Below are 576,716 nucleotides of genomic sequence, written 5' to 3' on the forward strand. Positions count from 1 at the left end.
TTTCCTGCAATATTCTTCAAACAGGTCGTCTGTGGTGTTAGATATAGTGTACTATATGGCACATATTTTCATAAATGATTCCCTAACTGGGGATGGAGGTTCCAGTCTTCAATATCCTTCTAGTTAGAATTCCAGCTAGAATTGGTGACCAAGGCTTTGCTCCAGTGAATTGAAATTTAGAGGAGGGAGCTTAAGAACAATTCTTGTATTCCTTTAACAGGAAAGAAACAAATCAACTTAGCATCTCAGCAAGAATACTTAGTTAAAATAGGAAGTGACTGGATGGCAGCTTCATCACTGATTTCTCACGCAAGCAGTAAACATACCAGATAAGTTACTCTCTAGGTTGGCTTCATGGCATCTTGAGATTTCTTCTATCCCATTGCCAAAGCAAATTTAAGGGAAGTTTTGCTTTTGGCACAAAATTACTAGTTATATCTTGCTACAAGGGAATCCTTAAATTGTTTAATAATATTCTATTACTTTGCTATTTAATAGACAGTATAATATCCATTGTTATCTGACCTTTAGGCAACAATAGAAGATTGGTCTCCTATGCAGGACTTGGAGATTCAACATTAGCACTGTCTGAGGATCAAAGTGACCGAATGAAATTAATTGAAGACTACATTTTTGGTATTATTTGTGAAATGCTTAACACAGTGCCTCACACATAATAGGTGCTATACGAATGCTAACTATGATGATGACATCTATAATATTGTCATTTTAAACAGCAGAAGAACAGTCAGCACTAAATGGGAAATGATTCCATTACCCCTTCCACTTCCCACTCAATATAACTTGTTTTGTGTCATTCTGGCTCCAGAATGGATGGATAATGTCAGAACCTAGAGGCAGAGAGAACTACCAGAAGTCTAGAGTTTTGACCTAATGAAGTCACCCTTTGGATAGAAAAGGGATTTGAATCCATGTTCTCTAACTCCAAACCCAGTCATTCTGCCATTGCATCATTGTTCCTAAATACATGAAGGATCAAGTGGTGTCTGTTCTAGAGAAACTGTATTTACAAAAGCCTGGAGATAAAACAGAACAAGATCATGTCAGGAGACAGCTAACAGGAATGATTGGCAGGAGCAAAGAGTGTATAAACAAGGGTACTATGAAAGAAATCTGGAAAAAGTGGATTACAGTCAAATTATAGAAGGCCTTGAATGTCAGATTAAGGATGATTTGTTTACTTCTTTCTAGCAGTCCCTTCATGCTAGATATTCATTCCAAATTCCATGGAGACTGGGAGAAAGTTTGGGAATGTTATAGTCCTGATTCACTATGTATAATGATAACTCTCCAGCTATGACCTCAGTCTCTGATATATTTAGTCATGGACATTAGTTTAATGAAAATTGACTATAAGGCTTGATATCTCAGTGGTAAAACCTACCTCCTTCTCTTAGGTATGACCTCATTTTTCCTACCAAGTCCCTCTAGGATATCCAACTTCTTGCAAGGAAGCCATTATTCTAGGTTGTCCGTATTCATGTCATGAGGATTGCTTAGATTGCTTTTAAGTCATTTTACACACACAGGAAGGGTGATACTACCAATGTTGTCATCAGTATAAGCAAGTTTCTATATCTAAATGAATATTATGAAAGAATCCCACAACCTCAGATTTAACTGTGACACCAGACACCTTCTAGAATAACTCAAAATGCAACAGAAATCTTTTTTTTTATTTTGCTAAAGGTCCTCCCATGATAAGGAGATCATTAACTCTCAAAGCAACACATTCTAAATCCATAGGGCTCCAATTTTTAGGATTTTTTTTGCCTATTGACTAAATTTTCCTCTTTGTAATTTATGTCCATTATTCCGAATTCAGAGTTCTGGAGACAATTATAATAAGTTTAATCCTTCCTCTATATGGTAGTTTTGTAAATACTCTCATTGTCCCCTAAGTCTTCTCTTCTTCAAGTTAAATATCTCCAGTTTCTTCAACAACTCTTGTGGAGAACTGAAGTCCAGGTCCTTCATATCCTTGTTGCTCTCTTCTGAGCACTCTCCATTTTATCAAATTCCCTTCTAAAACATGGCACCTGGAACTAAACAGAATTTCCCAGATATGGGCTAAGGACTAGTAAATACAGCTAGACTTTCACCTCTCCCATTTGGGACTCAAGGGAATAAAAGTCACATAAGGGAGGCAAAAAAGGAAGAGCTTTCACAGTGGAAGGAAAAATGGTAAGGGAGTAGGTAACACTTGAATTTCACGCACATCTAAATTGGTTGAATGTGAGAAAAAGTGTCTACATCTTCAAATGGTCATAGAAAACTATCTTACCTAATAGGAAAGTAGGAGAGGAAGGGAATAACAGAAAGGAGGGGTGATAAAAGGGAGGGCAGACAAAAGAAGGAAATGGTCAGAAGCAAGAGAGAGGGAGAGAATGAAAGAGAGAGAGAGACAGAGAGAGAGGAGGGGGGAGGGAGGAAGGGAGGGAAGGAGAGAGGAGGAGGAGAAGAAGGAAATAGGATGAAGGAAAATTTACAGTTAATCATAACTGTGAACATAAATGGAATGAATTCACCCATAATGGAAGTGGATAATAGAGTGGATTGGAAATAAGAATCCAACAATATGTTGTTTACAAGAAATACATTTTAAACAAAAGACACAGAGTTAAAATAAGGGGCTAGAGCAGAAAATATTATGCTTCAGCTGAAATAAAAAAGGCAGGGATAGCAATCATGATCTCAGACAAAGTAAAAATAGACCTAATTGAAATGGACAACCAGGGAAACTACATCTTGCAAAAAGGCACAATTGATAAGTAATATCAATATGAAACATAGATGCACCAAATGGCATTGCATTCAAACTCTTAAAAGAAAAGTTAAATGAATTAAAGGAGAAAATAAACAATAAAACTATACTAGTGGAGGACCTCAATTTTCCCCTCTCAGAACTAGGTAAATATAACCATAAAATAAATATGAAAGAAGTTAAGGAGATGAATAGATTCTTAGAAAAATTAAATATGTTACAACTCTGGAGAAAATGGAATGGCAATAGAAAAGAGTGTATCTCTTACCCAGCTGTACATGGAACCTACACAAAAATTGATGATATATTAGGGCATAAAAACCTCACAACCAAAAGCAGAAAAGAATAAATAATAAATGCACCTTTCCCACACCATAATGAAATAATAATTATGTTCAATAAAGGATTATGGAATTATAGATTAAAAATTAATTGGAACTAAATAACCTAATCCCAAAAATGAGTGAAAGAACAAATAATAGAAATAATCAATAACTTCATTAAAGAGAATGACAACAGTGAATATCAAGGAAATCAAAGAAAACAATGTGAAGGAAGGTGATCCAGCAATACCAGATATCCAATTACATTACAGAGCAGTAATTACCACAGTAATCTGATACTAGATAAGAAATAATTGTGGAGGAAGGGCGAAGATAGCTGAGTAGAAGCATGGACCTCTTCGAGCTCTAACCCAAAAACCCTTAAAATACATGTAAAAAATAACTCTAAACAAATTCTAGAGCAGTAAAAGCCACAAAATGACACAGTGAAACAGATTTCCAGCCCAAGACAGCCTAGAAGGCTGACAGAAAAGGTCTATGGCACTGGCTTAGAGCACAGCCCAGCACTGACCACGTTGGCACAGAGGGGACTGGAGCAGGCTTCAAGGAACTGAATCACTGTTAGCTGCCATGGTTTCAAGATTTCTCAACCCACAAATACCAAAGACACCTTCAAAGTTCAGTGAGAAAGCTCTTCCACCTTGGTGAAAGGGAAGCAAGGTTGGACTGGGAAACACACACACACACACATATGTAGGTGTGTATGAGTATGTATGTGTATATTATATATGTGTAGGTATGTATGTGTACATTAGTATATGTGCGTGTGTGTATAGACATAGACATAGGGCACAGGGTGATCTAAATATGACAGGAGAATATCTAAAAAATAAAATTTACTGATGAGTGGAATGTACTAGGAGTAAGCGGAAGGGAGAGGTAGAATTAGAAAATCATGTCACAACAAAGAGGTAAGAAAGAACTTTTGCAATGGAGGGGAAGAGGAGGGCAATGAAAGGGAATAAGTGAGCCTTAATCTCATGGGATCCGGTTTAAGGAGGGATAACACACACTCAAGTGGATATGGAAATCTATTTTATCCTGCAAGAAGACAGAGGGGAAGGGGATAGGAGAGGAAAAATAATAGAAGGGACAGCAAATTGGTGAAAGGCATAATCAGAAGCAAATATTATTGTGGAAGGACAGGTCCATGGAGAGAATGGAATAAATGGAAGGCAGGATGGGACAGAGAGAAATGTGGTTAGTCTTTCACAACATGACTGCTATGGAAGTCATGTTGTGACTACGCATGTATGACCTATACTGAATTGCTTGCTCTCTCAACGAGGGTGGGTGGGGAGGGAGGAAGAAAGAGAATATAGAACTCAAAGCTTTAATAATGAATGTTAAAAATTGCTTTTGCATGCCACTGGGAAATAGAATGTACAGGCAATGAGGTATAGACCCTATAGGAAAATAGAGGAGAGGGCAATGGAAGGGGGGGGGTAATGGAAGAGAGGACAAACTAGAGGAAGGGGTTGATAGGGTATATACTGTCCTGAGGCAGGGATGGGGAGAGATAGGGGAAAAATTTGAATTCAAATTCTTATGGAAGTGAATGTTGAAAACTGAAAAATAAATAAATTATATGTATATATATATATTTTTTTAAAAAGAAAGAAATAATTGTGGTGGATCAGTGGAAGAGATTAGGTACACAGTATGCAGTAGGAAATGACCATGGTAATCTAGTGTTTGATCAATTCCAAGATTAAACTTTTTGAGTAAAAACTCACAGTGTGGTAAATATTTCTGGGCAAACTGGAAAGCAGTTTGGCAGAAATTACACATAAACCAACATCTCATGCCATATAAGGTCAAAATGGACAGATGATTTAGATGTAAAGAGTGATATCATAAGTAAATTAAGGGAGCGTGGGAAAAATACCTGTCAGATCTATGGAGATAGAATGGGTTTCTGATCAAGGAATAGGCAAAGAAGACCACGGAAAGTAAAATTAATAATTTTGATTATGTGAAATCAAAAATATTTTGCACACACAATAAACCTAATGCAGCCAAAATTAAAAGGAAAACAGGAAACTGGAAACATTTTGCAGCTCTGATAAAGATGTCATTTCTCAAACATATAAGTGAACTGAGCCAAATTTATAAAAATAAGAGCCATTCCTCATTTAATAAATAGTCAAAGAGTATGAACAGTCAGTTTTCAGAAGAAGAAATCATAGCTATCAATAGTCACATAAAAATGTCCTAAATCGTTACCATTTAGAGAAATGTGAATTAACTCTGAGATGCCACCTATCAGATTGGCTAACGTGACAGAAAGGAAAAATGACAAATGTTGGGGAGGATGTGGATAAACTGGAACACTAATGCACTGTTGGTGTAGTTGCTCATGCATTCTGGAGAACAATTTGGAACTATGCCTAAAGGGTTATAAAACTGCATACTCTTTAATCCAGCAATACCACTACTAGGTCTGCATCCCAAAGAGATTAAAGGAAATGAAAAAAAAAAACACCTTTTTGTACAAATATTTTTATATTTAAGTATTTATAGTGTCTCTTTTGTGGTGATAAAGAATTAGAAATTGAAGGATATCCATCAATAGTACAATGACTGAACAAGCTGCAGTATATGATTGTGGTGCAATGCTATTGTGTTATAAGAACTGATGAGCAGGATGGTTTCAGGAAAACCTGGAATGGCATATAAATTCATGCAAAGTGAAATGAACAGAAGCAAGAGAACATTATAATAATGTAAGGAGGGTCAATTGTGAAAGATTTAGCTACTCTGATCAAGAAAATGGTCCAAATAATTCCAAAATGTCCACGATGAAAAATCCTATCCACATGCTGGAGGCATGTGTGGTGATGAAGATAATGAAGCATATCCCTTTTACTTTATTTTTCTTGAGGTTTCTTTTTTGGTCTGTTTTCTTTTGCAACATGTCTAATATGGAAAAGACATAATTTTTTCCATAAGCCCTCATGACTAGAAGTGTTAAAGACCTTGGTCAGATCTACAAACATTGTGTACTGAACTCTGTTCTGCTCCTGGCATTTTCCTGGAGTTGTCAGGGAGCATAACACCATATAGACTGTTCCTCAGCCCTTTGTGAAGTCACACTGGCTCTCAGGTAGATGACCATCTTCCAGGTGAAGATTAACTTATTTAGGAGGACTTTAGCAAGAATTTTGCCAGCAATGGCTAAGAGAGAGTCCTCCTTATGATTGTGATAGGACACTCTATTCACTTTACCTTAATAGAGACTGACAATGGAGGCATCCTTGAACTCCTGGGGGATAACCTCCTCTTGCCATATAACCTGGAAAATTTCAGTGACCTTTTGTTTGAACAATGGTCCCCCTACCTTGTAAATCTCAGTTGCAATAGAATCAGTACCAAGTGCTTTGCCACATGAAAGGAGCCTAATGGCCCTCAAAACCTCTTCTTCAGTTGGAAGTTCAGCTGAGGGATTGACTTCAACCTGAGGTAAATGGTCAATGGCCTCAGTATTGATTGATGATGGTCTGTTGTGTGTGTTCATCCTTCGTTGCCCAAAGAAGACCATGCCGTCAGAGAAATAATGACATGACTGCACTTGACTTTGTTTTGAGTGAAGGAGGGCTGTGCTGGTCACCAACCTCACTTCTCCTCCAGAGATATCTGAATCCAGTGACCAGATATTCATCAGGATGATGAGATGACCCAGGATGAGGCAATTGGGGTTAAGTGACTTGCCCAAGGTCACACAGCTAGTGCGTGTCAAATGTCTGAGGTGAGATTTGAACTCAGGTCCTCCTGACTCCTGCATTGGTGCTCTGTCCACTGCACCACCTAGCTGCCCCTGATAGTCTCTTGAGAACACTATTAAAGTGTTCAGCCCATCTCTCTATGATCATTCCTTATCACTAATCAATGTGACTCCATCAGCACTGAGTAGTTGTGATGCACCATAGGTTTTTGGTCCATTAACAGCTTTCAGGGAATCATAAAAGTGCTTTGGATGGTTACTATCAGCATAAAACTGAATTTCATCTGCCTTTTTACTGAGCCAGTAATCCTGCATCTCTCTAAGCTTTGCTTGTATTTGCTTTTGATGGAATTAAATGCTGCCTTCTTAGAGGTGGATGAACTATCCTGCTGGCATATCCTGCATTGTCTGGTATATCCTGCGATTGTCAAATTGCCCGTATGCAAAATTTGGCTGCCCGGAGAAGTTCATCAGTATTGTACCTCAATTTCGTGATAGCATGTTTGCCCAGGTTTTGGATAATGAACAATGCTCTCATGCTTTCCCAATCACTAAGGGAGTGAAACCGGGCTGTATGCTTGCTCCCATGTTTCTTAGCATGATGTTTTCATCCATATTGTCAAATGTTTTCAATGAGGATGAACATGGCATCAAGGTCAACTACCATATTGATGGTAAGTTCTTCAATTTGAAAAAGCTACAAGCCATGACCAAAGTGGAGGGAGTGCTGGTGCATGATTTTCTGTTAGCAGATGATTGTGCACTCAATGAAGCCTCTGAAGCTGAGATGCAACAAAGTATGGATCAATTTTCTGCTGCCTGTGATAATTTTGGCCTAATAATTAATACCAAGAAAACATAGGTGCTCCATCAGCCACCACCACACCATCCATATGTAGAACCATCAATTACAACAAATGGAGAAGTTTTGAATGCTGTGAATAAGTTCACTTACATTGGTAGTGTATTTTCCAGGGATGTACACCTTGACAATGAGGTTGATTCATGCATTGCCAGAGCTAGCTCAGTGTTTCCGAGGCTCCAAAGAAAAGTTTGGGAGAAAAGAGGTATTAGACTGACTACCAAACTGAAGGTCTACAGAGCTGTTGTGTTGATCTCATTGTTTTATGCCTGTGAAACATTGACAGTCTACTAGTGCCATGGCAGGAATCTGAATCGTTTCCATTTGAACTGTCTTAGGAAGATTCTGAGGATCACCTGGCAGGATAAAGTACCAGACACTGATAGTCCTTGCTGAAGCTGAACTGCTAAGCATTCAAACTATGGAGCACACAGTTTGCACAACTCTGATGGGCTGACTATGTTGTTCAAATGCAAAATATACACTTGCCAAAAAGATTATTTTATGGAGAACTGACATGAGGCATTCTTCTGATCACATGGTGGTCAGAAGAATGGATACAAGGACACTCTCAAGATCTCTCAAGAACTTTGGATTTGACTGTACATCATGGGAGGCACTGGCACAAGACCGCTCAGCATGGCACCCACATCAGAAAAAGTGCTGTGCTCTTTGAGCAAAGCCAAATGGAGACAGCACAAAGTAAATAATGTAGGATATGCAAATTTGGAGTATCCACCCTAAAAACTCATTTAGACTATCTGTGCCCAACCTATGGTAGAGCATTCTGAGCTCGTATTGGTCAGATCAGCCACAGTCGGACACACTGAAACTTCACTTTATCATAGTGATGTCATTTTGCTCCTCTTCAAAAACAAAGGACAACAACCAGCCAATACGGGAATATGTTTTGCATGACTTCACATGTATAATTAGCATCAAATTGCATGCCTTTTCATGGAGGAGTGAGGGGAAAGAGGGAAGGAGAGAATTTGAAACTCAAAATGTTTTAGAAGAAATGTTAAAATTTTATATATAATTAAGAAATATTTAACAAAATAAAAATATATTCAGAAAGAAAATAATCAGAAGCTACAATTCTATTCCTTCTCTCCCTCTCTCCTTTCTTCTTTTTTTCTATCCTTTATTGTCCTTCCCTCTTTCCTTCTTTCACCTGTTTCCTTCTTTTTTTCCATTTTCTTCTTTCTCTCTCTTTTTCTTCTTTTCTCTCTGTGTCTCTGTGTGTATCTCTGTCTGCCTCTGTCTCTGTCTCTTGTCTCTGTCTCTCTCTGTCTCTCTGTCTCTCTCTCTTTCTTTCTCTCTCTCTCTCTTTCAGTCTCTCTCTCATCTCCCCCTATCTCACTTGAGCTGGAATGCAGCAAATGCTCACAGACCTAAACCTAACATTGGCATGGAAATGTTAAGCTGCTATGCTTTCCTAACATGGTGGCCCTCCACTCCTGAAGGCTCACTATATTAGTGACAGAATTAGCATGAAAACCCAATCCATTGGTTTTCACCCTACTCAAGTTGGAAGTTCAGAATTCCCATAGTCAAGCTCTTGGGTCCAAGTACAGAACTCCCACAATGAAGTCTAGACTCAGGCTTTCTTAGCAAAATGGGAACTGCAGGCATGCACCATGATGCCCAGCCAAAGCTACAATTTTAATTGCAGATTGGGTAGTATCCCCTGAGGAATGCTATTTCTTCATCTCATTACATGGCCACTTGCCAGACTCTCAGGTTAGGTGGACAGATAATGCCATTGAATCCTGGCATTTCTGCAGAGCTTTGGCTTTTTCAAGACCATTGCTGGCCCATTTATACTGGTAGTGAACATGTCACAGGGAAGACATAATTGAAGGGATGCAAGAGGCCCTCCTGCCCTGAATGCCCGTTAAAGCACAGACAAAATCCTCCATAAATTTTCTACAAAGGAAAGCTAAGAGAACTTCCACAGAGGCCAGGCAGGAATTTTCTCTTTCATTTCTATAGAACAAGCTATGTTTTGAGTACAAATATTTTCAGAATAATCAGCCCCAATCTCTCAATGGAACTAGATTTTTTTCATCTGTAGTCAGTTTTCCCCTGTGAACAGGGGAATATATGGAGAATGAAAAGGAAATCAGGGCAGGCTTGATGAAAGTCAGGAGGCTGGCCTGGAAGATGAATATGCCCCATCTTTCCACTGTGGCAGGAGTCTGAGTTGAGGGGAGCCATCTGAGGCAGGGTCATGGGCTAGTCAGCATAAAGTCTCAGAGGTTTAATTATGGATCTCAGAGCTAGAAGGGCCATCAGAGGCTAGCTAGTCCCACCCCCTGACTTTACAACTGAGGAAAATGAGGCCAAACATGATTAAGCAACTTGTTTCTGGTCACACAGTTCCTAAACATCAGAGGCAGAATTTGAACACAGGTCATCTGTCTACTGATTTTTGTACCATATACAACATTGCCTCCTAAATACCAAAACATCATAGATTAGTAGTAGGAGGGACCTCAAGGGACATCTAAACTGACTCTTTTGCTTTATAGATGAGAAAAGTGAGGAATGAGAAAGTACACAGTTTGCCCTTTAAAATGTTCGTTTACTTTTATGCCACTCTTTATGCACACTCTCTTTGCTTATAAGGGGTAGAACCAAGAAGATGGAAGCTGAGTCACAGTGTTGAGGGAGCAGGACTTAGAGTACGAGACCTGGGTTCATATCCCACCTTACTATCTGTGTGACCCTAGACAAGTCACTTCATTTCTTGAAGGCTCTGAAAAATGAGGACAGTAATATTGTACTGCCACATAGTATTGTCATGAGGAAAGCACTTTCAAATCTTTAAAGTATTCTTTTAAAAATGTTTATTATTATTATTAATGGTGTTTGAGAAGACTCATTTCTCAAGGTTTATGGATATAAGAATCACACATTCCATCCCCTGCCTTTATCTTTTCACAGATGGTCCTCAGCTCCTAGAATGCACTTTCTTTTCATCTTGGCCCCTTAGAATCTCTTGGTCCCTTCAGGGCTCAGCTCATCTCTTACATGAGGTTCTTCCTGATTCCCCAAATAATCAGTCAGTCAGTCAACTGCCCTCAAGGAACCCCCACTCTAATGGGGAATACAACATGTAAAAACTATGCACAAACAAGTAACATAGGCTAAGTTGAAGATAGCTAATGGAAGGCATTAGCATTAAGGGAAGATTGGAAAATTCAGTGTTCTAATCATTTCCCCAATTTCACTGGATTTATTTTTATAATTTTATGTTTGCTCCCTTAGATATCTATTGTTTCCCACTAGTAATAACAATAATCTGAATTTATATAGCACCTTAAAATTTGCAAAGAATGTCATATATAGATGCTCATTTGTTCCCCCAAAACCCTGTGAGGTAGATATTATCATTTCTATTTTACAGATGAAGAAACTAAGGTTCAGAGAGATAATGATTCATCCAGGATCACAAAGCTCATGAAGGTCAAAGACAGAATTTGAGAACAAAATGCTTTTCCGACACTAAGCCCAGAGCTCTACCACCATGCTTCCTAAGGTAAACTAGTTGATCTTCATTTTTCACCTTGGTATCCATAGCCTAACATACTGAATGGAACAAGGCAGGTAATTAATAAGTGCCTTTTTAATTGAACTGTACTCAATTGAATTATTTACCCAAGTTCAACTGAGTCAATTTTTGGACAAAAAAATCATTCAAACCAAGTATTTTACTGAAATGATCAGTGAATTCTCTCAAATGCTATGTCTAGTATCAACAATGAGAAAGTCATGGACTAGGCTGAAGCTTCCCAATGACACTATGATAGAGTAGAGGGCTATTCGTGATGAACTGGAGGGTGCTTAGAATGGGTAAAAGAGCAGTGAAAGGACATTGTCACTCTCTCCAGGTATTTGAACGGTTATTATGTGCAACTGGAATTGGCCTTCTTTGCTTAGCCCTAAAGGGTAGAACCAGGCACCAATGGTGGAGGTTGCAAAGAGGCAAATTTTGACTTGATCTAAGGAAAAACAATTAGAGTTATTCCAAAGAGGAATGGGCATTCCTCAGATGGTAGGTTCCCTCCAGTAGAGATCCTCAAGCAAACATTGGACAAGGACACATCAGGTATAATACAGTGGGAATTCCTGCTCAGTATGGCTAGGACTACATCATTCCCTTTCACCTTGAGATTGAATAAGTCTATGAATCCCATCTACAGATGTTTAGTTTTTTTCTGCCTTAAATTCCTCCTTGAATGTAATTGTAATTTAAATGGAAGATTTTTCCCATTCATTAATAGCCCTATGTGACCTGCTTGGGTCACATGGAAGCCTGAGTCACATGAGTCTGAATCACATGGAGCCTGTTGTGGGAGGAGCTTGCTGAACAGGTAGAACAGGAAGGGTGGAACAGGAAGAGGTGGAGCTAGAGCAGAGCTAGGAGGAAATTGGTCAAAGTCTAGTCAGAGCTAGGAAGGATGCAGGCAGCTGGCTAGCATGAGTGAAAGAGCTTGTTTGTGATTTGTTTAATGGAGCTGGTTTGTGGAAAGCCTGGCATGGGGAAGGCTTGGAGATGATGGTGACCTCTGTGTTGTTACTGTATATAGATTTTTGTTACTATGATGGATTTGGTTTTCTGATATCTGGATAAATGTTTTAGTTCTGTCTTCCGTGTGGAGAATCTGTTGTATTTCAAGATTCAGAATTGTGCTGGAATATTCATGCCTGCCATAGGCACTGTGAATATCGCGTTGGTGCTACATTGGGCCAATTCATCTATTAGGTGAATCCATGGCGAAAATTCTACGAGCAGGAAAATGAAATCCTAATGGATTTCTCACAAACTGTAAAGGACTTGGGGGAAGGCTATCACGACCTTGTTGTGGGCTGTTCTTCTCCCACCTCTCCAGTCCAAATGGTCCATAACATAGCAGTGCTATCACTAGATAGAGAAAAAATCTCTGTGTGTCTGCTTCCTCTTCTCTGATCAAACCTCATTGCTCAGGATGCCCTCAACTTCATAATCTCTACTCCTTAATAACTTGTTTTGTTTTGGTTTTCTGTCACTGAGACTCTGGCTATCCTATTCCCCTTATACGAAGCCTTTCTCCTACATCAGACTCAGCTTTGTGATTCAGTAGATAGAGCACTGGGCCTGGAATCAGAAAGACCTGAGTTCAAATCCAGCCTCACACACTTAGTAACTGTGTGATCCTGGGTAAATCACTTAACCTTGGTTTGCCTCAGTTTCCTCAGCTGTAAAATGGGGATAATAATAGCACCTACCTCCCAGAATTTTTGTGAATTTCCAAGAATATTGGAACTTTTGCCAGAAAAATGGATAATTGAAAGGTGACCTTAAAATTGGCATCTCACAAGGATTATTCATTTCTTAGATGTAGGAGATTGAATATTCTGCCTGTATAAAGTAGTTTCCAGTCAACAGCAAAAGACAATCTATTGAGATCAAAAGCAAAATTTCCCTGGTTGAAGATTAAAGTAAAATATGGAAGGTTTATCATTATATTAAAAAAAACCATAAAAGATAACAAAAAAATAAAGCCCTCTCAATTAATTTACCTAATATTTTATAATATAGTTGATGGTTATTGCTTAAAATAATTTAATTTTGAACTTCAATACAACTAATTGAACTTACTTTATATTTCTTTAATTTAAATTAATTTCAACACTTGTATTTTTGTAATAAGAAGCAGGCAGTATGGTAAAATTGACACAGGGTTAGCCTTCACGTTAGCAAGACCTTGGCTCAAATCCTGGGGATGACAAACTCCTAGTAATGTGACAGTAGGACAGTCATTTAATTTTTCCATGATGTTCAGAAGTGTAAAGCTATCAGCCTGTCAAGGAGAAAAGCAAATTAAAAATGAAATTAGGAAGTGCTTAACAAATTATGTAGAATTACAGTACAATATAGACAATGTTAATTTGTGGTTTTCTAAGTCAATATGTTGCATGTAGGGATCCATTTTTGTTTGAGTTTGACACAAGTACTAGACAATTTTCTAAAAATCTAAGACACAGATAATATGGTGGTAAGCATTGGTGGAAGGAATTTTCATCTTTAGAGTTCCCTACATTGTTGAAATCATAGGTATGGAGCAAAAGAAAAAAATTAAGAAACAGTATGGCTCAGTGGAAAGTGTTTTGAGTCAGAAATCCTTGGTCCAAATCCTAGATCTCCTACTACTATTTGATTAAGGGCAAACCTTTTAATATTTCTAGACCTCAGTTTCCTGATCTTTCAACTCTATGTTGAACTCTAACAATCTTCCTAGCTCTAAATCTATGACCTTATGGACCTACAAACATATTGGGGTAGATGATGTTTTAGGTAAAGTTCCCTTCCAAAGAATGAAGTAGTCAATGATTCAACTCTGTATTCAGGGATTTTTGTACCAATAAGGTTTTTATAAATATTTGTGAGTCACATAAAAATATAGAGGGGTAAAATAACTTTCTCTTTGCCTTTCTATCCATGTCTGGGTAGTTGAGCTATCAATAAACATTACACCACCCAGAAATGAGTTTGAATATATTTTTCTCTCATCACTGACTAGCCTGAAATTGACTGACATCTCTGTCAACCAATGACAGAGAACTTGGACCTTCTGCACCCCACTTGCATTGATTCAATATAAGCAGGTCTGGGAAGCTGATTAAGGAGGCAAAAATATCGCGTTTGCATCTCTCTCTGCTCCAGAAAAGTCAGGGCAATAACAGACAACACTGCATCCTCAGACTGCTCTTTTGCTCCAATATCTCCAAGTAGTGTGGGGGGAGGAGGGAAGGACTTCAGGCTGGGCATCCCCACATGCCCTGTATGACAGTGGCCCTCTATTTAATACATTCATTAGATTTAATAATATAATTAGATGATTTATTTTCATGCCTCACTGAGCTAGGGAAAAGGTATGGATTTAAATGCCTTTCATCATGGCCCTCTTCTTATTTGAAAGGCCCCAAATGCTACTCTGACCAGAAAGTGTTTTCTGAAGCCCCTTGGCCAAGGTGCCACCCCATGGGGAGTGGACCAAGAGGTGGTTGCCTCATAACAGGCTGACATTGCTGACTCCTGGAGTTTCATGTCTAACCCAGATTCGTAGCCCTTGACGTGGCCTGTCAGTTTCTACTGCCTTCGGTTCTAAATTTGTAAGATCTTAGCATAATTAGCCTGGTTGGTGTCATTCCACAGCTGCTAAGTATGCAGTGGCTGTACTGCATTATGGCTCCTCCTGGAAGCCAATGACATATCATGAAATATTTATAAAAAAACAAGTGCCGGGTTTCTTAATTATTAGCACTGAATGCTTCTCCTCGCGTAGCCCTGGAGAGTTGGGGTCTGTGCCTCACAGAGCTCTTTGTGACTGGCATAAAATTATGTCTTGTTGATCTTTCATTTTCCCAACCCCACGTTTCGTAAGTTTTATGGCCCGATTGAAAAATCCACCCTCCCCCCATTATGGCTCCCTGCGCCTGTTTATTTTCCCAAATCTACCATGCCCATTGTTTCATCATTTATATTTCTCAGACTGTTTCAGATGAATAAACATTGCCCAACTGCTCCAGCCTAGTAAAAACTCTTATTGCTCATTAAATCTTGGGATTAGAATTAGCAGGGAAATAGGCAATAAGGTAGGTTCCTGATTTTGTATTTGAGGATTGAAAAATCATTTCCTTTCCCAAAAATAAAATTATATCCTAGGGAAATAGGTTCCAAGTCTTCAGATATACAACTCAGTAAAACTAGTTCACTGTGTGGCCATTTGTTCCATAAGGGATTTATTGACTGAGCACTTCTTAAGTGATTTGGTAGGCATGTAGAAGTCAGATAGTCAATGAACAGATAATGATGAGGATGACTGAATACATACATACATATATGTGACTATATATGACATATATGACTACATAAGGATATATATAACATATATATACAACATATATATATATATATAAAAAGAGAGAGATAAAGAGAGAGAGAACATTCATAAGCTTTTATCATGAGCCAGGCACTGGGAATAAAAACATGAGAAAGAAAAACAGTCCTTGATTTCAAAGGTGCTGAAAATTAGAGAGGAGATAGGTATGGTCTTTACTCAATAGCATATTGTGCAAATGGTCAGAAAGTGACACTGAGACCTGATTCTGGACTTAAAACTCATCCATCAGATCCTAGAGTAACAAGGGCAAGGTCCAAGCTTCCTGTGAGGAGAGAAGGGGAAAGATGCATCTAATGGCCAGAATGCTGGTGGCTTCTTGTGGAGATGAACAACGGCTGGGAAATTCAGAGGAATTAAGAAAGGAAATGAGATTGAAGACCTGATACATCCCTGAAGATCTCCTGAAGAGGATACAGTTCTCAAGTTCATCAGATCATGAATTTAAAACTCTAATGGACCTTTTGTTGCACAGATATGAAATAACAGAGCTGGGACTGTGAATGAAGTTACTGTGTTGTTCAATCCAACACTCTTTCTGCCTCTCACATCAGTCACATTCTTACTCCTACCCTAATGTCACCTCTACACCCATCTCTTAAAAATTGCCATTTCCTCATTTCTCTCTGTTCTTACTCTTTCCTCTTCCATCTGAGTACATGGAATTTCCATTGACTATTTGTTACATGCAACGGCGATAGCTACCATGCTTCTCGACCCTGAAGGTTTGCAATCTCTCACCCTTAAGATAGATAGATAGATAGATAGATAGATAGATAGATAGATAGATAGATAGATAGATAGTAGAAAGATTAGAGATAGGGTTAGATTATACATGTTATATAGAGAAAATTGTATTTTCTCATATGGATAGAGACTTAGTCTTGAAGCTCAGAAAACCTGGGTTCAAATCATGTCTCTTGCACATCCTGACTGTGTGACCCTGAACAAGTCACAATCTCTTTATGCTCTAGACAGAGAAGGTATCAACCTACTTTGGCTGGGGGAGGTTACTCACTCAGAATTTTCCTATATAAGTGAAATGACAAATGCAATTCACATCACTATTTCTATAATCCTCATTATTAATCTCATATTACATATAAAGAAATTGAAGTTGAGAGGGTAAATGATTTATTCAGGGACACACAGCCAGTAAATGACTAAGACAGGATGTGAAAGTTGGTTTTCCTAATGAATAACACTTTTTCCAGTCTTTCATGTTCCTTCTCAAAGGTCTGTATCCCTCATCCCAACTATGAAATTACCATCCACTTGGCCCACATTGCATGATCCAAGAGGCTACACTACTATTTGCAGTGGTCCCGCTGACATGAGCTATTCAGCTGCCATTTCATTTAACACTTTCAGCCTCAAAATTAGCCCATCATAATATTTGTAATGGAGAGGAACAAAGGCATGAAGCAGTCCCTCTGTTAATGAGAACTAGTTGCCTCTAAAACCAGAGGACCTACCTTATCAGCATTATCAGTGCTAAGGACCTCTCTACATGAAGGTCATATTTCATCAGTGATTAGTGACTCAAAGATTCTGGTTTTCTGGGAGGAAGACTATGAACACTATGTTGAAGAAGGGAATGTATAAGTGGTACAGTATTCAAGGCTTCAAAGGAGAGACTAAGTGAAGTTGCACCAATAAAAGCTAGTGAGATATAGGATGTTTTTAAAGGATAACCAGAGCAAATAGGCGGAAGAAAATACACAGTAATCGTAACTGTATAGGTGAATGGGGTGAGCTCACTGGTAAGACAGAAGCAGATAACAGAGTAGATTAAAAACCACAAATCTACAATACATTCTTTACAAGAAACACACTTGAAATAAAGAAACACATACAGAGTAAAGGTTAGGGGATGGAGTAGTATCTATTATACTTCAGCTGAAAAAATAGCAGGGGTAGCAATAGTGTTCTCAAAGGAAAAGCAAAAAAAAGAAAAAAAGATCTAATTAAAAGTGATGAGCAAAGAAACTCCATCTTGCTAAAGAGTATCAGAGGCAATGAAGTAATATAAGTATCAAATATATATGCATCAAATGAGTTACAGGAGGAAATAAGCACTATACCAGGGAGGCACCTCAACTTTCCTCTCTCAGAATTAGATAAATATTGCCAAAAATAAATAAGGAAGAAATTAAGGAGAAGAATAGAGTTTTAAAAAGTTAGATAAATAGATCTCTAGAGAAAACTGAATGGGAATAGAAAGGAATATGCCTTTTTTCTCAGTGGTATATGGCACCACACAAAAATTGAGCGTGTAGTGGGGCATAAAAGCCCTGCATTAAATGCATCCTTTTCAGATCATAATGAAATAAAAAATTGCATTCAAAAAGGGCCATGGAAACATAGTTTAAAAATTAATTGGAAACTAAATGATCTAATTTTAAGGAATGAGTGGATAGAAGAACAAACCAAATAAACATTCAATAATTTCATTAAAGAGAATGACAACAATGAGACAATATACAAAAAATTAATGGAATGCAGCCAAAGCTGTACTTAGGGAAATTTTTATATATTAAACCACTTACATCAAAACAGAGAAAGAACAGATCAATAAAGTGGGCATGCAACTAAAAAATCCTAGAAAGAGAATAAATTAAAAGTCCTTAGTTAAGCATCAAATTAGAAATCATGAAAATCAATGGAGAGATTAATAAAATTGAAAGTAAGAAAACCACTGAACTTTTCTTTCTTTACTGTTTTAATTTTTTATGCTTCTCTCAAGTCTTGTAATGTTCATTTCTGGTTTTTTGTTTGTTTTTTATCAGGAAAGATTGAAAATCCCCCATATCATTGAATGTCTATTTTTCTCCTGAAGGATTATACTCAGTTTTGCTAGAGTTGATTCTTGGTTGTAATCCAAGCTCCTTTTACTTCTAGAATATTATATTCCAACCCCTGCAGTCCTTGAACGTAGGCAGCTAAATCATGTGCAATCCTGACAGTGGTTCCACGATATTTAAATTGTTTCTCTCTGGTGTTTGCAGTATTTTCTCTATGAGCTGATAATTCTGGAATTTAGCTATGATATTTCTTGGGGTTTTCATTTTGAGTTTCTTTCAGGAGATGATTGATGGATTCTTTTGATGACTAATTTACCCTCTGGTTCTAGGACCAAAGGGCAGTTTTTCTTGATAATTTCTTGAAAGATACTGTCCAGGTTCTTTTTTTTATCATGGCTTTCAAGTAGACCAATAATTTTAAAGTTATATCTCTGGGAAACTATTTTCCAGGTTATTTGTTTTTCCAAAAAGGAAAACATGGTGGTTCTCTGAGCTGGAGTCTGCCAGTTCCCCTACTTGTGCTAAGATATGGAGGGAGAGAGTCCTGGTGTTGGTGCTTACCTGTTCAACTGCTCTGAGGCTTAGGATTTCCCACTGGTTTGTTGAGGTGGAGCCTGCCATGGACTTGCTGAGAAGTTTCCTGTGCTGGACTGTGCTCCTCTTTTACCTGAGTGATATGGACCTTATTTGATGATTTTCTAAGTCTCCTGGATCAAAAGATTGCTGCACCCCATCTTTCCACTGGCTCCAGTGTTCCAGGAACTCTTCTGGAGTACTGTTTTATGGGTATTCAGGGCTGAGAATGGGAGAGGGACAATGATCTACCTCTTCCTCTGACATCTTGGCTCACCCCTATAGACCATTTTCCTAATGAATATTGTTGCAAAAATTTTTAAATAAATACTAGCAAGGAAATTATACCAATACATCACAAGGATCATACATTATGAACAGGTGAGATTTATACCAGGAATGAAGAGCTGGTTCAATATTAGGAAGACTTTCAACATAATGGATCATATCAATAACAAAAACCAACAAAAATCATATTATTATCTTAACAGATTCAGAAAAAACTTTTGACAAAATACAATGCTCACTCGTATTTTAAAAAACTCTAGAAAGTATAGAAATAAATGGAGCTTTCCTTAAAATGATAAGTAGTATTTATCTAAAACCAACATCAAGTATTACTGTGATGGGGAAAAGCTAGAAGCCTTACCAATAAGATCAAAGGTAAAGCAAAGATGTCCATTATCATCACTATTATTCAATATTGTACTAGAAATGCTACCTATAACAATAAGAGAAGAAAAAGAAACTGAAAAAATTAAAATTGGCAATGAGGAAACAGAACTATCACTCTTTACAGATTATATGAGAGCATACTTGTAGAATCTGAGAGAATTACTTAAAACTAGTGGATATAACAATTTTAGCAGAGTCACAGGATATAAAAAATAAACCCATATAAATCATCAGCATTCCTATATATTACCAACCCAGCCCAGCAGCAAGAGATAGAAAGAGAAATTCCATTTAAAATAATTGCAGACAATATAAAATGCTTATGAGTACATCAGCCAAGACAAACTTATGAATTCTACGAACATAACTACAAAACACTTTTCACACAAATAAAGTCATATCTAAACAACTGGAAAAAAGTATTAATTGCTCATGAATAGGCTGAACCAACATGATAAAAATGACAGTTCTACCTAAATTAACTTACTTACTCAGTGCCATATTAATCAAATGATAAAAATATTATCTTATAGAGCTATAAAAAGTAATAATAAAATTCATCTGAAAGAACAAAAGGTCAAAGATATTAAGGGGATTAATTTGAAGAAATGTGAAGGAAGGGGGCCTAGCTGTACCAGATCTCAAATTGTATTGTAAATCAGTAACAATCAAAACAATCTGATTCTTGATAATAAATGGGCTGGTGGATCAATGACATAAGTATACAATACACATTAAGAAGCCACCATAATAATCTTGAGTTTGATAAATGCAAAGATCCAGACTTTTGGGACAAGAATTCCTTATCTGACAAAAACTGATGGGAAAATCGGAAAGAAGTTTGGCAGAAACTATGTGTAGACCAATACCTCACAACATATACCAAGATAAATTCAAAATGAGTGTATGATTTATACATAAAGGTGATACCAAAAGCAAATTAGGGAACATGGGAGAGTTTTCCTAGAAGATCTATGGATAAGGAAAGAATTTATTACCAAACTAGAGAAAGAGAAATAGCATATAAAATGTAAAAGGATAGTTTTGATTATATTAAAAAGGTTTCACACAAACAAAACAATGCAAGCAAAATGAGAAGGAAGGCAGAAGGCAGCGGTTAGAGCAAGTTTCTCTGATACAGAGGTCTCATCTCTGAAATAAAGAACCAAGTCAAATTTATAATATAACTCATTGCCAAATTGTTAAATAATCAGCAGATAGGCAGTTTTCAGATGAAGAAATTAAAGCTATCTATAATCATATAAAAATGCTCTAAGGAACTATCTCATACCTATCAGATTGGCTAATATAACAAAAAAGGAAAATGCCAAATATTGGAGGGAGTGTCAGAAAATTGGGATACTAATGCACTGGGTAGAGTCGTGAGCTAATCCAACCATCCTGGACAGCAATTTGGAAATATACCCAAAGGGCACAAATATGCCCAAACTACCCATACCAGCAATACCAGTACTTGCTCTGTATCCAAAAGAGATTAAAAAAAAGAAAGAAAAGGACCCATTTGTACAAAAATATAGCAACATTTTTGTGGTAGCAAATTTTTGGAAATTGAAGGGATGCTCATCAACTGGGAAATGACTGAACAGGTTGTGGTATGCGATTGTGATGGAATACTATTTTGATATACCAAATAATAATTAGAATTCTTTAAGAAAGACCTGAAAAGATGCAAAGTGCAGTGAGCAGAATCTGGAGAACCCCTAACATCCTAATAGCAATATTATACAATGATCAACTGAATAACTTAGTTGTTCCCAGCAATACAAAGATCCAAAACAATTCTGAAGGACCTATGATGAAAAAAATGCTACCTACCTCCAGAGAAAGAAGCGACAAAATCTGAATGCATTATCAGTTCATACTTTTTTAAAAATTTTCTTTTTTCTATTTTCTATCTTTCACAATATGTCAGATATGAAAACATGGTTTATGTGAATGCACATGTATAACCTTTATCAAATTGCCTGTCTTCTCAATAATGGGGATGGGAAGGAGGGTGGAAGAGAATTTGGAACTAAAAAAAAAACAAGAGTTAAGAATTGTTTTTACAAGGGGTAAAAGCAAAATATTTAAAAATAAATTTAAAGAGGGATAGTCAGAGCACTGGGACTGGAGAGAGAGGAAGGACCAAAGGAGATGAGAGTTTTATATCACCTTGCTAAAGGGAGTGGATGACAAGATGAAAAGTAACCAGAGGATTGGAATGATACAGAAACAAGAAAGTAGAGAATGAGATGCCATGTAAAGACCTCAGGTTTCTTTTTTCCTCAAAAATACTAGTGTCCAAAGTCTGTAGTCTTTAAATTACTTCTTGCTGCCTCTGCAATATGCCCCTCCTCCTCCTCTTTTCTTACCTTCCTCCCAAAGTAAAAGGAAGACCATCCCTCTACTTTCTTCACTCATACCGACAAGTGACTAAACATGGCCAGGGTAACTATACGTTTAAGTTCCAAACTTAATTGGGCTGTTTATTTGTTTATTTCCACATTCCCATTACACATGGGAATTTGTTTATTTTTTCTATATATTAGTAGGAGGATGGTTTTGAATGCATAGCCATGCTGGGCAGAAGGGACCTGTCCCCCAGACTACCTCATACTTCACATCTGCGAAAATCTTGTAGAAGTTGGACCCCAGGAAATAATAACCACAAAAGGACAATGGGAGAAGCTTCTGGGGTAATTGTGCCCTGAAACTTGGAGGCAAAGCATGGGATTTTATGGGTAGAAAGTTCCACAGAGGAAGTATTCCCACTAAGAGATAGAATAGTACACGCTCCAGAGTTAGTCATGCCGGCAGGTAAACCTCTATGTAACATACATTAACATGCTCTATATCTGCATCCTGGTGGAGAAGGATTTGGCCTTCAGGAATGGAGAACCAACTAAGGTGAAATGAATCCTTATGAAAAATATAAAAGGTGTTCTTTTTAAAAGTTCCAAGTCATTTTCTCATCCAGGGGGCATTTGTGTTAGAAGTTAGGGCACCTTGACTATCAGAAGCCAAGAGTGCGACATCTAGCCCTCCAGGCTCTCCCTGCACCATGTTAATCACATCACCAACGCACTGGGAAGCAACTTTCAGGAAGACATAAATTTGAATCCAGACTCAGACATTTACTAGCTACATGAACCAGGAAAGGTTACTTAGCTGCTCTCTGACTCAATTTACCAACTCAAAAAAATGGGAAAATAGCATTTACTTCTGAGTTATTTGACAATAGAATGGAATAGTTGTATAACACTCTACAAGCCTTAAAGAGCTATGTAAATCCTAGTTTTTATTATTAGGAGATCTTTCATAGGCATGCTGATCTAGAATACCATGACACCTTTGACATGGCATTCTACTTTTGAGAAATGCCTGAATTATTTTGAAACACATAAAAGAAATGAGCCCCCTAAAAGGATTCATGATATGTTCTCTAGTTACTACTGGTTCCATCATAGTGTTGCAAAACACCCAATCACACTTTGGAGTTGATGTCTCATAAAATAAAACACAAGGTTTAATTATTTTCCTTTTTTCTCAGATGGATTCTAACAACTCATCTTTTCCACAGTACTGTGAATTATTTTGGATAGCATGAGGTGAGGACCTTTGGACAAAAGAAAGAGAGGGCACTGGGGGAGAGGGAGGGAAAATTGAAATGAAATATATTTCAGAAATATATTGCTCCTTTCTCTCCAGCTTCCTCCCTGAGCAGATGGCTTACAATGAAAGCTAAGCATTCTAACCCCATCTCTCTGTTCCTTGTGGACCATCAGGACATTTTTCCTGCTAATTTGGCTCCAAGATGGCATCCCTTGCCAATCACCAACCAGGCCCAGTTCACAGAGACAAACATTCGTGCTTCAGTGACTTCTAAGTTATCTGCAGGTTATTGAATTAATTAGGAAAGGTTTCCAGGTCCTGACTTCCCTCTCTCCACTGATGACTTTATTTTTCAGATGGCTCATAGGGTGGGTTTGGCATCTCCCCTTCCAGCCACAAGGAAAGTGGAGAGAGGTAAAGGAGTCTGGCAGGAATTCAAGCATGAAACCCATCCAGTGCATCAAGCAGAGATATTTTAATTATTACCTGGCAGAAATAATAGCAGAAGCCAGACTTGACCATGCTTTCTTATCTGAACTAAATCATACAAAAGGTGAAGTTAACCTTTAGCTCAATTTCCCTTTTCCCTCTTTTCTTGCTTTGCTACTCCAATCCTGGCGCAATGCTGTAGCCCCAAACTATCTGGGACTCCCCACTGCAGATCATTTCCCATGGGTTCATGCTTTCAACTTTTCTTTCTTCTCTTTAAACTAAACAAAGTGTACCCCAATGGCACAAAGTACCAGCTCCTAGCACCTAAGTGGATTCTTTTAAGAGGTTTCTGGCAGGGTCCCTCTTATCTTTAAATGAAATCCATATCAAAGCCCAAGCTGTGTATTGTCTTCTTTAGAGAGTTGACTAGAGCTCTGAGAGGATAAGGTAATTGCCCAGGGTCACACTCAGTATGTCTCAGGGGCAGGACTTGACCCCATTTTCTCTGGTTCTGAAGCCAATTCTTTATCCACTCCACATGGATGCACTTGTTATAACTTTGGATAAATCACATTATTTCTCTAAGCCTTGATCTACCTATTGATAAAATGGGAATAATAGTGATAACCAGACAGTAACAACTTAGCTGAAATTAATTTCTTAGTTCCCTAGTAGGAATGTTTTGTGGCTCTTCCCTCAAGGAGATGATGGCAAATCTAACATCTAACTGAAAACTTCAGGCTGTGACCAGCAGTGCTTTCCTGTACCCAGGGGGTGCCAACCACTTGGTTTAGAAGGAGCTAGATTAGTGGATGCCAGGCCCAATCTATCTGTGGATCTATACTTGAAGCCATTTCTGTCTATTACTACAAATTTATTTCAACAATTATGAATTTTGGAGTCTGCATCAAGGATCATAATCTAGCACTAGGCAATCACCATGAAGAGCACCCTCTTTTGATTGGGGAAAGTAGTTCCCATGACAGACAGATAAAGAGTATAGAACACCAGTGCAAGGTCACTACTTGGGTGGTTGTCTTGTGGGGATATATAGGGGTATCATGCTATCTTTTGAGAAAGCATAGGAGGATCTCACTCTAAGTTATCATCTGAAAGTTCAGTATTTACTTGATCATTCTTGCTAATTCAATGCTAAGCCCTGCTGTTGTATAGTACTGAAGTACTGTAGGTTTACCAGGACCCCACAAATCTGTTGTCCACAGACAAAGTCCCAATTACCCCATTCTAGTTACTTCACTGGTGTTTATCAGAGTTTCACTTCCCTGTTTCTCTCTCCACCCCTACCCTTTCCCTTCAGTCTCAGTTTTCTCTATCATCTTTCTCCTTCTCCTGTGTCCCAATGACTATTCTTTAGACACCCACTTATCCTCACTGATTATCTTGTTTCAGATTCCTGTTGCAATGTACTTTTTGAGTACCAAGCCTGACTCCACCCTCTCTGAGTTCCATGTCATTTCCTCGTGCTTGGCATCTTGGTAAAACTAAGGCTGCTGAAAATGTTGCTTGCAAAGTGGCAGTGCTCCAAATAGAGGCACCAAGGTACATCCAGGGCAATGGACTCTTCATTTGAGGCAATTAAAGGTTTTTAGCACTAGGTGTAGAAACTGGGACATCTTTTCTGGCTGTTCTCCTATTTTGGGGTGTCAGGCACAGCAGGAAGGGGGAAAATGTGGAAAAGAATTAAGGCACATTGAGTTAAAACCATAGCACTTAAAAAAAAAAAAAACAAGTGCTGGGACCTGGATCAGTTCCAGTTGAAAATTTCACTTTTCTCCAGAACATTTTTCAATTAAATGTGAAGGCAAAACCATAGTTAAATTTCAACTTTTCCCCCAAACTTTTAGTTTTCTTCTGGAAGAAACCCAAAGGTCTTTTAACTCCCACTTCAGACCTAGCGGGAAGGATCTTCCCTTCCTGTTATGAGAAAGTAGGTCTTTAGTTACTATTTATGCATAAATTGGAGTTTTAAAAGTCATTTTTTTTGCTTCAGATTTCCTAGTTTGTATAAATACTCTTGAAAACCGATTCTCTGTCAATTTTGAGTAACGACAATATGATATGATTAAAGATGGTCAAATCTAAGAAGATTTAAAAGGCAAAAACCAAATAACTTCATCACGGCAAAGGGTAGCTACAGTCACATTTCTTGGGAAATACAGCATTCCATAGATGGTGGAGTTCTGTTCTCACCTCTGCCACCTCTCCTACCTCCATTACTAGATTCTCTAAATCCCATTAGTTTAGTATGTAAAGTCGGGAATTGTAGGGCCTAGTAAAAACATACAGGCTTTAAAAGAGTTTCTCCATTTTATCCTTGCCAAGCAGAGAAAGTCAGCTCAGTGGTTCTGCTTTTCCCCCAAAATTTATTAATTTGTTTTCTGTTCTTAACATTCACTTCCATAAGTTTTAAATTTTTTCCCTCTCCCTCATCCCTCCCTACCCAAGATGGTATACACTCTTATAGAGGCTCTATACCTACATTCCTATTACGCATATTTTCTCATTAGTCATGTTGCATAGAAGAATTAAAATGAATGGGAGAAACCATAAGAAAACAAAACAAAACCTAGCAAAACAGAAAATAGTCTGGATCATTCTGTGTTCCACCTCCATAGTTCTCTCTCTGGATGTGGACAGAATTTTGCATCATGAGTCCTTTTCCATATACTTTTGATTCCAAATCTGAGTCCCTTGCTTTTGTTTTGTTTTTTTAGTTTTTCTTCAAGAACCTATATTTGAAACTGATTCATGTTGTATACCCCATATATATTCAGACAAAAATTTAATTCCTAACAAAGTGAGCTTGCCTCATTTTAATCTTGATTACCTGTGGAAAGCTTTTTAGTCATTTCCTTATTAAGGACAATAGGATTTGTGCTACCCTCTAGGAAAATAGCACTTTTACATCTAGACACTTCACTAACAGCAGCCATTGGCAGTTCACTGAGCATCCTGCCAATAGGCATTGAAGGCCAGAGTTAACTCAAGTTACAGAAGCAAAACTTTTACGGTTTGAAGGATTTTGTTTTTCCTACACCTTTCATTTTCATTTTATAAATTTCTCTAAGTATTTTAAGAGCTTGGTGTTAATGAAGAGTCTGTTGTTCCAACAGAAGCCATCGGGCATACTCTAGATAACAAGCAACTTAGCTGAGGGGAGATAAACTCATTTTTCAGTCCTACAAAATGCATCAAAAGCTGTCTTTTAAAGGAGACCATTTACACACTGTTTTAGTTTGTTCTCAATAATTTATTATCCATTATGTCTGATTTTTTTAAGGTTGATTCTCAGTGGAAGCAGCCAAATCTTATTTTAGGGTCTGTTTAGTATGAGGATGCAGCAAGTAAGGATGCTAATGGAGTGTCCATTATAGTCTTGAATTTTACTGACAGATCTTTACAGGATGGGGGACAGGGTGTGAGAGGAAGACAAAGGCATCTTGATTGGATATCACAGCAGCCTACTCTGAACTAAGATGCTGTTTCACATAGTTTATCATTTGATTCAATATTGTCCCAAATTGTTCTCCAAATAAAGCACCATTATCTAGCACTTGGAGGTTTGCAAAAGGCTTTGCATCTATAATGTACCCAATAATGCTTCAGATATTATTGTCCCCATTTTAAAAATGGAGAAACTGAGGCTCAAGGTGTTCATTGAAACGCATATGGTCACACAGCTGGTAAAATCTAGCAGTCTGATCCAACCTTGATTCTGTCCTCATTCCAAAGTCCAACTTTCTTTTATTGTTGACTGACAGGGTCACCAAGAGACATAGTTTAAGCAACAACAGATATTTGCACCCACAGTCTGCCTCATTATTGCCCAGAAATGTCTTCCTTTTTGGGTCCACAAATGGTTAACAAATGTCAATTAGAAGAGATCTTAGGTCTTTTTATGAAATTCTTTTATTTATCAAAAAAATCTAAAAGTATGGAAGTGATGATTAGTCAGCTCATTGATGGTTGTTGCCATCATGTAATAATGCCATTTGAATTTTGGTGATGACTTACAAGATTAATTATAAAACCTATAATAACTTATCACCTCACAACTTTGGGTAAATCTAGATTTTTATTTATTGGGTTTATTTAAAGTCACTCTATAATGGTGACTCCAAAATCTAATCACTAGCCCCAATAATGCCCTGGATATTAGTCTTACAAGTAAATGTCTTTTAAAGCCTCTCTCCAATCAAGCAAGCAAATATCAGGCATTTATGAACCACCTATTAGATGTCAGGCTTAGTGGATAAAAAGGTTAAAGTGAAACAGTCTTTGCCCTTGAAGAGCTTAGAATCTTGTTGTATAGTCATCAGTCGTGTCCAGGAAAAAGACATGCTCACTTTTTGTTAACCTTACAAAAATAGAGAATGGCAAGTTCAGTTGAAATTCCTCTTTTACATAGTTGTGCTTATCTTTTTGGTGCATGGTACATATTGGTACAGCATGAGGGAAGCTGTATCTGTTCAGAAGTGTCTTCCTCTCCACATCAACTTCTGCCTTTATACTTAGATAATTTCATAAACACAGTGATGTCCTTTCAGTTTTTTGTCTCTCCTCTCATTTCATCAACTTCTTCTGTGCCTGTAACCTGCATCATCATTCCTACATAATGGATTAGCTATTTCTGGCCCTAAGATTTAACCTGGAATTGACTCTGAAACTAATGTCTGAACCAAGACATGGGAAAATAAACACCTACAGTTCTCTATTGTCCAATTTTCTGTCTAATTGATGAGGTGGAATTGGAGCAAGATGCTGAACCTCATTACTCTCCATTAGCTGAGTCTGAGCCCTGAACAGAGGTAGAGGGTATACTCTTCAGATCAAAAAGAGACTTCATTATAGGGGACTTGGTATAGAGCTACCTACTCACTTACCTCCATCTGAGAAATCAATAAATGAGAAAAGCAGGCATTTGAGGAGGAGGTTGGCAGTAGAGTCATATAAGCATAGACTTCAAATTGAGACACAATTTAGAGCAACTTACCTAAAGTACCAAGTTACTAAGTGGTGGGGAATGAACCCTTCTTTCTGACTCCAGCTGCAGTCCTCTCTCATTCTATTCTGCATTGCCTTTTATGACTAATACTTTTAATACTCAGGGCCAAGAGCTTGAAATTTTTCTTAAAATAACTTTTTATTCCAAATTCAGTAAGGGGGAAGGATATTGAAATCCTAGGATGACTGCGGAAGCAAGACACAGTTAATCTTAGCCTGGGGGAGGAAATTCACCATCTAGTAGCATCTTATTTTAATGAATTTATCTTGCAAAGTCAGTGTTGTGCTTGGTTGTTCCTACTCTGTTGGAATGAAAGTGCTATTAGGTGGATTAAATAGTGGTGGTTTTGTGGGAAAAAAACCACAACATGATTATTCAACTAAGTTCTAGCTCTGTTTTCAGTCATTGTTGACTTGAATCTCATTGCTGAAATGAAAGAAAAATTCATCCTCTCCTATTTGCAGAGAAAAGAGTATTTGAAATAGTTTATGTTAGAACAAAAAAGAAATGTTCACGTGGGCAGGAGGATGGGGAGATAGGAACGAGTTTGTTCTTAGCTCAGAAACTGGTATCAGCAATTATAGTGACCTGGCATTGTAAATGGGACTTGTGAACTGGTGTGGAAAGTAAAAATTGCAGAGATGTTGTGAGGAAGAAATAAGGCATGCAAAGTGCTTTGTAAGTAGAAAACGCTACAGTAATGCTAAAAAACTGAATAAAACAGAGAAGCATTGGAAGACATAAACTGATGTAGAATGTCAAAAGCAGAAACTGTAAAGCAAACTCCATTAGAACTATGATAATGCAAACGGAAACAAGAAAAAAACCTGAAGCTATGTCGGTCACATTTGGCCTTGCAGGAGAGATATGACACTGCACCTCCCTACCTTTTTTTTGCAGAAAATCGTAGGATTGTAGATCTACATCTGGAAAGGACCTCAGAAGTCATCTAATCCAATATCCTTATTTTACAAATGAAGTACTAAGGACCAGAATGGCTAAGGGACTTGCCCAAGGTCACACAGGAGGGACTTCTGATATACAGTTCTATAGATACTGTCAGACTTGATCGATGTGTTGGTAAGTTTTGCTGAAATGCCTTTTTTTCCTCATTGTATTTTTTTGTTGTAAATGATGACTGTCCAAGTAGATGAGGGGAAGAATATCAGGAAATGCAGGTAATAGAAACATAATCTGTGTATTTTGCTGTATATATTTCATCAACAAAACCTTTTGAAATAAGAAATACGAATGATATTTTATTCTATTGCAAAGTCATCATAAGTTGAAGGATCTTTTAGGCACAAGAGAAGACAGTGTGTTGTGATAGATCGCTTCAAGCATTGGAAGGATTATCATACATCTAGATCTAGAATTGGAAGATGTCTTTTAAAATACGTTCAACAACCACAATCATTGTATAGATAAGAAAACTACAGCCAAAGAAAGAAATTATTTGTCCAAGGATATATTATTGATTGGTTGTTATCCTTCATCTTCGAAGAGGATTAAAATGACATCACCATGATAAAGTGAAGTTTCAGTGTGTCTGACTGTGGCTGATCAAACCAATATGAGCTCAGAATGCTCTACCACAGGTTGGGCACAGATAGTCTGTGTGAATATTTGGGGTTGATATCCCAAATGTGCGCATCCTATGATTACTTTGTGCTGTCTCAAATGTGTTTTGCTCAAAGAGCAAAGTGCTTTGTAAGTATAAAGTATAAAGCACTTTTCTGATGTGGGCACACCATGCTGAACAGTCCTGTGCCAGTGTTGCACAGTCAAATACAAAGTTCTTGAGAGAGATCGTGAGAGTGTCCTTATATCACTTCTTCTGACCACCATGTGATCATCTGTCCCCTGCGAGTTCTCCATAAAATAGTCTTTTTGGAAAGCATACATTTTGCATTCAAACAACATGGCCAGCGCTCTCTGAAGTATAGTTTGAATACCTAGCAGTTCAGTTCAGACATGGACTTCAGTGTCTCGTACCTTATCCTGCCAGGTGATCCTCAGAATCTTCCTATGACAGTTCAAATGGAAGAGATTCAGTTTCCTTCCTTGGTACTGGTAGGCTGCCCATGTTTTACAAACGTATAACAACCTCATTGTCAATGAGTACATCCATGGAAAGTATTCTACCAAGGTAAGTGAACTTATTCACAGCATTCAAAACTTCTCCATTTAATGTAATTGATGGTTCTACATATGGATGGTGTGGTGGTGGCTAATGGAGAATCTGTGTTTTTTTGGTGTTAATTATTAGGCCAAAATTAGCACAGGCAGCAGAGCACTGATCCACACTTTGTTGCATCTCAGCTTCAGAGGCTTCATTGAGTGCACAATCATCTACAACAGAAAATCATGCACCAACATTCCTTCCACTTTGGTCTTGGCTTGTAGCCTTTTCAGATTGAAGAATTTACCATGAGTATAGTAGTTGACCTGGATGCCATGTCAGCATGGCTGAAAACATCATGCTAAAAAGCATGAGAGCAAGCACACATCTCTGTTTCACTCCTCTGGTGACTGGGAGGGCACGAGAGCTTTGTCCATTATCCAGAACCCAGGCAAACATGCCATCATGAAATTGACGTACAATACTGATGAACTTCTCTGGGCAAACAAATTTTGACATAATTTTGCATAAGCCCCCACCACTAACAGTGTCAAAGGCCTTGGTCAGATCTACAAACATTGTATCAGACCTCTGTTCTGCTCCTGACATTTCTCCTGGAGTTGTCAAGCAGCAAACACCATATTGACTGTTCCTCAGCCCTTTCTGAAGCCACCTAGCTCTCAAGTATATGACTATCTTCCAGGTGAAAGATCAGCCTATTAAGGAGGACTCTAGCAAGAATTTTGCCAGCAATGACTAAGAAAGAGACGCCCCGTGATTGTCACAGGACAAAATATTCCTTTTACATTTATAGAGACAGACAATGGAGGTATCCTTGACCTCCTGGGGGATAACCTCCTCTTGCCATATAACATGGAAAATTTCAGTAAATTTTTGTATGAGCAATGATCCCCCTACCTTGTAAATCTCAGCTGGAATAGAATCAGCACCAGGTGCTTTGCCATATGAAAGGAGCCTACTGGCCTTCAAAACCTCTTCTTCAGTTGGAAGTTCAGTTAAGGAGGAATTGACTTCAGCCTGGGATAAAAGGTCAATGGGCTCAGCATTGATTGATGATAGTCTGTGGAGAACGTTATGGAAGTGTTCAGTCCATCTCTCTAGGATCATGTCCTTATCACTAATCAATCTGGTTCCATCAGCACTGAGTAGTTGTGATGCACCATAGGCTTTTGGTCCATAAATAGCTTTAGGAAAATCATAAAAATGCTTTGGATTGTTACTATCAGCATAAAACTGAATTTCATCTGCCTTCTTACTGAGCCAGGAATCCTGCATCTCTCTAAGTTTTGCTTGTACTTTGCTTTTGATGGAATTAAATGCTGCCCTCTTAGAGGTGGATGAACTATCCTCCTGGTAAATCCTGTGGAATTCTCATTTTTCATTTAGCAGCTTCTGAATTTCCCTATAATTTTCATCAAACCAGTGTTGTTGTTTGTGAGTGTTCTGACCCAGATGAGCAAATACAGTGCTTTACACCAAATCTCTGAAAGCTGCCCACTCCTTTTCTGCTCCACTGTTGCCAACTGTGTATTGGCTCAACTTTCCCTCCAAGTTACCAACAAACTATTCATGCTGAGAGAAAAGCTTTCATTTGTTGACATTAATTCTTCTGGTAGTCATTTTGCCTTGAAGGTGGCGCTTTTGATGAATGCAAATATTTAGCTTGAAAAGCATAAGTCTATGATCAGTCCAGCACTCTGCACCACACTTTGCCTTTGTCACTCTCACATCTTCTCTCTCTCTTCTCCTTAAAATCACATACATAGTCTATTAGATGCCAATGTTTGCTGTGAGGGTGCATCCATGTAGTTTTATTGCATTTAGATAAATGGAATACAGTATTGGTGATGAGAATGTTGGGGCAGGGCCAGGATTAGAATCAGATCCTCTCTTGACAAGTACAGTGGTCAGGTGGAGGAAAAATTTCTTTAGTTTTGTCCCAGAGGAAGGAACTCCAATAATGATTAGATTGTGTGCATGTGTGAGTGTGCAGATTTCAACTCAGTATCAGGCAAGACTTCATAACAATTAAAGCCTTCCCAAAGTAGAGTGGACTTCCTAAGGAAGTAACACAGTCCTCATTATTGGAGGACTTTTAACAATCACTAACTGACTTAGACACTCAGGGATGTTGTCATTATGATTCACCCTTTTGTGAGTGGCTGGATTAGGTGGCATTTTCCAAATCTAGAATCCTATCATTGTGATTTCCAACTAAAAATAAGATAGATTAGATAACATACTTCTGGTAAATAAAAAATGAAATAGAAACTAAACGAAGTTGTTTTCCATAGTGATCTCCTAGTTGAAGGGTTATCAATGCAATGAAAGATACTAGAATTGGTATTCAAGAGAACAAGGCTCAACTTCTGCTTATGTGCCATCAGGCAAGTTATTTCACATCACTGGAGTCATTTTCTTCATCTGTGAGTTGGGGATAAAGTTCATATTTATATGCCTCTTTAGGGCTAAATATACATTTTCCTCACAATAATCCTATGATATAGGTAGGTAAATATTATTATCCCTACTTTGCTGAGAAGTAAAACTGAGGATCTCAATAGAGTTCAAGCTCTTGTCTTTGTGTCCCTAGCACCAAGCATAGTGCCTGTCACATAATAGACACTTAGCAAATGCTTGTTGGTTAAATGAATAAACATTAAAAAGGCTCAGAGAGGTAATGCAACTGTTCAGGATCACACAGCCCTCAGTATCAGTTAAACCTCATTCTTAGCCTGTAAATTCATCAGTGCCAAGAAGAAAATTCCCTCAAACAATGTGGATTGATAATTTTTCTGCAGCTTCTTGAAATGCTGGATTTAAATAGAAAAAAATGACCTTAAAACCCATCTAGTCCAAATTCTCATTTTGGACATGAGGAAACCTGGAGATCAAAGAGCCCCAACTCACTCACACAAGTAATAAATATCAGTACCAGAATTCAAACCCAGGTCCTCTGACTGCAGATCCTACCATCTTTCCACACTGTACCACACTGTATCTTACAATCCTAAAGAGTTGCCTGGGATATTCAGAGGCTAAGTGTTTTTTCCAGGGTTTTTACCACATCATGAGGCAGAAGAGACACCAATTGGACTCAGCTTATTTGAACTCCAAGGTCAGCCTACTATCTCTCTATTAGGCAATACTGCTTCTCTATGAAGTCCTATGGGAATGCAAAGTATCATTACTTTCGTAACAGAGAGGAACTTAATCACAAACATACAAATGAAAGAATACAACAAGAATACAAAGATGATGGGAAACCACTGCCAGCTAGGTCTCATCACTTCTAAAGATGCAGGCAGCCAAGAAAAGGAATCTGCCCTCACCCGTGTGGTAGTGGATGCAGCAATTTCCATGCTAGCCAAACTGAGCATGCTCACAAGGTCAGCCCAGGTTACATGACTACCTGTATCATCATTATTATCAACTCTGATTCCCAATATCATTGACTCCTCAGTTGGCAACAGACTGGAGATGTTATTATATGCTAATTTCCTTCTGGTGTGGAGGTGGAAACTTTCTGTCCAGGCCATGACTCTTTCTGAACCTACGTATTAGCTCTTTTTGGTAACCAAATGAATACAGTAGGAGGGGGAAGATGTACTCTCCCACCTTGTTTCCTTTGGAGCAGCATAATCTTATTTTTATCAGGAATTAATCATTTCCAAAGGGAAAAACCTTAATAAAAGTTCTCATCTGAACCTAGGAAGCAAGTGTAAGAAACATACCTGGAAAATGGAAACGATAGCCTGAAGGTTAACAGGAATTAGTTAGCGGCTGCCTATGGCTCAAATTGACACGATGTTTTTCTTGCCTCTGGTACCATGCACTGTTCTAGACTTGTTAATTATACATTGGGAGTTGGAGAAGAGCTGCGGTTCCCAAACAGCCACCAGCTGGCTTAGCTTTAATAAAGCATCAAGCTGTGAATTATGCCAGGCTTGTTTCGTGCCAGTGGTTAATAGTCCACTGATTGCTAGCTGGATTGGGAAGGGAGGCAGAGGAAGGAAAAGGGGATATGTAAAATATTTATGAGAGCAAAATGGAAGAAGAGATAATACCTGCTCTATCTACCCGGTGGATGATTGTGAGAACTGAATGTGATGAGGGCGTTGGAAATTGTAAAGCACTAGGCTGGTAGAAGCTACAACTTCACAAGTAGTATAGTGGAAAGAGTACTTGACTTGGAGTCTTAGAGGCCCCTGGCTCTGCCGTTGATGACTTGTGTGATCTTGGATAAGTCACCTCACCTCTCCTGGCATCAGTTTTCTCATCTGGAAAATGAGTGTGTTCATCCTTCATTGCCAAAAAAGACCATGCCTTCAGAGAAATGATGACATGACTTGCACTTGACTTTGTTTTGAGTGAGTGAGGGCTGTGCAGGTCACCAGCCTCACTTCTCCTCCAGAGCCACCTGAATCCAGTGACCAGATATTCAACAGGATGACTGGGGATGACTCAGGATGAGGCAATTTGGGTTAAGTGACTTGCCCAATGTCACACAGCTAGTGAGTGTCAAGTGTCTGAGGTGAAATTTGAAGTCAGGTCCTCCTGACTCCTGCACTGGAGCTCTATCCACTGTACCACCTAGCTGCCTGGAAAATGAGTAATGGCCTTGAGGTCTGTTCTAGTTCTAAATCATTTATATTCATATTGTAATTAATATTTCTCAATATCAAGTATAATCATCTATGCTAAAATTTTTCAATAAAAAATGCAATTCTAATTTGAAGTTTTTGCAACTAGGACTAACGTTTAGGAGCATCCGTTAGAAGCCACAATCTTTCAGAGAGGTGATGAATTCAGTGTGCAGAATAAAACATATATTTTTGACATGGCTAATTTTGGAATTTGTTTTGTTTGACTGCCTATTTGTTATGAAGAGTTCATTTTGTTTTCTTTCTCGAGGGAGAAGTGGTAGGATAGAAAATAAATGCTTCTAAATTTTCAAAATCATTTAAAACGAAAAACTGGTAGTTTCGCTTTGGAAACTTTTAGTTGTCACTGGATTTCATTCAGATTTTTCCCTGCCTTCCCATTTTCTCCATTTTAAAGTAAATTTTGGTCATTCTTACTACCACAAAGGTTTACAATAGTACTGTTTAGGAAAGCCACCCTGTTTTCCTGGGTGAAGAAAACATGAGTTCCAATAGAAATGTTACTGGGAAGGGTGAACAAAAGGAAGAAGAGAAGGCAAGACAAGATAGAGGAGCAGACTGGTGGGAGGGGGCAGGATAATGTTAAGGAAGCAGTTATGGCGCATGAGAGACAGGAGAAGCCAGTTGGATAAATTAGCTTAGAGCAAATACTAGGAATTTGGGTGGCAGAGTTAAGTTCAATCAGGAAATGTGGAACAGTGATAGTACAGAGCACTGCCAATTATGGGTGCAGTGAAGATGGAGGGAGAAGCAGCACATTCCCTATAGAGTTTGGTAAGTGGCCTTAAGGAAGTTGGGAGGAGAAAGCAGGCCCTAAACATGGGTTCCAAGGCTGACATGGGCTATCAAGGCAAATTATGAACATTGTGGTTGCATTGGGGAAGAGAGTGTTCCCCCGTGATATTTCCCCTGTGGTCCAAAGTCCAGGTTGTCCCATGCTAATTGCAGCTCTGGACCAAAGAAAAGTAGGTAGGTGGAATCGAAGGTGACTGAAGGGAAAATAAACATGGAAGTCAGAAAAGTTATCATCAGTTTTTTGAGTAAGAATTTAATATAAGCTTTGCCTTTGTAATGAACTTGAAAAAAAATTAATCATCCATTTCATGATGACTAGCTTTCTACTTACTACGAGAGCTAGTAACTATGTATTTCTATATAGATAATTACAATCCTGGAGTTGTAACTATGACAAATAGGACATAATATTTAACAACCAAAATCATAGTTGATCCCTTTCATCTTCCTTTGCAAAAGCCTTGATAAACAGTTGTGACTATCTCCAATCCACCCTTCTGACACTACAAAAATACAACACATCATATTTCTCTCCCACTCTAAACCCTTCTGTGACTTCCTATTAAACAATAAATAGGAGAAAATACAAATTCCTTTTGCAAAGACCCCAAAGTCTGATTCCAGTGCAATTTTTTTCAACCTTATTGCATTCATGCTACATTTCAGAGTAAACTTAGACCACTCACTGTTTCATGATCCCAGTCTAAATTCTCCTGCCTTCAATGTGCTTACAGATAGCCTTCCATGACTGAAATGACTTCTCCCCAAACTTCTCCCAGGTGAAATAGCTCTCTTTTTTTTAAAGGATCACTTTCTCTAAGAATCTTTTCCAAATTCCATGGATAGAATTTTTTCCTATCTTTTTGAATCTTTCATATCTCCCTTATAAACATCTCTTATGCATTTGTTACTTTCTCACTTAATATTTGGTAATGTATCATAATACCATGTTGACTATGAGACCTTTGAGGTCAATGCATATACCATTTTTTTAAAAAGGTCATTCCCTGACACACCTAGGGTTTCACCAGTATGTGGAAGCCCAGAATGAGGAAGCTCCCTCCACCACTGAAGGTCATTAACTTTTCCACAATTTATAGTTTGAGCTGTTTGGAGCCACAAGAGGTTAAGTAACATGCCCAGCATCACATAGCCAGTATCTGTTGGACATGGGATTAGAACGTAGGTCTTCCTGATGCCAAGGCTGGCTGTCTAACCAATAAACCACGCTGCCTCTCTACATTGCAGGTACTCAATACATATTTATCATTGAGTTAAACTCATTCCATTACCACAGAACTCCTATCATTTCTAAACCTTTCCCCCTTTTCTGACAGAAGTTAAAAGTCAAGATTCAGACTGGGAAGAAATGTTGGGATCATTTAGCCTAAACACCTGATTTTTTTGGATAAGGAAACATGAGCTTGAGTCACAGTCCCAGAGGTCTGTTTCAGCTCTAAAATTTTGGTACTCAAGTAACTGTATGAAGCAATTTACTCTAATTCACCAAGGCAGGATTTGAACACAAGCTGAATAAAAACCCCATCACTCTTTCCTCCGTACCACAGCACCTCTGACTTATATGTTCTCTACCTTCTCTGAGTGGCTATTCTTCTAACTTTATGCTTGATCATTTTGACTTACCCCCATTCTTTGATCCTAATTTTGTAGCCCCTATGAATCACAAACCTTTTCTTTGGGTGACCTCAAACCAACAATCCCATTACCAGAGCATAGAATTTAAACAACCACATTGACTACTAGGGGAAAACTTTTTTTAGCAGCAAAAGAACTATATGCAAGGGACCCATTTAGAAACATTCATTCCAAAGTCATTTTCTTTTTATAGGTTGTAAATAAATTTGCAAAATCATGCAGTTGTATGGCAATAACATGACCTGGAAATTACAAGGTAATTAAACACGAAGCATCCAACTATAGTACTCCAAGAATAATTTATCTCTTGATGCCAAGAGTCAGGGTTTTTTCCGGTGATGCACTAATATAAAATGAATTAGTACAGAGAGTTCTGAAATGCCAGGATCACAGGATTACAGAAATTTGCCTCTGCAATTGGCACTCTTTAAAACAACACAGTGGAAAATTACTATCCCCAGGATCTTGTGGGTTTTTTGGTCATTTTTTTTTTCAGATTTCATCTTTCTTTTAGTGATTTTTCCTTTTATGCTGTTATGTCACTGTGTGTATTATTTTGAATCTGCTTACTTTGCTCTACATAAGGTCATAAATATATTGCAATGTATCTGAGAGTTCCATATATTTGTCATTTCTTACTGCATTGATAATATTCAGTTACATGCATATTTTCTCAACCATTCTCCAATCAAAAAGCCATCCATTTGTTTCTATTTTTTGCTGGAAGAATTGTTATTATGAATTACTTGGTACTTATTTGTTCTTCATTTCTGTCTTTTACTTCTTTGGGATATGTCTAATAATAAAATACTAAGCTAATGGGATGTTTCCTGAAGTAACTTTTCTTACATAATTCCTAGTTGAAATTCAGAATAATTATACTGACTCATAGCTCTATATGGTACATTGGTGAACCTGTCTTGCCGCATCCCTTTCAAGATCGAAAATTCTCATCTTTTTTGATATTTGCCATTTTGCCTGAAGTGAAATAAAACTTCAGGGCTATTTTAATTTTTCTTGTAATTAGTGATGTGGAGCATGCTTGCATGCAATCATTTATAGTTTGCATATCATTTTTCTGAAAGCTCTTCTTATTCTTAAATTATTTACCTATTAAGGAATGGTTCTCAGTGCTATAGGTTTGCCTCAATTCTTTGCTTATTTTGGGTGATGAGGTTTTAAAGTCATATTTGATGCAGATATTTTCCCAATCTATCATTTCTCTTCTATTTCTGACTTCATTTATTTCATGTGTGCAAAAGCCTTTTAGTTTTATGAAGTCAAAGTTGTCTATTTTATCTTTTATAATCTCTCTTTCTTGTTTGGTTAAGAACTCACTCCCCAGTTACAACTGGAAAGCGTACCTGATCTTGTTGTCTCCTAATTTTTTTTTAATGGTGCGGCCTCTTATGCATTGACTCTTTAGAGAATCCAATGATTATGGCCAAGATGAGGTGCTGAAGTTTGGTCCTTATGGTACCGTTCTGAAGTCTTAATGAGATTTTGCTCAGTATTTGGAGCTTTTGTCTTAATGAGCAAACTGACATTGACGTCACAGTGGGGTAATCCAGATGCCACTCCTCTATTGTTAGGAGACATTTCATTGATCTTCTTTAGGGAAGCAAATCAATGCCAACTTGAGTCAGAGCCAGTAGATGAGTACCTCTTTTCTAAAGTGTTTTCATGGACACATGGAAAGACTTTTATTTAGAGAGTCTGGCAAATTCTTGACTATATTCCACAGAATGTACTTAGCTGACATACTATGACAGCTATAGAAGCATCCATTCATTTTTTCATTCATCTTGATATGGTAGAGCACCACCAAACAAAAAACCCTGTTTACTGGAGTCTTTAATAAATTCATCCTATGCTATGAACGGGCCAGTGGGCCAATCTGACTTGTCCTTTACTTTATATCTCCATGAGTACATTTCAGATGATCTGATAGAAAAATTCCTGGAAAGGGACATTGTGTTCCCTTCCTTTCATTATTCATTTTTAGGTGTCTATTTCCTCATACAGTTTCAGCCCTGCTCTAACATTGAACTAACATATAGTATCTCACAGTTATGCAGTTGTGAAATCTGATTGCTTTCCTACAAGTCTTTCCTCTATAAATGTCAACCTCAGAAAACCATCCCAAGGAGACAAAGTAAAGTCTGTCTTTCAAGCCCTTTATGATATGGATAACATCATCCCCCCATGTATATTTGGGGTTTTTTAACTCTCTTGTAGGTAAAACTGAGTAAAAATGGTGTCCCATACCACCCCCAGAATAATAATATGAAACTTCTCCATATTTGTGCCGTTGAGGATTTCCTTCTTCTATGTTGAGAAAAGCCTATACAATAGGTATAGGGGTCAAAAGCCAAATTAGGGTAACCTGATTGAAGAAGTTTAAATACTTGAGAGACTGCTGGGGATGGAAGCTCAATTCCATGTGGACAGTCTTGGGCGGGTAAAGGTGGGAACTTCTAAATCTTAGAGTTCTCACGAGACCCCCCAGGAAACGACTGGGAATCGAGGTGAACCAAGCTATCTCGTGTATTTCCGCCTCTTCCAGTGAGAGACGTGATGGGAGAGAGCTCTCCCCGCTCTCGAGATTGTCCTGGATCTGGGCACACTATTGTTATCTAACAGCACGGTATTCAGATGCAAACTATACGGCTGGAGAGCTTAAGTAGGATCAGGAAAGCCTGAAAGTTCTCTTGGGCGGAGGGGCCACGTGTGAGGACACTAGGCTCCACTTTTCCTCTCTCTTCTCTCCCCTCCCCCTCTCTCCCCACTTATACTTCTACTTCCAATCTCTTATTGTAAGATCTTTCCCTCCTTGGGAGATTCTTCGCTCCCTCCTAAGGAAGAATTCCCCTGCACTTGTAACTAGACCCTGAAATAAAGCTCAACCCTTGTTCGACTCTGGAACGTCCTTTCTCTCATACGAGCATCCGGTTTAGCCAACAGAAGACCTCCGATAGAGGTAAGGGAAGACTCGGGTAGCCCACAGGCCTCTAGGCCTGGCAAGAGACTATGGGGTTCAGTGATTAGAAAGTTACTCTTGGCATCAGGAAAACTTCAGGTCAAGGCTTTGCTTTCAACTACGTGGTTCTACGATCTTTGCCCAATCACAACCTCTCAGTGCTCCAGGTGACACCTCTCTAAGTTATGGGTATTGGTGGACAAAGTGTCCTCAATAGTAAGTTGATTTCTTGAGGGCAGAAATTGCTTAAGTTTTTTTTTTTCAATCACCAGCATCTAGCACAGAGCCTGGCATGTAGTAGGGGCTTAATCAATGTTTATAGTATATTTGGACAGACCCAATACAGGATTTTGTTATGCTTAGTTATATTTATTTCCTATAATGGTATTTTTTCTCTTCTTTTTTTCCCTTAGAGAAGGGAATGGTGGAGATTGGAGGGAGAAAAAATAATTGATAGTTAAAAAAAATTAATTTCAGTTGAAAGCTAATTAATTGAGAGAGTGAGTGAATGAGAAATCCTTTTGCTGAGGAAATCATGAGGGAGTTGTTGGAAAGTGACTTCAATGTGGAAGTTCTCAACAGAGTATTTCAGCTAGGAAAATTAATCAGCAGTCGTGAGTCAGGAACCTTTGGTTTGATCAAATTTCAAGTTTAGTGTTCTAGTTAGAAGGAAGAATGTTGAGGTGGTGGACAAAATGTAAAGGAAGGAAGGTCAAAAGAATGATAAGGAAAAGTAGCTACCAGAAGCTAGTTGGTCTGTCCTCTGAAATCATACAAAGTATTTCAGAGATGGAAATAAATTAGGAGGACCCTATGTAAAATCATATTTTTGCTATACAAGGCTTAAAATTGACAACACAAACACCAACATTAGTCCTGGAGTTGATTAGGTTATTGAGAGTTTAATCATATGTGAGAATGGTCAGCCAACATTTTATGGACTAGGACCTTCAAAATGTGCTTTAAGACAGGTGTTTGAAGCTAGCCTTGGTCATATAACACTTAAGTATTCATGTAGGAAAGAGAGCAGGCAAGCTAGATGGTGCAGTGGAAAGAGTGCCAGGCTTGACTCAGGAAGACCTGAGTTCAAATCCAGCTTCAGATGCTTACTAGCTGTGTGACTACAGACAAATCACTTACCCTGTTTGCCTCAGTTTCCTCATCTGTAAAATGAGCTAGAGAAAGAAATGGCAGGTCACTCTAGTATCTTTGCCAAGAAAACGCCAAATAAGATCACAGAGTTGGATACAACTCAACAATGACAAAGGAAGGAGAACAAACATGTGGCACTTATGTTCCAGGAACTGGGCTGATTTTTATAAACATTATCTCATTTGATCCTTACAACAACCCTGCAAGGTAGGTGCAGTTGAGGTGACTGAGGCAATCAGAGTTTAAGTGACTTGCCCAGAGTCACACAGCTAGAAAGTTTCTGAAACTGGATTTGAATTCAGGTCTTCCTGATTCCAGACCCAACAATCTATCCACTGCACCCCCAGCTGCCTCAATAAATATACTTCAGTATATTTATTGGATCAGGGGTCTCAAAGATACTGGCACTCTCTCAAATAATCCAGATCACAACTTAGAGTAGTTCAACAGAAAAAAAGTATTGAATTAATAGTGAGGACTCAGTTTAAGTCCTATCTCTGTCACTCATTAGCTATATACCCTTCAGACAGTCACTTAATCTCTCTGGGCCTCAGTCTCTCTGTCACTAAAATGAGATGACTAAACTAGAATGACTCTAAAATCTGCCCGGATCTTAAATTATTCTCCATTCATATCTGTCCTCCTTTTATGATTCTTCTCTGGTCCTCCAAGAAATCTATCTGAGAATCACATCTTATATGATGGAGGTCTCCCTGTAAATCTTTTTGTATTATAATAGTGACAATGGAGCACATGAGCTGTCTCTTACTTTTGCTATGAGGCAGGCTTCTCATTATTTCCATTTGTACCTGTCTCTGGTGCCATCGTTAACATCACTTTTGCATGTGTATCCCTAGCTCTGTGCCTAGCAGGGTGCTTGACACTTATTAAACACTTTATTTGTTTTTACTAATACATCCATTTATCCTACACAGTTCTCCACACATAATGTATTTTATTAATCATTTACCATGAGTTAGGCAGCCTAGGTGGTGCAGTGGATAGAGTTCTAGACCCGGAATCAGGAAGACTCATCTTCTTGAGTTCAAATCTAGTCACACACTTACTAGCTGTGTGACCCTTGGTAAGTCACTTAAACCTGTTGGCCTCCATTTTCTCATCTGTAAAATGAGCTGGACGATAAAATGGCAAATAACTCTAGACTCTCTAGAAAACCCCAAATGGGGCACAAAATATCAGACATGACTAAACAACCACAGTTATACCAAACATTGTGCTAAGAGCTAGAACACAAAGAAAAAATGATTCCCAGTGATTCATAATGTTTTATTTAATTAAAAGGGTTTTTTTAATTAACAGAAATCCATTTTCTTCCTTCCCACTATCCATCTATTGGGAAAAACAGTTTTGTAAACAATATGCACAAACAAAACAAATTCCCTTATTGGTCTTGTTAAAAAAAAAAAATCTTATTCTACCCCCCGAATCCATAACGTCTGCCAGGAGGTGGGTTTCCTCATTGCTTCTCTGGCTAATGCACCAATCAAAGTTCTTACATCTTGTTTGTCTTTAAAATTTTGTTACTATTGTATAAATTATTCTCCTGGTTCAACTCATTTTATTCTTCACCCATTTATGAGAGTCCTTAAAATTGTTCATTTTCATAATAATGATATCATAGTATAAATTATCCTTCTGGTTCTATTTGCTTCATTTTGCATCAGTTCATAAAAAAAATCTCTCCGTCTTTCTTTGGAATAATCTAGTTCTTCATTTTATAACACAATAGTCTTTTTCTATCACATTCAAATGCCACAATTTTTCAGTCATTCCTTAAAGGACATTTAGTTTCTAGTCTTTTGTTACCACAAAAAGAGCTACTGCAAATATTTTTCTGTCTAGGAATTTTCTTCTTTCCTTGATTGATTCTGTATATAGGCATAGTAGAGGTATATCAAGGTTCTAAGGAATGTTTTATTTAATTTTTTATTAATTTTAATTTAATTTTAATTTTTAAAAAATTTAATTTTTTAAAATTTATTGAACTTTTTCTTTAATTACAAATTGCTTTCCAGAATGGTTGTAACCTATTCACAGGTCCACCTAGAGGATACACCTAGCGCATCATTAAGCCTGTTTTCCCATAGTCCCTCCAACATTTCTTGATTTTCTTCTTTGTCATCTTTGCCAAAACTGATGAGTGTGAGGTGAAATGTTAGTGTTGCTTTAATTTTCATTTCTCTAATTATTAGTGATTTGGACTTCCAGTCAATGCTGAAACAATTCACTACATATTATTACCTAAAGAGGAATGATAAAATTCTCAAAAATTAAAAAAAATAAGCCGCACGTGGCACTTTGGGGGAAAGAAAATGGAAACGTCAAAAAAACTAACCATTATTTCTTAATTTTTTATTGAGTACTCTTGTAATTAATAATTTCATGGATCTGGGGCTCTCTCCTCTAATACAAAGATCAATTCTTCCCTAACTTCATAGACTATTTTTATAAGCTGCTGTGACCAAAAATATTCTTTACCTAGTAGCAACCTTTCTAGGGCTGAGGCTCTGTGAATTTTTTTGGGCGAGTCCTAGTACAATGGCTACATGTTCCATTAGTAAATCTTTACTTAAAGCTTTCTACCAGCATAGGATCATATAACCTTTTAGAGCTTAAGCCTCATTGGTATGGCCTTTGAGAGTCCAGGGTCATCACCACGTCTTCATGATGTAATGAGAAAGAACTTCAGTGGAGTGATCTCTCCCAAGGGGTTGTAAATCATTGATTTAAATGACCTCATCACTTCACTCATCTTCATTTTTCCTCCTATAATTATTGCAAAAATGTAATTAGCTGAGACACAAATAACTAGAGCCTTCTATTAAGTTGAATTTAAGATCCTTGCAGAGGGAGACGTGTTATGTTTTTTTTTTCATCTTTGCCTCCCTTTTAAAGTGTCCTAAACAAATCAGGTGCTTAGGAAATATTTGTTTAGTTAAGAGTCTACCATGTGCAAAAAACTGCTAGGTGCCATGGAGGCGGGAGAGAGAAGCATATTCCTGTCTTGACATGAATAGTGCCATTTTCAGATGTTTGCATTTTAGTACTGAATGGGTGGTACATAACTCCTATGTTTTACCTTCTTCTAGTCTTGTCTAAGAATAATCAAAAGGTAAACAGAATTCACTCTCAGACACCTGTGACCAATCACAAAATAACAGATTATAAAGGTTCCATTTCCCCCACCTCAAAATACAACAGATGATCCTAAGGCCAATGACTAAGCAACTGGGTACCAGAATGACTATGTGTTTTCTATATAATTAAAAAGTATGTGAAAATGGCTTATATTTGGAAGCTCACTTACCCCCATTGAAACACATGTCTCTATGTGCGGATACCTCCCCTGCATTGGCTTGTTATTGATGTATGAAATAACGACTTGCTAAATTGTACACTACATTTGAAGAAACGGGCTTTCTTATAATAGTACTGTAAGAGAAGCAAATTTTGGATAATACCATGACCCTATCCTTGTAGAACTTACAATGTAAGAAAGGGCTAAGACAAATGGCATTCTGGGAAGATGGTGGAGTAGTTCAGAAATTTCCAAGCTCTCCAGATTTCCTCCACAAACAGTCAGAAAATCACCATGAAATGAACATAGAGGAGCAAAAAGGATTGACAGTGCAGATACTTATCATTTCCAATGCTAATAACAAGTCATGATCAATGAAAAACATCACAAAACAAGATCCAGTGGGGAAGGTTTGAGGAACCAATGGGAACACAGAAGGAGGTGGTCATGGTGGAAATATCTATTTTAAGGCATCAAGAGGAAATTCAATAGTCAGTGATGAGGAAGGAAAGTGTTCTAGGCATGTCCAGTTCTCACAGAGGAATGAGAGCACAGTATGTGTTTGACAGGAATCATGAAGAGTCTAGTTTGACAAGAGTGTATTGAAAATGGGAATAACTTGAAGAAAGGCTGGAGATGTAAGGTATGATAGTGTGGGCCCATGAATGCTGGTTATTCAGGTTGAACTTAGTAGGCAGCAAGGAGGAAATCATAGATGACTTTTTAAACAGAGGAGTAACATCTATGCATAAGAAAAATAATTCTGGTAGTATATTGAAGGATGCGTTTATTGAGTACAAAGTGAATATGAAAGGCTTGTTAGGCTATTATGGCAGTCTATGTGGGTAGTTATACAACTCAGAGAGGAGGAAAAGGATATGAGAAGCATTTCTGAGGAGGAATAGACAGGACCTGAGAACAGACAGGACTCTGAGACATGAGAACTTATATTAATAGTGATTTCAATATTAGAAATAGTGAAGTCTGGAGGAAAAGCAGAGTTAGAGAGAAAAATGCTGAGTTTGAGATACCAGGAAAACTAAACAACCGTAGCCTTCAACTAATCCCTACAAGAAAGAGTCTTTTTTTTTAATCATCATGGTCACACTTAGAGAACTGAAAGGGAAAAAGACCATCCAATCCAACCACCCCTCTTTACACATGAGTAAACAGAGGCTGAGGAGACAAATAACATGCCCAAGTCTACACAGGTCAGAGACAAGAGTTGAACTGAGTTTCTTTACCTCTAGAGTCAATGCTCATTCCATTGTACCACCTTGCTTCCAAACTCCACGAAATGCTCTGGAACTCACCAGAAGGATTACCCTCACAGAGAGTAAGATCCCCAGCCATCAAAGGAACACTTTATTATATTCAATATGCTATATTTATGAGATAAGGAAGCAGGCTTGAACCTTTTATAAATGGTTTCAGCATCAGATTAAGACTCAAAAATATTTTCTGAAAAATACTTCCTTGCTTATTTCTCTCATATCCATGTGTAATTCCAGCCGCTGCATTTACCATGTTTTGATGGATACTACAGTCATTTGCTACCTTGCCTTGGCTTTCTTTCTACATTACAGACATAGACATATACATTATAGACACCTCAAAGGCAAAGATTGTGCCATATGAGTTTATCCTTTTCACTCTGTAAACATGCAGGGCAGTGCTTTATCGGCAATATCTCCTAAATAAATGTTTGTTGAATTTAATTAAAGTTTTCTTCAGTCCTTTCTTAACTCAACTCTTCCTTCAACTCTTAGTGCCCCATGAATAAAGGTTGCAGAATCACAGAGATGGAAGAGATTTCAGAGATCCTTCTGAATCGAATCTCCTCTGCAACACACCCAATAAGTGGTCATCCTTTTACCTGGGAACTCCCATTGCCTCCCAAGAAAGCTCATTCCACTTTGGAATATCTGCAAATCTTAGCAGGCTTTTCCTTCTATCCAGACTAAATTTGCCAAAGTTTAATATGAACCCTGCTTCCCTCTTCCTGTTCTGGGATCTTTTAATGGGCATTATATTCTTTCCTCTGATGTTTAGCAGAAGGGGATGGTTGCTGTATATCCAAAAAGAGCAAATCTAATCCCTTCTATACCTGATAGACTTTGAAGTACTCGAAGACAGCTATCATGTGATACTTAATAATTCTGTGGCCTTGAGCAAATCACTTAACATCTTGTAGCCTCAGTTTCCTTACCTGTAAAAAGAGATTTGGAGTAGACGGCTTCTAAGGTCTTTTCCCCCTTCTAAGTATAGGATCATAGAATCATAAATTTAAAGCTTCAAGGGACCCTAAGGGCTATAGGGTGCAACTCCTTCATTTGACAGTTAATTTATGGTTCAGTGACCCCATCCCCAGATTATTCTCTGTTTTCAGGTAGATAGCCCCTGTTTATTCAAATAAAGTTTATCTAAGAATATGGATTTTGCTGTCTTTAATATTTCTGAAGGCAAGCAAAATGAGAGGTCATGAAGTAGACTTAGGCTATTCGATAGGGTCTAAGGAGTACACAGGCTTAGGGCAAAACCTTACACTTGTGTGCTGTGGTTTATTTTATTCAATGAACCCATGACAGAAATAAAGGAATTGACTATCAAAGACCCCTTCAAGCTCTAAACCTAAGACTCCTGTGGTCTTGATGAAAGAAGGAAAGTAAGAATAGGTAAAAAGAAACAAGAATGACTGTTCAAAAGTGAATTGGGAGAGATTTGTAGCTGATGTTCAAAGAAGGGAGACTATCATTTGTGTCATTTTTCTGGGTTGTTCCCCTTGACTTTCCCTATTAAACATTACGGTATTTTCTACAACAAAAGAAGCAAAACTTCAAAAGACTTCCTCTGCCTTGGAGGAAGGAGGATGTTGGGAAACCATGAAGCGGCCCAGCTTTTTACATGATTTCTCCTGCGGTTTGTGGTGGAAATGATAGCTTGATGTATCTGAGTTGCAGGCCTTCAACAATTCTTCCTCCCAGACATACTCACCGCTTGCTCCTGACCTCTGAAGGTGACCTTGACAGAAGCCCAAAGAGAGTAGGAGCAAGGAAAGGTTCCTGGACCCCTAAGATATTTTCTACCCCTAGGACCTTCATAACTTTTTCCTAATGATCCTGCTCTAATTTTTTGGTTTATTTGTTTTATTTATTTTTAACCCAGAATATTAGATTGTAAACTTGCATAGAAACTATTTATAAACCTCAAATAGCTATTAGGCATGTGAACACAGAGGCGAGAAGAACAGCTGCCAAAGGCATAAAGTAAATTGATTTGCACCTACAATTTCCATCTATTCACACAGTGTCTTTGACACTAATGTTGCCACTGAGTTTCCATGATGCAGATTAATTGCATAAATGTTTTTGCTGAGTTCACCGGCTTGCCAGTTGATTGTTTTACTGAATTTTTCCAAACTTAATACTTAATGGGGCAACGTGAAGCATTCTTGGTAATGTTAGACCCCTTCCTAAATTAATTCCCTCTGCCCTACCCAGTCACTGCCAATCAACATCCAAGGAATGGTTCTGCTAGCTATGGAGTTTTGATTCAAGTATTTTGGCAGGGAAGCATAAGAGAGAGAAAACAGCAACAGTGGCTCTTCATTTTGTAGTAATTTACAGTTTTTAAAATATTTGTGTGTAACAGCTCTCTATCCTCAGTAGAGAGCTGGCTTTGGATTTAGACAGTCCTGGGTTCAAGTTTTGCCTCTGACATATATTGACCATGTAACTCTAGGCAACTCCAATCAACTAAAGCTGGAGAATGGTTGCTGATCCATTCTAGCAGGAGTATCTCAAATTAGTGAAACCATGGGTACAAAAACAAAAACAAACCAAAAAAACCTAACCTAAAAATACCAACAAAAATTCTATGAAGTGTAGAGTATGTTGTGATCTCCTTTTTACATACAGGACTAATATGAGGATACACAACAAATGTCAGAGTTGAGATTATCCTAGCATCTGGGAATGGGGAGCTATGGAATCTCCACAAGAGATTCAAGGGTTGTGTCTGTTATGAGAAGGAATGCTCATGAGGGCAGGAAAGCTTACTATTGAAATAAAGGGGCATTGGGAGCAGAAAATAAAGGATTCTTTATATAGTGATGGAAAGATGGCTTTCACCAGTGGAAATAGAAAGGGTAAGTGAACACACAACAGCAATCCCCTTTTGCTGAATGTCAGAGGAAAGAAGATAATGCTCATTAAAAGATGCCAGAACAGGAAGAGGGAAGCAGGTTTGGCATTCAGGCAAATGGACACAGGCATACTGAGACATAAGTCACCAAGGCACTGTATTTCTCATTTAAGTATAGAGCTAATTAAGGCATCACCAGTGACAGCTGATACTGGAGATCATCATACTAGCCAAGGGATGGGGAACCTGTGGCCTCAAAGCCACATGTGGCCCCCTAGGTTCTTAAGTGTGGCCCTTTGACTGCATTCAAACTTCAAAGAAGAAATCCCCTTAATAAAAGGATTTGTTCCATAAAACTTGGACTCAGTCAAAAGGCCACACCCAAGGACCTTGAAGGCCTCATGTGGCATCAGCGCCACAGGTTCCCCTCCCCTGTACTAACCCATTGTACTAGTGGGTTTAGCTCTAGGGAAGGCAGAACCATTATACTGTAACATGGCAGAAGCTAGTCAACCCATCAGATCAGAATAGAGGCATGGATCCAGGGTTGTTCCTCAGCTGTTGTTAACCTTATGCTTTTATATTTCCCCATCCTTCTGTGTGTTATAACTCCTCTATAATTTCTTCCAAAGGGTTTGGAACCCAGGAGTTTTGTCCCATGTATATATGTAGAAAGAAACAAGAACCCTTGGGTAGGGGTCTGTTCTATCTCATCTCTCTAGACTATGGGGGGAAAAACATAAAATGAATAGGCCTTTTTAGGTTTCCCATGATGCAAAATGGCCCAGACTGCTTGATAATCATGAGGTGGATGCCTTCTGTCATAGCATAATAAGGGATACTAATAACACAGGAAGGTACAATAGTTAGAGTATTGTTTGAATTCTTTGTGCCATACTGTGGGCAAAATAACATAGAGATCCATACATAACCATATTCCTAGAGTTCTCCACATGTGGATCTTGGTGAAATGTTCTCATATAATGTATAAGCAGTGTATTTTAAGTGATGCTTTTTATACAATGCACTTTATTCTTACAGGTAGGGATAGATATATGGACTATTCTGTGGTATAGAAAACTCCCATATGAGAAAATTCTACCTTGTCTCTAACTTACACTCTTAAAGAGTAGACCAGAGCACTAAGAAGATAAGTAACTTGACCAAGGACATACGGTATGTTTCTGAGGTCTCAAGTCCAAGTCTTCCTAGTTTTAAGGCTTATTCTTTATGTGCTCTACTCAGGGCTGGCAAATTATGAATGGAGGGCCAGAATTACCTGCTGCCTGTGCTAACATTGTATAAAATCAGGTAATGGGTAGTAGTTTGCTACCCTTGACCTATAGTGCCCAGCCTCTATATTATAGAGGAACATCCCTTTAGCTTCTTTACATGGCATAATGTTGAACACTTGCCGGGAGTGCGTATATGAATGCTTGGGTATACTGATGTGGAAAGGCAATATTAACTTATTTTAGTAAACACTTGCCACATACCTACTGTGTGCTCTGGAGGATAAAGAAGACTAAAACACAGGCTTTATCCTCAGGTTGGCTCCATACCTGGAACACTCTCTCTCATCCATTCTTATTACTGACCTTCCTGGTTTCCTCCTCCTCCTCCTCCACTTTATTCTCCTTCTTTTCCTCCTCCTCCTTGTCATCCTTCTCCTTCTACACTTCTTCTTCTCCTCTTCCTTCTTATTCTTCTTCTCTTTCTCCTTCTCTTTCTTCTTCTCCTTTTTCTTCTCTTCCTCCTCCTCCTCCACCTCTTCCTCCTCCTCCTCCTTCTCCTTCTTCTTCTTCTTCTTCTTCTTCTTCTTCTTCTTATTCTTCTCCTTGTCTCTCATTTTAAATAAAGAAGCAGTTAAGTACCAGTAGAGTTAGAACATATTTTGGAGGACCCATTCAGTAGTTTCTAAGCCCATGCTTTATTTAAAATTATAAAATGAAGATTGACAGTAAATGATGTGATCAGATACATGAATGTAATAAATCTAATAAAATACTACTATACCAAAAGAAATGCAAAAAATGATGAATCCAGAGAAGCATGGAAAGACTTCATGGACTGATACAGAGAGAAGCAAGCAGAGCCAAATAAACAACATACCCAGTGACCACAATTGTGTAAATGGAAAGAGCAACAGCTATAAAACAATTAAGTCAACAAACATTTATTAAGCACCTACTATATGCCTTTCACCGTATGAAGTGCTAGATAAACAAAGAAAAAAACTGCTTTCAAAAAGTTCACAATATAAAGTGAATGTTGTAAAATTACAAAGAACAAGCATTGCCCCAAAGAAGAGATATGAGAAGATGCCTACCAACTCACAGTATTAAAGAGGATGAAGGTTGGTGCATATAGAACATTACATATATTTTCAGATTTTCTAATATATTAATTAGCTTTGGTGATTTTCTTCCTTTACTTTTTTTCCCTTTAAATTCTCATACTATGTGATAGCTCTCTGGGAAGGTGGAAGGAAAGGGATACTGGGATAAATTTTGGCAATGTAAAAACAATTAATATCTATAAAATTATTTTTAAAAATAAAAAAATAAAAAAGCATGAAGAATACATGTCTTTCTTTTTAATGTGTGTTAAGAAGTGTTCTAAGAACTAGGAGAGACACAAAGTTTAGACATGATATTCATTGACCTTTGAGTTATATAAATAGGTATGACAAACAGATGTGTACAAAAATATGGCATATGTAGTGAACATACTCCTTGATAAGAAAAAATTTATCTGCCCACAAAACTATGCCCACATGCTCTTAGAAAAGAGGCAAGAACCTTAGGAGGCGAGTGGGGCATTCTGGGGAAGAAAAGAATTGTGTGTGTGTGTGTGTGTGTGTGTGTGTGTGTGTGTGTGTCTTTGGTGAAGAAGTATCTGCATATGAAATAACTTCCAAGGTACTGCTGAGTCAAAAATAATTGAGGCAAGCCAGTAGCTATTAAATATATGATGATAATAACAAGTGACAAACATAAAGTCAAATACCAAGATAAAGGCAGTTCACATTGAACTAGCCTCAAGACCTGTAATAACCATGTACCTGGGATATTGAGATTTATTCAGTTGGTATTGGGAGTCTTTTGTGGGGATTGTGAACCAAACTGTAAGAGATAAAGTTAGGGGTTCAGTGTCTTGGGCACCACTTATAACTATTCCCTTTACTATCTCCTATATGCCTTACAATAAAGTTGTCTGGAGAAAAAATTGCTTGACCTTAAAATCAGCAGAAGCCTAAGTTGTTGTAGGAAGTAAATAAATTACCTCCAATGGGGATATAAAAATGAGGTGAATTATAATGTTCCCAGAGAATACCTTGCGTGATGACAAATGAGAGTTGAGAAGACTCCCAGGTTGAACTTGAATGCATGAGTTCAGACTCTATAAGAACAGAATCATTGTTCTGCCATTGGGTTACATATGATAAGAACATTAGACAGCTGCAGATCAAAGCTAGGAACAAGGTGGGAAATCATCCCCAAACAGGAGACTCAAAGGTGACCCTACTGGGGAGGTAGCACTTGGGCTCTAAATGATGAAGAATTCAAGAAGTCAGGGAGTGGAAGGAAGACATTCCAGTGGAGGATGGGGACATTAACTTTTCTGATAATCTAAAAAAAATTCTCTCCAAGATGACATGATTAGGAAACCTTTTTAGACACTTCCCCAGCAACCTCTTCTATAGGGCAATTAGAATTCATGCTCTTCCATTAAAACCTAAGCCAGCATTGATATGAACCTAATAAACATTCGGTGCATAGTCAGGAGTTAATGTTCATAGTAAGGGATGTGTCTAAACTAGATCATAGCTAAAGGACTGTAGAGAAATGTTAGGGATATTGACAAAGTAACAGTGTTTTTAAGTAACCCAATCCTTTCCACTTCAATCTCAACAAGAGGCGGCATTTCTGCATTCAGTACTCTTCACCCTCTCTCACTGGTAGCCTGTGACTATGTACCAGCCAGACAGGACTTTGGTGAAAGATTGTTGAAGATATTGCTACTAGGTGACACTTGGAGTCAGAAGGACCTGAGTTCAGATCCTGACTTAGACACTAGCTGAATGACCTTGGGTAAATTATTTAACCTCAGGTTCATCATCAACATCACCGTCATCATCATCATCATCATCATCTGTCAAATGGAAATAATAATAGCCACTACTTCCCAGGGCTGTTGTAAGGACCAAATGAGATAATAAATGTAAAGGGCTTCACAAATCTTAAAGGGCTACATGAATTGAAATGCTAGGGTATGGAGAGAAGCTTTGGGCTGTGACAGCAAACAGAAGCATGACCGAGGGATATTTGGATTCCTTTGAATTTTCTGGGAAAATATCCTGTTCCATTTTGACCTCTGAGGAGTTAACATGCAGGGAACCTTTGCCCTTCATGTGTGAAGTAAATGATGTTGATTGTCTTTTGACTCATCCTGCAAAAGCACCAAGAAACCAAGACGCATGCATGGGGCGCTGGAGGCATGGGCCAGAGGAGACACCTTGTCAGAAAACATTCTGCCTTCAGGGCTGCCAGAGGCCATTGCAGTCTTTGGGTCTTGGTGTGAGCATTTAAACATTTTATTGAAGTGAGACAGGTCCCATGTGAACACTATGCTTCGAGGACATTGGCCTCCTTGCGCTTTGAAACCCTGAAAGGGACATTTTTGCAGGTGATTATTGGAGCAGACAACTTCAAAGTTTCCCTCCTCTCAAGTTAGCAGCCCTTAGAGCTTTGTGTGTTTTCCCCTTATCTGTAAATTCCGAACAGACCCTTCCCAGATTGAGCTGTCTGAGGAAAAGGAGATGCTTGAATGTGACAGACAATAGTGGTAAGAGGTGGCCAAGTGTCTCTTCCTGAACAAAGGGTACCAGGAAGATTGGATGCCGTGTACTGGGAGAAACAAAGGAGATTGCAAATGAGCCGAAGGGATTTATAACTGATCCTCTTTTAAAATAAGGGAAGTGTCCAGGATTTGGGCCTAATTTAAATGATAATTTGCCATAGAGATAGCATTATGTGACAAAAAGTAAAGTTGAACATGTGAGTAGGGACCTCCTGGACTGTTAAGGGTGTAATTCTTCAGTGTATCGGTGACCAGTCTGGTGCATTTTTCCCTCTTCCTCTTACCTTCTCCTTACCACCCCATCCCTACCCTTCACACGTTATTTGTGTTACCATCTCTGCCTATCAAAAGTTGGGGAAAGAGACAGGAAGAGATGGATAGAACCATTTAGGCTACTTGTTTATAGCTCTTGTGAAAAAATGTGATGGGGAGAACACTGAAATTATGGGTTAAGATTGACGTTTGTTTGTGGTTTTCCCAAAGAGTTTGTTGAAAGTGACAAACAGTATGGCATAACAAATAGGGCACTGGATTTGGAGCCCAATTCAAACCCCACTTGACACATTGATTAATTATATGGCCATGGACATATCACATGGCCTTATTAAGCCCTCAGCATGTTTCTAAGACTTCATGTTATTGTTGTTGAGCCATTTCAGTCATTTTCAACTCTTTGTGACCCCATTTGGGGTTTTCTTGGCAAAGATATTGGAGTGATTTGCCATTTCCTTCTTCAGCTTATTTTACAGATGAGGAATTAAGGCAAAAAGGGTTATATGACAAGTATCCGAGGCTGCATTTGAATTCATGAAGTTGGGCCTTCCTGGCTCCACTCCCAGTTCCCTATCCACTGTCCTACCTTGCTGCCCTAGAATGAATGTTGTATGCATGCTATGAGCTGCTATATCAGTGGACAAAGTTCCCACCCCAATGACATGACAACTCTTTGACAGATTTGAATCTGTTGCTCATGCATTGTGCCATGGGCACATTCCATAGCCCACTCATACAATGAGGACAGGCAATTCTTCATGCTGACTTTCTTTACCAAAAGGTCCTTCCACTCACCAGTCACTCATGGTTCACCAAGGTCCAATTCCTTTAAATCCACTCTTGAGGTAGGTGGTTGAATGCTTCTTTCGTGCCTTCCACCCGTGTCCCCCACCCTCATCTAAGCTTCCATGTATTGTTATGATATCCTGATACTGAGCCTTAGCATGATGCTCATCATAATTCTCTGCCAGTATTTTAAGCATGTTGGAACTGATCCTCATCATTTCTGATAGTTTATTCACTAGGTCTAGGAACAGGTCTAGGACAGCAAGGTTCTCCTTGTTACTGAGGGCTAAAACTTCCCTAGAAAACTCCAATATAACCCTACCATAAGAGGTTCTCACTTATCCCTAGAGGTATACAGGATGATATCTATAGTACTGGAAGGTCATCTATTCCATGCCCCTCTCTATTCTACATATAAAGACACTGAGGCCCAGAAACAAGCCTCTGTGACTTGCCAAAGGCCAATCAACAGTGTCAGAGGAAGATTTGAATCCAGATCCCCTGATGCCACAGTCATTGTTCTTTCCAATGTGCCATACTGTCTCCCTATCTGTAGCATCTCTTCTTCATAAAATGACCAGGATACAATTGGCACTTGGGAGTTACCATTTGGCATAGCAGAACTCTCTATATCTTTTATCTTCATGGTCACTATTGAATGCCATCTATTGAGTCTCTGTGTAAAGGGCCCAGATAGGGAAGAAATTTACTTCCTTGGGATCTGGTTTCATTTTGCTTGTACTGGTCTTCTGAAGTCCAGATTCTGGTAAATGAATCGCATGTTTTTTTCTCTCTACTGCACTATGCATGTGTGTGTCCCTTTTGCACACAATTGTAGCAGAATATAGAATGTATGTTCTGTTGAGTCACTCTCTGTTACTTTTTTTGTAGAGTGATTTGTTTATCTTTGTCTTATATTCATCTGACCCTTTAGGATCAATGTATCTACCTACTGTGTCATCAGCCAGCAGACTTGATTCAAGTATTTTCAGTGGAATTGGCGTGATCTTGGGCAGCCACTTTGCTTGGCCTACATGACCCATTCTAGAGGAGATATTCTAGAAGTAGTAGAGATGGGTTTTACTCATTGCTGGCCTCTTTCTCAATCTGCTTCCGTCAACTGGAATGTCTTCTTTAGATTTAGCAACTCCAAGTCCTTGGAAGATGTCCCTTTTTATTTGATCAACTGAATGAAATTCCAAATGGTCTTGTCATATATCAACTCTCTAACCACTTGGACTAGTTCGATCTGCCCATGGGTTCCACAACCACTGCCATTCACTTGGATTACCAGTGTCTGAATTAGCTTTTCCAGATATGATACAAAGTCAGACTCCATCTTCCTGACAGCCATAGAATGATGAGGTTGGACTAGACAACTTCAAAGGAACTGAACTCAATTTTCCAGTCTCTGTACCACCAAACTGTTCAAAGAGCTTCAACATGCAATGCAACACCCTGGTCTTGGGATGAGTGTATGAGGTCAAGATTGGGTTCCCTGAGGTTTTATACATCCCTATTTTTTTACATTAGTTAACCACCACTGACTTTATGATATCAGTATCATATCCTAGCCAGAACTCAAAATATTCCTCACTTGATAGACAGAGATGTCCCCATGAAAAGGACCCATAGTATTCCACAGTGATTTCCTTGTGTTTATACTCACAAACTAATAGTCTGCATCTATCCCAACAAGCACTATATGCTGAACTACTGAGGCAGCTAGATGGTCCAAAGGACAGAGTGCTAGGTGTGGAATCAGAAAGTTGTTCAATCCTATTTTATGAACTTCATATTCTATGAACTTATTTGGAGTTTTCTTGGCAAGGATACTGGAATGATTTGCCATTTTTTTCTCTAGCGCATTTTAGAGATAAGGAAACTGAGGTAAACAGGGTTAAGTGACTTTCCCAGGGTCACATAGCTAGTGTCTGAAGCCACTTTAACTGAGGAAGATGTCTATCAGGTCTAACAATTCATTACTACACCACATAGCCATCCTGGAGTCAGGAAGACCTGAATTCAAATCCAGCCTCAGACGCCCACTAGCTGTGTGACCTTGGGCTGGTCATTCAACCTGTTTGTATTGATTTTTTCCCCAACTGAAAGATGGGGATAATAATGTCACTTCCCTCCCAAGGTTTTTATGAAGATCAAGTGAGATAATATCTGTAAAGCACCAGACCCTTAGTGTGTAGCACAGTGCCTGGGACTTCGAAGGGGCTTACTAAAGGGACTTGTTTCTTTCCTTCTTCCCTCCTTTTTTCTTTCTTTTGTCCTTCCTTTTTTCTTTCCTTCCTCCCGTCCTTCTTGAAGGTGACAGAGTATCTTAAACTAATAAGCACGATGTTGTCCTTGAATCAGGAGCTTGAGCTATGCCGTGTCGATTCTCCGTGTCCCTGGTGACTTACTGATACTTGAGCATTGTGGTGTAGTGGCAAGAGAGTCTCCAGGAGACCTGGCCTCTGACAGTCCTTCCTCTGACATATACTCGTTGTATTATCCCGGACAAGTCACTTAACCTCTCAGTGCTCTTGGCAGCTCTCTGTGGTTATAGAGGGCAGAGAAGGTGCCAACCTACACTGGTACAGAGATTCGCCCCTCCACACACACACATACTTTCACACACACACACACACACACACACACACACACTCTCTCTCTCACACACACACACACACACACACACACACACACACACACACACACACACACACACACACACCCTCACTCCTATAATAAGGAAATCCCAGGTCCAGTTCATGTTACTGTTTCCTTCTGAAAAAGAAAAGTACTATTGTAGTATGATACATTTCCATTTCAAACAGCCATTAAGCAGAAAGACTGACACACATAGGGAAAGTTATTTTCCTTTTACTATTGAAAATTCAGTTCAGATGGGTCAGAGGCACAACACTCATTGGAGAATATGTGTTTAATTGCTACAGCTAGTTATTCTTGGCAGGTCGAGGTCCTTGTTTTCAGTTTGGTCCTCTTCAGATCAGCTCTAATTATAAAAATGAATGCCTAGCAAATACAGGATAAATAACGTAATTGCTGCCTAATCATTGTGCACATTTCTATACACTCGCCTAAATACAGATAGGTTTGAGTTTTGCTCCTTCAAATAATCCCCTCCATCAAGAAAAGCAGAAAAGTGGCATGTCTACCTGCTCCATAGAAACCATTTTAAATTAAGCAGATTTGGAAATCATTATATCGAGAGAGATTTCCTGATCACCCGGTCTGCATGACCCTATCGGGTGTCAATTCTGCTCAAGGAAAATTGTTGACATTTTATGCCTTCCTGCCAGGTTATGCATTTGACAGATGTTTTGGGGGGATGTTTTCCCAGACTCTATCCCAGCTGCCATCATAAAGCCAATTATAGTCACAGGCAATTAATGTTCTTCTCCACAAGCACTCCTGGAAATGATGGCACAGCGTAACCCTTCAGCATGAAATCAGTGACCTTTGGAAATGGAAACATGTGAGAGGAAACAAGCTTGGGTGTGCATGTGTTGTGTGCCATTGAACCATTAAGGAATTGAAGGGAGATGGAATTTTCATTAAACATTTGTGCTTGGGGTTCCCAGGGATGGAAGAGAAGAAATATAAACCAAATAGACAATCCCATAAATATGCAACATAATTTATCTTGATAAGTAACAGCCACAATGGAAATATTGACACTTTATGAAGCATTTTTAGATTTTCAAAGCAATTTCCATTAGCTATCTTATTTGAGTCTCAAAACAACCCTAGTCTGTACTATCATTATTATTAACCCCATTTTACAGATTAAAAAAAAAAAGACAAACCTTAAGGTTTAAAACTGAAATATACCTGAAAGGTCATCTAATCCAACCCTGTAATTTTTACAGGTAATAAAATAGAAACCCAAAGAAATCAGGACCCCAGCTCAGATATGTCATAGGGACTCCTCCAAGTCTAGAACTCCAGCTCTTTGGTACATAGATTAGCAAAAATCATCAAAGACAAAACATTTCTAAAGGCATTTCTTTCAATAACTTCATTGCAAAACTAACAATATTATAACGAAAGGTAGCTTGGCATAGTGCATAGAGTACTGAGTCTGGAGTGGGGGAGAGCTGGGTTTAAGTCTCCTCTGATAGGACCTCAGGCAGCTGCCTAAGACAGCTCCCAAGTCATAAACTGGTAGGACCTGCTTGGTGGAAGAAATCTCCACACCATGTGATTGTGAAATCACAAGTCCTTAATGCATTCGCCTCATAATATTCTAATGGTGAATAGCATGTTTTAGTATCAAAGCAAATTTATATGTGAAATGAGGTGATGTACATAAAGTATTTTATTTCTAGAATAGACCTGGAAATCCATTACTGTGGGAACTCCTGTTACTAATGGGAGTTTTCACCTACTCTACAACTTTTTTTTATCTTAGGGTTACTGAAAAATGGATTGTTTGGCTAGATGAATATGAAATGACCTGAACAGGGCCAAGTATATGTCCAAGGAGGGGCTTTACCTTAAGTCTTCCAGACTCCAAGGCTACCTTCTATCCATTACACTATGCTTTTTGTCACTTTGTACACTTTCATACCTTTTGGCATCACAAAAATAACATCAATGTAATTAGTATTTTTATTAAATTAATTATTCCTTTTTCTCATCTGCCTCACCAGCATGTTTTCTCAAGGCCTACACCTACTAAAGAGAGAATTAACCCAAACACAACATTCTAATATAGAAAGGATACATACTAGAAGGCTTTTCTGGTACCACAAACCCTGAAGTAGGTGACAGTACTAAAGCTAGGGCTCCTCCATAAAGAACCCTAATAGTAAAGAGGAAGGGGAAGTGATGTACTATGAGGAGAGTGCTATCTTTGAGTTCATATTATCTGGGTTCACATCATGACTCCATCACTTATTATTCACATGATCATGGACAAATCACTTCCCTCTGTTTGAGTCAGTTTCCTTATCTGCAAAATGGGGAATTTGGACTAGATGATTCTATGGTCACACTACGAATTAACTTTATAAATGTCAGAAAGCTTTTTTCACTGCTTTCTGCATGTCCTTTCCCACAATATTCAGTTAAATTTGCATCCCATTGTCTTACCAATTGTTGAGTTTGATCCAATGAGGCAGAGGAAATCCAGAACAATAGGTTTCTCACCTATTAGTGACATGAACAGTTATGATGGAAGAATGAAAGCTGTTGTGGAACCTGGTTAAATAAAATTATTCCATATCTGGGCTAAGTGCTTATCACCTCTCAATATCAATTGGTGTTGGTGGAATGTCTAGAGTAATGAATTTTCAGCAATCACAGAGCTATGAGGTTATTTCTCCAGCTCTACCACCTTCCCCTGCTCCTTTTTAAGAAAATAAATTTCTGTTAGATTCATCTCCCTAAAATTTAGACAATGAATCATAGGAAACCTCTGAAGACAGAGAAGGAGAAAACAAAACAGCTGCAGAGAGTTCAGAGTCCACAGTCCACCATTATTACTTTGGATAAATTTGGTACCAAAATATGGATGACATCAACTCATGTACAAATGTATCAGATTATAAAGTGTTACTGCTAGAAGATCAGAGAGCTCACCAGGTCACAGAATCAGAATTTCAGAGTTGGAGAAAATTCTCTTTATCATCTCAGTAACCCACATGAGAAAAATAAACCCTCCTACAATATCACAGTACAAGTCATGCAGTAGAAAGTCCATCCAATGAGGGGAAACACATCACTTTACAAGGCACCATTCTACTTTAAATCATGAAAAGCCTTTCCTTACAATTTTACCTCTTCACAATGTTTATCTGTGAAATTTCCATCCTTCATTCCTAATTTTGCCTTCTGATGCCAAATATAACAGGGCTAACCCCTTTTCCACACAACAGTTAAGTTTAAAAAAAACTATAATGCCTTTCTCCCAAAGTTTTCTTTTCTCCATGCTAAATTAATACAAATATCTCAATTTACCCCTTTAAAAACTCATGTCCAAATTATTTAGATGACGTATCCAAAGTCATACCAACAGCAGGTCGTAGCTTTAGAATGAAGACCTAGACCTCCTGGGTGGCAGCCCAATATTTTTGCCTTTCCACCATACATTAGACCTATTTTGTAGACCCTGTGTAGCCATTTAAAATATCACACAGAGAAATTACTCAGCAGAGTATGGAGAGAATAAAATCTTTAAGATGAACTCAAACTGTCTTGACACAGACAATATTAGATAAATGTACAATAGGCAGATAAATCATTTATGTGTAGTCAGCATGTTGGGTTAAGCTAGGTTGAGGGATTTGTGTCTGACATCCCTTGGCTTCTATTGCTGGTGGTAGGTTGGTGTCCTTGGGCCACAGATGTTTGGTCTTAGTGTCAGTGTCCAATATGTCCAGTCATTGAGGCAGATGGTTAGCAGGAAAATATTTCTGAACTTTTGGAAAATGTACCACCCAAGAGCCCAAAGGGGGAGATGCCTGAAATTGGAATGTAATGTAATAGAATATTTGATTCGCCACCAAAGACCCTAACACTGGGAAGAGAGCCATATCTGAGAGGAAACGGCTTGGCTGACTTGCCTTGTTTTGTACTGCTTAATAACAGTTCATCATTGTCCCTGTGGTCCCCCATTGGCCACCTCTGTTCCAGATATCTGACACCCCCCCATTTTACTATCTCTGTCTCTCCCTTTTCTTTCCTCCCTCCCTCCCTCTTTCTCTCTCTCTGTCTTTTTCTCTATTTGTCTCTCTCGTGTGCATACACACACACACACACACACACACACACACATACTGTATACCTGCAAGACAAATTAGCCATGGAGTAAAGATGCAAGACTTAGGTAAAACGCAGAAGCATTGTATGTTCAACTACTTAACAAACTAACATGCCTTCAGTTCATTCTGCATAATATTAGCCTTCTAAATGCAAAACAAAACAAATGAAATTTTGTTTTCATTTAATTCAATTTGCTATTTGTGTATATGTATGTCCTGCCAGCTGTTTGTTCCTCTGGGGAAAAGTTGGATTCTCAGCTTTCATATTCCCTTCTTTTTTTCAGAGATATAGATCTTCTGTGCTTTCATTATTGTTTGACGCTCATTTTAAAGCTGAGTTGTCCCTTTCTATTACACATCCCAGTTTTCAGATGAAAACAACTGGGCTTTGTTTTATCACCCACCAAACCTGCATTTCTTTTTTTTTAATGTGGAAACAAGTGATGATTGCTTACCAGTACTAGAGGATCTATCCATGGTCCTGAGTCTCACACATGCAGGGACACAATTGACTTCACCAGTAAATTTAAACAAACAAACAAAAAAAACACAAAATGAGACCTGAATTGCATATATTGGATAATATCTGTGAAGATCTCTCACCCTTTTTTAAAAAAGATGAAAGCCATACATCTTTCAAGACAGAAGCTGTCTACCTTGACAAGGGGTTTGACTAAACTGACAATACAAATAAACAAGCAAAAACACCCTTGTGGAGTTGGCCTTCTCATAGTCATGGAAATGTTCCATAAGTAGGGGATGTGTCAAACAGAAGGCATATACATAGTGGACACAATACTGGAGTCAACCTCAGGAATATCTATTCAGATCATATCTCAGATCCTCACTAGCTGTGTGATCCTGGGCAAGTCACTTACCTTCCTTAAGACTCCATTTTCTCATGTGTAAAATGGAGATCTTACCAGCATCCTCCTCAAAAGGTTGTTGTAAGGATCAAATGACACTTTTCTATGTAAAGCATTTTGCGAATCTTCCAGTACTATACAAAAGTGAGTGGCTAATATTTTCCTCATTATTAGGGAATTGAAGATAGCTCTAAGAGTTCTTGAGGTAACAGTTCCATACTATTACTACCTGCTTTGTCCTCAGCCTCCTGATTCCATCCATGCCTCGCACTGAACCTTCTCACAATCTGAGACTTCCCACACTCTGACCCTTCTCACACACTGCCCCTTCCCACACATTGACCTTTTCCATACATAGACATTTTTCACATACAACCTGGATTTGTAGCTTATCTCAAATGCTCACTAGCTGTGTGACCCTGGACAAATCACTTAACTTCTCTGAACCTCCATTTGCTCATCTGTAAAATGGGAATAATAGCTTTTCCTATCTTTTTGTCTACTTCATTGCCTCTTCCTCCTCTTCTTGGACAGCTAAGTGGTGCAGCGGATAGAGCAGTGGGCCTGGAGTCAAGAATACTTGAGTTCCAATCAAACCTCAGACACTTATTAGCTGTATGAGCCTGGGCAAGTTACTTAACTTCTGACTGCCTCAATTTCCTCATGTGTAAAATGGAGATAATAATAGTATATATCTCACAGGGTTGTTGTGTGGAAAAATACAATAATATTCATAAAATGCCTCATACAATGCCTGGCACATTGTAAATATGACATAAACGGTAGCTATTATTGGTGGTGGTCATATTATCATCATTGCCATCATCATCATTTTGGGGTTATTCTCAATCTCTTAAGACAAGTATTTCCATTTGTCATTGGCATTCTTTTTGAAGCTCTTACATTTTATTTCATGACTATTGAATGCTATGGCTTTAGTTATCAGCTCTGCATAGATGGCCTTTAGTGCCTCAAACTCCAAAGGTCCAAAAACAAGAATAATATCTCTATCTAAAAATGTTCTTATATTCTTGACATCATTATTTATTTTTACCACCCAGTCTTCCATGTTGGAAACTCTTTGGAGTATATGGATGTTCAGGGAATACTCTGGTGTGAGGGCTGTAGAGTCCTTCTCAGGGCTGCTTTCTACCTTTGGTGTCTACCTGCCAGCTACCTCTCATCTGTAGCTCCAAGAAAGTGTAACATACACAGTGACCACACTCTGATGCAATGTTTTGACAGATGGGCTAAACCAGGTTGGGGGTAACCAACAGATCTCAAATCCAATGGTGAGTTAGGAGGGTGTTTATTCCAAGCATATGAAGACTTCCTCTGGTGGAATGAGCATAGATGAACAGTTTATTCCAACAGTGGATGAAAGTGGCAGAAGCAGGCACTGTGGCATGGCTAGAGTTGGGTTAGCCCTTGTAGATGCCAAGGTCATCCACTGCATTTTGTGCCATTGCCAGTCATCTGACATTTGTCTTGCCACTTGACTCTGAAGACAATGGAAGAAAAAGTGAGGCCAAATGCATCTCACAACTCTGCCTCACTGTCCAATTCATGTGGGAGTCAAAAAGACAAAAAGTGTTATCTTACATAAATCTTTTTCCATGGCTCCTTCCTCAGCTCTCATTTTTACCTCATCCTCATTCCTTATATTAATTCAGACAACAAGCTATATACATTGTATCTTTGCATAATTTCTGAAGCTTCCTGTTTTCTCTCCATTCCCTTTGCTATATCCCACCTCCAATAGAGGCCCTCATTGCTACTTTTCAGAAAACACTGCAATTACTCCATAGTGCATCTCCACTCTCTTTCCTTTCTAAGTTGTCCCGCACATTGATATCAGATTTACTGATCTTAGGCACAGACGTTATCTTGACACATCTGTGCTCAAAACTCTGCAAAAGATTCCTATTGCCAAAGGGGGAAACTGATAAAGATTTTTATAACAAACTTTGGGTCAAGGGCACCATGTTTGGAATCCAATGAAAGAGATCCATATATATTATATGAGGAAGTAGAGAGTATGTAGAGTAAAAATGACAACAATTAAACAGCTGGACTACACTAAGGTTATGATGAGGAGTTCCATGTTGGAGATGAAAACAGTTTTAAAGCTATTGGGGGACAGATTATTAAGGTAGTGAAAAGAGGAAGGAAAACAAAGTCACAAAAATCCTGGAGGTGACTAATACTTTTTAAACCAGTCAAAAATGTATCAGTCCCATATGTCTATTTCATGTTTCTGTAAATTTTTATGAGACTATCTTTGATCTTTGAAAGTTGTATAGAATGGGAGAGATGCCTCAAGATTAAAATAGGCAAATATCCTAGTTTAAAAAAAAAGACAAATGAGTAGAGTATGAAAAAGCATAAAAGTTATAGATAAATGAGTTTGCCTTTGATGCCTAACAAAATTCTATATTCTATGTGAAATTCTATAAAACACAACATATTCCATATTATTAATTGTACAACTTACATATTTGTATATGAATGTATATGTTTGTATGTATGTAAAAGATAGTGGTGAAAACAAAGCACCATCATTTCATCAAGAGGGCTTGACAATTATTTCCTTTTTTTTTTTTGACACAGCTATTAAACTCAAGGAATCAAGAGAAAGCTAAAGACATAATTTACATAGATTATAGGAAAGCCACGTTCAAGTCTCTCATTCTATTCCTTTAGAAAGCATGGAGAAATTTGGCCAGATGACCAAAAAATGGATGGATTTGGTATTAGTGAAATGACCTTACTCAAAGAGTAGTCATTAATGATTCAGTATCAACTTGGAAAAGGGATCTTTGGAAGAGTGGCCCGGGGAAATGTTCTCAGCTCTGAACTGCCTAACTTTTATACCCGTGGCTTTAATACAGGTATAGCCCTCACACATTCTCAATTTGTAAGATGGAACAAAGCTGGAAAGGATTCCTAACACAATGGCTAATGCCTAACCATCTTTTCTATCATACTTCAAGGTTAGCAAAGCACTTTGCATAGCTTTACAAAAATCTATAAAGTATATGTCATTATTATTCCCCTTTTATGGATAATGATTCTAAGGGTTAAATGATTTGCCTGCCATCTCTTAATTGGTAAATGTCTAAGGCAGAATTTGAACTCATATCTTCCATATTCAAGACCAACACCAGATCCTCTAAGTCACTTAGCTACCTGCTCTAAGTCTAACTCTCCAGAATTTATACCGCCTATGGATTCCAGGTGAGAAATCAGTGTCCAAATGGTGGGAAATATGCAAAAATGTACTTATCTCCACCATATTTACCCATTCCTTGGGTCAAAAATAATCTTGATTTCTCAGTGAACATTGGTCTCAAGAAAATAGGGCTTTGTTCTGAGAAGCTTGGGGTCACTAGAAGTTCAGCACAGTTTCTGTAATGCAACATATCTCCCTTTCTTCCTCCTATTCTGGGTTCAGTTCATTATTAATTTACTGGGTCCATCCAAGATATATATACTAATGGATCAGCTTCAACAAGCCATCCATCCATCTATATGTTCTTGTCTAGATAAGAGTAGAAAAAGCAGTATAAAATAGATCATTAAAGAAATATATGACCACAAAAGGAGGCAGGCTGATTGTATAGCAAGAACTTACAGATGGTACACACATTCAACACATCTAAATCAGTGCTTCTTAAACTATGAGCCATGACTCCATATGGGGTTGTGAAAAATTTGGTAACAGTAATAGGTTTGCAAATACATAACAACCAAAAATTAATTAGAAATCAAACATAATGAATCTGAGGTGTTTCTGGAAGCACTCACCCATGTTGCATTGTGCAACTTCACCATAGCCTTGGTTCTGAACACAAAGGATGAGAACTTTGCACTGCACATGCCCTCAGGCTACACAATGGCAACAAATGTCACTGAAACTCAAAAAGGGGTCACAAGTAGAAAAAGTTTAAGAAGTCCTAATCTAATGGAAGGACCTACTACAGATCTCCTGTGGAAAGTAGGGATACAACCAGAGACATACCCAGGTCAAGAAGGTGCATGTGGATGGTTCATAATGAGATTGGTTAAGTTTCAATGGAACACACATTCAGCCTCTTGAGGGCAGGATGACATGATCAGATCCACACTTTAGAAAACTCAACAAAATGGCTCTCCAGAATATCAAGGCTGTGGCAACCAACAATATGAAGAGGGAGGAAGATGGCAGAGAAGTTGTAATTTTGAATCTACACCTCCATCTTCAACTTCAGACCCTCTCTGATCTCTTTCTCCAAACATCTTCACTAATACCCATCGCTGACTCTTCGTCTCCAAATTTGGAAAAGAAATTTGAAAATGAGACTTCTGAGACCTAGAGAGAAATCTAACCTATAGTATCTTTCACTGTTGTAGAGGACATTATGTCACTTCCCAAGTAGCTCAGAGGATTCCAAGGGCTAACTGATCACACCTCTCTGCTTGTAGGTGGCCAGGCTTCTTTTGTACTGGGACATGATCATCATTCTAAGAACAGAGGAAAGAAAATAAAAATCTGTGAGCAACCCTGTAAGGGCAGCTCTTCATGGAAGATCTACCATTCTCTCTCAATTTCCCCTTCAGCTGTACTGGCTAATGCTGCTATTCTCAGCCCATCCAACCTTTTGCCAATCCATCAGTTTCTACATTTCCCAACCAGTCTGTTAATCAATCCGAATCATTCTCTGTCCTTCATGCCACCAAATATCAAGTTCCATTTTCAAACTCCTCCTGCTTAGATGACCAACTCATTCTAGGATCTTTGAATCCAAGATATGGACATAGAGAGGGTATTGAAGATCATGCAGTCAGATCATGTCACATTTTTTAAATGTGAAAATAAGGTCTAGAAAAGGAAAATAACTTACTTTCAGTCAAATAGATAGTGAGTGGAAGAATCTGGATATGATCCAGGGCTCCTTTCATTGTACCGTGCTGAATCTTCTAATGATAACTCAGCCCCCACCCAAGTTCCTGACCTTTTCTCATCCTGGGTAAAGCTCATACAGCTAAATGTCTGAAGCATAATTTGAACTCAGGTCTTCCTGACTCCAAGTTCAGTTCTCTATCTACTTTGTCATCTAACTGTTCCAGGAAGATTTGTAGAAGAGGGAGCTTAAGCTGTGTTTTAGTTAAGGAATGGAGAAATGGCATTAATCTGTAAGCCAATCTACAAGGGTAGGAATCATTCGATGAATAAATACACACATATTTATTAATCACCTACTATGTGCCAGGTACTGTCCTAGGCACTGGGAATATAGTGGAAAAAAGGGAATCAGAGCCTGCCCTCAAGGGGCTTATATTCTAAAGGGATAGACAATTGCAGCTTGAATATGTATACATGCCAGTATATGCAAAATCTACACCCAAGAGAAATATGAGGCAATTTGGGGAGAAGGCAGTAGCGTCTCAGGAAATCAGAAAGGCTTCCTATTATAGGAGGTGATATCTGCTAGGAGCAGCTAAGGAATCTGGTCTGGCAATGGTATTAGGGAGGAGGGAGAAATAAGGCTGCAGATAACTTGATTGCTAGGCAGGTTCTGGGCTTCTCAGAAGGTGGACATGTGGAATGGGGGATTATTAGTTTGCTAAAGGCATAAGAATAAAAAGTCTTGGCCCTGACTCTGAGCACCCCAGGGCCTCTGCTGTAGCCATTGCACAAAAGCAAGGGGAGGACTTGAGTAAGTTCATTATGGGCAGATTTTCTGTGGTGATCCCCACGTCTCAGATCCTGTGCTAACTGCTTCTGTATCCCTAGGTAGACATGAATGGCACCAATTCCCCACTGCCACTTCCTATGGGGATATACAGGTGCCAACACCTGCTGTGAATGAAGCCCCAGGGAGGCATGGAAAGTCCTCACACAAGAAAGGGGGCACCCATATAGTCCTCATTATACTATAACAATTACCCCACATTGTAAGGGATCCTACTTCTCCATCTCTCCCAGGCTCAAGTAGCTGGTCCTTATGTTGTTTCTAGAGATTAATGCAGAATAAGTTTCTGTCGCTAGCAGCTTTCTGCTGCTAAGTCTTCTATTGTAAAATTGGGGTGAGTTTTGACTTCTCTCTCTCATCTTTCCTGTCAAACCAGCTACAAAATCCCAAAGAGTCCCCACCTTTGCCACATCCCTTGTATCCATCCTTCTTTTTACTTACTTTATTTGTTTTTATTAACGCCCTAGTATAGATTGTCATTTCCATGTGACATGAATATTGTGATTTTTCCCTCTTCTAATGTACCATTCTTTCCAAAAAAGATTTTCTCCATTTCAACAAACATTTGTTAAGCATCTAGTATATGGCTATCTCTATTTTGCTTCAATCTGAACATGTTTGCTCCTTTGCTTACCAGTCTTCATTGGCTCCCTATTACCTATCACATGAAGGTCAAAGTCCTTTATAGCAACATGACATCACCCTTCTAGTCTTATCTTTTACTCCTCTTTCCTAGGCATTTGACACAGCGGCCACCCTCCTGTGCCCTGACCATGTTATATGCCTTCCGGATGTATTTTATTTTAATTTTTTCCCTTTTCTGTTTCCTATATGTCAAATACATTGACTCACTATCTTTACATCCCATCTCAAATGGCATCTCTTCTAGGAAGCCTTCCCTGACTCCCAATCTTCTTCAGTTTGCAACCTTGGACTGCTCAAGCCATGTTATTTTATATCTCTCTAATAAACTTATGTTGCATTAAATAGTCAAAGTTGTTCTGATAAATATTTAACAGCTGGCTTTCCAGGGGGAACAAATGTATATGAAACAGATTTTTAAGTTTAATCTGAATTATTAACATTTTCTCTTTTATAGTCTTCAATCTAGACAATCCATAAAACAATAAATCAAACCTTGATTCACCCTGTTTGCTAATTTCTGAGATGTAAGTACTCTCACCGGAAATTTAACAATTGATTCTCCCAAGTTGGTACAAAGTGACTTTGGTACACCCCTGTATTTTTGTCTTATCATTTTTCTAGACTGCAGGCTCCAAAAGAGAACTACTTGTGTGAATTTTAGCCAGTTATCTATTATTTGTGGGCCTCAGTTTCCCCATCTGTAAAAATAAGAGATTAAAATAAGTGACTTCTGAGGTCCCTTCCAGCTTGAAATCTATGATCCTATGGTATAATCTTTGTACATTCACCAACGTCTAGCACAGTTAACTCCTAATAAATGTTTCTTGAATGAACGATATACCTACAAGTAACTCCTATTTATAGAGTGGAATTCCTAGCATGCCAACACATTAGAGCCTCCCTAGGAGATTGGTAAAATGGACTTTGGCTTCTAGAAACCTCTTGTCCTCCGAAGGGTTAAATAGAATGCTTGGTTAATACTGTTATCTATGGTCTGCCACCTTCATTTACTTACAGAATTATGAAAACGGCCCTACCTCATTGTGGTTCAGATGGCAATATACACTTAATGGCTCCTACGAAATGGAAAAAGCGAAAGATTTGTTCACTTTCTACAACCTCCTGGACTAATCTCACTGCCCTGTGTCCAACAAGGAGCGGGAAGCCAAGCAACATCGTTACAATGCTTTTCGATGCTAATCCATAGTGACATGCGGTTAAAAATGGATACACTCGTCAGCAAGAGCTCATTTCATTTTCCTTCCAGTCCTGGTTTTTATCGAGGGTGGTGAAATTGGTGGGAGAAGAGTCAGTGGATCACCAGTTTGTCCTCATAAGAGGGAGTTTGAGCAGAGGTTAGGACACCCATGCTTTCAGTCCTTGTCATGTTTTGCGAAGGTGGGGTGTTCTTAAAAGGACATCAGCTGAGACAGAAATGGCTTTTCATATTGTATCTTCATCTCTCATGTGAGGACAAGGATCTAGCGTCCTGATGGAATTTAATGAAAGACTCTACATCTAGCTAGGAGTTGTTATGATAGAGAACTCAACCCACAGTCCAGATAACAGTAGATCAGATCCCACCTCAGATATTAACTCTATGACTCTGGGCAAGTCACTTAACCTCTACTTCTCTCAGTTTCCTTATGTGTAAAATGGGTATAATAATAGCACTTATCTCCTAGGGCTGTTGTGAGAATCAAACATAATCATATGTCAATCACTTTGCAAACTTTCAAGTGCTACATAAATGTTGTCTATTATTATGTATCCTTCTCATCACAAAACCTGTTATCCTCCAGGAAATTCCCATCATGCAGCACTCATGGTGTCTCTAGAAAGAACACATCAAGTGCTACGCTTTTTCGTTGGCTATCCCCAGTGCCTGGAATGCACTCACTCCTCATCTCTGCCTCTTAACCTCCCTTCTTTTCTTCAAAACTCTACTCAAGTGACATGTGCCATATAAAGACTTTCCTGATCCCTCCAGCTGCTGTGGTCATGCTCCTGGCCTAGCACTTACTTTCTACATATTTTGTCTGTATTTATCTATTCATTTGTTGTCCCTGCCAATGGAATGTTGCTTCTCAGGGAGCTAATTGAGGCCAGAACTAGAATCCCAGAGAAATAGCAAATCGTCCATTTTAACTAGAATGTAGAATATGCAAGAAGAGTAATAGAAAATAAGTCTACAAAGACAGGGTGGAGATGCTCTTACCTCCCCCCTCCCCCTGACAAAAAAAAACCCATCATGCAAACATTTTGATATACCCATCTATTTATGAGGTAGCTAGGTGGGGTAGTGAGCTTGTAGTCAGAAAGATCTGAGTTCAAATCCAGCTTCAAAAACTTCCCAGCTGTGTAACTTTATGCAAGTCACTTACTCTCTTTTTGGAACTGGAGAAGGAAATTACAAGACACCTCAGTGTCTTTGCCAAAATAACCCCAATGGACGGAAGTCCATGGCATTGGGGAGAGTTGGTTGTGACAAAAATGCTTGCCCAGCAACTATGTACATGTTGTCTCTCCCAGATAGGTTTATAAGCACCTTCAGGTCGGGGACTGTTTCACCTTTGCCTTTGTCGCTCCAGGGCCTAGCACAGAGCCTGACACATTTATCATTGTTCAGTCATGTCCAATGCTTTCTGGCACCATTTCAGGTTTAAGGCAAACCAAGGTTAAGTGACTTGCCCAAAGTCACTTAATTAGGAAGGTTTTGAAGCTAAATTTGAACTCAGGTCTTCCTGACTCCAGGCCCAATGCGCTATCTACTGAGTAACCCATCTGCCTCCTTTTGCTTAGGAACAGAGAATATTATAAGGCAACCACAGGTTACTCAGTGGCTAGAGGGTCAGAATCAGCATCAGGAAGACCTGCTTCAAGCCTTGCTTGTGATACGTGCTGGTGATGTGGCTATGGATAAGTAACATAAACTCTCACACATACCCCCAAAAATGCTCTTGAAGAGTATAAATTGCAGAAGTGCTTATATGTATGAGTAAGGAATTGCTTAAACTCATGAAATCACAGGTCTATTCAACAACAACAGAGAAAAAGAGAAGGGAGGAAGACAGAGAAGGAGAGAGAGGGAGAGAGGGAAGGAGAGAGAGAGGGAGGGAGGGAGAGAGAAAGGGAGAGAGGAGGTGAACATTCTTATTGTGGCTGTGGTTGTTGTTAGTCAAGTAGCTCCATTTAAAACACAATTGGATTTTTTAAAGCCTGTTTTTTCAGAGCTATATTTCAAGAAATCAAAATTGAAAACTGTTCAGGGGAAAAAGTATATTGTTTTTTGAAAAAAAAGTAGGATGAAGAGGAGAAGGAAAAGAAGAAATAACAATAATAACAAGTGTTTTCCAATTTCTGTTCAAATAGGAAAATTATTCATAACCATGCACATCTGGCATATTGACTGGGCAGATACATCCAGACTGAGGCCACAGGATGATGACCTTTGTTAATCCCTGTGCTTCATAGTTTGCCCTAGGTTCATTGTTCTGATGCTGTCTGTCTCTTCAGTAGGGTACCCTGAGATGCTCAAATTGCAACCCCCCGCAAATTATTGAGGAGCATCTCTATTTGACTCAAGTCTTTTATAGAAAGGGGGAAAAAGCAAATGGACCAAAGGTAAAAATGTGAATCATCATTAGAGAAAATACTTTTATTCCCACATAGAAAGAAAATACTAAGAAATAAAGAATTAGAAAATTGATTTCATTGAATTGAAAGGTGAATATTCAAGTCTTATTGGAATTTGCAACAGAGCTACTTATTAGCTATACTCAATTAAGGCCTGATAGAATACTCTTCTTTCTGTTTATAGTTCTGTCTCTCTCTCTGTCTCCCTGTCTCTCTCTCTGTCTCTCTTTCTTTCTCTCTCTGTCTCTCTTTCTTTCTCTCTCTGTCTCTCTTTCTTTCTCTCTCTGTCTCTCTGTCTCTCTCTGTGTCTCTGTCTCTGTCTCTCTCTGTGTCTCTGTCTCTCTCTCTCTGTCTCTCTGTCTCTCTCTCTCTCTGTCTCTCTCTCTCTCTGTCTCTCTCTCTCTCTCTCTCTCTCTGTCTTTCTCTCTTTCATATAGACTCTCTACCATTGCTGGTACTACCAAAGATGCTCCAATAGCCATTATCCTTCTTCTTGAATGTTCAGGAAGACATGAACCACCTTTGGAGATCTCACAAAGGCTTGTACCTAAGGCAAGATGTCACAATCAGGAAGCACCCCTATCTCAAAAACAGGCTTGCCTAGGAGTCCATATATGTAGTATGGGCCAAGTTGGTGGGTAAAGGGCTTCCATTAACTGTCATCTAGAGCTGGGAGTCTCATCTTTGTACATTGAGGCCAGCAGTAAATAAAGCCTAAGGGCTAGGGATTGCATTCACAGAGTATATAGACAGAGATAGATAGATAGATAGATAGATAGATAGATAGATAGATAGATAGATAGATAGATAGATAGATAGATGATAGATAGATAGACATATTATGAATAATATATACTATATATTATATATGCTATTATACATAATCTATACTGTTATATTGTATGGCTATATATTATACTATAGTGTTATATTCATAGAGTTCAGTTTAACAGTCAGTTAAAATAATCCTAATAGCCAATAGGATACAGCAGTAGGATATCTGTGCCTGCTCTGAATGCTGAATCCCCAAGGGGTTGCAAGAAGTACATTTGAGGATCATAGACTGGGTTGGCAGGGACCATAGAGTTTGTCCAGCCCAACCCCCTCATTTTACAGAGAATGAAACTATAGCCCAGCAGCTGAGGTGACTTGCCAAAGTTCATGTAGTTAGGAAGTGTCCAGTCTGGCAGAGGTACCTGGGTGTTGTGACCTTCAATCCAGAAACCATCCCATCTAAGTTGGGATCACAGTGCAGGCAAGTCAACTCTTTTGTCCTGCTCCATTGGTTCCTCTTGGACATTTGAAAGCACAGCAGATGAAACAAGAGGCTCCATGTCTAGCAGACATCTCATACGCCTTTCAGCTCCTCCAAAAATAACCCCAACCTGATTTAGCACCTGCCATAACAAGGTGAGGTACAGCTACAGAGGCAGCAAGAATCATTCCCAGTGTTTTCTTAAGGGGGTAGTTAGGGAAAGAAAAATTACCATTCCTAAGGCTCTCAGCCACTGGATCATGCCCTGAGACTCTTAACCCCTTTACTGATCAGCAGGATTTATGAGACCCATCAAGGTTTGCAGCACCTGCTATGGGGAGTGTCTTGCCATATCTACTGATACTTTGAATAAATATCCAATTGTTCTGGGGAAGAGGCACATCATTTCCAGGACTCACCAAGAGGCTACCTTTTCCTCCAGGTGGGAGGGGATAAGGAGGAGAGTGGCTTTCCTCTAAATGACAGAATGCACTGGACTAGAAGGACAACCCATCTGCACTAAGGGATTTCCTGGCTGACATGCCAGCCTCAGACAAATGAACAACCAAATCTGACAGAAGAGAAACCCCTTGGGTTTCTTCTAATCTGTGTGGAAATCTCTCCTTACCAGTAGCTTAGCACCTTTCCAATATGTCACCCTTTTAGTCCAGGATGAGTCTAGACTGCCAGGATTGTTTTTATGGCCTCACTGAGCATGAGGAATATGGCAAACATGGAGGAAGGCCAAAAGGAGAAGAGTTCTGGCACAGAGCCCTCCACTGAGCCAAGTTACCTCTCCCTAAATTCAAAGACTCATTCAATGCTGGTCAAGAACACTGGAAGAATCTAGTCATTTTGAAAGGTATTATTCCCCATACAGATACCAATTTACCTCTGACCATGGTAAGGAAAATAAAGCAAACAGCAATAATCAGGCTTTGAGAACAAGATGTTGAGAACTTGTAAATAGTATCAAATCATCCAGTAGATTGTACACTTCTTGAAGGCAGAAATTGCTTCATTTTTCTTTAAATCATCTGCCACCATTCTGTACGACCTTAAATAGGTTTTCTAACCTCTCAGGCCTCAGACAAACCTTTCGTTGAGGGAGTTTCTCCAGTGGAAATGCCAATGAAATCACATCTGCCCTCCCCGCAAAAAAATCTCCTAACCCTTGAGTCAGGAAGATCTGAGTTTCAATCCAGCCTCAGACATTTACTAGCTGTTTGACCCTAGGCATCACTTCACTCTGCCTCAGTTTTCCCATCTGTAAAATGAGTTGGAGAAGGAAATGGCAAACTACTCCAGTATCTTTGCCAAGAAAACCCCAAATGGGGTCACAGAGAGAAGGACATGACTGTAAAACAACTGAACAACAACTTGACTTGGCTTGAATTGAACTGAATCAAAAAACATCAGAACTCATTCCTGATTGGACTCCCTTCTCTACGGTTTATCTCAATGCAGACAGTCCTAATAGCTCCAAAAGTAATTGATGTTCTCTGTACTTTCTTGGGGTCAATTGCACAAATAGAGATCTGGTGATGTTATATAAAAGTTAGATAACCATTTGTCTGACTGTTGTGTTTAGGTATAATCGAGATGAAAAGGCAGCAAGACCCAGAGGAAAGAGTTGAACTTGGAGGCAAAGAAACAGTTCAAATCCCAGCTCTGACATTTATTTCATGTGTGGCCCTGGACAAGTCAATTAACTTCTCTGGATATCTCATCTATAAACCAGCATGATGGGCTTTCTAGTTTCTAAGGTCCCTCCCAGCTTTAGATCTGTGAACCTCTAAAGTTCCTTCCACCCCTGAGATTCTCTGATTTATTGTTTCTATAAATCATGGGGCATCGTAATCTCAGAAGAACAATGTGAAACACAATAGAAAGATGGTTCATGATGACACTTGGGCCATAGCACATCATCAAAAAAGGATTCTCTTGTTTTTAGAAGATCTGTGTTTAAATCATGCCCCTGGTGCTTACAACTGAGTAACCTTAAGTGAGTAACTGAACTTGTCTGGTCATTAGACTCTAGGCTACTGTGATCGCAAGTGACACACTTGATATTATAAAGGAAGTGAATAACCAAAATAAAGGCAAACCAGGCTTATAGTAAGATTGAAGGCCAAGCTACAGATAGCCCATGGTGCCTATCCACACCTATTTTTAGATACTAAAATATAAAAAAAGACATTTAGGGGGTTTAGTAGCCGCTCCCTGGGAGATTTATGGGAACATGTGAATTAGAATTGTACATTTGAGAAGGCAAAAGAAATTGCTGTTATCCGTGTCTACGAAAAGAATACTGACTCCTAGATCATCACTGATGTACTAAAATGCCAAGCCCACCTCCTTGCAAATGGGAACACTTGTGAATATTGTAACACATAATAATAACTAATAATTACATGGTACTTTGACTATGTTATCTTATTTGATCTGAACAACATCCCAGTGAAGTATTACAAGTATCACTATCCCCATTTTACAGATGAGAAAACTGAGGCTCAGAGAGGTCAGGTGACTTGCTGAGGGTCCCACATCTAGTAAGTTCCAAAAGCAGGATCTGAAGCCAGATCTTGAATTCTATCCATAGAAGAGGTCTGGGATAAGAAAAGCCCTGAGAATAGGAGTATGGAATAGGTCACAGACTGCCTTTCTGGGAGAAGCTCTCTACCCCTTAATGCCAAGGGTCTAATCAGTCTACCACTCATAACCAATCAATATTTATTAAATTCTTAGTATGTGACAGGCATTGTGCTAAGCACTGGGGATACAAAAAGAGGTAAAAGATATGCCCTTCCTTCAGGAGCTAATAAAGTAAATACAGACAGGTGACTGATGAGTTCTGTTCAGTGACTCAAGGAAATCTTCTACTTTTCTCTACATAGGAGAGGAAAGAACAATTATACACACACACATTTTATGAGCTTCTAAATTCTGAGTGCTTCCCCCTCTGGTGCCCCTGGAGCATTGTTGTTCTACATGGAACACCTTGAAGGCTATTCCCTGTACTACAGATGAGTTTTTAAGCTCCACTGGAATTCACTGAGTTGCACGTAACTCCATTTGAGACAAGAAATCAGTCATTCTGTGTGTGTGTGTGTGTGTGTGTGTGTGTGTGTATGAGGCAGACAGATGAGAGAGAAAGACAGACAGAGGAGAAAAAGAGAAAGAGACAGAGACAGACAGAGATAACAGAGATAGAGAAAGAGAGAAGAGACAGAGAGAAGGGAAGGGAAGGGAATGGAAGGGAAGGGAAGGCTCCAATAGGAATTTAAAATTTCTCATGATTCCCTTCTGTATTCACCTAATAGTGACAAATGTCCAAAGGTGTGTTTCTTCTTTAAATCAGAAGTAAAAAACTGCATTGAATATGACACCGTTGGGGGATGAGCTACAATTGTTCATTCTGGAGGAAAGATAACCAATGGTGTGACTGACCATGGATGTATATGTAGATGTATGTGTGCATGAGTGTTTGAGAGCTAAAGTTTTAAATCCTCATTTAGACCTTTCCTATTGCATTAAGCAAACCACAGATTTAAATGCCAAGTTAGCACGTGTGTGTGCACATGCACATTTCTGGTAAATTCTTATTTGCAATCACAAATTCCTAATCATCATCAATTATTTATTGCATGTCTCCTGGGAAGGTAGTGCTGGGCCATCTGTTAATCATCAGGGTACAGTTCCTAGGCTGCCATCTGCCCTTTGTCTCTCTTGCCTCCCTTTCAGTTTCCATCATAGAAAAAACTCCTTACAGTGAACACTTAATGAATGAGAGAAGTAAGCATTTATAGTGTCCTTTCTAAGAAGGTACAGAAGGCAGTTCATATCGATCTGCCTCTTTATAAACTTTTTTACCAGAAAGTTGAATAAATATTTGAACAATTACAGACATTATTCAGACTGGGTTCCAGTCCTTTGTCAAGACGGGGTCATCTCAATAAGAGATCAAGGAGCCAGGGGCCTTGTACCCTAGTCCCTAGCAGTGAAGTAGAAAGAGAAAGGTGGTAGCCATTGGCATCAAGAAAAGGATCATGCAAACAGCACAGTGCCTGGCACAAAGTAAACTCCTGATAAATGACAGTCTGATGATTCAAAACTGGCTTCCAAGGATCAAGGAGTCCATATCTATTTCTTTATACCTCAGATGGAGGTTGAGTCTAGCAGCAAGCAATGACATTGTAAGTGAATCATTCTTTCTAGATTTCTGACCTTCTATCCAGGCAAAATAAGAAGGAAACCAGCAAAGAGGAATCAATCAACACTATTTTATGAAATGCCTACTATGTGCCAGGCTCTGTGGTAGGTGCTGGAATAAAAAGACAAAATTTAAAAATCATGGGCCTCAAGAAGCTTACATTCTACCAAGAGTAACAATATGTGACCATATCAGTATTTTAAAAAAACAAACAGAAAAATGAAGAGATGACATACTACCAGGTGGTATTGGGGGACAATGGTTATCATAAGAATATTTACCTAGAGGTAGAGAGGATCTCTCATTCAACCTTCTTATTTTATAGATCCACAAACTGAGGCACAGACAGATGAAGTGCTTTGCCCAAGGTCACACAGGTAGAATTAAAGGTCTGATTTGAACCCAGATTTTCTGACTCCAAAGTTAGTAGGTTTTTTTGTTTTATTCTTTACAGTATATTACATGGAATGAACTATGAATATTTAAGGTCAAGTGTCTCTGCAAAGGAGTTGGAATGAGTCACATTTTAAAATAAGAACAAGGCCATTGGATGAACTGAGTTTAAAAGTTCTGATCTTGAAAATTTGGTTTGGTTTGGTTTGCTGGAGAGGGCAGGGGTCTCCTACTATGACTTCATCCATGTAGAGATTGACCTATGACTTCATCTGTGCAGGGAGCTCTCTGGACAGTGGATTGAGAGCCAGTCTCAGAGCCAGGAGACCTGGGTTTAAGCTGTGTCTCTGATATATACTGTCTAGGCCCACTAGGGGATCCTGGCAATGTTACTTGCCAAGTTCCTCTTTATTCAGTTACTTCATTATTCCTTTAGAAAGGGTTTTTAATACCAATTCAATCTCAGTTCAGAAAGACACATAGGAAGAAACTGAGAGGCAGAGAGCTAGACTTGCCATCAAGAAGAATCAAGATCAAATCTAGCCTCAGATACTTAGTGGGTGTGTGACCTTGGACAGCTCACATAACATCCCTAAACCTCAGGGTTTTTTTATCTACAAAATGGTATTAATAATAATGCTATTTGAATGAACTTGTTCTGCAACTTAAGTGAATTAAGGGATGTGAAGCATTTTGAAATCTTAAGAATTATTTAAATTAGTATCATACATCCTTCTTCTCCATTGAAAGACTGGGGAATGGGGCAGAATTGCTGTTCATACCATCAGCTAAGCAATATTGTATCATTTTAAATTGTTTGTTACAAGGGAGGGTTCAATGGTCAGGGATGATGTCTATGGTGGCATTATATCCTGAAATGGCTAGGACATAAAAGCTAAAGTCATCAATAAAGTGTTTTTGGACAAAGAAAAGAAAAAAGTATAGAATATGCATTAAATGACAAATCCTCAAATGAATCTGTGATCTCATAGCTTTGGGAGTCCACTCTAATTAGTCAGCCCACAACTGATGCCTCTCCATTCCATCCTACCCTACTCTTGTCCATTTCCTCATGTAAGTTCATCACAAGGTGTCCTATCAATGCGTTCAAGGTCTCCCTCTCTCCTGAAATCATATAGCTACCGTGGAACCCTCTGGCAGTCCACTTGGCATCCCTTGCTCTTGACATATGATTGGTCTTTCTTTTCTTCCTGGCATCCATTTCTTTGATGACATCTTTCACTACTCTTCTTCCTTAAAGTTCCTCATTGGATGCAGCCTGCTTCCCCCTACCCCACCCTTGCCCATGGCCATCCCATTGCCTTCTCTGTGATTCACTTTTGTCTCTTAAAATACCATTGATGCCAGGTCTTGATGCCATAGAACACCACTGATAGACACTCCGAAAACTGGATTATTGGGTAACATGTGTAGGAGAGATAAAATGGAGGTCTTTCTGAGATCAAAAAGAGATGCTGATGACTGACATTCAGCTTATGAAGGACCATTGAAATAGCTATTTAAAAATTGTCCAGAGAAAGATGCAGTTCCCTATTACTTTCTAAACAGTGAGATAAGAAGGGAAGAAGTTAGTGAGTAGAAATCATTAAGAGAACCAGAGTTAGAGAAAACCATCAGGTGGTATACCTAACTCTCCAGGAGCTAGGGAGAGTCCCAGGTCCCAATTTATGGTCAAATTGAATGCATCCTGAACATTGTGAAGTTTACTGCAGTCTTGAAAGGGTAAAACACATCTGACTGATGATGACAGAATGAGAGAATCAAAGGCTTTTAGCCATCTATTCCAACTCATATGTGAAAGATTGCCCACTGTAACTTACTCCACCTTTCACCTGTGGGCAAAATTTGCCTATGCATAGTGAAAAGAGACCATTTTGAATGGGAAAAGAGAATGGATTCTCTAAACAAAAAAAAAAAAATCATAGTACTAAAGATTTAGCATTGATCAGAACCTCAGAGCAAGTCCAACTTCCCATGATTATAGATTAGGAAGCCAAGGTCCCCAAAGTGTAATTGACTCAGCATTATCGTAGACCTTTCACTCTCCCTCACCCCACATTTCCAGTCAGTTGCCAGCTCTTGGCATTTCTACTTTCATAACATCTCTCCCATTGGATCCTTTCTCTCCACTCACAAAGCTACCACCTGAGTTCAGTTCCTCATCGCCTCTCACCTACATTATTACAATAGCTTTCTAATTGGCTTCCTTGCCTCAAGTCTCTCCCCACTCTCGTTTAGCTGAAACACAGCTGCCAAAATCATTTTCCTCAAGTGCAGAGCTGCATGTGCAACTTCCCTACTCAATCAGCTCCAGTGGCCTCCTATTGCCTCTAGAATAAAATATAAACTCTGGTAAGCTTTTAAAACCTGGCTCTGATCTGTCCTTCCAGCCATATCAGACATCGCTCCCACTACTGAACTCTCCAGTTCAGCCAAAGCCACTTTATCTTTATTCCTCAAACATGACTCTTCATCTTCCGTCTCTTTGCCTTTACCTTGGTCACCCCACACACCTGGGATGCATTTGCTCCCCCTCACTTTCGCAGACACTCGCTCCCTCTAAGACATAACTCCAGTATCAGTCATCTTCTGCGTTTCCTGGCGCCCTAAACTCTAGAACGCTTTCTCCCAGACTGCCTTATATCTGCTTTGTATTTGATTTTATTCAATTTACATTATTTCTGGATTCATTTCTATATTTGTTATACATATATATACATATGTGTGTAAATATAGACAGATAATAGATAGATGATAGATGATAGATAGATGATAGATGATAGATAGATAGATAGATAGATAGATAGATAGATAGATAGATAGATAGGATAGGGAGTCCCCCCATTAGCAATAATAGCTAGCATTTATATAGTGTTTTAAGATTTGCAAAGTTCTTTACAAATATCTCATTTGATCTTCACAACAATCTTGAAAAGCAAGTATTATCATTATCTCCACTTTACAGATGAGAAAACTGAGGAAAACAGAGGTTAAGTGACTCACACAAGGTCACAGTTATAGTGAGTATCTGAAATGGGATTTGAACAAAAGGCATCACTGCTGCTATTAAAGTGGAAGCTCAATGTCAGTAAAGACTGTTATTTTTTTCTTTTATCCCCAGCACCTAACACAGTACCTAGCACAGGCAGGTGCTTAATACGTGCTTCTTGATCGAAGTAGAAGAACTTGAATTCAAACCTAGGCCCTCTGATGAAGAAGGCTTTGAACATTAGGCTAAGAAATCAGGACATTTTTTATTGGATCCATTGATCTCTCCACTCCCAGAAATCCTAATGACAATGTTAATAACTAGTATTTGTAGATATAAGCTTTGCAAAATGCATATCTCACTTCATTGCCATAACCACTTTGGGAAATAGTTTCCATCATTCGTTTTTGTGCAAATGAGGAAAGTGAGGAAGATACAGATTAAGTGAGTTGCCTGAGGGCATTCAGCTGTTATGTATTGGAGACTTCATTTGAATTCAGGTCTTCCTGAGGCCAGTGCCCATCTTCTAAGACCAGTGCCCATCAACTGTACCATTTTACTGTCTCTGAAGGAAGCCCTTTTTGCAGAAGAGAAGATCTAGAGCAAATGAACTGACCATAGCAAGAGCATCTTTTAAGAATCTGATCCTTGACCTGACAAAAGCTAATCCTAAAATTCAAGAGGTTTGGTCTCCTCAGAGACTGGGAGCAATTGTGTCCATCATCGCCTTGACAGATTGATATAACGGTACTGTTCTGGCCACACAACAACCGAAAAAAGGAAAAAAAAAGTGTAAAAACTCCAACAAAATAATAATCAAAGTTTCCTAAGAGAAATCTATTTTAAGTACATTACAGCTCTAACAATGATATCCTCAAAATAAACTTTATTGTGTGGCCTCTCAGCAACTCCTACCCATCACAGTCTTACCGCCAACACCATAAATCATTCCTAAATTGACTATTATTCTGGGGTTGAACACTGGAATGACAAATAAAGTAGGTCAACCATATGGATTCCAGGGAGAGAGTTGTTAACTTCCCTGGGTGTCAACTCAAAAACAAGGAGGCAGGAGCAGGACTGAATTTATGCCCTAGGTTTTTAATTTTCCTCTTAGTCATCAAAGTGGAGCGTGTGCGTGCAGAGAAGTGAGTTCCTGCTTCCTACTTTATTTATGGTAGATAAAGATGTGGTTAATTCAGTGATGTTCTTAGCATCTTTTCTTCTGGGTTTTGAAGGACATTTGAGCAGCAGACAAGTTTTCCTTCCTAGGAATAAAAACCATTAAGATCCTTAATAAAAAATATATATGAGGCCCTAGCTTTGTTGTGTTCGACATCAGGAAGGTGATGTCTAAACTTGCAAATGAATTGGATTTAAGTGAGGCAGGGCTGTGCAAAGTCCCCAGCCTCACTCTCTCCTCCAGAGTCATCTGGGTCCAGTGGCAAGACTTAGATAAGGATGACTGGAGAGGACCCTAGATGCAATAGAATACTTTGGCCTTTGAGGCAACACCCATTCAGTGATTAAGACCTGGTTAGAAATTCCTAGCATTGTAGATCTACAATGGAAACAGTATCTAAAGGTCTTCTCAGTCAATCCCAACCATTTATAGATGAAGAAACTGGGCCCCAAGATTTTAGGGTCATTAGGTAACAAACAAGAGGGTCAGTTCTTGAAGCCATGTCTTCTAATTTCCAGTCCAGTACTCTCTCTACTAAACTACACTACAGACCCAGGTGAGAGTAGAGGGGAGGGATGGCATCAGGACGACCTGGGTTCTAGACCTGTCTCTGTGACCCTGAATAAGATTCTTCTCCTCTCAGGGCTTCCAAGTAACTCTCAGTGCCCAGAATACAAATAAAATAATAGCTATAGCAGCTAGTATTTATAAAGTGCATACCTTAAAACTCTGCAAAGCACTTTACACATTTTAGCTTATTTGATTCTCATAAGCACCCTGGGAGGGAGGTGCTACTATTATCCCCATTTCACAGATGAGGAAATGGAGGCTGAATGAAGTTAAGTGACTTGCCCAGAGGCACATAAGTAGAAAGCAACTGAGGCAAGATTTGAATTCAGGTCCATCTCCAAGTCCAGCACTCATCCAGTACCACCTAGCTGCCTCCAAAGGAAGGATCTTTCTAGGGTAGAAGACATGGAATTAATACAATCGAAAACATCATGGGGTTCAAAACTTACCTCAGACATTGTTTGCAATGGGACTTTGGGCAAGTGTGAGGGGGCTGGAATACAGATCCTCTTAAGTCCCCTCCAACTCTGGGACTATTTTCCTCTTGTTACAGAGAATTGTGATAACCACTGGTTGAGGAAATTTGCACCCCACTAGGAATTGTCTGTATAGCTGAAAAACTCAAATCTGAACCAAAAAAATGTTTCTTGTCCAGAAGAACCAGGAGTAAGGGGGCAGGAGATAGACAATGATGAGATCAGTATTACCTTTCCCCTCCCATGCCACAGAGTGGTAATGTCTGTTTTTAGGAGTCATGCTCTTCAGTCAGTCTGAGTCCTATCAACCCATGGTGAGTGAAAAGTTATTCAAGGATGGTGTTATGTACCCTTCATGAATTATGCATCTTAAGCAAACTTACATGATCCAAAGCACTCAAGTGGAAGCTTTTTAGCTAGAAGGCTGCCACTGGAGAGTTTGGCTACAGATCTCCAGTGATGCTCTGGAAATAGTTCAGCATCCAATGTCTGTTATGAGGTTTTCTTAGTCATTGGCACATGATATGCCTTTTTTTCCTTTGTGTCCTACAACAATGATGGTGCCTGTTTCTTTTAGCACACAAATCTTATGTATGATTGAGAATTGGAAGGTTCCTTCAAGATCTTCTGGTCCAACCTCTTTTAACAAATGAGGAAACTGAGACCCAGAGAGGGAAGTAATTTCCCCAAGGTCACAACAGTAGTCAGTAACAAAATAGGGATTTATATGTTTTCTGATTCCAAATCTATTTCTCTTTTTGCTATGCTACCTTATTTAATTTCAATGGATTAAAAATAAATATATTTCTTGATACTACAGGCAATACGGTGATGCAGAAGAGATTTAACATCAGAGGGCAAAGGTTTCAGTAAAAGGAAAGCTACTTCAGGTCAAGAACTACCTTGTGTTTCTACCTGTATCACCAACATCTAGCTTCATAGGAGAGTGCCTTGCTCTAAGATACATGGTCAGTTTGTGTTTGAAGTGGGGTTTGAACCCAGATCCTCTGACTCTAGAGCCACTTCTATTTTCCTATGTACTAGCATTTAAGAGGCACAGAGGAGACAGTGCTTGACTTAGACTTAAGAAGGCCTAAATTCAAACCTTTCCCTTGACATTTACTCACTGTATGACCCTGGCCAAATCATTTGTGATTTCAGTTCTCATCGACTCTAAGGCCAGTTCTCTAGGTACTATACCACATCGTCTCTTCTCAACAGATCTTTATTGATTAATCGATTGACCTGAGTTTGAATTCCAGATCTGCAGTCATTCTTATGTGATCTAGAATAAGTTTTTTCAAACTGTCTGGCCTTCAGTTTTCTCTTCTTGTTGATGCAGACATCTAAGGTCCCCTGTAGCTCTGATTCTACGATCCAAAAGCAAAGTGACCACTAACTCCTTCAAGGTTGGGTGAAATCAGTAGGACTAACAGATGTCTGTGGGTACTCTTCAGCATTAGTGGCAGATCTACGGGCAAAGATTCAAGCATAAAAGTAAAAAAGAGGAAATTTAAGGACTTTTGATTTAAGCATATTATTGAAATATAAAAATTATAAGTTTATTATATAATATTCAACTTATAAATTATAAAAAGACATAGAGAATGTTAGAAATCACCAAACTACAAATCAGTAAAATGTCAGATCAATTAGATTTGAGGTGCAAAGTAGGATGATTAGATATAGGTGGAAATAGATTGAGCTACTGCACTGGAGAGTTAATGTCCTTATCATAAGTCAAACCAAATAACTCTTTTCTTGTTTGTAAGATTGAGTTACTTCTTCTCAAGCAAATTAATTAACTGGAATGTTGTAGGTCACTATATTATGTTAGATAAAATTATACCTTTTTTCAGGCTTTAAATTTTTTGTATCTTTTCTTGTAAAATATTTTATTAAAGCAATTTTGATATATTTGTTTTAATATCATTTCCATAATCTTATAAGCCTCCCAGCCATCTTTAAAAAGAGGAAAGGAAGATTCAACAAAACTAACCAACATGTCAATTATCTGACATCATATGCCCTTTTCTATACCCAAAGGCTCGTATTCGTGTACCACAATTTATTTTGTCACTCCATAGTTGATGGGCATCTACTTTGCTGACACTTCTTTGCTACTATAAAGTGCTGCTATAAATATTTGGCATTTATCTTTCTGGGTCAAAGGGCATGAACATTTTCATCAATCTCAAAATAGTTCCAAATTGCTTTCTAAAATGGTTGAACCAATTTATACCTCCAGTTAATGTGCCTAACTTTCCTCAGCCTCTTCAACACTGTGTACTACCAATTTTGATCAACTGTGCCAATGTCCTTGACTTAATGAGAAATGAGGACTTCATTTGCAATGTGACTTTGGCTAACAATGGTTTAATAGTCTCATCAGTACTTTTCAGGTTTTGATACTCTTGATCTGTATGTATTCAATTTCATTTCAATGAATTCAGTTCCAGAGGAGTGATGGATAAATCACTGGACTTAGAATCAGAAGGTCCTGGGTTTAAATTGTACCTTAAGTTACTGACTCTTTGCAAGTCGCCTTCTCTGTGCCTCAGTTTCCACATCTTTACATTGTTATTAAGCTTAGTGACCTCTAAGTTTCCAACCAGCTTTAAATCTATGATCTTATGTTCCTATGAAATTACTTACAAAGGGATTCCCAAAGTCCCTTACTCCTAGGTCTCAGCAAAATATCATGCCTAGTTTTATCCTCCTGTCTTTGTGGGACACACAAAGGTACTTCCTAGAGCCATATGTTAATTCTCTAGAATGCACATAAACTGCACTAATACTCTCCTCCATGACTTGGATCAGTATGCTTCATGGTGTGAAGAATTAGAAAGATGAAAATATTTGACTGAGATGTACCAACTATATTTAATTCAAAGAGAAAGCATTCCATTCAACAGACAATAAATAAATGCTAAGTATGTATAGAGGACAATGCTGGGCATTCAGGAAGATGCAAAAATCAATGAGACATAATCCCTCTCTCCCATGGAAGTGGATAATCTAAGGAAGCAACTTGATACAGCAGAAAGAATCACAAAATCTTAGAATCAAAAGAAACTTCAAACACTATCTCACTCAACCTGAAACATTACATGCCCTTCTCTATGATATCCCCAACAAAACACTCATAACAGTGTCCTAACCAGGGCTGGGTGATCAAAGCTTTGCCCCAGGGAACTGAAATTTATGCCTCCTGCCCATGAGATGAGTAGATTTAATATAAAAATGTTCAGTTACATAAAGTCAAATGACATTTTTGAGCTCTTAACACTCTTCAAATATTTTTCAAGTAAACAAAAACAAGATTTGGCCGAGGGAAAAACACCAAAGTCTTAAAGCTGCAGTTCAGGTGGGCAGGTCTCCATTTAATAATCGATGTCTACTCAAGAGCAAAACTGTCTGTAACAGGAAGAATTTTTTAAACGAAAATAACAAAGGAGTTCAGGCTGACCCCAGGAAACTCCCCCTTAATCATTTCTTTGATCACAGTTTCCCCAGAGGAAAGCCTCTGGTTTCCTGAAACATCTTCCTTGGCATACAAAGCTGTCTCCTGGCAGGCTAAGCAGCAATGCTCCATCAGACACCCAGCACTGGATAGCATATTCTCTTAAAATATCATGGTGCCAGCTTTGTCCTTTCCCAACCCTTGACATTGTCCTTTCCAGGGCTATAACTTCTCTCCCTTTGGGGTATCTGGGAAAAGACATTGAGACAGAAACATGCAGAAAAGCAGAGCTCCCCAGCCTCTCACAAAATTAAACAACCTCTGCTTTGCTCCAGACTCACCCTGCCTCAGTGCCATCACAGCCTGTGGGGGAAGGAAATGCCAAGGAAAACCTGTCCTTGACTCCTTAATGGAGAATGATGGTGGAATCAAGTATTTGTCATGATCCTTATGTACAGATTGACCTCTGCTTCTACATACATACACACTCATCTCCTGGATGATAAAACTGGGGTTCTGAAGTAAGAAGAGGCACGTCTGGGGTGAGGGATGGAAATACAAAGTACATTCATTGGGAAACCTCTCCAACTTGCCCTCAATAGTAACTTCATTCCCTTCTGAGAACCATAACAAAGTGACTTGAGTTTCAATAGGATTGAGAAGCTGATCTGAGCGTAAATATTGCTAGCATCCCAAGGAAACTGCTCACTAAGGGCAAAAGCCTAGAGTGTGCCTGATAGCAACACACTGGAAGCTCTTCGCAACTGAAGCTGGAAAGGGGACAGTCAGGTTACTGACCAGTGAATGGTGCTTGCTGAGGTTTCAGTTCCAACCAAAATGATTAACTGAACAGCATTTGAGTCAGGGGAGGGGATAGTCATTTTAATTTTTGAGGGTCATTTTTATAGGATAAGATGTGGGGGACAGAGACAGAAATAATCCAACCAGTTGGAAATTCAAACAAGAATCTGGGAACTGAGCAGGCTGCCAAATGGTCAAAAACATCTCTCTTCAAAAAAGATGACATTGCTAGCATTTACAGACTAGTACATGTGTTAAATCTTGTTTTAAATATTTAGACTCTAACAGCATTGTTGGAGCCCTGGCGCAATTAATATTGAGCTATCCTCTGAGACAGAAAGACTGGGTTTCAAGACCCACATCTGACACATACTTTCTGGGTATCACTGAATAAACAACTTAGAGAATTAAAGATGTATAGAATTTGGGCAGCTTGGTGGTTCAGTGGATAGCACACTGAGCCTAGAGTCAAGAAGCTCTCAATTCACATCTGGATTCAGGCACTTAACTAGCTATGTGACCCTGGGCAAGTCACTTAATCCTGTTTGCCTTAGTTTCTTTATTTATAAAATGAACTGAAGAAGAAAATGGCAAAACAAATAAAATGGCAAACCATTCCAGTATCTTTGGCAAGAAAATGGAGTCCTGAAGAGTTGGACATAACTGGAAAACAATGAGTTAGAACTGGAAGGGACTTTAGAGGCCACTAAATCCAGCTTCCTAATTTTACAAAAGAGGATACACACATGCACAGAGAGGGTATGGGACTTGCCCAAGGTAACATTTAACCAGTATTCTCATGACTCTCTCTTAATATTATAAATTGCGGAGAATGTGTTGACCTACATTTCTAGAGTTTACCCATCTAGGATTTCTCTTTATTAGTGAGGTTACAGGCACTCTTCTTTCCCCTGGAAGATTGAGTAAACTTTTAGAATACTTGGGTGTGTCTACAGTAGAAAGTAAAGTGGGGAACCAGCAGCTAACTGGTAAATTTGGTCTGTACAGAGAGCCAAACTGTGTGGTCCAATTTGTGAGGTAGCACCCTGGAGTGGGAAAGAAATCTGATGTAGAGAATTAAACACAAATGTTTGGTCTCAGTTTTGATAATAGCTACATTCTCTCTGAGCCTCATTTTCCTTAAACGGATCTTAACAACAACAGTAATAATACTTACACTTATCTAGGGCTTTGAGAGACAGCATGATGAAGGGATAAAAGGTCTCCCCTTGGAGTCAGTAAGACTTGGGATAACATCTTTCCTCTGACACATTCTAGCCATGTGACCCTGGGCAAGTCAGTGTCTACTGACTACTAGCTCAGCACCCTGGACAGCTCTCTAAAACCTTAAATTACAAAATAGTTGCAAGTCTTCAACTCTAGAGGGAAATTCCTAAGCTGGAGTGGCAGGCACATAGACAATGCTTAATAAATTCATGTTGATTCTGATTAATCACAAGTCAGGAGCAAAAAAAAAAAAAAAAGGCCTTAATGTTTACAAATCAAGTTATGGAAATTATATTAACTCTTCCTCTACTTACTTCACAGTGACTTTTGTGAAGATTTAATGAGATAATAAATATGAAAGTACTTTATAAACCATAAATCACTGGAAAAATAAACACTAATGTGTTCTTAAAGTGCCTTATTGTAATGAAGACTGTGAGATTTACAGTCAGAAGTGGGTTCAAATTCTGACTATGCCACTTGCCACCTATAAGACCTGGGAGAACTTGTTTCATTCACCTCTAGCCCCTTATTTACCTCACCTGTTAAGTCATTTCAATCATGTTTGACTCCTCATGATCCCATTTTGGGTTGTTTTGACAAAGATAGTGGAATGGTTTGCATTTCCCTCTGCAGCTCATTTTAGAGATGAGAAAACTGAGATACACAGAGTGAAATGACTTATCCAGGCCATAAGGGTCTGAAGGCAGATTTTAACTTAGGAAGATGAGTCTTCCTAACTCCAGGTCCAGCACTCTGACTTCTAAATTCCCTTTCAGATAAAAAAAATCCTATGATCCTATGAAGTCTTCCTTCTCCCTGCTTACTGTCAATGAAATCTTGGCTTATTTCCATGCCACAATCACTCAATAGGCCTTTGTGGAGGGTCATCACATAGTGAGAGCAAGAAATGATTGGTATGTAGCCCACGTGCTACACTGGCACCCACCTACTATGAAAAGACATTATTCCATGTGAAGAGTCAAGGGAGAAGTGTAGAAAACAATGACTAGAGGAGAGCAGAAACAGAAAAGCCCACTATGGGGGTGGTGAGGAAGAACCTCCTAAAGGAAGTGGGATTTGAGCTGAGCCTAAAAGGGTGGTGAGGATTTACATAGGCAAGAGAAAAGAAAATATTGGGGGCATGAAGAGGGATGACAGAAAAATGGAAAGGCAGAAAAATGTATTGAGTGGGAAGTCAATAGACTAGGTTGGCTGGAGAAGAGGTTCCTACAAGGGGAAAGGAGACAAGGATCTGAATTCCAGGCTTCCTACAATGATCTAATGAGGACAAATGTTATCCTGTTGGCCATAGGAAACCATTGAAGGCAAGTGAATGTTAAACTATTTCAAACTAAGTTGTGAAAGCTCTTTAGCCCATGACTGAAGTACTGAAAGGAGTATGTCAATTTTGCTGTCATAGGGGTTTAAAATATACACAATTAATGATGTGAAATAGTTACATTGTCTGCTTCATTGAAGACCCAGGCTGCAATGAAGACCATCAACTGGATTTATCCATACTCTATGGCCTGGCCCTGCACAGATGGAATGAATATGATATTGAATCTGGACTTAGGAAGATCTGAGTTTGAATTTTACCACAAAGACAATTTTTTGTGCCATCCTGGGAAAATTACATCACTTCAGGTGAGACTTTATAAATAGAAGGAAGGAAATAAAAGGAGAAAGGAGAACAGAGAAGAGAGGAAAGAGGAGTGGATGGGGGCAGGAGAGGGGAGAGGGGAGTGGATGGGGGAAGGGAGGGAAAGAGAGGGGAGGGAAGTGGAGGGGAGGAGAAGAGAAGAGAGGAGAGGAGAGGAGAGGAGAGGGGAAACACAAGGTGGGAGAGGGAAGGAGGGAAGAAGAAAGGGAGCGAGAAGAGAGGAAAGAAGGTAGGCAAGGAGAGAAGAAAATTAAGATACATTTTATTTTTAATTTTAAAAGATTTATTAATGGTTTTTTTGTTTTTTCACTACAGTCCTTACACACATACACACACACACACACACACACACACACATACACACACATTAAACTCTCCTTTGTAAAAGGGGAAAATGGTTAAGCAAAACCAAGCTGAAGAAGTAACCGAACCTGAAAATCTGTGCAGCATCTGGCTGTCCACCTCTCGAACCACAGGAGGGAAGTGTGCTTTATCATCTGTTCTCTGGGACTAGGGATGGCTCAAGTCATGTTTCTAGAGTGCATCTATGCATATTCTTATGACAGGGTCTCTAATTACATATGATTCACCTATTCTGACCCAATTGAGCAACTGGAGAGCTCTGCCTCAGTGTTGGCCATGCTTATTGGCCCTGCTCTGACTATGCAGGTCAATGGTAGATAAAGCCTAAGACTCTCTAAAATGACCTACTTTTCTTTTTGTTGTTGTTCCAAGAATCCTTCTTTTTTATTTTTATTAATGAGGCAGCAATTTTTATATATCCCTCCCTTCACAAATGATAAATAATGGTGTTAAAAATAAAAGCACTCAGAGAAGAGACCTCCTACTTCTCCAAACTGCCAGCTCCTGTTTTAAAAAATGTTTCCAATTTTAATCAGAAAAAAAACAATCTTAATTTAGCTTCACCACGATCAGCTGGTAGGGTACATGTCACCCATTTTCCTTTATTGCTAGTCAGGGTTTTGTCTCCATCATGTGTACCTGAGGGGCTGAATTTGCTTTGGACTCACTGAAAGAGACCAGAGGTGATGGGTCAATCCCATCTAGTTGTTGATATGATCTCAGGTCATGAAGTAGATCTTACTGTCAATGGCACTATCACTTGCTCACTTGTCCATATTTGAAACTTTGGGATTCTCTGACATTTCTTCTGCCTCCTTTCTTAAATCCAATAAGTAAATATATCTTACCTGGAGTCATAATTATCAATGTTTGCACCAAGGGCTTGTCATGAAATGAGAGGTGGAGGGGAGAAGGACAAAGGGAGAACCAGAATACAGTAAGGCTACTGTTGGGGACATCTGGATGGGGTGGTTTGTCACCAAGTCATAAGGAAGGTGATTAAGAGCAGAACTTCGTATTTGACTCATGATTTTGGTTAATAAGAAACCAAGCTCAAAACTAGAGCCAAATATTGGCAAATATAATCAATGCCCTCTAAATGTTGGTGCTCTAGGACAAAGCCCTTAGCATCCTACCCTAGGAAGGGCTCTGGCTCTTTTGATTACTCTTATATAAAAGCATTCCATTCTGTCCCTACTATCTCTTTCTACTGCTACTAATTTAGTACAACCTTCATTACCATTTGCTTGGATGAATTAAGTATCCTAATATATGGGTGTGGTCTAATAGAAAGATTGATAGATTTTGAATTAGAGGATCCAAGTTCAAATCTTGCCCCCATGACCTTAGCTAAATTACTTAAACTCTCAGGGTCTCTGTTTTCTCCTCAGTTAAAAAAACATTCTTGAACTCTCTGACCATTGAGCCCTCTTCCAGCTCTGAATCTAAGATCCCATATCTTTTGGTCTCTGGTCTCATCTTTCTAATTCACCATTCATATTGCTGATGTTCACATGGCACTCAAAATATTCATTGACTCTGAGCGAAGTTTAAATTCTCAAGCTTCACATTTAACGTCTTCCAAATTCTTTCAGAATTGCCCATAATCCCTAGGTCATAGATTTTGAGATGGTTAGAGCCTTTGGGATAATCTACTCCAACTTCTTCATTTTATGGATGGATAAACTGAGTCCCAAAGATCCAAAGTCACAAAGACAGGAAATAGAAAAGCCAGGGCCTTGACTCCAAATCAAATGTTATTTGCACTGCATTTGCACCACCACCCTGTTGTTTACCAATTTCCTGTGCATTCCAGGCAAAGAGGACAATTCCCTGAGCTTCCACTCCACTGCTCCCCAAACATACTGATTTTTTTGTAAGATATGAACACATCTGTGACAGCTGTCCTTACAGCAGAGAGAACTATACTGGTTCTTTTTCCTATATTCAGTGAGCTATGATAGACTATTAGAGTTGGCTTGAAAGCTGGGTCATCTCTTTCCACTTTGAACATAAGAAGATCAAAGGCTCTGAACACGCCTGATAGAATTCTGTCCCTCCATAAAGGGCTTACAGGACAAATCACTGAATCAGCCAGTCAACAAGCACTCACCGAGTGCCTGCCATGTGTTCAAACTGTGCCGAGCTCTGAAGATAGGAGGAGTGAATGGGACTTGGTTTTTATTTATGTAGTAAGCTCCCAATGAGGAGCTTTCTCTACCTTTTTTTCTGCAACTTGGTCTTAAGACAAACAAAGCACTTAAAAACTGAATGACTCGCCTAGGGACATGAAGTCAGTACGAGTCAGAGGCAGAACTTGAATCCAGATCTTTCTGGTTCCTAGACCAGCCCACTCTAACATTAGAGATACAAAGATCAAATGAGATAGTCCCTGTCCTTCAGGTCACATGTTATTGGGGGTAGCTAATATCTACATACATAAGTATATTCAAGATGTGTGTGTGTGTGTGTGTATGTGTATGTGTGTGTCAGGTTTGGGTTGGGTTTTGGTGGCAAGACAGAAGCACCTGGATGGATAGGAAAGGCTTCATGTAGAAAGTGATACTTGAGCAGAGTTTTGAGGGAAGCTATAGGCAAAAGTGAAGGAGTGGATTCCATGAATGAAACTGCATGAATCAGGCAGAGGTGGGACACCCTACATGAGCAAGAGCAAGGCTATTTGGGATGGATCCTAGAAAGTGGGAAGTAGAGTATAATAATCTATTTTTAATGGAAACTTAGGTTGAAATTGGATTGTGAGGGACTTTAAATATCAAATGGTAGGAGTCTATGACAATGAAGATTCTACCAAATTAATTCAGCAGCACGCTCATCATTGCACCTTTTCTAAACCTGTTCTTTCCTCAAACCCACCATGGCTCTGCTTCTCCTCACCTCTCAACTGAGAACCTTGCCTCATATTTCACTGAAAAAAAGGCACTTCACCAAGAGCTTCCTCTCATCCTATCCTCACCTCATATCATTCAAGTACCTTCTGTCGCTATCTCCTCCTTCACCCCCTTAACACATGAAGAAATTGTCCTCCTAACCAAGGCAAACCTCTCTCCATGCACAAGAAATCCCATTCCAATTTTGTATTCTTCAGAAGAATGGTCCCTCTCTGATCCTCTCTATCTGTGTCTCTATTTCTGTCTCTCTGTCTCTGTCTGTCTTTCTTTTTCTGTTTCTCTCTCTCCCTCCCTCCCTCCTCCCTTCTCCTCTCTCTCTCTCTCTCTCTCTCTCTCTCTCTCTCTCTCTCTCTCTCTCTCTCTCTCTCTCTCTCTCTCTCTCTCTCTCTCTCTCTCTCTCCTCTGTTTCAATCTCTGTTTACTGCCTGCTTCCCTGGTGCCTACAAAAATGTTCATGTCTCCCCATCCTCAAAAACCTTCATTGTTCCGTGTAACCCTGCTAAGTCCCTTCAGTTTCATGACTGAAATCCTTGAAAAAGACTGCTTCCTTTCCTCTCACTCTTCTTAACTCTCAGCAGTCTGACTTCTGACCTCATTATTCAGCTGCAATTGCTTTCTCCCAAGTTACCAGTGGTCTCTTTATTGCCACATCTAACATCCTTTAGTCAGTCTTCTTCCTTACCATCCTCTGTGTAGATTCTGACACTATTGAGTGACCTCTTTTCCTGTTACTCTCTCCGCTCTAGGTTTTCATGGCATTTCTCTCTCCTACGACTCATGCCCATGGTACCACTACTCCTCAGCTTCCGTTGATAGATCTTCACCCAGATCACACCCTGTAACTGTGGCCTAGATAAGCTCTGCCCGGAGCCCTTTGCTGCTGTAGGATTTTCCTTGACCCCATAATCTTCTGTGAATTCAATGATCGTCTCCATGCTGAGGATACTTGGGGTCTATTTATCCAGCTCTGACTCATATCTAATTTCCTATTGTACATCTCAATCTAGATGTCCTGTAGACATGTCAAACTCAACAGGTGAAAACTGAACTCATTATTTCTCCCCACAAACCCTCCCCTCTTCATAAATTCCACATTGCTATTAAGGACACTACCATCTTCCCAGTCACTCAGGCTTGCAAGTTTGATTCCTTACTGTCTCTTGCCACACACACACACCCACAGTCAATCAGTTGCCAAGTCTTGTCATTTCTCTTTTCATAACATTAACTCTGTGTGTGTGTGTGTGTGTGTGTGTGTGTACATATATATATAAACTCCCACTTGGTGTAGGTTTTCATCACCTCATGAGTGCACTATGGTGATAGCCTGCTGGTTGGTCTTCCTGCCTCATGTATGGCTCCCCCATCCTAAATTCAGATCCTAAACTGATCTTCCCGAAGCCTAAGTCTGGTTACATCACTACCCACCCCCTTTCAATACATTCAAGTAGCTCCTAATAACATCCAGGATCAAATAGAAAATTTTCTTGTCTTTAAAGTCCTTCATAACTTGATACCTTCCTACCTTTTGATCTACTTACACCTCAATTATTCCGCATGCTCTCTGATCCACTGACAATGTCCTCCTTTCTCTTCTTTGCACAAGATACTCCATCTCCAGACTCCAGACATTTTCACTGGTTGTACCTCATGCCTGGAATTCTCCCTCTTCCTTATGCTGCCTCTAATTTCCCTGGCTTTATTAAGGTCCCTGCTAAAATTCCACCATCTAATCCTCCTTATCCTAGTGTCTTTGTTCAGAGGTTATCTCAATTTTTCTTGAATGTGCCTATTTGTTTGCATTTCTCCCACTACACTGTGAGATCTTGAGGGTAGAAAGTGAACTTTTGCCTTTCTTCGTTTCTCTGCACTTAGCACAGAGCCTGTCACCTAGTAAGCACTAATGTCTGATGAATTGACTTTATTTGATGCTGTAATTCAAGAGTTACTGAAGTTTATTGAGTAGTAGAATAACTTAATCAGCCTATGCTTTAGAAAACTTATTTTAGGAGACATATGTAAATATATATATGTATATATATATATATATATATATATATATCTCAAATAGAGGAAAGCAATAATTTCTGAGCAAATTGCTGATATTTGACTGCATGTAAGTTCAGATATTATTGCCCTTTTATTAAGAAGATCTGTTATGTGAAGTTTGAATTCAGTCAAAAGACCACACTTGAGCACCTAGAGGACCACATGTGTCCTCGAGGCTGCAGGTTCCCTGTCCCTGGATAATAATAACAACATACTGTAATATTTCCAAGTAAGACTAGGCCTAGAATGCATGGTGGTCTTAGCTCTATCAATAACTAATAGTATGATCTTGGATAAGCAGCTTTCTATCCCTAGTTCTCAGCTTCCTCATCCATAAAATAGTTGCATTTGATGATCTTCACAGTTCCTTCTGGCTTGTAACATTTTTATGGTTCTGTGAAATAGATGGCAACTTTTTGTGATCCCACTTTTTCCACAGCTAAAATTTTGCAAAAGCAGGGCCACCCTAGTTAGACAGCTCTTTTACCCTGATGTATTTGGGTGAACACCAACTTGAAAGGTATTTTTTCATCACCAATATCATTTCAACAGAAGATAATTAAGAACACCAAGTCTTAAATCAAAGGAATAAATCTCTAGTGGTGAAATCTCAAGTGCTCCAATAGCCTGATGGGAAAGTGACATTAGGATAAAGGTGCCTTCCTTGTACCACTGAAAACCTAGCATGTTGTTGGATGCCTATTGTCAACTCTGTCATCTGAGCTATTTTTCCTTTGTCTCCAAAGATCTGGTCACATATATTAAAGCCCCATGCTTGCCTGAGAACAAGTGACCTCTTTTTTTTCCCATGGTTTACAGGTCTGTGGTGAAGTCAATACTTTTTAAAGTCAACATTTTTGCAAAAAGAACATTCATTCTACCCTGAGGACCACCATACGATTCTTAGTTTTTATGGTCTGTCCTCTTTAGTTCTTATGTAATATTTGGCCTTTTGCTATCTGTTTGGATCTTATGATTGCATTATTTACAAGTAACACATGTAATTTTAAGATTGGAAAAAGATGAACTGAGTGAGTTAATGAGAAGCATTTCAATTTTTAGTATCTTTCCTTTTCATGAAAAACTAGCATGTCGATCTTTTCCCCAAAATATGGTATAATAGGGGACAGAATGAGATAAGAGTTCTGTACTAGGAATTAGGACACCTGTGTTTTTGGCCTAACACAAGCTTGTTACATGCATTTGGCCAAGTCACCTGATTTCTCTCAGCCTCAATTTAGAAGGAAATAACCTCCAAAGCCCCTTCCAACCCTAATATTCAATGATCCTCTTTCCTACTGTTAATTCAATCAATAAGCATTTATTAAATGCTTATGTGCTAGACACCATACTAGGTATTGAGGATAAAAAAGACTTAAAAACAACACAATCCCTGAATTCAAGGAGAACAGGGGAGAAAACATTTTCATATATAGGTATAAACAGAAGTCATCCAAAGCCCATTCAAGGTTAACTGTAGTGGGGAAGACAGCAGCAGCTAGGGAGACCAGAAAAGGACTAATGCAGAAAATATGTCTAAGCTGAGTTTTATAGGAAACCAGGGATTCTGAGAGGCACAGCTGAGGAAATTAATTCAAAGCTTGGAGGGGGATGGTCAAGGCAAGAACATAGAGGGGAGAGATGGAGTGAAACATGAGCAACAGCAAGGAGGCCTAGTTGGCTTGTAGGGTGGGGTCAACTTGGAAAGAACTTTGAGAATGCCAAGTAGAACAGTTCAGTCCTAGAGACAGTAGGAAGTTATGGAAGTTTATTTATTGGTTGGGGGTTTTAACTCAATGAGATCTGTATGTTAGGAAAATCACTTGGAGGATAAATTGGTGTGTGGAAAGACTTAAGACAGGAAGACTAATTAGGAGGCTAAGGCAACAGTCCAAGTAAGAGGTAATAGCCTGAAATATGGGAATGGTTGCATGAGCAGATATAAGAGGATGGATGAAAGATATTATGAAGGTAGAAACTGATTGGCCACATGGCAAAACAAAGAGTTGACAGTGAAATAGCAAACCTGGGTGACTAGAAACACGGTTATGCCCTGAGCAGTCATAGGCAAGCTTGGAAGAAGGGTGGACTTTGGGGAAAAAATAAAGAATTCCATTTTGGAATTTTCTATTTGAATTGGGGTACACATATTAGAGGTATAGTTGATGATGCAGGTCCAGAGCACGGGAGGACCAGATTAGGACCAGATCTACAGATATGGGAGTCATCTATTATATAGAGTTAACTGAACTCATAAATAGCTGAGTTGAATCCAACTAAATTATTCAAATTGAATTGAATTATTCAAATTAAATTTAATTATTTGAATTGAAGGGAATTGAAATAAACTATTCAACTGCTATAAATTTTGATTTACTAGATATTGCCATTTCTACTTCATGGTCTTTCACATTTTGATTATTTAATGCTTTCCAGAAGAAAAGCTAGAGCACATATACATTTATGAGCCTCCTACTAGGTGAACTTTTTGCTTACTCTACTAAGGAGAGAAGCTGGCTTAAAATGTATCAAATCATATTCTGTATTAATTAACACTTTTAGGTTCTATAAGGAAACTTAAAAGTAAATAACATTAATATTAAATATATCTTTCCCAAATCACCTACCTCTCACCATAGATTAATTATAGAGAAGGGAAGCTAATCAGGAGAAATAGGGCCATATCTTTTCAGATTGATCCTTGTCAACATTTCTGACCTTGTAAAATTTTATAGTCAAGAAGAAGTTTTTGATGTTTATTTACATTTTTAATGGATAACCTGGCAGAGTGTGTAGGGAGTCAGTGTGGGTGCGTGATCAAGTCACTTAACCACTCAGTGCTCTAGCAAATTCTCTAAATCTCAACTGAAGTTGCAGATCATTATTGATAAATGGTGAATTGTTCACCCAGGAGTTCCCTATATCAATGGTACATAGATCCAGTCCCTATTCCTCTCCTTTCTTTTATTATATCTACCTCCTTTAATTTCAATATCTTCATTTTTTTCATTATAATTATCAACATTTGAAAATTCAGAATTTCATTCTTTAGTCTCCCATCAATTTTGAGCTACATTCTCTTTTAGAATTCCTAGCCATAGGGTAATACTATGTGCATGTGTGTGTGTGTGTGTGTGTGTGTGTGTGTGTGTATTTCTGAATGTTTCACAAAGTCTAGAGACCTAAAACCTAGAGACTATGTCTAACCATTATCAGACTTCTTGTCTCTTGCTATTATGAATTCAAGATGGCGGGCTTCCTTTCTCCCAAGGTTCCCATTGCTTCCATATAACCAATCAGTATTTCCTCGTTAGTAATAATTGCAGCTCCTTTATTCATGTCTCCTCCCTTCTGACATTTTTAATAAATTAGGCAAGAAATGCTTCAGTAGTTAGTTTAGTTACACTGATATTTGTGAAATACTTAAATAACCAGAGAAAGACTTTCAATTGCCTGGAAGGCAACAGACAAACGAACAAGCTAGGCATTTGGGGTTGTAATACATTTCATCAAATAATCTTATTAAAAGAAATATGAAATGTCCCCTCAAATCAACATTTTTAAGGCAAACAGAACCAAACTTGGTAGTATACACCTTTAATCATTGATACCAGAAAGGTTGGGGATAGGAGAAATCTTGAACTCAGGAGTTCTGACTGCAATAGGCTAAATTTATTGGGCACTGTGTAGTGGCAATATGGTGAGCCCCCAAGAATAAGGAGCTACCAGGCTGCCTATAGAGGGGTGAACTGGCTCAGGTAAGAAATAAAGAAGACCAAAGCTCTCATGCCAGCCAAGAGTGGGCCAGTGCTCAAGAACAGCCACTTTATTACTGCCTGAGAGAGACAGGGAGATCCAGTCTAAGAGAGATCATGAGCCTCATGGTGGAGACTACTAGAGACTGAAGTGGGAGGAATGCTGCTAGGAAGATTAGTAGGTAGGAGGTGGCAGAGAAGGCCAGCTGAGCCAGAAAGTTTACCTGTTGTATACATTAGCCAGATGTAGACAAAGTGCCATCTGCTACCTTTTCTATTTTGACTAGTCATTTTTGCCAGCTATATACTAGTAGAAGTTTCTTTGCTGCCAAAAGACTTTGGTTATTATTAGCACCGTCTCAATTTCGGTGTCTAGTGACAAAGCTCAGGTCACCTAGCCCTAGTTGACACTGATAGGGACAGGCAGAAGCAGTGAGAGGGTTAGGTGACAGATTTCAAAGATACGGAGAATAAATAACCATGTCTGGTATCTTGTGGGATATGAGAGCTAATGGAGAAGAAGAATTGAAAAACCATGTTATCAAAGATATTGCACATGGGAGACCAATGAAAAGGATACCAGGCCACAGGAATTAATGGTGAAGCTGGAGAAAGGAAAGCAAGTTGCATGAAGGCAGAGACTGTTTGTCTGTGTATCCCCAGAACACTATCTTGCACATAGTAGGCCTTCAAGAAATGTTTATGGAACTCAAATTAGGCATCAGGTTTAGTTTGTTAGTGATTTTTTTTTTTAGGAATGAAATATGATCTTTTCATTTCAAGTGGATTTTTTGTTTCTTTCTGTTGACTCTTTCTTTATAAAATTCCATAATGCTAGTTACAGAAAATGATTCAAGCCAGACATAGTGATGTGTACCTGCAGAAGTCAGTCCCTGCTTCTGGGAAGACTGAGGCTAGTGGACCACTTGAGTTGAGGCCACTGAGTTGCAGTAGGACTAGAGGCAAGTGTCTGCACTAAGTCCTGCAGCACCAGTGAGGCAAGCCCCCTGTGAACTGAGGGCCACAAGGCTGCCTACAGAGGGTCAGCTGGCCCAGGTCTGAAAACAGAAGTTAAAGCTACTTTGCCAATAGGTATTGGGATCAGATTGGTGAATGGACACTACTGTTTGCAGTCTTGGTAACATAGGGATGCCCAGACTTGAAAAGAAGAAAAAAAAGGAGGGGAAGGGAAGAGAGTCTCAGTCATTGGAGTCTGAGGAGACATGGTGGTTAGTATGGTGGTGATGGTAGTCTGGCTTGCCTAACACATGCTGCCTCCAATCTCTCCCCAGGATGCCTTGCTGCTTCAGCTAGATTGACTTCCCTGCCCCCTGAGTTGCAGATGGTTGTGGCTGACCCCTTCTCCATAGTAGTCACCCACTCAGATGATAGCTGTGACACTGGATTGAAAGCAGGAGGGTGGTCAGGAGGATGGGAGAGTGCTGTCATTCCCAAAGGCTTGTGCTTATCTGCCTATTGGTAGCAGTGGATCATCAGTTCCTGCTTGTGGTGATTAGCAAGGTGGACCCCTTCTCCATAATGATTTCTCCCTCAATGATGGCTCTAAGGGCTAGACTGCAAGCAGGTCTAGTGGCTTGAGGAATGCTGCCATTCCTAAAACTCTTGACTTCAAGGTCCTGGGCTGTCTCCATCAGGGTCTTAGGGGAAGATAGTGGATGAGGTAATCATGGTGATTTGATTTACCTGGAGCATACTGCCTCCTCTCTTTCCCTCAAGTCCCTTGCTGCTTCAGCTAGACTGGCTTAACAGCTCTGTGTTGCTGGGCATGGCTGGTCCCTCATCACAGGATCCATTGTTCTAGATGACAGTTTAGGTCTCATTGGCTCTGAGTCTGATACTCTATCTACCCTGCCAACCAGTTGCCTATCTGCTATCAGCCCATCAGCTATGGGTTGAGCTAGGTGATCAAAGAGCTCTCTTCCAACTCTAAAATCCTATGATTCAGTCACTGTGCTTATTAGCAGCTCTAAGTCCTAGATCAATTATGAAAAATAAGTTGAATGTGTTAACAACTGAAAGCAATTAATCCTCTACTCAATTGCATTCCATTTTACAAATAATTTGCCAAAGTCTGACTATTCTTTCATTATTGGCCCTATTTAAAAACTTTTACCTTCACACACATTAGGCAAATACTTATATTTTTGGTGTCATAGCCACATACCATACATAATGATATTTGAAAGGAAAAATATTAGATCGTTGTTTATTTTAAGGCGCTCCATTAAGTTCATGTTCAACTGGGCAAGAGCACCACATTTGAAAAACACTTAAGGTCTAAAATTCTGACTAATTGAAGTGAAATGTTTCTTTCATATGCAAAAATAGTGAACTTGTTGGTTTAAAAAAAAATCAATGAGAAAGATTTAAGGGAGCGATTAATGAGATAATGTCTCGAAAGCATTTTGAGGCCCCGGGAAGAAATTTATTTCATGTCCACAAGGCATTATTACCATTATATTTGTTCACAAGCCATAAAATACAATTGAATCTTTCTTTGAATCCAACGCCTGGAGGTAAAAGAGAGAGAGCCAATATTTTGGTTTTATGTATCTTAGATGAAGCTGTTTGATGTTCAGATGTTTGAATATTTGCTTACAAATAAACTAATGGAGCTCAAATCCTTTTAAAAACCCATTGGAATTTTCTCTGAGGCCAAAGAAAAGTTTCTGCTAGCAACCTACATTCATTTTCCTCTCTCTTCCTGCCTCCTAACACTGACTCTCTTGATTCTTTCGAAATCAGACCATCATATTTCGGTTGGGAATTGTTAGACAGGAGCTTTTTCAACACGATTGTTTTAGGACGATTTGGTGACAATAATCCATTATCTCCATTTGAAACTGTTTCTTCATTGGCATCTTGATTTATTTTAGGGATGCTGAATGTCTTTATTTTACATCATCTATCCCAGTATCTGGGACACTCTCTAGAAAATGAACTAAAGTGCTATATAGGCATGGAAAAGTCAAACTAGATACATCCCCTGAACTCTGTATCCAATTCAATTCAATTCAGCAAGCAGATATTAAGCAACAACTATGAAGGAAGTACCATGCTGGGTGCTAGGAATAAAGACAAAAAGCAAAATCAGTCCCTGCTCTGATTGAAACCACATTCTTGGAGGTAAGAGGGGACAACTTTTACATAGCAAAATCAATGTAAATAAAGGAATTTCAGGAGGGATGGTAAAGTGTCTCCTGAGGGAAGTGGTACCTGTGCTGATCTTTAGAAGAAGTTCAGATTTCTCAGAGGCCAAAGTGAAGAGAGAGAGCATTCCAGCATACAGCTGCAGGATGATGGGAAAAAAGTTGCCAACTTGTTCAAAGTCAAAGTCCTTGAAGAGTCTGAAAGATGGTGACCTTAACTATAGAGGAAATCTAATTTTGAACTATTTCACACAAAAATCTAGAAGACCAGAGCAGACGTGAGCCATGTTTTTCCTCAGGTAACTAGTGCTTTGTAGGATTTTAAATACTAACCCCCAGAATTCAGACTGAGCTGCACATATATAAAAAATGAAACTGTGCTTCATATAGAGGTAAATTAAGTATACATCCCATTGGTAGGATCATTTTTGGCATGATTTCTTAATTAGTGAGAGGCAGTGAGGTACAGAGAATGTCCCTTTGTGCCAAAAAGACCTGAGTTCAAAGTTTGCTTCTGATTCTTACTAGCTATGTTACCCTGGACAAGTCACTTAACTTTTCAGTTCTTTAGGAAGCTGTCTAATAGTGTAAGTTGCAGAGAAGATGCCAAACTGCATTGATAAAGGGAATTTCCTCTGCTGAGAGTTCCCTACATCAATCAAAGTTCCTTGACTAACTGGTAGATAAAAGGAATACTGCAGATAGAGTTCCTCCTAGTCCTTAGCAAAACTTTTGATAAAGTATCTTATAAAATCCTTGGGGAGATGATTTACAGATATAGATTGGACAAAAATAAATCAGATGGATTCATGTAGGTATTTATACAGCCTTTTTCAAAAAGTAGTTGTTAATGGTTCATTGTCAGCATGGCCAGAGGTTTCCAATACAGTAGTGCTCCAGAGAACTGAGCTTGGTCCCTGACTGTTGGATATTTTTATCAATGACTTGAATAAAGTCATAGATGAGCTATTCAAATTTGTAGGAAAAAAACACAATGTTGGGGGGAGAGAGCCAAGATGGCAGAGTAGAAGCAGGGACCTGCTTCTCCCTCCAAACCCCTCAAAATACCTGTTGAAATGACTCTAAAGAAATTCTAGAGTAGCAGAAGCTGCAAAATGACAGAGTGAAATAGATTTCCAGCCCAAGACAATCTGGAAGGCTAACAGGAAGGGTCTATTGTACCTGGCTCAGAGCAGAGCATGGCCCACACTTCTCTGACACCAACAGAACTGGAACATGTCTCATGGCACTGAATTACTTGCAGCTGCTGTGGTTACCTCACTTCTCAATCCACAAATGCCAAAGACAGGCTTCAAATGACAGTGAGAAAACTCTCTCACCCGGGTGAGAGAGAAGTGTGATCTGGCCCTAGCCCTAGCCCCAACCCCAAGACAGCAGCAGTCACTGCCACAGTTAACAGCTGCTTTTTCAGCTCACAGTCTACAAATGGTGGGGGAGTCAAGTGACTGATCTGTATCACAGTCCTGAGTGGTGGTCCTGAGGTGAGGAAGAGCACTGGCTTGGTGGAGCTGGTGGTGCTATGGAGAGGGAATCCTATTAGCAGTTCCAGGGCAGAAAAGAGTGCTTGTGGTTGCTCAAAGACAAGAGTTCAGGACAGGAGAGGAATAAACACCTGACTCTTGATTATACCACTTTAGAGGAACTGAGAACTTTTAGGTCCTTAGAAATATCTCTGAAAACAGTTGCACAAAAACTCTGAAACTTGAGGTAATATACCTTCCAAGTAACAAAGAACTTAAAAGTCAAGTAATTAGCTAGGAAAATGCCCAAAAAGGGGAAAAATAAGACCATAGAAAGCTAATTTCTTGATGAAAAGTATTTTCTTCTATATTTTCAGATGAGGAAGATCAAAGCATACAGCTGGAGGAAAATAGCAAGATCAAGGCTTCTACATCCAAAGCCTCCAAAAAAATACATGAAATGGTCTCAGGTCAGGGAAGAGCTCAAAAGGGATTTTGAAAATTAAGGAAGAGAAGTAGAGGAAAAAATGTGAAGAGAAATGAGAACACTAAAAGAAAATGATTAAAAATAAGTCAACAGCTTGCTAAAGGAGATCCAAAAAATGCTGAAGAAAATAACACCTTTAAAATAGACTAACCCAATTGGCACAAGAGGTCCAAAAAACCAATGAGGAGAAGAATGCCTTAAAAAGCGGAAATGGCCACATAGAAATTGAAGTCTAAAACCTCACTGAAGAAAATAATACTTTAAAAATTAGAAAGAAGCAAATGGAAGCTAATGATTTTGTGAGTAATCAAGAAATTTTAAAATCAAAAGAATGAAAAAAATAGATGAAAATGTGAAATATCTCACTGAAAAAAACAACTGACCTGGAAAATAGATCCAGGAGAGATAAATTAAAAATTATTGGTCTACTTGAGAACCATGATGCCTAGACATCATCTTATAAGAAATTATGAAGGAAAACTGCCCTGATATTCTAGAACCAGAGGGTAAAATAGAAATGGAAAAAATCCACTGATTACCCCCTGAAAGTGGGGTGATCCAAAAAGGAAAACTCCTAGGAATATTATAGCCAAATTCCAGAGTTCCCAGTTCAAGAAGACAATATTGCAAGCAGTAAGAAAGAAACAATTCAAATATTGTAGAAATACAATCAAGGTAACATAGGATTTAACAGCTTCTGCACTAGGTGATTAGAGGACTTGGAATATGATACTCAGAGGTCAAAGAGGTAGTATTAAAACCAAGAATAACCTATCCAGCAATACTGGGTACAATACTTCAGTGAAAAAATGGAATTTCAATGAAATAGAGGACTTCCAAGCATTCTTGTTGAAAAGACCAGAGCTGAATAGAAAATTTGACTTTCACATACAAATATCAAGAGAAATATGAAAAGGCAAACAGGAAAGAGAAGACATAAGGGACTCATTAAAATTGAACTGTTTATATTCCTACATGGAAAGATGATATGTGGAACCATTGAGATTTTTCTCAATATTAGGATAGTTAGAGGGAATATATGAGTGTGGACATGTATGTATGTTTATATTGTATATATGTAGGTATGTATATGTATGTGTGTATCTGTATATGTGTGTGTATGTGCATGTGTTTGTATAGACAGAGAGCATAGGGTGAGATGAATATAAAGGGAGAATACCTAAAAATAAAATTAACTGTTGAGAGAATTTACTGGAAGAGAAAGAAAGGGGAGAGGTAGAATGTAGCAAATCATTTCACATAAAAGAGGCAAGAACTTTCACAATGGAGGGGAAGAGGGGGGAGGTGAAAGGGAATAAGTGAGCCTTACTCTCATGGGGTTTGGCTTAAGGAGGGAATAACACTCTCAAGTGGATACGGAAATCCATTTTATTCTGCAGGAAGGCAAGGGAGAAGGGGATAGGAGAAGAAGGGCCAGTAAATTAGGGAAAGGGATAATCAGAAGCAAACACTATTGTGGGGGGACAGGTCAAGGAAGAGAATGGAATAAATGGAGGAAGGGACAGAATAGAGGGAAATGTGGTTAGTCTTTTTCAATATGACTGTTATGGAAGTGTTTTGCATGGCTATACATGGATGTTAAAAAATGTTTAGTATGCAATGGGGAAATAAAATGTTCAGGCAATGGGGTATAGAAATCTACCTCACCTTACAGAAAAATAGAGGGGAGGGGGATAGAAAAATGGGGGGTAATAGGAGGTAGGAAAGACTGCAGGAAGGGGTGGATGGGGTTCATGCTCTCCTAGGGTGAGGGGATGAGGAGAGATGGGGAGAAAATTTTGAATTCATATTCTTGTGGAAGTGAATGTTAGAACTGAAAATTAATAAATTACATATTTTAAAAAAACAATGTTGGGAAGGATAGATAACACAGTTCATGACCACCAGGATCCACAAGCATCTTGACAGGCTTCAGCATAGCCAGGAGCAAGAGCAAAGGATGTAAAGGAATACACACTTAAGCTCCACGTCAACAAAAACTTCCTAAAACCTAGGGCAACAAAAAAGTGCAATGGGCTTCTGAAGGGAGGAGGGGTTCCCTCCCTCCTTGGGCATCTTTAATGAGAAGCTGGTTTTTGACTGTGTATGTTTAGAGTACAGTTCTTTCAGATTTCTATTTGTCTGGAGCTTATTTCTGAGGATCTTTCCAATTCTCAAAGAATGCTTCATGAAGGAAATAGCTAACCCCTTTCATGGGTCTTGAAGGACACGAAGGATTGCAACAGGTGAAAAGTTAATAGGGAGCATTTTCCAGGCATTGGAGATGGTGTGCATGAAACCATGGAGGCAGAAAAGTTCAAAACAAGATGATGGAAGGAAGGAAGGAAGGAAGGAAGGAAGGAAGGAAGGAAGGAAGGAAGGAAGGAAGGAAGGAAGGAAGGAGAAAGAGAAAAGGAGAGAGAGAAAATTGTTTAAGATTTATTAAGTGCTTGACCCTGTGCTAAGTATGGTGATACAACTAGAAATAAACAAGCCATTCCTTGCTTTCAAGCTCATATCCTAACAAAGGAATAGGGAAAGAAAACAGGTAAAGGGGAGCTAGAAAAAGTTAGTGGAGGAGTGGATCAGGTAAGGAAGTAAAGAAGGAAGTAGAAAAGAAGTCCAAAGAGTAGGATGAAGAGTAAAATGGAGAATTCTGGGGCCCCTCCAGAAACCAATGTGACTGGGTAAAGGTGACAGCCACCTAAAGAAGTTGGGTCAAATGCCAAAGCTAGAAAACCCCTTGGGCGCTATCCGCTCAAAGTCTCATTCTCCAGTTGAGAATGCTGATGGGCAGAGAGGAGGAGTGGCAACATTGCCAAAAGTTGGACTATTGCGCAGAGATAGTCTCAATCATCTGGTTATTTAATCTACAAGACACCAAACATCTGGACTGCCTTTTTCCCATCAAATTACCTGCACTTTTTTTGATGACGTCTCTGTTTTTCTGGATAAATGAGGGGATGAAGGTACAAAGAAGAGAATGGAAAGTTCTTCTGGGTCAGCAGTATAACCACAAAGCCCAATTAACTTGGCTTCAAAATAACTGGATTCCTTGCACCTGTCTACCCTGTCTAAACTCCAAACATGAAAGTTTTAAAAGCAGGTGGAAGGATAAGAAGATATGAGACTTGCTGGAGTTTCCCAAAAGTCTAGGAGTCAAGTCAACATGGGGCAAAGATTAGGCATCCTCCTTTGCACGACCCCATGCACTAAACTCTCTTGTATATAATTTTTAAAAAGGTGGTACTTATGTAGTGGTTTAAGGTAGTTATAATTAACTTAATGTAATGTAACATCATGTCACATAATACAGCATAACATATAAGGTAATATATACTAACAATAATAATAGCTAACATTCATACAGTTCTTTAAAGTTTGCAAAGCACTTTTCATAACCTCACAATAATTCTGTGAGGCTGATAGTTTTACTACATCTCCATTTTACAGATGAGGAATCTAAGGCTAAGAGATGCTATGTAACTGACCCAAAGTCACAGACCTAGTAGGAATCTGAGATCGGATTCTAATTCATCTTCCTGCCTCTAATTCCAACACTGTCCACTATACCACCTAACTATATGTGATAAACTGACTTCCTGCATATTATTACAAAATTACTTTCGAGTAAGGCTCCCTGAATAGCTGTCTATTTTTACCGCATTGGGCATAATTTTCTGGCTTCATCAAAGTATTTCAGCTAGCTCCCCATTCCTACAGGAAGGGGCAGACTGACTGCCTTCCTGAGACCATGAACCTGAGATGGGGAAAAGAGAGGGAGAGAAAGACTCAATTTCAGCATCTTCTCCCAGCCTCCAGCTTGGTTGGCATCTGATGGGGGCGCATCATAGACACGCTGGTAAATGCTCCTCGTGGTTTATCGATCCTATTAACATTATCTCACAGTGAAATCAATGCTTCAGTCTTGCAGGAGACATGTAAATGAGGCAATGAAAAATAAACCAAGGCAAATTGTTTCCTGATGGAAAATGAGATGGGAATGAGACAATTTGAGACCGGGCAATGTAGAGGTAATTCGGAGCTGGATATTAAAGTAAAAGGGAAGCCAGGCTCTTCAGTGAGTTACTTGGCCTTGCTCTATGTTGCAGTTGTGGGGGATCTTAGATCGCTCCTTATCTCAGGTAGATTGACTGTGGGTTGTAAATTCTGTTAACCAGGCCATTTGCTTTAATCTGCTAGAAACCAATATTGTTTCCTCACTTTTCGTACCATCTGTCTCTGGTACATGAGGCTTGGATCCTACTATATAAGGCAAGAGTGAGGGACCTGAGTTCTCCAGGCCCCATGTGGCCTTCTAGGTCCTTAAGTGCAACCTTTTGAACGATTTGTGCTGTAAAATTTGAATTCAGTCAAAAGACCGCACTTAAGGACCTAGAAGGCCACACGTGGCCTTAAGGCCACAGATTCTCTCCCCTCCCCTCCCCGACCCCAGGGGAGTTCTTAAGGTTTCTGTGTTTCATGAACCCCTTTGCAGATCTGATGAAGACTACTGAGCCCTTTCCCGAATCATATTTTTAAATGCATACATAGATACATAGGATTGCAAATACAGAAATAAGAAACATAGGATTACAAAGGAAATCAAGTTAATTCAATTAAAGATGTATTTTTTTTCCTTTCTGAATTCATGGGCTACGGAAATACAGAATCCCAGGGATTTATGGGTCTGCAGACCAGAGGTCAAGAACTTCTGTATTAGACATAAGCTTTGGGATAGAGCATGGTGTGTCAGAAAGAACACTAACTTTGAAGGAATAAGCCCTAGGTTGAAACTTTGGTTTTGCCACCTATGACTTATGGGATCTTGGGCAAGTCTCCTAACCTATCTCAGCCACAGTTTCCACATCTGGACTCAATGACCCTGTGGTCTTTTTTGGCTCTAAATATACAATGTTAAGTCACTTCCTTTCTGTAAGCCTCAGTTTCCTTATTATGAAAATGAAGAGGTTAGACTTGCTGCACTCTAAGGTCTTTCCAGCTTCATGTCTCATGATCCTATCATGAAGATGAAAGAGGAACAAGGTTTACACTGTTTTAGAAAGGTATTTCTGTACTTATAAGCTGGCCCATATTGTTGTTTAGTGTAACAAGAGTTGTAAGCATAGGTACCTCTTTCACAAGAGAAAGCACCATAGAGCTTGGGACCCCAGGAAAGGAGGATGCACCCTTCATCCTACTACTCACAGGGCAGGACAATGTTGGAAAAGTAGGAAAGAAGAAAAAAAGTCTCTTTTGCAAGCTTCATGTCAGAGTTCTAGAATTTATCAGTAATTATAACTTATTATGGGCAGCTAGACCCAGCATACTGGGTCTGAAGTCAGAAAGACTTCTTTCCTGAGTTCAAATCCACCCTCAGACACTTACTAGCTGTGTCAACTCTGAGTAAGTCACTTAACCCTGTTTGTCTCAGTTTCCTCATCTGTCAAATGAACTGGAGAAGGAAATGGCAAAGCACTGCAATATTTTTGCCAAGAAAACCCCAAATGGAGCCATGAGGAGTCAGACATGACTGAAACAATAACAACCATTTATTTCTTTCATCATGAAAAGCGGTGAAGTGAATATAGAGTTGTCAGAGTTCAAGAATGTCTAGTTTCAAACTAGGGACATACTCATCAACTGGGGAATGGCAGAACAAATTATGTTCTATGAACGTAATAGGTATTACAAATAAGAAATAACAAAAGAGGCAATTTCAAAGAAAGCAGGAAGAATTAAATGAACTGATTCAGAGTGAAACAAGCAGAACCAGGGGAACAATTAATACAATATTATGAAGAAGACGAACTATTCTGAAAATCTTGAGAATTTTCATCATTACAATGAATAACCATGGCTTGAGAGGACCAATGATGCAATAAACCTGCTGACAGAGAGGAGACGGACTCAAGATGCAGAAGGAGACACACATTTTGGATATGGTCAATGTACTGTTTTACTATTTTTACAAGATTTTTAGGTTATTTTTTCCTTCACTGGGACTGTATGGAGTTAGGAAGAATAGAGGGGTATCGGTGCACTGGGGACAGTGTAGCCAAAAGAAAGAGAGGTCAGTGATATATTTTTAAATACATAGAAATGAAGAGAAAGAAGACCAGAAGGAACTATGGACAAGAAGGGCAGTTCGGAAAATTACACGGTGAATTTATTTTATAGTTCAAAGAAAAGCAAACTATATATGGTAGAGATTTGCTATTTCACATACAATCCTTTTTTTTTATTGGTCCTGCTAATTAAGTAGAAATGCTCATTTCATTCTAAGTTTGTAAAGGAAAAAAACAATTTTTAAAACTCAACAGACAACACAAGTCAAGGTCGGCTTTTGGTACATACTAGCTGTATCACCTTGAGCAAGTCATTTGACTTCTCAGAGCCTCAGGTAAATCTCTAAGAATATAAATTACAGAACAAGTATCGATCTATATTGCTGGGTGGAGTTTCCCCACCAGGAATTCCCTATTCCAGTGAAATAACAGGTTTGGCCTCCTCTACCCCCTAAACGTTATCATTCATTTTCTTTTAAAACACCTTGATTCTATTAGTATAGGGAATATCTAATGATTTATCATGCAGGGCTTTATGATTACAAAGGAAGGTAGAAGTTCTCTCATCTAAATTCATTATGGTTCCCATTATCCAGAATAGTGCTCTGAAAATAGTGGGTGTCTAATAAATATTTGCTGATTTGAACTAAAGTATCTTCTTTGAGCTTCACAGGAACCCTGTGGGATAGGTAATACAATAACCACTCCCATAGCATGGATGAGGGAACCGAGGTCAGACAAGGGGTCCTGGATGCCAGAGTAAATGATCCAACCTTCCTTGTAAGTTCAGAGGAGGTTTTCTCCCACACTTAGCTTATAGCCTAAATAGTAAATCTTGTTGGCCAATCATGTGAGTGAAATATCCCATGATAGTCAAACTGGGACATATCACAGAGACCGTGTTCACAACAGAGGGTTGAGGGGGAGTTAAGAGGTAACCAGTAGGAGGAAGCTCTCTCTCCAGAGTAAAAGCAACTGGTTCTGAATCTTATCTTTGATACTGTGTACCTTGGGTATGTACTTAACCTCTCCAGGCCTCAGGTGCAAACTGAGAATATGACCCTCAAGTCTCTTTCCTAACTCTAGCTCTATGATCTTATGACCTATTTTGCATCAATCGTATAAAGAATGAGCTGACTCTTCATTGGTCTTTAGTGTCCAAGTCCAGCTTCCAGACTTAAAGGTACCAATTCATTGTTTAGCAGAATCTCACTAGAACTCCACTGCTCCAAGAAAACCAGTGAAAACTCAGTTTCAAAATCTGTCAAAGGAGGTCATGCCTCATTTTCTCCATGTTGAACTTCTTTGACTATATCATGTCAACTTGAGCACAAATAGTCATGTTTCAATGAAATGACCCAAAATTTTATTATAATATGAAATATACCATTTAGAGTATTTTGCTGTGTTGCTGCTGGGTGTTTTTTTTAAAAAGGCGAGTGTACAATGTCCTAAAAATGATAAGAGAGGGAGAGAGATGATGCCAAATGTTCCTGACAAGCTTTGCACACATTTTTATGGCTAGACTTTGTTTTGACATCTTGGATAAATTAGGTGCCTGAGATGACCTCCAGGCATTTTTGCTCCTTGCAGTGGCTTCTTAGCCCATTGATCACAGTGGTCCTCAGTGACCTTGGTAGCACTGGAAGGATTACATTTTTGCATGGGTGAATGGTTCAGGAAACATTCCTCCAGTGTATCAGGCAAGGGTGAGTTTTTCTTCTCCCCTTAAATATGCTACCTTTTCTTTCCACGTATTGCCTGTTGTCAACAAAATTAATTATGGCCTTACTGGGGGAAAAAATAAACCAACTCTATTAATGTCTAGGTTCCTCTGTATTCTCTTTGCATTAGCCTGGGAATAGCTCCTCTTTGTACCTTTACACAGCTAGGTTTGTTTGGGGTTTTTTGCCTTTGTAACCTTTGACTTCATTGCTAAATTTCAGCTTTGTCAAAATTTTGACTCGCTGCTTTTGTTTATAACCTTGAACATAGAAAATCTCTAGGACAAGTGAATACAACCACCTGGCCTTCTCCGGGAAGATTTAAAATGAAAACGAGTTTAAGAGATCAACACAGAGAGAGCGCTATTATCCATCCCTTTATGGAACGGGTTTCAGGAAAGGAAGTTCTGGAGAAACTAAGTAATTCATTTGTTCAGCCAAAATGCAATTCCAGATGATCTATAATTTGGTATGAGATGAATTCTTAAAGCATCAAACACAGCCCATTTGAAAGGCAAATGCAAAAAGATATGCTCTAATATCAGTTGTGTTTCTGAAGCCAATGGCATCATCTACCACTAAGTCAAGCTCAGACCTAACCCATTAGTTATGACACAATTTGTAGGCTAAAGAGATTATAGATGTAGACCCACAAAGAATTTTGGAGGTAATTAAGACCAACCCTTCATTTTAAAGAAGAGGAAATGGAGGTTTCATGAAGTTAAGTGACTTACTCAGGGTCACAAAGCTAGTAAGTTTCTAAAATATAAATTCGAGTCCATCATTCTAACTATTTGGCCTTACTGCCTCTGAATTCCAACCAAGATATAATGATCATTTCTGGTTCTCAGGACAAGCACCGCAAAAGGTACTCAGGGCAAGGAAAACGTTCTCTCTAATCAACTTTGAAATTCATTGTATTATTTTTTTTACATTGACTTATAGCCTGGTACAGTGAAATTGTTTACCTCTGATCAAAGAGCCAAAATGTGTCAGAATCAAGCCTTCAATTGAAGACTTCCTGATTCCAAGGCTGGCCTGATATGTACTATATCACACTGCCTTTCCATGAAAACAATGTAAGACAGATTCAGATGAGAACAGGAATTCCTGTTAGCTACAATCAGTGGTGCATGCATACTAAAGAAGTACATGGGGTAAATTTTTGCATCCTTGAAATGTTGGTGTCCTAGAGCAAAGATCACATTGTCCTACCCTAGTTATATCTTTGAATCATCTTCCAAATTATGTAACTAGTTATACTCAGAGAAACTTATCAAAGCTAGCCACAGGGAAACAGTATAGGACAGCACCCACAGAGAAAGGCATTTCAAATCAGAAGACTAGTTTTCAAATCTTGGCCATGTCACATACTGTTACAGGGATTTGGGGCAAAGCATTTAATCTTCTCCAGGGACCCAAGTTTCCTCAACTCAAAAATTAACAGGGTACCACCCCTTCTTAACCAAGCTTCCCACACAAGCTCCATATCCTATGGAACGAGTTTGGAAAATTCTATTCAGATCTATTATAGAAAGCATATATCACAACCACTAGCAAATTTAGAATTGGTTAGTTTGTTTATATATGTTTGAAGTATATAAGAAAAGGAATACATTTTTATAATTAGCTTATAGTGTATTTTGTATCTGTTATGTTATTAATGAGTTACATGACACAAATATCAACACAAAAATTTTTTGAAATACAAAATCAGTTCTTATTTTATAGCCACATCATAAAATCTAGAAGTTTCTTCCATTTGGGGGCTAGTTAAACTTTCACCAAGCACCTCTCCCAAATTTGTTCCAGATTGGTGTTTTCTAGGCAATTACCTGATTTCAGAATTCCCTCTTCTTTTTCTTCCTTAGACAACACAAACCTCTTTTTGAGCAAGCCTTCAATGATTAATCAAGGTGTTACCAAGCAACAGTTTGCAGCACAAGGGACAATTTTGTGGACTTTCCTGTAATATCTATTCTCCCTCTGGTGCATTTAAATATGAATGCTTCTCTTGTTAGCCACTTGATCATCAGGATTGTCAGGCCATGAATAGATGTGGTGCTACCTCTGTGTTATTTTTATAATTATTAAACACTAATGGTCTTCTGATAATCAGTTGATAATTCATTTCACATTCATCATGTAATTAGTGAAAGATATGATGCAGGCAGAAAATTCAGTGATGATAACAGGATGTCCCTCCAGTTGCTAGGGTAGCACAGAACTTCAATGTGACACTGTTATCTGGCTTCGTATGATTGGATTCCTTTACAGATAAGGCATTTTGGTATTTCAGAAATTTAAATTCCCTACCTAATTCTGCCCTGTAGTTTTATAGAGGCCCAGTTAGGAGAGAGACAATAATGTAAAAATTGTTCCCTGTTTTGGGGGAAGGAAGACAATATATTAAACAGAATGTGGAAGCTCCCAGTTCAGAAACTGCCTCCACTGATGTCAATTACAGTCTTAAAGAGTTGTTGAAGATGCTGAAACGTTAAATACTTGATCATGGTCACTAAGCTATTAGGTGTCAAAAGCAAGTCTTTAAGTCATATTGATGTACTTTGTTTTCACATTATAAAATGTTTCCAGACTGCCGCCATTCTGTGAGGGCTCTATTGTAACAAAAGAAAACAATTAAATAAATTGAATAATTCAGTGACCTCATTTGAAAGTATATGTAACATTCGACATTTGTAGGAGCCTCAACCTATTTTTAATTAATTTTAATAGAAATCTTTTTATCTCCCTCCTAACTACCAATCTACTCTGTTAAAGAAAAAAAAGAAAAGAAAAATAAATTTCTCACAAAAAAATGAATAGTTAAGCAAAACATTTCCTCAATGACTATTGTATATAATATATAGATATATATACACATATATGCATTATATAAATTTAATCATCAGTTCTTTGGAATCATAGGTGGTCATTGTATTAGTCACAGATCTTACAGCTTTCAAAGTTCTTCATTTCTGTAGTGTTGTTACTCTTAGAAGTGTCAAAAAGCATCAATTGGTTTTCTGATTCTGCTTAATTTGCCCCACGTTATTTCAAATGCATTGCCATGTCTTTTTTGAAGTCCATTATTTCCTCATTGATTTCAGCACAAAAACAGGAAAAAGGGCAAGGAAAAGGAATGGTCATTTATTAAGCACCTACTATGTGTCAAACAATGTACCAAATACTTTGAAGATATTATCTCCCTTGATCCCCACGAAAATCCTAGAAGGTATCTCCATTTTTCAGCTGGCGAAACTCAGGCAGACGATGGCTAGGTGACTTATCCAACATCACACAGCTAAGATGTGTCTGAGGCCAGATTTGTGCTCAGGTCTTCCCCAGTCCAGACTTTGTGCTCTATCTTTACGCAGTCCAGCAGCCTGTGCTCCACCATTTCACATACCACAATTCTTCAGTTGATGATTTAGTTTCCAGTTTGTCTTTTGACAGCATAGAGCAACAATAAATATTTTTATACCTTTTCTTATTTCTTTAATCTATTTCAGGTGTAGTTCTACCAATGGTCAAAGGCAGAACTTAAACGCAGTTCTTTCTGGCTCCAGAGCCAGCCTTCCTATGAAACATGACATACTGCTTCTCTTCACCTTACATATTTGAACATACATGCATACATACACATACACACACATAATCCCATGCATTTAGGCAGCAGTTTACTGATCTCTGAAAAAGTCATCTTTATTGGTTTGACTCTGGATGAGACACGTAATATATTTAGTCTTCACTTTCCTTCCTTATGTATATGGTAGGAAACTTAAAACTACATAAGTTCTAAACTTCCATCAGTCTCCAACGTTTCATGTTTCTCTGACCACCCTCATCTTCATCAGCACCATTGTCTCATTTCAGCTCTAGAGGGTCTTCAAGAGAGGCAATGTCATGTGATAATTTGGAGAGAATGGACTTTAAAGTCAGGAAGATTTGATTTGAAGCATGGTCTCTGACAGAGGTTTGTTGTGTGACCTGGAGGAAGTCAATTAACCTCTCACTGCCCCAAGAAACTGATTGAGACTATACATTACAAGTGAGTTGCTGATGAGAATTAGGAGTTCCATGCTGGGCAGTCCTTCAGACCAATGAAATCACAGATGTAGATACTCTTTACTTCTAAAAAATTAAAATCTATCCAAACTTATGCAGTAGATAAAAGCCTCCATTTGTCACTCTTATTGAATGAGAGAGTTGCTTTCCCATTCCTATAAAATCTGGGGAATGGTTTCCAGCCTCCAATGTGAGGGCTAGAGAATCGAGATGAATCACCATTATATACTCTGACAGACTAAGTATTATCTACTCAAGTGGAATGTATTCTCCTTGAGGGCAGGGACAATTTTTCATTTTGTCTTTTTGTCTCCAATGCACAGTATCTTGGAATGTAGGAAGAGCATACTGAATTCAACCGAATATTTGTGCTTTTCTGGTTGATCCCAAGTACATGTATACCAGGAAAAGAAGATGGATCAATCATATGATAAGAGAAGAAATAACATGATAGTCTAAATATTGCAGTGGAATCCACAGATTATTAAGAGGAATGCCTCCTCCAACTTGTTGGTGTATTGAGTTGATTCTCCCATGAAGAATTTATAGAAAGACATGGACAACAATTATAGTGGACAAAGTGAGGATCATTTATAATCTATATGTGTAGAGGAGTACCTATAACTCTGAAACTGTTTGCAATGAAAATGAATGAAAGGTAGGACATAAATGATTAATGTGAGAAAGTGCTAAGCTTCCTTCAATGAATTCAAGTGACCAAACTTAAGATTCCAAGTTAACTACATCCCCATTAAATGGAAAGAACTAACAAATGACATTGATAATCCATTGATGGTGGTTTCTGAAAGATTAGAAAGAATAGTAGAGATTTCACAAGACTAGATAAGGGCTAACATCATGATTTTCCAAAAATAGAAATGGGTAGTATTTGTAAATCATAAGTCTGTAAGCTTGATTTGGCTTCCTGGAGAAATTCAAGAATGAGTTCCTAAAGGCTTGGCTTGGGAGATTTTTAAAAGGAGCCATTGGTCACTAAAAGTCAGGATGGTTTCATCAAGAACAGGTCATTCCAGGCAAACCGTATTTTCTTTTTAATAAAGTTATTAGACTAATAAATCAGAAGGCTATTGATCCATGCTCTTCTAGTGGACAACATGGCAAAATACAGGCTAGATGAGGCTACAGTTAGGTAGATTTACAACTGGGGCAATGACTGGATGCAAAGTGTCCAGGCTAATGGGTGGATGTCACCTTGGAGAGCAGTGTCTAGTGAAATGCCTCTGGGATCTGTCCTTGAGATATTTAACATTCTTTACAAACCACTTGAAGATATAGATATAGATGGTGGTATTATCACACTGCCTTTCACATACTCTATATTCCAGGTACATTGAATTTTTTACCATTCTTCATGCACAGGTATGCTGCCCCCAATGCCTAGAACTTTCTCCCACATCCCCTCTACCTCCTGGCTTCCTTGATTGCTTTCAAGTGTAAGTTCAATTCCACATTCCATAGGAGGTCTTTCCTGGCACTCCTAGCTACTCCTCCCATATACCCTGCATATATCTTACATCTACCAAGTTGTTCACATGTCTTCCTCAATAAAATGTGATCTTCTTGATGGTAGGGATTGTTTCCACCTTTCTGTATATCCCTAGTCAGTCAAGACATATTTAAGTTCTTACTATGTGCCAGGCTTTATGCTAAGCATAAGATATAAAGAAAGGCAAAAATAAAAACAAAAAACCTACTCTCAAAGACCTTTATGTGCTGATGAGGGAGACAATGTATAAAAAAGTAATACATATATCCATATATGTATATACATATAATAATAAAAGATAACCTCAGAGAGAAGGTACTAGTTGAAGTGGGGGAGGACCAGGAAAAGTTTTCTGCAGAAGGTGAAAATTTAGCTGAGTCTTCAAGGAAACCATGGAAAACAGAATGTTAAGGTTAGGAGGAAAGAGCATTCCAAGAAGAAGGAACAGTCAGTGAAAAGGCACAGTCAGGAAATAGGATGTGAGTATGTAGAGGGGTGGAAAGGTTGGACAGATAATAAGGGTCCGTATCATAAATGGCATTAAAAGTCACAAAGAGAAATTTATATTTGATCCTGGAGATAATAGGATTTGGAGCGTGTTGGGTGAGAGAAAGAAGGAGCGACATGGTCAGATCTGCACTTTAAGAAAATTACTATGGCTGTTTTTGGGATTGGAGAGGCAAGAGACTGGAGTCAGCGAGGCCAGCCCAGGACTACTGCAATAGTTCAGGCATGAGGCAATGAGGGCTTGCAACAGTGAGATGGCTGTGTGAGTGTGGAGAAGGGGATGTAGATGTAAGATGTTGTAAAAGTAGAAATGACAAGACTTGGCAGCTGATTTAGACATATGTGATTGTGTGGAATTGAGTGCAACTCTGAAGTTGTGAACTTAAGTGACTGAAAGGATGGTGGTGACCATTTAATAACGGGGAAGTTGGGAAGAGGAGAGATTTGAGGGACATAGGTAATGAGGTCTATTTTGGATAGATTGAGTTGGAAAGGTTTATATAAGACATATATTTCCAGATGTTCCGAAGGCAACTGATGATGTGAGACAAGAGCTCAGGGTAGGATCTGGAAATTATCTGCAGAGATATGACAGTTGAATCCATGGAATCCATGAAATTAATGAGATCACCAAGAGAGATGGTAGAGAGGAGGAAGAGAAGGTGGCCTACAATCAACGCTTGGAGGAAAACTATTGCTAGTGAGCACAACCTGGATAAAGGGTCTTCACAAGAGAAGTGGTTGTACAGGTATTTTCATTCTTTGTTGCCAAAGAAGACCATGTCATCAGAGAAATAATGACACGGCTTGCAGTTGACTTTATTTTGAGTGAGGGAAGGCTATGCAGGTCACCAGCCTCACTTCTCCTCCAGAGCCATCTGAATCCAGTGACCAGATATTCATCAGGATGACTGGAGATGACCCAGGATGAGGCAATTGGGGTTAAGTGACTTGCCTAAGGTCACACAGCTAGTGAGTGTCAAGTGTCTGAGGTGAAATTTAAACTCAGGTCCTCCTGACTCCTGCACTGGTGCTGTATCCACTGCATCACCTAGCTACCCTAGTTGGACAAGTAGGAAAACCAGGAAAGAAGGGCATAAATACCTAGAAAGGACATTGTACCCATCCAGGAAATAGCAGCTCACAAAATAGTTTGCAGATGCTTGGATCCTAGTGGAGTCAAATTAGATTTGACTATTTCCAGAGGCCAGAGTATGGTTGTTCTGGTCACAAGGGCACGGTTTGACCCTAGCTCTTAATGGGCAAGTTTGATCATTTGCTCTTTCTTCTCGTCTCATTTTCCTGGTCATTACTTGCCACGCACAAAAACCAGGATGTGTTAATTGAGAGCTTAACAAATGACACAAGCGACTTTTCTGCAATCCCACATTCATATCATTTGTCACCTCTAGTGACTCCAAAAAAACAAGTCTGAGAGGCTAACAAGGACCCAAAGTACCTATTTGTAGCAATTACGCATTTGGGGGCTTTCGATTCATTAGCCATTTCCTCCCCAGAAGAATTTAATTGGACATTTTGTTCCCTTAGGCTTTATCTCACTTGGGGTGTGAGTTTGCTTCAGCAGCCATTTTATCAATTAGAGAAGATGTGAATAAAAGCACTAAGGATTTTCTTTTTCCTTTTTTTTTTAGCAGTTTCTAATAATTAGATCTTTTCTCTGTTAGCAAGAAAAATAATTTTAAGATTGGCTTCATTTATCTTACCCAGTTGTTCTTGTGTCAATATTGAACAAAGTTATAGAAAACAGTGAATTCTGGGGTAGTCCATTATCTTATCCTAAAGTGATTAAAATAAAAGAGTAAGTGGTTACTTGTGATTTTTAAAAGTCTACATTTCAAATGTGTCTCCTGGCAGGGTTTCATTGGCATCCTGTTGCCATCACCCCCTCTCAGTTTCTGCTTTTGCCCAGGCTCTATCCTGGGACACCTACCAAATAATGGAAGCTTTACTTATTCTAAGGCCCATGTAATGTTCCTTCTCCAATTTGACAACTTAGCACTTTGTCCTGTATCTGAGACAAAGGATTATTGGGTCAAGAAAGAAGAGAGTGAGTGTATATAGTGATGGAGTGATGGATGCGAAGTCAAGAAGAACTGGGTTGGAATGCTATGTTAGATAAGTACTAAGTGAACCAGTTTAGGCAGCTAAACTCTCTGGACTTCATTCTCCTCATACGGAGAATGAATTGGGTGCATGCAATGATTCCTAAGGCCCTGTTTAGGTCTAAATTAATGATCCCATAAGTTGTTACACTGACAGTGCTAGAACCCTCTCCGTGGATCCTGTCTTTTAAGTCTGAGGTAATTTGAATCCCATTCCCAGGGAAAAACTTCCCTGAATTAGTCATGTGAAAGGTATACTTTGATGAGTATTCCCCATTAAAGCAATTTAGACTACCTGGAAAAGATTTTAGTTATTATTTTGACCGTAGTGGTAACTAGTCACAACCATACACAGGGAAAAATCTCCAAGCCCAGCTCATGGTCCACATGCAGGGCCCATCCCAGAGGTACGAACTTATAGAGTAACTCAATGGTTTGCTTCTTAATCCACTTTTGTTGTCTTGGATGTTTTTCATCCACTTGGGTTTTTCTGTACACATAATAATTTTTATTTGGGAGACTCGATTCAACACAATATTTTCTTTGATTCAATTAACACAATGCTTTCTTGGAAACAAGAGCATCTGTAGAATCCTACCAGTTCTAAAGGATCTCACTTCTATTAGACCTCTGACCAGAACAGCCTTTACAATGGAGGTAAACAACTTTAGGAAGCATGTACGCCCCCATTGGGTGCCTTCCCTACTATTTTTAAAATAGTATATTTGAATGAAGTGATTTCCATGGCTACATCTGTCCAAGAATTTTGTATAATTTTAACATTTTGCTGAAGGAGAAACTTTAAGGATGAATGCAAATATTAAGTAATGCAAATATTCTTTTTATGTAATTAATAAATATGATTTTAATTTTTTCTGTACTTTTCACTCAATTGTGTGTTATGAAGAAATATACAGCCTATAGCTGAAAATCATTTTCAAAGTCTGTTACCTGGTCATATTTTCTTTCTAATTCCTTCATCGCATATACCTATTGCAAATGCATGTGCATGTGTGTTTAGATCAGAACCATTAAAATTTTTAGAAATGAAAAAGTAATTAAATGGTCCAATAGTTATTAGTAATCTTTTTAGTCACCTTTTTTTTAAAAATGATAATACTACCTGATAATAGCTAATCATTCTGGTCATCTCATTTCCATATCCACAAATCTACAAAGACTATCCATTAGATAATAGGATCTCATATTTAAATCTGGAAAGGCCCTTTGAGGTCAGCTAGTCTAAGCATCTTACTTTACAGATGAGGAAATAGGTCCACAGAGATTGGGAAATGCCCAAGGTCACATAGGTAATAAAAGAAGCTAAACCTCTGTCTTCTAAATCCAAATCATGCCCTCTTTCCACTGCTCCAGGAAGGCCTTCACAATCCAGCTCCTTTCCAACCTATTTTTCCACCACTCTAATCACTTCCACCAATCTGGATTATTTACCATCTCTCAAACACAGATTGAGATTTCTGACCTCCAAACCCCAATGCAACATGTATCCATTCAATGGATTGATTCTTTCAGTTCCAACCAATGTTCTTCTCTAGAAGGACTTCTCTGATTGCTTCAGGCAGAATGGTTTCCTTTCTTCTCTAGCTCTAAGGTTGTATCACTAATATGCTACAACACATCTTACCTCACTTTGTAGATGCTTCTATGTATCTTCTTTGCCCTTAAGGATAAAGACCACATAGAAACTTAGATTATAAGATGTGTAAAGGTCCTCAGAGAACATCTAGTGCATTTTTTTATTTAACAGATGATTAAACTGAGAGCCAGAAAGGGAATGTGACATAACCAAAATTACATAGTAAATTAATGTCAGAGCTGGGACTGCGGGGGCGGGGGCAGCTAGGTGGTGGAGTGGGTAGAGTATCAGGCCTGGACTCAGAAAGATCTGAATTCAGATCTGAACTCAAATATTTACAAGCTGTGTGATCCTGGCAAAGTCACTTAACCCTGTTTGCCTCAATTTCCTCATCTGTAAAATAAACTGGAGAAGGAAGTGGCAAACCACTCCAGGATCTTTGCCAAGAAAATGCTAAATGGGGTCATAAAGAGTCAGAACAACAATAAATGGCTAAACAACAATTGAAACTAGAACCTTGGTCTCCCTCCAAGTCCAGAGTGTCTTTAATCATACCACACTGCCATATTGAATTCAGCTTATTATCCTGTAAAATGGCTAGCACAGATGCTTAGACACGGTAAGTTCTCAGTGATTATTTGCTGAATGATTGGATGATTAATAAATATGGAATACAACCAACTTATCTGTTGTGCTCCAGTCTTTTTTCCAAGTAGTGCAATAAAGATATAGAGAACTCTAGACCTAGCACTCTCCTCTCTCAGTCCAACGACCATTCAAATCAACAAGCATTTATTAAGCACCTACTTTGTGCAAGCCGCTATGCTAAGTGTTCTATAATCGCTCTAAGACACAAAAATAAAACATTATCTGCCACTGAGAGGCTTATATTCTTCTTTGGATCACAACATATATACAAATAAGTAGATATTAAATATGTAAAAAGTAAGGAGAGAAAAAGGCACCCATCAACTTAACAACTAGAGGTGGGAGGTAGAAAATGTCTCATGTAGAATGTGGCACAAGACTTTATTCTTGAAGGGGGCTGGGAGCTCCAAGAGACAGTCTCTTCTTTAATGAGGAATAATGCCCAGGCATCCACTATACAGTCCCTCCAAATTGAGTGAAATCAAGAAGTTAACCTAATTACCTCTTTATTTTAAGAATTTCTCTTTGTTAATGCGGTATTGAACCATTTGTAACATAGCAATGTGACAGGAGCTGTCCATCAGAATCTCATTCCCTTTGTGGATGGTAGGTAACTAATTCCACTAATAACATATTGATAATGTTTGGCCTTCCATCTGGAATGATGCTGCTCCTGGGGCCCAAGCAGAAAATGAGCATTCTCTCAGCTAAGAGGAATGCCTTCCATTGTAAATCACTGATAACTCTCCAAACCCCCTTCGTTTACAAGAAGCATAATTTGATGGCAGCTCCGATTGCTTTGTGGAGCTCAGTTAATGTAGATGAGTAATGTATATTGATTCTGCACCGGGTGGAAATCTTTTTCTTCATCTCATGTAAGAAAGTCTGTTAAAGAATTATTAATGATACAATAATTGCTTTAAGATCTATGCTCTAATTAAAACAGTAAATTCTTTATTACAACTTTATTTTAATTAGATGTACAGAAAGACAATAATTTTTACAAGAAACTCTGTGTACAATAAAATTACCTCATTTAGAAATGCTTCCAAGAGCATAGAGGCTATGCTAAAGTTTCCTGAATTAAAATACGAGCAGCTGTGGGCCTGGTCAAAATTAAGACGGCCTTCTTGAATGTAGTCCAATAAAGGTAAATCTTCTTACTCAAGAGAGACTGTGTGAGCAGGAGAAGAAATGTTGTGTTCAAAGTCATAGCTCAAATCCCAGGTCTTCTTATTATATATGTGACCTTGGGTAAGTCATTTAACTTTTCTACCTTACTCAAGTTTCTCCTCCAAAAAATGAGAGAATTGGAATAGTTGAACCTGCACTACCTGCCTAAATATATGGTGCTTTGAAAAGTAAGCCTTCATCTGCACTTCTGATTCTATACCAACTCCGTCATATACTTTTCCCTCAACTTTTAAAATCTAATGTGTAAATACAGCTTGGAAAGCTTAATTAAAAATCAAATGATGATGATGATGGTTGTGCCATAAATGAAATATCCCTGTAAGCTCCTTCAAGGGAGGGACCATTTCTTTTTTGTTTGTAGATCCTCATTGCCCAGCACAGTACTGTTCCCAGCATATAATGGACACTTCATCAATGCATTTTGCATAATGATAACAATACCAACCATATTGTTGTGGAAATGAGTTGATATAAACGTTTGCCTACAAGATTTTTGGATTTCAAAATCTCCCTACTTTGTCTTTGTATTACCAGATTTTTAACCCAGTGCTTGGCATATAGTGGGAGCATTAATAAATGTTTATTAATTGATTGTCTTTTTAAAATGTTCCCTTTTACTGTCTTCAATTTACATAAAATATTCAAAATCCTGCCTGCCACAATTAAGTCACTGGGCAAATGTAGTCAAGATATACAAACTTTATGAACCTGTTTTTTTCATCTGTAAAATGGGGATAAGACCTGTACTACACCCTTCAAAGGGCTATTATTAGGATCAAAAATTTTATAAATTCTCAAGTAGATTTAGTTCAAGTTGGTCAATGGTTGTTAAGGTACTGCTATGTTTTAAGCACAATGTTAGGCACTGAGGATACAAAGACCAAGATGAATTAGCCCTATGTAATGAACCTTAATCAAGTCAAAGGTTAGCAATAGAGATGAAATAATTCCTGTTGTCTCTTAGAAAGAAGCCAGCCTACAAGAAAATGAGTGAGAAGAGAAAGGGAAGTATGGAACTAAAGAGACAAAGGGAGAAATCATATTTTGGTTCTGTGAGGGGGTACCACTGATTAATGTTCCCGTGAAGGAAAATATGTCCTTTAAAGGGAAATGAAGACCTTTCAATGGGTATAATCTGGAGGGATTTAATGTTTAGAGAGAACATTCATCCTGCCTCAGGAGAGAGGAAATCAGAGCTTCTAAGGCAACTGACACCCAGAAGAGTGGAAAGTCATGGACTCAAAGAGGATATTTCATGGCTCTTTATCACCTTCAGGAAATGCTATTTTGAAGACAAGAGTCTTAACTGTGAAAGTATAGTAGTGGGGCGAAATCTGCAAAGTAATGACATAGGAAAGGTTTGGAAAAGGGAACTCAAAATAAGTTCCTTAGATGCCTTACATTTTCTCACATGAGATATTTAGTAAGTACTTGGAGCACAGTCAGACACATAGTAGGTACTTAATAAATGCTTGTTCCCGCTTTCCCTAAATTCCATAAGGAATACAGACATTAAAATAGAATAAAGAAGTAAAAAGGTTGCAAATCAAAGAAAACAACTTAGAACAGACAAAAAAGTTAGAGAAATAATGAAGAGAATAAGAGAAAGAAATCTTTTCTTTTTAGAAATAAGGTAAAGAAAATAAAGTAATGAAATAAAAATCAATAAAACAAGTTAGAGGGGAGGAAATAAATAGGGATTTTATGCGATTGTTTAACTAGGGAAGAATAAAAATGTAGATAAATAGATAAGAGGCAGGAACAAAAAATGAATTAATAGAATAATCAAACTTTCAAAACTAGGGAAAGGGGTGACAAGCAGAAGGTGGAAGTCAAGAGTGAACGGGAAGACGATTGCCTTGGAGTCTAAATAACTGATTTGACAAAGTTCTGTATTTGCAAAGAAAGAATGGGAAGAAATCTGAATTTAAGGGAAAATGATATTAGGTACAAATAGAGGAAAATATAGACCTAACTAGCATACCTCTAAATGTGAATGGATTTAACAATGCAATAAAATGAAAAAGTGTCAAATTAGACAAGAGAACAAAATCTCACAATCTGTTGCTTAAAGAAACACAACTATAAACATTGTTGTTTTGTTTCAACCATATTGGGGTTTACTCAGCAAAGATACTGGAGTGGTTTGTCATTTCCTTTTCCAAAAACCTTAAAACAAAAACATGCAAAAAATTTAAAATTTCAGGCTGGAACAGAACTTACTATAGATCAGGTACATAGAGAAAAACAAGGGTTGCATCCATACTATCTGACAAAACAAAAACAAACATTCACAACATTAAAAAAAAAGATTAATGAGGAAGCTACATTATGCTAAAAGGAACCATAGACAACAAAACAATATCAATATTAAAAGTATGTACATCAAATACCTTAGAATCTAAATTAATAAAATTAACTGAACTCTAAGAAGACAGACACTAATACAATAATGGCAGGATATTTTAAGGTCCCTCTCTCAGTTTTAAATAACTCTGTGTGTATGTTCATCCTCTATTGATGAAGAAGACCATGTCATCAGAGAAATAATGACATGACTTGCACTTGACTTTGTTTTGAGTGAGGGAGGGCTGTGCAGGTCACCAGCCTCACTTCTCCTCCAGAGCCATCTGAATTCAGTGACTAGATATTCATCAGGATGACTGGAGATGGCCCAGGATGAGGCAATTGGGGTTAAGTGATTTGCCCAAGGTCACACAGCTAGTGAGTGTCAAGTATCTGAGGTGAGATTTGAACTCAGGTCCTCCTGACTCCTGCACTGGTGCTCTATCCACTGTACCACCTAGCTGCCCCTAGATAACTCTAACAGAAAGAAAAAGAATATGGAAAATATAAAATTGAAGAAATTACTGAAGAAACTAGAGCTAAAAAAATTATATCATCTAAATGGGACTGTTAAAGAACATACACATTTCTCAGTACCACGTTCAACTTTTACCAAAATTGACCATATATTCATGGTCAGAGAAATTAGAAACAAAAGTAAAAAGACAGAAACAATAAAGATAGTAATCAATTCATGAGGCATAAATAGGATACAGACCTAAACTGAGACTTGACAATGAAGTTCTACATATAAGGGGGTCAAGGAATAAATCATAGAAATAATTAATAATTATGTGAAAGAATATTATCATGGATGAATGAAATATAAAAATTTCTGGAATGAAGCTAAAGCACTCCTTAAGGGAAATATTATATCCCTATAACTATACATTAACAAAAGAGAAAATGAGAAGATTAATGAATTAATCTTTTAAAAATTTCAAAAATCATTTTAAAAATTATAAAGTCAAGGAATAAACAAACCTAAAATAAAGGAGAAAAAGGAAAAATTACTAGAGAAATAGCTAAACTGGAAGAAAAGCTATAGAAATAATAAATAAAACTACAAAGTCCTTTGAAAAGTCTAATAAAATTGATGAGCTTTAGCCCATATATTTTATTTAGCCCATATATTTTTAAATAGGGCAGAAAACCAATATAGCAAACAAATAAGGTGAACTCACAGCAATCAATGAACTTGCAATGTACTGTGGAGGAACTATATTTACCAAGATAAGAAAATATGAAATATATGAAAAATAAATATCATTTCATGGGGGGAGTATAAAAGTTACACTTGGGGGGATCAGGAAAAGACTTATAACAGGAGGCACTTTAGATGACCCTTTAAGGGCAATTGAATTTCTGAAGCAAGAAGAAAGTATTTTTGGTATGTTAGATAGTTTACATAAAGACATTGAGACAGAATATGGAATGCTATATATAAAGAACATCAAGTAGCAATTTAGAGGTAACGTAGGGGTAGCAGTTGAGTAAGCAGTTTGGAAAGAAAAGTTGCCATCAGATCATGAAGGGTTGTTGATTCCCAAGAGCTTTTCATCTTACAGGCAATAGGGAGACATGGAAGATTTCTGAGCAAGAGAGTGACTTGGTTGGATCTATGCTTTAAGAATATCAACTTGGTAATTATGTGAAATATATATTATTGAGGAAACAGGCTGTATGCAAGGAAATCAATTAAGAGACCATTAGAGTTGTTCAAGTATAGGTAGGATGTTTATGTGAGTGGAAAGAAAAGGACACATACGACAGATGTTATGTAGAATTAACAAGCCTTAGCAACTAATTAAATATGGCGGTAGGGTAAGGGGGGGAAGAATCAAGAATGATTCCTAGGTTTGAATTTTAATGACTATAAAAATGATGGTGCTTTTGATAGAAGTGGGGAAAGGAGGAAGAGAAGGGAGTTTGGAGAAAAAAGATGAGTTCTGTGTGCATATGTTGAATTTGTGATACCTAATATACATCCAGGTGGAGGTGTGTAGCAACAGCTTGAAATTTTGTAGACTTTCTCTTTCCTTTCTCCTCCCTACAATTTTATTTTATTTCATCCTTCTTAGCATTAACTTTCAGTCTGCTTTCATAACTGTTGTACTCTTGGCTTTCCTCAATATGGATCCTGAAAACTACACCCCCATTTAAGGACCTCTTTAGGTCAACACTTATGTAAAACCTCTCATCTCCTGGCCCTGCATTCAGTGTTTTTTTTAACATTTTACCAGGTCAAACCAGGGGATATAAATTCAAATTGAATGTTTTAGTTAAAAATGATAAGGCTAAGGAGGGGGGAGGGAGACATCCCCTCATTCACACAAGCAACCCTCTCCTACAGACTCTCATACCATTGATGGGAGAGAGAACACTTGTAGCATGGAAACTCATCCTCCTAAATTTGCACACCAGCTGGAATATATCTCTCCTGCTGATACTGTTACTTGCTACTTCCCGACAACACTGCTGTCATCTGCTGGGCTACTTTCTCTGCTGAACTATTACTGCCATCTGATGTTTTTCTTCTAAATTGCATCTGCTAGAAAATATCTTACAAGAGAGTAATGAAAAGATTTTTTGAGTTAGTCAATAAGTTTTGACTATTTTAGCTCTTCTGTGAAGCCAGTTTACAGTCACACCCAGTTAGCACAGCATGAGTCCCTGATATCAGATCTCTGTTTTTAATGGACACCACTTTCAGCAATAAATTCACAAACTTTGATCAATATTTATGTTTGAGCGAGTAAATTCTTTTCAACTGCTATCATGTCCCTTTCAGCTTGTGTTAGGATCATGCAGATTACCCTGCAACCAACTAACAAGTGAAGCAGATTCACTTAGCAGGAACAGCTAATATGTGGTGGACCTGGGCAGCTTTGGTATTCCTGGACTTTCATCCTGATATCTCTTCAGCTTCTACTGAGATGAAATACATTTTATCTAATTCAACAAACACTGACTTTCTTTTCTCCTTCCCATGCCTTTGAATCCTCTCTGTTTTGGCTGTCATTCATTACTGTAACTCTGACTGTAATCTTCGTGTTTAAGTCTGGAAAGCATTTTGTAACTCAGCTTGTAAGAAGGCTATTACACTAAAAGGATGGCATAACTTTGCACCTCATTAATTTTAATCTCCACACTCAAAGTTTTTTCTCAAAGCTTTGGGCAGCTGTTTTCTGGGAATCAGGAATGAGAAAGCTTTCATAATTTAAGACCAGCAGCCATCATTCCTTCTTGGCCTAATAAGAATAAACAGAGTTACACTGATGGAATGTGTTGCCAGATTATAGACCATAGTCTTTATCCTTTCTTTCATCTAAGGAAGTGAGAGGTTGTCCCATCACAAGCAAGTTAGTAAATGGATCGATCATTTCCAAGAACACACTCTTTTCTCAAGTAAAGATGCTTATCCTCATGTTTACTTTTAAGAAGCATGAAACATTGTACTAGCTTGTTGGAACACTGAAGGAGGAATTTCAGTCACATTGACTAAGTTGAGAAAAGGAAGGATATTTTAAAACTTTGTAAGTAGAGGTGATTGAAGTCAATCAAAAAGTGGACAGAGGATGTAGCCAGTTGTCTCCACAGGACCATATCACTCCCCTGATAAACTTCAGTAGCTACTTATCCCCTCTAAAATAAAACAGAAACTCAACCATGAGAGGCAGAGATTGATGGAGGTGAAGAGGTAAGGGACAGCTTTGGAAAATTCTCAAAGTGGTTCCAGTTTGCTTTAGTCCAAATAAGCCCACTCAAGTGTCTCCAGATTTCCTTATCTATCATTTTTTATGGAAGAAGAGTATTTCAGAAATTTGTATACCAATCAATTAATAAATATTTAGTAAACCCACTATGTGCCAAGTACTGTTCTAAACAGGGTTATAGAAAGAGGCAGAAAAAGAACCTCTGCCTTCAAGGAGCTTATAATCTAATAGACGAGAAAACGTGAAAACAAATAATCTACAAAGCAAGCTGTGTACAGGATAAATAGGAAATAATTAATAGAGGAAAGGCACTTCCTATAAAAGATAAAATTGTAGTGGAGCCTTGAAAGAAACCAGGGAAATCAGAAGGGGTGGAGGAGGAAGAGCATTCCAGACATGGGGAATAGCCAGAGAAAATGCCCAGAGCTGGGAAATGAAGTGTCTTGTTTGTGGAACAGCCAGGAGACCAGTGTCACTACATCCGAGAGTACACAGCAGGGAGAAAGGTAAAAAGGCAGGAGGGTACTAGATTAGGAAGGGCTTTGAATATCAAGCAGAAAATTTAATATTTCTTCCTGAAGGCAATAAGGAACCACAGGAGATTATTGAATTAGGAAGGGGGAGTATGTATAACATGGTAGGATCTGTGTGTTAGGGAAATCATTTTTGTGACTGGAAAATGTATTGGACTGGTGAGAGACTTGAGACAGGAAGATCTATCACCAAACTATTGCAATAGTCCAGGTTTGAGGTGATAAGGGTCTATACTAGGAACAGTGGCAGTTACCACTTTTAGCCATTTGCCAACAGATGGGCATATAACTTGGGTCACACTTTCCATATGGGATAAGTCAAAGCTGACTTAGCAAAACTGAGAAGTAGATAAAGGCTTTCATTCCCAAATTGGCACCTCCCCCCACTTGAACCTGGTATCCTTCATAATATTCCAATTTCTAGCAACCTAGATACTCCACCAAGGTGGGACCTCTCAGAGAGTTCCCAATATGCTTAAATAGATGTTCCTAACTCTCTATCGAAATATATCTAGCCTAGATTCTAGTCACTCATAGTCATTCTTGGCTCTCAGCTAATTTCATAAATTTAAACTTGACCATAGATCATAAATCATAGAATTTAAAGCTGGAAGAGACCTTAAAGATTATTTAATCTAAATCCCTCACTTTGTTAATGAGAAAACTGAAGCTCAAAAAAAGAGAATTGCTTGCCCATAATTACTTAAGTCCTAAGAAGAAAACTAGGATTTTAGGTGAGGTCTTCCAACTCCAAAATTAATAACACAATGAAACTAATCCCATTCCTCTAAATATAATCTGGAGATCAATAGAGAATTTCTGAAGGAAATATCTTAACCTATAATTTCCTTATAGAGATTTTAGAGAGATTTAAGGGGTAGAGAAATTCTCTATTCACATTACGTGGGCCACTGCCTTCTATGCCTTCCCATAGGAAGATCTTGATTTGGCTTCAAGTATAATAGTATCATGATGATGAGTTTGGGAAAGTGGAGACATGGAAGAAGAACTGACTGAGGCTCAACACTCATCTCTGTGTAGAACATCTCTCACTTTTACATCTTCATTAAGATTAACCCTAAGATTTACCATCTCCCTTCATGACTCAAATCAAGCCCTACTTTGTTCAAGAGACTTCTCCCGATTTCCCTAGTTGTTAGTTCCCCACATCTAAGAAAGGAAGGAAGTGCTGATCTTGATTGGGAAGGAAGAGCAGGAGGAGAAGGAGGAGGAGAAGAAGAAGAGTAAAGGGAAGGAGAAGAAGAAGATGTTATCTTACTTTGGGGTGAAAGATAGATTGAGATATCCAATAGACATCTGAACAGTTGAAATATTCCATTATTACTGTATCATGCCTCTCTGTCATAGTTGTCAGCTCTCATTCTCAAGTCTCTGAAAAGACAAGTGTTTGCAGACTGTCCTAGTCCTTCTCTCTCTGTAGCTTTGACCCTGGGGGGAAAAACTATCAGGACCTTGAGAGTGAGTGAGTTGGAATAGATGCCTGGCCCTGCTCTGACTTCTCTTGGTTTACTTCTGGAAGCCCCCTGGTCTTCTCCCATCCTGATCTTGCTCCTAAGAAGGAATGAGGAACTGGGGCCTTTCCATTGATCATAGACCAGGCACCCTGGTGGTCAGGATTCAGAGCAAAGCAGCTGGGCCTCTCTTGGCTTGGCAAAGAACTCAGATATACCATGACACCCACAGCAGAAAAAGTCTTCCCAGGGAGTTCAATCTTATAGTGCTGGGGTTCTTAACTTTCTTGGTATTATAGATCTCTCTGTGAGGTTGGGGAGGCCTACAAGTCCCTTCTCAGAATATTATTTTTAAATACACAAAATAAAATGTGTTGAAATGAAACTATCAGACTATTTTCAGAAACAAGTTCCAAGGCCCCCACTTAAGAACGGTTGAATCCCCAACCAAAAACAGCAATTAAATTGTAGAACTTTTTTGTGATTTGACAATAAACTTACTTCACCAAAACTATTAGTGGCAGAGGGAGCCAGCCCTACCTCACCCCTTTCAAGACAGATGTCAACAGCTCAAAGGAGCCTTGTAAATATCTCTGGATTTAATAGGTTATAAATGTCACTAGTATGTTGTAAACATGCCCATAGTATGAGTGAAGTACTAATAACTCCCTTACATTGGAAGTCCATCCAGTCACCTCAGAAAGAAAAATAGGTTAATAATAGAACATGGTTAAATTCAATCCACTCATGAGCCTCAGAAATGGCTGGCTCAGCACACTTGGGCTGTAGAAGCAGAAAGCAGCATTTCAGTGACAGCCCCAGCCTCACAAGGACCTGATGTCTGCCAGCCTTTCCCTTACCATAGGGACTGTCCTTGGCTCCAGCTCAGAAGAGTTACAGAAGCGATTGTCATAAATGAATCAGCAAAGTAAGAACCCCAAACAGCATTAGTGGCAAAAATACAAGTAGAAAACACTGTAGACTCTTTGGTAATAATTTCAGTCATCTTTGTGGGCAAGCCAGTCCAATCAAGGGTCCTTCCCTGCTGAGTAATTTAAATGAAGAGCCTTTATATTCTGAATGTGAATGACCTGGGGCCAGGCACTTCTATCTAAGAGGTGTTGAGGGTCTTATATAGCAAGGCAAAATGGTGAAGCAGACCCAGATTTAGCACCCCCTCCCTTCCAGGATCTTTCCTCTCCTACTTTTGATACTGATCTCTGACCCAAGGACTCTCATACTGACTAGGAAGGTGCCCACATTCTTAGACCTGTCCCCAGGCCCATCGTTCTTTCTCAATCTTCTTAAACTTAGTGGTCAAATTGCGAATTCTCTGATAAACTCATCACAAAATCACACAATTTGAGAGCAGGAAGGGGCCTTGGCTTCCAACTAGTCTAACCCAGACTTGGAAAGGAATTGCCAATGTAACATAAGCAACTGACCTTCTAATCTGTTTGAAGACAGGCAAGGAGGCATAATCCCATCACCTTTTGAGGTAGTGCATTCTAGACTAGAAGAGCAGTACATCCAACACTAGAAGAATTCTATTACTTTGTGTCCTACACTGGAAGAGCTCCAATACATAAGAAGATTTTTCTTGATATCAATACTAAATTTTCCTTGTTGTAACTTCAACCCCTTGCTCCTAATCCCATCCACTGGAGCAAAAGTAAACAAGTGTAATACCTCCGCCACATATTAGCCATTGAAATGTTTGAAAAGAGCTATCTCATCTCCCTAGGGCTCCTCTTTTCCAAGCTAAACACCCCCAGTTCTTATAAGTGAATCTCATATAACATGTACTCATGGCCCTTTCACTATCCTCACTGGCACACTATGAATACTGTCTTGATTTATCAATGTCCTTCTTAAATTGTAGTTCTCTGAACTACAATACTTTAGATGAAAGCTGAAGAAGGCATAACACAATGGAATTATCATACCTACCTATCCCTGGAAGCTGTGTCTCTCTAATGCAAACCAATATTTCATTAGTTTTTTTGGTGTACATGTCCCACTATGGACAAGATTGAATTGACTCTGAAATCTATTAGAGAGCCCACCCATGTCTTTTTCAAAATAATTACTGTCTAATGATGTTTCACACAGCTTATACTTGTGAAATTAGTTTTTTATATCCATGTGCAAGACTTTACATGTTTTCCTTAATGATCAGATTCAGCTCAATGTTCTAATTTCTGAAGATCTTTTGGGATGCTAACTCATCACCTGGGATGTTACCTACCCCTCCCATATATACTTACTGTTTAATTTAACACACATTATATTGCTGAAATATCTATACATTCATTTTGATCACAGGCAAATTTCACCCAGGGCATTTGCACATGGCCTGTTTCATTCTTGATAGGCACAGCCTACCACTGAGAGTTAACAATGGACTAGTTGATGTTCCCTAGTTGATAAGGATATTCTGTTAGGGCAATTGGAAGGATGAGTGGGTGCCTCCACCACCTCCAGGAAAAAACTATAAAAATTTTGCTCTACAATTGTCCAGTGAAGTCATTCATCCAGGGATAACAGAACTATAGTACATTCACATAATGTGAATGTCAACTAGTCTGAGGCTGACTCTATCTCCAGTGACAGGTAGTTAGAACATGAAATGACTGACTGTATAGCAAATTTTCAGAAGAGGCCCATGCAAGAGAATCAGTTCATATCTGAAAGCACCAATCTTACAGTGATACAAGAATAGTATCCAACCTGTATCACAAAACCTGTTTAAGGTCTTACTGCAAAGCCTGCTCTTTTCCCCTCCCCTGTAGTACTTAGAACTTCTCAATACCCCATGGGAAGCCTCTGTGCATGTAACCTACTGCCTTACATATACATATATCTTTGAGTATTTCTAACAAATGATTGTGACATTCAAAGGTGAGCACACAACTAACTTTTGATCTAAGAAATAAAAATTTTATAGTTAACAAACTGAAACATCTTTCCAAGGGTGTTTGTATTTTCATAGGCTCATAGTATTGGAAAAAACCTTAGAGGTCATCTGATCCAGACCAATCCAATTACTATTTATTAAGTGCCCTCTTATATACAAAGCACTAAGAATACAAAGACAATTAGCCCTCACCTCAAGAAGGTTCTCCTCTACTGAGAAGGGAATACAATGCAACATGGAAACAGACAAGTGTATATGTGATCATTTGAGAAGGAAGCAACCATTATCAAACACTGGGAAAGGATCTCTCTGTACATATAGTCTGACTTTCTCCCAATATAAGAATCCTTTATGCAACAATTAGCCTTTGTTTGACTGTCTTTAATCTTGGGAAGCTAGCTATGTTCTTAAAGTAGATCATTCCACTGTCAGACAATGCCATTAAAATTTTTTTTTCAGCAGATGGCATAGCAGAGCCAAGCAAGAACCACAGGGCAGACTGAAGCAGAAGCAGCAGTGTAGATTCTCAAATATATCAGCCCAGGATGGGAGTCCAGCAGAAGTGAGTGAGAGAGAAGCACAGAAACCCTGGTAATAGCAGCAGTCACTCTTGAGACTATCATCACACAGATTAAATGTCTGTAAGTCACCTACCTGAACTTCCAGGAGCCAAGATGAAGGAAGGATCTGTAAGTGCTCTCCCTCTTCTCTTGTTGACCCTGAGAAACCCAGAGAATATTTCCCAAGGAAAATTCCTGGAATAGTGGAATCAGCCACTATTAAGTTAAGAGGCCAGGAAAATCATTAAGGAGATACCCTCTTGTTGTGGCTGAAGAGGATCAGCAGGACTAGAGCTGTCCCAGACAGCCCCACCTCAATGAAATAGGAGGAGATCCTGAGCCCCAGGGGTGTGGACCACGTAAGGGCCAATACCAGGGTCCTAGGCATGCCTTATCACAACCAGGGTAATTGAGAAGACACTAGCGCAGATGGGGGTTCACCAACCACTGTGGCCAGACCACCCCTCTCCCACACCTGATGCAACAAGCTCCAGGGTAACTCCAGAGAAACTCAGAAAGACTTCACCTGGCCTCTGCCTTGGCACACCAGTCAGCTCAGCACCAGGTAAGCTGCAGCATTCTAGCTGAAACAACCAGAGACCACAACATACAAAGCCTCAAGTTCTCAGCACAAGAATTGTGAGACAGAGTCTCCCATGCCCCAGAAGCCAGGATTCACTTTTAAAGCCAGGAAAAAGGCAATTATCATAAGCAAGAAGCAAACCAGAAAAGAAAAGACCATACAATCTTACTATGGGGGAAAAGATCAAAACACGAATACAGAAGAGATCAACATTGAAACTCTACTCCTATCTGAAACCTGAGGAGGGAATATGAACTGGTCTCAAGGCCAAAGAGCATTCTTGGAAGAGATCAAGAAGGATTTTAAAAGCCAAATTAGAGAGGTAGAAGAAAAATTGGCAAATGATTTTATAAATATGAAAAAAGAATTCACTGAAGGGAACAGCTTCATAAAAAGGAAAATTGAGCAAATAGAAAAGGAAGCACAAAGCTTAACTGAGAAAATTGGACAAATGGAAAAGGAAGTACAAAAACTAACTAGAGAAAACAACTCCTTGAAAGGAACAATAGGACAAATGGAAAAGGAGATGCATAAGTTAACTGAAGAGAACAATTTATTAAAAATTAGAAATGGATAAATAGAAACTAATGACTCTGTGAGATAGCAAGAATCAGTCAAACAGAATGTAAAGAATGAAAAAAATTGAAGAAAATGCAAAATATCTCATTGGTAAAACAACTGACCTGGAAAATACATCCAGGAGAGAAAAATCTAAGAATTATTGGTCTACCAGAAAGCCATGATGAAAAAAAGAGCCTAGACAATATTTTCCAGGAAATCATCAAGGAAAACTGCCCTGACGTCCTAGATCCAGAGGATAAGATAGTCATCAAAAGAATTCACTGATCATCTCCTGAAAGAGATCCCAAACTTAAAACACCAAGGAATATTGCTGTCAAATTCCAGAACTATCAAGTTAAGGAGAAAATACTGCAGGCAGCCAGAAAGAAACAATTTGAATATTGAGGAACTACAGTCAGGATCACACAGAACCTTGCAGCTTCTACATTAAAAGACTGGAGGGACTAGAATATAATATTCTCTAAGGCAAAGGAGCTTAAACTACAACCAACAATCAATTACTCAACAAAATTGAGTATAATATTTCAGGCAAGGAGATGGACATTCAGTGAAACAAGGGATATGCAGACCTTCCTGATGAAAAGGCCAGAGCTCAATTTAATCTTCAAATTCAAGTCTCAAGAGAGGTATATAAAGTAAACAAAGGGGAAAATGTATTATTCAATTGAGGCAAACTGTTTACATCCTTAGAAGGAGATACTTGTTAATTTTGAGAATTGTATATTTATTATGATTGATATATATATATATATATATATAGAGAGAGAGAGAGAGAGAGAGAGAGAGAGAGATATGGATAGATAGATAGATGGATAGATAGATAAAGGGAGTGGGTATAAATTAACTGATGTGATGATAAAAAATGTGATTTTAAGGGTGCAAGGAGATTCTAATCAGAGATGTGAAAAGGAGGAAACAGAAAAGGGTAAATTACATCACAGGAAGAGGCACAAAAGTATAACTTGTTAGAGGGAAATAGGGAAGGAGGTGAGCATTGTTTGAGATTTACTCTCATCTGATTTAGTTCAAGGAGGGAAAAACAAACAGTTAAGTATAGAAATCTAAATTGCCCTATAGACAGTAGGAGGGCAAAGGGAAAGACAAGGGAAGGGAGGTTAAAAGAAAGGAAAGAAGTAATAAGGGAAAGGGGGAATAAATGGAGGGGGTAAAGAGAAGGGAGGGAAGACTGAGGGAGGCAGTGGTCAAAATTAAAACTCTATTGTGGAGTAGAAGGGAGAAAGAAGAATTAAAATCATAAACGGGGTGGGGGGCAATAGGATGGAGAGAAAGACAGCAGCATGGATTAAAAATCATAATTCAACAATATATTGTTTACAAGAAACACATTTGAAATGGGAGGATACACAGTGTAAAAGTAAAAGGTTGGAGCATAACATATTGTGCTTCAGCTGGAGTAAAAAAAAAAAGTAGGGGTAGCAATCCTAATCTCAGACAAAGCAAAAGCAGAAATAGATCTAATCAAAAGAGATGAGGAAGGAAACTGTATTCTGCTAAAAGGCACCATAGACCATGAAGCAATATCATTACTAAACATAAAATGCACCAAGTGGCATAGCATCCAAATTCTTAAAGGAGAAGTTTAGGGAGTTATAGGAAGAAATAGGCAGCAAAACAATACTGGTGGGGGGCCTCAACCTCCCCCTCTCTGAACTTGATAAATCTAAACTCAAAATAAACAAGACAGAAGTTAGGGAGATGAACAGAACTCTGGATATGGTAGATATGATAGATCTCTGGAGAAAACTGAATGGGAATAGAAAGGAAAATACCTTTATCTCAGTAGTACATGGCACATATACAAAAATTTACCATGTACTAGGACATAAAAACCACACAATCCAATACAGAAAGGCAGAGATAGTCAATGCATCCTTCTCAGTTCATAATGTAATAAAAATTATATGTAATAAAAGGCCATGGGAAGAAAGACCTAAAATTAATTGGAAACTAAATAATCTAATCCTAAAGAATGAGTGGTTTAAACAACAAATCATAGAGACAATTAATAACTTTATTCAAGAGAATGACAATAATTAGACAACCTACCAAAACTTATGGGATGCTGCAAAAGCAGTTTTTAGGGGAATTTTTATATCATTGAATACCTACATGAATAAAATAGAGAAAGAGGAGATCAATAAATTGGGCATGCAGCTGAAAAAGCTAGAAAAAGAACAAATTGAAAATCCCCAAGTAAAAACCAAATTAGAAATACTGAAAACCAAAGGAGAGATTAATAAAATTAAAATTAATAAAACTATTGAACTAATAAATAAAACTAAGAGCTGTTTTTATGGAAAAATCAATAAAACTGATAAACTTTTGATCAATTTGACTTAAAAAAGAAAGAAGAAACCAAAATTACCTATATCAAAAATGAAAAGGGTGAACTCACCTCCAATGAAAAGGAAATTAAAACAATAATCAGAAATTACTTTGCCCAATTGTATGCCTGTAAATATGACAATATAAGTGAGATGGATGAATATTTAAAAAAATATAAATTGCTCAGATAAACAGAAGAGGAAGCTAAATCTTTAAAAACTCATCTCAAAAAAAAGAAATTGAACAAACCATCAATGAACTCCCTAGAAAACATCTCCAGGGCCAGATGGATTTATAAGTGATTTCTATCAAAATTTAAAGAACAGTTAATTCTACTACTATATAGACTATTCCAATTCCAATACTATATAGACTATTTGTGAAAATTGCCACAGAAGGACTCTTACCAAATTTTTTTATGATACAACTATGGTTCTGATATCTAAACCAGGAAGAGCCAAAACAAAGAAAATTATAGACCAATCTCTCTAATGAATATAGATGCAAAAATTTTAGATAAGATACTAGTAAAAAGAATACAGCAACCTATCATGAGAATAATACATTATGATCAGGTAGGATTTACGCCAGGGATGCAGGACTAGTTCAATATTAGGGAAACTATCAGCATTATTGATTATATCAACAACAAAAATAACAAAAACCATATGATTATCTCAATAGATGCAGAAAAAGCTTCTGACAAAATACAACACTCATTCTTATTGAAAACACTGCAGAGCATAGGAATAAATGGAGCCTTCCCTTAAATAATAAGCAGTACCTACCTAAAACCATCAGCAAGCATTATATGCAATGGGGAGAAGCTAGATGCATTTCTAGTGAGATCAGGGGTGAAACAAGTATGTCCATTATCACCACTGTTACTCAATACAGCACTAGAAATGTTGGCTTTAGCAATAAGAGAAGAAAATGAAATTGAAGGAATTAGAATAAGCAAAGAAGAAACTAAGTTACCACTCTTTGCAGATGATATGACACTATACTTAGAGAATTCTAGAGAACCAAATAAAAAACTACTTGAAATAATAAACAACTTTGGTAAAGTTGCAGGTTACAAAATACACCCACATAAATCATTTGCATTTCTCTATATTACTAACAAAGCTCAACAGCAAGAGAGAGAAAGAGAAATTCCATTTAAAGTTATGGTAGACACTATAAAATATCTGTGAGTCTACTTGCCAAAACAAACCCAGGGACTACATGAACACAATTACAAAATAGTGTTTGCCCAAATGAAGTCAGATCCAAGTAATTGGAAAAACATCAGTTGCTTGTGAGTAGACCGAGCTAATATAATAAAAATGACAATTTTACTTAAATTAATTTACTTATTCAGTGCCATACCAATCAAACTATCAGAAAATTATATTCTAGAACTAGAAAAAATAATATCAAAATTCATCTGGAAGAACAAAAGATCTGGTATATCAAGGAAATTAATGAAAAGAAATGCTAGGGAAGGTGGCCTAGACCATCCATATCTCAAGCTGTATTATAAAGTAGCAATCACCAAAACTTGGTACTGGTTAAGAAATAGAGGGTTAGACCAGTGGAATAGGTTACGTACTGAAGACAAAGTAGTCAATGAATATAGCAGTCTACTGTTTGATAAACCCAAGGACCCCAGCTTCTGGGATAAAAACTCGTTGTTTGCTGGGAAAACTGGATAACAGTGTAGTGGAAACTGGGTATAGACCAATGTCTGGCACTGTACTCAAGAATAAAGTCCAAATAGATATATGATCTAGGTATAAAGGCAGATGTTATAAACAAATTAGGGGAACAAGAAATAACATATTTGTCAGGTTTATGGAGAATGGAGAAATTTATGACCAAGAAAGAGACAGAGAACATTATGAAGTGCAAAATGGACAATTTTGATTACATTAAATTGAAAAGTTTTTGCACAAACAAACCCAATGCAACCAAGATTAGGAGGGAAGCAGAAAACGGGGAAAGAATTTCTGCAACTAGTGTCTGTGATAAAGGCTTCATTTCTAAAATATATAGAGAACTGAGTCAAATTTACAAGAACACAAATCATTCCCCAATTGATAAATGGTCAAAGTATATGAACAGGCAGTTTTCAGAGAAAGAAATTAAAGCATCTACAGTCATGCAAATCAAAACAACTCTGAGGTACCACATCATACCTGTTAGATTGGCTAACATGACAAAACAGAAAAATGGTAAATGTTGGAGAAGATGTGGGAGAGTCGGAACACTAATTCATTGTCGATGTAGCTGTGAGCTAACCTAATCATTCCAGAGAGCAATTTGGGACTATGCCCAAAGGGCTACAAAAATGTGCATACCCTTCCCCATACTTGTTATCTTCCTTTGTATGCTCTTTATTTTGTCAATTCCCTCATAAAATCTCATACCTAGAACTGAATTAAATTGCATATATTCTATTTATGCCTCTCTGTCTGTCTCTCTGTCTCTGTCTCTCTCTACATATATATATATATATATACGTTATCAATATATATTTATACACATATATACATGTTATCACCTCAGCCTAGATAGTAAGGTGACTGAGGATAGGGCCACTTAACTTTTGTCTCTATGTCACCAGAACCTATTCCTGTGCCTAGCATATAACAGATACTTAATAAATGCTTACTGATTAATTGGTTGACTGATTGATCCTCGAGCTAATCTGATCAGTACAGAAAGTGCAGATAACATAGAACTGCTACCCTCTTGATTCAGATCCTATAATTAAATTCATTCTGCTTAAGATTTCATTAACTTTTGTGAAAAGCCATGTCAAGTTATTGACTCATGTTGAACTTGTGGTCAACTAAACCCCCAAACTTTTTCACATAAACTTTTGCCAGAACTACCCTCCCCCATGTATTGATTGTTCAGGGTATTTTTTAAAAAGGCAGCCTACAGGATTTTTCTACTCAGATGTCTCAGATTGGCATGAGATTGACTCTATATACTTTATTTTAAATTTATGGAATAAAACAAGCATTTCTATAACATAGTACAATAAAAGGTGATTGCACATGAAACTCCAAATATACTATGCATAACTTATGTTCTTTTCAAATATAAATCATCTTCATGTGAATTTCTTTTTTTCTCCCCTTCCTCCCCACCCTAGAGATGGCTATGATTAGACACAAATAAGTGTGTGTGTGTGTGTGTGTGTGTGTGTGTGTGTGTGCGGTATAAAATTATTCCATACATACTTCTATGTATCAGTTCTTTCTCTTTCTGCATATGTCCTTTATAATGGATTTGGGTATTTATAATACACAAAATAATGTATTTACTCACAGTCATTCTTAAAACAATATTGCTGTTACTGTATACAATGTTTTTCATTTCTGCTCATTTCATGTTTCATTATTTCGTGCAAGTATTCCAATGTTTTTTCTAAAATCATTGAGCTCATCATTTCTTATAGCACACTAGTATTCCGTCACAATCTTACATCCTATGTTCTTCAACAACGTACCTACTGTCCAAGGTCAAATCATCTACAAGGCATCTCATTCTCTACCAGCCTGTGCAAAGCACAACAGGGAAAGATGCAACTCCAATGTGGATTCTAGTTGGATGGAAGCAATTGCAGTGCAGAAATCTTACGAAAGAAGAGCCAGAACTAGAAGAGAAGTAAAATGGGAGTAAGAAGAAAATGGCAAGATCCCATTAAGATCATGAGATAATGAGGAGAAACAGTGCTCTTAAGACATGTCCAGGGCATCAGTGATCATTTGGTTACTGTTGTGTTGAAAAGTCCTGCTCCCTAGGCAGTTGCTGTTCTGAGGAAAAAGAGGATAAAAACTGCTCACAAAATTGATTTTAAATACATTGTCATTGACCTATGTTGTTTTCTCATTACCTAGATTTCTTCTTGTATCCTCCTAAGTCTCTTCCAGAGAATCATCCCTTAAAAGAATTATTTTTAAAGAAAAAGAGGAAAACCCCCCAAAACAGATTAATTAATCCAAAAATCTTGCATTATTTAAATGCTTTTTATCCATGAAATTCCCCAGCTACAAAGGAGAGGAGGCAGTGGGAGATGTCTTCACATGCCTCTTCTTTGTAGTCAACCACTATATTCATATTTTTATAACATTCTCTTTCAAGTATATGGTGATGACTGTAATTTCCATTTCCATTGATATAATCATTGTATAATATGGTTCTCCTACCTCTGTTTACTTAATTTTTTCATCAGTTCATGGAATTTATTTCATGCTTCTCTGAATTCATCATGTTCTTATTTCTTACAGCATAATAATATTCCATTGCATTCATATACAATCCTGTGCATAGCATTTGACCCAGAAATATATTCACTAAGTCAATATGCCACGGAAATCAAAGAAAGATGAAAAAATCTATAGGAACAAATATTTATAGCAGCTCTTTTGTTACATCAGGACACTGAAAACTAAGCATATTCCTATCTATCCAAAAAATAGCTGGTTAAATTATTATAGATGAATATAACAGAATATTACATGCATATAATACATTTTTTAATTTGAAGGGAATGGGGGGGGAGCTGGAGTCTAGAGATAGGGGTAAACAAAAAAAAGAGGGTCACTGAAGCATTTTTAAATGCATAGAAAACAACAGAATGGGAGTCAGGAAAAATCACAGAGAAGCAGATCGGCTTTTTAAGTTACATGTTGAATTTAGCATATGTTTCAACAGAAAACGAAGCTGTACACCATAGATATTTGCAAGTCCATCTACAGCCCTCTCTTTATTTTCTACTACAAATATAGAAATTTTATTTGGTGTTTATTAAGTTCAAGAGAAAAGACATTCTAAAGATGATTGCTGGTTGCCTTTTCATATATACATCATTTATTCTCAGTGCATATGAAGATTATTTTCATCAAGCTTTCATATGCCAAGGAGAGGAGACATATGGGTATGTAGTTCCTGGTGGCATCTTATTTGTCTTTTTTAATAGCACCGCCATGTGCTATTAGTGGTAGTAGTCTGGTATTTTTGTGTCTTTCAGAAACCTTGAAGATCACGTCTTTAGTGCTATCAAAATGGAGAATCCAGAATGGATTTCTTCTTCTATTCCAGTTGGTCTTTATGACCAACTTTTTTTTATTACCATTTCACCCTTTAGAGTATAAAACACATATTTTCACCATCTTAAATGATTAAAATAACTCATAGAAATGTAAGAAGGTCTATTCTATGTTTGCCTTTTTGCCATCTTCTTTTTATTTAAGTTCTGATTTAGAGTTAAGAAGATCTTGGTAGAAAGCCTACCCTATTCTCCCTTTCAGTGTCATCCTGATAAGGTTCAGTGGGCAAGTCACTTAATCTTTCAATCTCAGTTTCTTCATCTAAAACATGTGAATAATCATACCTCTAGCACATATCTCATAGGGATATTCTAAGCCTCAAAGGAATTTAAGCAATGGTGTAATTTAATGCATTTATCAAACCTTTGAACCCTATATAAACACTGGTTATAATAATATAAGAGCGAGAAGAACAAGGAGGGGGAGAGAGGAGAAGGGGAAGGGAAGGGTGAAGAAGAAAAGAAGAGAAGGAGGAGAAAGAGGAGGAGGAGGAGAACCTGTTTAGATATACACCTCTTTCTCCATTGGCATAGAAGGGAACAGAACTAGATGAATCGAGTAAAAGCCAAAGAAACTGAAATCCTGGGTGGTGGGGGTTACACTTTCTAATTAACAGGGGGCAGTCATACTGTCTATCAATTACCTCAAAAGATTAAAGGTTGTTTATTTGCAGTAATAACTAATATCATGCCCCTTTTATCAAACTTCTTAGCTCTCTTGGGATCACAAAGACCCCCCAAGTGTGAGAGTTGCTACCTTTCAAAATTCTGTTTACAGAAGCTAATTAATAGTGCAGCCCAGTTAACACATGCAAATTGGACATTATTAATCTAATTTAAAAGGACTCTGACAGTCTCAGTTCCCCCACCTCCCACCCCCCCAATGATTCCTACATATTTGAGTCAAAGGAAATTAAACTCATTAATCAATGGTGGTAGAAATGATCTAAGGTGCAGGACAGGAGGAACACAGAGGTGACTAACAGCCTTCATTGTGTTTAATTTTGTTCCCCAGCAAAAGATAATAAATACAAATTGCAACATCACAATAAAACATTTAATTATTAAAGAGTAGATGATGACACATGGTAATTAGCTTGCTATTATACGTCTTCATTTGCACAGTAATAGATGCAGTTTAGCAGCTTAGACAGTCACAGGCACAAGACTTAACAATGAGTTTTTAAAGAGCTCTTATTCCTCTTGCTCTGAAAATATCTCCATTATGTGGGGTATCACTTAGTGAGGATAGGACGTAAACTAAGGGCGGGGTTAGTTCTGGTCTTCTTTGGGATAGAGAAGAGACCTTCCCTACAGATTGTAGATGCAGACTAATATGACATCAGAAGAACTGGGTTCAAGTTCCACCCCCGGATGACCCAGGTATTAGCTGTGTGACCTGGGGGAAGCACTCTCACCTTTAGTTTCATCTATGAATTAGGGATAATGATATTCTCATTACTTCACAAGATTGTTGTGAGAACCAAAAGAGACTGTGAATATAAAGGCTATAGAAATATGGCTAGGACTGGGCTGGTATTTCTCTAGGGTAAGAAATTCCAGTAACACCTTCTTTGACATTTACAGTCTTAGAGGATCACCTAGGACAGTGGTGTCAAACTCTTATAGAAACTGGGTCACTAAACTGTACACAAGAATGATTTAGAAAACCACATATTAACACTTTCTGTGTTCTATTGCATTTTTATTTATTTTGTTAAGTGCTTTCCAATGACATTTTAATCTAGTTCTGGCAACATTGCTGCCCTGTCCAACTCTCTAGGAAGCGTAACTAAACAAGTTAGAGGCAGGACATGAATCCAGATCTTTCTGACTTTGAAGCAAGTTTTCAACTACGCTCTACTGCTGTTCATAGAGAAATGACCTATTGTTTTTACTGTACATGAGGAAAATAATACTGTAAAATCCTATGATAAAAATGTTCTTCTTCTCCTTTTAATTTTCACATCCTGTGATAATTCGACAATGGACTTATTAAAGAAATCTTTCATAAAGTTAACTTTACCAAATACCACCCACAGCATCTAGGGTAGGACCCCAGTTACTGTTCTTGGGCATAGCATTCACCCAGCTGAGTTGGGAGACAGCATCATCTCCACAGGGTTGCATTCATCATCACCAGGGGAGGGATTTTTTTCCCAGTCACCACAGTTCCCAAAAGCTCTCTACTAAATGAACATAAAAGGTCAGATGATCTGTATTGGCAGAGTAAGTACAATATCACTTGCACAGGTTCCATTTTGATCCCACAAGTACCTAGAGAATGAGTAGAGCACAGTAGAAAAACTGTTGGAGTCTCAACACATGAGTTCAAAGCCCTGTTCTGATACTTTCCACTTGTATAATCTTGGACAGGTTAATCAGCCTCTCTGGGCCTCAACTGTTTCATTCATTAAAATAAAAGTATAATAAGGGTAATGATCTGAAGCAAAGCGATGGCAAGTGGCTTGTCTAGAATCACATAACTAGGAAATGCCTAAGCCAAGACTTGAACCATCTTCCTGACCTAAAAGTTCACTGCTTCACAATTGTCTTGGTCAAGATGGCATTTGAGGTACCTGCCTGATCTCAACTGATGATCCTAGTTACTAGACATCTGGCTGCTACCACTCCCATTTTTTCCAATTTCTTTAACTTATTTTGAATAAGTTTCATATTTACTAATCTGTGTACATGTTCATGGGGCAGCTAGGTGGCACAATGGATGGAATGCCTGTCCTGGAGCCAGAAAGACTCATTTTCCTGAATTCAAATATGACATCTAACACATACTAACTAGGTGACCCTGGGCAAGTCACTTAGCCTTCTTTGCCTCAGTTTCTTCATCTGTAAAATGAGTTGGAGAAGGAAATGGCAAACCAATGCTGCATCTCTGCCAAAAAACAAAAACAAATGATATCACAGTCACATATGACTGAAATGACTGAGCAACCACAACAACAAGTGCATGTTCATTGAGTCATAAAGCAAGATGTAACAGAAAGGACCCCAGTCTACACCCTGTTTACAGAAGCCCAAAGAGTTTCAATGTATTGCTGAAGGCAACACAGCTTAATGTAGGTTTGGAATCAAAAGTACAATATGAACTTAGGTTGTTTTTTCCTATAAATAGAAGGTAATCTCCTTAAGAACAGGGATTATTTTCTTTTTCTTGGCTTTATATCCTTTGCAGCCAAGCATGGGGTTGGTACAGAGTAACTTTGGTTGAATTGAATTGAACTGAATTCCCAGTGATTAAATTACAAATTATTCTGAAGGTAGGCTGCTCTCTCAGTCCATTAAAGAGCAAATTCCCTTCTGAAGTTGAAACTGTACTTTAGAAGTAGAATTCCTTATTAATCTTTGAGACCTCTTCCCTGCCTTTTACCTGATGTCAGACTTGATAGTGGCCCACAGCCAAAGCTTACCTGTCTTCTCAAGCTAATTAATGTAAGGGAGACTGACAGCTGGGTGGGAGCAAAAGCATGACTTCCCATTCCTGAGCTAGAGCCAGACGCTTTCACTTAAGTGAAAGTTCTTAACAAAAGAAATGGAGGGAGAGGCATTAGAAGTGTCCGGCCTGGAGAAAATGGGATTTGTAGGCAGCTTGCTGGGCTAAAATGGTATCTAAGGTTTATAATACCTCCAATCAGAAGTTATCTTGTACCTTTGAAAACGTCCCTAAAAATTATTATGAGAATGTTTCAGATGGCATATGGCTAACAATATTCAAAATCCTCCTGTCATGTCATTTCTTTCTCTGCTGATATTTTTTTCTATTAAAAATAAATAAATAAGACATTCCTTGACCTGTGGAGTGACATACGTGTCACCCTTTCTCCAAAGGCTCATTAATCATGAATTGAAATCCCAGCAGCTCCAGCCATCCTCATTAATAACAAGGTTAGAACTAGAGTCATTAAGTGACCAAACCAAACCGTGGTAGCCTAAGCCAGACACCATGGGGACATACATGATGTTTTTTAATATTCATAACTTGAAATGAGATGTTCCTAGGAGAAAGAATAACATCTGAAAGGATCATAGGTATGGAGCTGATCTTGTCCAGCCTACTCCCCATTTTATGGATGAAGAAACTGAGGCAAGGAAAGAGGAAACAACTTACTCAGGGTCACACAAGAAGAATATGACAGATCTGAGTTTTGAATGCAGGTCCTGTGATTGCTATACAGCACTCTTTACTACTACACCTGTGGATTAGGATGGTGTCTACATGCACAACCTTGCTTGATGAAGCTGGGAGGTAAGGATGCAGTCTTAAAGTCACTGAATATTATGAAATAAACTATTTGTTCAGATCCAGTTACTTTGGTTAAGACTGCGTGTGTGTGTGTGTGTGTGTGTGTGTGTGTGTGTGTGTGTGTGTGTGTAGATTCAACTGAAAGGTATTTACAAGGTGGTTGATGATTGAATTTCTTGAAGCCTAGAAGGAAGTAGTCTATCACTCCTAACATCACAGCATTATGGAGCTCCCTGGGTCAGAGAGTGTCCACAGCTGAATTCACTTATGATCAGATCACAAAGAAAAGATAAGCATCACTATTACAGAAAGTTCCCTTTGATTGATACAATTTTATGTCCTGACAGAGTATCAAAGGATCACAGATTCAGAGGTGCAAGGGATCCTAGTGGTCTCTGAGTCCAACCCCTTATCCTACACATGAGGAAAATAAGGCCCAGCAAAGTTAAACGACCGGTCAGACCTAAAGTCTTTAGTAGGATCAAAGCAACCTTTGAAGATCAATTGGTCCAAGCCCCTAACTTTATAGAAGAGCAAATCAAGTTCTGGAAAGACAAAGTAATTTGTTTAAGGTCACCAAGATGAAGAAAGGAAAGAGGAAAGAACAAATATGTATTAGGTATCTACTATGTGACAGGAACTGTCTTAAACACTTTATAAATCTTACCTTATTTGATTCCTCAACAGCCCTGTGACATAGATTTCATTATTATACTTATTGTACAGTTGAGGGAAATCCAAGAAATTAGAGGTTAAGTAACTTGCCCAGGATCACTATTATCTGTACCCCGCTTTGAACTCAGGTCTTTCTGGCTCCCAGTGGATAGAGCTTAATCTTCTATCCACTGTGCCACCTAGTTTCCTAAGTGGTAGACGTGAGATTTGAACTCAGGTCCTCTGACTTCAAAACTAGGAGCCTCTCATAGCATCACCACATATTATTATCACCAGGACTTCTCACATTTTTGCCCGTTCATTTTCTGGACATTTTTTATATTATCAAAATGTTGGAAATTTTAGATTCTGGATCAAATGCAGTCTCCACAAAGTGTCTCAATGAAACATGGACATCTCTAGATTTGCCTTTGGAGTTCTGACATTACCATCAGTAGCAATCTGATATCATTTGAGAAGCATGAAATGGGCATCTTTTTAAAAAACAGAAGAACTAAGTAACTTCATTATCCTGGAAGCCAAAAAATTGTGAAGCTACACATCAACGCCAGTGTCAGGTCCAATAAACAGCTTCAAAAAAATAAGAAACTGAAATTCAGAGGTAGAATTATGTGGTTACATTATCTGCTAAGAGTTAATGCAACACAAAGCCTTTCCTGATTCTCAGCCCTCTCTCTTGGTGTCATCTTTCCCCATTTCCCCATAGGCTCTTTGAAAAGATACCTCTCTTAGGTACCCATGAAAATATTAGAGGTGTATGACCTCAGAGGTTATCCATCTAGTCCAATCTTTACCTGGACTGAGGCCTCCTCTACAACAGCCCTGACCAGTGCACAACTAACTTGTGCACAACAGTGAACATCCTGGCATGGGGAACTTATTAGCTATCCTGAATAGTCAAATTTACTTTTTGATAGTTCAAATCATTAGGAATTTTTTTTCAGCACATAGAGTTGAAATCTGATTTTCTACAACTTCTATCCATTGCTTCTCATCCTGGCCAGTGGCATTAATTGCTCTTCCAGAGAATGCTCTTAAAATATTCGAAGGCAGCCATCATGTCTTCAGTAAGTAGATAGATAGATATAGATATGTATATGTGTGTGTTTGCCAGCTAAACATTGGCAATCATTTCCCCCAGTTCTTGTACCAACCAATTTCCAGTACCTTTTGGCCATTTTCCTGTGAGCGTACTCCAGATTGTCAATATCTTCCCTAAAATGCAGCACCCAGAAGTGATCAGAATGGTTTGACCAGAGTGGTTTAAACAGGGCAAAGCAGTAAGGGACTGGTTATCTCCCTTGTTTTACATGTTACTGTGCTGGTAGAAATGGAGACTGAGCTCTCAGCTGTTTTTGACCTCCATCTTACAAATTTAATTCATATAAAGTTTGCAATCTGCTAAGACCCCAGGTCTTTTACATATGAACTGTTAGTCAAATGAGGTAATATACATACAGCATCTGAAGACCTTAAAGGGCTACAGAAATAATTGCTCTTGATGGTGGTAGTGGTGTTTTCTTCTCATAACTGAATTAGTACAGTTGGTTTATTTTTTAAATCAAGTGCACAACTTTACATGCACTCCTATTAAATGTCAATTTGTTAAAATTGGTCCATTATTCTAGCCTCTTGAGATCATTTTGAATCCTGATTCTTTCTGCACCCAGTCAGTGGTTAATAAAAATTCCCAGAATGAATGAATGAGCAGATGATTCATCTTCATACCCTTCATACCCAATCTAGTGCCTTGCATAGCAATAAATGTTGGATGAACCAGCAAGCCAACAATCCACAGGGCCTTAGCTACTGGCTCAGTATGTTGGTTCAAAATCAGGGCCCTCACACAAAATTTGCAGGAAGGATCTTCCTCCTTCACCCTCCTAACCTTTCCTCAGACTCTCTCCCTAGGACTAGAACATTGTAACTCAGAGCTATAAGCCCTCTCTGGATTCGACACCGGACTGAAGCATCTTCAATTACCAGCCCCTCGGATTCCTTGTAATTATTGTAACCTCACTCTAACAAATGAGGCAAGGGTGATTAAGTGACTTGCCCAGGGTCACACAGCTAATAATTGTCTGAGGTTGGATTTGAACTCAGGTCTTCCTCACTCCAGGCCTGGCACTCAATCCACTGAAACATCTAGCTGCCCATCAGGGTGCATGTGTATGTGTGAGTAAATAAATATGTACATACATGCTTATATACATATGCATACAGGTCACATCTATGATCATCTATACTAACACATGTACACACATGTGTATACATGTATATTTATATGCACTTATGGGCGTTGCTCATGTACACATGTGTGCACATGTAATACATGCATATATACATACATATATTCATGTACCCACATGCACAGGGGGTAATGGAGTTAGGTTTCATTGGCTCTCAGGAAGGGATTGTTAAATTTCCAGTATGAGCATTTATACCTCAATAGTTGACAATGCCACAAAGCAGGGCTTGTTTTTTACTATTTTGTTGATTGTTTAGACTTAAGAGAATGAGGGGAAAAATGTCAATAATGCAGATTAACCTTAAAATTATATCACACAAGAATTTTTTCAGAGAACCAATTATTTAAAATGTACCCCCACATCCTTTTCCCCTCCATATATGGGGGTGGGGTGGGGAATGGGACAGATTACAACGGTGGAAAATGAGTAGGGAAAAGATTTACAAAAGAGATGTGGAGTGTACTGGATTTCCTTCAGGAAACCATAAGACCATTTAATGATTACAAGCTTCTCCTAGAAACCAAAGCTCGCTGATTTTAATGTCAGCATTCCACCCAGGCACCACATAACCCAGATCACCACATTTTCCAGAACAAAGAGTGAACACCTCACAAAAGGCAATGTAAAGGATGCTTGAAGATTTGAGTAGGCCACACCATGGAAACAACAAGGAATTCCAAAGAACAAGAGTAAAAGATGTTATCATCATGGACAAAAGTCAGAAAAGACTGATAGTCATGTACTTGTGGAGATCTAGCTGTGCCATTGATGAGAACACTTCAATGAATGAGATCACAGATCCAACTGAACAGCCAAATGTATTCCAAGAGCCTATCATAGTACCAGCATACAGTAAGTGGTTAACAAATGCTTACCAAATGAAGTTTAATTGATTTTCCCAGTCTAGGGAACTAGAAGATCTGGTATATATGGGGAAAGTGTACATTTTCTATCTATGGGCTTCTCTTTACTGATACACATCAGTGCCCTGAGATGGTCCAGCTTTTCAAGTGAGTTATAGCAATATTAAATGTCATATATCACACATATGCAGAAAGAAATTGCCATCAGAATGCCATTTTTGCTCAGCCCTTTTATATCTGGGTATGATGGATATAGCTAGCAGTGCTTCTACATTTAAGAAATATCTTTTGGCCTGTCAATCACTTGTCTGAGGAGGTAACTTCTTCAACAGAAAGGTTTTTTTGTTAAATTAAAATCTTCAGTAACTATGGCTCTCGAATACAGTCAATTTAAAGTTCACACCATTTCCCCAAAGAAGAAAGACACTGAAGGAGCAGCCAAGCCATTCTTTCACGAACATGCCATCCTGCCGAGAAGGAAATTAGATACTGCTTATCCAACAGTGGTGGGCCAGCTCTGATTAACCTAATAAATAGGGCACCTTTTTTCCTTCAGAACAAAATGTTTTAGCAGGCTATGAGTTAATGGGCAAGAAGGATGAAGGCAGTGACAATTATTAATTTTTCTGTGGCTTATTAGGTGCAAATAACTCCTGTGGTCACTGATGGCTTCGGTATTGAAGGAGAGGAGGATTGAGAGGGAAAAATCTGGTTTTTGCATTTATCCTTTAAATTTCTTGAAGAGGACAAAGCACCCAAACTTGGACATTTTACATAATGACTTACTGGAGAGGCATTATAGGATAGAAGATAGAGAGCCAGCCTCAGAGTAAGAAGATCTAGGTTCAAGTCTCACCTCTGACATGTTGGAGGCCATGACTCTGAGCAATTCATTTAACTTCTTCATGATTCAATCAGGTTGAGTCTCCAAGACTTTAATTTAGAGGTCATGTGCCAGCCTGCACTGATAAGTGAAATTTCCTCTCTGAAATGAAATAACATGCTCATTTTAAAAAAAATTAAGAATAACTCCCCCTGCCAATAAAAGCTAATCTACTTGAAAGCAGATACTGTTGTTAATTTGGTCTGAATCCTCAGCACCTGGGACAGCACCTCACAAAAAGCCTACAACAAATTGAGAGGTTTAAGAACAACGATCAACTCGAAATCCAAAAGACTGATGATGATGAAGCTGGATATTCACCTCCTGAGAGAGGTGATGAGTTCAAGGTGCAGAATATAACATACATATTGGGACATAGCCAATAAAGATTTTTGTTTTGCTTGATAATACATATTTGTTAGAAGAGATTTCTTTTTCTTCTTTGGGGGGGAGGCAGGATGGAAAGCTATAAATGCTTATTAGCTATTAAATTATTAATTTTAAAATACAATTGAAAATTGAAATTTCATTGAGATCAATGCAATTAATTTCTCTTCCCTAAGCATTTTCCACACAATGACCTTATAAAATATCAATTAAAAATATTTTTTCCCATTTCACAGGTGTGGAACCTGAGGCTCAAATATATACTGTGTCAGAGTAGGAGCCAGGGTTCTGGCCCAGACCTGTGGCCTGTTGAGTTCAGCACCCCCTGCATTCATTCTGCTGCCCCTTCAGCCAAGGCAGCAGCATCAAGCCAGGTAGGAAACCACTACATTTCATAATAGCATAGCTCATAATCAGTACCTGGTAAACAAGTGAAGTAGGAAATTGGGGGATAATGTTAAGCACTTTGTTACATTGCTGAGTGGAAAAACTAGACTGTTATTGGACTATCGTGAATGACTTGAAAAATATGAATTTTGTCTGTTTTAGAATGTTCCAGCAATAGAATTTAACAAATCCTAGCTAAAGATCCTGGTGATGTCATAGCTACACCTGGATTCTAGGTTACTCTGAGCCAAAAGATCCAATGAATCTGGTAAAACAAATGCAATGTTTGGTTTTTTTAACATAGAAAAAGTGTAGTTTCAAATTTCAAGTGACCAAAATAATAATTTCATAAGTGATTATTTGAATAGACCTTTTTTGTTTGTTCTAACCCTTTGGAAAGAAATAGGGAATGAATGGCCATCAGACCTGATTTCTTCCTTTTTCATTTGAGTTCCTGTTCCTCCATAGGGGCAGTGCCGTACAGTGGGTAGTGAGCTGGCCTCCAAGATAGGATTCAGGTCCTACGTTCAGATTCCACCTCTGAGAGATACTGACTATATGACTGTGACAAGTCACTTAACCTCTCACTACTCTATGGGATTATCTAAGGTTATACATTTCAGGGAAGATACTGACCTAAGTCAGTAGAAATTTTCTGACGTTGGAGTTCCCTACAGCAATGAAATCCCAGGGGCAGTCTCTATCCAACTCTGCAGAGATAAACTACATTTAAATTTCTTAAGAAAATCTTGGTGATGAGAGGGGCAGTCTGGGCAGTTAATGGTTAGAACACTGGGCTTAGAGTACAGCAGACATAGTTTGAATTCTTCTTCTGGCATAACCCTAGGTTAGTGACAATCTCTAATATGGAAGTCTCTAATAAGTTACAGATACACTGCAATCTGTGTTGGGTGAAGAGAGATCCCTACAATAAGGAAAACCATAACTACCAAGAGAAATCCTTGACAGAGGTGAAGTCCTTATTACAGGTCTCCATGGCTAGAAAGACTCAGAGGTGACATTGAAACTCAGATCTTCCTCATCCAAAGTTCAGCACTCTCTTGACTGTATCAGTCTACCTCTTTGTTACCAAGGCATTCTAAATAAATTCAGATCATTTGAACTTTGCAAAGGTTGAGTCATTGGGACACAGATCTAGAGTTGGAAGACACCTCAGCATCCATTTATATCCTTCATCTAGATAGTGAGGTGGCTAAGTATAAAGAATATTAAATTGAAGTCAGGAAAGCATGAATACAATCCCATCTCAGACACTTCCTGGCTATGTGGTCTTAAGCAAGTCACTTGGCCTCTTAAGCAACCTCACTTTCTTCATCTTTAAAATAGGGATAAGAGCAACCATCTCCTAGAAATATTGAGGATCAACTGAAGTAATACATATAAAGTGATTGTCTAAATATTCTATAAGTGCTATTATAATTATTAATATTCTATATTCAATCACTTAATGAAGGAACACTTTGAATGCAATGCCATGGAAATATCAGGGGGTTTTCAGTCAGAGGACCTGATTTTGAATAGCTGTTCTACTATTTTCTACCTTTGGAACGTTTGGCATGGCATAGTCGTTTGAGACCTCCATTTTCTCATAAGTCAAGTGAAGTGGTTAAACTAAATGTCCCTACTAAATCTACATATATTATTGTATAATGAACACAAGTTTCCAGGACACATTTTCCCTTGCTCTTTTTAATTTTAAAAAATAATTTTTTGATTGATGTTTTCTGTTACTTAAATCTTTATAGATTCCAGTACAATAAACCTTGTCCAATCCAATGAAGATTTTTAAGATCCTGTGATGTTCTAGGCACTGGGATAAGCACTGAGGATACAATTAATAATAATAAAAAGGCAGCTCCTGCCCTCAGCAAGTTTACAACCTAAAGGGGGGGAAAGCAACCAAAGGAAGCAGGAAAGGAAGAAATAGGATGCCATGAATTATGCAATGCTAGGGCATTTGATTACATTGATTTATAACCAGACAGAGAAGCAGATGAATGGAGAGGAATCTAAGAGCCCACTACATAGAAAAGCATTGGGAGGAGTGTGGTATTCTGCCTTCCAGCCCTCCAAACAGAGTAGAGAGAAGGCTGAGGGAGATGAAGTCAAGCAAGGTTAGAGTTAATAGTGTGGTGGTAAGTTTAGAAGTGATGGGTTTATCCCAAGAGAAGCATCTTATTTCATGGAGCCGAAACCAGGCAGGGCAGATTTTATATTCTTGGGCTCCAAAATCACTGCAGATAGTGACTGCATCCATGAAATTAAAAATTAAAAGATGCCTCCTCCTTAGAGAGGCAGCTATGATGAAACTGGTCAGCATACTAAAAAAGCAGAGACACCACCTTGCCAACAAAGGTTCATATAGTCAAAGCTATGTTGTTGTATTTTTCCAGGAGCAACGTAAGGTTGTGAGAGCTGGACTATAACAAAAGCTGAGAGCCATATAATCGATACTTTTGAATTGTGGTGCTAAAGAAGACTTTTTAGAGTCCTTTGGATGGCAAGGAGATCAAAACAGTCAATACTTAAACTAATTCAGCCTATCCACTGGAAGGTTAAAGACTGAAGCTGAAGCTCAAATATTGTGGTCACATAATGCAAAGACGGAACTTGTTTGAAAAGACCTTTATGTTAGGAAAGATGGAATGCAAAAGGAAAAGGGAATGGCAGAGGATTAGACGGATAGTGTCATGGAAACAATGAACATGAACTTGCAATGACAGGGGAGGATAGAAGGACCTGGAATGCTATGGTCTATGAACTCACAGAGAGTCTGACATTATTGGATGACTAAACAACAAAAACAACAAAGCAGAAGATGGAAAATGGAATACATATGTTATATATCCCCCTTCCTGAAGCCATCTTATATGACATATAGTGGGAGGAAGGGTAGAAAGGAAAAAAAATCAGCATTGCTGATCGATATTTTGAGAAAGTCCAAAAACATGTTCACATCTCTACCAAGAGGTAAGCTGAGGATATTGTCTCATCTCTACATTTGAGTCCCACTTGATATTTGCAATTTTATTACATTTACTTGTGGTTTTGATGTGTCATTACTCTTTGTATCTACATCATTCTAGTTGCTGTATATGTTGCTCTGCTTACTTCACTCTGCATCAGTTCATATAGATCTTCCCATGTTTCTCTATATTCATCATATGAATTATCTCTTACAACATAGTACTGTTATATTACTTTCACATACCACAATTTGTTTATCCATTCCCCAATTGATGGGCAACTCCTTTGTTTCTAGCTATGACAAAAAATACTGCTATAAATATTTTGAGTGAAATTCCCTCACTCATTTTTATAACGATCAGAAGAGACAAAAGGAAAGGTAATAAAATAGTCAGTGGAATGCTAGAAATCTAGCGTTTTCCATTGACTCTTGCTATCCAAAAAAGTCTGACCACGACAACAATGGTCCAAAGAAGGGAAAGGGAGAAGTGTTTTGTCTCTATTAAACACTGAACCTCAATCTCTCCAAGGCTTTCTTTACCTATATAATCAGCCAGTCACCAAGTGTTTATTGAAAATCTACATTAAGATATAACAGAGAATCCTAAATTAGGGTTCTAGTTTTGGGTTTTCCACATGACTTTGAGGAGGTCCCTTAAACTCTCTGGTTCTCGGTTTCTTTTTATGCAAAATGAAGCAATTGGACCAGAATGATGTCTTTGATTTTTTCCACATCTAAAATTACTTAATTTGAGACAAACTTTGGGGTTACATTGGTTCTACATATGATTTCGCTAGGAGGAGGTCTCCTTGTAACACAAATTTATTTATAATCTTAAAGAGACTAGAAGAGACATTAAGAGGGTAAGTGATTTCCTAGCCACAAAAATGTATCAGAAGTCAGGATATATCAGAGGCAAGACCGGAACTTAGGTTTTGCTGAATAAAGTCAGCTCTCTAATACCGCCTTCTTCCAAGGGTATTATAAGGATCAAGTGAAATAACATTCACTAAGTAGTTGTCACAGTGCCTCACACATAGTAGGTATATTCTTCTTGAATGTGAGTATGCCATTTAGATACTTTCCTATGTCTATTTAGAGATTCTAGTAGAGAATGCTCGTTCACCTTCAACTAGGTAAACTCAACTGGGAGGATGGGGAAAGGTTGTTAAACAGTCTGACAATTCAGACCAAATGATATATTGGAGAGAGAGCTGGACCTGGGCTTAATGGAGACCTGAGTCCAAATCTTTCTTCTGATATTGATTGACTTTGTAATTATGGGTAAATCAACTGACCTCCCTGAGCCTTAATATCTTCATCTATAATATGGGCATAATAATAGCACCTGCATTAAACAGTCAATCAACAAACATTTATTAAGCATTGACTATGCACCAACCACTTTGTTCAGTGCTAGGGATACAAAGGAAAAAAACATAAAACAATCCCTGTTCTCCAGTTGCTTATATTCTACCTCATAAGGTCATAACAAGCAAAGCAAACCATAAAAATGCCACAAAAATACCAGTTCTTTATTGCTAACAGTCAGGTTTTGCATTCTAAACTTATTTATAATTGAAAACTGCTCTACTATTGTTGCTACTTTATTACAGTTGCTTGTTCATACAGTCTTCACTCTACCCAAACTGTTCCTTGTATTTGACACTTAATCATTCAACTTTACCTTTACACAGATTGTCCCTCATTCTCAGAATGTTCTCTCTTCTTGCTTCACCTATTAGAAATCCTAGCTCTCTTTAAGGCTCAGATCAAATGTCATCTCATATTATTCCTCTCCTAATCTTCTCTCTTCAAATTATTAATAATCTCTTCCCTCAAATTACTCTGTATATATTTTTCATTAACATTTTAGAAATAGAAGCAACTTTTGTTCAGTCTTTTTAGCCATGTCCAACTCTTCATGACCCAATGTGAGGTTTTATTGGCAGATACCAAAGGGGTTTGCCATTTCCTTATACAATTCATTTTACAGATGAGAAAACTGAGGCAAAGAGGATTGTGACTTGCCCAGGGTCATACAGCTTATAAGCATCTGAGGTTGGATTTGAATTCAGATCTTCCTGATTCCAGGCCCAGCACTCTATCCATTCTGTCACCTCGTAGTCCCTAATGAAATCAACTCCTTCATTTTAAAGATGAAGAAACTAAATGTCCATACACAATAAGTGACTTACCTAGGGTTGCAGAGGTAGTAAGTGTCAAGGGTGAGATTTTATTTATTCTTCTTGATTCTGTCCTTTTTTTAATATATTAGGAAACACAGTATTGCCCTTCAGGAGGAGATGTCCCCTCCTCAACGGCAGGGGACATCCTTTCTTTTTGTATTCTTAGTCCTTATCACAATGCCTGGTATATACCAGGTGCTTAATAAATGTTTATTGACTGACTATGAAATGCTCATTGAAGTGAGCTGGGTTTGGTTCTTATCTGAAATACAGTTACTTATGCAACAAAATAAGTTCAGGTCCTTCTGAGAGGATACCAAACTACAACATGATACATTTAATATCAATCACTTTAGAATCTTGGGGAAATAAAGAACTCTCAGGAGAAGAGAGTTGTTTTGGTTTTGCATGGGGTATTGCATGTTATTTATCAACCTTCTATATTTATTTCAGGCTTCTATACGGCCTATGCATATTCTTTACTTTGTAAGATATAGCAAAGACTGTCCTATATCTGAGTATGCAATATAATCCTGAATGCTTATATGTTATCAGGGCATCCCTTTTACCAATATTTGTGAAATCCTACATATAAACTAATGTTCTGAAATTTCCTGACATAAAAACTATGAACGTAAGGAGTCAAAGATTTCATGAAATTTTATGCACAACAATCAAGACTGAACTTAGTCTTTGTGAGAATTGGGTACTATGCAACCAGAAATGCTTAGAAATGTAGAGTTAGAAAGACTCTTAAAAATCATCAACACCAACTTCTACCCAAAGTTCTTAAAAGTGTTCTTCTCCTTATCTCCTTGTCTCTCTAGTGTATTTTTTTTAAAAAATTAGTAATTAACAGACTTAATTGCCAACAACCTAATTGCCTCCAAATGCAATCTCTAGTCTCCATCTAATTATATCTATAGCCTTCCCTGAGAAATTCCTGGTTAAGTGCTTGCTTCTCATCTTCCTTTTTCTTTGGTTATGTGTTTGTGTAAGCCCATCATTTTCCTTATTCATGCCATCTTCATCAGTAGGGGGAGCACCAACACCAGAGTGTAGATGAAACAACTGAAACTCAGAGCAATGAGGGAAAATGCCCAAAGTCACAAGGCCAGTAATTGGTATAGTCAAGATTTGAATTCAAGTCCATTGATTCTCAACCTAATGCTCATACTATACACCAGCTGTCTGCATATTTATGCATTCCCCAAAGTAGCTGGAACAGGGTTGACTATATAGCAGATACTTTAAAAATGGGTGGAATTGAATTAAATTGAAATTAGCCATAAATTGCAATTATCTCCCTAGCCCTTTGGCTTGTTATTCTGACTTTTTTAATTGACCAAAAGGCATTCCCTTTGTAGCCTATTATGGTCTAATATTACTAGTAGTAAAGACCTTCTGCTAGGTCCTATTCCCATAACTCATCACGATTTGGAAATAAAAGCTGGCTCACCTAATCACAGAATCCTGAATGGTCTCAATGAACATTGTCCAACTCATCCCTGAACAAAAATCTTCTTATCATCCCAAAAATCTTGATCGATTGGTTGATCCATAAAACCTCTGCTTCGTCTATTTCAGAGGGTAGGTATAAACAAAGGACTTTCTAAACAGTCAAATTCTATATTAATTATAATTACTGCTATTATTAGTGATATTAAGGCATAGAATTGAGGAGACATAGAAAAGCAAAATTTGAGAGTTATGCATAAGAAGAGGTGGAGAAAGATCTAACCTATAGGAAAAGGTGTTGGTGAGCCGGACCCAAAGGAAGTAAATTTTGCATTCCTTTTGTGAATACCCTAGTAATGAAACCATTACTAGGACTATGCCCCTCAAAAGAGGCAAAGAATTAGAAAGTAAGAGGGTATCAATCAATTGGGAAATATAAATAAATAAACAAAGTATAGTATACAAATATACTGGAATATAATTGCAACATAAAAATTATGAAAAATATGTAAATTATGAAAAAAGAGAAACTTGGGAAGACTTATATGAACTGATGCAAAATGAAGAGAACAGGAAAGTGATTAGATAATAACACTTACATTGTAAAGGCAAACAACTTTGAAGGATTTAGATAATTGCTCAGTGTAAAGCTCAATCACAATTCCAAATGATCAATGGTGAAACATTCTATACAACTCCTGACAGGTGATGGATTCAAATTGAAAATTTAGACGCGCATTTCAGAAATGGCCAACATGGGAAATTGTTTTGCTGGACTATATATATATATATATTTGTTATAAGTGCTTAGATTTTCTATTTTCCAATAGAAATGAAGGGAAAGATGAGGAAATAAGGAAGGAAGGAAGGAAGGAAGGAAGGAAGGAAGGAAGGAAGGAAGGAAGGAAGGAAGGAAGGAAGGAAGGAAGGAAGGAAGGAAGGAAAAACAAGGACATAATGGTTATAGAAACATCTTTTTTAAAATGTTCAAAAGAGAACAGAAGGAAGGCCAGAATCAGAGAAAAGGACAACTTTAAAAGTTATATGTTGAATTTATTATATATTTTAAAAGAAAAGCAAGCCAAGGATAATAGAGATTAAGTTCAGAAATTTTTTTAAAGGTGTTGGTAAGGAGACATCCAAGACAAATTTTGCTAATTTTGCTATTTGGGCTTGGACAAGCACCTCCCTTTCCTGTTGCATGGAAGCCATATGCATGGTATGTATGCATGGAGGAGGGAGGATTGGGGGAATGCATTTCTGTGAGCCCCCAGACTTTGTGGTTGTCCAGTTTCCTTGGCCGGCTGGCCAACCGTGGCCTGCTGCCTGTGACTTTGGCAGTAAATGGAATCTGATTGCTCCTAACCCCTGGGGAAGTGAGTTGCTGTCAATATCCACCACCTCCCCTCCATCACCTGAGAATGTAGAAGAAATGAAGGGTAGGAAAGGAACGCTGAGGTTATAAAGTAACATCAGCTCTTCACTGTCAGAAGACTCACTGGGGTACGAACAGTGGGTGGGTATGGGAAAGAAAAAGAGAACTGAATTTATTACTATAAGAAAGAATTTAACCAAAGGTGTGGGAGGGGGCACTATTGAGGAAAATTTTCTGCATGTAAATCTTAATTTTACTGCCTCCATTTGTCAAATGCACTTTTTTAAAAATAATAATAAGAGGAAGTGAGTAGACTTGGTGGAAAAGTTAGACTATCTCCTTGCATCAGGCATAGCTTATATCCCATAGTCATTTCTCTTTTTAAAAGGCAAGGAAAAATATGATGAGATATTATTAACTTGAAAAAATGGTAAATATGGGAAATTCGGTGAAATCTGGTAAGACTTCAATAAATTGATACTGCATGAAAGAAGCAAGACAAAATGTATATTAGACACAATGACAGTATTGATGCAAATGAAACAATATTAAGCAGAAGTCAGACCCTGAGCAACTGTAACGACCAATACTGCACCTAGAGAACAGGGAAGGAAACAGCTTTCTCCTCTAAGTAGCCAGGTTAGGGATGAAGGGTGGGTAATGTCTCATATACTCTTAAATGTAGCCATTGTATCTACTCTTTTCTTTAATTCTTTTTCATTATAACAAGGGAAGATTCAATACTGAAGGGTGAGGATGGGGAAGGAAGATATCCAGAGATGGCTGTGTTGTTTTCTAATTGATAAAATATTTTTAAAGAACAAGAAGATCTGATTCTGTGATTTTCTGGAACTTAGAATAGTGTCTGTATATAGTAAGCACTTAATTAATATTTGTTGACTGACCAATCAATACTGTGTATAAATTTCCAATTGACTAGTGTCACTCTCTTGAAATCCTTCTTTATATTTAAGCTGAATTGTTCATAAGATAGTTTTTAATCCATTTCCTTGAATTCAGGAGAAATTTCAATCAATTGCCCAATCAACGAGTATATTTTAACTATGTATTATTTAGCAGGCATTGTGCTAAATGCTGTGGATACAAAGAGGGGAAAATCATGAATCCTTGCCCACAAGAAGTTTATACTGTACATGTGCATATACAAGTATATATGAAATACATTCAAGATTACCTTGAAAAATAAACACCAGGAGCTAGGGTAGGCATAGGAGGAGAGATAGGCATCAAAAAGAGACTTCCTACAGAAAGTGGCACTTTAGCTGAGTTTAGAAGAAAGCCAAGGATTCAACTAAGATTAGGAGGGAAACAGAAAACTGGGAAAGAATTTTTGCAACTAGTGTCTGTGATAAAGGCCTCATTTCTAAAATATATAGAGAACTGAGTCAAATGTACAAGAATATAAATCATTCCTCAATTGATAAGTAGTCAATGAATATGAACAGGCAGTTTTCAGAGGAAGAAATATCTTTATCTATAATCATATGAAAAAATGCTCTAAATCACTATTGATTAGAGAGATGCAAATGAAAACTACTCTGAGATACCATATCACACTTATCAGATTGGCTAACATGACAGAACAGTTAGATGATAAATGTTGGAGAAGATGTGGGACAGTTGGAACACTAATTCATTGTTGGAGCTGTGAGCTGATCCAACCATTCAGGAGAGCAATTTGGAACTATGCCCAAAGGGCTACAAAAATGTGCTTACCCTTTGACCCAGCAATACCACTTCTAGGACTGTATCCCCAAGAGATCATCAAAATGGGAAAAGGTCTCACACGTACAAAAATATTTATAGCAGCCCATGTTGTGGTGGCCAAAAACTGGAAATCAAGGGGACGTCCATCAATTGGGGAATGGCTGAATAAATTGTGGTATATGAATGTAATGGAATACTATTGTGCTATAAGAAATGATGAACAGGAAGACTTCAGAGAGGCCTGGAAAGACTTATATGATCTGATGCTGAGTGAAAGGAGCAGAACCAGGAAAACTTTGTGCATAGCAATGACTACAGTGTGAGAGAGTTTTTTCTGGTAGACTTGGAACTTTATTGCGATACAAGGACTTAAAAATATTCCCAATGGTCTTTTAAGGTGAAATGCCTTCCATACGCAGAGAAAGAACTTTGGAATTCAATTGCAGAATGTAGCAGATCATTTTCTTTTGTATTACATTTTGGTTTGTTATATGATTTCTCCCATTTATTTTAATTCTTCTACACAACATGCCTATAGTGAAAATGTATTTAATAGGAATATATGTAAGGAATCTATATAAAATTGTGTGCCACCTCAGGGAGGGAGGGGGAAGGTGGGGGGAGGGGAAAAATAATCTAAGTTATATAGTAGTGATTGTAGAACACTGAAAACAATTTAAATTAATATAAAAAAAAGAAAGCCAAGGATTCCAAGAGGCAGAGCTAAGGAGGGAGAGAATTCCAGTGATGGGAATTAGTTAGTACAAAGGCATGAAAGCAGGTAATGAAATATTTATATGTGAGGAACAGCAAAACACAACTTTTATATTAAGGAAAAGGGTGGAAAAGGAGATCAATCTTCTCTTTCAACTTAGTTTTACCACTATTTTTGTCTTTGCACATTAACCCCTCCATTACTTCTCACCCCATCCATCCCCATGAAACCATCCAGTGATCCTGAAGTGGTCAAAAACCTCGGCAGTTTTGTAAATGTTATACAGGCAAGAAGTTGCTGAAATGAATCTGAAATACCCTTCTAGTCCCAACCCCTCACAATTTGACCAAATAGAAAATGAAGTGTTTCCAGCACTTCAGATTTCTCTCTCAAGGAGTTATAAAGAAATGGAATCTCAGGTTGAGCAAAGCTTTCATAGGATTTTAGATCTGAAAGACTTTCAAAAGATTCATCCTTATAACCTAACCTCATTTCACAATGGAGGAAACTGAGGCTCAGAGAGGTTAAATGATTTGCCTTAGGTCACAGAGGTAGTAGGCACTAAAGCTTGATTGGGAACCCACATACCTAGTAGAAGGTGAGGTAATGATGTGAACTAAGGTCCTCTAATTCAAAATTCAATGGGTTTTTTTCCAAGAAGAGTCAGGTAAAGTGTGGAATATGGATCACTCAGCCAACGTGCGGTATGCTTCATGGTGCAATTGTGTGAGAAGTGTGCATCTCCAGCCAAAGCAAATGCAAGTCCTTTCTTTTTCCAGTGTGAAGGATGGTGCTCAAATGTGAAGGAGGGGACAGGCAGAACTGGTATTCCCTTTGTTTTCTGGCCTTGTATATTATGTGGAAATGGCCCTGTTGCCTTTATCATCACTCTGCTGGCAGGATGCTAGAGGCCACGAAAGAGAGATACGCAAGTCAGGGATTGTTCCAAGTTCATGAATCAAGGCTGAAATGAACCACACCTGATAACCACAGGGAGCTTTATTGTGCATGAACCAAAGGGGAAGGAACCCTAACATTTCTTTCTACTGTGGCATTCTGTAAGGGAAAAAAAGCATAACACAGATGCCTAAGATAAATAATTCAGTGAAAAACAAGGGGCAGAAAACTGGTGAGCCCTGATTAGCAGCCAAGATTGCTGTTGGAGCTGGGGCTGTGCACTCCTGTTCAGAGGGAGGAGTGCCACTCATGAACTTAGATCTCCAGATGTGCATCTGTAATGGAAGGAAACAAAGCTATTTGGGCTGGAAATGGGGCTGCAAACTTAGCTGAAATGGGGCAGCAGCAGCTTTGTTGTCTCCATGTTTCAAATTGATGAGCATGGCTTCTCCCTCCCAATCCCATCCCTCAACCCTTACAACCGGATCATTTTAATGTTGATTGGGACTAGAGAGATTATCCTGTTCAGTCTTCTACTTTTATTTTTCTTTCTCAGAAATGAAAATCAGGGTCAGAGAGGCTGATTTAGCAGAGGTCATATAGTCAGTTAGTGTCAGAGTTGGGTAGAACTGACTTGTGGTTCAGTGTCTTTTATGCAATGCCGCACACTTCGTACTCATGAAGTCCCTAAAACACATCACTAAGTGCCCACAGGGCCCACAGGGCTTTTCTGGCAAATGTGTAATACACTTTTCAATTTAATCTGCATTTTTAGCATTTTTCCATCATTTCAACTATAGATAATCAAAACAACAACAAATTAAGTGCTGATTTTTTTTTGTTTTTACTAATTTCTGAGGAATATTCACACAGAATATTTAACAATAAACTCTACCGATCCAATTCAGCATCCCCCAAAATCAATTGTTAAATGACATTCAATGGCTTATCTGTTTCATAGATGTCTTTAGCATGTCTATGATAGCATTTTTTCCAGGACGAATGATTGTGATTGAACATAGCAACCACTGAACCATAACATTGGGCAAAACTGTTTGATGTGGCAACTTTGAAGTAAGAGGACTGGAGTTCAAATCTTTCTTCAGTTCTTATTTTGTTAATATTTGATACTAACTTCTCTGTGTACCTAATCCCCTCACTCCCCCAACAGAATGTAAGTTCCACGAAACCTGGTACAGTTTGGGGTTTCTCTTAGTATTTTCCAGTTGCTACCACAATGCGTAGCGTATAGGAAGCATTCAATAAATATCTGTTGGTTAACTTTCATTACTCATTTCTCACAAAATGGGAAGCAACTAGAGTTCAGCTCTTTATTTTTAACTGCATTTATAGGGGGAAAAGTGGAAGTGCTATGATGTATTGGATTCAGTATTGAGCGTGGGATCGGAAAGATGTAGGTTCAAAATCCTGGGACATTTTTATAAGTTCTATAGCATCTTTGTAACTCAGACAACTCCCTTAGGACTTACCTGCTAAGTCATACAGGGTGTATGATCTTTCTTGTGAATTTAATTCTTTTTAAAAAAAATAGTTTATTTTTCTTTTTGAGTAAGAAGAATATATTATTAGTTCCTCCCCATTACCTCATCATTGAACAAATTAACACAAAACCTGAAAAATAAATCCTTTAATACATATCTATATGGTTCAGCCCAGAAAAACAAAAATCCACATTAACCTCATTTCTCACCTAGCTGGACTACTTTGAGACTGCTCTGACTTCTCCACCATGACTCAGGAAGCTCATTATTGGGCAAAAGTTCATCAGCTTACAATATCTCATCAACTTTAGGACTCTACTACATCACTACTCTTTGCCCTTCTAATTGGAGGGTGGACTCATGAAGTCCAAAACCTCCATATAAGGAGAAAGTTCAACTCAAATGTCTTATTTCTCACCTGGCCATACTCTTCTGTGACTTCTCTGCCTTGTTCACCATGCCCTACCTCCCACCTCTTGCTTTTCAAGTTCCTTTGATGTATTGTCTTCCCCCATTAGATTAGCTTCTTCAGTGCGGAAATGGTCTTTTTTGGGGAGGGTGTATCTGTATCCCCAGGACTTAGCACAGTGCCTAGCACATGGTATGCACTTAATACATGTTTATTGACTTACTGACTGAACCATATCAGAAAATGCTCCAGCACTTTAGCCTCATGGCCTCCCTGGCAGGAGGTGAACAATGTGTTCCATTTTCATTCTTTCAGGCTCATAATTTATCGTTTTGTTAATTGGAATCTAAAGTCTTTCAAAATCATTTTTCTCTCTGATATTGTTACATGCATTCATTGGCTTCCTGGTTCTACTTATTTTGTTCTGCATTACTTCTTAAAGGTATTATCAGTTTCTGCCTAAATTGTCCATTTTATCATTTCTTCCATCACATTACACTCATATATTACAATTTCTTTTGTTTTGTTTGATTTGACTTGTTTTTCATACTAATATGGGACACATGTCTCAATAGAATAACTCTTTGGAATCCAATTTGGGGCTCTCATGGAAAGAGCTGCTACAAATAGTTTTGTACACATGATCCTTCCCCAATTTCTTTAGAGTATAAGCCTAGTAGTGGTATAGCTGGTCAAAGAGTGCATAAGTTTGGGGAACTTTCTGGGCATAGTTTCAAATTGCTTTCCAGAGTCACAGATTCCACCAGAACAGTGCACATTTATGTCTGATTCAATAAACCTTCCTGAACTGCCTGTTTCATGCTTGGCACTGGGGCATAAAAAAGTGAAAACCATCCCTATATTCAAGTCAAGTCAAAAAGCATTTATGAAGTACCTACTATATGCTGAACACTTTGCAAAGCACTAGCTTTCAGGGGGAGGAGGGAACATGTGTACGGATAAGTGAGCATAAAACAGATGCTGCAGAAGGAGAGCCGCAAACCACTGGGAGAATCAGAAGAGGCCTGTTCAGGAAGTATCTGAGAGAAAACTGTTTTATGACCAGCCAAAAAGATACTAAATTGGAGGTAATATAGATAAATTCAAGATAGAATCAATATTGAACAGTAGTCAATAACTGGCATTTTAAAAGCAATAATTTTCCCCTTTATCTAACCCTAACAAAGACCATGAGTCAAAATCTCACAACATCATGGAATTAGGGCCAGCATTGTCCACTCTCGATCCTATTCCCTACCCAGTACCAAACACCCGCTACCTTCACCCCTGAATGTAACTCATGCAAAGATGAGGGAAGATTCAGGCAACTGTCCAGGGAATCCATATCTAGACACATCTGGAATGGGGCATGTGCATTAAAATGTCTATTATGTTTAGAAGCCTGTGGTAATGGATAGCCTTGTGCAGACCTTTTCAATATTCTCCCTCCTGACAGACCAGCCATCTTCACTTGGTCAATGGGGAGAGTGGGATCATGTGATGAAATACATGCTGCACAGGCTAAGCAGCAATTTCAAGCCAAATCACATCCCGTTGTCGCCTTTTTATCATTAAAATTATAAAGGGAACTGGAAAGGTCATAAAATCCATCTAATTTCATGACCAACATCACTGGGAAAAGAAAAAATAATACCTTTCTAACACCTCCTAACAATGGCAAACTCTCCTCTGCTGTGTGCAGACATCGAAGGAAATCCATCCCAGGCTGACAGAGTCCGTGATGGGCAAGCTTTGTTTTTCATACTAACGTCTATTGTCCTCTAACAAATGCTGCTATTACTAAGTTTGAATATATGGGTGCAACGGTAGATATTCTGGGGTGTTTGCTGTCTATACCACCTGTGGTTCTTAATCACAGGCTGCTTCCTGCCACTGTCATTTGATTCTTCCCTGCATGCCAGCTTTGTCTTGCCAATTGGATCATATTTCTTTTGTATGCCTGTTACAGCCTAAAATAGCTACATACATGTGGTAGGTGTTCAGCAAATGCGTATGGTGTGGTTATGTGTATGTATACCCCACTCCCGCAAAAACATGAAAATGTTAGAAAAATATTTTCAGTATGGCTTTCTTATGTGACTTTGGCTAAGACAGTAATACACATATATATATATATACATATATACATAACTATATATGTATATATAGGGGGTACATGCATGCATATGTGTGTATATGTGTTTATATGTATGTGTACATGTGTATGTGTGTGTGTGTGTGTATTTAGACTGGGTCTCCAAATGTAGCAGCCACTTATGGACCCAAGCATGGACGCTTCAATCTGCTTTTTTCCTGATCTAGGTTAATTCACCCTTTTTTAGGTAACCTGGTTCCCCACTCTCCAATCCTGGAGGCTCATGATATTGGTACCAAACATGGTTCAATCACCATGGCATCTTGAGTCATGCAGTTCAGAACTCCCAAGTTCAAGTGATCTGTCAGCCTCAGACTTTCCAGTAGCAAGGACCGTAGATGTGCACCACCATGCCCAACCCTTAGGACAACAATGGGAAGTTAATTAACTATATAACTTTGTCAGTACTATAGGGGAGGTGACACAGCTATTCACAGAGGTGGAAAGAGAGAAGGTGAGCACATTACACTGAAGGCATATGCTGTTGTTTCCCATAAACACTGAGGATGCATTCAGTCATGTTACTTAGAAGAAGGAGAAGCAAATGCTATCACTTACTCGGGTAGGAAGCTAGCCCCACTAAACCTGTTGTTGCAGAGTGATTACCTGCTTGAAGCAAATGGGGACAGAACCTGACAGAACCCTGGTGTGCAGCAGGGTAATGGAGTAACCACAGCCTGGAATAAATATGGAGATATTTCCCTTCTCTAGGTCTATACGCTCTGTTAGTTTTACAACATTTTTGGAAAAGAGCAAGTGGGGTAAAGGTGCATGTGTGTGTACTTTTGAGTGTGTCACTGTCTGTATCGGTGCCTGTCATGCTAACTTGGAGCCTGGGAACAGTTGCACCATAGGGGAGACTCAGTGATAAATCTGAATCTCAGAAACAGCAGTCTCAAAATTTAATTGAACTGTATGAGCGTCTTCCTCTATTTTTTTCAGAGTATACCAAGTCAGGGTCTAACAGGAAAGGAAGGAAGGAAGGAAGGAAGGAAGGAAGGAAGGAAGGAAGGAAGGAAGGAAGGAAGGAAGGAAGGAAGGAAGGAAGGAAGGAAGGAAGGAAGGAAGGAAGGAAGAAAGGAAGGAAAGGGGAAAGGGGAGGAAAGGGAAGAGGAAAGGAAGGGAAGGGAAGGGAAGGGAAGGGAAGGGAAGGGAAGGAAAGGAAAGGAAAGGAAAGGAAAGGAAAGGAAAGGAAAGGAAAGGAAAGGAAAGGAAAGGAAAGGAAAGGAAAGGAAAGGAAAGGAAAGGAAAGGAAAGGAAAGGAAAGGAAAGGAAAGGAAAGGAAAGGAAAGGAAAGGAAAGCATTGGTTTCACCAACATATGGAGCTACTAAGGAGGAAATTATTCTCCCGATGAAGATCAATACTTTCTCAGCAACTTAGAGTCTTTTATAGTCTTCTGGGACACATGACTTTCCCAAGGTGACACAGTCAGTTGTCAGAAGCAGGACCTGAATGCAGATGCTCCCACCTCCCAAACCACCTTTCTGTCCATTACATGATCCTACCTTTGACTTGAACTTGGAAATATATGGAAATGCAGAGGTATTGCTGCATCTTGAATAAAGGAAAATGGAGTTGTTGTTGTTTTTAATTGAAAAAGTCTTAGAAATCATCTTCCTCATTTTACAGATGCAGAAATTACCTGGGATGTTTAGTGATTTGAGTAATAACACACTGCCAGCTCCTGACAGATCCAAGACTGAACCCCCCAGTCTAATGATCTTCCCTAAATTCTTAAAAGCAGATTTGTTCTTTTTTCTTAAATTCAAAATTAACTTTCCATGGGAATGGGGATTGCAATGTCTTTTCCTTGCATTATTCCATTCAAAGAAAATCTGCACTGTGCAATATCCCTAAGTGAATTATGCCAGCTTTTGCCAGCTCTCAGTTCCTGTAAATGAGACCAGGGAGGGCAGTATATCCAAGAGTAGGCTGAAGCCATGGGAGATTCCCATTAACTGGAGCCTCATGGAGTGCCAGTTGCTTGTTCTGCTTTGAAATTCCCCAACATCTTCTAATATGTCTCAGGATACATTTAAAAGTGCAGACCTGTTCTCGCATGTGTTGCTGCTCATGTACTGGTGAACAGATGCCATTGGTTTTGGAGCTGGCATCTGGTGCTGTCAGAATGTATAACTGCCACTGATTGGTAATGTGAGCTGAATTTGCTGAGCTTTTTCATATGCTGATTATAGAGAGACACAAAGAGAGAGACTTAATAGGATGGATTGAACTCCTTCAACCATCACAAAATGGGTTGGTCAGGCAGGTTCACAGGTAAGTATAGATGTAATTACTTGGAAAGGAAAGATGAGTAACAGTGGAGGAAATTAGAAAAGGCTTCCTGAAGGAAGCAGCCCTCACATTGAGTCTTGCTCTGTTCAAACTGGCTTACCTCCTATTCTCTGAATCCAGCATCCCATTTCCCAATTCTCTACATACAGTTTGTCACCCATTCCAGAATCACATTCCTTCTCACCTCTTCCTCTTAGAAGCCCCAGCTTCCTTCATAGCTCTGCTCAAACATTACCTCCTATGGGAGGGCTGTTCTAATTTTCCCCTTAGTTTCTAGTACTACTGTCCCTCCAAATTGTTTTTATTTGCTTTGAATATATTTGGTATCTATTTACAGATATGTATGTTATTTTCCCCAATAGCATGTAAGATTCATGAAGACAGGAATTGTTTTGTTTTGTTTTTCTCTATATCCCCAGGAACTAACAGATGGTCTAGTATGTAGTAAGGAGCTCATAAATACTTGTAGAATTAATGAATTAACTTGGAACTCAAAGCACGAAAGTGAAGGGGATTGCACCCCAGACCTAGGGACATGCAAAGGCAAAGAGGTGTCAGTATCATGGTCAATGAACAATTTGGAGACCAGGTTAGCTGGAATGTAGAATGTAGAAATGTGAAGGGTAATAACGATGTTATAACTTTGACTGAACCTTTCTTTCCAGCCTCATTATGCATTACTCCCCATCTCCTTGCTCACTTCAACCCCCTCAGTGATCCAGTAAATGAGTTTTCTCTTTGCTCCTCACACATGGCACTCTCTCTCCAGGTGACGTGTTTGGACAGGCTGTCTTCCATACCTGGAATACACTCTCTCCTCCCACCCTCTTCACAGAATCTGTCTCTTTCTTTGAGATGAAGCTTAAGCATCCTCTATTACATGAAGTTTTCCTTGATCCCTTCAAATGCTAGTGCCTTCCCTCTCAGAATACCTTGTATTAACTGTTTCATGTGTGTATATGCACATGCATATATATATATATGAATATGTATATATCACATTGTATATAGTCTATATTATATGTGTCATATAATGTATATTATAATACATAATATTATATAATCTTTGTTTGCTTAAAAATGGACTTGTCTCCCTATTTAGAATATAAACTCTTTATAATTAAGAATTTTTTTATTCATTATATTTGCTCTATCCCCACCCCCTCCTGGCACTTAGTAAATGTTTAATGTTTGCTGAGTGACTGATCTCTTTAGAATAAGGCTGTTTCATTTTTGTCTCTGTATCCACAGTGCCCAGCATAGCCCCTGGCAAACAGTAGGTGATCAATAAATACTTGTTGATTGATTAAACAGGGTCCTAAGAATTTTGAAACCTGAATTTACTTTGAGGCGGAAGTGAGAAGAGGATAGAAGGAATTGTGGGATGGGTGACTGGACAGAAGCAGGACAGAAAGTCCTATATCTGTCCAATAAATGCAGCACATCTGATCAAGACTTCCTAACCTTGGGCAGAAGGGCCCCATGCCTTTTTTTCCACTTCACAACATATAAATATATCTTTTCATCAGCATGAGGCAGCTTGGTTTCCTAGGGTGAGCATTATAGCATTAAAGCCCCCAGAGACACATATTTAATCCTCAGTTTTAGAATCCAGATACCAGCATACTAAATGGTCAAAATTAGCTCCATTAAGCAACCAAGAAAAATGAGCCTTCTCCCAGTCATAACCAGACAAGAATTGCATGCTCGGTCAAGTCAGCCAAGCCCTCACCAGGTAGGGGACAGGGAGTCAAGGCTCTTTGAAGAGAAAACTCTTCCAAATTGAATCCCATAAGTTGATCATGGAAACTCTGAGCAAGCAGTATGTTTTTGAGAGGAGAAGCAATGGCCAGAAGTCACTTTATTTTTCCCTTTTTTCAGTGAGCATGCTGTTTAGGGTAAGGTTTCAAATTCCCTCTTTGGAACAAAATGGCAATAAAAAAGAGTATTCTGAAAGAAACACACAACCATAGTCTATCCTCCTAAAAGGTTTTATGGGCTTTCTTTTCTGGATGAAACCATAAGTTTTTTGCATATGTGGTAGAATGGATACAGAAGCTTAGGCTCCACCCCTTGTTCTATGCACTAGCAAACAAGCAGTGAAAATATCTTTCTAAAAATCTAGGATGTTATCCTTTTTTTCCCTATATTCCCTCTTTTTGTGGAAAATTTAAAAGAAAATTCAGAATTAGGATCTTGACTTTTTTTCCTGCTTAATGGGACATTGATATGCTTGTTGAATTTGCCTTTGTCTTGCTAGTCTAAGAACTCTACCCTCTGCTCAGGATTTCTAGTCATCATAGAATTCTATTTGATATGAAATGATGTCAGTGGAGAGATGGAGGGCTATACATGTGGAAAGTTCCATATTCTGTCAGATACCACTCCCTGTATTGGTAGTTTTTGCTTAACTGATTTTGTTATAAAGGAAAGTTTGGGGCAGCTAAAGTGATGCAGTGGATAGAGTGCCAGAACTGGAGTCAAGAAGACTTATCTTCCTAAATTCAAATCTGACCTTAGATACTTTCTGGTCATGTGACTCTGGGCAAGTTACTTAATCCTGTTTCCCTCTGTTTCCTCATTTGTAAAATGAGCTGGAGAAGAAAATGGCAAACCACTGCAGCACCTCTATCAAAAAAACCCAAATGGGGTCACAAAGAGTCAGACATGACGAAACAACACATCAATGAAAGAGGAAGTTCACTGGGGGATGGAGGGACAAGTCTAGAAATTATTTTGATGTTAAAACAAAATGCCTCGTTAAAAAAGAAACACAAGAAAGCATTGTTTTGTATGTATCTTGATATAAAATATGTCTTAGAAAGAAAATAGGAAAGAGAAGTTTTAAAAGGTTGAAGATGCAGACATAAAAACAGTTGGGCTTGATTTAAAGAACACATTTCTAATAATTAAACAAGGAAAAGGACCAGATCTGTGATTTCATTGAAACAGGAAACTCCTGGAAGACGAAAACCCTTCTACAAATGCAGATTGACACCTTAAGTGGAATATAGTCTTAGAGAGTTTCTTAGGGCCCTGAGGATTTAAATGAATCCTACAGCTGAGCTGTGTCAGAAACAGGCCTCAAACCCAGATCTTCCTGGATGCAATGGAATGGGCTGTAGGCCTCATCAGAGGCCTCCTGGTAGAAGCTGGAAACCATTTTGGTTATGATACAGAGAGATTATTATTCATGTATGAGTTGGACTAGACAGTCTATGTGGGTGTTTTCAACTCTGACATATTGTGATTTTACAAAATTCCATTGTCTGAGTGTTTCTGTTTTTAAAATCTTTACTCAGATGAGGGTAGTTGGGCATTGAAGCAGCAAACACATCTCTCCCATAGCTGAAGAGAAGCTCTGAGGATGAGGTTAAGTGAAATCCTCCCCAGGCCTCCCATAATTGTATTTAATATTTTGATCTATTTCAAGAATGGTGCAATTTTTTTTCTCGTTTGTTACCATAACAACTAAAATCAGCTCCCCATTTATAGGTGATTCAGCAGGCTTGGATAAGAGAAGTCAACTAGATTCCTCCAGCAAGGAATTTAACATTTCTACCTTCTCAATAGGGCATGTACTTGGGATGTCCTCATCTGGAAAATGACAGGTTTAAAACTGAGGGTGACTGAGGTCTTTTCCTGCACTAGACCTACCATCCTATCTTGTCTCCTGTTGGTACGATGTACCTTCCCTGAGGACTTCAGCTGTTTCCATTTCTTTTTTTCTGTGTATATCTAGAACCAAGGACATTTATTTCTACAGTAAGGAGGTGAGGGATGGGGGGAGGGATCCTCTTTTGTTCCCATCCACTTCTAGTAGTCTCAGAGAACATTAAGTTTTCCATCCTTTCATAAACCATGAGAAAAGTGGACTGTAAGTCTTTGTATTTTGGTTTTTGAGGCTTATTATGCTGGTTATTTCTAAACATGAAATCTGTTATGACATAGAGGATGATTAGCTAAGCTGTTGACCTTGTCCTTAAGGGCACTAGAAAGAAAGGAAATCCTAATACTTCAGGAAAAAGAAGTGTGGTTCACTAGAATGATTAATCTTTTTAGAGGCTGATTTTCTCCCCAGGGACAGGATCATGGGGTTGGGTTCTAGACTTATGACTTCCAAGGGACCTTAGAAGATAATACAGTAGTTTCAGGTTTGTGAAGAACTTTACAAATATTTCATTTCATTCTCACAATGATTCTGCGAGGTAGGTAGTATCATTATTCCCATTTTACAGATGAGAAAACTGAAGCACACACAGGCTCACACAAGCTAGTAAGTGTTTGAGGTTAGATCTCAGGTCTTCCTAACCCCAAGTCCAGCACTCTATTCACAGTGCCACATAGCCCCTCATTACAGATGAGTGTACTTACCCAGGGTCACACAGGTAGTAACTGGCAGAGCTTGGGTTTCTCCAATTTCAAAGTCAAGAATTATAACATGATAGATATGGAAAGGAACTTCAAAATTATCTTATTTCATAGATGAGAAAAAGGAGACCCAGAGATGAAAAATGAATTGCTTCATATCACATAGCTAGAGTCTAGAGATACCAGCACTAGAACTCTGATCCTGTGACACCTAGTCTAATGTGGAAGATGACCTGAGAAGGAAAGGCTCTAGTATCTGGTGATCAGGAATTCTGGGAAATGTGTCCTGCAGAATGTGACACCTGAACCAAGTCTTATTAGAAGTCAGGAAAACAGAGTGGCAGGGCTGAGGGAGCAGAACACTATAGGCAGGGGGGACAGTCAGGGCAAAGACTTTGAGGCCAGTGAGGCTAGGGACTGCAAGTAGGCAGGTCAGGATCTTGCATAGCAGAGAGAAGGCCAATGTGAGATAGTGCTGGAGGATGAGGGTCGTTGTGTTGGAGATAATTCCCACAAATGGCTCTCACAAGAGAAGTGGGATACTCCATCTTCCCACCCTACAATTGATTAATTCCCCACTTGCCTCCGTGGAGTCAGATTAAGACCCTCACTTTGAAGACCAGTACCTTAATTGTTAGGGAAACAATTAAATATCAACTCGGTGCTTCACAAATATGATCTCATTACCCTTTAGGAGGAGTTTTTTTATTTCTCTGAAGCTATCCCAGGAGCCAATGGGAATCAGGCTGGTCAAGCTGACATCTGTACAGCTAGAACAATGTCTTTCTTTCTTCACCCCACCTAAACAACATGGAAGAATCTCCCCCATGTGTCTCTTTAGGTTTTCATTGTCTCTAACTGCAATTTTAAAACACAAATTTAAAACACTAATTGGAAGACTATCATCTAAGTATCTAACCAAATGTAAAGAAAGACACAACAGATAATTAAGAAATGTCTGCTGCTCTCAGGGAGTTTTTGGTTGATCAGCAATAATAGGGTATGTGCTAGGTAGTAAATATAATGCAGAAGAGAAGAAAATACAAGAAATACAAAGGGCTTCCGGCAAAATAGGAGCTACAGATGTGCTATTACATCAAGTTAAGTCACAGCAGATCAACAAGCATTTATTAAGCACTTGCTTTGTACCAAGCATTTAGCCAATCTCTGGGGATATAAAAAAAGGGGGAAGGGCACCAGTATTAGCTCCAAATTTCCTTCATTTTGGAATTATAGACTTCGTGGGTCCCTTCTAGCTCTAAGTCTGCGATCCATGATCCAAAGAGGGTTTTATTGCTCCTGGTCCTTACACTATTGGGAAAACATAGTTTAGAATAAATTCATCTTCCAAAGAAACAGGAGAAGACTTGTATGAACACATGCAGAGTAAAGAAAGGAGATATCAGGAGAATGCTACACACAGTGACTACAGTACCAAAATGAAAAATACATTAACAGGCAGCCAGTCACATGGCATCACAATGATCCACCTTGGTTTGGGAAAAAATACAATTACCTCCACTCATTCCTGGTCTGGGATATTACATACGCTATCAGAAATAATCATTTGACTGTTTAACTTAGTTGTTTGTTAGGACAGAGTGTTCCCTGGGTGATAGATGATGAATAAATAGATAGGTAGGTAGGTAGGTAGATAGATAGATAGATAGATAGATAGATAGATAGATAGATAGATAGATAGACAGATAGATAGGTAGATAGATTTATTAATGCTTATTATGAACCAAGTACTATTCTAAGTTCTAGGGAAACAAAAACAAGATGGTCCTTACTCTCCAAAAGCTTAAATTCTAATGCAGGAAGACAAATGGGAGAGTGATAAAAATTCAAAAATCATGTAACAATTTTTTAAGTCATTTACATATCCTTTTCAACACAATGGCCAACCATGGTTCCAGAAGATGAATGATGAAGAATGCTTTCCACCTTATGACAGAGGGGTGTTGGACTAATATGACAAATGAGATGCACATTTTTGGACACGTCTAATGGGTGAATTTGTTCTATTTGACTGTATGTATTTATTACAAGGTTTTTGCTTTTGTTTGATTTTCCCCCCAGTTGAGGGGGGGGTGGTATGGTGTGATGTGGAAGAGAAAACAAATGCTTATTCAATGAAAAAACACAAAGGCATTAATAAAACTTTTTCTCTAAAGAATGAATTCATCTCTTCTGTATCAGATCAAATGTCAGGCTGTCAACATGTTGCTTGAACAAATCATTGAGAAGACACAAAGTTCTTGTCTGGAGAAAAATATTAGCTGAAGGCTTTTCCACTGCCCGTTACCATATTTGGGAACTTCTCCAACCCTTCAGATTTGACAACCAATGTCAACTGGTACTTCTCCTCTTCCTTCCCTCCTCCACCCTTCAGGCCTGGTAGCTAAAACAATGGTTTTCACTTTAATTTTTCCAGGCAATCAGGGTTGCCTTGCTCAGGGTCACACAGTTCATCAGTGTCTGAAGCTAGATTTGAACTGAGGTCTTCCTGACTCCAGGGCCAGTCCTCTATCCACAGTACCACCTACCCGCCCCTATGGTTTTCACTTTAGAAATAATAAACAATGAATATCTATACTGCAGGTACAAATAGGAAACTTCAGTTTTGAACAGACTGGTGATTCTCGAAAGAAACAGTTTACCACAGATTATCATTGCCCCTTTTCTTCTGGATTCCACAAGCTTTATCCTTGGATTAAATAACTTTGTTATAAGGCAAAGAACCTAAACTATATGAATTCTGTCATCCCATCCTGCCCTATCATAGACTCACTTTGATGTTACAGAATCAGAGAAGACAGGACCTCCTGGATTCCTTTCCCAGCTTCACAAGTCATATCACCTGATGGAACCTCAGATTCCTCATCTAGGAAATGAGAAACTTGGACTAGGCTATCTCTATTTCAAACATTCAGAATCTATGTTGTGCTTTTGTTGATTCTCTATGCCTTTTGTAAAGCCATGGTTCCTCTATATTACCCCCTGTCCTCTGCACACAGTTATGCGCTGAAGCCAGTTCAAACCAACTCACAAGAGACGATTAGTAAATTTTCAGCGTGAGTATTCACACCTCAGAAATCACAAACACCACAAATCAGGGTATGATTTATGATTGTCAAGACTTAAGAAACTGATGAAGTTAATAAAATGTGAATAATTCAGATTAAACTTAAAAGTATGTTGGGTGTACATTTTTCCCTACAAAGCCAGTTGTTAAACATTTACCAGAACACTCCTACTTCTATAATGACTGCTGTGGGTAAGGAGCTACTCCTTGAGTTGATTTCCAAGAAAGATAAAATCCCTGGAGATGAAATTGAGTGCATCCTATGGTCGGAAAATAAAAACTACGTAACCTAACACATCTCTAGCTTTTCTTCAGCTTCTAGGAAATAGCCAGTTTCAATATCCATTTGTTGTCATCAGATGACATCAGGTTCCTGAATATACCTATTTCCGTTGCTTCCTTGTGATGGTCTCCCTTATGTTTCTCTCCTTAATTATACTCTTTAGAATTATGTGAAATCACGAATAGAAACTCATGCCATTTCCATGAACAATCAACATCACCCAAACATGCGCCCAAACTTATGTTGAGGGGGAGGGGGACCTCACTCATATGAAGCCTTCCCTTGCAAACAAAAAGCCAAATAGTATACTATATATAAGGGACTTAGTACAATGCCAGCACACAGCAGGTGCTTAATAAATGCTTGTTCCCTTCCCCCACCTAAAGTTATCTTACAAAAGCTTTTACATTTCAGAGAATTACAGAACTTCAGAACTGCAAGGAACTCCAGAAGCCATCTAATCCAAGCCCTCCCCAAGTCGTCCAAGATGTAGCAATCCAGGTTTTGCTTCAGGATCTCCAAGAAGAGAGAACCCACTATAAACCTCAACAACTCATTCCACTTTGAAATATTTCTGAATTCAGAAGATGACTGTTGAGTTATAAGCTGTTAGTACTAACAAGAGGGCAGCTGTGTGACTCAGTGGATAGAGTGACAGGCCTGGAGGCAGGAAGACCCGATTTCAACTCTGACCTCAAACACTTACCAGCTGTGTGACCCTGGGCAAGTCACATAAGCCTGTTTGCTTCTGTTTCCTCATCTGTAAAATGAGCTGGAGAAGGAAATGGCAAACCACTCCAACACCTCTGCCAAGAAAACCTCCAATGGGGTCATGAAGAGTCAGACACAATGAAGCAACACCAACACAACAAAAAATAGTGCTAGAATTTCTTCTATTATGATTCGCTACGCATACACACGTCTCCTTTGTCATCAAATCCAGTAAAGTATGAGCTTCTTGAGACCAGAGGTAGTTTCAGACCTGTCTCGGTATTTCCAGTCCCTAGCATGGTACCACGCACATAAGAATTTTTTAATAATTACTTGTTGGATTAGAGGCAATTGGATTACTCCTTCTGATCCTTGAAGGTCACCATTCTCTTGATTCAAATAATTTTGGGTTAGTGAGTGACTGGAGGTCACCTGTCTAATCAGACAGGTCCTCTATTTTAAAGGTGAAAAGTTATCCTGGGTCAAAGTATCAACTCTGTGCCAATCTGGAAAGTAGAGCCTGGTAACAACTCTCAATTATTTGGTCCTTCCTTAGTACAATAAACTGAAAGTGCAAAAGGCCACATTTGCATTCTTTCGCACCTCATGATGGGAGGTTATATGGACGATTTGGTCAGAATAATTAGATTTCAATTAAGCAATTGGTCCAGTCCAAGAGTTTGGGAAAGTCATCCCTGTTTGACATTTCTTAGGTATTGATATTAACACTTCAGGACTGGTTAGAAGAGCCGTAGCTGCAAGTTAGACTAATTCATGCACTTCCTATGATGCTGTGGCCTTATGGCAATTTGTGGTGATTTGTGATGAATGGTGACTTTAAGTGGATTTGGGAGTATTCACCTCAAATTGAAAGTCTATGTATGTATATATAGAAACAAGGTTATAAATAAATACATACCTGCACATAGGAGCTAATATATATGAGGTGCTTTGCAAACTTTAACGAGCTATATAAATATTATATATAAATATATATATGCACACATAAAACAGCCATATTACATTATAAACATATATGCACATTCTCTTAGACATGCAAAGATATGTGTTCGGTATAGATTCTAAATCATTCCTGTAAGCACAGTTGTAATAAAATGTTCATCCAGCACAATCCTACACATTGACGATGTTCCAGCTCTGCAGTCAGCTACCATTGGTAATAAATGCATGGCAAAAATTACAGCTAACATGGAGAGAGTGGGTTCTGCTTTACCAAGTGCCTTCCATACACCATCCCATTTGATCCTCACAGTAACAATGTGGGGAAGGCACAGCAAGTGTTGTACACATGAGAAAGATCTTGGAGAGGAATGAGGAGCATGAGACGTAGTGGGAGACAGTGGAAAGAGGGTTGGGTGTGGCCTCAGTGCACCAGGGTTGGAATCCCAGCTCAGCCACTTTCTCCCTCTGTGACTTTGGGCAGGGAGGGTGCTTGCTGCCTCTGCTCAATGCCTCTGGAACAGATGGAGGTTGAACATGATGCCATCTGAGTTCCCCAGAGCTCTAAATGTGGGATCCTCCAGCTAACTGGTGGCATTGGGGCTCCACCTCAGGTCTTTGGCCCCGAAGTCAAGAGCCCCTTCTAAAAAATCACAACCGTCTCTCAGAACTCTACTGCTCTCACACTTTCTTACCTAAGAAACTACATTTTTTCCCTCTTAGTCAAGTGTTCTACTCGGTTCACATCAAAAGGACTTTGGCCCCCAAGTACTGTAGTCATGCTCTGTGGTGGCACATTGGGAGAAAAACCTGTTAACTGGTGTTGTCATTTCAAACAGGAAGCAAGTAGCAAACCTTGTGTAAGTGCCTTCAGAGCTGTAGCCCAGAGCAACAGCAACTAAACAGAAAATTACCCAGAAGTCTTTCAATACGCAGCATATCCAATGTCAAGCCAATGAGAATCCAAGGTCCTTGAGGGTGAAGATGGTTCCATTTTTGTCTTTTATATTCCAAGTGCACAGAACATTGCCTTGTAATAATAGCAATAATAATAGCTAATATTTCTATAGTACTCACCATGTGGCAGGCACTGTGTAAGTATGTAGCAAGTATTATCTCATTTGGATCCTCACATCTACCCTGGGAGGTGGGTGCTATTATTACCCTATTTTACGTGTAAGGAAATTGAGGCAAACAGAGGTTTGGTGAGTTGCCCAGCATACCAGAGTCAGTGTATGAGGCCGAATTTGAACTCAAGACTTCCTGACTCTGGGCCCAGAAGTCTACCCACTGTAACACCTAGCTGGTCCATACATAGTGGTCTCTAATGAAATAGGCACTTGTTGACAGAATGATTGAATGAATAAAAGTTTTTCTCAGGAGTCACTGAGTGACCCCATACGTAAAATACTAGTGATATATGCATAAGCAAACAACTCAGAACCTGCCCCCAAGGAGCTTACATTCTAATGGGGGCAGACAACCCAAAAAAAAGGAGTTGGAAAGCAGGGTCCATGTGCTGGTATGGAGTAGACTAAACCTTCAGACTGAAGGTTTAGTACGGCAGCTTAGCCCCAGCAAAGTAAGCCGAAAGCTGATCCTTCAGAGTCAGGGAAGCCCAGGTTGAAATCCTGCTAAGAAATCTTGGTTCCCTGGAAAATACATTGGGTTCAATGGAGAGGCAAAGCGTAGAAAGACTTTTAAGGATTTTTAAGGATTCAGTCTTGAAAATAGCCCTGAAGAGTGAGAAGAGCGTAGGTGGTTTCTCTTCCATTCCAGCAGCAGTGATGTCAGATTCCCCAAAGCTTAGCATCCCTGGGTGGAGAAGTAGCAGTGATCCCAATTTCCTAACTATCCCTTTTCCTGTCCCATACCCCTAGATTTCCCACTCTACTGAGTCCAGTTGGGCATTCCAGGGTCATAGTAAAGTAGAACTCACAGATTTCCACCCCAGAGATTGGTGACTGTTAGAGTGTGATGTTTATTGTAATTTCCCTTCTGTTCACTCTGCTTTTCCATAAAGATTTTAATAAAACCAAGATTATAAATACCTAGAATACAACCTTAACTAAGAATTTTTGCACCTGGAACCACCAGGTAGGGTGGCATGCTTATTCTTTGGCATTTCTTTAGATGTGTGAAGCACTGGAAACTATTGCAAACCACTGATGTAAATAAATAGTTAGAGGTCAGTCCTGGAGTTGGTAGTTAAAACTGTCCCTTGTCCCAAGGCCTGAAGTAAGAGAAACTCTAGACCTTTTTCCCCTTAAACCCTCCCTCAAATCCTACCTTCCCCATTTCTATAGAGGTCAACATCATCTTCCCAATCCCTCAGAATCACAACCTAGGAGTCATACTGGGCTTTTCACTCTCTCTAATCCTCCAGATCCAAGCCTTTGCCAAGTATTGATGATTTAACCTTTGCAACATCTTTTAGATACTCCCTCCTCTCCTCTGACACTGGCACAACTCTACTGCAGGCCCTTGTCACATCATTCATGGGTTATTGCAACAGTCTCTTGATGGGTCTGCCTATCTCAAGTCTCTCCCTACTCCAATTCACCCTCCATTCAACCATCAAAGTGATTTTCCTAAAGCACAGATCCAACCTTGTCACTCCTTAGTAAATTCCAGTGGTTCCCTATAACCTCCAAAACCAAATACAAAAATCCTTTGTTTGACTTTCAAAAGCATTTCATAACCTAACCTCAATTTATCTTCCCATTTTGCTCTCCATCATCAACTCTTCTATCCAGTGACACTGGCCACTTGGCTGTTCCATCTTTCAGCTGTAGACATCTTCTCTGACTGCCAGAAGGCTTGCCCTCCTCCTCTCTGACCACTGACCTCCTTGGTTTCATTTAAATCCCAACTAAAATCTCACCTTTTACAAAAAACCTTTCCCAAGCCCTCTTAATTCTAGTGCATTCTCTGCCAATTATTCTTTATTTATCCCACATATAGCTTGTTTGTATATACCTATTTGCATGTCATCTCCCCTGTTAAAATATCTTTTGCCTCTTTTTGTATCCCCAGAGTTTAGCACAGTGCCTGGCATGTAACTGTGGTTGCTTGTCCTTTGTTTTTGAAGAAGACCAATGACATCACAATGTTGGAGTCCATGTTGGTATGTCCAGCTGTGGCTGATCAGACTAGTACAAGTTTGGAAGGCACTACCACAGAACTGGCCCAAGTGGGCTCTTAGAACATTTAGAATGGAAGTAACTCTGAACTGGTGCTGTTCACATTCCCTTTGTGCTTTTATGATTCTGCTTTGCTCATGGAGTATAGCACCTTCCTTGATGTGGGCACACCATGATGGACAGTCCTACACCAGACCCCTTTTAATGGAAATATATATATATATTTGCAGAATACTTCCTCTCCTAATATAGTTGCACTATTTATTCTGTTGATATATGACAAACAGTTACTTAAATTCAGTAACACTTTGAAATCAATTGCATGCCCTTAGGAAATGTCAATGTACCTGTGTGGGCAACATTCATTATTCAGTGTGTGTGGTATGTGTGTATGTATATATGTATTGTGTGCATGTATATATACATATGTGTGCATGTGTATATACATATGTGTACATGTACATATACGCATAAGTATATACATGTATGTGTGCATGTATGTATATGTGTGTATATACATATATGTGTGTACACACAGATATACATGGTTTTGTTTTCTTCTTTATAATATTCAAACATTGAGCTTCCAGAGGCCAGGAGCTATGCTGTTTCTATCTTTGTATCCCCCAGAGCCCAGCATAATGTCTTGTACAAGTAGGTGTTTGATCAATTCTTGTGGAATTGAATCAGAATTTAAATAGGAATTTCTGTCCCTGTGCAAAGAGTAGGGAAGATTCTCTCAATTGGAGGGGATTGAGACAAAGATACTTGGGCCCCAGGAAAAACTGGAAGTGGAGGAGAAGAGCTCTCCACCTGCTGACAATCTGATAGTTTCCAATCTTATCCAGTTCAGTCCATGAACTGCATGCAAAACAAAGAGAATCGAAAACAAAATGGAAAAACAGTCACTGTCCTCAAGGTGTTTGCTGCTACCGGAGTGCATAAGAAGCACGGGCTGAAGAGAAGCATATATGTGATAACTGGAGGAAGGAGAAGGTATTGAAACTGGTGGTAATAGGAAAAACTTCCCATGGGAGTCATGACCAGAGGCTTGAAGGAAGCTAGGGATGCTAACCTGGTGGTGAGGGAGAGATGCAATTCAAGGCTGGGGAACAGCCCAACTATAGTCTGAAGATAAGAGTGGGAATTCTCAGGTGGGGGAGCAGCAGGTAAGGCAACTGAACTGGATGAAGAGTACATGGAGTAAGTGTGAGAAGGTAGGCTGGTACCAGATAGTGAAAGATTCTAAATGCCTAGGAGAGGAGATTCAATTCTATTTTAGAGGCAAAAGGGAGATATTTAAGGTTGTTAAAGAAGTGACATGCTCTTATTTGTGTTCTAAGAAGATTATGTGGGAGACATGGAGAGGAATGAGACTGATGGTATCACGTCCAAAGAGACAGCTGTTTCAATGGTCCAGGCAAGAGGTGCTGATGGTCTGAACTATAGTAGTGGTTGTAGAGTGGAGACAACAAGATGGATGTGACATAAAATTGAAGGCAGAGTTGACAAGATTTAGAAAATGATTAGATACATAAGCTGAGGGTCAGAGAAGAATCAAGACCGATTTCTGAGTTATGAACCGGAATCATTTGGGTTGATGACATTCTCAGTAGAAATAGGGATGTTTGGAGGAAGGGTTACTTTAGTGAAAGAAATAATGAATTTTTATTTGATTATGACTAACCAGTTGGACAACCAGTTGGAATTGGTAATGCAGGTACAATTGGTAATGCAGGAACAGAGTTCAGGAGAGAGACTACGGCTAGCTACATAGATCTGGGAACCATCTGCATAATGATGATAACTGAAGCTACTGCAGCTGATGACACAACCAAGAAAGGGTATAGAAAGAAGGGGAAAGAGGACCCAGGTCAGAGCCTCAGGGGTCACCCAAATTTGAGGACTAGAATGAGGGTAATGATTTAGTAAAGGATATTGAAGAATAGTCACTTTGGAAGGGAGTCGAGAGAACAGTCATAAAAGGTAACTAGGGCTAGAGCAGTTAATGCAGATGGAGAGGGCTGTCAACAGGGTCAAAAAATTGTAGAAGGTCAAGAAGGAATACACTATAAAAGGCTAGTAGATTTAATACTTACGGGATCATTGGTAATGTTAGAAAGAGCAGGTTCAATGAAGTGGAAGCCGGATTGAAAGAGAACAAGAAGTGAGTGGGAATAGTAGCAAAGAGTGCTTTACCTAGTAGACTGTGCTAAGGAAGAGAAAGAACATTTTTTTCAATAAATTATTCTACCCTCCATTTAGATTAGGACAGTGGGAAAAGGAACTTATATCTTACTATTAGTAATATTATTATTAGAGGCCAAGTAGATATCCACCCAAATATTCCCACACACCTACCCCTGTATGGTGAGGGGGAAAGGTAAAAGAGTTCTCACTCTATGGTTGGTTCTTCCCATACATATAAATCATCCCCAAGCATGGCCATAGGGGAAACATACTTGACCAGGGACTCCAACAAGATACATTACAACCATCTTTCCTGTCTATTTGTGATGTCATGGGTGCTGCTGCTCCAGTGTCTTCCAACTCTGGCTTCCCTATCCACCCAATCTGGACCTCCCTTGCCCAGAGGGGAGAAATCCCACACCAAAAGGGGGCAGGTTAGACAAGTAGACTGATAATTCAGTTCCCTTTAGCTTGGGCTTTAGACTTCTCCATCCTTCTCTTCCCTACCAGTCCAATGGACACCCTACACAGGGGTTTAAAGATTAGGGACTACTCTACAAGACTTACTTCATACCCCACCCTCACTTTCCTGGTGTTGGTTTGTGTAGGCAGAAGCTTGAGAAGAGCAGGTTCCCATCTCTAACTTCCCCAGCTTCTGCTATAGGATGGTGGTAGTCCACTGCAGGATGAATCGTTGGATACTGAGCATGACTTTACAACAAGAGCTGACAGTATTGGTGACCCTCCATGTACCCTTCCTGCAATCACCTTCACTGGCATGGATCTGGAATCAGTAAGCATTTAATAAGTCCTTACTACAGTATAGGCACTATGCTAAACTCCAAGAATACAAAGAAACGTCAAAGCAATCCCTTCCCTAAGGGAGCTGACAATCAAATGGCTTCCTTCAAGTCCCCCTAATGCCGGTATCTTTCTTCTGAGATTGCCTCCAATTTATATTGTATACATTTTGCTTATATTCTTACATTATTCTTATATGGTCTCCTGCAGTAGACTATGAGTTCTCTGAGGACAAGAACTGGTTTTACCTTTTTTTCTGGTTGACTTGGCTAATTAAGGTTAATTGGGCCAATGACGTGTAAATGACAAGGTGCATCAAAGATACACAGTATAAACAGGCCATCTCAGAGGAGAAGGAAATACAGCCAGATGCAAGAAGGAATAGAAATGAAGAAAGTGAGATCTGAACTGTCCCAGAGGAAGTCAAAGAAACTAAGAGGCAAAGAAAGAGGAGTAGGAAAGCACAGCCCATGCAAAGCTGGAGATGGAGGATGATGTTGGAGGAACTGCCAGGGTGTGATGATGGATGGATCCCAGGGAATATAGAGGGAGTCCAGCATAAGTTTAGAAAGAGGTATAGGGGGTGAGCTGTCAAGGCTATAAATACCAAACAGAATGTTTTCTGTTTGATTCCATAGCTACCCCTTTCACTGGCCTGCAGGCCTATTTGCAATCCCTCTAAATTTGGAAGCAGGGGCAGCTAGATGGTACAGTGGATAGAGCACCAGTGCAGGAGTCAAAAGGACCTGAATTCAAGTCTCACCTCAGACACTCACTAGCTGTGTGACCTTGAGTAAGTCACTTAATCCCAACTGCCTCATCCCGGGTCATCTCCAGTCATCCTGATGAATATCTGGTCACCAGATTCAGATGGCTCTGGAGGAGAAGTGAGACCTTCACAGCCCTCCCTCACTCAAAACAAAGTCAAGGGCAAGTCACGTCATCATTTCTCTGATGGCATGGTCTTCTGCAACGAAGGACAAACACACACAAATTTGGAAGCACGTTCCCTCACCCTTAGCTGGTTATGGCTTCCGATAGAATGGAGCTGGCTGAGACAGATCCTTTGCACTAACCTCATTCGCACAAGTGGCTGTGGTCCATAGGCCTGGAAGATCTTGGAGGTCCCTTTTAGCCGTTCTATGATTCAAAGAACAAGAATATCATTTGTCTTTGCCTCCTTCTGTCATCCCACCAAGTCCTTCTTTAAAGCAATGAGTTTATCTTAAAACTCAGCTATTTGCAGAGAATATCTAGAATATAGTAAGTGAATCCATTTGTTGACTGGTTGATCCCTATTGAATGCTTTATAGGCCAGGGCTGAGCTGAATATGCATCATGCCTATGTAGACTGTATTATTTAAAGATTCACAAAACTCAATGTTTAATAAATGCTCCAGTGGGTTATAGCCACTCTGGAAACTGTTCAGAGAGGGCCATTACTCCTGCAACTAGTCAGTTCATTAACCTCTCAAGAATTTAGCTGCTCCTGAGAAAAGAGGGTTATTTACCTGGGGCTTTTCAATAATCTGGCCTGAGAAGGACTTCAGAGGTTATCCCATGGGTCAGCCTCCCCCTGGGACCATGCAGTGTCTTCCGATTTTCTGACCTGCAGACTGCACCTGTTCACCACCCAAACCTAATACTCCAGAGGTTATGTCTAAAAGAAGCTAAGCCACTGGGCTACCAACGCCCCAGCAACATGCTTCCTCATCCTCACCCCAGCCATGTTCAGCTCTGTTCTTCCTATTCCATCCTCCAAGCTCACTCTCTTTCTCTCTCTCTCTCTCTCTCTCTCTCTCTCTCTCTCTCTCTCTCTCTCTCTCTCTCTCTCTCTCTCTCTCTCTTCTCTCTCTCTCTCCTTCTTCATCCTCCTCCTCTTTTTTCTTGTCCTTCCTTCTTCTCTTTGTATCCCAACAACTTTCTCCCCTTTCTTACAGAAGGGAATGAAAGACTGAATTCTTAACATTTTATTTCAGAAAAGTTGATCTTCTCCCTACCAACACACACACACACACACACACACACACACACACTATACAGACAGAATGCCTGCACACATAGGAAAAATTGTGTACTGCATTGTCAAATGGACATCTTAAAATATTTTTCAAACTGTGGCCATCTTTAGAAGATAATGCCGTAAAACATGAGCCTAAACCTTGTGGAACAGAACATTTTGAAGCATGGACAGAGAGGTATTTTTGAGGATGCCTCTGAATGTGGGATATGGGATGTTAGCTAAAAACCTTTCCAACTCTTATGTTTAAGTGTTAGGGAGGGGTCTCTATTTCTTTTTGGAGAGATACACAGAGAAGGAGTTGATAGTATAAAATCCAAACCACACATCACAGCAAGCCCCAACATGGCTTAACAGTATCTGTAGACACAGCAGAGAATTCTGGGGCTGGCAGTTTGTCAGCTGAGCGGACAGAATGCACCATATGGAGAGAAAATGGACTTCGTCAATGGCACAACCAATTGTAAGTGGAAACTTAGGGCAATAAGATAACAGCTGCAGGTTTCTCTTGGCCAGGCCTGTACGACTGGGGACGCCCTGCTCCCACGGACCGCATGCTCTCATTCACATAAATCAGGCAAGTAATTACAGCTAAAGATTGTATGTAGAAATAAATAAACTGTATCTAAAAGGAAATTGCATATCAAACATCTACAAATTACTTGTAATGAAGCAAGGACATTCAAGAATTTTATACTTAATAATTGATAAGGATATCAACAGTGAAATCTTAAGCACACTGGAAAGAATAGGTACATCAGTAAAGTCATCTATTAGGAGCCAGAGGTTGGAAAAGGAATTGGAGATTTTTTTTTTTTTTCTTTCCAGATCAGCTAGTACAGAACAAGATTGACCTCTAGTGGTGGATCCCAGGACTACATGGAACAGTAAATAACTCTGTGACCTGATGACATGGCCCAGGATGACCTGTAGAGGAGCAACCCATAGGTCTTGGGCAAGAGCCTATGGTGAATACTTCTGATGGACCCTAGGCTATCTCCTAAGTGCTATGAATAAAATGAGCCTCTATGCATGAATATAGGGAGGACTGGTCATGGAAAACCCTTTACCGAAGCTTAATGCCACTTTCTTTACAACTAAACAGTCTTAAAAAATTGTTTAAAGCACTGGGAGGTTAAGTGACTTCCCCAGAGTCACACAGCCACTGGGATTCTAGGTTTTCCTGGAATCAAAGCTGGTTTTTTAATATGCACACACATACACACACACACACATCACTACGTATCCCAGGCATTGTACTAGGAATGACACACAAAGACAAAAATGAGGGAGTACCTGACCTCCGGGAGCTTACATTTAATCGTGAGCGATAACATGCATGTATTTTAAGCAACTACAAAATAAAATGGAAGGTAATTTCCAGGGAGAGCGAATATGAAATTTATTGAAACGTGCATACACACATGTATGTGTGCCTATTTACACATATATGTGCCTATGTATAACATGTGCAATACATAATATAACATGTTATGTTATGTATGTATTGCATGGATGCATAAAACATATATAAAGATTATATGGAGTCTACACATGAAAAATGTACACTAGGGAAAAGACCAAGTGAAAGTATTTTCTGTTCCCTTACAATCCACAACTGGAGACATTTTATAGACAAATGACAACTTGGGTTTTCTTGCTGCTCTTTAAAATTTAGCATTTTTGTTTTTTCTCCCACCTCTTTGACTTTGCACAGGCTGTCTCCCATTCCTGGAATTCCCTTCTCACCTTCACTTTTTAGCTTTATTCAAAGCACAGTACATGTGCTTTCTCCCTAGCTATTAGTGCTTTCTCTTTTCAAGTTATTTACACAATCCATGTAGCCAGATGAGATAAGGACTTGAGGGAATAATTATCAAAGAAACCTGTGACTGGAGAAGAAGAGGTAAACTGACAAAAAATTTTAAAATATTCTTTTGATTACATATTTCATCTGCTTCCAATACCTTTACTACTTACCAGATCAAGTCCAAATGGATCCTCCTGACATTTCAAGACCTTGACAATTTGGACTCAACAGATCTTTATGTCTTTATCAATTCTTATTATTTGTTATTGTTATTAATATTTTTATCGTTTATCTTCCACAAGTCATCCATGTAAACCATGTGTTCACCTATGCTGTCTTGTCCATGGTTTGCTGAACACTGCATGCACTTTCCCATCCCCTTAGTCTCTCTGACATTTCCCTGCTTCATCACCTTCACATCCATCCTAACTTGGTCCTTCCAGAACCAGTTCAAATCTACATTCTTTGCCTTTTTCAGTCCAGAGAACTCTCCCAGCCTTTGAACATCTAACACATTTATAGTCTATACCAGACGTGCCAAACATGAGCTGGTGCCACAAAACCCCCAGATGTGGCCAGAAGCAGATTAAAATGTCAGTGGGAAATATTTAACATAATAAGTAAAAATACAATTAAACATTGATAATATTACATTTTAAAATTAAGTCAATAGGCAACCTATAGTAATCGTTTTGTATATATTAGTGGCTCCCCTTTCTATTTGAGTTTGAAACCAATGGTCAACTCTACTCCTTGGAACAGCTCACTGGCTGTAATTTATTCACTTATTTCTTTCTGGTTTTGCTTTTTTTTTTTTTTTTTTTTAACTATTCCTGTTTTCTTTGTCTCAGTTAATCAACAAACATTATCAAGCTCCTATTATGTTCCAGACACAAAACAAAAGATGAAGCAATTTCTCTTTGCCAGGAGCTGACATTCTATTGGTCCTTGTCATAATTGACTATAAGGTCCCTGAGGACAAGATTTTGCCTCAAATAGTAAAAATATGGCCAAAATTCATAAAACAATATGGAAAATTAAAAAAACCTACTAAAGAGTTGGGTTAGAGAGGAAAGCAGATAACAGCGACAGTAATATTTAACATGAAAATCTGTAAGATTCAAAGTGGTTCTTAGAGGAAAAGTTGTGTTACTAAATAGCCAAATGAACAAGAAAAAGAGAAAATAAGTGAATTGAGTTTGTACCAAAAGGCTAGAAAATGAACAAAGCAATTGTTCAAATGTAAGTGAGCAGGGGGAAAGGGAATAAGAATTCACAGAGTCCACTATGTTCCAGGCACTAGATACTGCGCTAAGTGATTTACAAATATTACCTCATTCAAGATTCAAAGCAACAATGAGAAGTAGGTGCTATTATCACTTTTTACTGTTGAGAAAACTGAGGCACACCAGGGTTAAATGACTTGCCCAAGGTCATACAGTTAGTGAAAGTGAGGTTGGATTTGAATTCAAGTGCTAGGGAGAAAGCACATGTACTATGCTTTGAATAAAGCTAAAAAGTGAAGGTGAGAAGGGAATTCCAGGAATGGGAGACAGCCTGTGCAAAGTCAAAGAGGTGGGAGAAAAAACAAAAATGCTAAATTTTAAAGAGCAGCAAGAAAACCCAAGTTGTCATTTGTCTATAAAATGTCTCCAGTTGCGGATTGTAAGGGAACAGAAAATCCTTTCACTTGGTCCTTTCCCTAGTGTACATTTTTCATGTGTAGACTCCATATAATCTTTATATATGTTTTATGCATCCATGCAATATATACAGAACATAACATATTATGTCATATATTGCATATGTTATATGTAGGCACATATATACATAAATAGGTATACATACATGTGTGTATGCATGTTTCAATAAATTTCATATTCACTCATTGTCATCTCCAGAAGCAGCACTCTACCCATTGGGCCACCTAGATGTCTGTAAAAAAAGAAAAAAGTCTCTAAAAAAGAACAAGATTATAAAGTGAAAATCAGAAATAAATAGAATAGAAAATGATAGTGGTTTAATGAACAAGTTAATAAATTAAAGTAGGAGCTTTCTTTTCAAATGGACAATTAGCAAATTTAATCTAAAAAAGGGAGAAAATGTAAATTAGCAAAATTTCACTTGAAAAGAAAGCTACAAACATATAGATTAATATTATTGTTTTCTCCAAATATATTCATTTATTTGTTTTCCAATAACTTCCAAAAGTTCCAGATTTTCTTCCCCTCTCTCCACCCTTCCTCCCCAAGAGAGCATGTAACCTTATATGGACTCCACAAATACATTCCTATAAAACACATAAAAAATCATATTATTAAGGAACACTACACACAGGTTGATTCCAAAAATTAGAACTAAAGGAAATAAATGACAAAAAAGTGAATTACTAGCATTAACACAATAGGAAACTAATAACAGAAATAAATCAGTATCAGAGAAAGCTAGATCTTGCAAGAAAGTACCATGGTTCAAGTGGAATTTGTAATTAATTCTCTCAAAATTTTCAAAAACAAATAATTCGTGCATGACCTAGGCTATTCATGAGTATGGAGAATGATGGATATTATCCAATATCTTTTATGAAGTCTACATAAGGTGTCCCCAAAGTCAATGCAATCTTAAACTTTAAAAGATTTTTAAAATATTTTTAAAAACTTTTGGTTTAATCAATTAGCTCATTCACTTAATGACTAACATGTTTATTCCATTTATTTCTTCTTTTAAAAATCTTGTTCTTTTTCGCTCACCTTTGAACAATTGCTTTGTTCAGCTTAAAAAGCTATTGAAGCTATAAAAGCTTTAAACTGCTTTATGTACATCAGCTCTCCCTCCCTACAACTGCCATCTAGCCAAAATGTCCTTCAGTCTGTTCCTCATAAATGGCCTCGCCTCTTCTGTTACTGTGCTCACCATTCCCTATACCCTGAACGAATGCCCTCCTCACCTTTGCTTCATAGAATAGTTACCTTCAAAACTTAGTTCAAGTATCACCAGATGAAACATTTTCTATTGCCCTCATTACCAGCTAACTCTTCCAAATGATCTCTTATTGAATTCCTTTGTATGTTTATTTTCTGGGGCAGGTAGGTGGCACAAAGGATTGAGCTCAAGGTCTGGAATCAGGAAGACCTGAATTCAAATCCAGCTTCAGACACTTAGTAGCTGTGTGACTCTGGGAATATCATTTAACTCTGTTTGCGTCAGTTCCTCACATGTGAAATGAACTGGAGAAGGAAATGGCAAGCCATTCCAGTATCTTTGTAAAGAAAACCTCAAAGGGGAGTCATGGAGAGTCGAATGAAATCAGTGTGACCCCAGGTTAGTCACACTGTGGTTTCTATGCCTCATTTTCCTTATCTGTAAAAATTGGGCTGCCAGACACATCTGCCACCTCACAGAGTGGGAGCTCCTTGAAGGCAAATGATTCTTGCCTTTCTTTGCCTCTCTAGAGCTGAGAACAGCACCTGGCGCATAGCAACACTGAAGAAATGACTCCCAGAGGTTATGAGCAAAGCATGGCTCAGATGCTGTCCACCACCAGAAGTCTTCCTGATACACCTGTTGAGTGAGACTCTGGGGTATACACCTAGTAGGTGGTGTTGACAGTTCAAAGAGACTGAGAATTTTTAATTACAATGAGCTTCCAGAGAAACTGAAGCATCTCAAGTCTATGAGAGAAAAATGTGTAGTCTATCAGTCAAAGGGCTGTACTTGAGGATCTAGAGGGACACATGTGGCCACAAGTTCCCCTCCCCTGCTGTAGTCAATTATGTTACCTAGATCTAGAATTGGAAAGGACTCTAATAGTCCCCTATTCCAACTTCCCTTCTTTTATTGATTGGAAGACCAAGGTTCAAAGAGAAAACATGTCTAAGGTCACATACCAAGCTGTGAACCTAGGTCTTCTGATTGCAAATCCATCCAGTTTTTCCATTATACCTCACTGCCTTCTAAAGGAAACAAGATACTTCCAGAAGTCTTATTTTCTTAAGCTCATCATTTAACTTTCTATTTCTTTTAAATTCCTCATTATGCAAGAAAATCAAATAGATAACTTCTCCTGGAAATAGATGGAAATTCCCCTTATTCAGTGTCATGGTGATTTTTTATTAGCTTCCAAAGTCTATTATTCAAATATTATTCACATATTTTATTTATTCATTTTTCACATTTAAAAAAAGATGTGCTTTCTTGAATAGCCTGAGGGGAAAAGGTCAGTGAAAATAATATCAATTAAATCCTCAATTTAACCAGGCTGTAAGACCAACAACTTGGGGACTGGGTAATGAAATTTTATTAAAAGTAAAATTCTGAGTCATTTCAATGAGTTAGTTTGGGGTATGGTAATCCAGCGCAGCTGAGACCTACAGTTAGTGCTGTGTTTTCCAGCATAGTTAGAGAATGGGGCATTCCTGTTATGAATGAATGAATGAATGAATGAATGAATGAATGAATGAATGAACAGGCATTTATTAAGTAGGTACTGTATTCCATGTTCTATGTTAGGTGCAGGGGATAAAAACAGAAAAATGCCCTTGAGAAGCTTATAACCAAATAAAAGGAACAAGATTGTAAGGGAGTGCAATGCAATCCATAGAAGGGAGTTTCCGCCTGGGAAGCTGCAGGGATGATGAACTGACCCATGCTGATTTGTACCCAAAGCAAGATGTAGAAAAAAGAGTAAGGGAATGGGTAGGGACAGAACCGCATCTCAGCAGCATGGCTGGCAAGGTGTTTCCTCATTGAAACCCAGATGGAATGTGACACATTGGTTAATGCTGACTAGATATGATTAGTGGAGAAGTAGCCCATGCACCACATGTAGATGAACAGTTTACAAAGAATTTCATGACATCTTGGAAACAGATTCTACATTTTTAAAAAAAGAATTGTATTCTTTAAGGTGTTACAGTGTTAAGGAACCTTGGCAATCATCCAACCTAACCCCTTCGTTTTAGAGATTAGAGCTTTCTCAGGATCAGTGACAGAGCAGAGATTAGAACTCGTCTTCTGATTGCCAGGTCAGCGTTTCTTTCCTAGTAAAATACATTGCTTCCTTTGAAGAGTAAGAAAGTAGTCTTAATATTAAATCTGCACGTATAAGGATTCAATCCTTCTCTGAGGATTCAGAAAGCAATTTGTGTGCTTTAATGTGCCTCTGGGTCACTTATGAGGACATCAGATTTCACTGTGCTATAACTATCAAGAAGTTCTAGCTAGGAGATCTTTATGTTTAATTAATCCAAGGTTGAGTTCAGAATCTTTCACTGTATTGGCTTTTCTCACAAAGCTCCAAATAAAGGAGAAAAATCTTAGCAGTAATTTCCTTACATTACCCAATTTGGAGTCATTGGAAGGTGGTAAAGTTGAGTAGAGGGTTTTGGGGAAGGAGAGATCAATCCATCAACAAACATTTATTGCATCTACTGTGTGCCAGGCACTGGGCTAAGTGCTAGAGTATAAACGGGCAAAAAACTGCCCCCTCTCTCAAGGAATTCACAGTCCAGTAGGGGAGACCACATGTAAACAGGTATGTACAAAGATATAAATGGGAGGAAATCAATAGAACTTGGAATTAAGGGGGATTAGGAAAAGCTTCCGGCCAACAGTAAGATGTTACCCCAAAAGTGGTTACTGGAGACACCGGAAGACTTCAGAAGAGTTCCTCCTTCATCCACCCAACAGGCATTCTGAGTCAGATACAGGATCTCACAATGCACAGGAGGACACTATAAATCCTCCAACTGCCCTCTCCTTCCTTCCTTCCTCCTACTCTCCCTCCCAATATCCCTGCATCATAGCAGCAATATTGGGTGGGTTTCTGGCTACCCACCATAATATCTGCTCCATGATAATCTCTTGGGAGACAAAATGCCCCCACTTGACTGGGCAGGGTTCAGGCAGTACTATTGTCTTCTGGTCTTTCCTTTCAGTCCATACCTAAAATATGTTTTCTGTGAAAAAATATCAGCTAAGTGGAAGAGGGTATAAAGTATGGGAATTGGTGCCAGAAAGACTTGAGTTCAAATCCTACCTCAGATACCGACTTTGGACATATTTCTTAACTTCTGCATGTCTCAGTTTCCTCATCTGAAGTGGGGATGATAGCACTTACTTCACAGATTTATTAGAATAAAATCAGCTAACATGTAAAGGACTTTGCAAACCTTAAAGGACTATAAAAATGCTAGCTATTATTCATATTATTACCAGGGCCTTGGGGAAGGAGTAGGATGACACATGGCAGAGGGAAGGAGAAGAGTCAACATGAACTGATGATTCTCTTGCTTATAGCTTACTTTTTTTTCTTTAATATGGAAAATAAAAAGTGGAGCTGAGAGAATAGAAAAGACGAGAGGAGAGGAGAGGAGAGGAGAGGAGAGGAGAGGAGAGGAGAGGAGAGGAGAGGAGAGGAGAGAAGAGGAAAGGAGAGGAGGGGAGGGGAGAATAACAGAAAAAGAGAGACAGGGAAGGGGGAGAGAGAGACAGAGAGAGAGAGAGAGAGAGAGAGAGAGAGAGAGAGAGAGAGAGAGAGAGAGAAAATTGGCCCAGATCCTGACTATACTACCTACTATGTGACCTTGGCAAGTCACATTCACTCCATATGTCTCAGTTTCTTAGTGTCTCTATATTTATTTTGCATTTATTTTTATTTATATATATTTTTATCCCCAGGTAGAATGTTAGCTCCTTGAGAATGGGAACTAAATCATTTTTTTTTGTCTTTGTATCCCCAGCACTTAGTGTGGTCCATGGCACATGGTCGGTGCTTAATAAATGTGTATCACTGATTATTTCAATGGAAACACTGACCTAAGAATACTACATTCTATTTTGTATCCTCAGCATTGTCTGTACATGAACATCATACATCGGCAGCCTCCTGGTGTATTGATGGCTCCCAGGCTGTGCTCATCATCTCTTCAGCACTACAATGGCTGTAGGATCTCATTGATGTTATTTCTTTTTGTTGTCTACCACCAACGGTACAGAACAAAAACCATCCATGTCTTCTCATCTTGTGTGATTGGATAGAGCGCTAGACTTGGAAGTCAGGGGGGACCTGAGTATAGTTCCAACCTCAGACACTTACCAGCTATGTGACCCTGGACAAGTCACTTAACCTCTTTCAGCCTCAGTTTCCTGACTGCAAAATGAGAATAATAGCAGCCCCTATCTCATTGGGTTATTGTGGGGACCAAGGGAGATAATGTTTGCAAAGTTCTTAGCACAGTGCCTTGCATATAGTGGGTACTGTGTGCTTATTCTCTCTCCCTACGTCTTCCTATGAATCTTCTACATTCCGTGATCTGGAGATTTTTCCCACAATTCTCTTCACATGGCAGGTAAACCAGTGGTCTTCATGGGATGTTCACTGTGTGATCTCCTTGTCTTATCATTTGACTAGCCCATCCTTGTTTCCAGCCATGCATGTCTCCAAGCATGCTCTTTGTACTCTTTGTCCTGTGATTTTTCAATGGTGTCATGCTGTGGTCTATTCATGCCCACTACTTCCCTCTTCTCTGGGTGTGTCTCAACTTTCCCCCATGACTCATAGCATCACCAGAAGAATGTAGATGCTAAAAGTTCAAGGAGCAACTTGGGGTCCATAAAAATCACTGCAGAATTACCCAAAAGGAATATAGCAACCTGCTGTGCTACTCAGTTCAGTTCTGGACCCACTTCATTGTCCACTCACAATTCACAGTCTCTGTCCAAGGTATACTGGAAGGTGTACTAGTGACTGAAAGGACCCAATCTGTGGGTTCTTCATAGTCTGAGATATTGTAGCCTTTTTCATCACTTGTCTTTTCCTGTATAGATAGTCATCCTAAACTCTTCTGAGTAGCTGGGGGTCTCCTTTAGGGGATTCTTCAAGTTCCTTGGCTTAAAACAATACAGTGCCATGTGCAAACAGGAGGAATGCCAATAATAATTAATAATGATGATGATAGCTAGTATTTTATATGATGCTTACTATGTGCCAGGTACTATGACAAGCACTTTGTATTTATTATTTCATTTGGTCCTCATAACAACCCTGGGAGACAGACTTTTACTATTGCCATTTTACAGATGAGGAAACTGAGTCAAAGAGAGATTAAGTTATTTATTCAAGGACACACAGCTAGTAAGTGTCTGAAGCTGTATTTGTACTTGGGTCTTCCTGACTCTAGACCCAACATATGATCTTAACTCTGCTCTGGGCATTCTCCACTGAAGCAACAAGCACCATTGGTGAACACATAGATGATGAGCTTCATGGGATAGCCCTGTAGATCGAGAAGACAAAGTCCTAAACTGAAGTCATTTTTGACAGGGTTGAAATCCTGCCTCTGGCAAGTAACAACTGTGGGCCTGGGACAAATCTCTAACATCTCTGAGCCTCAACTTTCTCATCCATAAAAAGGTAATAATTCAGGCATCTACCTCACAAACTTGCTCTGAGCCTCAGGTAACATAATCTATGTAAAGTGCTTTGAGGACTTTAAAGAATTATAGAAATATTAGTTATTATTACGTGATTACACAGATTTTTTTGTACTTTTTTGTAGCTATTTACATGCCACCCCCCACCCCATCAGAAGGTGAACTCCTTGAGAGCAGGGACTATAGTTTGCCTTTTCTTTGTATCCATAGCTCTTGGTACAGTGCCTGGCACATGATAGACACTTAATAAATTTTTACTGACTGATTGATATCTCCCCTTTTATGCCTTACTTCATCTTTATAGTCACAGGGTTCTCAAAGGTATCTATGTTTTTATAATTCTGGGGTTGAGGTGCAGGGTAATCAGGATAAATTTCTGATAGGAGGCACCATTTGAGCTGAGTTTTGAAGGAAGTCAGAGATTCCAAAAGCAGAGGGAAAAAATGGCTGCACTCCAGGTGTGGTGGGAGTCTGTACAAAAGCACAGACGCTAGGGGTGCAAAGGATCAAGAAGACAAAGGAGACCCGTCTGACTGGAATGCAGCCCATGAAAGAGCATATAGTACAATAAGACAAGAAAAGCAGGATGGATGTAGATTCTAAAGGGCTTAAAATGCCAAACAAGAGTCTATATTTTATCCTAATCATAAAAGGGAACTTCCGAAGATGATTCTTTCCTTTTCTTTATAAGCAGCAGGGTGACTGGCAAGGTCAGAATTGTGTCTTAGGAATAGCAGTTGAACGGCTGAGTGAAGGATGTACAGAAGAGAGAGGCTAGATGAAGGACACCAACAAAGAGGCTATCCCAACAGCCCCAGCACGCATCGCTGAGAGAGTGCTGCCCGCATGACTGAAGAGAAAGGAACTGCATATGAGACCCATTATGGAGGCAAAATTGAAACCACTTGGCAACTCATTGGACATATGGGATGGGGGAAAATAATAAATTGAGGAAAACTGCTAGGCTGCAAACTTGGAAGGATGATGGTACCCACAAAAGAAAGAGGGGAGGTGGGAAGAAGGGGAAATTTTGAGGGAAAGGTAATGAATTCTGTTTGGGGCCATCTTGAGTCTGAGATGCCTAAGGCAGTCTTTTGCCATTACATGTTCAATACAAAGGATTATGTGTCATGGAATCCTATTGGGATTCACACCTGCAGCTTGAACAGCTTCCATCATCTGTATAAAATGGTTCTTTCAAGTAGGTGGTTAAGTGGCTTGCTTTCCCTGCCTGAATGAGAATGTGCTGAGGCACAGCACATTCACTTTTTACCACGTTTTACATTTATCTTTAACCAGTCCTCAGGGTGAGGAGAGCGGAGGCGGAGGAGGTGCAGTCCAAGGTGAAGACAGCAGGAGTGGTAAACTTTTAAAGGACAAAAGCTGAGATACATGATGGATGCTATTATATACACATATACATTAGATATATGTATATGTGTGTATTATGCATGTGAGGACATATGTGTGTATATATATACTTCGAATATAATTTGCACAAAGCCCCTTTATATTTTCTATGTTTAGAGTGATCTGGGCTCTGCTCTGATAAGAATAAAGCACAAAAGCCAATACAGTTTTTGTTGTTGCTATAGGTAGACAGATAGATAGATAGATAGATAGATAGATAGATAAATAGATGATAGATAGATAGATAGATAGATAGATAGATAGATAGATGATAGATAGATAGATGGATGGATGGATGGATGGAAGATAGATAGATAGATAGATAGATAGATAGATAGATAGATAGATGATAGATGGATGGATGGATGGATGGATGGATGGATAGGTAGGTAGGTAGGTAGATAGATAGATAGATAGATAGATAGATAGATAGATAGATAGATAGATGATAGGTAGGTAGGTAGGTAGATAGATAGATAGATAGGTCGGTAGATAGATAGATAGATAGATAGATAGATAGATAGATAGATAGATAGATAGACAGATAGATAGATAGATCAGCAGATAGATAGATAGATAGATAGATAGATAGATAGATAGATAGGTCGGTAGATAGATAGATAGATAGATAGATAGATAGATAGATAGATAGATAGATAGATAGATAGGTCGGTAGATAGATAGATAGATAGATAGATAGATAGGTCGGTAGATAGATAGATAGATAGATAGATAGATAGATAGATAGATAGATAGATAGATAGATGATAGATGGATGGATGGATGGATGGATGGATAGGTAGGTAGGTAGATAGATAGATAGATAGATAGATAGATGATAGGTAGGTAGGTAGGTAGATAGATAGATAGATAGGTCGGTAGATAGATAGATAGATAGATAGATAGATAGATAGATAGATAGATAGATAGATAGATAGATAGACAGATAGATAGATAGATCAGCAGATAGATAGATAGATAGATAGGTTGGTAGATAGATAGATAGATAGATAGATAGATAGATAGATAGATAGATAGATAGATAGATAGGTCGGTAGATAGATAGATAGATAGATAGATAGATAGATAGATAGATAGATAGATAGATAGATAGATAGGTCGGTAGATAGATAGATAGATAGATAGATAGATAGATAGATAGATAGATAGATAGATAGATAGATAGATGATAGGTAGGTAGGTAGGTAGGTAGATAGACAGACAGACAGATCTTTGGAGTTTCTTAATTAAGGGTTTCCCATACCAGTGAAATTAGAACCATATAAATAGAAGGAGATGTGGACGCAGACATAAACACAGATATATAGGACAGTTGGTCTACCTACCCTTATCAGAGAGAGGCTTTCAGATCACTGCACCTTAGCAGATATGAGTCAGCATGGTTAGCAGATGTGCCCAAGGAGATGAAGCCCAATAGCTAGCAGCTGAGAAACAGCAATCATGAGATCACTTCAGAGAAGAAACGTAAGCAGCGTAAAGACAACACTAGAAGACATCAGCAGCTCTGAAGTGGCAGAGACGTGAGCTGGCCTGACCGCACCTGTCCTCTACATGCATGTTCTCCATGCAGGTCCTCCAGCCCCATGAGTACCGCATTCCTTCAGGCCTGTTCCCTAGTCATACCTCCAAACTGGACTGCCAGAGATCATGAATGCCTTGAAGAAGCTAAGCCACCTGACTGCACCCTGATACCAGGCTGCCTCTTCTTTACCTGGTAATGGAGTGGTGTCCTGTATTCCAACTCATCAACTTTGTTACTTCCTACACCATAATTCCCTGCCCTGGTCAAAAATCTCCCAGGTGTTATGCCCCCAATTAAGCACCCTGACAGTAAAGACCATTGCACTTTTCACTTTGTATCCCCAGCACCTAGTAGAGTATCTGCTGGTACACACAGGCATTTAATAAATATTCACTGATTAACTGACTTACATGGAAGGGAGCCTCAAGTGCTGTACACCACACACACACACACACATATACATTCTCACACACATACACACACATGCACACATACGCACATGCACACATACACACACACGCATGCTCTCACACACATATACACGTACACACACATACACACACATGGTGTGCATGTGTATTCATTTCTAAGTGATGACAGTAAAACTTTACACCAATTTTATCTGTACTGGCTTATTTTCTTATTGTTCAGTCATCTTTTCAGTTTTATCCAACTCTTTGTGACCCTGTTTGGGGTTTTCTTAGCAAAGATGCTAGAGTATTTTGCCATTTTCTTCTCCAGTTCATTTAATAGGTGAGAAAACTGACATAAACAGGGTTAAGCCACTTGCCCAGGGTCACACAGCTAGGGAGTGTCTGAGGTTGGATTTGAACTGAGATCTTCCTGACTCCAGGACCAGAGTAGTTTGTCATTTCTCCAGTGGATGAAGGCAAACAGGATAAGTGATTTGTCTAGGGCCACATAACTAGTGAGCATATAAGGTCAGATTTGAACTCAGGTCTTCTTGACTACAGGCCCAGTACTCTATCCACTGAGCCATCTAGCTTCCTCTGTACTGGTTTATACAGGCTGATTATTTTACGTTTGTCACACCACAAAAAGAACAAATAGTTAATTTTCTCCAGAAGGTCCTTGCTATAATGCATCACATACTGTGATAATTTTCATTTGAAGGCATAGTACTGATGGAGGTGTATTATAGGGAGGATGAAGGGATTGGGGTATCATGACAGCAGCAATCCCCAGGTGTATTTAGCAGGTAACATGATCTTGTTGACTGGGAGAAAGGGCAACAGCTAGGGAGAGGAGGGGTAGGCAGAGCATCTTAGTCTAGATGAGGGTGGGAGAAAATGCTGTTCTACAAGAGTTAGAAGGTGATATCTATGCCCCTGAGGCTGAGTCATTTGTATGTAAAACATCTGCCCAGTAATGAGATGAGTCAATACACACACACACACACACACACACACACACACACACACACACACACAAAACCTACAAGAAAATGTCTTTAAGAGCAGCAGCAGGCTCACTGCCTGCAGCTAACCCCTGGGAAAAGAGAGATGGGAGGTAGTTGTATAACCACAGGCTAGGCACTTGAATTCCTTGAGCCTCAGTTCCCTCATCTGTAAAATGGGGATAAAAAATTCCTTCAGCCTCTGCCTTACAGGGTGCTTGGGGGGCTTACATGACATGATATATACAGGTGTTTGCCAATTTTAAATTGTTATTTAAATGTAATTTCTTAGAAGAAGCAGCTTGTGTACTGGAAAAGTGCTAGACCTGCAGTCAGGAAAGACTGAAAAGACCCAAATCCCACCTCTGATGTTCTGACCTTAGACAGCTCCCTTAACGTCTCTATGCTTTGGTTCCCTCATTTGCAAACGGGATCCAGGCATACAAAGAAAGTGCCACCCAGCCCATGCTCCATGCTCACACAGGATTGAGGATGACAGACAGCTCCTACCTCCTAGTATACTGTTATAAGGGCAAAATGAAGTAGTGACCATAGATTTAAAGGTGGAAAGAACCAGTGAGGTCATCTGGGCCAATCCTTTCCTTTTGCAGAAGCAGAAACCAAGGCAGAGAAGAATGAAGATTACACCATGCCCAGGATCCCCCAACTAGAAGTTGGCACAGCTGGGATTTGAACCCAGCCTCCCTGACTGAAAATGGAGCACCCTTTGCACTTGACCATGTATAAAAAATTTTTGGCAAACTTTCATTTCCTTTATGTGCCAGCTATTGCTACTCAGTCTGGGTAAATCCCACCTTTCACTCTCTCTTCTTGTTTGCATACTTTTTTCTCCTTTCCACCAAAGGATAGATGGGGATAGGGGAGGAGGAATACTAGAGTTATTCCAATCACTTCCATTTGCATTCCAAGGTCTGTGTGTGGCTACCTGGCAAAAAATTCTAATCAGAGCCAAAGGAATTATTCTGCATAGGATAGGAGTTCATCTCTGTTTTTGATTTTGAGCCACTCTGCCTCAGTTTCCCCACATGAGGAAGGGAATTAAAGGTATTTATTAAGATAATTCATGTCTATATGTGGTTTTTCCCCTTTTTCTTGTTTGTGATGAGCCTGTTTTTTTTTTTTTAGTAGTAATGCATTATAATGGATACAAGGCTGGGCTAGGAGTTAAGAAGCCTGGGTTCACATTCTACTCCTAACTGATAACCCTTGGAAAGTCATTTAACCTCTCTTGCCCTCAGTTTCCTCATTTGTAAAACAGGCATAGGGGGCAGAGCCAAGATGGCAGAGTGGAAGAAACACTCATCTGAGCTCTCCCAACATTCCCCTCCAAATAACTTTAAAATAGTATCTCAAATCAAATTCTAGAGTGGTAGAAGCAACAAAAGGTCAGCATAAGACATTCTTCCAGATTAAGGCAACTTAGGAAGTTGAAAGAAGAGACCTAGGGCATAGGGGTAGAAACTGACCTAGAGCATAAGTAGATGCAACACCAGTGAAGGAACTAGGTGGTGGTAACAGAAGAAGCAGCAAGTTCAGAATCTCTCCAGTCAGAAACAATAAAGAGACCTGTAAACTGGTCAGAAAGAGTTTACAAGAGTCCCCTGTGCTAGCACTGGACACAGGATAAGACACAGTTTGGCAACTCCATTGCCTACACCCACTTCTGGGTCAGAGTTCAAGGACAGGAAGAAGCACTTTCAGTAAAGAGGGAGCAGGAACTATGAGGTGCAGTATTTCTTGTGATCCCAAGAATTAAGCATCCATTCCTGGGTAGGAACCAGAATACAGAACAGGAGAGCAGTGACCACAACTCTCCCCAGATCACAGCCCCTTGGAAGCACTGAAAACTTTTAAATTTCTAAAGCTAGCTCTGAAAACAACAATGCAAAAAATCCTGAAGCTTAGGACAATGTCCTTCCTTACACAGACACAGATGAAAACAGAGATAGAGAGAAAGAGAGAGAGAAAGAGAGAGAGAGAGAGAGAGAGAGAGAGAGAGAGAGAGAGAGAGAGAGAATAGAGCCCAACTTTAACTGATAGTTCAAAGTCAAGAAATAGACTGCAAAAATGAGAAAACAACAACAAAGAAGAACTTGATCACAAAAAAACCACTCTGGTGACAGGAAATACCAAGACACAAACTCAGAAGAAGACAATAATGTCAAAATACCTACAAACAAAGCCTCAAAGAAAAATGTGAATGGAAAATAAGCCCAACAAGAATCCCTAGAACATCTTTCTAAAAATACTTTCAGAATCAAATAAATGTGGCAAAGAAAAAATTAGGTGAAGAAACGAGAGCAAGGGAAAACATCATGAAAAGACAACAGCTTGGAAAATGAGGCTCACAAGAAAAGAAGAAAATAACACCTTAAAAAAACAAAATTGGCCAAATATTTAAAAAGGTACAAAATTTCTCAGATGAAAATAATTCTTTATAAAGCAAAACTGGCCAAATTGAAAACACTCACTGAAGAAAATAATTCTTTAAAAATTACATTTAGATAAATGAGAGCTAATGACTCCATGAGACATCAAGAAACAATAAAACAAAGTTAAAGGATTGAAAAGTAGAAGAAAATGAGAAATACCTCACTGGAAAAAACAGCTGAAGTTTAGAATAGATTGAGTAGAGACGATTTAAGAATTATTCGATTCCCTGAAAGCTTTGATCAAAGAAGGAGCCTAGATATCACATTTCACAAAATTATTTTTTAAAAGTTTCCCAATATCCTAGAACCATAAAGTAAATAGAAATTGAAAGAATCTACCAATCACTATTTGAAAGAGTAGTATAAAGACAAAAATGAAAACTCCCAGGAATATTATAGTAAAATTCTAGAGCTCCCGGTTCAAAGAAAATATATTGCAAGCAGCCAGAAAGAAACAATTTAAATATCATGGAGCAACAATCAAGATCACAGAAGATTCAGCAGCAACCACATTAAAGGAGCAAGAAGCTTGAAATAAGATATTCCAGAAGGCAAAAGAGCTGGTAGTATAATCAAAAATAACATACCCAGTAAAACTGAGTATAGTAGTATAGTCTTTCAAGGGAAAAATGAATATTTAATGAAATAGAAAACTTTCAAGAATTTCCATTAAAAAGACTCAAGCTAAACAGAAAATTTGTTTTTCAAATACAAGACTCAAGAGAAACACAAAAAGGTAAACATGAAAGAGAAACCATATGGGATGCAATGATGTTAAAATGTTTATATTTCTATATGGAAAGATAATAAATGTAACTTCTAAGAACTTTATCATTATTAGGGCACTTGGGAAAACTACACAATCAGAGATAATGGAAGGAATATGTTGGAATGATGTTAAAAAATGAGTAGGGGAGAAAGAGAGATGCACTAAGAAAATGAAGAGGGAAAATGGAGGAAATTATCTCACATAAAGGAGTTGGACAAGAAAGCTTTTTTAGTGGAGGAGAAAATCAGGGGTGAAGAGCAATGTTTGAACTTCATTCTCATCTAAATTGGTTCAAAGATAGAAAAATACACACAAACACAGACACACACACATAATCATTTGAGCATAGAAATCTATATTACATAACAGGGAAATAGCAGGGGAAGGAAATAAGATAAAAGAGAGGGTAACAAAAAGGAGGGTGAATAAAGGAAGACAGTAGCCAGAAATAAAACAAACAGTTATTTTAATTTGCATTTCTCTAATCAATAGTGATTTGGAGTATTTTTTCATATGGCTATAGATAGCTTTAATTTCTTTTTCTGAAGATTGCCTGTTCATATCCTTTGACTTTATCAACCAGGGAATTGCTCTTATTTTTATAAATTTGACTCAGTTCTCTATATAGTTGAGAAAAGAGGTCTTTATCAGGAAAACTTGCTGGAAAATGTTTTCATGTTACTTTATTGTCTGTGGTACATTTTAGCAAGATGTAGTTTTCCTGAGTATCTCTTTTTATTATGTCTATTTTTGCTTTAGCTTTTCTGAGATCATGACTGCTAGTCTTAGATTTTTCACTTCAATTAAAGCATAATATATTTTGCTCCAGTCCCTTACTTTGAGTCTCTTAGTGTTTCACATGTGAATCTTATAAACAACATGTTATTGAATTCTGGTTTCTAATCCATTTAGAACAGCAGTTCACTTCTGTTTCATGGGTTAGTTCATTCAGTTTACATTCACAGTTAGGATATTTCCTATTTCCCTTTTATTTATGTTTCTTTTTGTCTTGTCCCTCCTCAAAAGTCTATTTTGCTTCTGACCACTACCTCCCTAAATCTGGCCTCCCTTTTATCATTTCCTCAATCTTTCATTCCCTTCTCCTCCAATTTCCCTATACCGAAGTGAGTGTGTGCATGTATTATATTTATTTATATATATATATATGCATGTATGTATGTATGTATGTATGTGTGTGTGTATATATGTATATGTGTTTTTCCCTCTTTGAACCAATTCTGAAAAGAGTAAGGTTCAAGCGGTGACCACCTACTCCCACCATTTTTCCCTCCTCTATAAAAGCTCTTCCCTATGCAGTCCTTTTGTGTGAAAAAAAATTTCCCATTCTACCTCTCCTTTCCCTCCTCTCCCAGTGCATACTTTCTCACTCCTTCACTTTTTGATCATCCCAATAATCAATTCCCATTCACACTCTGTCTATGTAAATGCCTTCTATTGCCCTGATAATTATAAAGTTCTTAGGAGTTAACATGTATCATCTTTTCCTATAGGAATCTAAGCAGTTTACCTTAATGAGTCTCTTAATTTTCTTTATATTTACCTTTCTGCGTTCCTATTGAGTCTTGTGTTCTAATGTCAAATTTTCTATTCATCTCTGATCTTTTCATCAGGAATGCTTGAAAGTCCTCTATTTCATTAAATATATTTTTTCCTTAAGGATTATACTAAGTTTTGCTGGTTAGGTTATTTTTTTGATTGTAATCCTAGCTCCTTTGCCTTCTGCAATATCATAATCCGAGCCCTTTGCCCCTTTAATGTGGAAGCTGCTAAATCTTATGCAATCCTGACTATGAGTCCATGGTATGTGAATTGTTTCTTTCTGGCTGTCTGCAATATTTTCTCTTTGACCCAGGAGTTCTGGAATCTTACTATAATATTCCTAGGAGTTTTCATTTTGCAACTTCTTTCAGGAGATGATTGATAAATTCGTCCAATTTCCATTTTAACATCTGGTTCTCAGATGTCAAGGAAAATAATATAACTTCTTGAAATATTATTCCTAGCCTCTGTTTTTCATCATGGTTTTCTAGTAGTACAATAATTTTCCAGCTCAGTTGTTTTTCCAATAAGAAATTTCACATATTTTATTTTTTTTACATTCTTTGAACTTTGTTTTATTGTTTCTTGATATTTTATGGAATCATTAACTTCTTCCTGCTCAATTCTAATTTTTTTCCCCAAAGAGGTTTTTTATTTATTTTTTATTAATTAATTTTATTTATTTTCAGTGTTCTACAATAACAACATAACTTAGATTATTATTTTCCCCTCTTCCCTTCCTCCCCAAAATGGCATACAATTTTGTATAGGTTCCACACATAACATTCCTATTAAATACATTTTCACTATAGTCATGCTGTGTTGAAGAATTAAAATGAGTGGGAGACATCAACTAACAAACCAAAGCACAATACACACACACACACACACACACACACACACACACACACACACAAACATGATCTGCTACAATCTGCGATTGAATTCCATAGTTTTTTTTCTGGATGTGGAAGGCATTCTACCTTAGAAGACCACTGGGAATTTTTTTTAAGTCCCTGCATTGCAATGAAGTTGCAAGTCTTCCAGAAAAAACTCTCACACATTGTGGTCATTGCTGTGCACAAAGTTCTCCTGGTTCTGCTCCTTTTGCTCAGCATCAGATCATATAAGTCTTGCCAGGCCTCTCTGAAGTCTTCCTGTTCATCATTTCTTATAGCACAATAGTATTCTATTACATTCATATACCATAATTTATTCAGCCATTCCCCAATTGATGGGCATCCCCTTGATTTCCAGTTTTGGGCCACTACAAAGAGTGCTGCTATAAATATTTTTGTACATGTGGGACCCTTTCCCATTTTTATGATCTCTTGGGGATACAGTCCTAGAAACGCTATTGCTGGGTCAAAGGGGATGCATATTTTTATAGCCCTTTGGGCATAGTTCCAAATTGCTCTCCAGAATGGTTGGATCAGCTCACAGCTCCACCAACAGTGAATTAGTGTTCCAACTCTCCCACATCCTCTCCAACATTTATCATCTTCCTGTTCTGTTATGTTTGCCAATCTGATAGGTGTGATGTGGTACCTCAGAGTTGTTTTGATTTGCATCTCTATAATCAAAAGTGATTTAGAGCATTTTTTCATATGACTATAGATACCTTTAATTTCTTCCTCTGAAAATTGCCTGTTCATATCCTTTGACCATTTATCAATTGAGGAATGACTTGTATTTTTATACATTTGACTCAGTTCTCTATATATTCTAGAAATGAGGCCTTTATTCCCGAAATTAGCTCTAAAAATTCTTTCCCAGCTTTCTACATCCCTCCAAATTTTAGTTGCATTGGGTTTGGTTATGCAAAAACTTTTCAGTTTAATGTAATCAAAATTATCCATCTTACACTTCATTATGCTTTCTATCTCTTCTTTAGCAAAAAATTCTTCCCTTCTCCATAAATCTGATAAATACAATATTCCTTGCTCCACCAATTTGTCCATAGTATCCATCTTTATACCTAGATCATGTACCTATTTGGAATTTATTCTTGTGTACGGTGTCAAGCATTGGTCTACGCCTAGTTTCCACCATATTTTTATCCAGTTTTCCCAGCAATTTTTGTTGAACAGTGAGTTCTTATCCCAGAAGCTGGGGTCCTTAGGTTTGTCAAACAGTAGATTGCTATATTCATTGTCTACTATGTCTTGAGTACCTAGATTATTCCACTTGTCTACCCTTCTGTTTCTTAGCCAATACCAATGGTTTTGATAAATGCTGCTTTATAATACAATTTGAGATCTGGTAGGGCTAGGCCACCTTCCCTAGCATTTCTTTTCATTAGTCCCCTTGATATTCTTGACCTTTTATTTATCCAGATGAATTCTGATACTATTTTTTCCAGCTCTAGAAAATAATTATCTGGTAGTTTAATTAGTATGGCACTAAATAAGTAAATTGATTTAGGTAGAATTGTCATTTTTATTATATTGGCTCAGCCTAGCCGTGAGCAACTGATGTTTTTCCACTTACTTAGAACTGACTTTATTTGTGTGAAGAGTGTCTTGTAGTTGTGTTCATATAGTCCCTGGGTTTGTTTTGGCAGGTAAACTCCCAAATATTTTATAGTGTCTACCCTAGCTTTAAATGGGATTTCTTTTTCTATCTCTTGCTGTTGGGCTTTGTTACTAACATATAGAAATGCAGAAGATTTGTGTGGGTTTATTTTGTAACTGTAACTTTGCCAAAGGTTTTTACTGTTTCAAGTAGTTTTTTATTTGAATCTCTGGGATTTTCTAAGTATGTCATCATATCATCTTCAAAGAGTGATAACAGTTTCTTCTTTGCCTATTCTAATTTCTTCAGTTTCTTTATCTTCTTTGATTGCTATAGCTAATATTTCTAGTACCATATTGAATAATAGTGGTGATAATGGACATCCTTGTTTCACTCCTGATCTTAATGGAAAAGCATCTAGCTTATCACCATTGCATATAATGCCTACAGAAGGTTTTAGGTAGATACTGCTTATTATTTTGTGGAAAGTTCCATTTATTCCTATTCCTTCCAATATTTTTAATAGGAATCGATGTATTTTGTCAAAAGCTTTTTCTACATCTATTGAGATAATCATGTGATTTCTGTTAGTTTTGTTGTTGATATGGTCAATAATACTAATAGTTTTCCTAATATTGAACCAGCCCTGAATTCCTGGTATGAATCCTACCTGATCATAATGTATTATTCTCATGATAAGTTGCTGTATTCATTTTGCTAAAATCTTATTTAAAATTTTTGCACCTATATTCATTAGAAAAATTGGACTATAATTTTCTTTCTCTGTTTTGTCTCTTCCTGGTTTAGGTATCAAAACCATATTTGTATCATAAAAAGAATTTGGGAGGACTCCTTCTTCCCCAATTTTCAAAAATAGTCTATATAGTATTGGAATTAACTGTTCTTTAAAAGTTTGATAGAATTCACTTGTAAATCCATCCAGCCCTGAAGATTTTTTCCTAGGGAGTTCACTGATGGCTTGTTCAATTTCTTTTTCTGAGATAGGGTTGGTTAAGTATTCAGCTTCCTCTTCTGTTAATCTGGGCAATTTGTATTTTTTAAAATACTTGTTCATCTCATTTAGTTTGTCAGATTTATGGGCACAGAGTTGGGCAAAGTTGTTTCTAATTATTGTTTTAAATTCCTCCTCATTAGAGGTGAGTTCACCCCTTTCAGTTTTGATTTTAGTAATTTGGTTTTCTTCTTTCTTTTTTCAATCAGATTAACCAAAGGTTTGTCAATTTTATTAGTTTTTTTCACAAAACCAACCATTAGTTTTATTTATTAATTCAATAGTTTTCTTAATTTCAATTTTATTAATCTCTCCTTTGGTTTTCAGTATTTCTAATTTGGTATTTACTTGGGGATTTTCAATTTGTTCTTTTTCTAGCTTTTTCAGCTGCATGCCCAATTCATTAATCTCCTCTTTCTCTATTTTATTCATGTAGGCATTCAAAGATACAAAGCTTCCCCTAAGAACTGTTTTTGCAGTATCCCATAAGATTTGGTAGGTTGTCTCGTTGTCATTCTTTTGAATGAAATTGTTGATTGTTTCTAGGATTTCTTCTTTAACCCACTCCTTCCTTAGGATTAGATTATTTAGTTTCCAATTAATTTTTGGTTTATCTTTCCATGGTCTTTTATTACATATAATTTTTATTGCATTATGATCTGAGAAGGATGCATTGACTATCTCTGCCTTTCCGCACTGGACTGTGAGGATTTTATGCCCTAGAACATGGTCAGTTTTTGTATATGTGCCATGTACCACTGAGAAAAAGGTATATTCCTTTCTATTCCCATTCAGTTTTCTCCAGAGATCTATCATATCTACCTTATCCAGAGTTTTATTTACCTCCTTAACCTCTTTCTTATTTATTTTGAGGTTAGATTTATCAAGTTCAGACAGGGGGAGGTTGAGTTTTCCCTACTAGTATAGTTTTGCTGTCTATTTCTTCCTTCAACTCCCTCAAGCTCTCCTCTAAGAATGTGGATGATATTCCACTTGGAGCATACATGTTTAGTAATGACATTGCTTCATTTTTTGTTGTGCCTTTTAGCAGGATATAGTTTCCTTCCTTATTTCTTTTGATTAGATCTATTTCTGCTTTTGCTTTGTCTGAGATTAAGATTGCTACCTCTGCTTTTCTTAAATCTACTGAGGCACAATATACTCTGCTCCAACCTTTTACCTTTACCCTGTGTGTATCCCCCCATTTCAAATGTGTTTCTTGTAAACAACATATTGTTGGATTATGGCTTTTAATGCATTCTGCTATCCATCTCTGTTTTATGGGAGAGTTCATTCCATTCACATTCACAGTTATGATTACAATCTGTGTCTTCCCCTCCATCCTCTTTCCCACCATTTGTGCTTTTAGTTCTCCCGTCTCCCTTCCCCTCCTCAACAGAGTTTCTACTTTTCACCACCACCTTCCACAGTCCTCCCTTCCTTCTTTCAGCCCCCCTCCCTTTTACTTCCCTTTACCCTTACTACTTTTTCCCTCCCTTTTAGCTTCCCCTCCCCTTTCTTCCTCCTTCTCCTCCTACTGCCTATAAAGCTAGTTAGATTTATATACTTAATTAAGTTTATTGTTCCCTCCCTGAACCAAATCATATGAGAGTACCTCTCAAACAATGCTCATCTCTCTCCCTTTTTCCCTCTACTACAATTTTGGACTTCTTCCTGTGATGTAATTTACCATTTTCTGCTGCCTCCTTTTCATATCTCCTTTTACAATCCCTTTGCACACTTAAATCATATTTTTATCACCACATCATTTACTTTATACCCATTCCCTCTATGTATATCCCTTTTATATTTCATAACAGGTGTATAATTCTCAGGATTAACAAATATCTTCCCTTATAGGGAGGCAAACAGTTTGCCCAACTTGAGTAACAAGTTTTTCTTTTCCCCTGTTTACCTTGTTATGACTCTCTTGAAACCTATGTTTGAAGACTGAATTTTCTGTTGAGTTCTAGATTTTTTGTCAGGAAAGTCTGGAAATCCCTAATTTCATCAAATGTCCATCTCTTTGCCTGAAATGTTATGCTGAACTTTGCTGGGTAATTGATCCTTGGTTGCAGTCCCAGCTCCTTTGCCTCACAGAATATCATATTCCAATTCCTTTGATCTTTTAATGTAGAAGCTGCAAGGTCCTGTGTGATCCTGACTGTTTCCCCTCGATATTTGAATGGTTTCTTTCTGGCTGCCTGTATTATTTTCTCCTTCGCTTGATAGTTCTAGAATTTGGCAGCAGTATTTCTTGGGGTTTTTAGCTTAGGGTCCCTTTTGGGAAGTGACCAGTGGATTCTTTCGATGATGATTTTACCTTCTGGATCTAGCACTTCTGGGCAGTTTTCCTTGATGATTTCTTGGAAGATATTATCCAGACTTTTTTTTATCATGGCTTTCTGTTAGGCCAGTAATTCTTAAATTTTCTTTCTTGGATCTATTTTCCAGGTCAGTTGTTTTCCCAGTTAGATATTTTACATTTTCTTCTATCTTTTCATTCTTTAGATTTTGTTTGACTGATTCTTGATGTCTCATAGAGTCATTAGTTTCTACTTCTCCAAATCTAATTTTTATCAAATTGTTTTCTTCAGTTAACTTTTGCATCTCCTTTTCCATCTGTCCAATTGTTCCTTTCAAGGAGTTATTTTCTCTAGTTGGTTTTTTTACTTCCTTTTCCATTTGTTTAATTTTCCTTTTTAAAGAGATGTTCTCATCAGTGAATTCTTTTTTCATACTTTTAGAGTCATTGGCCAGTTTTTCTTCTATTTCCTTCTTCAGCTGTTTCAGGACAGCTGTTTGTGCATGCAAGCAGTTCATAGTGCCTTCTGAAGTTTCAGATGGGAGTACAGTCTCACTACTGACTCTTTGGTATTCTTCTTTTGTTCTTTGTCCCCGTAGAAAGATTCTATGGTTTTTTCACCCTTGTTTTGCTTTTTCTTGCTCATGATGATGATTTGTGTGGTGGCTTCTGGTTCTTTCAGTTAGAAGCTGCAGAAGTTGATGTTGAGCTGACTGGTGTAAAAAAGCTAAGGGCAAATGCCTTTTTATCTTTTTGTTTTGTGTTTCCCAATCAGCCCTGGGGCTAGCTTGTTAAGTGTGGGGGAGGGGTGGTCTGGTCACGGGATATCTCCTCAGCTGAGCTGAGGCAAAGGAAAGTTCAGGGGTTGGTGATCTTGACTGCCCTATTATCTTTCCATTTCCCCTGGAGTGCTGAGGCACACCTGGACCCTAGTGCAAGTTTCCAGCTCTCCTGGAGCTCCTCTCCTAGCACTGAGGCTCTCCTGGGTCCTAGTGAGTATTTCCACAGCCCTGGGGTCCCTCTCCTTCTGATTTGCCTCTGACACAGTAGGAGGAATCCCCCTTAGCTATTTTCCTAGCTTCAGGTGTTATGATACTGTTTGCTCCTTCACTGTGCCCACTGATCTGGGATTTTTCTGGGGAAATATTTTATGGTTCTTTTGAGGTCAACAAGAGGGGAGGAGAAAGCATTTACCTGTCACTCTGCCATTTTAGCTCCTGGAAGTTCTAGTAGGTGACTTACAGACATTTGATCTGTGTGCTGAAAGTCTCAGGAGCTGCTGCAGCTGATATCTGAGGCTCAGCAGCTGTCATTCCCTCAGCTCTGCTGGTCTCTCTCTCTGGGCTGCTGCTCTGCCCATTCTGCCTGCTGCTGCCTCAGGCCTCCCTGGGGCCCTCCCACTCCACTGTACTGGATGAGCTGCACTGTGCACTGTGGGCTCACCCCCATGGAACAGACCCTTCCTATTGATCTTCCAGTCTGTCCTGGGCTGTGAATCTGCCATAGTCTGTCTCCAATTGGATTTTGCACCTCCAAATTTTGGTCAGATTCTCTTTTTAGAGGCATCTGAAGAAATTTGTCTAAGAGCTTAGGTGAGTAGTTGCTCTCACTCCACCATCTTAGCTCCACCCCCCTCAATTCTAATTTTTGAGAAATTATTTTCTTCAGAGAGCTTTTGTAGCTTTTTTTTCCATTTGGCCAATTCTGCTTTGTAAGCTGTTATTTCCTTTGATACTGTTGTGCCTCTTTTACCAAGATATCCTCTTTTCATAACTTTCTTGCACCACTTTCATTTCTTTTCCCAATTTTTCTTTTACCATTCATCACTGTTTAAAAACCTTTTCAGGAATTCTTATTGGGCTTGGATTCAAATATCATTTTTCTTTGAAGCTCATTTTTCAAGCTTATTTCTTTACTGAATTTTATGTTAAAGTTGGACTCTGCTCACCTCAATATGAACAGGCACTGTCTCAAGCTTTAGGCATTTGAATGCTACTGTTTTCAAAGCTAGTCCAGGGAGTCTGAGAGTTTTGGGTGCTTCCAAGATAGTGTGATCTAAGGAAAAGGGTGAACACTACTCTCCTGGTTCTTTGTCCTGGTCTTTATCAGACAAAGGGGCCTGCTTCCCTACAGCCACAAGTGCTTGTGCTCCTCTTAGCCCTAGAATTGTGACCATGGCCTCTGCTAAGCTGCAACTTCAGGTGCTAGTGCTCTTCTCTGCCTTGGACCTGAGATCAGGGCCCCTGCTGCCTTTTGACTGATCACAATTACTTCTCTCCACCCTGGAACTATAACCCAAAATGTCTCTTGATTGAGAGCTCCAGAAGCTGCTGCTGCTAAAGCTCTCCCAGCTACCACCAAGGCCCATTTCTAGTGTTCTCATAGCCCACCACCCTACTGTCATAGACCTCTCCTATCAACTTCCTAAATTGTCTTGGGCTGGAAAAAAAAATCTCAGCCTAATCTTTTGTTGGCTCTGCAAATCCAAAATTTGGTTTGAGATTATTATTATAAGGTTGTTTGGAGGGGAATGTTGGGAGAGTTCAGCTGTGTTGCTATACTCCTCCATACTGGCTCCATTTGTATAATATTGAGAAGCTACTGTTGAATTCACAAAAGATGGGTTACTATGTCCACTCCCTGTTCTCCACTCAGGCATAAGGTGTCATCTGGGTTCAGTTCTGGGGAGCCCATTCTCTAAAAAGTTGGGAACTATGGTCACTGTTCTCACATACTTCAGCTTAGTACATCCCCACCCCAATGCCCTAGGAAAGTTGCCACTTATAACTCATGTTATTTCTCATGTCTAGGATTTTACCCAAGAAATAGAGCATTAAAAGAGACTTAATGTACAACATAAATGAGGTATGAGATGGGTACTTTACTCCTACTTCCCCCCCAAAAAAAGAATTCTAAACATAAAAACCAAGAATGCATTTGAACAAGACAAATATTAAACAGTATTCAATAATGCAACCAGTTTTTAGAATCTACTGGGAGTCTGGAGCTTAAATCTCATTAGAACATAAAGTAATTTGCAGAACTAATAATTAGACATTCTACATTTCAACTCTAATTCACACTGTCCAAACTCCTGGTACATAGCTACTGGCAACACGGCTAGGTTGGGCGGTTATCTCAATCTTATAGGTTAATATCTAAACCTGGACATATCCATCTCAGAACAGATACTCACCTAAAATCAGAAAGAGCATATACAAATGCAGAAAAGTCAGCCAGGGTCCCAGAAGTAAGCTCACTTAGTTGAGTTCCCTCTGTATTAGCTGCCACATGGTCAAGGTCACCAAGATGTTAGAGTGAAGGAAAGTCATTGCTTCCTCACTTCTGTCTGGGAGTCTCAGAGCTACATAATGCAAAATCAAAGGAGAGAGAGCAAGCTAGAAAGTGTTTCTTCTTTTAACTCGTATGTATACTAGCCTCCTGCTAACTGACATGGGATGGAGAAAAACCAAGAGGACACTCAGAGGTTACCATGTAATACCATAATAACAAGTCCTTAGAGCATTAGGTCATGACATGGCCCAGAGCAAATCTCAGAATCCCCACATGGTTGACTGGAGCCAAGAAGGACAACTCTAAGAGTGCCCCATGGTATAGCCATTGTCATGTTATTTGTATTTTCTGCTTTTCAGAATGTACTCTGGTGTAGTCTCTGCTTTTAATCAGACAATAATAGATACCTAATTCAACCATTTAAGTACCTTCCTTGTCTGTGTGACTGCTTCAAGGAGTTAAAAGTAGACTTTTTTGACCCACCTCTGGTCAGATTTCCCCCCTCATATTCAAATGCTACAAGGTCATTACCACAAAAGGCAGCATGCCTGTGCAGTATGCTCATCTATAAAAATGGTCCCCATAGACTGCCAGGAGACAAATGTTCAATGTGTGTTATTAGGTGAGGCTGGGCATTTGTTACTTGCAAAAAGCCACAGGGATCACATCATGGGGAAGAGATATAAAACCCCAAATCGAGGCTTTCTCCATAAAATGGGAAGAAAGATTACAGGAGAAAAATAAGATCCATCCTTCATATCATGGTACAACTTGTCCAAAAGCTTTATGGAGGCTGATTAGTTATTCTTTATAACACTTGGGTAAAGAAAAAAAGGAATATGACCATTCAGAAAGAAGAGAATGGGCCAAAGCATGGCCAATGGGGCTGCCATTGTATGACCCAAAAAGAAAATCAGTATGGGAACTAATCTCACAGTCTTATAATATTGGAGAATTGAGATTCAAAGGGCCATGCAACTACAGATCAGAAGATGAGACTGGATGATCTAGGTCAATCTCCCTTGTTTTATGGATGAGAAAGCTGAGGCTCAGTGACATGAATTGACTTTCCCAAGGTCAAACTCAGATTCCCCAGCTGCAAGGTTAGTACTCTCTCCCATTGGACTGTAAGTTTTCAAGAACTCAACTAGTAATTACAACCCATATCAATCAGGAAAGAAAAAAACTTTTGTTATTGATTCTAGCTCATTGGCAGTTAACAATAACAGTAGCTTATCTTGACAGATTCTATTCCATTTGAGGAGCCTTTATTTAGGTGGGAAAGGCCAGGAAATGGAGATAAAAAAGGATCATCAAGGAGCTTACATTTTCCAGGAGGATAAAAATTACACTGATCAACAAATACAAGAGGAAACTGAATGGGGGAAATGGTACTAACAAGTGGGATGAAAAAGTAGGGATCAGAAAAGGCCCTGAATAAGAGGTAGCACCTGGTGTCAGCCTTGAATGACGGGAGCAATTCTTAAATGTAAGAATGAGGAAGGAGTTCGTTACAGCCTGCACACAGAGCTTGGAGACAGCTGATAGGATGATACATTCAGAGATGAACAAGGAGACCAGTTTGCGGAGAGCATCAAAGGGCTTAAGGAAGATTATTTTGGAAATGATGTGAAGGATGCACTGAAGGGGCTAAAGAATGGAGATAGAAATTCCTATAAGGAGGATAATGCAAGAATTATTATGTCAGAAGAGTCATAATAAGACCCAAAATGTGAGGTGGCAGCATAGAGAAGCGTAAGACAGAGAGACAGAGACAGGAGAGAAACACACAGAGGGAAGACAGAAAATATACGAGCTTGTAACTGATTTGACTAGATATGATCAATAAAGAAAAGGAAGAACCAAGGATAAACCTACACCTATGAGTACAGGAGAGAGAGTGAATGTTGATGCTACAGAAAGAAATAATTAAAAAACAAAAGAGGGAGCAAACATAGGGAAAGATAATGAGTTTGATTTTGGATATTTTGAATTTGGGGTGCTGGTACAACACTCAGATTAGAGATGTCCTGTAGGAAGTTGGGAAGATAGATCTAGCCCTGGCCATATACCTCCTCCACTCAACAGCCATCAATCATTCCCTATTACTTTCTTGGTAAAGCCAAATTTCTTTTGCCCGACATTCAAGACTCTCCAAAGCCAGGCAACTCCTTTCACAGAACTTTGTAAACCACACCAGAAAGGAAATCACTGATTCTGGCCCTGCGAAGCATGTCAATCATGGCTCTGAATATCAGCTGGTTAATGAATTTGCTCTCATTTCAAGGACAAAATTTACTGGAAGCTTTCTTAACATAATAATTCTTGCATTATCCTCCTTATAGGGATTTCTATCTCTCTTCTTTAGCCCCTTTGGTTCATTCTTCACATCATTTCCAAAATAATCTTCCTTAAGTTCCTTAATGCACTCTACATTCTCCACATACATATATGTGCTCAGGATTTCCCCGTCCTAGGAAACCCTTCTCTGCTCTTGCTCTCCTCCATGCTGATTACCTATCTCTCTCTTCTCCCTTACTTCTAGAAAGAGAATTTGCTTTCATAGGATCGTAGATTGAGGCAGAAGGGGCCTTAGAGGCCATTTAGTCCCCCTACTCACTACTAAAACATAGCCAATGAATGGTTAACTAGCCTCTGCAAAGATCTCCAGTGAACAAGACTCTCCTACTTCCCGAAGCACCACTTATAGATGGTGCTGTTAGGAAGCTTGTTTTCTTATATCAAGCCTAAATTTACTTCTTTGTAACTTCCTCACACTACTCCTACTTCTCCCTTCTAGGATGAAACAAGTTGAGGCTAATTTCTCTATTACTATTTCAAAGCAGCTATTAATGTCCCTCCTGAATTGTCTCTTCACCAAGTTAAACATTAACCAACCAATCTTTACATGGCCCTTCACCATCCTGACTGCCATCCCCTGGATACTCTCTAGCTTATTTATGCCTTCCCCAGTCCTGACCTTTCTCTTAGCTCCATTCTCTCATTCCCATTTCCATCTGCCACTGGCACCAAAAATTCAGTCTATTCAAATGTGAGCTCATGATATTTTCACCAAAACCTGTACCTCATCTTAATCTCCCTGCTTTAGTTAAAAATGCCACCATCTTTTCATCCACCCAGTTTCAAAATCCAAAAGTTATCTTTGCCTAAAGCCACAGCAACACTTATGCCCACATTCATGCTATCAGTGACCAAGGTCTATTGAGTCAAACTAGGAAATCTCATTAATAATAGCATCATATCTAGAGCTATAAGAACCTCAAAAAGAAACTGAGGCCCAAGGACATGAAGAAAATTACCCAGCATTAGTAAGTAGCAGACTCAGAAGTTGAATGCAGGTCATCTGATTCCATATCCAGGACTCTTTCCATTGTACCATATACTGCTTCTATTTCATCCATCCCTTCCTTTCCACTTAAGGTGCTACCAGTATAGTTCAGAACCTTTTAAATAGTATTTATGTTTTTAGTTTCTCCAGTATATTTTTTTACTGTTGCCAATATAATGTCCCCAAAGATTCTTCAAATCACTTCCATGTTTTAAAACGTTCAGTGGCTCTCACTTTGCTGGTATAATAAACCGGAAACCAAGTCATTAAGCATTTTATGTCCCTCCTATATTCCAAGCACTGTGCGCTGCACCAGAGACACAAAACAAGACAAAAGACAACCTCTGATCTCAAGGAACTCAAATTTAATGGAGGAGATAATGTGCAAAGGACTATACACAAATGGGGGTGTGAAAGATCCACTAATATTAAAGAGGGTTAGGAAAGACTTCTTGCAAAAAGTTGGATTTTGAAGGAAGCCAGGAAAGAAAGCCAGAAGGTAGAGATGAGGAGAAAGAAAATGAACTTCAGACATGGACAATCAGTGAAAATGCCTGGAGTGGATCACAGGATACATGGAAGGGAGTAAGGTGCATAAAGACTAAACAGGTAGGAAGGAGACAGTTTATGAAGTGCTCTGGATACCAAATATGTATGTTTTTTATCTTGTAAGTGATAAGGAGTTCTCAGAGTTTGACAATAAGGGGTGCCATGCTTATACCTAGACTTTAGGAAGATCAATTTGATGGCTGATTAGAGGTTGGATTGGAATGGAGTAGAGGCAAAGAGATCAGCTTGCAGGGTATTGCAAAAATCCAGATGTGAGGTGATAAGAGCCTACATCAGGGTGGTGGCAATGTCAGAGGACAGAAGAGAGCATATTTAAGAGATGTTATGAAGATAAAATCAACAGGACTTAGTGACAGATTAGATATAGAGGATGAGAGAGAGAGTGAGGAGGCAAAAATGATACCTAGATTGTGAGCCTGAGGGACTAGGAGGATGAGTTGTCCTCTACAAGAATAGGGAAGGTAGAATTTGGGGGAGTCTTCACAAGGGAGAGGTCTAAAATTTCCCTTACCTCGAGCCTTGGAATAAGGAGAGCACTCTTAACTATAAACTCTAGTACTTACTTCTAACAATATTATTTGTCTTGGGGATTTGGAATCATTTCTAGATAAGTTACTGTGGTGAGTAGGAAAGTGAGTCAATTAAGGAGGTATAAAAGGATTTCCTTATAGTAGCAAGGGTTCACTTGAGATTATGTAAAATAAATATGTAGTGGACCCAGTTAGCACGGTTTTGATATTTTCTTCAGCTTCATTCATGTACATGAGTATGACAATGGATGGTGGAGTAATCCAAGGCAGGGCAAGGCAGGGCAAGATCAGCAAGAAATTCTAGAAAAAAAGACAAGGCATAGTCCAACTGCTACACGGAAGGGTCAAGATGGGGAAGACAGACAAGTTCAATCAATGCAGGGATGATGCCCCAGGAAGAACTAAGAGGTGGAGGGATTGGAGGTCAGTACTGAAAAGCAAGATTTACAGTTGCAAGTCAAAGAAAGAGATGGAATGACAACATAGATCATGATCAGATAAAGGAACTTCAGAACTGATGAACATGGAGGTGGTGCATTATGGGTCATGGCAAGATTAACGATATGACGACCTCTTTATGGAGCTAAGCTAAGGTGGAGGAATAGGTCATAGGAAATGGGTGAGCTGAGGACCTGGGCTGTTAAGGCATTTGAGGGAATATCAATACGTTGATTAAAGCTTCCTAGTATGAGAGCCAAAGTCAGTGAGAAGAGAAAAACTGTGCACTGACCTCATTGAGGAAAGGTGTATATCCTAGTAGACAGGGTACTGTCTATATAAAGTATTTTTCATCATTAAAGTGCTATGTAAAAGTTGATTAGCAGTGCCATCATCATTGTAAAGACAATTCACACATACATTGTAAAGATAATCCCAGTTCATACTTGGGGAACACCTTAGTAGGAAATAAGGGCTTGGTAGATGGAGTGGAATAATATTGTGATTTGAGTCTTCCTGGGAGGGATACCACCCAAAACATGGATCTTGTGCCATTGCCTAAAATCTCACCATCACAAAGTCATCCTTTTGGGTGTGTCCTCCTTTCATGCTGACTCTGATAGAAAACAGCTACCAGAACACTGGGACGGTAATATAGATCAAAAAAACCTTAGTCTGGCCCTCCAGATCACCCACTCTCTAACTCCAACTAACATTTCCAGTCTAGTTTCACATTCATCTATATTCCACCCAAAGAATATTATAGCATATCTCCTATTACTTCTTGGCATTTCCTACCTCACTCCATTTGCACATACTCCCTACCCTGAACTCATGCCTTCCTAGTTCAGACTGTCTCCATATCTCTGCCTTCTTAAATCCTCTTTCTTCAATGCACAACTCATAGCTTTCCCAAAGCCTTCCAAGAAGAAGTCATTGCATCTTCCCAGAACCTTGCATCCTTCGCTATTTAATCTCCCTATGTTATTCACAGGATCATGTGTTTAGACTTCAAAGAGACTATAGAGATTTTCCAATGTTCTTATTCTACCACTGAGAAAGCTGAGACCCAGTGATTTGCCCAAGAGTCACCTAAGTCATAAATGGTCATGCTGGGACTTGAACTCAGGTCCTGGGATTAAGTCCCATAGTGTTCTTTCTAATAAACTCAGTTAGTGCATTTTGACTCATGGAGTTAGTTTGGGGGCAAATCTTTGATCTCCCCAACTGAAATATAGGCTCCTTGAGGGAGATCGTTGTGATGTTCTTTCTTTTTGCATCTGCAGCAGATTAATATAGTCATTCTACATGCAGCAAGTGCCTGATGCAAGTGTGTGTGCTGAATGGAATTAAAATTGATGACTTGGAAAAGAGGGGAGCAGCCATAGAGCCAGTTGCTACTTGAGCCAGAGTTGATTTAATCTTTTTAGTTCAAGTCAGAGGTAATGGCCCTGATGGTTTAGAATCAGTCTAAATCCTCTTCAAATCTAGGGAAATTTGCATAAGTGCTGTAACATGCACATAGCATTGCTAACCCTAAAGGAAATACAGAAACAGGGGGATTATGGAGCGCTGTCTTCGCCTACTCCTGATTTGCTCCTAATGATCAGAGCATTTTCCTGCAATAGGTCTTCATGGTCATGCCTAATAAGGCATCTTAGATTGCAACAATACACATACAATTGAGACATGCTGTGACAAGTAGAAAATTAAAAGAAAACATGTGCTTAAAAGAATCAGTCTGTGGAAAATTTAAAATATATTCCATGGATACCTTCTGATGAGAAGACATCTATTCTTTACACCATTTTGAAGCTGATTAGTTTCTGTGAAGGTATTTTTGCCTTGTGCCCATTCCCCACCCCCCAGACACAAACATTCATACACCATTCAACAGTATGGCAGAGTGCTGGACTTGGAGTCAGGAAGGTAAGACATTTTTGACACTTACGAGCTGTATGACTCTGCCCTAGTCATTTAAAGTCTCTGAGCCATCATTTTCTCATTTGTAAAATGTAAAGAATAACTTCAATGCATCAAATTTTGAGTGTCCCAAAAGTCTTATTGCCATTTTAAACTTATTCACTCACAGTTTTAAGTTTTAGTAACTTAAAACTTCACTAGGCCTTTTAGGACACTCTCTATTGAAAGTATTTTTCAGTATTAAATGCTATATTTAAAAGCCGGTTATCAGAGTCATCATCATTGTAAAGATAATTCACACACATATCCAGGGAACATCTAATAGGAAATAAGACCTTGGTAGATGGAATGGAATAGCAATGTGATTTGAGTGTTCCTGGGGAGAAGTGCCACCCAAAATATATATCTTGTCCCACTGCCTGAAAGCTCACTATTACAGTCATTCCTTTAATGCTGGCCCTGTCATTTGCACTCATCTATCAAGGTCCATCTCAGATGCCTTCTTCTCAATTATACCTTGAAGCGGGATTTTTAAATTACAAAGAACAGTGAACTAAGTGGAAATCATGAGATCTGAGTTCTAATCCCAGCTCTGCCACTAACTGGGCATGTATCATTGGTTAAGCACAACCTCTAGCAACCTTATTTTCCTTCTGTGGATCTAAGGTCCCTTCCAGGCTGAAATTCTGTGAGTCCTGTATGGTTTCTGTGTCGTTATTGTATGCATTTTTCTGCTCTTCCACCTGGTCATTCCCCATTTTGTATCTCTGAAGACTGCTTTCCATCCTTGAGTTCATAGTTTTGGACTTGTCCGTGTTGAACTCAATTATCCTTTCAATTCAGATCACTTATTTTTCAAGGACAAATTCAAAAAGTTCATAACATATTTTCTTTCATCCCTCTATCATTTCTACCCATAATGATCCTGTTACCGTCAACATTTAAATCAAAAATTCTCAAAAAATTTTTCAGAACCTTTGGGCTTTTAAAAAAAGTTGTATTACTTCTTGTTTTTATATCATCATTATTTCTGACTATACCCCTCTTGCCCTTGCTTCCTTAATAAACCTTTCCCTGTAGCAAAGAAAATAAAGCAAAGCAAAATCAGCCAATCCACTGACTGCGTCTGCCTCTCCCACCTCACCAGTGAAAAGATAACAGTTCATTTCCTCACCTCTTCTCCAGGGTTAAGCTTAATTACCATTATTGCAAAGCAACACCATTCCTTCCCTCGAAAGTAGAATCTTGTAATAAAACTTTTAATATGATTTGAAGTGACCATTACTAATAATAATTAGTACCCCATGGTAGCATCATCTAGTATATGTGTACATATGTATATATACATATGTGTGTATACACACATACATGCATATATTTACATGTATATGTATACATATTAACCAATGTATATGTATACATATTAACCAATGATCTGAAAGGCAAAAGACAAATTTTATTCTTGAATACAGCCACTAATTAACTGGTTTTGACAAATCTCTTTGCATTTCTGACTCTCTATTTCCTCATCTATAAAAAGGAAGAATTAGATTCAATACTTACTAGCATTGTCTCCATCTCTAATAATTTGTAATCTTATATGTCAATAACTTTTTTTAAGGCAGGGAGTCAAAGGTTTCTCATATTTGTTTTAACAATTCAGGAGTTTTTCTCATATTCATTTGTTTAATTTGTTGCATTTTGCTTTTAGATACCTTTGTAAATTTGCTGGAACACAGTGTTTGTTTTAATTAGATTACATACATGGGGCTTTTGGACCACTGGGACTAATTGCAAATTCAAGTATTGAACACTGTGCATGTTTTCAGGATTTTTCAATATATTGATCAATTGTGTCAATTTCTCCCCTTTTTTGTCTTAAAAAAAGCTTTTGTTATTTTGTATGCTCACTGGAAGGAGGAAAGAATACAAGAGAAAACTAAGCTATTTAAAAAATAAAAGACAATAAAAATATATTTCAAACAAAAAAAAATTTTTCACTGCAAGTTGCCAATCATGGTCACCATATTTGTATTTCTCAATCATAATGGACATATGTAGCTTACAAAGTTCATTATATACATTATACATATCAGACATTGTTGAATTTTACAATAATCCTGTGAGACAGACATTCCAGATACTACTACTTACAATTTTCTCGGTAAAGAAATGAAGGCTGGGAGAGAGGTTACGTGACTTCAACAGAGTAACATTTCTAAATGTCTTGGACAGGATTTGAATCAAGCTTTTCCTGCATCTGAGTCCATGACTAGATCCATTAAATCACACAGCCTCTCATTCTAACCCGTGTGAGTTGGTACTTAGGTTTTTGTTTCATCATCAGAATATGGATTTAGAATCAAAAATATTCTTAAGAGATCATCTAATCCAACATCTTCATTTTACATAGAAAAAAATTAGTTCTAGAGAGGTTACACAGGTTAAAATAAGTGGCAAAGTCAGGCTCTGAAAGTCTGATTAGAGCTCTCACAATCTCTGCTATTCCCTCTTTACTTCCACTTTGGTGGGGGGTTTTTTATCTATTCAGACTGACTTGTGTTTCCAAATTATTGATCATGGGTATTGGCACAAAAACCTATAGAAATTTTTCTGAAAAGCTAAGACTAGAAACAAAGACATTATTTTACACCAAAAAAAAAAAAAAAAGAGACAGATTGACAGAATCATATAGAGTTCACGTATCATACATCATTGGGTGATTGGGTGATTCTAAATTGATTCTAAACCAATGAGAAACTGCTTGTTGAGCCACAAGATTGATCTTAACCAATCTGATTATTCTCACCATAAATTAAATGTATAAATGGCAAACAACTTGTATAGACAGAAATTGTCCAGGTTTCCTACTTGTGTTTCTCATTATATCCCTTTTCCTTAAGAAGTCAGCTGGAGGGTTCAGAAATCACAGTTAGGAAACCATGATCCCACAAAGATCTATCACTTCAGTCATGTAGGTGCTCCCCTACCAATGAAGAAGGCAGCATGACACACAGGAAAAAGTCCACACTGGAATCAGTGTTTGATTCCTGAATATACATCTATGTGCTACTATGAGCAAGTTAATGACCTACTTTGGGCCTTAGTTTTCTCATCTCTAAAAGAAGGGGGTTAGACTAGATGCCTTCTAAGGTTTCCTTCTGCTGCAACTCTGGGATCCTGTGTTCACCCCATGCTTTGGTGGATGCCTTTATGAGTTTCCATGATCACTTGGTAGTTCACACTGGTGAACTTAAAGATACTGACTTTTTGGTTAATGTCCGTTATTCCACCAAGGATCTAAGACTTTTCTAGCAGAGGATCTACCAGAGTTGGTCTTTTCCTGGCACAGCTATTAAGTGCCCAGGGTCACCTCATTGCACTGAAGTAGAACCTTAGTGGAACAATCAATAACAAGTATCAATTAAATATTAAAGTATTGGCTATTATTACATGAAGCCTTTTCACATATACTTAATATTTATTACTGGACTACTACCAAGTACAAATGCAAAAAATCCTTTGTGTAGTTTCTAAGTAAGTGTTTGGATCAGACAGAATTTTCAGTTCCATAATACATACAAACTATTCTGGGTTTGGAGTCACAAAACTTGGATTCAGATCCCAGTCCTTGTTATTTGTTAACAGTGTGACTTTGGTAAGAACAAGATCGTTAGCCTTTCCGAGCCCCAAGTTCCCTATCTATCAAGTGAGGGGGTTGGACTCAGTGTCCTCAAAGTTCCCTAGCACTTCCAGGTCTTTGCACGTGTGGACATCTCTACCCTTCCATTCCTCCTCACTAAATCCTGTACTACACTGTTTTCACCAGACCATGGTGACATTAAGGCACCATGGATACCATGGCAATCAGGGAGAACATGATGATGCCCTCACCAGACCATGATCAACATTTCAAAACAGAAATTTTACTCAGATTTGGTCCGTAGTCCCTCACTAGTTTCAGGATAAGGGCATGCCTCCCATCTGGTAGATCATCCTAAGAGACAAATTCAAACCACTTAAAAGCATCCTTGATCTACCATGAAAACAGGAACTTTCCTAAAAGTTGACATATTTGGGAGTAAACAAAACAATTTCTAAAAGGTTTCCAACTCCATTCCTCTTCGGGGAGATGAATTGCATGAATTTTTCTGAGAAGTATGATTTGCCAGCCACAGGAAAAGCATAGAAAATTAATTATAGATGTATGTTAAATTACTTTCATTACCATCCTCAGTTCGAGTATCACATGGTGGAATGACTGATGAAACCATCTTTCTGGCTCTCCCCTGGGGCTATGGCCATTTTTATTCTACTGGAAGTGCTTCTTCTAGATGAGAACAAAATCCTGAATACTCTTTTCCTAAAGCCCACATCTCATTTGAATACTCATTGTTAGGTTCTTGTGGAAAGTACAGGTTTGGAACCACAGCAATGGAGGCGGCTTTTTGTTTCAAAAATATAGAATCAGGAGATTTAAGAATCCTGGGAAGAGGAAAGAACTGGAGAGCAGATTGAAAGATGCTGGTTAAATTAGAGTAGCATGCAAATTTTTTGGAAACACTTTATTTAATGGATAAGATTGCCTCAGAATAAGCAATTTTAATTAAACATTTTATGAAAATTTAAAAATGAAAATCTAAAAACTATCTTGACTTTGATCACCTTGGTACAGGACCAAATATCTAAAACGGACAGAAATTGGGGTAACCCATCAGTTTTACTTCTTAAAAGATACTCCCTTGTTTGACTCAGAATTCCTATGATTCTTACAATGCAGAATCACCACCTCTCCATGATCTGGGCTAAACTGTTAATGCAAACTATGTCGAAGTGCATGACAGGTGGTACAGCACCAAATTCGACAACAACCTTTGGTTGGAGGCAAGATAATTCTCTCCTAACCTCCACTCTACAAACAGATTTGAACAGCAATCTGAGCCTAAAATCTCTGACCAGTAAAATTAGGAGATAAGAATCATAGACTGGAGAGAGTGATGGATTTGGAGTTGGGAAGTCCTGGGTTTGAATCTCATTTCTGACTCCTACCTACAGCTACCTCCCAAAGGTATTGTAAGGTGAGAATGAGATCACGTATGTAGTTTGTAAACCCTAAAGTGCAATTGGCATTTTTTGGGGGGGAGAGGAGATGAAAGGTGGCACAGATGAAGGAGGGAATTTGATTTCTCACTGCGTTTCTATTCATTATAGGCCCCAATATTTAAAATGCAAGAAGTATCAGCTATTTGCTGATATCTCTGTCTCTGTGTATATCTGTCTGTGAGTCTCTGTATCTCTGTCTTTCTGTTTCTGTGTATCTCTGTGTCTCTCTATCCCTGTTCCTCCCTGTCTCTCTGTCTCTGATTTTCTGTTTCTCTTTTTCTCTGCTTCTGCCTCTGTCCATCTGTTGCTCACTCTGTCTTTATCTCCCTCTTTCAGTATGTCTCTCTCTGACTCTATCTCTATCTGTCTCTATCACTGTCTTTGCCCCTATATGTTTCTCTGTGTTATCTCTCTCTGACTCTGACTCTGGCTCTCTCTGGCTGTCACTCTCTCTGTCTCTCTCTCTCACTCCATGTACATACCCAGCTGTTCCTGATTCTGAGGTGACTCTCCATCCAACAGGCGACACTTGCCAGTTATTTGCTAGCAGTTTTAACTAATAGAAATAGTGAAAATTTATGTAGCACCTAAGAGTTTACATGGTGCTTTTATGTGCATCTTTTCAAGTGATTCTTGCATCAATCTTGGGAGTAACTTTTGTTACTCCCACTTTACACATACATAAATTGAGATTAAGGGAAATAGTTGATCAAAGTCATACAAACAAGCCAAGTCTTCTCATTTCAGCTTGAGGAGCTGTCCATTGTACCACACTGTCTCTTTAACCACCTACTCCAAACTGAGTTGACTCCTCATTCATAACTGTGATATAGCGATTTTTTTTAAGTGGTTAGAACATAAATAATAGGTGGTAGATAGCTAGAAAGACAGATTAGGTAGATAAAATTCACAGACAGAGAAAGATAAAAAGGTAGATTGACTAGATTCACAGTCAGATGATAGTCAGATATGAAATAGCATAACATGAGGTGAGATAAGAAGTGCATTTTGGCCCCTAAGAAACATCTATTAGAAAAGATTTGATGAGATCATTCTCACTGGATAAATTACTTTGCAGAAATTATGTACCCCATGATAAACTGAGGCATGTACCTGTCAGTAGTGTTCATTCTGTCAGCAACTATCAATTACCGAATTTCTCAGATTTTACAGTCACAGAACTTGAGAATTGGAATGGACCTCAGGCATCAGCTAATTTAAAAAGATTCTTTCTGAAAAAAGATTCCTTCTTTCTTAATATTCCTGGCAAATGGTTATCTAGTCTTCACTTAAAGATCAACCAACAACTATTGATTAAGTTCCTACTATGTGCCATTGACTGAGCCTGGGGATACAAAGAAATGAAATAATCCATATTTTCAAGGAGCTTATAGGGAGTAAGCTTGTACATGAGTATGTCTGGATAAATACAAAACATATATGAGATATTTAAATATGTTAGGGAGGGAGAGCACTAACATTTAGGGGATAAGGAAAGGCTTCCTATAGATCAGGCTTGAGCTGCACCTTAAAGGAAGAAAGTGATTCTATTAGGTGGCAGCACAGAGGCAGTATATATCAGGCATCCTAAAGGGCCAGTACAAAGACAAAGAAATGGGAAATGAAGAGCCACATGTCAAAAACAGCAGGAAGGCTATTTTGTCTAGGCCATAGATGGCAGGAAGATAACTGATAGAATATCTCCAATAAGAAGAACCCTCTACATACAGAGCCACCCCTAGCCCTATTCTACTACTTTGAGTCAACTCTACTTGACTGGTTGTTTGTCTTTCCATTAGACAACATGGTACAATATAAAGAGTTCTGGATTTTGAGTCCGAAGATCCAGCTTCAAGTTCTCATTTTGTGCCAGTTATACCACCTCTCTCAATTTTCTGATTTATAAAATAAGGAAGTTAAATGAAATTACCTGTAAGGTCCCTTCTAGCCATGAATTTATGTTTCCAAAGCTTCGATTCATCCTTCTGCAAATTCTCTCTAGTGCTACTGATCCTTCACCCCAGATCCAAGCAAAAGAAGTCTAATCATCTTCCAGGAAGACCCTTCAAATACTTAAAGCCAGTGACTATATCCTACCCAAGCCTTCTCTTCTTCAAGACACTCCATCTTCTGTCTCCTAACATTTTCACTGGCTTGTCCTCCATGACTAAAATCCTTTCCCTCTAATTTTTGCCCCTGCTTCCCTTGGTTTCCTTCAAGTTGCAGCTAAAATCACACCTTCTTTTTTGTGATCCCCCTTAATGCCTTCCCACTGATGATAATCTTCAATGTAGACTATTTATTGCTTGTTTGCACAGAGTTATTCACATATTGTCTCTCCCACTGGATTATAAACTCTTTCAGGGTGTAGGATCTTTTACCTATCATCCCCAGGTCTTTGCACAGTGCCTGACATATAATAAGTGTTTAATAAATGCTTGTTAACCTGACTTCAAGCTAACACAAATTCCTACAACAAAACCTCAGATGGCATGGAGAGGTTCTTCACCATCCTGGTTGCTGTCCTGTACCAGGATATGAATGTCCTTCCTAAAAGGTGGTGCCCAGAGGACAGTATGATGTCAGAATGCTCAAATGCATGAATACTAACTAGAAGGGCTCTGACTAGAACAAAGGACAATGGGACTGTCTCCTCTCTTGCACTAAACATCAGGTCTCTCACAATGCAACCTAAGATCACATGAGTTTGGAGGGCTAATATTACACCATTGACACTGTTGGCACCATTGACTTTGAGCGTACAGTCAAAACTCTCAGGTCATCTTCAAGAAAGCTGACAATCACACCTTTCCCATCTTAGACTTGTGAAGATTTTTAAATGGAAATGTAAGCTCTATATTTAGTCTTATTATCATATGATCATGCAAAGCAGACATGGTATAGCAGACAGAAAGATGGCCTCAGTCTCACCTCAGATCCACACTGTTTGCATGATCACAGAGCCCTTAGCAGGCTGGTGAAGCCTAGGAGTCTCTTTTCAGAATCTTGCTTTATTGTCTACATTGATCATTAAAGGAAATGTCACATTTTAATTTGGGATTAGAGAAAATAAAAATGTACCCCTGCTTCTGGCTTCACTGTTTCTTTAATGGAGCCTAAAATCAAACAAACAAAAACCACACATTCAAAAATATCCCCTTTTGTTGTTGTTCTATTTCATTTTATTCACAAGTCTCAGCTGATTTTAGACTTTTTCACAACTCAATTCTTTTAAGACTATGCCATAGTTTTTCTTTTACATCATCCTTTGGTAGCTGCCTTTGTTTCTATCTTTTTTGCAAGTGTAAGATGGTCTGCAAATTCCATGTGTGTCCCATTGGTCTCTTTAGACAACTCCCCATTTTCCTCCCCATAAGAATTACTTTGTTGGCTCATGGATTCTAATCTGGAAGAAACCATCCAGGAAATCATCTGAGCCCTTCCTTTTAAAGATGAGGAAATTGGGATCCGGAGATATGAAGTAACCTGACCAAGGACATTTAATTTTTTCATATCAGAGGTAGGATTTCAACACAAGTCTTCTAACTCCTGAGTCAGTGCTAATCAGGAGCTCTACATCTTCAGAATTTCCTTCTTAACAGTTTCTTATTTCCCCTGGTGTGACTTTCCTTATAGAATTTTAAGCCTTGGGCACAGTGGAAAGAGTGCTTGACCTGAAGCCAGGCTTGATCTGAATTCCATTTCTCCCTCAAATACTTGCTAGCTATGTGACCCTGGGCAAGCCATTTAACTCCTCTCAGCATCAATTTCATCATCTGCAAAATGGTGATAATAATGGCACCTCCCTTATATTTGAGGATCACATGACCTAATATATGTAAAGTGTCTGCCTTAGAAGTACTATATAAATGTGAGCTATTATTTCTCTGACCCCTTTGAATTTTGCTCTCCTAAATTTTGGGGGTCAATAGGCCTTCCCTGTAGTAGTACCTTCCTTCCTGATGTCAGGGTCCTCTTTGAGAATGAAGGACAAACAATGACAAAAACTGCCACCATCCTCCAAAAATCCCTATTATTTCCACCTCAGTAAATAGTTCTTCCTTATTGGTCAGAATCAGGTATACAATAAATTATGCTTTGTTGGTTCCCCTAATTTTTGAAAGATGGAATCATCATTAAGACATGCCAAGATAGTATTATCTGATGGGCTTTTGTTATTGCAGTGACTTGCTATAATACCCACTAGTGTTCAAATGCTGTGGAGGAAATATAGTCCCCCATCATTTCCCCTCCACCTCCCCAAAAAAGGATTTCATAAGAAACTGTTGTTTGTCCTTCATTCTCAAAGAGAACCATGACAACAGGGAGGTAATGCCATGACATGCAAGTGAATGGATTTAAGTGAAGGAGGGATGTGCAGAGTCACCAGCCTTACTTTCTCCTCCAGAGGCATCTAGGTCCAGTGGCAAGATATAGATCAGGATGACTGGAGATGGCCTTGGATACCGTGGGAGACCTTGGCCTTTTTAAGCTAAGGACTTTAACAGGTCTCAGTTTGACTCGGGCAATGCTCATTCAGTAAGTAAGGCAAGATAGGAAATGAGGCTAAGAATGGCCTCTTTACCTAGTCAAAAAAAAAAATCCATTTGAGAAGGGAAGCCCCTCAGGGTTTCTGATCTAAATAGAAACAGCTGCTATTTTCATTCACTCTGAGCCAATCAGGACCCAAAGATGACTAAGAGGGGCTTGGCCTGGGACCTGTTGTTGGCCAGTTGCTGAGAGTCAGAGTGATTTGGATTTCAAGTGTGGTACTGAAGAAAAAAAATCTAGCCCATAAACTCCCAGAAATATTTTGAAGCTTCAGCAATCAAAATTTAGATTGCTTTGAACAGAGCACCTGCATGTAAGGGTATGATATCCCTATGTGGAAAGAAAGGAAGAAAGAGTGAGAGAGGGTAAGGGAGGAAAAAAGGAAGAAAAGAAGAAAAAAAGGAAGGAAGGAGGGCAGGAAGGAAGGAGGGGAAGGAAGGAAGGAAGGGACGGACTGTGTCATTCAACTGGCCAGTTCCAATTGGATAAGAACTTAACTAGTTGGGAGCAGGAAAACAAAGAAAAAAATAAGGTTACACACTAGAGGAAGGGGAAAGAATTCAGATACAAATAGTCCCAAATCACAAGTTTTTGATGATTGCCCAAGCTACACCTCTGGCTGATACAGCATTTAGCTTTGAGGGATAAAAGAGACCCAGGTCATTGCTCCTTTGATCTTGCACAGAGACAGAAAAAGATGAGGAGAATGTGTTGAATATAGCTGCTACTGAGTCATTTAATGTGCTATCACATACCCTTGTTTTTGAGCTTCGTATTAACATCATTGTAGACTGTGAATATTCATTCTGAGCCAAACTTGAGTCCCTAAGGAAAGAATTTAAGGAGGGAACTAACAATTGAGTCAAGGCAACAAACATTTATTAGATACTAGTTATGTGCCAGGCATTGTGCTATGTACAGATGATACAAGCAAAAAAAGAATGCCAGCCACTGACCTCAAGAAACCTACATTCTAATAGGAGTAGGAAACACATAATATGCAGATTAAGAGGATAGGAGGAAGAGAAGGGTATCTCCATAGGATTATGATGGAGAAGTCACAAGAGTGAGGCATGCAAATAAGAGAGGAGTTGTGGAATAGGCATAGTTGGCTTGTCAAAATGGAGAATCCAGAAGGAATCACCAATCAAAGAGTTCAAGTCAAGGTCACCCAGGTAAAAAGTATCAGCATAGGACTTGAACCCAGCTCCTCTGAGCCCAGGACCAGTGCTTTTTATCATGTATCATGCTGAAGGTACATTTGCTACCGTGATATTTTGTCTTCATGCTAGAAACTAGGTTTCATTTCCAGAAATGCAATTTCCTTATTGTATCTATGCAATTTATGCATCCTATGAACTCCTAAAATGCATTCCATATAGATTATCTCAACTATTTTGGATTAGTCAAGCTCCTACTATTTCCTTTATGAAGACCTCAAATGAATGATGTATGAATTTGTATATTTCTATTTGGATTATATTCAGAATTACCTCCTTGGAATACTGCTACATTTTAAATTAGATTCTTCTTTTCCTTGGTTAACTTCTCCAGGTCAGATGCATGACTATTCTTCATTCATTTTCAGAAAGGATAACTTAGTTATAGATTTATCTGAGACAATTATTTGTCTTTAATGTCATTAAATCTCCCTCCCTCTCAGTCCTGAAAATGATACGAACACATAGCCATTTCCTCATGTATAAAATAAAAGGAGAAGGCAAAAAGATCTCTAGATCTCTGACAGATTTCAGTCTCTACACAGCCCAAGTGTGAGATGTATGACTATGTTAGTGTAAAAGTCATTCAGCAATGAAGAAACACATTTCTACTGGGATTTTAGAAGTGTGTGTGTGTGTGTGTGTGTGTGTGTGTGTGTGTGTGTGTGAAAAGCTACAAAACTTCTCCTTTCCTTCTGCTGTCAGGCCCAACAGGCTAGTCCTAGATGTCAAGACTGAGAGGCAGACTTGGGCTAATGTGCCATAGATGACATAAAATCCATGAATATAAAGAAAAATTATGATCTCAAGATTAGGGAAAAATTAACTTCCCTTAAACTGTGTATGTCTCACAAAGTTCTTAAAAGTAAATACTTGAAAAATCTCTCTGAGGTTTGTGCATCCATACTTCAGCTGGTGGTGGGCCATCATTATTCAGAATTTGTTGTGGTTCAGTGAAAAGATTGGATGGATTTGGAGACTGAAGAACTCCTTTAGAATCCTGATTCAGTTACTCCTTTTTTGTGTGACTCCAGGAAGTTCCTTAATCCCTCTGGGCTTCAGTTCCTCTCCTGCAAAAATGAGAGGGTTGGAGTAAATGACCTTCCAAATCCCTCCAGTTCTCCATCTACAATCCCATGATTTTATGACCCAACCTCAATTGAGGTCAAGAGAATTTTTACCCAGATAATTAAAAGGGGGAAGTGGCAATTTACAAAAACCCTCCCTCACCTCCACATCAGCACAAAGTAGGAGTCCAAGTTGAGCACTAACTCATTAAGTCAGTTTCACCCCCGAGAAAACCACGTCTTCATTGGCCTTTCAGAAGAGATGAAAAGTCCCAGGCATTTTAACCTTGTCAGTTTGCTAACATGATTTGATGGAAAAGTGACAGATGTTAAAGAGAACACGATTTGTCAGAAAAGACAGCATCTACTTCTAAGTCATTCAGTTTGAGCACACACACTCTTTTTTATTAGGTTTTAGACACACATGTCGAGGGCTACAAGCCTTCTCCTTGCTTTTGTCTGTTTTTCTGAATGGTGTAAAATCCATCAAAACACATTCTGATTTCAAGAAGAAGGAAAATGAATTCTTCTCAAATGATGAATTTCTCACAAAGGTCTTGAGAGCAAATACTTTAAAAACCGAAGCCTGACAAACAACAAAATCTAATTTTGAAGGATAATATAATGCTTGAATAAATCAGGCTACAGGAACAAATATAAATAACCTTACAGTCATGAGGGACATAGAAGGTAAGGGCAGAAAAAGAATTAATGAGTGAAACAAACACTTCAGCTTCAAGACGTAGCCATTAAAATTCAATATTGATTATCTACAGCAATACTGAATAAGCGAAGGCTGTTAAATGCTGGTGTCCCTGGAGAATTAAGTAGCCCTTTCTTGACACGGAATGCTTTTTCTCCCTATCAGATGTTTCTCACTTGATGTATGTCAGGGAATGAGTGTCAAAAGATGTGTGTTGAGACATCCATCTCCCAAAAGCAGTTATTACCCATTACTCTCAATTGTGCCATGAAATAGATAATGCAAAATATATATATATATATATATATTTTTAAATGCTCTGATTGTAACTGGAACAAAACAAGCAGATAAAATCAAGGAAAAAATACCTCTAAAATGAAATATATGGAGTGAAACAATGCATGCATTTAAAATTAAAAAGAAAAAAAAACAAGGTCAACATGTCCTTTCTACTTATAACAGTTTATTTCAATTGTCTTTTGCCAACACTAACAATTCCTAGAGAAGAGGTTATCTTATCTGGCAATTCTGTGGCACAATGGATAGAATGCCAGGCTTGAAGTTAGGATCTCATCCTCCTGAGTTCAAATCTGCCCCCAGATATTGATTAACTATGTGACCCCGAGCAAGCCACTTAACCATATTTGCCTCAGTTTCCTTATCTGTCAAATGAGCTGCAGAAGGAAATGGCAAACCACTCTAGTATCTCTGCCAAGAAAATCAAAATGAGGTCACGATGAATTGATGTGACTGAACAGCAAGGTTATCCTATCAGGGTCTTCTGTTTAGTTGTTTTGTTTTTTTCCCAAGGTAAGATCTTGCCCTTTCCCCAGCCTTCCTCTCCAAAGGTCTCTTCTGTCTACTCTGTATTTATCTTGTATGTGCCTGTTTATTTGCATGCTGTCTCCTCCATTAGAATGCAAGTACCTTAATTACAGGGACTATTTGCCTTCCTTTGTGTCTTCAGAAAATGATTTTTTAAAATGACATCAATAGATTTCATCTTTTAAAATGAAGTCCATTTGACATGAGCTTTCTAAACTCCACTCAAATGTTTTCAACACCAACACCCTCCCTCCTCCTAATACAGAAGGGATAACCATGCCAATTACCTGAGTAGCTGATCTCATTTCCTCCTACCATTCCCTCATACCATCTCCAAGACTTGCTCAAGCAATTATCCCTCTATAGTTTGAATACGTAATCTCTCTCTCAATGGTTCCTTGCCATCTGTCTACAAACATCTTAAAAAAAAAAAAAAAAAGCTTTTCTTCTACCCTTAAAGCTCACCAAATCACTATCCCATTTCTCTCTCCTCTTTAATTCCTAATTAAAAAAAAAAATGGCTATACTTAACTACTACACACTTCCTTTACTATTCCCTCTTTCCTCAACACCTTAACATGCTTCTGCCCTCATCATTCTACTTACCTTCTCATGATTATCCTCCTTGACCTCATCCTCCTTGACCTTTCCGGGGCATTTGACATTACTAACAGCCTCTCCTACTGGACAAACTCTATGCTCTTACTTTCAGGGATGCCACACTCTACAGATTCAGCTCTACCTCCACGTATTCCACTTATGGGATCTGTCATTGGCTCCTCATCTTCTGCCCAACACATTAACATGTGTGTTCCTCAAGGATTTGCCATTGATTTTCTTCTTTTTACATACACCCTCCTTCCAAAATCTTATTCGCACATAGCAAATGCTTGGTTGTTTTTTTTTTTATTCATTCACGTGCTCATTCGTTCCCACTGCTTTGCAGAATCTAAACATTCAAAAAGTCCTCTGAGGTCATCTAGTCCAGTTGTCTAAGAATCCCTTTGTAACCCTGTAAACAAGTGGCTAATGAAGTCTCTGCTTAAAGACATGCTGAGTAGGATCCCACCACCTCCAAAACCTGTGCATTCCTCTACAACCAGGCTTCCATAAAGCCCATTGTGATTCAAACGGAGCTCCTTGACTCTGCCTTTAAACCTAAATCACTCTGGCTTTCACTGATTAACCAATAATAGGTTTCAACTCAAGCCTTGCTTGCTCACTGTTTGGGTTTTTTGATGGTTCAAAGTGAGTATAGATAGCAATTGTTTCTGTTCTGGCCAGATACTATGAAAGTCTTCCCCTCCCAGAGAGATCTTTTTATGAAGAAAAATTAGGCCATCTTTTATCTCAATTCTTACCTTAATTACTGAATAGGCACTGCCTCAGACAAACTGAAACCTGGGAAAGACCTTAACTTAAAAAGACCATGGTCTCCCACTGTATCAGGGTCATCACCAGCAGTCTTGACCTATGACTTGCCATTTTACTCCAATGACTCTGGAGGAGATAGTGAGGCAGGTGACTGCACAGCCCTGCCTCACTTAAATACAATTCACTTGCAAGTCAAGATATCACCCTCCTGATGTCAGGTGTCCTCTTCAAGAATGAAGGATGAACAACAAACCTCTTTAGGGCAATTGTAAGATGTTATCAAATTTTTCCTTCCATTCAGTTGAAATTGAACTCTCTGCACGTTTCATCTAATGTTCCTAGTTCTGCCCTTGAAGGTCAAGCAAAATGATATCTCTTTTCCACAGCATAACTCTCCAAATACTTTAAGATTGCTCTCATGTCCCAACCCCCCAAGTACTCTTTTCTCCAAGATAAACATCCCCCATTCCATCAACCAATCCAAACAGGGCATGGCCTCTAGACTCTCATTATCCTGTTCACCATGTTCATGACTTACTGTGTCCATCCTAAAATATGACCCCCATCCCCAAATTGAACACCATTCCGTGAGGGGTGGTGTGAACAGAGCAGAGTAGACGCCTTCCCTTGTTCTGAAACTAGGTCTCCCATATGAACTTCTTTGGCTTCAATATCAACATTACTATTTCCTATTGACCTTCTACTTCACTAAAACCCCTAGATCTTCTTCATAAGAATAGTTGTTAGCAATGCTCCCCAACCCTGTACTCATTATGTTCATTTTGGAAACATGTCAGAACTGTAGGTTTGTCCCTCTTAAATTCACTGTAAATATTAGATTTGGTCAATCATTCTTGCCTGTTGAGATCTTACTCTATCCTTTTTTGATTGCCCACTGCTTTCACTATTCTTTCTGCCTTTGTGTTTTATGCAGATGTAGCAAGCTTATCTTTTATGTCTTCATGTAATTTATTGATGAAAATGTTGGAGAGTACAAGGTCAAAGACAAATCTCTCTACTTTCCTTATTAGTGATCTCATTGACTCCAATCCTAAATCTGTATCTCCAGCCCTGATCTCTTTCCTGAACAGTCCAGGGTCACCTTGCTTGTTGGATATTTCCAAGGGAATATCCCATAAGTATGTCAAACTCAACATGTCTCAAACAGAATTTATGATTCACCCCCCCCAAAAAAAATCCTCCCTACTTTCCTATTTCTATCAAAGGTTCCACAATTTGTCCATTACCCAGGTTCACATCATCAAGATCATCCATAATTTCACATTATCACTTCTCACTCATCTTTCATCAATTGCCAAGTCTTTCAGTTCTACCTCTACAACACCTCTTGGATCTGCCTCTTCTCTACATTCACACAGCTACTCCACTTGTTCCAGTCCTCATCACTTCTTACCTGAACAAATTCAATAGCCTCCCACTGGGACTCCTGGCTCCCAGTCTCTCTCTTCACCAATCTATCATTCACACACCTGCCAAATTAATATTCATACAGGGCATGTTCCTATGTCATGTCTCATTCCTAGGTGACACTGAAAATAAATGTGATATTGATATTATTTGTTATGATGAGGGACAAGAGATAGGTAGACGACATATCCACAGAATAATAACTAGAGGAAGCCTTTACCCATAGTGAATTTTCCTTCTATACAGAATGTAAAGAAATATACAGAAAGCAATTTCACAGAATGAGTGGGAGTGGTCTGCACTCTTTACCAGTAGAGGGAGTGCCTACACCAGTGATGCCAGGTTCCATTGCCATAGTGAAGGGTTATTGTGGATGGCAGATAGTTTTTATTTCTTGTTCTTGATAAGCCCAGGTTGCAGGGAGGGTGAGAGAAGTTTAATTTAGTCAGCAGGAAAGCTTACAAAGGCAATACTGAATTGATTTTTGAATACATTTTATTTTAACTGCCATTGACAAGTGCAAGGATTCAAACATATGAACAAGTGCAAGGGAAAAGTCAATCGAGAAAGACTGAAATAAAATGAGAAAACTGAACAAGCGAAGCAGAGGAACGATGGGGTCTAAGTGACGGTGTACATTGAAGTCGCTTGACGCTGTTGTAGACTGTTAGAGTCAGGAAGGTCTAGGTCCAGACTCCACCTCAGATTCCGCATCTGTAAAACGAAGGCTCACAGGCCATGGTTTTCAACCCTGATATTTTACAGATGAGGAAACTGAGGTCTAAGGATGTAAAAGGAACTTACTCAAGGTTACACAAATGGCCCCAATCCTCTGACTCCAGAGTCCGTTATCTTTGCACCTGAATGGATCTAACAGGTAGGAAGCACTTCTCCAGCTTTAAAAGCACTACAGATATGTCAAGGTTTTTAAAATATTTCCTGAAGTTTCCATTTTGTTGTTGTTTTACTGCCTTTTGTTGTTTTACTGGACACATAATTTTCTTGTCTAGGGAATTCTCTCCAGGAAGCTCTCACCACCAAATCAGTCAGGTATCTCTTCAGAATCTCGAGAATTACCTGAGTAGCTGAAATTGGGGGAAATGGGTCAGGGTCACACAGAATGACTATACCAGGTGGAACCTGAACACAGGTCTTCCAGAATCTGACCATGGCCCACTCTCCAGAACAGAGAAAGCTGCTTTTCAGTTTTTGCGGTTTATCAGTTGTTAAACCCAAAATGCAAGGGGGGAGGGGTCTGAAGGGATAAGGAATCATTAACATACACATCTTGTCCCTTTTGAACATCTTTTTTGTATATTATCATGCTTTTTGTTTCTTGCAGGTAACATCAACTTTAAATACGCTTTAAGAGACCATTGAAAAAACACAGCTAACACATCCCAACCATTTGCCCTAGAAACTACCTACAAAGTATGGAAAGACATTGACATCATTAGTGAAGACTGAGTGGTTTTAATATTTGTTGAGAATATATGAAATGATATTTTGGCAAATAGTTTGAGTTGCGGAGTCGTAAGGTATCCTGACCCTCTTTCCTTCTCAACCAACAAGCCTGGGGACTCAGTATCCCCAGCGCCTCCTTCTGGTTTCCAAAGACTACTTCTTCTTGCAGCTCCAATCTTTTCCCACCCAAACCAAGTAGCAGGCAAGGATAGAGAGCTTTTCTTTTCTCCCAGATAGCAGAATGCACACCACTTCCATTTTAGCTTATATGGGGTAGGAGGAGGGAAAGTTTAAGGATTAGCACTCTGCACATACAGTCTTAACATTACAAAGGGATCATTTGCAGGTTTACCAAGGTCTTATCACTTTTTCATCCTATGTGCAAATGTCATTGATTATGGGAACTAGGCCATACGCCTTCTTGGTCTTTCTGTCTAACCTAGCTCTTTCTTCCACATCAGCAAGGTGGTATAAGAAAAGTAATACAGACTCGCAAATTAGGAAAACTGCATTCTAGTCAGCGCTCTGTGTGGCCTTGGATAAATCACTTTCCTGCTCCCCTCCCAACAAAATGAGGTTGAAGTAGATAATCTCTGTTATAGGGTCCAAATAACTGCTTACTTAGTCTAATTATTTACTATTTTCAAGCATAGAGAATGGACATATTGTCAGTCTGTCATCACGGGCTCTATAGGCAAAAGTGTAATGAATTGAGGAAGAAAAGAAAGAGAGAGGAAAGAAGAAAGAAAGAAAAGAAGGAAGGAAGGAAGGAAGGAAGGAAGGAAGGAAGGAAGGAAGGAAGGAAGGAAGGAAGGAAGGAAGGAAGGGGAAGAGAGAGAGAGAGAGAGAGAACAGCAATGAAAATGACCACATGACAACAATGGGGACAGCAACAGCAACCACCCAAGGTCACCTCCACAATGGTATGATGCATTGAGAACTTCAGTAGAGAACATTTCATCACCCTACCTGTGATGTCAGTGGTTCAGAGAAAGCTTCATGAGGAAACCATCAATACAGATCAGATCTGACCTGTTCTGAAACTTCTAGTTTTAGCAAGTTACCTGGGGCACTGAGATATTAGACTACTTGTCCATGGCCAACTTGTTTCTTCCTAATAAGGAGGGCAGCTCCCTATCCACTAAGCTGGCTGATTGTTGTCCTGCATTCTCGAAAATGACCAAAATAACATCACTATGCTAGAGTCAAGTTTCAGTGTGTCCAACTGTGGCTGATCAGATCAATATGAACTCAGAATGTTCTAACGCAAATGGGACACAAATAGTCCATGTGAATGTTTGCAATAGATTCTCTAAATTTGTGCATCATACATTCCTTTTAAGCTATTTTAATTCTATTTTGCTTATAGAACACAGAATTATTTATGATGTGGGCATGCCATGCTGGTAGGTCCTGTGCCAGTGTCTCCCATGTCGCATAATCAATTTCAAAGTTCTTAAGAGAGTCCTTAAGAATGCTCTTGTATGTCTGCAGCACCAACGTGATATTTACAGAGCCTACAACAGGCCATGAATATCCCAGCGCAATTCTGAATCACAAAATACAAGACTCTCTGCATGGAAGACTGAACCAAAACATTTATTCAGACACCAGCCGGCCAAATCCATCATAATCTATACACAATAATAATGCAGAGGACAACACCAGTCCCAAGCCTTCCCCCTGCTAGGCTACCCACAAACCAGCTCCCTTAAATAAAATCACAAACAAGTTTTCACTCACACTAGCCAGCTGCCTGTTTGTGCTTCATGTGACTCAGATTTCCATGGGATCCAGGCAGCTCACATGTGCCTATTAATGAATGGGAAAGATCTTCCCATTTAAATTACCATTGCAGTCGTTTCTTCTGACCACCATGTGAATGCTTGCCCTCTCTCAGTTTTCTATAGAATAGTCTATGACAAGGCTGTGCTACTTCTAGGGGAAGCCTGAAGTTCTGTTGTTCCCTCCAGGTTTCTCTCCAGAGTTCCTTTGTTTTATGAGCTCAATAATAAGAAATCTTCCCCTAAAATTTACCTTGTATTTAGTTTGTATATATTTTCTGTTTACTTCTTTGCATACTAATTGTTCCCCACTGCCAATAGAAAGCAAGTTCTGTGAGGACATTTTTGTCTTTTTATCTTCAATCCCTGGTACCATTCCTCTCATATGGGAAATGCATACTACATACCTGCTGCATATATGAATTAAGTGGATTATAGACACAAACTTGGGCCAGCATTTATTATTTTATTGTTATTATTATGAAGAATCTCCCCACCTTATGCTAGTCCCCCCTGTGGCAAAACTGGCCAAAGGAGCACCATTTCTGAAGGCTCCAATGACTTTTACAAATGCCATCTATTTGACATGTGTAGGTTCATACTTTGATAAGGCTATGTCTTAAGTTCTGTGTTTATTACTTAATTGGAATAAGATGCACTACACAAAAGTTATGAGGAAAATACAAAATATATTCTAGTTAATGGGGGATTTCCATTCTTTTTTTAAATAGTTAAGTTTTTAAAAAATTGGATGAGATATCACTGACTAATCTAAAAAGTTGTCAAGAGGTGAGATCACAGAACTGGAGCCAGAAGGAACCCTAGAAGACATGTAGTCCAACCTCCCCATTTTACAGACGAGGCAACTGAGACCCAGAGAAGGCAAATGTCTTGCTCCTTTCAAGGAACATCAAAAGTAGTATTTGAACTGAAGGCCTCTGACTCCTGTATAGGTGTTCTTTCCATTATACCATGAAAGCACTTTGTAAATAAAAAGGGATATATGAATGTGAATTTTCTTATTTGTTGGTCCATGGTTGTATTCTTGCCATTTCGCTTATAGCCTAGTGAGTGTGTGTGCAAGTGTGTGTGTGTATGTGTGTGTGTATGCATCCCCACTCTTCTCCACCTATCCAAATCCTACCCTACATATCATGGTCCAGTTGAATCTCATCTTTCACTCATATGTTAACATTTTGATGGATTTATGATCTCATCCATGTAGACATACCTTCCAATGGTGCAGATCATACCCATTCACACCTTTGTAGCCTTCATGAAAATCCAACATGGGATGGGAACACAGTCTTCTAAAAGCTCCTAGTTTGGATAGGAAGGGAGCAAGCAGGCTAATGTTATATTACTTCTCTCCGGCACTCTCATCTCCCCATCTCCATTTCTAGCCATGTAGCTCTAAAGATACCTTACATGCTAATCACGTCATTCCCCTACTCATTAAATTTCAATGGCTCCCTATTGCTCACAGGATACAAAAATCTTTAGCACTGAAAGTCCTTCCCAGTCTGGCTGCAAACTAATCCCTTTTACACACTCTTCAGTCCAGCCAAACTGGGATTCTTAGATGTTCTTCACACATAACATAGTATCTCCTCTCCATGCCTTGAGACAGTTTCTTCCATAATTAGAATTCATTTTATCTTCATCTTGCGTCCTTAAAATTTCTAGTTTGCTATATGACTTGGCTGAAGTGCCACTTTTAACATAAAGCCTTCCCTGGTAGAGAAGGAAGAAAGGAAGAAGGAAGGAAAGAAGGGAGGGAGCGAAGAAGGAAGGAAAGAAGGAAGGAAAGAAGGAAGGAAGGACAGAAAACTGGAGTGGGTGGAAAGCACAGATATTTCTAAAGTGTATAGGAAATTAATAAAATAAAATGGAAAAGTATCAAAATAGTACAAGTAAATATAATAATAACAAAAACTTTCATATAGTGTTTACTATGTGCCATGTACTTTACCATAATTATGTCATTTGATCCTCCCAACAATCCTGCAAATTAGGTGCTATTATTATCTCCATATTACAGGTTAAGGAGGTTAAGTGACCTGCCAGGGTCATACAGATAGTATGTATCTGAGGCTAAATTGGAACTTGGATCTTCCTGGCATTCTAGCCACTTAGCTACACATACACACAAAGCATGTATGTGGCTCTTAACTATTCATCTTCACTGAGGGAGATAGGAAATGGAAGGAAACTGACTGAAACTACAATCAGAAATTTCGAACAATCAGACTGTCTTTAACGGTTTACAGGCAAACCTGCCCAGTGCAAGAAAGGAAATTGGATTGGCAATCTCCCTGGATACCGTCTATTCCTACGATGTTATCATAATGTAGCCCTGTATTGGGACCAATTTCCTGGCAAGCCAGGGAATGATTTTGGAACCACCGTGTGGACCAGTGGGAATTGCCAGCCAGATGGGGAGTTTGCGTCCTCTCCTTCCAAGGCAAAAGCTGGAGCTGCCAAGCCCGGCACAGGGAGTCTGTTTTCAGCTTTGCTCACAGTTTTGTTTTCAGTTTTCTTTAGTGGCAGGGAGGAGGAGCAGCTCAGTGCCCTGTGATGGAAAACACCAGCAGAATGGGGCTGCTGCTGGCAGATGGAGAGAGGGACTGAGGGTGATTCATGTACACATTGGCAGAGCCATGCCTGCCAGGACTTTGAGGAGAGAAGTTGTTACTGGACAATGGAAAGGGCTGACCTTTGAAGGGAGAAGCTTCTCACTATTTCTCTCGGGGAGAACTGAGAAAAGCTTAATCCTGTCTGCTCCTTTGCCTGTGGAGGGGGACATTCACTGAGAAACTCTCCCTGAGAGGTGCTTGAGGTGCTTACAACTTTGGGGGTCAATTTAGCCTGTCGGTTACAATTTAGTCTTCTGATATACAACCATGATAGCGCCAGTTTTGTAAGGTGGGACTGTCATTCCTTGTGAGCAGAATGGAGCCAAGGGGGAGGAGTGAATGGTGATTATTGATCCAAAGAGGAAGACAGAAAACAGATGTTGCACCTGCAATTGGTGGAGGGGCAGAGAAAGGATTCTCCCCACATTCAGCTGGGGGCTTGAGCCAGTCAGTCAGTCAGGAAACATTTATGAAGTACCTACTATGTGCCAGGCACCGTGTGCTAGGCATACAAAGAAAGGCAATAGACAATCTCTGCCTTCAGGGAGTTCATAATCTAATGGGGAAGACAACAGGCAGCTGACTATGTACAAACAAGCTATACATAGAACCGACAGGAAACAATCCCCAGAGCAAAGGTGCTAGAATTAAGGGGACTGGGGATGGTTACCTGGAGAAAGTAGGATTTTAGCTGGGACCTGAAGAAAGCCAGGGAAGCCAGGAGGCAGAAATGAGGAAGCCAGGAATGTGAGACAAAAATGGTGACAATTGGAAGAAAGAATATTTTGTTAAAGAAAAAGCAGGAAGGTCCATGTCACTGGATGGCAAAGTAAGTGGAGAGGGGATTGTGTGAGGTATATAAAGACTGGAAAGAGTGGGAGGAAGTAGTTTATGAAAGGCTTTCAATGTCAAATGGAGGTTTTATATTTGATCCTGGGGCCGATCCTGACCATGGAGTTTACCAAGCAGGGTGATGATGATTGGGACCTGAACTTATGAAAATCACTTTGGTGGATTAGTGGAGGATAGACTTAAGTGGGCAGATACTTGTGATGAGCAGACCAGCCAGCAGGCAGAAAGAGATCCTTGATGGCTATGATTTATTTTAATAATTTTTAAGTTTTTCAATAGTAGAAAGAAATATCCCATGTGACTCAGGATCATTTACCCTTGGTTATTGAGTCATGTGCAAGCAGACAAGTAACAGAAAGAGGCAGGCACAGGCAAATCTCACTCCGCCTTATCACACTGTACTTTTCTGTACCATTAAAAGGCTTCTCCTGGGAGGGGAATTAGGGGCAGGTAAAGGGAAGGTCATGGCCCAAGGTCTGCTAATGCAAGAAGTGGGGTCTGGGAAAGAGTCTTTTCTTTTTGTTTATCATCTATAGTGCCATCAATTTCCAAAAAACTTATGCATCTTCTGTGTATGTTACATATTGGGTCCTGGAGAAAAAGACAAAAAAGGAAATAGTCTTTGAGCGAAAGATATTTTCCTCAAATAGTATAACAAGTGAAAAAAAGTACAGAATCCTAGTATAACACAAGGGTCTGTAATTTCGTCTAGTTTCTATTCCCAATGAAACAGGCATAAAGTAGAAAACATAAGTCATACCTACTGGGCTGGCTCCCAGGCAAGATTTTCTTATCCTGACCCTTCTATTTCCCTCTTTCTCTCCAGATAAAGTTGTGGCTCAGTCATTGCTGTGTGTGACTCTTTGTGACTCTATCTGGGGCTTTCCTGTCAAAGATACTAGAGTGGTCTTCAGGTCCCATTTCCTTCTCTAACTCATTTACAGATGAGAAAATGGAGGTAAACAGGGTTAAGTGACTTGCCCAAGGTTACACAGCCAGTGTGTCTAAGGTTGGATTTGAACTGAGGTCTTCCTGACTCCAAGTTCACCTTCAGGTAAAAGGACAGTGTTTAACCTCCAGGACTCGGTCTCTTTCTCTCAACAACACCTTTGCTCTATTGACCCATTTTTCAAGGGGAAATCTAAATGAGCCCTGACCTCACATTATAGGATTCTACTTGAGAGAGTTACAGGATCATTCTTAAAATTAAAATGTAACTGGGTAGCCCTGAGGAAGATTTTTTAACCTCCCACTCCAGAACTGCAGAATCCTAGACAAAATAGGATCTAAAATATAAAATCTCTCTGGAGCCTGCCTCCATGTACAGGCTGATCTTAAGTAATTACATGCACATGGACAACAGGAACAACCTAAGTTTTAAAAAATAGAATCAGGTTTCAAAAATACTAATAGTAACTCTGAATAGCAAAATAAGGCTTTCTCAGATCTGTTTAAATAGATGTAGGGAAAAGAAAGGGAATGAAAAAAAGACATCTCTCGGCTACTGTGTTTCCAGCCAAGGAGGGAGTTCAGCAGTTGATCAGACTTTCTGACAGTGGGGTTACCACAGCCCACCTTCCAGCCATTGAAGAAGATAGTGGTTATCACAGGACATCCATAGGGGGAACCTATTTGTTTTCTACCCCCATTGAATAGTCTTCACCATCCTCCATGGTCTCCAGGCCACTCTCATCAGTCTCCTGTTCATCCTCTTCTTCTCCTCAAACTCTTTTCTCTACCAAATCTCATACTTTCATCTCAAATCCTGCAAAGGAGCAGTCTTGAGCTCCCTCTCCCCAGGAAGCAATCTCATCGGCTCCTGGAAGCTTGGGGGAGGAGCTATGTTATAAAGACCCAGACAAGTAATAACAGCAGCAGGGGCTGTAACAGTAAGTACTTTAGGGGCAGCCTAGGTGTCATGAAAGGAACTATTTACTAGAGCTTTACTCTAAAGCCAGAGTGTAGCTTTGCATTTATTCCTACCTAGCTCTGTGACCATGGACAAATCACTTCAATGTTCTAAGGTTCAGTTTGCTCACCCATAAAGTTACAATGATAATGCCAATGCAGATAACTTCACAGCTCTCCCCTCGCTTTTTTAAAGGGAACGTTTAGAAAGTGTAACTATATGGATTCAATAGACTTGTTGTTGTTGTTGCTCTTTATCCTTCTGCCGAAGAAGACCATGCCATCAGAGAGATGATGACATGACTTGCACTTGACTTTGTTTTGAGTGAGGGAGGCTGTGCAAGGTCACTAGTCTCACTTTTCTTCCAAAGCCATCTGAATCCAGAGACCAGATATTCATCAGGATGACTGGAGATGACCCATGATTGGATCAACATAACTTCCTAGACTTCTTACGTTCTGTGATTCTCTGGCCCTATGATATATCACTTGTTCTACTTGGTTCCAGAGAGAGTAAGAGTTGGAAAAATAAATGTAAATTAACAATGCATATTTGATTGCAGCTTAATATAAGAAAAAAAAAACCTTCTTACCAAGTCAGACTTTCCAAAAATGGAATAGAAAGCAAGTCTAGGAATTCAATAGATAAAAATATATGAAAGAGGACTTTGAGAAATCCCTACTGCTATCCAGAATCACCAAATGTGAGACCTAGAAGGAACCTCAGCAGTCATCTACACTAGATCCTGAGGTATTAAATAGGCATCCTAACCAATTATCTTACTTATTCTGAAAGTCATTTTTTTTTGCAAGGGATTTCCCCTTTTGGAAAACTATCCATTTTAAATCAGGCTATTAATGAAGGTTCCTTCCCAATTTCAAACTCTATCTCCTATATTAATGGCTGTCTTTGTATTTGTCAGTTATATTCTGAGTTTTAATTTTTCTTTTGACAGAGTTTAATTTAAAACAATAGTTGCTGTGTAATTACACAGTCACAGAACCTCAGAGACCTCCAGACCATACCGAGATGAGAATCCTCAATAAAACACACGTAACAAGTGACCAGGTAAAACAACTATGATCCCTGTACCATGTTCTGGGTCTAGAAAACATCCTATTCAGCAGATATTTCATAGTATCATCATCGATCTAGCACTAAAAGAGACCTCAGAAACCATTTAGTCCAATTCCATGATTTCTTAGAAGAGGAAACAAGCCCTGGGACATTAAGTGAGCTGTCTCAAGGTCACCTGGAAGTAAGGGGCAGAGCCAATATTTGAACCCAGATCCTCTAATTCCAGGTCCTTCCATTGTGTTAGGGCTGTTCTTTAATTCATTACCATTAGACAATAAAGTGTTTATTGTCACCTAAAGCCAAAGGAATCTGGATAAAAATATAATGTTGCATGCACGGGAAAAAGAATAGATTTGATGTAAAACGTGCACGTGAGCCAATGTTTAATTGCAGTTCTGGTTTTCCGGTGATTTCCTCTGGAAGATGAGCACAGAATGTGCAAAATTCCAATCACCTTGGCAATGGGCATGCCATTTGGCATACTTATTAATCAACCTGGGCAGCTCCAGCTTCAGTTGAGCAGGTGTGATTCACACATAACTGTGCATGTAAATAGGATTTGCATGTTCCATTTCTGATTCAACTCACCAATCTAGCTGACAGGGTATTTCCATAAAAAAAAAAAAAAAAAAAAAAAAAACAACTCAACCCAAATCATCACTTCTTTAAAATTTGAGGAAATTTTCTGCCTTTTGACTCCAAAGAAAACATTTAGAAGCATAAATATTGGTCAGAGATAATTCTCTAGAAGAGACAGGTCATGATTACTCTCAGATGCCCTATAGGACATGGTAGTTCCATTAAATTCTTTGTCACACTATATAAAAAATGGAATCAAAGAGTTTGTTTTTAATCGGCTGAGATAACATGTAAAGTACTTTGCAACCTTAAAAAGCAATGCAAATGCTAATTGCTATTATCATTGTTATTGCTAATTATCAATAATATGAATTATTAGTATCATAATTATGTCATTGCACCAGACCAGACATGTCCTTACTGTAGGTATTTTTCAAGGAGGAAATTTCCTCTGCCAATGAAGGTCAACAACTACTCTACCATGTGCCATACTTTTAGAGTGTTGCCTTGAGCACCAACAACTTGATGAGTCTGCCCAAGTTCAAATGGTCAGTATGTGTCAGAGGCAAGGCTTGAATTCAGGTCTTCCTCATTCGGAAGCCAGTTCACTATGCACTATGCCAGGGTGATTCTCACAAAGAAACCATTCAAATATCATGGAGTCACAGTCAGGATCAAATAAGATTTAGCAGCTTCCATGTTAAAGGAGCAGAGGGGTGAGAACATGATAATTCAAAAGGAAAAAGAGCTAGGATCAAAACCAAGGAAAATTTGCACAGCAAAAATGAATATAATCCATCTGGAGGAAAAAAACAAATATTGAATGAGAGGCCTTTCAAGCCTTCCTGATGAAAAGGCCAGAGCTGAATAGAAAATTTGACTTTCAAATGCAAGACTCAAGAGGAACATAAAAGGGTAAACATGAAAGAGAAATCATAAGGGACTCAATAAGGGTAAACTCTTTACCTTTCTATATAGGAAGATGATAACTGCAACTCCTAAGAACTTTATCATTATTAGAGAAGTTAGGAATTCAGAGGGCACAAGAGTAAGTAGGTTATATTGGGATGACCTGAAAAAATGTTTAGGTAAGGAAAAGGATGCACAGAAAGAAGGGAAAAGAGAGAGGAAGAATAGGGAAAATTATCTCACATAAAAGAGGTATACAGAAAAAGAGCTTTTATAGCAGAGAGGAAAAGGGGGTAGAAGGCAATACTTTAACCACCCTTTCACTGGAATTAGTTCAAAAAGTGAATACACACACACACACACACACACACACACACACACTTGATTGGGTATAGAAATCTGTCTTACACAACAGGGAAGTAGGAAGGGGAAAAAAAGAAAATAGAAGGGGGTGAGAAGAAAAAGAGGGAAGGTTAAGGGAGGCAGTGAAGAAGGGCAGGATAAAAAGAGAGAGAGAGAGAGAGAAGGTTAAACAGAAGAAAATCAGGTGGAGGGAAATGTGCAATTAGTAATCGTAACTGTGAATGTGAATGGCATTAGTTCACCCACAAAATGAGAGTGAATTGCAAAAGGGATTAGAAACCAGAATCCAATTATATGATGTTTACACAAAAGCCACTTGAAACAGACAGACATACACAGAGTTTAAAATAAGTGGCTAGAACAGAATCTATGATGTTTCATCTGAAATTAAAAAAGACAGGGATAGTAATCATGATTTCATGAAATCATGATTTCAGACAAAGCAAAAACAAACCTAATTAAAAGAGATAAGGAAGGAAACTACATCTTGCTAAGAGGTACCATAGACAATGATATAATATCAGTACTAAACATGAATGCCTCAAAGAACATAGCATCCAGATTCTTAAAGGAAAAGTTAAATGAATTATAGGAGGAAATAGTAAAACTATACAACTGGGAAAACTCAACTTTCCTCTTTCGGACATAAATCTAACAGTAAGATAAATAAGAAAGAAATTACATAGATGAATAGAATTTTTAAAAAGTTAGATATGATAGAACTCTGAAGGAAATAGAAGGGGAATAGAAGGGAATATACTTTTTTCCTCTATTGCACGTGGTACCATAAAAAAAAACTGACCATGTGTTACAATATAAAAACTTCACAAACAAATGCAGAAAAGCAAAAATATTAAATGCACCCTTTCCAGAGCATAATACAATAAAAATTACATTCAATAAATGGTTATGGAAGCCTAGATTAAAAATGAATTTGAAATTAAACAACTTAAAGAAGTAGGTCAAAAAACAAATCATAGTAGCAATCAATAATTTCATAAACAATGAGACACTATACCAAAATTTATGGGATGCAGCTGGAATAGTAAGTACTTAGAAGAAAATTTGTATCTCTAAATGCCATAACAATTAAAGAGAAAAAACAGATCAATGGATTGGGCATGCAACTTAAAAAACTGGAACGAGAACAAATCAAAAATCTCTAATTAAATACAAAAATGAAAATCCTAAAAATGAAAGGAGTACAATGAAAATGAAAGTTAAAAAATGAACTAATAAAGAAAACCAAGAGCTAGTTTTATGGGTAAGAGGAAAATAAAATAGATAACTACTGGTTAATTTGATTTTAAAAAACAGATCAAATTACCAATAACAAAACGAAAAATATGAATGCACCATCAATTAGTATGAAATAAAAGCAATTATTAGGAGTTACTTTGCCCAATTACATACCCACCCGTTCCCTCCCCACCCTCCCTAGCCCTCCCCTCTCTTTCCTTCCCTTCCCTTCCCTTCTTAAAACTTTAAATCTACTGCACTCTGAAGCTCCTACATTGAACCCTAGGCCCCTGCCTAAGGGCTGATTTCTGGACCCTCCTGGCTTAAGAGTGATTATCTATAGTAACTGTTGCTGTTTCCCTCCCAGTCTGATGTTTTTTTTTCTATGCCTCACTAAAGGGGCCATCCCCTGGCTACTTCTTAAATAGGCCTATTCACTGAATGGGTGTTACTTCACCCTAAGTGAGTTCCTGAAAACACCTTGACCTAAAGGGATCAAGGTCTCCTATTACATCCTGCATCATCTCCAGTCATCTTAATGAATATCTGGTCACTGGATTCAGATGGCTCTGGAGGAAAAATGAGGCTAGTGAACTTGAACAACCCTCCCTCACTCAAAATAAAGTCAAGTGCAACTCGTGTCATCATTTCTCCAATGGCATGGTCTTCTCTGGCAACAAGGACGAATACAACATCTGTGAGTAGATGTAGCTGCCTGAATGGGGACCCAGCTAGCTGGGTAATTTAGCTCCTCCTCTCCTGTCTGTCTCCCCCTCCCCTTTCTTCTCCTGTCCAAAGGAAGGTAAATTTGGATGGCTAGAAGATGCTCGGTTAACTTGGGTTTTACTGGCTAGTTTCCTTTCCCTTCCCTTCCCTTCCCTTCCTCTCTCAAAACCTTAAACCTACTGCACTCTGGAGTTCATATGTTGGAGGACGCTAGGCTCCTACCTAAGGGCTATCTTCTGGACCCTCCTGGCTTAAAGAGTGATTATCAGTAGTAACTGTTGCTGTTTCCCTCCCAGCCTGATGTCATCTTTTTCTATGCATCACTAAAGGGGCCATCCCCTGGCATCCTTTCCAGTATGATCTCCTGTAACAACGCATGATTTAGAGTGGGAACCTCCAGGTGACAAACACAGAGAGCTCAATTTCCAAATCTAGTTAAGGATAAAAAATGCTTTAGTCAATCTCTCACCTGGGTAATCAGAAAAGAATACATGGTTGACAAAAATACTAAGTTTTGAAACTTTATTGAAGAATGCCAGCATATATAATGGTATGTACCTCTATATCACAGTTTGGGACCTCATAATTGTTAACCATACCAACAAGATATTTTTAACCACTGTGTGTCAAGGATTGTGCCATGTGCTTGGCACAGAAAGACAAAAAGGAGACAGTGTGATGCCTGTCTTCAAACACTTTGTGTTGTCTATCAGGGAATATGACATTAGAATATGTTGGTAAATTTGGTGGGGAAGGCAGTGGTAGCTAGGAGTGATGGGAAAGGTCTTAGGCAGAAAATTACTTGAGCTGAGTTTTGAAGGAAATTAAGGATTCTAAGAAGTAGAGATGAGGAAGGAGAGTATTCCAAGCATGAAGGACACAGACACAGAAGACAACAGATAGCGTTTTATATGAGAAAAAGGAAGAAGCCAGTGTGGCTAGACCACAAAAGACAGGAAGGGGAGTGATTTATAATAAGACTAGAAAGGTAGTTGGAGTAAGGCTGAGGAGGGCTTTAAATGCCAAAAAGAGGAGTTTGTCCATGACACTTGAGGTAATGAGCAGCCTTTAAGTTTGCTGAGTGGCTAAGTCAAATACTCATATTTGACTGAAAATCACTTTGGAAGCTAGGTAGAGGAGGATTGGAAAAGAGAAAGGCTTGAGGCAGGGAGACCAATGAGGAGGCTCTTGTGATTGTCCAAACAAGACACAAAAAGGACCTGAACCAAGGAGGTGGCATGAGAGCAGAGAAAATAGGGCAGATGTGGTGATGTGTAGGTAGAAACAGCAGGATTTAGCAATTGATTGAACTTGTATGGTGAGGGAAAATAAAGATTTGAAGGTGACTCCAAGGTTATGAATTTGAGTGACTATAAGGAACAGAGAATTCTAGAAAAAAGGATAGATGAGTGTGAATATGATTTCTATTTGGAGACATATTGAAGTTGGGATACTTGTGGGACATACATTGAAAAATGTCTAATAAGCAACTGGTGAGGCAGGGCCAGTGAGGGCAAAAGAATGAATAAAGCTGACTCTAGAGATCTGGGAATAACATTGTATGAAATAATATTTAAACCCAATGAAAAAAAGAAGATCCGAGAGAGTCCCTCAGTATACCTACATGCAGAAAAAGATATAGAGATGTAGGTAGAGAGACAAATAGATAGATGATACATATGATAGACTGATGGATTGATAAAGAGACAGATCATCTGATCGATGTGATAGACAAGACAGTCAGACAGATAGATAGATAGATAGATAGATAGATAGATAGATAGATAGATGATAGACAGAGAGATAGACAGATAAATGGATGATAGATCGATATGAAGTTATACACATATATTGTTTGGAATAAGAAAGTGTTCATGGGAAAAGTTTCTAATGGAAGTTCTGGGTATCTGAAGAAGGTATAATATTTGACAGATATCTTATTATATTAATATCTAGAATAACAGAGGCTGAGTGGTGTACTAAATAGAAAACTGGCTCCAAAGCTAGAAAACCCTTGTTTCTGGTACACTGACACTTACTGGGCTGAGAGACCCTGGGTATATCACTTCACTTTTCAGGATTCTATGCAATTCACTTAAGTTCTAGAGAAGGGACCAGTCTGTACAACAGAAGAGTTTCCTTCCTGGTAGTTTCTCATACCACTGAAATCACAGGTGTTTCCTACTCCTATGCTTAAAATGAATACTAATTAGTCACAGGGTATGTTATTATTTAAAAAGAACTTTTGATCACCTAATACAATGGATAATTTAAAGTGTATTCACTAATTAACAGATCCCAGGATTAATTCATTAGTTGAGGGAGTCTAGGCTGTAAGAAAACTAAGAACAGATGCTTTTAATGCCTCATGTTGAGATACAGAGTTGTCAACCCCTTATTAATACAATAATTAATAAATTATTTAAGTTACTAGTAAATAAATAACTGCAGTGAAATGCTTGCTGCCATGTTGTCTCTTGGTAAAGTGGATCAGGGGGAACTAGTATATTGATTGAAAGACTCAGGATCCAAAAAATAAGGACAATATGCTAAAAAAATGGAACTCCTTCTTGATCCACAGATAGACTCAATGAATTGATGTTAACCTCAATGACGTAAGTATTAACTTCATTATATGAAGTTATATTCATTATATGAAATTCATATTATCTTCATTCATTGTTAAGATAGAAAGATGGAATTTTCTCCAATCTAACATAGTTCTGATGATTTGTAATGAGCTCTTAGAATTGGATACCATGCCCAAGGCAATGACATAAGTGTTGGAAATACAAAATACTCCCTTGTTTATATAGGTGAGAGTAGGAGAATTCTAAAATTGTTGATAAAGTTCTCCATTTACTTGTAAATAACACCTAACATCTCTTCCAGCTTTAAATCTAGGACCCAATGGACATTCACATGGTGGCTGTTGTCCTTTGTTCTTGAAGAGGACCAAAATGACATCACTACACTTGAGTAAAATTTCAGTGTGTCCAACTATGACTGAACAGATCAACATGAGCTCAGAATGTTCTACCATAGATTGGGCACAAAAAGTCCATGAAAACTTTTGGAATGGATTCTCTAAATTTGTACATCTTGCGTTTCTTTTTCTGCTTTAATATTTCAGTCCTGCTTTGCTCATAGAGCACACCTTCTCTGATGTGGGCACACCATGCTGGGAGGTCCTGTGCCAGTATCTCCCATGTCACATAATCAGTTCCAAAGTTGTTAAGAGAGACCTTGAGAGTGTACCTGTAGGGCTTCCTCAATTCACCAGGTGAACACATGCCCTGTGTGAGTTCTCCATGAAATAGTTTTTTTGGCAAGCATATGTTTTGCATTCAAACAATGTGGCCAGCCCATCAGAATTGCAGTCTCTGAAGCAGAGTTTGAATGCTTGGCAGTTTAATTTGAGAAAGGACCTCAGTGTCTGGTATCTCATTCCATCAGGTGATCTTCAAAGTCTTCCTAAGACAATTCAAATGCAAACAATTCAGTTTTCTGGTATGGAACTGGTGTACTGTCCAGGTTTCACAGGCATACTACAATGAAGTCAGCACAACAGCTCTGTAGACCTTCTTTTAGGTAGTCAGTCTAATACCTTTTCTCTCCCATACTTTCCATTGGAGCCTCCCATACACTGAGCAACCTCTGGCAATTATCAATATGTACCTCCCTAGAAAGTACACTACCAAGGTAAGTGAAATTATCCACAGCATTCAAAACTTCTCTATTTGCTGTAACCAATGGTTCCATGTATGGATGTTGTGGTGATGACTGATGGAGCACCTATGTTTTCTTGGTGTTAACTGTTAGACCAAAATTAGCACAAGTAGCAGAGAATAGACCCATACTTTGCCGAATCTCAGCTCCAGAGGCTGCATTGAGGGCACAATCATCTGCAAACAGAAAATCACACACCAACTCTGCTTCCACTTTGGTCTTGCCTTGTAGCATTTTCAAGTTAAAGAATTTACCATCAGTATGGTAGCTGACCTTGACTCTGTGTTCATCCTTTTTTGAAAGCATTTGTCAACATGACTGAAAACATCATGCAAAAAAAACATGGGAGCCATCACACAGACTTGTTTCACTCCACTGGTGACTGGAAAAGCATGAGCGCAATGGCCATTATCCAGAACCTGGGCAAGCATGTTGTCATGAAACTGACATAGAATGCTGATGAACTTCTCTTGGCAACTAAATTTTGACATAATTTTCCATAAGTCCTCACAACTGCACATTGTATGTGGTGATAAAGAAAGAAATGTATAGTGATTACTCGTTGCAGGAACATTCTTATAAATGGTAGATTAGTAACTAAGCCAATGTACCTTATATTCATACACAAAGACTACACATTTTATAGAGAGCACTAGTTGGTTTGCCTGACTGAAATTTTCTTTTTTTTAATATAACTTACTAAACATTTATTAAATACCTACTGTGCATCAAACATTTAATAAATACCTAACCATTGGGCTAAATTCCACCAATACAAAGATGAAAATGGAATAGTTCTATCTATTGAGTCACTAGAGAATTAAGAGAATTTGCCCGTATTTCAGAATTTGACAGAGTAGGTCAATTTCCCATGTAAATATCTGGTAAGTGGTCATACATTTTTAAAAACTTAATTAATTTATTTGTTTTCAGTTTTCAATAATCACTTCCATAAGTTTTAAATTTTTCTCCCCCTCCCTCCCCAAGACAGCAGGCAATTTTATAAGGGTTCTATACATACATTTTTATTAAACACATTTTCACATCAATCATGCTGCACAGAAGAATTAAAACGAATGGGAAAAACCATGAGAAAAAAAACAAAACAAGACGTAACACAAGAGAAAACAGTCTATTGCATTCTGTCTTCTTATCCCATAATTCTTTCTCTGGAGGTGGATGGCATTTTACCTCAAGCTGACTCTGCAATTTTCAAAAATAACATGAACTAACATTTTAATTCCTGCTGTGTAACACACAGCACCTATTTAATCCACAGGCAACTTTCACGTATATTCTAATTTTCCATGTCTGTTTGGTTTTCTTCTTCTCAGCATGCTTGGACCTCATTGCATAATATAGATGATGACATTTGATAGTTTTTCTGATAGTTTTAACAGAAGTTATTGTAGAAAATCATGACAAAAAAAGAAAGTTCCAGAAAATATCTTAGTGGGACCACTGATAAGAAACAGGAAAGTGAATGGCCCAAAGTGACTGAGTAAATATCCTAGGAATTACTAAGATAAATGTGATTTTAGGAGATAGAGAATGTTATTATTTTGAGTATATCACAGACTACAATACACAGAAAATTATCTCTATCCCTTAATATTTTCCATTTAAACTACTTCTTCCAAATTTAGCTTTCTGTAGTTAGTCTGTGCTATGTATGAGTTATATATTCATATATCTATAAAACACATACACATAAAGAAAGATGATTTGGCCTAGTGGTAAGAAGGCCAGCCTTGGAGTCAGAAACACCTAGGTTTGCATCACTACCTGTGTGATTAGTCATTTAGTCTCACTGCTCAGAAGGAGCTTTCTAAGTCTGTTTATTACAGATCAGTTACTGATTTTTGTCAATGGAGAGTTTACACCAACTGGGAGTTCCCCAAATCTATGAAATAATAGGTCAAGAACCACCACTCTTCTCCCCAAAAATATTGCTTTCACATGCAAGCACACACATATACACATGCACATACATGCACACACACATGCATGCGTTGTATACAAATAACAAAAAAATCCACCTATTATCAATGTATAAAAGCAACTGCAAATTAAAGATGCTAAAATATGCAAAAATTTAAATAGAAAAAAGAAGACAGGAAAACATATCCATTAGTTCCCCCTAAAATACCTCATCTCTAAAGAATTCACACACATGTGAGTTGTTCCTAACACTCCCATTGGAGAATACATTTTTCAATAAGCACATCTGGAAAAATCATACACTATTAAAATCATAATCATATTATGCCTGAGCCTAATTTTATTCTGTCCCTCTGGTACATAAAATAATTGATTGTCTAGCAAATTTTTATTAAGTATTGACTTTATGGATTCACTTTCTAGTAAATATTTTTTTTCAATCAACCTACTAGGAAGTTTCACTCAAATTATAAAAAAGAAATTTTTAGTTTATCTGATTTACAAACAGTGCTGCTACCATGTGAGAATCAATCTCTTTCTGAATGTGTCCATTTCATATCTAAACACAAACAGTTATGCATACGACATGAGGGTTCATTAAGACAAGTGTGGTAGAAATTATAAGGGTGGGTTTTCATATTTGGCTGACGAAGTCAGTTTTATGACTTTATACCCATGTATCTTGGAGAAATACATATGTAAATATTGTCCTCTGAATTTAATGTTGTATGTAGGTTATCCATCAAACATTAAATCTAATTGCTCAGATCATTTTTTTTGTCGGTAATCATGATATCCTATAAATCTTTTAAATCAGCTAAAAGTATTTTTATTTTTTTCTCATCACTCACATTTCTAAATATCTTACTCCGACTTTCCTCTCCCTCATAATGAAGGAGAAAAAAAGAAGAAAACAGTTTAATAATACTAATTAACACATCAATCCAGTCTGACGTTTCAAGCAGTCAGTGGTACACTGGTAAATGTTTAACAATCAGCTCTCCAGAAAAGAAAATGTAAGCAGAGGGCACTTTTAAGTTTAATCTCCATTATTAACAGTTTCTCCATTTCTTTCTCAAGTCTAGGCAATCAACAAAACAACAAATCAAGACCTGACTGGTAATGTTTACCAATTTCCAAGGCATTCCACTCACAATGAAAATTTAACCACAGACTCTTGCCTGGCTCTGGAACACTCCTATGAGTGTTCCACATAGAGAGGTCCCAACCTCTGGGAAGTAAGGGGGCAAAGTGGATGGAGTGTTGAACTTGGAGTCAGGAAGCCCCAGTACAAATCCTGCCTAACACATTTACTAGCTCTATGATCCTGCAAAGACACTTAAAACTTTCTCAGGCTCAGTTTCCTCATCTATAAAATGAGGTTGCAGAGAGTTTGACACTGAGAATATCAAATGGAATAGCATATGTAAAGTGCTTTATAAACTTTAAAGTGACATACAAATGCCGTTACTGAACACATTCTCATATCTCTTCTTTAGAGCCAAGTTTAGACATCATTTTACTGTTCTGATTTTTTGTTATCATTCTTTCCATTTATGTTGTTCTAGTAATTGTGCTTATCTTTGCTCGTTCTACTAATTACTTTCACTTAATGATTTAACATATATATATATTATACATACACACACATATGAATATGTATGTTCATCCATACACTTTGTTAAAACACAATCAATTCACTTCATCAGGGATTTATTGTTAACACTATGGATATAATAATAAAATTAAAAGACTTCATTCCCTAAAGGAACTTATATTCTATTGAGGAAAGAAGAACGTAATTGTCTTCACGTATCTTAAGGGCTATCACATAGAAGATTACTTCCATGTGGTTACAGAAAAAAGAATTTGGAATGGTGATTGAAAGTAGGAGAAAACAATTAGAGTTGATGTAAGGAAGTTCTTCTTGCCAGTTAAGAGCTATTTAAAAATGAGATCACTTGCCTCATAAGCTATTAAGTTCCCCATCATTAGAAATATTCAAGCAAGAGGTTGGATGACCCCTTGCCAGGAATGCAGCAAAACGTATTAAGCTCACATCCTTTATAAAACTAAGAGTCTATAAGTCTCTGATTTTATGAAATTCAGTGGACAAAATACATCTTTTACTTCATAGGAAAATAAAATGTGCATAAAATGTAGTGGGAAAATGTGCTAAATTTACCAAAACTGGAATTCAGTGGTTGGCTATAAAATAGCAAAAAAACAACTATTTTGCTACCTCTGGAAATGGAAAAAGGTAAAAACATCCATTTTTTGTCCAACTTCATTACATAAATTATTAAACAAATTACCTAATTTTTATGTAGCTTTTAGGAAAAAGACATTGATTTCAATATTCTGATTTCTAACCTTCTACAATCCCCAAGCAGGAAAAAAACAAACAGAACAGTGACTAATGGAGAATGAATAAGTCTTGACTTGACAAGGACATCAAATGTTTGCTAGTGAAAGTGGTTTCAAAGACCTTTTGGTTTCTTCACCATAGCAATTATTTTATAACTGTTAAACTTCTTAATCTGTGTCAATGTTAGTGTTCCTTCATTGATTTCTCATTTTTCAGGGTCGACAGCTCATTTATATAAATCAGATGAAAGTGGTTTTAATTGCATTCCATATATTTTCCATTTTCATCCTTTCTTCTATTTTCAAGTTAATTTTGAGCTTTAAAATAATGTCAATGATGTGTCAGTTAACAGTTAACACACTTGGGAATGAGCCACTTCCTGTCTATTAAAAATAGTCATTTCATTCTTCGTTATCATGTTAGATGTTCTCCATGTCCAGACTCTCCCAACTATTCTCTCAAAGAAAGAATTTCTTATGGATAAGCTTCTCTATGGTCTACAGTTTAATACGTTCATTATCTTATTTTATCCTCCTGAAACATATCTTACAACTTATTTTTTGTTCATCCTCCCCTATGCCATTTTTCTATTGAAGTCACCCATTATGAATGTTAATTTGAAATGTTTTATTATGTTCTTCAGAGAAGTTCCCCAATCCTACATTCTTTGCAACAGATACTGGTACTTACATTATCATTATTTTCATGGTGATATTTTTGATAATGTTTATCATGGACATTCAAATATAAGACAAACAACTGTCCCCTGGAATTATGACTTTTGGCCTCTGGATGCACAACAAACGTCAATTCTACTAAATCACTGATTTGACTCTCCAAGGAGAACTTGCAAACCATCACTTCATTTAACTGTGACATCTTTTTGTACCCTGATCTCATTTATAGTGACAATATTAATAGAATTTAATTCTTCTAGTTATATGTAGTCTTGGTTATCTATGTTTAGAATACCAAGAAGTAGTTTTGTTCATAAATTATCAAAAACTGCGTAATTCTTAGTACCCATCATCCCATTTTCTGAATCTCTCTCTACATAAAGACTGATGGGAGAGGAGTTTACATCCTGTCATTTTACTGAATTTATGGTTTCATTCATTGTAGTTGAATCTCTATAATTCCCCAAGTCAACAGTTATATCACCTGCAAAAGTGAGGGCATATGTTTTCTCTTTGTTCACTACCATATGTTCTTTTTCATGCATAGCTCTATAACTAGAATTTCTAAAAGTATAAAAAATAGTATTGTGACAATGGACATTCTTACTTTATATAGGTTTTACTGGAAAGATGATTAGGGTAGTTCTTCATTACAGAGACTGGTAGCTCTTGGATTTAGATAGATAGATAATACTTACCATAAGAGACAGTGTGAGATAAATAACCAGCCTCAGAGACACAAAGACCTGGATTCCAATTCCACCTCTGACATATCCACTCTGTGACTGTGGGTGCCTCTCTTGTGGTAACCTTTTCTGGCTCTAGTGTACTCAACAAGACTATTAACTTGCAAAGAAAGTGTCAATCAGCATGAATAAAGGGAATTGCCTTATCCAATAGTTCCTTATACCAAAGAAACCACTGGTCTAGTCCCTCTCCCTATCCCTGTTATTAACCATATTAAGGAAAGGTATTTGTTTCCCCATGCTTTTGAATAGTTTTCAACATAAATAACTATAATATTTTGTCAAAAGCTTTTTCTGCCTCTACAAAACGAAGTGTTTTTAAATGAATAGGGTCAATTATGTTCATAATTTTCCTAATCAAACCAACTCTATATTCTTTGATAAAAAAAACAAATCTAGTCAAAATTTAGTCATTTAATAAGTCATATTATATTCTCTGCTAATATTTTGTTCAACATTTCTACATCAATATGCATTAAATATATCGATCTATCATTTTCTTTCTCTGATTTATCTCTCTCTGGTTTAAGTATAAAAACTATGTTTGTTTCACAGAAGGAATCTGAGGGGATCCCTTCTTTCTCTGTTTTTGTTATGCTATACAGAACATAGAACCCAGAACTAGAAGTCCAAAAGAACTAAATTCAAAACAGGCTTCAGATATCTAACAGCTGTGTGACCTTGGATAAGTCACTTAACTGCTATTTGCCTCAGTTTCACCAGTAAAATTGGCATGAAAATAGTCTTTCTCCCAGGGTTGTTGTGAGGATAAAATGAGTTAATACTTATAAAGTGCTTTGCAAACTTAAAAACACTATATCAATGTTAGTTATTATTTTTAACTATTTAATATTAGAATCAATTGTCCTTTGGATGTGATTGAATTCACTCATAAATTTGTTTGCTCCATTTCCTTCACTTCCCCTTCCTAATGGAGAATTACTTTATTAGGTTATATTAATTCTCTACTTCTTGTTTTGTTAACCTGAGAATTTTATATTTTAAAATATATTCATCAATTTCATTTTGATTTTCAGTTTTGTTGATATATAATTGGAACAGGCTTCTAATAACTTCTTTTATTTCATCTTCATTTGTGAATCCCTTTTCAATTTTGATTTTGGCAATTTTATTTTTCTCTCTTTTAAAAATCAAGTAGCTAATGCTTTGTGTATTTTATTGCTTTTTCCAAAAATAGCTCTTAGTTTTCTCAAATTATTTTTATATCTTCTCTGAATTTTCATTTTGTATTTATTTGGGAGTTTTAAAATTTATCCCTCATCTATATATCTTTTTTTTAGTTTAGTGTTCAATTCATTATTCTGTTGTTTCTCCTTTTTGTTGATGGAAGTGTTTAGAATTTTCTCAGAAACATGTATACTTTTTGATTCTCATTAAATAATCTCCAGAAAGGTACCTTAGCTAACTTTTTTTTAAAAAAATTCTATTCAGATCTTTAAATTCATTTTTAATTGATCTCTCTTTTTTTACTTTTATAGGCTTGAAAGGGACCCATTGAGGTCCCCAATTAATACAGTATTGCAATTTACTTATCCCTGTAAATTGAGTTTTCCTTTACATTTTCTTTCATGTTCTGATTTTGTTTCAATATTTTAATCTCATGTAATCATTGAATTCTGTTTAGTATATTCTATTGTTCAGGGAGTGTACTGCTGGATAAGACTTTTCACCATGACTCTGTCTCCTGCAATGCCTTGGAATGACCCAGGGCAAGGAATTCTTCAGCCTGTATCCCTGGACCTTATAGGGACTGGATGTGTTCCCAAAGGCCCAGGGCTAAGTTCCTACAGACCTCATTCCTGGAGCTTGCAGTGATTTCTGCCATCCCAACTACATTTCCCCTGAGTGTCTGCACATTTCAGAGCCTGTGAGATCAGGCTGGATTCAAGGTTTCTAGCACATCCCCACTCAGTATGCTCAGACTTTAGACTATTTTCCAAGGGAGCTTATATTGGCTTTAACCTCTCCCCTTATGCACCTTCTTCTAGTTCCCACAGGCAGATTCTAACCATCTTCTTGTGTGTTCCTGCTCTGGATAGATGAATGTACTAATGTTTCCCTTCTGTCTTCTTAATTACTTACTTTTCTGGTGCTCTTTCAGATAGCTATTAGAGTATACGAAGAGAAAAATGGAGTCCTCAATCACCTTTCATGTTGTCTTCTCAACTGGGAATCTTTTCCTCTTTGCAAAAAGACCTAGAAGAAAACCAAGACCCAGCACACTGGACAGAACTGTAGTGGCACGTGTATGTGTGTGTACATATGTGTATACACATGTATGTATATATAAGTACATACTAGAGAGATATGAAACTTGCATACTCTATCTACCTTAGTAGAACATAAGCTCCTTGAGGGCAGGGATATATTTTTTTCCTCACATCCTTAGCAACTATCAAAGCAAATTTTTTGTATTTGGCTTGTTATTTCAAGAGTGCATGATGCCCATAGAGAAGAATTTTCTCAATTGAAACAGACCAGAAAAGGGAAGAGAAAGGACCATATATGTGGCACTGTGCTAAATGCTTTAGATGTATTACAGATTTAAAATTTTATATCATTTGATCCTCACAATAACCTGGGAAGTAGGAGATATTTTTAAGACCCATTTTACACATCAGGAAATTGAGGCAGTCAGAGGTTAAGTGACTTGCCCAGAGTCACATAATCACTCAGTGAATGAGACCATACTTGAATTCAAGCCTTTCTGTCTCTAGGTCCAGCACTCTATCCATTGGCACCAAGCCGCCAGCTCTGAAACTTAAGAATCGTAGAGCATTACCCAAGGTATTTAAGAGTTAAGTGACTTGCTGGGTCACACTGCTGGAATGCTGCAGAGAGTTCTTTGACCCAGATCTTTCTGACTTTGAGGCTGGCTGTTTATCCACTATACTGTTTTACCTCTTGCCTTGCATATATAGGCAATTCATGAATACTTGTTAGATTGCATGGGTTCAATTCAATCTTTAGAATGTCATAGACAAGAATGGCAGCATGGGCAGGTATAAATCTGGAGAGACTGCACCTACACCATTGGAGGAACTATTGACATTGATGATCTCACAGATGCCTGGCATCCTGCAGCAGCCATCTATGTGACTTCACAGTAAGATACTTTTTTACTTTAAAGCCATACTTTAAGAAAAAGGTACAAAAGGAAAAAAAAACTTCCCTCCCAGAGCAGGTGTATCTAAAAACACGAAACATTGGAATAAAGTAACCAGTGCCAGAGATCTGGGGCATTTAAATAGGGCCCACCAAGATAGCAAGGATTTCAACTTCCAGTGAACTAATAGTGACAAAAGAGAGGCCACTGAAAATGCAATACGCCACAAGATGAGTGTAGGTCTTACTGAAATTCAAGGCAAACTACAGAGCCCCAAAATGAAAAATGACCAGACTGAAATAACAAGGAATAAAAGGCTGGCCTCATTTTGTGTTGGCCAGTTATCCAGTGGAAGGCCTGGAGATACCACCAATAATTCCCAAGATGCTATTGAGAGAGGCTGCTGTCAAGGGTTTACTACATTCAACCAAAAAGAAAATGAGTAGTAACAAAACGCCTGTGATAGCCATGGTGTTGCCAACCAGGAAACAGAAAAAAGCTCTCTGCATGAACACATCTATGCCAAGGTAAGCATTAATATTACCAAAGCAGCTTCTTTGATTCACGTCCTCAGGTGTGGAAGATGAAATCTTCCAAGGGGCTACTGGCTTCACACTGACTTTCTTGCCTTTTGGTTTAAGAGGTCTGTAGAGAGTCCCTGATACACAACAATTCCCTAGAATTGCTCCTAGGATGACAAGGATGCCCTTCCACCCAAAGCTGGTAAGCAAATACTGATTTAAAGGTACAAGAATGGATGACATTATAGTACTTCCTATCATAGCACTGCTGTTCACAAAGGATCTTCTTCCCAAAAAGTACTTGGCGATGATGATGTGAGGGATATAAGCAGAAACCAAGGTCAATTCTTGTCAGGAAGATTTAAAAAAAGCAATTCCAGATGAAGACAGGCATAACGTGGACATGAAGCAATTGTTTCTCAATCAATTTTTATTTCAATGATATGTCGCATTTCCAATTCTATAATTACTTTAATTTAATAGGACTATAAAATTATAACCACAAGGGATCACTTACAGATCCCATTCCTCAGAAAACTCAGCTACACAGAAAGTACTGGAGACAGCACTGGTCTTGGGCCTTCCTGACTTATCTGTTGCTCTGAACGTGGGCAGCTAGGTGGTGCAGTGGATAGAGCACCAGTACAGGAGTCAGGAGGACCTGAGTTTAAATTTCCCCTCAGACACTTGACACTCACTAGCTGTGTGACCTTGGGCAAGTCACTTAACCCCAACTGCCTCATCCTGGGTCATCTCCAGCCATCCTGATGAATATCTGGTCACTAGATTCAGATGGCTCTGGAGGAGAAGTGAGGCTGGTGACCTGCACAGCCCTCTCTCCCTCAAAACAAAGTCAAGTGCAAGTCATGTCATCATTTCTCTGATGGCATGGTCTTCTCCGGCAATGAAGGATGAACACACACATTGCTCTGAACAATGGTACACCTTGTTGGGCCTCATACAAGCTATTTCTCAGAGGCTATCTTCAGCCACACAAAATGTATTCGCACTTAATTTAGCTACCTTACAATAGGAAAATTATGAGAATAAAATAAGCTAATACCTGGGAAATGAGTCTAGAAAACAATGAAAAGCATTCTACAACTAAAACAGTAGAATAACGATTAAGTTCATTAGTCTGTATGATTAATTTAGGCTGCTCTAATTTCGAAAGCAAGGCGAGAAAGGTCAGTCTCAATTAGGGAAGTAGTTTTGGCAGGAAAATACATTTAAAGAAGCAATTTTGCTACTTCCCAAAATAGGCAATAATTTAAACTAAGTTAACAATGAGTTGGCCAGTAGATCTTGAGGCTTTAATGAATAAATCAGAATGATTTGCATATAGATGACTTATCTATAAAATAGTATGTTTAAAGTGCTTGGAAGTGAAACAACCTCTTAACTGGGTTGAACAATGGCCTCCCATTTAAACTGGAGATATGTGTGACATAGTGGGAAAAGTCTCTCTGAATCTCTGTTTCCCCAACTGTGACCTGTCTCCTGGCTTTAACACCAAGACCTGCGACAAGGTGGGTCCTCTGACAAGGACTTTGAGCAGTCTAATCTAAAGACTCTCAGATTAATCTTCATTAATCTTAATCTAATAGGCCTCTCCTCATCCACTTAGACATTGTTTAAATTGATTCCTCAGTGATTAGCATATTTCCCACCCCTTTTAATTCCCCAATACCCGTGATTCTGAACCTTCTACTTCTGATATACAAACCCATTCCCTATCCCCAACTGCCTTCTCATCCTCCCCAATCCTATAGCCCTCCCCAGGCCCTGCTTCAGATCTGCCGGGCCCTTCCACTGTGACCTCTGGAATGCCTGATCCCTAAGTCACAAACTGCTTTTCATCTTACATATTTTTCTTTCCATCTTTCACCTTCTGGTCCTCATTGAGTCCTGCCTTCTTTCGGATGCCATTGGTTTCTCTCATACTCCCAATTCATGGTAGTTGTGTCATCATTGATTGTGCCTTGCTCAATGCCCGCCCTGGATGACCCCATCATTGGCTACCTTTGCTCCTATGCATGAGTCGCTGAATGGAGCCAGAACAAATCATGGGCTTCTGCTGTTATCTAATCTCCACTGGGCCTTCACTGCAGCAAGGTAATCCTTCTACTCTATACTATCGCACTTTCCAAGATGTCTTCTTTCTCTCCTCAAGCTTCCCATGGCTCCTTCCCTCCTCCGAGCTTTGAGCCAAGGACCAGTCTAAGATGAATAAGTGCCTGTTTATATGAACCCCTTGATCCCATTCCATCCCACTTCTTAAGCAGATCGCCCTTTCTAGCATGCCCATTATCTCACTCATTTTCAATTTCTCACTACCTATTGGATGCTTCCTTGTTGCCTATAAATATATTCATGTTTCCCTTATCCTTAAAAATGTCCTCACTGGATCCTACCATCTCCACCAGCTATCCCTCAGGTTTGTGATGTTTCTCAAACTATTCTTCTATTTCCTCTTTCTCTCCAGGTGTTCTGTTTCTTTCTCCTTTGCCCTTCCCTGAAATACTTTCCAGTTGTGGTTAACCAGCTAGGTGGTGCAGTGGTTAGAGCACCAGTGCAGGAGTTCAAATCTCACCTTAGACACTTGACACTCACTAGCTGTGTGACCTTGGGCAAGTCACTTAATCTCAATTGCCATATCCTGGGTCATCTGCAGTCATTCTGATGAATATCTGGTCACTGGATTCAGATGGCTCTGGAGGAGAAGTGAGGCTGGTGACCTGCACAGCCCTCCCTCACTCAAAACAAAGTCAAGTGCAAGTCATGTCATCATTTCTCTGATGGCATGGTCTTCTTCAGCAACGAAGGGTGAACACACAACCTCCTTTTAGTGTGGAACTTTGGTTGCATGTCCTTTACAAAGGTGTGGACACATCTCCACTAAGAGGACTGGAGACATCTCCAGGGCCCAGGTAGTGGTTGACCCGTTTATATCTCATTGAGGGAGTGTGATTAGACCAGAGTCAGGGCTTAATTGGCTTAAGATATTGTGGATGTGCTTTGGAGGCACCACCTTGGAAAGAGCCTATAGGAAGCCATCAGTCCCACATTGATCAGTTATAAGGATCTAGAGAGCTAAGATAGACAAGAGAGAATGATCCAAGGGTAACTGTACTGAAAAGTATAAGCAGTGAGCACCAGCAGAGAACATCCTCCAACATACACACACCACACACACACACACACACACACACACACACACACACAGTCAGACCACACATCCATGAAAAGACAGAAGCAGAGCCTCTCACCCTAAAAGATGCCAAAATGCAGAAGGCAATGGTGAGGTAGTAAAAAAATCAATTAATCAACAAGAATTTATTAAGCACAAACTACCACCAGCTTTTAAGAACCTAGGAAAACTGGCTTTAGAATCAGAGGACATGAGTTCAATTGCTATCACTGTTACTTTCTATCACTGTTATTTTTCTGTGACTTTGGGTCAATCACTTACCCTCTCTCAGCCTTAGCTTTTGGATCTCTAAAATGAGTAGGCTGGATGATGTACCTGTAAGGTTCTTTCTAGGTTTAAATCATCTGATCCCATATTTTCTTGATCACACCTAGTTTATCTCAGGTGGGGATTGTTCTTCATGATTCTTCATTTCGTTGTCTAGGTATTAAATAAAGAATTCTAAACGCTGGGATTCCTGAAGTTTGCTGACTTGTCCCTCCCCCATGAAAAAATCTTTATTATATAAATAATATAGTTATATAGACTTCAGTTTAAAAAAAGTGTGCAGTGAAATCATCTATAACTCAATAATCACAAACAGGACACTAAAAAACAAAATGATTTTGCAAAATCAAAAATTACTCATATCCTCTATGAATGAAATTTTAAGACATGAAAACATCTACTTTAAAATTAGAATACTTTAAATTATATGTGGATATATTAAAAAATAACCTTTTATTTTATAGGTATGGACTCTCCTTTCACCATACAGATCATGGGCAACATGTCTGTAAGTTACAGTCTTAGAGAGTTGTCCTACCTTGAGAAAAGTTAAGCTACCAGGGTCACTATATAGGGTCATTATATAGGTTTTATACCTATACCAGGGTCATTATATAGGTTTTAAATGGCAGAAGAAGGGCTGAAACCCAGGTCCAGCTCCTCCTTACTCCCAACTCTGACACTTTAGCCACTGCGGTGTAGGATACACTCTTTCATATAATTACACTATTGAGATTTCCATTCTTGTTTTTAAGCAGGGCAATCAAGATTAAGTGACTTGCCCAGGGTCACACAGCTAGTAAGTGTTAAGTGTCTGAGGCCACATTTGAATTGAGGTCCTCTTGACTTCAGGGCTCGTGCTCTGTCCACTGCACCACCTTGTTGCCCCTGATTTTCATTCATTTTTGACATAGAATGTTACCAAATATTTTATACTTAAGCAACTTTATTTATAGAAAAAAAGACTATTTAAATGAGAGTTTAAAGCATATGTTACTTTGAAAAAAAATACCCTATTCTCAAACAAAGTTTTAAACTTAAAGCTGATTTTATTTCTATAAAAAAATTAAACAATGTTTATCATTATCCTTTTTTGACATATTTTCCAGTTTGATGGGTGTGACTAATATGACAAAAAAGGAAAATTATATATGTTGGAGAAGATGTGGGAAAATTGGAACACTAATGCATGGTTGGAGTTGTGAATTGATCCAACCATTCTGGAAGGCAATTTGGAACTATGCCCAAAGAACTATAAAATTGTGCATACCCTTTAAGGTTCTGTTTCCCAACGAGATCACCAAAGAAAGGAAAAGGACCCACATGTACAAAAATATTTATAACAGCTCTTTTTTGTGGTAGCAAAGAATTGAAATTGAGGATAAGCCCATCAAATGGGGAATGGCTGAACAAATTGTGGTATGTGAATGTAATGGTATACTATTTTGCTATAAGAAATGATAAACAGGAAGATTTCAGAAAAACCTGGAGAGACTTCAATGAACTGATACTCAGTGGAGTGAGCAAAACCAGGAGAACATTGTACAGAGTAACTGTGTGATGACCAACTTTGACAGACTTAAATCCTCTCAGCAATACAGTGATCTAAGACAACTCTAAAAGACTCATGTTGGTAAATGCTACCCACATCCAGATAAAGAACTGTGGAGTCTGAACGCAGATCAAAGTACAGTATTTTCTCTTTTTTGTGCTTGTTTTTCTTTCTTGTGCTTTTTCCCTTTTGTTCTCATTTTTCTTTCACAACATGACTAATGTGGAGTTATGTTTAATGGGATTATACATGTATAGCCTATATCAGATTGAATACTATATCTTGGGGAAGGAGGAGAGGAGAAGAGGAGGGAGAAAAAAATTTAGAACTCAAAATCTTGTGAAAGTTGAAAACTATCTTTAAATGTAATTGGAAAAAAAATAAAATACTATTAAGTAGAAAAAAATATATAATTTATTAAAAAAAAAGAATATTAAACAATAGTGATATATTCACTATGAGCTGTGAGCCAGCTAATTCAGGGTAGAGTCCTTCAAAGGGGTGATATAGTTTGGCCTATCAGCTGCAGGGATATACGGATCCAAAAATAATCCTAGGTCTCTCAAAGCTACTGACAAATTGACCCACTGACCTGACACTGAAGATAATCCTGTGTCTTTCAAAGTTACCGGTTAATTGACCTATTGGACTGACCCCATATTTTTATTCCCCAGATTATGCTCTGGTATCTGGGGTCAGAAGCAGGCTGCTATTTTGTTTTCCTTAAAGGGGTAGAGGCTTAAGCACCAGGACAAGTTAGTACTACTTAGCCAACACACAACCAAATTTATAAATTCCCAGTAAGACCAGGGAGGGCATAGAGGAAAAGAGGCCAGTCTTATAGGTGCTGCAGCAATTATGACCTCAATTAAAGAATGTGATAGAAGGAACAGATATAAAATATTTCAAAGAAAAAACATAAAGAATATAAAGGGATAGAGATGGGACCTGTAATTTCATTGTTATACAGATCTCATGTAGGAGAAAACTCAATCTTCTAATATAGGTTGGCACCTTCTCTTCAACTTCAGGTCCTAAAGAGTTGCCTGAGGTACCAGAAGGTCATTTAAGACTTGCCTAAGGTCACACAATCAGAATATATCAGGAAAAATGAATCTCAGTTTTCTCGCCACTATACCAGGCTACACTTCATCCACACATGGTGATTAGTAGCAAATAAGAAATTCAAGGGAGGAAGAGATTAAAGTGTTTGAACCAGCACGGCAGGAAGAAGAGCCCTGACAAAGAATTACAAGTGAGGAATGGAGGGTCAGTTTTGAGATGAAAATATTTAATGAGTTCAGTTTTAGACTGTTTACAAGTGCTTGAACTGGTTTGAACTGGTTGAAGTGATAATTGGACAGTCAAGTATATACATCCAGAAAGCAGTGGGACATCTAAGATTATGAATATGGATGAGCATAGAAGGCATATTTAAAGTAATGAGGTTGGATGAGTACTTCCTCCTCCTAAATAAAAGGAGTACTGAAATAAGATTAAGTGCTTGATTTTGAGGAAAACCTACAGTTAGATGAGAAAAGAAGGTATGAAAGAGCAAAATGTAAGAAGGAGATAGAGAAGTAAAAGGGGAATACACTTAATACTGTGTAGCTGAATTAAATTTATCAATATTCATTAAATATATAGTATGGTACATATTGGAAATAGGAATTTGAGAGAATGACAGTGACTGTCTTTAAGGAGCTCCCAGCTTAATAAAAATATATATGCACAGATTAAAATAACAAAATAGATAAATAGAAATAGCTAATAGATTAGAAAATCATAGCGGGGGCAGAGCCAAGATGGCGGAGTAGAAAGACACACATATGCAGGCTCTCCTCACACAGCCCATAAAATACCTGTAGAGAGGGACTCTCAACAAATTCTGGAGCAGCAGAAGCGGAGAACAACAGAGTGGAGGAGATTTCCATCCCAGGGTGATCTGAAAAGCCCACGGGAAATGTCTGTTGCACTGGATGCTGAGCAGAGCCCAGCCCAGCCTTGACTGCCATGCTCTGCTTGCGAACAGCCCTCAGGGGCAGAAATCTCCATTCTTGGAATCCCCAGTCCCAGCAGCAGCAGGTTCGCAGATCCCTCAACCCACAGGCACCAAAGATCAGTGACAGGGTTTTTTCAGCTGACCAGGAAGGGAGAAGGGCCTTCCCATAGCTCCAGCCTTAGGCAGCGGCTGCAGAGGCCACATCAGTTGGGTGGCAGCAGTTCCCACAGCAGCCCTACAGCAGCCTGCATTCATTATTGGATTGTAAAAACCCCTGGGGGCACTGAGGAGCTAATTATTACCTCAGCCTTGTGTAGAGGCCCTGAGGGAGCTGATCTTTATCTCACACTGAATGGCAGCCCTGCCCATGCAGCTTTTCTGAATCTCAGTCCCCAGTGCTGGTTTGGTGGAACTGGAGGCCAGGTGACTGTGGAGAGGAAACTGCTAAGATTCTGGGCGCAAAAATCTGTCCTGCTCCCAGACCAGTGTACACTTGATTGTGCCACTTTGGAGGAACTGAGAACTTACAGATTCCCAGAGTATACCCTACTCTTGACAAAGGACCCAAAAGTCAAGTAACTGGTTGGGAAAATGCCCAAAAAAAGGGGGAAAAAAAGACTATAGAAGGTTACTTTCTTGGTGAACAGATATCTTCTCCCATCCTTTCAGATGAGGAAGAACAATGCTTACCATCAGGGAAAGACATAAAAGTCAAGGCTTCTGTATCCCAAACATCCAAAAAAATTATTCAATGGTCTCAGACCATGGAAGAGCTCAAAAAGTATTTTGAAAATCAAGTAAGAGAGGTGGAGGAAAAATTGGGAAGAGAAATAAGAGAGATGCAAGAAAAGTATGAAAAGAGGTCAACACCTTGCTAAAGGAGACCCAAAAAAATGATGAAGAAAAATAACACCTTGAAAAATAGGCTAACTCAATTGGCAAAAGAGGTTCAAAAAGCGAATGAGGAGAAGAATGCTTTAAAAAGCAGAATTAACCAAATGGAAAAGGAGATTCAAAAGCTCACTGAAGGAAATAATTCTTTAAAAATCAGAATGGAACAGATGGAAGCTAATGACTTTATGAGAAACCAAGAAATCATAAAACAAAACCAAAAGAAAGAAAAAATGGAAGATAATGTGAAATATCTCCTTGGAAAAACAACTGATCTGGAAAGTAGATCCAGGAGAGACAATTTAAAAATTATGGGACTACCTGAAAGTCATGATCAAAAAAGAGCCTAGACATCATCTTTCATGAAATTATCAAGGAAAACTGCCCTGATATTCTAGAACCAGGGGGCAAAATAAATATTGAAAGAATCCACCAATCACTCCTGAAAGATCCAAAAAAAGAAACTCCTAGGAACATTGTGGCCAAATTCCAGAGTTCCCAGGTCAAGGAGAAAATATTGCAAGCAGCTAGAAAGAAACAATTCAAGTATTGTGGAAATACAATCAGAATAACACAAGATCTAGCAGCTTCTACATTAAGGGATCAAAGGGCGTGGAATACAATATTCCAGAAATCAAAGGAACTAGGACTAAAACCAAGAATCACCTACCCAGCAAAACTGAGTATAATACTTCAGGGGAAGAAATGGTCTTTCAATGAAACAGAGGACTTTCAAGCATTCTTGATGAAAAGACCAGAGCCAAAAAGAAAATTTGACTTTCAAACACAAGAATCAAGAGAAGCATGAAAAGGTAAACAGCAAAGAGAAATCATAAGGGACTTACTAAAGTTGAACTGTTTCTATTCCTACATGGAAAGACAATATTTGTAACTCTTGAAACTTTTTTCAGTATCGGGGTAGTTGGTGGGATCACACACACACACACACAGAGAGAGAGAGAGAGAGAGAGAGAGAGAGAGAGAGAGAGAGCGCACAGGATGAATTGAATAGGATGGGATCATATATTAAAAAAATGAAATTAAGTGGTGAGAGAGAAATATATTGGGAGGAGAAAGGGAGAAAGGGAATGGGGCAAATTATTTCTCATAAAAGAGGCAAGTAAAAGACTTTTCAGTGGAGGGAAAAAGAGGGGAGGTGAGAGAAAAAACATGAAGCTTACTCTCATCACATTCGACTAAAGGAAGGAATAAAATGCACACTCATTTTGGTATGAAAACCTACCTCACAATGCAGGAAAGTGGGGAAGAAGGGGATAAGCAGGGTGGGGGGGATGATGGATGGGGGAACATGGGGAGGAGGGAGCAATTTGAGGTTGACACTCATGGGGAGGGACAGGATCAAAAGACAGAATAGAAGTAATGGGGGACAGGATAGGATGGAGGGAAATATAGTTAGTCTTACACAACACGACTATTATGGAAGCCATTTGCAAAACTACACAGATATGGCCTGTATTGAATTGTTGCCTTCCCAAAGGGGATGGGTGGGGAGGGAGGGAGGAAGAGAAGTTGGAACTCAAAGTTTTAGGAATAACTGTTGAGTATTGTTTTGCATACAACTAGGAAATGAGAAATACAGGTAATGGGGTATAGAAAGTTATCTTGCCCTACAGGACAAAAGAGAAGATGGGGATAAGGGAAGGGAGGGATGTTAGAAGGGAGGGCAGATTGGTGATAGGGGCAATTAGAATGCTTAGCGTTTTGGGGTGGGGGAGGGGAGAAATGGCGAGAAAATTTGGAACCCAAAATTTTGTGGAAATGAATGCTGAAAATTTAAATAAATAAATTTAAATTAAAAAAAAGAAAATGATATAGTACATAAGATGCTTCTGTAAATACATATCTAACTCATTAAAGCAAAGGTCACAATCAATAGCAAATTAGAAAGAATAAACATTCATAAATTACATGCAATTAAACAGATCCAACATGACCTATTCAAAAAGCAATTCATATTAAAATATTAGATGTGGATAAAGATATCATTTCTAATTAACACCATTTATTAAAGAAGTTTAAAAAATGGAAAGCATCCACACTAACAAGGGGGCCAAAGAATCCCCAAAGCTGAAACACAATTTTCTTGCCCAGGGGAAAGACCTGACAGTCAAGGATAAAACTAGTTTACAGCTGAGTTTATTAAGTAGGGAAGGAGTTTGGACAGACCTACAGTTCAGGAAGATCACTCAGGAAGCTAAGTGAAAAATGGAGAGCCTGGGCTCAAAGATCTCCAAGGAGGGGAGCCTCCACCTCCATGGGCAGCCCATTCCAATTTGGGACAGTTCTCATTGGTAAGGAGAAATTCCCTCTTTGAAACTCCCTACCAATGTTCCTGGATCTATCGAACCCTGGCCAAATCATGTAATTACCCCGGCCACAGTTTCTTCCTCTATAAAACAAAGGCCCCTACCTCACAGGGTTGTTAATCAAATGAGATCATGTGTGTAATGAGGTCCCTATATGGAAAGTACTTCACAGGTCTTTAGCTCTATATAAATGGGAGCTTTCATCATCTTGGGTGCTAATAAGGCCAGTAATAAAAACAGGAAACCATAGAGGTTAGGTTATATACAAAGCACAGCTCACTCTACCAGGGGCTAATAAATTGAATGAAATAAGAGAGTTTGAAGGATTGGAAGCTTTTGAAACCCAGGGATTCATTTTTTTTCTGCTATACAGCTTGTCAGAGGGGAGGTAAATGCGACAGTCAACTCTCTCCGACCATGGGTGGATTATTTTATTACCCACGATAAATCTTGCTTCCAAATTTTTACTGACATTGTTACCTACTCTGCTTAATTAAATATAAATTAATAAACAGGTTCTCTCCAGAAGCCAGAAGATGAAACCTTTTAAGAGCAAACACTTAATTATCTCCCCACCACAGGGAAGGTATGAATTAGTAAGTTTCGAGAGAGAAGCCTGCTCTTCCTAATGCTGATGCTTGGCATCAACCATGGAGTTTCCGTTCTTTATTCACAACATGCACAGGGACTGGAGGAGAAGCTGAACAAGGGGCTAGGAGAGGAAAGGAAAGTGACAGAACTTCCCAGGTGCTCCAGCTTCACACCTTTGGCTTCCAGTTCCCTGTTCCCCTTTCCTCCGGCATAGACACCATTTTTTGAAGGATCATATTTTCCACAATGTCTAACAATCCAAATCCAAATATGAATATCAAAATTCATTCCTAAATCCAATAAAAATTATTTCAACTCCTCCCATCATCAATTTGGATTATCTGCACTGCTGTTCCCAACCAGGCACATGGGTGATCTAGATAGATAGACAGACAGACAGACAGGCAGACAGGCAGGCAGATAGAGATATATGTCTAAAAAGGTAGAGATATATAGATATGTCTATATAGAGAGATGGAGATAGATGTGACTAGATAGAGATATATAGATAAAGATGCATATGTCTATAGAGAGAGAAAGAAAGAAAGAGAGAAACCCAAGGTTTTTTTTTTTAATCCACAGCACTTCTGTATTACCTTTGTAAAGAATTTCTACCCCAGTAGTTCCCTAGGCCTTCGATAATGGGCGTACAGTGGTGACCATCCTGTACCCATAGCTGATCCAGGCGGCCTGTTACTGAATTCTCTACAGAAAGAATTTTAACCAGAGACAGAGCCGGCAGCCTCCCACTGAGTCCAACCTCTTCATTTTGCAGAAGAGGAAACTGAGACCCACAGAGATTAAGAGATTCGCTCAGAGTAGCACAAATAGACATGGCTGAGTCAGGATTCAGACCCAGGTCCTCTTGTCCCAAATACAGCGCTGATTCCACTGCATCATGTTGCCTCGGAGGCTGGGCATGGAGGGATTCACTTAATAAGAAATTTGCTGCCTTTACCATAGAACCAAAATGAGTCACGGGAATGCTACCTCATTCCCAACAATTGTCAAGCACGTAATCTTAACGGTTTTATTCCGTGCTAATATGGTAATTGCCCAGTTAATAAACCTTGAGTAATAAGGATGCTTTCTAGCACAGTCAGTGCCCAGTACATAGTAAGTGATTAATAAATGTTTGTTTCCCCCCTTCACCACAAAGGTTATAATGACAACTTGAGCACACTTTCCCCTATTTAGAAGCCTGGCATTGTCATTAAAATGCTGAGAAAAGGAATGTGCAAAATCTGAATACCTTTCTAGAATAACAAATGCATAAAGGAGAACAAAGCCAAGTGATTACTGATGAAACTGTCACTCCTCTTTGTAATTTACAGTCAGAGACAACCACAAGTTCGGAGAGATTCATTCAATGAAAAATCCTGGAGAGTCACCACCTTTCCAAGGACTGAAAACAAGTTTTCTTATGGGTGGGAATGGGAGGGGAAAAACAAAATGATCCATAATTCTAACAAATACTTTGAAAAAAATGACCAGATGTCTCTTGTTTTCTGATAAACCTGAACCTATAGACAATTACTGTTCCAAAATATGTTACTAGAAGTTGAAATGCTTGGCTAAAAAATTAACTAAAGAAATTGAGAGTTGCCTATGAAGCTAGAAACTGACTGTTCCTGCCCACCTACTCCCCCCTCCCCCACTTAACTCTAATCAAGTATGAATGAGACTCCCCCACACCAAGGGTACCTTCAGCAGGAAGCCTTTCCTGCTTCCCCCAGCTTCTTGTGCCCACCCTCCCAAATACCTTGTATGAAACCACTTTGTATTTCTTTGTACTGATTCTTTTATAAAGCTGTACATATTCATATATTTATATAAACACATTTTGTCTCCCCATTAAAATGTAAGCTATTTCATTTTATCTTTGTATCCCCTGACCTTAGCACAGAAATTGGCACACAGTGAGTGCTTAATAAATGTGTACCAATTGATTGTGCTAAGTGCTTGGTGATATACACAGAGAAGAAAGACAATTCGGGCATTCCAGCAGCTCACATTCTCACAGGAGAAGAAAACGCATAGAGGTAGTTTGCAGCTGCAGGGTAGATGGAAAGGGCCAGCAATCTATAGGCTTCAGCGGCAGAGCAGAAAATAATGCATCTATTTTATTGTCATTTCCTTTAATAAAACCATATTTTTTCTAACATGGAGCCATTGGATAGCACAAAGGCCTTCAGTGGTAAGAAGCTTCTTTTGGGTGTCTTTAGTTGCTGAGAAGGCAGCACCTGCAGAGGAACTTTTCAGGTCACTTCTTATAGGCAGTAGAAACTAGCCTACAAGCAAGACCAGAGCCAGGGAGTGGGGGAGCATAGGCTGCTTCTAGTCTCAGGGTCCTTGAGTTTCCCTGTCCATTGGTGGTAGTGTGTAGTTAGTGTTGGTAAAGTGGAGATGGCTGACTCCCCTGTATGATGGCTGCTAACTTTGGGCTTAAATAGAGATACAGGAAATGAGGTGGTAGGGGTGCTCTGTTATCCTCCGAGCTTAACTACCCATCTGCCTCAAGCCTAAGAGTATTTTAGATGGGTCACTGAGTAACGTGATAGCACACTGAGATTACTATGGGAGATTACATATTCTATTAGGAAAACAGGGTTGATTAAATGTGGATTCCTAATTATATAAGCTCCTTGAAAACAGGGACCATTTCACTTTTGTCCTTGGGCTCGCACTACCTAGCACAGTACCTGGCACACAGACATGCAATAAACACTTGTTGAATTGAATGCATTTGAAAGTCTAACCTTCTCTTAGTAATTCTTATAAAAAGCTCTCATTGTTAGGGAATGTTTTCATCTTCATTTCTATTTTTTTTAAACACACAGTTTGATCTTTCTTTTTGCAACAAGAATGTTACAGATACAGTGTTCTAGCTCACCTTTGTGTCACCTTGACCTCACTCCATGCTTTGTTGGGCAACATTAGGCTCCTTCCCGATTAATCAGATTTCTGTGATGCCGTCCTCTGAAGACTGCAGAGCACTGACATGGCCTAATCCAACTTCAAGAATGACTTTGATAGCCCCCCTCTTGGGAAAGGTAGATGAAAGCTGGATCTGGGCGTGATTAAGAGGTTTATGGGATTTATCCACCAACATGAAAGCTCAGAAGCTGAGGCCTCCACTAATTGTTTTCGACCCTAGGTCCCCAAACAATGACTCCTCATTATTTAGCAATCTTAAAGCAGAAGATGAACGTTGCCTACCTTTCGATTGTACTACTGGGTATTACACAGAGCTTCTGGGATCAGCGCAGACTTTTGTGCTGAGGACAAAGGCTCAGATTCTAATTTCCAAAGCTGCACCTGTCGAAGGAGTTCAATGGCAAGGCTATTTTCAAAAAGGGCTCAACAAAGAAAGCATCCTCTCTGTTTCTCTCTGATTTTAAATGAAATGGCATATCTTTGCTTTTAGTTACATTTACCATTGCTTTATGGGTTTGTGCTTGACAGGACATCATTTCAGAGGCTGTCTATGCTCCTCTGAGCCTAGGGCAACGTTGACCACATCATCAGCCCTTACTGCACTAACATATTTTGTGCTCCTAAATACTATGCCTCTAATTGGGATAAATTGTCATGCAGCTAACTGTGCTGCCTGGATTATAACCTCATAGTCTGAACAGTTGGGAGCAGTGAAGAGTCAGAAGTCTTTATATTCAATAACATTTGGTCAAAAATGGAATTTTTATTAAAAAACGTATAGGGCACAGTAAGGTGGCAGCGTGGATAGAGCACGCACCAGCCCTAGAGTCAGGAGAACCTGAGTTCAAATCCAGTCGTGGAAACCTGACACTTAACTAGCTATGTGACCTGGGCAAGTCACTTAATCCCAATTGCTTTGCAACAATGAATGAATAATAAATAATATATAATAATAAATGAATAAATAAGTAAGAGTATCAATATAAGAGGACCATATCTTTAAGTAAAATGAGCAAAACAAAACAAAATACAAAGAAATTACCTAACCCCTACATGTAATTACTGTTTTACTACCCCTGTTATATCTAGCTGGTCCCAAACCATGCTTCACATGCATCCACCCAATTTTTTGTATCTGGTTATTCATCTTGTCATCTGTCTTACTGCTATATACATCTAGCTCCCTACTCCTCACTCCACGATAGGTCTAGTCATGAGGAAAAATCATGTGTGTTTGTCACCTTCCTTCTTAGCACCATGGTATCTATCTTATTTTAAAATAAGCTGTTGTCCCCAATCTTCTGACAAAAGTCATAAGAGCCATACAACCACAGAATCACAGAGTCAAGAGGGAAATCAGAGAACCTCAAGCCCAACCCATACCTGAAAAGGGCTCCCCAATATAACGTGCATGACAAGTGATCACCCAGCTTTTGCTTAGGGCCCTCCAGGAAGGGAAAAACCACTTCCTTCCAAGGTGTCCCATCCCACCTTGAGACAAACACTTTTCTTTTTGATCCTAATTTTATCACCCCAACTATTAGCTGTCCCCCTCAGCTTCATGTGTTGCAAATTTGATAAGCATGGCCACTTCAAAGGATTATAATCAGTCAGTGAACATTTATTAAGCTCCTACAATGTGGCTGGCACTTTGCTAAGCACTGGGTCATAGCTGCAGCAAAAAAAAGATCTTAGTGGTCAGGTGAGCCAACTCATTCATTTACCAGACAAAGAAATTGAAGCCCAGAAAAATGGAGCACATTGCCCAAAGTTACACAATAGGGAGTGATAAATGGAGTTTGAACCTCAGTCTATTGACAAAGACTGAATTGAACAACTGCCAAAGAACTGTGTGACACTCCCCTGGAGACTTTCACTCCAGTTGGACATCAATTCATGTATCACTATTTTTTGTTTTTGTTTATTCAAAATGTCAAATCCACTCTATTGTCATCTAATGAAGAGGCAACATTTATGAAGTTTACTCTGTGCCAGACACTGGGCTAAGATCTGGGGATACAAAGGAGAACAAACATTCTATCCACATTTCTTCATCTTGTCCCAACGATCTTCAATGTAGAGATACTGTGGGCTCCTTCTACTTTGCTATGCTGCCTGTTCATAAGGAAGAACTTCACCATCAGGGTGATGTTATGACCTCTCTAACCTGAAGAGACCTTCAGTAAGAGAGAAGATCATCAGCCTGCTACAGCTACTCATTTAGCCTCCTGCAGGCTAAGATTGGACCATATTATATTTGGACATCTCTTTTCTAGCTCCACGATACCCCAAGCAAAAGCTGAAAGACATTCTTCAGATCCCTACCTTAGTCACTAAAACAAAACTTAAGACAATATGGATGTGAGCTTAGAAAATTCCTCTATTTGCATGAACCAAATGTCTACTCTAATTTAAATGACTAGGTCCAAAAACATGTCCAAAATGAAATTCCCAAATAAGAAAGGAGAAAGTCTGCTTAAAGAGACTAAAAAGAAGACCCTCCAAAGAAATCTCACTTAGATGTAATTTGTTTTACATGTTAAGTGTCTGAAAAGGGGAGCTTTAACATCCCCCTTTGAAAAGTACTTGTGGCCATGTTCCTGTGGTTACATTGCCTCTATCCTCCTGTAGTTTTATTTAAAGAAAAACACCTTTAGACATGCTGGATGGATGGATGGAGCTGGTCAAGCCCTGCCTCTTAGAGGTAAAAGCAGAAGGAGCAGATGAGAAAGGATGACAGAGGGAAGCGACAAAGAGCAAGAGCTGATGAGCTGTACATCCATGGTAATTCATCCCCTTGGCCACTGAACATTCTGCTTGCTTTTCCTTCAATCAGCTATGCAAGAAAACTGAGGGTGTTCTTTCCAGACTGGTCATAAAATGACTGTTGAATTCTAACAGACTCTCCATGAAGAGGGAAGTATCATAGACGATCCAAAATACTACAGTATCCCCAAAGTGCCCATGGTATCATTGATGAAGTGATTCCCTCCACTGATACGGATCACAACACATCTTCACCTGTGTCCTAGCCAGGGGCTCCTTTCCACGTGGTGGGATCCTCCCTTCAATCCCTTGACATCATGCCACAAGGCTGATCATCACTTACCTGTATCCTCACCTAAATCCTCCTCAGGCCTTCCTTTTCTCTGATTTCCATGACATTGTGTCAAATATCCATCCATCACTTGCCCATATCCTCTCCTACATACTCCACCAGGACTCCATTATGGTGGAAGCCTTTATCCAATTCCTTATCTGTCTGTCCCTAGCTCTTATTATGAGACTGGGGAGTGACAAATTTCTCAGATGAAATCTTTCAGAGCTTTTCTCTTACATAATTCTTTGTGAAGTACTAAAGGCTGGCCAGACCCATGGGCCTCTCCATTGCCCTTTGGATGAGCCATTCTGTAGATCACAATAACTAATACTCCCTAACAAGCACATTGGGAAGTGGAGTGAGGGAGATTGAGGATTGTATCCTGACCTTGAATTTCATCATTGTAGGAAGCTCCCTGGTTATGAAATTCCCTCTACCAAAGCAAACCAGCATTTGTTCTGCAATACATAATCTTAAAGAATTGCCTACGCAATTGACAGATTAAGTGATTTACTCAGAGTCATACAGACAGCATGTACCAGAGTAGGGACTCAAATCTAGGTCTTTCTGATTTCAACACCAGCTCACTATGCACTATATCACACTGCTTTTCTACTGAAAAACGATAATTGGCATAATTGGGGCAGATATGTGGCATAGTGGATGGAGTTTCTGACATAGAATAAGGAGGATCTGAGTTCAAATCTGACCTCAAACACTTTCTATCCTGTGTGACCCTGGGCAAGTCACTCAGCTTCTGTCTGCCTCAGTTTCCTCAACTGTAAAATGGGGATGATAATCATGCCTATTTCTCAGGATTCTTGTGAGAATCAAATGACAATAACTATAAAGAACTGAGTACAGTGCCTAGCACGTAGTAAGTACTATATGAATTTAATTTTTAATATTAATATGAGCTAAAGGAGCTGGGTCTGTTTAGCCTAGAAATGAGAAAACTCGTGGGTGACCTGATAGCTACCTGAAGGGCTGTCATGTAGAGGAGGAATTGGGTTTGGTCTGTTTCATTCTAGAGGTATCAATTACAATATGTAGAAAAGGCATGGAGGAAAATTTAGATGTTATGACTGTAAAACCTCCCTAACAATTAGACCTATGGGATTCCTAGAGACATGGCGGGTCTCCTTCCCCATGATTGCCCACCAAGGCCTTGCAGCAGAAATTGGATGAGTTCATGTCAAGTATGTTATAATGGGATACCATTCATGTGTGGATATACATATAGGCCACTGGGTCCCCTTCCAACTCTGGATTCTGTGATTTTGTTGTTTAAAAAAAAAATGAGCCTTCGTTTCAAGGAGAAGTGTGAGCTCATTAAAATAAAGCAAGACAAACCCAAAAACCCTATGCCATTTTCCAAAGACATCCAAGTTGCTGCCCTCCTTGTGTTTAGATTCTCTTTTTGTTGTTTGTTTTATAAATTAACTTATTTATTTTTAGTTTTCAACATTCACTTTCATATGTTTTAAATTTTCTCTGCCTTCCTCTCCTCTCACTTCCCAAAGATGGCATGCAATCTGATATAGGCTCTACATATATATGCATGTATATATATATGTATATATATATATATATACACACTTATTAAACATATTTTCACACTAGTCATCTGTTTCGTTTCTATCATCTATTTCCATTGTCTATCAAAGATGGTTAAGTCTTATGGGTTGTTCATTCAACTGCATATTATGCATATTATCATCCAAATGATCAAGAGGCATCTTTCATCCTCTTACCTTTTTCAGTGGGGATTATTGGATCAAACTCCAGTGATTACACATGACATTTAGGAGACTCTACGGCTATAGACAGGAACATCTCAAAGAACTCACTATTTCTGGGGAATCTCTCTTTGACTGGGACACTAGTGACACTAGACACCCTCATGACAGTAACAAACATGTTTAGTAAACATATGTGCTCTTACATCTCTCTTGGTAATTTGCATGATTTCGGTATATGCATGGAAGCCACCATGTTGGTGGAATCTTCAAGGAATTGGTTTTCTCTACCAAATCAAAAACTTTTAAATGGAACAAAAAACAGGTCACAGTAAGGCCTCCTATTCTCTATATCTTGCAAGTACCTGTACAATTGTAAAAATACTACTTACTACAGAACAAAAGCTGTGAAGAACTGACTCCTTCCTTCTTCATACCTTTGCCCAGGATGGTATGTGTGCATGTACATAAGGGCATGTGTGTGTGGGTGCATGTAGGTGTGGGTGTGTGGTGTGGTGTAGTATGGTGTGGCTATATGGTGTCTAGATTATTCTCATTTAAATTTTGTAGAGATGAGATATGAGATACAATATGGGTAAGTAGCTAATGATATTGCTTTGTACTATTTTTGGTAATAATACCATCAATGGGATACCCATAGCAGTTGCTATGAATATTCATGCGTATCTCCACAGATGGTTCACAAAATATAACAAATTCTATTCCTCTAAGACAAAACCAAAATATTTACTTGAAACATTCCTATTGTCGAGATTTAGTAAGGTACTTATCACCAATTTAGTAAGTTACTTATCCAGGAGAACTGACATTTCTCCATCAAGTCTTTAGCAAATTCCCCTAAGCAAGGTCTTCCCTCAGCCTCTTTCTCTCTCTGCCTGCTTCCCTTTCCACCCACACCTTTCCCTCCAAGAGATACAATATATACTGTTTCCAATCAAAGACTTGGCACTTGATTGGCTTAGTACAGAGCGGCTTAGAAATCAGCCCTTAATTGGAAAGGAGTGGGAATCACTGTGGACCAGAGCCTAGTTGGCTTTGCACCAGCACTCTATGTGAGGCCTGTTAATGGGCAGGGAAGATCTTATGTCCCATTAACCTTAGATAAGGTCAGGCTTGTTCCCATGCCTTTAATATTTTCTTTCTTTCAGATATCTTGAGAACTACTCCCTTAGTTCCCTCAACATTGTATCACTTCTAGGTCAGGCCTTAGCTGTGTGAATTTGATCGAGTCTAGCTGCATTTTCTGTTACTGGTTTCTTCAGTTTCATTTCTACTTCCTCATGCACCAAATTTGATACTGAGATGTTTGAATTCAAATACTGTGATCCTATTATCCTTGAAAGTGGAAGAATTTGTAATAGAAATCTTACCAATCTTTTCCATTTTCCATATATTTGCTGTTCTTCCAGTTTCATCCTTAAAAGTTGTGGGAAGGATATTACTGTTTGGGGTCTCTTCTCATGTTTTTTTAAAAATATGTTGTTCCCTCCACTACTTATGAATGTTTTATGAGGAAACATTGCTCAAAATCATCCACTATCTTTCTCCTAAACCTACCATGTTTCTGACTCATACCCTCTTTGGGATGGAAAATACAAAGGGCGTTTTGATTTCCCAAATCTTCCCATGATCCTGAAAATTATAAGGGGGAAAGAATGTGAATAGTGTCCACAAAATATTTTATTTTCTGTTCTTATCAATAAGATTTAAAAAAACTTAAAGAGAAGCATTTTTGTAGCAGACAAATGCATTTTTTTTCCACAGTTGCTTAATGGATGAACTTGTTCAACAGTTTCATATACGTCCAAGAATGGTAAATGATATTTTATCAAATTAAATATTATTGGTCTAAATTACAACAGTGGTTAAATGGATAAATTTTCCCAAACAAGGCGAAAAATTAAGAATGTGATCTATTTGGAATAATTGAATTCCAAATCTATGTTAAGCTGTATAGAAAATGGTGAACTGACTTGTTGAGATAATATAACTTTTCATATATATGATACATATGTATATGTATGTGTATGTATATAGATATATAGATGTGTGAATACATGTATATACACATATATTTATATATATAGAGAGAGAGAGAGAGACAGATGTGTGTGTGCATGTAAGTGATACATGCCATTTTTCTATATTATTCACTGTACAAACAAAAAATGATAAAAGTAGAACCCTAATAAAGGTGAGTTGTTTGTTTATGGAGTAGTAAAGAATAACTTTTCTTCTCTTTAACATTTTATAGTTTGGAAGACCATTTATGCATATCATATATGTGAATATATACATACACACACATGCACATATACACACAAAGATATGTATAAGTGTATACAATGTGTGTACGTATACACATATATTGTATATATATATATATATATATATATATATATATATATGCAGATGGTCTTCCAAATTGTAAAATGTTAAAAAGAGAAATATATATTTTACTGATCCATAAATGAATTTGTTATAAATATATAACTGTTATAAATATATAATATATATTATTTATATGTAACTATATATAAAATTTGTATATATGTATAACATACATACATACCTATACACATTTATTTATTTGTACGTGTGTGTGTGTGTATGTGTATTCCAGTGGTACAAATTACAGCCCATCCTTTCCCATTGTATACAATTCTTATCCATGTCCTCTCACAAATATTCCAAAGATTATCTACCGAATATACTTTTTTCTGTCTGACACTATTTTATAGGTACAAGTATCATACTTAAGTTGACTCTTTTGACCTATTCACTGGTCTAGTTCATCTCCTTTTCCAAAGTATATACCATGCCTAGATTTTATATATATATGTATATATATATATATGAATGTCTATATGTATATGTATACATAAGAATGTATATATACACATGCATGTATATGTGTATGTGTGTATATAAATGCACATCTATGTACGTCAGCCATTCTCCATACAGTTGCTAAAGTGATCTTTACGTGCAGGCCTATCTACATCACTGTCTTCACCAAAAAGCTCTGGTGCCTGTGAAATCCCACACCTTCAGTTTCACATTTAAAGCCCTTCAGAGCATGGTGCCAATCTCCCTTCCCAGACTACACATGCATTATTCCCTTTCACATACTCCAAAGGCCAGCTAACTAGTCTTCTTGTTCTTCTTTTCACATCGCATTTCTCCTCCCATTACCATGCCTTTTTACAGGCTGTCCCTCTTACTTGGAATGCACTGCCTCTCTTCTGTCCCTCAGAATCCCTAGTTTCCTTCGAAAAACAAGCCAAATACAACCTTTTACAGGAGGTCCTTTCTGATTCCTGAGGCTTTTAGTGCCTCTGACTCCCCCAAAATTACCCTGTAATTCAAACTCCCTTTATGTTTATTGTTTGTTGACAATAAAAAAATTTTGATTTGATAAAGTGAAATGACACTTGGAGAGTGTCCTCCAACAAGATGTTTACCATGCATATGTCCAAACTATAAAAGATTCTTTGAGAGATATAACAGAGACAAATGACTGATCATTAATATGAAGAGAGGCATAAAATTGAGAGATACATGCTCACCAAAGTATTCACCATTGTCATGTCACAACCTAGTGGTTGTCACCTAGTGGCACCAAACTAGTGTGCCAAGACGGCAGAGTAAAGACTGGAGCTCTCTTGAGCTCTCCCCCAAACCTTCCCAAATACCAGTAAAAAATGACTCTAAATAAATTCGAGAGCAGCAGATCCCACAAAAATAAAGAGTGAAACAAATTCCTAGACCAAGACAACCTGGAAGGTCGACAGGAAAAGTCTGTTGCACTAGGCTAGGAGAGGAATGCAATCCAGTATGAGTCATACCAGCATAGACCAGGCACAAGTGAACTGGAGCAGGTCTCAGGGGACTGAATTACAGGCAGCTGTGGTGATTTCCAGACTTTTCAACCCACAAACACCAAAGACAACTTAAAAGGTCAGGAAGAAAGGTCTGTCAGACCTGGGTGAGAGAGGAGTGTGTTCAGCCTCAGCCCCAGGGTGCAGTGGCTGATTCCAGAGCTCTCAGCCCACAGATGGTTGAGGGATACAGCAGCTCATCAGAGGAGAAATGCAGGGATGTCTTTTCTGGCTCAGAGACAGGATTCTCTTCTTTTGCCTGTGCTTCAATCTGGGTTGGAGTCCTGGGGGAGTGGGGGTGGGTCCTGGGTCAAGAAGGAACACTAGCATTGCAAAGCTTATGGCAGCACTGGAGAGGGAACCCTACTTACAGTTCCAGGGCAGAAAAGAGTGGTTGTGGTCACTCACAGACCAGAGCACAGGTAAGGAGAGGAGTAAACACCTCTCCTTAGATCATACCACCTTGGAAGAACTGAAAACTTATAGGTCCCTAGAATTATCTCTGAAAACAGCTGCAAAAAACCCTGAAGCTTGAGACAGCAAGCCCTCCACACTAGGAGTAGAGCCCTACCTTAACAAAGAGTTAAAAAGTCAAATAATTGGCTGGGAAAATGAACAAACAGTGGGGAAAAAAACTCACTATAGAAACTTATTTGATGACAAGGAAGATCAAAATTTACACTCAGAAGAAGACAACAAATCAAAGCTCCTACACTGAGAGCCTACAAAAAAAATATGAATTGGTTGCAGGTCATGCAAGATCTCAAAAAGGATTTTGAAAATCAAGTAAGAGAAGTAAAGGAAAATTGGGGAAAGAAATGCGTGATTTAAGAAAATCATGAAAAACAAATCAATAGCTTGCAAAAAAGGGAGCCCCTCTAAAAAATACTAAAGAAAATGACACCTTAAAAGGTGTTATAAATGTGTTATAAAATGTGTAAAAATGAGTTACAAAAAATAGCAAAAGAGGTTCAAAAAGTCAATGAGGAGAAAATGAAAAAGGAAGTCCAAATGCTCAATGAAGAAAATAACTCCTTAAAAATTACAATAGAGCAAATAGAATCTAATGACTCTATGAAATATTAAGAAATAATAAAATAAAACCAAAAAAATGAAACAAATAGAAGGCAATATGAACTATCTCATTGGAAAAACAACTGACCAGGAAAATAGATCCAAGAGATATAATTTTAAAATTTTTGGACTACCTGAAAGCCATGATCAAAAACAGAACCTAGACATCACCTTTCAAGAAATTATCAAGGAAAACTGCCCTGAAACTCTAGGACCAAAAGGTAAAAGAGAAATGGAAAGAATCCACCAATAACCTCCTGAAAAAGATCCCAAAAGGGGATATAATAGCCAGGAATATTATAGCCAAATTCAGAGTTCCCAGGTCAAGGAGAAAATATTACAAGCAGCCAGAAAGAAATAATTCAAGTATTGTGGAAACACAATCAGGATAACACAGGACTTAGCAACTTCTACATTAAGAGCTTGGAGGGCTTGGAATATGATATTTCAGAAGTTAAAGGACCTAGGATTAAAACCAGGAATCTCCTACCGAGCAAAACTGAGCATAATCCCTGACAGGGGGAAATGATATTCAATGACATAGATGAATGTAATGTGTTCCTGAGAAAAAATGAGAGCTAAAGAGAAAATTTTACTTCCAAACACAGGACTCAAGAGAAGCATGAAAAGGTAAACAGGAAAGAAAAATTATATGGGACATATTAAAGTTGAACTGTATATATTCCTCAATGGAAAGACATCTCTAATACTATTTGCAACTCATGAGGTGAGGTCAATATGAATGGAAAATATCCAAAAAATAAAACTAAGGGATGAAAGAAGAATGTACTGAGAGAAGGAGAAAGGGAGGGGTAGAATGGGGTAAATTATCTCACTTAAAAGAGAAAAGAAAAAGTGTTTACAGTGGAGGTGAAGACAGGGGAGATGAGAGGGAATGAGTGTACCTTACTCTCACTGGATTTGGCTCAGTGAAGGAATGACATACACACTCAATTGAATATGGAAATCTATCTTACCCTACAGGAAAGTAGGAGGGAAGGGGTTGGGGGGGGGGGGTAGGGTAACAGAAAGGGAGAGGGGATATTCAGAAGAAAACACTTTTGAGGAGGGACAGGCTCAAAGGAGAGAATTAGAATAAATGGGGGGGATAGGATGGAGGGAAATAAAGTTAGTCTTTCACAATATGACTATTATGAAAGTGTTTTGCATAACTACACATGTATAATCTATATCGAATTGCTTGCCTTCTCAAGGAGGGTGGGTGGGGAGGGAGGGAGGAAATTTGCAACTCAAACTTTTTCAAACAAATATTAAAAATTTCTGTTACATGCAACAGGGAAATAAGATACACAGGCAATGGGGTACAGAAATCTATCTTACCCTATAGGAAAACAGAAGTGGAAAGGGATAAGAGAAAGGGGGAGGTAACAGAAGGGAGGGAAGATTTGAGGAAGGGATAATCAGAGTGCATACCATTTTGGAGTACAGGGAGGGGAAAGATAAGTAGAAAATTTGGAACTCAAATTCTTGTGGAAGTAAATGTTGAAAATTAAAAGTAAATTTTTTTAAAGAGGAGCCATATATAAGGATTTGTAGTTATCCCCTTATCTTGTTTCCTATGGCTAGGTTTCCTTCATACCTCTTCATTAGCTAATAGTTAGCTTTCTGTAGTGGATAGAGTGTTGGGCTTACAGTCAGGAAGACATGAGCTCAAATTGAGTCTCAGACACTTCCTAGTTGTGTGACCCTTGGCAAGTCACTTAACCTCCATCTACCTGAATTTTCTCAACTATAAAATAGGGATATAATAACACTTACCTCACAGGGTTGTTGTAAAGATCAAATAAGATAATATTTATAAAATGTTTTGCATATTGGTAAGGTGCACTGGTAAAGTGCTTAATGTTGGTACAGAGTAGGTGCTTAATAAATGCTTATTCTGGGGGATGGAGCCAAGATAGTGGAGTAGAAAGATGCACACATTCTAGCTCTTCCCCCACAGCCCATAAAGTACCTGTAAAAAATGACTCTCAACAAATTCTAGAGCAGCAGAAGCCACAGAACGACAGAGTGAAAGAGATTTGCAACCCAAGGTAGCCTGGAAGGCCAACAGGAAAGGTCTATTGCACAGGGTATGGAGTAGAGCACAGCCCAGCCTGGGTCACGTTGCATTGGGAGGAACAGGACCAGAACAGGATTCAGGGCTGGAATCCCCAGAAGCAGCAGAGATTCTCAGATCCCTCAACTCAAAGGTAGCTTCAAAGATCAGTGCTTTTTCACCTCGGTAACAAGGGAGCAGGGTCCTCCCTTAGTCCCAGCCCTAGTTGACCAGGGTGGCAGTAGAAGCACCAGCAGCAGGAGCAGCAGCAGCAGCATCCATTTGTGGAGCTCTCAGCCTAAAGCCCCTGGGGGAACTGAGCAGCTGATCTAACCCTCAGCCCTGAGCATGGTCCTGGGGCATGACCGTACTGGAGGTGGTTGTGGAGAGGGAATTCTACTACTCCCAGATTCTGGACAGAAAAGCTTTGGTAGCTCCCAGACCAGCATGCAGGCCCTTGATTGTGCCACCTTGGAGTAACTGAGGTCCTCAGAGTATACCCTCCTCCTGACAAAGGACTCAAAAATCAAATAAATCATAATAAATCAAAATAAATCAAAAAAAACCATAAGACTATAGAAGGTTACTTTCTTGGTGACCAGGTATTTTCTTCCATCCTTTCAAGATGAGGAAGAACAATGAATACTTTCAGAGGAAGTCAAGGCTTCCATAACCTCCAAAGTAAATATGCAGTGGTTTCAGGCCATGGAAGAGCTCAAAAAGGATTTTGAAAATCAAGTAAGACAGCTAGAGGAAAAGTTGGGAAGAGAAATGAGAGTGATGCAAGAAAATCATGAAAAGCAAGTCAACAGCTTGCTAAAGGAGATGCAAAAAAATGCTGAAGAAAATAACACCTTTTAAAATAGGCTAACTCAATTGGCAAAAGAGGTCCAAAAAGCCAAAGAAGAGAAGAATGCTTTAAAAAGCAGAATTAACCAAATGGAAAAGGAGGTTCAAAAGCTCACTGAAGAAAATAGTTCTTTAAAAATTAGAATGGAACACATGGAAGCTAATGACTTTATGGGAAACCAAGAAATTACAAAACAAAAGAAAAGAAATGAAGAAATGGAAGACAATGTGAAATATCTCATTGGAAAAACAACTGACCTGGAAAATAGATCTAGGAGAGACGATTTAAAAATTATGGAACTACCTGAAAACCATGATCAAAAGAAGAGCCTAGACATCACCTTTCATGAAATTATCAAGGAAAACTGCCCTGAGATTCTAGAACCAGAGGGCAAAATAAGTATTCAAGGAATCCACAGATCACCTCCTGATAGAGATCCAAAAAGAGAAACTCCTAGGAACATTGTGGCCAAATTCCAGAGTTCCCAGGTCAAGAAGAAAATATTGCAAGCAGCTAGAGAGAAACAATTTGAGTATTGTGGAAATACAATCAGGACAACACAAGATCTAGTAGCTTCTACGTTAAGGAATAGAAGGGCATTGAATGATATTCCAGAAGTCAAAGGAACTAGAATTAAAACCAAGAATCACCTACCCAGCAAAACCGAGTATAATACTTCAGGAGAAAAAATGGTCATTCAATGAAATAGAGAACTTTCAAGTATTCTTGATGAAAAGACCAGAGCTGAAAAGAAAATTTGACTTTCAAACACAAGAATCAAGAGAAACATGAAAAGGTAAAGAGTAAAGAGAAGTCATAAGGGACTTACTAAAGTTGAACTGTTTACATTCCTACATGGAAAGATAATATTTGTAAGTCTTGAAACTTTTCTCAGTATTTGGGTAGTTGGAAGGATTACACACACACACACACACACACACAGAGCACAGGGTGAGTTGAGTAGGAAGGGATCATACCTAAAAAAATAAAATTAAGGGATGAGAGAGGAATATATTGGAAGGAGAAAGGGAGAAATGGAATGGGGTAAATTATCTCTCATAAAAGAGGCAAGAAAAAGTTTTTTCATTGGAGGGAAAAAGAGGGGAGGGGAGGGAAAAAGTGAAGCTTACTCTCATCACATTTGGCTCAAGGAAAGAATAACACACATACTAAATTTGGTATGAAAACCTATCTTACACTACAGGAAAGTAGGGGAGAAGAGGATAAGCAGGGTCAGGGGGATGATGGAAGGGAGGACAAATGGGAGGATGGAGGAATTAGAAGTAAACACTTGGGGAGGGTCAAGGTTAAAAGAGAGAATAGAATAAATGGTGGGCAAGATAGGATGGAGCGAAATATAGTTAATCTTATACAACATGACTATTATGGAAGTCATTTGCAAAACTACACATATATAGCCTACACTGAATTGCTTGCCTGCTCAGTGGGGATGGGGAGGGAGGGAGGAAGGAAGAGAAGTTGGAACTCAAAGTTTTAGGAACAAATGTTGGGAAGCGTTTTTGCGTACAACTGGGAAATAAGAAATACAGGTAATGTTGTACAGAAATTTATCTTGCCCTACAGGACAAGAGAGAAGATGGGGATAAGGAAAGGGAGGGGCGTTACAAGGGAGGGCAGATTGGGGGAAGGGGTAATCAGAATGCTCTGCATTTTGGGGAAGAGGAGGGGAGAGATGGGGAGAAAATCTGGAACTCAAAATATTGTGGATATGAATGTTGAAAACTAAAAATAAATAAATAAACATTCCCTTCAATGAGCCTATGTCATACTGAAGGGAAATCAATAATAACCCCTAGCTTCTAGTTCTGAAATTACTGCTTGTACTCTTCAAATGAAACTGTGATAATAAGGACTCTTGGAATCATCCTAGATTCAAATCAGTTCAAAGACATTTACCCAGTATAAAATGAGGATAATAACATCACCCATTGTTGTGAAGATCAAATGAGGTAATACTTGTAAAAAAAAGCACTTAGCACTTGCCTGGTACATTGTAGACCCTTCATAAATGCTTCTTCTCTCTCCCATGATATATGATACATACTATGCCAGGCCTATGGAGACAGTTCCTGCCATAGATGACCTTATGGTTTACTGGAAGGAAATAATATGTACATAGATGCAGCAAGGTACAGTAGAATGAGGGCTAGATTGGGTGCCAGAGGACCCAGGTTCAAATCCTGACTTTGCCACTTAGCATTTGCATGATCTTGAATGAATTACAATCTCTATGGCTCTGTTTTCTCACTGTAAAATAAGGGGGTTAGACTAGGTGGTCTCCAAAGTTCCTTCTAGGTCTAAATCTATAATTCTATCACTTGGGTCATCTATGATACTGCATCTTTCAAAGGCTCTTCCCTATCAACCTCAAAGAGTGTGTAAGAGTCCTAGACAAGCCTTCAAGATCCTGATAACTACCTAGTGAGCAAACTCTCTGATGCCATGTTGGGCCAGGTGGAACAAATTATAATTTGCTATCTCCACAAAAGGGGGTCATCAGAGGAGTTTGGATTTCATGAAGGAATGTCTCCAACAAGTTGCATAGTATGTAAACCTTTTTCAGGTGTGAAGAAGTAGATAGCCTGCCCTGTAACTGGTGAAATCCCTAAGTAAAGGCCCAAGGACCCTATTTCATCTAGATCAGTAAAATGGGTTGTTGTGTTGCACTGATGCTTTTGTAAAGCTATCTATAGGCATATGAAGAAATGCTACAAATCACTCTTGATTAGACAAATGCAAATTAAAACTCCTCTGAAGTACCACATCACACCTATCAGATTGGCTAATATGACAAAAAAGGAAAATGATAAATGTTGGAGAGGATGTGGAAAAATTGGGACACTAATGCACTGCTGGCGGAGTTGTGAACTGATATAACCACTCAGGAGAACAATTTGGAATTATGCCCAAAAGGCAACCAAACTGTGCATACCACTATTAGGTCTCTATTCCAAAGAGATCATAAAAAAGGGAAAATAACCAATATGTGCAAAAATATTTCTGGCAGCTCTTTTGGTGGTGGCAAAATATTGGAAATTGAGGGGACTCCCATCAATTGGGGAATGGCTGAACAAAGTGGTATGAATGTAAAGAAATACTACTGTACAGTAAGAAATGATTAACAGGCAGATTTCAGAAAAACCTTCAAAGACTTGTACAAATTGATGCAAAGTGAAATGAACAGAACCAGGAAAACATTGTACACAGTATCAGCAACATTGTGCAACAACCAACTATGAGTGACTCAACTCTTCTCAGCAGCACAATGATCCAGGACAAATACAAAAGGCTAACAAAGGAAAATGCTATCCATATCCAGTTAAGAACTAATACAGACCAAAGAATACTTCTTCATTCAGTCATTCTTTTTTGTGGATTTTTTTCCCTTTTGATCTGTTTCTTCTTTCAGTACTGTGAATAATATGAATATATGTTTCACATGATAGCACATGTATAACTATATTATTGAGAACTTGTACTCTATGCTGTAGGCAGCTAGGTGGTGCAGTGGAAGGAACTTCTGGGCCTGGAGTCAGGAAGACTCATCTTCTTGAGTTCAAATATGGCCTCACTTACTAGCTGTGTGACCTTGGGCAAGTCACTTAACCCTGTTTGCCTCAGTTTCCTCATTTGTAAAATGAGGTAGAGAATGAAATGTATGTCTGTCAAGAAAATGTGAAATAGGATCATAAAGAGACAGGCAACTGCACAGCAACATCAACCACTCTAAGCTATAATTAGGAATGTTGATCCCTGGGACAAATTCAGCTGGGAATACGGGGCTGAGGTTAGACATAGGAGGAAACCTCAAGCATACTACTGTTGGGGAAGAAATCTGGGGGAGAGAGCAGGTCTGAGCTGGAGAAGGATCACCTGGAATGAAGGAAAATATCAGGATCCCACCTCTGCTGGCACAGCCTAGCATGAAGTCATAATGATAAGACCCTGGGGATGGTAGCCAAAGGCTGGAGGTAGCACCAACATGGCAGACAAGCAAAAGACATGGGAATGGTAGAATAAGGGCCTACAAAAGAGAGGATGAATGCCCTCGATGTCAGCTTCCTAGGGAAAATGCCTGATCACCTCGATTTTAATTCCATTTCTGCTTGCAGCTAATTATTTTCATCTCAAAAGATAAATGGCTGATGTCAACCTTTCTGTTGTTCCACCCTGATATGTTGGCCATGAAATTTGGACAGCTATACTTTACATAATCAATAGGAAAACTGCCAGATCCAAAGCCTAGAACATGGAGTTATGAGAAGGAAGATTAATCACTTGTCTTGGTGATAGAACTTATAGCCCTAGAGGTTATTAGTTCAATGTTTTGTACATGCATCTGACAGGCAAATGGACTTGGGAATGGTTGGCACTGGAAAGGAGGGCTTAAATCTAGATGGCACCCAACAGTACAGATTAGAAATTGAAAACACACTGGGGACACTGATCTGGATTCAAGTGGAAGGCTATTTAACTAAAATATCTTCCTGAGGGCAATGTAAACAATTCTATGACAAGGAAAGGGAGCCATCTTGGATAGTTTTTCTATGACCACCAGAATGAAAGCAGCAGATCCAGGATAAAATCCAGTGTCATGAACGTCCAAGGATGTCAGGGTATCTCCAAGGGTAAAAAAAGATAGTAGGCCTACCTTCTGGTAGATTCTAGGGAATCTACCAGGGAATCTGGTCCAGGGCTGAGCATGACAATGAGTATCATGTCATGATCATTGCTTCAAGAACCACCTAGTGTCTTCATGGGCTGCCTTGAAGAGTGTGCCATGCCTGGAAGTCTGTGGGGCTCTTATACCCCAGGCATGCTATGTCCCATCAGTTCTCTTTGGGAATAGAACAGTATCACAAGGAGTGAAGGTAGGCATCTGTGAGGTTCCAAACAAGCCCTAAGGGACTTGGAAGGTGTCCTTAGCCTAGTACTAGAGGATGAATTCTAATAGGTTTGCTTATGACGACATTTCTGTATCAGTGTCTGTTACTGTGGTGCCCATTCTCTGACTTCTCTAACAAAGGCTTGGCTCTCTTGTTGCAGTATCCCAGGGATATAAATGACCAAAAAGTCAAAGTGGCTGAAGAAGGACACTCATTGGACTTGTTGCTCACATGATCACATAAGGTTAGAGCCAAAAGGAAAGTCAAACAACATATAGCCCAACTCCTCCATTTTACAGTTGAGGCAACTGAGGTCCAGATAAGTTATGTGACTTGTCCCATGATCAAACAGTGACAGATATAAGATTTGAACCCATACCTTCTGACTCCAAACCCAATGCTATTCCATTGCTCACTCTGTCCTGCTCATTTGGCCAGCCTGAAATCACCAAGTATGAGCCTAAGAACACTACTTCATCTGGGTCAGGAAGATGGGGTGCTCAGCTTTGGTACTCTGGGCTGCCCAGGGGTACTCCAGGTTTTATGATCCATACTTATCATTAAGTGGTTAAGATCCCCTGGGGTTCTGAAAATGCTAGCATAGGTGTGGAAAGAAACTGATAAAAATACCTTGATGATATTTTCCTTTTGTCTTTGTATCCCTATCCTCTAGCACAGTCTTGGGAGAACTCAAGACTACTCAATTTGACCCATAGAATGACCTGGAAGCTGTCAAGGATGCCCAAGAGAGGGGCAATAACCAACACACCCCAGACAACCACTACAGGTCAAGGGCCATGTCTGACTGACCACTAAGAACCACCACACAAAGAGACCATTTCAGAAGCTGACCAACTGGGCCATAAAGCACTCCTAGATGTACCAGGAATCAGCCCTGTAAGCAACTATTCATAGTGACCCACTTGGTTCTGCATCCAACTCACTGTTCCTTCAGTCCCTCTTGTCACCACTTACAGTTTATCCTACATCCACCCCTTCTAGTCATCATGGACTCCTCTCCTCTTTTCTCTTCTCTCCCCTTTTTTCCTCCCTCCTCCCTTCCCCTTCCTTCTCTTTCTCTCTCTTCTTCTCTCCTCCTCTCTCTTCCCTTTCCCTCTCATGGAGAAAAATCCTAGAGAATGAGATCAAGCGCACAGGGAAAGGAGTAGCCCCACCCCCCCACCTCAGACTGTAAGTAAAGATGAGAGGAAGAAAGCTTCTGTAGGTAAGTTTAGAGGAGAAGGGGACAAGTGAGGGCTTTTCTTTCACTGTGTTCAATTCTCTCCCACTGAGCCAGAATATCTCCTTGTAGAGTTTTCTTTTTCTCTCCCAGAGGAGAGTATCTAGAACTCAGAGCACATCTTTTCAATCCAGTCCCCATTTTACAGATGAGGAAACAGGCTCGAAGAAACCAAAATGATTTGTCCATAGCTAATGGCTCTCTGCTTGTTTTGGTCTCCTCTCCTCCCCTCCCCCAACTTCATGTATCTGTCCGTCTTAAATAATCATAATTTGAAACTCAGAATATTTCTTTTAGTATTGTTTACGGGTTGATTTCTGTATTTCCTGACTAAATTTAGACAAATGAATAGACATTCTGTAATTCTCTAAAAAAATAAAACAAACCCTAAATAAAGCTTCGTGGTGTCATGAGTGGGGGGTGCCACTCACCAGCCTGGAATCCCACAAACAGAACCCCGGAAGGGGCAGGCCTGTGGAACACGCCTTCTACTCTCTCCTTCCCGTCCACGATGGACTCCAGGGAACACCACCGGCTCACAGCACGACCTCAGCCTGGGGGTGGGGCACTCCAGCACTCACAGCAGCACCCCCAGAAGGCCACACCTGCCCTCCTCCCTGGGGCCACATCCGGAACCCCAAGAGAGCCGTCCCCGCCCCACCCCAGCTCTAATAGGGCGGGCAGGCTGGGTAAGGGGGTGGGGAAGGAGTGGGTAAACATCCATCCACACTCGCAGACAGCCTGCTCCAGCTCTCCTTGGCCCTCACTTTCCGTAGGAAGTGGGCTGTGAGATCTAAAGGGAATTCGAGGTAGGAGCGGGTACATGGGCAGCCCAAGGGGCAGTGGGGCCGGAGATCCGCCACTGACCACTGACCAGCTACTGGAGACCGTGGGCGAGTCACTTTCCCTGACGAGCCCCAGCCCTCTCCAAAAAGAACACACACACACACACACACACACACACACACACACACACACACACACACACACACACACACACACACACACACACACACACACACACACACACACCACGTACGCACACACTACACGCACACGCGCGCTTTGGTCCGGGAGGGGAAAGGGGTAGCGGGGGGCTCCTACATCCATCCCCCTTTCCCACCTCCCCCGCCCCAGGAGGCAGAGTTGTCCTAGGTCGGCCCCCTTGCCCCTCCCTCCTGGACCCCAGGTGCTCCCGCCCTCCTCACCCAGCCCTGGGGCCCCGGGTCTAATGGGCCTCTACCACCACCTGCCCTACCTCCTCTCACTTCGATGGGTTGGGGCAGAATGGGGATGTGGCTCCCTGAGAACTAGGTTTAGAGCTGTGAAAGCCCTTAGAAGTCATCCGGTCCAACCGTTTCATTTACAGATGGGAACGGAGTCCTGGGGAATTCAGTTACCTTACTTGCCCCAAATCATCCAAGGGGCAGAGCTGAAATTTGAACTATACTGCATATTCTAGGCCAGAGAAAGGGTTGCTTTCCTCTCCAAGGAAGTGGCTCGGACCCTGGCCTATCAGAGAACCTTTAAGTGAAGATGAAGATATGCCCCAGACACCACACGCCCGCTTCTGCCCCTCCAGGAAGGCTTAGGGAAGTGGTCCACTGAGTCTTGGGAGAAGAGAGAAGATAGAACCCGCTTTTATGTCTCATAGGCAGGTCTAGGTAGAGGAAAGGAACACTTTTCTCTGCCTCCTGCAAAGTGACACAGGGATAGAAATTGGCAAATAACACAAAGCAAAACTGACTGGGAGGAGGCAGCACTTTTATTCTACTGCTGGATCTTTAGAGCCCATGAATTTATAGGGAAAGATGCCCAGGGGTCCTTGTTTGGTTAATCCAAAACACTTGGTGATTTAATTACTAGAAGACTCAACTCTAGATACCTTTCCTCTTGACAAGTGGTTTGGGACTAGTAAGTTAACACCAAAGGCTCTTGGCCATTTCATTGGTAAAGTTGTGTACAAAGAATGAGTATATGAGTCATTTTAAAATCACTAATTGAAATGGTAGATCAATAAATTAGCAGACTGAAAAACAAACAATTAGACTGGGGATAAGGACTGGTGAGATTTCCTCGGTTTAGGAACTTTCAGGAGGCGAAATTCCTCCAACAATACAAGGTTGTTCAGCACTTTCTCTGTGACTTATGATTTTGAAAAGCTGTCTGGGACAGAAAGATTAAGTGACTTGTCCAGGGTCATACAGCAAGTATATGTCAGAGATGAACCTCGAACTCAGAGCATTCTGTGTTTGAAGCCAGTTCTCTGTCCACTACAGGCACCTCACTGGATTCATTGCTTTCCTAAAATCTCTAATGCTATGCTATTTGAAAAAAAAATTTAATTCACTTTTGCATCCAGTTTCTCTTCCACAGTATGAAAAAAAAATGCTCCATAATAGTACTTTTTTCAGTTTATCAAATTTCTGTGTCCAAAACTTTATGAACTAAATATAAACTGCAGGCTCAGCTTTGGCATTTTCACATTTATTTGGGAAACTATCAAGTTATAGCTGAAGCTGTATTTAAAACATTTTCATTTAACAATCTTGTGTTTGCATTAAAAATTAGTTAATGAAGTATTTAATAATACACATTCTGTGGCCTTACTCAACTGAATTATAAAAAAAAATTAAAGTTGATACACTTAAGATTCCCAAAATGAATTCCATGTTAAAATGAATATTTTAAAGACAAGATAGTTTTCTTCCAAAAGACACTTTTAGTCATGTGCTCACAAATGAACAAAATTTTCCATCGTACATACCACTTAACCATGTGATAGATGCTGAGTAGTATTAAGGTCTTCAAACTAAAGAGTTAAGACTTGGTCAAAAATGATTTCATTCCATAGTTACTAGAAGTCCAAATACATCACCCTTTCACATCCTTCAGGAAGAGCAATGATATAGATTTTATTTAGTGGAAGAGAACATGCACAACACCTCAGAGTTATCACCCAGCCAGGACACCATCACCTTGGGTTCCTCAAAAATATTCCTGTCTTTAACTTACAGGTCACCTATGTGTGATTTTGAAATACATAAAACGTCATGTAGGCATTAGGCACACCGGTTTAGAAGTAGAAGGGGAACTGCATGCCACCTTGGGGAGGGGGCAGGAGAAGGTTGGAAGGAAAATTGAAAACTTATGGAAGTGAATGTTGAAAACTAAAAATAAATGAACTTAAAAAAGAAGTGGAAGGTAGAAACCATAGCCCAGAGGGGTTAAGAGTAATGTCCATAGTAGAGATAGCAAGTGGTAGTTGTGGGATTTGAAGCCAGGTCCAGTGAAGCCCAATCCCGCCGCTTTCTGCTGCACCCAAACTGTCTTTAAAGCAGAGAAGGAAATATTTTGATTTCTCAACACTTTGATTGATTTCTCAATATTTTGATTCCTCTACAATTCATCATCCTCTGTTCTCTACTTTCTTTCACAGCCCACTCCATGTGGCATTCTATATATGGAGAGGAAAGCTATGACTGATGTGAGTACAGAACTTGAGCTACTCTCTATCAGGGAATTGCCTTTGTCCTACGCACCTCACAGCACTCCAGTGTCTAGATAATAGGTGCCAAGTTAAGAATCTGAAGAGGTAACCCAAGGATCCCAGCTTCTGGGATAAGAACTCACTGTTTGACCAAAATTTCTGGGAAAACTGGATAAAAGTGTGGTGGAAACTAGGCATAGACCAATGCCTGACACTGTACACAAGAATAAAGTCCAAATGCGTACATGACCTGGGTATAAAGATTGATACTATGGACAAATTGTTGGAGAAAAGAATAGTGTATTTATCAGATTTATGGAGAAGGGAAGAATTTTTGACTAAACAAGAGATAGAAAGCATTATGAAGTGCAAAATGGATAATTTTGATTACAATAAACTGAAAAGTTTTTTGCACAAACAAACCCAATGCAACCAAGATTAGGGGGGAAGCAGAAAACTGGGAAAGAATTTTTGCAACTAGTGTCTGTGATAAAGGCCTCATTTCTAAAATATATAGAGAACTGAGTCAGATATACAAGAATACAACTCATTCTCCAATTGATAAATGGCCACAGGATATGAACAGGCAGTTTTCAGAGGAAGAAATTAAAGATACCTATAGTCATGACAAAATGCTCTAAATCACTATTGATTATAGATGCAAATCAAAACTCTGAGATACCATATCACACCTATCAGATTGGCTAACATGACAAAACAGGAAGATAAATATTGGAGAAGATGTGGGAGAGTTGGAACACTAACTCGTTGTTGGTGGAGCTGTGAGCTGATCCAACCATTCTAGAGAGCAATTTGGAACTGTGCCCAAAGGGCTACAATACTGCTTTCTAGGACTGCATCCCAAAGAGATCATAAAAATGGGAAAAGGACCCACATGTACAAAAATATTTATAGCAGCTCTTTTTGTGGTGGCCAAGAAATGGAAATCAAGGGGATGCCCATCCATTGCGGAATGGATGAATAAAGTGTGGTATATGATTGTAATGGAGTACTATTGCGCTATAAGAAATGATGAACAGGAAGACTTCAGAGAGGCCTGGAAAGACTTATATGATCTGAGTCTGAGCGAAAGGAGCAGAAGCAAGAGAACTCTGTACACAGCAACAACCACAGCGTGCGAGGATTTTTTCTGGTAGAGTTAGTACTTCATTGCAATGCAAGGACTTAAAAAATTCCAAATGGCCTGTTAAGGCAAAAATGCCTTCCACATCCAGAGAAAGAACTGTGGAATTCAATCGCAGAATGTAGCAGATCATTTTCTTTTGTATTTCATTTTGGTTTGTTACATGATTTCTCCCATTCACTTTAATTCCTCTATGCAACATGACTAAGGTGAAAATGTATTTAACAGGAATGTTTGTGTAAAACCTATATAAAATTGTATGCCATCTTACAGAGGGAGGGGGCAGGGGAAAAAAAATCTAAGTTATATGATAGAGATTGTAGAACACTGAAAATAAATTTTACAAAGTATATAATACATTCAATATATAATTTAAAAAAAAAAAAAGAATCTGAAGAGGTATGCCATCCAGGAGCAAGACAGCCAGAAACAATTCCTATGAGTTTGGGAACATGCAAATAGGAGAGATGAAGGAACCCAAGAAGAACAAGGCCAAGCCAATAGAAGACGCTGAAGCCAACATCACCTTCTGGGGCAGGGAAGGATGTGACTAAACCTGTGTGCAAGTGCAAACATGCCATGAAGAGATTATTAATCTTAAGGATTATTGTTTCTAGCAAAGGAAATGACTTTTGATTAGGAGAAATAATCACCATGTTGTACCTAATTATAAGTAAAAGGCAAGGCAAGATGGATTGCCATCACTTCAAGTTCATACCTAATCAGGAGTGTATAATGATTCTGTTACAGGTAATATGGTTTTAAATGTTAGAAGGCACTTGCAAAGCTCCTCAGGACTCACTCTGATACCCCACCAGTTGAGGGGTGGAAAACTAAAGCAACACAGCAGAATTCTAGGGGACTTCTGTGAGGTCTCTGAGGCAAGCCCCCTCCCTCCCACCAACCAACCACACACTCAGCTCAAATTCTACCTGAGACTGTATACTAAATTTGGAATTTGTCTTCTTTACTGGAGTGCCTACACTAAATGAAATAAAAAGTCCTTGATGTGCGTAACTGACATACCTGGATCACAGGTGAGTGTCCTTAACATTCATCAAAATCTTAGGCCATCAACGGATTTTTTAAAAAAGACCAATTAGTTTCACTGATATGTTTTAATTTCATTTTAACACAGTATATATTTAAATGATATTTAAAGGAATAAATCATAAATAAGAAATTATTGCTAGTGGATCATACTATGAGGCTAAAGACATTAGAAATTTTTTCAGCCAATCATGTTTTCAACAAGAATAGGTTTTATTATAAGAAACTTAAATGACATCAAGTAAAAATGCAAAATTGTGCAATTATGGCAAAATGTTTAAAAATTCCACACACACCCCCCGTCCCTTCCCTCCCCCCCACCCCGGACTACAGTACTTCTTACTACATACCTGAGCACTGAACACTGAACGCCATTCTAAACTGCCTTCAACAGGGAATCTGATGCCTTACAGACCACATCCTTCTAGTCTCAGGCACCACTGCAATCAGTTTGAGACTTAAATCTAACATCAGCTGTGCACTGGAACTAATGAAGATGGAAAACAGACTTCAACTTCACTTTCCTGCAAAGTCTTACTTCACATTTTGTAAATATAGCGGAAGATGCCGTATAAACAATCTTTCAACACAGCCCTAACTTTTAATTCTATAGTGCTTATGGTACCTTTTACCCATTTTCTCCCCCGATACTATGAAAAATTTACCTGAAAAATCTAACTAAAGAGCAAAAACCATCACCAATCCAACTTTAAGGCCTTCTTTTGAAAGCTTTTAAAAGTGGCAAAAGGTCCCAGCTAGATTATTGTTTAAACATAGAATTATGCACACCTAAGATTCAATAGATTCATTCCCATGGCAAGTTACAGGCTTTCGCTTTTGAATATGCTGTCCTCTTGGATCGTACCCTCAGCATAAATGAGTAAAACAAAAACAATGAAAGTTGTATTTTAGTGCAGATCAACAAAATAAACTTACTGTAGAATTAACTACAGCATGTTGTACTCCTATACAATCATACGATCAGTCAATTGCTAAATCAAATTTTCTAGGTCATGTTTTCAAGTAATATGCTGAAAATTTTGTTCTACTAAATAAATACAGATTGTCAAAAAGCAGCAGGAAATCTAAATAGTCAATCAAGCTTTTAAAACAAAAAACTAACACTTAACACTTTTTGCAAGGATGGTTTTTACAGACTAATGCAACACTGTAAGGAAGGAAGGGTGCTTCAAAAAGCTTGCAGATAGAGCCCTACAGAAAATTATACAATTTACACAATGAATAAGAAAAACTAGGGAGGGGGGATGGGAAATGAACATTTTAACTGACTGACCTGTACTTCAAAAAAAATATAGCGACAAAACATCATTGTAACAAACACCCAGAAAGTACACGTCTCACTTCCTAAGACTCCACTCTAAAATGTAACTTTATAAACGCCATCTACCTTAAAATCTGCTTCAGAAAACTCCCACTACTTACTTATTCATCTCTCCATGAAGCAGTTTGGTAAGTTTCTGGAAAATGAGGTATGTGATGCAAGGAGGCAACCTTAAAAAATTTTGTTTCACAGTATCACTTCAAAATTTGTGCAACATTTAAATAAGAACTATGTCAGTTTGCTTTCTTTAAAGAAGATAAAAATTGCTCACGTGATAAGGACAGATTCTGGATTATCCTTAACTCCTATTGTCAACCTGTCTAAGGACTATAAAAAAGAAGTTACCGATCCAAATATCTGCCTTACTTAAATATTACAAACGAACTGTTCTTCACTTGAATGTACTTAGATTAGTGCTAGAAATTTGTCAAATATAAAGAATGACACTTGGAATCTAAAGATGCAGTTATGTTACGACTGATTTAAAAAATGAGATATCAAACTCTTCACTTTTTTTCCCCCTTTTCAAGCCCCTTCAACCAAGCAGAGGCTAACCCTAGGAAAAGGATCTAGTTTCATAAATTTGATGTTAAATATACAAAACAGAAAAAAAAACCTCAAGTTAAAAATTTTTAAGTTCACCTACGTCTCTTCCTTTAAAAAAAACTATCAAAAATAAGGCCAATTCTCACATTATCTTCTGTGGAGAACAGACACAACATCTTTACGATGTTAGGATGAATACAAATGAAGGAATAAGGGCAAGCCAAATGTCAGATCTACTAAGCAGTTCTGGAACCAACTGCATGCAAAAAGACAAAAACAAAAACTATAAAGCTCTCAATTTTCCAAAAATAATGAGAGAAACTGAAATCAACAAATGGCCATATTCTGCTATCACTTTAAATGCAGAATCCCACTCAAATCAAGAGGTCTACAGATGACATACTCTGGCCATAAAACCAGCAGACCACTTTGAAAGACAAGCACAATCAGGCAAGGTAATGTTACCTGGCCACACAAAAATGAAAGTACACTAGCACCAGCCGCCTTTGGGTTTAAAAGCCCTTTACTGGATTATTATCTCTGTCTCCTCCAAACAAGCCAAGTGTTAGCACTTGAAAACATTCTGCTGCCAGAAAACTTAATTTATATCATCAGGTTGACTTAAATTCCACATAAGGAAATGTCAAGTACCCAAAATAGCTTTTTTTTTTCTGAGATTAACATTTTCTCAAAACTTATTGTAACAGCTGAACATATAACAAACACCTCTGTATACTTGAAATAGCATACATAAAAATGTATAAATATTAAGAATCAGGACCTAATGGAGTGTTCCTCTATGTTGGTTAAGTCACAGCTAAAGTAAAGATCTAGTGATATTGCCTCAAATTTTTACCCGTATTTAAAAGAAGTCACTTTGAACCAGTTTGGACATCCATACCCAGTAATGCCATCCAAGCTCCTGCAGTAGTGCATAGTTGTCTTGGTTCTCTGACATCTTAGTTGCTTTTAATCACAGAAACCCTCTAGAATGACATGATTAAATTTATATCAGAAAAAATGCTGATAATTGCACTTTGTCACCATCCCCTTGCTGAACTGAAAACATCACAAGCATGAGAGCAAACCCCTCCCCACACTGCAATCTTTAAGAGCACCCATCCCCATGAACACAACTCTTTCAGCTTCCATTAAATACTGACAGAATGTCTTGGTTTACTGTAAGACATGTCACCTCAAGTGTCAGTTACTACTCAAACCCTAAGACCTGTTTCCCATTAAAGTACTTTCTGAAGACATTGTGGATACAGTTTAGCAACGGCACATTCAAAATGACGACCAAGATCCCAGAGGCGATCTGGAGTCTCATACACCTTCTTCCACTGGTCAGTCCCCTCATCATATTGGTAAAGAGAATTTTTTCTGCTGGTCCTGAAGACATGCTCTTCCACAGTCACTTGAGTTGCTCGAACAAATAAGTGGAGTTTATTATTAAGAAGTACGAGTTTCAGATATGGATTTATAGACTGATCACATGGAAAATCTTTCTTACAAGTCCATTTGTTTAGCTCAATATCATAGGCCTCCACGGTAAACATACGCTGATGATTTCCACAGGTTCCAGCTATGTAGTAGATAGAGTTATTGTATACAGCTGCTAAGCCCTGGGTTCTAGGCACAGTCATAGGTGTTAAAAAGCCCCAGTAGTCTTTCTGAGGATCATAGCAGAGGAAAGATTCTCCTAAAAAGCAAAAAGAATACAGACGTTTTTATATTTTGGTTACTGGAGTTGTCTTACAGTGAAGATAACAAATTTGGAAAACTATTTGACAATCTTCAAAAGTAAACACAGAATCATTTTGTAGATTGTAAATTACCTTGTAACATACATTTTTCACAAGATGACTCAAACTATACAGTATGTTATTATTTCAAGCAAGGTTAAACTTCTTTATGAAAAACTACACAGGAGTATGAGAGTAGTTTCATTGTGGCAGTTTGGTTTCAGGATTACATTACTAGTATTTAGGTAACCCCCCTGAAGGGAAAGTTAAAGTCATGAGTATAAGAATTTCAGTCCTGTATCTCTCTAGACTCCAGGTGTATATGTACTGCGATTGAGATCTTTAAGTTGGAAAGGTTTAAGAAATATTCCTGCTTCCCATGCAAACTTGTTATATCAACAGAAATTATAAAAAGCTGTTGACAGTACAGGGATTTTAATTGTAGGAAACTCATTTAGCCAGCTCAAAACAGCAGTAGTACTATAGGAAATTGACCAGCATGTAGAAATAGCTTTATTTTAAATAAAATTCAGCATGTATTGTAACAGCAGAACTTTTTCTTAACTTAAATAACCCATAAATATGAAATGATAGTTTCAGGTGGTCAAAGAGGTACATTTGGGCAAACCAGGTCACCAATTCTACTCCGCTAAAATAACTGCAAAACAAAAGGTGAGAAAAATAAAGAGAGATTTCTTCACTAAAATAGATAAAGCTGCTGTAGATAAATACTGGTAAATACTGGTCACTTTCGACCCTGGCAAGGCTTTAGTGAAAACTGAACAGAGCACTTGGCAATACAGAAATGTCCATCTAAATTCATCTGGTGAAGGTGTGCACAAAAAAAGTGTGTGTGTGTGTGTGTGTGTGTGTGTGTGTGTGTGTGTGTGTGTGTGTGTGTGTGTAAAATTGATAATTATAGCATATACCATACCTTATAAGTACATTCAATAATCATCTCTCACTAAAAGACCAACAATCATGATATACTACTTGCAACTTAAAACTACTTATTGTTAACTTTCATAATCTTTGGGAATTGATGGGCCATGTTTTTTTTAAATGTTATCAATTACACAGGAATAAATTCAACCATCTCTTACTTTTAAGAAGTGCTATATAACATATGCATAAATACGAACCAAAGTTTGTCTTGATCATGGGTGAAAACAACTGTTAGCATGTTAATGGTAGTTATTTCAATCTGGCCTAAGAATATTTTTACATAGTGTTCAGTTAAACTCTATTACATCTCACAAAATGTGGTTTTTAAACAGTGATTATTCCAGATGAAATAAGTGCTAGACCACAGACTGACACTTTATTCAAAGTGAACTTTTTTTTCATAGAGCTTTTCAACAGGAATTATTCTAATCAGAAGTTTATGATGACTGAGTCCCCCCTGAGCAGGAAGAGAAGTACAGCACCTTTTCCAAACCCCCACAATCACTTGACACCTACCCTGTAGAACAAAGATGTTTTCTTTATATTCCACAGCACCGTGAAACTCCATTGCTACAGGCATTGGGCTAACAGCTGTCCAACAGTTATCTCTGCTGTCATAACACTCCACAGATTTCAAGGGGTTCCTCCCATCACCTTCATAAACACGTCCACCTATTGCATAGAGTTTCCCACAGCAATGAACCAGTTTACAGCCTATTCTGGCTCGAAGTAAAGGAGCTTTGGGTAGCCATCTATTTGTAGCATGGTCATACATCCAGAAATCACTCTCTGCCTTGTGGTCGATGGAGACTTCACTGCTGCTTGGCCTGTAGCCTCCTGCGATGTAAATGTCATTATCTGGGGACACAAGAATTCCTACCTCTCTCAGGTCATTTGGTGGTTTGCATAGTTTGAACACTCTCCCTGCGACTATATCGAGACAAGGCACTGTTTGCTTCTTTCCTGAGTGTTTGTGGGCAGCATCAAAACATATGATCATTTCTGATGCAGTCATCCCAAGCCTCTGTGTATAGCCATTGGCACTACATGGCCCCTTCTGGACGATGGCCTCGGCAAACATGGGAGGAATTTTCTCAACAAAGGTGTCTTCCATCAGAGGCATACGAATGCACTTGGCAAATATTTCTGGAAGATGTGCTTCTCTTCCCTCTCGTTCATGTTCAAACCACCTGATGATACTGTCATAGACGTGTTCCTCTTTGTCAACATTTAAGTCATCACTGTCTAGTATACTGATGAGTTGATCTTTCCTTAAATGGAGAAACTCTTGTTCTTTGGTGACACACAGAAACTTTTTACGAATGTACTCTTGTGATCGGTCTTTTAGCTCCTGATGACCGTAGTGATCAGCAAAGATAAAAACCCCAATAGAGTTTTGTGGATCCAAATGACTTATCATATAATTAGCACACTGATCCTGTATGGAAGGGATCTGGAAGATGCTTGCTGCAGTGAACAAAGCTTGGACGTTGGCCTCAGTGAGTACGACTCTGGAGGTATATGCATAGTTCAATACTAAATTCATTGACTCGGCTTCAACGCCAACTATACGCACTTCTTTTTGCGTACTCTCAGTAAGGCCGCTAGTGAACATTGATCTGATGAGAGGGGGAGAAAAGCAGTTAGAATAGCATTTGGGTATTATAATGTCACTGTAACAAGTAAAAAAGTACTTGTGTACTTGAGTACACTGTACCGTGTATTCAGACAATCTGCTAATATGCTTTCTAAATGAAAATTTAAGGTTATCTTTCGAAATGAAATTCTAAATGAAGGGCAGAAAGATTTATAATCCTCAAAAGGCAAGTTCTCAAATTCAATCTTTTAAGGGAACTGGCACTAAGAAATTTCTTAAAGAAAACAAGCCTTCTCTTCAGAGGAAATATTACTATTTTCACATACCAATAAATTCCAAATTAGGGGAGGTTATCTGGTCCCAATTATGTGGCACAGATTATACCGGTAAAGACTTATCACATACCCATAGTTCAAGACATAAATGCTAGATATCCTATCTTCTTAAACTTGTAGTGTGATAATAAAATGACCAGATATGTAAAAATATTACTATATTTCATATTATACTATAAACTTCACACTGGCCTACACCCAAATCCATCAACTTTTTGTAAAGTTCATGCATAAGACCTAAATCAATGAAAATTTAATTTCATGAAAATTTCAGTTACTTGCAATATATCTTAAAATAACTATGTATTTCCTTAGATGTATATATACTTTGCAGGACAGATGTCAAATTATGTAATGAGGAAAATTAAGTAGGATTATGAGATATTTAAACTGAACGTTCTCTGGCTAAAAAAGAAACTAAGTCATCTTAAAAATATATACATGTCCTTCAAAAGTCTATTTTAGTTATATCCTAATTCCTATATCCTATCTCTGAAAATCAGTCATACCATAACTAATATTTCCCTATTTGTCATAAATAAAAATTATGTGATTTCTTCAGGTATACTTGGACATTTTTAAATCTTTGTTTTAAAATTTCATTATCTTTCCCTAGTTGAGGAAGTGCCACATTTTCCATAAATTTCACTTGAAGAAAAGAAATCTGGAAATAAAATCTATATTATGGGAAGAATAGTTCAACTCTTTACACTCCTAACTTAAGTGTAACTCCCTCAGCCTCTTGAGAGTGATATATCTTTTAAATTCATAAATCCTATCTGTAACAGACAACAGTATTGTTTTTAATAAGATTAAACAGTTGCCATTATATTCTTGGTCAGGGAATTAGACAGCCTGGGTCCTGCTTTCTTAAACGTCAGTCATCCATGAAAGTTATTTGTTAAACCTTTCTCTTTCGAGCTATACTGCCAAGTCTAAGGACAAAAGTCAGAGATGTTATTTAGTAATAGTGTCAGAAAATCACTTGTAAAATCTCTAGGTGCTATATAATGTATCATAAAAACTGAGCATGTCATTTTTTTAAAAGGAAAAGAAGAAAAAAGTCCTTAAGGTGGAAACAAAGTAGCATTCCTTGAATTCTTTTTTATGGAATGGATAGTTACCAATTCCATAAACTTTTCTGAAACAGTTGGAATTTTTTAAATGTTTTTTTTTGTAACAAATTAATACGGAGGAATATACCGTGCACAAGAGTGCTGCTAGCAATTACACTAAAATGTAATTTCTTTATAGTTTGTTTTATTATACAGATTTTTATGGTTTCTTATATTTCTCATATTTATGTTCCCATGTATTCACTGGCTGAAGTTGTTTTGTTTTTATTTTCCAAATCTAAGATCTACAAGTGCCCAATAGCTACAGGGAAAGCAACCAGAAAGGCATCAAAAATCAATTGCTGATACACGCATCCGTATCCAGTCCTGAGCTACTTTGTCCCAAGAATGTGAGAAAAACTGCTTTTTAAGAGAAAAATACAAACTTGCCCCTCACAAAAATAGCAACCTCTAGATTAACTACCCCTGAAAAGCATCATCCAGTATCATCAGAATGAGAACTACTAGCAGCTTGGACACGGAGCTGGTGTGGAGAGGTCCAAGTGAGCTAAAGACGCTGGCTGGGCCCTTTGGCACAACTTACTTTAGTTAAGATAATCTGAAATGTAAGCAATGAGGAAGCAGGGAAACTGCTTACTCATTTTTATAGCCACCATCATGCAACCTGCTATTAATGAGGAAAAGTCTACACAACTACAAAACATTACCAAACAGAAGTATTTGGCCACCAAATACAACTTACTAGCTAGCAAAACAGGACACAAAAATTATATAGTATGAATTTCCATAGCCTAAACAAAGAGAAGAAGTAGCCAACAGAAAATCACATATATGACAATTCCTACCAGGAATCCAACAATTAGTTCCCTAAATTTTGTTCTCAGTCAAATCACATACCTTACAGTTAGAATAATATCAACTTACCGTCTTCAGTATTCAAAGAAAATCTTACAACATATTTCTTTAAATTGATTTTTCTTGCTCAATCTTCAAATTCACTTAAATAACAGAGTATCATTTAAACTCTTATAATCCTGCGTACAAAAGGCCAAAACTTTTCACATTTCCAGGTTCCAGTGTTTTTACTGTTCAATAGTAACAAATCGTAAGAATCTTTCAAAGTAAAGAATAATTTCTAGGCCAGACTGACACCTTTACTCTTACTATAGTTCTCTAGAACAAGTACAGTTCGTCTAAGGGAAGTCCACAGCTAACTCCCAAACAAACATGAACCTTTCCCAATTTTGTGCAGGAGTTGCTGCTAGGTCTCACGTCACTGGTTCCCTTTCTGAATTCTAGTCTCAGTTCTGCCTTTAATCTGAGCGTCAGTTTCTTCAGCCATAAAATGAAGGTTCTGAAATCAATTATCTCTAAAATCTGGGGCAATGGAAGCAACACTGGCTGTAGAGTCAGACCACCTAGGTTCAGATGTAGCCTGGTGTGACCATGCCAAGCAGTTCCACTCCCTGTGCCTCAGTCTCATTTATCTGTAAAATAAGCTAGAGAGCCCTCTGAGGACAATCAACAAGCATTAAATGCCTACTAGTGTCAGTTGCATAGTAGGGCTAGTCTGAGGTTCAGGTCTATAATCCTAGGATCCTTTCCACCTGCAAACTCTATCCTGTTCTGTGATTCCATCTTATAGTTGCTGGTAAGTCAGCTTACCAGTTGCTGGTATATATGCCTGTCTATCCAATCTTGAGCTATTCTGTCACAGGGTAGTGAGAAAGATTGCATTTTAAGAGAAAAATACAAACTTGCCCCTCACAAAAATAGGAACCTCTAAATTAGGGGTGGGGAACCTGCGGCCTTGAGATCACACGTGGTCCTCTATGTCCTCAAGTATGATCCTTCGAATCCAAACTTCACAGAACAAATCCCCTTAAAAAAGGATTTGTTCTGTAAAACTTGGACTCCTTCAACAGGCCTCACCTGAGGACCTAGAAGGACACAGGTTTCTCCCTCCGGCTAGATTAGTAAGAGGGTCACTTCTTTAAAAAAATCAACATAAAAGTGTGTCCCTAAAACAAATTAAATAAAAAACCAGGAACTCTCTCAGAGTCTGACGTTTCTTCTGAGTTAAAAAAATCTCCTTCAACCAAAACTCTAAATTCTTTGAAATATTATTGCCAGTTTCAGAAAATGCTCCAAAAAAGTTTTTAAAGAGAGTCTGCGGACCGATCTGTATTGGCACTGACCAGGCGGTGAGCACCTCTGAGCCCCACGAGCAGCGAGGACTCGGAAGCCTCTTCCAAGATCGCCTTTCTCCCCCTTTTTAGAAAGGGGGCGGGTCTGGGGCCAGGGGGGCCCGCGTGTGCCGGGGAGCCCCGTCTCACACAGTCACGCTCCGAGAGCTCCGGCCGCCCACCGTGCCGGGCGGCGGACGCCAGAGGGGCCCCCTCAGCCACGGCCCGCTCCCACACACGTCCCCTCGTCTCCCCCCACACACCCGCCGGCCTCCACTCTCCCCCGCGCCCCAGAACCCGGCGCGCCACGCAGCAGGCGCTTCGTACAGGCGCTCCCGGGGGTAAACTGAGGCAGCGGGCGCGGCTACCTGAAGTAGGGGCTGATGGCCGCCAGCACGTTGCGGTGGCACGAGAAGGTCTTGCCGTGGTCCACCTCCACGACGATGTCGGTCAGCTGGCCCTCGTCGTACATGGTCTTGAGCTGCTGCAGGATGCTGCACGCGTGGGCGGCGTCCACGGGCCCCGGGCCGGCCACGGGGGGCGCGGGCGGGGCGCCGTTCGGCGGCGGACACTTACTGGCATCTGCGGGAGAGAGAGCGCCACAAGCCCCGGGTTCCGCGCGCGCCCGAGGCTGGGCCGGGCCCACGCGCGCCCCGGGGCGCGGCCCCGACGGGCCACGGACGCGCGCGGCGGGGGGCGGGGGGCGGGGCGGGGGGAGGACGCGACGCGGACGCGCGGGGCCCCCGCGGGCGACCGGACGGGCTTCGGCGGCCGTCGGGGCCCACGGGAGTCGCGGGGGAGGGAGGGAGGGAAAAGGGGAGGCCCGTGCCCTCCGCCAAGCCCGCCCCGGACCGCCCAACCGCCGCCCCGGCCGCTCCCCCCACCCCGAGGCAGCACCTACCTCCCGTCGCGGCCATGTCTCGGAGGGGCCCCGGCTCGAGCGGAGTGAGGAGAAGAGAGAAAATGTCATTTCGTTTCCCCTGCTCCCCCCGGTTCCGGCTCGTCAGCGAGCTTCGAAGCCAATGGGAGGCCTCGGAGCCCAGGCCCCGCCCCCGAGCCCAGCGCCTCGGGTACCGATTGGTCGCAGGCCGCCGAGGTGCGTGTCGGGAAATGTAGTCCGGTTCAGCTCAACCCCGCGTGGTCGCTGGGAGGCGGAGGCAGTACCGGCGGAGGCCGGACTGCGGCGTGGGCATGGGGCCTGTCAGGGGGTGGGCCGAGTCGTCCTCGGGTTAGGACGCACTCCATACTCCTGGCTCACACCAGAGCTCCACGCATTGGGATCCGCGCGGTCCCCTCGGATCCCCCCCGCTTCCCAGGGGCTGGGCACCGCAGGTGTCACCCGCTGGACGGGCGAGGAAACTGAGGCCTAGGCCGGGACCTCGCGGTCTGCGTTGGGGATGGGGTGGGGCCAAAGTGGGAGCGCCCTGAGGGCCGCGGCGCGGGAGGACGTGGGCGCAGCCGCCGTGGGCAAGGCGCCGCGCTCCGGCCGGCCCTTCCGCGGAGGGGCCCCCAAGGCGGGGGAGGCTTCGGGGGACTTCCCCCTTGTCGGCTCACGGTTACCCCGCCTTCCCCAAGAGGAAACCGAGGCCGAGCTGAAGTCGGGCCTCGCGACTTCCCCCGGGGGCGTCCGACGCAGGACTGGCCCCAGGCCTGCCTGGCAGCCGGACGGGACTTCCTTCCCTGAGTCACCGCCCCTCCTACCCGCGGCCGCCGATGCGAGGGGGCCCAGCCTCCCCGAGACACCTCCAACTGGAGCCCGGGGTCACCTGCCCCTCCCCCCGCCCGCCCCAGAGAGAGTGATCCGACGTGCCATCTGTGCCACCAAGTGAAACCGCCTGGCACCGGCCTAAGTTCCGAGCCATCAAAGCTGAGCCCCGTAGATGGAGACAAACCTCCCCCTCCTGTTTAGAGCCCCTAAAAATAAACATGAAGGAATTAAATATGTCCCACGGGAACTTGGGAGGAGCCCCTTCCTTCCTGGATGTTTACCTGCGATCCTTTCATTAGCCGTCCTGAGGCTTGCCTTGGCTCCCCAGGCAGCCTGTCCGGGGCTAGGGGAGAGTTTGTGAACGAGAGGGACCCTGGACTGAGGCCAGCCGCCCCCTCCTCTTAGATTCATGGCTGCGATATTTCCCTAGATCTGTCCTCTTATGGAGGAATGCCAGTCGCGACTGGTCCAGCCCTGCCCAGCCTGTTCGGCTTCTGCCTTTGCCCTCCCCTACTGCCTCCCAAGGAACGACACCCAACGTGCTGGAGGGCGCTTTTAGCATTTCACGGATACTGCTGCAGTCGTGCATGTAGCTGACCTTCCTTCACAAATCGTTGGGAGCTTGAGGCAGGCTTTTATGCGGAGCCCAGGCTCCTGGCTCTCCGATCGGAGAAGATACATTTGACTTGGATTCCGATTTTGCTTCTGATACGCTGTGAACACTGGAAAGTCACAGCCTCTCTGTTCCTTAGTTCCCTCGTCCGTAAAGTGAAGTTCGTACTGACAGTACCTCCCTCGCAGGCTGGCTTGTGAGATTCAAGTGAGATGATACATGTCAAGAGTTTTGCGCATTTAAAAATGTATATAAATGTCAACTCTTGTTACAGTTATCCCATGTACCGAGCAGTAAGATACTTTTTGTGCTTGGCAAGTGGAATAAAGATACATAATATATAAAATGTGTTCTATGTAGATAGTGTTACACTTTAAATCTGTATTATGTTTCTTTGCTTTGTTACTCAGCATTATAAAATACAATTTATCATTACTGAGTATTTACTTAGCTCTTTCTAGGTCCATGGCCCTGATTTATCTAACTATTGCTCCTAGCAAATCTATTTTTAAGACTTTCATAAACTTAACAAGTCACATTTATATAGTGCTCTCCTCCCGACAGCTCTGTGAGGTAGGGAACAAGTTTTTGTTGATTTTTTTTAACCTAACATTCAGTTCATTGCCAAAGAAAAATCCATGCAGAGCAACACCTATTTATGCAACTCAAAGGCTTAAGGTGTTAACTTCCTCCAGAGGCAGAGTGACTTTCCCAGGGTCATATAGCCATAGAAGCTGAATCTGAACAAAGGTCATCATGATTCTGAGTCTGGCTCTCTATCCACTGCGCCACAAGGTCTCTCTGAACAAGTATTATTATGTCCTTTTTTGTTGTTCAGTCGTTTTAAGTCACATCTGACTCTTCATGACCCCATTTGGGGTTTTCATGGCAAAAGATACTGGAGTGATTTACCATTTTCTTCTCCAGCTCAATTTTAAAGATGAGGAAGCACAGGCTAACAGGGTCACACAGCTGCTGAGGGTCTGAGGTCAAATTCAGACTCATCCAGGTCTCCAAAACCTCCAGGTCCCAGTACTCATTCCCCTAGAGAACATAACACTGTCATTCTCTATTTCCCAAGTATCCATGGGTTCCCAATCAAAATTATTATATTAAGGAAAATGAATGGAAAAGTCTAATTTCATTCATTCTATTTTTAACTTCTTTGGAGTCAGGTCTAAAACTAAATGTGAGTCTTGCACTTCCTACTTATTAGCTAAAGGACTTGGGTGATATTCATCAATTAATTTCAGAAAAGACTCTGTGTTCTCTGTTCCCCTAGTGATGCGGGTTGGGGGGTGGGGAGGTACTAGGGCTTGTAAAAGCAAACCTAAAGTAAGTATAAAAAAGAACAGGACATAATATTACTGCTTTGCTAATGACTATGACACTCTTAATAGGGCTAAATTCTGATGAGATCAAAGATCATATATTACTCGTTGTTAGAATTATATAGTTTTTAAATCAAAAATAGATAAGAGGATAATAAAATCTAACCAACAAACAACTGTTCTCTGTGACCTTTAAGGATACAAAGAAGGTCCTGTTCCATTGTGGACACTAAATAGCACTAGACAGCCAGCTTTGGTTTGAGGCAGTTCCAGCCAATGAGCTGTAAAGGCAAGCAGTAAAAGTCAACCAGGTTTCATCTTAATTAACTAAATAGTTATAAAGTACTGACCACTAAAGTACTTTCCCAAAAAATTTACATTTTAGAAGGAAGCCAGAGGAAATTCAAAAATTGGGAAACCCAAGCAAATTCAGAAGGGACATGGTATCATGGAAATCAGTGACTGAAGTCAGAGGGTATAGGTTCAAACACCACCTCTGATAAGCCACCAGCACATAGTAAGGGCTTGTTGATAAATGCTTGTTGACTTGAATGAGACTACCTGTGTGGCCTTGGGCTGGTAATTTAATTGCTCTCAGCCTCAGTTTCCTTGTCTGTAAAATAACTACATGGTCTCAGGTCCCTTCTAGTTCTATGATCCTATAAGAGGTGTATATGTATGTATTTATGTATGTAAAGGCATGGATATGCCAATACATCAAGGATTTGTAATTTCATTGATGAAACAGCTTTTCTGCTAAAGAAGGTCACAACCCCTTTATAGCTAGTCAGATGGTCAGCAAGCATTGATGTCTTCTTTAATCTTCAAAGAATCGGGGATCTTCATGCCTTCTCAATCTCCACAAAGAGTCCCCTAGCTCTGGATTCATGCACATGAAATGGGTTCAGTCCCAAGCAGACTGTATCCTTTAGAGAAGGGTCTTTATATTACTACCCTCAACCCTGAAGCCTAGGGCCAGGAGGGGGGTGGGGAGGGGTGGAGGAATCACTTAAAGTTCACATTTGACTTTTAAGTCTCCTCAAAATAGAGAGGAATAGAAAGCTACTCTGTACAGTGTAAATCAGGTATAGGATAGCTATTTCCTCCACACAAAAGAAATGCTTAATATATAAGAGACTCACAAATGCATACTAACAAAGACTTAATTAGCAAGTTGAATCAAGAAGTACTTATTAAGTGTTCACTATGTGCCTAGGCACTGGAGTACAAGAAAGGCAAAAACAGTCCCTGAACTCAAAGAGTTTACCATCTAATGGAAGAGACAACATACAATAACTGTATACAAACAAGATATACAGAGGATATATTAGAGATAACCAATAGAGGGAAGGTAATAGTATTAAGGAGGACCAGGATAGGCTTCTTATAGAAGGTGGGATTTGAGCTGAGACATAAAGAAAGTCAGGGAAGGCAGGAGGTGCAGAAGTGCACAGTCAAGAGAAAAGACACAGGCCTATGAAAAAATGTTCCAAATCACTAATAATAAGAGAAATGTACGTTAAAACATCTCAGAGGTTCTGCCTCATGTATCTCAGTTTGGCAAAGATGACCAAAATGAAAAATTACAATTGTTGGAAGGGGTATGGGCAGACAGGCACACCATTCCACAAGTAAAGCAGTGAATTGGTTCGGTTGTTCTAGGAAGCACAAAAATCACTAAATTGTGCAGTCCTTTTGACTGGAAAAGACCCATATATACAAAAATATTCATAGCACTATTTATTCTAAGGACATGAAAAACTAAGGAGTTTTCATCAACCAGGCAGTATTAATATAATGGAATATTATTGCACTATAAGAAATGGTAGAGGCAACGAGGTGGAGCAGTGGATAGGGTGCCAGATCCCTAGTCAGGAGGACACTTTCCTGAGTTCAAATGTGGCCTCAGACACTTACTAGTTGTGTGATCCTGGACAAGTCACTTAACCCTGTTTGCCTCAGTTTCTTCATCTGTCAAATGACCTAGAGAAGGAAATTGCAGCATTTTTGCCAAGAAAACCTCAATTAAGGTTACAAAGACTCAGATGTAACTGAAAAGTAGCTCAACAACATAAATGATGAAAGGGAGAAATTCAGAGAAACCTGGGAAGAATTGAATGAACTGAGTGATGCAGATTCAGAAAAATAATTGATATAGTGACTAGCTTAACAACTTGTAACTGTTGTTATATTCTCCTCAGGAATCTGAGACTTAAAACCATCCAAATATAAAATATTTGGAAAGATTGTCAAGCATTTCACATTGTACCTTGGCTCTGAATTATCTAAATTAGAGGTGTTAAACTAGAGGTTTCACTCCAAGGGCTTGTAAAACCTCTCAAGTGCAACCCAAACCATAATAAAATGCAACTGGGAAATGTTTAACAAAATAAACAAAAATACAATACATAGAGAATATGAATTTGTGGCTTTCTAAGACAATATACAGCCCCAGGGATCCCATTCTATTTGAATTTGACATCATTGATCTAAATAGATCCTCCCACATCCATGTTGTCTGGCTTGTGGTCATCTCCTCCAAGAAGTGCTGAATAAGTTATAGGGACTCCTCTGGAAGGGAAGTCTCCAACTGAGGATACAGGGTATCCAGATCTCTTGAATTCACAAAAGACTTCTGAGATCGCAAATTGCAATTTCCAAATCACTTCTCAGTCAAGGAAGCCTGAATCCCAGGCTCAAGCTTACCTGAGCAGGACATGAACTCCAAATGACATGGGTTCATACTCATTGTGGTACAGGGAGAGCAAAAGGGCACCAGTCGCCTCATTCACTACTCTAATGAGAGGCTCAAAGGAGCATGACTTGAGACAGAGGATGGAGCCACACTCTTTTTAAGGTACCCTAAATCAGAGGTTCTTCTGATCAGTGACCAATAAGGGGCTTGTTTCATCACCTCCAAGAACTCCAATTCAGCACTGAACCACAGCTGCCTTAGGAAGTTGACAGGGGAGTTCTGGTATGTCATCTATGGGATGGTCCCTGTTCAATATAGAAATATAAATAAAAGGGATTTTTTTTTCCCTTGGGGGAGGGTACAGCACTAAGCCCTGGGGGAAGGGAGAATAGCAAAGGTTCTGAGAGGACCTGCGTTCAAATGGTGCCACTGATGCTTATCTGTGGCCATGGGAAAATTCTCCTAACCTCATCTGTAAAATGAGAGGGGTACATTAATTGTATTCTGAGGTCTCTTTCAGCTTTAGGTCTGTGGTCTTATGACCCTGTGTAAAAGATAGGTCATGGTAGAGCTGAGTTCTTAAGGAAACTAGGGGGTCTGCATGTGGAGAGAAGGAAGAAATGTATTCTGGTCATAAAGGATAATCAATGCAAAGGCAAGGAGACAAGAGACAGAACACAATACAGAAGGAACAGTAGAAAGGCTATTGTGACCAATCCATGGGGTATATGAAGGGAAGTAATGAATAACAATTCAGAAAACATCAGCTGAAGCCAGTTTGTGAATGGCTTTAAATTCCGAACAGAGGAATCATATTTGATCCAACCATCCTAACAAAGCTATCAATAAGTAGATTCCAATAACGTAGATCACGACACCTCTGGACCTACCCGTCTAGTTCAATTCCTAAAATGCTACGGTTTTGTGAATCTGTGGCTCTTGCCATGTGCTCCTGATATCACAAATAGGGATCTGTCCAATGTACTTAGAGCTTTCCTCTTGATCTCTTGACCTTGAATACCAATGGAGTATTTGGACAACCATTAATTACCCCAAGTTGTACTTCTTGACCAGCCTGTCTGTTTTGCCATTGATTGTTCTCCAATGATATCCTTTCACTGTTTTTTTTCCCTACATAATAAGAGGGCAGGTAAAAGACAGATAGACGGATGGATGGATGGATAAATAGATAGATAGATAGATAGATAGATAGATAGATAGATAGATAGATAGATAGATAGATAGATAGACAGACAAATGCAGACAGAAATGTATGTATATATGTTCAAATTAGGCAAAGTTTTAATACTTTATTTATTACTATAAAACTTAATGGTTAAAATCTATGAAGATCATCACACAGTTGTGGAAAACCAGGGTGGGATGCAGCTTTTATATTTAAAAGCTAGCCAGAATGAAGGACAGATAGCTTATTAAAGAAGCATATTTGAAAGATGAAGCTATGGCCCCTTGTATTCTCTGTTTCCACATCTAGAAAAAGCGTCAGCTTTTTTTCACAATTATCAGCAGTCCCTGACTCCTGTCGATAATAATGCCACACAACACAAGAGTGATAGCAACTCTGATGAAAGAGGTGTAAGAGAAAATAGAACCTCACTTCTGCAAATGGATTCTGCAGTTTTCCAATTTCCCCGTTCAGGACTTGTAGCGGCTATGAAATTGACCACAGCTATATAAAATGAAAGGAAAGGAGAATACCTGTGACTCTTACCTTTTAGCAAATGACATTCTCATATATTTGTCCTTCTCAGACCACAGACACAGCCTTCTTGATGTCCTCCACGTCTCTTTCTTTTCCTGGGAGACTTTTTGTTTAGCTTGATTCATGTTCAAAAGGGGACGGTGAAAATGAACATTTTTCATTTAAAAAAAAAAAAGCACCCTTTGATATCTTGTATATTAGAGCAATACATTCTACTGGTTCCATACTGTATGCCAAGCTACTGTTAAATAAGCAAATTAGAGTAGAGATTACCTATAAAATTTTCTGTGGTTTTGTTGGTAATGTTATTGTTCTTTTATGCTTTGTTTTATTTTACTCTGAAGATTATGTTAACTAAGTCTAATACAGTGCTTTTGAAGTCATCAAAGGGTTTTATACCAAATCTTATTTGAGTCTCATAATGCTATGTGTAAAGTAAGTATACTAGATATTATTTGTCCATTTTACAGAGAAGACTCAGGAAAATAATCATTTAAGTCTTCACTATGATGGATAACATTTGGAGATAGATGGGCTTGATAATGGTAACATTGATTTTGGATGCCCAGAACATATATCTATCACCCTTTTTACTTTTGCTTTTCTGGAGGGGAGGGTCCAGATTGGTCATTTCAAACAGGTAGGCAAGTGCTGGTGAGGAAACTCCCTCCTCCAACACATATCAACAACTACTCTTGTTCTTTAATTAATTAAATTTAATTAATTGCATTTTCTTTTTCCCAGTTAACAAACATTTATTTTCTTTTCCTCCTAGCTCAACTTCCTCCCAACTGGAAAAAAAAGGAAAAGCAGAATTCCTGTAACAAGTATGCATAGTCAAACAAAATAAATTCTCCCTTAGGCCATGTCAAAAACAAAAACAAATGTGTATTAGTTGCTTGCAGGTAGGTAGTCAGAGATTAATTGGCTTACTGGGAGTCACATAACTAGGGGATGTCCAAAGTGACTGGAATTCAGGTCTTCCTTAATCTTCAGCCTCCTTGACTTTAGGCAACCCTTAATATTGTCCTCCCAGAAATTCTCTCTTCCCTTGTTTTTTATGACACTACCCTCTCTTGGCTCCCCTCCTGCCTAACTGCTCTTTCTTTTGCTGGAAGACTTTTTTGTTTTTGCTGGAGTTTTTGAGGAATTTCATCCATATCAAACTCACTAACCCTGGGGATTCCCCAAGGCTGTCCTAGGCTCTTTTCTCCTTCTACTCTCTTACTGACTAATGTCCTCAAGTCCCATGGATTCAGTTATCATCTCTCTGAAGATGATTCCTAGATAAGTAGAGACAAAGAGATATAACTGGGAACGTATGCTTGCATGCATTTATTTACATACATCTGTGTATATGTATATATAACTGTATAATGAAAGATAGAGATATCCAGACCTGGAGTCAGGAAGACCCAAGTTCAAATGTGGCCTCAGATTCTTAGCAGCTGTATGACCTTGGGCAATTCACTTAACCTTTTCAGCCTCAGTTTCCTTAACTGTAAAATGGAGAAAATAATAGCATCTAGCATTGTTGTGAGGATAAAATGAGATAACATTTATAAAGGATCTAGCACATTATAAATATATATATATGCTATATATATCACTTAGTAATATATACATACATCACTACATTTGCAATATATGACATATATATGTGTGTGGATATACATACATAATCATATCTTTCTGCGTGTGTGTTTTCTTCTGTATTCAAGTTTCACATCTCCAATTGCCTTTTGGACATTTCCAACTGAATATCTTATTGGCATCTCAATCTAAACATATCCACAACAGAACTCATTATCTTTCCTGTCAAGCCTCCCCTTCTTCCTCTCTTCTTACCATTGAGGTACCATCATTCCTTCAGTCACTAGCCCCACAATCTTGGCATCATCCTCAAGTCTTTACTCAAATTCACCTTATGGATCCAACCTGTTGTTAAGACTAGTTATTTCCACCCTTATAATATCTTTCTTATGTGTCCCCTTTGTTCTCCTGGCACTGCCACAATCCTATTTCAGGCCTCTCACCTAGACTATTGCAATAGCCTGTTGGAGTATTGCCAGCCTCAAGTCTCTCTCCAGTCCAGTCCCTCCTCCATTCATCCACAAAAGTGATTTTTCTAAAGTATAGATCCAACCATGTTATTCCCCTACTCAATCAACTACAGTGGTTCCCTATTGCCTCTAGGACCATATATAAACTCCTCTGTTTGATATTCAAACCCCTTGGCAATTCCCACCCTTCTATACTTCTTACCTTTTCCTTTCCTCCACATACTCTGCAGTACTAGCCTATCAGCGATTCCTTGAACAAGTCACACTTCATGCCTGGAAAGCCCTCCCTCCTCATCTCTGCCTTCCTCCAAGACTCAGCTCAAATCCTACCTTTAGAGAACAGAATTCATTTTCTTTCTTCCCTTCCTTTCTCTTTCCTTCTATTTTCTTTTGTTTCATATATTACTAGAGTAATCCCAGTGTAAAAACACCCTAGAGCTAGAAAGGACCTCAGAGGCATCTAATCTAAGCCTCTTTATTTCACAAATGAAGAAACTGAGACTCGGGGGTGGTAATTAACTTGCTCATGTCCTCACCAGTAGTAAGCTTTAGAGACAGAATAGGAACCCAAGTCCTCTGAATCTAGAACCAGTGACTTTTGTCCACCATACCATTTATGTCCTTAAAAAGTTACTTGGGCGTGGGGATGGGGCAAGACAGACTTGCCCGTGGTCTCATCACATCACAGAGAGAGAGAGAGACAGAGACAGAGACAGAGACAGAGACAGAGAGAGACAGACAGAAAGCAGTACTCAAACCCAAGTATTTCTCTCCCCAAGACCAGTCCTGTGCCCAACCCATCTTGTCTCCTACAGCTGCCAACAGTCTACATTCACCCATGATGTGAAGAAAGGAAAGAGGAAAAACAGACATTTACTAAGTACTTACTATGTGCCAGGGATTGTGCTAAGTACTTTACAAATATCATCTCCTTTTATCTCCACAACAACTCTGGGAGCTCTTATTTATCCCCTTTTTTTCAGTTGAAGAAACAGTAAGACAGAAGTTAAGTGAATTGCCAGGGTCTCATATTAAGTCTCTGAAGTTAGATTTGAACTTAGGTCTGAAGCTCCCTCCACATGGCACCTCGGTGCCCCTGGAGTTAGAGTCAAGAAACACCTGAGCTCAGCTCCCTCCAGCTTTCACTGCGTGACCACAGCCAAGTCACTCAATCTTTTTGAACTTCACCTTTTCTGTCTGCCAAATGGAGATGTTAATACCATTTGCCTCCCTGGGTAATTGTGAGGATGAAATGAGAGAATGTGTTTAAAGTGCTTCCAAATCTTCGAGCAGTATATAAATGCCAGCTTTGTTATTATTACTTCAAATTTACTGGTGTTTCACTTAGACCAGAAAATAAAACAGATGGCTTTCATAAAGTGTTATAAGAACTTTCGTGAGGTAGGGAGCAGAATGAGGAGATAGTCACGGATTCCGGAAGCAAGAGATTTCATTTCTATTTTTGCTTAAAAAGACATCATTGATCTGACTACTTAATATTTTAACTGATAAATTGATAAAGGTCCAAATGGCATCAGGTATTAGGATAGATCTAGAATAATTTCACACCTGATGTATCATTCATGGATCCATAATTGGAAAATACACCAGAAGAAAGCCTTTTTAGGGGGCAAGGCCCTGATTTTTCATTTTATATACTTTCAATTGTATTGTTTTTATATAGTTCTAGTTGTAAAAGATTTTAATTTCAAGTGTCTCATCTCAAATGTTTTCTACTTTAAAAAAAAGTTATGACTTTGCTTTAACATATGTATACTCTGGTTAGAGAACAGTATAAGCATTTTTTTCCTTTAAATAACATTAAAGGTATTGTTTTAAATGAATTCAACCTTGTATCTCTATTTTAAAGGAGTCTGTATATGTGTCCATATATGTGTATGTAAGAATAAACCCAAGAATGAATTTCATTACTAAACTCATTTTTTCCTCCTATTTCCTATATACAGAACAAAACACTGTTTCTTAATTGTAAAGTCAATATCAAGGACAACCCTCAAAAATGAGAAACTCAACTGGATTTGTTAAAAGAGCTTAATGTTGAACATTAGTCAAAATTGCTATTATGTGTTTACTCTGGTTCTACCGCTAAAATTCTATGTGCTAAAGTAAGCCTGAGCAGCAAAAAGTGAAAAGCTCCCCAGGAAAAAAAAATGGCTTGAGAGACAACCCCTTTGTATCTGCAACCCAACCCAGAGAGTTCAGAAAGACAGAAACAAGCCCGTCTTGGTCAGTTGTATTGATTAATTTGGTTCACTAACCCACCCACAGTGGTGCACCAGAATTGACTCACTCATGCATCTATTAATACTATGGAATCCATGCAGACAATAGATCAGTGCAATCTCACATCCAGTCATGCCTGCTGGGGTCCATTCCAAATTCAAGAAATGCCATAACTCATGTCTACTCTGATTGCAAAGTGGAAAGTTGAGACAAATTTCCAAGTGATTCAATTACATAATATAAGATAATTGACATTTGGAGAGAAGGGAAGGATCCTAAATTACTCAAGTTTTTTATATAAAAACCCTGAAATCCAATCGGTTTCTGTTCTGTTTTACTAAGCAGATGAAATAAGAAAGTAAGGCTGTCAGAAAAGATGGGTGAAAGACATTCCTTTCTCACCTTACTCTGTCTCTGCCAGTCATGTCATGAGCATTTATTAAGAACATAGTACATGCCAGGCACTGTAAGAAAGTCTGGGGCTCCAAAGATAAAAGGTTGATGGTGGTGGGAACACCTAAACTGATGAAACTGCAGATCCCTACAGTATTGAAGCAAGGGAACAGCCCTAATCAAGGTTCCATATTCTCCCATTGCAAATATGGATATATGATACTTTTATTGAAAATAAAGACTTGGCAAATTAATGTTTTTTAATGGAGCAGGAGAGTATTAGGTAACCACCAAATTTTTTCTAAATCTTCAAATTTCAATACTTTTGTCCCAAAGCAGGCAGCACACCAAATGTATTTGCAACTTGATTCATAATGGTTTTTATCTCAGTGGAAGAAATGATGTTACATAATTGGATATTGACCCTACACAATAAGCTTTATGTAAGAGAACTGTGAGTCAGAATTGTGGACAGAGGAGCATTTCTTTAAGAACAAACTCCCATTATAGTAGGAGTCAGGACGCCAGATGATAAGTGACCAAGAAGGAGGGGTTAAAACACAGCTGTACTAATTTCAGCTAATAAGACAGCTATCAAGGTGATAGATCTAAGAGGAAAAAATGGAAAGCAGAGCAAGATAGGCAGGTGGAAGCTTTTCTATTGAAAGGCAAGGAGCTCTGTGTGGGCTCTACTGGGAAAATCTCCATCCTCCGACATCAGCTAGCTTAGAATTGGGGTTTAACATTATTTCCCAGGAGGAGAGTTTTATTTTCTAGTTTGAGCCACAAGACTCAGAGATAATCAGGCTTACTGAATGTCTGGCTTTTGAACCTCAGATGTGGTACCTGGAATAAGGACTATTTCTGAATCATCAGCCTATGGATCAAAATACAGAACTGGGTCCAATAACATGCTAAATCACCCTGCAGAGGGAAGAAAAGGAAAAGCTTATAATAAGGGGGATGGGAATGGAGAGAGAGAGAAAGACAGAGAGAGAGAGAGAAGCCAGAACGTTCATTGACAAGCATAGACACATTTGTGTTCCCTGGAATAAATAAGTGGATCATTGAGCCTTCTTTAAATATCTGTTGGCAATAGCTAATTGGTCATCATGGTTAGCCCTCAGGGCTCTCAGGGGGCTGCATTTGTAGTGCAAATACAGACAGAGAGAGCACTTTTGAGGGGCTATCCCTACTTAATTGAGGTCAGAAGGCCACCTCTAAGTTCACATTGAAATCCTCTTTACTGACTAATGAGATCATAAAATCCTAGAGAAAAGGAGTGCCATGCAAATAGTTTTCCTCTAAAATTGAGCTTTTTGTAAATCTATCCATGCTGTCTACTAAATTTTGTTTGTTTTGAATAGTAATTATACGTGTTTTTCTACCATCCCTGTCATTACATGTAGTAATAAGTAGTATTAACAGAACTGTACTGCCTAGGTTTGGACTCAGGATGTAAAATATCTAGAAATAAAGTATTCCATCTTTAAAAAAAAATAATTTAAAGATTTTCCTTGAAGAAAATGTGATAAGGAAAAATGTTTGGAATAACCAAGTCCATGGGGGGCAGAGTGGGTGGGTAGAAATGATGTGTTGACTCTCACATGCAAAGGTGATGCTAATGAGCCATTATCAGAATGCATTAACACTATTTGGGAAGGATTGGTGATGAACTGACTGTATTCTATCTTTCTGATCCAGTGCCTGCCATAAAGCCTGGTTCATAGGACTCACTTATTAAATGGTTGTTGACTGATTTATAGATTGATCAAGGAAGTCCATTAGCTTCTAAAAGTTTACAAAGTGCTTTGTGTGTATTATCTCATTAAAGTCTTAGAATGACCTTGTACATGAAGCTAGGTGGTACAGTGGAGAGAGTGCTGAGCTTGGAAGCAGGAAGACCTGGATTGACCTCAGACACATCAAATGGCTACTGTTGACCTACTTTCCTCCTCCGTAAAATGGGAATAATAAGACCTAGCTCCCAGGGTTGTTGTGAGGATCAAATGAGGTCATAGCTGGAAAGCACTTTGCAAACTTTAAGATGCTATAAACATGCTCTTGGCTGCTCCTACTCTATCATTATTATTTATTATAACTCTATTACAATTGTTTGCACCATTTTACAGATGAAGAAGTTTAAATATAGAGAAAGTGAATGAATTTGCCATGGTCACATGGCTACTAAGTACTACAATTAGGATTTGAACCCAGACCTTCTTGACTACATAAGCAACCCAAGCTTGCTGACAGCAGGAAGTTTAGCATGGTGGCTGATGCTGTCTCACATGAAAAGCTTTATTGGCTGAGTAAGTAGTGTGAAAAATGTGAGCTAACTGCCAGGATGTTTCTGTGTCTCTGAGGCTTGGAGACATTAGTCTACATTGCTAAGCTGGCCAGGTGTTATATATCCTGAAGAGTGACAGTCATTGATTGACTATGAGGAAGGCAAAGGACAATTGTGAAGGGCACCTTTGGAGGGCAAGAACTGAATTCAGGTGCCAAGTTGTCTGTCACATTTGTAGGTTGTCCATGTGAGGCAAGACCTATCCTTAGGGAGCTTCCTGAAGCCCTGAGATACTCCATAAGAGGTCCGCCTTACAGCCTAACCGTGTGGCATGTCTACTTCATGACTTTCTCCTGGAATCCAACTGATTGAGAGCATGAGCAAAGAAATCAGTTACTGGGGGTTTCCCAAGATGACATTGTTTATTGGAAATGGTAAAGAGTCATGGAGGCCAGGGATTATGGGGTGGTGAATTATTTAAAGTGACAGACCATAAAGTCAAGGCTAAGCAAGGAAGCCTGTGAAGTTGGAATGGGGGAGACGGCTCAAGAGAAAAGAAAATAACCAGAAGGTCAGAGATAATAATGGGGGCAAAAAGGAAGATTTTGAAAATGAGGGAACAGGAGAAATGGGTAGATGGGAGGTTGGAATAATGGGGAATAATTTCAAAATTTGGAATCTTGGAGGTGATACAGTTCCAGTAAGATGCTGAGATATTACATGTGGAAATGACAAATTATGGTTGGTTGAAGTGGGGTGGAAAAGGAGCTCATTGGAGGTGAGGAAGTAGAAGATTTGCATGACTGGGTTAGAGGGATCATTAACATGAATACTAAAAATACTAAAAAGATGGCTGGAGATGATTTAGACAGGAAGTAAACAACTCAGGTACTAAAACTATTGAGTAAGTAGGAAGAGGGCAGTAAAGGGCAGTAACAAGTATAGAGAGAATGTGGCTTAAATGATTGTATAGACCTCAGAGATGGAATGGTTAGTAGAGAAATGTATTGCCTTAAGGAATCACTTCCGGTATCCAAGATAGTAGATGAAGTATGATACTTGATTTGGAGAAAGGAAGACTTGGTTTCAAATTTGACCTCCGAAATTTACTAGCTGTATGACCTTGGACTGGTGACTCTTTGCCAGTGTACTCATTTGTAAAAAGAGATTGATAATCCACTAAGTGCTAAACTTACAGAGGCAGCCTGGTATCGTGCAGAAAGTGCTGGGCTTGGAGTTAGGAAGATGTGTACTCAAATCTCACCTCTGATATTTACAAGCTCTGTGACCCTGGGAAACTCCCTTGGCCTCTATATTAACTTTCTAGGACTTATCTTCTAGGTCACTGAAGTATTTGGATCTGTGCTGGTAGAGAGAATTTCTATACCCAGGGTTCTCCCTCATGGAAAATCATGAAGTATTTTGGAGTTGGAAGAGACCTAAGCAGCCATCTCATCTAAGATATAGGGGGGAAAACCACTATGATAACATACCCAACAGGTGGTTATCCAGTGTCTCATCCAAAAGCCCACATGAGGGACATCTACTTACTCCCAAGGCAGCCTATTTATATTGTACCCTTTGGGTTTTTCCAATTGTTAGCTTTTCCTAACATTAAGACAAAATTTTCTCCTTCACATCTTCTTCTCTAACAATTGCATTCAAAATTCCTATCAGTCAATAGCCAATCAGTTGCTAGATTTCTGTTCACCAAATGTCTTTTTTTAAATTGCAACTTTTATTTCCCCAATGGTACATCTTGCAGGAGCTATGTCTGTTGCAGGACTTTGGATGCTTCTTTTCCTAATGGCAGCCTATGCAGTGAGACTTTGTTCACTGTCTATTTTTCCTCTCTCAGTTTTGACCTTCTTAAGTTTCTCAACTTGATTGCTATGAAATTAGCATCTAATTTACACTCATTTGCCCCAACAATGATCCAAACAATTCCTGACTTGTCTCAGAGCAGTACGATCTTCAATATGAGGTTTAGGCATTTCTTCAGCTATAGCTTTGACATTTCTTCCCTTTTCTTTAACTGTATTAATAGATTTCAAAGTGGTACCATGGACTTCAATTGGTGAGGGATTCCATTACATACAATCCTTCCCATGGAGCAGCTACTTTGGGAACCCCAGATTCTTCTTGAATCATGACCTACCTGTTTCTGTTCATTTGGACACATTTAACCATTGGCAAAATGCTCCATCAGATGAATTTGTATGCACAGACAATCTCTTCAAACACTGCTGCTATTGCTTCAAATATAGCCCAAATAATATTGTTGTAAGGATCCCCCTGAGTAAGTGATCATCATGATGTCTGACAGTGTACTCTTGGAAGAAGAGATGTGAAGTTTGGAAGATGAAGCATTTCGTCATTAAGTGAGCTCAGTCATCACCTGTCTCATTTGACTATTTCCTTATGCAAATTCATTCCAATTGCCCAGAAGAAAGATAATTTTGATGCAAACTCATCAGTGCCAAGACTAGCTTGGAACCTAATTTTTCAAAATTCTAAACCAGTGATGTCAAACAAAAAAAATTGGATCTCTGCATTGACCTGGAAGATCACAGATCAATAGTAGCTATATTGTAGTTTTATTTATTGTGTAAAACATTTCCCAATTACATTTTAATAGGGTTCAAACCCCTCTTGGGAGTTTTGCTGGCTTCTTGCCCTGGCTCTCAGCAGACCATCGGTTATTATATATGCTAATTCCAGGGTCAACTCCTGCTCCTGCATATGCTATCACTCATTGAAATCAAATTAAATTTTGGTAAATACTTTACTATGTACTTGAAGATGTCAACAATGATCCTCATAGATTTTTTCCTTTGGAAGAAAAATATAAGTATTTCTGACCATGAACTCCTTCAATACCTTAGTGTGGCTTGTGTCCGGTTTTTTGTTGTGTTGTGTTTTTTAGGTACTATTTGTTCTTCCCTAATTGCATTAACTGCAGACCCAGAGAGATCATTTACCCAAAGTTACATGAGTAATAAGGTACAAAGTCAGAATTCAAACCCAGACCCTGGACTCCAAAGCCAGAGCTCTTACTATAGCACCACCCTCAATGTTCTAAGTCTTAGTAAGCAGAGAGTGCTGCTTAGACGTTTGGACAGACCTGTGACCTTATTGGTTTGGCTAGTTAATCCATGGGTACAGATCACCACCCTTCCATGCTTTCTCATCCTATGGTGACACTTGCGTATGCCTTTCCCTAAGCTCTCCATAGAAGATTAAGCCATCGTAATGACGTTCAAAGTGAAGAGGCTATTTTTTAAAGATGCATAGCAGGGTGGCATACCTCTGTTATTTGCCATTGTGGGGAGAGGATACAGAGACATGGAGCTCTGGGGTTCAAGTTCTCCCCCCACACATTTGCAGTGAGGTTCTGGGCAAATCTCTTCAGCTGCCAGAGGAGCCTCATGGAGGGGACAGGGCCTGGATGACAATGTGAGTGGGAAACGCTGTACCAAATAAAAGAAAATGCATCAAAACATAGATCATATTGCTCTGTAAAGTTGTCAGTTTGCAACCATAGGGATCCTTATGTGTGCATTATAGGGCCCAGGTTCTACATAAGTTTGACCTAACTACTCTAGGCACCTTTCAAAGGCTCCAGCTTTCAGAGAAGGGGCTGACTTCTCTTGGAAGAGAGGGTTTTTTCATCAAAGAATTCTCTAACCAGTGAAATTACAAGTCTGGCCTTTTTCCTTTTTAGGCTTTATATACATGTCCCTCATAGTTATATGTAAGTGGAGCTTTTTAAAGGTATATATACATATATACACATGTATCTATGTATGTGTATATACCTTTAAAAAGCTCCACATGCATATATGTGTACATATATGTCTGTGTATGTGTATATAACATTAAAAAGCTACACATACATATAACTATGAGGGATGTGTGAGTATATATATACAATGTACATATGTGTATATATAAACATATTTACATATACAGAGAGAGAGAGAAAGACCTCTGACTTATGGAAAGCCCTGAGCAAATATCAGGTAAGATACATACACACATGCATATATACCTTCAGATATACGTATATATCCACATATCCATTTTCTTTCTGTTTTCATGCATATAAATGCACATATGTATAATGTATACACACATATGTATACTATTTGCCACCTGCTCATTGATAAAAATCATCTTACAATGTTTTTTATGGGTAAGAAAACAGAATGGCAGACTAGGAAGCTGCATGATATGACCATACAACCCAAATAAGCACTATTACTGGGTGGCCACCTTTGTGATGATGAGTCTTCCTGATCTGAGCTGGACCAGCCCTGAGCTGACCAGGCTGATCTGAGGCTTTTCCAGCTCAGTAGGAATTACCGGAGTTTGTACTCTGGTGAATGAATAAGTGAACAGGTGAAGGAATAAAAGAACGTCTCTTAGTGTTTCTGTGTGCCAAGCATTGTGCTAATTGCTAGGGGCACAAACACAAAAGTGAAAATAATCCCTGCCTTCAAAGAACTTCTGTTCTAACAGGTCAGGGGTTCTTAACCTCTTTCATGACATGGATCTTTTGGAGAGTCTGGTGTAACCTATGGACACCTTAGAATAATGTTTTTAAATGAATAAAAAACATAGAATTCCCAAAGAAGCCAGAGATTATTGAAAATAAATATATAATTTGTTCCCATCTAAGTTCTAGGATCCCCTGCCATCTGTTCACAGACCACTTGAGGGTGCTGTAAAAGGAAGGAGAAGACCCTATAAGGGAAAGGTGACTGGGGAAGGGTGCTTTGGTTTGGTAAGTTACAGGAATAAGTACCATCTTAGGGGAATGGGTTGACACAGCCTTTCCAGAAGCAATGCCAGAGTGGATTTGATTATGGTTCCAGAATTAGAAAGGACGTGTTCATGGCATCTGGTAAGCTGTGATATGAATCATGCCTGGAGCTAGTACTATATACCTAGAAGTAGAAGGAGGTGGTGCTACCCACCATCATGATGTTAGGCCCTAGGAGTAAAAGATCTAGAGATTTCTCCTGGGGGAAGGGGAAAAAGTGGACTTGACAGCCTTCAAGAGCTCAGGGGTTACCTTCATGCTACAACAAGGCATTTGTGTGCTGTCATGAGTATCAAAAAAAATAAATACTATATGTGAAAGCACTTTATGAGTTATGGGGTGCTCTACAAATATGTGGTCTGGTTACAAGTTACCTTCCTTGTCATTGGCTGCATGACCATGATCCAGGCACTGGGCCTCTGTGGATCTCTAGTACCTCATCTGGAATTGGTATAATAATTCCTGCCCTGCCCAAATGTGGCAGGTTGGACCAAATCATGTCCTGAGGTCTCTTCCAGTGCTAAGATCTACAATTCCCATTACAACCCCTGATGCTGTGAAAACAGACCCAGGAAATATTATTGGATTGTGCTCAGGGTCACATTTGATTGAGTTTAGGTCAAATCTTTCATTATAGTCTTCTATTTCAGTGTCTGATAAATGTTGATTTTTCGAATTGGAAACATAGTCCCCTTGTTACTGGGGTGAATTGAGATGGAAAGGACATTTAGGCGGCAGGCAGACAACTGTTCTGTAGCAATATCCTCCCTGACGTCAAGGAGAGGGCTCCATGTGGGTTTTAACTTGGTTATCCTCTCCCACCAGGTTTCTTAGTGGTTTTGGTCTCTATAACAACCCCAACACAGGTCTTTATCATCTCCCTCCTTCTGGTTTTCACAGGAACTACATGGCTCTTTAAAACTGTTTCAATTTTCAGACAGACACTTTTTAATAAATGTTTTGATGTAGAGATCCTTGTAGGATCTATTTGTAATAAATAGTCTTCTGGCCTAATATTAAAGATTGTTGGACCTAGGGCAGGGGCACTGTACCCACTCTCTTTCCCCAAGGGTCAAATTCATATCTATAGTTCAGTCTTGACTTCTAACAAGAGAGAGCTAGCCTCCTTGTTCTGCCAGTGACTGGGGATAAATTTATTTATAACTTAAGCTGTGACTCAGGCCTGGAGTTTCTCCCCGAAAAATGAAGAAGGAAAACTCAGAGCATTGTTAATTTAGAATTGGAAGAGACCTCAGAGGCCCTCAGGCCCAACTTCATTTTACCAATAAGGAAACTGCACAGAGAGATTTTAGTAACTTCCTTGGGATCAAATCACTTGTCATTGTCTAAGGAGGGATTTGAAAGCTCCAAGTCCAGAGGATCATTCCATACTCCATGCTTCAGGTATGGGACAAGTGTTTATTTCCTACACACAAAAGAAATGTTAGAAGACTCACAGACAGAACAACTTAGAATGAGAGTTAGTAACTTATAAATACTGTTACAATCACTAGGGGGACTAGTAGTTGGACCTCATCAGAACATAAAGCAAATTGCAGTATTTCAACTCAGCTCTGCACCATCTCCACTAAAGTCCAAGTCATCTGAAAAGTCAGGCTAGGGCTTAGGCCCATCCTCTTCTGAACGATCACCTTCTCCGAGCACTTGTTCAGGTTTCTTGCCCTTGCTCCGTCAACTAGCTCTAGAGGAAAGGATTCTTTTAAGCTCACAAAGTCACTTCTTCTAAGGCCAGACGTGTGTATCTCTGGAGAGACACTTGCTCACTTGAGATCAGGAAAGGATCAACACAAAATAAGTAGCCCAATCGCCAGGCTTAGGCTTACAACCTAGGTCACCTTGAGCAAGTTAATTCCCCTTCCTAGTTCTCAATTTCTTCATCTGTAAAATGACAGATTAGACTAGGTAAATCAATGAAATCAGGAGATTGTGATCTGATTTAACTCACCAAGCCTTTCCCTCCCTCTCCCCCACCACCCCTCATGCCCATCCAAAAAGGAGGCTGATCACTCAGAGAATATAAAATGTCTCAGAGACCTAAAAAACCTCTGACCAACCTGATGGCAAAAGGGAATTCAGGGAAGTCTTATTTTTGTTTTTGCAATGCAAAAATAAGAGACTTCAAACCAGTCCAAAAGGGATTGGTTTATTTTTGGCCATCTCATTGTGGATAACAGGAAAGTCAGCAATGGTTATCTACTTCAGAAACCCAAGGACTATTTTCAAATTTTAATCAGATTCCCTTCTGCTCTTGTGAGTGTCCAGGGGGTATTATGGATACAGTCCTGGACCTGGAGTCAATCCAAATGGATTGATGTCCAGACTCAGTAGTCAGAAGAGATCTCGGAGAACATCTAATTCAATTTGTTGTACCTGGATGAGAATCCTGTCTCTGCAATCAATCAGTCAGCAAGCATTTATTAAGCATTTAATATATGTCAGGCACTGTGCTAAGCGCTGGAGATACAAAGAAAGATAAAAACATGGTCCCTGCTCTCAAAGAAATGAGCCTTCATAAATGAACATTGATTAACAATTACATATGGGATAAATCGAAGATAACGAACAAGAGAAAGACACCAACACTGAGTGACTTCCCTACAACTCTGAAAAGTAGGTAATCAGACAGATGTGCCCAAGAATGATAAGGCAAGTGGTCTTCAACAGTTCCATTGAGGAAGAACATACTACTTCCCATGGTAGATCACTCTATTTTAGGGTAGCTCTAATTGATCCCTTCCATTAAATTTTCTCTAGACTTGGGAGGATCATAAACTTAGAGGTGGAAAAGACTTTGAGTAATCCAGCTGCCTCATTTTGAAAATACGGAAACTGAGACACAGAGGGACTGTCACTTACAGAGCGACTGAGTCAAAATTTGAATTCAAATCACAACTACAGATAAAACTTTCTTTCCACAATACCTTCCAGGAAGAAAGGAAGGAAGGAAGGAAGGAAGGAAGAAGGAAGGAAGGAAGGAAGAAGGAAGGAAGGAAGGAAGGAAGGAAGGAAGGAAGGAAGGAAGGAAGGAAGGAAGGAAGGAAGGGAAAGAGGGAGCAAGGGAGGAAATAATTTTAACAATTAATCATAGTCAAGAAACACAAATTCCCACATTGGCCATGCCCAAAACTCTACATCTCATTCTGTATCTTGTATTATTCTTCACCCTCAATAATCTGGAATCATTGTATTTTATTTCATTTAACAAAGTTCTCAGGTTTTTCAGTTTGCTTTATTTTTTTAATAGTGTTGTTAGTATATAAATTGTTCTCCTGGTTCTGCCATTTAACCATGCATCAGTTCATATAGGACTTCCACTTTTTCCTGAAATCATTCAATTTGCCATTTCTTACAGCATAATAATATTCTGTTACATTCACATATAGCTGTAATATAAATACAAATATAGTCACAAATTCAGGTACAAGTACAGATGCAGCTAAAGATATAGATATATGCATATGTACACATATATACATACATGCACATATGTATATATACATAGATAGATACATATACATGAGATATAGATATGCCATAATGTGTTTAGCCATTTACCAATGAAGAGACACACCCTTAGTTTCTAGTTTTTTCTGTGACAAAGAGCTGCTATAAATTTTTTGACATATAGGTTATTTTACCTTTTATTTGATCTCTTTGTTGTATAAGCCTAGTAGGTGTGTTTCTGTATCAAAGACAGGCACAAGTTACTGAATTTGAGTGCATAGTTCCAAATTGCTTTGCAAAATGGCTGGATCAAGTCACAGATCTCCAGTCAATACAAGCCTATTTTCTCCCACCTTGTTTTTTAATTTTTTTACATGTCCAGTCCTGTTAAACATATTTCCACATTAGTCATGTTGGGAAAGAAGAATCAGGAAAAAAAAAGGGGAAAAGCACAAGAAGGGAAAAAATAAAGAAAAAACAAAGTGAAAAAATGCTTCTACATGCATTCAGGCTCCATAGTTTTTTCTCTGGATTTTCCATCACGAGTCTTGGAATGGTCAGACCTTGTTGATGGCCTGTTGCCCCTCCAACAGGTGTCATATTCTTCTTTTATCATCTCGGTCAAACTGATGGATATAAGATAGAACCTCAGAGTTGCTTTAATTTCCACTTCTCTACTTATCGGTAATTTTGAGTATATTTTCATACAATTGTTGATAGCTTGGATGTTATCCTTTAAAAACTGCTTTAAATGTATCTTTTTAAATAGGTGCATGACTCCTAACTTTGCAACTGATAATATCAAAGGCTTGATATGTATTACATGAAACAAGTCAAGGATTATTAAGTATCTACTGTGTGTCTGGCATTGTGCTAATAACTAGAGTTACAATGAAAGGCAAACAAACAAATGAACCACACCAAAAAAGTGCTTGCTCACAAGCAATTCCCAGTACAATGGGGGAAGAGAACATGCAAAAAACGTATGAACAGGATTTAGAGAGGACATTTTGAAGAAAATCTCAGAGAGAAACCACTAACACTATGAAAGATTGAGAAAATCCTACTGTAGAAGGAGGGATTTAAGCTGAGTGTTGATGGAAGCCAGGGAAGCCAGAAGGTAGATATGAGAAAGGAGAGAGTTCTAGGTATGGGGGACAGCCAGTAAAAACGCATGGAGGGGCAGCTGGATGGTACAGTGTATCGGGTACCATCTCTGGAGTACCTGAGTTCAAATCTGACCTCAGACACTTACTAGCTCTGACCCTGGACAAGTAACTTAACCCTGATTGCCTTTTTATTTTTTGTTTTGCACTTTAATATAATTTATTTTCAGTTTTCAACATTCACTTACACAAGATTTCGAATTCCAAATTTTCTCCCCATCTTTCCCCTTCCCCCACCCCCGGACAGCATGTACCCCAACCACCCCTTTCCCCAATCTGCCCTTCCTTCTATCACCTCCCTCCTTCTCTCATCCCCCTCCCCTCTATTTTCTTGTAGGGCAAGATAGATTTCTATACCCCATTGCCTGTACTATTTTTTTCAAAGTTGCATCAAAAACAGTTTGTAACATTCATTTTTAAAGCTTTGAGTTCTACATTCTCTCCCTTCCTCCCTCACCACCTACCCTGATTGAGACAGCAAGCAGTTCAATAAAGGTTATATGTGTGTAACCATGCAAAAACATTTCCATAATAGTCATGTTGTGAAAGACTAACCACATTTTCCTCTATCTTGTCTGCCCTCCATTTATTCCATTCTCTCCCCCACAATAGTGTTTGCTTCTTCCCCCAATCTGCTGGCCCTTCTATTATCCTCCCTCTCCTATCCACTTTCCCCTTGCCTTCCTGCAGGGTAAGATACATTTCCGTACCTAACTGAATGTATAGTATTCCCTCCTTAAACCAGATTCAATGAGAATAAGGCTTTTATTCCCTCTCACCTCCCCCCTCTTCCCCTACATTATAAAAACTCTTTTTTTCCTCTTTTATATGAGATGATTTACTACATTCTACCTCTCCCATTCTTTTTCTTCCAGTACATTCCTCTTAACACTTAATTTTATTTTTTAGCTATCCTTCCTTCATATTCAGTTCACACTGTGCCCTCTGTAGATAGATAGATAGATAGATAGATAGATAGATAGATAGATAGATAGATAGATAGATAGATAGATGATAGATAGATGGATAGACAGATATACATCCACACATACATCCACACACATACATATATGCATATCCATACACACACATATAACTACACATATATAATATACATATTTTTGAGCAAGAAATGTAATTCCCTCTGGAGCTCATAGACTAGGCAACAAGTTCCCACTCACCTAGCACAGAGAGGATTTAAATACTAAAAAGTAATTGTTTCTCTTTTACCCAGGAACCTTGAGGGTCTTCTCCTCCCAGTTTGATTTTTTTTTTTTTTTATTGAAGGGGCCATCCCTTGAAGAGGTACTTAAAGAAGCCTATTCATTGAATGGGTATGTCTTACTCAAAATGAGAATACTATAAGACCTTAGCCTGAAAGGGCCAGGGTCTCACATTGCATCCTGGGCCATCTCCAGTCATCCTGATGAATATCAGGCCACTGGACCCAGATGGCTCAGGAGAAGAAAGTGAGGTGGGTGACCTTGCACAGCCCTCCCTCACTCAAACCAAAGTCAACTGCAAGTCATGTCATCATCTTGATGTCATGGTCTTCTTCCAGAATGAAGGACAAACACAGCAATAACAACAACACATGCATACATACATACACATTTGCACATAAATGTGCATGTACATATATATATACATGTATGTGTGTATGTATGTGTATATATGTGTATCTATTATTTAAATAGATAATGGAATATATCTCAGGGGTGGCATGAAGGGGAAAGCTCTTCAGGCAGAATGGTGCAAACATTGACATATTGTTTAACTGTCCTAAGGGAAGCTTCCGTTCTTAGGGTGTCTGAAGTGGGGAAGCATATGCAGACATTCTGATGTATTAGCAAAAGGTATCAGTAAAACAGGTTTTTGTTTGTTTATTTGTTTAAAGAGAGATGATAACTTGAACATAAATATGACCACATGATAACTGGTATTTAGGGAAGTCAGGGGATGGTATGTGGAGTGTTCAAGGAAGACTAGCACCTCTTGTGTGAGGGCTTGCTGAGCCCTTTTCAGGGCTACTCATCCAACTTTTGTGCTCACCCTTCACCCAACTCTCACCTGTGGCTCCAAGAGACCATAGAATGTTCATCAGCCATACCCCAGTAAAACTGTGACTAAACCAGGAACCAACGGGCCACCTCTGAGTTCGGGGGATGTCTACCCTGAGCATGTGAAGACTTCTCCCAGTGGAAAAGTCAGATGAGAACAATTTGTTCCAAGAGCCGTAAAGGTGGCTAAAGCAGGTGCTATGGAGTTGCTTGGAGCTTGGTGAGAGCAAGGTCATCCACTGCATCTTGGGCCATCGCCAGTCAACTTGACTTTTACCTTGCCATTGGACTTCAGCGACTGAAATAAAGTGAGGTTAACAATTGTGTATAACTCTGCTTCACTTAAGTCCAGTTCACACATGAGGTAAGACATTATCCTGTGACCTCATTGGTCATCATCAAAACTGAAGGACAAACAGCAGTGTGGGAGGAGACTTTTTAAATTTTTTTTCTGTCACATAAACCAAGGCACACCTTGATACGTAAAAAAAACCAAAACAGCAGGGAGACAGAGATTTGCCTTTCCAACATGAGCTTGGTTATATAGGTAACATCAACTACAGTTAGGGTTTGGGAGAATTGTATTTGGCTTATGGCCGTTCCCCCTCTAAATGAATCAGTTGGTTTTCATGTGTTGATCAGAGTAACAGAGGCGTTCTGTGATGGCACAGAACAGATAAGGAGAACATTATCTATGTGAGCCTCAGAAAGTCCCGATGGGAAGGAGAGAAAGCCACTGTGGAAGCTACCCTTCTCTGCCATCAAGTGATGAAAAGTCAGGTTCTTTAGGTTGTAGAGATTATCTTTCTATGATGTGGACAAGTTCCTCAGCCTGCCTTTCAGCCTTTGTTCCATGAGAGAGTTCATGGGTTTACTGAACTCAAGCTGATTTTCTTTCAAATTTTTATATTGGCTTGTTTATTTTTATTTACTTATTTTGTATTATTATTATATTTTATTTATGCTTGTGATTCTATCCCTGCCCCTGCCTTTAGAGTGTAAGCTTTTGGAAGACAGGGACTATTTTCATTGCTGTACGACTACCATAGTGCTTGGAAGCATTAGTCACTAGATAAATGCTCATTGGATGGAACTGAATTAAATTGAAATAAATTGAAAATTGTCCTTAAAACCTCAGATATCTTGTAGCATTAAAATAAGATCCCTGATTTGGGGTTCTAATATATTGGTATGACATTTCTTAGGCATTTATTTCACTTTCTAATTTTAATACCATTCCTTAGATAATACATGGAATTTTAGCCTGTTTTTGTTATCTAACTCTCACCTGTAGACCCTGAAACTTGGCATTTCAGACATGGAATCCTGGTGTGATTCTCCTGTGTTTGAAAGCAGTGTTGCTTTAGGAGAAATAATGTTACTGAATTTAAACTCCACAAGAACACATTACCTTTGGTCTTCCAAAACAGGTAACTGATCAATCAAGTCTTCAATATTCCAAGGCAGATTGCTATTTGGTATTTCATTCCATGTAAAATTAGGAGACTGGACCACTTAATTCCTAAGACTGATTCTTATTCTGTATCATATAAATCTTTAAGAATTGATGTTCCCTAACTCTTCCAATATTAAAGATCATATGGGGGAAAAGTGACCAATTTTCCTGTTCACTGTAGAGCGGCAGAGCAAAGTTGATCAAGAACCAACCTCAAAGTTGGGAAGACCTGAGTTTCAGTTTTACCTATGACACATACTGGCTGTGTGAACTGGGCAAGTCATTTAATATTCCAGTGCCCCAGACAGCTATCTAACATGATAACGTAGAAAAATGTGTTGATCTGCCTGGACAGAAAGGATTTATTCACTGGAATGAATGAAAATTGAGAACTATTGAAAAACCAATGAAAATTGAGAACTTTGCAGAGGAAAAATCCTATTTTCAGGTACATCCCAGAGAAATTGAGATACCTATTATTCCCAAAGGACTTGGGTGATTGCTTACGATCTGCATAAAGGTTTATTAATTTTTACTTAGTTCTTTGGAGTTTCAATTCCTTTGGCTTTGAACTTTATTCAAGAAAGGAATTAGATAGAGAGAGGTTTGCACAGCTCCATGATATAGTAGATAGAATGCTTAATCTGGAATCAAAAATATCTGTTTTAGGCATTTATTAGATGTGTGACCCTGAGCAAGTCACTTAACCTTTCTCAGACTAAATTTCCTCATCTACAAAATGGGGATAATAAGATGACCCACTTCATAAGGCTAACATGAGGATCAATTAAAATGACATAATACATAAAAAGTGCATTGAAAACTTGAAAGAGGCATATATATATACACAGTAGCTCTTATAATAGAAACACTTGAGGATTAGTGCATCTTTCCATGTTGGATAGCCAAGACAGCTGGATGGCAGAGTAAATAGAAGGCTGGACTTAGAGTCAGGAAGGACTGAGGTCTCGTCTTTCTGTAGACACTTCTCTGCTGTACAACCCTGAGAAAGTCACCCAACCTCTCAAATTGTTTCTTCATCTGCAAAATAAAAGTAACAGCGCCTGCCACCCAGGGTAGTTGTGTGGATCAAATGAGATTACGTGTCAAGTGTTTTGCAAACCTTAGAGTGCTATAGAAATCCCAGTGATGATGAAGATGATGAGGATGATGCTGTTTCTGTGGTTGTTCAGTCATGTTTGACTCTTCATGACTCTATTTGGTGTTTTCTTGGCAAAGATGCTGGAGTAACTTGCCATTTCCTTCTCCAGCTCATTTTATAGATGAGGAAACTGAGACAGATGGGGTGAAGTGACTCACCCAGGGTCACACAATTCATAAGCATCTAAGGCCAGATTTGAACTCAGGAAGATGAGTCTTCTTGACTTCAGGCACAGAACTCTATCCATTGGATTACCTAGCTCCCCTGATAATGTAATGATTTTGCTTTGTAGCAAAAAAGATGAAAAACATCTGCCAAAGAAATTCCAAATTCCTTGGCCAGGGATCCAAGACCTCCACAATCCAGCTCCATCCCACCTTTCCAGTTTTTCCTTCTAAATTCCCCATGGACCTCCTCAACATTCCTACCTCCATGCCATTGCTTACCCACTAACCATTTCTACCTATTAAAATTTAACTTGTTCTTTAAGACCCAGCTCAAAGGCTGCCTCCTTCCCCCAGTAATACCCAGCCTCTCAATTAGGCACTATCTCCTAATTCTCAGGGATCCAAGGCTCTTGCTCTATTAAGTTCTTATCATCCTCCACTTATCATTATCACTATTTGTGTTTTTTGAAAGTGAGGATCATGTCTAATTGATTTTTATGTTAGCCCTTTATTGACAGGGACTGATAAGAAGTGTGGTGTTTTTTTTCCAGTTAGTCAATGAGAGTTTATCAAGAACCTACTATGTGCCAGGCACTTTACCATTATTATCTCATTTAATCCTCACAACAACCATGGGAGGCAAGCAATATCTATTGTTAATCTCCATCTTACAGTTGAGGAAACTGAGGCAGGCAGAGGTTAATTGACTTGCCCAGGGTCACATAGTCAATAAATGTCTAAGATCAGAATTAACTCAGATCTTCCAAGATTAGAACTTTATCCACTGCATTATGTATGTCTCTAGACTAAAAGACTATGGGATAATTTTTGAGCTCCCAGAGCCAGGCCAGGAGCCAGTGGATTGCAAGCGAAGGACATTATTACACTAAACTAAATATAATCTTGAGGAATTGGAACCTTGATTGATTTCCTGGCCCACTTTTTAGGAATGATTTGACTGTATAGATTTTGTTGTTTCCCTGGGAAGTGGTGAATTTATCCTCTCTCCCCCTCTATCCCCTCTTCTGCCTCATGCCTAACAAACTGCCTCCACTTCCCCTTTATTCTACTCTTAAAATCTTGCTTAGTTACTCTCTATACTTTCATAATGGGTTTGGGTTCCAGATGAAGGTAGCTGATTTTTATTTCATTCTGAGTGTATGCTCTGGTCAGACCACACTATGGGGAAGGACAAAGAGATCCCCTGGATCAATAGCCCTAGACTTAAACTAGATTGATTCTCTCTCTCTCTCTCTCTCTCTCTCTCTCTCTCTCTCTCTCTCTCTCTCTCTCTCTCTCTCTCTCTCTCTCTCTCTCTCTCTCTCTCTCTCTCTCTCTCTCATAAAGACTTAATTTGTATTCTGCCCAAGACCTAGTACAATGCTGTGCACATAGAAGGTACTCAATAATTATTTATTGAATAAAGGAATGAATGCACAATACACATTCTTAACTATAAAATTTCTCAGATTTCAGTCACCATCAAGCCATCTAGGTTACCCTATGCAGTAGTCTAAGATTATAATAATTTTTTTAAATGGGGAGAGGATTGTATTAGAAACGTCCGTCCTATTTGTACAAGTGTCAGACTGCATAGATTCTTACAACCTCTACCCCTTTTCCCCACCATTATGCCATAATTCCTGGAAAAACCAAAGGGCAGTATGGACTGATGGACATATCGGAATGTTCCTTCTTCATGGGCTGCCCTATGCTTAACAAGACCAGGTCTTAGGAAAGCAGTTACAGTCTATTCTTTGGACTATCCTGCACTGAGAAAACAAGGCTGTCTCCAAGGACATTGGACAAACCTTCTATGGAGGACTTATGAGAGGAGAGGAATGAGAGTGTCACAGGATGGGCAGAAGCAGGCAAGCTGGGATCTGCATGGTTGGAGGGCACGGCCATATCGTGGAGCTCACATATCCATATTAGTTTTTGAGTCTTTGCAGAAAATGCTCAGATCCATCACATTTCATGCCTTCATCAGGGAGAACATTAAATTTATTTCACTGCTGCAATAATATGTAGCTATCCTGCCTTGGAATGTTCACCATTTAGTTGTCCAAAAAGTAACACACTCAAGCAATCTTCTGAAAAGCAAAGGAGAAGGTCATCATTTATCATAGGTTAAGGTGGGGTAGAAGATCATTAGGGGAAGTTGCCCTTGAAAGGAAAATTAATTTTATCCCACTGAGCACAGTGGGCATTCCATCAGAATGGAGCAGAGACTCACAGGAGGCAATTAATGGGGCAGATAACAGAGTGCCTTTCCTGATTACCCCATACTGTAGTGGATTTGGCCTTGCTGTGACAGACTGGTTGAAACAAGAACCCTGATGAGCTATGGCTCGCAAGAAGTGCCACCTCTTAGCAGTGGGAGCAACTTTATTAAACCATCTGTTGTTCCGGCAAGGGGAACAGAGGAGGGAAGCTCCCTCCAAAAGTGCTTAACCTTCATACTTTAGGCAACTAAAACAGAATCACACACAAATGCTTCCCAGGAACTTAATCTCCGAATCATAGCCCCCAGAGTTTCTAATAAGCCCCAACAGACACATGCAGTTTTATGGATGGCTCATGCAGGTGATGGAGGTTGTTGGTAATCTTATTATAGTAATGTGATATTTACCAATAAAATTTCCCAAGTATCTTCATGAAACTTAATTGCAAATAAGCTTACAAATTGGAGGTGAACTGGGTAAGAGTGAGCAGCCTACAGATTACTCCTGTGTACTTGTTATCTTTCTAGATATATGGTTGGAGAGAAAATGGTCAGGCTGAGATTTCTCTTCTTTGATATGATTCATCTTCATTATAGATATCTCTGTAGAAGTTATGATTTTTTAAATATATTTTATCTTCAGTCTTGTTGCAAGCAGGGTAGACCAAGGTCCTTCTTTCACAAAGAAAAGGGAGAGAGACAGGTAGGCAAAAAAAAATACTTGAATGATTGATGAATTCATCCCTAGCTCTGAAGGAATCTTACCAGCCCTTGTGTTTATCCTTATCTGACTTACTCATGATTGGTTGTACATTCCTGGGGTCTGCTAAAGCCTCCAAATCCCTTCTTCTATGTCTATTTAAAACTCAGTAACATTTTAAGCATCTTGAGTGATTTCAAATCATCCTATATTCTGGATAGAGTCAGTTTCTTGGGTTGTGTTTTATGTGTAACTTCATTTCCCAGAGTTAGAGATTTAGATGACGGTGAGGTAGAAACATGTCTCCTTGTGCATTTTTTGTATGAATGAGTGCTCCAACCATGATTTAAATCCTGCTACTAATGTACACTCTAGTCAGAAAAGGGTTAGGTGTGAGATCTGGAACCAGAATAACACAAGCCTCAGTACAGCCACAAATTCTGGAAGAATGTAAAGTGAAAGCAGACCAGAGGACAATGGAAAGATATATTGTCAGTAATGACTTGCAGACAAAAAAAAGGAATTTAAAAAATAAAAGTTTTCAAGAGCATATATGGCTGGAAAATAAGATGGGCCAGTCAGGTAACAAGAAAGGTAGAAAAAGACAAAGAATCCAAGAGAAGCCTTGGTGTCAATGAAGATATCTGCAAACCAGAGTCTGGTAAATCCTCTCTGAAGGAGTTATGGAAAGGCATGGAAACATACTGCAGAGATTGGGAGGGCATGGGCAGGCTCCAATCCACTTTTGGAGAGCATAGACACTTTACTGAGTGTTAAAGAGTGATAGCTTTTCAAAATATCACAGGATAAGTGTGGTGCCACTCTCCTGTCCAGCCCTTCCTCCACTGAATGGAGCAGTAGATATTGGCCTGATGGTGCAGCAAAAGAGAAATGCACAGTAATATATGATGAGATCTGGCAGAAAGGTAGAGATAGCCCCTGACTGAAGGTAGAGGACCCAAGGTGGAATGACAACAGATTTCCTTTTCTTGGGGCTGGTCAGGGAATCCATCCCCTCTACTCTGCAAATGATGAGATAATCTTGATGAGGAGCAGTTGGAGGTCATTACCAAGGAAGGACACTGAAGAGAAAAACGATGGCTTACAAGAGCTCCAATTTCTGCCATATTCCACTTTTGTCTCTCATACTTTGAAAACATCATGGTCCATGTAAACTGTTTTATATTGTCAACACTCTCTTGTCCAGGTTCAGGAAAGTCACCGTGGGAGCTAAGCAAAATGAATTGTTCAGTACCTAGAAAGCCTATTTTTAGAGCAGCCTCCATACTGTCTCAGACACTTTCCAGCTATATGATCCTGGGCAAGTCACTTAACTTCTGTTTGCCTTAATCCATTGGAGAAGGAAATAGCAAACCATTCTCATATCTTTGCCAGGAAAACCTCCCTGGACATGGGGTCACGAGGAGTCAGATGAGACTGAACAATTTAGCAACAATATGTTGTCTGGGTATTTGGAGAAGCTGCAGGGAGACAAAATCACATTTTATTATGTATTGTTTACTATTTTAGTGATTCTGTGCCAAAAGTAGAGCTAGGAACGTGTTACATGTTCCTGAGGGAAGATGATTCCATTATGAGTAGACCTGTGGCCAGGGCTCACTCAGCAAAATATAATGTCATGGAAGAGGCAGAGTCTTTAAAGCAGACTGGAGGCTCAGAAAAGATTCTGATTTGAAAAAGTCACACTAATTCATACTCTACATAGCAACGAGCACAGCCAGCAAAAAAGAGAGGCGGTTGGGATGGTGATACTCATCTACTTTCTGAGATCCATAAAGCGTTTTTCCCCTTCAACAGCACTTTTCCTCACTGGGGGTCAAGCATCTGGATGACTTTAAGACAAGTCTAAATCCTGCTGAATATGGTTGGGTTAGTGGCCAAGTAGCAGTTAAATAAGAACTTTGTTTTAAATTTTGTTTTATCATTTCAATAAGGTTTTTTACTAAAGACTACAGATATGATCATATCATGGGTGTTTTTGTTTTCCATGAACACCTGTGATAAAATAACCAAATTAGGCCATAAACGAAATCAATGAGCAAAAACTTGGAGCATTGGCTGAATTCAAAACATTACATGAACATTCTGGGTGCCCATATTCATCTCTCAAATTAGCAGCCATAGACTCCATTTGATTTCTTTACGACTTAAAATTCACCTCTAAAGTTGATAGGCTTATTTAGATAAAGCAGAGTTCTAATAGGAAGAAATCACTGATTTAATCTACATCTCAGTTTACTTGGTTTCCTGAACAAGGTCATAACCCTCTCTTCCTAATCTCCTACAGCAGAAGAGGCAGTTCTAATTCTTGTTAAAATTAATCCATCATTCTGTGCTCTGGATTCCATATATCCTTTAAGATCTTTATTCAGAAATTAGCCTTTCTGGCTTCCTCAGCTTCAATCTCTCTTCTCATTATTTTTTCCCCATTTCCATACAGATATATATACTCAGTCTTCCTCAATCCTAAAAATAAAAAAAATAAAAGGGAAAAGGCTTCCCTCAATCCTTCTATACCATCCAGTTACCGCACTATCTCTTGTCTACCCTTCATGACGAAATTTCTCTAAAAACTCCTTCACTCAGTGCTTCAGCCTTTTCATCAGTCATTCTTTCCTTGGTTGTATCTTCCTTGCCCTCTCCATTACAATGAATTTTATTGACCATTCCTTCGATATATTCTGTCACTTTGAGTTAGATAATACTGCATTCTTCTAGTTCTCTGGGTAACTCCTCTGAATCTTTTGATGTATACCTATCTGTCTATCTATTCATCTATCTATCTATTTATCTGTCTATCTTTCTATCTCTCTATTTATTTATTTATCTATTCATCTATCTATTTGTGTGTGGATTTTCTCCAAAGGTTCTAACTTTAGTCCTCTTCCTTTTCCTTCTCTTTCCCTCTTTTCCTTTTTCCTTCCATTTCCTTTAACTTAAAAGAAGTCAGGCAATCCAGGAAATGGAGATGAAAAAGGAGACACATGCAAACAGAGGGGACAGCTTGTGAAAATGCTGAGAATTGGGAGATGGCGTATCTTGCATGATGAATAGAAGGAGGTCGTGGTCACTGGATCACAGAGTAAATGATGATTCTCAAGATGAAATAATGTTGGTCAGGTCATGGAGAGCTTTGGTCACCAACCAGGACACCTGAGTCTGAGAAAGGGAGCTGAAAGAAGTGAGGGTCAAATGAGAGCTGTGGGATGCATATGCTGAGGTAGCAAAGGACGGTTCTGTTCCATGGGGCAGGTGAGGAGGTGCACAACCTGCAGCACTCAGAGTCTGGTCCTTCTGAGTTTTCCCCAATTCTGTGACCACTGTGTGATTCATCACTTTTTTTTTCATTTTCCAGCTACAAGATTCTGATTTCTTGGAATATGGTCAGTCAGTACTGAGGCTACTTCTGAACTTGAGGATTTTGCATCACTTCAAGTGATGATTCCCTTACAATCCTGGAATCAAACACCACCAATTGAGAGATCATCTAATGAAATTCCTTGTTTTTACAGATGAAGAAACTGAGACCTAGTGAGGTCACATAGTTCATTGTGGCAGGGTTGGAATTTGAGTCCAGGCCTTGTCCTTCCAAATTGTGATGAATGAAAATCCCGAGAGACAGTTTCTAGGTAATTAATGATTAATCAGGCTAGCTAATAATCAATAAATTGATGATCAATGATTTCTTTTGGTAACCAAAGATGCTAAGGGAGACCCTTAAATCCCTTCTGAAAGGGAACTCCTCTGACAAGTGAAAACCAACCTAATATCCCTGGGCATTTAATAAGGAGCGGGCTAAGTTTTAAGTTCCTCTTGCTGAGAACATGGCTTAATCGTGAGACTCAGCAGCCTCCAGAAGTCTGGGGAGGGGAAGCATTTCCATCTGGATCTCTTTTGCTGGTTTTCTCCCTTGGGAGTTGGGTCACCCTAAACTCTAATGGAAGAGACCAAACCCAGGGCTTTCTTCTCTTACAGTAAGGGATCACTCAGATTGGATTCTTATACTCTAAACAGCACTTAGGTCTCCTAGTTTGTGGGGTCCTGCCCAAAACTGATGAGCAAATGCCTTGAGAACTAGAAGGAATCTCATCATGCACTTCAGAGACTGGCTGACCTTAACAAGAGTTGGACCTTTACAGAAAATTGAAGGAAAAGGGGTAGATGAGAATGACTGATTAGTCGTTAAGATAATAGTATAACATTAATTTCTCTCAAAATCAAGCATTCTTGCCAACATATCACATGGCAGCATGGACTGATTTCCTACTACAAGTCTTCCTAGAGTTTGTGCCCTGTCAAAAATCATGGAGGATGCCAAGAGACCTCATAGCAACATGCTACTGGATGATCATTTTCTTTAAGAAACAGAAAAGGCAGTTTGCAGAATCTGAATGGAAAAATCTGTGTTCAAAGGGACTTCAGGGGTCATCTGGGCTGACCCCTGCCTGAAAAGAATGACTTCCACACCATACATGGCAAGTAGTCATCGAGTCTTCACTGGAAGACTTCCAGCAAAGGTGGACATCAGTCCTCTCAAGGCAGTGGTTTGCTTTGACACAGCCTTAATCATCAGAAAATTTTTCCTGACCTCAAGATGCCATTTTCCTCTCTGTACCTTCCAGTCACCACTCCTACTTCTGCCCTCTAGGTCCAATCTGAATAAATCAAATCTCCCTTCCATATGACAGGCCTCCAAGGACTTTCAAACAGCTCGCATATTCCACCAAAGTCTTTTCTTTGCCATATTAACCACCCCTTGTTCCTTCAACTGGTCCTAGTGTGGTGACATGGTCTCTCAACACCTTAATTGCCTTCTTTCATTTTTGCTAATATTGTGGACAAGAATCATTCTACTTCCTATTCTTAAAAAATAAGAAAATACAGGGGGCGGAGCCAAGATGGCAGAGTAGAAAGACGCAAATACACATAGCTCCGAACCCACAACCCATACAACATCGGTATAAAGTAACTCACGGCGAATTCTGGAGCAGTGAGGCCACAGAACAGTGAAGCGAAGGAGATTTCTGTTCCAGAGGGACCTGCAAACCTCTCGCAAAAGGTCCGTCGCGCTGCAGACGCGGAGCCCAGCCCAGCCCAGACCTGCTGCGGCCGCGGCACCAAGAGGAACAGACCCGAGCAGGCTTCAGGGACAGGATCTCCAGCAGCCGCACAAGTCCCTCCACCCACAGGTGACAGGGGTCGGTGAGAGAGTCTCTTTGGCGGGTCGAGAGGGGAGTGGGGTGCCCCCATGGCTCAGGCCCCCTTGGGATGCAGAAGCTGAGGGGCGGTGGCAGACCGGGGCTCCCCAGGCAGGCAGGAGCCTGGATCCATTGTTGAAGGTCTGTGCATAAACCCCCTGAGGGAACTGAGCCTGAGAGACGGCCCTGCCCCAACCTCAGCACCTGAACTTAATCTCACACTGAATAGCAGCCCTGCCCCTGCCAAAAGCCCTGAGGCTGGAAGCAGCATTTGAATCTCAGACCCCAAACGCTGGCTGGGAGGATCAGGAGGCGAGGTGGGTGTGAGGAGAATATTCAGAGGTCAAGTCACTGGCTGGGAAAATGCCCAGAAAAGGGAAAAGAAATAAGACTATAGAAGGTTACTTTCTAGGTGAACAGGCACTTCCTCCCTGCCTTTCTGATGAGGAAGAGCAATGCTTACCATCAGGCAAAGACACAGAAGGCAAGGCTTCTGTGTCCCAGCCCACCCAATGGCTCAGGCCATGGAAGAGCTCAAAAAGAATTTTGAAAATCAAGTTAGAGAGGTGGAGGAAAAGCTGGGGAGAGAAATGAGAGACATGAAGTCAAAGTATAAACAACAAATCAGCACCCTGCTAAAGGAGACCCAAAAAAATGTTGAAGAAAATAACACCTTGAAAAATAGGCTAACTCAATTGGCAAAAGAGGTTCAAGAAGCCAATGAGGAGAAGAATGCTTTCAAAAGCAGAATTAGCCAGATGGAAAAGGAGATTCAAAAGCTCACTGAAGAAAATAGTTCTTTCAAAATTAGAATGGCACAGATGGAGGCTAATGACTTTATGAGAAAGCAAGATATCACAAAACAAAACCAAAAGAATGGAAAAATGGAAGATAATGTGAAATATCTCATTGGAAAAACAACTGACCTGGAAAACAGATCCAGGAGAGACAATTTAAAAATTATGGGACTACCTGAAAGCCATGATCAAAAAAAGAGCCTAGACATCATCTTTCATGAAATTATCAAGGAAAACTGCCCTGAGATTCTAGAACCAGAGGGCAAAATAAATATTCAAGGAATCCACAGAACACCGCATGAAAGAGATCCAAAAAGAGAAACTCCTAGGAACATTGTGGCCAAATTCCAGAATTCCCAGGTCAAGGAGAAAATATTGCAAGCAGCTAGAAAGAAACAATTCAAGTATTGTGGAAATACAATCAGGATAACACAAGATCTAGCAGCCTCTACATTAAGGGATCGAAGGGCATGGAATAGGATATTTCAGAAGTCAAAGGAACTAGGACTAAAACCAAGAATCACCTACCCAGCAAAACTGAATATAATACTTCAGGGGAAAAATTGGTCTTTCAATGAAATAGAGGATTTTCAAGCATTCTTGATGAAAAGACCAGAGCTGAAAAGAAAATTTGACTTTCAAACACAAGAATGAAGAGAACCAGGAAAAGGTGAACAGCAAAGAGAAGTCATAAGGGACTTACTAAAGATGAACTGTTTACATTCCTACATGGAAAGACAATATTTGTAACTCTTGAAACTTTTCAGTATCTGGGTACTGGGTGGGATTACACACACACACATGCGCACACACACACACACACATAGAGACAGAGTGCACAGAGTGAATTGAAGAGGATGGGATCATATCTTAAAAAAAAAAATGAAATCAAGCAGTGAGAGAGAAATATATTGGGAGGAGAAAGGGAGAAATGGAATGGGGCAAATTATCTCTCATAAAAGAGGCAAGCAAAAGACTCATTAGTGGAGGGATAAAGAGGGGAGGTGAGAGAAAAACAGGAAGTCTACTCTCATCACATTCCACTAAAGGAAAGAATAAAATGCACACTCATTTTGGTATGAAAACCTATCTTACAATACAGGAAAGTGGGGGATAAGGGGATAAGCAGGGTTGGGGGGATGATGGAAGGGAGGGCATGGGGAGGAGAGTGCAATTTGAGGTCAACACTCATGGGGAGGGATAGGATCAAAAGAGAATAGAAGTAATGGGGGACAGGATAGGATGGAGGGAAATATAGTTAGTCTTATACAAAACAACTATTATGGAAGTCATTTGCAAAACTACACAGATTTGGCCTATATTGAATTGCTTGCCTTCCAAAGGGAAGGGGTGGAGAGGGAGGGAGGTAAAGAAGTTGGAACTCAAAGTGTTAGGATCAACTGTAGAGTAATGTTCTTGCCACTAGGAAACAAGAAATATAGGTAAAGGGGTATAGAAAGCTATCTGGCCCTACAGGACAAAAGAGAAGATGGAGACAAGGGCAGAGAGGGATGATAGAAGAGAGAGCAGATTGGTCATAGGGGCAATTAGAATGCTTGGTGTTTGGGGGGGGAGGGATAAAAGGGGAGAAAATTTGTAACCCAAAATTTTGTGAAAATGAATGTTAAAAGTTAAATAAATAAATTTAATATAAAAAAATAAGAAAATATAAATTACCATGGAGAAACTTTACATGAAGACTGATTGCTGAAAATTAAATTTCCTTTTACCATGTTAAAGGCAAGACTCTCTAGGCAGTTTGGTGGTGCAGTAGATAGAGTGCTGATCCTAGAGTCAGGAAGACCTGAGTTCAAATCCAGCCTCAGATACTTACGAGCTATGTGACCATGGGCAAGTCACCTATTCTCTTCCCACTTCACTTTCCTCATCTGTAAAATGAGGTTAATAATAGCACCTACTTCACAGGGTTGTTATTACAAATTTGTGAAGCACTTCACACAGTAGCACAGAAGACATTTCATAAACATTTATTCCCTTCCCTTTCTCCCCCTGCCATTAGTGTGCAAAAGAGCAATAATATTGAAAAAAACATTACTGATGATTACCTAAATTCCAGGATGCTTTCTCAGTCCCAAGGTCATAATAATTATAATTTTATACAGATAGGGGACATATACCTTCAAGAAAATAAACCATGTGCATGTTTTCTATGCCTCTTGGGGTGGGGACTTTTTTCTTTTGAACATAAGAATCTCCTTGTCCCTAAGAGAGTAAGAAGACAAGTATTTCTTTCTCTTTATGTTTGCTGCTCTGAAAATTGGATGACACAGGATAGAAGCTGAATAAAATTCAATAATTTTTAGTGCTTAAAGGAGGTGACTGCATCATTCACCAATGAAAAAAATAGATTTGAAATTTGTTTTCAAATGCAATTTTTAGCATTCAGCTTTTTAAATACAATCATAGAAAAATGTTTCTCGGTACATATTTCTACTCTGAATTTGATGTGAAGGAGGAACATGAATAATTTAGAGAAAGTTGGTTTCCCATTATCAAACCTTGCTTATTTTTTTGATAGAAAACCTTTTTCTTCTTCTACCATTTCTATTTGTTGACTAAATAGATAGGATTCAGGAGCTTGCTATGGACATGAGTTTATGTGGATAAGGAAAGGATCTGGGGATTTCGTTGGCATAAGGAGTTCCTGATGTAGACACTCTCTCTACCAATTTATATCATAACCTATATATAACTAGAGGATAAATATTAAGGATTAAGTTGCCAGAGGTAGACGTATCAAGGACTACACAGCTGTCAGAGGTTGGATCTGAATCCAGCTCTCCCTGCCTCCAAGCCCAGACCTCTATCCACTACACCATATTATCTCTAAATATGAGGTCAGTGTATGGAATTTTGTTTTTCTTCTTTGATTCCTCCTTTGAAAAGTAGAACCAGCAAAGTAATTTACCTCCTCTCTTAGTAGGAAAAAGAAAAGATTGGGAGACAGTGTGAACCTGTAGAATTTGTTAGGGAATAATTCAGCCTTTCCTAATTTCATATTCCATCGTATCAGATGATTTAAGTAGAAAACAGATGTCTTCCCAAAATACATATACTAACTGGCGATTATTTTGTTAGCATTTCCATAAGAACTGCCATCATTTTTATAGCCTGTTATGAAAAATCAGCAGATAAGAGATACTCTCCTTGTGAAATGCCCGTATTTCATGATCTCTGCACATATTACAAGCTGCCTCATGGTCAGAAACTCTGCTTTCTATGAAAGGTTTCACACTTTCTCTAAGAGCAGGGATAAGACACTCTTTCTCATTCTCTTTCATTTATTCCAAGCTCATCCTCCTTTTGTTTAATAAGCTGTGGGGCTTAGATGCTTTGAAAGAATGAGTCTGTTTTGTATTAAGTGGCTCTTAACAAGGAAAATGTTGAAATATAGTGAACAAATAGAAACAAGATTTATATGTCCCACATGTTGCTTGGGTACAAGTATTGTTATGGACGATGAAAAGATTTTCATAAAGAGATCTAATGGTGTGGGCAAGTCATCCCTTTGGTCAACAATGAAACACTGTTCTTTGGTTGGGAGATCTTACAACAAAGGGAACACTAGTAATTGAATTGAGCTCGAGATTCCAAGGATGGGCAACCTATGAGGTCACATGTGCCCTGTAGGTCCTCAAGTGAGGCCCTTTGACTGAATCCAAACTTCACAGAACAAATCCCCTTAATAGAAGGATTTGTTCTGTAAAACTTGGACTCAGTCAAAAGGCTGCACCTGAGGACCTAGAAGGCCACATGTGACCTTGAAGCCACAGGCTCCCCACCTCCTAATCTAACCTGAGCTCCTTACCCAGTTCTTATGTACCTCTTAATTTCCTTGTCATAATCATCATATTAATGCCTGGTCACAGTCCTAATTAGGACTTTATTCCAGTAATATTTCATGCGAATTACCAGTCCAGACTAGGTAATGTATTACAGCCGTGAAAGAAAAAGCAATTTATTTTCATCCAACAAACATCTAGAAGTCCCTACTTTGTGAAAGGATGGCACAGATGTGCTAAAGATGCCAAGAGAAAATAAGAGCCCCCAAGGAGCTGATATTGTGCCAGGGGTGGGAGATAAGGCATGCATGGATCAGTAAGTAAGAAGTAGTTTTTGGTGGGAGAGAATACATAACTGAGAGGAATCAGGAAAGGATGCTCACAAGAGATGGTCCAATGGTAAAGGTGAATGGTGAAAGGTGAAGGAACCCAGGTTTCTAAAAGGCAGAGAGGAATGGGAGGTCATTTCAGGTGTGGGAGTCAGTCCATACAAAAACACGGTGGTAGGAGATGGAATGTTCTTATGAGGAAAAGCAAGTAAGTCAAATTTGTCTGGAATACAGATTATACAAAGATGAGTAATATATAATAAGCCTGAAGAGGTAGGCTGGAACTAAATTATGAAGTGAAGTTTGTGTTTTATTACTATAGTCGATAGGAAGCCACTAAATATTTCAAAGAAAGAGAGAAATGGGCCTTTGTTTAGCTCCTTGCTAAATCTCAGATCCGCTGCTTTTGCATCAATAAAGCTCCGAATGGCTACAGAGAAGGTCTAAGTGAATTCATTCGCATTTTGAACCAGCTCTCCCATCTCTCTCTTCAACATTAGGTGCTGAAAACCCAGGAATCCGAATATTAATTGGACTCCAATGATCTTCTCCTAGGCCTGGAATAAGAGGTTTATATCTTCTGGACTATGCTGTCCACCTGTGGATGCTCATGCAACAAGGATACCTGTTCTACACTCTCCTCATCCCCTGGACTCTGCTTTAGTCTCATTTTATTCTCCTTCCCACCCCAGTTCAGGCAGGGACAGTGCCTTTGTCTCTCTCCCAAAAGCATTTGGATGGATGGTAAAACAGATAGCAGTGCTGAGGCAGAAAAGCAAGCCTGAGGCAGGATGTGAGATGTGAGATAAGATGCAAGATGTGACTAACCAGAAAAATGATTGTGCATTGAAGTCCCTCACCTTGGGGACGTGTTCTGGGCCCCCTCTTGAACCTCTTCTGTTCCTAGCCCACTTGATTCCTGATTCCCACCCTATGCCAAGGGTTAGGCCTGCTTCCTCAGGACTGGAAGTCTAATACCTTAATTCAAATAGGGGACTCTGTGGGGCAAGGCAGAGCACGTGATTGCTGGGTGTGAAACCATCATGCCCAGGATACTAACTTACTCCTCATAGCTCTCCCCCTATTTCAGGGACCCCCAGAAGACCCTGCATGGAATTTTTCCTTTGAGCACTCAAAGGATATTACAGGCAGCTTCTTGGATGTAAGACATCCATTCCAGCCTGGTGTCACCCCTACCTCCTACTGGGGGTTGTGTTTTCTCCTTCTTTTTCCCCCTCATTGTGATCCTGTTATTGGTCATTTTACTTGCTCTTATATTTGGTCTGTGCTTGTTTAACCTCCTGGTTCACTTTGTATCTTCTCACCCACAGCAACTTTTAGGATATCAACCCCTTCCCTTGATGATCCCGAGTGGTTTGCCTCTCTCCATCCTGGACTTAGTTGGCACTGCATTCTGCACCCCATGCTCATCACCCCCTCCAACCTATTCTGGCCCCTGAAGTGGACTCTTTGCCCCTGTTCAGCAGGAAGCAGCTACTGAAGACAATGACCTTCACTCCTTTCCCCTGAAAGAATTCTCCTACCTAGTGGTTGAGTGGGGAAATGATGTGGATAGAAACAGTGCCCTAAGAGTTAAAATAATATTGATTGACTTTGTGAAGCCCTTGGTGCCCTAAAGTCCCCCCTTATCACAATTTCCCCTTATTCTAGAACATCAAATTCCCTGTCCCCACCCCTCATCCTGTGGAATGGGATTTCCTTATCTTGTGACCTTCATAGTCCTCACCCTGTGCCTTTATTTTGCAAGATTACTTTAAGCTTGCAAGATTTACCCTAGATTTCCAACCCCCACAAGGAAACCCTGAAATCATCCTATAGAAGTTTGACCCTTTTCCCATATCACTGCCTTTGTTTAGCTCCTTGCTAAATCTCAAGCCCATTTTTTTGCGCGTCAGTAAAGCTCCCAATGGCTACAGAAAAAAAGAAGAGAGAAATGCAGATTTATATCTGAGAAATATTCATTTGTTAGCTATTTGGAGGAAAGAGGAGACCAAGAAGCAGACATGCCAGTTTGGAAGAGTCCAGAGAAACAAGGAAAGAGCGACTCTAGTGGTCATAAAAGAGGCAGGAAGGAAACAAGATTGAATGGGAACAGATTTAGTGAAGTCTTTTCAGGGACACGGAGTCTTCTCCCTAGAGTAAAAGAGACCTTAGGCACAGGTTTCTATTCCTCCAGTCAGGTGATTTCCATATAAGGCTATGTGGTGCATTAGGATCGATGATTGGATATGACTCACTAACTCTTCAATACTTAATTTGCATATGAGCATGCAGTCCTCACCTAGGTCCACCTAATATGCATAAGTTCTCAACGCCCAATTCGCATGAGTCGTCAATGCTTCATTTGCATATATTTTCAATACCTAATTTGCATATAATGTATTTTCATGTATTTTCCCTTTGTATTGTCTGGGAACAGGAAATCTTAACTGGGTTCCAAAAGGGATTGATTAGATTTCACGCCTAGAATGTAAGACCTTGCTTCTCAGCCAATGAGAATAGTGGTCAGTGGTGGGAGAGGGTTTTCCGCGTTAGGGTCTATATAAATTACCATTCTGCTTCTGTAAGGCGCCTCCTGACTCCAGCTTTACTGGTGAAGGGACCGCCCACTTCTTGTGAGAACCTAATAAAGGAGATTTTCTGTTTTTACTTTGAGACACCTCTGAGCAGTCACATTGACTAAGAGGGAGGGGTCATGCTATCCCACACAAGATGCATGAAGCACCTACTATGTGGCAGGCACAGGACTTAGCAGTCTTACAAATATTATCTCATTCAATTCTCTTAACAACCGTATGAGGTAGGCTCTATTATTATCTCCTTCTTATAGTTCAGTAAGTTGAGGCAATAAGAGGTTAAGTAAATTTCCTAAGGTCACACAGCTAGTGTCTGGGCCCAAATCTGAACTCAGATATTCCTGACTCCAGGCTTAGCATTCCATCAACTGTGCCACCGACTGTCTAAAAAGATTATCTCGTTTTATCCTCACAACACTGAGAAGTAGGTGTTATAATGATCCCCATTTTATAGATGAAGAGCCTGAGGCAGAGAGAAGTTAAGTGACTTCCCTAGGGTCACACAGTCAGGAAGTCTCTGGGGCCACATTTGAACTCAGGATTTTCTGATTCCAGGTCCAACACTCTTCCCTCTGTACCACCTAACTGCCTATATGGATTTATATATAAGGGAGGGAGCGGCTAGGTGGCACAGCAGATAGAAGATTGACTCTGAAGTCATGAAGACTCATTTTCATGAGTTCAAGTCCAGCCTCAGAAACTAAACAGCTATGTGACCCTGGGAGAATAACTTAATCCTGTTTGCCTCAGTTTCCTCATCTGTAAAATGAGCTGGAGAAGGAAATGGCAAACCCCTCCAGTATCTTTGCCAAGAAAACTCCAAATGGGGGCATGACTGAAATGACAGATCAGCAGCAGCAACAACAGTAAATATGTAAGTGGAGAGAGGGGAACATTACATGAGATGTGGAGGGAAAATCAATGATTCTTGACAACTATTGAATATGGGAGAGCCAGGGGAGGGAGTGATGGAGCTGAAAGAATCAAAGATGACTCCAAACACATGTACATGGTTGGATTGTGGTTACCTCAAAAGAGAAAGAGAAGATTAGAGGAAGAATGTTTTTTGAGAAATTGTAATGAATTTCATTTTGCACCCATTGGTTTGAGATTCCAATAAGACATCCCTGTGGAGATGGTTACAAAGTGTTGGGTAATGTGTAATTAGAACTGAGGAGAGAGATTGGATACTGACAATTGGGAATTATATGCATAGAGTTGACAATTGAGCCATAGATACTGTTATGATCAAATTGAGTGAAAGTATAAAGAGGGGAGGGAGAAGCAGGCTCAGGACCAAATAGGGTACAGTCATAGTTAGGGAGTGAGTGGAATATAGATGATGATCCAGCAAAAGAGATTGAAAAGGAACATTTAGACAAAAACAGCATCACAGAAGCCAAGAGGAGGGACTATTCAAGAGGGCCAATGACCACCTGAGTCTAAAGCTATGGAAAAATCAAGTGGAATGAGACCTGAGAAAAGACCACTGGATTAAGCAATCAATAGATTACTAACAATCTTAAAGAGAAGAGTTTCAGGCAAATGGTGGATCCAAAACCCATACTACAAGAACCTGAGAAATGAGGGGCAAATGAGGAAACACAATGAATGGATAGGAGGCAATTATGTAAAACATAGAGTTCAATAATCCTTTTTAATTTCAACTTCTTTTTTTCTTTTATTTGCTTATTTATTTTTATATAAACTTTTATTTCCAAATTCTCTCCCTCGCTCTTACCCTTCCCCCACCCATTTAGGAGGCAAGAAATATGATATCAATTATACATGTAAAATCATGCAAAACATATTTCCATATTAGCCATGTTGTAAAAAATAATAATAAAAAACAAGAAATAAAAAAGTGAAAACATTTGTTTTGATTTGCACTCAGAGTTTATCAGTTCTCTGTCTGAAGGTGGATAGCATTTTTCATCATGGATCCTTTGGAACTGTCTTGGGTCACTGTCTTTCTTGATCAGACCAATTAAATCTTTCACATTTCATCATTATTAACATATAGCTGTTACAGTGTACAATGTTCTCCTGGTTCTGCTCACTTCACTTTGTATCGTGGCATATAAATCTTCCCTAGCTTTCCCTAAGTCCTATATGTCATTTCTTACAGTATAATAATGTTCCAACTTAGTCATATACCTTGTATAACAACTTGTTCAACCATTTCTCAACTGCTGGGCATCCCCTCAGTTTCCAGTTCCTTGCCACCATAAAATGAGATGCTGTAAATATTTTTGTACGTGTAGGTCCTTTTTTCTTTTTTTTTTTTTTTGATATTGTTAAGATACAAACCAAGCAGTGGTATTACTGGGTCAAATGGTATGCACCTTTACAGCTTTATTATTCCCTTTATTAGTTCCATGTTTGTTTACTTTAAGTTTTATTAATCTCTCTTTTTATTTTCAGGATTTCCTGAAATCAGGGATTTTAAATTTGCTGATTTTTTTTTCAATTGCATATTCGATTTACTGATCTGCTTTTTCTCTCTTTTATTAACATATGCATTTAGAGATATAAATTTTCCCCTAAATACTGCTCTGGTAGTGTCCCACAAATTTGATATGCTGTCTCATTGTTGTCATTCTCTTTAATGAAGTTATTAATTTATTGATTGTTTCTATGATTTGTTCTTTGACCCACTCATTCTTTAGGATTATATTATTTAATGTACATTTAATTTTAATCTATGCTTTCATGATTCTTTATATACCACATATAGCTTTTCTAAAATTCTATTCATTTCTTTAACTTTTTTCTTATTTATTTTATGTTTAGATTTATCTAGCTCTGAGAGGAGAAAGCTGAGGTACCCCACTAGTATAGCTTTACTGTCTATTTTCTCCTATCTCATTTAACTTTTGCTTTAAGAATTTGAATGCTATATCATCTGGTGCATATATATTTAGTATTAATATCATTTCAGTGTCTATAATGCCTTTTAGCAAGATGTAGGTTTTCTGCTCACATCTTTTTAAATTAGGTTTACTTTTGCTTTTGCTTTGCCTGAAATCATGATTGCTCCCCTACATTTTTTACTTCAGTTGAAGTATAATAGATTCTGCTCCAGCCCCTTACTTTAACTCTGTGTGTGTCTTTCTGTTCCAAGTGTGTTTCTTGTAAACAACAGATTGTCCTATTCTAGTTTCTAATGCATTCTGCTATCACTTTCAACTAATAATCAGTTAAGTATTTTTAGTATTTCTTCTTAGTTCTCAAGAAGCATGATCATCAGCAAAAAGAAAAAAGTAAATAATAAAAGAAAACGAAGCTTTAAAGGTTTGGAAATAAATATTTATTTCTCTACATCTGGTGTGAACAGTGTAAAAATAGGCCAGATGTGAAAATCCATTATATCTATAAAAGCAGTTCTTTATATTTTTAAAAGAATAAAAATCTCATAGTTCAATTAAATAGGGGTAACATAATAGAGGTAACAGAAATAGGTATCAAATAGGTTCATTTTTATTAACTTATTTTTGTTTTTTTTACAATCACTTGCTGATGCAGGAGATATAAATATGGAAACATCTATGTGATTTTACTTAATATTGATAATCATAGCTTCAAATTTTTATGTCATATTTAATCTTCAAAAATTTATCTTTCTCTTATAGTCTCTTGGTTTCCCCAAATCCTGTACGCCAAGCTTTCACAAATGGTATTTCTATAACAGACCACAGTCTTACAATCACATACAATTAATCAGAAAGTGTAGAGAATACAAAACTCCACTGTGCTTATTTTTTGTTGACCATAATGCTCTATAATTATTATTACAAGAGGTGTCAGTTTATCTCATTTTGCTTTGCAGGTCCTTAGAGATGCATAAGGAAAAGTACTCAATGTAGATTGACAAGAAGCCTCTGACTTAGACATGCCAGTTGATAAATTCATGTTGGTGCTTCTATGTTGGTTACATAACAAAGAGCCCTTACTGATTCAGAGAAAATAGACATACTCATCCCATGCCAACTCCTTTTCTAGGGTCCTGATTCATTTAGCAAAATTTTGGAAATGTATCCTGTTGCCTAAATAAAAAGTACTATTTTTGATTCACACTGATATGGAAAAACTCCAAGAGTGTATAACGAAATTTTTTATTCCAATATTGCTGAATTGGTACATGAAAATTAAATGAGGAAAAAGGATGTTTGATGCAAAAAATCTCAACCCCTTAATAAAGAATGATTCCAAGTAGACAGGGAGCACCTAGCACCACTTCTCTTCTACCTTCTCCTGCCTTAGTCACCCTCCAAATCTTGACAAGGTGAGCCTTTCTCTTCCTTGAACTTTAAAATTTCTTTTGAGTGGTGGGTGGAGAGGGTAAGGAGGGACTTGTGCTTGATAACTTGGAAATCTCTTCTCTTCAGCCTTTACAATGGCCCTTCACCTTCATTTTCAACACTTCCTTTTGTCTTTCCTTTCCCTGGGTGGTTTCATCTTCCCTTTCCTGCTCTCAGTTTTATCTTTATTGATCTTACCCTTCTGCATTGATTTTCCTTTCATAAAAAGTGAAGTATTTTTGGATGACAAAGATAATTAAGTGTTGAAAGCAAAGTCATTGATTTAGCTCTGGGAGATGGATAAAAACAGGAGCCAGAAGCTTAACCTACTTTGAACTCCATGACCCCAATTCTACCAGTCAGTAAATTTTTCACTGGGTATAAATAGCTCATCTTTCACAGGTCAAAGAGCTCTTTATAGGTAACAATTAGGAACAAAAAAAGGAACCAGTTAGTAGTCTAACTTGTACTAAACAAGTTAGCAAAAATTAGAATACTAATACTAAATTATGAGGAAGCAACTGAGGGAGTTTTGATTTGTTTTACAGATAGATTGTCCATATTTTATGTCAAGTTCAAGGTAAAGCCTCAAAATCCTATATGGAAAATCTTGTTCATTTTCATTACTAAATTATTTTACTACTTACATGTAAAATTATTTTAATTATTTGTGATAAGGCTTCTTTGCCATTTCCTCAAACACAATAGCAATTGTAGTGATTTTCTATTAAATGTGTTAATTTCATGTAATAATGTTACATTTAAATAGTAGTGCCCCACTTAAATAGTGTTTTAAGAAGTTAGAAAAATTTGACTGATTTTGTTTAAATTTTGTTATAAACATAATAATATCCAACATTTACATTAGGGTTTCTACAGTATTTTACTTAAACTATCTCCTTCAACCTTTGTAGGCACTCCTTGATTGAAGTACTATAAGCATATACTACCCTTTTGTTGTTGGTATTATTGGGAAAGGGTAACTGAGGCTTGGAGAAGTTAGTTGCCTATATCAAGCAGGTAATAGTTTTTAAAGAAAAGTTTGGAATGTAGGGATTATTGACTCCAATTCCATCACTCTATCCATCACATCACACTGTAATTAGAATTTTGTTCAGTCATATTTTCATGTCTGGCTCTGTGATCCCTCTTGGGGATTTCTTGACAAACATAATGGAGTGGTTTGTCTTCTCCAGCTCATTTTGTTTGACAAAACAGAGGCAAACAGGGCTAAATGACTTGTCCAGGGTCACACAGCTAGTAAGTTTCTGAGACCAGATTTGAGCCCAGGTCTTTCTGACTCCAGACCTGACCCTCGTTCCACAGTACCACCTAGCTGCCCCCAAAATAATCAGATAAGCATACAAAATATAGAGCAAAGTCTTACATAGAATGCTGAGCATCAAAGTAAAATCAAAGGCATTTACAAAGAACATTAAAAATTTTGCTGAAGTGCTTTTCAAAATTTGGTCTGAAGTTTCACCATATTTCACTTTGCTTTCTGTTTTTTTAGTTTTTTGCTTTTTTAAATAATTCTCTGCTGATCTCTTGATCTCTTTATCACATGTATCCTTTTATTTTTCTTAGTATTTCTTATACTCATTATTCTTACAGTGTCATCACATCTCATTATATTAACATAGCACAGTTTATGTCCAAGAGTCATGGTGACTTTGTGAACAGACTACTGAGCTCTAAGTTAAAAAGACATGAGTTCGGATTTTAGTTCTGCCACCAGCTAGCCGTATGACCCTGAACAAGTCACTTAATATCTATGAGTCTGGACTTAAATAACTTCATAGATAGAATTACATCTGTGCCAATGGAGGACACTCCCCTGGAAGTATAAGGATGGGAATGATTGGTTGACTCAATTTCTCCTCACCTTTACATTTTAAAAAATTATACATCATTCATAAAATTTATGTCCATACAACCTGTCCATTGTTAGACGTATAGCTTGTGTCCAGGGCTTTTTTTTTCAAGTTGCCATTAAAAATAAAGGAAATTAATATTTTTGCACAGCATTGATTCTTCTCATGTAGGCATTTTTGTTCTTTTTAATATTTTTCAAGCTTAAGTTCTAATAATGAAAATGCTGGCTCATAAGATGTATTGCTATGTTATTCTCTAACATATTTGTACCAATTTCCAGTGCTACTAAAATGTGTCCATTTTCTCATAGTCCCGCCAATTTTGAAATATAATAATGATAATGAGGATTATAATAATAATAGCTAGCATTTATATAGCATTTACAAAGTACTGTAATCTCATCTGATCCTCAAAACAACCCCATGAGGTAGATGGTGTTATCATGGAATATAATTATTACGTTGTTTGGAAAACTTAGCATTATACTGTTTCAATTTACTTCCACATTGTTTGAACCCAGAATGTCACCATGGCCTCAGTCACTCTCCAGTAATGCTGTAGATGGCCACAAAGAATTTGAGATTTCCCAGGTCCTGGATACACACAAAACATTCTTGTATTGTGTCTCCACAGCCAGGTCTTGTTTTAGGTTCACTGGAGCTTGTGTTTTGGATTCCCCTTAGGTTTTGGCATTGCCTAAACCTTATTGAATATTTATATTTTCTCATATATATCTCAATCTACCTTACTTTCAAGTTGCCTTCTCAGCAAAATATTTAACAGCATACCTGTGGTTTCAGTGTGAGAACCCTTATTTAAATCCTATATAATGTAAATCTTCCACCCAGACAAGAGCTTTCCAGCTCCCTCTCCTCTCCCAAAGGACCAAATAAAATTCTTTCTAAAATTATTTCAAAGTTTGAGATATTTTTTTTTATTTTTATTTTTTTAATGTTTAACAATCACTGCCATACAATTGCGATTTTATCCCTCCCCACCCACCCCCCACTACCTCCTTCCCTCCCCACGACTGCATACAATTCTGTATAGATTCTACATATACTTTCCTATTGAGTATATTTTCACTATAGTCATGCTATGTAGTCAGAACTAAGATAAATGAAAGAATCTGTATAACAAATCAGAACATGATACACAAACAGATACACATACACAAACATGATCTGCTACATTATGTGAGTGACTTCCATATTTCTCTCTCTGAGTGTGGAAGGCATTTTGCCTTGAGGTCCACCATTGGGATTTTTTTTTTTTCAGAAGTTCTTGTGTTATTACAAAAATCTAAGTCTACCAGAAAAAACTCTCACACACTGTGGTTGTTGCTGTGCATAAACTTCTCCTGGTTCTGCTCCTTTCACTCAGCATCAGGTCATATAAGTCCTTCCAGGCCTCTCTGAAGTCTTCTTGTTCATCATTTCTTATGGCACAATAGTACTCCATTACATTCATATACCATAATTTATTCAGCCATTCCCCAATTGATGGACATCCCCTTGACTTCCAGTTTTTGGCAACTACATAGAGTGCTGCTATAAATATTTTTGTACATGTGGGACCCTTTCCCATTTTTATGATCTCTTGGGGATATAGTCCTAGTAGCGATATTGCTGGGTCAAAGGGTATGCACATTTTTGTAGCCCTTTGGGCATAGCTCCAAATTGCTCTCCAGAATGGTTGGATGCGCTCGCAGCTCCACCAACAATGAATTAGTGTTCCAACTCTCCCACATCCTCTCCAGAATTTATCAATTTCTTGTTCTGTCATGTTTGCCAATCTTATAGGTGTGATGTGGTACCTCAGAGTTGTTTTGATTTGCATCTCTCTAACCAATAGTGATTTAGAGCATTTTTTCATATGATTATAGATAGCTTTAATTTCTTCCTCTGAAAATTGCCTGTTCATATCCTTTGACCATTTATCAATTGGGGAATGACTTGTATGATTATACATTTGGGTCAGTTCTCTATATATTCTAGAAATGAGGCCTTTATCCCCGAGCTTAGCTGTAAAAATTCTTTCCCAATTTACTACATCCCTCCGGATTTTGGTTGCATTGGATTTGGTTGTGCAAAAACTTCTCAGTTTAATGTACTCAAAGTTATCCATTTTGCATTTCATAATGCATTCTATCTCTCCTTTAGTAAAGAATTCTTCCCTTCTCCATAGATCTGATAAATACACTATTCCTTGCTTCTCCAGTTTATTCATGGTATCGATCTTTATACCTAAATCATGTACCCATTTGGACTTTATTCTTGTGTACGGTGTCAGGTATGGGTCTATGCCTAATTTCCGCCACACTGTTATCCAGTTTTCCCAGCAATTTTTGTCAAACAATGAGTTCTTATCCCAGAAGCTGGGGTCCTTGGGTTTATCAAACAGAAGGTTGCTATATTCCTTGCCTACTGCATCTTGAGTGCCAAGTCTATTCCCCTTGTCTACCTCTCTGTTTCTTAGCCAATACCAAGTGGTTTTGATAATTGCTGCTTTATAGTACAGTTTGAGGTCTGGTAGCGCTAGGCCACCTTTCCAAGCATTTCTTTTCATTAGTCCCTTTGATATTCTGGACCTTTTGTTTTTCCAAATGAATTTTGATATTATTTTATCCAGCTCTAGAAAGTAATTGTCTGATAGTTTAATTGGTATGGCACTAAATAAGTATATTAATTTGGGTAGAATTGTCATTTTTATTATATTAGCACGGCCTACCCATGAGCAACTAATGTTTTTCCACTTACTTAAATCTGACTTTATTTGTGCAAAAAGTGTCTTGTAATTGTGTTCATATAGTCCCTGGGTTTGTTTTGGCAGGTAGACTCCTAAGTATTTTATACTGTCTACCCTAACTTTAAATGGGATTTCTCTTTCTATCTCTTGCTGTTGGACTTTGTTGCTAATATATAGGAATGCAGAAGATTTGTGTGGGTTTATTTTGTACCCTGCAACTTTGCCAAAGTTGTTTATTAATTCAAGTAATTTTTTACTTGAATCTCTGGGATTCTCTAGGTAAATCATCATATCATCTGCAAAGAGTGATAACTTAGTTTCTTCTTTGGCTATTCTAATTCCTTGAATATCTTTATCTTGTCTAATTGCTACAGCTAACATTTCTAGTACCATATTGAATAATAGTGGTGATAATGGACAACCTTGTTTCACCCCTAATCTTATTGGGAATGCATCTAGCTTATCCCCATTGCATATAATGCTTGCTGAAGGTTTTAGATAGATACTGCTTATTATTTTATGGAAAGTTCCCTTTTTTCCTACGTTCTCCAGTGTTTTTAGTAGGAATGGGTGTTGTATTTTGTCAAAAGCTTTTTCTGCATCTATTGAGATAATCATGTGGTTTTTGTTAGCTTTGTTGTTGATGTGATCGATGATGCTAATAGTTTTCCTAATATTGAACCAGCCCTGTAGTCCTGGTATGAATCCTACCTGATCATAATGTATTAATCTCATGATAAGATGCTGTATTCGTTTTGCTAGAATCTTATTTAAAATTTTTGCATCTATATTCATTAGGGAAATTGGTCTATAATTTTCTTTCTCTGTTTTGTCTCTTCCTGGTTTGGGTATCAAAACCATATTTGTATCATAGAAAGAATTTGGGAGGACTCCTTCTTCCCCAATTTTCAAGAATAGTGTATGTAGTATTGGAATTAACTGTTCTTTAAATGTTTGATAGAATTCACTTGTGAATCCATCTGGCCCTGGAGATTTTTTCCTAGGGAGTTCATTGATGGCTTGTTCAATTTCTTTTTCTGAGATGGGGTTGTTTAAGTATTCAACTTCCTCTTCTGTTAATTTGGGCAATTTGTATTTTTTAAAATATTCATCCATCTCGTTTAGATTGTCGAATTTGTGGGCATAAAGTTGGGCAAAGTAGTTTCTAATTATTGTTTTAATTTCCTCCTCATTGGAGGTGAGTTTACCCCTTTCATTTTTAATGTTAGTAATTTGGTTTTCTTCTTTCTTTTTTTTGATCAGATTAACCAAAGGTTTATCAATTTTATTAGTTTTTTCATAAAACCAACTATTGGTTTTATTTATTAATTCAATAGTTTTCTTAATTTCAATTTTATTAATCTCTCCTTTGGTTTTCAGTATTTCTAATTTGGTATTTACTTGGGGATTTTCAATTTGTTCTTTTTCTAGCTTTTTCAACTGCAAGCCTAAGTCATTGATCTCCTCTTTCTCTATTTTATTTATGTAAGCATTCAGAGATATAAAACTTCCCCTAATAACTGCTTTTGCAGTATCCCATAAGTTTTGGTATGTTGTCTCACTATTGTCATTCTCTTGAATGAAGTTGTTGATTGTTTCTATGATTTCTTCTTTAACCCAATCCTTCTTTAGAATTAGATTATTTAGTTTCCAATTGATTTTTGGTTTCTCTTTCCATGGCCTTTTATTACATGTAATTTTTAATGCATTATGATCTGAAAAGGATGCATTGATTATCTCTACCTTTCTGCACTGGATTGTGAGATTTTTATGTCCTAGTACATGGTCAATTTTTGTAAATGTTCCATGTACCACTGAGAAAAAGGTATATTCCTTTCTATTCCCATTTAATTTTCTCCAAAGATCTATCATATCTACCTTATCCAGAGTTTTATTTACCTCCTTAACCTCTTTCTTGTTTATTTTGAGGTTAGATTTATCGAGTTCAGAGAGGGGGAGGTTGAGGTCCCCCACTAGTATAGTGTTGCTATCAATTTCTTCCTTCAACTCCCCCAACCTCTCCTCTAAGAATCTGGATGCTATACCACTTGGAGCATACATGTTTAGTAATGATATTGCTTTATTGTCTATGGTGCCTTTTAGTAGGATATAGTTTCCATCCTTATCCCTTTTGATTAGATCTATTTCTGCTTTTGCTTTGTCTGAGATTAGGATTGCTACTCCTGCCTTTCTTACATGAGCTGAGGCACAATATATTCTGCTCCATCCTTTGACCTTTATCCTATGTGTATCCCCCCGTTTCAAATGTGTTTCTTGTAAGCAGCATATTGTTGGATTATGGCTTTTAATCCATTCTGCTATCCGTCTCCGTTTTATGGGAGAGTTCATCCCATTCACATTCACAGTTATGATTACAATCTGTGTATTTCCCTCCAACCTCTTTCCCACCATTTGTGCTTTTAGCTCTCCCGTCTCCCTTCCCCTCCTCAATAGTATTCACTTTTCTCCCCCTCCTCCTGCAGCCTTCCCCTCCTTCTTTTAGCCCCCCTCCCTTTTAGTCCCCTTTACTCTTATTGCTTCTTTCCTCCCTTTTAGCCACCCTCCCCTTTCTTCCCCCTTCCCCTCCTACTACCTATAGAGCTAGTTAGGCTTATCTACTTAAGATTATTGTTCCCTCCTTTGAACAAATCAGATGAGAGTACCTCTCAAACAATGCTCATCTCCCTCCCCTCCTTCCCTCTACTATAGTTTTGTACTTCTTCCTGTGATATAATTTGCCATTTTCTGCTTCCCCCTTTCCACACCTCCTATTACATTCCCTTCTCATACTTAAATCATATTTTTGACATGACATCATTTACTTTATGCCCGTTCCCTCTACATATATCCCTTTTATCATAATAGCTGCACAGTTCTCAAGATTAACAGGTATCATCTTCCCTTATAGGGAGGTAAACAGATTGCCCTAATTGAGTTGCAAGTTTTTGTTTTTGTTTTTTCCCCTCTGTTTACCTTTTTATGATTCTCTGGAGACCTGCATTTGAGGATCAAATTGTCTATTGAGTTCTGGTGTTTTGGTCAGGAAGCTCTGGAAATCCCTTATTTCGTTGAATGACTTTCTCCTTGCCTGAAATGTTATGCTGAACTTTGCTGGGTAGTTGATCCTTGGTTGAAGTCCCAACTCCTTTGCCTTATGGAATATTGGGTTCCAATTCTTTCGATCTTTTAATGTAGAAGCTGCAAGGTCCTGTGTGATCCTGACTGTGTGACCTTGATATTTGAATTGTTTCTTTCTGGCTGCTTGTAGTATTTTCTCCTTCACTTGATAGCTCTGGAATTTGGCAACTATATTTCTTGGGGTTTTGAGTTTGGGATCCCTTTCGGGTGGGGAACGGTGGATTCTTTCGATGACTATTTTGCCCTCTGAGTCTAGTACTTCTGGGCAGTTTTCCTTGATGATTTCCTGGAAGATATTGTCCAGACTCTTTTCTTCATCATGGGTTTCTGGCAGGCCAATAATTCTTAGATTTTCTCTCCTGGATCTATTTTCCAGGTCAGTTGTTTTTCCAATTAAATATTTTAGATTTTCTTCTATCTTTTCATTCTTTAGATTTTGTTTGACTGATTCTTGTTGCCTCATTGAGTCATTAGTTTCTACTTGCCCAATTGTAATCTTCATTGTATTGTTTTCTTCAGTTAGCTTTCGCATCTCCTTTTCCATCTGACCAATTTTTCCCTTTAAGGAGCTATTTTCTCCATTTAATTTTTGTACTTCTTTTTCCATTCGACCAATTTTCCCAGTTAGGTTTTGGGTTTCCTTTTCCATCTGATCAATTTTCCCTATTAGGTTTTGAGTTTCCTTTTCCATTTGATTAACTCTTCCTTTTAGGGAATTATTCTCTCCAGTTAATTTTTGAACTTCCTTTTCCATTTCTTCAATTTTCTTTTTCAGAGTGATGTTCTCATCAGTGAATTCTTTTTTTATAGTTTTAAAATCATTGGCCAGTTTTTCTTTTATATCCTTCTTCAGACGTTCCAGGTAATCTAGTTGTGCTTGCGAGAAATTCATAGTCCCATCTGAGGTTTCAGATGGAAGTACAGTCTCAGCTCTGACCTCTTTGGTGTTTGTGTTTTGGTCCTTATCCCCATAGAAAGATTCTATGGTTTTTTCACGTTTCGTCTGCTTTTTCCGATTCATGATGTTGGCTGAGTGTTGTAGCTTTTGGTTCTTTCAGTCAGAAGATACAGATCTTTAAGTTGAGTTGATGTTTGTCTAGGCTAAAAGCAGGCTTTTTTGTTGTTGTTGTTGTTGTTGTTGTTGTTGTTATTTCCCAGATCAACCCTGGGGTTAGCTTGTTAGGTGTGTGGGAGGGGTGGTCTGGTCTCAGGATATCTCCTCAGCTGACCTGAGGTAAAGGCAAGGTCAGGGGATGGTGATCCCAGCTTCCCTATTGTCTTCCCTTTCCCCTTGGAGGGCTGGGGCACGCCTAGAGGCTAATGCGTGTTCCCGCCCCTCCTGGGGCTCGTCTCCCGGGCTGAGGCTTGCCTGGGTCTCAGTGCGAATTTTCTCTGCCCTGGGTCGTCTGTCCCTCCAGATAGCCTCTGCCACTGTAGGAAGAATTCCCCTTTGCCACTTTTCCAGCCTCTGGTGTTATGAGACCACCCGCCCCCTTCTGCTGTTCCCACTGATCCAGGATTAATCTGGGGAAGAATTTTATGGTTCCCTCACGGTCATCGGGGGGGGGGGGAGGAGAGAGCACTTACTGATCACTCTGCCATCCCAGTTCCTGGAAGTTCAAGTAGTGACCCACCGAAGTCCGTCTTCAGGCTGAAGATTTCAAGGGCTGCTGCGCTGATGTCTGGCACTCAGCGGCTCTCACCGGCTCGGCCTGGCTTATCTCCTGCTCCGCTGGTCTTGCCCGCCACTCTCGGGCCCCTCGGGTCCCCTCCGCCCTGCCGCGCCGACCGCTCTGCGCTGTGCGCCGGGGTCTTACCCCCGCGGAACAGATCCCTCCCGTGGACCCTCCAGTCCAGCCTGGGCTCCGAATCCGTCAAAGTCCGTCTCCCACTGGATTCTACACCTCCAAAGTCTGGTCAGACTCTCCCCCCAGAGATATCCAGAGGAGTTTTTCCAGGAGCTTAGGTGAGTCGTTGCTTTCACTCCGCCATCTTGGCTCCGCCCCCAAAACTCGATATTTTTCATAAACATTATTATCCTCATTGTACAGATGAGGAAACTGAGACTAAGAAAGGTTAAGTGATTTACTCAGGGTCACAAATCTACTAAGTATCTAGTACAGATAAGATCTCACATCTTGTTGTCTCCATGTCCAGTGTTCTTTCCTGCTATGATATTTGCTAATTTTTACTATTCTAGTGGGTATGAGGTGGTATGCAGTTGTCCTGATTTTCATTTTTCTGGTTATTAGGCAATTTGAGCATCTTTTCACACATCAATTAATAGTTTATATTTCCTCCTTCAAATTTTGTTGGTTCATTTCCTTATAGATTATAAATATCTTTGAAATACTTATTAGAACTAATTCATCGAAACTATTTCTTTTAAAAAAAAATTTAGAGTAGTAAAACCCATCGATTTTGTATCCCAAATTCCTTCCAATTGTCTAATTGATAAAAAAAATTCCTTTCCATAATTGGGATGGATATAGTATTCCTTTTCTCTTCTAAGTATTTTTTTAGCATGTTAGTACATTGTTTTTAATGTAAGTATATTTGAAATACTAGTATTTCATATTTTGTTTTTACAATTACTAATTTTGCATTTTCTTCATTCATTCCATCAAAAGCAAAAACTTTCTCTTTCTTATTTATTAACCCAAACTTAATAATACCACTATAAACAAAGGTCAGGGTATAATAATTTTAAAAATAGAAGGAAACTTAAAGGCATCTAATAAAATGCCTTAATTTTACAGATACTGAAACTGAGTCCCAGAAAGGTGAAATAGTATATCCAACAGAAGGAAAGGCCAATTGGGAATTGAATCCATACCCACTGATTCCAAACCCAATGCTTTTTCCACTGTACTATGCTGTCCAGGGGAAAAGGGAGAGGAGGAATACAGCAGGGAATATTGGTGATATAAAATGAAAGATACCGATAAATGTATTGTTAAATAAAAATTTTAATAACTGTAGATTTCTTTAGCTTATTAATTAATAAATTCCTGTTGCTGAAGGTAGGAGCTAATCTTTGCTTGGAGATTATCCTTTCCCCATCCAGTTCCCTTTTCATACCATTCCTTTTCTCTTCTGTTCCTCTGAAATACTTGGTTTTATTCAACACAATATTTTTAGGGTTGTCTTATTTTATTGGTAGCTGGTTGATCTTGATTTGGTAAGTAAAAATTATTATAAATACTTAAGTCTTTTTGACTTGGAGTCTTTACTGGTGCTTAGACTTTCTTGAAGTACACATTTCAATTTTTCAGAGTCCGGGTGCTTCTGTACAAATGTACAGCTCTTGTCTTTAAACAGTATACTGATATTTTCCTGACTAAATAATCTTAATTTATGTTTCTTAATTTTGCATAAGCTATACTCCAGTTTCTCTGATTATCTTTTATCTTAGCTGAGAAATTTCCTGTGATCCTTATTTCTTGGTGAGTTTTCTGGTAGGTTGGAGTATTTTCCCCCTTTCTGTTATAATGTTGGAGTTTAATCAAAATGTGAGTAGGAGTGTTTGGTCTTGCACTGTCCCTTGTCAGAGTCCAGTGGATCCTTGGTGTATCATCTCTTGCTTTTTGAGAATTCTGAAAAATGTTGTTGACATTTCCTGTGCGGTTTTAAAATAATTTTTGGTTTTCTAAATTATCTAAGATGTGAATAATCCTAAGACTGCTGAAATATGGATTTGTCTCTGAGGTTTAGAACATGATTCTTCAAGTTTTCTAATTCTTTGGATAATTCAGTGATTTTTCTGAGATTGTATCTCCTTCAATCAATCTGTGTTAGTCTGCTACAGTTAGTAATTTACTGATTCTCTTATTTCTGTCAGGTAGTCTATTATATTCTAAACTTAAGGCATCTTTTAATTTTAGTTTAAATTGTCCCTTAATATGAATTTCATAACATCATATTTTATTTGGTCTTATACTGTTCTTATCATAGTTAATTTTTCTTTAATTTCTTTAAACATGTCATTTGTTTGTTGGAGAATATCCTGAGAATCTCAGGATAACTTTCATGCTTTCTCTTTCTATATGCCTTATATCTTGTATTTTAATTTTTCTAGAAGCTCCATTCTATTTTTAATCATATCGACATTTTTCTTCACTTGTTTATGTTCTATTTCATTTGAGTTTTATGGAGAAATCATAAAATAAGTCTTTACGGTATAGTTGCTGAACCAGAAATGCAAGTGGAAAAATAACTTTGCTATCAATTATGGATCTTTTTAATTTTAATTATGCAAATAGTTTAAAGACTTAAAAATCATATATCAAATTCTGAATTCTGATGCAATTATAAACATAGCTTTCAAAGGAGAATATGAATTATTTAGCATCATCATGTAGTGGATAGCATGCTAGATTTGGAGTCAGGAAAAACTGAATTCTCCCACCTCTGACCTTACTACCTATACAAGCGGCACTTACTATGCCATGAGCCAGTCACTTCAACTCCAAGTCTCAGTTTCTTCATCTGTAAAATGGAACTAATAATAACTAACTCACAAGGTTTCTGCAAGAAAGCTATCTCAAGGAGCCTGAAATAAAATAATATCCAAATCCATCAGATAATCAACAATTATTTATTAAATGCCTACTATTTTCAGGCACTATGAATTTTGTGAAACTCTTAAAACATTATGTAAATAGAGAGATAGGGACTGTGATTTTCACTGACATAGGAAACTCCCAAGTGAGGAAACTTCTATCTTTTCAGTTTGGCATTTTTTTCACAACTTATACAAAATTGGTCTGTGAGTACAGAATTTTGTATAACTACTGTTGTTTTGTGCCTCTCTTTATTCTAAAATCAACCTTGTCTCTTATCCATATTAGCTTTGTTGTGACTCCTACCCAATCTTTTTCAATTTAACAAATGTTTATTAATTATCTCTTTTATGTAAAGCACTTTGCTAGATACTGGGGATACAGAGATAATAATGAAGCAGTCCCTGATCTTAAGTAGTTTACATTTTCTTGGAGGATATATATTTTCTTTCTCAATGTCATTACTTATATTGCCTGCCTCAATATCCCTAAAAGAAATAAACCAAAGATTAAATGGAAACAAGTTGTGCCTTCCTAAATTATAATTCTTACTAATGCCAAGGTTAACCATTTATCTAAATAATATGCTTACTTTGATGAGAGAAATTTGTGATCTTGAGCATATATGAGATGGTGTTTGATTTTCCAAGGGAAATATATTGACTCATCATTCTAATTGATAAATAAATTTGACTAAATATATCCCTATGGAAAATCTCATTCTCTGATCAGCAAAAAATGATATATAGTTTACAAAGAATTAGCTGAAGTCAATATTGTAATTATTAATCACAGGGACCAGATGAGTAGGGATGAAACTGGAAAGTTTCTGAGGTATGTGGAAAAAATCTGCAAATTCACTAGTGATTAAAATTGGCAATCCATCAGAATAAGTAACACAAATCCTTATATTGAGCTCAAATAAGGCAACATTTTAGATGATAAAAGAGAGATCTTACTTTTTGAATCTTACATTTTGGAAATCTTTGCCATGTGATGCTTCTTTTGACAGAGGAGGAATGATGAATTAATGTGACTCTGAATTCAGTACTGAATCAAGTTGAGTTAGCTGAGACAGGGATCCATCAAAAAACAAAAAAGATTGGAAAACTAATTATGACACAGGAATGTTGAAATCCTCTTACAAATATAGAGCACTGGGGCACAAAAACTTTGCTAACATTTTCACAGCATGGTAATAGTAGTAGCAGTAGACTGGTTCAATTTTGGTCATTGGGACTTTATGGAAAACTTTGGGGAAAGTAGATCCAAATGAAAAGGTGACATAGGACTATTTTATATAAAAACACATATCTTACAGTGCTTAACAAGGGTAGAGGAAGGCGTCACTTAGAAGTAACTTTTCGTTGGGGGAGATTGCTTGAGAGAGTGGATAGAATGTCAGAAGTACCTGAAATCAGGAAGAGCTGAGTTCAGTTTCTGCCTTAGACACTTCCCATTTGTAGAATACTAGACAAATCATTTAACCTTCTCAGCTTCAATTCTTCATCTTTAAAATGGGAGTAATTATGCCTGTAATATTTACTTTATGGGTTGTCATTGTAATATTAACTATGTTAATAAGAATTAAAGATGTTCCCCACCCATTAATGGACCTACCCACTGAGGGAAACTTGATTAGGGTAGATTTGTTTTGTAGGAAGGCCCACACCTTTGGTTAATTTCTATTGAGGCACTGGTTCTCAAGCACTCTGACTCTGTGACGTTTTGTTTTGGGGCTTACTCATTGGAAATGTTTGTTTGGCCAGAAGAGCCTCTGAGTAGCCACTAAGGAGTGCTCCCTCCCCTTTGGAAACCCAGATATCAGTGCTTCCCTCTCTAGTAACTATGTATGTATGCAATGGTCAGACAGTTGGATCTGTCTGTTGATCTGTGATGTATGTCTTGCTTATGGTCAGACAGTTAGAAGCCCTGTCTGTTGGTCTTTATTTCTTTGTTTATATTTTCTCTGATGTTCAGGGTACTGACTTTTTCCCCTGAACTAAGTGAATAACATATGTGTTTGATTAAAGTAGATTGCTGACCCCTCAAAAGTTGGTTTCCTTTTAGAAAAGCAGACGTAAGAACCTGTGCTAGCAGGACCTCCTGAGTATGCCAAGATCCTTGCTATTACAATCATGTGTAACAAATGACATAATGTAGGTAAATGACTTTGAAAACCTTAAAGTAATATATAATTTGTCATTTTGGTTGTTATTTATGAGTTTTTTTTATATGTTGGTAGATTATGGTTTTTCTCTTTGTTATTTATTTATGGTAAAGAAGCCTGGCTTCCAGAAAGAAGAGCCTTTATCATAATTCATAGTAGGTAATAAGGCAGCTGGAGGGCACAGTGGATAAAGTGCCAAGCCTCGAGTCAGGAAGACTTAATTTTCAGAGTTCAAATCTGGCCTCAGATATTTACTAGTTGTGTGACCCTAGGCAAGGCATTTCACTCAGTTTCCTCATCTGTAAAATGAGCTAGAGAAGGAAATGATAAACCACGCCAGTATCTTTGCCAAAAACAAAAACAATAACAACAAATAACCAAATGGTGTCATGAAAAGTCAACACTACTAGAAAACCCCTGAACAAAAAAAAAGTAGATAATATATTTCATGTTTTTCAAACAAAAATAGAAATGGTTTTATTTTTAATCTCTTCCATGATTGGGAACTGGTCACAGTGGAAGGAAGAAGACCCAGAGAGGCATTTTTAAAATCCTCCTGTTCAGGGAAGATCTGAACAACTGTTCTCCCAGAATTTCTAATCTCATAAAACTTTTTATTTTTCTTCTTTTGTAAAAAATTGTATTTTACTTTGATTTTCATTAACATTAAGACCCATTTTAGGGTGCACCACAGGGACCTCAAACAAGATGGGGGAGAGAAATCTTGTCTGTGTGTTGTCATTTTTAAACAGATTATATCCTCTAGGCAGCTGGGATGATAGATTCTTTCTGGCAAATAAGTTTCTGCAGGCGCTGACTCCGGTAATGTTTATCAGCTGGTGTGATAATGAGTCAATTTCTATGTAAATATAATCAGTATTTGATGCTTGGGAGGAAACTTGTGAGATGAAATGATTTCTGAAGTCCCTTGATTAACCTACTTTATATACCCATCCACAGCACCTCCATGATTGGCACCTTTGGAAACAGTCCAGAAACAAGATGGAAATTCCTCCCAAAGAAGGAGAATTCCACACTACCATCAACATGGCAGCATGGACACCACTGTGCCCCCCTCCTAGTCATACCTGATCCTCATAGGCTGAAATAAATGATGGGTAGGGAGGCAGGCTGTATGGTCTACAGGTGTCATTGGGTGATAGCTTTACAGCTCGAAGGAGACCCAGAAGTCATCAGATCATGGAATCACAGATTTAATGATACCTCAGCAACTATCTAGTCCAACCCTCTAATTTTAAAGATAAGGAAACTGAGGCCAAGGGAGATTGAGAGACTTGACCAATGTTATACAGGTGGGATGAAACTTCAGTAGGACCTGAACTCAGGTCCTCTGACTGGACAGTCAGTGCTGATTCCAAAAAAGAAAAAGAAAGGAAGGAAGGAACTTTAACAGGTATTAACTACCTGTCCCAAGAAGCCCAAATAAGTGATCCTGTCTCAATCTATATTTTGATACCTATGTACAATGTTAATTATGGGTAAGAGGGCATTATAACCATATATTACATATTACATATTTATATATAAAATATATTATATTTAATATAATCATATAATTAACATAATTATAATTATGTTAACATGGGTAAATGTTAATAATGGGTAAGAGGGTATTATACTATAATGGGTAGAAAGTGAAAAACAAGGTAAGTACAGGAATGTGTATTTTGTCTTAACATAAACTGTTTTGAAAATTAAGGTTCATTATCTTGGTCCCAGAAGACAAGTGATGAAACATATTTTCTTTTTTCTCATTAGAGGGATGGGAGACTATGTGGGCAGAATGGTGGATATGCTATAAACTGTGGATGCTTTATCAGTGGGTTTTGCCCTTCTTTATTATGAGAGGGAATTCTGTTGGAGCAAGTGTAGAGGTTGGTACATTGGGAAATGACTGATATAAAGAACAAAAGGAGTCACTAAAACATTTTAAAAAAAAATAAAATGAGTCACATTTGGGAGAAAGAGCCTTGGACATGGGGTCAAGAGCCTTGAACTCCAGACCAGTCTGCACTCTTATTAGCTGTGTGCCCATGGGGAAATAGTTCATCTCTCTGAGCCTCAAATTTGATACCTATGTTCAATGTTAATTATGGGTAACAGGGCACTATATATATTTGTAAATGGGAATAATGACACTTCTGCAGGTTTGACAGAAAGAAAACACTGAACCTTTAAGCTTTCTTGCATTTTAATTATCCTGTGAGATGTATAATGAATTGTTCTGGCATCTGCATGGAAAATGCTTCTGTATAGGAACACCCAGAAAGACAATCTCATTGTTTAAGGGAAGGCCAATGACTTCAGCCCAGATTTTCACAGTTAGGACAGTTGGCAGCAGACAAAATTTTCATTCCCACAAACCAAAAGTGTTCTCAATCTCATTAAAAGGGAAGATGGAGAAGGGGGTTGAACGAAACCCCAAGGTACTCATCATCTTCCATGGGTCCATTGGGTCCAATGAGGGAAGTCCCAGGGAAACCTGCTTCTCTTCAAAGAAATTTAGCTTATTTTCAATTAAATAAAACCTCATAAGAAGAGCCTCAAGTGTGTTAAGGGATCACATAAAAGTAAAGATGTTTGAGTGAAGGCAAAATGGTGTCATGGATTGTGTATTGAGCTTGGACTTAGAAAGTCCTGGGTTCAAATCTCACCTCTCTTATTAACTAGCTGTGTGACCTGCAGCATGAAATGCAAGCTCTAAGTCTACATTTTCTTATGTCTAAGAGAAGACTGGTGACTCCTGATATTATTTCAATATTCAAGCACTCAAGCCTTAAGTAGCAAGGTTTATTGTAATGCCAATAGAGCAGGCAAGATTCCTAAAGAATCTGCAACTGAATGGGGGTGAGATTCTAATGTATAAAAACAATCCCAAAAAAAAACAAAACAGTGAGAAGATCTAGATGGATTAATGAGTGGTAAATAGCCTGGGGTGGGCCATGTGCAACACTGCAACAGTGAAAAGACTGAAGTGGGATGGGTTGAGAGAACTGTGAAAGGGATATCAAGTGGTCTGGAGTGAGCCAATAGCCCTCATGAAAGGACTATTGAGTATCTACCTAGTTGGACTGGGCTAGACCTGATGCCTAGGGAAGGGTGTGGTGAAACCTGGGTGATGTGGGCTGTTGAAATGTATGAGAAAATGCAGGAACTGGGCTGGTTTCAAAGACATGGTCTTTTCCTTTTAGGAGTTCAGGTGCCATCACCCCATCATTAGAGGTTCAGGTCCCTTCACCCCATCTGTACCAATCTTACAAAGATTGTGCCAGTCAACCAGCCCTTACTAAATTCTTGTTAATGCCAGAAAGGCACTGGGCTTTGTGGATTTGGCTTCAAGAGACCCAGGTTCATGTCTTAGTGTTACTACCTAATTACCTCTGTGACCTTAATCAAATCATTTAGCATTTCTCATTTTTCTGGGGCCTCACTTTCCTCAAAAAAGAGTCAAAGAAGGGGGGTGGGGTCTAGATAAGGCCTGAGGCCAATTCCTGATCCAACCTTTGTAACTCCAGTTTCTAATGCAGTGCCAGGCACATAGTAGGTGCATAATTAATGTTTGTCTGATGGAATTCGTTGCAAACTCTATTACTTTTCACAAATACAAAATATTTCCTAGACTCAGATGTTAATGGTATTTTGTGACTCCTAACAAAAGTAAGAGAGCTAGAGAAGGTATGTAAGACTTATGTCTACCCCCTTTTCACCCTCCCTGCCCCCCACTTTAGTACTCATATAAATCAATTTATTTGCACAGAATTTAAGATCAGACACTCAAGGCTTCTGTGTCTAAAAGGCAAGTCACAATATTTGGGGTCTGAATAATTCATGTTGTTTTCAAGTGTCCTTTCTACTCTCTGGGATAACCCTGGGAGATTAGCATTCTTTTGTTGTTTCCCTAATCAAAGGTTATTTTGCCTGGCTTTAGGTTGTCCGTTCCAACTTTCAAAGCCTAATGCAAACATTTTATTCTATGTCTACAGGTTTTAAAAGCATCGTTTTTGTTGGTTTTGAAGACTCCTACCTACATCCAGTAACTTTGCAGTGAATGAAGGAATACATGGAAAGCCAAGGAAAGTTCTTCACTGATTTCTCTTGGGTCCCTTTACCACCTCATTTTCTCATCAAATATTACTTGCTGGCTAACTCCAATCAGCTGTTTTGGTCTTGTGGCTTGATGGAGAATAAATGTCAGCAGTGGGAGGGTGAAAGAGCCTGACCTCGAAATTAATATGGTTTGAAATTGGCTCTACCATTATCATCCTGTGGCTCTTTATGGGCAAAACCATTAACCAGGTATCTTGCTAACATCCTGGTCTAGCTGGGGAGGAATGATTCCCGTTCTGTGGATGGGGAAACCTGAAGAAAAAGGATGATAATAGTTGGCATTTATAGCATGGTACATATGAGCCAGCCACTCCCATCAGGATCCTCCCTGGGTTTGATCTACATTACAGGCTGACCTCCCCTATCAAGACCATCCCTAGGACCCCAGACTACTCCGATGCTCATCTCTACTATTATCACCATTTCACAGATGAGGAAACTGAACCAAATAAAGGCAGAGAAGGCCAGGTAACAAGTCTTTCTCACCTCTGCCTTATGGAATCTCTAGTTTCCTTAAAGACTTAGCTAAAGTACTGTGTGGGTTAAAAGACCTTTGCCCAAGATTTTAAATAAATTAAGAGTCTTCTAGAGGTAAGAACAGAAAGTGTTTTATTCAGTTCTCATGAGAAAGGGACATCCCTCCACCAGGACGGGGCTAATGGAAGGAGGCAACTTACAAAGGATAAAACACCATCATATATCCTAACACAGAGAATCCCACCCACCCCCACCATCCCACCTCTCCATTGGCTGAGAGGCGGCTTTACAATCTAAGCGTGAAAAACTAGACATGACCCAGGAAGAAGCCACCTATCCAAACACACTTCCTGATTTAATACCTAAATAACTGCTGATGTGGCTATCCTATAACTAAAGTAAAAAGGAGGGGAGGGAGAAAAGGGGGGCTTGTGGCGTTGATGCGGCAACAGTACAACAAACAAAGGGGAGATCTGAGTAACTTCCAAGTTTTGGCTACAATCCTCAGCACTATCACAGAGAGAAGGGAGGGAAGGGGTCCTAACTGCCCAAAAGCCCTGGATTCCTGGAAATTAGAGATCCAGAAAGAGAGGCTTTATGGAAAAGAAATTTTATTTAGAAAATACAATATTCCCCATATTTTATTATGAAAAGTCTTCACAATGTCCTTATTTCACCCAGAGCCACCTCCTATATGCAGCCTTTCCTGCCCTCCCCACCCTGCCCCTGCCCTGCTACCCTGAACATTCTCTAACTCTATCTATATCTCTATAGCTTTCTATATCAATGCTTCTTAAACTGTAGGTAGCCACCCCATATGGGGTCATGTAACTGAATGTGGGGGTCTCAAAAAATTTGGCAAAACAGTATAAGATTTCTGAACATGCAACCACCAAAAAATTAATTTGAAATCAAATGCGTAGTGAATCTAAGGTGTTTCTGGTGGCACTTGGCCATGCTGCATTGCAAGACCTCACTGTAGCTTTGCTTCTGAACACACAACAGGAGCACTTTGTACTATATATACCGTCATGTTGTTGAGGTCAAGGAACCATAACAATGAGGTTTGGGATGCTCAGGATCCCAAAATAGTGACACACTGGGTCCTGCCAAATGAATTTGACTTAAGTCTTCTTTCAGTCAAAGTAAAGCAAAATTTACTGAAGATTTGCCATATTGGGCTGACTCTTAAGGAACCGAAGCATTTGTGATGTTTGTATTGACAAGCAGGCCAGATAGAGTCTCAGCTAGACAGAATCAGAGCTGGATTAAATCTGAGCACCTTCATGGAGGTGAGTTGAAACTGTGTGGGATACAGCAACCCTTACTCAAATTAAACTCAGAGGCTTCTCAAGGTAGAAGGCAAAAAGGAATTTATTACAGTCTCATGAGAAGGGGCATTTCCTGCGACACCCTGGGTGGTGTCTGCAAGGGAGTGCACCTGAGCCGAACTGAGTACAACATTATATACTCCCTAATGGGGAAGCCCACTAGCCTCTCTTCCCATTGGTTGGGTATCCAGGCATACAGTCTAAGCACTGGAATCTACCCCAGAGACAAAGAACACACAAAGGATCGTTGCTCACCAAAGAGGTTTTTGTTACCAAATATGGAACCTAAGAGAAGAATGCTGATGTGGCATTAAGGGGGTGGTGAGGGGAAGGGTACACCAGGTCACCTGACCAGAACTTTGGTTGTTTTCATATTTTAGCTTTGGCAGGGGTTTTTGGGGACTTCATGCCTGAGAGGTCTTCATTTAACCCGATTTAACTCAGAACTTATACACAGAAAGACCATGAGGAAGATCTAGAGGTGATCTAGTGTTGAAGAGAGAGACATGGGAGAGCTGCTTCAAACTGTGAATGAATTCACTTAGACCTTCTCTGTAGCTTAATTGGCCCAAAAGCAGAGGGCCTGAGATTTAGCAAGAAGTAAACAAAGGCAGTAATATAGGAAAAGTGTTAAACTTATATGAGATGATTTTAGGGTTTCCTTATGGAGGTTGGAGATCTAGGGTAATTTTTGTAAGATAAAAAAATTTTGCAGGATAAAGACACCGGATAAAACACAAGATAAGGGAGATAAGGAAATCCCATTCCTCAAGATGAGGAGTGGGATTAAGGAATTTTATGGTCTAGGATAAGGGGAAGTTTTGTGGTAAGGGGAGACTTTAGGGTGCTTTCGTGTTAATAAGGAAATAAACCAGGGGCTTCACAAAGTCAATCCTTAATACTATTTTTAACTCTTAGGGCACTGTTTCTATGCACATCACTAGTAGTCTGAGAGGGGAGTGTAAGGAGAATCTTGATGAGACTGGGGTAACTAGTGATGTAATCAAGGGTGGGGAATAGCTGAAGGCAATCAGGAGGTATCAGACAACGGAGGTCTTGGGTGGGAAGCAAGTGGGGCAATCTTGAGGTAACAGACAATGGAGGGCCGAGCTAGGTTAAGAGTAACAGATTCGAGTGGGCAAGACCAGATTAAGTGGGAATATTCAAAGGGAGTTCAAGGAGGTTCCCAGAATCTGTACTCCATTAATGTCATACAACACCAACAAAAGCTCCCAGAAACACCTCAGCTCAGATTCGAGACTATTGTATGTTATGAATTGCAGTGTTTTTTACTCTATATACAAAATTTTCTGCTCTTATAAAAACATAATAGTTTAATTATGGAAAATAAAGACTTTTAATGTTTTCCTACTGTCATTCCTCAGCATGTAAGTATCAAATTAGTATATCTTTGGATTCTGTTGTGCTACAATGTTTGATTTTAAAAATTGCTGTTATCTTCCTTTTTATCAGAAATATGTGCTTAGGGGGCAGAGCCAAGGTGGTGGAGTAAAAGCAGGGACTTGCTTGAGCTCTCCCCCAAACTCCACCAAATAACTGTAAAAGATGACTTAAACAAATTCTAGAGATACAGAACCCACAAATTGACAGAGTAAAACAAATCTCTAGCCCAAGACAACCTGAAAAGTGGAAAATCGACAAGGGCAGGGAGCGGCGCACAATCTAGTAGGGCCATGCAGGCACAGACAGGGCTGGAGCAGGTCTCAGGGGACAGAATTACTGGAAGCTGTGGCAGTGTTCAGACTTCTCAACCCACAAATGTCAGAGACAGCATAGAAGGTCAGGGGGAAAATTGTGGGATGTGGTCTGGCTAGGTGCAGCCAGAGCTAAGGAGGAATCAATGATGCTGCTCCCCAGAGCAGAGACATGTGGGGGGATCTGGCAGCTGATACAAAACGTCTGATGTCTGGGACAGTACACCCACTCCACTCCCACCCCCACTGGAAGCAGAGTCCTACTTTGACAAAGAGGAAAAAAGTTAAGTATTTGATTGGGAAGATGAGTAAACAGTGTAAAAAAAACCTCAGACCATATATAGAAACAAGTGTTTAATTGCAGCAAGTGATGACAAAAGTCCTTTAATAATATTTCTCCACCATCACTGTTGTATGTGTATGTAAGTGTGAGCACCATTTTTTAAATGAAGCACAAACAAATGTAACTTCATAAACTAAAGCTAGTATTTATTTGAGAAATCATTAGCAATATTTTGGTACAAAAATATTTTCAGTTATGAATAAGTGGCTAAATTTAGACAGAAGAGGTAAAAACACTGATGCTAATGTGTCAGTCTTCACTAGGAAGCTGTAATACACCTAAATTGACAAGAAAAAGAAAATATGTCGAATCGTTTTTTCAATATGGATTTGCTTCTAATAATGATGATAGTGTTATCCTAAATGCTGGGAAATTCCAAGGTTGGTTAAGAGACTGTCCTTGAACTTTATACTCTTGTTGGGTGTAAAAGACATGCCTTAGTGTGTGTGTGTGTGTGTGTGTGTGTGTGTGTGTGTGTGTGTGTGTGAATCTTCATGCAAAAGAAGTGAAGGCAAGAGAAAGCAGGAAGAAGGTCCAGAAGAGAGGACCAGACACAGATCACAAAAATATACAGTTACATGTGTTAAATGCAATAGAATAAGACAAAAGAAAGTACTCTGGGAGGTCCAAGAGGGTGATACTTACCACTGAAATTAAAGATTGTGGAGTACTGGATCTGGAGTCAGGAAGACCTGAGTTCAAATTTGACCTCAGAAACTTACAAGCTGCATGACCCTGGGCAATTCACTTAACCTCTGTCTACCTTGGTTTTCTCATATCTAAAATGGGGATAACAAAGTATGTACCTCACAGGATGGTTGTAATGATCAAGTGAGATATTTGTAAAATGCTTAGCAAAGTATCTGGCACACAGTAGGCACTTAATAAAAGCTCAGTCTCTATTTTTTAAAAAAAGTTTTTAATAATATATTTTAATTTCTCCCTAATTACATATTAAAACAAATTTTTAAGAGATTATTTTTGTTTTGAGTTCCAAATTCTTTTCCTTACTTCTTCCCTTCTCTCCCTCCACTGAGATATAATTCTTTACTTATATTTTATATTTATACACACACATATACATGTGTGTTAATAATATTTTTTCTTTTTTTCCCTAATTACGTTAAAAAACAATTTTTTAATAACTTTTTAAAAAAGTTTGGCTCATTCTTTCTTAACCTGAGGTTTGTGATCTTTTTATTTTAATTGTGATAACTGAATTTCAGTGTAATTGGTTTCCTTTGTATTTTGTTTTAAGCATCTAAAAATGTTATCCTGAGAAGGGATTCACAGACAACAACAGACTGCTAAAGGGGACCATGAGACAAAAAAAGGACAAGAATCTCTGCCCTAGAGATACTGCATTGTTGAAGTAATTAATGAAAAAGAATGAGACTTTTAGCAATATGTCAATTGAAGGCTTTCTAATTTACACTGATCATTCATTCATTTAGCTAACAAAAACTGCATTAAGCACTTGCTATGTACAATGTGCTGTACTAAAATCCAGAGGCAATAAAAACATAAGTAATGCAAGGTTTCCTGGCCTTCATGAGCTTACCGACTCCTAAGGATGCTAAGTATCTATGCAGGTGAATATAATGAAAAGTGGAGTGAGTCAGTAAATTCAAATGTCAGTTACTATGAAATCTAATTAAGGCTTGAGTGCTTGAATTCTTTCCATGCAGTCTTGACCTGTACACTGACATTTTGGGGTTTCCAGCAACCCTAAACCGTGACATTGGTGTTCTCAGCAACCCCCAACCAAAGCATCCAATCACCCTGCCAGTCAGGCTGCCCACACCAGAGATGTTGAGAATACCTTCCACTTGATAAGATCATAGAGTTAGAATGGGAAAAAGCATCAGTCATCAAGTCAATTAATCATCAAACATTAAACATTTATTAAGCACTTGCTGTGTTCCAGGCATCATGCTAACCACTGGGGTTACAAAAAGAGACAAAAACCAGTCCCTGCCCACAAGGAGATCACACACTAAAGGGAGAGATGACACACAAACAAATATATGAAAAACAAGCCATGTACAAAATAAGTAAGAAATAGGGTTAACCTGAAGGCAGAAGAAGGCAGCCAATAGAGCAAAAATTATAGTCTTCAGTCAGTTGCGATTGGAGTCCCCTGCTACAGCAAGGGCTGGGGAATCCAATGCGGGTTGAACTCAGGGTTCTCGTAAAGTATTTGGGCAGAGAGAGAGGGGCTGCAGGTGCAAGGAGGTGGGACATTCTATGGTTCCACTAGGTAAGTTGTTTTGCCTAACTACTGGAAGTCCATAGAGAAAGCTTGGGAATCCCAGAGAGAAGGGTTTAAGACTTACAAAGTAAATAATCAGAAGCTGGGAATGATTTCATCTGGTCAGCCTTGGGCCATTCATGAGTCTGAGAGTGTGGACAAGGTCTGCTTTGGTCATAATCAACAGAGGCTGGAATTGAGTCCAACCACCCATCTCCTGTTTGCAGATGAAGTCTGAGGTCCTGGGAGGGTGAAGTCATATAGGTCATAGGAAGTTAGCTCCTCTGCCTCTAGAACCAGTGCTCTTTCTCTTGGATGCTCCATTGATTTGTTTTCGCTTTTTGCTAGGAGAGCCTTCATTGATTCCCCTTCATTCCAGTTTCTTGCCTCTGTGGATTATTTCAAGTATATTCAGTAGAGAGCTTGTTTGCATAGAGTTGTTTGCACGTTGTCTCCCCCATTAGACAGTGAGCTCCTTGAGGCCAGGGATTGTCTTATTTTTCTTTTTATCCTTAGTAGTTAGCACAGTGCCTAGCACACCGTAGGCCCTTAATAAATGTTTATTGACCGACTATTAGAGTTTACAGGGATATAGGTACTTCACCATTGCCCTAGGAGTCAGGGTCAGATAGAGGAATTTTATATTAACAACCTCCCCCCTCCCCCAAATAGGTACAGAGGTCGTAATAATATCAGGGAAAGGGCACTATATTTCTCCCTCTTTCCCTGACATTACTGACTGCACAAGCAATCAACACCAGTGACAATTTTAATTGGCAATTATACTATGCTGGCTAGGTAAGAAAATCATTGATTTTGAGCCAGAAGTGACCTTGGAGGTCTCACATAGGACATCTCACACACACACACACACACACACACACACACACACACACAAAGATAAGGAAACTGAGGTTCCCTTCACTGACTCCACACAGGCCCACAGTCCCAGGCAGCAATCTGTAGATACCCCACCGAGGTGTACTGTAGTATACTACAGTCCTAAGATATCTACTTAGAGTCTCTGAGCTAGGATCCAGATGTCCCCAAATGGGACAACACCACTAAATTTTCCCAGTATTTTGACAACTGTAAGAGAAACCCACACAAGAAATTTTGGCTATTATCAACTTAGAGCAAAATAAATAACCAACATTTTAATGGCACATTCAGTTTTTACCCCAAATTGATCTTCCAGGGCTGAATCTAAGCAAAATTACTACCTTTTTGACCTTAAGCAAATCTACCTTCCTGGGACTCTGTTCCCTCATCTGCAAAATGAGGTTATATTGGATGATTTCTGAGGCCTAGATCTAACTCTATGGTCTAAAGCAGCTAAACAAACAAACTTCTTTCCACTTTCCCTTTCTTGACTTTTTCTCTTCAGCTTGTGATGTCCAATGCCTTTCTCCTCACTTCTATTTACCATTAAAACATATCTGAGACAAATAATTGATATTTTCCTGTGAATTTAAGGCCATGTGTTACTTCACCCACCTAGAGGTATTTACATTTCCCAGATGAAGGAATTTAGGATACCACTGAGCAGGCTAGACCTGTTCTCAGCCCCTTAAATCTCACAATGAGGTGGCTGCTCCCATCACAATGAGATTACTAGGGTTGGGGCTGTTTGAACAGTGAGGAGGTAGCTCAGAAAGGTGCCGTGACAACTGATTGGTTATGTGGGCTGAATGGAAGTGAGGAGTCAAGGATGACATTAATTTATAAACAGAGGGTTGGGGTGCCATCAACAGAAACAGGGAAATTCAGAAGAGAGTTGGGGATGGGGAGGTAAAGTTTTGGAATGCATTAATTATGAGATGATTCTAGCACATCCCATTTGAAATATCCAGTTTGAGGTTGGTGATGCAAGACTGGTCTTCAAGAAAGAAGACTGAAAGTAGCTACACTGATCTGGGAGCCATGTGCATAGAGATGATAATTAAACCCATGGGATGATAATTAAACCTAAGTGAAAGTGTGTAAAGAGAAAAAAGAATACAGTCTTCTAGAATATGAGAGATGGGCTTTTATTTCTTGCATAGACCATCTGTAGGAGAAGTAAGACAGGAGTGACAATGAAATTTTAAAAGTCCCAGTGCCCATGCGGAATGTAATCACACCTTATGAGTATGATACTCTGGGAATCTGACACTGAATGTATAAAACTCAAGGACAGAACATTCCAGTTGCAGAATTATACTCCATCAACAACTATTTTGTGAACAGAATTTAAGTTCAAGACATGGCTCTGGGCACTCTGATGGAGGCCAACTCGTTAAAGGGACCTCAACTTGGGAGTCAGAGAACTTTGCTGAGTCTTGCCCCAGACACTTTCTACCTCCAGGATCCAGGAAAAGTCATTTAAGTCATCGCTATAACTCAGTTTCTGCATCTGTAGAGTGATAGATGACCTTTGATATCCCTTGCTGCCTTAAAATCATCTTATGAATGTTTAAAAAAAAAAAGCAAAGAAAGAAAATTCCTGCCTTGAGGTTCTTCTAATCTAATTGTGACAACAGAACACAAACAGGAAAATTAAATAATACCACTTAGATCAATCAACAAATGTTTATTAAACAGATATTGCATCCCAGAAGACACTGAGCTAAGCATTCGATAAAGGCATTTGGATAGTTCCAGACACTAAGCACTCCGAGAGTTGGGAGGAGGGTCCAGGGTGGTGTTAAGTTCACCACCATAGACACTGAATAAACGCTTATTGGAGAAGTCACTATGCATTTGGAATGATCAGTAAAGGAGTCATGGAGGAGTCATACCAGCTAGGCTTTCAAGAATGAGAAAGAGTTGATTTTTTTTTTAATTGAGAAATCAACATAACAAGAAGGGAGAGGGCAAGAATTCTAGGGTCTCCTTACCCCCACCCTAAGCATCACTTAGGGTCTTTGTGTATTTTTGACTCGGTCATCTAACTTCCAGTTGTTTTCCTAATGATTTAAAACATACAGGGAAACCCTGATTTAGAAAAACAGTCATTTCAAGAAATAATGAATATTCAGAAAACAGATGGTGCCTGGGCAGAGAGGCGAAGGACTCCAGTCCTGCCCCCCCCCCCCCATCATTTCCTCTAGTTTCTCTTTCTAAATGTCACTTTACCAGATGCCAACAGAGTGCCAATGAGGAGGGCAGAACACTGGTCTCTTTGTCCTTCCACTACAAGACACATCCCTTCGCCTTTTGTTTCTTAGCCTGGACCTTGACAGCCAATCAGTCACAGTCCTTCTGCCTTCTTTATTTATTTTCCTACTTCTTCCCAACTAAATCATCAGGTCTGCTTATGATCATTTTTTTCTGATAAAGTATGTCTTTTCTGGTTTGCCTTTAATTGCTTCTCTTGTGAATACCGAAGCTAGCCACATAGTCCAACGGGCCTGAAGCTTTGTGTTGGGGAAGAGAGATGGTAACTGAGTGCACTTGGAGAGAGCTAGTGGCGTCAGTGTTGTTTTGAGAGCAGCAAAGCAGACCCTGAAGGCAGAGGAGGGAAGGGTGGAAATAAGCATTTATTAAACACAGGCAATGTGCTAAGCATTTTACAGATATTATCTCATTCAATCTTCTCAGCAAGATTGAGGTATTGTACGATCTCCCTCTTATAGCTGAATCAACTGAGTCAGACAGAGGTTAAGTGATTTGCCGAGGGTTCACGTAGCTAGTGTTTGTGGCTGGATTTGAACTCAGGTCTTTCTGACCAGAGTCAAAAGGATTGAGAGGGGACTTAAGAAACAGAGAAGCATAGTGTTGAGAGGATTGGTAAGAACAAGATTCGAATCCCATCTTGGGAATTAGCTATGTCACCAGGGTTTAACCTCTTGGGCCTTTATTTTGTCTCCTTATCTGTTAAAAAACAGAAAATGACAAGCTGGCCCCTGAGGTTCTTTCCAGATTTAAATCTCAGATGTGTCTGATTTCATCTAGGGCACTGGATTGCCTTAAAGTCGACAAACCACAGGTAAGTCAGGTCTCCTGGGGGTCCCAACATTGATCTTAGCTTCTTGAATTTGTTTTAAGCTTTAAGCTTAGCATGATGCTGAACTCTGGGAATATAAATAAAGGCAAAAAATATGATCCCCCTGCCCTCAAGGAGCCCACATTCTAATGGGGGAGACACCTTATAAACAACTATGCGTATGCAAATGCAAGGTGATCTTAGAGGAAAATATGTATGGGAGGCAGGAAAGGTCTCTTGTAGAAGATGGGATTTGGGATTTAAGTCAAATCTAGAAGGCACAGACTTGGGCATCCTTGGGAAAGTAGAGTGTGACATAGTGGTGAATAGAAAGCCAGCCCTAAAACATAAGGAAGACCCAAGTTCAAATCCTGGAATATATTACCTTTGTGACCATGGGCAAGTCCCATAATCAGGCAACTCTCTAAGACTACTAATTGCTAAAAATTTGGAGAGAATGTCCATGATGGGAGAACCCCAAATTAAGAATATCAGAGGTCCAAATCCCCATCCCACTTAGAATAAAAATGCTTGGTCGTTACTGTAAAAGCAAGCACTCCAACCTACACAGGAGGCCCTGCTGTACAGGTTCTTAGATTTGCTTTTCTAAAAGGAAAGCAGCTTTTGAGGGATCAGCAATCTCTTTAATCAAACACATGTATCATTCACTTAGCTCAGGGGGAAAAGTCAGCACCCCGAACTTCATATAAAATACAGAGAAATAATAATCAATAGACAGGTCTTCCAACTGTGTGACCATAAGCAATACATACGGAGTTAGCAGAGAGGAGCACCAACATCCAGATTTTCAAAGCCGGGGAGATCCTTAGCAGCTGCCCAGAGTCTCCTCTGGCCAAACACTTCTGATGAGTAAGGCCCAAAGTAAAACATCACCTCATCAAGCTTCCCTTAGTGGGCAGGGCATTAATGGGTGGGGAAGACCTTTAACTCTCTGATTAACATCAACATTAGGAGCTCCATCTAATTTCTGGATTTATATAGTAGCCACCAGGATGATTTTCAGCATTTCCAGCCTCTGCTTGAATTTGAGGTTTTATTTTCAAGTTTTTCTTTACCCATGCTGGTTAGGTTAGAAATACTATGATTAATAAGTGTCAACCGAAAGGTATTTTTCACTTTGACTATTTATTTAGGCTCAGGTCACTAAATTTTTGGATGTTTTATACCTATATAAACATACGCATACATGTAAGTATGTATACGCATACAATACACATGCATGTATATCAGATATAAGATATACATCATATATAAGATAATTGTTCATACATTTGCACACATGGACATGTCTATATGTGCATATATGTGTGTATACATGTGTGCATGTATGTGAATATGCTCATTGTCTTTTTCACTCTATCTGAGGTCTTCCTGGCTCCAGTCCCTAGCAGGATGCCATGATTAGCAGATGGCAGAGTCATTTTTTTGCCATTTACGATTTCATCACCAGTTGGAAATTGTGGCTTAACGTCCCATCTTCATTAAAAAAAAAAATGTGCAGGTCATTTTCTTAGCCACCTCATTCACCTTCTGAATCTCCGCTTTCAGACCCTGTGCTTTTGTAGACGATTATCAGCAAGGGCACTGAAGTTCTAAGAATAAACAATTAAGCCTCCAAATTGGCTTGTTGATTAGGAGATTTCCAAAAGCCCTGACTCCTCACTGGAGAGGAGCAGTGACTCACTCACTTGACTCACATAATTTTAATGTACCACTTGTCAATCAAATGTTTAATTTCTCCCATGAACCAGGAATAAGGTTCATTTTCCTTCTATGTTTGTTCTCTGTCTTCAACCTTCCTTGCTAATTCTTAAAACTGAAAGTTATTTGCAGTATCACTATCAGCTTATCAGATACAAATTACCTACAGGAATGAAGAAAGTCACCTTCAGGAAATCCCATAGTATTCCAAAGCATTCTTGGTATTCCTCGATGTTTGTCCTTTCATCTGAAGAAGGCCATGACAGCAAGAAAGTGGATGTCATGACTTGCAAATGACTTGAATTTAAGTGAGGCAGGGCTATGCAAAGTCACCAACTTCACTCTCTCCTCCAGAGCCATATGAGTCCAGTGACAAGATATAGATCAGAACTCACTGTAATCTTGCGGTCCCAAAGTCAATCAAAGAAGCTGTCACTCAAAACCTCCCTTTAGCACCAGTCGGACAAACTATGCCCAAACACTGAATTTGGGGTCCAAGGCCCTGAGTTCTAATCCTGGATCTGTAACTAATTTACCTATGTGACCTTGGTTATTTGACTTCTCTGAGACTCAGTTTCCTTATTTGTAAAATGAAAGTTAGTCTAGATAACTGCTCATATCCCTTCTAGACCTAGACTTGTGATCCTATGATGTTAATCTGATCATTCTGAATTAGGAATTTATATTGGACTAAAAGGTTATCCTACTAAGCACTTTTCCCCCTGTATGGGACTCTGAAGTTATTATGAATGATAATAACTGGTACGTCTCTTATTCCTTGAAGTATTGAAGTGATAATAATTTTCATACAGCACTTCATAAAGTGTTTTACATACATTGTCTTATTTGAACCTCACAATGAGCCTGTGAGGTAGGTATTATTGTCCACCATTTTACTAGAGGACTCACAGAGCCTAAGTGACTTGCTCAAGGTAACACAATAATTAAAGATCAGAGGAGGGATTCTACTCTGTTGTCATTATTAACACTGTGCAGCTTTGCCAAAGAACATATGTTCAGAGTCTAAAATAAATCAGGTTGACAGACCTCTAAAAAATTAGAAAGTAGAACATTAAGAATTTTCCAAAGCTGCTTTCCCCCACTAGGCAGCCATTCCCCTGTCATTCCCTCCTGTTTTCCATCCCTTCTCTCCATCTGTTCGTTGAACTCTGCTTCTCGTTCCCACAAAGGCATTTCCAGAAGGCTTGGAATGTCTACCTGTGCATACCCAGAAGAATAGGGAGAAACAAAACTTTCTGTGGTAGAAGTTTGTTAATGTGCAAATTAATAGCTTGTGGTTTATTTATTTTAAATCCCTGAAAGGAACTGCTAAAAGCTGTCTTTAAAATGACTTTTAAAAAAACCCTCAAATGAAACAGTGTTGTATTTGAGGCCTCTATCATTCTTCTAAGTTTTAAAATTAATTTTTTTTAAATTGACAAAACCTTCCTCTCTTCCTTCTCCCACCCTTATTAGAATGAACTGAGCAGTACTAGGAGAGGAGTGTTTACAATATCCACACTCTTTAACAAATGACTGAGAACTATTAGAACTCAGATCAATTCCAGAGGCTCCCCACCTTGCTGGACTCAGGGTGTGTACAAGGAGACTTGGCTAATAAAGGAATTTCATTTGTGTGGCTGTGTGTATTTGTCACCTGGGTTTTAGGTTTCCTCTCATTTTTATTCATACTGTTAAAGGCACTGGGTCTGTGTCAGTAAGGGAACAAACCAACTACTGTGGAGCAGAATACAGTTCATAAAAGTAATTGCCTCTAATGAAAGGCAGCGTGGTATAGTGGATGTATATACAAATATATATGTATATATATATGTGTGTGTGTGTATGTGTGTATACATATACATATATGTGTAGATAGATTAGATGATAGATAGATAGACAGACAGACAGATAGATGATAGATAGATAAATAGATAGATAGATAGATGATAGATAGATGATAGATAGATAGATAGATAGATAGATAGATAGATAGATAGATAGATAGATAGATAGATAGATATGGATTTGGAGTCAGAGGCCCTGGGTTCTAGTTCCACCTGACATAAAATGTTTACATATTCTTGGTTGTTTGGGCCACCCTAAGTCACAGAGAATGTCTTGACTTGCATTGAGAAAGGGTTTCCTTACCTGGGAATTCCCTCTAATAATAATAGCATTGTTTCAGTTCCTTTCCCTATGCTTTCTGCTGTGCAAGACACAAGCATGAGGTAGAAATCCATAAATGAGAGTAGAAAGAATTTGGCCAGGATGGAGGAGAGGTGGCTGCTGAGAGATGATAACAGAGGGAAAATCTGAAAGTGACAGAGGGGAGCAAGGAGTATTTCAACTCCTTCTGGCTCTGGGTACCAGGAGGGATGAATGAACAAGTAGCCAGCCCAGAGGGTGGGGCGGTGGTCTTCATCTTTGACTGGATGTTGGCATGAGAGCATAATGCTGACAGCTGTTGCTTTCTTTAAAAACAACAATAACGTTATATGTCATGGGGTGGAGTGGGGTTTGGGGTATGGACAGAGCTGTAACTAGCAATGCTTTTGGTCCCAGCAAGCAGCACTAAACACACCCTTAATTCAGGAGCTCTGCAATGGTTAAGGAGGAGGAGAATCTGGGATGCTGCAAATATGTTCCAGGGGAAGTTTCTGCTAGGGGAGAGCAGAGAAGGGTAGTCTGGGAAGGAATTAACCTGGGATGCAGCTTCTGGAGAATGGAAAGTAGACTTAGGCATTTCTAGGCTGTGGGTGCTGTCAATGCCCTCTATATTTTTATACTTTAGAGCAAAGCTCCAGTCATCCTGACTGAGTTATGACTCTAAGGATGGGGATGGGGGAGCCCTAAGATTCACAATATAACATTTCTTGTTAACATGTAAGTCAAGTTGTATTGTTCTCCAATTACTTCATATATCTAAATAACAGGATTATCCACTTCCCAGAGGAGGGAAGGTCTTCTTCCCCAGGATAGCAGTAGACAGGTGCTCCAAAAATATCCTCGACTCCAGTTGTTGATTCGAGGATTCTTCTTCTTTGATTTGGAACTAGAGAGAGAAACCACTTTCTTAATTCTCCTTAAAGATCAAAGAGCAAAGTAGCATCCTATTCATTTCTTTCTTTTTTAGCTTTCTATTTTTTTATTTCCTTCTGAATCAAGAAATAAAACAAGCATTTCTATAGCAATAGAATAAATTAAAAAAGGTGATTGCACATGAAACTATAAATCTATTATGTACAACTTGCTATTCCTCTAAAAATATAATAAAGTTATCATGCAACTTTCTTTTTTTTTCCCTCCCCCTGTATCTTAGAGATGGCTCCCATTAGTCACAAATATGTATATATGTAAAATCATTCTATACATACTTCTATTTGTCAGTTCTTTCTCTAAATGTAGATAGTGTCTTTCTTCATTTGTCCTTTGTAGTTAATTTGGGTACGTACAGTAGTCAAAATTGCTTCATCACTCAAAGTTGTTCTTAAAATAATATTGTTGTTACTATATACAACATTCTCTTGCTCATTTCACTCTTCATTATTTTGTGCAAGTCTATTGATGGTTTTGCTAAGATCATCGAGCTCATCACTTCTTATAGTACAGTAAAATTCCATCACAATGATATACCACAACTTGCTCAGCTATTCCCTAATTTTTGGATCTCCCCACAATTTCCAGTTCTTTGCCACCACAAAGAGAACTGCTATAAATATTTGAGAACATATAGGTTCTTTTCCTTTTTCCTTAATCATCTTTGGAAACAAACATGATAGTGGTATTGCTGGGTCAAAGGGTATAGGAAATTTAATAACTTTTGGGGCATAATTCCAGATTGTTCTCCAAAATAGTTGGATCAGTTCACAGTTCCACCAACAGTGAATTAGTGTCCCAATTTTTCCACATCTTCACTAACATTTGTTGCTTTCCCCTTCTATGATGTTAATCAATCTGATAGGTATAAAATTATATTTCAATGTTGTTTTAGTTTGCATTTCTCTATTCAATAATGATTTAGAGCAATTTTTTCTATGATTATAAATTGTCTTGATTTCTTCCTTGGAAAACTTCCCTTTTATAGCTTTGACCATTTATCAATTGAGGAATGACTTTTATATGACTCTCACATATTCTTATAGATTTGACAGAATTCTTTATATATTTGAGATGAGACCATTTTCTAAGAAAATGTCTATAAATTCCCCCTCCCCCTCAGTTTTCAGTATTCCTTCTGATCTTGGCTACATTTGTTTTATTTGTACAAAGCCTTTCTAATGTAATCAAAATTATTCATTTTATACCTCAGATAGCTCTCTATCCTGTTTATGCATAAACTATTCATATACCCATGAGTCTGATAGGTAATATGCTCCATGTTCATCAGTTTTCTTGTAACATCTCTTTGTATCTAGGTCATGTATACATTTTGACCTTATCTTAGTAAATGGTGTAAGATACTGATCTATGCCCAATTTCTGCCAGACTGCTTTCTGGTGTTCCCAACAATTTTTATGATGAATTCTTGTCCCCAAAACTTGTCTTTATACTTGTCAAACACAAGGTTATGGTAGTTATTTGCTACTGCAGATTGTATGTCTACTCTGTTCCACTGATCTATCTTTCTGTTTCTTAGCCAATAGCAGATGATTTTGATAATTAATGTTTTATAATATAGTTTAAGATCTGGTACTGCTAAACCTCCTTCTTTCACGTTTGGTTTTATTACCTCCTTTGATATTTTTGACTTTTTGTTCTTCCAAATAAATTTCACTATGAATTTTTCTAACAGTAAAACAATTTTTTGCTAATTTAATTGAGATGACATTGAATTTATAAACTAACATGGGTAAAATTTTCATTTTTTATTATACTGGCCCTGTCTAACCATGAACACTTAATTTTTTCCCAATTATTTGTCTGATTTTATTTTTATAAAAAGTTTTTTTTAACATAATTTTGTTCATCTAATTCTTGGTTTTGTTTTGGCAAGTGGTTTATACTGTCTAGAGTTCTTTAATTTTTATATTACTTTATATTTTTGTACCCAGGTATTTTATACTGTCTAGAGTTATTTTAAATTAGGTATTTCTTACTATCTCTTCTTGCAGGTTTTTGTTTATGATATATAGGAATGCTGATGATTTGTGTTGATTTACTTTATATCCTGCTATTTTGTTAAATTATTAATTGTTTCAACTAACATTTTACTTCTGTCTTTGGGATTTTCAAAGTATATCATATCTTCTGAAAAAAACAATAGTTTTATTGCCTCATTCCCTGATTTCTTCTATTTCTTTTTCTTCATTTATTGCTATTGCTAGGCTTTTCAATACAATATTAAACAACATTGGTGATAGTGGGCATCTTTGTTTCACATCTGATCTTACTGGAAAGGCTTCTGGCTTACACCCATTACAAATAATCCTTGCTGATAGTTTTAAGTACATGCTTTTTATCAATTTGAGGAAAAAATCCATTTATATCTATTTTTCAAGTATTTTTAATAGAAATGAGTGTTGTGCTTTATCAAAAGATTTTTTGCAACTATGGGTATATTCATATGACTTTGCTATTCTTATTTTTTTTTTAATCAATTGTGTATTATTAGCTTTCCTCTTGTTAAACCATCCCCTGCACTCCTGGTATAAATCTCACTTGGTCATACTGTATAATCTTTGTAATATATTTTTGTAGTCTTTTACATTGTATTTTGTTTAGGATTTTTGCATCCATATCCATTAATGAGATTGGTCTATAAGTTTCTTTCCCTGTTTTTACTCTGCTTGGTTTAGGCATGTAATGATAAACTATGCAGTTTATATTTTTGTAAATATTCTTCCATTTCACCTAAATTGATAATTTATTGGCATATAATTGGGCAAAATAACTCCTTATAATTACTTTGATTTCATTTTCTTTAGTGGTATATTTACACTTTTCACTTTTAATACTAATGATTTTGTTTTCTCTCTTTTTTAAATCATATTAACCAATGATTTTCTATTTTATTGTTTTTTTCATAAAACCCTCTCCTAGTTTTATTAATTAATTTGGTTTTGCACTCAATTTTATTAATCTCACTTATAATTTTTAGCATTTCCAATTTAGTGTTTAATTAGGGATTTTTAGTTTGTCCTTTTTCTAGCTTTTTTAATTGACTAGCTCTTTCTCCACTTAATTGAAAGCATTTATAGATACAAATTTTCTTCTGATTACTGCTTTTTCTGTATCCCGTAGGTTTTGATATGTTGTCTCACTATTGTCATTCTCTTTAATGAAATTATTTTTTTCTGTGATTTGTTCTTTAACCCACTCATTCTTTGAGATTAGGTTGTTTATTCATATTGTTTCATTATCTATTATAATTTTTATCAAAATGTAGTTACCCTGTCTATCTCTTTTAATTAAATTTATTTTAGCTTTAACATTATCTGAGATCATGATGGCTACCCCTGTTTTTTTTTGCATCAGTTGATGCATAATAAATTCTACTCCAACCCTTTATTTTTAACTCTTTGTGTATCTCTTATTTTTAAATATGTTTCTTGTAAATAACATATTGTCATATTCTGATTTTTAATCCATTCTGCTATCCAATTTCATTTTTTAGGTGAGTTCATCCCATTTGCATTCAAAGTTTTACTCACTTGGATGTTCATTTTACATATAATTTTCACCACTAATTGGTGAGTTCATGGGTTAACTAACTCTGGGAAACTGAAGAAATAAAGACAGGCTTTAATAAAGTGTTTCTTTGCAGCCACCATACATTAAGACTTATTTAAGCAATCTGATGTGGCTTAATGAATTAATACTCAGCCTAGAAGTAGCACCAGAGAAGATGACATTAATTGTGGGACGTAATCCTCTGACATAATCAATATAGGTTTTGCCTGTTTTACCCACGAGAGACCTGGATAAGATTTGACTGAGTGAAGCTCTCTGTTTTCTGAACACAGATTATCTTTCCAAAAAGGCTGTGGTTTGGTATAGTAGAAAGAGCTCCATGTTTGGAGTTAGAGGCTCTAGATTTAAAACTTAGGCTGCATAAGCTGCATGACCTTGAATGAATTACTTACCTTCTTTGGTCTTAGTTTCCTTTTCTGTAAAATAAGTATGTTAGATTAAATGATTTCTGAGGTCTGTGAACAAGTGCTCTGTAATGACTGTACTAACCCGTCATATATGTTGAAACTTACCTTCTTTCAGGGGAACAGGACAATAGGGTTATACAACAATAGGTCAATCAGAAGGACTTCTGAGGCTCAAATCTACTTCACATATCAGTGATCTTTTGTGAGGGAACTCTAGCTGAATTTGGAGATGCTTGGAGCTGTCAGAAACCACAGAGCCAGCCTTGACCAGCTCAAAAACAGCCCTGAGCAGCAGCTACAGACTGAGACATTGCTCAGGACTTTCTAAACATTCTGCTCCCTGGCTTATTATGTCTACAGATGTCTTCTCTCTTAACCCTCACTCCCCATCTGAAAGCCTCTAGAAACTATTAATATCTTACCCTTTTCCGCTTCCTTTCTGAGCAGCTGAGAACTCTCTCTCTCTCTCTCTCTCTCTCTCTCTCTCTCTCTCTCTCTCTCTCTCGTTTCCTTGCAACTCTTCTACTGCAAGTTCTTCTCAGACAATAAATGCTTTTGTAATCTGCGATTAGACTCTTTCATTTAAGATCCCCTTTTGATCCTGGGTTCTTTTGTTAACTGGTCCTTATCAGTTCTAAAGTTCTAATGATCTTGGAGGGAAGCTGACTTGTCTTCTTCCTATTTTATAACTGAAAGGCACAACCTCATGCCCACATATGTAATGAAGAAACAGTGGTTGATTTTTTTTGGATTGATATATTTTTAACGTATTATCCATCGCTTTCTTTTTGATAAGCAACATTTCTGTAGTAGCTTTTATTTCTATAGAGCTTTTAGAGTTGCAAAGCACTTTCCTCCCTATAACAGGTATTGTTATATGCATTTGATCAATGAGGTAATTAGGGTTGTGAAAAGTGATGCAATTTGCCCAGGGTCACACAGCTAATAAGAACTCAAGGTAGTTCTTAATCCCAGGACTCCTGACGCTAAGTTAATACTTTTTCCACTGGGCTACATTGCTTCTGACTTACACTGATAGACATACGTGTACATTAACACTTTCCCCTATAATATCTCCTACAAAAACATCTGGAAAAAAAATGAGGCAATTTTATATTTGGCCCATAATAATTTCACATCCCACCATATAGGTCCTCTGAATTGTCTTTCTCAACAATAAGCTGGCTGCTTTTGTTGTATTCTCTCCCTCTTCAAATTTGTATAAATCTGTATTTTCTTATCTATGTACATGCTGCATCTTCCCAGCAGAATGTGAGCTCCCTGAGTAAGGAATTTGTCTTTGTACCTGCATATCCAGCACATGGTGAAGTGCCTTATAAAACTTGGTCAAATTGAGTTTGACTTTTGATATTGAGAACTTTTAATATTTATTATACATTGCAGATGGTATATGTACTTGCCCATTGGGGTTCATTTTTTTTTCTAAAAAACAAGCCATCATTTCAACCAGTTTCTTCCCTAGTAGAAAGATTCAGTCATTAAAAGAGCTTGTCCCACTTCTCACATCTCTACTGTGCTTCAGGATATAAGTTAATGAAATGTAACATGGTCTAATGGTTAGAGATACATCTGTCCTCAAACCAAGAAGAGTGGGGGCTAAGTCCAGTCTCTGACGTTCTTGATGTGTACGCTGAGGAAAACTATTTACCCTCTCAGTGCTCTAAGCAATTGTCCTGGTTGAAACAGTAGGTAGTTTCCTCACCTTGGGGTTCCCTATACTCATGAAATCACATCCCTTGGCTACTTCTTAAAGATGCCTATTCACTGAATGGGTGTTACCTCACCCTAAGTGAGTACCTGCATAGACCTTGGCCTAAAGGGGCCAAGGTCTCCCAGGGCATCCTGGGTCATCTCCAGTCATCCTGATGAACATCTGGTCACTAGATTCAGATGGCTCTGGAGAAAAAGTGATGCTGGTGACCTGCACAGCCCTCCCTCACTCAAAAACAAAGTCAAGTGCAAGTCATGTCATCATTTCTCTGATGGCATGGTCTTCTTCGGCAACAAAGAATGAACACAAAATCAGATTCAGTCCCTCACCCCATTGGTCTTTTAGTTATAGATTAATCATTAATATTATTTTAGTTATTCTTTAGTATAGATTTGTTGTAAGTGAAAATAGAATTTCTCCTTAACCACATTTTCCCTCCTAGCATCAAAATCCAATGTTTATCCAATATCCCTTTAATGTGTTTCTTGCAGTTCAGTTTGGATGGGGGTGGGTTATCCTATAGATATAATATTCCAAACCTCTCTTTGTTCCCTTTAGGCTGGCCAGGCTTATGCTTCACAGCCTTTAGGGTTACATTTATATTCAGAGATGTCAATGGTAAATAACTTTAACAGGATGGATCTCTTTAATCCCATTCTATATCTGAAAGTCATGCTCAGCTCCAGTTTCTCCCATCTCTAGAGAATCCAATTTCTCAAGGTTATATGCCTGAAACTGAGAGGAAATTTCAAAGCCTAGAGTTCAAAGTTAAGTGTCAGATTCAAACAAATACCAAACAATTCACCCCAGAGCTGATTTGTGCACTGGTAAACAATAAGAAAATCCTCTAGTGGGTGGTAGTGTAATAACTATGATTGTGGCTTAGCAAAGTCAAGTCTTTCTTCTGAAGGGCTCAGGGATTGTCAATTTCTTCCCCCAGTGTTTCCAGAGTAGTTCACAACCTTTATAATAAAGACAACAAAAATATGGCACAGAAAAAACAGTTCATTTGCAAATATTTTAGAAGAACAAGGCTGTGACTCAAGGAAATAAATTCAGTTATTAATCAGATCTCCATTAATAGGCTAAGAGCAAAGTGGCATCCTGCTGCTAGAGTCACAAGCTAATAAGTAATTGGTCAAACATGATAGGGAAAGGAAAGCTTTTTTAAACTGTTTCTAGTATTCCACAAAATCAAAGCAGGCTGATAAGATGCTGGGGAAAAAAATGACGAACTAGGCATGAACTTTCTCACGAGAATATTTGTCACCAAGATCAGTTTGGAGCCAGCTATAAACCCTCTTGCCCCTGCTGGTTTCTTAGATGCTGTGTAAGCTTAAAGTAACTTGGAAAGTCCTAGAATTCAAGCTTCTTGTCTTCATTGGTGTTTGTCTTTTGTTTTGGAGAGGATCAATGACATCATGGGACAATGACTTGACTCATGCATGAATCTGGATTTAAGTGAGGCAGAATTGCACAAAGTCATCAGCCTTACTCTCTTCTAGTCAACAAAGTCCAGTGGCAAGACAAAAGTCAAGATGACTAGCCATGGCCCAGTGGACGACCTTGGCATCTTTGATGTCTGATCAAGCTCTCAGGGCTCCATAATGCCTGCTTCAACCACCTTCATGGCCATTGGAATAAATTGTTCTCATCTATTCATTGCACAGGGGAACGTCTTCACATGCTTGAGGTAGACACCCCCCTCAATCACCCATCAATGAGTTTGAGGTGCTTCAATTATTTTAACCCATCTGATGAAATGGTTTTTACTGGGATATAGCTTCTGTATATTCTAGCTTAAAAGATATATAGAAATACCCTAGTTCACTTGTCCCTTCACAGATTATTTGGTCAACAGGCTCAAATCCCCAAATTCTCCCCTAGGTTTTAAGAAACATTGGGAGCTTGAATATTACTCCAAATTCCTTTGGAGTCAATATAATGTAACTAACAAAGTTAAGACCTCTAAATGAGGCATATTTCTATAAATGGCAACATCTAAAGTATCATGTTCTGTTCTGGGTACCACTTTTTTTAGGAAGGATATTGAAAAGATGAAGAGTGTCTTGAGAAGTACATCCAGGATGGTGACCTTCACCATCATGGGTAGATCACCATCCTACCAATTCATGGGTAAATCAATTAAAGGAGCTAGTGATATTTGCCCAGAAGAGGAGTAGTCTTAGGGAACAGGGGCATAATAGCTGCCTTGGCATATTTAAAGAACTTACTCATGAAAGAGCAATTGGTGGAAGTTTTAAATAGACAAGGGAAAGAATAAAATTAAAAGGGAATCTGCAAAGAGACAAAAGGTGGAAAAAATCCTGAAGAATTTTTATGACTATTTCTACCTTCAAGGACAGTGGACTCATCATTTCTTTTTACTTCAGACATCAGAGTATACAAAGAGCAGGTCTGCACTGGAGGTGACACAGTTTTGACTACACGAAGGGATTGAGTCTAAAGGTATTTGGAGGGGAAAACTACCAAAGCCATGGAAACAAATCTTAGGTGTGATTGCCCTCCAAAAAGTGTCTGAGAGAATATTAATAACTACCAGCCCATTTACCTTCTTTTACATTATACAAAATTTTATGAGAATAATCTATACTTAGATTAAGGCCATGCTTGATGACAATATTAGGAGGGGACAGGCAGACTTTTACAAAGAATGTTGCGAAGCAGAGTACACCTGTGCCATCAAACAATTAACTAAAAGATGAAAAGACTCTAAGATCTCCCTGTGCGTAATGTTTATTGTTTGTTGACTATAAAAAAGCATTTGATTCAGTAGAATAAATCACTCCTTAAAGGCTCTCTTCCAATAAGGTTTCTCCAAAGTCTCAGAAATATTTAAGATTGCTTGAAAGGAAAAATAGAGATAAATTTATGGGGGAACATGGACAAAAATCATATAAGATGAACACATATTAACAGGTTGTAATCTGCATTGTTAGGAGGAGTATCCACATTGATGAAACCATTTGCATATTTCAGAATAAGGAAAAACTTAACACTTAGAACTATCTGAAAGTGGAAAAGACTGCCTTAAGGAGGTGCTGGGCTATCGCTCCTTGGAAGAAAGAGGAAGAAAGAAAGAAGGAAAGAAAGAAAGAAGGAAAGAAAGAAAGAAGGAAAGAAAGAAAGAAAGGAAGGAAGGAAGGAAGGAAGGAAGGAAGGAAGGAAGGAAGGAAGGAAGGAAGGAAGGAAGGAAGGAAGGAAGGAAAGAAAGAAAGAAAGAAAGAAAGAAAGAAAGAAAGAAAGAAAGAAAGAAAGAAAGAAAGAAAGAAAGAAAGAAAGGAAAAGAAAGAAGGAAAGAAGGAAGGAAAGAAGGAAAGAAAGAGAGAGAGAGAATGAAAGGAAGAAAGAAGGAAGGAAGGAAGGAAGGAAGGAAGGAAGGAAGGAAGGAAGGAAGGAAGGAAGATGCTAGAACTCTCTGAGAGTTCAAACTAACTTATGAACTGAATGTTAAATTTTCCCTGTGAGCATTTGCACTTTGGAAATCAGCAAATGCTTGATTTACTATTATGTTGATTGTCTAGACTTAAGAAAGTGATCAAGAAAATCTTAGTAATACAGATTAAACATAAAAGTATGTCATCGGTACTTTTCTTTCTTCTTCTGTAGTTAAAACAAGCCTGCCGCATCTGAGTTGAACAGATGACCTGAAGCATTTAACATAACTGCCAATACCTAGTAAGTATTTAAAAGGGTGTTGACTGATTGACTGAGGTTCTTTCAAATTCTAAATTTCTGTGATTCTGTCCATCTGATCCACTCACCCTTCTGATGCTAAATCTGCATTTTTGATTCCTAGTATATGAGGCTATTTATGGGCCACGCTAGCAAATTAGGAGTCAGGTTATCACTTGTCAGAGAACTCTTTCTGGAAGGGATCAGGAGTTGTAGAGCATGGGCCTTCTCCCTAAGTTAGCAGCCAGGTGGCACAGTAACTAGATTGCTGGACCTGGAATTAGGAAAACCTGAGTTCCAATCCAGCCTCAGTCACTTCCTGAGCAAGTCACTTAGCCTCAGTTTGCTGCATCTGGAAAATGAGCTGGAGAAGGAAATGGTGAACCACTCTAATATCTTGGCCAAGAAAACCCCAAATGGAATCTTGAAAAGTTGGGTATGACAGAAACAATCTAAAAACAAGAAGCCTCCTTCCTAAGGAAGCAGGTAGAAATAAAAAGTAAGTAATTAGCTACTAAAATTGCAGGAAGAGAAATGATGAGTTGGATCAGTGCCCCAACTACAGGGAAGGCCAGTATTTCCCAAACCAGTCCAACCTCCTCACTGAAATAGAAAGGAAAGAAGAAAAACAGAACCCTGCTCTGCAGCAGAAGTAGGCCAAGGCAGGAAATGAACTCTGAAGAGAATAGAAATGTTGTGTATGTGTGTGTGTGTTTGCGTGTATATGTGGGTCTGTGTGTTTGTGTACATAAGTAAACGAGGCAGTATGAGATGCAATAACAGTACTGGATTTGGATTCACTGGAACCGAATTCAAATCTTAGCTCCACCTGTTAACACTTTGTAGGAGACAGGCAAATATTATGATATTCCTTGGCCTCAGTTTCCTTATCAGGAAGAAGTATGTTGATAACCTCTAAGTTCCCTTTCAATGCTAAATCGATGGCTTTACTTTCAAACTTCCAAATATTCAACCAAATTAAATTATTTTCAAAGGTGTTGGGAAAAAATTCACACATGGTAGGAACCGAATATAGGAGTTATATAAAAATCCTCTTCCCATAAAAGTAACAGGATGAGCTATTTCTTCCATTCTCTTTTAGATTTTTTTAATGCTCTTTTTCATGGAAAGGGTACTGCTGCCCTCTGGTGTTTCTGAAGTTAGAGGCCTGCTAGAAAAGCTCTGGGTGTGGAAAGGGAGAAATAACTGCAGCTGAAACACATATATGGAATGCACCCAAAGGACTCCTGGGCCTTGACATTTGCCAGCTGAAAAAGCCTTAGGACTTCAAGGCCTTTCCTTCATCTCTGCTGCTAAAAACATCTCAATATGTTGTCTTCTCCCATTAGTCTGGGAGCTCCTTAAGAGAAGGAATCAGCTTGTTTTTCTATTTGTGTCCCCAGGGCTTGGTACTGCACTGTGCACAGAGTAAGCACTTAATAAACGCTTTTTCATTCATTCAGATAAAATACGACTCCCTCTTGTCTTGAGGGAAACCAACCAGCTAATAAAAACACTTTCTTAGGGGAAAAAAAAACCATGTAAGATTCCCCAAGCTCTAAGCTGGCCCTTTCAACCCAGCTGAATTCAACCCAGTACATTTGTGGAGATGGTTAAAATTGGGGTGGAAGAGGATGATTGCTTTTACATTGTGCCCCAATACTCCAATGGATCATAGATCCTCTTGATGACATACAGATAGCAGCCCTTCCAAAGCCACTCATTCTGTGCAACTCCCATTCATTTCCTGAGACAAATTCACCAATGGCAATTCAACCAAGCTGGGTGGGGGAGTTTCCTCATGTTCTCTTGATGCTGGAAGGACACCAGGGCAACCAAAACTATTCGCTAGTTTTTATTGTCATTTCAGTCATATCCAACTCTGCATGACCTCATTTGATGCTTTTTTAGCAGAGATACTGGAGTGGTTTGCCATTTCCTTCTCCAGCTCATTTTAGAGATGAGGAAACTGAGGCAAACAGAGGTAAGTGACTTGCCCAGGGTCACACAGCTAACGTGATTTTAAGTGTTTTTAAGCCTTATCAAACTACAAAATAGAACTATAAAGTAAGGAGACTGAGTTTAAAATAAAACCAGACTGCTGGTATACAAAGGAATGTTATCTCTTCCTCATCTAGGGTAGGCACATTCATTTTCTGATACTTCTGCTACTGTTTAGACATCTTCTGGAACTCCTCTGTAGAAAATGACTATAGAGCTAATCTATGAGCCAACAACAAAGAAATCCATTTTTTAAAATAAAAAAGGAGTATTTTACAGATTGATGAAAGCTCCTTATTCCCCCACTTCCAATTTAGAATAACTTGGTATTTTACAAAAATCAATTCACCTTCAAAGGATGAAAATTTACCAAGCACTGAGGATTTAAGTCCTACTTACTGTAGGAAGTAAAATAAATTTCCAAAGACATTTGTGAAATGTTTTGATCATGGGAGGCACCATGGGAATAAGCCTAGAGCCTCCACATGCTTCTAGTTTGAATTAGATAGACCTAATTTGGGTGTATATTTTCTGAGATTTTTTACATTTCCATTTTATTCGCATAACTATGCATTAACTGATTTAACCCTACACACACTCCACCCCCACCCCCACCATGCACACAGAATTCCAATATCTTGTACTCCAGGTTCCAGTTATTCTGTGGATTTCTACTCACTCCAAAACAAACAACAAATATCACATAACTCTTCATCTGTTACCTCTTCCCTACAAGGAGAGTCAGCTTTGCCATATCTCTTTTAGCTTTGTGTACAAAAGAATAAATCTGAATGATTTTAACGAAGGAAGCAAGCCCCTAACAGTATTAAAACTAGGGGGAAACCTTTTAATATTTTCTTTTAACAGATAGGGACATTTGTTAGTTTTAAGTCTTAGCTATAGAAATTGCAGAGACAGATGCGTTATTTCCTGAGGACCAAGCACACCACAGGGCAATCAACCATATAAGCATAGTCCATATAGTGTACACACAATGGTAAAAAAAAAAAAAAAAAAGAAAAGAAAGAAAGAAAGAAATTAGAAAGGAAAAAATAGTTACAATAATGGGGTGGGGGGGAGGAAGGAGTTAGCTTCATCTGGTACAGTGGAAAATGTGATAGTTTTGGAGTCAAAGGATATGGGTTTGAATCCTGGGTCAAAACTGGATGTGGGTGAATTTGAAGTCAATCAGCTTCATTGGACCTCAGTTTCCTCATCTGTAAAATAAAGGAGTTTGGGCTAGATGATATTTAACTCCCTTTCCAACTCTAAATTTAAATCCAACTCCCATGTTCCTAGCTAATATAGAAGATGATGGTTAATGATTTTCTCCTTACTAAGAAAAAAAACTGGAGGTGAGCTAAGGGGCAGGTATGCTTTATGGTTAAAAAATAGGAATTGATTGAACAGGGATTTTTTTTACATGTTGGAAAATAGGTGCATACAATTCCTTTAATGAGTCTTTTTGTACAATTTAACATATAGCTAAAGACACAGAACTTTAGAAAGTAGTAATTATAAAAACGACTGACATTTATATGAAGATTGAAGGTTTGAGAAACATTTTTTATTATCTCACTTGATCCTTCCAACAGCTTTGTGATTAGGGACCCAGGTATTGCTACCTCCATTTTACAGAAGAAGAGACAGGCTAAGGAAGATTGAATGAGCTGCCTATTCTCACATAGGCAGGATTTGAACCCAGACCTCTCTGACTCCAGGTCTAGCTCACTAGACTCTTTATCTGTATGCTATTTCCTGGAATCCTAATTCAGAGTGAGTTCATCATATCGCTCTAAGCTTTCATTGGTGCAGACTCAGACTGGTTCTTCCAGGATGCAGCCTACCCTGGTGGGTAGCATGGCTGCTGCTCCATGTGATTCGTGAAGAAGCAGCATCTTTGACCTCATTAGCTGGGGTACCTGCTGACAGTTCCAGGAGTCCTCAGATCCTGTTTCATTCCTTAAAAAAGTCATCAGTACTCTAAGCAAAGCACTTGATCATTTGAGAGCCTGCCAGGGGATATTAACAACATTAATTAGATGACCACATCCAGATGTCTCAGGCAATTTCTAGTGACCGTGACACACCATGGCACCTTCTCACTGTCTTTGCTCTATAGAAAACACCAAAGTGAAAACAATTAGTCTCCATGACTAGATGGTTTGACATTCTATCTCAGATGCTATTGACTTGGCACCTTCAAGGGGATGGGGGTGGAATGGGAAGGAGTGGAAGGACTTCACTTGGCATGTGAGAATCCTTCCTTCTTTCTGCTTTGCAAAATGTTAGCTCATAAATGGCTCTGCTCCTCAGCAGAGGAGTTCTTAACAAAGAAAGCGGACCAGTAAAACTCCATCCTTTACACTATCTCTACTTACCAACTCTGTACTCAGGCCCTTGTGTCTGAGTGTCAGACTAGAATAGTATTCCTAAACTCTTCTCCATGTCATTAACCTGTGATCTTTCTGGTACACACCTGAGGTATGTCTGGGATTGACAATCATAGCCAGATATGCTATGATGGGAATTCCTTTTGTGTGTGGCTCATTCTAGACAGCCATTGAGATCGCTTCCAACTCTCAAATTCTGTGATTCTGTGATAAATCCAGAGCTAGATAGGACTTTGGAAGCAATCTGAGCCTTAATTTGATGGAAGAGAAAACCAAGGCAGGGTCAGAGACAGGATTTGAACGGATCAGTGATCTTTTCAAATGAAATCATACATGTAAAATTCTTTGCAAAATTTAAAGTGTTATAGAAATTCTGGGGAAGCTAGTGGTACAGTGAATGAAGCAGTAGGTCTGGAGTCAGGAAGATCTCAGTTCAAATCTGGCCTTAGACATTTACTGTGTGATTCTGGGCAAATTACTTAATCGCTGTTTGCTTTGGTTCCTCATCTGTAAAATGGGGACACACTGGTGAAGGAAATGACAAACCATTCCAGTACCTGCCAAGAAACCTCATAGATGAAACTAAAAACAACCAAACAGCAAAGGAGCGATAGAGGTGCTAGCTATCATTATTCTGTAACAATATTATTTATAGCATGTTAAAACATTTCAAAATATTGTCATAAAATATTGTACACATTTATAACATTTTAAACAGTAGCTAGCATTTCTGTTGTACTGTAAGGTTTGCAAGGTTTTTTACATATGTGATTTCATTTGATCCTCCCAACAACCCTGTGTTATAGGTACTATGGTCATCTCTATTTCATAGATGGGGAAACTGAAACTGAGAGGTTAAGTGACTTGCTCAGGGTCACGCAGCTCAGGTCTTCTTGACTCCAAATCCCATATTTCATACACTATGCCACATGGCCAATTCATATTCTCTACCTGCTGACTGTGCTCATTCTTGTTTACATTTCTCAAAGAATAAAGACTCCAAAACTTTCTTCCTTGAGAATTTCTTGCTTTAGTAAATTAACTTCTTTGACAATTGGTGACTATTGCAATAAAATCAAATGCCACAGGCACCGAGGGCCTTTTTCTGACCTTGCCTTTGATTTCATTCCCAGATACATCTTCTAATCTGCATGTCCAAGAGCCATTGAATATCAGACAGAGAATTCAAGTCCAGGTGTCTCAACCTCAACTTCCACACCCTTCCCACCATACCATCTTGGTTCTCTTTCCTGAATTTGGCACTCCTTCTCTGCTTTCCTTACTGACTTCTTGTCTTCTTCCCAATCCTATCATTTGGATGATCCCGAGGATCTGCATGACTCCTTATCTTCTTTAACTAATCTCACCAGGGAGGGTTTCACTTCTTACCAAAGATTCAAGGATCATCTCTAGGCAAATGACCCTTTCCATGCAGCCTCCTCATTAATTCAGAGCTCTAGACCAACAGCAACACACATTTCCTTGGCATTGTCATTGAATCCATCTCCCGACTCTTCATGATAGATGCCTTCAGGACTACCGTTTAGAGGAGAGATGGGAGTCATTTTGTTTGATCTCAGAGAACTGAAGTAGGAGTAATGGGTAGAAGCTGTACAGAAGCAAATTTAAGTACGATGTGAGGAAAACTGTGGAAGAATTAGATCCATCCAAAAGAGCAATGAGCTACCTCAGCAGGTAACTGCTTACCTGTCGTTTGACAATAATTACAACAAAATAGCTAATGTTCATAGCGTGCTTTAAGGTTTGCAGAGCACTGAATATGTAATGTCTTGTTTGATTGTCACAACTCCATGAATTAGATGCTATTGTGCAGATGAGTAAACCAAGGCTGAGATGTTAAGTGACTCACCCCAAGTCATAGTTAATAATTTACCTAGGTCATGTGAGCCACAAAGCAGCAGATTAGACCTTTTCTTCGATCTTCACAACCTCTCCAAAACAGAAATTATGCCCCAAAGGCAAGGCAACTTCAGCTCTTTTGATGGTCGAGGACGTGCTAATAAAAGATTTTTTTAAATTCCCCTCAAAGCCATGAATTGATTGATGCTTACTGACCCTGGATGCATTCAGCATTCCTCCCTTCCCTCTCATGCTACTGTCAACAAGGCTACCCTAGCAGACCTAAGGACAGACCTTCTCTGTACCCCAGTCCCCTGTCCCTCTTATTGGTGTCATGGAGACAAGTTCTAGGCTGCAGAAATTTTCTTGTGCTTTGACAGCCAGTTTGGCCATAGTCCTTTAGGAGCAAAAGCCTGTCAGGGCCTGTGACCAGGAAGCACTGGTGCAAGGGAAAACAGGTTCTGAACTGCCAGTACCAGGTCAGAGAACTGAGGAACAAAGGGAGTGGGATAGGTCACCCAGATAGAGCATAGTGAATGTTGAAAAGCAGTGGAACACTACACCAAGCTTAAGGAAAGAGCATGGCCTCCAGCTAGGGCTAGTTCTGACTACCTAAAAGTCACTTGGGGCAAAGATCTAGGTGTGTAAACCATGAAATGCTCATCTTGGGAAGAGATCGAGACACTTTGAGATCCAGCCCCTAAGGAAACCAGAATCAGAAGGGAGTGAGGTAAAAAGTGAATGATAAGTAAAATGGGGGGAGCACAACTTTCCATTCAAAAATTTCAAGCAGAAGAAAACTGAAATAGTGAAACATTAACAGAAAAAAATCACATTAACAACCAGAGCAAAAATGACTTCCAAATCTAGTAAATAAGTTTAGGCATCTATGAATAAATACTTCAGAATTAAGGAAAATGAAGGAGCATGTGATGAGACAGAGGACTCTGTGGCATTTGAGAACATGGAACCACAACACACTGTTCCTGAGTAGTTTAAGGGAGAAAAGAGAATTTTGAGTAACAAAACTTATCTTCCATACAACAAAAATAATGGCCAGCATACAGAGCTAGTAAGTACCTAAAGTGAGATTTAAATCCAGGCCTTACTAACTCTGGGCAGCTAGGTGGCATAGTGGATAGTGCCAGGCTTGGAGTCAGGAAGGCTCATCTTTTTGAGTTCAAATCTGATCTCAGATACTTACTAGTTGTGTGACCCAGAGCAAGTCACTTAGCCCCATTTGCCTCAGTTTCCTCATGTGTAAAATGATCTGGAGAAGGAAATGACAAAGCACCCCAGGAACTTTGCTAACAAAACCCCAAATGGGATCACAAAGAGTTGGACATGACTAAAAAATGACCGAACAACTTCCTAACTCTAAAGTCAACACTTAGAGAGATGATGACGCAAATGATCCTCACTGGCCAAAAACTATGGTGCTGTGAGATTGTGGCGACTAGAAGATAGTACAGAAGAAAGACTTTCCACTCTTGGAACATTCAGAAAGGTCAACATAGGTAGGAAAAGATTCCCATCTTGAAGCAGAGATGGGTACAGAATCTGAAGAGGAAAGATTCCGAGGTGCTAAGACTGCCAACTACTGTGTATACCATGAGGCTGGTGAGTTGGTGAAATTGATTTCCTTATCTTCACCGTTTCCCTCTGTTTCTAGTTCATGATCCTAAGAAAAGGAGTAGATGCTTCTCCCTCTATTTCTTTCCTACAAGCCCCTGGAGAATGTGGTCAATATTTCCCCTGGACAACCCCCAAAATTTAGGAGGACAACTTAGGATAAAGCCAGTTGGTGGTTGGTGGAAAATGTCTCAAATAAGAATACTCAATCTAGTTCTTTTTCATTTAATCTAAATAAACGATAAACTCTCATCACAGCATGCCGAATCTCAGCATCAGTAATTACAACGAGCAGTGAACTGGCAAAGCATAACCCAGATGAGTGAGAGTTCATAAGCTAATTACAGACAGTGGTTTTAACGTTTTGAACAATATTCCATTTCCATATCTGGGCTAATTTCAGACCCAGCCAACAATTGGTTAATCCAATCTTTAGGGTAACATAAGTTTGCAATAGGAATTTGGAGAATGAACAGTTTTAGTGACCAGTAGGGATTACTGCAACCTTTTGGCAAAGGGCTATTTCCTATAGATGCTATGGAGAAGTGAGTTATAACTTTTTTTTTGTCTTGTGGACCTTTCCACAGTTGGGGGAACCTTATAGACCCCTTCTCAGGGAGGGTCCTAAGAATGTCAGGTCTTCTATAGAAAGCAACTGACAGCAGCTAGGCTTTTAACTCAAGTAGAGCACCATTTGGTGGGCAGTTTAGACCTAGCACTCCTTTTGTGCTTAATGAATATGATAGATTATTTAAGGAAGCCTGACACCACCTGAGCAAAGGGCCCCAGATAGGGGGCCAGTGTCATATATCATAACAACATATACTAATAATTTAAGCTTTCCAATTAGGAGTTAGCTTTTCTCCTCTTCTCCCTCCCTGTTTTCCTCCCTTCTCTTCCTTCTCACCCTCTCTCCTTTCTCTTTTTCTTTCTTCCTTTTTCTTCTTTCTTTCCTTCCTTCCTTCCTCCCTTTTCTTCCTTTTTTCTTTTTTCTTCCTTCCTTCTTTCCCTCCCTCCTTCCTTCCTTTACTCCTTTATTTCTATTTTCCTTTTTCTTCCTCCCTTCCTCCTTTCCTTCCTTTCTTTAACAGAATGCAGTCGTAGCTGTGATTATATTCATGTAGGAAACCTCCTGTGTGAAACCACCTTCCACCAGTAAAAATCAAGTCTGTTTCTAAGTTCTAGCCTTTGTGAGTCGGGCAGTGAGAAGACAAGCCCAAGGTCACAGCGACGGTACGTGTCAGAGGCAGGGCTTGAGCACATCTTCCTAACTCCAAAGCAGAGCCTTCTATGCACTGCACCATCCCAACTCCAAATATCTATAAGAAAAGGACAAACCAAAAGAAATGCAATCCAAGTGTTTAAATTTCAGCTAGATCAGCAATATGTGACTCCAGACAGAGATCTGTACAAATTAATACAATAGTTTCCATTGCTTCCTTTCTTTAGCCTTCATAGAAAATCTGGGGGACAAGGTGCCTTTGTTTTGCCCCTTAGAATATATGTGCTTTTCCATACTTATCAATATGTAATAATTTATGGGAATTAGGGATGGAATAAAGATGATAAGAAGAATGATAATTATTTTATCACTTCCTTAATTATCATGTACCAGTAAATTGAATTTTAGCTAATAAGAAGCTTATTTCAGGCTCAGCCCCCACCCTCCTAATGCTAATTTAATGACTGCATTAAAAAAATGAAAATCTATTCAAATTAAAACACCCAGAAGCTAGAAAGAGGAGAGAAGTGAGAAGCTTTCCCTAGTCTTTGTGATGCATCAGTAATTTCTTCAGCAGACAGCATTCTCTCTAACTGGTCATGGCACTCAAAGATGAAATAGAAATTTCTATATCAAACAGGAACACAAAAGAGGGCTGACCTTTGATCAAATGCTCGTTTGTAGTTTTGACAAGGAAATTTGCATGAAAAAAATGTGTGCTGGACACTTACATGAAAAGTTAAGTTCTAGCAATGTACAAGAGGCAAGAGGTCAGACTTCTTTAATAGCCTGTCAGATAAAAGCTGGATTCTCTCTGCTGTGCTCTTGGGAAGTTTTTCCATTTGAAGAGTGATTTAAGGAGGACAAATGAAGCGTTTGTTCAATGGAAATGACATTCCATCTTTTCAAGTCAGAGTCTGAGCTAATAATGTTTTATCCTTCACGTGAAAGAGTGGAAAAAGCAACAACAACAAATAATGATAATAAAAATCCTCAGCAGTCAAAATTGCCTTCTATTAGATCTAAACCCATCTCCAGAATGCTAACGATCCATCTTTTCCATTCCTAGAACTATAAAATGTCATCAGGATGGAAATGACATTCTTTAAATTGTATGTTTTAAAGGCTTTTTATATTAAATTAGTCATTTAGATTTTATGGATGTGTATGGAAATATGTATTCATAAAAACAGAGGAAATCAAATGATTTTTTTCTCTTGTCTAGAGCATCCATCTGCAGGATAGATATTATCCAGAGTGAAAATTCAAGATGATAAAGCAGAATTGATCATAAATATTATAATCTGTATAACATACAAATTATATATTCTGAGATTGTATAATATATAGACTGTATAATATATAAATTATATATTATATCATGTAATTGCAAATATACTGTATAATATAGAAATTATATTATAGTATTATATGCTATAAATATACTATAAAATATATAAATTATGTTATATCATAATATATAAAATTCTATAATATATTTTACATAATACATAATCAATTCTGTTTTATTATCTCGCAGATTTTGAATATATGCATAGTCTTCTAGAGATATTGAAGAGAGAGAGAGAGAGTTCCAAAGATAGTATTGTTTAGGGCATTCAGCAGCACACCCCATTGGAAGACCAGTCTTATTCTGGGAGTTCCCCACTCTAACTTTTTGTTTACTTCCTAGGAACTGAGGAAAACACTAAAATGGGAAACTGAGAATTCATCTATTTCTGTTTTCACTCTGGCATTTGATAGAACCAGATGAGAGAATGAGAGTTGGAAGGAAAGGCAGGATATGGCTAATTCATTCCCACAGCAGGGAACATGATCCGACCTTCTCCTGCTGCTCAAGACTTTTGTCTTATGTTCTATAAAAAGGAGGAGAGGAAAAGGAGACTGAATCTTCTGTTTTCCAGTATTCTTGAGTCCTTCATCATTGGCTGACCACAGTGTGCACTGGTATAAAACCATTCAATGACAGTGTAGCAGACTTGTTAAAATTAGTTCTTACTTAGCCACTAGTCGACATCTGAATTAGGATCTGAGACGTATCAGGAAGAAATCAGAAACATTCAGAACAGGTAGCCTCGGGACTCTACAAGACCTTGCAGAAAAATATTCATGAGGGTAAAGGAGAAAAGGTACTTCCTATTATTGAGATCCATGCATGACCTTGGAGTGCACTCTCACCAGGGACTTTGTGTGTGAGGAAACCATGTATGAATCTGTTCAACTGTATTGTGTATGAACTCTTCTTAAATATTACATCAGAAAATATTCCTTTCCAAAAGTTAATTAGCTCTGACTGGCTACTTGATCATCAATGGGGAACATTCCAGAGAAGGGCTTGCAAACAACAATGTTAAAACCTTCAGCCCCTTGAAGCTAGCCCCTAGAAACCCAAGGGGAGAAATAGTTAGCTCCCCTCTGGGAACCCAAACTGCCTTTACAAGTTGGGGTGGTGCTACTCCCATACGAATTGATTCAGGGTGACACAAGTAGATCCAGGAGAACAAATTATACATTTAGCACAGTCATGTAAAATCAAACAGGATTGAGAAACCTCAAAACTTAAATCAATGCATCATCCAATGATGACTTCAGAGGATTGATGATGCACCAAGACTCTTACCTCTCAAAAAAAAAAAAAAAATTGGACTACAGGTGTGGAATAAGGCATACATTTCAAGATTTTTGTTTGATTTCGCTTGACTGTTATAAGGAAGGATTCATTTGGAGGGATTGGGGAGTCTTTGGAAATTTACAGTGATATAAAAAAGAAAAGGGAAGCAAGAGGATGTTTAACAATAAAGATAAGAAATAGAGAAGAATTTCTGCTGTGTTAGGTTGACCCATGCCCCGATGCAGTTGATTACTTTATGGAGGATGAAGAAATACTGAGCCAGGTAACACTTCATTATGTGACAAGATGTTGAACAAACTGACTTGGGACAAGATGTTGAACAAACTGACTTGGGATTCTGAATGTTGTTGATCCACGAAGGCCTTCTTTATCCTGACGCTGTTGGGGAAAAAAACAGACATACAAGTGAACTGCAGCCCAATTTGTGGGTGCCAGAGCCAGACTGTTTCTCTGAGTTGAATGATTTAAGAAGATAAAAAATAAATGGGATAGCAGAATAACCAGAGGGGAGTATGAGATTGGGTATTAGGTATGGTTGAAATATTCCAGAAATAGGTAATATTTTTTTTGAGATGGAATCTCCCTACTTGTCCAATATGGAATTGCAGAAGTCACCCATGGGTCCATTCTCAATGCTGGTTAGCATTAAGCTCTAACCTGCTTCACTTTTCCAGCCTGGGTCCATTCAACCCTATTCAGGTAGCCTGGTGGCCCTCAATTCCTGGGGCTCACTATTTTGTTGTTGAAATTAGTAGAGACACCAATTGGCTTCATTCCTATATCAACTTGGAACTCCCAAACTCAAGGCATCCACCAACCTCCACCTCTCCAGCATCAAGGACCACAGGCACCTACTACCCAGAAACAAGTAACATATTAGTAGGATATGACTATAGCAAGTTGTATAATTGCAAAGTTCCATGTGGGAGAGAAAATTGTCCAGAATCCTTCAGGGTTACAAGCCTATGTCTAGCCTGCATAAGCCCTTTGAAGTAATGTCAAGTTCTCTCTTGCCAATGGAACCTGGGCCTAAGGTGCTGATTTCACAGTTGCTAGTGTAAATTTGGTCTTGCGTGGCTTTCTCCAGCATTCTTCTGTTATGTATCCCGGGAAGAACTCTTATCTTGGCTTTGCTATAAGCTGCCTGAGGTTTGGAGTGCAGATAATACCAAAGAGTTTGGGCAATGAGTGACCACAGCTTTCCCCACCCACTCATCCCCAATGAGCTGCATACTTGACAACATCTTATAACCCTCCTCTATTCTCTTGGGTACACCTGTTTCAGAGGCCAAAGGGCCATGACATTTTGGGACTGTCAGATCCTGATGGTAGAATCCCTTTGGATGTTTGATTTATGGCTACATGGTCCCCCTTACCAGTAGCCTGCTGGTGGCATTCGCTTATAGCACAACCTTCACCCAACATATGCCCACCATATTCCTAGGTCTCACAACTCTTCATCCTCATAAGCGGACATGGTGGCCCCTACATCAATTATTCAGGTTCCCTTTGTGGGTTTTTTTCTATGTCTATATTTTAAGAAAGGCTATTTTACATAGGGTGGAGAAACTTGAAGATTAATATACTGTGTGGAATGAATTAACCCTGTGAGATGGATGGTCGGTCACTCAGACCTACATCATATACAACTCTCACTACATTATCATTTAATAAATTGATTAATCAATCAACAAAAATTGATTAAGTGTAAACCATGTGCCAGTCACTGTGCACTTGTAACTTGAATACATGGTCTCTATGTCTCTCCCTCTCTGATTACTGAGCAAGTTTGAAAGGATGCACAGAACACTCTAATTTCTAACTTTTATTTTAAGCAAGGTTGTTTTGTTTTGTTTTTCCCATTACATAGTTGCTATTTAACACTGGTCATGCCAAGTTCATGCCCAGATGTGGCATCACTGCTAGATGAGTTCTTGCCTCAACTTCTGCTGGTCTAGAGTTCCAAAGGCTCCTCCTTGCTCCTGCTGTATTGGCTAGGCTAGAGAACTTACACTCTGGAATGCCAGGATGTTGGTCAGAGGCTCCAATCACCTTTGCCTAATAGATAAAAGAGCAAATACAGAGGATGAAGACCAAATCCCTTTCACGGGGCCATATAACTGAAGAGAGGAGAGATTCCCATGGTGTCTTTCCTATGCATTGTCTTTCATTGTATCCCATGAGTGAAAGAGTCATGGAATGAGATTGAGCCAAAAATTCACTTTCCTGGCAAAAATATGTATTGGTTTTTTTTTTTTTTTAGATGCAACCTTTTATTTATTTTTTTTTTATTTTGTAATGTTTAACAATCACTGCCATACAATTGTGATTTTATCCCCCCCACCTACCCCCCACTCCCCCCCTCCCTCCCCACGACTGCATACAATTCTGTATAGATTCTACATATACTTTCCTATTGAGTATATTTTCACTATAGTCATGCTATGTAGTCAGACTAAGATAAATGAAAGAAATCGTATAACAAATCAGAACATGATACACAAACACATACACATACACAAACATGATCTGCTACAATATGTGAGTGACTTCCATATTTCTCTCTCTGAGTGTGGAAGGTATTTTGCCTTGAGATCCTCCATTGGGATTTTTTTTTTTTTTTTTGGTAAGAAGTTCTTGTGTTATTACAAAAATCTAAGTCTACCAGAAAAAACTCTCACACACTGTGGTTGTTGCTGTGCATAAACTTCTCCTGGTTCTGCTCCTTTCACTCAGCATCAGGTCATATAAGTCCTTCCAGGCCTCTCTGAAGTCTTCTTGTTCATCATTTTTTATGGCACAATAGTACTCCATTACATTCATATACCATAATTTATTCAGCCATTCCCCAATTGATGGACATCCCCTTGACTTCCAGTTTTTGGCAACTACATAGAGTGCTGCTATAAATATTTTTGTACATGTGGGACCCTTTCCCATTTTTATGATCTCTTGGGGATATAGTCCTAGTAGCGATATTGCTGGGTCAAAGGGTATGCACATTTTTGTAGCCCTTTGGGCATAGTTCCAAATTGCTCTCCAGAATGGTTGGATGCGCTCGCAGCTCCACCAACAATGAATTAGTGTTCCAACTTTCCCACATCCTCTCCAGTATTTATCATTTTCTTGTTCTGTCATGTTTGCCAATCTTATAGGTGTGATGTGGTACCTCAGAGTTGTTTTGATTTGCATCTCTCTAACCAATAGTGATTTAGAGCATTTTTTCATATGATTATAGATAGCCTTAACCTCTTCCTCTGAAAATTGCCTGTTCATATCCTTTGACCATTTATCAATTGGGGAATGACTTGTATGATTATACATTTGGTTCAGTTCTCTATATATTCTAGAAATGAGGCCTTTATCCCCGAGCTTAGCTGTAAAAATTCTTTCCCAATTTACTACATCCCTCCGGATTTTGGTTGCATTGGGTTTGGTTGTGCAAAAACTTCTCAGTTTAATGTAATCAAAGTTATCCATTTTGCATTTCATAATGCATTCTATCTCTCCTTTAGTAAAGAATTCTTCCCTTCTCCATAGATCTGATAAATACACTATTCCTTGCTTCTCCAGTTTATTCATGGTATCAATCTTTATACCTAAATCATGTACCCATTTGGACTTTATTCTTGTGTACGGTGTCAGGTATGGGTCTATGCCTAATTTCCGCCACACTGTTATCCAGTTTTCCCAGCAATTTTTGTCAAACAATGAGTTCTTATCCCAGAAGCTGGGGTCCTTGGGTTTATCAAACAGAAGGTTGCTATATTCCTTGCCTACTGCATCTTGAGTGCCAAGTCTATTCCCCTTGTCTACCTCTCTGTTTCTTAGCCAATACCAAGTGGTTTTGATAATTGCTGCTTTATAGTACAGTTTGAGGTCTGGTAGCGCTAGGCCACCTTCCCAAGCATTTCTTTTCATTAGTCCCTTTGATATTCTGGACCTTTTGTTTTTCCAAATGAATTTTGATATTATTTTGTCCAGCTCTAGAAAGTAATTGTCTGATAGTTTAATTGGTATGGCACTAAATAAGTATATTAATTTGGGTAGAATTGTCATTTTTATTATATTAACACGGCCTATCCATGAGCAACTAATGTTTTTCCACTTACTTAAATCTGACTTTATTTGTGCAAAAAGTGTCTTGTAATTGTGTTCATATAATCCCTGGGTTTGTTTTGGCAGGTAGACTCCTAAGTATTTTATACTGTCTACCCTAACTTTAAATGGGATTTCTCTTTCTATCTCTTGCTGTTGGACTTTGTTGCTAATATATAGGAATGCAGAAGATTTGTGTGGGTTTATTTTGTACCCTGCAACTTTGCCAAAGTTGTTTATTAATTCTAGTAATTTTTTACTTGAATCTCTGGGATTCTCTAGGTAAATCATCATATCATCTGCAAAGAGTGATAACTTAGTTTCTTCTTTGGCTATTTTAATTCCTTGGATATCTTTATCTTGTCTAATTGCTATAGCTAACATTTCTAGTACCATATTAAATAATAGTGGTGATAATGGACAGCCTTGTTTCACCCCTGATCTTATTGGGAATGCATCTAGCTTATCCCCATTGCATATAATGCTTGCTGAAGGTTTTAGATAGATACTGCTTATTATTTTATGGAAAGTTCCCTTTATTCCTACATTCTCCAATGTTTTTAGTAGGAATGGATGTTGTATTTTGTCAAAAGCTTTTTCTGCATCTATTGAGATAATCATGTGGTTTTTGTTAGCTTTGTTGTTGATGTGATCGATAATGCTAATAGTTTTCCTAATATTGAACCAGCCCTGTAGTCCTGGTATGAATCCTACCTGATCATAATGTATTAATCTCATGATAAGATGCTGTATTCGTTTTGCTAGAATCTTATTTAAAATTTTTGCATCTATATTCATTAGGGAAATTGGTCTATAATTTTCTTTCTCTGTTTTGTCTCTTCCTGGTTTGGGTATCAAAACCATATTTGTATCATAGAAAGAATTTGGGAGGACTCCTTCTTCCCCAATTTTCAAGAATAGTGTATGTAGTATTGGAATTAACTGTTCTTTAAATGTTTGATAGAATTCACTTGTGAATCCATCTGGCCCTGGAGATTTTTTCCTAGGGAGTTCATTGATGGCTTGTTCAATTTCTTTTTCTGAGATGGGGTTGTTTAAGTATTCAACTTCCTCTTCTGTTAATCTGGGCGATTTGTATTTTTTAAAATATTCATCCATCTCGTTTAGATTGTCGAATTTGTGGGCATAAAGTTGGGCAAAGTAGTTTCTAATTATTGTTTTAATTTCCTCCTCATTGGAGGTGAGTTCACCCCTTTCATTTTTAATGTTAGTAATTTGGTTTTCTTCTTTCTTTTTTTGGATCAGATTAACCAAAGGTTTATCAATTTTATTAGTTTTTTCATAAAACCAACTATTGGTTTTATTTATTAATTCAATAGTTTTCTTAATTTCAATTTTATTAATCTCTCCTTTGGTTTTCAGTATTTCTAATTTGGTATTTACTTGGGGATTTTCAATTTGTTCTTTTTCTAGCTTTTTCAACTGCAAGCCTAAGTCCTTGATCTCTTCTTTCTCTATTTTATTTATGTAAGCATTCAGAGATATAAAACTTCCCCTAATAAGTGCTTTTGCAGTATTCCATAAGTTTTGGTATGTTGTCTCATTATTGTCATTCTCTAGAATGAAATTGTTGATTGTTTCTATGATTTCTTCTTTAACCCAACCCTTCTTTAGAATTAGATTATTTAGTTTCCAATTGATTTTTGGTTTCTCTTTCCATGGCCTTTTATTACATGTAATTTTTAATGCATTATGATCTGAAAAGGATGCATTGATTATCTCTACCTTTCTGCACTGGATTGTGAGATTTTTATGTCCTAGAACATGGTCAATTTTTGTAAATGTTCCATGTACCACTGAGAAAAAAGTATATTCCTTTTTATTCCCATTTAATTTTCTCCAAAGATCTATCATATCTACCTTATCCAGAGTTTTATTTACCTCCTTAACCTCTTTCTTGTTTATTTTGAGGTTGGATTTATCGAGTTCAGAGAGGGGGAGGTTGAGGTCCCCCAGTAGTATAGTTTTGCTATCAATTTCTTCCTTCAACTCCCCCAACCTCTCCTCTAAGAATCTGGATGCTATACCACTTGGAGCATACATGTTTAGTAATGATATTGCTTCATTGTCTATGGTGCCTTTTAGCAGGATATAGTTTCCATCCCTATCCCTTTTGATTAGATCTATTTCTGCTTTTGCTTTGTCTGAGATTAGGATTGCTACTCCTGCCTTTCTTACATGAGCTGAAGCACAATATATTCTGCTCCATCCTTTGACCTTTATCCTACGTGTATCCCCCCGTTTCAAATGTGTTTCTTGTAAGCAGCATATTGTTGGATTATGGCTTTTAATGCATTCTGCTATCCGTCTCCGTTTTATGGGAGAGTTCATTCCATTCACATTCACAGTTATGATTACAATCTGTGTATTTCCCTCCAACCTCTTTCCCACCATTTGTGCTTTTAGCTCTCCTGTCTCCCTTCCCCTCCTCAATAGTATTCACTTTTCTCCCCCTCCTCCTGCAGCCTTCCCCTCCTTCTTTTGACCCCCCCCCTCCCTTTTAGTCCCCTTTACTCTTATTGCTTCTTTCCTCCCTTTTAGCCACCCTCCCCTTTCTTCCCCCTTCCCCTCCTACTACCTATAGAGCTAGTTAGGATTATCTACTTAAGATTATTGTTCCCTCCTTTGAACAAATCAGATGAGAGTACCTCTCAAACAATGATCATCTCCCTCCCCTCCTTCCTTCTACTATAGTTTTGTACTTCTTCCTGTGATATAATTTGCCATTTTCTGCTTCCCCCTTTCCACACCTCCTATTACATTCCCTTCTCATACTTAAATCATATTTTTGACATGACATCATTTACTTTATGCCCGTTCCCTCTACATATATCCCTTTTATCATAATAGCTGCACAGTTCTCAAGATTAACAGGTATCATCTTCCCTTATAGGGAGGTAAACAGTTTGCCCTAATTGAGTAGCAAGTTTTTGTTTTTGTTTTTTCCCCTCTGTTTACGTTTTTATGATTCTCTGGAGAACTGCATTTGAAGATCAAATTGTCTATTGAGTTCTGGTGTTTTGGTCAGGAAGCTCTGGAAATCCCTTATTTCGTTGAATGACTTTCTCCTTGCCTGAAATGTTATGCTGAACTTTGCTGGGTAGTTAATCCTTGGTTGAAGTCCCAACTCCTTTGCCTTACGGAATATTGGGTTCCAATTCTTTCGATCTTTTAATGTAGAAGCTGCAAGGTCCTGTGTGATCCTGACTGTGTGTTGTTGATATTTGAATTGTTTCTTTCTAGCTGCTTGTAGTATTTTCTCCTTCACTTGATAGCTCTGGAATTTGGCAACTATATTTCTTGGGGTTTTGAGTTTGGGATCCCTTTCGGGAGGGGAACGGTGGATTCTTTCGATGACTATTTTGCCCTCTGAGTCTAGTACTTCTGGACAGTTTTCCTTGATGATTTCCTGGAAGATATTGTCCAGACTCTTTTCTTCATCATGGGTTTCTGGCAGGCCAATAATTCTTAGATTTTCTCTCCTGGATCTATTTTCCAGGTCAGTTGTTTTTCCAATTAAATATTTTACATTTTCTTCTATCTTTTCATTCTTTAGATTTTGACTGATTCTTGTTGCCTCATTGAGTCATTAGTTTCTACTTGCCCAATTCTAATCTTCATTGTATTGTTTTCTTCAGTTAGCTTTCGCATCTCCTTTTCCATCTGACCAATTTTTCCCTTTAAGGAGCTATTTTCTCCATTTAATTTTTGTACTTCTTTTTCCATTCGACCAATTTTCCCAGTTAGGTTTTGGGTTTCCTTTTCCATCTGATCAATTTTCCCAATTAGGTTTTGGGTTTCCTTTTCCATTTGATTAGCTCTTCCTTTTAGGGAATTATTCTCTCCAGTTAATTTTTGAACTTCCTTTTCCATTTCTTCAATTTTCTTTTTCAGGGTGATGTTCTCATCAGTGAATTCTTTTTTTATAGTTTTAAAATCATTGTTCAGTTTTTCTTTTATATCCTTCTTCAGACGTTCCAGGTAATCTAGTTGTGCTTGCGAGAAATTCATAGTCCCATCTGAGGTTTCAGATGGAAGTACAGTCTCAGCTCTAACCTCTTTGGTGTTTGTGTTTTGGTCCTTATCCCCATAGAAAGATTCTATGGTTTTTTCACTTTTCGTCTGCTTTTTCCGATTCATGATGTTGGCTGAGTGTTGTAGCTTTTGGTTCTTTCAGTCAGAAGGTACAGATCTTTAAGTTGAGCTGATGTGTGTCTAGGCTAAAAGCAGGCTTTTGTTTTTTGTTTCCCCGATCAACCCTGGGGTTAGCTTGTTAGGTATGTGGGAGGGGTGGTCTGTCCTCAGGATTTCTCCTCAGCTGACTTGAGGCAAAGGCAAGGTCAGGGGATGGTGATCCCAGCTTCCCTATTGTCTTCCCTTTTCCCCTGGAGGGCTGGGGCACGCCTAGAAGCTAACGCGTGTTCCCGCCCCTCCTTGGGCTCGTCTCCCGGCTCTGAGGCTTGCCTGGGTCTCAGTGCGAATTTTCTCTGCCCTGGGTCGTCTGTCCCTCCAGCCATCTCCGCTACCGTAGGAAGAATACCCCTTTGCCACTTTTCCAGCCTCTGGTGTTATGAGACCACCCGCCCCCTTCTGCTGTTCCCGCTGATCCAGGATTAATCTGGGGAAGAATTTTATGTTTCCCTCACGGTCATCAGGGGGGAGGAGAGAGCACTTACTGATCACTCTGCCATCCCAGTTCCTGGAAGTTCAAGTAGTGACCCACCGAAGTCCGTCTTCAGGCTGAAGATTTCAAGGGCTGCTGCGCTGATGTCTGGCACTCAGCGGCTCTCACCGGCTCGGCCTGGCTTATCTCCTGCTCCGCTGCTCTCGCCCGCCACTCTCGGGCTCCTCTGGTCCCCTCCGCCCTGCCGCGCCGACCGCGCTGTGCTGTGCGCCGGGGTCTTACTCCCGCGGAACAGATCCCTCCCGTGGACCCTCCGGTCCAGCCTGGGCTCCGAATCCGTCAAAGTCCATCACCCACTGGATTCTACACCTCCAAAGTCTGGTCAGACTCTCCCCCCGGAGATATCCAGAGGAGTTTTTCCAGGAGCTTAGGTGAGTCGTTGCTTTCACTCCGCCATCTTCCAAAAATATGTATTGTAAAGAATGTTCCATTTGCTGCAGACCTGGATCTAAATCTCAGCTCTGCCACTTACTACCTGGGCAAACCAGGGCAAGCCATTCATTCTCTTTAGTCTTCATTCTGCTCATTTGAAAATTTAAGGGAATTGGGCTAGATGATCTCTGGGGTCGCTTCCAGATCCTTAATGGATTATTTTCTTGGTCCACTAGAGAGAACAGATATTTATTGTATCATTCATTGAAGGCTTTGCCAAATGAGACCTCTCCATTCCAATTTCAGGAAGATCCTTAAAACAACTGCTATTTAATTAGTAATTAAAACAATTACTTGTTTTCTTACTACTTTATTGGACCAGAATTGATCATATCTTTCTAAAACCATATGTTGCTTCTCAATAGCTAAAATTAAAAAAAAAAGATCTCCTCAATATCTGTTCTTTCAATATGTAATTGTAGTTAATTTAATGTTGTTGATACTGAATCATTTCAGAAGCATCTGACTCTTCATTACCTCATTTGGGGTTTTCTTGGAGAAGATACCATAATTTGCCATTTCCTTCTCCAGCTCATTTTACATATGAGGAAACTGAGGCAAACAGGGTTAAATGACTTGCCCAGGTCACACAACTAGTAAATGTCTGAAGCTGAATTTGAACTCAGGTCTTCCTGACTCCAGGTCTGGGGCTCTATTCATGGGGCAACCTAGCTGTCCATTGAATTTTAAGTCTCTCTATTAAACAGAGAGGACATGTGGAGAATGTCTAAGCCATCTTCCCTAAGCAAAGGTAAATGCCAAAGAGCTTCAAAGGCTGAAGATATGTCTGATCATGACATGGGGCATGGAGACATAAATAAAGTGATATGTGGGTGCTGCCATCTTTCATCAGAATGCTAAAGTAGTTTCCCTAATTTGGGGCCCAGTTGGGCCCAGTTATATTATGAACTCAGTCCACTTCGCTCAGTTCATAGACTTGTATAGAGAAAATTTTTAAGGAGGTATCCATCATCCATCACAATAAAGACACACAGTTTGTGTGAGGTGGCAAAAAGAAACAGTACGGAGAAGGGAAATGCAGTGTTTTTGTTAGTGATAATTCATGCCTTTACAACAATTGAAGCAGCCAAAAGCTTCCAGAGCCCACCAACAAGAAAGACGACATATTCTAGCCTCTGTGCAGAGTATACATTGCAATCCATGAGCAATAAGGTTTTTTTGTCTCCGTATATTGTTAAATTATTGGAATACCTTAGCTGCTGTGTCTGTATTTATTACAGGTAAACCAGTAGGTGTCTGCAAAAATGATGAATTGTGGATCTCATTGGGAAATGAATGCCTTTTGGGCAGAAATGATTTGCTGAACTGCAGGCTAAAGCAAAAATAAAGAAACTGGCAATAGCCTGAATACTCAAAATGTTTAGGGGTGATTGCTAAAGAAAATCCCACCAGACAAAACTAGAGTATTATAGAGTTTGCAAAATGCTTGATGAACACTGTCACGTAATGACTCTGCGAGGTAAATATGGGGATGCAATGGAAAGAGATATGTGTGAAATCTGTAAAATGATCAGGTGATCTGGGAGACCCTCTTCCAATTCTACATCTATGAACCTATTTTACAGATGAGGAAATGAAGGTTCCCAGAGCTTGTTTAAGTGACTTGTCCACATTCACACAGCTAGTGAGTAATTGATGTGGATTTCAACTCTGTCCTATCTGCTTCAAGTCTTGTACTCAACTGATGACACCATAATGCCTTTCAGAAAAAAGTATCCTACTTAGGCCAAATGTTTAGAATAATCTACATGTATCAACTTTGGGGTTTATTCAATAATTAATGCCTTGGGAGAAGAGTACCCTAGAGTGGAAATAAACAAAAAATACTGTTTCATTGTCAAGAACATCCTCGCTGACCCTCAGAAAGAGAAAGTTTCTTAAAAGAATGAGCCGCATAAGTTTGTTTTGTGTTTTTTTTTTCTAAATCTCTTTGAAAGCGAAACAGAAAGTAGGTGACCTGAATGACTTTGGAAAGGAAGAGTGAATAATAAACCAAGTCATGGTATCCAAAGTTACAAGAAAATAGGAAGCAGCAGGATCCTTTGAAGTGCATGGCAAAAATACAAGTAGCCTGACAGGGTTATAAAAATCAGGCTACCCTGAGCCCTTTTACTCTGGCTTCTTGTAGAAGTCTGCAAAAAAGTTGAAGTAGGAACCTGAGGAGATTTACAAACCAGCAAGTCTGGGTCGAACTTCTGAAAATGACAAATGCAAATAGCTGTAATAGCTAGTCCTTTAGTTGTATGTGTATACACACATATAGGCATACATGTATACATACACACATAAACACATATACATAGGTATGTGTATATGTATACACATATATATCACACACACATATATACCTATGTGTTTGTAGACACATACATATGACATATACATATTTGTCTGTGTGTGTATTGCATATTTATATTTGTATGTATGTATGTATCATATATATGTGTGTATGTGTGTTGAAGGAAGCATCAGACTCACTTGAGTTTTGAGGCTGTTTTGCTAAGCCTAGCAATGGTAATTGGGTTAGAGGGCACCATCTGTGGTATGCTATGCCCTCAGCATAAGGGGTTAAGTAGCTCTGACACCAGCAGTTGCCCCTTTCTGTGCTTCTAACTTAAGATCTATTAAAGTACTCTAATTATGCAACAGAATGCTAACACTTCAAAATCCAGATGTTCAGTTTTTTTGAACAGAACCTACTCAGATCAGAGCACAAGAGTCTCCTTATGGAAGCAAAATGAACAAGGAGTTAAAGTGGCTCTTGCGTTAGGAACCAGGATCTGTGGTAGAGAATAGGGGACCATTTTGGTATCTCAGACTCCACCCATCCATTTTCTGCCTTAATTTCCAAGACTCTACTTTCTGTGGAAATGGTTGCCATGTTTACAAGTAGACGATGTGCCTTGTAGTCATGTTGTTTAGTTAAAAACATAATAGTAAACATAAATGCAACCAATTACATTTGCTTAATAACCATTTACCCCTCTATTTAAATGAATTGGTGACCTCATTAACAAAGATGTCTTCTCCAGTGGTGAGGTCCATAACTCATTCATGCCTAACCATCCATGGTTCTTCCCAGTCTCCTGTTAAATTCATCACAGGTTATCTACCCCAAATCATGGGGATTCCTCAATTTCTCTTGATATCATAAAGATGTCAGTGAAAAATACAAGCTCTAAGCCCTTGAATCAGAGACGTAGAGTTAGAAGGGACATTCATCCAACCCCTTCATTTTTACCAAGGAAACCAAGGAAGTTGACACATCACATAGGTAGTAAGTGATACAATGGGGATTTGTACCTAGGTCTTATGACTCCCTACCCAGTATACTTTCCACTGTATTGTGGAGGTTATAAAATAAGTGTATATTCAAGATGGACCCTTTTATATGTAAATAAATTAATTCTAATGCATAATGTATCATATCTTCCTTTTCCTCTTATGTGTCTATATTGTAGCTTCTGTGTTTCTGCTTTTTCAGTCTACATTATTTAATAAAGGTCCTTTCAGGTTTCTCTGTATTTGCCATATTTGCCAGGCAAAAAATGCATTATAGTATTCCATTACATTAACATGCCACAGTCTAGCTATATTAGAGGACATATAAGTTGCCTCCAGTTTTTTCGTTTGTGTTTTTTTTACAATTATATGTAATATGTCCATGAAAATATTTGAATAGAACATTCCACTGACAATATTTCCATCAGTTTCTCTGAATGACTCATACAAAGACTCTATCTATTGCCTCTGAAAGCTGAGAACATGAAAATTTTACATGCTTCTAGTCAAATGGATTTAGAAATACCAAGATTTATTTGCAAACTGGATTTCCAATATGGTGCAGCCCCCAGGGGACTTATGCCTAATAATTTATTATTTGGGTCTATTTGTAATCTTAATTACAAAATCATAGGTACTGGGCAGAAACTCAAGTAGAGACTTCCCATCCTACTCCAGGGCATTCTCATTATTTTCCTTCCTAAACTCTGCCCTTACTCCTAATTTTCCTGTTACTATTAGAGGGTAACCCCATCATCCCAGTCCCCCAAACCCCAACCTAGGAGTCATCCTTCACTCACACTAACTCTCACCTCCCATATACAATCTGTTGTCAAGGCTTGTTGATTTCACACCCCTCCAGGATCAAATACAAAATCCTCTCATTGGCATTCAAAGCCCTTCATAACCTAGCCTCCTCCTACCTTTCCAGTTTTCTTACACTTTACTCTTCAATCCAATGGACCTGGCCTCCTGGCTATTGCTCAAGCCAGACACCTCTTCTCTCAGCTCCAGACATTTCCTCAGGCCATTCCCCATGCCTGAAATGCCCTCCCTCCTCATCTCCACCCCCTTCCCAGGCTTTCTAACTAAAGTCCCACCTTTGACAGGAAACCTGTCCCAACTCATCTTCATTCTAGTGCCTTTTCTCTTTTAATTATTTCCTATTTGTACATGCTTGAGTTACCTGAGGGCAGGACCCCCTTTGCTTCTTTATATTCCCAGTGCTTAGCACAGTATCTGGTCCATAGTAGATACTTAATGGAGGTTTATTGACTGACTGACAGACTGACTGACAGGAAGGTAGGAAGCTGGGACAAGCAATGGTTAAAGTCAGGTCAGGCTGATGTGGGAGTTCCTTCTTTCTTGTTCTCTTGGTTTTTTAAGTCAAGCAGAACAAACAACGGTGAAGGTGCCTGAGAAGTCAGGTCATCAAAAACAAGAGGGTTGGATTCAAGAAAGGCAGAATACAGCTTCAAAGGGCCTTGTTTTCACAGAAAAAGCTACAGCAGAAGCAGTCTAGAGTCCTAGGTAGCTCACTGGCAGAGGAGATTCTAGGCTGGGTATTCTCAGAGTCCTAGGCTCCACCTTCTTTCTGGATTCTTAAAAGGTCTTAGCTATTGGCTTAACTCCCTTGGATCTGAGGAATCATGTTTGTTCCCCAAAGTAGTTTCATCTCCTCACAGATATTTCTTTAATTTGATATTACAAATACTATTAAAATATCCTCTGATCAACCCACACTAAACACACCTATTGATTTCTATGTTTACCATATCTATTTTGGAAAAAAATAAGTGTTTATTAAAGGGACTCTAGAGTTTCTTTGTACTGATATGATTCAAATATTCATTCAACAAATGTTAGCTTTCAAAAGAAACAGAAAGGATGGGAAAGGATTGAAAGAGAAAGGATTAAGTACAGATAGAAGGAAAGAAAGAAAGAAAGAAAAGGGAAGGAAGGAAGGAAGGAAGGAAGAAGGAAGGAAGGAAGGAAGGAAGGAAGGAAGGAAGGAAGGAAGGAAGGAAGGAAGGAAGGAAGGAAGGAAGGAAAGGAAGCAAGACAAGCTCTCTGCAAGCAGATGAGAAAAAGGAAAAAGAAGGCAGTAAAGAGAAGACAGGAAGAATGGAGAGGATTGCTTTGCAACATGTCCTTTCATCTATAAATGAATGAATTAAAAGCATTTATTAAGTATTTACTATGTTCCAGGCACTGTGACAAACACTGGGGATACAAATACAAGCTAGCAGGACAGCCCCTGCCTTCAAAGACCCTACAAAGTGGAAGATGCAACTTTATAGGGAAGCACTGGCCAGAAAGAACTGAACGTGAGTATTGGAGTCAAAAGGCAGATGATTGGCATGTCCCTTCCAGGAACAGAAGTGTTAATATAATTTCTCTTCTCAGAGCCCACATTGGAAAGGGGACAGGAGCCAAGGTATGTGACCATGACTGGGAAATAGCCAGAGACTGGGATAAGACTTGGTGAATGCTCATGAGTCAAATCCTGGGGTCACTGGGTCAAGTCAAATCAACGATCATTTATTAAGTACTTACTATTTTCCAGGGACTGTACTAAGTGCTGAGGGTAGGAAGGAAGGCAGAAAGCAGTCCTTGTCCTCAAAGAGCATAACTGTGTCTCATAAAAGACTGGCCACAATTTAAGGGGTCGACTAGAAGATACCATGGCCATGAAACCATTGACACAGCTACTGTCTGTCCTCTATTTTGATCATGCATCAGAAGATGTTCCTTCTCTTCCCTCATCCCATGCTGGAGGGAGGGGAAGGAAGTTGTTTGCTGTCTCCTCTGTCTCTTCTGTCCTGAGCCATGGGCTTTGGATCTCTAGAGTTCTGATCTGTATCATTAAAATTAGTTTCTGTCTCACTTTTAACCAAGTTCCTGGATCAGACCTAAAAACAGAATGAATTGTATCTATTGATGGAACATCAGACCAAACCCAAATGTCATTTTTGACTTAACCACAAAGAGAACAAAATTTTGTTTTCCCCTGAGAGGAGAAAAAAAAAAGAAGCCTTAATGAAACTGGTCCCCCAGGAGGAAGCCTGCATGGAACATTTCAATGAACCAGAGACATGGAGAAAAAGCAAACATCTAAACCTGCAGAGAAGCAACTGTGACCTGAATGGTAGAATCCAGGTCCACAAGAGATCTTGAAATAAAATCATCCGGTCCCAAGTTTTCATTTCATAAAACAAGTTCCATGGAATAAGATGGAATAACAGACTTCAGGCCCAGGGAATTGGGGCAGATCTGAATGGGATAAAAATCCAAATCTCAGAGCTCAATAGGATAGAGTTGGAAGGATGATAGCTTTGGAGTCAGAGGATGTGGAGGGGAACCCCTCTGCCCTTGTACTTACAACCCTGTGACCCCTTAGACAAGACTCTTCTGGATTTCTCCAGATAGCACTTGACTGTTGAGATTTCTTTGTATATGTTTCTCTGTCCAGAACATGTTCTCTCCCCACCTCCCACCCCCAACTGAACGTAAACCCCTTGAAGACAAGGCTATCTTTGTATCTCCACCACTTAAAAACAGCTCCTGGCCCATAGTAGGTAGGCACTAGAATGCCCATTGAATTCAACGAAATTAAATGAAATTAAACTCCCTGCATTTCCATGCCATCACTTCCTTATCTATAAAATGAGGGGCTTAGACTTGAAATTCCCACGTTCTCCCATGCCTGAGGATGATAAGCTCGAAATTCTCTTCTAAGTCATAGGGTCTGCATCCCAGATCTAGCCCTGAAGGGAACCTCAGAGGAAATCTAGTCCAACTTCTTCATGTCCTGATGAGAAAGCAGACCCATACAGGCCCAGTGGTTTGTTTATGTAGGTAGTTGTTGTTGGGTCATTTTCCAGTCATGTCTAACTGTTCATGACCCTATCTGGGGTTTCTTAGCAAAAGATATTAGAGTGTTTTGCCATTATCTTCTCCAGATCATTTTACAGATCAGGAAACTGAGACACCCAGGGTTAAGTGATTTGCCCAGGGTCACACAATTAGTAAGTATCTGAGACTGGATTTGAACTCATGAAGATGAATCTTTTTGACTCCTTGGCCATCACTCTATCAGCTATACTCTCCTCCCTATCCCTATTCATGCAGGAAGCAAATCTAAATATATAATTTATCATTCTAATTCCTCCTCATTGTCACACCAAGTTCCTTCTGACTTTAATAATTTAAATCAATCAATCAACAAGCATTTATTAAGTGCCTGAAGCTGTTCAAAGTGTTGAGCTGCCCAGACAAGAGGGTTCCACTCCTGCTCTCAAGGAGCTTACATCCTCTCATATTTGAGGAGCTAAGGTTTTCATCTGGGAAATAAACACAATCAATTTGTGCCACTGAAGTATAATTTCCCTTCAATTAAACCAGAACATATAGATTATTTTTAATTATCAATGTTATCAATAATTGTTAATGTTTAGATGATTAAATATAACTATATAATAAATAATTGTATGGTTAAATTTTCGTTAAGAATAATAATTATGAATGATAATAATGCAGGAGCTGTCATACCCAGAAGGCAGTTTGCCCCAAGTAAGAAATCAAAAGCAGATGTCACGATGAATTTGAGTCCACATTAGAGAGAGCTTATTGATGAAAGATAATGATACACAGAGGACCTGCTGGTATTAGGCCCCTAGAAGAGGAGAAAAAAAAGTCGATCAATTGGTTTTGAAGGCTTTGGTGAAGGTATCCTTACCTACCTAGAGTCATCCTTTAAAGCAACGTTGCCTAGGAAGGAAAGTTGGTTCCAGGGGGAATCTCTTTCTGAGAAAAGTCATTATAAATGATACATTATTATGGATATTGCAAAGGCTTATTATCTGAAACTTGTTAATTTCATCTGGCATAGTATCTCATTGCCAGCTTGGCTGAAAAATGGAAATCTGCCTCAACAGCTGTCACGGCTGCTGTTTGTTTTTGAAATATCAACACCTGGCATCCCCCAGTTGTGATCACAAAACAAGGCATTATTGCTTTGACAAAAAGGACAGAGCGTGACAATGGGAGACACACGTGACCTTGGCTGACAAATAGCTTGTGTCAAGTTCCCTGGAGATCAATCTGCTCCAGGCCTGTTTGGAAGAAGCTCTGCATATGGGCCCCTGCCCAGCTGCTGCCTCTATGTGAATACGGCTTTTTCTTTCCAGTTGGAAAGATGTTGGCTGGGGTCAGAACACCTTGTGGTTCCTTTCTCCAAATGACAAGGCATCATCATTAGGGCTGGCTACTCCCCTCTGAAATCAAACCTTTGGGGGGCACTGAGCCCATTACCTAAGCCACAATCGGGAGGCATGTTGGGAGGCTAGCATATCTGCAGAAGATTTTAGCTGTGCAAGTTACAAACAGAATCCATAAGAGGAAAAATATTTGAAGGATGGTTAAGAGTGGAGAAGTTGACTTTTTCCCCTTGTTTTATTATTTATTCATCTGCAGTATGGACCAAAAAAGGCACATTTGGAGGAGTGTTAAGACTAGGGTGCCCCATTTCACTGAGACTAGTAATTCAGGGGTCCAATCCCATACTGATACTCCCATCCTCTGAAGCCCAATCCCATACTGATGGTCACGGAAAACTTTGGCCTTGCTCCTCCTTGGATTGCCTGGTGGACCCACACACTGGGATTCACCATATTGATGTTGAACTTACAGAAGACACTGGATAAGCATAGTCCCCACTGTAGCTCACAAGTTCCAGAGATCTTTCAGCTTCCCAGCCTTCTCCATTACAGGAGTTAAGCCACTGAGCTTGGCCAAAGCATTTTAAAATTGAATAGATTTCCCCTTCTCTGTTCTGTTAATGTCATGCATTGTCCCAATCAGCTCCATAGTCTTTTTTCTCACCAATATGCCTGGTGTGTTCTCCCTTCTTCCTTCCATTTCTTGGAATTCCTAACCCCATTCACCACTCAACTTCAATGCCAACTCCTTCCTTAAAGCCTTCATTGATTCTACCTTCCCATTCCCTAGCCTCAAAAAAATGTCTTTTCTTCCTCAGAACCCCGAGGATTTGCATTCACTTATGTCCCATTTTACCCTACATTTGTTCTGTCTGCATCTACAATCCCCCATCAGTGATACAGACATGCCCCACCCCACACCACTTTCCCCCTCCCCATATACACAAGCTGACTCTGGCCCTAAGTTCCAATTGCCACTCCTGATTCCTCTTAAGTACTCAGGAGACCAAGTACTGTGCCAATCACTGACCTCACATCTGGCAGGGCTTGTGGTCCTTAGCCCCAAATTACAGAATTTTGAAATGCTCTCCTTCCACATCTCCATTTTAGGTCAAGGTCCCCTACTGCATCCTGGGCCATCGGCAGTCATCTTGACCTGTGTCTTTCCACTGGACTCCGATGATCCTGAAGGAGGAAATGAGGGTAATGACTTTGCATAGCCCTGCCTCATTTAAATTCAATTCACTTGCAAGTCAAGACATCACCCTCTACATGTCATTGGTCATTGATATGAAGAGAACGATAATCTCTTGATTCCTTAAGATGCAGCTGAAATCTCACTTTGTGCAGAAGCATTTTCCAGGCTCTCCTCACTCCCCACCTCTCCCCTACCCCCACCAGGGTTTTCTCTCTGTTTTTAACCTCCCACTTATCCTGCACATATCTCACATGTTTACATCTTTACATATATCATCCTCATTAACTTGGGAGCTTATTTAAAGCAGGCACCCATTTTTTGCCTTTCCCCACATCTTCAACATTTCAGTGCTTAACAAATGTTTTTTGACTCACTATCGACTCTGCAAAAAGCCCAAAGGACAAATATCATGTTAATCATGAGTCGTGAGAGGTTGGAATATCTCATCCCTTTCAAGATTCCTATAACATTCCATTCTAGAAAGCCGTACTAATACACTGTTGGTACAAATATGTATTGGTCCAACTATTCTGGAAATCAAGTTGGCCTTACATGAGTTAAATCACTATACTGTTCATACCCTTTGACCAAATCATCCAACCACTGGGCATACAGCCCAAAGGGACCAAGGACAGAAAGGAAGATCTTGTAGAAAAAAGATTAAGGCTGCATTGATAGAATCATAGCAGAGCTAGAAGAGCCCTTGGAGCTCCTGAGAGGTAGTGTCAGAATAAGGGTTTGAATACAAGTCCTCCTCTTCCAAACCCAGAGCTCTTTCACTGTGCCATATACATGGTCTCATTTTATTCACAGAAGCACTCCTTGTAGTAGGAAAAAAAAGGAAACAAAACGGATTTGTAGAAGTGATTGAACAGACTGTGCACAGAAAAATAATAGAATATTACTGTTCCTTAAGAAATAACATGAAGACTTCAGGGTGAGCAGAGGCAAGAGAATATACATGTTAATATATAAATATAACAGATAATTCATAAATTAAATTATATTATGTAAATAATACTATAAATATGATACAATAATATAGATAAATAATAACACTGAATAGAACATACAGTATGAATAATAACACCTAAAAGAAGTCATATGATGAATTGTAATGTCTTAGAGAACTAAAAGAAAATACTAACCTCCTCTTAGTAGAGAGTGGGGACTATGGACATGGAAAGTTGTATATGCTGCCAGAGAAAGTTGGAAGACTGTTTGATTTTCATTAAATGTCTGGTTGTTATTAGGAAGGGTTCAATTCGGCACTTGCTATGGTTCCAGAAAATGACTTTGGTATGACAAGAGAAAGTGACAATAAAATGATTTCTAAAATGGTTACTATGCAAGAAAGCTTTGCTGTGCCCAATATTATTACAAAAATGAAATACTCATTTTGGAGATCTAACCCTATTGGTATAAGAAACATGTGACTGTCACTAAGTGAAATATATCTGTGAAGATTTTCCTTGCTTGGTAATTGTCTTGACCTATTTCTGAAGGGCCATGATCCTGTAAACGTTGGGAAGGTTTGCCATAGCCACAAAGATCTCTACTGTGTTACAAGCAACCATCTCACAAAGAAGGCCCTGATCAAACAAAAGACTTACAAAACAAAAACCCAACCTACCCCAACAATTAAAATATAAGAGTTCCCAAAATGGGAACCAAAAAGCAAGAAGAAATGTTAGTAGCCCAGAAGTAGAGTGTACGAGGACAAAGATGATATGGTCAGGTAGACAAAGATGGCACCATCCATGCCTGGATACTTTGTTTCAGAGTCTCACAACACAGGCCTAGGAGATGCTCGTAAGAAAGCCAAGCAATCACATGTGGATGCGGGAAGGAGGAGGAGAGGGAGGTCATAGGCAGTGGTTAATACAGTTATATCTCAGCCTCCTCAGGACTAGATGGCTGTGGAACATGGATCCTCCGGGGGTCTGGAGGGCTTGTCATAACTGCTCAATAAAAGTGAAAACAGAAGCAATAAATGTGTTTATCATTTCTATTTCTATGATAAGCAGAGAACAACTTCTCACTATGGTGAGGGAGGGATCAGTCCCTCATGACAGGGAAGGACCATGATCCAACTTTCCTTGATTACCTGCAGACCTATGAACCAAACTCCCAGCACCCAAGACACAATCCATGGGAGGGCACAGGGATCCAGAATATTCATGTTCTCAGGCATTGGTTTCCAAAGTAGGTAATGCCACTCCTTGGGGAGCACTAGAACAGTACAGGGAGTGCTGACAGCCTCAGGTGCAACTGGGGGGCATTGAATAAAAGTAAGGGGACAGTGGAAGCATAAGGAAAGAAGAGAAGATTTTGAAAAACCATTTGTATATGTTTTATCTGTTGTGCAACAGAGTTAAAGTCATAGTAATCACATTATTTTCCAAATAAACATACAAAATGCAAGCTATAACCCATCAGTGGTCAAGTCCATCAACAGGTTACAAGTCAATTATATATAATTTGGCTTATGGGAGGTGAGCATGTCACACATTGTGGGGAAGTCCAGCATGCATCAGCAGGAATATATACATGTAATGATGTGTTTACAATATGATACTACAGGATACATGATGCAATATTGTGTCTCATCAAAATTTCAGTGCAAGAAAAAACCCACAAATTTATAATAAATTATTAAATTTAAGACGCCATTTAAAATAATTTAAGTTTTTTGAAATGATGCAAATTTTCAAAAAAACATTGAAGGGTTAAAAAAAATAGATTTCCAGGGACACATAGAGTAATTTTTTTAAAAAAAGGGGCAGTAGACCAGATAAGTCTGGGAACCTCTTTCTCAGGGCTCACAGTTCTAACAGAATGCACTCACCTCCACTTAGTTTCATGCTCCCAATGAAGAAGTCCATAGAATTGTAGAACTGGAAGGAATGTTAGTGCCCATCAAATGCACCCCTTCATTTTATACATGAAAAACTGGAGGTGCAGAGTAGCTAAGTGACTTGCCTCGGGTCACACAGATACTAAATGCCAGAGGCAGGATCTGACCTCGGATCAGAGATCTGACTCAGATATAAGGGGATCCATAGGTTTCCCCAGACTGCTGATAAGATTCATGATGCAAGACAAAAGTTAAGAATCCCTATTTAATAGTCTCAGGAAGGGAAGACTGTAACCAGTAACTGTAAGGAGACATCTTTAATTTGGACACACAGCTCTAATCTTTGCTGAGTCTAACAATTGCCCTGAAAGCCCCACGAGGGGAAAGTCTGTTTCAATTTTGTCTTTGTATTCCATGTCCAGATAGTGCTTTGAACAAAGTAGAACCTTCAACAGTGTTTGTTTAATTTGGTGAATTTCAACTCTCATATTAATTTAAACTGATTTTGGGGGATGGAAGAAAAGGAAATTTGTGAAAAGAGTCTTAGAAATCCAATATGGCCCTCTTTAGCATATTACATCTTAGAAGATCTTTCCAAGTTTTCAGGATGTTTGGAAGAAATAAACTTTTCGTTTGTTTCCTGATCTCCTGTTGTATCTTGTGAATTTAGCTCAAGATGAGATTAAACTGGCTCCTTCCATACTTAACCTACTATCATATGACTTGAATTCTCTGCCCAGCTCCAAGACCATTGACCGCAGGGCAGGGAAATAATCTTATTTCATTGCAAAAGGGGTGAAGCTGAGAACAAGTACAAATAGGTTGAGGCTAATTTAGGGGAGGCCTGTGGTTCACATGGTTTTTGGAGTTCAGATCAGTAGAGATCAGAATGAGGAAACCTGGGGGGGGAAATGAAAAGATAAATAAGTTTCAGAACATACAGGCTGGTGATTCCAGATGACAGATAAATGGATTCTTTCTTTGCTCATCTTTTAAAATTAAATCTCTTAACCTTGGAGTTCCAACATTTGAATCCTGGCCAGAAAAATAATCTAGTAAGTTTCATGATGAATTTTGCTACAACACAGGGTTCCTTTGTGGATCTAAATTAATCTAAAACTCATTTATTAATAGCCAAGAATTAAATTATATTTGTTGCTGACCTCCTTGTTGTTGGCCCATAACTAGATTTCCATTAAAAGACGGCTAAGCTATTTAATCATAATATTGACCTTTGGAGCTCTCTTCTTGAATAGTAATTATCCTTGCAGAGCCTAGGAAGGTAGTGCCCACACCAGAATGAGTAAAATAACTACGACACTCCTTTTTCCAGGAGAAAAAGTTCATAGAACCTCAGAGAGCATCTTATTTACTTCTTTTTTCATATGTAAAGAAACTGAGGCCTCTAGAAGTGACTTCCATAAGATCAAGGATATGGTTGGTTGTTGTCCTTCGTCTTCAAATAGGACCAAAATGACATCACCGTGATAAAGTGAAATTTCAGTGTGTCCAACTGTGATCAGACCAATATGAGCTCGGAACACTCTACCACAGGTTGGGCACAGATAGTCCATGTGAATATTTGGGGTGCATATCCCAAATTTGTGCATCCTGCATTTACTTTGTGCTGTCTCAATTCTGCTTTGCTCATAGAGTACAGCAACTTTTCTTATGTGGGAACGCCATGCTGAGCAGTCCTGTGCCAGTGTCTCCCATGTGGCACAGTCAAATCCAAAGTTCTTGAGAGAGAATGTCTTTGTATCATTTCTTCAGGCCACCACGTGATCTCCTGCCCCATGCAAGTCTCCATAAAATAGTCTTTTTGGCAAGCGTACATTTTGCATTTGCACAACGTGGCCAGCCCATCAGAGTTGAGCTCTCTGAAGCACAGTTTGAATATTTGGCAGTTCAGCTTGAGCAAGGGCTTCAGTGTCTGGTACCTTATCCTGTCAGGTGATCCTCAGAATCTTCCTAAGACAGTTCAAATGGAAGCGATTCAGTTTCCTGGCATGGCGCTAGTAGACTGTCCATGTTTCACAAGCACATAACAATGAGGTCAGCACAATGGCTCTGTAGACCTTCAATCTAGGATATAGTTATTTCTAGAATCAGGATTCAAACTGAGGAGCTTTTGGCTTTGGAATTCAGGGCTCTTCTCTTGAGGTCATACTGGAGCCCCATCTAATGTGTACATGAAAAAGTGTCTCATTCTCTGAAAGGGATAAGGTCTTACATTACATTTGTCTACCTTCTCCTGTAGTGGATGGTGTATCAGACTTACAATCAGGAAGAGTTAGATTTGAGTTCTGCTTCCAATATTTACTAGCTGACCGCTCTAAACCTTATTTTCTTAATTTTTTTTTAAAGCAACATAAATTATCATTGATTTCCAAAATACCCATGTTAAGAAATTGAGAAAAAATGGCTAATTCAACACCCTAAGTCCCTTTAATTCTCTAAATGAGTACAGAGGGATATTGTGTATTTCTTATTTTACCAAGTTTACTAAGCAAGGAAGTCAATTACCTAGAGTTCTGGTCTTGGAGTCAGGAAGGATAGGAGAGGATGACTCTTGACCTGTGATCTCATTGGTATAATAGGGAAATTTTGGATGACAAAACCCCCTCCCCTAAAACAGGAACCTCCTCTGATTCCGAAAGGCTGTGTCTCACCCGGAATCATTCCACTAGTATGTGTCAAAGGTCCTGACTCTGTGCTTAGACCTATCCACTACACCACACAGACCCTTGGAGTCAGGAAGACCTAAGTTTAAATCCCATATCTGACACTTGTTAGCTATATGATCCTGACCAACTCCCTAAACCTCTATGAAACTGAGGTGATTTCCTTAGACTTGATCTTAGGAGTTTCCCACACTGTTAAAAACACTCAAGTGTTTACCACATTTGCTGATTTGGACTATAAATGGACATGTTTGGCTCCTCTGATCATGAGTCAGACTGCAGTTAAAAGTTAACCAATAGGAGTCCTTTGAAAAGCTCCATCTCATCCAGGCCACCCTGTTGTTTTGTAGAAGAGGCTCCTCAGGAATTGTTCTACTTCCCATTGTTCCTCAGAGGTCACAGGAAAGTGGAAAAGAGCCTGAGAGTGATTTATCATTGTCTGAAGAAAGTAGGTGAAGCACCGAGATAAGGCAGCTGTGACTGATGGCTCATCCATTCTCAGTCACCCCTGGGGAAGGGATTCACTGGCAAATGAAGATGGGAGCTACTTTCTACAGATCATGGAATGCTTGACCTAACCTGGGGGTCACAACAGCTTCCGGCCACCATGATACGAAAGCTCCAAATGGTCCTCCTTGTGATTATCTCTCTTCTGCCTCTTTGGAGTGCCTTCCCAACCTCTCCTCCCCTTTCTACTATGCTGTCATTGGTGAGTTTCTCAGTCATGTCTGACTCTCAGTGACCCCATTTAGGGTTTTCTTGGCAATGATATTGGAGCAGTTTGTCATTTCCTTCTCCAATTCATTTTACAGATGAAGAAACTGAGGTAATCAGGGTCACACAGCTAGGCCAGATTTGAACTCAGGAAGATGAGTCTTCCTAACTCCGGGATTAACACACTATCTATTATATAATGTGAGAACTGAATGAAATAATGTGCTTGTGTGTGTGTATATATATATATATATATATATATACACATATATATATATACACACACACATATACATATACACACACATATACATACATATATTCACACATATATGTATATACACATGTGCATGTATGTACATACACATAAATATACATTACATGTACATACATATACACATACATGTATTTATACATATATAATGTGTACAAATAATACATATACGATCATGAGATAATACATATTGAAAGGCAGCATGGTGTAATGGAGAAAGCATTTGGTCTGTGGTCAGAAAATGCTGTGTTTTGATCCCATTCTTGGCACTTAGTATCTACATAAGGCTCAGAAAATCACTTGACCTTCCTGTGCCTCAGTGACCTCACCTGTAAAGTGAAGTCATTGGCCTCGATCTCCAGAATGCCCTCTCACTATAAATCTATGAACTTTGGGGACTTGTTTTGTATTTCGTGCCAGTCATTATCTTCATCATCATTATCCCTTTATTTTTCCCAGAGGCAACTAGGAAGAACAACAGAAGCCCTGGAAACTTGCCTGGGGATCCAAGAGGCTAAAAGATTTGCCCAGAGTCATACAGGTAGGAAGCATGATGAGAGGCAGAGTAGGTATAGGAGAATCAGCCAATCCTTATTACAGTCCATCAGCATGGCAAGAGAAAACTATCATCCCTCCTGTTGGCTTAGAGCAGGTACTAAGGCCAGCATACTGAGAACACCAAGGCAAAATTCTCCCCTTCCTCTCAAGCTGGAGCATGCCCAGTGTGTACCCTCATGACCTTTTCCCCACTCAATCCAACCAAGCTCTAGAGTTCAAGCAGTATGTGGAATGGTTAGGCTGCCAGGGATACGGTAAAGGGCAGCACCAAGTAACTTCTTTTGGGCTGCTATGATCAGATGCAGGGCAGGCACTGGGTTAAAGGATCTGTAATGACTCTCTGTCTAGGCCTACATCCAGGACAGAGGGGGTCCAAAGGTAGTCAATGTTCTCGCCATGGTATTTCCCTAACTTATGAAAATGGTATTTTCCCATCATGAAAAATAATGGAAATTAATTTGAATGGCACATAAGCCTCTTAGCCCAAGTTGAAAGGAATATGGATCCAAGGTATATTTATTCTTTTGGTTAATTTTTCATTCCTTATCTTTGCATACTACAGATAATATGACAAAGCAGATGAAATACTGGCCTTGGAGGTAGGAAGACCTGGGTTTGTCTTGCCTTTGACACTGGGTAAGTCTCCTGTCTTCTCAGTGTCCCAGGCACCTCAGAATCACTGGAGAAAATTGGAGAAAAGGCACCAACCTACATCAGTGGAGACTTCCCTATTCTAAAACATTCACAAGTTCAGTTCCTGTTCTCTTATAAGTGAGGAGAGGAAAACACGAGTTAATCAATCGAGCTATGGGCAGCTAGGTGGCCTGGTGGATAGAGCACTGAGCTGAGAGTCAGGAACTCAAATCAGCCTCAGATGTTTACTAGCTGTGTGACTCTGGGCAAGTGTCACTTCACTCTGTTTGCCTCAGTTTCCTCATCTGTAAAATGAGATGGATAAGGAAGTAACAAACCACTCTAGTATCTTTGCCAAGAAAACCCCAAATGGAATCATGAAGAGTCATATACAACAAAAATCAGTCTATAACTCTATCCCAATCAGCCCACAACCTTACACCATCAAAATACCTCTTCAAAACATCAACAGGAAGTTGACCAGAGATGTTCATGTCTATGATTGCTGTTTGTTCACAAATTGTTTTAGACCATCTCCAGTTACTGAGCCCCTTTTTATGAAGTAATAAAATAAGTCCACCTGAAGGTCAGAGAACTCTTAAAGCACTGACACAGTGATACCTTCTTTACAAGTGAAAAAGGTTGTCTTCAGCCCTTATACATCCACTCTGTCCTGTCTTTCAGAAAGATGCACAAATTTGTGGTTTTCCCCTTAAGACACAGTAAGGTATGGTTATTGTTTTTTCAATTGACCCAGGTATAGAATCAGATTGGAACATTGTCCCAGGGTTGTCCCAGTGCTCAAGGGAGCTGTTATGTGTAAAGAGCCTTCCAAAGTGTAAAGTGCTATGTCAATGTCAGTTATAGTAGCTGCCATGATCGGTTGTAGAGTTTAAGAGACAAGAATGATCTCAGCTTAAATGACTTCCCAAATTTCCAGATCCAAGATCCAATCTGGTGTGGGGGGGGGAGGGGAACCATGATCAATAATTTCTAAAATTAAATGCTTAAAAAACTGAGAATATTTTATTGTTATTTCCATGTTCTAAAGGCAGCATGAAATAGTAGAGAGATAGCAAAATGTAGTCATGAAAACTTGGGTTGAAGTAACACATTCTGCATTTATTAAGTCGATGGACAGGTCTCTTGACCTTGCAGTGACCAAGGTGACTCTCTGCAATCCGGTGATGTGGAAGGATGGAGTGTTCTGATGAATAGTAAGAAGTAAGCATGGTGGGCTTGGATTACCAATTTTCAGAGAAGTAGAAATCACCAAAATGCTCAGAGCACCAAAGCCACACTGGACATGCATGGATCTCCATAATCAGGTAGCAAACATCTTTCTTGTCCTTTCGCCTTCTTCTATGAGCTTTCCATTTCAGGAAGATTAATTGACTGAGTATCTACACATATTCTATCTCACCTCCTTCCATGAATGGCCTCATTTCTCCCATTTGCTCAATACAAATCCCTCCTTCCCCATGAAACTATCCCTGACCATAGTGTTCTTTCCTCCTCCTAAAGAGTATCTCTTATACCATTTCTTTATTCTATAAATATCTCTTGGGTTCCTTGTTTGTAACACTATGCTGAATGCTATGGAGAAAACATATTAATAGCGCAGGGTCCTTGCCTTCAAGGGCCTTACCTGCTAACGGGATAAATTACATAAATAGTAAAAGCTCTGAGGCAGAAAGTGGCATGGATTATGAGAGAGACTTCAACTAGGCATGCTGGGAGATCAGAGAAGGGAGGGGTTCCCTCAATCTGCCGTGGGTGATCAGGAAAGGCCACACTAAGTGAATGATATTTGAGCTGGGCCTTCATTTCCCTAGCACGTAGCACAATGATTGGCCCATGGAAGTATGATGGAAGCTTGTCCATTTCTCTCAAAGACGAGAAGGCATGGGCAGGGGGTAAGCTGCCCCAGTGAAAGGCCATACCCAGCCTCATGAGATCACAACATCAAAGTGGTCACATTCAGAGCAGGTTGTTCCTACATACATTTCAAGTCTTGGTACACATAGCTCCCCTTCATACATTCCCCAGTCCAGCCAAGCTGGCTTTCTTGTGATTTCTCATGCATGATGCTTCGTCATCCACTCACATATCTTTACACTGCCTGCTCCCCCATGTCTGCAATGTCCGATTTCCTCAATATAAAATCCTGTGCTCTCCTTCCAAACTCAGCTCCAGTACCACCTTCTAGAAGCAACACGACTCCTGGTCCCTCCTAGTCACCAGCCTCATCCCCCCCAAATTACCTCGTATTTATCTAGTACTCATTTTACATATACTCATATCAGTACACCTCAGCTACCCTGAGAGAACACAAACCCCTTAAGGGAAGAGATGGCTTTATTTTTCTCTTTATATGCCCAGCGTCTGGCTTAGTGTTGAGAACATAACAGGAACTTAGCAAATGTTTGGGAATGTTTTACACCGCCATGCAAATGCATGCGTTTATACTCCAACCTGTCCTCTCTTATCATGATAGAGTATAGATCCACTTGTCATCTGTGGTTGCTTTTTTCTTCTTTACCCAAAACACCAAATCATTTGTTCATCTCTCCAAATCTTTGGCCTCTAAATAATCATTTTTTCATCTTACAGGATCCTGTCTGTTGGTAGGGAAGTGTATCTATTGCCCATCTTGTACATAAACACATTTTAAGTGAGTAAATGACATTTATTTTGAGAATTTCACCACAATGTCTGAAGAAATTAGCAAAAACCTCATAACCAAATCTCCTCAAAAGCCTAAAAGTTTCTAAACGGAAACAACCATTTCCCTAAAAGGTTTCCCAGCACAAAGAGCATTTCTTATGACTTAAATTCACATAAATTTCCAGCACCATTCACATTCCTCTAACATACTTGTCCAAAGCAGATCAAAAGCTCTCTCTCTCTCTCAACTCAAGGGCAGGGACCTAATGCTGGATTCATAGTTTTGGCAACAGTCACTATTTGGGTAGCTTTAGCATCATATGGATGCCAAAATGCTTAACACCCCTTTATGATTTTGAGGATAATAAACCATAAAAATGTTATGATACTTATTTCACATGAAACAAAAATGAGCTATTATTCCCTTAGTGGATGGGGGGGATGACAATGACATTGAGGCGACCCTTGTTATTTCAATTAGACCATTCTTTCCATGACAGCTGCAAGAGATCATATTTCCAATATGCTGACCAGGTGTTCCCCCAAATGCACTACCAGTCCTTTGCTTTGATGAGTACCGCTGGCTTCCATCAGCCTCATCCCCCACTCCCCATATTTTCTACCCATCAGAGCATAACTGGCATGTGCTCATCACCATTGTCATTGGCGCAGAGGGGCAAGAGCTGGAGGTCAAACACCTCTTCGTTGATCATTTCCTTCTCTCAGATGATGGTGGACCCTACTCTTCCAAAGACTTCTCAGCAAAGTAGTAACCTACATTTTTTCTCCTTCTTGGTTTTATGCCCCATCTACCTCTACCCCTCACCCCCATGTCTTGGAATCCTTAAAAGTAGAGCACCAACTGGAGAGAGTGGACTGTAGCCCATAAATTTAATTACTCACCCTTAATTCATAGGTAGCAGAATAGGTTCTTCAAGCATCTCAGTTAATCAGGCAGCACTGACAGTAGTAATCAATTGTTCAGCAGTCTACTTTTTGCTTAATTACTGCTGCACTACATTACATTTTCCAAATGTCAAGCATCTTCTTCTAGAAATGCAATAAATCATTTCTATATGGCACCAATAGCGATCTTGTTATTCTCTCACACCTGACCTTGGCCATGCAGAGTGGAAATTGATCATTTGTTGCAGTGAGACAACATCATGGAGAGAGGAATGAGTTTCACTAAGTATCAGAACCACCTCCAAAAAATGGGGCAGCTTTTCACATCTGAGAGGGGGAGGGGAGGCTGGGGTGGAATGAGTGGGGCACAGCCAGGTGATTATGGGTTTACTTTTTAATGGGCTTCATGTTGGTACTAAGATTTCCTAAAACAGGAAATAAATGGTCCCTTTCCATTCTAAAATTCTATAACTTTGCAACATTCAAACCACTAACTAATCAGAAATTCAACTAATTTCTTTATGTGTTCCTAGACTAAAAATTAATCTCCCTCTCTCTGTGTCTCCCTCTCTGTCCCTCTGTCTCTCTCTGTGTCTCTGTGTCTCTGTCTGTCTCTGTCTCTGTCTCTCTGTCTCTGTCTCTCTCTGTCTCTCTCTCTGTCTCTCTGTCTCTGTCTCTGTCTCTGTCTCTGTCTCTCTCTGTCTCTCTGTCTCTTTGTCTCTCTCTCTCTGTCTCTCTCTCTCTGTCTCTCTCTCTGTCTCTCTCTGTCTCTCTCTCTGTCTCTCTCTGTCTCTCTCTCTCTCTCTGTCTCTCTCTGTCTCTCTCTCTCTGTCTCTCTCTCTGTCTCTCTCTCTGTCTCTCTCTGTCTCTCTCTGTCTCTCTCTCTCTCTCTCTCTCTCTCTCTCTCTCTTCCCTTTCTTCTCCTTCCTCCCCCCTCTCCCCACCCTGGATCTTATGTATTTGGGAGAAAAATCCTCCCACAGATATTTAACAGAAGGAAAGACAATTTCTGTTGCAGACAAAGCTTTGTTTCCTCTCTCTTCATTAATCTCCATGTGATTATTGTAAGAGCTAACTTCCTCCTAGATTATCTATGTAGGATACTCTACTGCTGGGTGACAGAACCCTCTTTGCTAGGTTACAGACATATCAAGCCTTTCTTTTTCTCTTCATCTCTGATTATTTTAAACTATTCTCCTTTGAGAAAATGGTACTAGTCTTCTTTTTTAATTTCAAAATTTCCTGTCATATAGAAGCATCTGGATTCAATTTTTAAAGCCTGATACACAATTTCTTAGTTATTCATTTACTTTGAATATATATATGTGTATGTATATATTACACATATATGCACATACACACATATATGCACATACACACATATACCTAGTATCCCAAAAGTCAGTGCAATTTCAGTCTAACTTATTTCTATCTATTAAAGCCTTTAATTTTAAGCTATTAAAGTTTAAAGTTGCAGTAAGACTTTGGGGAATATATGTGTGCATATATTGTGTACATATGTATGTATATGTGTGTTTGTACACATGTATGTGTATAGATAGACAGATATGTAGATAGACATCCCCTAGTCTACTGTACTTCCTAATGTAATTGTGCTCCTTACTCTTTATTGTAGTTTCCTCATAATAAGGTCTCCTCAGTTCCCTGCCATCCTTGTAAATATTATAATTGACAGGTGATACTTTGTTTGAATGAAGGGAGGAGTATAATCTTTCCCTGCCTCATTCCTGATAATAAGGATATGGTCTACAAATAGTCACAGCTTTGAATTAGTGACTTTCACTTCCTAAGCTGAGTAGATTTCCATTCCGTTTTCAATACTATGACCCATAATTAGTCACCTCAACTGGATTGAGGAGGCAAGTTACTACTGAGATTTGAGTCAGAACCATGTCTTCACCACTCCTATAAATACCATCAGATGAAAGTGAAAGAATAAATATTCTGGTACAAGATTAGTTTATTAAAAATCCGATAAGGTTGTTAGACTAATAGGGTGGGAGACAACATATTTCTGCAGGTCATGGTAGACGCGAATGATCTCAAGGACTTGAAACAAGACAGTTGCCTCACCTTTCCACCAAAAGCTAACACAAGAAATTATGTAGGAAATCTTAGATACTTTTCATTCCCAGGAGTATAAAATTAGGCAGAGATTTATTTTTCACAAATACAGATGTACATGAGAAATCGTACAAGATATCACGGACAGTTCTCACAAGTAGGAAAACTAGAAGCAGATGAATGAATTTAATGGAATTCAATGGCTAATTGTTGTACCTTTTTCTAAACATGGGTATCCTCCAGTGGATCAAGAAATGGGCCAATAGCCTGTTCATTCAGGCATGTTTTCCTTCAGTTCTGGCATTGTTTCAGCTTTGAAACAGAAACCAATTTTATTCCCAAATATTTGCATCAATTTTATTTCATATTCACATTCCAACATCCGGAATACCTATCAAAACCTGCAAAACCCTTTGGAGAATGAGATCATTTGGGCTGGTTTGGAGTTTGGAGCTTTCATGGCGAGGCAAATCTGGCTGACAGATAATAGGATAATGATGGTTGTGGGGCCTGGGTTGAGGAGAGGGGTCAAAATGTCAGAACAGTCCATTTATCAGCTTATAACAATCCTTTGTAATCCTTCTCAATCCCCCACATGGTGACCAGGGGAAGGAAGTTCCAGCTGTTGACAATGGAAATTAGATCAATGAGGTATTTTCAGACTTCCTTTGCCTAACTCTCCCCCTCCCAATCCCACAAACTACCAGTCATGGCCAACAGCCCACACCAAGGCATGCATAGTGCATTGCTCTGGGTGCTTGGCTGTGTGGGCATACTCAGCCCTAACTGCATGTGCACCTGTGGGTTTATCCAGAATTTCTGGGATTATAAATTTAGATTAGAATGTATGGAATCCAGTCTCCTCATTTTATAGGAATTAGAATTCAAAGAGGTTAAGTTACTTGCAAAAGGTCACATGGTTGTAAGGGATAAAGCCAGAATTTGAACCCAGGTCTTTTGACTTCAAATCCAGCACTCTTTTCACTACCCTACATCCATTCTAGGCACTTCCCTTTGTATTTCATGTCTCTGATTACCTGGTAGACTCAAACCCTGGAAACTGATGGTCACATTTATTAAAACACCCACAATATGTTCACTAAAACTGGAGATTTCAGGTAGCATGGAGTCAGGAAGACTTGACTGGATCTGACATATACAAACTTTGTGATTCAGTGCTTTCTAGGCAATTCTTTGGGATGCAGGTGGTTTGGAGGAAGTTGAAAGGATAAAGGGAGGGGGAAGGACAGGAAAAGAGCCAGGGAGAGAAAGGGAGAAGGGGGGGAGACTCCGGTACATCAACATTATGAAGGCAGTTTGATCTTTATTTCCCCATTGATTTTATTTCCCTCATATGCTCCTTGAAAGGAGGGATTATGTCTTTCTTTGTGTCCTAACACATAGCACATTGCCTGGCACATAGTAAGTGTTAATAGATGCTTATTGATTGACTCACTGGTCTCAGTTCCCTATACTTGTGACCTGACCAGTTAGTGACTAGAATTGATTGAAGCAGTGCAAATAAATATATTATGCCAATCCCACTGGGAATTCCTTTACCAAGGGAATTGATGTCTGTGTAAATACAGTTCTTGTACTTAATAAAGGCACTGCTGATATACTGCTTGTACACATATACTGTTTGCATAGATATAAGTTGTATTTACCTAGCCATAGTCTGATCTACCTGTCGACTGACTTACTCAGTACCCAGTGCAAAAGGGATTATTGAATTAATTTGCACAAGGTAGCAGGGTCCACCATATTACTGCTCACAGCTCTGGTAAATTTTCTTTCCTCATTAGCTGTGTAAAATACTGCCCCTTTCATGTATGGACATTTTATTTTCTGAAAGAGACAGAAAAAAAATGTTCACATGAGAAAAGCAGCTTGAGGCTGTCTTGAGAAACAGCTGCTCCGATTAAATTATTAAGAAAACCTGCTTGAGGGGGTGGAGTCAAGATGCTGGAGAGAAGAAGCCAGGAAGTTGCCTGAACTCTCCCCAGTTCCCCTCAGAAACAATTTTAAATCAAGCTTCTAAAAGAACTCTACAGAGACAGAATCCACAAAAAGACAAGAGTGAAATAATTTTCCAGCCCAAGATAATTTTAAAGGACTTCAAGAAAGGTCTGTCTCACTTGAGTAAAAGGTCAGTGTAGCCCAGCAAAGAGGGCATCCAGCCAAGCCAGCAGGAGTCTGTTAACCACAGCACAGATCAGCAACCAAGGCCTCATGGTTCTGGCTTAGCAGGTCAGTGGTACAATAGGGCCCCAGCTACCTGTGAGGCCTCCAGTTCCAAAAGAGAAAGCAAACTACCAGCCCCAGAGCCCCCAGCACAATAGGTGCAACTAGGCTAGACCACTCTAGCACAGAGGGCAAGCCACCAATCCCAGAGGTCCCTATGCAGAAAGCTAGTGAGCAGGCCCCTGGCCCCCAGCACAAGAAGCTTGGGACATTGGCCCCTGTATCCCAGGAGCAGAGCTCAACTTTTTAAAAGTGAGCAAAAGACAAAAAAAACAATGCCCTGACCATAGAAAGCTACTACGGCCACAGGGAAGATCCAAACAAATTCAGAAGGGGGCAACAGTGTTAAAATGCCTACCTAAGAAGCCTCAAACGAGAATACAAATTGGTCTCAAGCCCCAAAAGTCCTCCTGGAAGGGCTCAAAATGATTTAAAAATCAAGTAAGAGAGGTAGAAAAAGGGAAGAGAAAACCTGCTTGAAAGTAATTTAGAGGCAGAAAAGACTAAAGTCAATTTGGCTGCAAGGGATTATTTATCAACTCATTTCAATATTTTCTATTTTGGGGGAGTTTCAAAGGCTATGGCTGGGAGGGGAAGCCTACAAATTCAAGAATTATTTGAAGACTGTGTGTTATCATACCTCATGGCACTAGGAAGAGGCTCTGGTTTGGGGCATAGAAAGCCAGAGGAGATCAAAGGAGAAGAGGAGAAAGATGAAAAATGAAGAGGAGGGAAGTGAAGACATGATCCAGCAGAAGAGAGAAGCCAACCACAGAGACAGACGTACCTCAGAGACTGCCTCTTTCTGCTGGGCAGAAGCAGAGAAGAGGAAGATTGGAAGATAGAAAATCAGAAGTTGTCTCATGCTGAGTCAGGTGACATCAGTGAGACCGCTGGGAGCTATGTAGAGAAAGTCCCTTTGAAGAGCTGGCTGGGCTTCTCTGCATTGTTACAAACCTACAGTTTGAGGGAAGAAAACCTTTTTGATCGTATAGCCCTTTCTGGTTTGAAAAGGAGAAATTGCTGAGAGTCCACAGAGCTGAACACAGACACCAAATCCCTGGGCACACACCCTACTCATACGCTTTACTTCTAGGTTTCTGTAAGTGTGTCCTCACTCTCCTGTGAACCCTGCACTAATGGAAAAGTATAACCCAGTTTAGGGGTAGACTACTATGGGATGTCCTGATTATTGCCAATTTTGCGTTCTCTTGAATGAATGTTATAATAATTCTTGCTTTTGCCTTCTCATTTAACAAATGTTTCATGATTCAGATGAAATGTTGTCATTGAGACTGATTTATGGGGAAAACACCAGTGGGAACTCAAAAGCTATAACAGTGTGTCGGCAATATATATTCCCCAATACTGGAGTTACTCCTAGGACCTTGCCTAAAATGTCCACTGCACCCTGAATCTTTCTGAGTTGAATCCTGGAGCTTCTTGAGAAGATATGGTCAGAAGTGTGCTTTAGGAAAATCAATTTGGCATCTGTATGAGTGATAGATCACATAAGGAAAAGACTTGAGACTATCACTCTACCCAGTAGAATGTAAACTTTTTGATAGCAGAGACTTTTCATTTTTGTCTTTTTATCTCTAGCACCTAGCAAGTGCTAGGCACATAGTAGGTGCTTAATAAGTGCCACTTGGAATTGTTTCTCCCATACTGGGATAAAGACAACAACAGAAGTCTGAGGTCTAGGGAACTTTAGTACCTGCCCAAAGGCAAAGAGATTGTTTGGGGTTATGTGAAATTGCATTGTTCAGGGCAGTAAGGTGTAGTTCCCACAAAACTTTATGGCCAAGGAAGATTTGTAAGGAAGTAGAACCACTCTGGCATAAGAACTCACTGTTTGACAAAAACTGCTGAGAAAACTGAAAAATAGTGTGGGGGAAACTGGGCATAGACCAATGCCTGATACCATATACCAGAATAAAGTCCAAAATGGGTTCACAATCTAGGTATAAAGGCTAATACTATAAACAAATTAGAGGATCAAGGAACAGTTTATTTGTCAGATTTATGGAGAATGGAGGAATTTATGACCAAACAGAGAACATTGTAAAATGCAAAATGGATAACTTTGATTACATTAAATTGAAAAATTTTCACACAAAAAAAGCTAATGCAACCAAGATTGGGATGGCAGCAGAAAACTGGGAAAGAATTTATACAACTAGTGTCTGTGGTCAAAGTACTCATTTCTAAAATATATAGAGAACTGAGTCAAATGTACAAGAATACAAGTCATTCCCCAATTGATAAATGGTCACAGGATATGAACAGGCAGTTTTCAGAGCAAGAAATTAAAGCTATCTACAGTCATATGAAAAAATGCTCTAAATCACTATTGATTAGAGAGATGCAAATCAAAACAACTCTGAGGTACCACATCACACCTCTCGGATTGGCTAACATGACAAAACAGGAAAATGATAAATGTTGGAGAAGATGTGGGAACACTAATTTATTGTTGGTGGAGCTATGAGCTAACCCAACCATTCTGGAGAGCAATTTGGAACTATGCCCAAAGGGCTATAAAAATATGCAATCCCTTTGACCAAGTAATATTGCTCCTAAGATTGTATCCCAAAGGGATCATAAAAATGGGAAAAGGATCCCACATGTACAAAAATATTTATAGCAGCTCTTTTGTGATGGCCAAGAACTAGAAATCAAGGGGATGTCCATCAATTGGGGAATGGATGAACAAGTGTATGAATGTAATGGAATACTATGGTGCTATAAGAAATGATGAACAGAAGGACTTCAGAAAAGCCTGGAAAGATTTGTACGATCTGATGCTGAGTGAAGTGAGCAGAACCAGGAGAACACTGTACACAGGAACAGCCACAGTGTATGAGGACTGATTTTGATGGACTTAGCCTTTCTCAGCAATGCAAGGACCGAAAACATTTCCAAAGGACTCATGATGCAAAATGCCCTCCACATCCAGAGAAAGCACCGTGGAGTCAGGACGCAGGGTAAAGCAGACTATTTTCCCTTTTGTTATGTTTTTTTTTTCTCATATTTTCTCTATTCACTGTAATTCTTCTGTGCAACATGATTTAATGTGAAAACATGTTTAATGAGAATGTATGTGTAGAGTCCATATAAGATGGCATGTCACCGTGGGGAGGGAGGGGGAGAAAATTTAAAACTTACAGGAGTGTGCTGAAAACTGAAAACAAATAAATTAATAAATTTGGGGGGTGGGGAAGGAAGTAGAGCCACACCCAGTCCGAGGAATCCAATCATACAAATGAAAACATAAAAAGGCAGTGTATTCAGATAATCATAGTCATGGATATAGGCCCCAGAGAACAGAGGATGATACATACTTATTTAAGAAAAAACACCTTTGGATTTGGAGGCAGAAGATCCAGGTTTTAATTCTCGCTTTATCTATTACTATTTGTCTGAACCCTGTACAGGTTCCTCAGCTGTTATTGGAGGGTGGATTAAAGAAGGTGATCTTTAAAGCCCCTCCTAGCCTTAAAGCTTTGATTGTCTCCCTCCAAGTGGGACTTGAATTCAGGTCTTCCTGGCTCTGTCGCCAACTCTCCATAATGCCACACGACCTCTAAATGGGAGGTGAGTGTGGTATTTTAAAAGGCATCAAATAGCTTTTTAAAAAAATGTTGAAAAAAATTAAACTCGACCCTCAAAATGTAATAGTTCAATAGATTAAATACTTATTAAGTGCCCACATGTGCCAGGCACCTTGCCAAGTACTGGGGATAGGAACATAAAAATAAAACAAAATTGAAAGTCTTAAGGAAGTCCCATTCTATAGTGGGGAGGGAACTACAATGTAGACATGTATATAGGTGACTAGGTAGCAAAGCGATGGACCTATAGTCAGAAAGATGAGCATTCTAATCCAACAAGTCACTTAACCCTGGTATACCTCAGTTTCCCCATCTGTAAAATAGGGATACTAATAACACCTGCCTCCCTGAGTTGTGAGGATCATGAGATGATATTTTAAAGAGCTTTGCCAGCCTTAAAGTCATATATAAATTCTTCCTATTGTTACTGGCTATTAAAATATACAAAATAAATAGAAGGGATTTTAGCAGAAGGCATGAGCAGTCAAGGGTTCAGGAGAGGTCTGATGATCTGATATTGAAGAGAGATATTACAGAGTTTGGAAAGGATCCCAGCAGCCACCTAGTACATGCCAGACCAGAGAGAGAAATCTCTGCTATCTACCCTCCAAATGGTCATCCAGCCTCTGCAGAAGGACCTCCATCGAGGGGTGTTCCACCAACTCCTGAACCAGCCATGACACCGTGAAACAGGTTGAATGTTTTAGGAACTTTCCCCAAAAGTTCCAAAACAATGAAGACAGAGGTTTCACGCATCCTTTCTCCTCTCCCATACACTTCCCTCCAGATTTGGGTCAACTTGGACTCTAATGTCAGAAAACAGGCCAATCTCAGCTGAATCCTTTATTCTTTCTGGGGACCCAGAGAAGCTACATTCATCCTTCAGGACACTGGGGCCCCATTTAGCCATCCATCTAGATTCAGGGCCTGCCTTCCATTTCCTCCAGACTCCCACCCATCTGTCTCCTGCACAATGCCCTGCCCTTGACCTTAGCTGGCCCCTTTCTTCAGAAGACTCCATGACCTTTTCTGTCTCTTTGACAGGCTCCAGGCTCATTGCAGTCTCTAAGCCAGAAAGCTGCTTTCTTTCCTTCCCCCTCCCTCCAGTACCTTGGAGAAACCTAAAAAGGGTTCAGAGCTCAAGAGTCCAGCTCTGTTTAAAAGAGGTTAAAAAGATTCGGGGGCTTCAGAAGGGATGAAAACTGGGATGGGAATTGATATCTGATCGATTCCATTAGGCCTTTTTCCTAGACCCCGTTGGGACTCTTAATTCTTTATGTCTCATCCACTCCTTTGGGACCTCTTCTTACAATGTTTTTAAATGCATGAAATAAAATATACAGGATTACAAAAGAAGCCAATTACATTGAAATATAGTGACTAAAATATTTTAAAAACAAATTTGTGATATAACAATATATTTATCAGTGGATATAACAACTGCACTTATTTTTAAGATAGTAACAAGTATAAATAATATTTTGAGATAGCTGCAAAACTGCAGTGTGATAAGAAAGTGGCAACTACTGTTAATATAGTTCTAATTTAATGCCTACCTTCATAATTGAGGGAATTGCTAAATTTCAGTTAGAAGTTGAAAATTGAAATGTCCCTTTTTTCTTATCCAAGTTCACTAACCCCTAGAAATTTATCTCTGAATTCTAGGTTAGGGACTTCTGCTTTTTTTTTCTTTCCAATATTTTAAATTATTCTTACTTATTTTATTAAATATTTCCCAATAACAAGTAAAAAAAATTAACAACCTTTTTTTAAAATTTTGAGTTCCATATTCTCTCCCTCCCTCCTATCCCTCACCCCTTCTTGAAGAGGCAAGCAATTTGATTTTGATTATACATGTGAAATTATGCAAAACATGTCCATATTCGCCATGTTGCAAAAAAAAAAAACCCACAAACAAACAAAGCAATAAAAAATGAAGAAATTTTTTTTGCAGTCTGCTTCAATCTACATACAGAATTCATCAGTTCTCTTTCTGGAAGAAGGAGGTATCTTTCATCATGGGTCCTTTGGAATTTGTTTTGAATCTTTTTCTTGATCAGAGTAGCCAAGTCTTTCACAGTTGATCATAGGTACAATGTGTGCAGTTCTTCTGGTTCTGCTTACCTCACTTCACATGAGTTTTTAAGTCTTCTCAGGTTTTCCTGAAACATCCTGCTCATCATTTCTTATAGTACAATAGTATTCCCTTACATTCTTATACCACAACTTGTTCAGCCATTTCCCAAGTGTTGGGCATCCCTTCAGTTTCCAGTTCTTTGCCTCCACAAAAAGAGCTGCTATAAACCTGTGAATACCCTTTCACCTGGCAGGGGCAGTATCCCAAAGAGATGAAAGAAAAGGGAAGAGGATCTATTTGTGCCAAGTATTTATAGCAAATGACAAAAATAATAACAGATACTGATATAGTCCTTCAATGTTTTTACAAAGTACTTTCAGATAGGTTGCCTTATTCATTCATTCATACTTGTGAACATGGGGTTCATGTTCAGCTTCTAACACGTGCTAGCTGTGTGAACATGATAGCCCCTCAGTGGTTGCTCCCTAAGAATTCTCTGAGAGTATAACTTCAGTGGGCAGAGTGCTAGATTGGAACTTAAAGCACATGAGTTCTAACCCCACACCTGCAAATCTCTCCCTACGAGACATTAAAAACCCTCTTAGCCTCTTTAAAATGAGGAAATGAATTAGATGGTCTCTCTTCTTCTAGCCCCAGTCACTTGTGGAGTGGAGGGTCTTTTGGCTTTCCATGGGGACTATCTCTTTAGCTTCTCATCAGTCTCCTTGCCTCAACTTTAATTTTTAGAGGACCAGAGGTCTGATTTCACGGTGTGGGAAAGCCTAATGAGTAAACTTTCTCTCCCCAAGTCACTGGACACCTGCTCTGCAGCAAACATACAGTCTTAGAAAGTTACCTGGGCTTCTCTGAGACCCTGAGTGTCTGGTCCAAGGTCACAGATACAGTATACCTAAGAGTCAGAACTGGAACACAAGTCTTCCTGATGCTGAGTCCTCCAAGACAGTTTATTATCATCATGTAAACTCCCATGTTAAGATTTATAAAGCACTTTGCTGTCGATGACCCTGCCAGGTCGGCAATACTCCTGTTATTCTGCTTAGTCTAAGACAAAGAGATTTAAACAGAGGTAAGTGATTTTTCCCAAGGTCATGAAGCTAGTTTCTCCTGGATTCGAACACGGGTTTCCTGGTCCCAAAACTAGAGTTCTTTCAGTATCTGACAGTGTTATAATCTTCCTTTCCTTAATATCTTGGTCTTTTTATTCTGGGCCTCTATTATCTCTCTCTAGAATTTTATCACGTTCCAACTTCCTTTTTTCTATCCTCAGATGATTTAAAAATGTGCTTCTCCCTTCGGTCTCTTGTTCCTGTTCTGTTTCCTTAATGTCTTTTCTTTTTCTCTGAGAACAGCTCCATTTCTCTTCCCTTTTAAATAAATAATTGTAGTTTCTCATCCATTTTTCTACCTTGTTCTCTTTCCTGGCTTAATTTGGTTCCCTTTTCTTTAGACTCCTTCAAACTCTTTCTTTGACTTGGTTAAGAATGTAAGACTATTCCACCTGCAGCTTTACCTTATTTCTTTCTCCTCTCTCCCCCAAATAAAAAAAGTATAGTGGGATGTCTGAAAATACATTTGAATAGGTGTTGTTATTCTGTCATGTCTGTCTCTTTGTGACCCCATAGATCATACTGTCTATCAGGTTTTCGTGGCAAAGATACTAGAGTGGTTTGCCATCTCCTCCTCTAATGCATCAAGGTGAATAGGGTTTGAGTGACTTGACCAGCATCACACAGGTTATAAGCAGCTGAGGATGGATTTGAACTCAGGTCTTCCTGAATCAAAGCCCAGCACTCTATCCACTGAGCCACCTACCTATCTCCTATATGAAAAACTAGGACTTTATGTGATTCTTTCAAGGACCAAAGGCTTCCTTTAACCCCAGTGACGTCAGTGAAGAAGAATCTTTTCCATGGGCTCACTCCCACCACTGGTACATCACAAATGCACATCTGACCTCATCTTTTCATTCCTCCACAACTGTACATGGTCTGTGAACCCTATGGGCCCCTCAAGTGGAAATAAATGTGTCCTTTCTATCAATTTATGAATTAAAAAGAAGTTAACCATATTTTACCCTTGTTACTTGAGCAACACCAGGGCATCCCACTTTGTCTCATATTGCATTTACTAGTTGGACAGCAGGGATAACAATAATTTTATTGTTGTTCAGTTGTGTCTGATTCTTCCTGACTCCATTTGGAGTTTTCTTGGCAGATACTGAAGTAGTTTACCATTTCCTTCTCCAGCTCATTTAACAAATGAGGAAACTGAGGCAAATAAAGTTAAGTGATTAGCCCAGGGTTATCTACCTAATAAGTTTCTGAGGCCAGATTTGAACTCAGGAAGAAGAGTTTTCCTGACTCCAGATCCAGCCGTCAGGAATCCTTATGACCCCAGGCAACTCACTTCATTAGAGCCACCCTCAAATGGAGTGATCTGCCTCAAGCACCAGGAAGTTGTTTAATAGGTACTTATAAAATTGAGCTCTAGAGAATTCTAGAATTTTCAGAGTGCTTTTGCATGTTTTATCTCCTTTGAGTAAGCACTATTAATCATTTAGGCTCAAGGAGGTGGTCACTCATTCAATACCACACAGCTAATGAAAGGTCTTCAAGCAGAGGTTGAGATTATATTGAACTCTAGCATTGAGCTAGAGCTAAAAGGGAACTCACATAGTACCTAGTACATCCCTAGCTCCTTATTTTAGAGAGGAGTTAACTGAGTTCCTTGTTTATTTATGACTCAGGCTGAAGAGCTGCTGGGATCCCTTGTAACTGGGAAATTCGGTGATTCTGGGAGTCAACCCACTCAGGTAACCTCTGATATTGAGATGACTGGTCTAGGTCTTGGACTTTTGAAAATTAATTCAGTTTGTAGAGATTCTGAAGAGGTTCACAACAAGCCATCAGTGAAGAGCCCTGGGTTAGCCAATGTCTGGAACATTCACCTGGAGACATAGGAAAACTTGATAGCCCTTAAATTAGACTATTTCATTTAAAATAAAAGCAACACAGAGGTAGAAGCTCAGCCCTCTTACTGAATGTCAGGCCACATTGAAATGAAATGTGACATTTACCAGAATTTACTCAGCATGCTGTGGCAGTCCTCGGGCCCAGGACACAGCATATTATTGGGCATGCACTGAGTTTCATATACACAAGCATTCTGGCGCAAATCAATTACCAAGCATTTATTAGACCTACTGGGTGCCAAATACTGCACAAAAGGAATGGGGATACAAGATCAAAAAAAATACTAAACTCCTTTCTTCCCAGGATTCACATTCTTATGGAGGAGACAGAAAGTACCTATATATAAGTCCAAATAGAATAAATCTAGAGAGAATAAATATAAAGTATTTGGAGAAAGGGCACTGCAGTTGGGGGACAAGGAAGGGCTTCATGTAGGAGGTGGCGTTTGAGTTTTCTCCTGAGGAAATTTCATTCAAAGGAGAAGAGAGGAGAGCATGCATTTCAGATGGCCAGTTTGCCTGGATCCCAGAGTATGGTAGAGGGAGTAATATATAATAAGACTGAAAAATAGGTTGCAAAGGGCTTTAAAAGATTTTTTAAAAGATTATATTTTGACTTAAAGGTGATAGGGAGCCACTGCAGTGTATTAAGTCGGGGAGGGACATGGTCAGATCTGCTCTTAAGGAAAATCATTTTTTTCAGTCATGTAGAGGATAAACCAATCAATCAATCAATATTTAATGCGTGCCTACTGTGTGCTAGGCACTGTGCAATGCACTGGAGATACAAAAAGAGGCAAGAGGCAGTCCCTGTCCTCAAGAAGCTTAAAATCTAAGGGGAGAGACAACATTCAAATAAATATATACAAAGTAAGCTCTATCCAGGAGAAATGGGGAATAATTAACACAGGGAAGTCATTGGAATTAAGAGGAGTTGGGGAAGGATTCCTGTAGAAACTAAGATTTTAGTTGGGACTTAAAGGAAGCCAGGGAGGTCAGTAGTTAGAGTAGAAGAGGGAGATTGTTCCAAGCATGGGAGCCAGCCAGAGAAAATCCAGAGGGGATCTAAGAATACATGTCAGATAGGTGTAAGGGTGCTGGAAAGATAGGAGGGCACTAGGGTGTGAAGGACTTTGAATGCCAAATGTTCAAAAATACATTTTGTATTTGATCCTGCAAGTGATAGCTACCCACTGGAGTTTATTGAGTAGGAGGGTTGATGTACTTTAGGAAAATCAATATGGTGGCTGAATAGGGGGTGAATTGGAGTGGAGAGAGACTTGAAACAGGCATACCCACCAACAGACTATTGTAATTGTCTAGGCATGAAGTGATGAAGGCCTGGACCAGGGAGGTAGCAGTGTCAGAGGAGAGAAGGGGGTATACATGAGAGATGTTACAACAGTTTGACTATGGAGTGGGGTAGGGGAGGTGAGAGATAGTGAGGAGTCCAGGATGACTCCTAGGTTGGGAGCCTGAGTCATTGAGAAGATGGTGTTACCCTCTATAGTATTAGGATGAGAGGCAGGAGAGGACTTAGGGGGAAAAATAATGAATTCTGTTTTAGATATATTGAGTTTAAGATGTCTACTGGACATCCAGTTCAAGATGTCTGAAAGGAAGCTGGAGATGGGAGACTGGAGGCCAGCAGAGAGATTGGGGCAGAAAAGGTAGATTTGAGATCATCAACATAGAGATGATAATTTAATCCATGGGAGCATTAACAAGTCAAGTAGTATACAGAGAGAAGACAGGACAGAATCCTGAGGGACACCTAGTGATCTGGAGGCAGATCCAGCAAAAGAGACTAGGAAGAAGTAATCAGACAGGTAAAAGGAAAACCAGAAGACAGTAACATACAGAAAAGCTAGAGAGAAGAGAGTTTCCAGGAGGAGAGAGTGATCAACAATGCCAAAGACTGCAGAGAGGTCAAGGAGTACAAGAGTAGAGAAAAGACCACTGGATTTGGCCACTAAGAGATCATTGATAATTCTGGAGAGAGCAATTTTTGTGGAATGATAAGTCCAAAGCTAGACTGTGAGGGCTTTAGAAGAGAGTGAAAGGAGAGAAAGTGGAAGCACCTGTTTAATTTTACATTTGATTGGCCCTTGAAATATTATTTTTTTAAAAAATTCTAAAAATCTAAAAACAATTTTTTACATTAGTTTTTTTTTTAATTTTGAGTTCCAAATTATCTCCCTCCCTCCTTTATCCCAACCTTGCTAAGGCAAACAATTTTATATAGATTATACATGAGGTACCTATTTTAGCTTGTTTAAGGAGTTTAGCTACAAAGGGCAGAAGAGATCTAGGACAATAGTTAGTAGGGAAGGATTTTATTCTTTCTTTTTAAGTTTTTTTTTTAGTAACATGGGCATGTTTGTAGACAGTAGGATATGAGCCAATAGAGAGGATGAGGTTGATAATAAGTGGTAGAGTGGAATTGACAGAGGGAGCAGTCTTTTGGAGGAGATCACATGATATAGGATCACTTGAACAAGTAAAGGGACTAGCCCCATTAAGGAGTAAGATCACCTCATCATGTAAGACAGGGGTGAAGGAGGAGAGAAGGGCAGGAGAGCCCTGAAGGACAGGAGATGAGGAAGATGGAATAAAATGGAGCTCACAGAAAATGACTTTCATTTTTCTATAAACTAGAATAAAAGGGTCTCATATGAGAGAGTAGGGGAAGAGGAAGCTATGGGAGGACGGGAAGAAGAGATTTGGAAGAACCATACTGGAGAGTGTGATATTGAGTTGATAATGGAGATACAGTAGGACTGCCTAGCAGCAAGAGGAGGTTGTAGACTCAGTCAGAACGGTTGCATAATTTTCTCCACCTTTGCTCAGGCTTGGCTGGGCATACTCACTGCTTTGATATGGGATTCAAGGGAAGAGAGTAGTGTGGCATTGAACTGGTTCACCAAGGAATCAAGATGGTGAGAAGAAGAGAGAGTGGTAAATGCAACAGAAATGGCCTGGGAGGGAACTGAAGGGTCAATGGATTTGAGGTCATCGTATGGATGAAGAGTGGGGTTATGTAAGGGTAGGAAGAGGGAGAGGTTAAAAAAAACCCAACAGATTATTTTGGGATAAGGGCATTTCAGAGTAAAGGTAAGTCACTACTCTGAGCTCTTAGAGATCTGCTTGGGTGCCTACTAGGCAGGGAAAATAGTGCTGGGAAGTTGTGGTCTGGAAGAAACCAACTATGGACACAAAGAAGGCGGGGTAGATCCAGGCTAGTCTACAGCTGTCTCTGGTCTAGACCTGGGAAAATGCATCTTACATTATACATAGATTCCCTCCTCAGGGAAAGAACAGGCATGTTCAGGGCATACCATCACCTTCAATCTCCCCATGAGTGAGACAGTCCAAGAAGGTTTGTCACTCAGATGATTCACAGATGAGAAAGCTGACCCAGTCTGTTAGTCTTCCTCTCATCTTTGCTGCTCAGATACCCAGCTGACAGCACCATCTTGCCCTCAAATTGAATTCATCATAGGAATGTGCTGGAGACCGCTTGGACTGACTCCAGGAAGCCAATTGTTCAATTTTCAGTGGGAGCATTCACACCTCGGAAATTGGTCAGTGCTACAGATCGGGTCGTGGTTTCATGTTTTGTTGATTATATTCTGGACTTCAGAAAGTAATGGAGAAAAATGTGATTCATGAAGATTAAACTTAAAAGGTTATTGTGGGTACATTTTTTGTTGGAGAGTCAGTGTTAGACATTTACCAACATAATCCTAGTGAATCATGTGATCCATGTGATTCTAAAATGATCTTTCTTATAGCAGCTGGAGATAAAGAAGGAGTAATCTGAATTATCTCCGATAAATGGCTAGGGTTGCACTGTGTTGTCTTTGTTTTGCTGAATTCTGATTTCTAAGTATCCATTTTATTCCTCCTGGAACAATTAGTAGGCCAAACGCAGAAATAATATTTGTAATGGGATTGGCATCTGGAGAATCAAGGCAAAGGGGACACTTAGTGTTCTATCACACGGACAAGGAACTAGGAGAGCCAACCAGAGATGCAAGTATGATGTTCACATTTAAAAAATCAATGACTTTTGTTTAAAAATTGATAACATATTATTCATATTTGAATATTACATAAAGCTGGGCAGGACAGTGACCATACTGAGGGAGTTAGAATCCAAAAAGATCTTGACTAATTGGATGGAGGGCTGAACCAAGCAAGATGCAATTTAATAAAGACAAAGGTAAAGTCTTGCATATGGGTCCAAAACATCAACTTGACAAATGCAAGATGGAGGAGGAATGATTTAGCAGTAGTCTATCTAAAAATGATCTGGAGTTTCAAGGTAGACCTGAGACTCATTAAGAGTCAATGAGGTGATGTGACAACCAGAAAAACAAACATAATCACTCATAACCTAAAGAGAAGCATAGTTCCTAGGGTCTTGTGTTCAATTCCAGGTACTACATTTTAGGAAGGACAAATTCTTTCGAGAAGAGATTGAAGGAACTGAGGATGTTTTACTTGGAGAGACTAGAGAAGATGTGAAGGCTGTCTGAAAGTGTGTCATGTGAAAGAGAACTCAAACTTGTTGTGTATGTCCCCAGGAGGGAGGAAAAAGGAATCATGCATGGTAATTGTAAAAAGAAAAAAAAGGCAATTTTAGGCTTGATATGAGAAAATTTTCCTGATCATTACAGTTGTCTAAAAATGGTATAGACTTCCTCCGGAGATGGCGGTTTCCTCCCACCTCCTGTTTAGAGTTCATTCAGGGTAGGTCAGATGTCCACTTGTCAGTAATGTTAGAGTGGGGATTCATTTTCTTAGGCATGGGTTGAACTAGACAGTAGATGAAAAGATGAAGGAATGTCAACACATTTTTTTTAAAAGGAAGCAGTTCAGTGTTGCAGTCTGAACTAAAGTTATTACTGCATAACTGATTTTAAAAAAAACACCTTTTGTATTCACATTCTATTTAGATCCACGAAGCAGGTGTCAGGTGTTCGGAGAGCATTTCACAAGCTGCCTGCTTCTGAGAATATCCTGAAATCATTTGGGGCAATCAGCCCAGATCAAGTCCCCTGGGGAACTGTATAGTTCACAGGACTCTGGGTCACACTTTTTTTTTAACTCTTCTCCTAAGTAAGCCTAAGAAAAAAGGATTTCAGCAACAAACTAGAATGATATTGACCAACCCACTTAAGAATGCCTTTATCCCCTTGCCTGACACTTAGAATTAAAGAATTTCGGAACCAGAAGGAGTCTTAGAACTCATCTAGGCCAACTCTGCTTTCATCATCCCTTTTCCCCTGGACTTTAAAAGAGCTTTCTAATTGGCCTCCCCGCTTCAAGCCTCTCCTCACTCTAACCCACTTTCCACACAGCTGCCAAAATGATTTTCCTTGAGGGATTTTCCCAAGCTGGCTCAGGAGGTAAGGGGTCAAACTGGAATTCAAATCCAGTCTTTTGACTACAAATCTAGTGTTCTTTCCCCCACACTCTAAATTCTCCTGCTTCATTGTGATCAAAAGGAAAAGAAACTCTTTGGAAAACCTGTGTGTCAGCACTTAGCACAGGAGACAGACAGCCCTTTCAAGAAGACCAACATCCCTTTTCTCCCCTAACACCTGAGTTTAAGCTTAACTTGCCAATTTACAGTTTCCCCCTTCAGAAGAGATATCACCTCCTGACAGGTAACTGAATTGATGCCCACAGAAAGGTCATGGGGATTGCTTCTGAGGACAAAAATTTCATGTTTATCTATGGCTGCATCCATCACCTGAACCTTTGGGAACAGTGAATTGGAAAGAATATTGGCCCAGGCATCAGGACAACCACATTTTATCTCTAGCTCCTCCACTCAGGCAGTATGACTTTGAGCAAGTCACATAACCTCTTCAGAATTGCATGCCCCTATTTACAAAATCAGAGCATTGAACAGAATGATTTATAAAATGCCTTGCAGTTTTAGCAGTATATGCTTTTTTGACTTATCCTACTCTACCAATAGCTGCTGGTTTTGTTTTGTTTTGTTCTAAGTTTTGTTTTGCTAAGAAACAGGGGTACCCCTACCGTGGATTCAAAAACTTGTTATGAATTGTTCCATCTCTCTGAGGATTTTTTTTACTTCCTCCCAAGATTCTAAGACAGTTGGCATTCTACTCATGTTTTCTATAACTCATCTATAAATTCTTAGATTATAGATTATCTAATCCATATCTTTCATTTCATAGGTCAGAAAATTGGGATCTAGAGTGGTTGTGTTGTTCAAAGTCACACTGAATAATACCCAATAGATTAATGAGCATATATTTAGTGCCTATTATGTGCTTAAAATTATGCTCAGTACTAGAGATGCCAGGACAAAAAAAAATGTAACAGATTGAGAATTTGAACCCAGGTCTTCTGACTCCACACTCAGCACCTTTTCCCACGTAACCATTCTAGTCACCCTCCATATATCTGTTCTGTGTCCCATTTCCTTAAGAACTTTGCTGTCTTCTAGGGCTAAGCTAATAAAACAATAAAAACACATTATTTAATACTGATTTCCCCTTCCAGAAAACATCTCTATTTAACCCAAAGGATTTATTCATTCATGTGTCCATAGCAGGATCATAATGGCACATCTTTTTTTGTCCATTGTTTCTTCTAGTACCCTCAATCAAAATCCAGAGATAGTACTTCCTATTCTGTTCCATATTAGAGGCCAAGCATTATTCCTCTTTTTTTCCCAAAATCATTCTTAGTTCAGTGCCTTGCACATAGCTGACCCTTAGTAAATTGTTGAATGATGAATGAACATATGAATGAATGTAAAGCTTGATCTAGTTTTTAGGTATATATGAGAAAAGCAGTATGATTGATTATAGAAGAAAGCATCTTAATTAAATAATTAAATACATTGGGGGGCATGTGGTCCAGAAAGGAGGAGAAAGAGAAAGAAAGGAGGAAAGAGGTTATGTGACTTGCTCAAGATCATACTGCCTGAATGGGGGAGCTAGCGATAAAATGTGATTGTGTACAAAAACCAGATTGCCTCTGTTTCTACATGTATAAAATAGGGATGGTAATGATGCCCAGATTTCCCAACTCATAGATTTATTGTTATATGGAACATTCTTTGTAAATATTACAGTGATATTAATTAAATTAAACTATTAAGTTTGCTAATTTAAATCAATTAAATCTTAATTTATTAAAGTGCTATCACTATTAAGACATCAATTATTTTATCACTTAACGAATATGATATATAACCTATATCTAATTACTTACTGTCTCTGGGGGATGGAATTTAGAACCCCAAACTTTTAAAAGATGTTTAAAAAATTGCTTTAACATGCAATTAGGGGGAAAAATAAAAATTAGTTAAATAAATGAAATATATACATAAAAATATATGATCTATAACCTATGGCAAATTGTTTATCATTTTAGAGAAGGGAAGGAGACAATTGGGGACTCAAATTTTTAAATTAATGTTAAAGATTGTCTTTACATGTAATTAGAAAAAATAAAATACTATAAAAATTTTAAATTAAAAATAGTATAATGGGGATGATACTTATGGAAAACACTTTTAATTGTGATTGACGATTACCAAATTACATAACTTCTTAGACCCTTAGTTTTTTTATCTGCAAAAAGGGGCAATTCGTGCCTATAATATGTCCTTCAGATGGTTTTGTGAAGATCAAACGTGATGAACCATACAAAACGTTTTACAAGCCTCCAAAGGCTATAGAAATATTAGCTATTAGAGTGATTCTTTATGCACTTAGAGATCAATTTATTAGCACAGTATAATTCATCTTGGTTCAAATCCTACATGAGATCCTTATTAGCTGTGTGACCTCAGTCAAGTTATATAACCTATCTCTGCCACTGGTTCTTCATCTGTAAAATGGGGGAGATGGTCCCTTTTAACTCTAAAATATGTGATCCTATAGGCATGAAGCTTCCCATGATGGGAAAAGTTGCATGGAAATATTTTTTAACTGAATAAGGCATGAAACAAAAGAAAATTCATTTTGGGGGTATGCTAGAACTACTGGGGACCCCTATAGAATAAAGCCAAGAAAGCACTTTGCATCTCTGACCTTGGATTCCTGGGTTCCCCTCTCTGTTCTGCAAGGGCTTCAAGAAAAGGAACACTAGAGGTCAGTGTCTTCCCATTCTGAAAGTTAGACAGGTCCAGCCAAGGACTACAATTTTGGCTGCTGCATAAACCAAACTGTGGTGGGCCCAATTTCCTTCTAGTTTTTATGTTTGCCATAGACAATAGCTTATTTTCATAGCCATAACTCAAAAACAATAAAAATAAGCATAAGGCGTACAACACTGAAAAAGGGCAGGCAACTTGACTTGCTGACAAGTTGGCTGAGTGGCAAGTCATGGCATTGTGAACTAGGCCTGTTTCCAGGCCTTGGGACTTCTTTAGTCTAGCACAAAAGCCTTGAAGAAATCTGAAAGGGAGGAAGTAAAAAGCCTGAGAAATAGAAGCTTCCAGCCTGATTCTCTAACTATGCCCTCCCAAGTTTCCAGTATGCTTTAAATGCATGGACAAAGAAAGGCTGCCTTCTGGGATTCCTTCCTGTGAAATAGACCTCCTCGTCTTAGCAACAGCTTTAAGGATTGGAAATCCTACATTCAGAGATTTGAACTCACAATACCAGGACCTGTCAAGTTTGCCTCCCAAATACAAGGGTCCAAGCCACCAGATTCTTCCTTCCCAACTCTTCTTGTACTTGGATTTCAAACCCAAAGGGGCTATACTTTCTTCTCCTTTCCCAAACTGGATTTCAGCAGGCACTCAGCTTCCCTTCCCAAGCTCAGGTTATCTATCGCTTTGGTTCTGCAGTCTTTGGGGGCTGAGAATATTACATATTAGCTCATCTGAAGCTTTGGTTTGCAAGTGAATTAAATACACCAAAACCTGCTTTCCCCCGAAGTGATCTTGGGTTTTCTCCAGGAATCCTTCCAACACTTTCCTCTGATGGAAAAACAACTTCTCTACCTTGTGAATTAGATACAAATGAGAATTTCCTTTAAAGGAACGAATGGAGAGGGAGAGAAAGCCTTTCACATTGCAGGATGCTTGGGACTAACTCTCTGCTTTTGCAGACTGGATTTCATCTGAAATCCAACTTCCTGCATTCCTTCATTAGAATATAAACTCCCTCAGGGCAGAGACGATATCATTTTTCTCTTTGTATCCCTAGTTCTTGGTACCTAATCAGTACTGTAATAATGATAGTAATAGTGATGAAGATTGCTAACAGTGCTTTAATATTTATACCATATTCTACGTGTTACCCCATTTGGTATCCCAGAAGGATAAACTGAGGCTAAGACATAAGTGACTTGCTTAAGGTCACATAGCTGCGTCTGAGGCAGGATTCAAATTCAGATCTTCCTAACCCTAAGTCCAAAAGTATAATCACTGAGTCATCAAGCTGCCTCAATAAAGGCTTATTAGTTGATCAGTTCTCTCCACAGACAATCACAATGTCTTAGAATCTAAAGGGTTTTATGAGGAATACAGAAATGAAAATTACCCTTCAATTTCTGACCAAGTTTTAGGCTGTCTGTTGAAAATTCGTGTTGCATAATAACTTTTGGAAAGTTGCTTACCCTCATCTCTTGGGATTTCCCCCTGAACAGTTCATTAGCATAGACTTACAGATTGTGGTTCCCTGAGGCAAGAAGGCAATCTCCAAAATAAATTGGTTATTTGAAAATTGCCTCAAATTTACCAAAGTTGAAAAGTGTGAAGGATTTTGTATTTAACCTGGAAACACAGAGAAGTTACAGATCTTTCCTTAGCATCCTCTGTTTTCAAAATATTTTCACAGGATGAGTGGCAAGAGGGTAGAAAATAAATCTTAACTTAGCATGGTAATTCATTTCCCATAGGGATCACTTAGTGTAAAACTATATTTTCCTTTACTATACAATATGCTCATTTTCTTTACCCAGCACCTTTCTAAAAGATACTTTCCGTCTCCATTATTATTGGTTACTGTGGAATGACGGAAAACAAAACTGGCTTTGCCATCAACTGATCTTTAATCAGATCCAGGATCTTTTACTTAATTTAAGCAAGTCATCATAGATTGGGAATTGGAAGAGACCTTAGAGGTTTTCTGATTCAACTCCATTTTTCAGATGAGGAAACTGAGTCCTGGAGAGGTTAAATGGTTTGTCCAGAGTCACAATATCTGGGGCAAGATTTGGACCCAGGTCCCCCAGACTTCTAACCCTACTGCTGTCTCCCTGGGACTCACATTCAGCAATGATAAAAGGAAGGGACTGGACCAGGTGACCTCCAAGGAGCCTTTCAGCTCAAAATCTACAATTCTATAAATAATCACAGCTCTGAAGCCATGAATTGTTCCTTCCAGATTTCATTGACATTTAACTCTTCTGGACTCTTGAGCCACTTGTCAGCTTGGTTCCCATTTATAACTTTTATTGTGGACCTAAGAGAAAAAACAAAAAACAAATCAAAACAAGAGATGTGCCCCCACAAGCTCACCTTTGATTTCCACAAACCTAAGAAAACTTTGACAAAGATGGCCCCAGGCAGTGGATTTATTTTCTTGTCAGTCTTTGAAGCCATGCTTCATTTGGAAGAGATTGCATCCAACTGAGAACTGCAAAATGAGTTCTATGTAGATGCCTAGATTCAAACTTTGGGCCCCTGAGGAAAAAAATAAAATTCAGAAATGACCCAATTCACTTTTAATATTATAAAATAAACAATTCTCTTGCCAAGATCCTTCTCCTTATATCCTCACTCCCTGCCTCCCTCTCCACACCTATGCAGACATCCTCAAAGATCTCTCCCTCCCTCTCCCTCTCTCTCTCTCTGTCTCTGTCTCTCTGTCTCTCTGTCTCTGTCTCTGTCTCTGTCTCTCTCTCTCTCTCTCTCTCTCTCTCTCACACACACACACACACACACACACACACACACACACACACACTTTGCATTACAGATACAGCTTGAATGATATTTTAGGTCTTTTTCTATCAAAGTTGCCTCTGTGCCAGTGGAGAAGAAGTAAGGAGTGAAGAAAAAGAAGGAATAGGGCTTTTATACAGGCAGCAAGGTATAGTATGAGAAAGAAGATTGGGTATAAAATCTGACTCTACTGCTTAATGTCTGTGGGACCTGAGCAAAGTCATTTTATTTCTCGAAGCCTCTGTTTTCTCACCTGGAAAATGAGGAGGTTGATCTCTAGATAGTTTGTCTTCCAGTTCTAAATCTAGGGGCCTTTGTCATGAATGAGATGACACTTAAGACCATTAATTAATTTGGGCCATAGTGAGCTCTTCTATCTCCCACTGACTCCTCTGTACTTTTCACATGATGCTTAACATCTACTATCTTATTTTTTTTATTTTTATTGTTTTTATTAATTTATTTAACTTTTAACATTCATTTTCACAAAATTTTGGGTTCCACATTTTCTCCCCTTTTGACCCCTCCCCCCACCCCAAAACACCGAGCATTCTAATTGCCCCTGTCTGCCAATCTGCCCTCCCTCCCTCTCCACCCCTTCCCTTTGGAAGGCAATCAATTCAATATAGGCCAGATCTGTGTAGTTTTGCAAATGACTTCCACAATAGTAGTGTTGTGTAAGAACTAATTATATTTCCCTCCATCCTATCCTGTCCCCCATTGCTTCTGTTCTCTCTTTTGATCCTGTCCCTCCCCATGAGTGTTGACCTCAAATTGCTCCCTCCTCCCCGTGCCCTCCCTTCCATCATCCTCCCCACCCTGCTTATCCCCTTATCCCCCACTTTCCTGTATTGTAAGATAGGTTTTCATACCAAAATGACTGTGCATTTTATTCCTTCCTTTAGTGGAATGTGATGAGAGTAAACTTCATGTTTTTCTCTCACCTCCCCTCTTTTTCCCTTCACTAAAAGGTCTTTTGCTTGCCTCTTTTATGAGCGATAATTTGCCCCATTCCATTTCTCCTTTTCTCCTCCCAATATATTTCTCTCTCACTACTTGATTTCATTTTTTTTAACATATGATCCCCTCCTCTTCAGTTCACTCTGTGCACTCTGTCTCTATGTGTGTGTGCGTGTGCGTGTGCATGTGTGTGTGTGTTATCCCACCCTGTACCCAGATGCTGAATAGTTTCAAGAGTTACAAATATTGTTTCCATGTAGGAATGTAAACAGTTCAACTTTTGTAAAGTCCCTTATGACTTCTCTTTGCTATTTACTTTTTCATGCTTCTCTTCATTCTTGTGTTTGAAAGTCAAATTTTCTTTTCAGCTCTGGTCTTTTCATCAAGAATGCTTGAAAGTCCTCTATTTCATTGAAAGACCAATTTTTCCCCTGAAGTATTATATTCAGTTTTGCTGGGTAGGTGATTCTTGGTTTTAGTCCTAGTTCCTTTGACTTCTGGAATATCTATTCCATGCCCTTTGATCCCTTAATGTGGAAGCTGCTAGATCTTGTGTTATCCTGATTGTATTTCCACAATACTTGAATTGTTTCTTTCTAGCTGCTTGCAATATTTTCTCCTTGATCTGGGAACTCTGGAATTTGGCCAAATTGTTCCTAGGAGTTTCTCTTTTTGGATCTCTTTCAGGAGGTGATCTGTGGATTCCTTGAATACTTATTTTGCCCTCTGGTTCTAGAATCTCAGGGCAGTTTTCCTTGATAATTTCATGAAAGATGATGTCTAGGCTCTTTTTTTGATCCTGGCTTTCAGGTAGGCCCATAATTTTTAAATTGTTTCTCCTGGATCTATTCTCCAGGTCAGTTGTTTTTCTAATAAGATATTTCACATTATCTTCCATTTTTTCATTCTTTTGGTTTTGTTTTGTGATTTCTTGGTTTCTCATAAAGTCAGTAGCCTCCATCTGTTCCATTTTAATTTTGAAAGAATTATTTTCTTCAGTGAGCTTTTGAATCTCCTTTTCCATTTGGCTAATTCTGCTTTTGAAAGCATTCTTCTCCTCATTGGCTTCTTGAACCTCCTTTGCCAATTGAGTTAGCCTATTTTTCAGGGTGTTATTTTCTTTGGCATTTTTTTGGGTCTCCTTTAGCAGGGTGCTGATTTGTTGTTCATACTTTGCTTGCAAGTCTTTTATTACTCTTCCCAGTTTTTCCTCCACCTCTCTATCATGATTTTGAAAATTGTTTGGGCTCTTTAAGACCTTTTCCAAGGTTTGATCCCATTGAGTGGGCTGGGATTTAGAAGCACTGACTTCCATGTCTTCCCCTGATGGTGAGCACCGCTCTTCCTCATCAGAAGGGAGGGGAGGAGAAACCTGCTCACCAAGAAAGTAACCCTCAATAGTCTTGGTTTTTTCCCTTTTCTGGGCATTTTCCCAGCCAGTGACTTGAGCTCTGAATATTCTCCTCAAACCCACCTCGCCTCCAGATCCTCCCAGCCCACGCTTGGGGTCTGAGAATCAAATGCTGCTTCCCAGCCTCAGTGCTTTGGGCAGGGGCAGAGCTGCTGTTCAGTGTGAGATTAAGTTCAGGTGCTCGGGTGGGGGCAGGGCTGCCTCACAGGCTCAGTTCCCTCAGGGGGTTTATGCAGAGACCTTCAACAATGGATCCAGGCTCCTGCCTGCTTGGGCAGTCCTGGTCTGCTCCTGCCTCTGCTGTTACCTCCCGAGGGGGCCTGAGTTATGGGGGCACCCCACTCCCCTCTCGACCCTCCAAAGAGACCCTCTCACGGACCCCTGTCACCTGTGGGTGGAGGGACCCGCTGGAGATCCCGTCCCTGAAGCCCGCTCGGATCTTTTCCTCTTGGTGCCGCGGCCGCGGCAGGACTGTACTCAGCTCCCAGTCCCGGCGCCCAGTCCGTGGCACGAAGGACCTTTTGCGAGAGGTTTGCAGGTCTCTCCGGAACAGAAATCTCCCTCGCTCCAATGTTCTGTGGCCTCTGGGTGCAGAATTCGCCGTGAGTTACTTCTTTGTAGATGTTCTATGGGTTGTGGGTTCGGAGCTATGTGTATGTGCGTCTTTCTACTCCGCCATCTTGGCTCCGCCCATCTACTATCTTATAATGCTGGTTGCCCCTCTGTATGTAACATATGTGTTGATTGGGGACAGGTGGGTTAGAGCAGTCTGAGGGACTGTAATAAATAAAAATATCGTAACCTTTGGCTCATTCTCCCATGTAAGGTTCCTCTGGGATCATCTGACTTGTGCTCGATTCTAGCTCTCAGAATAGTGTCTTTAGGTCCCTTCTTAAGTAACACAGAGGAAGTTTATTACATACAACAAAGAATAAATAAAGGTCTCGCCCTTAATTGCATCAAGAAAATGTCTGTGGTAGAAGTGTCTGTGGTAAAGCCTATCTTCTCTAAGGACATATCCAGTAGCCTTGTGTCCCAGTGCTTAGCATAGTGGCTGGAACTTCTATTGTCATTAGGTTGTTTTGGTCCTATGTGATTCTTCATAACCCCATTTAAGGTCTTCTTGACAAAGACACAGGAGTGGTTTGTCATTTCCTTCTCCAGCTTGTTTTACAGATGTGAAAACTGAGGCAAATAGGCTTTCCCAGGGTCACCCAGCTAGGAAGTGTCTGAGGCTGGATTTGAACTCAGGGAGCCAAGTCTTATAGACTACAGGCTTAGCATTCTATCCACTGTGCCAACTAGCTGCCCTATACCTAGAACATAACAGATGCTTAATAAAGGTTTATTGATGAACTGACTGATTGACTGGTGGAAAGCTCACACCAAGAGATGAGATTGTGACTAGAGAAAACCAATGAAGCAATAAGCATGCCTTCCAGTTAGCTGGTAGAGGCTCATGGGAAGCAGCAGGCTAGACCCTGTCATATTCATCCATGAATCCCTCTAAGAATTAAGAGGTAAGAGAGTTCCCTAAGGACTGAATTCATTAATGTTCTTGAGTGTCACCTTATTCACGGGACATTGGGTGGACTCCCTAAGGAGGGCTTAGGGAGGGCATGCACAAAAGTCATACAAGAGGAAAGGCTACGGATGGGTAGTGCTCTAATCTTCTTTAGGAGAGGAGAACCCACTTCCATGAGGTCCATTAACATATCTAGGGAAAGTCCCACTAGAAGTGAGAGTTGGACAGGCTTTGCCCCATTGGTCCAAATAATCAAAATGAGTGTGCATTTGGGTTCTGATCCAGGGCCTGAGAATCTACTTCGTTCCTGATGAAAGTTCTGGGCTGCATAGAGAGATAGTTTTGGCCCCAGAAGACAGAATAAGGAAGATTGGATGAAAGTTATGCAGAGACAAGCTAAATATACATTAGAGTTATAAGTGGGTACTGGCTTCCCCCTTCTTGGATATCTTCAAGCCAAGGCTGCATGACCATGTGTTGGATGTGTTGGCCAAGAGGATTCTTGAGAGGGGAGAATATTATTTGGACTCAATGGCCATTGAACTCCTCTTCAATTCTGAGAATCAGTGTTTTGACATGGGAAGAAAGGGGTGGGCAATGTACCAGGGACTGGAAGGGGCCAGAGGAAGGAAGCCATTAGAAAGACTTCATTATGTTCTCCTTTAGAAGGCAGAATTCAGGACAGATTGGAATTGTGCCTGAACTCAGGAGCATATGACATCTCTTGGAAGTGTCCCAGTGCCCTTGGAGAAGGCAGCCAGCAAGGGTCACCCTAATTCAGCAGCACAAGGTGACAGGCTCCTCAGCTTTCACATCTCAGAAGAGCACTGTTGTTAATGACAAGAACTAACCCATAAGAGATTTGTGAAACTTTCTGGTAGCTGTTTGTGGTAGCTGCTGCTAATCTTGGGAGATAAGCACATCAACATTTCACTGAAGAACCCTTTTCTTCCCCTAGGAATTTTCCATCAGAGACCACACTTAAAGCTCTCATCTGTCCAAGGGACCATTCTAATTGCTCATTACTTGCTGGATTCACAGAGGAATGGTTTGCAATATTATAGAGCATGTGATTTGGGGAACATGTGAAGTGCCTAGCAAAGAGTTCTTGAAATCACAAATAGCAGAAAATGTATTTTTCTCACCAAGAAGACAAAGCTGAAACAAGAAGGGAAAGTGTAAATGACTTCTTAGGAGAAGTGCAATATTAATCTGGTTATCGGGGGAATGGGTGGCCAGGGAGGCAAGAGCTTAAAAAGCAGCAGAGATATGGTGCTAATCTACAAAGTATATGCCAAAAATGCAGCAAGTATAAAGGACTTCCCCAAGGTCCCGCTGGTAGTAAGAGGCAAAGCAGAGATTTGAACTTCTGAATGCAAAACCAGCGGGCCACAATGCCTCCCAATAAGACATTTTTGTCATGACTCCTATTAAATAAAACAAGTATCTTGTAATACTTATTAGGGGTGATTTGCTGTCTTATTTAAAAATTTTTTTAACAACAACAAAAAAAAGAAATGTCTTCTCTTGAATATTTGCCAGGAAGGGTTCAAAAGATAGGGTGACCAAAGGAAAAGATGACTAGGCTCTTTTTCAACTGAGATGGCAGTTTCTGTTACTGAGGAAGGGAAGGGTGATAACTCACCAGGAGTTGGACCAGGAAATGTCAACCATCCCATGTATATTTGATCTCACTAAGAATGAAACCAGAAATGAATTCATTAAAAATAACAATATTTCATATCCTAAAATAACACTTGAAGAGACAGTAAGAACACTATTGAGTAATACTGTAGTTAGATTAGTTAGAATAATATATGACTGCAAAGCTATAACTAGGGTGGGGTGATCAGAGCTTTATTCCAGGGCACTGAAATATGGAGGATACAGAAATTCAACATGTGCATTCCTTCAGCAGCATAGTTGCCATGATAGTAATCCATTTTCTTTCCATTTACTATGATTTGTCTTATTTATTATTACATTCACATCATAAAATACAAAGTTAATCTGAGGACATATGATTCATGTTCCTTCTCTGAGTATGTTTCAGCTTGCTTATCCCAAGAACATTTTGTGCAGCTTTCCCTCAGCCTGGGCATAAAATTGCCAGTTATCACTTTGTATTACGCTTTCCTCACATTGGACCGTCCTGTGATTTCTACCGCAGTTGTGAAGGGGGTAGCATGAGCATGATTCATCAGTCAACAAATACTTATTCAGCATCTACTACATGACAGGTATTGGGCCAGGCAGAAATAAAAGCAAAAAGTCAAACTGCCTTCAAAGAACTTATGTTCAATGATCATCTCCACTTTAAAATTAAGAAACGGAGACTCAGAGATGATAAGTTATATATCTAGGGTCATACGACTATCAAGTGATCCAGTTGAGACTTGAATTCTTTGGCTGATTCTTTAGAGAATTTAGAGTCTTTTGATTTCAGATTCCAATGTTCTTTCCACTCTCTGATCTTGCCTCAGTAGATTAGAGCTGCAGGTTGCTAGGGATAAGATCTCAGTTTCTGTTGCAATCTCAGAGAGCTATCTACAGACTATACACTTAGCCTGACCCACTTTACAAATACATGGCAAATGTAGTCATAAAAAGAATGAAAAAAGAGAATGTTGATGGCTTGGGGTAAACTGACAGCTGAGGAAGGTGGGAAGGAAACTCTCAGCATTTTAACTGACATTGTACAGCACTGCACCCTTCTCCAAGGTGCTAAGCTCTTAGTCATCTATAGCAAATTTATAGAAACACCACAGCCACCATCTCCTCTCAGACCCTGATGGAGACAGCCCAGGAAATGGAAGCCAAGAGTCTTGGGAATAGTAGTGTCTCCCAAGCCACCAGACCTTCTTCCAGCCCAGCCCTCTCAGCCATCATGAAGGGGAGAAATCACTGTGGAGAAGGGATCCACCTTCCTCACCCTTACCAGAAATAACTGCTGACCAAATGGCACCAATAGGCTAAGGAGCCCTGGGAATGCTGGCATGCATGTGTGCGTAGGTGTATGCACACACACACACACACACGCTCACACACACACACACACACACACACACACACACACACACACACCAGATCATCAGTCCTGCTTGCAGTCAATACCCCCATAGCCATTAAGTAGGGAATGGCTGAGAAAATGTGACCTGTTAGGGTAATGGGGTATTATTTTGCTGTAAACAAAAAAATGGCAAATGTGAGGAATTCAGAGAAACCCAGGAGGTGCCCTTCCCAGGCACCCAGGCTTGCAGCCTAACCTTCTATGGAAACTCCTTACCCTTTCTCACTCCTTATATTTTGCCAGCTATCAAATCTTGTCATTTCTAGCATTGTTACATTTCTAGTATAAGTCCCTCTTCTCTCCATCAACTACCCACATATAGGCCTTTATCATGTCCTAGGCTCAACACCTCATACCTGTATAAGAGCCTGGTGTTGGTCTGACTCCCTGCCATTTTCCCCCTCTCCAGCTGTCAAATTGGCCTTCAAGTGGAAGAATGACCTTGCCACCCCTCTACATTCACTAAACCCCAGTAGTTTCCTGTCACCTCCAAAACCAAATACAAAATCCTCCTTTTTGGTTTTTAAAGCTCTTTGTTACCTGGTCTCCTTCTACCTTTCCAGTCTTCTTACCTCTTATTCCCTTCTGAGTACTCGGCAATCCAGTGACACTATCCCCTTGGCGTTCCTCACACAAGACAAGTGACTGTTTTCATTGGCTGGCCTCCATCCTGAAACTCCTTCTCTCCTCATCTCTACTTCCTACCTTCCCTGGATTCCTCCAAGTTTCAACTAAAGTGACATCTTCCGTGAGCCATCTCTAGTCCTATTTAATCTCTGTGCCCTCCCTCTAAGACTCCCCCCAATTTATCCTGTCCATAATTTGTCTGTACAGACTTGTTTACAGGTTGATTCCCCCACTAGACTGTGAGTTCCTTGAAAGCAGGGAGTATCTTTTGCCTCTTTTTGTATCCCTTAGCCCTTAGCAGAATCCCTGGCATGTAATATGTGCTTAACAATGCTAACTGACTGAATGACTGATGAAGAGAGAATTCTTGTGTGAACTTGACCTCAGTTTCCCAATTTGCAAAATAAGGGGTTTGTACTAAATGGTCTCTAAGGTCATGACCTCATCTAGGAAGTAGAACCAGGAAAATAATAAGCAAAAAGACCCTAATCGTGTAAATGGAAACAAACAGATAAAGTTGGAAGCTACAAGATTGTAAAGAACAATTGATGAAGAAATGCACCCTGATCCTTTCATTGGAGAAGTGTGGGAGTATGGGTGCAGAATGGCATCTCTTTATGTCACATGTTCTTGCTCAATGATATTTTTCCTTATTACAAGATAAAATCTCACTGGGATTGGAGACAGAGAGTAGCTGAAGATGACTATGAAGTCATCTTCATAAATAAACTTTTTCAAATAAATTAATTAAATTAAGGGATTATACTCAATAATGGCTTTTCCATTTGTTATTGCTGAGTTGTTTCAGTTGTGTCCAACTCTTCATGACCGCATTTGGGGTTTTCTTGGCAAAGATACTAGAGTGGTTTGCCATTTCTTTCTTTAGCTCATTTTATATATGAGAAACTGAGACAAAGATGGTTAGATGACTTGCCCAGGGTAACTCAGCTAATAAGTGTTCAAGGCTGGATTTGAACTCAGCTCTTCCTGACTGCAGGTCCAGCACTCTATCCACTGTGCCACTGACTCACCCCTTGCTAGTCCATTATCCAATCCAATCTTGGCCTTGCCATCACTTACTTCCTATATGACCATGGGGAAATCATTAATCTATTTCTCTAGTTTCTTCATTTCTTTGGTAAAAAAAAAAAAAAAAAGAATCGGACAAGATGACCTCTAATATCCCTTGTAGTCAGTAATCTTTTTCCTCAGAAGTCCCTTCTGGCTGTAGCATTCCACAGTCTGTGAGTGTTTCTATCTATTTGACACTTACTCTGTTAACATTCTGTCTTGTTGCCTTAGAACGGACAAACAGATCCCAGGACATAATCTCTACTGCTCCAGTGTGGCTACACAATTTATTTGACATATTGCACCTCCTTATGCTTCTTGCCTTTCCCAGTAAACCAGCATTTATTCAGAAAGCGCTGGTCAGCCTCTGGGTTCAATCAGCCACAAGACTTTTCTTCCTCTCTCAAATTTTCAGGCTTTGCTGAAACATGTTTATGAGGCAGAAAAGCCTGGCTTTGGGGAAATATTTTGACCCAAAGTGTCTTGCAGCCTAGTAAGTACAGGGGCAGAATCAGAAACAACAAGGAACTATGAAAAGAACACATGGTTTACATTTAGAGAATTAAAGAATTTGGACCTGGGAGGGATCTCCAAATGATGTTGTCCAGTTCCCTCATTTTGTAGGTGAAGAAATAAAGGCTCTGAGGAGTAATAACTTGCCCAAGAAAGTAGCCATTTGGAGCAGAAGGGGCCTCTGGACCCCAATTCAGTGCCCTTTGGACTGTTCCCAAGGATAACCTAAAACATCGGCCGAGAAGTAACTACCTACTGACTACCTCAAATGGTATGAATAGTCTGCCTCCCTCCCCACCAATCTGACCAATTGAGCTTTCATTGTACCTGAATATCTGCTATGAGAAACTGATTCCTTTAGCTTAGAATTGTACCCAACTAAAATACAAAGTTTTCTGGTCTGGGACAGCAGGCTAAGTTACTGTCATTCATTAACCCTTCAGTGAGAATTTGTCTCCCCCTCCCCATTCCTTTTTCCAGGTGAAATCAAGTCCTAAATGAAAGAATTACAGTTTTAGAACATGGAAGGACCTCAGAAATGTTCAAATTCAACCCTCTTATTTAAGAGATAAGGAAAATAACCAAATTGCTGATGGACTTGTCCAAGGTCACATAAGTAGTAACTAATAATTTCAGGATTAGAACCCAGGACCCCTTTGGGCCATACTACAACAGGGAGTAGGTAATTTAAATGGAAAGGGGAGAAGTACAAAGCACAGAATGATGACCCACCTATGGAGAACTCCACAGTGGGGTAACATTGGGGAACTATGGATACATGGGAAAGATTGACCCCATGAAGGTGTGAAAAATAATACAAGACAAAATATGCCTAGCCAGTTTTCCTTAATATCCATTCACCAACAAACATCAGAGGATAGATATATCCTGGAAAAGGCGGATGATACCATATCTCCAAGTAATCTTTTCATATTCTTGCTCTTTTTCCAAGTCATTTCTTCTCAATCCAGAGGTGTCTCTAAAAGGTGGGATTCTAAGGTGGTACGGACAATGACTGAGGAGATGGGAAGCAGGAGCTCTTATTCTGGGTCTGTGGATAGCGCTAATGCCTTCCTTTCTCTGGGCTTCTGTTCTCTAGTCTGAAAATGAGAGTGTTGAACACACTAGGTGATCTCTAAGGCCCTTCTAGCTCTCTATATGTCTCCTCTTCCAGTGATTACATCACTAGACATCAAGTCAACAAGCATTTATGTGACGACTACGTATTCAAGTTATTTTGCTCATCTGTGAAATGGGAAGACTTGTCTCACCTCTGCATTTCAGGTCATAAATCTGAATATCAAAAAGAACAAGACTAGAACACAGCACTTTATCTGGAAAAGGGATCTAGGAAGAGGAGTTGTGTGTAGTGCATTGGAAAGCTCAATAGTGAACAGGGCAATGGGACAGCTCTCAAAGCTGATTCGTTCTCAGCCAGCCTTAAGACAACATTTGTTGTTGTGTTGATTCAGTTGTGTCCAACTATCCATGACCCATTTGGGGTTTTCTTGGCAAAGATACTAGAGTGGCTTGCCATTTCCTTCTCCAGTTCAATTTACAGATGAGGAAACTGAGGCAAACAGGTTTAAGTGGCTTGCCAAGTGAGTGAGTGTCTAAGACTACATTTGAACTCATGAAGATGAGTCTTCCTGACTCCAGGCCCAGCACTTTATCCACTGTACCACCTAGCTGCCCCTAAGAGAGTATCACAGGAGGAAAATGATAATTGTGCTCCATTCTGAGTGTCTTAGATGAAGTTTTGTGGTCACTTCTGGGTCCTATATTTCATGAAGGTCTTGATCTGACCTGAAGGTGATCATGATGATGGAAGGGTCTCTAGTTCATATCAAACAAGGACTGATTGAAGCACCTTGAGATTTAATTACTTGAATTTATTCTCCTCATATTTTTTCTGCACATACTTGTAGACATACATAATGGCTTCCGGGATAAACTGCTCTTTGAGAGCAGAGGTTGTTCCAGTCTTTATATTTGTGTGCCTAGAGTCTTAGACCAATGATTGGCATGTAGTGGGTGCTTAATGAATTCTTGTGTATAAGCGGATATGATCGCTATCCTCAAATATCTCAAAAGTTTAGGAATATAAAGCCTAAAACTTCCTCTGATCCAGCCCTCTGGAGAAAAATAGATGGTATTTATAGAGAATAATAATAATGATAATTTGCGTAGAGATTTAAGGTTTGAAGAGTTCTTCACAAAGATCTCGTTTGATTCTCACAACAACCATGGGAGGTAACTGCTATCACTATTCCATTTTACAGATGAGGTAACTGAGGCAGACAAAAGTCAAATTACTTACCTGGGGTCACATAGTTAGTAAGTGTCTGAGACTGGATTTGAACTTAAGTCTTCCGAACTCCAGTTCCAGCATTCTATCCAGCTGCTGTTTTAAAGTCTGCATTATCTTGTCTTCTTCATGTTTTCTGTCATTTGAACCTCATTTGATCAAGAACATGAGGTAGGTACTACAGGTGGTAGCAGCATCAGCAGTAGTAATAGTAGTGGTGGTGGTGGTGGTGGTGGTGGTAGTAGTAGAGGTAGTAGTAGTAGTAGTGGTATCCATATTTTGAGGGTGAAGAAAGTGGGGCTCCATTTCTTAAGTGAATGAAGGATTCTCTATTTTCTGACTGAGAGGTAGAGTAACATAGTGAGCAGAGTGTTGAACTTTAATTCTGAAAGAGGGGGGTTCAAATATTGCTTCAGGTACAAGCTGTGTGACCCTGGGCAAGACAATTGTCCTCTTCCCATCCTCAGTTTCCTCATCTGTAAAACTGGGTTAATAATAACTGCAGGAGCTGCAGTGACAATGTGGGGTTACAATGAGGGCATCTAGGTGATGCAGTAGATAGAGTGCTAGCACTGGAGTCAGGAAGACTCATCTTCCTGAGTTTAAATCTGGTCTCAGACACTTCCTTACTACCAGGGTGACTCTGGGCAAGTCACTTCACTATGTCTGCCTCAGTTTCCTCATCTATAAAATGAACCGGAGAAGGAAATGGCAAACCACTCCAGGATCTTTGCCAAGAAAATCCTAAATGGGGTTACCAAAAGTCAGACGTGACTGAAAAACACCCGAACAAAGAGTTACAATGGGGGCTAAATAAAATAATGTTCACAGGGGACAAAATAATACAAACTTTAAAAGCACAATATGAATTCCATCTATTGTGACCCCAGAAGACTGAACCAGGAGCAAAAGGTTGGTACGTAGGTGCAGCAAATAAAACTTGGTTTGGGCGATGTGGCCCCCCTTTTACCTCCAGAGGTAGCAGGTTCCCCATTGCTGGGCGTCTTCAGGCAGAGGTTACAAGGTAATGGTCCAGCATCGGTGGGAGAGGAGATGAATTGGACTCCATTATCTCAGAAGTCCCTTCCAAATCTGAAATTCAGTGATTTGGAGATTCCAAGATAATCTATGATTTGATCACCTTTCTCCCTCTGCCTGTAGGCTCATTCAGATAGCACATTGATCTGGTGCCCACAGGAAGCCCTCAGGGGATTGCTGCAAAAGAATTGGCTGGCACAAGCTCTTTCCCCACTTCTTTTGTACAGACAAGTCTGCATTTGGAAGAGACGGCCATACCTGTTTCTGGAAACATTTCTGCCTAGGAAAAGGGAGAAATAAATACATACTTTAAAGAGTGATGGCAGTTTTGCCGAGAACTCAAAATGTTGCAAAGGAATAAGCCTCAAGGCATCTTCTGTCAGTGTGTTGGAATCAACAGCTTCAACTCACGCTGTGGTGAGACATTGCAGAGTTCCTTTCATGGATGGAGACCCAAACTCTAGAGGCTGGAAGACTTAGAAAATTAAAAAAAAAAAAAATACTTTCTTGTGACAGATTGCTGGAGCACTCCTCCTAGAATCTTTGAAATTTAGAGCTCGGAAGGACCCTAGAGATCAGGTCAAATATAGTATCAGTCAATCCAAAAAGACATTAAGCACCTACGATGTAACAGACATTGTGCTAAGCCTTGAAGATACAAAGAAAGGCAAAAGTCAAGCCTTGCCTTCAAAGAGCCTAATGAGACAGCATGCAAACAACTATAGATATATGCTACCTATTATAATGTATCATAATATAATTATGCATCATTAATATAATTAATAATACATACTAATATAAGAATATAGAATTATGTTATACAATTATAAATATAGTTATAATGTATTATGAGATATTTTAATATAATTATTAATATATTGTAATAGAATACATAATTATAATGTATAATACATTATTATAGTTAAATTATAATATACCATTGCCCAAACAGTTGTACAAACAAGACATATACAGATAGGATATATTTTTAATACTAATAAGATATATTCTGAATCTATAAAACTAAGATAGGACTCCTTAGCATACTGTGGTAGTCACAGACTAGATATCAAAAGCCAAAAACATGAGTTCCAGGCTTGGTCGTACTTTTAATTAGTTGAATGACCCTCGGTCTCCTCATCTATAAAAATAGAGACAGCATAGAACCTTTCCTCCCAGCTTCTTAATTCTATCAATGTATCACTTTGTAATTGTCAGTCAACAAACATTCATTAAGCGCCTATTTTGTGCCAAGCGGTAGTTGTCTACCTAATATCTGGCACCAAGTCAGGTAATCAATAACTGATTAGCAATCATTTGTCAAGCACCTACTATGTGCTAGATATTGTACCAGGCTCTAAGGATTCTAAGAGATTGGAACAATAAAAGAAAGTGTTGGCAAAGCATTTGATTCTGTTCACTTTACCTACAGACTGAAAGGGCCAGTCAGGGAAGGGTAAGGCCTGTCACCTTGGGCTGAATGATTTCCATATCTCTGCAGTCACATGGGGAGAAGAACACCAGGCACAAGGTAGTCCTTCAGCCTGGGGACCATCACCTTGCTTCACACCCCTTCCATTTACCTGAGACTCAATGGCCACTAATGTCGCCACTAAAGTACTTTTATCTAAGGGAGACATGTGTACAGTTCTCCCTACTCAATGGTTTATGTCTGTAACCTTGTGATAAGATTGGAAAAGGACAAAGTCTTGGATGTGAGCACATAGCTTTTAAAAAAAACAGCTCTGTTTGATTAATAAAGAATAAATATGGAAATCATTGAGCCTTTGGGAAACGGTAGTACAGGTATCTCCTGTGTGTAAGAGCTTTGTTTCCCAGCACTTTCAGATGGGTTTCACCTTTGTCAATTCTGATTATAATCTATAACACTGATAGTAAGTATTTTATGCAGGGGTCCCTGTGACTGGTTTCTTTCCAAAAGAAGAATTTTCATGGAGACTTTGAGAGAGGCCAAGTTCACAATGAAAAGTGATAGCCTCGAGCTGATTTCTTTCCCTTCCAAAGCTATAGCTAGTGATTTTAATACCCGGAGAAAATGTCACAAAATGTGCCCCCAAATCAAAATCAAATGCAGGGCACTGGGGTGGGGGAAGACAGCAATGCTGAAGAGTGAAGTATTCTCCAGAAGGGAAAAAGGAGGAAAGAAAAGAAGGAAGGGAGGAAGGAAGGGAGGGAGAGAGGAAGGAAAGAAGGAAGGAAGGAAGGAAGGAAGGAAGGAAGGAAGGAAGGAAGGAAGGAAGGAAGGAAGGAAGGAAGGAAGGAAGGAAGGAAGGAAGGAAGGAAGGAAGGAAGGAAAGAAGGAAGGAAGGAAGGAAGGAAGGAAGGAAGGAAGGAAGGAAGGAAGGAAGGAAGGAAGGAAGGAAGGAAGGAGGGAGGGAAGGAGGAACTTATTACACACTTATGTATCAGGCACTATGCTATGCCCTGGGGATATAAATACAAGGAAAATGTAAGATAGCTTCTGCCCTCAAGGAGCTTATATTCTAATGAAAGAAGAAAACACACAAAATGGAACTGAAAGGAGGGCCATGCAGTGTAGGAATTAGGGTACTTGGCACAGGTACATGGTTTTGAAGTCCAAGAGTCAGGAACAGAGCAGGGAGGAGAACAAAAGCAGGTCAGCCTGGGCCCCTCCATAAAATAGAGGCTCCTGGAGAAACCCACCAATGAGAGAGAGAGGGTGGGCTTTGAAGAGGGATATATCAGAATAAGTAAGCCTCAGGGACAACAGATTGTTCCAAGGCAGGCAGGCTCCAAGCACTGAGGGAAATTCCCAGGTGAGCTAGCAGTAAAGGGAGCATGGTTTTGAAGTCCAGAGAAAACCAGGATCAGGGCCAGGAGAGGCCCTCTAACATCTTCCTAGTTTAACTACTTATTCCTGATAACTCATTTCTATGCAACTTCAGGAGTGAATGTACTTTTAAATTGTAAACCCCCAAAAGTTTAAATTGTAGAATCTTTTAAAATCATTATTTCAATTTATGCATACTGTAATATTTAGTGCCCAGAGGCAAAACCCTGGGCACTCCATCCTAGTTACATGTTTGTCACTGGTCTCTTTCCGAAAGTGGCTTTGTTATCTTTTACAAGTGATTTATGCCTGATTTGAAGGGGGAAGAGAATATGAAATAGCCCCCACATTGGAGGTCAAAGCTCCTACTTTTTCTCTAAGATTTAGAAAATGTCTTCAACAATGTGCTTCTTGCAGAAGGAAGAAGATTGCCAACGTGGCCACTACTACCAGAGAACAAGAGCCTCAAGGACAAGGGGATCTGGACCTTGTCACCTCCCTCTCTGTTGCTATGAGTTGCTCAGTGTAGGTCCAATGTGAATGACTATTGCTGAGTAGGGCAACTAGGTGGTGCAGTGAGGAGAGTGCAGAATTGAACTCTGGAAGACTTTTCTAACTGAGTTCAAATCCAGCCTCAGATATTCACTAGCAGTGTGACTCGGTGCAAGTCTCTTAACTGTTTGCCTCAACTTCCTCATCTGCCAAATGAGCTGGAGAAAGAAATGGCAAACCACTCTAGAATTTTTGCCCAGAAAACCCCAAACAAGATCACCAAGAGCTGGATACAACTGAACAGCTATTGTTGAGTAGCCCCAAACAAATGAAGTAAATAGAAGAGATTGAGTTATTTGGGTGCTTCATGTATTTCTGTATCTGTTCATATTCCTAGAAATCCTTTGTGTATTAGGCATTGTGTTCAGGGGGTAAAATGAGGGCTGGACCATACCTAATACTCTGAATGCCTGTGAGCCTATGAAAGAGCTGGCAACTCTGTTATCACATTTGGGGAAATTTTGACCGAAGTCATACCATGAGGATATTTAGATCTTTTCTTCCAGTGCTCTAGATGGGAATAGGGAACCAAAAAGAGAAATGACTATCTTGGTTTGGATCTCCAGGACTGGACATGATCCATGTGAGCTCAGTCTTGGAGGATGCTAAATACCTTATTTCTTTTAATTGTTGCACAAACTCCACTGAGCTGAGGACACAAGTATCATTCCCGTTCCCCTTCCTGCCTCCTGCCTCTTCCACCTAGGATTCCAATGTTCTCGTTCTTCCTCTATCATGCCTAACATTTTCTATGATATATAGCTCAGTATGTGGGCTTTTTAAATCCTTCTTATTGTATACATTTTAGGACAAAGTCCAAGGGGCATTTCTGTAATGCTCCAGACACACACACACGTGTGTGTGTATATATACATACATATATATACATATACATATATATTATATATAATATATATACATCTGTCATCAAATATGCCTGGAGGAATATACAGCTAGTGGAGAAACCCTGATCTCATTCTCTGGTACAATCTTTTTAACTTGCTGCCCCTTTCCCATGTTTACTTTTTCCTTCTGAATCCCCTACTATCAATCAGTAGCAGCTTTGAATATACCTCTTGCAAAGCCATCTCGGGGAGGGAAGGAGGAAGTAGGAGGGAAGGAGGGGGAGGGAGGGGAAAAAAATCTAAGATATATGGAAGTGATTCTAGAACACTGAAAACAAATAAAATAATTATTAAAAACAATACCGCTTGTGCCACTTTGGTGGGATTTCTTCAGGTGTTCTGCATCCTAGACCCTTTGGTGTTCTAATGAAGCCTATAGACCACCTTCTCAAAAAATGTTTTTGATGGATAAAATAAAATATGTGGGATGAAATGTTAATCATATTGAAGTGTAGTTGTCAAAATAATACTAATAAAAGTTTATGGACTATCTCCGCCCTCCACCCCCCAGGTTAAGAATCTTTCCTGTACGTTCTTCAATTTCTTGCCCAGTATTTATTGATTTGTGTCTTCTGAGTAGATAAGATGGGCAAAAATCATAATTAATCAGTCATCAGAACCATTTAGTCCTGGTAGAAATATTAACAATAACTGATGCATTTCCATGGAATCTAGATTTAAAGGGATTCACCTAAAATTTTGCATTTACTTATTGGCTTGCTTTTATATTTCTAAAAAGAAAGTTATTGTAGAACCTGAGCTCTGTAAATGTAAGCTATGTGCCCATATACAGGAAAAACTGATGATCTTATCAGGTGATTCATAAGACCCAGTTTTGAAACTGGAAGAAATAGGGAGAAGGTGAAGCCCATGGTAGTCACAACTGGGCTTTAGGAAAACATATGTCACCAAGTTCCTAAGCAGATGTGACACCTGGTACCCAACCTTGTGGTCTAATCCATCATGCCATGAGTCATTGCATCTCCACTCATTGCCAACAAGAGATCCATCGCCTCTGACGTGACTTATGAGATGTCAGTGAAGGCTCTCCAAGGCAAGGGAATTTTAAAAGGTGACCCTAGAAGCTATCCCAAAGAAGATCTTAAATCTGCACAGGTATCCCTTCACAAGAAAGAGCAAATACTTGCTTAAAAAGACCATGAAGCAAGAGATTCATAGAATGTCTACAGCTAGAAAGCCAGATACCAGACGCTCTTTGCCTGTTCCTTATCCATGTCCTGTTGTTCTTCAGTCATGTCCAACTCTTTGTGACCCCATTTGAGGCTCCGTTCACAAAGATACTGGGGAGGTTTGCCATTTTCTTCTCTAGTTCATTTTACAGATGAGCAACTGAGGTAGAGTTAAATGACTTGCACAGGGTCACACAGCTGGTAAGTGTCTGAGAGTGGATTTGAACTCATGAATATGAGTCTTCCTGATTCAAAGTCCAGTTTTCTATCCACTACTAGGTGGAACACTAAATAGAGTGCCAGGCATAGGACTTGAAATGCCAAACACAGAGGGAGAGGAGAGAAAAGAGAAATGCTCAATTGTTCAACTTTCCTGCTATTCCCAGAGCTCTACAAATATGAATTCTATGTAACATGTGTTGAACTCCTTCCTGAATTTCATATGCTAGGTTGTGTCACCCAATAATGAAGCCACCTATACTGTAGCCTCTGAGGAGATCTATATACATTTATTTTTCTGTTTGTGTTTTCCCATCAGCCTTTGACTTGGGTTTATGCAGCTAGAGTCCTCTTGGTACTCCTCAGAGTGAATGTCATACTCATGCACAAAGTGACATTGTATTTGACAGGCTGCTTTCACAAAGACAGCTGATGGGGAAGTGTGAGGAGTGGGAAGCTGTAGCAAAGAGAAGTAAAGAAATATGTCATGAGATCCTTGCAGATCAGTGATAATTTTAGAAATCCCTTAGGCATCAGATCACCTGCCATCGCTGATGCCTCAATTTTTAAACAGGAAAGAGGAGAACAGACAGGAAGCCATGAGGGCAGGCAATAAAACAAGGAAGGACAGGCTAGTCACTTGGCAGATGTTAGAAACCACCAGCTGATGTCTAAAATTCCTTTGTTGCCCAAACACTGACAGAGGCAGCATGACGTAGCAAGAAATGGAGAATGGACATTGTAGTGAAGAAGACCTGGGTTCAGATCTAGACTCTGACACTTTTAAAAGCTGTGTGATCTTAGGTAAATTACATAACCAGGGAATCCTCTTGTAAAGCTAGAAATTGCCTCGGATCCCTTCTACGTAACCTTAACAAGTCACTTAATTTCCCTGAACCTCAATTTCCTCATCTGTCAAATTCCTCATCTGGATGAGTGGTCTCTGAGGCCCTTTACCTGCCCTAGATGGTAGGATGGAGGGGGGGGGGGCGGAGAAAGGGAGAGGAAGAGAGAAAGGCAGTATGGTATAGCAGTGTGTAAAGGGTTAGCATTAAAGTCAGGGAGACCTGAGTCAGCCAGTCAAGAAGTATTTTTAAGTATTATACTAAATATGTATGAAAGAAAGGCAAAACAAAGAATCCTAATTTCAAACCCATCTCTGGAGCTTCCAGGACATGTGACCATGGACACTGACCTTTTCAGTGTCCCAGGGAACTATCTAAAAAACATGTTACAAAGTTATTGGATCTGTGGAGAGACTTCCCACACAGGGAATTCCCTATACAATCATGGACTGGGGGGGAGGGGGGGACAGGAAGAAATGGAAAAAATGTGCATGTCGATGACATGTAGATTTCCAGAAAGAAAACTCTCACAGACATAGATGTGCATCTCTGCGTGGGGAGACAGGTCATGCACGGACACTTTGGACTCAAAGACCCAGCCCATATAATTATTCCTAGACACAAATGGCAGCATCCAAGTCAGATTTCCCCCTTGATTGAGAGATAGCCAGGACATAAAGCAGACCTTACCTACACCCTTCCACTCTCTGTAGCTCGACATGAAAGTTGCCAGTTCGAATGTTGATGCTGGGAGCCTTCTAAATGCCCCATTGTCTCCTAACAGAGGGACAATCCAGGCTTTGTGCTACTCAGGCATTTTTCATCAAACCCTGATCCCTGAAAAGCCCCAGCAGCTCAGAAGGACTGTTGTCTTTCTCCTGCCACAACACTAGCAACATATCTCACCCTTGGACAGTGGCCTACTCAGCTACCATTCACAGATTCCTCAGGAAAACCATCGCCCCCAGAAGCTCTCAGCTTTGTCAAAAGAATTATTGGAAGTGGAACTTGTGAAAAAAAAAAAACCCCGCTATGCAAAGTGAAGACAGACAATAATGTTTTGTATCCCATTTCTGTTTGATGTGTGCTGATGGGAATTAATCATTTTAGTTAACAGACTTGCTCTTTGTTATGTAAACTTTGTAAAGTCAGCCCCATATGACCCCTCTCTTTGCCAAGCCCACTGTTCCAAACTGTCATCTTCCTGTAGGCAGTCATATTTCTATGGAAACCCCTGCGACTAACTTACCATTTGACCCCAAGGTTCTTACCAGCCACTGGGTCAGATGCCAAACCAAGCCAAGAGGAAAATACTGTATGTATCCACACACAATAGAGCAGCAAGCTGCATTCCCTATGAGCAGATCATGATGAACAAGGATTTTTATTTCCATCTCTCTCTTAAAAAAATATGATACCATTCCATCAAAGCTACTTCTATTGAAATGTCTATTTCCGAATGTGTCTTCATCAGAATAACACAACATTGATTCTCACATTTGGACAGTAGGACAGATTAAAGATGGGGGATTTGTTTTCTTTAAACAAAGAAAGGTATAGGGTAGCAGAGATGGTGTCCTGTGCTTGAGGACTGGATGCTTCAGAGGCACATAGAGTTGATCAAAGTCTGATAAAAGTTTCTCCCTGAGTTTCTGACTTGTCTATATAGATCTAGCTTTCAGCTCATTGTTGACTTGGGTCAGTCTGTTATACTAATCTTTTTTTACACCGGGACCAATGGTGGGGTTGTACAGATGACATACCCACCACCACTGACACCCTCCAGAATCATTGCTATCAGAAAAAACCCTTCAGTCTGTTCTTGCCTCTGCCTCAGCCTGCATCACTCTGACAAGGATCATCCCATGACCGTTGGATGCCAGATCTAGAAGCAAAGAGGGCCCTCAGAGGTCATATAGGGCAGTGTTCTCCTTTTCAGATGAAGACTCAGAGGTCCAAGGAGGTTATGTGACTTGGTCAAGGTCATGTGTGATAAGTGTTTGCAGTAAGCACTGATTGTCACATGGAATGGAATTTTCACAGAATTTTCCCATTCTTTCTAATCCAATTCATTGAGATTTAAAAAGTCCCATTCTATTCCTCAACTTTTTGCTTTCATCTCTTCTAAGGGTGATGGGAGCACCAATGTATAACACACCAATATGTCACAGGACAGACTAGCCAAAGTCTTGGAAGGCAGGGACTGTTTTTTTCTTTCTTTGTACCCCAGAGCTTAACACAGTGCCTGGAGCATGGTAGATGTCCAACAAATACTTGTTAACTTGACCCAGAGGGAGAAACAGGAAGAAGTATGTGCCAGGCAAGTCAAACCACAGCCACCCTCTGAACCCCCACCTTCCCTCAGACCCTGAGAGAGAACTCCTACCACCCTGAACCCCAAAGCCTGGCAATAGCAGTGTTCTCCAGAATACTGGCCCTGCTTCCAAGATGAACTCTGCAGTTATAACTGAGGGGAGCAGTCACTCAGAAGGAGAAGCTTTCTTTGCTATCACCACCACCAGCTTCTGACCGACTGGCATCATCCAAGGGGCAGGCCAATTCAAAAGCCCCAGATGTGTCACCACCCACAATCCTGATTCCAAGTTAACCCCCCGCTTTGTCACCAACCAACATTCCAAGAAGTAACCCCTGTGAAGACACCACCTGGCAAATGCTTCTGCTGATTCTCTGGCTGTCAAGTTCCTCAGCAGCCACAGCTATTGACATGGAAAACAACATTCTTACCACCCAAGTTCTTGGTACTGCCACATCAGAAACTGATCTTGTATCAGTGGGAAGGACAGTAAAGAAGATGCATTACCATGTTTTGCTGCTGCACCCTGAGGACTTCTTGTTTGGCCTTCAAATTCCCTGCTTTCGTATGGTCTTCCCCATTACAATAAGAGCTTCTCAGGGGTAGACTCCCTTGTTTTCTGGTTTTTTCCTTAGCCCTTAGCCCAGTGCTTTGAGCATAAGTGTTTAATAATGTGACATGAAAAACACTTATGAGCCTCTTATGAGAAAAAGAAAGATAGTTCCTCTAATGGAGGAAGACATTTATTCATTCAAAAATTGCATTTATTTCTTTGTTAATGCATTTATGAAATAAAGGATAGACAGTCAGTGGAGTGAGGACAACTATAACACATGCTGGTAGAGACAAAAAGACTGGGATTTAAGAAACGTGACTTCTGGCCCCAGTTCTGCTACAGAGTGGCAGAGTGACCATGGAGGAGTCACTTGTCCTCTCAACGCCCCAGCAGTTTCTAAGACAACATGCTCGTATTTGGACCTCCAGCTCCCTTCTTGTAGGGTAGATCAAAAATGGGGAAAGCCTGGAATCTAGTCCCTTAACATAGAGAGATCAGTGCGAGGGAGAACAGGGAGTAGGGGAGAGGCAGAAGGAGAGTGGCAGAAGAACTGATCTACATTGATAGAAAAGGTTTCTCACCAGGAATTCCCTATATCAATGAAAACATTTCTGATTGTTCAGTCATTTCAGTCATGTTGGACTCTTCGTGACTCTATTTGGGGTTTTCTTGGCAAAGATATTGAAGTGACTTGCCATTTCCTTCTCTAGCTCATTTTACAGATAAGGAAACGGAGGCAAACAGAGTTAAGTGACTTACCCGGGCATAAGGGTCTGAGGTCAGATTTGAACTCAGGAAGGCCTGGAGTCCAGGCCTGGTGCTCTAGACACCAAGGCACCACCTAGCTGCCAAAGGTCTGTTATTAAAAAATTATCTACTTAAGGATAAAAGAGGCGATGCATACAGTGGAAAGAACCCTGTCTTTGGATTCAGAGGTCCTGGGTTAGAATCTCACTTGGGTTCACTATCTATGGCACTTGAGGTGAGTCACTTAATCAGCTTGGGCCACAGTTTACTCATCTGTAAAATGATGGGGTTGGCCTAGATGGTGCCTAGAATAGATCTGTGACCTTCCATGAGTCTCTAACAGTCCCCAAAGACATAGATGTTAAGGTTGTTCCTTGCTTTGAAAACAAAGCAAGAAGCCAGATGGTGAAAGGATACAGGTGGCACCAGATTGGTTAACTGACATCCATCTTACCCTTTTGGAGGCTAAGAGAAAGCCCTTGCTGATTTCACACAGCCCCTATCTTCCATCGGAGTGGAACAAGATTAAAGGCTGACCCATGCATTAAGCACAATTGATAATGCTCTGATTTCTCCAGTGGGCAGCAGCCTCCAAGTGTTTGCTCAGCACACCATTCCCTTGTAATACTAGCTGGGTCTTCTGTGCTCTCCCAACCTTATTGAGAGCTGATAACAAATACTGTACAGTGTTCTTGTTCACCAGCTGCAGGGAAATACTGTCATTCCTCCAAATGGAGAACCTAGTCAATTGAAAACTTATCTGCAGAGGTATCTGCCGGTCCCATCAAATGTTCTCTGGTAAACAGGTAATCTGAACTCCCAGAGTTTCTGCACACACTCATGGGAGGCTGGCCTGCCAGGTGGGGGGGGGGGGAGATTTAGAGGAGAGGAGGTCAGCTAGTGGGGACACAGCTCACCTGTTTCAGTCTTTGGATGCTGAGCTGGTTGGCTGTTCATCAATTTCTGATTAGAAAACAAAAAGCTCCCTCACTGGGTAGTGAAATGTGGACCCAGAGGAAATTAGGTCTGTCCAGGCCTGCAGAATTATTCCCCAGTTGTCTCTCCTGCAGGAGGGCCAAAATATATACTGATGAGAAAGGCTGCAACTGAGAATTCCCAAAAGAATGCTTCCTCCCTGCCATCACTGACCAATTACAACTCTGGCTAGAAATAGTATTGCCTTTTCCATGCCTGTTGGTCCATGCTATAAAAGATGGAATTTTTATCAATAAATGTTTTTATTGTGATTGTGATGGTCATCAACGAAGAGGAATGTACAAAGGACAGAGCGGGAAGTTTAATGTAGTAGAACCAATGTTGCCCTTCTCTGTGTCCACTTCCAGATTTAAAGGACAATTATTCTGCTTACAGGAGAGAGTCCAGGCTTGGATTCCATAAATTCATCTATGCCTTTGCCCTGGTCCCCTCCAAATCTCCAACGCTTTCTTCTCCCAGGGGTCTCTTGCCTTCCTCCAGAACTCAACCCAAGTATTACCTTCTAGGTAAAGTCTTTCCTGAGTCCTCCCCCTGCTTCTAACATCACCTATGCTCATTTTATACATACTTATCTACATCTATGTTGTCTTGCCTGTTAAAGCTTAATCAACTTGAAGGTAAGGACTCTTTCATGTTTTTTCTTTGTATCCACAGCCCAGTACCTGGCACATAGAAGGCACTTAATAAAAGTTTGTTGATAAATAGGAAACTCTCAGTGTGGAAACACCCTCCACCCCATTTGTAATTTGCAGTCTTATAGAGCTGTGAAGGGGAATGAAAGGTTGAGTGACTTCTCCTTGGTCACATAAGCTAGCATGTGCCAGAAACAGGCCTTGAATTCAGGTCTTCCTGAATCAAAAGCTGCTCCTCTGTATTCAATGCAATAATGTCACTTCCGCCTTCCAAAGGATAATGTAGGCTGTACTGGTACAATGAAAACAACCTCATTATTGCACTGGTATCCTTGTGATGTCAGTAAAGGAAAGCTCCCAGAACATTGGGTAGATGCCCTCTGGTAGATTTATGGATAAGGATCACACAGAATGGGTAAGATGAGCGGCAGTCTGAACAATTGGAGGGAATATCCATACGAGTGAGATCACAGACACTTCTAAGTGTTGAGAACTCCAGACAGTAAAACAAGTAGGTCTTATTTAACTCACCAAATCCTAATTTCTTCATTTCAAAAAGGAACACTTCTTAGAGTCACAGATCCCAAGTTGGGAGGCCCTGAAGGGCTAGTCCAACCCAGAGCATTGAAGTGCTTTTCCCAAAGTCACACAGGTGACAGACATAGGATTCTAGCTCCCTCCGATGCTGGAATTCCAAGTTCATTGTTTTCTCCACTTTGCCTCTTTTTAGAGTGAATATATTTTTTCAATAGTCAAGCTATCGTTAAACAACTTTTTTTGGGGGGGGGGTAGTATAATTCTTAAGTTTCATAAGTCAAAAAAAGTTTTAAGTTTTCTAACTTTGGAGAAAAACAGATGATCAGGCCTCCCATTGCAATCATTCTCCATAGTTCCCCAAAGCCATCATAACATAACCCCCCAGACACATGCAGTGTTACGAGTCCCTGATGCCCAAGCTTAGAAAGAGTTGTCTTAGCATTCCAATAAAAAAGAGGTCTTAGTGACAACTGCATGGAAGGAGGGGAAGCCCCATAACTAAAGACCAATGAAAGGGACATTTAGAAAAGTCCACTACCCAACAGTGGCCTTTAGTACCCCACTGATCTCATCATTCCTCAATATTTTCTTTTCCCTCATATTGAAAAAATGGAACTGTTTCCCAAAACGTAGCACCTAAAAACATTGGAAGTTTCCACTAAGCCTTATCACCGCCTTGTTTTGCTTTGGGGGTGAAAATTGCCTTCAGGAAAGGGCCTGTCCAACAGTGCTGACCTCAAGACTACCACCTTCTTTTGATGAAGAAATCCTTCTCCAATAGGTGGCACTAGCGTGTTTAGGTTAGAAGCTGACATTCCTCCAAGGGGAAATTTTTAAAACTCTCGTAAAACCTGCTGCCAGCCATTCTGAATAGACATTGTTCCCAAATTATCAACAAGGTTTTCTTAGTCTGTGTGGGTTGCTGTAACTGAACTTTAACGTTGGTCCTTGGAGCAGAGACCAAAAAGGAAATTTCCAAGTAGTGTTTCTTAAACATGTATTTCTAAAACTCTGATTGAAATTGACTTCTGTCCCTCCTGTTTGGGATTTAAAGTTCTGGGGGAGGGTTTCCCCTTATGTTTTTGACTGTAGCAGGACCTATACTAATTGTTGGAAATTTATTCCTAGCTAGTTTGGTACTGACCAGCCCAGAGGAAATATCTCATCTTATTCTGCCTGCTGCTCTTGTTTCGTGTGTAGAATTTATTAGGAATGGGGGGACAGGTGTCAGCAGCCATGACAGGCAAGGACCCAAGACAGCCTCTCCCTGGCAAGAGAAGGCTGCCCAGTCAAGCTCACCTGCTAGCTAGTCTCCAGCCTCCAGGTCTTTGTGCTGGTGTTCCCTATGCCTGGCATGCAGTCACCTCTACCTCGTAGCATTCCTGGTTTCCTACGTAACACAGCTCCATATCACCTTTTATATCAGATCTTTCCTGATTCATTCAGTTATTAATCCCCCTGCTCTGGTTACAGGGTGTGTATGTTGTATTTATTTCTTTTTTGTCTCCTGGGGGCAGGGACCATTTCATTTTTGTCTCCCCCCACCTCCACCAGTTACAGACAAAATGTCTAGTTTTGTTCAATCCTGCCTGACCCCATTTGGAGTTTTCATGGCAAAGTGACTGAAGTGGCTTGCCATTTCCTTCTCCAGCTCATTTACAGATACAGAGGAAAAGAGGCAAACAAAGTTAAGTGACTTGCCCAGGGTCACACAGCTAATAAGCTGGTTGAGGCTGGATTTGAACTCAGGAAGTTTTCTTCCTGACTCCAGGGTATGTGCTCTATCCCCTGAGCCACCTAGCTGCCTGGCATGTTATCTAATTTTTGTTGTTCAGTTGATGCTTAATAAATATCTGTCAGGTGAGTGGCCGGTTGATGGATATATAACATTCCATCTCCTGGTTTGGTCCTTCGTACAAGTGGTACCCTATGTGTGGAATGTACTCCCTCCTACCTACATGGCCAAAACAGAATATTTTTGGCTTATTAATCAAATATTTTCGTATACTAGACACTAACAGAGTGTGTAGAGAAGACCACACTCTACACTGGGACTCAGAAAACATCAATTCCAGCCTCTGTTCTACCACTACTTTGCTATGGGATGCTGGGCATGTCACTTATTCTCTCTCAGAGGAAGCTGATTTATTTGGAAAGTGAGGGGGTTGGGTTCAAAAATCCCTCAAACCTCTAGAATTCTGTTTTTTATAGGAGATTTCTGTGACATTTTGCTCTCATTGTCTTCATTTATTCAAAAAATGTCCCTTTAAATAAGAAATATTCCCTTTATTTCTTCTAGAAACCAATGAATTGAATCCTTTACTGGTTCCCTCTTAGTGCATCTTTGGAATCATGTGGTAATTCCTGTTGGTGAACATTTGTTAATGTTATCTATAAGTTACAGAAAATAGAAATAGTCTAATTCAGTCAATCAACAAACTTTCTTGAAATACCTACTGCGTGCCAGGCACTGAGAATATGAATTTCATATGAATCTCCCACAGATGTGGAGCCTCAGTGTTTGTTCTAACACCTTCCCTAATTCTATGACAACAGAAAAATCTCCTAAAGCCTATCTGCCTCAGTTTATCTATGTACTAATACAATCCCTGTGGGCAAGTAGGTGGAGCAGCCGACAGAGTCCCAGACTTGGAGTGAGGAATACCTGAGTTAAAATCCAGCCTCACACACTTACTAGCTGTGTGACTCTGGGCAAGTCAGTTTACCCTGTTTGCCTCAGTTTCCTCCTCTGTAAAATGAGCTGGAAAAGGAAAAGACAGACCACTCCAGTACACTTGCCAAGAAAATCCCAAATGGGTTAAAGAGTCAGATATGACTGAAATGACTAAACAACCACAAAACACAACGCGCAGCTCCCTTAGAGGCTCAGCTCAAGATCACTTCCAACAGGAGACTTTCCCAGCCCCATGCCACTGCTTCCTGTCCCTGAAATGACTCTGTATCTTTATTATAATTTCTTTTCTATGTACGTATTACTTTCCCCTCAAATAGAATGTGAGCTTCTGAGGCTTAGGACTTTCTCCTTTCTGAATAACACAATTCCTTGCATGTAGTAGGTGTTTAATAAATGCTTACTGGATTGGTAGAATCATAGCATTGTTTGAGAAGTCAGAGTTAGGAGAGGATTTAGAAGCCATCAAGTCTAACCTCTCCATTTTACAGACAAGGAAACTGAGGCACAGAGCAGCTAACAAGAATTCATTAGATGGCTGGCTCAGGATCATAGACCTGGAAAATGCCTGGTGCAGAATTTGAACCCAAACCCTCTTTGACTGCAGGTCTGGTATCCTATGTGCGACACTATGTTCCTTCTCAATTGAACTGAATTGAGTTAAGCTGAATTTATAAGATTTTTTTATTCCCCTGCTTCCTAATTTAAAAGGATATTTTTAGAACAAATAAAGAAAATAAGAGAGAATAAAATGCCAGGCAGCTCTCCTATGTAATTCTCATTTGTATTATAGTTATGTATATACCTGGCTTCATTTATTAAATTGATTAAAACCTTCCTGAGAGCAGAGATTAGGATTTGCTCACCTGGGTGTCTCCCAGGATCTAATACAGTGCTTTGCCCAGATCAAGTGCTTCATGAATGTTGCTTGCAGAAAAGGAGTAGAAATCAGAAGCCCAGGCTCCATCACTAACTAGCCATTGGACCTTAGACAAGTCACCGCCCCCTCTGAGCACTTGGCTCAGTCCCTGGCACATAGTAGGAGCTTTATAAATGTTTATGAACTGACTGGGTATCAGTTAGACTATCACTCTGTCTCATCTATAAAACAAAAGGACTCAACTAGATGGCCCCTAAGCACCATTCCGCATTTAAATTGGATGGATTCTAAGATATTCTATGAGATCAAACCTAGTGTTTTTATTGTTATTCTAAGTATAGCATTTTTCATTATTAATTTCAAATTTATTTTCAGTGTTCTACCACCACTACCATATAACTTAAATTTTTTTCCTCTTCTTCCCCCTGCTTCCCCCCTTCCTCCTCAAGATGGCTTACAATTTTATATAGGTTCTATACATACATTCCTATTAAATACATTTTCACTATAGTCATGCTGTGTAGAAGAATTAAAATGAATGGGAGAAATCATACAACAAACCAAAAGGTAATACAAAAGAAAATGATCTGCTACATTCTGCAATTGAATTCCATAGTTCTTTCTCTGGATGTGGAAGGCATTTTGCCTTAAAAGACCATTGGGAATTTTTTTAAGTCCTTGCATTGCAATGAAGTTCCAAGTCTACCAGAAAAAACTCTCACACACTGTGGTCGTTGCTGTGCACAAAGTTCTCCTGGTTCTGTTCCTTTCACTCAGCATCAGTTCATATTGGTCTTTCCAGACCTCTCTGAAGTCTTCCTGTTCATCATTTCTTATAGCACAATAGTGTTCCATTACATTCATATACCATAATTTATTCAGTCATTCCCCAATGAATGGGCATCTCCTTGATTTCCAGTTATTGGCCACCACAAAGAGTGCTGCTATAAATATTTTTTACATGTGGGATTTTCCCATTTTTATGATCTCTTGGGGATACAGTCCTAGAAGCAATATTGCTGGGTCAAAGGGTATGCACATTTTTGTAGGCCTCTGGGCATAGTTCCAAATTGCTCTCCAGAATGGTTGGATCAGCTCACAGCTCCACCAACAATGAATTCGTGTTTCAACTCTCCCACATCCTCTCCAACATTTATCATCTTCCTGTTCTGTCATGTTAGCCAATCTGATGGGTATCATATGGTACCTCAGAGTTGTTTTGATTTGTGTCTCTCTAATCAATAGTGATTTACAGCATTTTTTCATATGACTATAGATATCTTTAATTTCTTCCTCTGAAAACTGCCTGTTCATATCCTTTAACCATTTATCAACTGGGGAATAAATATAGCATTTGACACGATGCAACAAATAGGTATGTGTTCTAGAAATAATAGAGAATTCTGCTATATTGATGTCCCTAGTTATGATCACAGCTGTATTATTTCATGCTCCAATTTAATGAAGCTTTGATTTTTGACTATGGGACATGACTAACCCTGTTTACCCCCATCTCACAAAAATCTCTTCCCTCAAGGCATACCTGAAGGGCCACCATTTGACATGAAGCTGATTCTACAGCTGCTAATGCCCTCCTCCCTCCCTTCCTTTCTATCTTGTATTTAACGATTCTGTCTCTATTTGCATTTATTCTGTATCTATTTACATGTTTTCTCCCCTGGTAGTCTGGAACCCTCTTGAGAGTAGAAATGGTTTCCTTTTCCTCCTCAAATTCTCAATATCTGACACAGAGTAGGCATTTAATCAATGGGGTGTTGTTACTAGGGAAGCTTCTACTTTGGTAGAGGAATGATATCCAGATGGATAGATAGATACATAGATACATACATAGATATGTACACAGATACATACATAGATACATACATAGATATATAGATGATATATTGTATGTATGTATATATCACATATATACATATATATATGTCTGGATATAATTCCCTATGTTATATATGCATTTATATACACATGTTTATATTTCTATAAGTGTGTGTATATGTATATATAACATATATTCATACATATATGTGGAAGAGAGTAAGGGGGAGAGATGGAGGGTGAGAGAGAGAGAGAGAGAGAGAGAGAGAGAGAGAGAGCACCTAAGACAAAGGTAGCCAGCTAGCCTTTCTCATGTACAAGTCGGACTTAAAGTAAACTGCCTTCAGTCAAACAAGAAATCATAAGCCCTGGAAAGGTGAGTCATCACCTAGTTCCAATAAATAAAGTGAATCCAGGTGTTTCTATGGAACAGAATAGGAATGGTATTTTCACCAAACCAAATCCATATTTGTGGCTTTATGTGATTAAGAACTGCCGTCTTAGTAAATATGGAGACATGCTGGTGATCACAGGTTGGCAGTGAGGAGTGGGGGCCAGTGGTGATGAAATGACATGGTTCTTAATCTCATCTGCAATAGGTGTATGAGAATGAGAGAGAGAGCACGGGAGTGGAAGGGGAAGAAGAACACACATTGAGTGATAAGGATTTTCCAATTATACTCAATGTGTGCCTTCCATAAATCATGGAATATTTCCTGATCTGAAGATCTGGAGTTGTGGGCTCTGTGCATTTTTTTAGATGTGTTCTAAGAGATTGCAAGTAGGGACTTGAGGAGTCAATTGAAAGCCCAGTAGAGATAAGCCACCTGTGTGTGAAGGGAAGGAGGAGTTCATCGAATCTGTCCACCACTTGAAAGGAAAAGGAGATGCTGTTGGCATTTCCATTAAAAATGTATTATGGCTGTGGCTGCAGAAGACCAAAGGCAAAAAGAGAAGAATTTGGGAGACATAATCAATCTCCCTGAATTGCTTTCTAAAATTCTGTCATCACCTCTAGGACTGCAGCTGTCTTTGTAAAGTGGGGCAGAATGGATCATAGACATGGAGCTGGAAGAAATCCTAGAGATAATGCTGTCCAGCACCCCTAATTTTACAGAAGAGGAAATCTAGGCCTAAAAAGGGGAAATGATTGGACCAAGGCCCCACACCCAATCAGTGGCCAATATTCAAAACCAAATCCTGTGACTCTGCAGATAACTAGCTCTCTGATCAATGTACCAAATTTCTTGGTTTAGTTGATTTCCACTTTGAGCCACAGAAAAGAATATAGGTTTGGAGTCTAGGCCTTAAATATCTGATGTCATTTGAGAAGGGAAGGGGAGGGGAGGGAAAGGGGAAGGGAAGACCAATAGGTTCTCATGCTACAGTTAAGATTGAGGAAAGACATTGATAGGCTGGAGGGCTCTGTTGCTTACCACCTGTGGAAACATAGGCAAGTCATTTCACCTTAGTCTAACATTTTATAGATGAAGCAGGGAGGAATAAGCAATTCATCTGAGGTCATATAGAAATGTTCATGTTTGTTGAAAATAAATTTATAATAGACTTCGCAGTGTTCTTACACCTTATTCCCCCATAAGTATTCTTTGATGCAGGGACACTGGCCTCCTGGCTGTTCATTACCAAAGCACTCTATCTCTTAATTCCAGGCATTATCTGTCTGGCCCTCATGTCCCTTTTTTGTATCCCTAGCACATAGCAAAGTGCCTAGCACAGAGTAGGCATTTAATAAATATTTGTGGAATTGAATGGAACACCTTTTTTTTAAGATAATAAAGATCCCACTATATTCATTCTTTATCCTATGAATGTTGGAGCATCTCTTTGACTAATAATGATAACTGGCATTTATACGGTATTTTACATTTTGCAAACTGAATGTGTTTTCTTGCTTTCAATAGCTGAAAAATCCAATTACAGCATGAAGTATGACTGTTTCCTACTGCCTTAGGTGATAAATTTATGAAAGATCAATTTTGGAAATATAGAAAAGGGAAATCATTCTTGACTTAGCATTTCTTATGGTTACCCGGGAGAAGGAAGAATTCTGATTGCATTGGGAACTTCAGAGATAATTAAGAGTTGTCATCTGAACCTTTAAATTAAGGACAGTATCCTTAATTCAGGTTTCAGCTATGCACTATGTTATGTGAATACAGTCTTTGTGCTTTACCATCCTAGATAGTATTTTCAGACCTTCCTGTATAACTCTCACTTCTATGATGTTGGCTTGAGTTAATGAATGAATGTCATTCCTGTATATAGACTGCATGACATCCTACCTCGGAGACAAGTCCCAAGTGTTCCAGGATCATGTCCCATGGCCATCACCCCAAGAGTGAATCTTTGGACAGCATTTCTAATGAATGAAGCACCAATCTTTCCAGGCATATTACAGAGTCTCCATGTCTGATGCTCTTAATGACGGTCAAAGTGCACATCTCCTGCTTTCAGGTCTCTTCATCAAAGTCTTCCTTGCTCTGGAATGTGCTACCTCCTTCCCCTTCCCCTTTTAGAATGCTGACTTCCTTTAAGGCTCAGCTTAGGCATCACTTCCTACAGGAAGGCTTTCTTGATTCTTCATGGCATAAATTCTCTCCTACTCTTGAAATGGCTTATTGTTGTATTATATGCTTTGCATTTACTTCTCTGATTATAGGTTACATTCTCTTTCTCTCCCATTCCAATACAAAGTAAGGGGGGGAGTGGGGGGAGTGTTCTTTGCACCCCAACACTGGGCACAGTGCCTTGCCCAGAACAAGAGCTTAATTGCATTAATTAAATGATTGTCAAGTTGAACTGTTAAATCACAGAAAACAGTCAAATTGCTGGAGGTTGTTTCCACTTTTTCAGGTTTCTGATCACTGAGCTCTCTGCTCTTTCTTTCAGAAGAAAGCTTCCTAGGCTAGTAATTTATGTCTTACAATCTTCAATCTGAAATCCATTGCATCTCATTCATTGGATGTTTATAATTATGATGCAGTTATAACTAGGGTAGAACAATTCAGGCTTTGACCAGGGGCACCCACATTTGGGAGGCTCAAAAATTGAACCCATGTGAACTCCTTTAGCTATAGAAGCAACTGTGCTTGCCTTCTAATTAGTAAGGATAGTTAGCTAAAATAGGGAGATACTAGGTATTACCATTTGTGAACCCCTATGGTAACTAATACCCCTTTTTGAACAAATACATTTGTACTCATTTTCTTTTGTTCAGTTTTCATATTATGAATTGCAAAGTTGACTTGAAGTTGTGCTCTGTCCCAGGCTCCAAGAGACACCTAAGACTATAGCACTTAGCACAAAGCCTGGCATAGAGTAGATGTTGAATAAGTGCTTCTTCTCTCCCCCTCTCCTCAAGACAAAGGCTGGAAGTTCTGATTTTACCCATGGTCTAGACAGTTGTATAGCTAGAAGTCTGTAGCCACTATAGTAGAAGGGATTCCAAACCCTGTCCCATTTCTCCCAGACCTCAGCCAATCATACCACCTATTTTTAGAGTCCCTTCCAGTCTCTGTGTCCTACCCAGTGCTGGCTGTTGTAGGGGGTAGATGGGTTCAACCTTTGTTTGACAGGGTTGTCATATCCCCGCGCATGTTCTGGACTATGCTGAACAGAATTCACAAACCAACCCGCCATTGCTGTTATCATGCCAACTAGAGTCTGCAACTCCCTGGCTTCCTAGGCCTCCATAAACAGGCGATAGGCCAATAGGTTTTGTTTTATTCAAAGTAAGTTTTGGCTGCTTTCAAAAAAATGATACCCTGTGACTATACCTTCTCAGCTTTGACCCACTCTCTCTTTGGAGGAAAGAACTGGTGGAAGGGAATCTTACAGATGATAGAAAAACCTGTCAGAACTTACCCACATTTACTTAATCCAATAAGAAACTAATCTAAGCCTTACTCAGCCCTTGATTAAAAGAAACATGGCCTCAGTGAAGAAGTATGCTAGATCAGACCAGGCCTAAATAGCCGATTGTTAAATTTCCAGTGGGAGCATTTACGTTGTGGAAATTGGCAGATGGTTCAAATCAGTACTTGATTTATTGTTGTTGTTTTTTTTTTTTATTGTCTAGACAAAGAAAAAGATGGAAAATATGTTTATAATGCAGACTAAACTTAAAAATATAATTCATATATTTTTTCAAGAGCTGGTTGTTAAAAATTTATCAGCACACTCCTACATCAATTGGACTTGAAATGGCCTTCATCAGTAAGAAAGCTGCTGCAGCAAAGTCCCACCCCTGCATCGGTCCTCAGCCTGATTCTCCCAAGACAATCCTGCCTGCATTGTCTAAGAGTTGTAAGAGCCATAAAGACATATTTTCATCCAGTCACCTTCTATTCTGATCTCAGGGTGGCATTTGACACTATGAATCATTCTATTCTTCTTGAATTTCTAAAGAACTCTGTCTGCTTTTACACAAACCCATAAATCATTTTGATTCCCCAATCAGACTTGTCTAACAAATAGCATTACGTGCATTGGTGGAGATTCGCTTTCTCTTCCTGGGTGGGAACTTGGGTATTCCACAGGATTCCTTTGAATTTTTGCTTTGCTTTTCATTATTGCCAATATTTGAGAAGAAGCCATCTGTTTTTATTAAAATTTTCTTTCCTGGGTTGAGAGTACATGAATCTTCCTACAAATCAATTCAACCAATACAACTGCTATTTACTCTGAACTGCCAGTGAATTATGCAGGTGTGGCCAAGAGACTGATCTCCACTCAAAGAATATTTATTTAGGTTTTCCCCAAAATAGGCCACTACACCAGGTTTTCTTAAGAGATATAATGATAAGAGAAATAGTGGATAAGAAACAAATTCCTTCCCAAGGGAATTTACAACCTAACAAAAGGAAATTTTCCTTACATATGAATTGAATGGCAAAGACGTTCTACATCAGAGTGAACCAAGAGTACATTCAGAAAGTTGGGTCAACAATAAGGTTATTCTAGTACCTGAGCTCTAGTTTGTTCAGACCTGCTACCTGGCTGTCTCCATGCTATGATCCAGCCTCTACCTATGACCCAAACTCTACCTCCTTGCCTAGGCTCTGATTGGTGAACATTCACCAATATTTCTGAGTCTCAGGCTCACCATACTATGTTCTGACCAGGCCATTTTCATGCCATTTTTCTGGACACATACACTCCCTTCACTTCCAACATCAGCTCTGAAAATTGTAATCATATCAACATTACCATTCTGGAAATGGATTGTGAATTATTTGCCTATGACTAATTACCTTACTCCTGAGTGATGATGAGAGCCTCAGCTACAAAATGACTTTGTGAATGGAGAGGGAAGGGGAGTATCTAAGAGATGTGCAGAGAGAAACAGCAAGATTTGGCTACTGATTGAATCTGTGGGTTAAATAAGAGTGAGAGTCAAGGATAACCCTCAACTTATGAACTTGGGTAACAGCGATGGTGATGTCTTCAATAGTAATAGGAAAATTAGGAAGACAGGTTGGTTTGGGGCAGGGGAATGAGTTATGTTTTGAAGAGGTTGAGCTTGAAATCCTGATGCAACTTCCAATTCAAAATGTCTAAGAGTCTGTTGGTAGTAAAGGACTGGAGCTCAGGAGAATAACTAGGACTGGGTATATAGATCTCAGAGTTTTCTGCATAAAGATGATAACTGAATCCATGGAAGCTTATAGGTCATCAAATTAAAAACTCCATAGAGAAAAGAGAAGAGGATCCAGGATTCCTTTGGTAGATATCCCCAGTTAGTGCACATGACATGGACTAAGATCCAATAAATTGACTGAAGGGGTGGGGCAGATAGGTATCAAGGAAATTAAGAGGGAGTAATGTCACAAAAACTCAGAGAGGAGAGAGCATTCACAAGGTCCTGGGTCCTACAACTCCAAAGGGGATTTTGAGAAGTTTAACATTAGTATATGACCAGTGTTTAAAGAAGAGAAGGATAGATTGCAGAAGAAGCTTAGGAATTAAGGGAGTCAAGCACATTCTTATAGCAAGAGTGAAATATGAGATGTGCCCAAGGGATGGCTTATAAAATCTGCTTCACGGAAGCAACAGTCCCAACACACATATACCTTTGCAAGAGCTATCCCAGAAGATTGTCTTCTCTGTGATAGAAGACCTTAGAAATCCTATATCAATGAGTAGTCTGTATGCATCACTATAGTGACAGTACAGAAGATAAATGGGAAAATAGATCCATAGATGATTTCACTTTGAACAAGAGAACCAGATTGTACTTGTGTGCCATGCCAAGAGCTAAAGTTGCTCTATGTAGTGTCCTAGACAGAGAGTGGTTTTTAGTGTTGAATTTACTGAATGGATAATATTGGAAATCAAAAAGAAGAAAATATAACTTTCATTCACCAAGATGGATTTGACCAATTTGAATATATGTTGTGCCTCTAAAACATCTAAAAGCCTCTTACCACTTTTCTTTTCCTTTTCAAATTTTTAATGTTTTTTTAAATTTATACAATAAAACAAACATTTCCATAACATAGTATAATAAAAGGCCATAATGAAACTGTAAATCTATTATGTGCAACTTGCTATTCCTTTAAAATATATAATAAAATTCTCATATAAATTTCTTTTTTTCCCCTTTTTTCTCTCCCTCCCTCTGAGATAGCTCCCATTAGACTCACATACATGTGCAGATACATACACACACATATATACACATATTTATCTATCTATTTTTTTCCTGTCTCCAAAGACTTATAAAGGAGTTGGAGCCTTGAACTGCCTGAAAGTGTTGGTATACTCAAAGGGCCTCAGTGACACTGGAAAAATATGAGACTGACAATAGTATTGAATCTGCTAAAGCAAGAGTTCTTAACTTGGGATCCAAGAACCCTACTACCACCACCACCATTACCAAAAGGCAGCTATAGGTGGTATAGTGAACAGAGTGCTGGCCTTGGAGTCAGGAAGGCATGAGACTCAAATCCAGCCTCAAGTCCAGCATAGATATTTACTAGTTGTGGGATTCCAGACAAGTCATTTAACCTCTGCCTGTCTCAGTTTCCCTTTCTATATAGAATTTTGTCTTCTGTAAAATGAGGGTAATAATAACATCTGGTTCACAAGATTATTATGATGATCAAATGAAATAAAAGATGTAATGTGCTTTACAAACCTTCAAGCACTTTATAATTCTAGTTGGTGGTACTAGTAGTTATTATAGTAGTGGGAGTGGTAGATAATAGTGACAGAAGTAGTAGCAATAGTACTGGTGGTCGTAGTAGCAGTAATAGTAACAATAGTGGTAGAAGTGGTAGTAATAGTGCTGTAGTGGTGGTGGTGGTGGTGGTGGTGGTGGTGGTTGTAGCAGTAGTGGTGGTGATAGTTGCAGTAGTAGCAGTGGTGATGTGGATAGATTTCACCATCATCCTCACTTCCCCAGTTGCTCCTCTCTCCAATTCAGGAACCATACATCGTGATTAAAGCAACTCTGCCATTGCTCTTGGATGGAACTGGTCAATTTACTCCCCAGTAGTTCTACTCACTTCAGCTTATGATAGAAAAAATACATCTTTATTTTTACTACCCTCTAACTGAAATGTAGCATGTCCTATCCTCATTTAAAAACATTAATCTAAGAAGGGTCCAGACTGCCAAAGAGATCCATGACACAAAGAAGATGAAGCCTGAGCTAAAGGATGCTGGCCTGAAGCTGTCGACTGACAAGTGCCTGCTTTCCAGACCATCTGCCAAGGAGATGGGTCATGTAGTTTCTCAACAAGGAGTGGGAGCTTCCGGAGAAGACAGAAGCATTCCTCCACTGGACACATGTGAAGAACCTTTTATCAAAAATGTGTTAAAAAACAAACAAACCTCTGCTTCAGCTGCTAGATCCCAAATGATCTCATTCACAGATAGAGTGAAATTTTGTCAGATAGACTGACAAAAGCTGGAAGCAAGAAGGGAAGAGAGGTCATTTTGACCTGAACTCTTTGAAGCCCTGTCTAGATCTTTGAACCAACCATGCTTCAAAGACCTGGATCATTTCCTCTCATGTGCATCAATATTGGCCTCTGCTGAACTAAACAAGTCCTTTGGCCCACATACATATGCCAACTTGTAAAGCTAAGGAGCAGGTCTATGCCAAAAAAAAAAAGAGAATCATCAGAAACCCATTTCATTTGCCAGGATAGGACTTTCCAACAGTGACTTTAGTTTTCCTATATACAAATTGGAGTTCTTGGCCTTGAGTTGAATTGTTACAGAAAAGCTCAAAGTCTTAAATTTAAAGAGTAGACAAATGATCCACTGGCCTATATTTTGAACAGCTCTAAGACAAATGTTAATTGCCAAAGATATGTACTATACTCTATGAGTCAAGAAAGACAAATGTAGATGCAGATGCTTTGTCCCAAAGGCCGTATGACATGGAAGCGCTTGTCGTTCTCATAGGAGAGATAAAAGCTATTTATCATGCTGCTGGAGCTGGGTTGTCATCAAATGGAAGTAGAGCTAAGAATTTGGGACCTGTACCAGAAAGTCGAAGATCATCATCTGTGAACCTCATGTCATTCTCTCCTCTCTAACTACTTGCTTCATATCCTTCTCAACAACTACCTTGTGGCCAACACCACAATCCATTCCCTGGAGGAGCCTCCTCAACTAAGGCTTGGCTTTCCTGATGAGTGATAGCCTCTCCTATAACACTATTTGAGGAAACCTTGGGCCATGGTGCATGCTTCCTCCCTTTCCTTCTTTCTGGCCTCCAGTTTCAGCAGCATCCTTCACTATATCCTCACTTCCACAGTTGCTCCCCTCTCCAATTCAGGAACCATGCATCATGATTAAATAAGCTCTGCCATTGTTCTTGGATGGGACTGGTCAATTTACTCCCCAGTGGTTCCACCAACTATCTCTGTACTTTTTCAAACCAAAATACTCCTCCCTCGCCACTCCCTTCTCACCCAGTAGAAGGTAAACTCCTTGAGGAAAGACAATGTCTTTATTTCGGTATTTGTATCCTGGTGATAAATAAGTACTTTTTCATTTAATTGAACCAATCCTTTTTGGCTAGAGTTGTCCTTTGGAGTCATTTGAACAAATAAATTACTGTATGTAAAGATCTTTGTGAAGCTCAAATGAGATAGTATTTCTAAAGCACTGTGCAAACTGCACAGCACTGCATAAATGCCAAGTTTATTATTATGCTAAGAACTCTGAGGCTTGAGCAGAAATCTTGGTGGAGCCTATAGGTAGCATTTCTAATTCATGCATGCAATGCTCCCAGGAATAATACCCTAGGCTTTACATCACACTAGCTGATATTTGAACAGGAAATGTGTATCTACTGACTTGTGCTTCTGGGTTTTAGAAGAGGGACAGGATTTAAAGAGCTCACAACTAGTACACATTTCTTGCCTTATACCCACTGGCCATGGCTTCAGTTCATAAGAACTATGAAAGAAATTGATGACAGCAGGCCAAATCTTCATTGCCAAATCTTCAGCAAGTTGACAGTCTTATGAAGGAGACGTAGTGTTCAGGGAACACCCCAGACAGTATTCAGATGAAAAACCATTCCATACCAAGGAGCTGAGTACCCTGAAAACGTGTCTGTTTACAAAATGATGGGTGGAGAGAGAGAGAAGCATTCCCAATTCATCTCAAACACTTGCTGCCTATAGGGATGTTACTCATACTCTTCAGTGAGCAGGAGGAAAGAAATGAAGGACAGTTTGGCAAGCGATCGGTGAGCAGAGACTGTGTGAGCTAGATGACAGCTTAGCAGCTGACGATTTTAATGAAGACTCGATGTACTGTAAATTCCAAGGGCGCACTGATGAATGTTTAATAATCAGTTCTTTGGGGGCAGTATTTTAGACATACTTGTAAACTTAATTTGTATTATTAACATTTTCCCCATCACTTTCTTAAGTTTAAGCAATCAACAAAATAGTCAATCAAATCCTGGTTTCTAATATTCATTGATTTCCAAAATGTAAAACCTCACACTAAAAATTTAACTATCATCTCTCCAGAGGGGTTAGAGTTGGCTCCAACATACAGCTGATACTGTCTGGAACTGGCATGCTTGTCCTTAAACTGAGGAGAATTCTAGCCTATAAGGGAGGGTCAAATCCTTTTTTGCCTTGAGTTGTGAAGATGTGAAAGGTACATGAAGAATTCACAGGTTTTTGAGAGTGCTTTTAGCCAGCAGGAGCCACTTCTAAGCTCAGGTTTTGGAAGGTAGGTAGGTCCATGGGTCTGACAATCATGTCCCACAGAGCATATCATTAACCAGCTCAGACACAGCTTATCAGGTCTAAAGAGGGTTAGAGCCACCCAACCAGGGAACATTCACTTGGGAAGACAGACACGATTAATGTCTTGTATGTCTGATGGCAACTACGTGTTGGTGTATGTTGATGTATTTGCCAACTATGATCATATTGTTTTCTCTTTTTTTGCTGTGTATGTTTATTTCCTTATACACTAATGGTATGTGCATACTCCATGTAGCCTTCAAGCAGCTAGGGGACCCAGAAATGGGAGGGCTACATTTGGACCCATCTCCTGCTTCAGACACTTACTGTGTGTCTGGATGAGTCTCTTAAACTCTAGGAGTCTTTCTTCCATCATCTGTAAAACAGAGCTAATAACAATATTAGCACAACTCTCCCAGGTTATTTTGACATCCAAATGATATAACGTGTAAAGCATTTTGCAAAACTTAAAGTATTCTATAAAAACTAGCTGTTTATTATAAATGCCTGTTAGCTATTCATTATGTTGCTTTGGAGGTTTTTTTAAGGGGGGTAACTATGAATTTTTGTACCTATCATGATGCTTTTAATGTTAATCCATGGATGTTCAAGTGTACCTTGAATAATTTTGCAGGGGCTCCAGAATTTTCTCCTAAGGGGTGACCTGAAAGGCAATAGCCTGAAAGGCTCGCTCTCTCCTCTCTCTCTCTCTCTCTCTCTCCAACCCTCCCTCTCTCTCTTCCCCTACCTTATTCTGGCTTTCTGATTTCCAGACTTAAGATGATAGAGCTGGAGACAGGGAAGGAGGCAGTAGTAGTAATGAATAGATGGCAGGATCAGGTATCCTTCTGAAGCAGCCAGAGCTGACCCAAGCACAAAGGATGCCACATGGCAATTATGGTTGGCCACAGTCACCTGAAGACCTGTGGCTACTATGAATTCCTGTAGCAAAGTTATACATATATATGTGTATGTATGTATATGTATAACTTTGCTACAGGAATTCATAGTAGCCAGTGTATGTATGTATGTATGTATGTATGTGTATATCTATGTATATATAAAGATACATACACACATATAATACATATATACACATGTATATATGTACATATACAAAGATATACATGCACACACAATACATATAATACATATGTATATTTATATATATTATATATATATGCACATATACATTCCAAATTTTATTATTTGATCTCTTAGACTTGATTGCAAACCAGGAGCCAAGGGAAAATACTGCATTAAATAATGGGAACAGGGAAAGCCTCCTGGCCTTATTCAGAAGTAGAGCCTGCTGAAATGGTCTAATGCTCAGACACAACAGGTCTAGAGGAAACAGAGTGTCCTGTGGCCAGACGCTGTCCTCTGAGTTAGCCCAAATATCTTAGCTGGATTTTTACCTATATGACCACTCGTTGTAGTCAATGCTCCAAGTGAATCCTGAGTTCAAGTCCCATCTCTGATACATCACACAGCCTGGGAGCAATCACCTAATTTCTTAGTATTCTAGACAATTCCCTAAATTTAAAGTACAGACACACTGACAATCTATACTGACTTTCCTAACCTGAAAGTCCCGTATCACAGGTCCAATCACTATCCCCATCAGAATAGCCCTGGCTAGACCAGACTTGACTTCATTTTCTGGCCTGATTTCAGCACACATGTACCCAGAACTTTGTCAACCTACCCTTTATCTCCAGCTCAGCCTGAGAGGGCTGTAGTTCAGATTCACCAAATCTTTAAACAGATTGAATGCAACTAAGTAGTCAATTAATCAGGAGTTAAATGCCGGACAGGGGATGGGATTGATAGAGCGAAATGATCTTATTACTGAGAGATATGGGCATCTGGGTGGGGAAACAAGCCAAGAGAACAGGCCCCAGCAGACACAAGATTCGTGCATCTGTTTTTCAGCAATGTCTCTTTACCGGGGCTTATTGAGGAAAAAAAGCTCCCATGTATACATTAAACATTACATACATGTATACATTAAACATACATTATACGCACTATTTAAGGAAAATGAGCACGCCACTCCCATTTAGAAATATGTGAACTTGGGAAACAATGTGTGAAAATGGGCATAAAGTACAGTTTAAATTAGGGGGGATGATCGGTCTCAGAAAAGGGTACTTTGCTTTAGAAAAGGTTTCACCCTAATTCCCCTAAAGAGAGAAATCCCCTAAAGCATCTAAAATATGGTTGGAATTCTGGGAAATTTTAAATCTAGAGGCAGTGGGTTTGCATTGAAAGAAGCCTGGGCCCTCTGCACCACCTCTACCACTGACTCACTGTGTAACTTTGGAATGGTAGAAAGAGCTTTGAGCTTTGGAGTCAGGACACCTAGGTTCAGGTTTTGCTTCTGAAACTTAACTCCTTGCATGATCTTAGGTGAGCCGTTTAATCTCAATGCTCTTCTCAGTTCCTCCAGCACTAAAGTGGTTTAGATGACCTCTGTTGTCCCCTCTACTACTAGATGTGTGGTTCCACGCCCCTCCCTGATCTTTACTTCCCTCTTCAGCAAAAGGAAGGGATGGGATCAGAGCCCTCTGAGGTCTTCATTCAGTTCTAAGACTTATGATCTGTGAACCTTTGTTGAAAGTATCTAGCAACAATAATAGCTAACTTTTACGTAGTTCTTACTATGTGTCTTCTGTGCTGTACACTTTACATCTATCAATCTAATTTGATCCTCACAATCACCCTAGAAGGTAGATGGAAATCATGCCCATCTTACAGATGAGGAAACTGAGGCAAACAGAAGTGAAGTGACTTGCCCAGGGTCACACAGGTAGTAAGTGTCAGAGGTTAGATTCAAATTCACAGCCTCCTGGCTCTAGGCCAGTTTCTCTAGCCACTATACCATCTCATTTATTTACCTGTACATAAAAACAAATCCACATTTCAGGCTACATAAGGCAGAGTTCAGGGCTCAGTGGCTCACCACGAGATTGCAGGCCTGGTTAAGAGGCCATCGAGATCTCGGGACGCTGGGGCTCTGTCCAAGGGTACATTTTTTTGGAAGCACACTTACAGTGTAGGGGGTCGCATTTTTTTTTCCTGCCCAGCTCACTTGGGAAAACTAGTTCCGAAGCTGCAGCCACTTTTCTGCAGCTGGCGTCACTCAGAAGTCCTTCATTTCCCCATGACCACATTATTATTATTATTAATATTTTTAAAGCCCTCCGCGGTGACTCTGGGCAAACAAACCCAGTGGGGAAATCTTTGTCTTGTCCCAGCTTGGCGGCTGAAGGAGTACTCATGGTTTCAATGAAGCCTTTGTTATCTGATCAAGCAGCCTCTCTGATTTGCAATTTTAATGAAAATCAGACACCTGCACCCGCAGCTGATCAGCACTCATCGGATTAACAGGCCCTCGGAAAGAAAGCAGACCCCTTATCAGAGCAACTGAAGCTCTTGGGATCCGGTTACTGGAGGCCAGACCGGTAATTTTGGAGGGAGATGTCCCTTGGAAGAAAGGGGCCTTTATCCCCATTTGGACAGAGACCTACTCGGAGAGGGAGCCACGTCAGCTTGGGCCCTGGAGTCCCTGGAGAGCTGGACAGCGGCCCCTGCCCATCCCTTCTTTCCTCAGAGCCTCCAGATGTCTGCCCATCTTCGAGCCTCAGGGTTGGGGATAGAGACATGAACTCAGAAACAGGAAGACCCGGTTCAGGTCCCATCTCTGACACGTCACTTACTTTGTCAGAGCTCCAAAGACTCTATTGTGGACCACTGGTAAAGGGAGTTTCCTCATTTGAAAGTTCCCTCTACCAATGACCTGCATCCAGTCCTTCTCCCCATTAGACTTTTAACTAGGAAAATGTCCTTGGATTAAGCTTCCCAGTCTGGTCATCTGTAGTGACTTTTTAGTTGCCCTTTGAAACCTGATTTCATTCTTTCCTGGCTTTACCCAAGAGAGGAGTTAGTGGATTTTAAGATGATCCAAGCACCCTCTCATTTACCTCTTCTAATTGCCAAGTGGATCTGGGGACCATAATATGATTTTACGATGAGACAAAACTCAGTCTTGTGGAGCACTCGAACCAAGAAGAGTACAGTGGGGTGACTTGATTGTCTCCCAGCACAGCAACGATTATTCTAAGGAGAGGAGCATTACCAGAGATCCACTGACAGAGAATGAAGCCAGAAAGCTCTCTGGTCCAACTAAGGAAGGACTTCCTCCAAATCAGCATAGTTCATCCTTGGAACCCCAAAGGAAGGAGAAAGTTCTTCCCCTGTCTACTTCATCCTCAACCCGGCTGCCTGAATGATCTCCTTAAAGAATCAATCTAGCCATGTCATTTTTTCTGCTTAGGAATCTTCAATAACTCCCTATCTCCTCTAGGATGAACTACAAACTCCCCAACAGGACTTTCATGGCCATCATCATCTCACTCAGCCCCCCCATGTGCCCTCTACATTACAGCCAAACTGGCATCATTTTCTGAATTCCCCATTTCATCTGATTTCATGCCTCTGTACAGACTGTAACTCACCATGCTTGGAGAGCTCATCTCCATGTACAATCCCTGTCTTAGCTCATGCCCCCTCCTATTGGAAGAATCTTTTCTAATCCCCCTAACTGTTAATGTTCTATACCTCCTTGGATGATTATGCCTGTACTTATCTCTTTACATGTCTTATCCTTCTAGGAAAATGTAAGCACCCTGAGGACAAGACCTATTTTTTTTAGATCTTTTCTTTGTAACCCTACTTCTAGCACATCGATTGGTACTTAAAATGTTTGTTGTGTTATGTTAGATCTGAAAGTAGGATCATCTTAGTTTAGAGCTGGGAGGGAATGCAGAGGTCATGCAGCCCAGCCCTATTATTTTACAGCTGACAAAACTCAGTCCCAGAGACAAAGAGTAATCTGCCCAAAGGAGGTGACACAGTGAGTTCACGGTGGCCCCAAGTTTATCAAAGATAGCAGGGCGTCCTCTTCTCTGGAATTACATTTTAGCTGAGAGCTGTCCAGTTGGCCGTACACCGCCTCCATCTGCTCTGCAAAGGGTTTCATGATGATCCAGGCTCATCCTCAAGCTCAGCCCTTCCCCCATCCTGGCATACTGACTGTGTTTTGGGACAGCAAACTCCCTGCTGCTAGAACCAATCACCTCCTTTTCTGTCAATGCCTGTCATCTCTGCCCTGCTCTGGTCTTGAGCTGACTACAATGGTGGAAGGAGGGAGAGTCTGACAAGTCAGAAAGAATTCAGGGTTGGGGTTGGGTGGGCGAGGGATGGGGGAGTGAGGAAATGATGCCCAAGTACCAGAAATAAGGGAGCTGATTCCCACAGTGCCTGGCATTTCATAAATGCTTTTAATTCATTCATCCATTCATTTGCACAGCAATGTCTCTATGTGGCACTTTAGCTTTAGTGTTTTATCTCATTTTGTCTTGCTTCATAGTGAGAGGGAGCCTGCACACTTACAAGCTTTGTGATCCTGGGCAAATCATTGAACTTCCCATGGCTCAAGGCAACTCTCTAAGACTGTTTAACTCATTGTGACTCTATTTGGAGTTTTCTTGGCAAAGACACTTGATTGGTTTGCCATTTCCTTCTGCAGATCATTTTATAGATAAGTGACTTGCCTAGGGGCACACAGCAAGGAAGTGTCTAAGACCATATTTGAACTCAGGAAGATGTATCTTCCTGACTCAAGGCTTGGCATTCTATCCACTGTGTCACCTAGCTGCCCTGCTAAGACTAGAAGTCACACATAATATATATTTCCTCCCAAAAGTCTCTGTGGGAAAACTGAGGCATGGTAGGGGGGGATAGCTCACTCAACTGCAGGATAAACAAGTGCCAAAGTTGGGACTAAAAACAGCCTTCTGATTACAGTTTCAGTGCTCTTTGAACTAAAAGCATCTTAGGAACATAAGCTGTTAATAATTATCTTTATAATCATTATTATGCCACATTACCATTTGAGTAAATTTACCAAAATTTAACCTGTTTACCTCCCTTTCCCACATTCCCAAGAAACCAAAGGTCATTGAGTCTCAGGACTTGGGTTCAAATCCTACCTCGGAAATTTCTTAGGTGACCAAGGGTAAGTCTCTTTACCTCTTCTCTGCTTTATCTACAAAATGAGAAGTTTAGATTAGACAACTTTCAAGGTTCTTGGTAGTTCTAAATCCGTTTTTGTGTGTTTAGTCATTTTTAGTCACATCAGACACTTAGTGACCCCATCTGGGGATTTCTTGGCAAAGATACTAGAGTAGTTTGCCATTTCCTTCTCTAGCTCATTTTACAGATCAGGAAACTGAGGCAAACAGGCTTCAGTGACTTGTCGAAAGTCACACAGCTAGTAAATGTCTGAGGTTGGATTTGAACTCTAGTGTTCCTGATTCCAGACACAGTACTCTATCCATTTCATCTCCTAGCTGCCCCCTAGTTCTAAATTTAGGATTCATCTATGATAGGATAGCATTTATCAATCTGATATGTAGGGAGGTGGGCTAAATGATGCTTTGATGGTTCTAACAGTTGCATTTCCTATGATCCATAGACAGTCTCCAAAATGAATGATAATTATAATAATGATGACAGCTAACATATCATACTCTCCTCTTTTGCTGGAATTATGCCCTTCTTGAGAATTATCCAACTAGCAGCCTTCATTTCATCAACAAAAGCCTTCAAGATGAACCAGGGCTCATCTGCACACCCACTTTACCAATGTGACAAAAACTGTGCTAATCCCTATGCAAATCCTATCTCATTTAATGCTCACAACAACCCTGTGAGGTAGGTCCTATTATTATCCCATTTTACAGTTGAGGAAACTGAGGCACACAGAAGCTAACTGACTTGCCCATAGTCATACAGCTTGTGTCTGAGACCAGACTTGAGCTCAGATCTTCCTGCCTCCACTTCGGATATTGCAGTCACCCACCTGCTAAATTCTTGCCAAAATATAACAAGCTAGAAATTGTTTCCTGAAGTTTTTTCCTGGAAGTAGCAGCATCCATAAAAGTGATGAACCTTGTATGAAAAGGAATTAAGAAGAATTCCCATGGTTTCTTTTGACTGAAAAACTTCAAGTCCTTTAGTTAGAAACATGTCTGTGAATTGAGAAATCAATCGTCTTTTTCTGGGGGGGGAGGGGAGTTGTTAACCAATATCCAGGAGCACATATATTCCTACCTTAAGACAAGTGATAGATGAAATCCTGCCTTCTGTGATTACTATAAGAGGAAAATATATGAAAAACCACTGTGCAGAATGCATGGAAAGTATTGGTTTCAACAGAAAAATTTTAAAAACACACAATTACTCAGAGAGACTCTCCTCTCAAAGCAGCCACCTCCTGACATGAATTAGTTATCATATTCCCAAAGACAGTAATGTAATTGTGAAAAGTTACTGGGGCCTTGAATGAAAGGGGCAAGAAAAGTATTACTCTCACGGCAATATTCATTTTTCAATATTCTACCCCACCCTCTCCTTTCCCCAAGAAATCAATGGTCATACTGTTTTTCCCTCCTCTCTAAATCAATGTGGGTTATTGCAAAATATTAGGCTCAGGGAGGCACATATTCCTGCCTCACTCTTCAAACTCCTTGGTATTACTTAAGGCTGAAAGCTTTAATTGTTTTCCCAATCTTAAAATCATAAACTCAAATTCTGCCTTTTGGATTCCAAAATTGTCACCTCCTGACATTCTCTCCTTAAGTCTCCATCAACTGGGGACTATTTTCCCACAAAATGTGCAATAAACACGCCAAATTGCAGATGGTGAGAGCCAAGTGTGTATGGGTGCCTTTTAAAAGTGGTTTCAGAAATGACCAATGACTCAGATGCCTTAAAACAAGAGTTGGTCATTGTCCTCCATTCTCAAAGAGGACCAAAATGACATCACTACGTTGGAGTCAAGGTACAGTGTGTCCAACTGTGGCCAATCAGACCAATACAGGCTGACAACACAGGGACAAATAGTCCCCATGAATTTCTGGAGTGGAGATGTCTCTAAATTTGCACATCTTGTGTTTCTTTGGAGCTGTCATTCTGCTTTGCTGATAGAGCACAGTGCCTTGTTTGATGACGATATGCCAATGCCGGTGTCTCCCACGTCACACAATTGATTCCAGAGTTCTTCAGTGTCACCTTTGCTTCTTCTGATCACCATGTGAGCACCTGGCTTGTGTGAGTTCTCCATAAAATAGTATTTTAGGCAAATACACTTTTGTCATCCAAACAACATGGCCAGCCCATCAGCGTTGAGCTTTCTGCAGCAGTATTTGAATGCCTGGCAGTTTAGCTAGAGAAAGGACCACAGTGTCCAGTACTTTATTTTGCCAGGTGATTTTAAGATTCTTCCTAAGACAATTCAAATGGAAGTGATTCATTTTGCTGTCCTAATGCTGGTAGCTTGTGCAGGTTTCATAGGCATTACCACAAGAAGGTCAGCACAATGGCTCTGTAGACTTTCAGTTTGGTACACCATCTATTGCCTTTTCTTTCCCATACTTTCCTTTGGAGCACCCCAAACTCTGAGCTAGCTCTGGCAACATAGGCATCAACCTCATCATCTATGTGATCATCCCTGGACAATAAACTGCCAATGTAAGTGAATTTAACCACAGCGTTCAAAATTTCTCCATTTGCTGTCATTGATGGCTCCATATATGGATAGTGTAATGCTAGCTGGCAGAGAGGCCTGTTTTTTTGGTGTTAGTTGTTGGGCCAAAATTAGCACAGACAGCAGAATCAATCCACACGTTGCATCTCAGCTTCAGAGGTTGCATTGAGCACACAATCATTTGTGAACAAAAAACCATGCATCCACTCTCCCTCCACTTTAGTCTTGGCTTATAGTCTTTTCAAATTAAATAATTTGCCATCAGTGTGGTAGCTGACCTTGAGGTTTAATGTTGTTGTTTGTCCATTCTGGAAGAAGACCATGCCATTAGGTCGGAGACACCATGGCAAACAAGTGAACTTGTTTTAGTTAAGAGAGAGTTTTACAAAGTCACCAGCCACATTCTCTCCTGAGTCATCTGGATCCAGCGGTAAGATAAAGATCAGGACGATGTTATGCTGATGCTCATTGAAGGTGTCCACTAAAATCATCATTCTAAGAAGCATGGGAGCAAGCACACAGGCTTGCTTTACTCCATTGGTGATGTGAGAGTTGTTTCACTGTGGGCTGCTATTTGAATGTGATACTTGCTGAGTTCTCTTGCAACAAGTTCTACTGGATTCTGTGTTGTCTGTAAGTAAGTGTGCACTTATTCCCTGTACTGATGGTGAGTAGAATCATTTTTGCAGATGTTTTTGTACTTTTATTTTGTGTTTTGACAGTAGGGTGGGATCCCCACCTGCTTCAGTAAGCAGGCCTGGATTGGATAAAGAAGACTATTTGGGGGTAACCCCTTCCTCGCATAGGAGGTGCTACTCAGACATCCAGAGGGCTGCCGAATACCACTGCTGCTTCCAGCGAGAAGATGACTCTATGATCTGGGCCACCCGTGTGCAGGGTTGTGACTACAGCCACAACACATACTATAGCCTCTTGGAGCCACAGGTGAGAGTTGAGTGGATCAAGTGGACACCCAAGGTGGAAAGCAGCACTGAAAAGGGCTCACCAGCCCCCACACTGGAGGTACTCATCTTCCCTGAGCACACCTTACACTCCAAAAAAGATGTTGACCTTGAAGTCAGGAAAATATGACTTCAAATTCTGACTCAGATGCTTATCAGCTATGTCACCCTGGGCAAGTCACTGAATCTCTGCAAGCCCCACTTTCCTCATCTGTACCATGGGTATAATGATAGGATCTACTTCATGGGGTTGTTTTCAGGACCAGATGAGACAGCAGGTATAAAACACTTTGTAAATCTTTAAAACACTACACAAATATTAATTATTATCATTAATGTTAACATTAATAGAATGAGATCTGGACTGTGTTTGCAAGATGTTGCTGACATGGAAAGAAAGTTGGCTTGGGAGCAGTGGCCCGGGATTACAGGCATGACCCCCCTTCCCCTGACAGAGAGGCTAGGGCTTGAATCACTTGAGTTGTTGAATTCTGAGATGTAGTGGGCTGTTCAACACTAATATGAGCCCCCAGGAATGGGGGGGATAGGGGAGAGAAACCACACTGCCTAAGGAGAACCAACTGTGACCATGTTAAATAACAAAGCAGGCCAAAGTTCTCATGTTGATCAGAGTCGGAATGGCACTTCCAGCCTGAATGAGATAGGGAAAGAAAGGAAAGAAGAAAGGACGAGGGGGGAGAGAGAGAGAGAGGAGGAGGAGGAGAAGGAAGGAAGGAAGGAAGGAAGGAAGGAAGGAAGGAAGGAAGGAAGGAAGGAAGGAAGGAAGGAAGGAAGGAAGGAAGCGAGGGAGGAAGGAAGGAAAGAAGCTAGAGATGGAACTGATGCTCCTTGATGACCTCAGATGCTCTTTCACAGGCAGTAGCACAATGGCAGATTTCCATCCCTGCATTTAAAGACCATAGCTGCTAAGAAGAAAATCATCCAATTCCAGAATTGGTGGGGAATTCAACAATCATCTCGTCAATTCATAAGTCTCTATAACAATGGTGTCAAACTGCACATGGCTCCCTACCAGCACAGACTGATTGAGAAAACCAAATATCAACATTCCCTGTGTTTTCTTGTATTTTTACTCTGATTCAGCACTCGTGTCCTCACTGCATGCTTGACACCTCTGTTTTACAACATGCCAACAAATGACCATCCCCTCCACTCACCACCTCTATTCCGTCTTCATTTGGGCTGGGTTAATAACAGTATTTACTCTATAAGGTTGTTATGAAGATCAAAGGACATAAACAGGTAAAATCCTTTGCTAACAAAACATCATGTGAATGTCATTGTTGTTACTGTTTGGAAATTTTGTCAACCTTATATTAACTATATATGTGTTTACATATCTACATGATTAGAAATCTCTACAAACCCTAAATTTGCATTTTTGTAACTTCCACTTACTGCTCTAACCCTGCCCTGTGGGACCAAGCAGAACAAGCTAACTTTTCCATGACAATCTTTTAAGACTGCTATTATGGTCCCCACCAACCTAAATTTTCTCTTCTCCAAGCTAAATATCCCCAGTTCCTTTGGTGAATCTTCACATGGCAAATACTTAAGACAGTTTGATTCAATAAAAGAATGCTGAAGCAGGGTCACGGGAATTGAGCAAGAATGCTAATTCTCCCACTTATTACCTCTGTGACCTTGGTGACTCTCTGAGCCTTCATTTCCTGGTCTATAAAATGAAGGAGTTGGACTAGGTACACCTCTGAGGTCTCTTCCGTCTCTCTAGAGATGGTCCTATGACTTCTTCATTGTTCAGGTTACTCTAGATTATCAAAGTTCTTTTAAAATTGTGGAATCCAGAAATGAGTAAAATACCCTAGTAGGGTCTGACCAGAGTAGAGAACAAGAATGCCACTTGCTTAGTTCTACAAACTATATCTCTCAGGGACACCCAGAAAGTCTACAGATGTCTATAAGGATGGCCCATTAAAATGGCTTTCCAGTGGTTCTATCATCCAGTTGAAGACTGGAGATAAACTCTAAATATTCCACCACTCAAAAAAGAAGATTTCAGTTTGAATTCAAATTATTTGAGGGCAGGGACTACCTTAAGGATGACCAGGTGATAGATATTTAATAAATGTTTGTTGCTTGTTTATGAGGATACTTGTTACCTTCTCCCATGCCCCCCTAACCCACAGAGCCACCCAGATTGCATCTAGAATAGACAGATGTAAAAGGCAACGTGGATGCTCATGCTGTTTGGATGAGCTACAAATTACCAACCACTACCTTCTCCATAAGATGAAAGGCCCTGCCAGTTCACCACCACCATATCCACCTCCACCTCAGGCATTAGTGTGAGGCCTTTCTATCTGGGCCTTTCCATTCATCCACCCATCATCCACTCTCTTGTATGTTCTGTTTCCCCACCCAGATTTCCAGCTTCTTGACAGCAGGGATTTTCTTGATTTTTCTGTTTGTTTCTGAAGTGCCTAGCAGTACTTGGCCTGTTCTAAGTACTTAATAAACTCCTTTCCATTCCTTGGTTCCTCTAGGGAACTTCTGAAATCCACAAGATGTAAACCAGTGGAGAAAGGATGGCTTTTTCTTCATTTCAGTTTTACTAATGCTCCCTCTACATGGTCAGGAAACAAGCAGGCAGGTTTATATTCTGATGGGGCAAAGAACAGGATCAGATTCTTTTTGTGGATGAAATGTCTTTTTATTTCTTTCATCAAACAACACCTTGAATGCCAGTTCTCTTTGTACAATGCCTTCAGGAGAAAGGCATATCTCATAGGCTCCCTTTTCAGGGAGAAATCTTCCCTTTTCTCCAAGAATGAGCTGACTCCGATCCCACCCCCATTTCCTCTCCCTCCCCTTCTCCCCAATCACAAAGGAAAGGCTTGTTAGAGGGAGCGACTTCATAAATGTCCAATCTTCTGTGGCCCCTGAGCCCTGTCTCAGTGACAAGGGAAACATGTGAGACACACAGAGTGACTGGTGCGGAACAGGTCCCTGAAATGGGCTCTTTATGTCTAGGGCAGGCTCATTTAGATGAAATAAGATGATTCATTGTAGAGCTGCCGACACCCCCACCCCTACATACAAACACCCCCCTTTATTCTGGGTCACCTCCTCTCTTCCAGCATCTCCCCTCCACCCCACAAAAAGTCATGATGTGTGAGCAGAGCTGGCCTTAGAGATTAGGGCATATTTCCTCTTTGCTAGTTTTTACAGAAATGCTTCTGACTGTAAGACCACTACGAAGACCTTTAGTCACCAGCCCTAGCTTCACCAAACATTAGGGTTCTAGGCTGTGTGCTTGATTTTTGTTTCTCAGTGCAGAGTTAAGCCAGGTCCTAGAGACATGGAAAACTATTTGAAATAAGCTCAAGTGAGATTTAAGCAGAGTAATTTCTTCAGAAAAAAAACCAACTGATTTCCTGGAGGAATTGATGTAAAGGTGGGTGTAACTTTCCCCTGGCTATCATGCCACACCCCCACCACCCCATGTCTTGGCTCTTAGACCCATGACCACAAACTACAAAGACATGGGCTTTCCCCAGACTGTATATGAAATGGTATGAATGTGAATGCGAGAGAATGGTATAGCATAGTGGATATCATTGGATTTGGAATCTGGAAGACCTGGATGCAAATTCTGCCTCAGAAACTTGGTAGAGGTACAACTTCAGACAAATAACTTACCCTCTCTGAGACTCAGTTTCCTTGTCTGTAAAATGGGCATAATAATGCCCTCAGTAAGAATGTACCTAATAGGGTTGTTATAATTACCTCAAACAAGATCACTTAAATAAAGCCCTGGGCTGTCTTTAAAAAAGTAATACGAATACTTGGCAGTTATTAATAACATCCACATTAATTCTATAAAACTAGAATAGTGTTAGGTCTTCCTTCATAGAAGTTGCTTCAAGGATTAAATAACATAATTTATGGAAAATACTTTGCAAAACTTAAAATACCATATGTTAGTGTACTGGAAGTTTGAGATGCATCTGGCATCTTGGGATTGGTAGTTCAGAGGAACAAGCATTTCTCTCTCAGGCTTGAAGCTATTTGGGACTATTAGGATCTTTTAGCTGGAAGAAAGAATTGAATTATACCTTGGAATTAAAGAGATACACACACCACACACACACACACACATACCACACACCACACACACACACACATACCACACACCACACACACACACACACACCACACACACTAGTTTGAAGAAAAAGCAGAAACGCAGGAAAGAATCTGCAGTAGAAGGGAAAAAGCCAAAAAAAGTGGAGGAGAGTCGAGCTGAACCATGACAGAAAAGGGAGAGATGGAGAAGAGCCATCAGCCCCTCAAGGCATCTTGGAGCAAAAGACTAGGGCCACAGCTGCACTTGCACTAACCTACTGAGAGAAGTCCAAGAAAAGGTTTATTGGCAACCTGAATTTTTACTTCAACCATACAGAGGCCAGGGGTAGCAAGAAACAAACAAAAATTCAAATTAGGACAGAAAGATAAGCTTCTGCTAAAAGTTCAAAATTTTCCTAACTGGGGGCTCTGAGCTATTATGACTGCACACTTAGCCTTTCATTGAATATAAACTTTACAAAGCAGCAGAGGAGGGGATTATATGGATCTGAAGATGCATTATATTGCCCCTAGACTAAATTAGAGTTGCAATTGAGAGAGCATCAGGTCTGAAGAGAGGGAGATCTGAGTTCAAATCTGGCCTCAGATACTTCCTAGCTGTGTAACCCTAGGCAAGTCATTTAACCCAGTTTGCCTCAGTTTCCTCATCTGTAAAATGGAAGAAGGAAATGACAAACCACTGCAGTATCTTTTGCAAAGAAAACCTGAAAGGGGATCATGAAGAGTCAGACACAACTGAAATAATTGAACAATGATAAAAAGACTAAATAAACTAATTACTAAAATGGGGGTGACTGATTAAATATCCAGTGACTAAGGGAGTAGAGAGGAGAGGACTATTATTATTTTTATCGATAATATTATCACTATTAGTAGGATATGGAATATATTGCTATTATTAGCATATATATGGTAGCATATATAGTAACTATAGGTTTATGAGAATCAAATGAGAAAGATTATATAAGGTATTTAGCAAATTTTAAAATTCCACATAAATGCCATATTGGTAATTACTATTATTATAATTATTAATGATAAAATAACTGATATTTATACAACCATGCTTCAAAGTTTGCCAGCTAATTTATATACGTTAACTCATTTGATCTACAGGATAATTCTGTAAGTTCGGTACCATAGCTACTTTTTAATTATTATTATTTTCTGACATACATTTGGTTGTTGGAAGCTTTCCAAGTGCTCTATCTTGCTTGATCCTTACAACCCTGTGAAGCAGGTGTTTTTATTAGGCCCATTTTAAGAAGGGAAATTGAGGCGCTGAGAAGTTTAATAAGTGCCCCATGGTCACATAGTTGGCAAGCATCAGAGTTGAGACATGAACTCAAGCGTTAAAGCCTAAAAGATTTTAAAGCACTATTGTATAAATGGCAGCTGTTTTTCAATTGTTTCAGATTCTCCATGACCTCATTTGGAGTTTCTTGGCAGAAATACTAAAGTTGGTTGCCAGTTTCTTCTCCAGCCCATTTTACAGATGAGGAGATTGAGGTAAATGGACTTAATAGCTAGAAGAATTAGAGGCACATTTGAACTCAGGTCTGACTCCAAGCCTATCTAGCTATCCCTAGGCCACCTAGTCCTCTCCTCTCTATTCCCTTAGCACGGGAGAGTTAATCAGTCACACACTATTTCAATAATTAGCTGATTCTTCAGGCTGGAGCAATATAACGCCTCTTGAAATACATGTAGCCTGCTCCTCTGCTGCTTTATGGAGCTTATATCAAGTGAAAATTTAGGAGCACAAGCACAATCTGACCGTTTAGTCAAGCAAGCAAGCATTTATTAAGAGCTTCCTACGTACCAGATATTACTGGAGATCCAAAGACAAAAATGTTCCTGACCTTAAGGAATTTACATTCTAGTAAGGAAGATATAAGTATACATATATATGGTGTGTGTATTATATATAAAATTATATATAATTATATTTTAAAATAATTATATATAAAATATATGTGAGATAAATACAAGACGATCAAGGGGGTGGAGGAGTATCCGGAGTGATCCAGAAAGGCTTCTTGGAGGTGATATGTAAGCACAGTTTTGAAGGAGACAAGGGGTTGGAAGGGGGGTCTAGGGGGATTGTGCATTAGGTAACCATGTATTATCCACAGGGTTCCAGAATGGGTGGTGCTAGAGGAAAGACCACCAAAAACTCCGAAGAAACTGACCTGGAAGAAGCTTAGAGTCTGAGAGGAAGGACAATAGCCCTGAGCGATTCACAAGACCGTGCACTTCTGCTTTCCAGCACATTTCGAAACTCTCCATTGGCCCTTCTTTGTAACTAGCACATAAAGGGGAACAGGAAGAAAGAAAAATTGAGCAATCCCCCTCACCTGCAGATCCCTCACTGTAAGCTGTGATAATGAGAGGCAGCGGAGGGCCAAGCTTGTCAGTGCTGATAGTGATTCATTGGGCTGGGGTATGGAGCCAAGTGAAGGAAGAGAAGTCACACCAGGACTTCAGCCCATCTGCGCATGCCCTTCGGTCAGGGAAGGAACAAATGGAATCTTTTATAAAAGCTGAATGAGCGGAATGTGGGTGTCAGGGGAGTTTGGAGAGGAATTCACAGGTGTTTTCCTATGACTCTTCCTGCTCCCCAAGCAGAGGGGGTGGGGTGCCTGTGGTTATGCTCTGCAGTATTTTCTTTCCCGTATGGTTATGAGCCATCAGCACTTTCTGTTGGAACAGCAGAAACCATGTTCAGGTCAAACTGCTGCCCTGGGTCACTGGGAAGCTCATCTGACTCCTCTGTAAACTTTAACAGATGGGGCTGGAGCTACTCTGGGTCAGCGAGGTGGCTGGGTCGGGTGGGTCACGAACAACCGGGCAGAAAACCTATCTGAGTAAGCTTGGAAATTTTGTGTCATAGGGAAGACATCTCCCAAACAAAGAGATCCAAGGAGTTGATTTGACGGGGAGGCCATTTATTCCCTATAAAGCCCTAGTAAAAATGGGCTAAGAGGTAGTTAACATGAAGTATTCAAAACAAAGTGGCACAGCCCAGTGTTGAGAGTCTTATTTTTTTCTGTTCCATCTGTACTCCTGAAGACAAATTAAAACACATTAATGGGAACACTGACTTAGACTAATAGACTCCTAGAGTTTGGGAGCTGGAAGAGACGAAAGACCAGCGGTTCTGACACTTTTTTTATGTACCCTGAACTCTTTTGGTTGATGAATCCTACTTATCCCTTCTCAGAATTAGGTTTTTATGTATAAAATAAAGAAAACTAATCACATTATATTATATAACATCATATAAAACCAATTCTACAATTAAAAATAAATTAAAGCTCCCAGATTCCAAGTTAAAAAATTCTGTTTGAGATCTGTTGTTACTCAGTTGTGTCTGATTCTTCCTAACCCTATTTGGAATTTTACTTGGCAAAGATACTGGAGTGGTTTGCCATTTCCTTCTCCAGCTCATTTTACAGATGAGGAAACTGAGACAAAAAGAATTAAGTGATTTGCTCAGAATCACAGTAAGTGTTCAAGGTTGGATTTGAAATCAGGAAATTGAATCTTCCTGACACCAGGCCTGGCACTCTATACCCTGTGCCACCTATCTGTCTTAGAACTTCTTTCTTATTTTATAGATCAAGAAACTGAGGCTCGGGGATCTCTGTCTGACTTACTCAAAGTCAGATGGCCAATTAGTAGCATTTATTATTTCAGTGCTTTATCCATCCACTAGATTAAGATGTCTTGTTGACTACAAAACTTACCTGTGGGGGGGAGTGGAGTCAAGATGACTGATTAGAATAGGACTTGAGCTCTCTCCCCAAAACTCTCAAAAGAAACTGCACAAATTCTAGAGCAGCAGAAGCCACAAAATGACAGACTGAAGCAAATTTCCAGCCCAAGACAATCTGGAAGGTCAACAAGAAGGGTCTATCACACTGGTCTGGGAGGGGAATGCACAACAGCGTGGATGGAGCTGGAGAAGGCCTTAGGGGACTAAACTGCTGATGGCTGCAGCAGATATTTTACACTGTCTTCCATTTTTCACTCTTTTGGTTTTGTTTTATAATTTCTTGATTTCTCATAAAGTCATTAGCTTCCATTTTCTCCATTCTAATTTTGAAGGAATTATTTTCTTCAGTGAGCTTTTGAGCCTCTTTTTCCATTTGGCCCATTTTCCTTTTTAAGGCATTCTTCTCCTCATTGACTTTTTGGACATCTTTTGCCATTTGGGTTAGTCTACTTTTTAAGGTGTTATTTTCTCCAATATTTTGGGGGGGTCTCCTTTAGCAAGTTGTTGCTTTGATGTTCATGATTTTCTTGTATCACTCTCATTTCTCTTCCCATTTTTTCTTCTATTTCTCTTACCTGATTTTAAAAATCTTTTTTTGAGCTCTTCCATGGCCTGCAACCAATTCACATTCCTCTTGGAGGTTTTTGATATAGCAGCTTTGACTCTGCTGTCCTCCTCTGGTTATATGCCCTGGTATTCCTTGTCATCAAAGTACAATTCTATAGTCTGAGTTCTTTTACAACGTTTACTTGTCTTCCCAGACAAACCCTTGATTTTCTAACTCTTTGTCAAGATAGGACTTTGCTTCCAGTGGCGGTGGATATACTGTCCCAGGCTTCAGGGATTTTATGTCAACCACTCAATTCCCTACCATCTGTGGGCCCAGAGCTCCAGAAGTAGCTTCTGCCACCGCTGCTGCTGCTGCTTCTACTGCTGCCGCCACCACCCCTGTTGCCCTGGGACTGAGGCCAGACCTGGTTAGACCAAGCTCCTCTTTCATCTAGGTCCCACAGAATTTTCCCACTGACCTTTTTGGAGTTTGCGGGTTGCGAAGTCTGGAAATTGCCACAGCTGCCAATGATTCAGTCCCCTGAGGCCTGCTCTGGCCCATCTGTGCCAGTATGGCCCATGCCAGACTGTGCTCAGTTCCCTGCCTGGTGCAAAAGACTCTTCCTGTCAACTTTCCAGGTTGTCTTGGGTTGTGAATTTGTTTCACTCTGTCATTTTGTGGGTTCGGTAGTTCTAGAATTTGTTTAGAGTCATTTTTTACTGGTATTGTGAGGGCTTTGGGGGAGACCTCTGGAAAGTTCCTCCTTTCATTCCACCATCTTGGCTCTCACCTGCCTCCCCCTTCTTGTGTGGGTATGTTCATTGTCTTTCTTTTGATTTCATCCTTAAATGCTCTGAGGATGGTCTGGCTTAGCTAGGTTTCTCATGAAGATTTCTGTAAACTTGTTTCCCCACTATTATTTCTTCTTGTTTCATGGAGTTACAGTGCTCATACTCTTCTATCATCCTCCTGTGTAAGTTTTTGTAAATAAATTTATATTCCAAACATGCTTCCCATGGATGCTGTAATGATTCCCATCTCAAGATGAGCAAACATTTGTCACCTGAGGACATTTCTAAGGCTCCTTTCATCTCTTCATTGTAGCAATTGATTACATTGGTAAAAATTCCTTAGAAAAATGGTGTCTCTCCCAACCTCTCAATTCTGGAGCCTTAAATTATTTCCTATTTAGTCTATATTTAGCTTAGTGTGTGTGTGTGTGTGTGTGTGTGTGTGTGTGTGTGTGTGTGTGTGTACATGCGCGCGCAGGCAGATGCATGGCCCATAGGGAAGGACATGTGTAAGAATCACACAGGATAAGAAGGCCTAAGTTCAAATCTGACCTCATACATTTATTAGCTGCATGACCTTGGATAAGTCACTTAACTCTCATCTGCCTCAGTTTCCTCTTTTGTAAAATGGGGATAATAATAGCACCTACCTCCTCAGGTTGCTGTAAGGATCAAATGAGATAATAGTTACAAGACATACTCAGCCCAGTACTTGGCACATAGTAGGCACTATATAAGTGCTATAAAATGATGATGAGGAGGAGGATTACTAGTTTATACTATGTGGAATTCTGAAAAGTTCTTTTCATTAGGTGACACATTATTTCTAGGTTGACACATTTCTTGCCTTAGGATTTTGATGATTATTTCAGAAATAGTGAAATACTATATCACCTTGAAATTATAAAAAAAAGCTTTTGCAAAAGTGCAATATTTTGTTGGGTGCAAAATAGTTCTCATTTGAGCCGAAAGGATAAATGCAAATTAAAACCAGTTGCAAGCCTTGGAAAGAATGTGGAGGGAAATGTGTCATCCAGCCACCAAGTACCTTTGGAAATTGGGTGAAATGACATTGGAGAGAAAATGTCCCCCAATTTTTTTAATTTTAATAATGAAAGAGTTTTTGCTTCACTCTATTTACTATAAAACAGCACAGCATAGTCGTTAGTATATTGGTCTTGGAGTCAGAAAGTCTGGATTCAAATCCCCATCTCTGATACTAGCAAGGTGACCTTAGGTAAGATTTAATTTCATCATCTGTAAAATGAAAATAATGACAAGCTAGAGCAGTTGAGACTCAGTTTCTGCATCAGTAAAATGGAAAAATCATATTTCTAGGACCTACCTCACAGGGCTGTTGCAAGGCTTAAATGAGGAAATTATGTGACAGCATTTTGCAAACTTTAGGATCCTACACAAGTGTCAGCTACCATTAGTCTTGCCTTTCCCCATATATTTGACCCGATGATGGAATCAGTCACCCAGAGAGGCTAACACTCCTGGAGCCGTGTGTGCTTCGTAGCATTTCTCTTGGAAATGGCACCATTGAATGAGTATCTGAGTACATGCCGGAGCTTTGTGTCCATAAGGTCATAGATTTCAAGCTGAAGCAATCTCACAGGTTATCTTCATAGAACATCATAAAGTTTCAGAGTTAGAATAGAAACTATCTAATCCAAGTCGCTCATTTTGCAGTTGAGGAAACTGAGGCCCAAAGAGTTTAAATGACATGGCCAAGGTCACACAGGCAGTGAGCAAGAGGTGAGATTGCACTAGGAGGATTCAATAGATACACAGATAAATAAATCCAATGTCATTTGAAATGCACATAGATTATAAAGTTAAAAAAAAATAAAAACTGAATGCTGAGAATGTCCTCTTTGGCTGTTAGATAAAAGCTGGATGTTCCTTAGTTTCCCAAAAGGGAGTAGAAGAACTGATCACAGAATCACACAACCCCAGAACTGCAAGGTGACTCAAAGGACGTCTAGTCCAACCTGAATTAGAATGGGATAAGCATAGAAATGTGTCAAGCTTTGAGTTTTGTCTCAGCAAAGATGTAAGTAGAAGAGCCATAACTAAGGTGTGGTGATCAGAGCTTGGTCTCAGAGCACTGAAATTTAGAGGGCTCAGAAGTGTATACCAGCTGGAAAACCTGCCCTGTTCTAAATCTTCTCTGGTATCAACCTTCCCAGAAACAGGCAAACCTTCCCAGGGTCTCCCACAACTGACCAGTGTCCCAAAGTTTCTGTCTACACACTGCAGGGTGGTATTCAGGTCCTACACTACTCTCATCCCTACCCCTACTCCTCCAATAGATTTTAGTGCTTCTTTCACCAGGCACTAAAATTGGTAGTTACAACTCCAATGAGATCTTTTCTCCAGCTTCCTCCTAAGACAGAATTCTGTTCTCACTCCATGTATGAGGGCTAAAAATGGCATCATAAGAAAGAACCAAGATTCCAGGAAATTAAAGCACTGGTGACATCAGCCCCCAGCACTGGCTATCATCTGGACACGTATAGAAAGTTGACCCTTGGAATGATCCTAAAAGTGTGCTAAATGATATGAACTATGACAACCAACGTCTTAGTGCCTCGAAATGCATTCAGACAGATGAAGACTTTTTAAGGTGAAATATTTACTCCCAGACTGTTAGGGACCCCAGATCTCGATGACCCTGCCATCGTTTGTAAAATGCCTACCTTATAGGTTTCACAGAATCACTCATTTATATCTGAAAAATGCTTTAGCAGGCATTCTATGTTAATAAAAATAATAGTAATTAGCACTGATATACCATAATAAGGTGTACAAATATTTCATTTGATCTACACAACAACCCTGGGAGGTAGATGCTACAATTATTCCCATTTTACAGATGAGGAAAGTGAGGTAGATAACAGTTGAGAGACTTGCCAGGGTCCTACAGCAATTAAGTGTCTAAGACTGGATTTGAACTCAGGTCTTCCTGAGTCTAGGTCCAGTACTCCATGCACTGTGCAATCTAGCTGCCTCTGACAATCAATCAATCCACAGGTATTAATAATTAAGTGCCTACTATGTGCCAGGCACCGTACTAGATACTGGTGATACAAATATAAAGAATGAAATAATCCCTGTTCACAATGAGCTGTGTTTCTAAGGGGAATAAATCTTTTTACTCATAAACTCATTGAGCCCATGAGTCAGAGATTGCTATTATCCACATTTTACAGATGAGGAAAGTAAAGCTCTGAGAGATTTTGCCCTTCCTCATTATACATACAAGGAAACCAGAGCCCAGAAAAGTTAAATGCCTTGCTCTGAGTAATAACAACCATTCCTTTTTATACAGTGTTCTGCAATTCTCAAAGCCCTTCGCATACATTACTTTATTCATACCTCAGAACAATTCTGTGAGATAGATACTACAGTTGTTCTTATCACATCCATTATACAGATGAGTAAACTGAGGAGCAGAGCTGTTAACTGACTCCCAGTGGCACATGGCTAATAAGCTTCGGAGAAAGCATTTGAATTGAGGGCCTCCTAAATTGTTCTGCCTCAAGTCTCTCCCTCTCCTTCTCCCTTCCTCAGCATAGCGGGTGAATTCATTTTTCTCAAGCACAGATCTGATCACATAACTCAGCAAACTCCAGAGCCCCCTATTACCTCCAAGAGCAGATACCAGCTCCTCCAATTGTCATCTGAGCAGTCTTCACAGTCCTATCCCAGACTTGCTGGTCCTCCTATTGCTTCTCTCTCCATGCCTTTCCATTGACTGTCCTCTGTCTGGAATGTTCTCTCTCTACCTTGACCTTTTAGAATCTCTGGTACCCCCTCCCACACAAGACGTTTCCTGATTTCTCCCTGCAAAATTACCTTGCCTTTACCTTGAATAAATCTTCTGTGTCCTCATTGAGTACATGATATTTTCCCAAAATAAAATGTAAGCTTTTCAAGAGTAGAAACTATTTCATTTTTGTCTCTGTAGCCCAGCACCTAGCAGTGACTGACACACAGTAGCCACCTAATGAATACTGGGGCTATTTTTTTTTTTTCATTTATTGACGGACTCCTGATCCCAAGTCCAGTATTCTATCCACTGTGCCACCCTGAAGACCCAAGATTTGAACCCTGGTCTTCTGACTCCAAATCCAGCACTCTTTTCACTGTACCACTCTCAAAAAGCACTTGCAGAATTAGAATGCACTGAACAAAAACGGGATGTTACCGCTCTATTGTTTCAGTACTTTAAGTTCCCATGACATGCGTACCAATTGATTGGGTTAAAAATGTTCCTTGGCAATGAAATCTCCTTTTTTCATTTTTGCTTTTCATCTCTGGAGTGGCATTTCTGTTTTACCAACAAACACCTTATGCAAACAGTGTGGCAGTGGACAGCCTGGAGAGCCTTCCCTCAGCGTTAGTCAATTTCAGGAAAGTGAAGTCAATGGGTTGGACCATCCCTTCCTCTCAAAGGCTTGTGGGAAACGATCTCTTTGATGTGTTATGCTTGAAATAGCCCAAAGCAAAGCCTGAATGCTATGTCCCAAGCCACTCCTCCATCACAGAGAGAAAACCAATCTGGAAATCCCCAGCACCCATATTATTTCTCTTTTTATTACTGATATTGCCTCCCCACAGGCATGTAGTGAAGGTTTAGCTTTGGGTCTCAAAGAGCTCTCACCCATCAGTAGGACTTCCAAGAATGTTGTCTCTGAGTCACTCCTGAGTCCTGCCAACCTTTGCATGAATATGCCACCCTTGGCAAAGAAAGGTAGTTGCTAGTTGCCAGGCTATAGAAAAAAAGGTAAGTAGTGGCCCACTAGGTGAGGAAATGATAGAAAATGTTTTCTTTGCCACTTCCAGCTAGAAGAATATGTTTAAAATCAACCAAATTCAGCCTAAAAGTGGTGGCGCTGAGAGTATCATAACCCCAGGCACTACTAAGTCATTCTGTGGCTGTGTCTACCAGGGGCTGAGACTGGCCATTTAATTGTTTGATCAATCAATCAATCAGTAATCATCTCTTAAGTGATTATTATATCTATCAGGGAATGTTCTAGGTATTGGAGATTACAAAGTAGATGTGAAACAGCCCCTGCCCTCAAGGACTTTACAATCTAATGTAAGTTGGAGCATCCAGTCCAACATATGTAAGAGAGTCAGGGATCTTTACTATGGCAGCAAGAATTCTAGGCACACATCAACAATTATTCACCAGTATTTTCAATTCTTCCAGGACCAATTGAGTGACTGGACACAGGTTACCAGGGAAAGGAGAATGAAGGAAATGGAAAGACAAAAGGCCATGAGTGTTGATCCATGGCCTCAGACAGACTTGTTTGTAATGTGTATGTATGCTGTCCCATTGTGTTTAAGGCTTCAACCAAAAGCTCACCTAAACAAATATGGGAATTTTATGGTCACATTTGTTTTGTTTGAGTATATATATTTGTAACCAGGGTTTGGTTTGGTTTTTCTTGCTTTCTTAACCCTTTGGGGAAAGGAGAAGAGGCGGAATGTGGAAGGAGAGACTACAGATTTGAAAATAAAATATAATGAAAAATTAATCTTATGGCCACATCTCAATCAGTCAATCAATAAATAGTTATTAAGAGCCTACTATGTGATGAGGGCTGGGGATACAAAAAGAGACAAGACAGTCCCAACCCTTAAGAAGCTCACAACCTAATGATGTCCATAACGACAAGGAGCAAGGTATGTAAAGTTTTCCAGCCTCTTCCTCCCTAACAAAGTTTCCAAATGCAACGATTCTCTGAGGAGCAATAAACATGGCAGAATGGAAAGAAATTTGGACTGGAGGGGACAGGAACCCTTTGCTCTTTACTAAGTGTATGACCTTGGCCAAGTCACTAACTGCCTGGGTCTTAGATTCCTGATCTGCATCACCTTATACATAAAACTCTTGTTGACCTTCCCTCCTCCCCACCCTAACTACTAGCTCCTCCCTACCTAAAATCAATCAATCAAGGAGCATTTATTTTGCGCCTGTTGTCTACTAGATACCTTCCAACTAACCTTACGTTTATCATGTATATCACTTGTATTTGTTCTCATAATAGCTTATATGCCTGTTGTCTTTCTCAATAGGACACAAACTTCTTGAGGGCAGGCATTGTTTCATTTTTGTCATTGTATCCCTAGTGCCTGAAACATAATCAATGCTTGTTGATTGACTGGTTGATACGTTGAAACATGATCAGGCGGGGGATGTTAGATTACATGAAAGCTGCAAGTTCTACTCTCCTGTGTTTCTGCCTCTGAATCCCAAGGATATCTGTTGTCAATCAACCATATACATTTATTAAGCATCCAATATGTCTAATCAACGAACATTTATTAAGTGTCTACCATGTCAAATCAAGAAGCATTTATTAGACACCTACTATGTGGCAAGTATAATGCTGAGCATCAGAAATACAAAGACAAAAATGAAAGAAATCTCTGCTTCAGGTAGTTTACTTTCTATTGGGGAAATAACATGTAAACATATTTTATCAGGATACCAAAAAATTAGATACAAAGTAACCATAAGACAATTTGCAAAAGGGAACCACTTGGAGCTGAGGCTGATAAGGAAAAGCTTCCTACAGGAATGAGTCATTGAGAAGAGCTTTGAGAGAAGCTAGGGAATCAGATAGGAGGCAAGGAAGGAGAGGCTTTCACACATCTGGGCAGCTTTCGGTTTAGCAAAGCCAGAGAATGAGTTCTGTCCTTGATTCTTCTCTGCCACAACAATTATGATGTGATGGGCTGAAGGGCACAGAAACCACATTAAAAAAAAAATATCCCAGATGTGCGCATCCACTTCCCAGTTTTCCATGGAGTGAACACCAAGTTGATCATCGGTCTTGTGTAGACATATTTTGAATGTCTGGTTCTCTTCTCCCTGTACATCAGTTTCTTCACAGCCTGGGTCTTCGTCACTGAGCTCGAGCATGCCAAGGATATCCATAGACTTGGATCTAATGAGTCCCAGGTTTTCGTTCTTGTTGTTTCAGGGTCCCAGTTGGCTTGTGTCAAACACCTCCTGTGCTTGATTGGCCTGAGAACCTGTTCATTCCCCTTTGCCTTGATTGTTGGCTCAGAAAGCCAGTGGGTGGGTGTTTAAGGACTCTCCATGTGCTAAATTTTTAGTCAAGCTCTTAATATTTTCCATATGCTCTCCAAGCCCTTCACTCCACCAAGCATGATGTGGTTGAAGTAACCAATCTGTTTCTCTTCTGATGGGCTTATACATTTGTGGGGAATCTTTTCACTCTTCCACCAAGTGCTTTAAAAATAGAAAACCATGGGTCTGATCCTGCTGGGACAAAGAAGTAAAAAGAGGTCCCATTTTAGATTGGAAGGAACTCTTTGTTGTGGGCTTCATTTGGAGTCAAAGGAGCTGGGTTTGAATTCTGGCTTCATTAGTTACTGTGTGGTAATAAGAATAGCTAGCATTTAAAAGGCTTACAAAGTGCTGAACATACATTATCCCATCTGAACTGCATCATACTTGTGATGTTATATAGGTGATGTTATCTCCATTTCACCAAGGAGAAAACTGAAACTGAGAAAAATTAGCTGTCTTGTCTAGGGTCACACAACTAGTAAGCCTCTGAGACAGTATTTGAATCAGATCTTACTAATTCTAAGTAGAACAGTCTATCCACTGCACCACCTAGCTGTCAATTGAAGAGGTTGAATTAAATGAACCCTGCCTTCCTTCTAGTGCTAAAGCTATAATCCTACAAAGTCCAAGCTATTTCAGGGCTGTTTATTACACTGGAGGCGTTCCTTTACTCTGTACACGCTGATGGCCAAGAAGAATCACAGCTACCTGGTAAGGAAGGATGATGATCAAATCCCAGCTCAGCTACTTACTTTACCATCCATGTGACTACAGACAAGTCGCTTAGTCTGTCTGGGTCTCAGTTTCAGGTATTGTGTTGGACACTGGGGCTACACGTACAAAGAATGAGCTCACAAGAAGCTGATGTTCTAATGGGGGAGGAGTCAACTACAAATAAAACGATATACAACTTAAAGTGAATAATACAGATCTATACAAAGTGATTAAATACTAGGTAGTTTAGGAGAGAAGGTACTAGCAGTTTGAAAGGAATAGGGAATCAACAAAGATTTCCTACCAAAGGTGGTACCTGGGTTTCATCTTAAAGGAAGAGAGAAACCACTTTGTTTTGTCTTTACTTGGCACACAGTAGACACTTAATAAATCTGTTGAATTTAATTGAAATTTTTTTTGGATTATCTGCTGTTTTGAATAATTCTTGCATTTTTCTTGTATTACTCATAATCCTAATCAAGTACTGTATACAGTACAGCAAACCAACAATAGTTCTGGAGGATCTGAAAAAGGAAAGAAAACAATCACTCCTACAAGAAGAAAAGGATAAATGATGATTCAAATCTATTCTAATCCTGAGAAATGAAGGGGTTTTTTTTGCTTCCCCAATTTATTCAGGGCTCTCTGTTTCCAAAGTCAGTTAAATGATCCATTTAGTCATAGAATCATGACTCTGACAGTACATAGATGATCCAAACGGAATTTCTTTGATTTATACATTTGTTTTTCATATTTCTAAAGTAATTCTTCTCTAAAGAATACACCATGAGTCACTGAAGATTTATTTAAGAGAAACAAGTGCAAAGAGTTTCATTTGTCCTTGTGGTACCTAAAGTCGCTCTCACAAGTCTGAATACATCGTTCTTGCCATTTACAAGAAGAAATTCATATTGACCGAAGGATTAATTTCAATAGAAAACAAGTCCAGCCTCTTTGTGTCAACATTTCTGAGAATCTCCTGTGGAAGTTCTGTTTCTAAGGACCTGGGATAAGGCTCTGGTTACAGCTGAAGACAGGGAAGTTACAATGGGCAGGTCCAGTTTTTGCTCACAAATAACAGTGTGGAAAGTGTGACTGATGTGTTAGTGTAACTTTGAACAACAGACACATGCTAAGCATCTGAATTTCCTCAGCTGGATCCAAAGCAATCATTCACATTTTAGCTGAAAGATATTGAGTAAAGACAGATGAACCCAAAAGGGTAGAGGAGGCAGGGATTTTTAAATTTTTTTTGAAAGACATAAAGGAAAGCTATGGTCTCAGGGTATTTGGAGAATTTTTTGACATCAGCGGCACAGTTCATTATAACTTAATGCTAGCAACTGTGCGGAAACTTCTAGGCAGAATGCATGCTATCTATTCATTGTCTTACTCCATAAACTACAGTAACTCCCCATTACCTCTAGGGTCAAATACAAACTCTTCTTTTTATCATCCAAAGCACTTCCACCCTCCTTTTCCAGACTTCTCTTCCTTCACATTCTCTACCATTTGTTTCCAATTCAAAGCAACTGAGGTTTCACCCAGCAGGCAGGATCAAGTAGGTGACACAATGAATAGGATAGTTCCAATCCGAGCTCAAATCTACCTTAACTCAGATCTAGCACTTAACTAGCTGTGTGACTCTGGACTAATCACATAACCTCTGTCTACCTCACTTTCCTCAACTGTAAAATGGAGATCAAAATGGTACCTATCTCCCGGGATTGCTGTGTGAATCAAATGAGATCATATGTGTAAAGCAGCTAGCCCAACACCTGCCACATGGTACACACAATATAAATGCTAGATACTATTTAGCAAACTGGCAAAGATGCTAAAAGTTGGGAATGTTCCATGTTGGAAGGATTATGTAAACATAGGTAGACTAATATAGTTTTATTATAGCTATAAATTGTCCAATGAGTCTTGAGAGTAATTTGGGATTATGCTAATTTCAGTATTCTCTCAGCCAAAATACAGCTTGGCATATACCCCAAGGAAGTAAAAAATAAGTTAAATAGTAATAATGATATTTGTAGAAGCAACTTTAGTAGCACCAAAGAAATGGAAAAAAATAGGTGCCCATTGATTGGAGAACGACTGAACCAATTGTAGTACATGAATAGAATGGAATATTATTGTGCAGTAAAAAACAAATGTTAGCAATACGGAGGGTCATGAAAATCATATATGAGCTGATGTAAAATAAGGTACGCAGAACTGATATACACCATGAGGGCACAACACAAACGCAAAGAAAAGCAACAGCACGCTCCTTAAAAATGGACGAAGGGATGTTGTAACAACGGTACTTGGTCCCAAAGAAGAAATGTGAAGGGGCACCTTCGTTCTTTCTTTGCAGAGGTGGGTGACTATGGAGGTGCAATGCTGTGTATAGTGTCAGATTTGGTTGATAAGTAGGTTACTTTTATTGAACTAGTTTATTTTTTCATCTTCCATATTTTTTGTTATAAGAGATGTGAAATGAAGAGAAATCAAATGGGAAATGTAGGTGAGGTAAAAAAAAACAATTTTCTTTACAAGTAAAAGTTAACTTTTTGATGTTTGAATGAATGATAAAGCATTTATTGCTTTAAGTTATATATTTAGTAAGTATTAAGTATAAGCAAGACCCAGTGCTAAGCTCTGGGGATGCATATACAAAGGTGAGATAGTCTCTGCCCTGGAGGAGCATCCACACTTGCAAAGGGAATGGTGGCCAGGGAAGTCACAAGGTTGGTGGGTGGAGTCATAAGGCTAAGTATTTATTCACCCTTTCTATATTTTTGTTGCTGTCCCAGAACAAATGGTGGAAAGTGTGTGAGGGTGGAGTGAGGGAAACAAACAGTGACACAGAAGACAGATGTCAGTGAGACACTGTCAGATGGACCAGAGAGAGGGAGCAACTACTGTGGTGAGCTCCAGCTATGTCCAAGGCACTGTGTGTGTGTTCATTCTTCATTGCCGAAGAAGACCATGCCATAAGAGAAATGATGACATGACTTGCACTTGACTTTGTTTTGAGCTGTGCAGGTCACCAGCCTCACTTCTCCTCCAGAGCCATCTGAATCCAGTGACCAGATATTCATCAGGATGACTGGAGATGACCCAGGATGAGGCAGTTGCTGTTAAGTGAGTTGACCAAGGTCACACAGCTAGCGAGTGTCAAGTACTATGTAGATTCTGGGGGTACAAAACCAAAATGAAAAATTATACCTCACCTCAAGGACCCAACATTTTATTGCTTTAAAGATAGCAAATCATATCTGGCATTTATGTAGTGTTTTATAGTTATGAAAAATTTATTTATTTTGTGTTTAACATTTTAATAATGATATTTTTTTATACCACTCTTGTGTCACATCCCCTTCATTCCTACTATCTTTTCAACCATACACTGACTTTAAGGCTGTCCCTTTATAATTTCCCAGCTCTTGCTTCCTATAATCTGCCTTGTTCCTATCCTTGATGTGGCAATCTGATTCAAAATAATTATGTTTCTGACTTCTTTTATTACTATTTTCTATTTTGGAATCAGTCAAAATCCTACTCTCTGTGCTTCCAATCCCAACCTAGTCACCCCACCCTGATTTCTTATGGTTCCCACACAGGGTGGTTCACTTTGGACATTCTGAACTTTCAAAAGCGTCTTCCCTCCTCTCCCCCAGCAATCCACTAGTCACAGTAGCTCAGGAGGAAGGCCTTTCCCCTGACAGAGCAAACTGAGTGAATATTTGGAGTTTTGACTGCTAGTGTTGGCATTGAACTGCCAAGAGCCAAAGTCTCTTTTAGACCCTACCTCATTGGTACATATTGTCACTAACCTGTTGGTATTGTCACTCAATCTCCAAGACTGCTTCTATATTATAAGGGCAGTATCCAATATCTCTCCAGTTTTGTTTCTCTTGTATGTAATAATAAGGTTCATAATTGGAATGAAACTAGATCACCAGAACCCGTGTGACATGAAAGGTTGAAATGTAGAATTGCCTCTTCAAGGACATGTTATTTTTTTGTTCATTATCTCATCCCCTTGGATAAGTCAATTAGACACATAGCTCTCACAACCCATTAAGGTTTTGGACTATTTTCTTAGTTCATCATGGAGGAGGGTCTTACCATCTTTACCTTTTGCTTCAGAGATCTGACATACTACCTTAGAAAATCCAGCCTTGTTTTCCCCAGCAATGGACTTCAACAAGAATTGATCAATAGATAATAGGCTAAAATTTTACTAAGTTAAACTAACGGAGTGGTAATTTCACATACTGGGTTATCAAAAGGGAGGCAATACTTCCCCCTCAACCCTCCTCTATTCTGTTTGTGCAAAGTGTAATGGTGACCTAGACCTCTCGGAAAAGCTGCCACCACTGGGGGCAGCCCACCCCAATTTTAGAGAGCTCTAATTATTAGGAAGATTTTCTTGCTATCAAGCCAAATTTTGCCTTTTTTGCAACATCCACCTATAAGTCCCAATTTTACCCTCTGAGAAGAAATAAAATAAATCTAAACCTTCTTCCATATATATATATATAATATATACATACACATATGTATGTGTATGTGTATATATATACATATGTGTGTGTATGTATATATATATATATTTGAAGGTAGCTATCATGCCTGTCCTAGTCTTCTCTTCTCCAAATTATGTACCCTTCCTGCAGCTAACCTTTATACGACACAGACTCAAGGCCCCTCAACATAATGATTTCATTCCCTTAGACATGTCTTTCAAAAATACAATGCCCAAAACAATGCAGTGTCCAGAGGAGGCCTAGCAAGGCCAGCTGGCAGGACGATCACCTCTTTTGTACTTTCCGTGCCATCCCATGCTGCTTTGTTCCTTTATCTTTTTGGTGGTCGTGTCCCACCAAACGCTCATTCCACAAACCTCAGAAAAGTTGAAGCTCTTGAAACTCATTGAATTCCCCTTTCTCTCCATCCAAATGGGCTTCACTGTTACATAAACTCTCCGAAATAGGAACTAGGTCCACTGCTCCATCCAGCGCCAAATCCCCAGTCAATGCTAAGAATCCTCAGAATAATCTTCTAACATATCTTCTTGAAGCTTGTCATTATTTTCTCTAGCAAGTGCAGAAGGTTTTTGTTGAGACATCCTCGCCCCGAGGCAAGGTATTGTACTTTCAAAGCATCTCTTGAATTTTGAATTTCCTTTCCTTTCTTAAGCTTTGTAGGTGCTTGAGGTAAAGGGCCTAATGAGTCAAGGAGACAGCTCTGCCCAGCTCACTTTTGGTATGTGCCAAGAATCTTTGCTTTGTGAATTCTTTCTAAGTTTCATAGGTTGCATGCTGGAAAGGTAACTCAGATCAGTTCAACTGTGGTTGGTATCCCTGGAAGTCAAATGGGGTGAATTAACTCTCTCCTGAGAGTTGGATAGGAAAGAAAAATGGAGTTGAAAGATGCCAGCCAAAAACTCATTCAGATGCTTTGAAGATAGTGCCTCCTATGAAAAAATAATAATAGCTATTACTTATATAGTACTGTAAGGTTTGCGAAGATTATCTCACTTGATCCTCATAACAACCCTGGCAAGTATGTGGTATCATTACGCCCATTTTTACAAATAAGGAAACTAGTGCAAGCAGAGGACAAGAAATTAGGTTTCTGAGACAGTTCTTCATCTCAGTTCCTCTTAATCCCAGACGCAGGGCTCTATTCACTGCACCAGCTAGCAGCCTGCAACGTTCTTAGCTCCCCAGCAGCTTTGTCCTTACCTACCCTCTTCCTGCTGCCTTTTATATGTGGTTTTCCCCAATGAGAATGTAAACTACTTAAGAATAGGGCCTATCCGGGGTTTTGTTTTTGTGGGGCTTTTTTTGGTTTGTATTTGTATTTCCAGAACTTAGCATAGAGCCTCACTAACAATTAAGTGCTTAATAAATAAATGTTCGTTCTATCTATCTATCTATCTATCTATCTATCTATCTATCTATCTATCTATCTATCTATCTATTTGTCTGTCTGTCTGCCTCTGTGTCTGTCTCTCTGTCTGCCTTTCCTTCCATCCATCTATCCATCTATCTATACATTCATCTATCCACCCACCCATCTATCCATTTACCTATCTGTTCATTCATCCATTTCTCTACACACCTATCTGATACACATTTCAAGCTAAGAAGCAGCTTATTATAGTATGCAAAGGTCTAGCCCACAGTTAGAAAAACCTGTGCTCAAGTTCTGCCTCTGACACGTATTACCTGGTTTGTCCTGGCCAACTCATTTAACCACTGAGTATAGAGTCCTTGGCAACTCTCTAGGACTATAAGTCATGGAGGAATTACCAACTTGCCTTAAGTGGAAGGACATGCTGATGACATCACAGATAAGTAGCCTCACCTGCTAAAAATAAATCAGACAGGGAACCTTGAAGAAAAATCAGAGTAAAAATGTCACCAAGGCAAAGACATGTATGTTTGAGCAAGAATACGGATTGATCATCCTAATAGGTGAGAGTAAGAGATAAACAGTGTATAGCCTGTGTGCTCCACTAGCATCTATGCAAAGCCAAAAGAAGGTGAGAAAGGCCCCAAGCATGCTGGATTGTCCCTGCCATGGACAACTCATGGGAAGTCATGAATAATAGTCACATAGGATGAACAGGCAACAATGAGTAGCAGTTAGTGTCACTGAAAAGAACAGTCTAATTCATGAGCTCAGCCAGGTGAGTGTATATTCCCTAGAAGAATGCAGGGCTCTTGGGGATTGGGTCTGTCTTGTTCTTGACTTTGGGCCCTCAGTGCCTGGCATAGTGCCTTAAACATAGCAGATGCTCAGTAACAGGGCACTCCAGAGCCAGCTCCTGATTATTAAATTCTCAGGGTGAGTATTCAGACCCCAGAAATCAGCAGACACTATAAATCAGGGCTTGATTTATTGTTTGGTTGATGGTTTAGGCTTTAAAAAGTGACAGAGAATTTGTTAAAAATTCAGTTTAAACTTAAAAGTGTTTCCTCATTGTTGCTTTCCCAGAAAGCCTATAATTAAGCACTTACCAGTGTAATATGGGCACATGGTATGGTGCTAAGGGTTGGGATCAGAGGAGTATGAAGACACAACAGTGTAGTAGAAGGTACACTGGTACAAGGGTTCAAATACAGCTGCTAATGCATAGGACCTTAGGAAAATTACATGATAATTCTGGGCCTTAATTTCCTCATGTAGAAGATGCCCTTGAGGTCTCTTCCAGGTGAAAATCTGTTATCTTAAGATCTCTGCTTTACTGCTGGCTCTGCCATTGACTACTGGTGTCACCTTGGCCAAATCACTAAGCTGTCTGGGACAGAATAGGACAGAGCTGGACTCTAAGGTCCCTTCTAGCTCTCAATCTATGAACCTATTCATGAAATTTACACCACAACCAAAAAGCTGTCAAGAGACAGAAACAAAAGTTGTTCACTGTCAGAACAGACATTATCATTCCCAATGCAAAGGAATAAAAAGCTAGCACAACCTTCTTTTGTCCTCCACAAAGGTGGAACCTTAACCTGGAAGCTGGTAGCTTCTAGAATAAAGGCACTGTTTAGCAGGGAGGAGGGATTGCGCAAATTTTAAGCAAACCTTGAGTCCAAGGCCCATCGTATATACAGAAAGTGGGACCCACTCCATGCCCTGGGGGGCATGTGATGCAATCTGGAGAATGGAGTAAACAAAAGAGGAACAGCAGTCAAGACATAACAGGTCTGACTCTACCGGAATCCAAAATCCAGGGAGAAAGGGCTGGCAAGCTTGAAACTCACCAGAATGAGAGTCACCAAATCCAGCCACAGGCTGGCAGAGAGCGCTAAAAGAGAAGGCAGAGAGGGCTCAAACAAGACTGTTTTTTCTTTAAGGTATAAGAGCATACGGCTCTCCTAAAGAAGACACAACAGAGGATGGGAAAATTGAAGGTGACCTGTAAAAATTCAAGAAAAAGAAAAAGACAACCACCCCAAGGGAGTGTTCAAAAAATACTCAACATATTTTTCAAGATTTTTTTTTTTAGAAGCACAGAATGAGGTCTAGGCTGGCTGAAAGACTTGCATACCAGGCCAAATTCCAGTGTTTTCTATTCCTTCCAACCAGATACGGGAACCTCCTGTACAAATTCTTGGGAAGGAGGCTGAAAGGGTTGAAATCACCTTGTTCCTGGGTCACTTGGGGACATAGCGTGCCTCACCACTATGTTCTTTTAAGGCTGTCAGATAGGAATCAAGGCTCACCAGCCTGTGTCCAGGCCTAAGAGATGACACGAGGTCCATGTATCCTGCCACCTTGGGAACAGGGAAGCCTCCAGCATTTTCCTCACTAATTTCTGTTCACAACAGATTGGTTTCCAAACTTGATAGGAAGGTTGCAGAAACAATGGATGTTTTTCTGCCTGTGGAATTTTTCCTAGGAATTATCTACACATGACATGATGATGTGGGAAATTGGCAAGAATGAGAAGAGACTGAGGAATTGTTGAGGGAAATTGAAAAGACTCAAGCCCTCCTTCCTCCATGATAGGCAAAAGGAATACCGCTAAAGGTATCCAGAAGAATCAACTCAAGAAGGAATGAAAGAAGGGCCAGAGGACGTCAATGTTACTCAGTGAAAACCATGGAAGGAACATTTCAAGAGCAACCCTAACCCTAACCTCTTTGAGAGCACAGCCTACCTTCATTTCACCTTTGGATCTCTAGCACCTTGTCCATTGTAGGTACTTAATGACTACTTGTTAGATAAGATTGGAGAAGGGGAAAAATAGAGAAGGCCCATAATCCCAATTTAACTGAAGCTGTATTTATTAACTTTAAACCCTGAGGGAGATGATGAGTAAAAACAAAATGAAAATGAAAGTCCCTGTCCTCAGAAGCTTCTATTCTCTTCCCCTTGAAAATGGTGTTTGTGATTGATTAGCTGAATGTCTTCATTGAGTAACAATAGCTTCCTCTGGCCCTCATTTCACTCTGCCACCAGTTGACCCGTCCCCAACCTTGAGTAGTCTTCTCTATGCCCATCATGGAGGAAATCCCCAATTTGCCCCAATCCTTTCCCAAGATTTCTCTCCACCTTAGCTTCCTGGACCTAGAGCCTTGCATCATTACACAATGATGTGGATCAGGGGTGAGGAACCTTCAGGCAGGAGGCCACATGTGGCCCTCTAAGTCCTCAAGTGTGGCCCTTTGACTGAATCCAAGCTTCACAGAACAAATCCCCTTAATAAAAGGATTTGTTCTGTAAAACTTGGACTCGGTCAAAAGGCTACACCCAAGGACCTAGAAAACCACATGTGACCTTGAGGACACAGGTTCCCCATCCTTGGTCTGGGTTCCATAGGATAAAACATGTACGATCTTTGGAGTTGAAAGAGACCTTAAAGGCTGTTAAATTCAACTCCATTATTTTACAGATGAGGAAACTGAGGCACAGACAGATTAAGTGACTTGTCTGAAGTCACATTAATAAGGATTTGCATCAGGATTCAAATTCAGATCTTCCTGACTCCAAAATCAGTCACTTAGTTTATGTATGTATACATGTAGGAAATAGGTTTCAGGCTTGTGATTTCATTAGTATAGGGAACTTCCAAGTAAGAAAACTCTTTGTAAGAGTGCCAATCAGCACCCTCTCTGATATTTATAATCTTGAGTTGCTTAGAGCCCTGGGAAGTTAATTAATTTGCTAGGGTCCAAAGCTAGTTTACGTCAGAGACAAGACTTAAACCAGAGTCTTCTTGAGTTCAGTCAGCTTTTCTCCCACAATACCATTCTGCCTTTTATATACATATTAAATATACATAAATTAAGTGATACAGGATGAGTGCAAACAATTGGAGAGGATCAGAGCAGGCCTTCTATAGGACATAGCCATTGAGCTAAGCCTTAAATGGAGCTAGGGATTGCAAAAGGAGGTGAGAAGAGAGAACATGCCAGGGAGGGGGGTAGACTCCTGGGAATATTTAGAACCCCACTAGGTCCCAGCTGGAAATCCCCTCACCTGGCTATTAAATATGCCCCGTTACCACTTCTGAGCCCCATTAGTACACAACTTTGCATCTGGCATTTCAAGAGACAAAGTTTCCAGTCATTCTGAAGAGCTGTTTAGTGGATTTCCACCAGAAATTGGGGAGTTTGAGAAATGCGAGTCCCCAGCAAACCTTACAGCATTAAAGAGCTCAGAGCAGAAGTCTCTGGTTTTGATTTGCAATCTTTGCCAAAGAAAAGAGAAAAAAAAAAATCAACTGTGGCAGGTTTAGCCCAGCTGCAGAGACACACCTACCCTGGGGAAAGAGCCAAAAGAGGAAAGAAAGGTTACAAGTACAGGCAGCCGCAACCTGAGAACACTTTGGTCAGGTTTCATGGCCTTCTCTCCTGCTTTGGGCAGGACAGTCCAGAGACTGAAGAATGGACAGATGAAGAGACTGAAGCTTCTGCTGGCCTTGAACCACACCAAAGAAAAACCCCCAGGAGCATGCAAAACATGATTAGAAAGAGAGAGATCATTCGTTCTCTGGTAGACAAATTCGAAAAAATAAGGAGGCCAAAGTGAGTCAGGAGGGACAAATCTTAGGCAAAAGGGAGGGAAATGGTGATCCAGCCCAGCCCATGAGAACTTGCATCAATGGAAAATGAAAAATGAATAGACATTCCTTTTATGATGCCATACAAATATACGCTTATTCAGGGGTAATGAGTATAGCTCTGACCTTTCCATAAAGGAGCACATCTTTATGTATGTGTATGTTTCCATGTGCCCTTAGAAACAGGGCATGAGGATGGGTCTAGTGGCTGCTACTCGTGACATGCTGGCCATCTTTGAAGGCCAGACTCAGGGGCCACCTTCTCCATGAATCCTTTCCTTATTCTCACACCCCCAGCCAGAAGGGATCTCTCTTTGCTCTAAACTCTCAGAGACCTTTGTGTTTCCCACGCCCTCATTTCATCTGCCTTTGTCCTATCTTTGTTGATGTGTTTCAGTCTTCTTTCAATTCAGTCAAATATGGAACTTGACAAGCACCTACTCTTGCGCAAGGCATTGTGCTAGAATGTCAGAGAAGTCAAAAGAAAACAAAACAATGTCCCTGCCCTCAAGGATCCTCCATCCTACTTGGGAGAGCACAATGTGCCAACAGATCAGTATATACACAATCATTTGAAGAGGGAAAGGGTGCTCTTTTACCAGAGTGCAAACTCCTTAAGGGAGATTGTGACACAATAAAAATAGCAAAGAATCTAAGAATTGGAAGTTGGGCGATCTGATCCTGCCCCTCTTGACAACTAGCTCCATAACCTTAAATCAATCAACATTTATTAAGCACTTACTGTGTACCAGGCACTGCACCATGTGCTGAGGATACAAAAAGGGATGAAAGTCCCTGCCACCAATGAGCTTAAATGGGAAAGAAAACACGTAAACAAATATACGCAAAGCAAGTTATATACAAGATAAAGAGGAAATAGTTAACTGAGGGAAGGCACTGGAATGAAGAGGGGTTGGGGAAGATTTTCTAGAGAAGGTGATATTTTAGTTAGAACTTAAAGGAATCCAGGGAGGTCAATCAATAATGGAAGTAGAGGAGGAAGAGCATTCTAGGCAGGGGGACAGTCACAGAAAATGCCTCGAGCTGAGAGATAGAGGACTTATTTATGGAACAACCAGGAGGCCAGCATCACTAAATCAAAGAGTGTCAGAGAGTAGAGTGTAAGAAGATTGGAAAGTAAGGAAATTGTGAAGGGCTTTGAATGCCCTAACCTGGAAAATGAGCTCAAGAAGGAAATGGCAAGTATCTTTGCCAAGAAAACCTCCAAAATGGCGTCACAAAGAGTCCAACACAACTGGAACAATTGAACAACAAATATTTAATATAAAATATATTCAACATATTAGTAATATAACATTATTATGAAATAAAGCTTATTAAACTATATAATATATTATATATTAAAAGATATAAATATTATATTATAAAATGTGATAAATGTATAGATGAAGACAAATCTCTTCAAAGCTCTGTCAAGACATTGTTTTACTATTCTAATTTCATTTTCTTTTCATCTTGGATTATAACTTTAGAGCTGGGAGAGACAGACAGATTTAAAAAAATTTAAATTTAAATAAAATTATTATTTTAAATTTATGAAATAAAACAAGCATTCCCATAACATAGTATAATAGAAAAAAATTGATTGCATGTGAAACTACAAACTCTTTATGTACAACTTGCTAGTCCTTTGAAATATAAAATAAAGTTATGATGGAAATTTTTGCTTCCTGCACCCACTTTCATGGTTACATTTAGGCACAAATATATATAGATGATAGATAGATACATATAGATATAAATGCACATACACACATATATTATATATACACATATATGTGTGTTCATCCTTCATTGCTGAAGAAGACCGTGCCATCAGAGAAATGATCATATGACTTGCACTTGACTTTGTTTTGAGTGAGGGAGGGCTGTGCAGGTCACCAGCCTCACTGCTCCTCCAGAGCCATCTGGATCCAGTGACCAGATATTCATCAGGATGACTGGAGATGACCCAGGATGAGGGGTTAAGTGACTTGGCCAAGGTCACTCAGCTAGTGAGTGTCAAGTGTCTGAGGTGAGATTTGCACTCAGGTCCTCCTGACGCCTGCACTGGTGCTCTATCCACTGCACCACCTAGCTGCCCCATACACATATATACATATATATACACACATATACATATATATTATATATACACATACATTCGTACATATACATATATACATACATATGTATGTATGTGTAAAATCATCCTGTACATACTTCTATTTATCAATTGTTTCTCTGCATGCAGATAATATCTTCCTTCATATGGCTTTTGTAGTTAATTGGGATATTTAGAATAATTAAAATGACTCAGTCATCCAAATTTCTTAAAACAATGTTGTTGTTACTGTACACAGTGAAAGAATATATGTCACTACCCCCTGATTTTACAGATGAGAAAACTGAGACACGGAGAGGGAAAGTGACAGTAGTGTAAGGTAACACAACTTGTATGCATATGTTCCTCCCTCCCAAACAGAGAGGTGTCCTCAAATTTGTGTTCATTAATAACTTTGGTAAGTCTCTCTCTGTCTCTCTGTCTCTCTGTCTCTCTCTCTCTCACACGCACACACACACACACACACACACACACACACACACACACATACACACACTCTATTTCTTATCGGTCATGTCCTGGGAAAGTTGGGGCACAGAGTCCTGGTAAACATGCCAGTTGGTAACAAAATATACAGAAAGTTCACAGAAAAAAGACTTGGCGAGATATCATTCACTTCCACTCCACTCCGTCAGGTTCCTTGAAAAGGAAATAATCTAATCAGCTGTCACACTGTCTCACTGCGGAAATTACTTTTAGTTAAAAAGAGGTTCCTTCCTTTGAATTTTACCACCTACTGGAAGAATGTCTTCCTGCTGAAATAACAAAAGCAGCTGAAGTTTGGATGATCCTCTGCATCCGTTATCTCATTCTATCTTCCTAACACCCCTGGGAAGAAGGAACCACAGGTATAATTATCCTTGTTTTACAAAAGAGGAAACTGAGGCTGGGAGGGATGAAGGGACTTGAGCCCTATAAAGTTCCGATGAAGATACTGGGAATGTTTAGCCTGAAAAAAGCCTGAGAGGGGACATGATGACTGTCTGCAGCTATCTGAAGGACTGCAACATGGAGGAGGAACTAGGCTTCATGCCAGTGACCCCAGAAAGCAGAACAAGGAGGAAGGGTGGGAGTGGAGAGGAAGCAAAATTAGGTTTGGTGTCAGAGTCAATTTCCCAATTTTTGTTGTTCAGTCATTTTCACTGGTATCTGACTCTGCAAGCCCATCTGGGGTTTTCTTGGCAAAGATACTGGAGTGATTTGCCATTTCCTTCTCCAGTGTATTTTACAAACAAGGGAACAAAAGCAAACAGGGTGAACTGACTTGCCCAGGGTCACACAGCTAATAAGTGTGTAAGGCCAGATTTGAACTCAGGAACTTGAGTCTTCCTGACTCCAGGCCCAGAACTCTGTGCATTATGGCACCACCTTGCTACCCCAATTTCCTAGTAATTATTGCATATTCCAAAAGGGGAATGGAGTGCCTTGAATAGAAGTGGCCTCCCCCTCATTGAATGTCTTTGAACAGTCTGAGTGACCACCGTTAAGGACTTCGTGTTGGGGATTCCTTTCATGTATGCATTGTGTTTGATGGTCACTGAGGTTCCTTCCAAGTCCAGGTTCTATGATTCACGTAACTGTTAAATGTCTGGGGCAAGATTTGAATCCAAGTTTTCTGGTCTCCAAGCTTTCCATCGTATCCACTCTGTCACACAGTAGCTGAAACGGTAAATGTGTGACCACAAGAGGTAGAACTCAGATTCCAAGCTGGAAAGTCCATTTGGTAGATTCTGGATTATTCTGATTTTTCAGTTAGTGTGTCGTTTTCTATACTGTAGCCTCCCAGATGTAAAAGTCATCTAGCCCAGCCCCCTCACTTTAGAGATGAAGGCACAGAGGGACAGAGTGAATTAGCAGCTTGCCCTAGGTCACACTAGGGGCAGAGCTGGTATTCAAGCCTAGGAACTCTGATTCCAAATTCAGCACTTGTCCCATATGTTCATGCTTCTCATTTGTCTTAAAATAACTAGGCAGCATTGTGTGTGATTGGATGAATCCCGGATTCCAGAAATCACTGGAGAGCCCTGGCCTTCACCCATCCTTTGATCTCACACCCCCATTTCTCTTTCCCATCCTGGCTAAATATTGGACTCATTCTCATCCCCATTGCAATAGCAGGGAACCTAGAGCCCTTGCTCCATTCTGAACTTTGGGCCTACTTCTCCCATTCCAATGCTCATAAGATAAGCCATTCTAGCACCTCCTCCTCCAGATGTCCATTAGACATGATGGCTCACTACCCTTGGATTGGCAATACCCATTACAATGCTTCTAGTAGGATGAAGAATCATTATTCTCACCTACCTGCCCCTGCGCTCTAAGGACCACTAGGCCTTTCCAGCTATCCTTTATGCATTGTTTCCCAAAAAAAGAATATGAACTCTCACTTTTCAATTTGTGTGTCCAATGCTTTTCCTTCATGAATGCATTCGTTCATCTTCTGCATGTGATCTTCATCCCAAGGGATTATCTGTCCAGCTAAATATAGCACTGGCTGAACATCACAGAGGATCTATATAATGGGGCTTTCTACTGGAATTTGTCTACAGAAGTACCAAAAATATCTCATTGCATAATAATTATTCAGCACAAATAATATGTATACTTAGATGGACCTAACAGTCTTGTCGGGATAGAGAAATGCTCCAGGAATCCTCCATCCTTTCTCTGCCCTTCTTACTGATGTTTTCCATAAGTTCTCCACATAGTATTTGCTCAACACCCTAGAGACCTAGTTCTTTTAATACCATGAGATGTCAGGTAGCTCTTGCGCCATCTATCAGTTATTCTTCCCCAGAGATGTCAAACACAGGGATGCATGGGGCCCTTAGCACTCCTGAGAGTGAACCAAAATTGGGAAATTGAACAAAATTTTACAAAATAAATTTATTTTAACAAAAATTTATTTTAACAAAATAACCAAACTTATTAAACAAAATAAATAAAGATACAATAAAACATAGGTAATATTAATTTGTGGTTTCAGTAGATGGAGTGCCAGGTCTGGAATCAGGAAGACTCATCCAACCTCAGACACTTACTAGCTGTGTGACCTTGGGCAAGTCACTTACCCCCGTTTGCCTCAGTTTTCTCATCTGTAAAATGAGTTAAAGAAAGAAATGTCAAACCTCTCCACTATCTTCACAAGAAAACCCCAAATGGAGTCACAAAGTCAGACACAGTGGAAAATGACTGAATATTCAGCCAGGAGGAATCTTTATGTATGGCTCACTGGTCTACATTTCTATTTGAGTTGGACACTGTAGTTCTTCACTATCACTGTGTGCCTCATCCAATTTCTTTTCTGGACAGTGATAAAATCATGGAAAATACACCGGACTAGAAGTGAAATTCCATTGGTTTTAGAGTCTAGGGATGCATTGGCCAAAGTGCCATCTTATGTGAATGTTAAGCCTTATTGAAGAAACCAGTTCCAGAGTGTGAGGAAAGGGGTTGTGTTAAAGCTGAGATTCATGCAGGGAGTCACAAAGTATATTAGAGAAATTGGGTATGTCTGGTGAGTGTGGGAGGTTTAGAGGCTCACAGAAGCTGAAAGTCTTCAGGAGAAGTTGAGTGTGGTACAGCAGGAGTGTGTGAGGGAGATTTCTTGGAAACCCAGAGCCCTAACAAGTCTAGGGGGAAGAATGAGGCATTTTGAAGGCAGTTTTCATCAGCCCCAGCAGGTTTTCTAGGACTTGGTGCCCTAGAGAATTGAGAGTATGCTCAGGGGAGCTCAAGCAGGCCCTAGTGCCCCCTCCAGCTAGTAATACCCTATTGGGGAGCCATAATGAAGGCCCACTCCCAGTCTTTGAGCTTCCTGTCATCTCTATGAGGAAAGAGTGGGAGAAAAAACATTGGATTAGAAGTCAGAGCATGTGACTTTGTATTAATCCATTGCCGCCTTTCATGACCTTAACAAAGTCATCTCTGCTCTATGGGTATCAGTTTCCACACAAAAAATGAGGGCATTGGTCCCCATGTTCTCCAAGCTCTATTATCTTTTTGATAATGTCTTCTATGCCAATTGGGCACACAAGTCATGGTGGGTCATAGGCTACAAAAAAACTGCTTATACTCAGCATGCCTCTTTCTATGGCTGGTTGGCATTTAAATTTTGGATTCCACTGAGGCTCTCATATGCCCTGATTCAAGCCCATATAGCCTTGACAAGAAAATATCACCATTTTAAAGACATAATGATGACTCATTTACAAAGCGCTTTTGCAAAAGGAAAAAAAATTGAACATAAAACCCACCTGTGAGAATAGAGAAGGGAAAAATATTATATTATCCCCGTTTATAGATGAGGACGCTGAGGTTCACAGGGGTTAATTGATTGTTCTGGGTCAAAAACCAGTAGGTGTGGAAACTCAAAATCTTACCAAGTTTCCTGATTCACATTCCTCTGATCTTTACATTCTATCACCAGGTGAAGTCATGATATAGAATTCCTTCCAAGGCTAACAAGCCAGCTTGTCTGGACCATAGGATACAAGGAGGGGAATGATATTGTGTAAAAAAATAAATCTGGAAAGATAGAAGAGAACTATTTTGTGAAAGGCTTTAGCTAATCAGGGAAAGAAGGCCTCTTTGATATCAGAGAAGGAAAAAAACAGAGTTTATTGCTTTAAAATACTCTAAGGTTTTGAATTTGAGAAGAGCTTTAAAAAAATGAACACCATCATACACACCAAAACAGATATAGCAGTACCTTTTGTGGCAACAAAAAAACGGAAACCAAGTAGTTCCCATCAGTGAGAGATGGTAGAAATATACAAATGTAATGGAATATTATTATACCATAAGATACAATGAACATGAAAAATTAAGAGGAACATGAGGAGCCAACAATATTAGTAATAACAGCTAGCATTTCTATGGCACCCCAAGTTTTGGACTTTCCCTGTGTTATCTCATTTGATCCTCTCAACAACCCTGGGAGGAAGGTGTTCTTAATCCCATTTTACAGGTGAGGAAACTGACTGAGAGGGATCAGTGCAGTGCCTGGCCCCTAGTAGGTGTTTGATAAATGTTGATTGATTATGTGACTTGCACTGGATCACACATTTAATGAGATTTTCATGAGAATGTAAGCTCCTGCCCACACTATTTAGACCAGGCAGATTGGTTTTGTTTAATCATTTTTCTTTGTTACAAGCGATTGTTCTTTGATAAGGAAAGGGTAGTATATCAGGAAATGACAGGTATGAATATTAAAAATTTTAAATTTCATATTTATAAATATTGATATGAAAACATCAATAAACTTTTTTAGAAAACAGAGAACTGCATCCCAAAGAGATCATAAAAATGGGAAAGGGTCCTACATGTACAAAAATATTTATAGCAGCTCTTTGTGGTGGCCAAGAACTGGAAATCAAGGAGATGCCCATCAATTGGGGAATGGATGAATAAATTAAGGTATATGAATGTAATGGAATACTATTGTGCTATAAGAAATGATGAACAGGAAGACTTCAGAGAGGCCTGGAAAGACTTATATGACCTGATGCTGAGTGAAAGGAGCAGAACCAGGAGAACTTTGTACACAGCAACAACCACAGTGTGTGAGGAATTTTTCTGGTAAACTTAGTCCCTCATGGCAATGCAAGGACCTAAAAAATTCCCAATGGACTTTTGAGGCAAAATGCCTTCCACATCCAGAGAAAGAACTATGAAATTTAGTCGCAGAATGCAGCAGAACATTTTCTTTTGTATTATGTTTTGTTTTGTTTTATAGTTTCTCCCAATCATTTTAATTCTTCTATTCAACATGACTAAGGTGAAAATATATTTAATAGGAATGCATGTGTAAAACCTATATAAGATTGCTCGCCATCTTGGGGAGGGAGATATATGAAGTGATTGTAGAACACTGATGACAAATAAAATAGATTTTTTTAATCCTATAAATAAATAAGTATACAATTCAAAAAAAGAAAAAGAAAAAAGAGAAATGAATGGGTCATAGCCATGGCAGGGGGGAAATTTTTTAAGAACCCTACCAAACTCGACCAATAGTCAAGTGAATTGCAGCATCTGGTAACTCTTTTCAAACTTTACTCAATGAGGATCTTTGTTTCTTAACATTTGTGAATGTTCTCAAGGGTTTGTTGAATGATTCATAATTTATAACTTGGATGTCATTATTTAAAAAAAAAATTACAGGTAGAAAACTTCCTGCCAAATGGCATTTGCTCTTCTATTGAGCTCAAGGTTAACCCATTCTTCCCACGAGCACCTCAGCTAGGTACATGCTATCAAGGTAGAGGTTTCCATGCCTTCTCAGATTACATTGTTGAGATTATCACAAATGCTATTATGTTTGTAGAATTTCCTTTCCTTGCTATGGTAATTGTCAAGAATATAGTTTGACATTGTCTTGTTCTCTGTTCTCACAATAAGTCATTACTGTGACTCTGAATGAAAGATTTCTAAGAAAAAAAATTGAGACGGTCACCCTTTAAATTTGCCATAGACCTCAAATTCCATGAGAGAGGGAACACGCATTTATTAAGCACTTTAGAAATATCGTCTCATTTGATCCTCACGACAACCTTCCTAGATAGGTGCTATTATAACACACATTTTACAGTTAAAGTAAGTTAGTATCTGAAGCAAGATTTGAGTCAAGTCTCTCTGACTCTAGGCTCAGTAATCTACCCATTGCGCTACCTGGTCACCGACTGAGGAATAACTAGAATTCTTTTATTCTAGTGGGATTTTGTCTTATCAAATGTTGCTGAAAAACAAGTGAGCCACTGACTGGAACTGAGAAATATTTATTTATTATGGAGATCATTACATTGAGATGTTTTTGTTTTAATGAGATTTTAAGAAGAATGTGAGCTCCTTGGGGGAAGAGACTTTTTCATTTTTATCTTTGTAGGCTCAGAGCATATGCATGTGCTTGATAAATGTTGAACTGAATCAAGAAACTCCATGTTTCAGCAATGGAGACTCCAACCCTTATGACTCCATACCTCCTGGTCCCATTATCCTTGTCCACATGTCCCTATAAATCCTCCGTGGGCCATCTACTAAGATCACTGGAGGCAATCCTCTTGGTCTTCTAGTATCTTGGGGGGATACCAATATAGCATTTAGGCTAGCCATCAATTGTCCCTCACTCTTGATACACGATCAACCCACATCCTTTGTTAGTCATATCTTTCTTTGATAATATCACTTATTCCCACAAATCAACATTCATCTTTGGAACTGATTCCTATACCATTTAATGTTATTTCTCTTTGAACAGCCAATTCCCAAAAGTAAGGTATCTTCCATCACTTGCCAGGGAAATATTAGTGACTGTCACTAAAAATCAATGAGGTTGTTCAAGCTATTGGGCATGTCCTTAGAACTCTTGATGTCTTGGGTCTTTTCCCTAATTAATCATTTTCCTCCTGAGTGGGTTGTAAAACTTTTAATAGACAGTGGAGGTTACCATGAAGCTTGTTGTTTTGGGACCCAGTTCTTTTGGCTCTTGACTTTTGCGAAGTGAAATGTATTGTTCATCATCTTAAAAATAAAACCATAATGCATTTTTAGAATTATTTTCTAGTAAGTAGATGGAAAGTGTACCACTATAGCCTCAGAAGGAGATGCAGAATGACCCGTTGTGTGCAATTTCTCTCATTTGCGGATAGACCATCAGAAGAGACTTCATGGCTGTGCTCTGGATCTCCAGGAGATGGCACAAAACACACCTTAGTTTTGGCCCTCTTGAGTCACCAAGTTGCTGACTTTAAAGACTGATTGCTTACCGATATCCCTGAAGTCTGCTTTTATTAAACAGAAAGAGAGAAGAATCAGGCTCCAGAGATTTTAAAAGCAGGAAAGTATGAAGTTAGAAAGCTAGCTGCTTTCTAAGTAAGAAACTGTTTAACTCATACAGAACAGTAATGGTTTATTAATGTTTGAGAAGAAATGAGAAATAAAAATAATGGTTTTTCAGCATGGAAAACTCTATGAGTGAGTTGAGTTTTTATGACAATCATATTGATAATTGATAATTATTGACCTAATTGATTTTGATTTTTAGAAGTATTTTTTCACATACGATACATTCATTTGAGCCTCAAGTTTTCTCTCTACCCCAATCCATCCTCCACATTCCTGCCAAAGTCATTTTCTTAAAGCACAAGTCTGACCATGTCACTCCTCTCCTTAATTAACTCCAGGGGCTCCCTATTACCTCCAGGATCAAACAGAGAAATGTAGAAACTCCTCTGTTTGGTGTTTAAAGTGCTTCGTGACCTGGGTTCAGTTTACTTTTTGTGCGTTACTCACTTTCATTCATACTACGTACAGTACAGTCAAATTGACCTTAACTTCCTCAAAGATACAGCAGGCCATTTCTGGTCCTCTCTCTCTCTCTTCCTTTCTCCATATATACATTATATTACACATACAGATATTGCATATTATGGTATTACATATGTATATATTAATATATTTCATTTATTTAATAGATTTGCTTATTCATTATCTATTATTCAATTAAATTTATCATTTAACATATATGTGCATAACATATACATACCAGTATGCTGAAACTGGATCAAAAAACTGATTATTTCAGTGTGGGCACTTTTGAGATCAACAAATGCCACAAATTAGGGCTCAGTTGATTATTTTGCTGATTGTTTAGACTTAAAAAAGTGATGGAAAAAATGTTCACTATGCCAGTGAAACTTAAAGTATGACAAGCCTTTTCAGAGAGCCAATTGTTAAATATCTACCAGCGCACCTCAGCATATATGTACACATTGTCAAGAACTGTCTCTGTTTTGAATTTTTACCCCCAGAGCAGTGCCTGGTATGCTTTTAAAATGCTTGTTGATAGAGTGAGTGAGTAGATGAACTCTGCTTTCCTTTCCATTACATCATTTCCCTGGGCCTCAGTTTCCTCATCTATCAAATGAAAGGCTTTGAATAGATGATAGACCCTCTAACATCCCCTCCAGCTCTTTGTCCATGGTTCTATGAACACCCCTGTTGAATACAGAGGGCAGGATCAGGAAACTGAGGCTAAGGTAGCAGAAGTGGGCCTGGAACCAGGTTGTTTCTCCTTTCTCTCTCCATTCTTGTCCTCAGAGAAAAATTTGGATGATTCTCTTTTAGCCCTGTCTTGACCTGTATTCGATTTTCAGCCTTATTCTTTAAAAATAAATTTTCTTTTATTGTTTTTACATTGCCTAACTCTCCCTCTTGAGAAAGTCATCCCACACAATAGATAATTTTTAAACAAAAAAATCAGCAAAATCAATCAATCCATCAACAGAAATTAATAATATACTCAGTGTTCCACACTCAGATCAGTCTTACTTGTTACTCCAAAAAATACACTCCTTCTTTCAGGAAAAGATGGAAACTAGAACTTTAAGGCATTTGATAGCTTTCTTTGTGTGTACAGATCTGCAATTTCATTGATATCAGGGATTCCTGATAAGCCTACTCCCTCCCAAGAGGCAGATGAGCAGCTCATCCATACCTTATAGTAACAGAGCATTGCCTGGGGCAAAAAAAGCAAAGATACGCTAGTAAATATTTGACAACCAGGTTCTCCAGGAGAAAAGGTCTGGATTTGGGGGAAAAGTAATCAGAGTTAAGTGACTTGCCCAGGGCCACACACTTAGTAAGTATCTAAGGTCCTATCTGAACTCAAGTCCTTTCTGACTCCAGGGCCAGTGTGTTCTATCCACTGCACCACCTATCTGTCCCATGCATACTCACTTTTAAATGTAATCTGCATTATTAGCATGTAAGTTTAGACAATCAATGAAACAGATCAAGCACAGATTTACAGCAATTGCCAATTTCTAAGACATAAATGCTTACCCTGAAAATCAATAAGAAATTTTCTGTTTTAGGCTCCCGAGCATTCCTAACCAAGAGCTTAAGTGATTGGTCCAAGCTAATATGTTTTGGAGGAAAAAGTCTTCCTGACGCTCTTATCAGTCCTCCATCTACTACACCAGGCTGCCTCTCCTTGTGTTTCCTTGGACCCAATTTTAATTTCTCAAACACTTTTTAAAATTTCTCTTTAAGGCTACAGATGCAGTTACTTCTGGAGGTAGAAGATAAGGCTCCTGCCATTGCTTCCAACACTAGGATCCTTTGTTTCTCTTCAAGCTTGTCTGAATGTCTCTACAAATTTGTCTAAATGTGTTTCACTTGCCCTTGAGCTAATGCAGATACTTAAATCTTAGTTTTGAATGTGGACTCAATTACTCAGAAGAAAAGCACTCATCATGGCAGTTTTATTTTTGGAAAAAGATGACTCATTGTCAATTATTTTTGTTGTTCAGTTGTGGCTGACTCTTCACAACCCTTGGGGGTTTTCTTGTCAAAGATAACTGGGGCGATTTGCCCTTTCCTTTACGAGATGAGGAAAGTGAGGCCAACGGGGTGAAATGACTTACCCAGGGTTACACAACTAGTAACTGTCTGAGGACATCTGAACTCAGATCTTCCTCATTCCAGGTCTGATGCTGTCCACTGCACCACCTGGTTGCCTCTCATCGTCAGTTAGGAACGATCTAACCCAAAAAGATTTCCCTGGTATCGGTACCACCAGAACCCTGGCTTCCTGACATCAATTTCATTTGTCTGGTTAATGTCCAAACATGAACATGTGAAGGGTAGAGATATGAGACATCAGACAAGCACAAGAGCCTTGGAAGAGAAAATGGATTGAGCAGATGGCACCTGGCTTGTGGAAACTTATGTAGCAGTGCATTAGTTAAGTCTATGAAGGAACAAAATTGGATCCACGAACTCTAGACGGAGCTAAATATGGGGTATTCCTGGGAGACAGTGATAAAGTGTCCTGGGAGATATCCTGCTCAGGTCCTGTACCAAATCAATGAAAGTGACACCTACCAACTGCAGGGATTTTGTCTTGAGTGAAAATTCCTAGGTGAATACCATTGCTAAGTCCCTACTAAGGGCAACTAGGGGAACCAAACATCCCAGTCTGATTATAGATATAACTATAGATCCATTTATATATAGATGTATATATATATAGCTATAGATATAACTACAATTATATATAACTATAGATATATGCAATAGCAAAGTTATATGTACATATAGTTATATATCTATAGTTTTATCTATAATTTTATAGATATTTATAGATATATAACTCTCTGTATATACATACATGTGTATATATGTGCATATATACATATATGTATATATCTATGTGTGCATATATACATATGTTCACCTATACATACATAAAATACATATATGTATGTATATAGATAGATCAAAAATTAATAGCCATTCTCCAATACAAAAGTGGTCAAAAGATATGAACAGTTCTCAAAAGAACTGCAAAGTATTCACCACCACATGAAATACATATTATATATATATATATGTATATATAAATTGATATCTTGAATATCAAACTCTTATCAGAGAAATGGTTGGCAGTTGGTAGGAGTGTCTTGTCCCTTCTCTACAGGAACCACCTCACCAGATAATGCCTGTGAGGGCTGGGCTGGAAGCAGGAATGGGAGTGGGGAGGGGGGTGTTGCTTCTCCCAGGTCTCTGGTCCCTATTTGCCTGTCTAAGTAGTCATATCCTTTATGATTTGTAGAGACCAGTCACACCTCTGTGATGTTATAACAAAAAGTTCACCATAGAGAAGTCTCAGTCAAAAACTTAGCATGACTGATTTATTGATCAGGCTACACGAAAATTATCTCTAGTTTGGTAGCGAGAACCTTTTCTGTAGACTTTGTCCTGATGCCAGGTGCCCTGTGTTGGCAGCATATGTCTCATTTTGCAAGTTCCACAGGAAAGCTGGAGAGGAGAGCAATTAGATCTATTTTGTTTGGCTCCAAAGGGCAGAACTTGACCAATGGGTAGAAGTTCCAGAGAGGCAAATTTTGGCCTCTGGTAAGGAAAAAAATCCCTAATGATTAAAACTATTCCAAAGTGAAATGGGCTGCCTCAGGATGTGGTGAGCTCTCCTTCATTGGAGGAATTCAAACAGAGATTGAATGACCATTTGCGAGGCATGTTGCAGTAGCACCTACTATGTGCCAATCACTGTGCTAAGCACCAGGGATGCAAAAAGAACCACAAGACAGTCCCTGTCCTCAAGACTCTTGTTAGTCCTTGGTTCTCGAAGAGGACCATGACATCATGACATGCAAGTGAATTGAAGTGAGGCAGGGCTGTGCAGAGTCACCAGCCTCACTTGCTCCTCCAGAGCCATCTGGGTCCAGAGGCCAGAAACAAATCAGGACAACTGGAGATTACCCAGGATGCAGTGAGAGACCTTGGCCTTTTCAAGTTAAAGTCTTTACCGGGTTCTGACCCGTTCTTGTACCTGGTTTGTATACACAAAGATATACAGAGCAAACTATGTACAGGATTAAATAGGAAATAATGAAGAAAGGGAAAGCAAGTGCCCTCTATGACCTCAAACCTTCCAGTTCTGAAATTCTGCTATTCTAGGAAACAAGAGGAGAGAGGAAGACAGGGCAGAACAGAACAAGACCTTCCCTTGCTCCATCGCTATTTGCCCTTGAGAAGAGGACCATGACCAAGTGGATAATAACACATGGCTGATCTCCCTTTTCTCTCTTTGGCTGGACAAGGAAAGCCTGTTAGCAGACCCTCCACACCAGAGCCCCACCCTCATCCAGCTGTTCCCAGTTGTGTCTCCTTGTGTGGCAGGGTCTCCAGCCAGAATGTCCTGTCACCAGTTGTTCTTCTTGGATCTTTCCCTGCCTCCACCCCAAAAAGGGGGCATTTTCTATCCCTAAACCTATTCCCTCAATTCTTCCCATAACCCAAGCTACATTTGGTTCCAACCTGTCATTCTCTGGGTTACAGAAAATGCCAGACGCAGAAAAAGATGAAAGGACATCTTTAGACAAGATGGTTAGAACGCCTTCTTTCACCAACTGGATTTGTTTTCTGAGGTCAGGGTTGGGGTTGCTGTAGGGCTCTGTCCTGCTCTAGTCCTTTGCCCCATTGGAAAGAAACCCATTCCCTGAAGCCTTCCCTACTGCACAGCTCAACATGAAGCTGATTTTTATTTTTCAAGTAAAATCTTGGTAGAAAATGTTCTCTTGGTTTTCAACCTGGATCTTTTCTATGGGACAAGCGGCTGAATGATTTACCCACCCCAAGTTTCCATCTGTTTTGCAGCTGCTACTGCAAAGACGGATTATGGAACATTTTGTAGTGTTGGGGCCCTGCTGGTGCTGAAGGCTACACATTGCTGCATGTATTCTGTGGCTGGAAATGCTCAGCCCATTTTCAAGAGAGCCCCCGAGATTTCTTGGTTCAAAGGAAAACATTCTCTACATTCCCGTCTTTATTTGAGAATAAGGGTGGGAGTAAAAAAAAAAAAAAAGAAAGAAAGAAAGAAAAAAGAAGAGGAAATCTTGAGAGTTGCCCTAAATTCATTGAAAACATGAGCACACAGACTGTCACTGTGTGCCAGTGGGCACCAACTAGAAAAATGAATGCTTGATTCCAGAACTGTATCTTAGGCTTTCAACTTCATTCTGTGTATCAGACTAGGGAGGGGGAGGTCTTCTTCTCTGTTCCTTGTTGGGGCCCATAATAAAATCTCTCATCATTTTTGCACACACTGTGCACATACCATATACACACCCTGGGAACAGCCAGCTAGCATCAGCCGTATTTACACTTGGCTAAAAACAATGTTCCCCATTTGAAGCATGTGTTGTTCTCTGGTTGACTTCCAGTGATAATACAAAATAAAAGAGATTACTTGTTAATTCATTTTGGAATTGGTTTTCTTGGCATATAGGTGACTTTCCAAGTTGTCATAAGAGGTCAGAAGATGGACCTCCAAAAAACTGCCTGTGTCTATTATTAATTATGCTTGGACAATTGAGATTGGGATCATGTAGAAAATTGTTCATGTGCTGCTAATTCCTTGTTTTCTATAAGAAAGAATCTCAAGATCATTGAAATAATTTTTTATTGCACAAAAAAGAATATAAAGAAGCAGAAAAGGAAACACAGATAGGCAGGACAGTTTCGAAAGTTTTATGTTGCATTTATTATATCAAACTCATTATACTATACTTAAGAGCAAGCTGTACATAACAGAGATGTATGTACAATCCTCTAATTTTATTCTATGTGGTATGTAGAAATTATAAGGTGTTTGTTAAGTTCAGAAGAGCAAAAAAAGTCAGGGTCTTCCTCTTATAGGCTTCCTATTATTTTCTTCAGTCTTAGAAAAAGAAAAAAATAAAGAGATGTCTACACATCGTCACAATCCCAGTCAAGTTATAATCTAAATGACTACAATAATGAAAAATAATAATTAAAAGCAGCTGATCTCTGAGTAATGGTAATGAGTAATCTTGTCATTCTTTGCAGTAGAGAAGGGGGGAGACCACGTGTTTAGAATGTTGTCCACATTGTCAAATGAAGCCATTTCGTCAATTTTGCTTGACTGTTTTTCTATGTTGTAAGGAAAAGGTAAATGACAGGGGTAGCATATCAGGTAATGAATGGTCAAAACCAGAAGAAATCATTAAAGCCTTTTACAAATCAGTCAATCTGAAGGAGGTGTCCCAAACTGGCTAGCTGCTGATACTTACATATCATCTCTCTAACTTGAGGTCTAAATCATTCCAGAAGCAAGTTAAGCTCCCCAAACTTGTAGGAGCTTACTTAGCCTAGCAGCTAGAGGGGATTATGGTCAGTGCCTGACTCATTAGTGAGAAACAGACTGTCAACGAAGTATGCTTCACCCTGCCCCCACACACACCTGTTATGTGTATCACTCTATCCCAGAGAACATGGTGAGTAACCCCCATGCTTTGTAAAGAGCTTTGCAAAACTTACAGTGCTACGTAAATACTGGTTGTTATCGGTACCATCGTCATCTTTGTCATTTTCATCAAGGTTTTTTTTAATTTTTATTACTTGTCTAACTCTCTGAGATCTCGGTACTTCTCTCTCTTTAGCTCCAAGCCAAATTTACATTGAGGTTGCTGCGTGTGTGTGTATGTGTGTGTGTGTGTGTGTGTATGTGTGTGTGTGTGTGTATGTATGTGTGTGTGTGTGTGTGTGTGTGTGTGTGTGTTAAGGATAGGGAAAGGGACTGGACCTGGGATTTCGTTCAAATCAGAAACCCTCAGATAAGAAAAATCCTTCTACTAATCACAGTCAGCAACTTTTCTGTAACTTATATCCTTAGAGAATTGTTTAGACCAGTGACGTCAGACAAATTGAAACGAGGATCACTAATTTGCACATGAGGATCCCTGCAGGTCATATATTGATTTAGATTGAAAATGAAATATTGTCTGTGTTTTACTGCATATTTATTTATTTTGCTCACTATTTCCCAACTACATTTCAATCTGTTTCTGGCTGTATTCGGGAGTGTTGTAAGCCCCATGTTGCTAGCTGGGCCCAAGTTCAACATCTTCGGCCTTGGAACATTGAAAGGCTTAGTGACTTGCCCCCGGTCACATAGCCCTTATTGTTCAGCCTTCTTTTTCAAAGAGAACCAACAATATCGTAGGATAATAGCTTGCCTTGTGCATCAATTGGATTTAAGTCATCAGTTTCGCTCTCTCTTCCAGAGTCATCAGAATCTAGGGGCAAGGCAAAAGTCAGGAGGAATGGCGATGGCCTGGGATGCAGTTGACCTTGGCATCTTCAACATCTGACCCAGCTCTAGATGCTCCACAGAGCCTGCTTCAGCCACCTTCAATCTAAGTCAATATATGACCCATAGCCGTTGCACATGCTCCAGCCTTTTGGAGCCACAGGTGGAAGTTGGGTGATAGATGACCACCAAAGGTGGATGAGCAGCCCTGAAAAGGGCTTGGCAAACCCTTTCACCAGAGGTGCTAGTCCACATACACCCCATCAGAGATAGTACTTGAATCAAGACCTACCTGACTTCAAGCTCATCTCTCTCCTTAGCCACATTGCTGTAAGATTGGATAATTACCCTCATCCTTCTCTAGGAAAACTGTTTCTTACAGCTCCCTGTTGCATTCCCTAGTTATTCCAGCATTGATCTATAATTGGGAAAAATAAAATCAATGTTTAGCCAAAAAAACCCATAATCCAAAGTGGCCATGAGGGTCAGTATTAATTTTCATTCCTCTATTTGGCAAGTACTAATTTTAATCTCTCAACTCAAGCCTTAAATTCCTCCCTAAATCCCCCAGTATGAACAACAGGGAATGAACAAAGCTGGGGTCATGCCCAAAAATGAAGCATATACCTATTCTGGTAATAACGTCACCTCATCAAAGGAGCTCAGTTCCCTGCAGCCTCTGGTCTAGATTCACCCTTGCACAGCCCAGCTACACACTTGTCCCTGATCCAGTACTCTGTCTATCCACTGCCACTCTCCCAGATAGCTGATTTTTTTTTCCCTTTGTATCTCGATGTGACCTTCTCACAAAGGTCACAAGATCAGAAGGTAGATGGAACTCCAGCCTGTCTCTATACCCTATCCCCTCCTTCTAGGTGTAAGGACAGCTCCAGGTTGTACCCTTAGAGTATAGACTGGCAGTCATAAATCTTGCATTCCCCAGGAGAGGGGGAGGGAAATGCCTTGGCTTGGAGGCTATCTGACCTCTTCATTTTCACTTTCAAAATTCCCCATACTATTCCACCTATGACGCCATCACGTCTCAGTCTCTCCTGCTTTCAAACACAATGAGAACAGCCACACAGATGAAGACAGGAAAGGATGTCAATGTACTGACAGGTAGCTATTTGTAGAATCGAAACAAGCCTCAGACTAAAATAGATCTGAGCCCATGTATAACACAAGGGAAAAAATAGCAGTTAGGTGATGTAGTGGATAAAGCACTGGGCCTTGAGTTAAATCCAACTTTAGGTACTTACTATTCCATGAACCCTGGACAAGTCATTTAGCCTCTCTATGCCTCAGTTCCCTTATCTGTAAAATAGGCATAGTAATACCACCTATCCTCAAGAGTTATTGAGAAGATTGTATGACATAACATATATGTAAAGCACTTGCAAGCTTTAAATGTCTGCTATTAATATGATTTTATTATTAATACTTCTGAAAATCCCTTACAAGAAAAGACAGTGAACAAATTACAAGCCAAATGGATCCTGCGCATGACTATTTAAAAAAAATTGTTGATGCCTTTTGTTTTTACATCAGAGCATTTCTGAATTACCCCTTCCTCCAAATACCATCATAACTGGAATGCAACCTCCCCTTACAATAAAGGAAAAGAGGTAAGCAAACACTGTGACCATGTCTGAAGACATATGCTAACCTTCTGCCCAAGGGAGCTCCCCACCTCTCTGATGAGGTGGGTGGTCTGTTTTGTGATCTGTTCTCCAAGAGTATTATTGTACTCCAAGAAATTTCACAAAGCCCTTGGAGAAGCCTCAAGTGGAAGATTTGAACCACTCCTTTCTTGCTTCAGAGAGCCCTGTTAGTGGGACAGTGTTGGAACTCGCTGCTGGGAGACATGGCGGCTGGGGTGGGGTGGGAAGGTTGCAGTCCATGGTGGATGATGTGAAGACCTCTCTTCCTTTTGAGTTCCCCTAGTTGTAACTGCCGTGATTTTCTAAGATGTGGTTTTGCCTAAATAACCATTTAAGAGAGTCCCAGGAAGTCCCTGTTGATGCCTCGACTGTTTACTGAAATCTAACACAACATCTTCCGTGGTGTTAGTGTCCACATAAAGTTGCTGACCAGAAGGCACTGGGCCCAGAAAACATAAACAGAGGCCGAGTCAATATTTACAATGAATCTAATTGTTTTTGCTGGCTCCATTTAATAAGAAACATCCGTGCAAGGAAATTAGGCTAGCCTTCTCTTCACCAGCATCCTGACATCTCCACGTAGGGGGAAAACACAGTTGAAGAAAGTACATTTTGAGAAAAAAGTAAAAGTCCTAAGAAGTTGGATTTGTTTTGTCTGAGTCTTAATGTTTTACAGGACAACCTCTGGCATAGTAGAGTGGAAAGAACCCTGGCCTTGAATTCAAGGTTGTGGGTTCCAGTACGGACCGTCAATTTCATCCATGTTATCATGGAAAAGTCACCACCTCTCTGCACCTCAGTTGACTCAACTTTATCAATAATAATAGCAGCCAGCATTTATATAGCTCTTTAAGATTTGCAGAGCACTTTACAAACATTATCTCACATCAACCCTGGGAGATAGATGCTAGTTTTATCCCTATTTTACATATGAGGAAACTGAGGCAGACAGAGGTTATATGAGTTATCCAAGGTCACAGAGTTAGTAAATATCTCAGGCTGGATTTGAACATAGAATTTCCTGACTTCAGGTCCATTGCTGTAATCACTGAACCTCCTAGCTTCTTCAGAATTAGGGTTAGAATGAGGAGGGTGGACCAAAGGTCCCTTCACCTCCAGATCTATGATCATATGATCCATTTAACCTTTGTGAGTTGTTTAAAGACACTGAATTAGAGTTAGCCAAAAATGGAATGAGGTAGTGAGTCTCTTATCACTGAAATTCTTCAAAGAATGCTAGATGATCCAAAGTGTTAGGAATATTATTTCTAAGGGAAGGGGGGAAGTTCTAGATGACTTCTGAGATCCCTTTCAAATTGAAGAATCTATGATTCCACAAATCCCATTTCTCCTCTTCAATTTCCATTTTTTTCTCCTTCTTTCCTTTTCTAACAGATATCTTCTCCTTACAGCTTCTTCCTCACCCCACATGACTCTTCAGGACATCATCTTAGACTGCAGGATGATCTAATCATCAATATTGTTTGAGGAAGCCCTGATCAAAGGCTGCATGGAGCACTGAAGCATCTCTAGGCACATGGGAGTCTTGACTGGCCACTCATGCTTTCTGAAGAAGAGATAATGGCAGTGGCACTGAGCCTGGTTTCAGGAGCTAATCTTCCAGATATTGATTGGACTTCTTAAATGTGAGCTCTCATCACAGGCTCCAGACTCCCCAAGAATGAGATTACGTTGAACATTAGTATTTTTCATGGTTCACCTTCCACTTTAAAGAAGAGGAAGAAAATTGTTGTGGCAATGCAGATGTCTATTAGGACACACATCCAGAATCATAAAAGCAAGCCTTTAAAAAAAAGAGAAAGATGCAGAACACAGCTCGCAGAAAAGTAATTTTTCAATTTCCTTGATTTGTTTAGGGGGAAATTGCTCTCCAATTTGTTATAATTTGAAAAGACAATGAATTCTTCATGCTGAATTAATACAGAAATGACTGAAATTCATCTTGCTTGTCTCAGAATTTACAACCTGTTTGGGTAAAATATTCCACACCATGGATCACTGTTAAAACCCAAGACTTCGCAAACTCTGGTAATGTTTTCCATATGGTCTGCAGTGAATGCTAATTATAGCTCATTTTGCCCTACAAATTATATACACTAAAAATGTTAATTTAATTGAGGCTTACTGGCTGGATTTTTTTTTTCTAAGGCAGGTGTAATAAGAGTTACACTGTCTGAACGTTGTCAGTAATGTTGGTTATGATGAATTAGTTTAAGCAGATTAATGCACATGTTTGACTTTTGATTTGGCCCCTTCTGTTCGCACACATTCAGTCTGGTATGCATTTAGAATGATTTATTTTGATTGAAGAAAACATTAATGGGAAAAATCAAAATGAATGCCTCTTGTCGGTTGTCCAATAAGCATGGTAGAAATGGAATGACTGTAAGACAAGGGAACTACATAAAACTGTAAACAAGCTCTTGTATACCTTCATGAAACTTCACCATCAATCAACATTTCATAAGAAATATCAGGGAAGGTGAACTTAACCGCAGCCTCTGACTGAGAAATACTTATGTATAGCCGTTGGGTCAGTTTAATACAACAAAATACGGCATTAATTTGCCTTTGATTGTCTTTGAAAAGATAGGTTAATGAGAAAGCAAGGTGAAGTTGAGAAGGCACCTCACTCCTGCATTTCTGTTGGTGAGTACTATCTTGTGCTTTCTCCTTTGCCTTGATGAGGCTTATCTCTACGAGGGCGATACTATGACACACAAGCTCTTCAAAAAGTTAACGACTGAGTGTATCAGAAATGGAAAAGACCTCAGCAACCATGTGGATCAACTCCTTCTTTTGGCAGCTGAGCAAACTGAGGCCCAGAAAGGTTAAAGATTTTGGTTTGCATCTTGGTTCAGACATATACTAGTTGCGTGACTCTGGAAAATTCCCTTAATCTCTCTGGGCCATATGTAAAAGGAAGGGGTTGGACCCAATGACTTCACATATCCCTTCTAGCTCTAAGTAGTCCTGTCATACCATTTGTGGTTTGCCCATGACCACCCAGATACTAATAGCAACATAATCAACAAGGGATCAATAAATATTTAAGTGCCTACTATGTGTCAGGCACCAAGCTAAGCACCAAACAGAGAGATTAGAACCCAAGTTATTGAACTCCAACACTCTTTTCTCTGCATCATATTGTCTCAACATAGGTTTAAACTATTGGTTTAAGTATGACACCAAACCACAGCAACTCTAGACTCCTTTCAGCGTCCACCTACCTCTTACCTGCCCCATCCCACTCACCTGGTGAAAAAACTGCCAAATTAGGAATCCAGAGACACTTAGCTACCTACTCTAGCCTTTGGCAAGTCATTTCATTATCTCATACCTCAGTTTCCTCACTTGTAAAAATGAGATTCCCCCTCTTTGACCTCTTACATCTCCCCTTTTTGTCCTCCTCAGCTCATTCATCCAGAAGCTCCTGTCTTCATGCTAGCTGTCTTCAAGTAGTTGAAAAGCTGTAACTTGGAAGAAGAATTAGGATTATTTTGCTTCCTACCAAAGGGGAAAACTAGGGGAATTTCTGAGTAGCACATTTCAGCTCAATGTAACAATTATAGATGTTCAAAAGTGGAATGAGATGCTGGTAAGGTAGTGAGCTCACCATCCCTGGAGATCTTTAATCAAAGACTAGAAAACCACATTGTCAGGTAGATGACAGTGGATTCTTATATAGATGTAGATTGTGCTACATGGCTTCTCACCTCTCACTCAAAGCTGATTCTGCGATTCTGAAGCCATGGCTTTAGAATGGAAAGGGATTGTAAAAGTTATCTAATCCAATGCTCTCATTTTATAGGTGGGAAACTGAGGCCCTGACCAGGGAAGTTAATTTGCTCAAGATCACACAGGTAGTAAGACACAAAGCCAAAATTCAAATTCAGGTCTTCTGATCCTAAACTCAATGTTGTTCTTTTCCCTCACAGAGCTTTCTTTCTTCCATGCTGCCCTATGACTGCCCAGGGAACACTATCTCCCCACCTGCCCTCCCCAGGCCATGTCTCATGATCCAAAAGTGTGCCTCCTTCCTTCCTTCAATCAAATCAGACATATAATAAGCATGCAAAGCAAGGCGCTTGGACCCATAGGTACAAATACAAAAACTATCATATTGCCCAAGACCTCATCCTACTATGGTTATCATATTTTTGCCTTTCCTTATATCTCCAGTGCTTAGCACAATGCTTCACACATAGTAAATACTTAATAAATTTTGGTTGCCTGATTGGCAGCATTTATACAAGACAAAAAATTCAACTTAGGAGACCAGGGAAGGCTTCATGAAAGAGATGGCACCCTAGCTAAGTCTTAAAGGAAGAGCCAGGATTCTGAGAATTAGGGGGTTCAGAAGATAATTCATTCCAGAGCTGTCAAGGAACAGAGATATTAGATACATTCTATTTAAGTAAAGAGGATTGGGAAGAAGATGCACAAGGGCACATTTCAATAAAGTCCCCAACAGTGCTATCCAAAAGTGGAATGAACCACCACAGAGGGTATTGGGATCTCTTTCCCTGGAGCTCTTCAAGCAAAGGATGGACAATCACTCATTGGTTATGTTGTGGGGAGGATTCTTGGTCATGTTTGCTTTCAACTACATGCTACTGAGTTGGTTTCCAAATCAGAAATTCTACAGTTCTTTCAGAGTATGGCC

General features: G+C 39.2%; 1 protein-coding gene and 2 long non-coding RNA genes across 6 annotated transcripts; 1 reads left to right on the top strand and 2 right to left on the bottom strand.

The window, feature by feature from the left end:
- Positions 1 to 8,827: 8,827 nt before the first annotated feature.
- LOC140497599 (uncharacterized) lies at positions 8,828 to 302,284 on the bottom strand. 4 transcript variants are annotated; one of them, XR_011964748.1, is made up of 8 exons: positions 301,608 to 301,729; positions 282,588 to 282,686; positions 218,702 to 218,869; positions 189,336 to 189,399; positions 189,023 to 189,226; positions 154,198 to 154,326; positions 19,030 to 19,264; positions 8,828 to 13,564 (listed from the first exon to the last, which is right to left on the bottom strand). It is a non-coding gene; the product is annotated as an uncharacterized lncRNA (long non-coding RNA). The 4 variants fall into 4 exon arrangements; XR_011964747.1 differs by lacking the exons at positions 8,828 to 13,564; positions 19,030 to 19,264 and having other exon boundaries at positions 140,156 to 154,326; XR_011964745.1 differs by lacking the exons at positions 8,828 to 13,564; positions 19,030 to 19,264; positions 154,198 to 154,326; ... (1 more) ...; positions 189,336 to 189,399; positions 218,702 to 218,869 and adding an exon at positions 260,146 to 267,096 and having other exon boundaries at positions 301,608 to 302,284.
- On the top strand, positions 301,779 to 306,831 carry LOC140497600 (uncharacterized). Its single transcript, XR_011964749.1, has 2 exons — positions 301,779 to 301,865; positions 304,616 to 306,831. It is a non-coding gene; the product is annotated as an uncharacterized lncRNA (long non-coding RNA).
- Positions 306,832 to 306,909: 78 nt separating this feature from the next.
- On the bottom strand, positions 306,910 to 319,380 carry KBTBD8 (kelch repeat and BTB domain containing 8). The gene is made up of 5 exons (XM_072598725.1): positions 318,622 to 319,380; positions 317,534 to 317,567; positions 317,001 to 317,214; positions 311,955 to 313,057; positions 306,910 to 310,450 (listed from the first exon to the last, which is right to left on the bottom strand). The coding sequence occupies exons 1-5, from the start codon at positions 318,634 to 318,636 to the stop codon at positions 309,987 to 309,989; spliced, it is 1,830 nt and encodes a 609-aa protein (XP_072454826.1). The 5' UTR covers positions 318,637 to 319,380; the 3' UTR covers positions 306,910 to 309,986.
- Between the last annotated feature and the right edge of the window lie 257,336 nt (positions 319,381 to 576,716).

The sequence above is a fragment of the Notamacropus eugenii genome, chromosome 3, assembly GCF_028372415.1.
Source record: "Notamacropus eugenii isolate mMacEug1 chromosome 3, mMacEug1.pri_v2, whole genome shotgun sequence".
NCBI lineage: Eukaryota > Metazoa > Chordata > Mammalia > Diprotodontia > Macropodidae > Notamacropus > Notamacropus eugenii.

Bases quoted from the DNA above. Each gene is read 5' to 3' on its own strand.
- KBTBD8 (XM_072598725.1), bottom strand. The intron at 317,215-317,533 runs GTAGGTGCTGCC...TCTCTCCCGCAG, and splicing joins AGACATGGCCGCGACGGGAG to ATGCCAGTAAGTGTCCGCCG. The intron at 310,451-311,954 runs GTAGGTGTCAAG...TTTGCTTTTTAG, and splicing joins AAACATCTTTGTTCTACAGG to GAGAATCTTTCCTCTGCTAT.